Source organism: Lepus europaeus, chromosome 10, assembly GCF_033115175.1.
Source record: "Lepus europaeus isolate LE1 chromosome 10, mLepTim1.pri, whole genome shotgun sequence".
Classification (NCBI taxonomy): domain Eukaryota; kingdom Metazoa; phylum Chordata; class Mammalia; order Lagomorpha; family Leporidae; genus Lepus; species Lepus europaeus.
In genome coordinates this window covers 119,984,530-120,555,579 of record NC_084836.1, presented here as the reverse complement: position 1 = coordinate 120,555,579, position 571,050 = coordinate 119,984,530, and the positions used below count along the sequence as shown (strand labels likewise).

The 571,050-nt window shown below is 48.5% G+C and overlaps 11 protein-coding genes, 1 long non-coding RNA gene and 1 pseudogene across 17 annotated transcripts in view; 4 read left to right on the top strand and 9 right to left on the bottom strand.

Moving 5' to 3' along the window:
- Positions 1-9,099: 9,099 nt before the first annotated feature.
- TFAP2C (transcription factor AP-2 gamma) lies at positions 9,100-15,818 on the bottom strand. The gene is made up of 7 exons (XM_062202403.1): positions 15,771-15,818; positions 13,963-14,448; positions 13,827-13,878; positions 12,476-12,692; positions 11,810-11,928; positions 10,126-10,270; positions 9,100-9,385 (listed from the first exon to the last, which is right to left on the bottom strand). The coding sequence occupies exons 1-7, from the start codon at positions 15,816-15,818 to the stop codon at positions 9,100-9,102; spliced, it is 1,353 nt and encodes a 450-aa protein (XP_062058387.1).
- Positions 15,819-80,540: 64,722 nt separating this feature from the next.
- Positions 80,541-81,163, bottom strand: LOC133767955 (myosin regulatory light polypeptide 9-like). Its single transcript, XM_062202402.1, has one exon. It carries the CDS (start codon positions 81,118-81,120, stop codon positions 80,611-80,613), a length of 510 nt encoding a protein of 169 aa, XP_062058386.1. The 5' UTR covers positions 81,121-81,163; the 3' UTR covers positions 80,541-80,610.
- A 15,617-nt stretch (positions 81,164-96,780) lies between these two features.
- Positions 96,781-99,922, bottom strand: LOC133769152 (protein FAM209-like). The gene is made up of 2 exons (XM_062204399.1): positions 97,987-99,922; positions 96,781-97,111 (listed from the first exon to the last, which is right to left on the bottom strand). The coding sequence occupies exons 1-2, from the start codon at positions 98,233-98,235 to the stop codon at positions 96,854-96,856; spliced, it is 507 nt and encodes a 168-aa protein (XP_062060383.1). The 5' UTR covers positions 98,236-99,922; the 3' UTR covers positions 96,781-96,853.
- Positions 99,923-101,578: 1,656 nt separating this feature from the next.
- RTF2 (replication termination factor 2) lies at positions 101,579-134,237 on the bottom strand. Of its 3 annotated transcripts, none has more exons than XM_062204396.1 (9): positions 134,087-134,236; positions 131,158-131,252; positions 130,101-130,194; positions 127,777-127,916; positions 124,536-124,614; positions 106,571-106,684; positions 103,332-103,386; positions 103,144-103,239; positions 101,579-101,841 (listed from the first exon to the last, which is right to left on the bottom strand). In XM_062204396.1, exons 1-9 carry the CDS (start codon positions 134,153-134,155, stop codon positions 101,666-101,668), a joined length of 918 nt encoding a protein of 305 aa, XP_062060380.1. In that variant the 5' UTR covers positions 134,156-134,236; the 3' UTR covers positions 101,579-101,665. The 3 variants fall into 3 exon arrangements, with proteins under 3 accessions (XP_062060380.1, XP_062060381.1, XP_062060382.1); XM_062204397.1 differs by having other exon boundaries at positions 106,580-106,684; XM_062204398.1 differs by lacking the exon at positions 106,571-106,684 and having other exon boundaries at positions 134,087-134,237.
- Positions 112,304-119,045, top strand: LOC133767455 (beta-1,3-galactosyl-O-glycosyl-glycoprotein beta-1,6-N-acetylglucosaminyltransferase 7-like). Its single transcript, XM_062201859.1, has 3 exons — positions 112,304-113,273; positions 115,536-115,631; positions 118,819-119,045. The coding sequence occupies exons 1-3, from the start codon at positions 112,304-112,306 to the stop codon at positions 119,043-119,045; spliced, it is 1,293 nt and encodes a 430-aa protein (XP_062057843.1).
- An 8,908-nt stretch (positions 134,238-143,145) lies between the features above and the next one.
- On the bottom strand, positions 143,146-181,936 carry CASS4 (Cas scaffold protein family member 4). The gene is made up of 6 exons (XM_062202401.1): positions 181,893-181,936; positions 159,702-160,130; positions 153,070-153,171; positions 150,177-150,257; positions 148,208-149,470; positions 143,146-143,556 (listed from the first exon to the last, which is right to left on the bottom strand). Exons 1-6 carry the CDS (start codon positions 181,926-181,928, stop codon positions 143,146-143,148), a joined length of 2,322 nt encoding a protein of 773 aa, XP_062058385.1. The 5' UTR covers positions 181,929-181,936.
- A 6,278-nt stretch (positions 181,937-188,214) lies between these two features.
- CSTF1 (cleavage stimulation factor subunit 1) lies at positions 188,215-202,103 on the bottom strand. 2 transcript variants are annotated; one of them, XM_062204392.1, is made up of 6 exons: positions 201,949-202,103; positions 199,672-199,869; positions 197,176-197,453; positions 196,841-197,038; positions 195,672-196,062; positions 188,215-190,304 (listed from the first exon to the last, which is right to left on the bottom strand). In XM_062204392.1, the coding sequence occupies exons 2-6, from the start codon at positions 199,838-199,840 to the stop codon at positions 190,045-190,047; spliced, it is 1,296 nt and encodes a 431-aa protein (XP_062060376.1). In that variant the 5' UTR covers positions 199,841-199,869; positions 201,949-202,103; the 3' UTR covers positions 188,215-190,044. The 2 variants fall into 2 exon arrangements, with proteins under 2 accessions (XP_062060376.1, XP_062060375.1); XM_062204391.1 differs by lacking the exon at positions 201,949-202,103 and adding an exon at positions 201,776-201,884.
- Positions 202,104-202,217: 114 nt separating this feature from the next.
- Positions 202,218-222,482, top strand: AURKA (aurora kinase A). Of its 2 annotated transcripts, none has more exons than XM_062204395.1 (9): positions 202,218-202,310; positions 204,854-204,900; positions 205,825-206,098; positions 209,292-209,346; positions 210,250-210,438; positions 211,435-211,573; positions 218,433-218,581; positions 221,297-221,471; positions 221,608-222,482. In XM_062204395.1, the coding sequence occupies exons 2-9, from the start codon at positions 204,859-204,861 to the stop codon at positions 221,788-221,790; spliced, it is 1,206 nt and encodes a 401-aa protein (XP_062060379.1). In that variant the 5' UTR covers positions 202,218-202,310; positions 204,854-204,858; the 3' UTR covers positions 221,791-222,482. The 2 variants fall into 2 exon arrangements, with proteins under 2 accessions (XP_062060379.1, XP_062060378.1); XM_062204394.1 differs by having other exon boundaries at positions 202,219-202,310; positions 210,247-210,438.
- A 373-nt stretch (positions 222,483-222,855) lies between these two features.
- On the bottom strand, positions 222,856-231,305 carry FAM210B (family with sequence similarity 210 member B). The gene is made up of 3 exons (XM_062204390.1): positions 231,085-231,305; positions 225,054-225,229; positions 222,856-224,881 (listed from the first exon to the last, which is right to left on the bottom strand). Exons 1-3 carry the CDS (start codon positions 231,268-231,270, stop codon positions 224,665-224,667), a joined length of 579 nt encoding a protein of 192 aa, XP_062060374.1. The 5' UTR covers positions 231,271-231,305; the 3' UTR covers positions 222,856-224,664.
- A 352-nt stretch (positions 231,306-231,657) lies between these two features.
- On the top strand, positions 231,658-451,616 carry LOC133767953 (uncharacterized). 2 transcript variants are annotated; one of them, XR_009866923.1, is made up of 5 exons: positions 231,658-231,771; positions 239,721-239,839; positions 241,094-241,225; positions 300,427-300,503; positions 451,489-451,616. It is a non-coding gene; the product is annotated as an uncharacterized LOC133767953 (long non-coding RNA). The 2 variants fall into 2 exon arrangements; XR_009866924.1 differs by lacking the exons at positions 300,427-300,503; positions 451,489-451,616 and adding an exon at positions 241,969-242,072.
- LOC133767951 (SPRY domain-containing protein 4-like) lies at positions 309,299-310,882 on the bottom strand (annotated as a pseudogene).
- MC3R (melanocortin 3 receptor) lies at positions 339,589-340,665 on the bottom strand. Its single transcript, XM_062202399.1, has one exon. It carries the CDS (start codon positions 340,558-340,560, stop codon positions 339,589-339,591), a length of 972 nt encoding a protein of 323 aa, XP_062058383.1. The 5' UTR covers positions 340,561-340,665.
- Positions 451,617-565,553: 113,937 nt separating the features above from the next.
- Positions 565,554-571,050, top strand: part of CBLN4 (cerebellin 4 precursor) — a 6,517-nt gene continuing 1,020 nt past the window's right edge. The window contains exons 1-3 of the mRNA XM_062202400.1: positions 565,554-565,844; positions 568,741-568,857; positions 570,997-571,050. The exon at positions 570,997-571,050 is cut by the window's right edge and continues 1,020 nt beyond it. Coding sequence (XP_062058384.1) covers positions 565,554-565,844; positions 568,741-568,857; positions 570,997-571,050 — 462 coding nt within the window. The remainder of the gene's footprint in view (positions 565,845-568,740; positions 568,858-570,996) is intronic.

Here is a 571,050-nt window from a genome sequence, read left to right as displayed (position 1 = left end):
GGCCCAGTGGGAGGGGCAGCAGGCTGCACCCAGAGTCCTTTCCCTCCAGGGACCACAGGTGGGAGCGCAGACTCAGATGATCAAGAACATGATGGACGAGCCCAGGGCCACAAGCACAGTGAGGACTAAGTCACCCCAGAGCACGGCCAGCACCCTGGGAGCCCTCACCAGTGGACAGAACGGCTCTGCCTCTGAAACTCACTTTTCTGTTTTCGTTCCTTGTTTTCTTCCCTAGCAGCCGGCCTGCCTCTCCCCTCCCTGGCCCCTCTTATTGCGTGATTTTCTCTGTAACTTGGCGAGGTAGCAACTATCTGTGGAACTGGAAAAAATAAACAGAGGGGCGAGCATTCGGCACGGCGGTTAAGGTGCCACGTGGGCGGTCACGTCCCGGAGCAGAGCAGAGTTTGAGTCCCGACTTGGCTCTGGACTCCAGCTTCCTGCTAACGTGTACGAGACATCAGATGATGGCTCAGGCCCTTGGGTCCCTGCCACCCACAGCGGGTGGACCCAGATTGAGTTCTGGGCTCCTGACTTCGGCCTGACCCAAGCCTGGCTTTTGCAGACATTTGGGGAGTGAACCAGTGAACCACAGATCTTTTGGTCTCTGTGTGTCTGCTTTTCCAATACACAAATCATTTTTTTAAATAAATACTGATCAGGGGTGGCACAGCTGGGCGAGGCCCGGGACTTGCTGCACATTGTCACAGCTGTGCGTCCTAGCACAACTCAGCGACACAGCTGGGACTCACAACCAGGCCAGGGGGCTCGGACTCGACTCAGCCAGGCTGAGACTCACAGGACAGACAGAACCTCCGAGAGGAGCAGGTGAATTTCAGACCCCGAGAAAGGTGGGGCCGGAACCCAGCCACGCCCCTTCTTCCTCCCGAGACCCCGGTGCAGGAGGAAAGACTGCCAGGCACAGGCCAGGCCTCCGCTGCCCGGCTCGGAGGCCCCGTCCCCGAAGCCAGGGAAGCATATGCCCACCAGAGACGCGCGCCAATGTTCTCAGCGGCTTTCTTGGCAAAGACAACAACTGGAAGGAGCCCAGACGTCCATCAGCCGGGGGTTAGTCAACAGATTGGGGCAGGGCCCTCCTGCGTGGCGACAGAAAGGAACAAGCTGCCCACACAAGTGGGGGAGAGGAGCCAGGACCCCCACCCCGCCTGTGCACTGTAGGCTTCTATTTAAGTGAATTCTAGAAAATGCGAACAAGGGGCCAGCACTGTGGGCAGGGTAGGCTGCTGCTTGCGATGCGGGCATCTCGTACCAGTGCCAGTCCGGGCCCCGGCTGCTCCTCTTCTGATCCAGCTCCCTGCTCGTGCACCTGCGGAGGCAGCAGGTGTCGGCCCCGGTGCTGAGGTCCCGCCACCAAGATGGGAGACCGGATGTTGTTCCAGGCTCCCGGCAGCGGCCTGGCCTGGCCCTGACCGTTGAAGCCACTTGGGGAGCGAACCAACAAATGGCCGATCTCTGTCTCTGTCACTCTACAAATAAATAAACAAACCTTTGAGAAACAAAAGAAAATGTGAATGCAGCCGCACGGGCAGACAGCAGGTGGGAGCGACTGGGGGTACAGTCGTGGGTGACAAAGGAAGGACCACGAAACACAGCGTCTACTTTGGGGGCGACAGACTTGTCACAAAGCATTAAATCTCGCCCTCAAATATGTAGTTTAGAACATGCAAATTATACCTTGAGGAGCTAAGTTTTTTCAAAAAGAGGGAAAAATACATTATAAGAATGTTTTCTTCAGAAAATGCTACCTACAGGTATGGGGTGAACTGTGGAGGAACTGGCCGCTTCCCGTGTTCCTGGTGAAGACGGGTGAACGGCCGATCCCACAAACCACACGCACCGAGAGCCACCTCGCGGACTGCACTCGCCTCGGTAGGACTTCTGGCACGCTCGGCCCGACACGGGTGAGGCGTCTGTAAGTTTGCAAACAGCAAACATCCGCGCTCACGCAGCAAAACATTCACAGGCCCAGAGAGGAAGCTGCACTAGCCTGAGCCGTGATCACAGCCGGGCACAGCTCTCCCTGCAGCCTGGGGATCCCCAGCCCGGGGCGGCGGAGGGGGCCACGCCAGGCCCCGGCGACAGGAAGGTGGTGGGAGCAGGTTCAAACCAAGACGGCCCCTCCGGGGAACCCACCCGCTCCCTCACCAGGCTACGCTGGAAGCAAACTGGGAGGCAGATGGAGGAGGCAGGGGCCGAGAGCAGCCCGGCGGGGTGGGAGGACTCACTCAGCACTCGGCAGGGTTCAGTCAACAGGAGCTCTGCACTCTGCACAGCCACGGTGCGCACGCCACACACACGGACACATCACGCGCACCGCGTGTCAGAAAAGTTCACGGATACAGAATTAAAAGGCAGGTTGGGGTGGATGTTTGCCACGGTGGTGAGCGGGCTGCCTGGGATGCCTGTATCCTGCATCCAAGTGCAGGCTCCCCTCGGATGCCAGCTTCCTGCTGATGCACACCCGGGAGGCAGCAGGTGCCGGCTTCCTGCCAGCCACGTGGACAACCTGGATGGAGCTCCTGGCTCCTGGCTTCAGCCTGGCCCAGCCCTGGCTGCTGTGGGTATTTGGTAAATGAAAGGAGCAGGTGGGAGTGCTCTCTCAAATACATAAATTTTTAAAAGAAACGCTTATTTTGCCGAAAAAGATTTCAAGTCCATGCCCAATTTTTTCGTAACATGAATTTCTCATCAACTGTTTGAAGAGCCCCTCCTCTATTAAGTTAAAAAGCATAGTGCAGGGCCGGGGTCTGTGACGCGGGCATCCTGTATGGGCACGGGTTCGAGTGCCAGCTGCTCCACGTCCGATCCAGCTCTCTGCTGTGGCCTGGGAAAGCAGCAGGAAGATGGCCCAGGTCCTTGGGCCCCTGCACCCTCGTGGGAGACCTGAGAAGCTCCTGGCTCCTGGCTTTGGGCTGTAATAGCCCTGGCTGTTGCCGCCATTTGGAGTGAACCCACAGATGGAAGATCTCTCTGCCTTTCAAATAAAATAAATCTTCAAAAACAAAAAAATAGTGCAAGATACCTATAGTAGGCTGTTGTCTATGTTTGTAAAAAGCCCACAGAAGCAAACAAAAGCCACAACGTGTCCGACGGGAGACTCAGAATCCTGGAAGCTGGGGCCAGGGCAGAGCGAAGACTTCCGCCGGCTCCTCACGGACCCGGGCAGCTTGGCTCCAGCAGCCATGCTGGAGAAGGAAACCGAACCACAGCGCAGGGCGCACTCTGCCGATGACGTCAGCGCGCCGGGGCCCTCCTCACTTCCCGGGGCCCCACAGCGGGAACCCGGCTGGGCTCAGGGCGGGCGCCTGCAGCGCGGCTCCTGTGAGCCCCTGTGGCGCTGCGGCCCTGGCTCACACACCAGCTCAGCACACCCCAGGGAAGAACTCGTGCCCTGGAGCGAGCAGCCAGCCCTCTCCCACGCAGGCCTCTACAGGGAGGAAGCAGAGAAAGACGGCTCAGGACTCAGAAACCCAGTCCGTTTGCCATTCGGCGGCTGAGGGGTCATTTCAAAATGGAAGATCCAGAAACTTCCACGGCCCGAACAACATCAGCCCCCCACCTCACTCATTGCAGGCCACAGGGTCCTCACTGCTCTTCAGGGATAACCAAGCACAACTCACCCCAGGGCCTTTGCACCTGTCCACCGTGGCGTCTCCTCCTGCAGGTCACTGCGTGCCTAGCTCTCGTCCGCAGGACTTCGCCCGATTTTTAGCTGCACGACTCCATCTGGAAGATCTGTTCCTTCTGTTTTCTCCAACTGTAGGTCAAGAGGGCCGGGCTGCAGCTGCCAGGGTTCATGGGCTGAAAGCAGAGACCTTCAGCCTGCTCAGGATGGCTGCCTCAGAGGCAGCAGGATGACCGTCTTCAAGTACCTGCGGGGTCACCTGGACAGGAGCCAAGTGGCTCTGTGACACCAGAGGCTGGGAGGCGAAGGTCAGGTTTGAACTTGGGTTTTGCTGCCCTTGATTTCCTGCCAGCAGCAGGTGGTCTCTGTGAGGTCGGCACCCAGTGTGAGGACACAAGCGGGATGGAGCTGAGGGCTGACTGGATGGAGATGCTGGCCAGAGACCCCCCGAGAAGCCAGGGCTGGAGATGCTGGCCAGAGACACACACACACACACACACACCGCCGCCCCGAGAAGCCGGGTGTGCAGATGCTGGCTAGGATCCCCCAAGAAGCCGCAGATGGAGATGCTGGCCAGAGACGCCCAACCCCAGAAGCCAGCCTGCCCTGGAGAAACCAGGCCGTGGGCTGCTGTGGCTGGCGGCACCCCCAGTGTTGTTAAGGAGGCAGCAGAGGGGGAATCCTGTGTCACATGACAGGTGGACCTGCCCTGGAAGGCTGGATCACACAGGCAGCGCTCTCGTCCCTTGCGCGGAAAGATCCTCCATTTAAGAAAGGAGCCCAGGGCCAGCACTATGTGCAGTGGGGTTAAGCCACAGCCTGCAGTGCCGCCATCCCATATGGACACCGGTTCAAGTCCTGGCTGCTCCACTGCTGAACCAGCAACCTGCTAATGCCTGGAAAAGCAGTAGACGATGGCCCTGCATCCACATGGGAGGCCCGGAAGAAGCTCCTGGCTCCCTGTTTTGGCCTGGCCCAGCCCAGGGTCACTTCAGCCATTTGGGGAGTGAACCAGCAGATGGGAGACCTCTCTGTCTTTCCTTCCCACTCTCTGTAGCTCTGCCTTTCAAATAAATAGATAAGTCTTTTAAAAAGAAAACTGAAAAAGACAGGAGCCCATGGAGAGAGCGGAGGGAGAAGAAAGGAGGAAGTACTCGCCCACGGCACCAGTGTCCTGGGGTGGCTATGGCAGAGAGCCACACCGGAGAGGCTCGGAAGATGTCCACCGTCACCCAGTCCCGGAGGCCACAAACCAGAATCAAGGCGTCAGCAGGGCCCCCTCTGAACCCCACGAGGAGAATCCCGGCCCCGTCCGCTCCAGGGGCGGCCACCCCAGGGCTTGTGCTACGTCCCTGCAGCCTCCGTTTCCAGCACCACGCGGGCTTCTCTCCTCCGTGTCCGTGTCTCTCGCATCTTCTAGTAAGGACGCCAGCCCTGCCGGATCGAGGCGTCCCCTCCCCAAGGATGCTACTTCCGAACCCCAGCAACCCCGTTCCCCAGCAAGGCCCCATGCCGAGGGGTCAGGACTTGAACCTATCTTCCCCAGGGTACAACTCATCCCATAATATCCTCAGAGACCCCAAGGCCCTTAAGCCTCAGCAGGGGCCAGAGGCCAGGGCATCCCCGTCAGCCCACCTGACTCTCATTTCTCACTCACTGAGTAAGCATCGCTCCTTGGCGATCGCTTAGAAGCCAAGAGCAACACCACTTGTGCCTTTAAGAAAGAACAACAAGGAAAAAAAACCACTGAGATTTGACTGTAAACATGCTTGACAAAGCTACCCCTTGGCCAGGCCCTTGGAACCGCGCCTCCCCACCCCCCCACCAAGATGCTATCCAAAAGCAGCAGGGAAACCAGTGTTTACGGCCCTGCCAAAAATAACTGAGCGTCCCAAGAAGCCATGGGCTCTCATGTACCGGCAATTTCTAAAAACCCTAAGGTCAGGTTTGTTTCTGCAGAAGATCGTGTTCCAGGTTCCTGGCAGACAAAGACTTGGAAGGTGTGATATGCCTGGCATGAGTAGCGACCTCCAGCCAGATGCCAGCCCAGGCTTGGCAAAACAGGGAAGGGGTCGCGTCTGCACGGCTGAGTGTCCCCAAGCCCCCTGCAGTGGTGACCTAAAGACTTCAGAGCGCAAACGAGCACCGTCAACCGGAACGGAAAGCCGAGGTGTCACCGCGATCCCAGAACAGCCTCTACCCCGGGGCGTGCATGGCCCCAGACTGCAGCTCGGGAATGCACGAAGCAAACCTTCGCTGGTCTCCAAAGAAGGGCAGAGCCCTAGGCCCGTGGCCTGCTGCTCAGGGCCAATGGGAAGCCCCTTCGGGACCCTCGAAGGCCCTCACCGTGGTGGCCGATGGCAGCTCCCTGCAAGTCCAGGTGACCTTGCGAAGGGAGGCTGATTGAACCGCCTTCCGACTCCACTCTGCCCACTGTGCCAGAGCCCTCTGCACAGCCTCTCCTGCCACGCGGGAGGAGGAGCAGCTTCTCTCCGCTTCTCACCCAGCTGTGACCCGCCATTATTTTGCTTCGTTTTTTGACATTCAAATACAGGAACGTTAAGTCCCGGACACTAAACCCCAGAAAGGAGGAGGGCCGTGTTGTGGAGTCTGCTCAAATGAGAAACAGACGGAGCGCCCCTCGTCCACAGGCCAGAGCTTAAATTGAGCACACGTGGAAGATAAGCTGACCACGTGCCGGTGGAAAACGCCCTCTCTCTGACCTCCCGGCAACCCGCAGGTGTGCCATCCGCGTGGCAGGAGGGCACCGCCAAGGCCCCAGGTGTCCAGACAGACAGTCCTGCCAAGGCTCCCTGCAGACAACACGTGCCTTCCTTTGGTTCTAGCGGCACCGAGAACCTGTCTCCGGGAACTCTCCTGCTCGGCCTGAGAAGCCAGCCCAGTCGGCCCAACAGCCTCAGCAGGGGCGCAGACCACAGGGAAGAGGGGGCACCTCCGCCACCAGCCCGCACCAGGCCCGCGAGGCAGGGCCAGGTCTGCCTACCAGACGCCCGAGGGCCAGTGGGAGCGGCTCAGGTCTCGGGGGCCCCCTTGAGGGCAGTGGGCTGTTTCGACGGCATCGGCTGAGAGGTGTCGGGAAGAAGGCCGTGCCATTGCAGGGCACCGAGCCTGGGTCGTGCAGTGGCTGTCCCCTGCCCTTCCAGGGGACAAGACAGCCGAGTCGGGAGCCGGGCATCACGACGCCCTGCCATCCTGGTTGACTCTGGGGTGTTTCCAGGACACGGTCTGCATTGCCATTCGGCACAGCTCCTAAAAGCCAGCCCGGAGTCCAAACGCAAGCCCGCTGATAACACAGTCCTTTCTCCTGCGGCCCTCGGCCCCCACAGCTTCCTCCTAACACCCAGCGTCTCAAATCTCAATTGAGAAATCACTGTCAACCCAAGGCCTCTTTCCACAGCATGAAAGCACAGCGACTGTGATCCTGACAGATCAGCCAGCTTAATGGGAACCTTCAGTGGCCAAGGACCGGCTGCCAAGAGCAAAGTATTAGGTTGGCAGGGCTTAAATTACTTAATAGCATCCAATGCCAACACGGAGCCAGGAACTGCTGCGCCTTCAGCGGAGAATTATGAATTAAGGCCTATGAGGCCGGGGCTGCAGCAATGGCCTTACCCAATGTGGAAAATCCTTCGGCTGCTACTTCCCTTTGAAGCCGGGACACGCATGCCAAACTATAAACATATCACTTCCTGGAGGATCCGCCAGAGCACTCCAACTTGAAATCAAGCACCGGCCGCGCGCATCCCAAGATCCTTGCAAACACTCTGCCAAGTACACGGCCCCCGCCAGCTCCTCCACTCCCCGAGCAGCACGGCACACAAAGCCCAGAGCCCGGGCTCGCCCCACGGGCAGGCAGGACCCGCAAGCCTTGGGAAGATGAGCATCAGCTACCATTTCTAAAGAGGGAGCATTCCGGTTACTTGCAAACCCTGACATCCTAACCCCCACTGCTAACCTTGGATCCAGCACCAAGCCCAGTGCCGGACTAAGGCAGCGGTGAGTCTGTTCTCATTAGGAGTCCCCGTTGCTTACTTACGCATTTCCCAGCACCCCTGGGGCAAAGGACAGTGCTACGGGCAGGTGAGCACCACGGATGCTGGCACAAAGAACAAAGCCAGCTGCACATTCGCGCTAGGGAGAGAAAAACGAGACTTCAGATCACGCACGACCATCCCACCCACCACGTTCACGAAGCCCCGGGCAAGCCACTCATTCTGGAGATTTTGAAAAGAACCAAATTATAGGCAGACTTTCACGGACTCTATTGAGAATACTTTTATTACACAGGTGTCATACACGCAAGTTACTGCGGGAACATTCACAGGCACGGAGCCCCATCCCGAACCTCCGCTGCACCCACACACACTTCACCGCACGCGCGTCCGGGCTTCAGCCCAGCCACAACGACACAAAGTTATTGCTTTCTGCACAGAGAGCTTCAGTTAAATAGAATCTTCCAAGCCAAGAACAGACCAGCAGCGGCTTCATTCGGAATACCCTGTATACACGTGAATAACATCTACAGCTGTGTCACAGATGACCCCCACCACCGTTAAAAGTTAATATTAAAATCAAATCCCATTTGCAGAAAGTCCCAAGAAGTGCACCAGTATTTACAGACCCCATTAAATTACGCATAAATAAAATCTGTACACGCAACACACTGCTTCTCAACACATAGAGCCTCCGCGGGCACCTGGGGCCCGTGCCCGCCCTTTTCAAGTTTACTCAAAAGTTCAAGGTCTGAAATAAATACGCACATAAAGCTTCTGTACCTTAAGGAACATGTCATTGCCAAGAGTCTCCCGATGATTAAAGAGTTAACTTTTCCAAGTTTGTTTTTAAAAAAAAAAAAAAAAAAAAAGATGAGAAGAGAAAGATCCGATCGTCAGCAGGCTTTGTTTCTACAAGTTTCCAGAAACCAGAAGGCCCCTCCGAATGCGGGGTTTGAAGTGGTGTCACACACCACCTGGTAACTAGTTAGGAGCTGACCTCTGAGCGTTTTTGTGTAGGGAAGTACTTAGTGGACTTAAAAACCAGCCACTACCTTAACACTGAAACAAACACAAAAAAAACAAAAAAGTTGAGCGTGGATCTGAATTACCCATCTGACATTTCAACAGCTAAGTGCACGGTGTGTCGCTAGCCCAGGGAATGTATGTGGACGGTTCTAAAACTTGTAGCACCACTTTAAGAGAAAGGAAAAACGGGGTTAAAAAAAGAAAGAAACAAAGGCGGGATGAGTAAAGAACCAGCATCGTCTTCTGATCACGCGTCCAAAGTCAGGAGACCCTTTGGCCACAGGAGAGCAGCTCGCGACCCGGAGGGCCGCCCGGAGGCCTTTCTCACAGCAAGGCAGAGGCGGGCTGGGCTCTGCCCCCAGGCCCCGGGGCACCCGCGCTGGCAGGGAGGAGCCGTGTCCAGAGCCAGCCCATCTATTTCCTGTGCTTCTCCATTTTCTCCAGGGTTTTGTTCGAATCGGCTGGACTCTGGTCTGCGGGGTTCAGGTAGGATTTGTCTATGGCAGTCAGGGCTTCCTTGATGTAGTTCTGCAAGGCAGACACGGCGGCGCAGATGGCCTGGCTCCCGAAGCCGTGCGTGATGAGGCTGAAGTGGGACAAGCAGTTCTGGATGTTGGACTCCAGGACCGGGGTGGGCCTGTTGTTCCCGTTGGGCGTGCGGTCTTGATTGAGAAGGTCAGTGAATTCTTTACACACCTGCCTGGAAGACAGTCGGTGGGCCCCCGTGAGCTCCAGCCAGCTCTGCCCAGAACAAAGCACCCTGGGAGCGACACGGGGGAGGCCAGCAGATAACTGGATCAAGGAGGGAGAATTTAAACCAATGCCAAGGCCCAGCTGCTGCACCATCCTTAGCACCAGCAGGTGCCAGGCGGAGCTACACCCTGCAAGCACTCTCCTATTCAATCCTCATCGCCCTTCACAAAGGTAACAGGATCATAGCCCGTCTACATCACCAGGAGCGTGAGGAGGGCGGGGCCGGGATTCCCGCCCAGGAGCCTCTGGCGAAGCTGACTTGGTACAACCTGGTTTCCAGCAGCAAATTCTGCCAGGACCCAGAGGCCCTCGCGTCCGTCCCCTCGGCAGCTCCTGCTCTCCCGCGGGCTCCCTTGCTTCCCATCTGCTGTCCACCCTCACTGTGGGTTTCCGTGAGAAATCCTGCAGGTGCCGTAAGCAGTTGTAGACAGCCAATTTGCCCTCAAGTCTACAAACCCACCCTGCTCTGCACATTAGAAAGACAAAGTCTCATCAGGAGGCGGAGGCACAGGCGCCCCCTTTACTGGAAGGGACAAAACAAATCCTCACCCCTTTTTCTAAGCTATGCAAACACCGTAGTGTAGGAGCTGTCACTGAGTAGCTCCCCGAACCCAGTGTTCTCTTGTTGTCATTTATTTCCGGGGCGTTTGTTCTTGGAGCCCGCGACATCCCAGTCTGGACACTTACTGTGCCGCCAGCAGCATGTTCTTCCTAGCGGCCATCTCGTTCCGTCCACCCAGATGAGGTCTGGTTAAATACTCGGCCACCGGTTTACTGGGAAATTCAGCCTCGCAGACGTAGGCAAAGTCCCGAGCTAAATGAACGGCCTCGCCTAGAACAACCAGCAAGGAGCAGGGTCAGGGGGCCGCGGTCACCGCTACCAGCAAACTGCCCCTGTCCTGTCCCACTAGCACAAATCAGACTGTCTCCCGGCCACCCTCTGTGTTCTCTAAGGAAGCCATACGCAGGCAGACCGTTCGCACGCTGTGAGGGCAAAGATCCTGAACCGCTCTTATGTAAAAAAAGACAGATCTCCCACAACAGCCAGGGCGCCAGCAACTCCATCTGGGTCTCCCACATGGATGGCAGGGGCCCAGGCACTTGGGCCATCATCTGCCGCCTCCCAGGGTGTTAGCAGGGAGCTGGACGGGGAAGCAGAGTGCAGCTGGGGCTCGAACCCTGGAACCCCTTTCTGGGATGCGGTGTCCCAAGCAAATGCCCGCCTCGTCCCCTAGATCCTTAACTACACTTGAGAAGCAATCAGCAGCCCCCGCCCAGGGAGGAGACCCTTGCTGTTAGAGCAGCAGTCACACCAGTGCTCACACCGGAGCAGTGCCCTCAGCGGGCAGGAGGGGAAGTTTAAGAGCATCTGACCAGTGAACCGGTCAGTTCTAAGACTACGCCCACGCTTCCCTTTTAAACCAGGGCGCCCCATGATGGTGGGGGCAGGAGAAGGGACCAAGAGCCCCACCCCACCCCACAGAGTGGCCTTCTTGGTTGGCTCCAAGGTACAAGACCGGAGAGCTTTGGAAAAACCCAGGTGGTGGAGGGGCCCCCAGGGACAATCCCAACCCGAGGGTCGGAGCCACTGTGCCGGCCCTCACTGTCTCCTTCAAGCTCCCCTGCCTGGCTGGGACGATGCCCAGCAAAGCCACACTGGGGCTCCCTGCACACGCAGGACAGCTGTCCCCAAACACGCAGAGGCTGCGTCACCACGCAGCTCTACCCAACTCCGCGTTCCTGTGTGCAGGGACACGAGGCTCGTCTTGTTTTGTTTTAAAGAATAATTTACTTTTCTCTCACCCTCCCTTGAAGGGGGTGCTGCATTTTGGTACTTTCCAGGTGGGGAGAAAGCTCCCCCACCCCGGAAATATGACACGGCCTCATCTGTGACCCTGGGACTTGGCGGGGGGGGGGGGGGGGGGATGCCGTGGGCAGGGGCATCCATTCCTGTCCTTTTGTAGGCAGGAGGAAGGGAGAGGACTTGTACATCGGGCCAGCCCCACTGCATTGGGGCGATTCTGTTCAAGCCACAGTCTCAGTCACAGGACAAAGTCACTTCAGCGCACCACTAGGTCGCCAGCTTAGTGGTTGCCCCAACAAACCATTGGCTCATTTAAACAGGAAATGTGTGGACATTTCTTCAGTTAGGAAAACCCATTTCTTTCTAACACTGACTTTTCTGGGGAACCCACAACACTTGAGCAGGCAGATACTTACATGCTGGCTCACTAATGAAACTATTTCCATTCACTACAAACGAACTCAGGACGATGTAACCCGCATTCCCGCCCCCCACTCCTCTCTGAGGCGGCTGTAACAGCTGCCTTTTCCTTGGAGAATACGAAAGCCACCGCCAACTGCCACCAACCTTCCACCAAGGATGTCAGCAGAGTCACGTGGGCAGCTTTCCGCCTGCCGGCCGGGAGGTTCAGCCCAATCTTGTCCAGCTTCTCCCGCAAGGACCGGCCTCCATTTTTAGACTTGGCTCTGGGGGAAGAGAAACCAAATGTGGGGACGCTCACAGAATCGCACTTTCAAAGCTCGGCTCCTAACAGGCTCCTGTCCAAGCCGTTGCAACCGGCACACTGTCTAGCTACGTGATCAAACGCGACACCGGGGTCTCTGTGCAATTAATTCCCATCAAAAATCAAAGCCCATTCCAAGCAGCAACTCCTTAAACAAAAAACAAACACAAAACATGGCAGATTGCACCAGGCAGACACCATGTCACGCCCCAAAAACACTCCCTGGGGGCACCAACTGCGGTGCTCCCCCCACTCCCCTGAACACCCACCACGGACTCAAACTTCGCCCAATGAGAATTCGCTCGGAATCACACTTCGCCCAATGAGAATTCGCTCGTGCTGTTTTAGCACTTCTTCCACATTTGGCACTTGCTAAAAGAAATGTACGAAAAGCTCTGAGCCCATTAGAATTCAGTGTCAGGTGGAAAAGTTACATAAACGTTAAAAATACCACCCATTCTTTCCCTACTCACCTGTGCCCACCCGACCGACCCCCGGCCCCCCAGTACCTTCTGAGAACGCCCCCCAGCAGCGAGGCGTTGAGGCATTCCGGCGGCGACAGTCGCCTCTGCACTTCAGCCACGGTCACTTTGTACTTGGACGTGGAGCTGAGCAGGGACAATCTTCCTGGGACTGAGCAGAAGACCTCGCTGGGATTCATCACGGCTCCCACCAGCTCCTTCTGACAGGGCAGGCTCAGGGGGTTCTTGGTCATTGAAATGGGACCTGGGAGGGCAGAGGGCAGAGCTGGCAGTCACAAGAACCGCCTGGACCAGGCACCTTTTCAAAGCCCCGAACCAAAGACCGGAGGACGTGGGAGCTGGACTAGCAGTGCAAGCAGCTTTTATTTTTTCTAAAGCCGTACCCTCCCTCCAAAGATAAACCGAATCTGAAATTCACAAGTTAGCACCTAGGGAAGTTAATTAGCCAAGATCCCAAGCAGGAGGTTTTTCAGCTCCTGGCCGCTGTTGAAATCTTGTTTAATTAGAACACTCGTTTTGAGAAGAATGCCTCCACGCGAAATAAAAGGCTTTTTTCACTCAACACCCAACCAAAAAAAAAAAAAAACAAAACACAAAACACACACAAAAAAAATCGCAGGACGGGCTCAGGCTCAGACACTTTGCCAAGACCCCCTCAGTGGCACCGAACACAGCAAATTTTAAACACAAACTCGCCCATTTGCTGGGAAACTTAGTTCATTGCCCAAGATTTTTCTCCCAACCGAGCCTGCATTTCTCCCCTCCACCTAAGCAGGGGCTTCACTTCCCGCATTTCCTGGTGAAACCTGCTTCTCGGAACTTCAGGGCGGGAGCAACTGGCCGGGGAATCCTACCTTCCCCTCCTGCCCCTCCTTTATCCTGTCGAATCCCATCACCCCAGCTCCAAGCCTTTCAGGGCCGCTCACCGCTGGGCCACAGCCGGTCCACACGTTTGTAGGCAGCCAGAATTAAGGCCCCGTCTCACGCGTGTGTTTGAAATCAGACAGAAAACCACATGGACTCCTTCAACGACTGTCACAGGACCAATCACTCCACTAAGGCGTGTGCCCCTGGTGTTCCCAAATTAACTCTCAGCGCTAACTCTCCCTGGAAAGCTTCCCCTAACGTTGCAAAACTCAGCGAGGGGCAATTCCCAAGAAGGCCAGGCCAGAACCCCAAGTCCTAACCGGGGCCATTAGGGTGGGAACGTCCGCCGGGCTTTCCCTCCTGAAACCCCACTCGCAGTCTCTCTCCAACCAATAAAGGTTGTTTTACAAACGAAAGAACACACACCTGCCTGCCCGAGCGAGCGCCAGGAGGCCCCCCCGGCCTGGGCCGGCAGACCCCGCCCTCCCCGCACGGGCCCCGCGCGCTCTACCTTTGCGGATCACGGTCTGGTCGTGCAGCAGCAGGTGCGGGTCGTCCACGTTCTGCGGGAGAAACGACAGAGCGCCCTGTGAGCCCGGGGGAGCTCGGGGCCGGGTGGGGGGAGGCCGGGGGGCCGCGCCGCTCACCTGCACCTCCTCCATCGGGTGCGCCATGTCGTGGAGGCCCAGGTTCTCGGCCAGGCCCGCGGCGTCCAGGGCGTGAGCGTGCGGCAGCAGCAGGTCCGAGCGGCGGAAGGCGTCCCTGCGGGCGCTCACGGCGCCCGCGTCCAGCCCCGAGAGGTGCGGGAGCAGGCCGGCCGGGCGCCCGTGGTGCGAGGCCAGGCCCGCGCCCTCCTGGCTCTGGCGGCCGGGCCAGGCCTGCTGTTGGCTGCCGGCGGGCGCGGGCTGGTGCAGGGGGTTGATGGCGGCAGCGTAGGCTTCCCCCAGATGCGAGTAAGGGTCGGCCGACTGCGAGTAGGCCAGCTGCTGGTACGGAGGCGGGAAGTAGGGCGGCGGCTGGTACTCGGCGACTCCGCTGTGGGAGAGCGGCGGCGCGGGGCTGTAGAGATGCTGCCCCGCCGAGGAGAGGTGGGGGATACGCGGGGTCCCATTGCTGCTCGCGTCGTGGCGGTCCTGCGGGAGAAAAGCAAAGACCTCGTTGGTGCGAAGCCCCCCGGCTGCAGCGAACCGGCGCTCGCGGCCGAGCCCAGCGGGGCGCCCCTGGGGGGGGGGGGACCCGCCCTGGGCCGAAGGGCACCCAAGGGCACGGCGCCCCAGGGTTTTCGTCGTGCGCCAGGGACGGGGAGGCCGGTGCAAGACCTGGGGCAACGAGTCCTGAGAGCCCGGCGGCGGAGGTCTGAGCGCGGTGGCGCCCGAGGCGTTCCGAGGCGCCAAGTCCGAGCCCCAGGTCTTGGGCCAGGAAGGGCCAGGCCCTGGGCCGTGGCGGGCGCCGGGAGTAGGAGGTGGCCCGCGGCGCCCGCGGCTCAGAGCACGCTCGCTCTCCAGCCCGCACATGTCGGAGTGAAAGAAGCAGGGAAGCCGCGGGTGCGGATAAAGCGCGCGGCGCAGGGTGGGCGCGCGCCCCCGCCCCGGGACCCTCCCTTCCACGCCCTCGGGAGCAGACCTCCCGGAGGGTGCGGCTCGCCGGCCCGCAGCGCCTGCCTCCCGGCGCCGCCCGAGGGGCTTCGGCTGGGAGCGCGCCGCGGGCGGACCCCGAAGGCCGCGCAGCCTTGCCTGTGCACGTCCCGGCGGCCCGCGGCCGTCCGACCTAACTCCTGGAGCGCGCGTCTCCATGGGCCCGGGGGTCGCGGGCGGCCCCGAGAAGCATGGTCCCGTCGCCCCCTAGCGGAAGTGTCCCCGCCTGCAGCCAGGGGCAGCCCCTCGAGGTACCCGAGGCGCCGCGTGCCCCTCTCCCCCTGCGCCCGGGCGCTCGCCGCCCGCCGCCCGCGTCTTCCTCTTCCCGCTCGCCGCCTCCCGCCCTGCGAGTCGGCGGCGCTCCGGCCCAACCTGTCCGACAGGCTGGAGCACTCGGAGCGCCCGCGGCCCCCTCCCAGCCCCCACCGCTCGTGGAAGCCAAACTTGGCTGTCTCCTCGCGGAGGTAGCGGGGCCGGTGACAAGCCCGCCTCGGAGGAGCCTCCGGGAAGGCGTCGCGGGCGGGCGGCCCCGTCTGAACCCCTGCGTGAAAGCCGCGTCCGGGGGTTGCGCACCGCGCGCTCTCCCCAGAAAACGGCAGGCAGGGCTGTGGGCTCCGGAGAACCCCGACTGGCTCGCCTTGTGGCTGGTATCCGCCGCTCTCTTCCCAGGGCCCGCGTTTTTAGGAAAAGGCTGGACACACGCGGAGGGCGCCCCGGAGGCGAGGGCTGGCGTGCGCCGGTTCCCGACTCGGTCCGGGCGCCCCGGGGCCCCCGGGCTGTCCTCGGCCGGGGCGGGGCTGCGCCCGCGCGCCACAGCTCACCTCGCAGTCCTCTTCGTACTTGACATTATCGGTTATCTTCCACAACATGGCGTCCGGGGTCCCCCAAAGCAGTCGCCAGTTAAATCCAGGCTCCCCCCACCCCCCGAGCGGTAAATCCAAAATTGGGGTCACGGTGGCCGGGCGTCTGCCGCCGCCCCCGCCGCGCGCGGGCCTTGCCGTCCGGGTCACTGGATGCGCATCGGCAGCGGGGCGAGACCGCGGATGCTGCTGCCCCCGCGGGTGTGGACGTCGCTACCCGTGGACCGGGGAAGCCGCGCCCGCACTGTGTGTCCAGGCGATAGCCGGGGGACCCGAGCGCCTTAATGGGAAGGAAATTATCATAACTCCTCCCCGGGGGCCGGCGCGGAGGCCCCGGCGCCGGGCGGGGCGGCCCCCAGCCTGGCTCCGCCCCGCACCCGGGCCTGGCGGGCGCCGAGCCCCACGCCGCGAGGGGCGCGCGGAGGGGCGAGCGGGCAGCGCCTCGCTGTCAGTCGCGGACCTCCGTGGCCCCGGGCCCCCGCCGTGCCCTCCGCTGCCGCTCCCACGGCTCACACGCCTGGGAGCCGGAGGCCGCCACCGAGACATGGAGGGCCCCCAGTTCTTTGCCTCCGGGGCTGATGGAGTCGGGATCGCCCCCGAACTGCCAGGACCCCCTCACCCCTGAGCCACACCTCCCGCCCCTCTGGGACTGTGGCTCTGGGCTCGGACCGTGCGTCTGGAGCCCCGGTCCACCAAGACGGGCCGCCCTCCTTCCTTCCCCCTCGAACTGCCATCCTGACCTGAGGGGGGGCGGGGGGGCGGGTAAGGACAGCCCCCTGGGGGGAGTGCAGCCCCCCCAAGCGCCGCAGACGCCGCCCGCGGTCAGGGAGCGCAGCGTCTCTCCGCCGTCGCCCAGAGCTGCGCTTCCCCAGATGGCTGTGGCCAGGGGCACCCGCGCCCGCCCTGCCCCGCGAGCCAGGCCCACAGAGGCCTGGAACAGAGAGGTGCGGAGCCGAGGAAAAGCCGAACGCCAAGGGCGGGCTGTGGCCGGCGAAGTGGCGGGCAGGGACCCGGGCGGGGGCACCTGGTGTTCTACAAGTGGAAGCGGAACGCGAAACCCCCGCACGAACGCACCCACCTGCGTTTGCCATGCAGGCTTGGAAGCGACGTGCAGTGTCGATATTAAAAAAATGTAAAGAAACGAAATCCATGGGGCCCGGTTATTATAATCGGCGTTTTCACTAGAAGGGGGGGAGTTCACCCGGCTCCCGGGGCTCCAGGTAAGCCCGCTCGGACGACCTGGCGCGGGGTGGCTGTGCGCTGGCCTGGAGGTTTTAGCATGTGCTTAAGACCAGACGGGCCTAAAACCAAGAACTGAACACCTAGAGCAGGCGACCCCCTCACCTCTAGCGCGTCCGGATCCGAGCTGGTTCCCCGGCCGGGTGTGACAGCAGAACCTGGAGCTTGGAGCCCAGCGCGTCTGCGGGACTGAGCGCCCGGCCCGGCCTGTGGACACACGCGACCCTGACACCTCGCCTCCAAAGCCCCAGGGGCGCCGCGAGTGAAGTCAATCAACTACCGCAGAAGCAGCGCTCCCGGTACCCGCGGGTGGGGGCAGGGGAGCACCTGCTCCCCGCCGGGACCGCAAGCTGAGCCGCAGGCCCAGGCTCTCGGCGGGACGGAGGGCCTCCCTCGGGCGCTCGACACTCTGCACGGCGCCTCTGGGCCTCACAGCCCGCGCTGTCACCCCAGGACTCCGGCTACAGTGCAGCCTGGCCTAGCCGGCTCGTGTGCTTCCCCCAGCGGCGCTCGCCTAACCGCCGGGAGGGACGGGGGTGCCCCCTGCCCTGGAGCGTCTGCGGCGGCGGCAATGGGCATGGAGGACCCGGCGCGCCGCCCCTCGGGGAGCCCCGGCGCCGGAGGCTTCGGGACCGCCTCTCTGGGAGCCCCGCTGGGCAAAGGCCATTCATCCCCGTGCCGGCAGCCGGGACCCTGGCGCCGGAACCTTTCCGGGAGGTACCCGCTGCAGCCAGCACGCAACCTCCGCGCCCTCGATGGGGGAAACGACTCGAGCTCTGTCTCCGCGGCTCGGGAGATCCTGCCCAAACACGCACACGGTCGTCTCCAGGCAGTACCAGCACATGCGCGCCCTCGCCAGGGGATGGACGACACAGTCCTTGCATAGGCTCAAGCAAGGAACCCGGGGCTCTAGCACCCAAGGGCGTGCCCCCAGCCGGGATGAAGGCGCAGGCCCCCCGGGGCCGCAGGGAAGCGTGCCCCCAGCGGGCCCCAAGGGCCTCACAGCCGCCTAAGGTTCCCGAGGCGCCTCGCCCGGAGGAAGCGGGGAGACGAGGGTGGAAGGTGGTCCGGGGCTCCCCTCTGTCGCCCCCTAGAGAGCCTGCACTCACACGCATTCTTGAAGCCCTGGACCCGCGCAGGCCCCTAACCCGCTCCGGAGCCTGAGGATGGCCCCCAAAAAAACCAGACTGTCCGCGACCGGGTACCAGCTCTCACTGTGCACCGCCTCCGCAGATTCGGCTCCCGGCCCCACCCTGGGCCAAAGACGACGCCCGGGCGGGTAGAGCTGCACAGGGCCTGGCCTGAGACTCCCAGCCTCCCCGAGAGCCCGCGCAGGAGCTGCAGGTGGAACCCCACCCCGCCCCCCATTCCCCGGCCCCCGCCGGCGCCCCGCGCACAAGGCGTCTGTCCTGCGGCGTCCCCGCCTGCTAGAGCTCGACCACAGCCAGTGGCAGCCCCGCCCAGCCGGCGGAGCGGAGAAGCCACGGGTCTGAGAGCCCCCAGATCTGGCTACGCCCACGGAGGCGCACGCCCCGGGGCGCACAGACATCAACTCACTACCACCCCAACAGAAAAACAATGCTGATGGTAGGATACTATTTAAATAATAGTGGAAGGTGTCCCCGTGCTAAGCAAAGCCCCGCTCCACACAGACGTGCCCCTCACGGCTCGCTTCCAGCGCACCGCGCCGAAGACGCTTCTCGGCCTCCAGGGCTCGCTTCCCACACGCGGGCCAAAGGCGGCGCGGAGCTGGGGGGCTTGAGGGTCCCGAGCTTCCAGGCCGCGCATCTTTCGCCGGCCCAGAGCCCGCACGCCTTGACGCGGTGCTCGCCAAACCGAGATTCCGCGGCCAGAGCTTCCGGCTCCACGGCCGTGGGTCCCGCGTCTCAGCCCGACAAAGTGAATTCTCAGTCGTGCGCCGACCTCCGAGCCACGACGTTGCCTGTCTTCAGGGCCACCTCCCCAGTGACTCTCGGGGACCCACTAAGAAACACGCCTGGCTCTTGTCTGCCTGGCGGGCTCTCTGTCTCCAGAGGCCACGCAGGCTGGGCCGCAGAAACAGGAGCTGTCGCCTCCCCGCTAACGTCCCCGGGCCGGTCCGAGCGCCACCTAACCCGTCTGAGCACAGGTGAGAGGCCTAAGGCGGGGGCCCCGTGTCCCCGGAGGCCTTCTGGGCAGGGTGTCCCAGGTCGCCACACCTCCAGGCCAGCTAAGCCCGGCGGCTCTAACTCACTTATCTTCGGAGGAGGCCCACTGAGGCCAGGCGCAGGGCGGCGCGGACCTGGCTTGCCGCGCCAGCGACACCGGGCAAAGAAGGCAGGCCCGACAGCAGCAGCCGGGGGCCACCCTGCGCCCTGCTGGGCGCCCGTGCCCCCTGGCGCCCCGGCCTCTCCTCCCTTCGGGGCCAGTGCTAGGGCTCGCCTCGCCGCCCTGCCTGCGGCTGGGATCGCGTCTGCCCTCCGCCCAAACACCTCTCCTCTCACCGTTAGGAACTGGAAATTCATGTTGCCAGCTCGGCACTCTGCGAGCCGAGGCTCTCGGAGAAGGAGCGAGGCGGGAAGAGCTGCCCCAGCGCCGAGTCCTGTGCAGCGAACACCCGCTTGGAGCGTTTGTTTAATTAGCACGGGGGGGAAGGGTCGGAGCGCGCGGTCGCGATTGGAAGACCCACCTGGAAGGGCGGCCTCACTCCTCCCCTCGCCCTCCGCCCCCTGGCGCCCTCCGCTGACCGCTGCAGAGGGCCCTCGCCGGCTCCCGGCCACCCTCACGGGTGTGTCCCTCGGGCCGTGCTGGGCTCCTCCATCGGCAGTGACTTTAAATGTAGTCTACCTCTTACAGGCAGGGGCCTTTTTTGTTTCTGGCGTCTCCAAAAACAGAGCTGCTACCCTGTCCGTGAACCGCCGCCCCCCGCCCCGCCCAGTCCTTTACAGCTTTGATCTGGCTTCAGGCTTCCAGGTACCCCTACGAGGGAACGGGGGAACGGGGGCAGTGACTTCCCTGGCCAGCGAGGGAAGGAGGCTGGGTTTAGAATCATTCTCAAGTGCCCGAGAGATCTCAATGCACCTTGGTTGTCAGACTGTTTGCCTTAGGAAATTGACAAAAGTACATGAATTTGCTTTTTTTTTTTTTTAATTTTCAAAAAACCAAGAATCCACTTCAATACGGGCTTCTTAAGGTCCCTGAAAACACAGAAATAAAGCTGGTTGTTGCCTGCACCCTAAGGTTGCACGTCACCCAACCCATCCGCCAGGAGCCCCCAGCCCAACCCACCCACGGGGGTACCTTCCCCGGCCAGGTAGGAGTAGAAGTTAGGACGGTGGTGCAGAAGCTGAGCTCAGGCCTGGGAGCTGGCTTCCCACAGAACCTGCAGGACAACCAGCTCCTTCCACAGGGAGCCGAGTTGACAACTATCCAGAACTCCACCACGTGTGTCTGTGTCTGCGTTAAAGAAGGGAGGTGGCAAGAGAAAGGGAGAAAGGAGGACTTCCTCCCTGCCTGCGAGTGACCTCCGGAGTCTGTTCCCAGCGCACCAAGAGACGCAATTGCAGAGCCGGCTGCAGGAGGAAATGGAGAGGCGGTTTCTGCCCAGCCACCTCTCTGTGCGAAGGTTGAAACGCTGACTCCGAGCCAGTCAGTCCTGGGTACGTAGGAGGACCAGAGAAAGCAGGGGATTCCTCTGAAAGCAGGAACCAGGGCTGTTTCTTTTTATTTGTTTCCATTTCTGATTTCCTCTTTGGTAAGGATTTTGCTCCTAATAGGTGTTATCCTAGTCTAAGAGCAGCGTGCAGCAGCTGCAGGACCCCACTGTGGGAGCAGTGTGGCCCCACACAGGCCACACCTGTGGGCCAGCAGAGGGGTGGGGTTCAGGGCAGGGGAGGAGTGGAGCCACAGCCAGCTCTGCTTCCGAAAGCTTGACGTTTTTGGTTTTTGTTTGTTTTTCTCACTCTTGGGGAGGGGGTAGCGAGTCATGTCTTGTTATATTTTTTCCCAAAATGAACACATTCATTGTGGTGAACATCCTGATTTTGTTTCAAATTTAATCCATAAAGGAAGATTTTTTTAAAAAGTCTGTTTCTGGTCATCTTTGTTCTTGCTACTGCGATTGCATTTTACATTTCTAACTAAAAAAAAAAAAAGAGTTGGGCAACCACGGGGAGTGCCCGGCACGCTCAGCTTCTTCAGAATCCGGGCACCTTGTCCTGGACATCAGTTTCAAAGCTGGCACTTGGACGAGGTTCCAGCCTCCCCAGGGTCTCTCTCCTCGAGCACAGGGTGGCAGCGAAGCTGGCGAAGGCCCCTTGCAGAGCTCCCGCTGTGTCTTCCTCACGTGGCCCACGAGCGCCGGCTCCCCAGCCGGGTGCCAGGCTCTGAGTGCTGCAAGTCAGAACTCATTTCAACAAGGCTGCAGACCCAAAAACAACAACAACACGGAAAAGGCCAAAATATCACCATGGCAACCCGGGATCCAGCGGGGAGCCCTGGCCAGCAGAAGTCAACACCAAATGAGAACCAGAACGAAACAGAGAGCCAAAATAGGATCCTTGAGATCCGCTCTGTGATATAAAGCAAACTCGGCCTCCAAATCCTTATAACCAAGAGCTGGAAATGCCTACGTCACCACTTCCTTGTCAAAAGAAACTTAGATAGGCTGGAAGACGATTCAGAACTGAGCCTGTCCTAGCGGGCAGGCAGCCTGGCGCCAGCAGGTTGTTCAAGGTCAGCCTGCTTCCATCACATCCACTTTCTTTTCTTATTTATTTATTTATTTTTAAATATTTATTTATTTGAGAGATAGAGTTACACATGGTGAGAGGGAGAGACAGAGAGAGAGGTCTTCCATCCGCTGGTTCACTCCCCAATTGGCCACAATGGCCAGAGCTGCGTCCATTAGAAGCAGGAGCCAGGAGCTTCTTCCAGGTCTCCCATGTGGATGCAGGGGCCCAAGGACTTGGGCCATCTTCTACTGCTTTCCCAGGCCATAGCAGAGAGCCAGACTGGAAGAGGAGCAGCCAGGACTAGAACCGGTGCCCACATGGGATGCCGGCGCTGCAGGCAGAGGATTAGCCTACTGTGCCACGGCGCCGGCCCCGATCTCATCCACTTTCATAATTTGCCCGCTGGGAAGCTGCTGCCCAGGAGGAGCCTGGACTCTCTCTACGACGATGCTTCTGGAAGGAAGGCCCCAGACACTGGAAACTCAGTGCTGAGGCCCCACTGGGAGGCCCCTCTCCAAACCACTCCTCTAAGACCCTGAACTTGTCTAGTTTCAAAGAAACAGTTTTTCATTAGGTGTGCAACGCGTTAGAAAAAATTGTCTCTGTATGCGTTTGGGAGGAAGAGGAGGAGGTGGTGTTTAAAAGTCGGATCCGTCTGCTTTCTCCTGTGTCTGCCCCCTTCCATCTTGCCCCCCCTGATTCAAAGGATTAGATTGTAAACCCAGTGTTAAGTTTTACTCGAGAAGTGATGAGCTGCAGCCAAGACATCTACAACCCCATCCCGCCCAGAGTTGCCAGTCCCCGGTCTCTCCTTCCGACTCCCTGGGACAAGTCAGGAAACAGTCCACACGGCCCTCTGCACCTGTGCCCCCTGTGATCCTGAGAAGGGCACACGCCTTTCAAGGCCAAATAATGGGAGGACAACTACCAGGATCCGGGTAAGGTGAAGGAGCAACACTGGAGGACACACCCCGAACCCTATAACTAAGACCACTTAATGCAATATTTTAAAATGTAATCCAAGAAATTGAAGTGAGGGGGCAGCATGTGGCATAGTGGGTAATGCTGCCACCTGCACCGCTGGCATCTCCTATGGGCACCAGTTCAAGTCTTGGCTGCTCCACTTCTTTTTTTAAACAGCAAGTCCCTCCCTGGTGCACTGCCAGGCCTTCCTCCCACCTCGGGCTTTTGACCAACTCCATTCACTTCTTTTTTTTTATATATTTTTATTTATTTGACAGATAGAGTTAGACAGTGAGAGAGACAGAGAGAAAGGTCTTCCTTCTGTTGGTTCACCCCCCAAAATGGCCGCTACGGCCAGCGCTGCACCGACCCGAAGCCAGGAGCCAGGTGCTTCCTCCTGGTCTCCCATGCAAGTGCAGGAGCGGCTGCTCCACTTCTGATCCAGCTCCCTGCTACTGGCCTAGGACAAAGCAGTGGAAGATGGCCCAAGTGCTTAGAACCCTGTCACCCACATGGAAAACCTGGAAGAAGTTTCTGGCTCCTGGCTTTGGACTGGCCCAGCTCAGGCCGTTACAGCCATCTGGGGAGTGAAAGCAGTGGATGGAAGATCTCTCTCTCTCTCTCTCTCTCTCTGTCTCTCTCTCTCTGTAACTCTGACTTTTAAATAAATTAATAAATTTTTTAAAAAGAAGCAAAAATGAATGCAAAATATACAGGAGGATCAAGATATCCAACTTTTAAATAAAGATAGGCTGTTTTTCATTGTCTTGTATTTTTAAAGAGATTTATTTATGTTTATTTGTAAGGCAAAATGACAGGAAGAGGGTGAAAGACAAAGAGAAAGAAAGGAAGAGACAGAGGAGAGAGAGAGAGAGAGAGATCTTCCATCCACTGGCTAACTTCCCAAACGCCCACAAAACCCAGGATCCAGGGCTGAGTCAGGCCATCCAGGAGGCCAGGAACTCCATCCAGGTCTCCCCTGTAGGGGGCAGGGACCCAAGTCTTTGGGCCGTCAGCAGCTACTCCCAGGTGTGATCACAGGAAGCTGAGTTAGAAGCCAAGAGTAGCCGAGATAGGAGATATGGGCATCCCACGGGCCGGCTAAACCCGATGGACACAACACCCACCCCCGCTGCTGTGTGTTGTCACGGTAACAGAAGTTATTTCTACCCAGCTGCTCCAGGTTCCAAAGCTTCCCTCATCCCCTGCTGGGCAGGTTGCTGACAGTTAACCATGAGCAGGCTGGCAGGAGGGGCTTTCTGTGGGCACGGTGCTCTGACTGCAGATCTTTCATTGACTGTTTCCATTTGGGAGGCTACTTTGCTGAGTGTCTGTGTGGATACACATTTCCCTTTGCCTCTGCCTCCAGTGTGGCTCTGGGATCCACAGCCTGTCCAGGAGAGAGGCAGCAGGCAGACAGCCAAAGGGGAAGCCAGCGCCTCAGCGCTGAGCATGAAAAACCAGGGGGCCCACGTGCCTTAGATATCATATTTCACTGAGGGTTGCCTTTTCCCAGAACACACCTCATTCTTGCTGTCACTCTCTGGTTAAGACCACAGGTTGGTAGACAAGTCTTCTCCCAACCCTGAGTCTACTCAGTGCCTCAATGTGTGCAGCTGCAACAGAGATGGCAAGAGTGTCTGTCTCATAGGACTGGGGACTAAATAAGAAAGTGTAGCTAGTGCTTAAACAGGGCCTAGCACATAGGGGTTTTATTTTTAATTTTGTTTATTTATTTATTTATTTGACAGGCAGAGTGGACAGTGAGAGAGAGAGACAGAGAGAAAGGTCTTCCTTTGCCGTTGGTTCACCCTACAATGGCCGCCGCGGCCAGTGCACTGTGGCCGGTGCATCTCGCTGATCCGAAGCCAGGAGCCAGGTGCTTCTCCTGGTCTCCCATGGGGTGCAGGGCCCAAGCACTTGGGCCATCCTCCACTGCCCTCCCGGGCCATAGCAGAGAGCTGGCCTGGAAGAGGGGCAACCGGGACAGAATCCGGCACCCCAACCGGGACTAGAACCTGGGATACTGGCGCCGCAGGCGGAGGATTAGCCTGTTGAGCCACGGCGCTGGCCAACATAGGGGTCTTACACAGTAACGGTGCCGGCCAACATAGGGGTATCCCTGTGGAACAAATATTACAAATAAAAGAGTTACAAATATGTATTACACTATATTTGTATGGATTACACTATAATAGTTGCGCTATAACAAAAATAAATAAACACAGTCTGCTTACTGTGTAACAAATATCACAACTATAAGTGTTACACAGGAGCAGGTGTTGTGGCATAGCGGGTAAAGCTGCTGCCTGGGATGCCAGCATCCCATATGGGTGCCAGTTCAAGTCCTGGCTGCTCCACTTCTGATTCAGCTCCCTGCTAATGGTCTGGGAAAAGCAGTGGAAGATGGGTCCCTGTACCCAAGTGGGAGACCTAGATGAAGCTCCTGGCTCCTGGCTTTGGCCTGGTTCAGCCCTGGCCATTGCAGCCATCTAGGAGTGAGCCAGCAGATGAAAGAGTTCTCTCTTCCAGTCTCTGTAACTCTGACTTTCAAATAAGTAAATGAATCTTTAAATTAAGTGTTACACTATATCTATCTATAAGTATCACACTATAATAGTTACACTGTTAAAATACAGATGTTACATAGTACTGATTACTGTTATAATCATTGAATTATCTCTTTTTTAAATTATTTCTATTTGAAAGGCAGAGACAAAGAGTGATAGAGAGAGGTCTCCCGTCTGCTGATTCACTTCTACAATTTCCCCAGTAGCCATGGCTGGGTCAGGCCAAAGCCAGGAGCCCAGAACCCAATCCTGCTCTCTCATGTGAGTGACAGGGACCCAAAGTATTGGGCCATTTCTGCTGCCTCCCGGGGTGTCTGTTAGCCTTCCGGAGTTGGAACTGGAAGCAGAGCCGAGACTGGAACCCCGGCGCTCCGCCGTGGGATGCAGGCATCTTCCCCACGCGGTTGAACTCCTGCCTCTTTTCTTCTTGCTTTCCTCCTGTGTGCGTTCCGATCTCCTCCTGTTTTTCTTCCTTTTTTCCTGCTGGTTTTAAATGTCAGGCTTAATGGCCGCCCCGTTGGGAGTCTGGTTTTTTACTTTGGGTTGGCACTCTGTGTGCTTCGTAGCTGGCACGCGTTGCGTGTGACTTGCTACGTTCTGCCTTTTGCCTGTGAAACTTTCTTTTCTGCTCACAGAGGTGGGAGCCAGCACTGTACCCACTTTGCATGTGAGGGCATCCAGGAACACAGCCATTGAGGAACTCCTGCTCCAGGGCCAGACAGGTGGCAGGAAGGGTGAAAAAGACACTAGGCGCTAACATGTCTGTTGGAAGCTAAACACACAAAGGAACAAGCTGAGTCAAGTTGTCTGTTATTAAAATAGCCTGGGGAACAAACAAAACCCAAACACAGGCTGTTTGGGGGCTGGGGACTGCCAGTGTGAGGCCGAGGGGGTTTGTGGGACCTGCAGAAATATAGACCGACTTTTCCCAGAGCTGGTGGTCAGATGTTAGCAGTCTGTAGTCTCTGCAAAGGGCCTGCTTGTTGCTGCCAGGAGCAAGCAGTGTGGAGAGAGCTGCTGAGTCACCATGTTGGTGGACAGAGGACTCCGCCCATCCCTAATTTTTGCCAAGGAGATGGCCCCGCCCCAAAGACAATGGCACATTTGCTTTTAGTCTCTTCACTGCTGTTGCCACTTCTGTTCTATTTTTTTTTTACTTGCCTGCTTTTCTATTGAGTTTTCTTTTTTTAGATTTATTTGAAAGTCGGAATTACAGAGCGGGAGGGAGAGACAGAGAGATCTCCCATCTGCTGATTCACTCCCCAGATGGCTACAACAGCTGGACCAGACCAAAGCCAGGAGCCAGGAGCTCGCTCCAGGTCTCCCACGTGGGTGCAGGGGCCCAGCACGCGGGCCGTCCTCCACTGCCTTCCCCAGACGCGTTAGCAGGGAGCGAGATGGGAAGTGGAGCAGCCAGGGCTTACACCAGCACGCATTGGGAGGCTGGCTTCACGGGCCGAGGTTTTACCTGCTTCCACCACGGCGCTGGCCCCTCTTTTCTGGGAGGAAACACAGCCTGCTCCTGCCTCTGCCTCATCTCCCTGCTCCAGTCTCCCAGACAAGCTTCAGAATCAGCGTGTGACGCTACTCCCCAGACGCAAAGGCCCAGCATCTGCCAATGAATGAGGCTGAGGCCGGGTCTCTCTCCCGCCCGGAAAGGCGGGCACCCGAGGCGGAGCTCTCCACCCAGGTGATCCTGCCCCAGGGGACTTTGGCAAGGCCTGAAGCTATTTTTGGTTGTCAAGATGAGAGAGGGTGGTCCTGCCATCCAGGAGATAGAAAATAATCTCACACTGGACACAAAGGCGTATCTATCAACAAGAGGATGTGTAACGTGGGGTCTACATACGCAGGGGTGTTCTGCACAACCAAGAATACACCACTGCTGCCCGGGGAGCACTCAAGATCTCACAAACCATGTCACGCAAAAGAGGGCAGACACAAAAGTCTATGCTGGTGGGTAAAAGTTCAAGAACAGGCGAATTAACCAACGGTGGTAGGAGTTGGGATAGTGGTAGCTCAGGTGGGTGTGAAGGGAGTGGAAGGGCAGGAGGGGACCTTCTGGGTCATCGAGTGTTCTAGGCATTCATCTGGGCATTGGCGCCAAGAATGCGCTCCCTGCTCAAGTGTTCATTGACCTGCACGCCAAAGACGCAGCTCTTGGCTCTCAATCTTTTTTTTTTTTTTTGACAGGCAGAGTGGGTAGTGAGAGAGAGAGACAGAGAGGAAGGTCTTCCTTTTTGCCGTTGGTTCACCCTCCAATGGCCGCTGCGGCCGGCGCATCGCGCTGATCCGAAGCCAGGAGCCAGGTGCTTATCCTGGTCTCCAATGCGGGTGCAGGGCCCAAGCACTTGGGCCATCCTCCACTGCCTTCCCAGGCCATAGCAGAGAGCTGGCCTGGAAGGGGGGCAACCGGGATAGAATCCGGCGCCCCGACCCGGACTAGAACCCGGTGTGCCAGCGCCGCTTGGGCCCTGCACCCCATGGGCCGGCGCTGTGGCTCACTAGGCTAATCCTCCACCTGCGGCACCGGCACACTGGGTTCTAGTCCTGGTCGGGGTGCTGGATTCTGTCCTGGTTGCCCCTCTTGCAGGCCAGCTCTCTGCTGTGACCCGAGAGTGCAGTGGAGGATGGCCCAAGCGCTTGGGCCCTGCACCCCATGGGAGACCAGGAGAAGCACCTGGCTCCTAGCTTCGGATCAGCATGGTGCACTGGCCACAGCGGCCATTGGGGGGTGAACCAATGGCAAAAAGGAAGACCTTTCTCTCTGTCTCTCTCTCTCACTGTCCACTCTGCCTGTCAAAAAAAAAATTTTTTTTTAAATCATCAAAATGGATAAAAGACTTAAGATCTGAAATTGTAAAAGTACAAGAAGAAAACATACAGGAAAAACCCCACAGACCAGCACTGTGGCGTAGAAGGTTAAGCTTCCACCTGCAGTGCAGGCATCCCATATGGGCACCAGTTCAAGTCCCAGCTGTTCCACTTCCAGTCCAGCTCCCTGCTAATGCACCTGGGAAAGCAGTGGTAGATGGCCCAAGTACTTGGGTCCCTGTACCCAAGTGGGAGACGCAGAAGTTCCTGGCTCCTGGCTTCAGCCTGGCCCAGCCCTGGCTGTTGCTGCCATTTGGAGAGTGAACCAGTGGATGGAAGATCGGAGTGAACCAGAGATGGAAGACTCTCTCTCTCCCTCTCCCTCTCCTCTCTCTGTATTTCTGCCTTTCAAATAAATACAAATAATTAAAAAAGAAAAAAAGTCCTGTGACATTGCTCGGGACAATTATGTTTTTGGATGTGATCCCAAAAGCACAGGCAACAAAAGCAAAATACACATATTGGGCCACATCAAACTAAAAAGCCTCTGCACAGCAAAGAAAAACTTCAACAGAGTGAAGAGACAACCCATGGACTGGGAGGAAATATTTGCAAGCCATACAAATGGGGAGGGATTAGCTCCCAAAATATGTAAGGAACTCCAGCAAATAACCCCATTAAAGCATGGCCACTCTTTCTCTCTCCGTCTGCTCCTCTCTCTCTCTCTCTCTCTCTCTCTTCCCCTCTCTCCCTCTCTCTTTTTCCCTCCTCGCCCCTTCCCTCCAGTCTGTCAGGTTTCCCCCAATAAACCCTTTCCCTTAAAAAAAAATGACCAAAAGATCTGAACAGCTTTTACTCAAAAGAAGACACACACATGGAGAACGTATATGTGACAAAAGGCTCAGGATCACTGGCCCTCATGTTTAAAACTGCTGCCTAGAGTGTCCTAATATGAGCTTGTGACCTGGTGTGAGACATACAGAAGGTACTCAAGAAATATTTGTTTTATGAATAAAACTCACCTTTTCTCCAAAGAGTCTATTGCTTGAGGGCACAAGTTTGTCTGATCCATGTGCTGTTCATTCCCTAGACACAGGACTTGCGGTGGCTGACTGTAAAATCTCTCTGACTCTACAAAGAGCCCCATGAGTCAGGCCTTGGTTTCCTCACCTCTAAGAGGAAGTAAACAAGGCTTGCAGAGACCACGTAAGTTGCCCAGGGCCACTCGCCAAATGCAAACCAGAGCTACCAGCCTCAGGTTCTGGAAAAGCTGAGCTGAGCGGAGACACTGGGCCTGCAGGGAGAGATACTGCTCCGCTCCATGAAGGAGCAGGACCAGGAAGTCTGGGAGGGGTGTGGGGAAGCAGGGACAGAAAAGAAGAGGGTAGGGGAGAGAGGATGAGGGTGCAATGGCTGCAGGGCTGCTGCGGACTGGCAGCCACCCGAGACCCACGGTCCCCAGCCCAGGCACTCCATGGCAGCTGCGTCCCTGGAGGACTTTCCCTTAGCGGTGAGGTCCACGCCACTGTTCAGAAGGTCTTGATGTCGACTCTTCCACACACTATGAGCCCGCATTTGCTCTTTCATTCTGCGTGGTGGAATTCTCCATAGACCACGTGTGTGATATCACAGCAGATAAAAACAGAGGCACGGGGGCCGGCGATGTGGCTTAGTAGTGGGTAAAGCCACCGCCTGCAGTGCCAGCATCCCATATGGGCGCCAGTTCGAGTCCCGGCTGCTCCACTTCTGATCCAGCTCTCTGCTATGGCCTGGGAAAGCAGTAGAAGATGGCCCAAGTGCTTGGACTCCTGCATCTGCGTGGGAGACCTGGAGGAAGCTCCTGGCTCCTGGCTTTGGATCGGCACAGCTCCAGCCATTGCAGCCACTTGGGGAGTGCCCAGCAAATGGAAGACCTCTCTCTGCCTCTCTATCTCTGCCTCTCTTTAACTCTGCCTTTCAAATAAATTAACTAATTAAAAAAAAAGAGGCACAAATGAAAAGCCAGTGTTTTTTCTACTGACATTAAAAAGGCTTACAGAAAATATTCGCATTACATTTTCTTTTTCCTTTTGGAGAATATGGTTACTTTTTATAAAATATATTTTTAGATTGATGTGCAATAGCTTTTTTTTTTTTTTTTTTGACAGGTAGAGTTAGACAGAGAGAGAGAGAGACAAAGGTCTTCCTTCTGTTGGTTCACCCCCCAAATGCCACTACGGTCGCCATGCTGTGCTGATCCGAAGCCAGGAGCCAGGTGCTTCCTCCTGGTCTCCCATGCGGGTGCAGGGCCCAAGCACTTGGGCCATCCTCCACTGCCTTCCCAGGCCACAGCAGAGAGCTGGACTGGAAGAGGAGCAACCGGGACAGAATCCGGCGCCCCAACCGGGACTAGAATCTGGGGTGCTGGCACCGCAGGCAGAGGATTAGCCTAGTGAGCCACGGTGGCAGCCAACAATAGGTTTTTTATTGTCACTCTCAAATAAATCTTTTTAATGTCTCAGTAATGTCTAATACCATAAATATTGATAACCTGCATAATCCAAATGATGGATGCCAATCCAAATGAGGATGTCAATCATTTTTTTTAATGTAAAGTACAGTTAGCTGTCCTTTTTACTCTGTATTCAAAAAGTCTACCCAGACCCAAGTCAGGAGTTTTTCCGGTAAGTTTTCTTCTAGGAGTTTCATAACTTCAGGTCTTACAGCTAAATCTTCTATCCATTTTCAGTGAATTATTGTGTCTGAATGAAGCAAGAGTCTAATTTAATTCCTCTCGGTGTAGATGTCCAGCTACACCAAGGCCAGTAGGCGGTAAACTTTGGAAACGGAGTTTGTCAAATCCATTATTACAGGGCTGGTGCTGTGCACAGAGGCTTTGCAGCACTGGTGTAACATATGGACGCCGGTTCGAGTCCCGGCTGCTCCACTTCTGATCCAGCTCCATGCTAATGTGCCTGGGAAAGCAGTGGAAGATGGCCCAAGCGCCTGGGCCCCTGCACCCACATGGGAGAGCTGGGTCAGAAGTAGAACAGCCAGGACTAGAACCAGTGCCCATATGGGAAGCTGGCACTGCAGGCAGCGGCTTTACCTGCTGCACCACAGAGCCAGCCCCTACTTAAACCTGTTCTAAATCATCAACTGCCTGAAGCCAATTCATTTCTTCATGATTTCCAGGCAGCAGAGGGACTACGTTCTGTAACCAATGCCTAGATGAAGACCTAGAACATTCCATCATCCCAGGCGTGTGAGAAGCTCTGCCCTTTGATATCTTTGGTGTGTAGCCAGTGGGCAACCGCTCTTTTGTCACATAGCTAAACGAATAGATGAAAGAATTAACCAATGAGTAAGTAAGTGAAGCAAGAGTGCTGTTTTTGGGTACACTTTGGGTTATAAGCTTTTCTCCCCTAAAGTCCAGAGGAAGAAGAAACAGGAGGGGCAGGGGAGCAGGCTGGCTGGGTGATTGCACCAGGACACAGGCGTGGACAGCTACAGCTCCCCCCGTGTAGGACACGGTTAAGAATGTTCTGCTTGGAGCACAGTTAAGGTGCTTGGGTCACCTGCATCATATATGCTAAGTCCTGGGTTCCAGCCCTGGCTCCACTTTGGACTCCAGCTTCCTCTTAATGTACATCCTGGGTGGCAGAGGTGATGGCTCAAGTACTTGGGTCCCTGCCACCACATGAGAGGCCTGGATGGAGTTCCTGGCTCCAAACACCCTGGTGCCAAATGCCACCCCTCGAATATCTCTTTGGACAGGACTCACAGAAGGAACGAACAACTGAATGGAACCAGGGAAGTCCAAGAAGACGAAGGTCAGGCTGCAGACTGCACCTCCGAAGAGCTGGTGGTGGCAGAAGAGGGAATTCAGGGGACATGGGGTCCAGCTTCCTTCCCGGGCCAGCTGATGGTGGCGTCCACAGCCAGCGTTCACTCCCAGTGCTGCACAGCTCGGAGCAGGTGTCTGGGCTCCACGGCAGCCCTGTGTCTCTCAGGGGGCTTCTGTGCGCTCCGCCCACCCTGTACCCTGCAAGTTTTCCCCACGGGTAGAGTCAGGTGAGGTCAGGGGCAGAAGGGATGCCCTTCTCCCTCCCAGGTACTGACGGGCAGGTGACGCCTGGAGACTTGGGTGCAAAATCCCACCAGGCAGGCTTTGTCTGTTTTAATTTTTTCCAGGAAAATTTTAAACCAGACGGCAGAGGAGGAGGGAGGCTGAGTGGCTGAAACCGTCACTGGGTGTGGCTGGGTGCTGAGCTCTCTGTGTGATGAGCTCACTTCATCCTCTCAACACCCCAGGGGATTCAGAGAGGGCTGCCTAAGGCCCCAGAGCCAAGTCCAAGCTCACACCTTGGACCAAAGCTTGGTACTAACCACCAGGCATCCCGCCTCCCGCAAGGAAGGGGACAGCCCCTTGGATACGAGGTTGAGGTCCATCATAACCTCAATAAGTGCCTGGGCATCCCCTTGGCAGAGAACAAGCCCAGGGGAGGTGATGTCTGGCCAGTGTCCAGTCCTGCATGGCAGGACCACGCCAGGCTGGACCCCGGCAGTGTCTCACCTAGACTTCCCAGAGGGTCTGTGGATAGCCCCTTCTCCGGGGGCAAACAGTCTCAGGAGGTTGAGGGTTCAGTTAGTGCCAGAGCCGGCAACGCACCGTCTGTGACCCGCAACAAAGCTGCCAGCCACAGCTGCCTTCTCCGTGCAAAGCTGTCCAAGTGCACGGGGCCCCTAGGTCTCCGAGTCCCATCGGACTTCATCCCTCAGTAGAAGTCACCCAAGTTCCCCGTGCCTCAGTTTCCCCACATCTGAAACAGAAGTGGGGGTGGATGGTTGGTGTAGCAGGTAAGCCCCCACTTGGGATGCCCACGTCCCATATCAGAGTGCCTGGGTTCAAATCTTGGCTCCATTCCCAATTCCAGCTTTCTCTAATGCCTGTTGAAGAGCAGCGACGATGGCTCAGGCGCTTGGATCTCTGCCTCCCACATGGCATCGACCTGGCCCAGCTTTGGCTGCTGCAGGTGCTATGGGGAGTGGACCCGTGGTTGGGAGCTCTCTCTCCACCTGTCTGTCTCTGCGTTTCACATAAATAAAAATAATTTTTAAAAGCTAAAACAGGGATTTGGGGGAGGGAGAAATGGCAAGTGCTATCGGTATTGGCTGAGATCAGGGTCTTGACCTTGGTGGTGGGGCCGTCAAGTCCACCCTGGGACTCCCTATCTCTGGCATTCCCTCAATCCCTGGGCTGGGGTTGGAAAGGTAAACAAACGAGGACAGAAGCTGTGTCTTCAGCACAGAGGGACCACGGGGCACACGCCCGGGCCGGGATGACCTGAGTAACCCCGCGTCCACAGAGCAGGTGCCGGCAACCAGGCAGCGGGGAGAGGGCACAAGCAGCCAGCCCAGGCTGAGTGGACAGCTTCGGCGAGGAGGCGATGCTGAAATTCTGAGGGTCTTAGGAGCAGAAGAAGAGGGATCCCTAGAGGAAGCGGGGGCGGGGTGGGAGTGCAAGGCCCCAGATGTCCTGGGTCCGATTCCCAAGCTGGAGCCCTGCAGGAGGGGCCCGGGCTCATTCACTCTGTAGGCATAGGCTGTTATCTGCGTTGTTGCAGCCTGTGTTTGGTAAATACGGGCTTCTTGGGAGGGTCTGGCGGGGTAGAGGGCAGTTCCTTGTTCCTGAAACAGATTTGCCCTGAGCCCAAAGGCAGCCAAGCCCCTGGCCTCACAGCGGGTCACGGGGGGGGGGGGGGGGGGGGGGGGGGGCAGTGATTTGCGGGGGGACAGATAAACAACCATAAAGGGACACGTAGACAGCACAGTCAGGTATCCCCCTTGGGCCCAAAGGGGTTAGAAGGGAGGGACCTGTCCTCTTACAGGCTGGCTCTCCCAGTGCACATGCGAGGGACCCCAGGAGCCCAGGTTTAGAGAATTGTCCCCAGGGCCAGGTAGCTCAAGTGTGAGAATCTCACCCCAGGGGCTAACCATTTGCTTCAAGACCAAACAGTTCCTGGGCTTCACTGAGACGCCTTTTCATAGAGCCTGTGGCCCAAGCCAAAGACCCCCACAGGCTGTTTAGGACCTGGGGGCTCTGGGGCTCTGGGAAGTTCTGTGCTTTGGAGTTTAATGAGGTCAGTCTTCCGCTGAGCCCTAGGCCTGCAGGCTCCTGCCTGTGAGCTTCTGTACAGTCCACGCGGGACGTGAAGATCCCAGCGCTTGTACAAGGCTGCCCTTGGCTCCTCAGATGTTCCCAGCACGCAGAGGACATTTGAATTGTACAAAACAATGCACTTCCCCTCCAAAACTACCAGGACTAAGAACTTTGTATCCTCCGAGCCCCCTTCCACCTAAGCACGTGTTTCTGCCGCAGGGCAGCATGGCGCATCGGGCTAAGGCACTCGGGATGCCCCGTGCATCCCCTAGCAGAGCATCTGGTGTGAGTCCCGGCTGAGCCAGCTTCCTGCCAACACACCCTGGGAGGCAGCAGGTGGGGCCCCTGCGACCCACAAGGGAGACCTGCATGGAGCTTCTGGCTCCAGGCTTCAGCCTGTGATGCCCCAGCTGCTGTGGGCATTCAGGGGAGCGAAGCAGCAGATGGGAGATCTCTCTCTCTCTCTCTCTCTCTCCTCTCTGTCACTCTCCTTTTTAACAAAATAAGTGAATGTTGAAGAAAAACCACGTTTCTGTGTCTTTGCCAGTTTACCAACAGGAAGTTACTGTTCTCAGCCATTCTTCTGCTCTATGGCCGCTCGCACTTTTTTAAGCAGCTGTGCAGTCTGATGGTGGAGGCGGCGCCTTTCTCCAATTTTGTTTTCTCCACTTGGGTTTCTCGCTCAGTGAGCGCCCCGTGCCTGCTCTTCACCCATGTCTCCCCTGGGCTGTCTTGAGTGTCCTCGTAGTTTGCTTTGTAGGCATAGGTCTTTTTTTTTTTAAGATTTATTTATTTATTTGAAAGTCAGAGTTAAAGAGAGACAGAGGCAGAGAGAGAGAGAGAGAGAGAGACAGAGAGAGAGGTCTTCCATCCGCTGGTTCACTCCCCAGATGGCCACAATGGCCAGAGCTGTGCCAATCCAAAGCCAGGAGCCAGGAGCTTCTTCCAGGTCTCCCGTGCAGGTGCAAAGGCTGGAACATTTGGGCCATCTTGTACTGCTTTCCCAGGCCATAGCAGAGAGCTGGATTGGAAGTGGAGCAGTGCCATCTTTCTCTTGTCCTAGAACTCCTTATCCTCCGTGCCTGGTCTACACTGGGCTGTGCTCTGCTGTGTCCGTGAAGCAGCCCAGAGGGAGGAGGCTTCCCAGCCGGCCTCCTGCTGCTGCCTCCATCCCCCACAGAGCTTTAGGACCTATTTGATCTCCTCCAACGCACCCCCCCCCCCACCTTGCTTTCACTTTGAGTAGAATTTCTCTGCTTGTGCAGATGCAGTCGGAGAGATCTGAGATCTTAGATGAACAAGGCTGAGATCAGGTCGGGAAGGGGCAGAGAAGCCAGCTCTGTGATGCAGTGCCTCTGGGGTAAAACAAAAATAAATTCCAGAGGGGTGACCCGGAGGATGGCCACAAGGGCATAGAGTCCTCAAATGACTCACCCGAAGCTCTGGCCCACGGCTTCTTCCGGCTGCTTTGACTCGGGGCAGGGGTGGGGCCGCACCAGGCTCCCAGCCCCAGGCTGAAGCAGCACCCTGGGTCAGTTAAGGAGCTCTATCAGCCTCTTTGCTCCTAGGACCCTTCCTAGGGCGCAGAATCAGGCTTAAAACCCGGCCGGTTCTCGTGCTGCCCACTGCTGCGTACTTCCGTCGTCGGAAAGTGGCTCCCGCAGCTGTCTCTGGGCCGGCTGAGTCCTCAGCGTGGGTGGCTGGCAGCGTACTGAGGAGGCTCCCGTCCTGACCCGAGAGCAAAGCAGTCCCAGGGTCGAGGGCCACAGGCAAAGGAACGCCAGAGGCAGGGTGGCCTACGGAGCCCTGTGATTTCAACAGGTTCACTGGGGAAGGCCTCTCTCCGTGGCCGTGAGCAATCCTGCTGACAATCATCTTATTGATTGATAAGCTCACTCCTCACCTGTCCTTCCGCTAGACTGGAAGCCTGGGAGCAGAGGGACCTCATCCGTCCCCAGGGGCCAAGGTGATGGCGCTGAGAGGTCCAGTGTGGCTGGAAAGACTCAGAGATCCAAACCTCCCGGAGGCTGTGGCTTGGTCCAGAGAGCTTAGGCCGCATGTTCTCCGCCGTGTAGATGGCCAGCCTCTAACACTAATGGTTCAGCATCAGGGAGTCTGGGGCCGGCCTCAGTTCTACAGTTCTGACAGCTGACACGCAGGTGGTCGGACGGCCCCATCCATGTGATGAGAAGTCGTTTATTTGAAGGCCTTACGGGGTTTGCAACTTTTCTAAGCTTTTCTGGTCTTCCTCCGGCCTGATTTAAAAGCACAAAGCTGAGAGGGACTGGTTTTCAGATGGTACGAAGTTAGCAACTTCTGTTGGGAGTGACGATCACGTTGAGGCCAGGGAGCTAAACAAGAAACACTGCACACTGATGTGTTTCTGGGTGAAGAGACAGGAAATCTGGCTGTGTCTTATTTTATTTCTTTTTTCTTTCTTTTTTTTTTTTTTTAAAGATTTACTTGCTTATTTGAAAGTGTGAGAGAGAGAGTGTTCCATTCATTGTTCACTCCCCAGATGGCAGCAACAGTCGGGGCTGGGCAGGGTCAAAGCCAGGAGCCTGGGACCCCATCCAGGTCTCCCTTATGGGTGCAGGGGCCCAGGCCCTTGGTCCAGGGACTCAAACTAGACCTTACATGGGATGCCAGTGTTACAATGGCAGCTTAACCTGCTGGCCCCTGGTGTTTTAAAAACCCCGGTGGGGTGTGGAGGAGGAGGGTGAAATGCAAGGGTGAAAACAGTGATGGTTGGAGCTGTGGTGATCCCAGAGTCAGATTGCTGTACTGATAACAAGAATAATGATAAATAAAGTGACAATAAGATGTGAGCCTGCATTTCAAGGGCGAGACATGGCTGTATAGCCAGAGTTAAGCAGGGTTAAGCACATGATAGCTGCCAGTATTATTCTAACTAACGTCATTGTTATGTAAAAGATGGTGGCAGGTGTGGAATCGACGCACCTTATTCTGGCTTGGACTCAGGGTCTGCCTTTGTGGGTTGTCTTTTTCTTCCTTCCTTTCTTTTCTTCTTAAGGTTGCCAGGATGGGTGAATGCCTTTCCCCTCCTGTGGCCACACCCAATGCAGAGCCATCCAACTTTGCTGCAGAAGCGCATGCTATTAACATTTTCTCTTAACAACACTGTTTACCTACAAAGGCTCTGTAATTACAGATGGAAGGAGGCACTTTTTACAGGGTGGCTACCGTGAAGGGGGAGGGGTGAGTGGGTGGGGACGGGACTCTGACTTTTCTCACTTTGTAAGTTTCTGTTGCCTTTTGGTTTTAATCGCTGCATGTTGGAAAGTTGCCCAGGAAGGCATCAGGATATTTGTGTAAATGTGCAGCCGTGGGATGCATTGCAATGTCTGCCCAGCAGTAATGCCATTCTTGAGGTTTCCACGTGGTTTCTGCCTTCCTCTTCCCCAGAAGAATCCACAATGAAGATTAGCAAATGCCCTGACATCCTTTTACTATATGTCTGTGTCCCTGCATACAGCTGTTTTCTTTTTTCTTTTAAAGATTTAAAGGAGAGAGAGAGAGAGATCTTCCATCCACTGGTTCAGTCCCCAATGGCCCCAAAAATCAGAGCTGGGCCCATTCAAAGTCAGGAGTCAGGTCTCCCACGTGGGTGCAGGAGCCCAAGCCCTTGGTCCATCCTCTGCTGCTTTCCCAGGCACATTAGCAAGAGCTGGGTCAGAAGCAGTGTGGCCGGGACTCAAGCCGGCGCCCAGGTGGGATGCCGGCATCACAAGCTTTATCTGCTGTGCCATAGCTCCGACCCCGTGCATAGCTGTCTTCAAGGTGCCGTTCTCCACTGTGGCACACACGTCCACGCACCGCTATCCTGGGCATTCCCTTGAGCACTCCACTGAGTTACCATCTACACCTAGAACTCATTTTTAATAAGATTTATTATTTTTTTGAAGAGCAGAGTTGCAGAAAGACAGAGAGAAAGGTCTTCCATCCTCCCGTTTACTCCCCAAATGGCCACAACAGCCAGAGCTGAGCAAATCCGAAGCCTGGAGCCAGGAGCTTCTTCCAATCTCCCACGTGGGTGCAGGAGCCCAAGGACTTGTTCCGTTGCTTTCCCAGGCCACAGCAGAGAGCTGGATCAGAACTGGAGCAATCAGGACTCAAACTGGCGCCCATATGGGATGCCGGCATTGCAGGCAGCGGCTTTACCCACTAGCCACAGCGCCGGCCCCTCACTGTCCTTCATTAGCCTTCACTCCCCCAGTTTTATGAAGCTGCAGTCAACAAACACTGCACGTGTTAACTGCGCACCATGTGCTACTTTGCCCTGTGCATGCATTATGGAATGATCAAGCCAGGCTCCACCTGTATTCCGTGTTTCGGTGACGGGGGTGTTTGGGATCCGCCCCCTCAGCAGTTGACCGGCAGTTCTGGTCAGACCCCCAGAAGGGACCCATCTTATTCACCTTGGCCACATCTCTCCACGTCCCCAGCTGTATCTCAGGAGTTAACAGCTGCAGAATATTCCACCTTGTGGAACTGAAGTCACACATACACACGGTATTTTTTTCCCTTGAGGGTAAGAAAACCAAATCCTGAAGCATTCATCAGTCTAGTAGCTGAGAAAACAGTCCGGCTGTGACAGTTTCCTCTTATCAAAGGGCATCAGACCCACGGGCGGCTCCCACTCCCCACGTGTGCCCACTGAGCCAAAGCCCTGGGAGCCTGGGAGCCTGGCCAGCACAGGCAGCGAGGCCGCTTCCGCACAGAGCCGAGTCCAAGGGAGCCCCGTGCGCACGGAGCAGGGCTTCTGTCCCCTTCCTGGGTGGAGTTGACGGTGGAAGGGGGCTTGCTACCAACACGCAGGCGCAGGCAGCTGCCCCGCCCGCCGGCCTGTCACTCACAGGCCCCTGGGAAGCACGGGGTCCTTGCACGTGCACGGCTAAGTGCTGCAAATGCAGCTGCAATGCTCGCCAGTTTGTTGGACTCCCTGACGCTCTTGCAAGGTCTGGACTGGCCGGGTGGAGGCTGTGCCTGCCAGTGGGCAAAAGCCCCAGTGACAGGGGATTGTCAGCATGTCTTAAAGGGCTCCTCAGACATCCCCTGGGCAGTAGGACAAGGGCTTTCCTGCCAATCCACAAACATCCATTGAGCACCTTCTGTGTGCCGCCATGATGATAAGCTCTGAGCGGTGAGACACCGGTTAGAACTCACCTGCTCCCTGCCCCTGTGGGGTCTGTGGTCTGTCGGTGGAGACAGTGGATCGACACCCAGTGCTACCAAGTGAGACGGGAAGACGCTTCAGACAGGTGTTGCCTGTGCCCCGCGGTGTGGCTCTGCTAGCGAAATTTCACCTCCTCCTTAACAGTGTGATTCTGAATGAGACGAGGGGCCGTGCGGGCCTGGTTTCTCTCCTCTCTGAATGAACAACAGCCATGGCTCATCCTATTGCTGGTTCCACAGCTGCACCGTTTTCCAGCAAAGGAAAGTCACTGGGAGATCAGGAAACATGGGGACACCACTGGAACTGCGCCACTGCGGGTCCCGGGCTGGGCACGGCTGCCGGGGAAGCGCTGGTGCTCAGGTCCCTGAGTCTGCTGTGAGCTGCGCACACAGCTTTATCTCTGGCAGGTGGGACTGGGGGACGTGGAAATGAACTTGTGATTTCAGCATCATTTACGACGTTCAGGTATCTTCTTCTTCTTCTTTTTTTTTAATTTTTGACAGGCAGAGTGGATAGTGAGAGAGAGAGACAGAGAGAAAGGTCTTCCTTTGCTGTTGGTTCACCCTCCAATGGCTGCTGCGGCCGGCGCACCGCGCTGATCTGAAGCCAGGAGCCAGGTGCTTCTCCTGGTCTCCCATGCAGGTGCAGGGCCCAAGCACTTGGGCCATCCTCCACTGCACTCCTGGGCCACAGCAGAGAGCTGGACTGGAGGAGGGGCAACCAGGACAGAATCCGGCGCCCCAACCGGGACTAGAACCCGGTGTGCCGGCGCCGCAAGGCGGAGGATTAGCCTGTTGAGCCATGGCACCAGCCTCAGGTATCTTCTTATAGTTCGACCGTTTCTCACAACGCAGTGGTCTGGGACTGGTGTGTGGATGCTCAGAAAGGACTAGAACGAGGCAGCGGATGCCCATCCTCGTGCCTGCGAGGTGCTGACACGATGGACATTTCACAAGCATGGAGGAAGAGGGAAATCTGATCAGTGACATCAAAGAGAAGCATTTGGGGGAAAGTTTTAACTCTTTATTCCCAAAACTAGAATACAGAGATAGCAAAGAGCTAAAAGCAGAAAGTGAACATTCAGTGTAGACTTTTAAAGGTTTAGCGATGGGGGCTGGCGCTGTGGCTAGTGGGTAAATCTACCACCTATGGTGCCAGCATCCTATATGGGCCCCGGTTCCAGACCCGGCTGCTCCACTTCTGATCCAGCTCCCTGCTGTGGCCTAGGAAAGCAGTAGAAGATGGCCCAAGTCCTTGGGCCCCTGCACCCGAGGGGGAGACCAGGAGGAAGCTCCTGGCTCCTGGCTTCGGGATCAGCTCAGCTCTGGCCATTGCAGCCAACTGGGGAGTGAACCAGGGGATGGAAGACCTCTCTCTCTCTCTCTCTGCTTCTGCTTCTCTGTGTAACTCTGACTTTCAAATAAATGAATAAATCTTAAAATAAAAGGTTTAGCAATGGACATGACTTAAACACCAAGCGTGAAAAACAAGGCGACAAAATGTACTCCACAGAAGTTTCGAGTATGAAATATCTCAGACACGCAAAGGGAAGGAAAAATAGAACATCCTCTGTGCCTCCCGCCGGTGCGGGGGACGCGAGGGAACACACGGGACCCGGAGCCCTGCCCTCGGTGTTTCGGTTCTGTATCCCTTGGCCGGATCCGTGAGTTACACTCCAGCACAGAACTCCACTGGAAGACGGAGCACTGCGTCCCGCCCCGCCCCGCCTCGGCTCTGCTGGGGGGGGGGGGGGCCCACAGAACTGCAACCACGGCAGCAGGGCCCAGCCTCCGCTCTGTCGGCCTCGTTCCGGCCAGACCCGGCCAGTCGGGGTCGGGGATCCATCAGCTGACTCCCCATTTGACAGAGGTGTGGTGGCCCCTGAGGCAGAAGCCAGTGCCTTGTGCCTCTCCAGTGGGTGTTTCCCCAGGTGAACAAACTGAAAATGCTAATTTCCCCCTGTGCATAACAATGGGCAGCACCAGCCCGGGATGGAGCTGAAACCAGGGTGGTGCCTGGAAGGGGCCCTCCCCTTTCCTGCTGGGAATTTGCCCTTTTTCCCTGCCAGAGTGGCTCCCCAGCGGGCAGCTTTGGTATCAGCTGGAAAAGCACCAGGGACGCAAGCTGCTCCCAGCCTCGAGGCCACAGTCAGAACCTGGCAGCCGGTCCCAGGGTCCCCGGGAGATTCCGACGCCCACACAAGCTCAGATGGAAGCCGAGCAGGGCTCCTCCTCAGCCAGTGCTCAGATCCTGGTCCTCCCTGAGATGAACCAGCGGCAGCACTCAGTGAGCACTGGAATAATCCCTTATGCAAATATCTTAACTATCAGTTGCTTGGGTCTTTGTGGGGTAGAGATACAGTGTAAGGGGAGGGACAGGAAGGAAACCAGGGGCAGGATGGCCCAGGCTGTGGCAGTGGGACCCTGGTGCTAGCTGAGCACGGCTGGGGGGTAGGAGGGAGCCCCAGGCTGGATAGGGAGGTAGGAAGTGGGAGATGCACACTGGCTGTTTCTCTGGGCTTCAGTGCCCACGCTGATGCATTTGAACCTCTGTGTAATAAAATGGTGGGTTTTTAGATGATTAAAATCAGATATATGCATGGCCCCCAAAATAAACAAGACAGGAACAAAAGCGGGGGGAAGCCCTGGCTTCTCCAACCCTGAAGCCATTCACCTCCCAATTTTTTACATTGCCTTTTTAAATTCTGAACTATCTGTTTTTAAAAAAGATTTCTTTATTTATTTGGAAGTCAGAGTTACACAGAGAGAGAAGGAGAGGCAGAGAGAGAGAGAGGTGTCTTTCATCTGCTGGTTCACTCCCCAGTTGGCCACAAGGGCCAGAGCTGTGTTGATCCAAAGCCAGGAGTCAGGAGCTTCTTCCAGGTCTCCCACATGGGTGCAGGGGCCCAAGCACTTGGGCCATCTTCTACTGCTTTCCCAGGCTACAGCAGAGAGCTGGATCGGAAGTGGAGCAGCCCATATGGGATGCCGGCACTGCAGGCAGTGGCTTTACCCCGCCTCACCACAGCACCAGCCCCAGGTTATTTATCTGAAAGGCAGAGAGAAGGAGAGGCAAAGGGGGAAATCTCGGGCCGGCAGATGGTGCAGTGGGTTTGGCGCTACTTCTGGTGCCCGCATCCTACATTGGTTCAAGTCCCAGCTACTCTGCTGCTGACCCAGCTCCCTGCTTGGGCGCCTGGGACAGCAGCAGACATCGGCCCAAGTAATTGGGCGCCTGTCACCAGTCGGGAGATCAGGGTGGATTCCTGGCTCCTGGCTCACCCTGGTCCAGCTTCTGCCATTGCAACCATTTAGGGAGTGAGTCAGCAGGTGGAAGATCTCTCTGTATGTCTCCCTCTCTCCCTTCCTCCCTCTCGCTTTCTCTCTCTCTCTCCTCTTTCGCTCTGCCTTTTGAATAAATAAATCTTTTAAAAATAAACTTTAATTCAATTAAATGTATCAACTTTTTCTTTTGTAGTTTTTGTTACTTAGTTTTTTTTTTAATTAGTTTATTTGAAAGGAAGAGTTAGAGAGTGAGAGAGAGAGAGAGTGGGAGAGAGAGATCTTCCATCTGTTGTTTCACTCCCCACATGGCCACAATGGCCAGGGCTGGGCCTGGGCAGAGGCTAGGAGCCTAGAACTCCATTCTAGGTCTCCCATGTGGGTGACAGGAGCCCAAGCACCTGGCCCATCTTCCACTGCTTTCCCAGGTGCATTAACAGGGAGCTGGATCAGAAGAGGAGCAGCTGGGACTCCAACCAGCACCCATATGGGACGCCAGCATCACAGGTGGGCACACGACCCACTGCACCACAACACTGTTCCCTCTTACTTGGTCTCGATTCAGGATGTTTGCCCATACTGGTATCATGATGTCAGTGTCCTTTTTTTTCTTTTTTTTTTTTTTTTCTTAAAGGTTTTTCAGTGCTGCCTTTTCGTACGCAGCTCTTTGTCTTGTGAGTGGTGGCAGGGTAGCTGTTTTCCCAGAGCCATCACTTTGCTACCAAGTGGCCAGTCTGCCCCTCGGGAGTGGGATCTCTCTGGGTGCTCCCCCTCCTCTGCTGGTCTCATCCCACACTTTTCACAGTTGCAGCCTTCTAGAAAGTACAGAACTCTTCTAAGGAATGTCATCTTTTAATTTTATTTCATGATGGTCTTGGCTCTCTCTTGTTTTTTTCCATACTAATGGAATCCCTGAGTTCAAAATACAAAATCCAGAGCCTAGAATCCACGGAGAGCGTGTGAAATTGAAGTCACCTTTGCCAAGTTTTTGCAACCAATTTGTTAGTTTTCTTTATTGGCTTCCTTTGAATTTAGGGATTAATTTGAAGAAGACTGGACTTCATGTAAACCTTCCTTTAGGTTTTCTAGTGTAGATTTCTCCTGGCCAAGAGCCAGGAACTCCATCCAGGTCTCCCATGTGGGTGGCAGGAACCCAAGAACTTGGGCCATCATCGGCTGCCTCCCAGGTATAACATTAGCAGGAAGCTGGAATAGGAAGCCGAGCTGGGACTTGAACCCAGGCACCCTGCTAATTCTTCTCAGCAAAACCTGGGGGCAGAGTGGTAGCTCAGGTACTTGGGTCTCTGACATCCTTGGGGGAGACCCAGATGGAATTCCGGGTTTGTGGCTTCAGCCTGGCCCAGTCCTGGCTGTTGTGGGCATTTAAGGAGCAAACCAGCAGATGGAAGTTCTTTTTCTCTCTGTCTCTGTCTCTCTTTCTGCCTTTCACATAATAAACAAATGAGTAATCTTTAAAGAATGATATTTTCTATCATAGGTTTGTGGGAGGGACTCTCAGGTCCAGTTGTCCTTGGAGGAAGGTGTTGATAGGTATAAACTTGAATGGATGTGGAATTTTATCAAATGACTTAGCATCCGCTGATACTATCAAGGAGCTTATAATTATTGAACGCATTCTGGTTTCATTTTCAAAACAATGCAGTGAGTCAGGTATTGGTTTCCTCATCTGTAAATGGGCAGATAAGGCTCGGAGAGGCCATTCCCAGGGGCTGTGTGGCTGCAGGTGTCATTTCTAGGCTGGGAGGCACATCTGTCAGGCTGGCTCCAGAGTCTGGGCTCTCACTGCGGATCCACCATCAAAGTCAAGCGAACCTGGGCGCAGGCGGAACAGAGGAGAGACAGGAAAGACAAATGGGGCCTGGACACCTCCCGCGTGGCTCCCTGCAGACAAAGGCTGTCTCTGACTTTGTATCTGCAGGACCTGACTTGGTGAGTTCCAGCCCTGGGGGCTGAGAGATCCAGCGTTCCCCGGACATTGGTGATCAGACTCAGCCCGTGTCACAGCGGCGCAAGCCCCTGCCACCAGGCTCCCCAGTCCCATGAGGGCTGCGGCATCTCTGTGACTCCAACAGGGTTGCCAGGTAAGATGGGAGTGCCAGTTAAATTTGAAGTTCAGGATCTGGCGCCGTGGTGTAGCAGGTTAAGTCGCCATCTACAGAGCCAGAATCCCGTCTGGGCGATGGTTCGAGTCCCAGCTGCTCCACTTCTGATCCAGCTCCCTGCTAATGGCCTGGGAAAGCAATGGAAGAGGGTCCAAGTCCCTGGGCCCCTGCACCCACAGGGAAGACAGTGAAGAAGCTCCTGGCTCCTGACTTTGGCCTGGCTCAGCCATTGTGACCATTTAGGGAGTGAACCCAGTGGACGGAAGATCTGTCTCTCCCTCTCTCTGTAACTCTACTTTTCAAACAAAGTAAATAAACCTTTAAAAATTTTGCAGTTCCGATACATTTTTAGTACAAATAGGTGATAGAAATATTGCATGGGGCATACTTCTACTAAAAAGCATTGCTTACCTACAATTCAAGTTTAGAGCATCTTGCATTTTTATTTGCTGTATCTAGCAGTGCTGCTTGTAAGGAATTAAATGTTTTCTTTTTTGAGAGTCAAAGAGAAAGGGGGAGAGAGAGACTGAGTGCTCCTATTTGCTGGTTTGCTTCCTAAATGCCTACAGCAGCCAAGGCTGGGCTGGGCTGAAGCCAGGAGCCAGGAACTCAATGCAAGTCTCCCGGGTGGGTGGCAGGGACCCGGTTACTGGAGCCATCACCTGCTTCCTCTCGGGGTGTGCATTAGCGGGAGATGGGCAGGCCTGGAGCCCTGGCCCTCCACTGTGGGATGGGGGCCTCTGAACCAGTGTTTGACCTGCTAGACCAAGTGCCTGCCCCCTGTGAGGAATTCTGACAAAATCGTTGAACCTGAACCCAAGTAACCCTCTGCACCTGATGTCCTTTTACAGGACGTAGAGGGAGCCAGGAAGAAACAAGCTGGGCCCTGCTGGGCACGTGCTACCCACCCAGCTGCTGTCAGGTCTGGGCTGGGGCTGTCCTAGGCTAGAAAGACCGGGACGGCGCAGCCAGCACGTGCAGTGTGTGAATGCCTGTCTGGTGCTGGACGGGCAGTGTCGGACACGTTCCTGCTGTGCCGTCCCCAGCTTCTGGGGAGCAGTAGGACAGCATAAAGGAGGCCTCCAAGCTAGGGCCGGTGCGAGGACCACTGCCAGCCGGCTGCTGCTCAAGCACTAGAAAACTCAGAAAATCGAAGAAATCCAATTAGGAGGCATATGACGGACAGAAGCACCTGTTTTTTTTTTTTTTTTCTCTTAAGATTTATTTATGTATTTGATAGGCAGAGTGACAGACAGAGAGAAAGAGACATCTTCCATCTGGTTCACTCTCCAGATGACCACAACAGCCAGGGCTGGGCTGGGCCAAAGCCAGGAGCCAGGAGCTCCATCCAGGTCTTCCACGTGGGTGGCAGGGACCCAAGCACTTGGGCCATCCTCTTCTGCCTTAGCCGGGAGGACGGACCGGAAGCGGAGCAGCCAGGACTTGAGCCAGCACTCTCATATGGGGTGCCGTGTCGAAGCAGCAGTTTAATCCGCTGCGCCACAACACTGGCCCCTTGTCTTTTTATTTTTATAATTACAAATCAAGTGAGCCAGCAGGGGCATGCGAAGCCAGCAGACTGCCTTAGTCCAAGCCTCGGCCCTGGGAACCCCTTCCCACCTGAGGCTTCGTCTCAGGGCAGCTCAGCCCTCCAGAAGGTTCTTGTGCACCTCTTTCCCTGTGGGTTTCCCCTCCAGACGGACTTCTCTGGGCACAGAGACCTCCCCCTCTTCCTCTGCCCCACTTCAGGAGAGACCTACCAGGTGCCTGGGCCGGGGCTGAAAGGGGAGCCTGCCTGGCCATCTCCAATTTGAGACTTTGACAGGTGACTGCACAAAGCAGGCCCTAGTTAACCTCCGGAGTTAATTCCCAGTGAGTGTGTGTTGGGGAAGGGGAGGGTCTGACCAGGAAACAGAGAGGGGCTCCTTCCTGGGCTGCATTGCCCACTGCAGGCACCCCACGATGAGCATCTCCTTGTGGCCTGCTTGGGGACCAGGCATAGTGAGGTCAGAACGCAGGCCAGCATCTCTTCTCCCCAAGTCTCCAAAAGCATTGTGGCAGATGAACCCAAACACTAATTCAGACAATATCACTGTGCGCTGTGGCACAGTGGGTAAAGCTGCTGCCTGCCTTGCCAGCATCGCATATGGGTGCCAGTTCAAGTCCTGGCAGCTCCACTTCCAATCCAGCTCTCTGCTGTGGCCTGGGAAAGCAGTAGAAGATGGCCCAAGTCCTTGGGCCCCTGCACCCACGTAAGAGACCTGGAGGAAGCTCCTGGCTTCTGGCCCCGGATTGGTGCAGCTCCAGCCATTGTGGCCAACTGGGGAGGGAACCAGCGGATGGAAGACCCCTCTCTCTCTGCCTCTCCTTCTCTCTCTGTGTAACTCTGACTTTCAGATAAATAAATGGATCTTTAAGGAAAAAAAAAAAAAAAGAAAAGAAAAATAGTGAGTGTTGGTGAGGGCGCGGATTACTGGGAACCCTCCTAGGTTGCTGGTGTCAGGAGAAAATGGCGCTGCTGCCGTGGAAAAGTGTGGAAGTTTCTCAGTTAATCCCAGAATTTCCATGCACCCCACAACCCCACTCCCAAGTGCACAACCAAAGTATCTGAAAGCAGCTTTTCAAAGGAAAACTTGGACACAGTACTCACTGTAGCGCTATTCACAACAACCTGAAGGTGGAAACCGCCAGCAAACCGATAACCGAGACGCAGAGTGCGCACCACACGACCTGATTATTCAGCTCGAAAAAGCAGTGAGGAGTGGGTGCACGCCAGCCCACCAGCCACAGGAAAAGCACACACTAGGATTTCGTATGCATGAAGACCCGGCCCAGGCAAACCCGCAGTGCCTGCGTGATGGACACCAGCTTTGCAGCTAGAGAGAGGCGGTGGGAACTAAACACACTCTGTGCCGCTGAATGGTACAGCTTACAGAGGTCAGTGTGGTGGCTCTTGGGGAATCAGACTTCCGTGTTGAAAATGGTATAGGAGCAGGTGTTCAGCCCAAGGTGAAGATTTATCAGGGCGCCAGGGTTCGATTCCCGGCTCTGGCTCCTGACACCAGCTTCCTGCCCACGCAGACCCTGGGACACAGTGGTGATGGCTCAGAGTGGGTTCCTGCCACCCCTCCAGAGGGGCGGGAGGAGAACTGGATTGTGTAACCAGCTCCTGGCTTTGGCCTTAGCCCAGCCCCAGCCATTGTGGATGAGAGCTCTGTCTGTCTCTCAAATGAAAATTTAAAAATTAAAATGGAAAAAAAATGGTGTCAGTGGGGAGCATTGGTAACAGTTCTGAAGGCTGCAGGAGAGACAGGATTCCCGCTCAGGAGCGGGGCGGGGGGACTCCAGTCTCAGCGCCGCCTGTCTGCAGGAGCCTAGGCACAGGTTGTAGTGAAAAGGCCCAGGAACTTCTCTCTCCTACGCTGAGCCCTGAGCTCTGGGGGCCACAGACTCACCCCTGTTCTGGCTTCACCCAGGAAACACTTCACGTTTGAGACCTGTGCGTAGAGAACCGTGGCAGCCCGTTCTCCCTGGTCCTGGTGTTTGTGCCATCATCACCATCACTTTTCTAGCATTTTCCTGTGTTCTGACCATTACATTTCTTTTCTGCTGTGTCTGTCCGATGATGTGGCGTTTTAAAAAGGTCTTCAATCATGTCATTTTTTGAATAATTGATTTTTCCCCATTGACATCTTCTCATTATCTACCAAATTCTTGTTGAGCTGCATTCTTTGAGTAGCCTCAGATTGTTCTGCATTTCAAAATGCTTATTAATTTATTTTCATCCAAGAGCAACTGAGAGAGAGAGAGAGAGAGAACTTCCATCTGCTGGTTCGCTCCACAAATGCCCCCCAACAGCCAGGGCCAGGCCAGACAGAAGCCAGGAGCCTGGAATTCCATCTGGGTCTCCCACACTGGTAACAGGGGCCCAAGCACTTGCACCTCACCTGCTGCCTCCCAGGGTACATTAGCAGGAAGCTGGATCCTATGGGCCTGATTTGTCAGAGAATAAAAGGGGGTGCTGTTTTAGGAGGACCCCAAGGAGAGACCATGGCGGACTACCGGACTCCAGAGGCTCCACAGGCTGTGGTGGGGGTTTGTCCTCCGGGTACCCCTGGGTCTGCAGGGCAGAGACCATGGATGCTGTAACTCTGCCAGGAGGAGCTGGTCTCCAACATCACGGGGCTGAGACCTTGGTCAGGTTTCTCCTTTTCCCTCCTTCAGAAGGGGCTGGGAGGAGCTATCAGGCTTCAAAGAGGAAAAGATAAGGAAATGGAGAGGACGGGTTCTTGGCTCAATAGTTTTGTGTTGTGCGTACGTGTGGAAATATTGTAATATACCCATAAAATGTGCAAATATCATGTGCTAATAAAATTTATTATTTTTTTTAAAAAGATGTATTTATTTGAAAGGCAGTTACAGAGAGGGAAAAAGATCTTCCGTCCACCGGTTCACTCCCGAAATGGCCACAATGGCTAGGAGTGTGTTAAGCCAAAGCCAGGAGCCAGGAACTCCATCTGGGTCTCCCATGTGGGTGCAGGGGCCCAAGCACTCGGCCCATCTTCTGCTGCTTTCCCAGGCCCTTTAGCAGGGAGCTGGATTGGAAGTGAAGCAGCTGGAACTCAAACTGATGCCCTTCTGGGATGCCAGGGTGCCAGGCTGTGGTTTAACCCGTGTGCCACAATATCGGCCCCAATAAAAAAGGAGGGAGCTGGGGTTGTGTCTTCAAGTGTGTGTAGGGGCCTGGGAGCTAAAGTGAAATTTCCCTTCACTTCTGCCCAGCTCTGGTCAAAGCGCCTAGCTTGCCCTCGGAAGCAGGGAGCTGCTAACAGCAGTTTTGCTTACAATGGGGTTGGAGAACCCACTTACTGCGCCCTGCTCCACTTTTGTTTGCTTTAATGCTGCTGGGCGTTTGTGTTCGCCAAAGACATCCAAATGTAGCTTTTTTAATACCAAAGAGGCAGCAGACTTAAGCACTTAGCATGTCTGGGCCCCATCTCTGGGCAGTTCTGCAGGCAGCCTTAGAGCAGCCCCGGTGATGTTAACTCCGCTTTGTTCTCTAACAGGAGGTCTTTGATACCATCTGCTACTCCGCCTGGTTATTTGTAACCCCTGAGAGGCATTCCATTGTATGCAGATACCTCTGTCCCCCTCAATGGACCCTTAGGTTATTCCCGTTTTTCCTGCTTTTATTGAGAGAGATAAACGGAGCATCCTGGTGAACCCACACCTGTCTGCACACCTGCTGGTCTCTCCAGCCTTTCTGAGCAGGAGGCTCCAGGAATTGAAACTGCTGAGTCATGGGGGCCTCTGCAGGTTTAAAAACCTTGTTGGAAACTGTTCTTAGTGCTGGAAGTTTTGCCACCAAAATCTTCATGAATGTAAGGGAGATGAGTTCCTCCTGGAGGCAGGCGGTCCCTGGAGGGAAGACCAAGGCACGGCCCTCGCTGGATCACCGTCCTGTATCGGGGGCGGGGGGCACTGCTCTGCCAGACTGACACGGGCCCTCTGATGACATGCCGGGACTTCTTGGGAAAACCGCCCGTGGACACAGTCACCTTCTTCCCGGGCTGCTTGTCAGGCAGCAGGCTACGTGTCTCCCTGGGAGGCACAAGCTCGTGTCCAGGTCATACCGTGCGCTCTCTGCTGCTGGAGGCGCCACATCAGGTCTCGAGCCAGGCCCCCCGGGGGCTCCCGATCTTACAGGGCAGAGATGTCATCTAACTCACCCCCCCAGGTGAATCTGCCACCTTGCTCCACGCAGAGGGAGCAGCACCTGGCCTGCTGCTGCGCTGTGGAACATTCAAAGTTATTCTTGTACCATTTAGCCTCTCTCTCTCTCCCTCCCTCCCCCACACCCTTCACAGCCCCTGGTACCCCCTTCCCTGAGAGCAACTCTTTAAACCTAAAGTGAGAGCATGCCGTGGTTGTGTTTTCGGGCTCATCCTCCAGAAATGGCAGGGTTTCCTTCTTTTTTCTTAAAGACTTATCTATACATACATTTATCTGTTTATTTAAAAGACAGAGAGAAGGAGAGCTTCACTCCCCTGGTTCACGCCCAGATGGCCACAATGACCAGGGCTGATCTGCAGGGGAGCCAGGAAGTCCATTCAAGTCTCCCATGTGGGTTGCAGGGGCCCAGGTACCTGGGCTGTCCTGTGCCTTCCTACGCACAGTAGCAGGGAGCCGCATAGGGAGCAGAGCAGCCAGGACTCTAATCAGCATCCCAATACGGGAAGCTGGCGATGAAAACAGACCCAACCCACTTTGCCACACTGCCAGCCCCACGGTTTCCTTTTTTATGGCCAAATACTATTCCACTGCGTGAATATTCCTTTTTTTTTTTTTTTTCCCTAAGATTTGTTTACTTAGTTGAGGGCAGAGATACAGACACAGAGAGGGAAACGTAGAGAAAGGTCTTCATTCCGCTGGTTCACTCCCGCAATGGCCACAAGGGCCGGAGCTGCGCCGATCCAAAGCCAGGAGCCAGGAGCTTCTTCTGGGTCTCCCACGTGGGTGCAGAGGCCCAAGCACTTGGGCCATCTTCCACTGCTTTCCCAGGTCATCAGCAGGGAGCTGGATCAGAAGTGGAGCAGCCGGGACTAGAACTGGCGCCCATATGGGATGCTGGGCGCTGCAGGCGGAGGCTTAGCCTACTGTGCCACAGCGCCGGCCCCTGTACCGTATTTTCTTTCCCCACTCCTCTGCTGTGCACACCTAGGTTAATTCCACATCCTGGCTGTCGTACATCGTGCTGCAGAAAGTGTGGGTGTGTAGCTGTCTCTGCCACCACGGATTTGCTGTCCTGCGGACATACGCCCAGTCGTGGGATTGTGGGCTCTGTGCCAACTCTAGTTCTAGCTTCTCAGGGACCCCCCACCCCACCCCACAATGGTTTTACTAATTTTCACTCCCACCAGCAGTGCCTGAGGTGTCTACCATGCAGAAGGAACCCCCAGGATCCCGCCCACTTGGCGGTGCTTCCTTGAGCAAGGCCCACGGCCTGTCTGATCCACAGAGGAAAAAGCAGTGACCACAGCTTCACCTGTGTCCACGCAGTGTATCATCGAAAGAAGGACACCTTTGAGATGTAGAATGCCGCTGTCACTGGTGAGGTGGGGTCCAGGCAGGAGCCAGGTCTACTGCGGGCGAAGGGGGAAGCGTGGCCGTCCCACTCCCATGGCCCAGAGCGTGCACCTGGCCAGGTGGGAGCCCTCCTCCATCCTCAGAGAAGCACGCTGATGCTACAGATGAGCCGCAGGGCCGTGCCAGATGTTCATCGAGCAAGCGAGTGCAGGAGCCAGGATTTTTATCCAACACTTAAAACAAAAAAATAGAACTTCAAGGTTGTTACATGACACTGTGTATTTATTTTCCTTTTTTTTTTTTTTTTTTTTTTAAGACAGAGATCATCTATCTAGTGGTTCACTCCCCAAATGCCTGCGACAGCCAGGGCTGGGCCAGGCCACAGCCAGGAGCCTGGAGCTCATCTAGGTCTCCATGTGGGTGGCGGGAACCCATGTCCTTGAAGCATCACCTGCTGTCTTCCAGGGTCTGCATTAGCAGGGAGCTGGAATTGGGGCTGGAGCCGAGAATTCAACCCAGGCGTCTGCTGTGGGACACCCCATCTCAATCAGTCCATCAAGCGCTTACCGCAATATAACACTTTTTGACTCTAAAATCCGAGAGGGAAGTCACTGAGCTGCATTGAGAGTCGGTTAAAATACTCATCGGGCAGGGTTGCTGCAGTTGCCAAAGACGTCTTCTGCTTGCCTGCTCTGTAGCAGGCCCTCCTGCATGTGGGAACCATCATCGTGATTAGTGAGGGCTAGAGCCGGCGTAATTCCTGTGTTAGGCAACACTGCCATCAGGCAGCAGTCACTCGCCTTCCTGCTCCAAGAAATACCTGCTCGGAGAGATAAGAGCCCACGTGTGCTCTGGCTCCCAGCCCGGCCTTCCTGGGCCACCTTTCCAGAACTCTGAAGTCAGAAGCTGCCTGATCACAGCCAGATACCTGCCTTGCAAGACGCGCTTTAGAATCCCCAGCCAGGGCCCCAGAGTCCTATAAATACCAGTCCCTAATTTCTCCCATTGGACTCTCCTTTGACATGTTATTCTCCATTACTGTAAGTCTAATAAACCTCGTCTTGCCCGACGAACAGGTTTTGCTGGTGGAATTGAGTCAGTAGAGCTAGGTCTCCGAAGGCACTCAGAAGTGCTTTTTGTTGTTATTCTACAAAATGGAAAAGCCCCATGCAGCTGACACCGTAATGGTCCCCCAAAGACGTCGCCCAAGTCCAAATCCCTGCAGCCTGTGGACACGTCGCCTTACGTGGCAAGAGGCATGGGACCACCGGTGTGAAGAAAGCCAGGATCTTGAGCTGGGAATCACTCGTGTTCCCTGTGGCCCAGTGTCATGGGGAGGGGGGGCTTACAGGAGGGAGGCAGGAGGGCGGTGATGGAGGCAGAGGCTGCAGAGGAGGGGGCTCTGGTGACGGGGGCAGGGCATGAGCCAGAAACGCAGGCGTCCTCCGGAATTCTGCTCAGTGCCTGCAGGAGGGCCACAGCCCTGCCAACCATTGCTCACGGCTGCGGTCCTTGGTGAAGGAGATGAAAACCGCCGCACTGAGGAGCAGGAGACTCCACCGGCTCCCTGCAGAGCGCGGCACTGAAGCCGGCAGTCTGCAGGTTCCAGTCCCTGCCCTGGCACTCCCGGGCCCCGTGACAGCGGCTGCGGCACTGAAGTGACCCCGGGCTTTAGTCTGCCCACGTATAAGGGGAGGGCGATGCACAGGACTGCCCAGCAAAGTCACCGCGGCGACACAAGGAGACCTAAGGAGAGCTCAGTGCAGGGCTCAGCATGGCCTCGGCACTGAGGCTGCAAATGGGGGTGGTGGGGGTGCTCCTCACCGGCTTCCCCGGGCCGAGGCCATGATCCAGCCGGAGTCGCTGGGCTCCTGCTAAATGCGGCGATCACACACCTTCTGCTGTTCATTTCTGAACCACAAAGCCAGCTATAAGATTACTTCCCTGCACTGACATGGTATAAATGTGGTTTTTTAAAAGGATTATTTTATTTACTTGAAAGGCAGAGTGATAAACAGAGAGAGGGAGAGGTAAAGATATCTTCCGTCCACTGGTTCGACCCCCTAATGGCTGCAATGGCTGGAGCTGGGCCAGGCTGAAGCCAGGAATGTGAGTACAGGGGTCCAAGCACTCAGGCCATCTTTGGCCGCCTTCCCAGGTGCAATAGCAGGGAGCTGGATTATCAGCAGCCGGGTGGTATAGCAGATAAAGCCGCTGCCTGCAGTGCTGGCATCCATATGGGCACCGGTTCGAGTCCCAGCTGCTCCTCTTCCAATCCAGCTCTCTGCTGTGGCCTGGGAAAGCAGTGGAAGATGGCCCAAGTCCTTGGACCCTTGCACCCACGTAGGAGAGCCAAAGGAAGCTCTTGGCTCTTGCCTTTGGATTAGCTCAGCTCTGGCTGTTGCAGCCAATTGGGGAGTGAACCAGCGGATGGAAGACCTCTCTCTCTCTCTCTCTCTGCCTCTGCTTCTCTCTGTGTGTACTCTTCCAAATAAATAAATAAATCTTTTAAAAAAAAAAAAGTGGAGCAGCCAGGACTCGAGCCAGTGCTCCTATACGGGCTGTCGGGCTTGTAGGCAGCGGCTTAACCGGCGGCACCACCACGGCCGCCCTTGGTGTGAATGTTTTTCAGGAATAGGAATGCCACACGTCAGTTAATTTTCCCCTCTCCCTGCTCTGCACTGCTCTACGGATTGCAGGAAAGACTTGGGCGAAGGAGGTGGCCTCCCCAGGGCAGCCAGAGCAACACGGAAGTTCCTGGGGTGACTCCAGTTCGAGGAGTGGAGACTCAGGAGCTGGGAGGGCCGTGGCTCCGGGCCAGACCTTGCAAGCCTGGAATTCTCTCGAGGGAGGACCAGCATCCTCATTGCGGACTCCTTTGGGAGGGTCTGGAAGCTCCAAAGGGCCGAGTCTCTGATCCAAGAGGCCCCTGGGAGGCAGCGTTGGACATGGGCATCCCTGGGCTCCCAGGCACCTGAGAGGCAGGTGCACTCTGCCCCCCTCCCCCGCCGTGCAGCTGGTGATGCGGGCTGCGGGAGGTTGCCCACAACTTCCAGGAGTCCCCGCCTCCCAGGGACAGGGTCAGCACCTTCCAGAAGTTTGAAGGCAGTGTACAGACCTCATCACGGTGAGCCCTCGGCCTGGCTGACCTGGCTGCCTTTGAAATGCCAGAACCCTCCCCCACCCCCAGCTGGGCTCTCACTCCCTAATTGCACTGGAACCCTAACTCAGACCCCTGCCTCTGGTACTCAGAATTAGGTGGGGAGGAGGAAGTGAGGAAGTAACTGCGCCTTGTTTCAACATCATCCGACATTTTTGAAATCATAGTATTCATTTCTAGCATAATTCTGAAAATGAGATTTTTTTCTGAAAGCAACCAAATAATATAATCCTAATTCAGAGACAAGCAATAGTTGAGGGAGTGGACATCCATACACATGTAGATTTGGTGTGCAGTAAAAGCTAGCTTTTAAAAAATACGTTTACTTTTTTAAAAAAAGATTTCACTTATTTATTTGAAAGGCAGAGAGACAGAGAGAGAGGAGGGGGACATACAGGGAGAATTGTCCATCTGCTGATTCACTCCTCAAATGGCCACAATGACCAGGGCTGGGCCAGGTGGAAGCCAGGAGCCTGGACTCCATCCTGGTGTCCCTCAAGGAAGGCGGGGCCCAAGCTCTCAGGCCATCAAATGCTGCCTTCCTAGGTGCGTTCTCAGACTGGAAGCAGAGCAGCGGGGACTGGAACTGGCGCTCCAGTGTGGGGACCCAGTGTCGGGGACTGGAACTGGTGCTCCAAGATGGGATCCCAGTGTCGCAAACAGCAGCTTAACCGCTCCACCACCACGCCAGCTCCAAAGCCATCACTTCTGTACCTACAACAAGAAGAAATGGTGATCCAGTAAATCACATGAAGTCCCACTGGAAAAATAAAACAAGCAAATAAAGCAGGAAACAGAACAGATGTGCACCTTCCGCACACTTCCCAGACAGGCACCTGAAAATTCCCCTGTTCCTGGGAGCGAACAGCGGGCCGCTTGGTTGGTCCAGGGCAGCCGGAATTCTGCCTGGGCCTCGGCATAGCTTCTCCCTTCTTCCTGCTGGGAACGAGACCCCCGCCCTAACTGCTGGCCTCCAGAAAGCTGGAACCACGTGTGGGTCTGCGGTGTGGTGTGCACCAGCCCCTGGGGAGACGTTCAGCCCCGGATTACTGGCCCAACCCCCACGCAGATGGATGGAGCCTGGGAATCTGGGGGTAATGAAGCTGCCAGTGTGGGGACCACATTAGAGTCTCCCTTTATTCTTTAAAGGTTGATTTATTTGAAAGCGGGAGAGAGAGAGAGAGAGAGAGAGAGAGAGGTTTTCCATTGCTGGTTCACTCCCCCAAAGGGCTACTACAGCAAAGGCTGGGCCAGGCTGAAGCCAGGAGCCAGGAATTCCACTCGGGTCTCCCAGGAACTCCACCCAGGTCTGGCAGTGGCCAGGTACTTGGGTCACCTTCTCTGCCTTCCCAGGCACAGTAGCAGGGATCTGGGTCGGAAGTAGAACAGCCACGGTGAGAACCAGCACCCTGATATGGGATACAGGTGTCCCGAGCGCAGCTTAACCCCTGGTCCCAGTGCCGGCCTCGGAGACTTGATTTTCCAGGACTTGGGATCTGCGGAACTCAGCAGTGCCTGATGCAGGCATCATTGAGCTGAGCCAGCACGAGGTGCTCTGTGCATGTTTTCATACAACTCCTCCCACTGGCAATCCCTGAACACCTACTGCACGTCGGGGTCTCTGCCCTGGACAAGGACCCCTGCAGGCAGAAGGTGTCTGGCCTCCTGGAGAGAGCCGTCAGCACAGGATTCGAGTCAGCCCCCGATGGTGGGGAGCACAGCCCCCTCTGAGTGCCGGTGGGGCACAGAGGGCTAAGGGTGGGGGTGGGTGGGTGCGGGAGTCTGCGCATGGGGAGAGCTGAGGATTGTACAAGGGATTTCTGTCGGGACTTGTATTCCCATGTGTGTTCCTTATCTACCTGTTACCCACAGTCAGCAGCCTGAAACAGTGCGCATGTTATCTCCCACGGCCACTGGAATCGCCAGTCCCGGAGCTGCCTGGCTGGCTGGTTCAGACTCTGGCTACCTAGGAGGCTGGGGAGGGGGGAGGGGTCGCCGTCACCTGGAGTCCTGATCTGCCCTAGGATCTGCAGGGAGATGGCCGGGTCACATGACCTGCCAGGAGATGGCCAGGTCACATGATGGACAAATCCTGCTGGCTGCTGGCAGAAGGGATTCCAGAGAGAGTAAGACAGAAGCTGCCATGCTCCTGCGACCCAGCCTCCAAAATAGTCTTTATTCCTGCATTATCCTGTGTATCACACGGCTCCAGGGTGAGCGCACCAGGGGGCGGAATTACTGGCGCTGCCTGGGAAGCTGGCTGCCGCGGGCTGTCCTCTGGCCCCCATGGCCCCTGGTCCTTCTCATGCAAACTATACTCACCCCGAAATGTTGCATCAAATGTTGCATCTCGTCAGCCTGAAGTCCTGGTGCAGGAGGGACAGAACCACTGAAAAAGGCGTAAACACAAGCACAGAAGTAAGATTTCTCCCCCAGGGCCGGCGCTGTGGCATAGCGGGCTAAGCCTCCGCCTGCACTGCCAGTATCCCATATGGGCACCGGTTCGAGACCTGGCTGCTCCTCTTCTGATCCAGCTCTCTGCTATGGCCTGGGAAAGCAGTGGAGGATGACCCAAATGCTTGGGCCCCTGCACCTGCGTGGGAGACCTGGAAGAAGCTCCTGGCTCCTGGCTTCAGATTGGCCCAGCTCCAGCTGTTGCAGCCATTTGGGGAGTGAACCAGCAGATGGAAGACTCTCTCTCTCTCCCTCTCTCTGTAACTCTACCTCTCAAATAAATGTTTAAAAAAAAAGATTTCTTACCCAATTGGGGGAGTTCCCTAGACCTCCTCTTTAAGGTTGTGCTGTCTCCACAGCTGATGCTGGAGTGTGGAGCCCTCAGGCCCGCCAGGGGCAAGCGGGGACCCCAGTGGGATGGAGCCCATGTCAGCTCTCAAGGTCTCCTGCCCTGGGGGTGTGGTGTCCCCCAGGAGGGGCAGAGCCCTTTGCGAGGGGCTGAGCACACAGAGCAGGAGGAGGAAGGACCAGGGAAGGGGGACACACCAGAGAGCGGAACCAGCAGGCAGGCGGCCACCTTCTGAGCGTGGAAGGTAACATGGCGGCTGCTTCTTTTCCATCCTGGAAGGCTCAGACGGGGGCCTCTCCTGTGGGCCCCCCAGCCGCAAACCACAGACAAGGGAACTGTGGGACTTCGGTCTGCTTGGCCCCATTGCCCTGTTACAGAGCTACCACTGACATGAGTGCTATTTATTTCTTTAAGTTACGCCCTTTGGGAGAATTTCACTCACCCCATCCTTTTTGAAAGTTTTACACATCTTTTGCTAGATTTAGCCCAAGCGCTTTATAGTTTTGGTTGCTATTGTATTCAGTATCTATTTTAATTGGGCTTTCTTGCTATTCATCTCTGGTCATAAGAGCCCTGTGGAATGTTTTCTATTGAGTCCCTGTCCAGAAAGCTTGATTCACTGACTTCTTAATTCTATTTATTTCTCTTACATTCTCTTGGGTTTTCTACCAAAGAGACTTATTGTCTGAGAACAAAAACATGTTTGCTTCTAGTCCTTCTATGTTTCTTTTAATTTTTAAATTAATGTTTTTTCAATCTGTTGGAGAGAGAGACGGAGAGGAAGGGGGTGGGAGGGAGGGCGTGAGCGTGAGAAGTGGCTCCCGTCTGCTAGTTCACTGTCTGAATGCTGCGCTAGGTTTGGGTCAGGAGCTGGTGACTCAGTCCAGTCTCCCACATGGGTGGCAGGAACCCAATTCCTCCAGCCATTGTGGCTGCCCCCTGGGGTCTGCATCGGGGGAGGGAGGGAAGCTGGAGTCAGGAGCCAGAGGCAGGAATGGGACCCAGGCACTCACAGGTGGGACGTGGGCGTGTTAGCTGCTGGGCCAGAAGCCTGCTACCTTCCCTTTCTCACTGTGCCGACTGGGACCTCCACAGGTGCCCATAAAAGCAGTGACGGGGACCCCCTGGGCTGACTTTAAGGGGAACGAGACCATCATTTCATGATCAAGAGTGACAGTGGCTTAAACAAGAGGGCAGCAGAACCACGAGGAATCTGGACCTGGGCCCCACCCAGAACCCATGTCCAGTTCTCTCAAAGCAGCAACAAAGGCCTGAGTGGAAAAGGCGAGGTTCAGGGTGGGGCGGGAAGAGGTGTTTAGAAAAGCAAACGTGCAGACAGAAGACCCGCGTGGACCAGGTGCTGTGTGTGTGCCCAGTTGGAAACCCGTGCACAGTTTTCTCATAATGTGCGTTTTCTGCCAACCTTTTAAAGACCCCCACGTGCTTGGGTTTCCGAGTGTTTTTGCACCAGGGGTGGGCATTTGGGCCAGTGGCTGAGCCTCTGCTTGGGATGCCTGGGTTGGATGGAGATTTCCAGCTCTGCTCCCAGTTCCAGCTTCCTGCCAGCGCACACCCTGGGAGGCAGCAGCCGTCGACGGCTCAAGCAGCTGGGTCCCTGCCACTGTCATAGGAGATGCACCTTGGAGTCCTGGCCCTGGCTCCTGCCTGCTTTACCTTGGCTGTTGTGGGTACGTGGGAAGTGAATCAGTGGATTAAAGATTTCTCTGATGAACTTAAACAAACTGAATACTTTTTTAAAAACAATGAAAAATTTTTTGCACAGAAATGAACTTATCTTTTGATTCCATTTTGTCACAAACTGTTTGAAGCGCCGTATTGGTGACATCATAGAAATAGGATTTCCTTTAAAATACTTGTGAAACTAACAAGAGGTGAGACAGCGGAGACAGGCCGGGCAGATTCGAGAATCGTCGGGACTGCCGTGCTTGGCACATGGCGCTTGCTACACTCTTCTCTTTGCTCTAACAAAACAAAGAGTTACGCCTCTCAGCGTGTCTCAGAGGTTCTATTGTTATCATTACCGACATCATGAAAGGGCTTCGGGTGTGTTTAATCACATTCACAGATTTCCTAGTGTTGAGCACTGTGCAGTTCTGGGGTGAACCTGAACTCAGATGCTTGAACCTGTATATGGCTTCACACGTGTGGAAGCCCTTGAACATACATGTACTTCACACACGTGGACACCCTTACACACATGTACTTCACAGTGTGGAAAGCCTCTGCACATAGATGTACTTCACATGTGGAAAGTCCTTGCACACACATGTACTTCACATGTGTGGAAACCCTTGCACACGCATGTACTCTGCACAAGTGGAAAGTCCTTGCACACGCATGTAGAAAGCCCTTGCACACACATGTGGAAAGCCCTTGCACATGCACGTAGCCTCACACAGAAAACTTGTAGGAGCAGCATCGAGGGTCCTGTACAACCTCCATGCAGACTTCCGGCCCCCTCCTCAGGACCAGTGCCCTCTCCGGAGGGTGCAGCCCTGGCCCCTGCCTCTTCTCTCAAGCTGGAGCGGCTCCCGAGCCTCCCCCGGAGTGCCGTGACGGTGGCGGCTCTGAGGGCTGCGCCGTGCGCTTCTGCTCGTCTCCCATGAGACAGCACATGACCTGGGCTCGTCCCATGACTGGTGATGTCGACACAGATGTCCCGGCTGACGGCATCTGCTAACATTTCCCCACAGTGAACGCACTTCTTCTCCTGCTGCAGTTACCAGTTACTCACTTTTCCATTCCTGTTCCATTGTCCCCTCCTAGTGTACTGTCCGTTGGTGTGTCTGTCTGATCTATGACGATAGTCATAGTTCAGGAGCGATCGCGACCTCTCTCATTCCCTGTACATTTGTTAATGGCATCGTGGAGCAAACGAGGACTCCTGGGCGGTGAGCACTTGGTAGAACAGGTAAATCCGCGCCTGGAGCTCGGCGTCCCGCGTCAGAGGACTTGGTTCGAATCCTGGCAACTCCGCTTCTTGCACTTATTTTTTTGTTTAATATTTAGAGTGACAGGGGGGATGGTCCGTCTGCAAGTGGCCGTTGACCCCGCTGCACTACAACACCGAGCCCTGCGACTCCACCTCTCATCACCTGGGAGGCAGCGGATGGCGGCTGTGCATGGATCCCTGCCACCCACGTGGAGAACCAGGACGGAGTTCCAGCCGGCTGGCCTCACCTCGGCCCGGCCCAACCCCGGCTGTCACAGGCATTCAGGCAGTGGACCAGCAAGCAGAAGAAAAACTGTCTCTACTTTTCAACACTTTTTAAAATTAGTTACAGGGTTTCCTTTCACTGTTGAATTTCCTAGAGCAACATAGGGACTATTTTATCTTTTTTTTTTTTTTTGGCAGAACTTGGCTATGCAATCTCTAGGAAAATTTGTGGAAATTTTATTGGATGTAAGCATACTGTAGTCTTATGAAATGATTTTGATGGATACAGTTTCTCAGAAAATTGTCAAAATTTTCTTTTAAGTTTTAAAATTCATTGGCATAGGGGCCGACACTGTGGCATAGCAGGTAGAGCCACCTGCCTGTAATGCTGCCATCCCATATGGCCCTGGTTAGAGACCCAGCTGCTCCCATCCAGCTCCCTCCTAATGGCCTGGGAAAGCAGCAGAGGACGGCCCAAGTGCTTGGGCCCCTGCACCCACGTGGGAGACCTGGATGAGGCTCCTGGCTTTGGTCTGGCCTAGCCCCAGCAGTTTGGGCCATTTGGGGAGTGAACCAAGGAATGGAAGATATCTCTCTTTCTCTCTCTCTCTCTCTCTCTTTCTCTGTTTCTCCCTCTTTGAACTCTGACTTTCAAATCAATCAATCAATCTTAAAAATTCATTGTGAATACTTCTTCAAAGTTTTCTTTTTAATCTCTACAGCAAATGTAGTGCAGCTATTTTTATCCCTAAAATGTACACATTTTATTTTTCTTTTTTGTAAGTAATAGCATCAGTTTTATTGATTTATTTTTTATTTACAAAGAGCCAATTTTTTTGTTCTGTTGGCAATTTGAGTTGATTTTAATTCTTTTCTTTTTTTAAAATTAATTAATTTATTTAAAAGTCAGAGTTACACAGAGAGAGGAGAAGCAGAGAGAGAGAGAGAGCGAGGTCTTCCATCCGCTGGTTCACTCCCCAGTTGGCCGCAACGGCTGGAGCTGGGCCAATCTGAAGCCAGGAGCTTCTTCCAGGTCTCCCACGTGGGTGCAGGGACCCAAGGACTTGGGCCATCTTCTACTGCTTTCCCAGGCCACAGGAGAGAGCTGGATCGGAAGTGGAGCAACCAGGACTCGAACCGGCACCCATGTGGGATGCCAGTGCTTCCGGCCAGGACATTAACCCGCTGTGCCACAGTGCCAGCCTGGTCCGTAATTTATTTTCTGCCATTATTTTTATCATTCTCTTCCTTTTGGGGGAGTTTGCTGCAATGTCTTTTTTCTTTTTTAAAATAATTTACTTATTTATGTGAAAGGCAGAGTTACAGAAAGAGGAAGAGACAGAGAGAGACCATCCATCCTCTGGTTTACTCCCCAAATGGCGGCAACAGCCGGCCAGGCCGAAGCCGGGAACTCCATCCAGGTCTCCCACATGGGTGCGGGGGCCCAAGCTGTTGGTCCATCCTCCCGGCTGCTTTTCCCAGGCACCTTAGCAGGGAGCTGGAGCGGAAGTGGAGCTCTAGGACTGGAGCTGGAGCCAAGACTCGAACCAGGGTCCACATGGGATGCCGGAGCTGCAGACGGCGGTTTGACTCGCTACGCCACAGCGCCGCCCCGATGCTCCAGTTCTGATTTGCTGACTTGCACACTTGACTCTTCCTGGCCACGGATTCGTATTTAAATCCTGCACTTCCCTTGACACTGCATTCGCTGTGTCCCACAAGCCTAAGGGTTTTCCTGGTCGTTTTGCATATTTCCCCTGTTTATTAATAATGACCTCTTCTTTAACTCTTGCGTGAGAAGCCTTTTCAAGTTTCCGTACATAGAGGCTGTTCTTTTTCTTTGCACAGCTTTCTATACAAACACAATAATCCTGCGTCACCAGGGCAAAGTGGGCGACTTGCCGCTGGCACAATCCTGTTGCCATTTTTCCCATTTACAGCAGAAGATAGTTGTGAGCGCGTGTCTCGGGTGCCTTGGCTGGGGTTTCTCCCTTGCAGGACCACCCTCCCGGAAATGTGCGTGTGCGGGTTGCACAGACAAGGGAGTGGGAGAAAGTCCAAGGCAGACGTGAGTTCCCGTGGGAGATAGAGGACGACCCTTGGTTCATAGAGCCCAGGGACAGCAGGATCAGAGGGGAAGGGCCCGAGGTCACCACCTGGAGCCCCCACCCACCCCACCCCTGCTCCACGGGTTCTTCTTTCCAGGGCCAGCGGCTTCTGTGAAATTCAGGATTCCAGATCCTGGGCTGACTTAGAAACACGTCCCAGGAAACACGCGACGGCAGAGTCAGACAGTGCCTTCCCACGCGCGGCTGTCGCAATCCTGGCGGAAGCCCCAAAGCCAGGCTCTGTGGGTGCACATCTGGCTGGCCAGGGTCGTCCGCGGCTGGGTCCCTTGTTGGGGGTTCTGGCCCCCAGCTCCACCCCCCCAGACTCACGCAGAATTTTTGTTCTGTGCTGGGTGTTGCCGTGGCCTCCGGGGACCGTGGGGGGATTTCCAGCCAGGGATGCCCCGACTCCTGCAGCCATGAGTGCGCGCCGAGGGGTCGTTCCAGCCCGGTCCTCCCTGACCCTGGAGCCGCCGCACTGGACGCCGGGCCTGCCTGCCTCTGGCTCAGAGGCGGAGTGGGCCAGGGGAGGAGGAGCAGACCCTAGTTTGAGCCTGGCGCTGAGGCAGGTGCTTTGGCCACCGGCATAAAGCCTGCGGACGGTGAAGGGGGCACTGGAGAGCCTTTAGCTTCTCTGTAAGACAGCAACGTGCGGGACGAGAATTCTATCAGCGTGCCTGACTCTGCTCCCCACTCCAGCTTCCTGCTAACCTGGGAGGTGGTGGTGAAAGTGTGGGGGCCCTGCCACCCACGGGGGAGACCCAGGTTCTGGTTCCGGACCTCGGCCTGGTCTAGCCCCAGCTGTTAGGCATTTAGGGAGTATTCAGGGAAGATCTGTTTCTGTGCCTCTCAAATAAACAATAAAATGAGATTAAAAATATCGGATGATGGTAACTGGCTTGCTCTGGGAGGAAATCTAAATAAATCCTGAGCCGGCCTCCCAGGGGAAGGGTGCCTCCTGGCCCCCCGCGGTGTGCACGCTGCCTGCGGAGCACTGGGCCGGGGAGGCCAGCGTGTGGGGTCTGGCGGCCGCGGGAGGCCGGACTCGCCCTCGCCAGCCTCGCACACACATCCCCTCCCCGAGCGTCAGTTTTGCGTCCATGAGATGGAAATCAGCGTGTTTGCCGGGCTTCTGGGAAGCAGCGATGAGTCCATGAGGTCATAAAGCGCATTCTTCCATGTCCTCCCGTGCAGCCCGGCTCCTCGGCCAGAACTGGACGAAGGGCCGCAACCTTAGGCCCACTGCTCACCGCTGCCGCCGCTGCCGCCGGAGGTTGCTGTGTGACCCGCGGCCAGGCCGCTCCCCTGTCGCTTCTGCTTCCTCCTCAGGAAGGGGAAGGAGCGTTGGACAAAATCTTCACGAATGCCTGGGACTGCGCACCTGGAACACTCCTGGGACATACCTGGAACACACCTGGGACATACCTGGAACACACCTGGCACATACCTGGAACACACCTGGGACATACCTGGGACACACCTGGCACATACCTGGGACACACCTGGGACATACCTGGGACACACCTGGGACATACCTGGGACGCACCTGGGATATACCTGGAACACACCTGGGACATACCTGGCACATACCTGGAACACACCTGGAACACACCTGGCACATACCTGGAACACACCTGGAACACACCTGGCACATACCTGGAACACACCTGGCACATACCTGGGATGCACCTGGGACATACCTGGAACACACCTGGGACATACCTGGGACACACCTGGGACATACCTGGGACACACCTGGGACATACCTGGGACACACCTGGCACATACCTGGAACACACCTGGAACACACCTGGCACATACCTGGAACACACCTGGAACACACCTGGCACATACCTGGAACACACCTGGCACATACCTGGGATGCACCTGGGACATACCTGGGACATACCTGGGACACACCTGGGACATACCTGGGACACACCTGGGACATACCTGGGACACACCTGGCACATACCTGGAACACACCTGGAACACACCTGGCACATACCTGGAACACACCTGGCACATACCTGGGACATACCTGGCACATACCTGGGACGCACCTGGGAGCACGCACCTGGCTTCTCTGGGCGCCTCCCCATCAGCAGGAGGAGGGAACTTGGCTTCCAAAGGGCTGTGACCTCTGTCCTTGCTCCACCTGCTGCCCCCCACCCCACCCGGGTTCTGCACCCTCCACAGTGCATTCTGGGCCTGGGGCTGCGGCCTTTGGCTCCCTCCTGGACCCAGGCGTCCCCAGACCCACGCTCTACAATCGGGGCCTTGAAACGTCTGAGTGTCTCCTTCTACTCTCCCTGAGCCCAGTTCTTCCTCCGTAAAACAAGGAGGTTGCACTTGGTGAACCCCAAATCCCTTCAAGGCCCAACTTCCATCTGAGCATCTTAGTTCCTTTTTCTAAAGATTTGTTTATTTATTTGAAAGGCAGAGCCAGTGAACAAGAGAGAGAGAGAGAGAGAGAGAGAGAGAGAGAGAGTCTTCCGTCCTCTGGTTCACTCCCTAAATGACTGCGACAGCTGTGGCTGGGCCAGGCTGAAGCCAGGAATCCAACACTCCATCTGGACCTCCCACATGGATGCAGGGGCCCAAGCACTTGGGCCGTCTTCCACTGCTTTCCCAGGCGTATTAGCGGGGAGCCGGATCGGAAGCGGAGCGGCTGGGATTCACACCTGTGCCCTGATATGGGATGGCAGCTCCCTGGTGGTGGCTTAGCCCACGGCACTGCAACACCAGCTTTGGTATCTTGGTTTCTCAGGGTGAGATAACGATGGAGAAAGATCCTTACTTCAGCCTCAGAAAAATCCATCCCAGGAACCCCACCCAGGAGTGAGCACCAAACAATGACAGCCTCACGTAGTTCCTCATGGGGGCCTCGCCCTGAGCGACCACAGAGGAGGACCCTCCACCCTCTTTGACCATATGGCAGGGGTTGGAGGGACCAGGACTGGCATCTGGGTTTAAACGCTGGCTCCAGGACGGTGGCCCGAGCCTGGGTCGCTGGGGTAGGCAAGGCGCAGTTTGTGGGTGTGACCACAAGATGGCGAGCCAGCTCCAGACTCTGCGCCCCGGCGCTGCCCTGGAAGGGCAGGGCGGGTGGGGGGTGTCCTTTGGTGTCACTAATGCCTGTTGGCACCCCCACCCCGTTCCTGTTCCTGACTTTCCCTTGTCAGCCCTAGATGTCACTTTGCCTTGCAAGCGATTTTTCCCCAAAAGGGCCCCGGGGAAGGGAGGGGAGGGGAGGAATCAGAGCAGGTGGCCTGTGTGAGTCCCCCAGGGCAGCTCCCTGTAAATTCTGAGAATAAAATTGACAAGGCCAGGTGTGACCTGGCCCCGCCCTGCCCGGTCCATCCTGCAGGCAACCTGCTTCCCCGGGGACCAGGCACTGAACAATGGCTTGGCTGGCGCAACTGATAAACTCAGAGATTGCACTGTGAGCCCTGCAGGGACCTCCCATCCCGTGGTTCTAAGGCTCTGTGACTTGGAGAACGGGAGACACAGGAGACGGGTCCAGTCTTGTGTGCGTGATGAAATGAAGCGCTGGAGGCCAACGACATGAAACCTGGAGCTCTGGTTAGAGTGCAGTTTTGTTCACTCACTCCTTCACTCACTTATCAAAGAGTAACCCAATCCCTGCTGTGCGCCAAACACCTGGGACCCATTAAGAGTGATGCAGCGCTGGCCAGAGCAGGTGAGACAGGTGAGGGCTTGGCATGGCGGCTAAGCTGCTGCTTCGGAGCCCACACTCCAGCCCAGAGCACCTGGGTTCGAGTCATGGCGCCACTTTCCATTCCAGCTCCCTGGGAGGCAGCAGGTGACGGCCAAGTTCTTGGGTCACTGCCTCTCCTAGGGAAACCCAGACTGAGTTCCTGGCTCCCAGTTTTGGCCTGGCCGGGCCCTGGCTGGTGCAAGCATTTGGGAAACAAGTCACCAGATGGGAGATGGCTTTATCTGTCTATCTGCCTCCCTCTCTTTCTCTCTGACTTTCAAACAAAGCAGAGTTTCTAGGCCACTATGAAAAAACGAAACAGGCAGGGGCTGGCATTGTGGTGTAGAAGGATAGGATGAGCCGCCCACGGTGCCAGCCTCCCATGTGGGCGCCAGTTCGAGTCCCGGCTGCCCCACTTCTGACCCAGCCCCTTGCTATGGCCTGGGAAAGCAGTAGAAGATGGCCCAAGTGCTTGGGCCCCTGCACCTGCATGGGAGACCTGGAAGAAGCTCCTGGCTCTGGGTTCAGCCTGGCCCAGCTCCGGCCGTTGTGGCCACTTGGGGAGTGAACCAGCAGGTGAAAAGCCATCTCCATCCTGCAGCTCTGCCCTTTAAATAAATAAAATAAATGTAAACACACACACACACCCAGGTAACAGCCACCCTTCAGCCCCATCAATGTTCTGAAGCCACCTCAAATGTCAGTGAAGGTGACAGTCACACAGATGAGGCCGAATGGGCAGGGTGTGCTGCAAACGCCAGCAGAGGGGCTGTGTTTACTGCACACAGGTGACAGCCCAGTCTAATCTGGAGCTGGAGCAACTCACTCGCCGTCACTGGGGAGGGGGAGAATCAGTTTCTATAAAACCCAGTGAAATATCGTTTTATGTTAACAAAGCGCACATCCCATTCATCACATTGCTGCTTCCACCTCATCGGATGGTCTGTCCCAACCAGCCGACCCTGCCAGGCCCCGTCTGGGGGGATCTGTGTTTTCCTGGTGCTGTGTCCACGTAGTTCTGTCCTCACCCCTCTCTGCTGCTCGGTGACAGAGAAGCAGGTACAAATGGCGGCTCGCTCTGCACACCAGACTCCCAACCCCTTCTCAGGGGAGGGAGGCGCCTGTGACTCAGGGTTTTGGTCTGCTTTGGTTTTGTTTTGTTTTGAGGGGATGAGTCAGAGAAGGCTTCCTGGAAGAAGTGGCAACAGCAGCCAAGGACAGAAGGAAAAGTAGGAGTTGGCAAGAAGTGGGGAGAAGGGTAGGAGGGGGAAGGGCACCCCCAGGAGGGAGCAGCAGGTGCAGAGGTGGGGAAGTCCCGTTCTGGGGAGTCAGCACCGTTGGTGCCTGGGACCCAGAGAACGTCGGGGGTGGCCCTGGAGGTGGGAGAGGCAGGGAGGGGCCAGGCTGGCCCAGAGAGAGAGAGAGAGCGCATGTCATGGTTTTAAGCAAGGGACTGACCTGATTCCATTTTGAGTCTAGAAAGGTGCCCAGAGCAGCAGTGGGAGCAGTGAGAGCTGGTGATAGGGGACTGTTAGTGTCCGGGTGGGAGGTGCCGTGTCCTGACCTGGGGGAGCAAGTGTGAGAGTGGAGAAAGTGGGTCTGAAGGGCAGCCCGAGGCAGAGCTGACCGTGGGCTGGGGGGGGGGGCGATAGGAAGAAATCACCGAGGGCAGTGCCATCTGGGCACCCAGGAAGCCCGCGGCCCACATGGAGGGCCGTGGCAAGTCTTGTGTCAGACGCAGCCTCCTGGGGAGTCAGGCAGGCCGGGGCGGAGAGGCATGGTGGGACTGGCACATTGGCATCTCCACCCCGACCTCACGGATGGCCGGAGCCTCCCTCGAGGGTCCAGCCAGAGGGCGCCCTGGCCACGCTGGGCACAAAGCCCACCTCTGAGGGTAGGAAGAGAGGCTGGTGACTCGGACTGAAGCGTGGCCAGGGAGGGGGCAGGAAAGGGGGGTGGTGTCATAGGAGGGACCCAAGGCGCACACGGGGTGGGAAGGGCCTGCTGTGCTGGGCGCCTCGCTGCTGCCCGCGGATGGACAGGGGTGAGGAATGGAGAGAAACGGAGGAGGTGAGCCCAGGTGGGCGGCGGAGCTGGCGGGTGGCAGCGTAGGAACGGGGGGCGGCGGTGGAAGGCGGGGGGGGGGGGTGTCAGGGCCAGGAGGGCTCACGTTTTAAGCTGGGAATGGCTCTGTCTGCAGACGGACGGATTGCAAAGGGGAGGGAAAAAGAACTGGAGCCCTGAGGCTTTGGGAGGGTCCAGGGTGGCGACCCAGAGGAGGAGGGGTCTCGGAAGAGGGGCAGGCTGGGGTGACTGCCCGCGGCGTGGCTTGTCTCAGGGTCTGAAGCAACTGGCCCCCGAGAGGGGAGTGGACTTGGCCCTAGAACGGGGACCCGACCCACCTGCGTGGAGACTGGCAGCCCTCGGTCTACTTCCCTCCAAGGCCGCGCTCGGGGAAGCCCCACCCAGCCACCCAGCAGCGGAGTTACCAAGGGGACTCTTTAGCAATCGTCCAGGCCCTGTGGCCGCAGGAGGAGCCGAGCTCGCGGCAAAGGGCTCTAATCCGCCCTCATCCCGCCTCTGCCCCCCCCCCCCCCCCCAGCACACTGCCTGTCTTCTTAGTTACTCCGCAGACTCGGGGCACTGACGGAGGAAGCGAGGAGCAGGAAGGAAAGTGGAGCAGAAGGAAGAAGCTTCCTTAAACGCCAGGAGGTCAAGGGGAGAGGCGTCTGCGTGGCCTCGCCCTGCCGGCCCAGCACCGCCAGCCGCGTGGGACCACAGCCCCTTCGGAGCCCCACTTGGAGCTGCCTCTGGAGCCAGAGCTGGCTCGGAGCCTGCGACGGCGGCTGCAGCTTCCCTCCACCGAGCTTGGCGAGCCCGGTGCCTCCACCAGCCCTGGACTCGGCCTCGTCCTGCAGGCGCGGAGATCTGGGCGCTTGGAAGGCAAACAAACGGCCGGCTGCGCTGTGCAGCTGCTGAGCGGGGAACCCAGAACCTGAGTCTCTGACAGCCGAGGAGCGAGCGGGGCACAAGGCGGCCTGGGGGGGGGGGGTCTCCCGGCAGCCGGACTCCCCGCTGCCAGCCCCAGCCTTGCCCGTGGTGCAAGCCCTCTGTGTCTCGTTCCCTCATCTGTGAAATGGGGACGTTAACAAGCCTCACTCGCTGGGTTGCTGTGGGGTTTAAATGGGTTTACACTCAGAAGTGGCGTGGCGGGTAAGGCTGCTGCCTGCAACACCGGCACCCCATATGGGGCCAGTTTGAGGCTTGGCTCTTCCACTCCCGGTCCAGCTCCCTACTGATGTGCCTGGGAAAGCAGTAGAAGACGGCCCAATCGCTTGGCCCCTGCACCCACATGGGAGACTCGGAAGAAGCTCCCGGCTCCTGGCTCCGGATTGGCTCAGCTCCAGCCATTGCGGCCATCTGGGGAGTGAACCAGCAGATGGGAGAACTCTCTGTGTCTCTCTCTCCCTCTGTAACCCTTCCTCTCACATAAATAAAAAAAAATCTTAAAAAAAAAAAAAAAGACCAAGCGCAGGAGTCATTTTCTTCAGTTGAAAGAAGGGATTTGTCTACCTTTCTGGGAGGAGAAGTACAGAGCCCGACAAAAGAAGTAGGCAGGTGTTGGCAGCATCCCGGATGCACCCAGAATCCTCTGGGTGGTAGACGGGTTAGGGTCCTCTGTCTCTCGCATGTGGCCTCCAAGGAGCCAATCGGAGTCCTTCCCTGGGATTTTTCACTTTGGAATCCTTTCGGCTCCTTTCTCCTTCCCCTCGCCAGGCACAGAGATGGAGGAGCCTGGGGAGTCGGAGCCCCAGGCGCTGAGTGGGCATTGCTCGTGGCAGGGCTTTGACTGAGCAGGCTTTGTCACCCGGAAGACAGCCTGGGGTCCCAGTAGTTTGCTCCGAGTCCTCACGCTCTCACCACCACGGGCCAGGTTAGGGGCACTTGGCAGTGGGCGGAGGGTGAAAGGGGCCCTCCCCCCTCCATCTTCCTCTCTCAGCCAAGCCAGCTGCCCGTCCACAGCAGTGCGCAGTGCGGTTCTGCAGAAGCCCAGTTTGTGGGGGTCTCTTGTGGTGGGTGGCAGTGGACTGGGCTCAGACAAGATCCAGGCATGCCTGCAAAGCCTGCCCAGCAAGGGCCCCCAACACTGCTCCCCCAATCCCTGGTAGGAGTCAGCAGAGCTGTCAATCACAGCATCTCATCCTCTTGGGCAGGACAAAGGCACGTGACCCAGATTTGGCCAATCGGAGTGCCTCCTTGCACGAGCCACCCTGGCTCAGGTGTGGGACCTGTGGCCCAGGATGAAGCAATCGGAGCCCTTGAAATCGGAAGGAGAGATTAGACTTCCAGGTAGAAACAGAAAAGATGGGGTGAGGTGATGTCAGTACACTCACTGCATTCATTACCCCAGTCCTGGCTGGATACAAGAAACACCTCACACGTTTGTTAAGAACGCACGCACCCTCAGCTGGGAGTTTGGTGCACCTGTTGGGAGCCTACATCCCATACCGGAGGGCTTGGGTCCACGTTCCGGCTTAGATTCTGATTCTGAGTCCCTGCTAATGTGCTCCCTGGGAGGCAGCAGGTGCTGGCTCAAGGACTGGTAACTCAGCCACCCACCGGGGAGACCCAGGTTGAATAGAAGGCTCTGGCTTCAGCCTGGCCCAGCTCTCGCTCTCATAGGCATTTGGGGAGCAAATCAGCGGATGGAAGATCTCTTTCTGTCTCTCTCCTTCTCAAATACTTTAAAAAATGTTTAAAATGTTGGTGTCCCACCGATTGCATTTTTGTGGCTATTTAATGAATTATTTAGTCTTAGCTGCTGAAAAATCCCCCAAATAAGAGCGCTCCAACAAGACAGGAGTGCACTTCTCTCTTGTACAAGATCTGAAAGGGCAGTCCCTGCTCCCATGGTGCCCTCCAGGGGCTCAAGGGCTCAGGACCCTATCTTTAGCTCTACCACCTTAAAACGGGGCTTCTGTCTTGTGGTCCATGGTGGCTGCTCCAAGGCTGGCCATCACATCAACATTCCAGCCACTGGGAAGGGGAGAGAGGAAAGTGGAGCCTGTGTCCCTTCTCATCACAGGATGACCCAGGAGTCGCACATAGCATCCCCCCTTCTCGTGCGTCCTTTTGTCCAGAACCTGGGTTCATGGTCACAGGTAGCTTAAGGGGAGGCTGAGTGTTATAGATTGAGCAGCTTTGTCTCCCTAAACTCCTGCAGTTATTAACCCCCCGAAGTCTTATGTCTATGGCTGATGGATTAAGGTTAATGATGGAGGGATTAGGTGGAGGCTTGAGTTAATTACGGTGTCTGGGATGGGATGGGGTTAGGTTGCCAGGATGGCGCCCTGATCATGTGAGCATGACTGCAGGGAGAGACCACAGAGGGAGCCAACAAAAAGCGTGCTCCCTGTTGGCCACGGCCCCTCCCTCCTCTGCCACCCAACACCCTCATCAGACCCCAGACCCATGGGCTACCCTGGGCTCTGGCTCCATGTCTCTGAGTCTCTACCCCGCTCTTCACATTTGCTTCCCTCTCAAGTTAAGGGCAAGACGGCCATCGCGGGTTTGTGCCCAGAAAGGAGAACAGATGGGCCATCTCTTTTCTGCTCCTAGGCGGCCACTCCCTCCTGCCTGCACTGCCCTTAGCTGTGTTCCATGCTCACGCCTCAGTTCCTCGCTGAAAGGGAAACGGCCCCAGGATGACTTCACCTTGGGTTGGTCGAGAGTCACCCCCTTGCAGCGCCTGTCTACACTGGAGGCCAAAACAAAACCGGCATCTCGGGCACAAGCAAGGGAAGAAAGGGGTGGGGAGCAGGTGGCCTGCAGTGCCGGGTGCCCTGTGGTGAGGGCCAGAGCCTGGCCTCCAAGGCTCTGTGGTTTCTCCCCGTGAATGGGGGCTGCTGACTGGTTGTTGTGTTTGCTGCTTTCCCATTTCTCGTTTCTTCTTCAGCGACCGTGGATCACTTAATAATAACAAAAAATACTTCAAGTATTAGGTTAAAGGATCCTGGCTAAAACCCAAAACTCCAAAATTTAAAAAGGGGGGGGGGCAGTGCTCTACATTTGCCAAACTAGTAGAGTGATCACCCGCTCTCACTTCCTGGTTCACTACAGCACCCACCGGTTGGCTGGGTGGCGACACCTGTGTTTGGCTGTTGGGTGCAATGAGTGCCAGCCACGACCAGGCCCAGGCGTGAAGCTTCCACCATCGGTGAGTGAAACGCCCTCCCGCTCTGGAGGAGAAAGGCTCGTGTCCATCAAGGGGAAATGTGGCTGAGAAAAACTGGCAGACGTCCACAGCTAGGAGGAGCAAAGACTAATTCCTCCTCTATGAAACCAGAAGAGCTTAAGAGGCTACACTTGGCTGGCGCCATGGCTTAACAGGCTAATCCTCCGCCTTGCGGTTCCGGCACACCGGGTTCTAGTCCCGGTTGGGGTGCCGGATTCTATCCCGGTTGCCCCTCTTCCAGGCCAGCTCTCTGCTGTGGCCCAGGAAGGCAGTGGAGGATGGCCCACGTGCTTGGGCCCTGCACCCCATGGGAGACCAGGAGAAGCACCTGGCTCCTGGCTTCGGATCAGCACAATGCGCCGGCCGCAGCGGCCATTGGAGGGTGAACCAACGGCAAAAAGGAAGACCTTTCTCTCTGTCTCTCTCTCACTATCCACTCTGCCTGTCAAAAAAAAAAAAAAAAAAAAAAAAGAATGTAAGAGGCTACACTTTCCAAACCAGGACTTACCTGGGGGCCCCTGGGGATCTGTGGTGACAAAGGGCCCCATGTCCTCCGCAAATCCAGGTAGGGCTTCGACCCAAGAACAGTCAACCCAGAGGAGAGCCCAGGAACCAGAAGAACAGGTTCTCTGCTCTGCTGAGTCCTCTTCCCGGACTGGCCAGGAAGACCCCAGCCCTGCTGAATCTGGTAGCCGCGGGCTACGAGTCCTTCGCTCCCAATGAGAGCCGCTGTCAGCTGTAATTAAGAGGGAAGAACTCCACGAGCTTGTTGCAAACAGTTGAAAAGTAGCTTCACGTGAAAGGGACCAGGGGCGCAGGACCAGAGAGACTGTCCGATGTGTCAGATCAGCGCCAAGCGGATTCCACAGTGGCGGCCTGATTTGCGGCTCTCGGGCCAAGAGAAGAGACTTGGGATGCGATGGCCGCTCAGCCCATCAGAGCTTAGACCCGGGCTGGGCAGGGAGCGCCGTCACACGGGGCCTGAGCACCCCTCTCCCACTGCTTCCCAAATGCACAAGGGGTCTTCATTTGGCCAACACACTTCGGAGAATCGGGAAAAGCAATGCTCTCGGTGGAGCACTTTGCAAACTGCAGCCACCAGACCCGGGGGTCCAGCAGAGGATGAAGCAGCGACTTGAAAGGCGCCCCTCGTCGGTGACGGGTTGGCAGACCGTCTCCGTTGAGAGCCAAATTGTGCATTTTTAGCCTTTGTCGTCCATATGGTTTCAAAAAGCAGCCTCAGGCAAGACGTAAACAACATGGCTGCTGTCGCTGTACGGGGCGAGCAGTTGTGACGGAGAACAGATGGCCCCCGCAGCCGCCAATATTTACGATTTCTGTCCAATACCAGAACAAGTGAGAGGGCCTCCGAGCGCACTGGGTGGTGGGAAGCCAACTGAGGCTCCTTGAGGATCCCCCCCCTCCCCCGCCACCGCCGTCCATGTGAGAGAATAGACTCTCCTCCAGGCCGGAAACCACGCGAGCTGCTTTGCCCTCGCCACCTGGGCTGGGGAGGCGCGCAGGTGACCCTTCTGGGGAACATTCTAGAACCGGGGCAGGAGACCGTGGATCCTGAGCCCATGACTTACTCTTTCTGGGAGAGAAGGAGGATGCTGGCTCCCGACCCCCAGCTGCAAGTCTGGCCGGGGCCTGGCTCCAAGAGTCATCTCATCCAAGTGCCCCCTGCTTCTGTGTTCATTTAGACCTTATTTTAAATTTCCGGTCACATACAGAAACAGGTGTAAGTTACGTGAATGCACAAATATAACTGAGTAATGATGATGTGGGGTTTCTGGTCAGATTTTCCCTTCTCTCTCTCTTTTTTAAAGATTTATTTATTAATTCATTTGAAAGAGTTACACAGAGAGAGAAGGAGAGGCAGAGAGGAAGAGAGAGATAGAGATAGAGAGAGAGAGAGAGAGAGAGGTCTTCCATCTGCTGGTTCCCTCCCCAGTTGGCTGCAATGGCTGGAGCTGCGCCGATCTGAAGCCAGGAGCTTCTCCTGGGTCTCTCACATGGGTGCAGAGGCCCAAGGACTTGGGCCATCTTCTACTGCTTTCCCAGGCCATAGCAGAGAGCTGGACCATAAGTGGAGCCGTGGGAACTTGAGCCAGTGCCCATATGGGATGTGGGCACTGCAGGCAGGGGCTTTACCTGCTAAGCCACAGTGCTGGCCCCTCCCTTCTCTTTTGCTACTACCTTTTCCTCTTCCCCCATGTCACCTGCCCCACTACCATCTCAATAACCTACAATTACCTACTCTCTCTGCGAACATAATATCATGAGTAACTATGTAGCCTTCTTTCTGTATCTTGTTTTATCTTAACACCACCATGAGCCTGTCACTCAGGGTCAACTGGCTCATTTCTCCCATGGCTGAAGACTATTCTAGAATGCACCATCCAGAGGCACTGTGGTGTAGCCCGTAAAGCCGCCATCTGCAACCTGACATCCCATATGGGCCCCAGTCTGAGACCTGGCTGCTCCACTTGCGATCCAGATCCCTGCTGATGCACCTGGGAAAGCAGCAGAGGATGGACTAAGTGCTTGCATCCCCGCCACTCACATGGGAGACCCAGAGGAGGCTTCTGGCTCCTGGCTTCTGCCTGGCCTAGCCCCATTTAGGGAGTGAATCACTGAATGGAAGATTTCTTTCTCTATCTCTCCTTCTCTTTGTAACTCTGCCTTTCAAATAGATTAAATAAACAAATCATTTAAAAATCTTTTATAAAATGTGCCAATCACTTCCCTGAGAAAGCCTGGTTAGGTGGATAGATTCAGGATAAATATACAAGCAAACAAACAAAAACCCAGCAATGAAAACCTAGGAATAGAGTAGGAAGGCTATTTCAGGAGCAGGTGTTTTGTCTGACGGCTACATCCCACATCGGAGTGCCTGGGTTAGCGTGCTGGCTCCACTTCTGGCTCCAGCTTCCTACGAAAGGGCACCCTGGGAGGCAGCAGGTGATGGCTCAAGGACTTAGTCCCACCACTCAACAAGTTTGCACTGGAACAGCCGCTCTGCCGTGTGGTCCTGACAGTCTCAGTGCCCTAGAGTGAGGGGCTCTGCACCTGTGTCCTCACTCGGCCCTTCCTGGAAGGAACGTGGAATCTCCAGGTCTGCTCCTGTGGCTTCCTTTTGCCTGGCATCAGTGCTGCAGGGGAGATGGAGATGGGGAGAAAGGGGGTGGTGCTCCTGCTCCCCCGTATGGCTACCCTGAATCTCCAAGGAACCAGCTGAAGTTTTCCGACCAGCCAGCTGCCTCCAGGGACCAGGGGCACCTGCAGGAGCCAGGAGCCAAAACTCCTGGGCTCTAAGGCCAGCCCCTCTGTGCCCCTGCCACCCCATGGGCCTTAAAATCAGTCTGGGAGTGGGCACTTAGCCCAGCAGCTAAGATGCCTGCATCCTGCATTAGGTAACTGGGTTTGATTCCCAGCTCCGACTCCTGACTCCAGCTTCCTGCGACCATCAACATCGCAGACCTGGGAGGCGGCAGAGACAGCTCAACCAGAGGGGTCCCTGCCACTCCCATTGGAGACCTGGGCTGCCTTCCCAGTGCCCAGCTCTGCCCCGGCCCGGTCCTGGCCATTATAGGAGTGTGGACACTGCACCAGTGGATGGGAGTGCCATCTCTGTGTCTACCTCTCTCTGTCTCTCAAATACATAAAAATTTTGAAAATTAAAAAAAAAAAAAGTGGCCTTTGGCAAATGATGCTGCCTCTTTGCTTTGGGTGGCTGCAGGAGGGGTGTGGTCAGGCCAGCAGGGACGAGGTTGGGGACAGGGACGAGCTTGGGGACAGAGCCTCGAGGCCCCCGGCAGCACCTCCACTTCACAGCTGGGGACACGAAGTCCCTGCTGGCCTCTCACCTGTCCACTCTCTCCCAGGAGCAGGAAGCCCTGCCTCAGGGCCACCTGCCTAACTCCTCAGCCTGGGCTCCTTCCCAGCAGCCGGGAGGGTCGGGTTCCTTACTCAGCTCCGGAGAAAGGCGACTTTCCCCAGGTGTGCCGCCTGCTCACTCATCAGAGCACGCACAGAGAGACTCCGTACCGTCTTGAAGGAATTCCCTTTAAGGGACCGAGCTCTGCAGAACAAAACAAGCTCGCAAGCTGTCGCTGTGGCTCAATAGGCTAATCCTCCGCCTTGTGGCACCGGCACCCCAGGTTCTAGTCCGGGTCAGGGCACCGGATTTTGTCCCGGTTGCCCCTCTTCCAGTCCAGCTCTCTGCTGTGGCCCAGGAGTACAGTGGAGGATGGCCCAAATGCTTGGGCCCTGCACCCCATGGGAGACCAGGAGAAGCATCTGGCTCCTGGCTTCCGATCAGCACAGTGCGCCGGACACAGTGGCCATTGGAGGATGAACCAACGGAAAAGGAAGACCTTTCTCTCTGTCACTCTCTCTCACTGTCCACTCTGCCTGTCAAAAAAAAAAAAAAAAAAAAAAAAAGCTCGCAGAAGCCTTGTCCTATCCCCTCCACCGCAGGCCACCCAGCACTGGGAGCTGCCTTTGTCCTTGGGGGGCCAGGGTCAGAGGGTGTGGGGCTTCCGCCACCTGCTGCTGGTGGGGGCGGAGCCTGGGAGCTTGAGGAGACTTTGCCAGCAGGGGTCATCCCTGGCCACCCCTGCCTCAGACCCATCGAAGACAAAAGGAACTCCCTTTGTGAGTTATGGGTCCAGTGGTCGCCCCTATAATGGGCTGGGTTGTGTTCCCCCTAATATTGAAGTCCTAACCCCCGGTACCCCAAAATGGGAGGGTATTTAGAGATAGGGCCCTTTAAGAAGTAATGAAGTGAAAATGAGGTCCCGAGAGTTGACCCTCGTCTAGTGGGATTGATGCTCTTGCAACGTGAGCTGGCGTTTTGGCTCCGTGGGTTGAGCCACAGGTTGGGATACAAATTTCCTTTATGGGAGTGTCGGGGACAGCAGGTGGCAGACCACACCTTTGGGCCTCTGCCACCCATGTGGGAGGCCCTGATGGAGCTCCTGGTTCCTGGCTTCAGCCTGACCCAGCCCTGACTGTTTGTTGCAGGCATTTGGGGAGTGAAGCGGTGGATGGGAGATTCTCTCTCTCTCTCTCTCTCTCCCCCCTCTCCTCTCTGCTTTCAAATAAAGAAACTTTGACACAAGAGTGACCCCCAGACACGGGAAAGGCCATGTGGAGACACAGGGGAAGCCGGCCATCACACAGCCAAGGAACGAGGCCTCAGAAAAAACCAGCTCTGCCGACGCCTTCGTCCTTCGTCTTTTTTTTTTTTTTTGACAGGCAGAGTGGACAGTGAGAGAGAGAGACAGAGAGGAAGGTCTTCCTTTTTGCCGCTGGTTCACCCTCCAATGGCCACTGCGGCCGGCGCATCTCGCTGATCCGAAGCCAGGAGCCAGGTGCTTTTCCTGGTCTCCCATGCGGGTGCAGGGCCCAAGGACCTGAGCCATCCTCCACTGCCTTCCCGGGCCACAGCAGAGAGCTGGCCTGGAAGAGGGGCAACCGGGATAGAATCCGGCGCCCCAACCGGGATTAGAACCTGGTGTGCCGGCGCCGCAAGGTGGAGGATTAGCCTGTTAAGCCCAGCGCTGGCCTCGTCCTTCGTCTTGGCCTGCATCCTCCGGTCTTCTCTGTGGCTCTCATGGCAGCCCTGGCAGGCGGACGCAGCCGCGACAACTTTCGCACACACCTAACCCCTGGAACATGTGGGCGTAGCCTGATCTGCAGAGGTACTTAAAGATCCCCTGATGTGGGATCCAATGCAAGTGTTCTTTTAAGAGAGAGAATGCAAGACACAGGGAGGAGGGGAGGCCATGGGGAGTCGGCAGCAGGGACTGGGCCGATGGCCACGACCCAGAAGGCCTGCGGCCCCCAGAAGCCGGAAGGGGCAGGAAGGGTCCTCCCTTGATCCTGCAGAGAATGCCCCGTCTCGCAGACCCTGATCCTGAGCTCCAGGCTCTCACAGCCTTTACTCAGCAACACCTTAGTGTAGTTTGAAGCCGCGGTCTGTGGTCATCTGCCAACAGCAACCCTAGGGAATGAACGCGTCGTGTTTGTTCAGTACCCGCGCTCAGACCCCCTAGCCGTGTTTTAATTCTTTTTTTTTTTTTTTTTTTTTTACAGGCAGAGTGGACAGTGAGAGAGAGACAGAGAGAAAGGTCTTCCTTTTGCCGTTGGTTCACCCTCCAATGGCCGCCGCGGTAGGCGCGCTGCAGCCGGTGCACCGCGCTGATCCGATGGCAGGAGCCAGGTGCTTCTCCTGGTCTCCCATGGGGTGCAGGGCCCAAGGACTCGGACCATCCTCCACTGCACTCCCTGGCCACAGCAGAGAGCTGGCCTGGAAGAGGGGCAACCGGGACAGGATCGGTGCCCCAACCGGGACTAGAACCCGGTGTGCCGGCACCGCAAGGCGGAGGATTAGCCTAGTGAGCCGCGGCGCCGGCCCGTGTTTTAATTCTTGACACCTGGGTTCAGTGAGGTCCAGAAAACCACTCAGGAACACAGCAGGTAGGCTCCTGGCTGGGGGGGGGGGGGGGGGGGGGCTGCTCCTGCTCCCAGGATGGGGGAGATGGAGCGACACTGGGGGGGTGGGCGGGGAGGAATCCAGGTACCCAAATCAGCTGCGCTCACCCTTTATCTCTCCACCAGGCTGGACCGAGGATCACAGCTGTGGCCGAGGCCCTCCTCCCTGCCTCCAGCTGCCCTCCCTTGAGCCTGTCTTGGAGGTGGGCTCTGGAGACCCCGCCCACATCCGCCCGCACCAGTCTTGCTGTGGATTCATGCAGCCTACTCCCTGGCCATTTCTGAGTGCCTTTTTATTGTTGAGTTATAAGTTTTGTTTTCTTTTGAATGATTTTTTAAAAATTTTATTTATTTATTTGACAGGTAGAGTTACAGGCAGTGAGAGAGACAGAGAGAAAGGTGTTCATTCCCTAAATGGCCGCAACAGCTGGAGCTGCACAGATCCGAAGCCAGGAGCCTGGAGCTTCTTTCTGGTCTCCCACACGGGTGCAGGGGCCTAAGCACTTGGGTCATCTTCCACTGCTTTCCCAGGCCACAGCCGAGAGCTGGACTGGAAGAGGAGCAGCCGGGACTAGAACCGGTGCCCATATGGGATGCTGGCACTGCAGGCAGAGGATTAACCTACTGTGCCACGGCGCCAGACCCTTAAATATTTTTATTTTATTTTATAATAAATAATGATGGTTCAGAAATAATTCAATGGATAACTTTCTCTGAAGAAATATATCAACTCTGTATAGACTACAGTTAAGGGGGGGGGTTGGCAAGTTAAATTAATCCTATTTTCTAATCTGAAAATGACAAAAAGCCCCATTTCCAGTCTGATTATAAAGATACATGTGCCCAAAATGGCTGAGAATAAATACAAGAAAGGCAAAAGCTGTAAAGCACAGGCTCTAAGAGAAAAATCTCAGAAATACCCGACGTGGCAACAAGGAACATTTGGCTGGAATATGAGGTCCTCTCAGTCATCCTTGTCTTTCGCTCCATGTGTGAGGATGCGTGTGACTCCGTGTAATTGAAGTTCCCCTTTTTGTCAATGGAGCTTCTCTGAGCAGCTCGTCCGCCTGCTCGTCCGTAAGCCGGTCTCCCGTGGTTGTCAGCGGCTCTCCCGGGCAGTCCTCCTGAACGGTGCCTGTGGCTTCTTCAAAGCAAGCAAAAGCATTTCTGATGACATCTTCTGGATCTGTGCCATTCAGCTTCTCACCAAACATGGTGAGAAACGTGGTGAAACTGATGGGGCCTGGGGCCTCATTCATCATGGCGTCCAGATACTCATCAGCTGGGTTTTTCCCCAATGAAGCAAACATATCATGCAAATCCTCCTTGTCAATGAAACCGTCTCGGTTCTGATCAATCACGTTGAGGGCCTCTTTGAACTCCTGAACCTGTGACTGGTCAAGCATGGCAAACGCATTGGACGTGGCGCGCTGAGGGCGCTTCTTGGTGGTCTTGGCCTTTGCCCTTTTGCTCAACATGGTGGTGGTGAAGTCCCTACACAGGCGCGAGAACCGGAGAGCCTCGGGGAAGGGCTCGCTGCAGCCACTACCACCTGGCCACACGGAGACAAATACATTGTCATTGCCAGAACCTTTGCTCTTCTGGAATTGTGTACCCCAAAATCATAGGTTGAAGCCTCAAACTCGATGTGACAGTGTTTGGAGGTGGAGCCCTTGGGAGGTGATGGCTTTAGATTATTAGGTCATGGGGATATGCCCCTTTAGGAAGAGGAAAAGATTGTGTGTGTGTGTGTCTCCCCCTGCCCCCCACCCAGGGGAAAGCCATGAGCACACACCCAGCAGGAAGGCAGCCTTCTGCAGCCCACAAGATGGCCCTGACCGGAACCCCAGCGGCTGGCACGCCGAGCTCCGAGAGGCACACGGCTGTACGTCACAGCACTTGGTCACAGCTGACCTAACAGACCAAGGACACCTGTGTCACAGGCACAGCTTGCAAGTATTTTCCTGTTTTCTCACGTCGTCTTTTTCTTTTCTTTTGGTTTCCTTTGAAGCACAAATGTGTTTAACTTTGATGAAATCCAACTTATCTTTTTCTTTGGCAACCCTTGCTTTGGGTTGCATTGCTTTGTAATAAGAAAAAAGGGGGACATTTTACAAAAAAAAAACCCCACAGGCGCAGACCTTGTACGGTTCACTCAGGCGGCGATGGCCCTGCCCTCAGGGAGCTGACCCCACGTGGCCTCCACTCTCCATGGAGGAAAACACTTCTGTCCTCACCCTTGGCATTTTTCCAGGCTACTAGGCAAAGTCTTTCACATTTTGCTTAGCCAGATGGCCCAATAAACAGCTTTGAGCTTCAGTGGGATGAGTCATCACTTATATGCACTTAGAAATTCTAAAATTAGTCCTGCACAAGCCATGGCTGCCTGTTGTTTTCAGTTTCTCTGGCTGGCTGTGCCAGCCGTGTTTGCTGACTGTAGCGTAAACCCGAACACCAGCAGATGCCAGGCGTCTGTCAGAAGGGGAGCCCGGCACAGTCTGGGGACACCTGCACCGTACGTGTCTACTGCCTTCTGTCACCCGACCTGGACACGCATCGGTAACACACTGATAAAGTTGAGGAGCACCCAGGCCATAGCACTGACAGCCAAAATGCATCGAGGAGGGAGAATTGAAACTTTGTGGGGGACACTTTTCCTCCACCCTCTTATGTTCAATTCCTGGAGCCTGTGTGAATTAAACCAACAAAGACAGATTAGCAAGAGAAAATGCACATAATTTTTAAAATACTTACATCCATGGGATTTTGCAGGGAAAAAAAGGTGAAACTCAAAGAAGCAGTTAGACTTTGGGGTTCATATGGCATACTGTAAAAATATTTATTCTATTTACTTGAAAGGTAGAGTTACAGAAATAGAGGGAAAGACAGAGAGAGAGGTCTTCCATCTGCTGGTTCACTCCTCAAATGGCCTTAATGGGGCTGGGCCAGATAGAAACCAGGAGCCAGGAGCTTCTTCTGAGTCTCTCATGTGGGTGCAGGGACCCAAGGACTTGGGCCATCTTCCACTGCTTTCCCAGGCTATAGCAGAGAGCTGGATCGGAAGTGGAGCAGCTGGGACTTGAACCGGTGCACATACGGGATGCCAGCACCACAGGTGGTGGCATTCCCCATTGCGCCACAGCCACAGTGTCAGCCCCCCTTACACATCATTTTAACACAGGAAGTAGGGCTGGGGCTCCAAGGCCTGGTAAGCTGTGGCAAAGTTACCAGGGAACACGGTCTCTGCCCTTGGTAACTGCGTCCATGGATGCAGCCAGCTACGACAGAAACTATCTGAAAAGGAAATGCATCTATTTTGCACATGCAGGGACTGTTCCCCAAGAATGCAGCCCAAGGACTGCTCACGCAGCACTCCCCCTGCATCAGGCGCTACACTAGATGTCATCCACATCACACAGAGGGGTGTGCCAGGGGGTTGCAGTCTGCGGCGGGCGGTGCAGCACTCCCACATCTGCAGCCTTCTTAATCCTGTTTCCCACGAACTGTTTTCAGGACTCCTCATTTGTTTAGGTATTTCCTATTGTTGTCTGTCTCTGCAGCTCCCCGGGGACACCATGGCCCAGTTCGTTCTTTGTAGTCCCAGGGACCGCAGGAGGCAGCCAATCAGCACGGAGTTGGGGGAGTCTGGGAGGCAGGGGGCTGCAGCCAGGCTGGGCGCGGGCGCTGTGCCCGCTGCACAGATGCCGTGGGTCTCCTCCAGCTGCAAGATCCATCAGGGCCGGGAGCATCGGGGAATCCCTGCCGTTTCCAAAGCGTCAATTTGTTAAGGTTAGAAACAGGGCTTGCACCAAACGAAAATACAAACAGGTCAAAGGTTTAAATCAAGGAATTCATGAATGAGGGGCTCTGTGAGACGGCCAAGTTCATTCCAGAAACAACGGGGGAAGGGGAGGGGCATTTTTGTTTTTAAGCAGGAGGTTTAGGGCTAGAAGCCTGGCTCAGAGGAGTCCTTAGGGCGATGCTACAGTGAGCTCTGGAGTTGTCCTGTCTCCTGCACCAAGCCACACATTAGCAAGCATGGTCACAGTGGCCGGTGGCAGCGGTGAGCATGGAGCAGCCAGCACATGGCGCTCCCCACAGCTAAACACGGCGGGAGAGCCCGGGGAAGAAGCGCCACCGGGTGACATCCACGGAGCCGCGTTGCGTCATCTTCTGACCTGCAGTTTTGGTGATCTCAGCTTGGCACGTGGAAACTCACATCCCTTTAAAATCCAAGTTGTGGGGCCGGCGCTGTGGCGTAGCAGGTAAAGCTACCACATGCAGTGCCGGTATCCCATATGGGCGCCATTTCGAATCCTTGCTGCTCCACTTTTGATCCAGCTCTCTGCCATGGCCTGGGAAAGCAGTGGAAGATGGCCCAAGTCCTTGGGCCCCTGCACCCGCATGGGAGACCCAGAAGAAGCTCCTGGCTTCGGATCGGCCCAGCTCCAGCCGTTGTGGCTACTTGGGGAGTGAACCAGAGGATGGAAGACCTCTCTCTCTCTCTCTTCGTCTCTCTCTCTCTCTCTCTCTCTGTCTCTCTCTGCCTCTTTAACTCTGCCTTTCAAATAATAAATAAATAAATCTTTTAAAAAAATCCAAGTTGTTAGTACATCCTCATGTCTCAGGGACAAGGAAGGTGATTCTTCCCAGACCAGCAGAGCCCATGATTGTGGGGCTCCTGGGCTGTGTCCCGGACCAGGTGCACCTCACTTGGTGCTGCATCAAGCCATGCCGGAAGTTCTCCTCCTAGAGGTGACCAGGGCTTGAGAGATCAGGAGCGTGAGGGGCAGCTGGGGCTGCTCAGGACGCCACACAGCCGGCTGGGGAGACTACTCGAGACCAGAGGCTCTGACCCGTCCCCAGCCAAGTGCGAGCACTACTGTGTCACCGCAGCCAAGCCCCTCATGGGTGCCAGAAGTTAGGGAGCATCCAGGCCATAACAGTCCCTGGACAGAAACTGACCAGCCTGGCCCCTGAGACTAGAGGAACATCTTTAATCCTCTGCCTGCAGCGCCGGCATCCCATATGGGCACCGGATCTAGTCCCAGTTGCTCCTCTTCCAGTCCAGCTCTCTGCTGTGGCCTGGGAGAGCAGTGGAGGATGGCCCAGGTGCTTGGGCCCCTGCACCCACATGGGAGACCAGGAGGAAGTACCTGGCTTCTGGCTTCGGATTGGCGCAGCGCCGGCCGTAGCGGCCATTTAGGGAGTGAACCAGCGGAAGGAAGACCTTTCTCTCTGTCTCTCTCTCTCACTGTCTGCAACTCTACCTGTCAAATAAATTTAAAAATATATTTTATTTATTTATTTGAAAGGCAGAGTTAGAGAGAGGTCTTCCATCCACTGGTTTACTCCCCAAGTGACCACAATGGTCAGGGCTGGGCCAGGCTGAAGCCAGGAGCCAGGAGCTTCCTCCAGGTCTCTTGTGTAGGTGCAGGGGCCCAAGCACTTGGGCCACCTTCTGTTGCTTTCCTAGGCACATTAGCAGGAAGCTGGATGGGAAGTGGAGCAGCCACAGGAACCAGCGCCCATGTGGGATGCTGGTGTTGCAGGCTGCGGCTGACCCAGTCACCATGCCAGCCCCAGCCTGTGGGTTTTAAGGGGAAAGTTCTTTGGCTTTGTTTTGTCCTGTGCTGTTCCTCAGAGGTTCTTTGGTTCGTACTGTCGAGCACTGCACAATGGCTCTGGGTCAGTGACTCCTGCATATGTTGCAGGGCTCCCACGCAGCCATCACCACCGAGCGAAGTTGTGTTAGTTTGTGCGCACTCTGCGGACGCAGCCCCTAGTCCAGGTGACGTGAGGTGTGACTGTGTTCACTTACTCACATGACTGATGGCTCTCGATTTTCCCAGACAGAAACCCGCACATGAGCACGGAATTCACAGCAGGATCAGCAACACAGGTCCAGACTTACTTAGGGGCCGGCGCCATGGCTCACTTGGTTAAGCCTCTGCCTGCGGCGCCGGTTCTAGTCCCGGTTGCCCCTCTTCCAGTCCAGCTCTCTGCTGTGGGCCGGGAGGGCAGTGGAGGATGGCCCAAGTGCTTGGGTTCCTGTACCCACATGGGAGACCAGGACGAACTTTTCTACTTTCCTCTCTGAAATCTCTTCTGTGCCTACCTGTGCTGTCCTAGGTATAGGCAGACCCACGTGCTTGTGGCTCTTCCCTCCTGCTTTGGATACACCAGGGCAGCACCCCCAGCCCCCTGGCGCCTTTCACTTCGTAATGCATCTTGGAAGTTTAAGACACAAAGCGCTCTGCAGTGTTCCTTCTTCTTTCCATCGTCGTTGTCGTCTTTGCCTCTTATTTGTTTGAAAGGCAGAATGATGCAGGTGGGAGGGAGGGAGAGAGAGAATCTTCCACTAGTCAGTCCCCAAATGCCCACAACAGCCAGGGCTAGGCCAGGCTGAAGTGGAGACAGGCCCTCAGTCTGGGTCTCTTTCCCCCACGGATGGGCAGGGACCCAAGTGCTCAGGCCGCCATCTGTTTCCTCCCAGGTGCATTGGCAGGAAACTGGATTGGAAGTGGAGCAGCTGGAGCCTGAACCAGACACTCCCAGATCCCGGTATCCCAAGCAGCAGCTTAACCCGCTGTGCCACAGCGCCTGCCTCCATCTTTGTTCTCCAGCAGCCCCAGAACATTCTGTTGTGTGGCTGCTGGGTGTGTAATGTATTTAGCTTCTCACCAACCAAGGGACATACAGGTTGCAAAGGTCTTTTGCTTTTCTAAACAGCGCTGCCATGAGCATGAGGTATTGCACAGGCAAGTGAAAACCTGGACAAAAATGGAAACCACTCAGACTGACTGTAAAAGAGAAAGCAGGGCCAGAACAGTTATCTGAAGAGAAACAGATCGTAATCAAAGGGAGCCCATCAATCGGTTGTCCAGGCCCAGATGGCCTTGGGGGGACCATGGCTGACATGCTGAGCCAGGGTGGGGGGCGGAGACAGTGGAAGAATCCGGGTCCAGCCACTGAATTAGCCCCCTGGAAACACCCCGGCCCCGGGTTCTTGCCACATGGCACGAATTCTAGTGGATTTTCTGATGTTTGCACCAAGCCTCACAGCTGATGCAGATGTCCGAGTGATACGTGCTTGGGTGCGTGTTAGGAGCCGACTTCCCGAGGTGCAGGTGACGTCCCAGCTAAGGCCTGCAGGTAGTGCAGAGGTGACGAGCAGGGAGCCTCCACTGCCTCCCCCCGTCCCCTCCCCCACCTATTCCTCTGATTCATCTCTTGCTTGTGCAATAGTGGGATCCACATTTATACAGAGCCCGACAGTTGCAGATTGATTTGTGACATTGATTCTGAGTGCGGCCCTGATGTAAAGTTTCCTTTTTGGAGCAAATTTACCTACACTTTGTAAAGGTGGAAGTTGATTAGGAAAGTAACTGCAGAGGTGGCATTGGGTGACGACCCCCCCTCTTTGCATCTGAGAGGAAGGCAGGGGGTCCCCAAAGCTTTGGGCACTGGGCTACGGGCAGGGAGGACACAGCTGCTGGGCTCAGCGAAGGGTAAAGTCAGGCACTGCCAGAGCTGCAGGTCTGCGTGGGAGGTATCAAGGCGGCTCTCGCGAGGGCTGAGGGCACGGGCTGGCACTGGCCACAGTGTGTGGCATCTCAGCTTTGGAAAGGCGGGCCAGCTGAGAGCAAGGCTTCGCTGCTCTGCGCTTCGTCTCGAGACATTGACTGATCCATCAATTCGCAGTCTTGGATTCTGGGAACAGGAATTTTCCAGATTTCTCACTGGAGAAGGCAAAACTCCTGGGGCTGAGGAGGCAAGGACAGCAGCAGGGCTCAGAGCTCCCTTGGGGGCTTTGGGGACAGTGAGCTTCTCTGGGCACAGCTGTCATCGTCAGGGGCTGTTGGGGACAGTGAGCTGCACTGAGCACAGCTGTCATCGTCGGGGGCTGTTGGGGACAGTGAGCTTCTCTGGGCACAGTTGTCATCGTCGGGGGCTTTGGGGACAGTGAGCTTCTCTGGGCACAGTTGTCATCGTCGGGGGCTTTGGGGACAGTGAGCTGCACAGGGCACGGCTGTCACTGCTGGGTACAGGGGTCCTGTCCTGTCCCTCTTACCCAGTGTTCAGCACAGGCAAAGACCACGTGGGGACCTTCCTTCTTCATTGTGGCAAAAACCACGTAGCCATGGTTCACCAGAGTTCAGCAGCCTTATCCGTGTTCACACTGCTGTGGTTTCCAGAACTTTCTCAGCTTGCAAATAAGCCCCATCCTATTAAACAGCCCTCCTGTCCCCCACCCCCACCCCGCTAACCACAGCCCACTTCCTGGCTCTGGGATCTGAGTGTCCTAGGGGCTTAGGCCTCGAGTGGAATCATGCAGTATTTGCAGGACGCGCTCACACGAGGCCCCCAGGTTCGCTGTGTGATGGCTCCCTCACAGCACACGCTGCCCATTCACTCACTCATTCATTCATTCACCCATCGACGGTGGACACTCGAGCTGCTCCAGCCCTTGGCCACTGTGGATCGTGCTGTAAGGACCCGGGGGTGGGGCCTTGCGCTCGGTTCTGAGGGATACGCCCCCAGAATAGCCTTGGCTACAGCATGTGACAGCTCCACTTTCATCTGTTGAGGCTCCACACCTTCTGCCCTGGGGCCACACCGTTTGGCTTCCCCCCACGCCGTGCACAGGGATCCAATGCTCACACCGTCTCCTGCGCTCCTCACCCTCCGCGGCGTTGACGGCGCTGCTCTGATGGCTGGGGGAGGGGTCCCGGGGAGTGGGTGCTTCGTGGTGGTGGTGGGGGCAGCGTCCCAGGCTGGTCCAGGTCAGCTTCTGCCCACCTGGGCTCCCAGCTCTCACCGCTCATGCACGGTGCTCGCTGAGCAGCTCCTGAGTGAGAAGCGGATAAACTGACCGTGATGACGCCACGGGAGAGGGCGCTTCTGGAGCGATCGAGGAGGCTCCTGACTGCCCCGGCTCCCAGACCACGGCTCCGGAAGACGGCTGGCCTCTAAGTCCACACGCAGAGGGGCGGGGGCAGCCTCCCCAGGGACAGGGGATCCAGTGTCTCCTCGCAGTCACCTGCGAGGACTTGGAGCCCCGAAGCCGTCTCGGGCAGTAAGGCAGGGCTGCTCCCTGGGTGCCCCAGTGCCCCTGGGGCTGGGTAGCCTCTTTCACAGGGACCCCTGCCCCCTAGAGGATCAGTGAAGGGGTGCAGCTGTGGGCCCGAGCAGGGAGCAGTAGGGGAGCCGGAGGAGGTGAGGGGCTGGGGACGACAGAGGCTGTCCCTCGGGCCACCGCCTGAGCTCACTCCCCTTGTGCTGTCCAGGAGCTCGGGGTCTCCCATTTGCCCCAAGCGTGGCCACCTCCCAAATCTCTCTCCAACTCATCCACCTCGCCACACCTGCCTCCTCACTGCCCGGGCCAATCAGCTGGGCTTGCCCGGGGTGCCTGTGACAGGCTGGAGACCAGGGGAGCGAAGGGCCTGGACCCCACCTCCTGCCCACGCTTGGCCACTGCCCTGACATCGGATCCCCTTTGTAGGGGTCTCCAGACGGGAAGGGCATCTCGTGCTCTCTCCGAGTAACACACTTAGGTGTGTTTATTTCAGCCGTCACTCACCTGCGAGAGCCTCCAAACTGTGTTAAAGGGAAATTTTTAAGAGAAGATAGAATCAGAATTGCCATGCTCAGATAAGGCGGCCATGTGTCACGGCTTTATCTAGCTGTCTTTATGGAGGCTGCCCGTGGGACATTCTCACTGGGTCAGAGGAGTCCAAGGAGAGCACACCTGTCCCCCAGGTGCGGACGGTGTCAGCTCACAAGCAGACCAGGTTGGGCGATGCAGTCCACCTGCTGCCGTTTGCTTGCAATCTTAGGACACGAATCCCCTGCGCGTTATCAATGTCTACAATTGACAGAGTGGCTAAGTAGGTCAGAGTCGACGGGAGGCCCCGGACACCCGGGTGGTGGGTGGGGGGCGCCCTGCCCGGTGCCTGGTTTCCCACGGGTGACACCTGGAGACTTTCGGGCCCATTTTAGAGCCACTCAGTTTATCCCCACGACACTGGGCATGCCCCTGGGGGGTCCTGGTGCTCCGTCTAGTCCCCCACCTGTGACAGTCCCCTGGGACAGACCACGTTCCTCTCCTCGTCCGTCTCCAGGTGGAGTCAGGCCCACGTGAAGCAGTCAGGAGAATGAGTGAGCCGAGGGTGGGCAGGGGTGAGAGGAGCCCACTTCCTGGGACCCTGGGGTCTGAGATTCTTCCCCAGGGCTCTGCTTGCTAACAGAGGGAAAGTCCCAGGTCCCTCCCTCCTGAGCTGACAGGGTCTCAGGCTCCTTTCTTCCTCACTCGCCAGCTGCTCCTGCCCCAGGGCCTTTGCACTTCCTGTCTCTCCACCCCCCACATCTTCTCCCAGTCAGTGTGACTCACCCTTCCGTGATCACACTGGAAGATTGTTAACAACCACCCCACTCAGCACACACGCGCCCACCACACGCACCGCACAGGTATGTGCACCACGCTTACACCACACGCGTGTGTACCACACGCACCGCACAGGCACGTGCACCACGCTCACACCACACGCGTGTACCACACGCACCGCACAGGCACGTGCACCACACTCACACCACACACGAGTGTACCATACACATTGCACAGGTACGTGCACCACGCTCACACCACACGTGTGTACCACACGCACCGCACAGGCACGTGCACCACCCTCACACCACACGCGTGTGTGCCACGCGCACCGCACAGGCACGTGCACCACGCTCACACCACACGCGTGTGTGTACCACACGCATTGCACACGTGTACACCACCCTCACCACACATGTGCACCCACATAGCACAGTCACCATGCATGTGCGCCCGCACCCGCGCACCCCGCGCCCAGGGCGCCCGCGTGCGCCCACACCCGCGCACCCCGCACCGAACCCACGGCGCCCGCGCGCGCCCACACCCGCGCACCCCGCGCCCACGGCGCCCGCGCGCGCCCACACCCGCACACCCCGCACCCACGGCGCCCGTGCACACCCCGCACACCCCGCGCCCACGGCGCCCGCGCGCGCCCGCACCCGGTCTCCCTCCGCCGCCGCGCTGTCCCCGCGCGAGCCCGCCCGACAGCGCCTTCGCCGCGGGGTTCTCTCCGCGCACCTGCGGCGCGAATGTCCGAGCGCGGTCGCTGCCGGGGACCCCGAGGCCGCCATCGCGACGAGCGCGAGACGCCGCCGGCTGCTGGCGCCAGGAACGTCGCGGCCGCCCACTCGGCGCTGCCCGGCGGGCGCGGCCTGCCCCCTAGCGGCGGCTGCCGTCACGGCGGGCCCGCGCCTCCCCACGCGCACCTGCGCGGGGCCGCAAGCCGGCGCAGCCTCCCCGGGGAAGTTGGGCAAAACCCGCGAAGACAAAGAAGCGACGTCCACGGGGTCCGCGTGGCACCGCGCCCTTCACCAGTGCAGGGGAACAACGCAGGGTCCAGGGGCCGGGCTGCAGGCGCGGCTGGGAGGCGGCCGGAGAGCAGGGGGCAGGGGCGGGCGAGGCCCCCTTCCCCGGCTGCACCTGCTCCGAAGTCTTTGACCCTTGGACACTGAGATGCGGCGTCCTCACTTGTTCAGAAGCCAGCACAGGACGCGGGGAAGGCAAGGCGGGACACAGACGCCAACAAGAAGCCCGGCAACGCCGGCTCCCGGGAGAGTACCCCTGAAGGGGTGGGCGAGGGAGGAAACCACCTGTGCAGCCCTGGAAGGCTGCATGGAGGCTGCATCCCGGGACGCACTCTGCCTTTCAAGTGAATAATAAATAAATTCTTTAAAAAAAGAATTTCTGTGCCCAAAGCGTACACTTATCACTGTCTCCCCCCGCCCCAGCCCTGCCCCGGGCATTTATCCCGCAGAAGCCCCCGTCCACACACACCCGGTGCGTGATTCTCTATAGCAAAGCCTGCACACGGCCGAGGTAACCAGGTGAAGTCTAAACAGGACTGCGTCGTGCTCGGCGCACTGGGTGCAGGCAGCTCCTGGGACGGGTTGTGTCTTCGCCTGGCTTCCACTTGATAGAGCAGAGAGCCGCGGGCTGGGTAACGGGCACGGTAGAGCCGTTCCTTTGGCTCCGGAGGCTGGGACCTCCGAGTGCAAGGTGCTGGCACGGGGTGAGGGCCCCGGCGCTGCGGCAGTGCATGGTGGAGGCTGCGAGGGCCAGAGCAGGAGACAGGGAGGAAAGGGGCCAGGCTCCTTCCCTTTAAAACCAACTCTTCCGAGAGAGAGAGAGAGAGAGAGAGAGACAGAGACAGAGAGAGAGAGAATCTTCTACCCGTTGGTTCACTCCGCAAATGGCCACACAACATCCAGGCTGGGCCAGGCTGGAGCCAGGAACCAGGAGCTTCAGCTGTGTCTCCCACGTGGGTGCGGGGGCCCGAGCCCGTGGATCGTCTTCCGCTGCTTTCCCAGGAGCTGGGTCGGAAGTGGAGCAGGCGGGACACGCACTGGTGCCTGTAACTCGCTGCGCCACAACGCCGGCCCCTGCCGAATCACTCAGAGAGCCCACCTGGCCTCAGTTTCCGCGTGAGGTTTTTGTGGGGTGGGGGAAGCCAAACCACGGGGGATCATGCTAAGGGAGAAAAGCCCATCCCAGAAGGGCCCCTGCTGCGTGGTGGCACCGCTGTGACGTGCTCAAGACAGCCCAGCGGTGGAGATGGAGAACGGAGTGGTGGAGGCCAGGGCTGGGGAGGTGGGGGCGGCAGCTGCGTGGTGGCAGAGGGGATCCCTGGGGTGAAGGGACCGTCCGAAAGGTGGGGGTGGTCGCACACATGTACGTGGGCTAGAAGGGCATGGGCCTCTACGCACGCGCCGCTCCCCCCTCCACTCCCAGTCTTGACACTGTACCTCGGTTCTGCAAGACGCAGCCAGGCAGCAAGCTGGGCGCAGGTGCCGGGACCTCTTCCCGTGTGTCCACAGTCCTTCCGGAAGACCCAGTGCAGGTACTGTGGTCCGAGAAATGCAGTGGGCACAGGGGCGCTCTTGCCTGAGCTGCTGGTTTTCAACCTCTGGCCTCAAGGACCTGGGCATTCTGCTCCTTGGTCGTTTGCTGATATGTCTTTGGTCTCATTTCCAGTGGCCAGGTCAGAGGGCAAGGTGCACCAGTGATCCGAGTTACCAGAAACAGCAGACGGAAACGGTGTGTGTGTGTGTGTGTGCAGGCTGAATTTGCTTTCTATGGCTGTGTTTAAAAATTCCCATACACTCAGTGGCTTAAAGCAACAGACATATTTAAAAAAAAAAAGATTTATTTATTTTGAAAGTCAGAGTTACACAGAGAAGGAGATGCAGAGAGAAAGAGAGAGAGAGAGAGAGAGAGAGAGAGAGAGAGAGAGAGGTCTTCCATCCACTGGTTCACTGCCCAGATGGAAGCTGTGATGATCAGCTGTGCTGATCCAAAGCCAGGAGCCAGGAGCTTCTTCTGGGTCTCCCACAAGGGTGCAGGGGCCCAAGGGCTTGGGCCATCTTCTACTGCTTTCCCAGGCCACAGCAGAGAGCTGGATGGGAAGTGGAGCAGCCAGGACTCTAACCAGCGCTCATATTGGATGCCGGCCGTGCAGGTGGTGGCTTTACCTGCTGCGCCACAGCGCCGGCCCCAACACACATTTCTAATCCAGTTTCCACAGGTCAGAGGTGCGTGCCAGGCCAGCGATGTCTCTGCTCAGAGTTTCGCAGGCAGAAGTCAGGTGCTGGCCGTGGCTGCTCTCATCTGGGGTCCTGTGCCGAGCCACTGGCTGTAGGCAGAATTCGTCTCCTTCCGGTTGGGTCACAGAGACCCCTGTCTGCTTTCGGTTTGCTGCCTGGAGAACCCTTGGAGGCTGCCCCTCGTATTTGCCATGGGACCCAGGACCTCACAGTGGGGCAGCTACATCTGTCCAGGCCACAGGGGAGTCTTGGCTGCTACAGAGACCCATAGTAAGCAGGTACCACGGAACGACTACGGCGTCCTATTCCCAGTTCCCACCACCCTCCAGGGAACATTATTGCAGGGTGTGTGCCACTGGGGGTCCCTGGAGCCCCTGGGGTGAGAGAAGGCTCCGAGGTGATGTGCCATGTGGCCATGTCATTGTGCTCTCTGCACACCCACGATCCCCCGTCGCCACTCCCGGAGCAGCTTCGGTGGGTGGCTGGTCTGCCTTCTGTTTCGTTCCAGGCAGTCACACCCCTGAGTGACCACACAGCAGGCCACGTCACCGCTGAGGGGACATCACTAAGTGATCGCTGCGTGTTTAGGACCCTGTGTGTGGCTGCCCCTGCAAGTTTGCCGCTCCCTGCAGGCTTTGAAATGGCAAGCTGCCCCGAGTCCTTCAGCCCACAGCAGGAATCCTGCCGCCAGCCCTGGCGAGCCTGCTCTGCCGAACACCTAACTACTATCATCGGCACAAACGGTCTGGTCAGCTTCTCTTTTTCAGTCCACAGAGTGGGGTAACCTGGGATTTGGGTTTGTGCTACACCAGCAGAATTGAGAGCAGCTCCTACACTGACATCTATGGGATTCTAGAATGAAAGCATTGCATGAGGTGGACTGGGTTGAAGAAACGCTGTTTTCCAGGCCAAACTGAAGGCTGGAAACTGCTGGATTGGGCTCCGCCAGAGACTCGGGGCCGCTTCTATGGAAATGGCCAAATCTCAGCGCCTGGCTGATTCTCCTCTGCCAGCTGGCAACGAGGAGTTTTCATGTTCTGTTCTTTTGTACACGCTCCATCTCCAGTTCTCAATGATCTGGGCAGAACCAGATATAAAAATGCGATTTTAAAATGTTAATTTTGGGGGCTGGCACCGCAGCATAGTAGGCCACTGGGGGTCCCTGGTGCCTCCACCTGTGGCACCAGCATCCCATATGGGCACTGGTTCCTCTTCCGATCCAGCTCTCTGCTATGGCCTGGGAAGGCAGTAGAAGATGGCCCAAGTCCTTGGGCCCCTGCACCCATGTGGGAGACCCAGAAGAAACTCCTGCATGGGAGACCAGGAAGAAGCACCTGGCTCCTGGCTTCGGATCAGCACAACTCTGGCCATTGCAGCCATCTGGGGAGTGAACCAGCAGATAGAAGACCTCTCTTTGTCTCTACCTCTCTCTGTAACTCTTTCAAATAAATAAAATAAATCTTTAAAAGTAAATAAAGTTCTGAATTACCCTAGTCTCTGTTCCTAATGAACACTTTTTCCTGGCTGTTAGCATGTAAAATAGATCAGCATAAATTAGAGGTTGGCAAACATCCTGTGATGGGCCCTGTCAGTAAATATGTTCATCTCTGAGCTGTACTGGTTTCTCTTGTAGTCTTTCAGCTCTGCCGTTGTTGCACAAAAGGAAACAGAAAAAAGTTGAAATAAAATAAAAACATCGAAATTTGAATTTCATGTCACAAAATGCCATCTTATTCTTTGCAACAATTCACAAATACATAAACCATGATTATCTCCCAGACCATAGGCCTGTGAGCTGTGGTTTCCCAGTCCTAGCTCTAAGGATCTGCTGGTCAAATGAACACCATTTAACAGCTGTCCCATACTGAGATCACAGGTTAAAACCAGAAATTATTTTTTAATTTACATTTTTTAAAAAAGATTTATTTTGAAATTCAGAGTTAAATAGAAAGAGAGAGAGACATGGAAAGATCTTCCAACCGCTGGTTCATATTCAGCCTGGCCACAACAGCCAGTGAGTGCTAGGCCAGGCTGAAGCCAGGAGCCAGGAGTTTCATCCAGGTCTCCTACGTGGGTGGCAGGGGCCCAAATACCCAGGCAACTTCTATTTCTTTTCCTAGGCATTGGCAGGGAGCCGGATCAGTAGTGGAGCAGCCAGGATAGGAACTGGTGCCCATATGGGGTGCTGGTGTCACAGACAGTGGGTTTACCCCTGATGACACAATGCCGGCCCCCAGAAATTATTTTTTACTTACCTGGATTTCATCAGAGTGTGTGGTGTAAAGAATTCACACACTCCTGTTTTCTCCGACACACTCGGGATTAAGATGAAAAGCAACGTGTCGAAGAAACTTTTCTTTTTCTCTTTAAATCTTTGTTTATGAGAGAGAGAAAGAGAGGAAGGGAGGGAGGGAGGGAGGGAGGACGGACTTCCACTCACTGGTTTACTCCCCTAATGCCCACATGGTAGGATTGGGTTCAGGCTTCCAGCTTCACCCTGTGGGCTGGGCTCTCCGAGATGGGATGTGAACTTTCCGAGTGGTATCTCAGCCACTCAGCCAAATACCTACCCCTGAAGGCCATTTTCAAAGACTGTGTAACCTTGCCAAGAGGAAGAGCTGGGCTGCTCCCTTGTGGGGTCTGAGCCAGCCAGGACAGGGCCCGAGGGCTGGGAGCAGAGGGCAGGAATGAGCTTCCTGTGGTGGGAAGAGAAGTGGTGGATTCCGTGCCTCTATGCCAGGCACAAAGTTGTCCAGAAGCAAAAATAAGGGCGTTTCTGTGGTGCCCAAGGCTACCCCATCTCCTACACACACACAGCATCTGTAGAAACATCTGGTTGGCCCAGCTTAGGGAGGATGGGCTGGGGTCAGCTTGGGAGTGGAACAGCCTTCAGTAAGTGCCCAGCTAACTTGCCACAGCATTCATTTCCCAAAGGGTTATAAATGAAGAGCGTATCCTCTAGTGACCGCCCTCTGGTTACCTCATCTGAATCCCAAACTCCAGAGACAGTATGAATCGCATCCCTATTCCAACTACATAGGTAACTGCTGGCTTGACAGGAGAAAATGTCAGCACAAGGAGTATATGAGCTGGCCTAAACAGAACTTCACTGGTGGTGAGAGAATCGAACAATTCGAGAACATGGCCCACCTACCTGAAGCATTTCACCATTTTAAACCTAAAGTTAGAGCTGTCCTGGGTGGCACAATGAGTCATCAAGGTCAAAATCAGTTCCATATTTTGCACACATAGATTGTGCCGCAAAGTCTCTATGACATCGATGCCTCCTCTCCAACCTCCTCAGCCTCACTGTACCGAGGACAAGAACGTCACACGCATTCCCGCAGAGCTTTGGGCACACTCCTCCCTCACAGCGCCAAGGGCGTGAGAAAGGCAAACAGCCGCTATGGCCACTTCCCTCACATTCGCTTCTCCCTTCTAGTTAAAAAAAAGGCAAAAGAAAGGTCTCCACTGCAGGAATTTCTCTTCATAATAGTTTTATTAGTTTGCATACTGTTTGTCAACACTCCAGTTCTTCTCTCCTACTTTGACACACGAATCTGTTCACTCATCCTCTTCTCCCCATATTTCATAAATCGTGATGTTGTTCTGTGGGTCAGCGGGTGCCTCTAAGCTTTGGAGCTTGAGGTTATTGCTAGTTGCCATGGCGACTTTAAGATTCCGCACTTTGGACACAAATTTCACAAGGTCCATCTCGAGCTGAGTCAAGGTATTGAATGCATAGTCTTTGTTGGGGGAAGTATTTTGATTTCTCCTCATTGGAGAGCGAAATGTACAGCCTCGAAGGCTAGGATTCTGCTCCTGTTGAGAAAGAGATTCGGGTGAATGACACCGGGGACTCGGCTGGTTTTCACGCAGTCCCGAGAGCATGGGGCTCTTCTAAGGGAAGATGGTTCCAGCATTGCTCTAGTCCAGGCGTTGGCAAACTCTGGCCAGATCTAGCCTGCCAGCTGTCTTGGTTAATAAAGTTTTATTAGAACCCAGCCACATTTGTTTATTTGCGTATTATCTATGGCTGCTTTCACCCTACAATGCTGGAGTTGGGTAGCTCTCTGAGACCACATACACGCCCCTCTCCCTGAATTGAACACTCTACCATCTGGCCCTTTATAGGAAGTTTGCCGATTCCTGTTCTGGTCAGTCTGGATACAGGATTGAGGTGGTGCTGGGTTGTATAAACCAGAACAAGACTTGCTGAGTCACCCTAGGGACCAGCAGCTGCCGCTCTTCAGCACAGGTCTCCTGGCTCCTGTGCTGGGATGTTGATACCATTTGCCATGCGTTCAGAAATCTGTACTTGGTCAAGTGTCAGGGCGAGTTTAAAAGCCAGAGGTCGGTGGATGTTGCCCTGAGAATAATTCAGCTATGTGCTGAAACACACCTGAAGTTCTTGAATCTATCCTCACTTTAAAAAATTCATTGAGCTGGAAATACTGAGGCAATTAACATAAATCACCCTCGTCTGTTTGTCCCACCCCCAGTGGACTTGGGGGCCACCATCTTCAGGCAGGAAGGACACGCCAGAGCATGCATTTGCTAACTTCCACCGAGACCGTGAGGTCGGCACTTTCCACTCAAACCCAGTCCTGCCCGCACGGACCAGGACACCTGCTACTCCGAGTCTGCGGCTTCGGGGATTGAACCGGTGTGCTGTGCGAGCTCGGCGCCGCGCTTACCTTGTTCTTCTCACTGTCTCCTCGAAACTTGAGTATAACGTACAGCACAACAACAAACAAGAGCCAGAGCCACTTGCTCCCAAGCCAGCCTTGGGCGTGCTCTGGTAGATTCTGCCTAATCCGGAAGTGCCCTCCGCAAGGCACCTTTCCCTGGGGGTCTTTGGCCTTCTCTCTCAGAGAAGAGAACATAAAGGCACAGCCGCAGGAGAGGCACAAAGGTAAGAACAGGATCCATTTCAGCGTCCGCATGGTGGGCAGAGATGGGGGAGGAAGTTGCTCATGGTGGGGTGGTTTGCCCTCTCAACTGGGAGACCGGGGTGCCTGGTGCTGGGCTGTTTGGTGATGTCACAGAGGCCCTGAGCCAGGGCCGCCCTGGCCATTGTGAGGCTTCACGCTGGCAATAATGAGCCCCAGTGCATCCTGGGAGCAGCACTTAAAGGGAAATGGAGAAATTCCCAGCAGGTGTGGGAGAGGGCATCAGGTCCTTGCTAGAACATTCTTCCTGGCTCTGGTGCTCTGTTGGGAGAGGCATCCTCTGCCTCTGTTCCTGTTTGGTCCACTGTGGGAGCAGAGGCACGGTGTGTCCCCGTGGAGCCGAGACTCAGGTGGGAAGGACAGTGAACCACAGGCTGCAAGCGAGGGGCTGGTGCTGTTTCACTTGGCTGCTATTGCTTCTAAAAATAACCATTTGCTAGCAGTGAAACATTGTGGGGAGCCTCACTTAAAAACTCCAGATTTCTGACTTCCTTTGAAAACACGCACGCTCTGGGAGTGTTGGGCCCACAGCCTCACAGGGCCTCTCTGTTGGAGCAGAACAGGAAATGGCCCTTCTGGTGGCCACCTTTCCACAGTTCCCACCACTCCCATCAGCCTCACTCCTCACTGACCCCTCTGGCGTGTCCATCCCCGGGCCACACAGGATGAGCAAAGCTTTAAGAGGACAACAAAGGACTGTTCTAGATTCGGTTTTCAAGACTCTGGCAAGAGATGTGGGTGGAGCTCGTATGTTGAGCCGGTGAAATGGGGCAGCGTTGACACCCGGGCACTCACACCCCACGAATCCTCCAACCTGGAGGCTGCTGCTTCTGAGTGTTCACGTGACAGGCAGCTGGCCCTGCTGTGCTCGGCCGTGTGCCAGAGAGGCCCTGTGACCCCGGCTTGGAGGTTCATCCCTGTCGCATGTCTGGATCAGGGGCACATGGCTCTTGAGGGAGAGCAGCTCCTGCTGCTCGGAGAGATGACCACTGCATATTCAGAAGTCTTCCCCGCCCCCCACATTTGCATACAGCCTGTATTTCTTTAAAAAAAAAAAAAAAAGTGGAGGCCAATGTTGTGCACAGTGAGTTAAACCCCCACCTGTGGCACCGGCTGGTTCAAGTCCCGGCTGCTCCACTTCTGCTCCAGCTCCCTGATGTTGTATCTGGGAAAGCAGTGGAAAACGGCTTATGTCCCTGGACCTCTGTACCCATGTGGGAGACCCAGAGGCGGCGTCAGGCTCCGCTTTGGCCTAGCCCAGCCCCGGATGTTGTGGCCATCTGGGGAGTGAACCAGCAGATGGACGCTGTCTGTCTCTCCCTCTCTTCACTCAAATAAACAAACAAACAGGCAGTGCCCACCTGAACCCTTCGGAAGCTTCTGGCAGCCTCCACAGACGTGTTCAGCTGACAAGCGTTTCTCAAGAGACAGCATGGTGAGGCTCGGGCAGACAGAAATGTGTGCACCTGCTGGGAAGTGCTGTAGCCCTACCTTGGACACCTGGCTCCACAGTGGGGCGCTGGCCTCCGTCCCACCTCACTGGGTTGCCAGGAGTTCCCGAGCTCGCCTGGCCCTGTAGGTGAGCCCTGAAGACAAAGCTAACTTCAAGCCATCACTCCCTTCCCTGGCCCCTTGCCTGTGGGGGACCAAAGCACGATGCGGGGCTGGGCACTGCAAGAGACAGCAGGGTTGCCTCTCCTGAGCCCTGCCCAGCGCGCGATGCTCCTCCTCTGCCAGGGGCTGGGGAGGGGGCTGGAGGCTGTGTGCTGTAAGATGCTCAGGTGCTGACGCACAGGACCCTGTCGCTGGGCCACTGGAAGAACGGCACAGCCACCATACTCAGTGCAAACAGAAAACCGATGCAGGGCAAATGCAGGAAACTGAAACTGGCAGAAAACAGTCATCAAGATAAAAACACCTCACGGTGGCAAAAGCTGTAATTAGTAAGATCTGAGAGGACTGAACTAAGTTTTAATAGAATAGAGTGGATTAGGAGAAGAAATAACTTTAACCAATAAAAACAAAAGAGTATAAGAACCTTAAAAAGTGGTTAAAATGGGCTGTGTAGAAAACTGCTGAGGGAAATAAAAGGGCTGATCAAATCTGTTCTGGAAAAGTCCACAATAAAAATGCACAGGTTAATATAATTCTACCAAAATGTGCAAATGTCCCTGGGCCAAATCTTCCCAACACTTCGAAGTAAGAACCACGTGCACATCAGAGCAGGGTTTTAGAAGTGGGCGAGGGGAGATCCCAGCCTCCTGCACCCTGTCACTGGCTCACCCCTGGCCTCTGGTCCCCCCACCCCACTGCCCTTTCCTAATACAAAGAGCTTGCAGGAGCTGGCAGTTCGACTCAGCAGGTTAAGCGACTCCCTGTGACGCTAGCATCCCTAGAGGTGCCGGTTTGAGTCCCGGCTGCTCCACTTCCAATCCAGCTCCCTGCTAATATGCCTGAGAAAGTGGCAGAAGGTGGCCCAAGTACCTGGGCCCCTGCCACCCATGAGGGAGACCCAGATGGGGTACCAGGCTCCTGACTTCTGCCTGGCGGCTCCTGACTCCAACCATGGCTGTCGCGGCCATTTGGGGAGTGCAGCAATGCGTGGAAGAGCTCTGTCTTTCCCCTCTCTAATTCTGCCTCTGAGGGGCCTGCAGACAAACTGCTGCGACCTGGAGGTTCCTGGTTCTTCCTTAGTCCGACGGGAAGTTTCAGTAAACACTGACACAACACACGTGACGGGTAAAACACACCAATTCCAGGTGCAATCCCCCTCTGACCTGCTGAGAGAAGGCAGAGCCCCTGTGTCTGTGGACCACTCCCGTCCCCAGCAATGCTCTGGCTCAAGGCTCCTGCTAGAACATCAGTGGTGGGGAAGGGGAAAAAACCCAAGCAGATGGGAGAAAAGGGAGTTTTATTTTTGTGCCAAATCATTAGATGCTCAACTATAAGCTGATCTTTGCTGTCTTCAAAAGGGAAAACTAGGAAGACCCCTTAAGTGCCAGACCACAGGCCCAAAGCCCCGCCTGGGCTACAGTGAGGAACAGGCTGAGCAGGCAGAGGGGTGCAAACTCGCCCTCTCTGGATGCAGAAAAACCACGAGAAGTGGAGTCAGGATAAAGCGCCCACCCCGGGACACCTGCAGCCCGTCATCACTGCAAGCACAGAAGCAGAGCAGCCCCGACTCCCCCGCCGCGGAGAGGGCCGGGTCGGCTGCGGGCAGTGTGGACAGGGCACCGGGTCAGCTGCGGGCAGTGTGGACAGGGCACCGAGTCACTGCAAGCCAGCCAAGCCTCCCCGGAACCGGTGGGCGCCTCGCAGCGAGAGTGACCACATGGGCTCGGAGTGGGGAGAGGACTTTATAACACCGCACCCGCGAGCCACGCAGAGACCCCAGGGACACCGGGAGCAGCCGTGGGCATGCGCTTCAGAAGCAGTAGGACGTGTGGGTGACCCAGTGCGCAGACTCCTCCTTGGAGCGCTTGGCGGAGCTGTGGGTTGTGAAAATCGACTTGTAGGTTTCAGATTCGTCGCTGTCGGCGATGGACCTCTTTGGAGCTCCACACGGAGGCTTCCCAGCTTTTCCGGACGAGCTCCCATTCACTGCCAGAAAAATGCAAAGCCAGAACCTTCAGGTTGAACTAGAGATCGCTCCACGGATCCCACCCTCCAGAGGAAAGGCATCAGCCTCTCTGAGCAAGGCGAGGGCGTCACGAGTTCATGGAAAATACAGCTTAGGGGAAAGCCATGCACGGGTTCCCGCGTTCTCTAAGTCACCTGTCAACTCCAGTCTCCGAAGCCCCTCCTCCACACCCCTCACTGCCAGCTCCTGGAGAGACTCCCCGCCCCGTTCCTCTGTCCCCACTCCCAGCCGGCCCCGGCTCCTGGAGAGACTCCCCACCCCACTCCTCTGTCCCCACACCCTGCCAGCCCCGGCTCCTGGAGAGACTTCTCCCCGCCTCGTTCCTCTGTCCCCACTCCCTGCCAGCCATGGCTCCTGGAGAGACTCCCCGCCCCGTTCCTGTGTCCCCACACCCTGCAGGCCCCAGCTCCTGGAGAGACTCCCCACCGCGTTCCTGTGTCCCCACACCCTGCCGGCCCCGGCTCCTGGAGAGACTCCCTGCCCCGTTCCTGTGTCCCCACTCCCTGCAGGCCCCGGCTCCTGGAGAGACTTCTCCCCGCCCTGTTCCTGTGTCCCCACACCCTGCTGGCCCCGGCTCCTGGAGAGACTCCCCGCCCTGTTCCTGTGTCCCCACTCCCTGCTGGCCCCGGCTCCTGGAGAGACTCCCCGCCCTGTTCCTGTGTCCCCACACCCTGCCAGCCCCGGCTCCTGGAGAGACTTCTCCCCGCCCTGTTCCTGTGTCCCCACTCCCTGCCGGCTGCAGCTCGCCACGCGCAGGGCACAGGCCAGCTCTGTGGGTGGCTTAACTGCGGCCACGACATGCAGGGCTGGGACGGGCCCTCACTCACTTCTGCGGATACTGCTCAGCATGCAAGACGCCACGTTCTTTTACCTAACCAATCTGTGCTTTTCGCTTTGTGAAGGAAAATGTTCTGAGTTAAAGACAGTTTCGGGAGAAACTGACTCTCGGCAAGGGGCAAGCGGAGAAGGGTGTAAAGAGCCGTGGAGGCCACGGAACCCCAGCGCTTTCTGGCGTGGCAGCAGCATCTACTCCACGGCAAACTGAACAACTGCACGTGCACCCAGACCCGTGCAGTCCTGCCAGGGCTCCCGACGAGGGGTGCGTGGACATCCCCTCACCCTCTGGAGAGCACAGCGGACTGTCTGCAGATGGGACAGAGGCCAAGGCCGACTCCTCTCCTTCACTCACTCACCCACCACCACCCACACAAAACCGCTGCACTTCCAGCTTCCCCAGTGCTCGGTGTCTCCGTGGGACCCACCTGCACTTCTGGGAGCCGAGTTGGTTTTCTTCTCTCTAGAATCAAGGCTGGAATCTTCAGGTTTCCCTGTCTTAACTTTTGATGTCTTTGTGGATTCTATAAAGAAAATAATAACAAAAGCAGGAATTACTTAGGAAACAGCCTTGGAGTCCCACGTGGCTGAAATGAAGGCCTGGTTAGCATCTCACCTTCACTGACTCCTGGTTTTGAGACACACTCCGCTGCCTTGGGCTTCTTTGTTTTCTGTAAAAAGAAAGGACAGTGGAGGATGCACTGTTTTAGCCCCACTACGGCCGCCCAGGCCCAAGAGCCCTGACAGCCAAAGCAGGTACTCAGAGAAGACTCTGGTACCATGGTTCATTCCACACCTCAACCTTTGCCTGTGTTCTCCACTTTGCCTCACACGTGGCCTGGCTATGTTGGCCATTTGGGGAGTGAAGCAGAGGGTGGTAGATCTTTCTCTCTGTTGCTTTGCCTTTTGAATAAAATAAATCTTCTTTAAAAAGTGTATCTTTTGTCTAATTTTTTTATTTCAAAATCAAAAGTCCTAAACAAAGACTTCAATGATAATGTTAATGGTGACTGCTGTATACGTGGAGCAGTTAAAGGAACAGTAACATAAAGCATAGCTGAGTATGTGAAGTCTAGCCAGCACAAACATGGGCTAACTCTTACCTATTCCGGTAACCCTTCTTCAAAGATGTTGGACTGCTTTGGTATTTGTTTATTTAACGGTAAGGCCTTGGGGTGGGCACCTGGCACAACAGTTAGGTCACTGTTTGGGATGTCACATCCCACGTTTGAATGTCTGGGTGTGCGTCCCAGCTCCACCCCATATTCCTAACGCACACCCTGGGAGACAGCAGGTGATGGCTCCAGTACTTAGGTCCCTGCCACCCATGGGAGAGACCTGGATTGTTTCTGACTCCTGGCTTTGGTCTGGCCCAGCCCTGACTGCTGCAGGCATTTGGGGAGTGAACCAGCAGAGAGAAGAGCTCTGTTGGTTTGTACCTCTTTCTTCTTTCTCAAAAGAAAGAAAGGAAGGAGAAAGAAAGAAAAGAGAGAGAGAGAATAAAAACAAAACTACCAGCCTTGAGGTTTATACCATAGAACATTTTTTTTAAGACTTATTTATTTACTCGAAAGGCAGAGTTACAGAGAGGCAGAGTTACAGAGAGAAAGGTTTTCCATCCACTGGTTCACTCCCCCCAAGTGGCTGCAACAACAGAAGTTGTGCTGATCTGAAGACAGGAGCCAGGAGCTTCTTCAGGGTCTCCCATGCAGGTGCAGGGGCCCAAGGACTCGGGCCATCTTCTACTGCTCTCCCAGGCCATAGCAGAGAGCTGGATCAGAAGTGGAGCAGCTGGGACTCAAACCAGCACCCATATGGGATGCCAGCACTGCAGGCAGCAGCTTTACCCACTATGCCACAGCGCTGCCCCTTCCCCCACCCATAGAACACATTCAACATTTTAGCTAATTCTTCTAAACTCTGGATTACTCTCGTTAGATTTTTAAGGACTAGAATTTTGTTATTCATACAGTTATTTTGGTCACCAAGAATTAAAAAAATTTCAACTTTTCGAAATATCTGAGAGGAAGTATGAGCTCCCATTTGCTGGTTCTCTCTCTGAAGTGCTGGCAACGGCTGGGACTAGGCCAGGGAGAAGTCGGGAGCTTAGAATGCAATCCAGGTCACTGATGTGGGTGGCAGGAACCCAATTACTTGAGCCATTACCTGTTCCCTTCCAGGGCACAATAGCAGGAAGGTGGCAGAGCCAGAGGCCAGAGCCAAGGATGGAAATGATTCTCTGCGATGGAATGGGGGTGTCTTAACGTCCATGCTAAGTGCCTACACCTAGCAAGAATGTTTCTTAAAAAGAATTATGCCAATATCACACAGCTGTGTTATAACAAATTTAATGGCAAGAAAGACAAATTGGACTACAATCTACTTTAAAAATGTTATTTTCCTAGGTATCCACAAGGTGGCGGCAGAGATACACAACCAAATAATTTCAGAAAGTCCCTTCTGATAAACACTGAGAAACAAACAACCTTTCTTGAACAAAACAAAAACATGTTCAGTTCACACCTGAACTGAAGGATTCGAATCTGTGAAGGCTGATACTAAGCCCTTAAAGAGAGAGAAAGAGAGAGGGAGGGAGGGAGCCAGGGAGGGAGGGAGACAGGGAGGGAGGGAGAGAGGGAGGGAGGGAGGGAGGGAGGGAGAGAGGGAGAGAGGGAGGGAGGGAGGGAGGGAGCCAGGGAGGGAGGGAGGGAGAGAGGGAGGGAGGGAGCCAGGGAGGGAGGGAGACAGGGAGGGAGGGAGAGAGGGAGAGAGGGAGACAGGGAGGGAGGGAGGGAGGGAGGGAGGGAGGGAGCCAGGGAGGGAGGGAGGGAGAGAGGGAGGGAGGGAGCCAGGGAGGGAGGGAGACAGGGAGGGAGGGAGAGAGGGAGGGAGAGAGGGAGGGAGGGAGAGAGGGAGGGAGGGAGACAGGGAGGGAGGGAGACAGGGAGGGAGGGAGGGACAACTGCTATTTCTAAGCCCTCCTTTCACTGCTGAGTTTATCTGAAAGCTGGAGCGACGTGGAGGCAGGCAGGAAATGCTACGTCCTGTCTGCGGCGCAGGAAAGAACTCTGGTCCCTGGAGCTGCTCCGGAGGTGCTCAGAGAAGCTCGGGACTCTGCAGAGGGCCTGTCGGCTCCAGCGGGCTCTGAACAGGAAGGCTGTGACAGAGAACGCACTGAAGTGGAACAGTCAGCAACTGGGTGGAAATCTCTAGCAGCTTTCTTTAAACAACTTTTCTCTTTTGTGTTTTATTTTTAAAAGACTGACTTATTTTATTTGAAAGGAGAGACAGAGAGAGAGAGAGAGAGGTCTTCCATCCCTTGGTTCACTCCCCAAATGGCCTGCTGAAGCCAGGAACTAGGAACTCTCTCAGGTAGCCCACATGGGCAGCAGGGGTCCAATGACTTGAGCCATCATCTGCTGTCCTCCTAGGCTTTACTGGTAGGAAGCTGTGTTAAAGGTAGAGTAGCCAGGACTTGAATTGGCACTCCCATCGAGGTTGCTGGCACAGCAACTGGCAGCTTAATCCACTGGTCTACAATGCTGGCCCCCAGATGATTTCTTAACCAAACACTGTTTTGAGCCTGTTCACTAAGCTTTATCATTTAAGCAACACTTCCAGTGCTTTTAGGACGTGGACCATAACCCTCCTGACAACCCCATGTCCTCTGCATGTTGTCACCACCCCACCTCCCTGACAACGAAGTTGTGTTCCATCACGGAGTGTCTCTGGAAGCCAGGCCCTCCTAGGTTATACAAATCTTGGTGATCGCCGCAAAGCCTCACACAGCTGCCGGCAGCCGCGTTCTGGGGAGGATGCGCAGACCCAAGTCTTGGAAGCAAAGCCTCCAGTTACCTTTCCCACCTTCGCTCTCAGCCTTCTCTCCTCCATCCTTCTTCTCAGCACTTCCACATCCTCCTTGGTGCCATTGAGCACAATGATGTCATCTTCCTGGAAGGCGGTGCCACACTGGAGAGGGCAAAAAGAAGACAGATTCTGTCCCTGCGCAGTCCCCACAACTCACCTCAAGCTCTGGTCCCGTTATTTTGTGTGCACCTTGGCTGGTCAGCTCTCAGCTCAGAACCCAGGCTTGGGAAGGCTCTGTGCGTGGACCAGTGTCAGCACACAAGGACCAAGAGTGTTGTCTTGAAGGTGCCTGCCTGCAAGACTGACCCTTGGCTGGTGTCTGCAAACTTGGATTTGGGGATGGTTCCTGCCATTTCTTTTCTTTTCTTTTTTTTTTTGACAGGCAGAGTGGACAGTGAGAGAGAGAGAGAGAGACAGAGAGAAAGGTCTTCCTTTACCGTTGGTTCACCCTCCAATGGCCGCTGCGGCTGGCACGCTGCGGCCTGCGCACCGCACTGACCTGAAGCCAGGAGCCAGGTGCTTCTTCCTGGTCTCCCACGTGGGTGCAAGGGCCCAAGCACTTGGGCCATCTTCCACTGCTTTCCCAGGAAACAGCAGAGAGCTGGATTGGAAGAGGGGCAGCTGGGACTAGAACCAGCGCCCATATGGCATGCCGGCACTGCAGGCGGAGGATTAACCTACTGTGCCACAGCGCTGGCCCCACCTGCCATTTCTTAACCGTGAAGTGTGGCTCACGGTGCAAACACCGCCTGTATAAACAAGTGATTTATGCTGAACAGCTGCTTTCCCTCTAGCAGAGGTTACATCACCAGCCCTCAGCAAAAACTCTGGGCACTGACCCAGTGTCCCTGGACAGCAGCATGGCACGCACGCGGCCATGTTTGGTTGCTGGGGGAAGTGTTTGCTGTGTGGCCCCTCAAGGGTGGGAGCAAGGAAACCTCACCTGGATGTTTTCGGACTCTACAACCTGTGTCATCCCCTTACACACAGGCATCCTGCCTACATCACTGTAGTCAGCCTTAGCTGGGAGTTCAACCACATGTTAAATCCTCGAGTCTTTCTAGAAAATCCTCAAGCGTGAAGGTAGATTCTAGACCACCCCAACAGTTTCATGGAGGCAGAAGTGTGTGCTGGGCACACACAGAGGCATGTCCACTTGCGAGCCTCCCAGAAAGGCCCCGTGATCATGCAGGGACACTGCCACCCCCTCTCACCCCAGAACCGTCCACTGCTCAGCAGGAGGAATGGATATTTGGGCTGAGAATCCTGGGGGAGGGGGTGTCTCTTGGAGAGGGAAGGAGACAGAGTCAACAGGAAGTAAGAATCAGGAGGCAGGGAAGGCACAGCGGGCCTGGAGCTGTGGCTCCAGAATAAACGACTCCCTGGACACAGAACCACGAGGTGGCGAGGCGTCTGGCACTCGTTCCGCTCGCCCTGCTGCCCCTCTGTCTTCCAGTGCCGGGGCAGCAGGCTCTTTCCTCTGGATGTGACTTTCAGAGGCCATGGCCCTTGTTCTGCACACAGCTGTGTTGTGCACAGCATTGCTGTATCCGAGAGGCTGGATCAGCCAGTATGCACGGCCCTGCCGGCCCAGGGCAGCCACAGGACGGCTTGCAGAGCAAGCGTTCAGAGCAGCAGTCTGCACAGGCTGCAGCATGGTCTACCCATGGGCAAGAGGATCCTCCTGACTCCTGCCGGATAGACCACAACCTCAACAAATCCCAACATCTCCATTCAGACATGAGCTCACCACCGAAAGACGGCACGAGTGCAGTAATCCCTGAAGATCAGGGAGACAGATTCTCTCTGCTCAGCTAAGAGATCTTTCCATAGCAACAGCAGGATCTGTCCTGCAGAAAGGCAGCTTGTACCGATAACAAGGCTGCAAGCAGGTGAAAAAGCCTGTACTCACCTGACTACACATCGAGCCCAGCAGGTGTCTAGAAACACACAAGATGGTAAGTCTCCATAGTGACGACTGCCGTCTCTTGGCTTCACTATCTTAAACTTTTTATTTATATGAAAAGCAACGAGACAGAGGGAGAGACAGACAAAGACATCTTCCATCTGCTGGTTCATTCCTCAAACGCCTGCCACAGCCAGGGCCAGGAGAGGCTGAAGCCAAGAGCTGGGGACTCAATCCGGGTCTCCGACAGGGGTACAGGAATCTGACTACTTGACCACCACCCACTGCCTCCCAGGGTATACATTAGCAGGAAGCTGGAATCAGGAGCGGAACTGGGATTTCAACCCAGCCACTCTGATCCTGGATGCGTCCCAAGTGATGTCCTAATGGCTGTGCCCCCAACCTTTCCCTTCACTACTGTTAACAGATCTGTCGATAGAAGCCCTGAGAGAGTACCAGCAAGCAAGAACCCAAAAGGGAAGGACGTTGACAAAAGTACCCAAAGGTGGAGAAGAAGAAGCCGACTGCAGGGGCCACGCAGGACCTTGCCCTGGCCCCGCGCTCAACAGACTGGCCAATGGTGGCACAGAGAGGACAGAGCAGGGCTCAGCTCCCCTGAGATCAAGCCCTCTGGAGGGTCATGCTGAAGCTCCAGGGATTTCTGAGTGCTGCTTCAAAGGAATAAGATTTTAAAATGAATTTATCCCTTTAACTAAAGAGTCAGATATCCAGATTCTGCCTCCTGTTTTTAAAGCATTTCAAGAATCTGTCCCACGAATGCCAGGATTTCATTAGGCAGTTTGAGAATATCCTAACGGTGTGTGGGCCAAGTGTTTTCTGTTGTCTCATTGTGTTTTCCCTGCAGGCTGGAGGGCGCTGAAGACACACAGACACGTAAAAGCAGCCACTGTTTTCCAGTGTGCAGGTCAGAATTGGCAAGGATAAAACTCCCTAGGGATGCAAAGGCAACAAAACATGCCAAGCAACTCTGCTCATGTTGTGAGGAGCCAGAGCCACTGCTGGAGACGCAAGGTGGGAGCACTGGTCGGGCTGGGTCCACCCTGCCGGGACCCCATCCCCAAGCTGGAGCACGAGGGGCACCCTCTGGTGAACGATGCCTTATCACCCAGGGACCATGAGCAGCACAGGGTGAGCAGGATTATTTTTGAGGTAAGATACGCTTTTCTGAAATAGAAATACTAGAATATCAGTAATATCTGAAATACACATGTTGCAGGCATCTTTCTCTTTTAAAAACAGTAACCACTCTCTGCTATCGCAAAGAAAACACAAGTGGAATATTTTCGCAGTGTGGGATCAACCAGATCTTAAATTCCAAATGCCACCATTTGTTAACTCCTCACATGGCAGTGATACCAAAGTCAGCCTCAAGGTCGCACCCAGGCCCCAACTCTCATCCTGTGCCGGCAGTGAACATGTTAAACGTGCTGTGTCTGTCCTGAGCCGGGCGTCTACAGTGAAGTCTCCTCTTCCCAGCAAAGCGGCTGAAACGACTGACCCACAACTGAGGGAGATGCAGGCTGGAGAAAAGAAGTCTGTTTTACTGGACAGTTGGACAGCCTCTGAATTCAAAATCAACATTGTAAGCTAATATTGTGAGCTCCACTAGGCCAAGAAAACACTGTGCTAACGTGAGTGGTTTGGATATCGTTCTGAGCCAGAGACAACAGAAATAACACAAAATTTTCCTGCTGTGGTGACAGGGTCCTTCTGGACCGTCACATAGTAAGCGGAGAGAACACCTGATACAGTGCGGGGTCACACTGGTCCTTGGGCCAGGCCAAGAGTGAGACTCAGCCCACAGGCTCCTGGCATCCCTGCAGAGCAGGTCCTACCCTGCATCCCACCCACCGTCAAGAACTGGACTCAGGAAGGGTCTGGTACAGGCCCAAGGTACCCAGCTCACGTGTGCTGGAGCCGTGAGTGCAACACGGGCACTGAGGCAAAGCCCATTTTGGCGTGGCAGCTGAGAGCTAGGTTCCCATAAGGTAAATGCAATACTGAGCACCATACTCCCTGTGTTTTGGTCTCTCCTCAAGGTAAAGCTCTGAAAACCTTTCTTTCAGTACTAAATAGTTTACGCTGGTTAAACTGCCAGCAGTGCTCCGAAATAGTAATACTCTAGCATACTCTCAGGTCACCTTTAAAGATGCCTTTTCATAGAAACCAAACCAAAACGGGAACACACAGTACACAGAAGTCGATAGAAAGAAATCAGTATATATGGGATGCTGCCATCTCCCCCCATAAAGTCTTTAAAACAAACTAAACCCCACAATAAGAAGCTCAAAAACGATGTTCCAGTGGTAACACACGATACCAACCACACTGCCGGCTCTGGGCTTGGCTGACTGGGCTTTGGTGGGGATGGGAGAGGCTGCGGAAGGGTGAAGAAAAAAACACTGCTGCTGGCTTTAAGGAGAGTGACGTGCTCCAGAGCAACTCCTTGGAAGAATTTAACGTTGGACAAAACCATGTAAACAATTCCAGCCAAGAACTGGAACCGGAACTCACTCCTGATGTAGAGCCTAGACTACGTAAAGAAAATACAGTTAACAGCATCATAGCTACAACTTTGATAATTATTTCTACTGAAAAATATTCTACAATGTCTCTTGATGTCATAAGCCTCCGGTCAACTGAATGTCTAATCTTATAATGCCTGGAAGCTATTCCATTCTACTGTATACTCACATTCTACATCCAAAATGAATATTTGATGCTTTTTTTTTTTATCTACCTGGATAATGCCAATAACCCATAAAAATATACTCCACATCACTGGCCATCAGGGAAATGCAAAATGCACAGTGATTCTCTCGACACTTAGTAGAATGGTTAAAATGAAAACATGTGAGTAGACCAAGCACTGCCAAGGATACAGAGTAAGTGGAACTCACACACACTGCTGGAACCACCACCTTGGAAAACCATTTGTGGCTTTTTTAAGGAGTGAAACATACACCAATGTGTGAGCCAGCCATTTCACTCTTCAATATTTACCCCAAAGAAACAAAAGCCCACGCTCATGCAAAGACTTGTACATGAGTCTTCATGGTACCTTTGAAAGAGCCAAAAGCTGCTAACAACTTCTGTGTCCACCACAGCAGAACAATAAGCGAGCACAGCCATGGGATGGACTACTCCTCAGCAATAAAACAGAGCGAACAGGCCAGCGCCTGGGCCAGCAGTTGAGCTGCTGTGTGGGACGCTGCATCCCATATTGCAGAGCGGCAGTTCAGGCCCCAGTTCCAGTTCCTGACTCCAGCTTCCGACTAATGCAGACTCTAGAAGCAGCACCTGGCTCAGCACCTGGGTTCCTGCCACCCACCTAGGAGACCCGGATGGAGCTCTGGCTCCCAGCTTCAGCCAGGCCCAGGCCCAGGCCCAGGCCCAGGGCCAACGGGCATCTGGGGAATAAAACCAGCAGTTTGGAGTCCTCTATCTTCTCTGCCTCTCTCTCACTGCCTCTCAAGTAAGTTAATGTTTTGTAATTCCATCTACATAAAATCACAGAAAATGCAGTCTCATCTGAAGTGAAAACAAGCGTATCAGAATCACACATAGCTGGGGACGGAGAGGATGGGAAACCTGAAGGTGAGGGAAGTGCTTATTTCTTGGCTGTGGGTGTGTACATGAAACTGATCAAATCAGACATTTTAAATGCATGTCTAGTATGCCTCAGTAAAGGTGGGGGAGGGGAGCTACAATTACCTGAATTCTACCCATTGTTCTTTCAGGAGGTTTAAAGGAAATTTTCAAACAATGGTAACAACGCACTTGAAGCTCTAAACATGAGTCAGCTTCGAGCCACAAAGTCTGGACTGGTCATGTGCACTGTCATCTGTGTCTTCATTTTTATTTATTTAAGGAATCCAATTCCTGAGGACCCGGAGGAGGAACCCACCTACCCAGCAGTAGTAGAATGTGGTTTTTACCCAGATGAACTGTGTTCAGCTTTATTTGAAGGCAAAGGGGCAGCCCCTCAAATTGCCAAATTCTGTAAAAATCCTCATCGATCTGAAATACTTGCTCGTTTACGCAGCCCAGGAAACTGCTCCAGGATCTCCCATGGGCTGCGTTTCATAACCAGGCCCCTGTCTGCCGAAGAGGGCGCGTTCCCTCTGGCGTACATCATCACTGTCCCTAAGGAGCTGGCCACCTTTGTGCAGCTGCTCAGGGCGACGTACGCCCCCCAGAACATTTACTGCGTTCACCTTGATGAAGAGGCCCCAGAGCAGCACAGGACCGCTGTGCGAACGCTTGCCGACTGCTTTGAGAACATGTTGATTTCATCTGCGAGAGAGGAGGCAGCTGACGCTGGCTTCACAAGACTACAGGCAGATATTAACTGTATGAAAGATCTAGTCCATCCCAGATTTCAGTGGAACTATGTCATTAATCTCTGCGGACAGGATTTTCCAATTAAAACCAACAAAGAAATCATACACTACCTCAAAAGCAAATGGAATGATAAAAATATCACTCCTGGGTCAACCCAGCCACCAAACATTAAATCTAAGACAAGTCCAAGTCACCCCAAATCTAGCCCTGAAGAATACATCCATGTGTCTCCAAATAATAGGTTCAGAGCCAAGCCACCCCATAACCTAACAGTTTATTCTGGAAGCGCTTACTTTGCACTTACGAGAAAGTTTGTAGAGTTCATACTGACTGACATCCGTGCAAAAGACTTGCTTCAGTGGTCCAAACACATCGACAGTCCAGAGCAACACTACTGGGTGACCCTGAACCGGCTAACAGGTAAGGACGGTCCCCCAGCACAGGTGCCTGTTCAGGTCAGAAGCATCAGCACAGGTTTCACCCTTAACTGAAGATTCTATTCAGCTATTTCTCTATGGCACTTTAAAGATTCTATATTTTGTAGGCCGGTGCCGTGGCTCAACAGGCTAATCCTCCACCTGCGGCGCCAGCACACCGGGTTTTAGTCCCGGTCGGGGCACTGGATTCTGTCCCGGTTGCCCCTCTTCCAGGCCAGCTCTCTGCTATGGCCAGGGAGTGCAGTGGAGGATGGCCCAAGTCCTTGGGCCCTGCACCCCATGGGAGACCAGGAGAAGCACCTGGCTCCTGCCTTCGGATCAGTGTGGTGCGCTGGCCGCAGCGCGCTGGCCGCGGCGGCCATTGGAGGGTGAACCAACGGAAAAGGAAGACCTTTCTCTCTGTCTCTCTCTCTCATTGTCCACTCTGCCTGTCAAAAATAAAAAAAGAAATTAAAAGATTCTATATTTTGCAAGACCTTCCACTTGGGGAGTAGGGGAGGTTCTCTGGTTTTAGGGGTCTGATGTTCACTGGAAGAGTCATGTTCCCAAACCAACATGGCTGCTTTTATTCCCTCTCTAGAAACAAGTGCTGGCATTTTGCTTCTCCTCAGAGAGAGCCTTTCAAAAATTCTGAGCATAAATCTTTGGAAAAGTCTTTATTTCTTCATTCACTTGTTGTTTTTGTTTGTTTGTTTTTTAATTTTTTTTTTTTTTTTTTTGACAGGCAGAGTGGACAGTGAGAGAGAGAGACAGAGAAAGGTCTTCCTTTGCCGGCGCACCGCGCTGATCCGAAGCCAGGAGCCAGGTGCTTCTCCTGGTCTCCCATGGGGTGCAGGGCCCAAGCACTTGGGCCATCCTCCACTGCACTCCCGGGTCATAGCAGAGAGCTGGCCTGGAAGAGGGGCAACCGGGACAGAATCCGGTGCCCTGATCGGGACTAGAACCCGGTGCGCCGGCACCGCAAGGTGGAGGATTAGCTTATTGAGCCACGGCGCCGGCCCTATTTCTTCATTCACTTGTAAAATGATAATGGATATGCCTATTAGCTCCAGACACTGTGATAAGGACTCTTTAAAACTAGCTATGTTTTGCGGCAAACCGGATACAGGCTAAGTATCCCTATTCTGAAAGTCCAAAATCCAAAATGTTCCAAAATTGGAAACTTTCTGGGTACCCACATGACACGGGTGGAAAATTCTATACCTGACCTCATGTGATGGGTCATGGTCAAAATGCAGGCACACCAAAAATATTACATAAAATTACGTTCAGGTTACATGAATAGGGTAAACCAAAAAGATAAATTAATTTCATGTTTAAACTTGGGTTCTATTTTCAAGGTGGCTCACTATATAAATATTCTAAAACCTGAAACACTTTTGGTTAGAAACATTTCAGGTAAGAGAGGCCCACTGTGTACTACTGACAGTTTCTCTGAATGGCAGAGGGAAATCTGATGCTCCACTTTCAGTGGACTTCCGTACTTTCTCTTGGTAAATAAGTGACTGGCACTAAAGCAATTGTGACTGCGAACTATACTAAAAACAACAAAACTCCCAGAAATTGGTTAGGGCCTTTTTATAATTTCTTACAACCATTGCAACTCCTAGATAATCACAAATAGTACTCTGCAAACATCAAGTGAGTTACAAAGGTTGGAAAAGGGATAAGAAATGAAATGTAGGCCAGTGCTGCGGCACACTTGGTTAATCCTCCGCCTGCAGTGCCAGCATCCCATATGGGCGCCGGGTTCTAGTCCCGGTTGCTCCTCTTCCAGTCCAGCTCTCTGCTGTGGCCACTGGGAGGGCAGTGGAGGATGGCCCAAGTGCTTGGGCTCCTGCACCCCATGGGAGACCAGGAGGAAGCACCTGGCTCCCGGCTTCAGATCGGCACAGCGCCGATTTGGGGAGTGAACCAACAAAAGGAAGACCTTTCTCTTTGTCTCTCTATATCTCTACCTGTCTATATCTCTACCTGTCTATATCTCTATATCTCTACCTGTCAAATAAAAAAGAAAAAAGAAATGTAAATACAAAGTGAAGCCGTTTCTATGGCCAGCGTAGTCCACGCCACCCGCCCCTGAAAGTGCTAACCTACTCTCAGAATTAGCAAATGACAAATTTTATCAAGATTGGCGTTTCCTGCTTTCTCACTGACTACCTCATCCAGGTGAAGTGGAAATGACAGCACAGAACCTGTACAGGCAGAGCTGGAACAGAACACTGATTTCTGGTTTCTCCCCTAGATGCTCCAGGTGCCACTGCGAGTGCTGGCTGGGAAGGACACATCCGAGCTATTAAATGGAGAAATGAGGAAGGAAGCGTTCATGACGGATGCAAAGGTAAAACCCACACTAAAGACCCCTTCAAGTTTTATAAACTATTCAGCTGTTGCCTCAACTACAGTAAAGACTCAGGCTGTTTTTATTCCAAATCTGGAATTAGTGATAAGCCAATCAGCATAAAGTTTTCCATATAGAATAACACACAGGTTATAGATATACAGGCTAATAAATCTTAAATAAAAACACACAGGCTGCCTGCCTCTTCTGCCTGTTCCTGGAGTTCAAACTCAAACACTAATGAGAAGTGAGCTCAGCCTCCTTCTCCCCTCTGCTGCAACACAAACTGCGTGACAGAGGTGCACACTTCGAAGCAGTTAGTGAACTGCTGCCGGCTGCTCACTTTTACAAATAGTCGTACTGGAACACAGCCACACTCATTCCCTGGGTGTACTGTTCATGACCGTGAAGGGCAGGACTGAGGAGCTAGGCCGGGGATCCTTAGACCAGGTCTACAAAACCAGAAATGTTTATGCTGTGGCCCTGAACAGAGAACCCGCTACACCTGCTGACCCAGAGCAAAGGGCTTCACATTCTGAAATAGGGAAAAGACGGCGTGATGGGCCTAACTGTCGCAGGCCTGTGTTTTCCACCTCCTAAAAGTCTTATGTGTTTGGAATCAGTGTTCTCGGAGTCATGAATGACGTTCAGTTCATGGAGACTCTGTCACAGGACCTCTCTGGCAAAGGCAGACCTCGTGGTCAAGCCGATCAAAGCTAAGATGGGCGTCTGACTTGTGGATTACTATGCATCCGTGCTCTGTGGTCTTCACCCGGGGAAGGTGGGGCGCTCCCCCTGTTCCTGCTGGAGGAAGGTCCTTTAGCTCAGCCCTGAGGAGCTGTTCCCTGAGGAACGATGAACTCTCCTTTATGCCTCCATTAGTGTCCCTGAGGTTTGGTTACCAGGGTGACACAGCAAAGCAGGATTGGGAAGGGGGATGGTGCCCCTCCCGCGTGAAAGGTTTGCTAGGAACTGGCAGATGGCAAAGGGGTTCTCAGCCTGTGGATTTTGGGGGATACCTACAGGGTGAGCACCTGGAACGTGGCTCCTGTAGGGTTACTCATACCAACCCTGGAGGGTGGAAGGGGAGGGCTTAACTCGCTCCCCTGACCCCATCGCCGTTGGAAGGTGGTGGCTTGACAGGACCAGTTTTGGGGAGTGTGTACAGCAGAGATGCGCAAATGCTCCAGGACAGTGCATGAAGGGAAGGAGGCCGAGGCGTGTGCCTGCCCTGTGGAGGGCTACGATCCTGGCAGACCCAGGTCTCAGCACGACTTGGGGAAACTTTCTAGAGGTGGCTATTGCCAAGCGTCCCTCCTGAAGGCTGCCTGGGCCCTGCCAATGTCTGCAAGCAGCTTCCTAACACTGAGAAGCAACCATGGCGCAGACGCATGCGACCTAGTGCGACAGCGCATTTGGGGAAGGCCCGGGGTTTGAATACGTAGACGACACATGCATGACCAACTAGGTTCACCCCGCGTTTCAGCTGTGTAGCAGACCAACCGTGAGCAAACAGGTTAGGGACAAACAGAAGATGCAAACCCAAGCCCCAGAATAGTTCAAGTTGAGTAACTCCTGCTACCTGTGCACCGCCACCCTCCTGACACGGACCAGGTCCGAAGGGCTGGAAGAACCCCCCAGGGGAGGATCTGGAAAAGGCAGACATGGTTGAGGGAGGCAGCTGTTTCCACAGCACAAAGGCTGACCGTGCCCGCGCTCTGGGAAGCAGGTGCTCACCGCCCTCCCATCCTGTGGCTATCGGGAGCAGTCCTCTCAGGGGTGGGGGTGGTCTAAGAGGTCGTGGAAGACTGTGGCTACCAGTAATAAAGGAATGTTTCACAGTGGCAACCGGGATGCTCCAACAATGTTGAAAAAATCCTGGCTACTGTAAATTCTACCAAAGCCACACTGCCCACGAGGAAGCACCTCAGAACTCTTACCACCGCTGGCAGCAGCGTGGGAACTGTTCAGGGAAGCAGTGATGCAGCCATCTGGGCAGCACTCAGGCAGCGCTGACTCAGGCCAAGCACTGGCTAGGATGGTGAGAACCTTCCGGAGAAGGCCTGGCTCTGGGCCTGCACTCGGCCTGCACAGCAATTCCCAGGTAGAAACTATTGCCATGAGCCCGTGCAGAGGAAACCTAGGCTTGGAGAAGTGAGGTCACTCCCAGCAGGGAAGGAAGAGACAGAGCTGGTCTCAGACCAGACGCAGCTGCCCGCTGCCGCTACCTGGGCGAGCTCAGCCCGACTGCACACAGAACGCCGCCGTCCCGGGACAGTCATCAACAAAGGGTTCGTTTATTCTTAATCACCCAGATGGCATTAGTGTAACTCTGAAAATGTCTCGTTTGTTTGTGTTCCCTTCCAGTTCAAACCCCTATGTATCTAAATTACAGCTAGATGGTTATAATTTAGGCGTAGCTGATCCTTTTTCTGCTGACTTCATAAGTGCTTTGTAACGCCCGTCTTCTAATTTCTAACTTTCATCTGGTTTAATATAGTCTACCGAGATTCTACCACACGGTAGCAATGTTTACCAGTTAAAGAACTGCAAGCATGTCAAGCTGCTCACCAGGCCGAGTGCCTTCTGACCTTCTCAGTCTTACAAACAACTCTGAACTAGCTTGGTCATCAACTTCCCTCCTTCATTTAGAATAACATTTCCTTAAGACAGGTTTTTAGAAGCAGGATTCTGGGCTGGTCTGGGGAACAGGGCAGGAGCTAGCGGAGAGAGAATGAGGTCTCAGGAATGGAAGGGACAGGCCTCACCCTCACAAAGCTGACACCTCCTTTCTCTAAATCTGGTGACAGCAGACTCCAAGTCGCAGTGCTGTTGTGAGGACTGAGAGAGTAGAAAGAGCCAAACCTGGCATCAGGCACATAAAAAGTACCACTGAGTTCATCTCAAAGGAGCAGTCAGTTCTGGATTCTAACTGTAGTTCCTGTTTTAATTACTTATATTTATATTAACTGTTCACTCTGAAAAACCAGTGAGAGAGAAGCCACGACTCGTGAAAACCTACCCATAACCAAGGAAAGACTTACCACTAACAAACAGAGTGAAAATGTCTCTTTCCTTCATAAAGTAAAAATCAAAGCCCCCATCCCAGCAGTTGTGGGAATGCTGTTTAACTCGAATTCTGGGGAAGCCGAGAGGCAGGTGGTAAGGCCTCTGGTCTCCTTTCCAGGTCACTATGCGCAGGACACCTGTGTGTACGGACCAGGAGACCTGCCGTGGATCATTCAGTCGCCGTCTCTATTTGCTCACAAATTCGAGGCCTCGGCAGACCCGCTCGTGGTCACGTGCCTGGAGAGGCGGCACAGACTCAAGGTTCTACGGCAGGCAGAAGTCCCCGTGGAGCCGCACTGGCACTTCCAAGAGGAGAGTCCTTTCAACATGAGGCTGGACTGCTAGAGACAGCTGGCTTTCTCACTGCCTCCACTCTGTTCCCTGCGTGGAAATCAGAGGGCACTGGACCAGAGAGGAGAGAATGGGAAATGACCCCTTCCTGCAAGCATCCCGAACGAGGTCAGAAATATGCTACCAATGAGACTTCCAGTGGCTACAGGCCACTTTTACAGCTTTGGGGAAGAAATCACCACAGGACACAACTCAAGTGACCACCGGGGCAGGAACAGAAGCACCTGGAAGGCCAACTGCTTCCGTGAGCAGAGCCTGAGAACCAGACTTCTCCACATGCGTAGAGCCAGATTCAAGCTGCCGTCAACAACACACCATGGTCTGGAGGCCTGGATGCTACTGTGTATGAGCTAATCAAGAATAAACTCCCACTGATGAAAATGTGCTGATCAAAAATGGCCCAGGTCAGCCAAGAACAGTGTAACTTCAGGATGACAATCCCACAGTATGTTTCTTCTAAAAGTTTTGTCTATAATTTTATTATTTATTTGAGGGAGACAGAGAGTGGGTGCGTGAGCAAGAAAGTACTCGCATCTGCTGCTTCTCTCTCCAAATGCCCACAATGGCTGGGGCTGAGGGAGGCTGAAGCTAGGAGCCGGGAACTCAACCCAGGTCTTGAGAGTCTATTTCTCTGAGTAAAATGAAATTAATCTGGAGAGGGAAACACAAGGTCTTCAGAAAGCTGCCCTAAACTTCTGTAATCTTTTTTTTTTTTTTAAGATTTATTTATTTATTTACTTGAAAGGCTGAGGCAGAGAGAAGTCTTCCATCTGTTGGTTCACTCCCCAAATGGCTACAATGGCTGCAGCTGGGCCGATCTAAAGCCAGGAGCCAGGAGCTTCTTCCTGGTCTCCCACACGGGTTCAGGGGCCCAAGCACTTGGGCCATCTTCTATTGCTTTCCCGGGCCATAGCAGAGAGCTGGATTGGAAGTGGAGCAGCCGAGACTCGAACCTGTGCCCATATGGGATGCCAGCACTGCAGGCAGCGGCTTTACTTGCTACACCACAGTGCTGGCCCCTTAATTTCATTTCAATGTCAATGCATAGTTACTCAGTCTTCGAAGAGGGCTTTGCAAGGGTCTCTGCCCAGCAGGACTGCAGAGAGGAAGCAGAGACCCAGGGAGACAGCGAGGGCGGCAGACCTGGGATCTGGACCAGGCAGGCTAGCGAGTCCAGGCCACCACTGCATCATCTTTCCTCATGCCAAGAAGCGTGGATTCCAACACACCTGCCCCCAGCAGGCTCAAACCCCACAATGAAAGAAGCTTCCTGCACAAGCCACTTCAGTCAAGCATGGCAAAATAAAGACAATAAAAGTGGCATAAAGGCACAGTGGAGCAGGCAGTGTGAGACGCCCGCTTCAGTGGAGTGTCCAGGGAGGGATGAGCAGGGAGGCTGACAGGCCAGGAGCTCTTCTCACGTGTCCTGCGATTCCCTGAGGCCTGACAGTCACCAGATCATAAAGATGGCAGACATGAAGGAGGCCAAAGCCAGAAAAGGCTTTGGTGCAGCTGACCACTTTGGGGGTGCACCCCTCCCCCTCAGCTTAACTCTTCCCCCTCCCTTTCCACCACCTCCATGAAAAGAGCATAAAGAAGCCACAAGTCTGCATTTTTTTGTCTTACTGCTGACTTTGAAACACTGACCGCTCCATTCACCTATCTACTAAGCCTAACTAAACAAGAAAAGCCAGGAAACTCGCAGGCCAAACACTACTTACTGATCACACCCCTAGTGTCTCCATCAGCAATTCTCTACCTTCACTGAGTACACAAACCATCTGGGCTCTCGGGGTAAAATGCAGATTCTGTTTCAGTAGGTCTGGGAGGCCTAAGAGTATGTCTTACATACAGACAGACAATTCCAAGGTGATGCCAAGACTGCAGGTCTGTGGCTCATGCGTTGAGTAACAAGCACATCATTTACTTGGCAACCTGTAATTACCCCCAATGTGTTTTGTATCTTAAGAAGCAAAGAACACAGTGGGGAATACAATTAATTTTTTGGCTAATGATTTGTTTATAGTAAAACAAAAAAACCTAGCAACTACATCTCTGCACTCTGTTTACTGAAATCAAGTAGGCACACCTTCTGTTAGAACACGGAACCAGATCTATTTCAAACCCTCAAGTTTCTTCCAGTGAGCTGAAAAGTCAGATTATTGGTGAAACTGTGGGCTGTGCAAAGAAAACACTCACCCAAAACGCCACAGCAGTTCCTGGCACTGTTCCTAGGCGCGGACTTCTCTAAATTTCAGATGCGACAGTAATGCAGCACGTCGTGAAGTCTCACATGACGACAGATTACAAATGCAACAGAGGCTGCGACGATCAGAACGGGGCTGCAAACTTCCTGTGTCTGCACTGCGTCCCAGCAGGTCACTCACATCTGCAGAGGTGCTGCTGCCAGCAAACTTGCTGCTCCGCCACTGATAAAAGTAGGGCACACACAACCAGGCCATGCCCTGACCACACGCCTATGCTACCAGCTGTGTGTTTAGTACACTCTGATCACTGGTTCAGCGGGCACTTCTACTTAGAAAATACAAAAGCTTACCCTAAGACAGCACGCTCTGCTACACTGGTAGCAGCCTCACGCATCTCGTCTTCCCCTGTGTTTTGACTGCATCAAGAGGCCACGTCGAGTGACTGGTCCACACCTTCTGGGTGTGTGTATGTACACTATGACGCTCACCCACAATGATGAAACCTCTGAACGATGCAATTCTTAGAACATAACCCTGTCATTAAGCAAGGCATGGATGTATTTAAAAAAATTAAAATACATGTTTTAGGTCTTGGCCCTATGGCTTATTCTTCTTCCATTCCCATTTGCATGCTGCACAGCGGTTCCCGGAACTGCACCTGTCTGGCAGAAATGGCTGGTGTGTGCCCCTTCTTGCTGGGCACACAGTTAAGACTACATTCCCCAAGCTTGCTCCCGCACAGTCACATGTGACCACATGACTGAGTTCTGGCCAACAGAATGTGAACAGAAAAGTGTGTGTCACTTCCAGGCTTAGCCCATAAAAGACTTGGAAGGCAGATGCTCCAACCTCTTCCTCATCAAGTCAACAAAGGGAAGAGGACTCCAGAGGGCAGAGCCCCAAAGCAGTGAGAGCTGACTCTTCAAGTTACTCTGGAAGAAAGCTGCCCAACCAGGAACTTTTGCTGCATTTGTCCCTGGAATTCTTTTTTTTTTTTTTTTTTTTTTAAAGATTTACTTATTTATTTGAAAGGCAGAGTTACACAGAGGCAGAGAGAAAGACAGGTCTTCCATCCACTGGTTCACTTCCCAAATGGCCACAATGGCCAGATCTGGGCCAATCCAAAGCCAGGAGCCAGGAGCTTCTTCCAGGTCTCCCACATGGGTTCAGGGGCCCAAGGACCTGGGCCATCTTCTACTGCTTTCCCAGGCCATAGCAGAGAGCTGGATGGGAAGTGGAGCAGCTGGGACTCAAATAGGCACTCATATAGGATGCCAGAACTGCAGGCAGTAGTTTTACCTGCTACGTCACAGTGCCGGCCCCTACCCCTGGAATTTGAGCACTGTTTGTTTAGCAGTTAGCCCAAATCAACAGACTTAGTGCTACTAATTTTAGAAACTTTAAATTAGGAATTGGGGTTTGACTCTTGGTAACAGCATGAATTCATCATTTCATTCATTCATTTTAAGCTGTTATATTTACAATGCTGGATCTTAAAGGAACCATCTGAGACTTTTCTGTAATTGCTTCATTTCATATGTTAGACTCTGAGGGCGAGAGAGGGGCAGTGACACTGTCAAGGCCAGAGCTGGTGTGCGAGCCAAACAGACATACACAGGCTCTCCACATGGGCTGTGCTGCGGCCCAAATGTGCTCCCTCAAAGGCCACGTTAGGTAGTCAAACCCCATCGCAGTGGTGCTTGGAGGTGGGGCTTTTCGAGGCTTTGTTTCCAGAGGGATGATTCTAAAACTAGCACATATCCAGTCTGGATGAAGGCTGCCCTCTGGCCTTCCACTACTCTCAGAATAACATCCAGAAGTACCGACGTGGCCACCTCCTGTGGGGTGGCCTTGCTAGCTCTCCTCCTCCTCTCCTGCTCTCTCCCCAGCTACTTTCTGTTCCTGGAACTGGCTAAGTCCTCTGTCACTTCTGAGCTCCTACACATGCAGTTCCTGCTGCCCATGCTTTACTGGCCGGCCCCTCAGTCCCCTCAGGACTTACTTAAACCTCCAGAGATGCCTTTGCTGACCACCACTACGGGGGCCGCCCTCCCTCCACTGCACCACTCCGTGTGTTTCCTTCCAGTCATCTGCCCTGTTCACGTAGCTGAGTGTGCATCTCTGCAACGGGCAGAGACCTCCATGGATCTTCTCCAAAGGACAGCCCACCCAGCAGTACCTAGGACAGGGCCTGGCCCGGAGCAGGTGCTCAATGAAGTCTGCTGCCTGGAAGAATAATTCACAAAAAACAACAGGGGTCTGGCCGGCGCCGTGGCTCAACAGACTAATCCTCCGCCTTGCGGCGCCGGCACACCGGGTTCTAGGCCCGGTCGGGGTGCCGGATTCTATGCCGGTTGCCCCTCTTCCAGGCCAGCTCTCTGCTATGACTCGGGAGTGCAGTGGAGGATGGCCCAAGTGCTTGGGCCCTGCACCCCATGGGAGACCAGGAGAAGCACCTGGCTCCTGGCTTCGGATCAGCGCGGTGCGCCGGCCGCAGCGTGCCGGCCGCGGCGGCCATTGGAGGGTGAACCAACGGCAAAAGGAAGACCTTTCTCTCTGGCTGTCTCTCTCACTGTCCACTCTGCCTGTCAAAAAAAAAAAAAAAAAAAAAAAAAGGGGGGTCTAATGAAACCCTGATCCCATCAGAACTACTGGCATCTGTGACATTACATTAAAGGCCAGGCCGGCAACACAGCAAAGACACAAATGCTCTGGGCTCCAGCAGCAACACTGTTAGAGCAAAGCCATCAGCACCCCTCCACGTGAGCCGAGGATACAAACTCTCCGACCGAGTTAACCTGCTCACTCACATAGCACTCACTGAGGGCATGCTCCAGAGACAGAGATGAACAAGCCTTGGACCTTGGCCCTGAAAACTCAGTCCGGTGGGTCTCCTGACACATAAATCCATCATCGACATAATACAATATTGACAAATTACACGATGGTGGGGTGACATAACAAGGTGCCCAGGGAATGAGGAAGAACTCGCCAAGGAAGCCGGAACTCAGGCACTAAGGCTCACGGCAGGACATGGGGCAAGAGGCGCGTTCACCAACAGCCCGGATGTGGTGGTCTGACCTGGCCAGGTGCTGCTGGGCACTGAGTCTGAACCTCTAGCAATGAAGAACCATGGAAGAGTTTTAAGCAGAGAGGTAACTTACTGAATCTGTTTCAGAAAGAACTTAAGGCTATTTAATGACAGAGGGAGGGACCCTAAGCCATCTGATTTCCTCAGCTACTAAGAACAAACAAATTGGATATGTCAAGAACTCACCGTGTGGCAAACTTCTGCTTTTATCTCTTTCAAAGCTCGTTCAGAAAACACACAACCACAGCACCGGAGGAAGCAAAACCTGGAGGAAGAGTGCAACATGGAGAAGACAAATAAGAACTTAAAAAACTTGCCCACATTGTCAATTAACATTTGTTGGGTTTACACAAAGGCCAAGAACCACAAAGACAAGAAAAAGGTTACATTTTATTACATTTAAAAAAAAGTGTGGGGGTCAGCGTTGTGGTGCAGCCAGTTAAAGCCTCTGCCTGTGACCCAAGCGACCCATATGCGCATCAGTTCCAGACCTGGCCGCCTCACTTCTGAGCCAGCTCCCTGCTAATGCGCTTGGGAATGCAGCAGAACATGGCACCAGTGCTTGGGCCCCTGCACTCAAGTGGGAGACCCGGAAGAAGCTCTGGGCTCCTAACTGGCCTGGCCCAGCCCTGGCCATTGTGGCCATTTTGGTGGTGAACCAGTAGATGAAAGATCTCTGTGTGTCTCCTCCTCTCTCTGTAACTCTTTCAAAAAAATTTATAAACTACTTATCAAATAAATATAAAACCACAAATATAAAAAGTCAAGAGGCAGAACAGACACTTGGGGAATATTTTAAATAATGAGATTAAATGGTTAATTTAACGAATATTCAAAGCCCTCCACCCCACCCACCCCCCTTTTTAAAAGGTTTTATCTACTTCTTTGAAAGGACAGATAGAATCTTCCATCTGCTGGTTCACTCCCCAAATGGCTGCAATAGCTGAAGCTAGGCCAGGCCAAAGCCAGGAGCCAGGAGCTTCTTCCTGGTCTCTCACTTGGGTGCAGGGACCCAAGCACTTGGGCCATCTTCTACTGCTTTCCCAGGTGCATTAGAAGGGAGCTGGATCCAAAGTAGAGCTGCTGGGACTCAAACCAGCGGCCATATACAGAGGCTATTTGGAAAGAATACATATGTGTTCATGTTTGTCTACAAAGGCATGGGGAAGTCTGGATATAGGTGGGACAAAGAGAAGTGGAATTAGTCACAAAACAGCTAATAATGCTACCTTTGGAGCTAGGTTTTGGGGAGAGGGGAATAAAGCATTACTACGTTTTACTTTATGGATTCCTTTGAAAGTGACACAGTGGAATGCTCTCTAATTTCCCAGGGATTAGAGCAGATACAGAGTGCCTCAATAAAAATCCAATCAAGAATATTATAGTAAATTTATTAGATGTTGTTTACAACAAGAAAAAAAATCCTATCTTATAAATGTTTAGTAATTATTAGGAAATTACTTTTCTGTAGCCAAAGTCTCAATGTTTTTATTATACTAGCAATTTATTAGTATTTTTCTGTATACTTAAATCTTTACTACAAAAACTTTACTAAATATGTAAACTAATCCAAAAATCCATTTCCTGGTGCAGAGGCACTATTAATCACAGGAGGACAAAGCCAAAATAGGCAGAGCTCAATTAGGCGGGAAGAGAAAAACGAGAAGAGACAAACCAGCAGATGAAAGGAAAAACCCAGGGGAACTTACAGTCAGGACAACAGGCTCAAGGTAACTCCTGTTCACGACCCCACGGCTGAGCCTGGTCCTACTGAGTTCCCCTTTCGGGGTGAGCCACGGTTTTCTTGAGAAGAAGTGGGAAACCAGACACAAAAGGTCACATATTGTGTGATTTTGTGCTCAGGAAATATTGGAAGAGGCAGAGCCATTGAGACAGACAGCAGATTGGCAGTTGCCAGGTTTTTTATTTACATGTTTACTTTTAGTGATAAAAATGTTTTGGAAGAAGACAGAGGTGATACTGCATGACAGGGTCAATGTGCTGAACGCAAGGGACGTCCATTTAAAACGGTCAAATTTGGGCTGCGTGACTTTCACTTCAACACATAGATGTAAATAAATAAAATATAAAAAGCAGGACAAGATTACGTACGAGTCTAGTTCCTCAGTGAATTCCCTGCTTGACCCAAATGGTGAAGCTTAAGAGAAAGTCCTAAATGATTTAAATTCGGATATTTGAAGAATATAAACTCTGAAAGCAACAGGTCTTTGGGGCTCATGTCTTATTTCTCCCCCAGTACACAACGCAGCTGGCAATTAGCTTCTCTGGTGCGGTGCAGTCTGCCACACATCACACACAGCCTGGCATGAGAGAAGGTGCCCACATACATGTTAAATGAATGCACTCAAATGTGCCAGAGCGTGCGTGATCAGGCAAGCTCATAGCCCAACGACAGTCTTCACTTACTTGAGCTGCTCTCCCCCTGCCCCTTTCCTGAATGAAACAAGTAAAAAATGCTGCCCTTCAGTATGCTGTGTGTTAAATAGAGGATTCCGGAAGACTGCCTGCTACCAAAGACACTTCTGAATGGTGGGAGACAACTTGTGAAAAGGCACCAAATCTCATCAACATGTGTATTTTTAAAAGAAAACACACCATCACTCGTATTTGCTAAATAAATTTTATCTACTGTAAGGTTTCCCATGCGTTAGTCGGGATTTCTCAGCTACAAGTTCATGGCAAGTCATCCTATCTGCTCGGTCTTCAGCCGCCTGACAACCACGTTCTGTAACACCGTATGGCACTGTGGAAGTTTTCCCCACTCTAAGGAATGGCACATGCTCGATGGGCAGCAACTGCCCCCTGCTTCTGTCCCCTAGGAAGAGATGAACAAATAACTAAACTCAGATCTCAAACAGGTCATTTGAGAACTTTCTAGAAACCTGAGCTTTTCCTACTCTCAAGAACAGTGGATCAGGCCAGCGCTGTGGTGCAGTGGGTTAACGCCCTGGCCTGAAGCACCAGCATCCCATATGGGCGCCGGTTCTAGTACCGGCCTCTCCACTTCCAATCCAGCTCTCTGCTATGGCCTAGGAAAGCAGTAGAGGATGGACCAAGTGCTTGGGGCCCTGCACCCACGTGGGAGACCCGGAGGAAGCTCCTGGCTCCTGGCTTCAGATTGGTGTAGCTCCAGCCATTGCAGCCAATTGGGAAGTGAACCATCAGATGGAAGACCTCTTTCTCTCTTTCTGTCTCTCCTCTCTCTATGTAACTCTGACTTGCAAATAAATAAATCTTTAAAAAAAAAAAAAAGTACAGTGTATCTGAAAGTCCCAGGACAACAGCTGACAGGAAGAACCCCCGGATGCCAGGGAAATCTGTGGGACTACTAAGCTCCCGCAGAAGTCTCCGCGGGCCTGTGTCACTCACCAGCCCCCACGTCACCCACACCGTGTCCACGACTGACCTGTGCCGCCCATTCATCTCCAGGCCCACCACGGGGCAGATGAAACGTGCTCGCTGGAGGTCGTCGTGCTTGTCACCTTTTGTGCTTTCTTTATCCCCCTCCCAGGCTGGATTATCAGAAAGCTTCAGTTCTGTCACATTCTGTAAAAACCATTAATGTTTTTAAGAATTCATCTGGCAAAGAGATCATCTTTCCCCCTAATGATTGATTAAATCAACGGAGGAGTGGCTCTTCTAGTACCTTCCCAACCCAGCCTCTTTGGGATACTTTCCTTTGGCCATCAGGAGACATGGACATAAAAGTAAATCACTAATTGTATAGAAAACAAAATTTTTATAACAATCTTTATTTATTTATTTGAGATAGAGTGTTCCCATCCTCTGGTTCACTCCCCAAACACCCACAATGGCCAAGGCGGGGCTGGGCTGAAGTTGGGAGCCAGAAAGTCAATCCAAGGGGCTGGCGCTGTGGCGCAGCGGGTAAAGCCGCCACCTGCAGTGCCGGCATCCCATATGGGCGCCAGTTTGAGTCCCAGCTGCTCCACTTCCGATCCAGCTCTCTGCAAAAGCAGAAGATGGCTCAAGTCCTTGGGCCCCTGCACCCGCATGAAGACCCGGAAGAAGCTCCTGGCTCCTGGCTTCAGATCGGCTCAGTTCTGGCCATTGTGGCCAACTGGGGACTGAATCAGTGGATTGAAGACCTCTCTCTCTCTCCCTCCCTCACCTCTCTCTGTGTAACTCTGACCTTCAAATAAATAAATAAATCTTAAAAAAAAAAAAAGAAAAAGAAATCAGCTTCGCAAGTGTTTGCTTTAGTGGCTCTGCTCTAGCATTCAAGGCATTTCTTCATATTTAACCAGGTCATTTTGAGTTCACCCTTTGAGAGCTGAGTGCCTTACAAGGAAAGCCACCCTTCACGTATGCCACCTGCTTCCTGGCGCCAGCTAACACGCCTCTCATCACGCTCTCTGCCAGCAGTGTTGGTGGTCTGCCATTCACATATGCCACCTGCTTCCTGGCGACAGCTAACACGTCTCTCATCACGCCCTCTGCCAGTGGTGTTGGTGGACTGCTCACTGTCAGTAATGATGACTTCATGTATCTGCACTGTTTGATTTGAATCCTTTTTCTTTTTTATTTCAACTTTTTGGAGTTTTCTTAAACATTAAAGGTTCAATCATATATTGTATGTGTGTTTAAGAACAGAATTGTAGGATCTAATTTCAATAATAACAATTTTGAGGTTATTTCAAGCAACCATTGGTTTTTCAGGATGAATTTCTTCCAAGGAAAGAGAAAACTATAAAATCAGTATGACAATTTCTATAGCACTACCACTGGCAACATTTCAGAGTTATTAATTTGCCTGAAATGAACATATCCTATAATCAGTTGAATAAATCAAACAAAAACATCTAATATATTAAAGAGGGAAAAAGAAAAAGGAAAAACCTGAATTCTCAGATCAGAAGCCAAGGGAACTGGTCCTGGTTTAAGCATCTTAACAACCTGCCATGAGACCCCATGGGAATTACGGACAGGGAGATGAGGGGTTTGACTAGGCTGACTGATGCTTGTCAGAGTCACTAACTTTCCAAATTTTCCTCACTCATTAAATTTGAAAAATTTTGTTTCCTAAACCAACTTTATTAAGAAAACCCATTTTTATACTTTTAAAAAGAATTTTCAGAGCAGATGTTTAGTCTAGCATTTAAGACTCCCACCTCCCACACTGGAGGGCCTGCATTCAACTTGTGGCTCCAGCTCCTAACTCTAGCTTCCTGCCAATGCAAACCTGGAAGGCAGGTAATTAGGTTCTCGCTACCCACACGAGAGACCTGGATTGAGTCCTGGCTCCCAGCTTTGGCCCTGGTCCAACCCCAGCTGTTGTGGGCATTTTGGAAGTAGAACAGCAAATGAGTGCTTGCTCTCTCTGCCTGTCTTAAAAATTTGAAAAATAAAAAAGCAAACAAACAGGAAGACAACTTCAGCTGCTATCTAGCTACACAAAATTCTCTCATTTTATGAAAGTGTCTTCCAATCCCAAATCGTAGCCAGTCTAATCACAAGAAGAACGCCTCGTAACCCTCACACAGCACATCCCAGATTTTCAAAGCATATGCACACACAAGATAGCACAACAGGTTTACAGTGCAGCAAGCACGGGTGTGGGAACTCCTGGCCTCCTCCCAAGGTCACAGCTGGATGAGGTGGCTGCATGGGACCAGACGCCCAAATCTCCGCGTTTGGTCTGTGACATGCGTGAATTCTGTACAATTACCCTCAGCTGCTGACACCCAGACACTCTGGAATCACCTGTCTCACCTTAATGCTCTTGATGTGAGACGCTGCCTTCCCAAGAGCCTTTTCAGCAGACTTGTCCAGCAGAAATTCAATGACAGCGTCTTTGTTATAAAGTCTGCAACAATAAGGATTCGTTCAAATAGGGCAGCAACAATCAACTTTGAACCAACAAACACAACAGGCAGAATCAATTGAACATAATCTGAAAGTCCTGCACATTTGATAAACCTTCTTTCACTAACAAGACACAGACACTGTGTAAACCAAGGCCGGCACATTGGAGCACCAGGGCTGAATGCAATGCAAAGAGGGATTCTGAAAATCCCAAATTCAATTTAAAAGTATGATTTCATCTTTCTTCAAAAATAAAAATCAGAAGACTTGGAATCACGAGGCCCAGGCTGTTTAACAGAAAGAACTGGCTGGAACTGAGTAGCAGCTGGTTCTCCACACCTCTCCCTGCTATACCTCATGTGGGTCCTGCGTGCATTTATGTTTATAATTTAACTCCTATTGGCCTCTGAGTTTTCATATCACAATTTTTTTTTTTTTTTTGACAGGCAGAGTGGACAGTCAGAGAGAGACAGAGAGAAAGGTCTTCCTTTTTGCCGTTGGTTCACCCTCCAATGGCCGCCGCGGTAGGCGCACTGCGGCCGGCGCACCGCGCTGTTCCGATGGCAGGAGCCAGGTGCTTATCCTGGTCTCCCATGGGGTGCAGGGCCCAAGCACTTGGGCCATCCTCCACTGTACTCCCTGGCCACAGCAGAGAGCTGGCCTGGAAGAGGGGCAACCAGGATAGAATCCGGTGCCCCGACCGGGACTAGAACCCGGTGTGCCAGCGCCGCAAGGCAGAGGATTAGCCTGTTAAGCCACGGCGCCGGCCTCATATCACAAATTTTTAAATAAACCAAATGGATTAGGAGAGTGCAGGATTATGTTCAGAACCAGGGAATGACAATCTGTGCTTCACAAAATTTGCTTGGAATAATTCCTACTGGTGAAACAAGAAATGCACTCAGACATTCAATTAATTAAAATCATTAAATAAACTCATCTTGATTAAGTAAAGGGACCATACCTGCCCAGTTCACAGGCAACTATCGGTCGTCTTAATATTTCTTGACTTAGAGTACAATAGTTCCACTGGGCCACTAATTCAGCATCTTTGTCAACCTAGAAAAGATGACAAGAAATCCTTTTAATTAGTTTTACCTCTGAAAGATACATGGTCCAGCATTACACATAAAAATTTATCAATAGTACCATACTGTGATGATTTTTGTTTTTTAAATAAAAAAAAAAATGGCATATGAAGATGGGATTTTAAAAGTCACAATAATTAACACTACGTCAAATAATGCCTGTCTAAATGTGTCAAATACAAAGAACTGTCACTGAACTGTTTATGCAGGCTACATACAAATATTAACGTTTGCACGTTTGCATCTTTTTTTTTTTTTTTTTCTGACAGGCAGAGTGGATAGTGAGAGAGACAGAGAGAGAGAAAGGTCTTCCTTTTTGCCGTTGGTTCACCCTCCAATGGCCGCTGCGGCCGGCGCATCTTGCTGATCCGAAGCCAGGAGTCAGGTGCTTCTCCTGGTCTCCCATGCGGGTGCAGGGCCCAAGCACGTGGGCCATCCTCCATTGCCTTCCCAGGCCATAGCAGAGAGCTGGACTGGAAGAGGGGCAACCAGGATAGAATCTGGCACCCCAACTGGGACTAGAACCCGGTGTGCCGGCACCGCAAGGCAGAGGATTAGCCTGTTAAGCCATGGCGCCAGCCAAAGTTTGCATCTTAATACTAAACTGTGCTGGCCACACAGAAAAAAAAGCGACCAAGCACGTGAATTTCTAACCGCGGGACAGGCTCCAAAGTTATAGCATAATTTAAAGGCCAAGAATTCAGAAGACAGGTGATTTTTTTTCAAAGTTCAGCACAAATACTATATAAATCTTTATAAAATGACCAATTTAACAGGAATAAATGCTTTTAGTTTATTCACTAAGGGACTTATCAAATCGTGTCTCCTGTTCTGCTCTGAATGTCCCCATCAAAACACACTGAAGACCAAGAGCTGCTCAAGTCCTTTCACAGAACACGGTTCTCTCAGGAGTGGCTCTGTCATCGAAGCCCGTCTGTCTCCTGCGGGAACTCCCTCTGGCTGGTGACCCACTGCGCCACCCTGGTCCCCTGCACAGAGTCCCCGCCAGATGTGGTGGCTCAGCCTCAGCCTTCAGCCTTCAGAGCTGTAAGAGAGCGCTTCTTTCCTTTATAAATGACCTGGCTTTCAAGTATTCTATTATAGCAACAGGACACAGCCTAAGGCACCCACACGGTGAAAATCCAGATGGAAGACCCTCCACAGCTCTCAGCCCACTCAACATTTTTACCCTTATAATATTTCATGTCCCATTTTTAATGCCAAATATGACTACTATAACAGGATGGCACGACTGGCATATAAACAAGGAGAAAAAAGGGGGGGGGGAATCCCCTGGAATTGAATTTTTTTTAAAGATTTATTTATTTATTAATTTGAAAGAGTTACAGAGAAGCAGAGGCAGAGACAGAGAGAGAGCGAGCGAGAGAGAGAGAGAGGTCTTCCATCCGCTGGTTCACTCCCCAGATGGCTGGAACGTCCAGAGTTGTGCCAATCCGAAGCAAGGAGCTTCTTCCGGGTCTCCCACACGGGTGCAGGGGCCCAAGGACTTGGGCCATCTTCTACTGCTTTCCCAGGCCATAGCAGAGAGCTGGATGGGAAGTGGAGCAGCCCGGATCCAAACCAGCACCCATATGGAATGCCGGCACTGCAGGCGGTGGCTTTACCTGCTATGCCACAGCGCCGGCCCCTGGAACTGAATTTTTACAGCAACAACTGCTTAAGTGCACTGTGCTGAGTACTTCCCGCGACTTAACCCTGGGTCAGTATTTCTCCCTTTGTGGATGGGGATACTGAGGCACCAAGGTCAGGTTACCTGCCAAGGCCAGGCAGCAAAATAGGAGCTGGAATAAGAACCCGGAGAGGTGGGCCCTCCCCACCATGCTCTTAACCATTTCTCTCTGTTATCTAAAAAATGAAATACGACAACCACCATTCTATTCCTCCCTCAGATCCAAGAGGTGCAAGTCTGGCAACTAATACAGGTTTTCCCAAGATGCGCTGCAGAAGGCCAGAGACCTGCCACCAGGGGGAAAGATCCACATTTTTAAAAAAGGATACAGACTAAGAAGCCACACTCAGCAAGCCTGGGAGCCAGTTTCCGGACCCCCTACCTCCTGCAACCACGGCCCTTCCCTGACCCAAAAAAAAAACACTTGGGGGAAAAGTCACAAATGACTCCTCATCCGGGGGCTTCAAAATTGATTCTCCACCCAAAAACAACCCTGAAAAATGCCCCCTCCTCCACCCCACGTCTTTCCGGAGCAAGGTTTTGGGGTACAGCAACCCTCTGCCGTTCCGACACTCGCCTCCTTCCAAGCACCCGGGCAAAGAACGGATGACGCAACGATCTTCGTGCAGATCGCTGCAGGGCGACGAACCGCTAGGAGGGGATGAGAGGCTCGGCCCGCGGAGCTGGGGCAGAATGAAGGGCTGGGGGTGGGGCGGGAGAAGCGGTCGGGAAAACAGGGCCTGCTCTCAGCAGTCGATGGAAGCGATACCATTCGCTCCATTCCCAGTGATAATTAGGGATCAGACATCCAGGTGTTCAAGTTACTGTGCCAGGAGCCCTGCCATCCGGGGCTCCCGTCTTGTAGGGGACTGTGCGGCCGTCCTGAAAGCTACATGAGACCCCCCATTGTTAAGCGAGCTGTCCAGGGAACAGCCCTAGAAAGCACTCAACAAATGTCGTTATTAATATAATTGCGGATTCCGAGTCCCCTAAGTGGGATCAAAGAGCGCAGCCAGGTCCGGAAACACGGCGGGCTCCCGGTCCCGCTCCGCTCGCTCCCTACGGCCGTCTGCACTCCCGCCCTCCCACATCCCCGCGCGGCGCGCGCAACTGACCTTCTCAACCTTCTTCGGCCCCTTCACTAGCTCATGCCTCTTGGGAATTGTTCCTCCGTCGCAACCCATGGCGAACCAGGCGTCACCGACACCAGCAAAACCCCAAAGCAGCCACTTCCGGGGTCTCCGGCGACAGCCGCAGCACTTCCGGCGCGCCCGGTGACGCGGCACGCCGGTCGCGACGCAGTGAGGCGGTGGGCGGGGCCGTCGCGAAGCCGCGGTTACTATGGCGAGCGTCGCCGGCAGCCGGGCGTGTCCCCGCGCGTGGGCTGTCGGGAGGCGGAGGCTGGGCAGGTGCCTCGCCTCCTCATTGCCGCGGGTCCCTGGCGTCTGGCGCTGGGTGGGATCTCTCCCAGGCTCGGGGGGACGGCCCGCGCGTGGGCTGTCGGGAGGCGGAGGCTGGGCAGGTGCCTCGCCTCCTCTTTGCCGCGGGTCCCTGGCGTCTGGCGCTGGGTGGGATCTCTCCCAGGCTCGGGGGGCGGCCCACGGGTCTCTACCCGCCCCAGCCTGCGTCGCCCTGTAGCTGCGAGGGGGATCTGTCGTTTCCGTGAGCCCTCGGGCCTTGAGAGCCCCCTGTGACCCGAGCGCGGGGTGCCGGGGTCGTGGGGCCCCTGCCTCCCGGAGGCCCGCGGCTGCGTGTTTGAGTGACTTGGCTTTCAGTTCCCTTTGTTGTCCCAAGCGAGCGTTGTTGCGGTGCCCAGCCGAGTTTTTCCTGAAGCTCGCGTTTAAAAAAAACGTTGTTAAGAAGCAGAGTAGTTACAGAAGATAGTTTTTAAAATTACTTTTTATTTATTTTCATTTTACTTGAAAGGCAGAGCAACAGAGAGAGAGAGAATCTCATCCTCTGGTTCACTCTCCAAATGGCAGCAACGGCCAGGGCTGGGCCAGGCTGAAGCAGGAGCCTGGAGCTCCATCTGCGTCTCTCGTGTGGGCTCCAGGGACCCAAGCCCGTGAGCCATCGCAGTAGCTGGGACTCAAGCCAGTCAGACTCCAAAGTGAGATGCAGGCCTCCAGAGTGGCCACGTAACTGCTGTGCCACACACGCCCCTTAGTTGTTGGTCTTTTGTTTGTTTTTAAGATTTATTTACATATTTGGAAGGCAGAGTTACAGAGAGGGAGAGACAGATCTTTCATCTGCTGGGTCACTTCCCAAATGCCTGCAAAAGTCAGAGCAGGGCCAAGCTGGAGCCAGGAGCCTGGGACTCCATCCAGGTCCCCCACCTGGGTGCCAGGACTCGAGCCCTCGGCCGTCTTCCCCGGCTGTCCCAGGTTCAAACGCTGAATTGGAAGTGCTGATATGGGAGGCTGGTGTCGCAGGCGGCAGCTTAACCAGCTGCGCCACAGCTCTGGTCCCGGTTCTAAATGGTGCAGTGCTGTCTGCACACCCTTCCCAAGGCTCGGGCCGTGTCACCCCCCGGGCCACAGCACGAATGATTCCTTGCAAAACCTTTGGTTGCTGTTAAGCTCTCGATCACCTCCATTGTTCCTCCAATCCTTGTAAGTATCGGGGGACCCCGCCTGCTGCCAGCAGAGTGTTCTGATTGGGTGTTGACCTAAGTGAAATATGTTGATTTAACTGAAACAGCCCTCTCCTTGTAACAGGTGCCCAGAAAATACGTGGATATGAAAACTTCAGGGTCTGTGAACACAGAGTGTGTCTGTTACTGTCGCCAGCAGGAGTTAAATATGGGAGTCAATAGCAATTAAAACGAAATAAACCCTTTAATCAGTTGTCTTCTCACTGGTTTAATGAATTTTTTAAAATGTTTATTTATTTTCATCTACTTAAAAGACAGAGATGGAGCTTCTACCCAGTGGTTCACACTCCAGTTGCCCACAACAGCCAGGGTTGGGCAAGGCCAAAACCAGGAGCCAGGAACTCCACTGGGTCTCCCACGCGGGGGCCAAGGGACCCAGGATGCATCAGCAGGAAACGAGAAGCAGAGGAGCCAAGCCAGGACTCCAACTGGCGCTCCAGTGGGGGACGCAGGGGTTCCGAGTGGCAGCTTAACCTGCTGCACCACGGCGGCGCTGGCCCTTTAGGGAGACGTTTTAATGCCAGTCCCAAGAATTCTATTTTCTTAAGGACAGGGACTTTGTATTTTCCCCTGTTGTGTCCTCAGTGCCTAGAAGAGTCTGGCATACTCAGCGAACCATCAGAAAGCACGAGACGCACTGAGACGGGTGACAAGCCCAGGTTTTGCTGCCCCTAAAACTGGGAACCTGCATAGCTCTGGGAGGCTGGCAACTCCATCCAAACCCTTGCACCAGGGCCTTGACCGAAACCTCGCGTGGCTCCCAGCAGCACAAAGCTGGGTCCCTAGGACGGCCGCAGACTCCCAGGGAAAGGTCTGCCAGGATGTTCCGCAGTGAGGTGCCAGCTGTGCCCGAGTTACAGCTGGGGCAGCTGGATTTCTCTCTTCCTCCTTGGTTTCCTCTTTGAGAAGTTTGGTTTCTAGGCCGTATTGTGCTTCTGACAGCTAGAACTTCCCTGTGGTTTTTCATCTTCACCAACAGCAACTGTTGTGTGTTGAGAGCTGGCTGCCGGCCCTCCCTGACTCAGCCGCCCCGGGAAGCAGGTGTCATTATTGCCTGCTTCCAGGACCCTCACTGAAGGAACCCATAGAGGACAGTCCCTTTCAGCAATCCCTAGGGACAACTTTATCCCCACTGAGCTGTGGGTTTGAGACAAAGGGGGAAAATGAAACCATGAAATAGGAAAACCATCATCCTCTAGGAAAACCGCTATTTCTTGGGGCCTGTGTAGGTTTGCAGCAGGTTAAGTCACCACCTGTGACAATAGCATCCAATATAAACGCTGGTTCAAGTCCAGGCAGCTCCACTTCCGACCCAGCTCCCTAGTAATGCATTAGGAAAGCCGTGGAAGATGGCCCAAGTCCTTGGGCCCCTGCCACCCACACGGGAGACCTGGGTGGAGTTCCAGGTTCCTGGCTTCATCTTGGCCCAGCCCTGGCCATTTGGGGAGTGAACTCATGACTGAAAGACCTCTCCCTCTTTCTGTAACCATGCCTTTCAAGTAAATAAATAAATCTTAAAAAAATATTTCTCAACCTTTCTGAAGTCGCTGGATCTAAGAATTCAATGCAAACTTTAGACAGATGCCCTAGAAAAATATCTATCAGCACATAGGGAATGTTGCATAAGTAATACGTGTTTGTATTCCATTCACAGCCCCTGAGGCCGAGACAAAGAATCAGTTATTTAAACGCTATTACCATAGTTCCCACGTAACTTTTCTGTTGTCCAGGGCTTGATTTCCTGATAGTTCTGTGCAAACATCCTTAGAATTCTGTCTGAAAAAAGCTGAAAACTGACTAAAAATTCATCTGAAGAGGTGGCATAATTAGAGAATTTTTAAATTTTTTTATTAAATTTTTTTAAAGATTTATTTGGCTGGCACCGCAGCTCAATAGGCTAATCCTCTGCCTGCGGCACCGGCACCCCGGGTTCTAGTCCCGGTTGGGGCGCTGGATTCTGTCTGGGTTGCCCCTCTTCCAGTCCAGCTCTCTGCTGTGGCCAGGGAGTGCAGTGGAGGATGGCCCAAGTGCTTGGGCCCTGCACCCCATGGGAGACCAGGAGAAGCACCTGGCTCCTGCCTTAGGATCAGCGCGGTGCGCCGGCTGCAGCGCACTGGCCATGGCGGCCATTGGAGGGTGAACCAACAGCAAAAGGAAGACCTTTCTGTCTCTCTTTCACTGTCCACTCTGCCTGTCAAAAAAAAAAAAAAGATTTATTTTATTTATTTGAAAGACAGAGTTACAGAGAGAGGTAGAGACAGAGGGGTCTTCCATCCACTGGTTCACTCTCCAGATGGCCACAATGGCTGGAGCTAAGCTGATCCGAAGCCAGGAGCCAGAAGCTTCTTCCGGGTCTTCCACGCGGGTGCAGGAGCCCAAGGACTTGGGCCATCTTCCACTGCTTTCCCAGGCCATAGCAGAGAGCTGGATCAGAAGAGGAGCAGCCGGGACTAGAACTGGCACCCATATGGGATGCTGGTGCTTCAGGCCAGGGCGTTAACCCACCTAGCCACAGCGCCGGCCCCTAGAGAATTTTATAAGCATCATTTAAGATCCATTTGGGAGGGAGTTCAAAAAAAAAAAAAAGTCTAAAATTGGAAAATGGAGGTGACGACAGAGACAATGCAAGACAAAAAATTACTTTCAACTTGCAGTTTTAGGGAAATATTCAAAACGTCCTAGAAACGCACGCGGCCTTACATGAACTGGCCCTCATCACCCCACGCAGCTCACGTGGGCTCCAGCCCCACCACCACCACCAGTGGCCCCCATGCTTGCCCAGCCCCTCATCCAGGCAGTCATCACTCTGCTGCGGGGCCCCTGCTGTGAACAGTCTCCTGTCAGCTCCATCGAAGAGGGCACCCCTCCATCACACTACCCCATCCCGACCTTTTTTTTTTTTTTTTTTTTTTTGACGGGCAGAGTGGACAGTGAGAGAGAGAGACAGAGAGAAAGGTCTTCCTTTTTTGCCGTTGGTTCACCCTCCAATGGCCACTGTGGCCGGCGCATCGCGCTGATCCGAAGCCAGGAGCCAGGTGCTTTTCCTGGTCTCCCATGGGGTGCAGGGCCCAAGCACTTGGGCCATCCTCCACTGCCTTCCCGGGCCACAGCAGAGAGCTGGCCTGGAAGAGGGGCAACCGGGACAGAATCCGGTGCCCCGACCGGGACTAGAACCCGGTGTGCCGGCGCCGCTAGGTGGAGGATTAGCCTAGTGAGCCGCGGCGCCGGCACCTTTAACTCTTGATAGCTTATTCTCCGTGGAGTTTTGTATCGACTTTTATTTCTAAAAAAAATACCACGTGGGGCGGGCGTGGTGAGACAGCAGGTCTGCCTGGGCTGCCTATCGGAGCATCTAGGAATGAGTGCCGCTTCTGCCTCTGTTCCTGATCCAGCTTCCTGCGAACTCACCTGGGAGGTAGCTGGTGATGGCTCCAGTACTGAGTGCTGCTACCCACTTGGGAGAGGCTCAGATGGAGTTCAGGGCTCTTGGCTTCAACCTGCCCAGCCCTGGAGTCATTTGGGGAATGAACCAGTGGATAAAATCTCTCTCTCTACCTTTCAAATAAATACAGTCAAGAATTACTGCATCAAAATGTTGTTTGTCTTGATTACTAAGGGTGCGGGGTCCCTTACATTTTGGATCCAGGAGATAGAGCTCTGCCCTCGTTGGCCCTGGTGCCCATCCCCCCACCGCGATGACAGCGCCCAGCTGCAGAGCCTCTGTTTGGGTCCCGGCAGCAGTATCTCTAGTGACCAGCAGAGACCCGGCCAGGGGAGAGGAGGTGCTCGGTAAACACCTGTGCACTGACGGCGTGAAGGAATAGCTTCCGTGCACCTCAGCACGCGAGCACACACACACAGGCAACGGTAGGAGACCTGGATGCACACGTGGCAAAGACGGAATTTTCAGAAAGATGCTTTGTAAGAGAAATGTTGACAGCAAACCAACCAAAGCAGAGGCATGGGCCCTGGCGCTCGTCACACTGGGAGATCTCCGAAGTGAGTCCTCACCCCTTCCACCCTCTTCACCAAGTTTAACTTAATTGAGGTCAAATTGTTACCACCACCCTCATCACCGCAACACCCACCATTTCCCCTTCCTTCCTTGGGAGGAAACGGTACAGGATTCTGGGCATTCAACAAAAATACTTAGCAAAGAAAATGTTTGACAAAAAAAATTTTTAAGTGTTTAATTCTATTAAATTTTTAAAAATTAAACTCTATTAATTTTTTCAGAAGTTATCCTCCTATTAAATTAATCAGTGGAAAATCACTCCCATAACCCCTCTTTTTCAAAAAAAAAAAAAAAAGGAAGGAAACACATTTAGCTAAGAGCAGCATTTTTCTTTCTTTTGTACCCACTAATTTTGTACTATGTTGACAAAGATCCTTTGAGCTATTTTCAGAATTAAAAAAAAGGAAAAAGATTTGTGTCTGTTACCTCCAGAGAGGTCACTTAGGAGGGGATGGTTATGTGGACTAAGTGGGCTCCAGTAGTCAGGCAGCAATCACTCAGCAGACGCGGACCGCCACCATCGTTGCCAAAGCATAGCGGAAGTGTGGCCGTCCTTTAACAAATGCTGCTTTTCTGCTGGTGGAAAGATAAGTTGCAATAGGCATTTACTGGATGCTTCCTAGCGATAATGCCTCCTTCTTCCAGCAGCATTGCCGGCTTTTCCAGGGGGACCCTGTTGGAGACAGTTCTCCATGGGGGTCTTGCATTTCCGCACACACGGGAGCAGAACACCAACGGCATTTCACTCTGGTCCGTCTTTTCAAGGGTGTGTGTAGCCAGCAGCCTTGAAGATGGAGACAATGCCTCCCCTAGGCAGATGGATCAATGTGTGTGTGTGTGTTTGTGTGTGTGTGAGAGAGAGAGAGGAGACTCTGTCATTCTTTCAAATAAATAAATAAATCTTAAGGGGGTGGGGAAAAAAGGCCTGCTTGGCAAGGCTGGCCGTTGGTGTGCAGGAACTTGGACTTGGGGAGGGTTCCCGCCACCCCCAGAACTGCTAAGGGTTCCTTGTGTGGAAACTGGATGAACAGTGTGGTTTATGCTGACACCCGCTTTCCTCCTGGCACTCGGGATATCGGGTGTGCGCCCTGCAGAGGCAGACTGGACGCGAGCTGCACTCAGGCCACCGCAGATGACTGCAACGGAGGTTATCAGATGAGCTCCGGAGACCTGGACCGTGATGATGTAACCATAGCAACACGAGCCAAACACGCCACTGCAGCGAGAGGAAGAGGAGGTGGTTGACTTGAGAGGCGCTTCGTGCCACTTCCATATCTGTGCCTGGCCATGGGCATCCTGTCCACACCGCACCTTCCTGTTTGCACCACCATAGGTGATGGGTTTGGTTTTCAGCACTGATCTGTTGCACCTTCCCGTAGGCTTCAGGGAGAAGCATTTGAATCATGAAAGTTAACCCTGGAAGCTTGACTTTGGTACCAGAACTCCAGCAACATGAACCAAAGTCCCCTCCAATGAGGTTCAACTTCACGGGTTTATTTAAATAATATTATGAAGTGGTGACAGATTTGGGGCTGTTGAAGTATAAACTTTTTCTAATTGAGCAGTAGAATTTATCAACACAGAATCTGTAATGGACAAAATTGCAGGGAACCCAACAGAACATATGTTGCAAATGTGATCTGTATCTTTTTTAAAAAAAAATTTATATATTTATTTGAAAGAGTTACACAGAGAGAGAGAGTCTTCCATCTGCTGGTTCACTCCCCAAATGGCTGCAATGGCCAGGAGCTAGGAGCTTCTTTCCGCTCTCCCATGCGGGTACAGGGGACCAAGCACTCGGGCCATCTTCCACTACTTTCCCAGGCCATAGTGAAGGACCCTTACGGGGGGAGGGACAAGAAACGGCCTGGGCAAATATCAGGGGCTTCTTAAGAGGTTAGATGTTCCCCAGAGTCCAGCGGGCAGGACGTTCTCTGGGAAGGAAAAGTCAATCCCCTTCAGAGAACCTCTAGGCGCCCAGAGCAGAACTGCCCCTCCCCTCCGGGAGACCTCTGGGCGCACCCAGAGCAGAGCTGCCCCTCCCCTTCGGAGAGTCTCTAGGCGCACACTTATGATGTCACTGCGACCGGCCAATCCTGTAACACCTCAGCACTCTCCCTCAGCATTCTCCGGTATGCTAATTGTCCCTCCGAACCAGCCAATCCCGTGCCACCTCTGCATTTTACACCAGCACTCTCCACCAGCATTCTTCGCCAGCATTCTCCCATATGCTAATGGTCCCTCTGAACTGACCAATCCTATGCATGCGCATTAGGAATATGCTAATTCGTTGCCTATATAACCTGTGTGAAACTGCCTCTCAGGGCTCCTCATTACCTGAGGTGGGGGCCCGTTTGCGCAAACGTTCAATAAAAACCTCGTGCTTTTTGCATCAACTGGTCTGGAGTCTGGATCTTTGGGCGTCCTCCCGAGCAAGTGGGCATCTCTGCAACTGAGAGATCCAACATTAGCAGGGAGCTGGATCGGAAGTGGAGCAGCTGGGACTCGAATTGGCACCCATATGGGGTACCAGCACTGCAGGTGGTGGCTTTACCTGCTACGCCACAGCACCAGCCCCAATCTGTATCTTCAACTAGGTTAAAAACTTATGGCCAAAATAATTATTTTTTAATGCAAGACATAGATACATAATTTGTACCAATTTCACATAATTCAGTGTACAATGAAAAACTTATTACAATTTTTAAAAGACGTACTTATTGATTTGAAAGGCAGAGTTACAGAGACAGAGAGATCTTACATCTGCTGTTCCACTCTCTAGGTGGCTGCAACGGCCAGGGCTGGGCCAGGCCAAAGCCAGGAGCCAGGAGCCTCATCAGGGTCTCCCACGTGAGTGCAGGGGCCCAAGCACTTGGGCCATCTTCTGCTGCTTTCCCAGGTGCATTAGCAGAGAGCTGGGTCAGGAGTGGAGCAGCTGGGATAAAAATCAGCGCCCACAGGGAATGCCAGCACCACAGACAAGAGGCTCTACCGTTTTGTTAATGGATGCAGCATAAATTGAGAACAGACTCCTTACTCACCTCCTACGTTTTCTCCCTTGCACACGATATTTTACATCTGTGTTTCTCCCTCATTTGTCTCCCTCATTAGACTGTAAGTCCCATGAGGGCAGGGCCTCTGGTTCACAGCTGTGTCTCCAGTGCCTAGAACTTGGTGTATTGTAGGAGCTCAATAAATACATGTTGAAGGAATGAATTTAAAATGCACACACACACACACGCACACACACGCACTTAACCAGTATACAAAACAATTTCCATGACCTCAGTTGGAACATTGACCCCGTGTACACCCAACACGATACAGTCGGTTCACAAGGTCCTTACATAAACCTGACTCTTTCCTGATCCGCCGTGGGGTGAGTCTGTGTCCTGGGGTTGCTTAGCCTCTCGGGATCGTCTCTCTATGCCCTGGCTGGACTGTCCACAGGACGGAGTGGCCCAGGGTGGGTGTGACGCTCCGGGGAAGGAGGCAGCGGGGAGGTCTCACTCCAGCGTCCCTCTGAACTGCCGCGTGTGCTGCTCCAGCCTCTCGGCCTCGGCCCGCAGGCGGCCCAGGGCTGCGGGGCTCGGGTACTTGAGCACGGCGTGCTTGGTGGCCAGGGCCAGGTCCTTGAGCAGGCCGCAGAGGCGGCTGCTGCCACGGAGCACCTCGTTGCGTACGTCCTTCTCCTGGGTCTCCCTGCACAGCGCGTCCACCAGCTTCTGCCCTGCCATGACGATGAGCTTGCTCTGCGTGATGAAGGTCTCGGGCGGGGGGCTGTGGCTAAGGCTGCTGTGAAACACACCCAGGGCCTTGAAGAGCGCCCCGAAATACAGCCGGCAGTGTTCAGAGAGGTGGAGCTTCTTGCAGGGGTCCCGCTCGCTCGGAGGCTGGGGAGAAAGAGAGCCAGGACCCTAGAGAGGTGGGAAGAGAGAAGATGGAGACTGGTCAGCGGGTTGTGCTGGCCTTGGTTTGCCAGGCCTTCGAAGGAAAAGCACCGTGTGGTTAGGGGAGCCTCAGGCTAAGATCTTTCTCTTACAGACGAATGTTTGCTTCCAAAGCCCGTTATACACACTGCGTATAACCATGGGTTACAATATGCACATGGAAGGTGGGGCTTCCAAAAGCTGTGGAACAATGGAATGAGAAGATCTGTTTGTCTTCTTGTGCCAAATTCTGAAGCCCACGTAGATTCTTTATAATACATGTTTCCCATGAATTGAAAACCTGTTATTATATTATTCAAAAGGCAGAGAGAGAGAGGGAGAGAGGAAAAGAGAGAGAAAGAGAGAGGGGTCTTCCATCTGCTGACTCACTCCCCAAATGCCTGCAACAGCAGGCGCTGGGCTGGGCCCAAGACTGGGAACTGGTTAGAGATGCACATCCCCAGGGATGTGCCGTGGCTCACTTGGTTAATCCTCCGCCTGCAGCGACGGCAGTTCATATGGGCACCGGTTCTAGTCCTGGCTGCTCCTCTTCCAGTCCAGCCCAATCCAGCTCTCTGCTATGGCCTGGGAAAGCAGTAGAAGATGGCCCAGGTCTTTGGGCCCCTGCGCCCGCATGGGAGACCAGGAAGAAGCTCCTGGTTCCTGGCTTCAGAATGGCGTAGCTACAGCCATTGCGGCCACTGGGGAGTGAACCAACAGACGGAAGACGTTTCTCCCTCTCGCTGTCTGTAACTCTACCTCTCAAATAAATAAATAAATAAATAAAATCTTGTAAAAAAGGCCGGCGCCGTGGCTTAACAGGCTAATCCTCCGCCTTGCAGTGCTGGCACACCGGGTTCTAGTCCCAGTTGGGACGCCGGATTCTGTCCCGGTTGCCCCTCTTCCAGGCCAGCTCTCTGCTATGGCCCGGGAAGGCAGTGGAGGATGGCCCAAGTGCTTGGGCCCTGCACCCGCATGGGAGACCAGGAGAAGCACCTGGCTCCTGGCTTTGGATCAGCGCGATGAGCTGGCCACAGCGGCCATTGGAGGGTGAACCAACGGCAAAAAGGAAGACTTTCTCTCTGTCTCTCTCTCACTATCCACTCTGCCTGTCAAAAAAAAAAAAGAAGAAGAAGAAAGAAAGAAAAAGAAAAAATAAATCTTCTAAAAAAGAAAAGAAAAGAAAAGAGATGCACATCCCTGGACTCTGCCCCAGACCTAGGAACTCAGAGACGCTGGGGCGGGGCCTAGCACCTGAGCTCTAAGGTGATGGTTTGAGAAACCCCTGTTCTAAGGCATGCTTCATCCAGGACAAACAGCACCCTCTTCAGCAATATGGCAGACCCAGTGTTAAGTGGGGGTTTGTGGAACTTGTGGATCAAGAGGCCCGGGCTTGGACCTCATCTGCCTCCAGGAAGGCCCATGACCCACGGGGCCTGGGACATCTCTGGTCTCCCCCCACCCCCACCCCTCCATGTGGCCCTCGGCTTCCAGGCTTCAATTATTTGCACACAGTCTTCACAGCTTTCCCAGGCTACACCCTGAGCACCTCCCTCTGAACATGAACAGGCTTCACTCTTTGTCTTTAAATGGATCCATTTTTTGAAACTTGAAACAATTAAAACTGGTAATGGAAAACCACTGTTGTTTGCCACAGAAGATAACCAGTAAAACACAATGATAGCATCTTTGATTTTTTTTTTAAAAAGGAAGAACACCAAGTATCAGAGAGGTGCTGAAGACACACAAGACCCAAACCAAAATGTTTTTTGGTTGCAATCAGAAACATTAAGAGAATGTCACAGGGAGTGAGTCATTGGCGTGTAATGCCACGTTGGCACCACCCACGGTGAACTTGCACCCTGAATCATTTCACTGACCACGAGGGGTTCACGACCCGTACCCTGCAGCTTGCTTGACCAGCTGCTCTCTGAGGTTTCTCCAATAATGAAAAAAGGGGAAACTATCACAAAAACCGAGTGCCCCTCCACAGCGTGGGTCATGGCGACAATGCTGCACCACACGGGCGTGCTGCCCACCTGCAGGGGTGAAGAGCACTGGTCAAGGATTGGCGTGTGAGCTTCAGGGCTTACCGTTCCTCCTGAGTCTTTGTTTTCATTTAACCTTTGTTCCGACGTGGGTTTTTCTTTCTCTTCTAGGTTAGACAACTTCTGAAAAATAAAATCCCTTCGCATGACAAACTTGAATGATCTTACACTACTGTTGAAAACTTTAAGACCCGCGCACTCTTCCTTACATTTTTTGTTCACAGCTCTGCTTACTGATGCCATGTTCTAACCAAAGGAGATTTTTGTAGGCCAAGGGCTGAATTTTGCAAACTAACAGGCCCTAATGGAATGATTCATACATTTCTTTTAAAACAAGCTACATGCAAAGGAGCTTCAAAAATGTCCTGGAAATTAAATTAAAGTGTTTATTTTGGTGCAAAAAAGTTTTGAATCCCAGCGTAGGCTCTGCAGCACAGCGAGCTGAGCCTGCTGCCTCCCATGGCAGAGTCCACTTCCCATCCCGACACCTCCACTTCTGACCCAGCTTCCTGCTGGTGCATCCCGGAAGGCAGCAGGTGGCGACTCAAATGCTTTGGCCCCTGACCCGTGGGAGACCCGGATGGACTTCCTGGCTCCTGGCTTCCACCTGGACCTGCCCTGGCTATTGTGAGCATTTTTTTGGAGTGAATCAGCAGATGGAAGATCTCTCTCTCTCTCTACCTTTCAAGAGATGAAACATAATCAAACATAAATTTTTTTAATTTTAGGCATAATTTTTTGAAATAGGCATTTTCTATGAATCTTTGAAGATTCCTTATATATGCAAATTAAGAACATCTAAACTTCTAGAACATGTGAACACTCTTACACCACCCAGCATTTCAGCAGAGCAACAGGTGCCAAGTGACCTTGACAACACCCCCAGGGACCAGCTGGGAGTGCTGTGGCTGCAAACTGCAGCTTCTCTTTCCACAGCATCTGCACGCGTCCAGCAAAGGACAATGACATCTCATCCCCCCTGGGCCAGATCCACTACGGCGGTCACATCCGATTACAATGGAGCTGAACGTTTCCTGTGGCCTTCTGACCTTGTAGCTGTCATAGTGCAATGCATTCCTCCTGTGTTTGGGGTGAGGCCGGTGCAAGCGAACCTGCTGCACCGCTCACTGTGTCAAAGTACAGTGCACGCACAGTGTAGAGCGCCTGACGCTTGGCAGTGACATAAACAACGGTGTCACCGGTTAGTGTGTTTACCGCGCGACACCTTTCCATCTTTAGTGTACTCCTTGTTTGAAAATCACTCTGCTATGACACGGTGTCTGTGCTATGCCAGGTGCAGTCTAGCACGTCTCGTGTGTACTGTGTCGCCTGATTGTGCCAAGTGGCCACAGAGACCTGTGGACTGACCCACACTGTGTGGGCCCTGCAAAGTCTGCCCACCAGTGAGATCACCTACGGGTGCATTTCTCAGAAGCATCCCCCGTCACATGACCATGCCTGTGCCTCTCAGGGTGACAGAGTCTGGAGGCCGATCGCACCATGATTAATGGAAGCAGATTTATACTTCCTCTTCTGTTTCTAAGAGACAAAACACTGACAGTGACTGAATTCACAATTTTCAAAAATACAAGGAAACTTGGTGGTGAGATTAAAAACTGCAAAACCAACAGATGTTTATAACTGTTTCCCAATACTAGTATCAGAAGTTAACTTAAATCCCCCAAAATTCCCATTAGAAAATCTAACAAGCTGACCCATCTGCCTTAATATTAAGCTAGTTATCTTACTTTCTAATAGTATTTCATCTAGATGCTTACTTTTATGAATTTTTAAAAATTATTTATTTAGGCCAGCGCTGTGGCTTAACAGGCTAATCCTCCACCTTGTGGCGCCGGCACACCGGGTTCTAGTCCCGGTTGGGGCGCTGGATTCTGTCCTGGTTGCCCCTCTTCCAGGCCAGCTCTCTGCTATGGCCCGGGAAGGCAGTGGAGGATGGCCCAAGTGCTTGGGCCCTGCACCCCATGGGAGACCAGGAGAAGCACCTGGCTCCTGGCTTCGGATCAGCGCGATGCGCCAGCTGCAGTGGCCATTGGAGGGTGAACCAACGGCAAAAAGGAAGACCTTTCTCTCTGTCTCTCTCTCTCTCTCTCTCACTATCCACTCTGCCTGTCAAAAAAAAAAAAAAGAATAAAAAAATTATTTATTTATTTGAGAGGCAGAATTACAGAGAGAGAGGTCTTCCATCCACTGGTTCACTCCCAAATGACTGCAATGGTCAGAGCTAGGCCCATCCAAAGCCGGGAGCCAGGAGCTTCTTCTGGGTCTCCCACGCGGGTGCAGGGGCCCAAGGACTTGGGCCATCTTCTACTGCTTCCCCAGGCCATAGCAGAGAGCTGGATAGCTGGGCCATGAACTGGCGCCCATATGGGATGCCAGTGCTGCAGGTGGAGGCTTAACCTACTGCGCCACAGAGCTGGCCCCTCTTTTGTGTATTTTATTTTCTGGAACACAGACCAATGTCTCCCCAGAGCCCATGCACTATTGAAAGACCCTCCATGTGTCACTGAGTGACAACCACGCCAGGTAACAGCTGAAGCCCCTGGTTGTACCACTGGGAACTGGGAACTCACCTGCCCACAGTCCTGTCTCCCGTCCTTTTCCAATAGGTCAGGGCAGTGTTCATTTTCCCTTGGCTCATTAAAAGGAAGGCTCCTCTGGTATGAGTCAATTTCTCTCTGCGGAAGCTGGATGCATTTTTCACAGTTAAATTCTGCATTTGTGGTCAGTTGCGTGGTCTCCACCTTTTTACAGTTCTGCTTAAAAAGGAGCCTCCCATTGGCAATGACCATGGAGGCAAACCTCTTGATGTCTTCCGGAACCATCCGCGCCACCATGACAAATCTCTCCAAGTCATCCAGGCTATTCTGGACTTTGTCTGTTACCAGAACGTCCAGGGACCAATCGCAGCTGTCCAAGCTTCCCTTGGCTTCTAGCAGGATCTGATAGGAGCTGGAGACCGTCTGCAGCTGCTCCCGAATTCTGGCATGAAGGTTACTGTCCGTGAGGCTGCAGGCCATCCCGCAGACTTCTCGGGCAAACTCGAGAAATTCTCTCAAAGACGCTTCTGTGTGCTCGGCGGCCCTGCGGATGGCCCCGATGTTGGCCTCCAGGTAGTCCCTGAACCTCCACTTCCTGCTCACAAAGAGCATCAGGCCGGCCGTGGAGCTGACCACCTTGTGCTGCAGCGCCATGACGGTCTCTCTGGCCAAGTCCAGGTCCAAGGGCAGCTCCCTCGCTGGCTCTTCCGAAGAAGAGCCGGCGGAGGAGTCCGTGGACATGGAGGAGCAGGAGGAGACGACACTAGCTCTGCTGTCGGCGCTGGCGATGGAGCGCCTGTCGGTCTCAGGAGGCGGGCTCGGGGCCCACCTGGAGATCCAGGTGGCCTTCTGGCCCAGGGGGGCCTCCGGAGCCTCTTTGGCTCCCCCCAGCTCTTTCTCGGCCTGCTGTGCTCCCGGCATCGCTTTGGGGATGTCGTAAATGTTGGGCTTGGTGTTCTGCTGCGCCACTCGCGGGCTCAGGAAGCTGGGAGGCACCTGGTAGCCAGCACCTTTCCCACAGGGGCTCGAGTCTGGAGGAGGAACTTCAGGGAGACTGAGCTTTTTCTCCATGCCATACGGCTGTGGAGGGAGGGACCTGGCTCTGCAGCCTGCAGGCCCGGGGGTGACACGAGGGCCTGGCTCTTCCACCAGGCTCCTTAGCGGTGGGTTTCTGTCGCCGGCCTTTCCTGGGGACACCACGTTGTCGTAAACCCATTCCGACTTCCGAGGGCTTGGTAACGAGTGGGAGCCGCCGCTTTGTAAGGCAATCGTTGGTGTCAGGGGAGCGCTCGGCTCCTGTGGAAGAACCACACAAAACCACGTGGTCAGTAGCAAGAGAAAGGGTTTGAGGGACTCCCGAGTTGTCTGGGTGGCTCCCTGCTGCTGCTGTCATTCAAGGCCCTCCACGACCTGGCTCCAGCTCCTCTGAGCCTGTCTGCTCTCTTGAACCACACTGTCCCGGTAGGTCCAGCCCCTCCCCCTGAGTTCAAAGTGCAAGGGGAGGGGGAGTCTCGCTCCCGCTGCTCCGATGCCCTTTCCGTCTGACAAACTCCTGCGCGTCCCTTGGGGTCCTGTGGAAATGCCACCTCCTTTGTAGGAGTCCCCTGATGATCTTGGGCACCGTGCATCTATGGGGCACATGCGTTGGAATCCAATGATAAGCACGATTTCACAGACAAATGGATTCATTCTCGCATATACAAATAAAAGTGCGCTTTATCACAGTCAGGCATAGCGGGAGACAATTACCCAAGGCTTGCTGTGCAGTCGCTCTGTGCGAGGTGCCTGGCAGGGGGCACCTCCGGTAATACTCCCCACAAGTCTGCAGTAAGACACCAAGGCTCAGAGGAGCAAATGATGCCAAAGCGCACAGCTAGTGTGGCCACGGAACACCCGTGCAGTGAGGGAGGGGTTTGGGCTGAGATGCACTTGTGTTGGGGTTTGTGACCAGGGGTTTTCAGGTTTTCAAAGCACTGCATGGCAGCCCCCTTTTCCTACTCACATGGGCTTGGCTGGCCGGGTGACACCACCCTGCCTTTTGGGGGCTGGGCAGGATGTCGTATAACTGCTGCTTCTCTGGCTCCTGGGGAAAGACCACAAAGGACAACGTGGGTTTCTCCTTCCAGTGGCTGCACGCCACGAACGCTCCCCGTCTCGGTGTCTTTTCCAAAGGACAACACAAATCCTGGGAGCCTTGGGCTCTCCTGGAGGAAGTCCACGTGCTGCAGTGGGCGTCCCCTCCGCTACAGACTTCACACGTTATCATACTTTAAAAGGTGCCTTCTCCAAGACCGTGCTTGGCTAGTGGTTAAGATGCTCGCACCCCATCCTGCACTGCCTGGGTTCAACATCCAGCCCCTGCTCTGGATCCCAGCTCTCTGCTAAGACAAACACAGAAGGCAGCAGGAACGGCTCAAATAGCTGGGTCCCTGCCGCCCATGTAGGAGACCTAGACTGAGTTCCTGGCTCCTGCCTCCAGGCCCAGCCCTGATCATGGTGGGCATTTCAGGGGGTGAACCCACGGATGGGTGCTCTCTGTCTGTCTCTCTGCCTCTCAAATGGGACAGAGTAACAGAAAACATTAAACGTGCCATCTCCACGGAGCCATGTGGAGAGTTGACCATGGTTACCTGAGTTACACTAATCAGTCATCTCCCTCAGGTAGCTGTAAGATTGCATTAAGGGAGCCGGCACTGTGGTATAGTGGGTAAAGCTGCCACCTGCAGTGCCGGCAACCCATATGGATGCCCGTTCAGGTACTGGCTGCTCTACTTCCAATCCAGCTCTCTACTGAGGCCTGGGAAAGCAGTGGACGATGGCCTAAGTCCTTGGGCCCCTGCACTTGCTTGGGAGTCCTGGAAGAAGCTCCTGGCTCCTGGCTTCGGCACAGCTTGAGCCATTGCACCCATCTGGAGTGAACCAGTGAATGGAAGACCTCTCTCTCTCTCTCTGCCTCTCTGTAGCTCTACCTTTCAAATAAATAAATAAATAAATAAATCTTTTTTTAAAAAAAGATTGCATTAAGTCAGAAAACAAAATGGGATTAGGACCTAGTGTGTCTTTTTCATTTCTTGTTTTTCTCAGTAGAAATTTTTCTGTGTTTATCACTCATGTATTCATTCTGCAAATGTTTATTGTGTGCCTACTAACAGCAAGCCACTAAGCCAAATGACACTTGTATGCACTGGTGAGAGCACTAAAGAAACTTGACTCATTGGCAAATGTCTGCCATGCTGAGGACCTACTCAGTGCCAGGCACTGTTGTCCTTAAAAATTGAATTCCAGGGCCAGTGCTGTGGCATAGTGGGCTCAGCCACATACAGGCGCTGGTTTGAGTCCCAGCTGTTCCACTTCTGATCCAGCTCTCTGCTGTGGCCTGGGAAAGCAGTAGAAGATGGCCCAAGTGCTTGGGCCCCTGCACCCGTGTGGGAGACCAGGAAGAAGCTCCTGGCTCCTGGCTTCGGTCTGGCCCAGTTCTGGCCCTTGGGGCCATTGGTGACTGAACCAGCAGATGGAAACTCTTTCTCTCTCTCTCTCTCTCTCTCTCTCTGTAACTCTGTATTTCAAGTAAAATAAATCTAAAAATAAATAAAGGTTGCCTGGTCTTGGGTGTTTTTAAAAAAATTGAATTATCCCTGTCTTGCTTGAGCTCTTCAGTGACCTCAGGTATAAGTGAGGGTACTTCAAAAAGTCTGTGGAAAATGGAATTAAAAGATACACTTATTTTGGTGTAAAACTATTCTGAAATCTATGCATAGTGTTTGCAATGGCTAGGGCTGGGCCGGGTGGAAGCCAGGAGCTAAGACCTCAATCTGGGTTTTCCACGTGGATGGCAGGGACCCAGCTACTTGGAGCATCACCTGGTGTCTCCCAGGGTGAGCATCAAAGGAAGCTGGAACTGGGGGCGGAGCCAGGCCTCCAACCCAGGGTCTCTCATATGGGATGTGAGCGTCCCAAGCAGCGTCTTAGCTGCTCCACCAAATGCCTACCCCTTACTTAAGATACGTGTGTGTGTGTGTGTGTGTACTCGTGACAAATGAGAAGTAAAGCTTTTGGAAAACCCAGGATTCAAACAGCCCTTGAACTTTTTTTTTTTTTTTTTTTTGACAGGCAGAGTGGATAGTGAGAGAGAGAGACAGAGAGAAAGGTCTTCCTTTTGCCATTGGTTCACCCTCCAATGGCCGCTGCGGCCGGCGCATCGCGCTGATCCGAAGCCAGGAGCCAGGTGCTTTTCCTGGTCTCCTATGCGGGTGCAGGGCCCAAGCACTTGGGCCATCCTCCACTGCCTTCCCGGGCCACAGCAGAGAGCTGGCCTGGAAGAGGGGCAACCGGGATAGAATCCAGCGCCCCGACCGGGACTAGAACCCGGTGTGCTGGTGCCACAAGGCGGAGGATTAGCCTGTTAAGCCACGGCGCCGGCCAGCCCTTGAACTTTTAGAAGCCCCTGTGTCTTCTGTAGTGGAGCCCTTCAAAGACTCCCTTGTTGGGGCTGGTGCTGTGGCATAGCGGATAAAGCCGCTGCCTGCAGTGCTGGCATCCCATACGGACACCAGTTTGAGTCCCGGCTGCTCCACTTCCTATCCAGCTCTCTGCTATGGCCTGGGAAAGCAGTAGAAGATGGCCCAAGTCCTTGGGTCCCTGTACCCTCATGGGAGACCCAGAAGAAGCTCCAGGTTCCTGGCTTCTGATCGGTGCAGCTCTGGCCTGCCAGTGGATAGAAGACCTCTCTCTCTCTCTGCCTCTGCCTCTCTGTAACTCTGCCTTTCAAATAAATAAATAAATATTAAAAAAAAAAAAAAAAGCTCCCTTGTGAGGCTGAAGGCAGTGCCCTGTGGCACCGAGGCCCCTGCCTGGGGGCAGAGGTCCCAGTGGAGCGGCCGCTGAAGGAGGCTCACCTTCCGGGCAGGGAAGACGCGGCTCCGGGCAGGCACATCATACACCTGGGATGGCAGCACTGGCAGCGAGGCCCACGCCGGGCTGGGAAGCGTGAAGAGGGCCTTGAGGAGGCGAGGGAGAGAACAGAGGGTCAGGGACGTCTCGCTGATTCTCACCGCTGCCCACGCGGTTTCCATCACACAGCAGACACAGCTCATCAGAGGACATGGGCGAGCCACCCCTCACTCGGCTAACACTCTGGGACTAGCCGGATGCTGGGGGAGGGGCCCACCGTGGAGGCCCGGCCTCAGCTACCTGTGTCACTTGCACCTGGATGCGACTTAGAATGCAGGTTCTCAGGCCCTGTGTGCGTTGGGCTGAATCTGAGCGCTGACCTGCAGCGTCTACACAGCTTGCCTGGCGACTGCGAGGCTCTCCCGGGGCCAGGAGGCTGTGCCTCCAAGAGTCATGAGGGACACGGACAGAGGGGCTTTCAGAGAGCAAGGAGGAAGGACTAACAAGGTCTGGGGGACACAGAGGCCGTGTGGCAGGGGGCAGGAGGTGAGCAGAGGAACCCTGGATGGCAGCTGTTGCAGGCACGAGTGGATGTCGGAAGAGACCTTGATGGAGGGGCCTGAACCAGGGGAGGTGGGGGAGGCGGGGCCGGGGAGGTCAGTACAGAGCTGGGGTTCATCCCACAAAGGGCAGGAGGTACAGACAGGCTTACAGATTATTGGACGTGCTCGGTCAGCTACTACTTCTGTCTTGCCACGGAGCCCATGCCCATATATGGAAACTCTGAGTTCCAGCACCCTCTCTGGCCCGCTGCTGTCCACCCCGCGCTGGGCACCACGTGTGCACTTCCCCCTGAGCAGGGGCTTTCTGCACTGGAACTCGCGGGTGGTTAGGACTGAAATGTGTGGAGATGAGGGAGGCAATTCAGCTGTGGGGGTGGGGGGAACGGGACGAGGGCCAGGCCACCCTCCCTGTCCATCACAGTGTCCCCAGGACTGGCATGTGGTGCGTGCTGGCATTTATCTGCTGATGTTGGTGGGTGCACGTTACAGACTGGGATGGTAAAGACTGAGCTGAGGGGGAAGGCCCACCCAGCTCCTCCTTAGGCTGGCATCACAGGTGCAAGACGACACAGCTGCGGAGTGGGGGGGGCGACATTTCTCCCAAGGACGTGCCGCAGCTGTCAGCCCCCCTTCTCTGAGCGACAGCTGCTTTCTTGTCACAGAGGAGCACGCCTCTCCACACGCCAGGGCTCTCAGCTCTGCGGTGCGGCGCACTTTCAGGAAGAACACGGGGACCTCCTGCTCTTGTCTGGGGGGGTCTGTCGTGACGCAAGGAAGCAGAGCTCCCACTCCGGCCCCGACACTCCACATGCGTGTCCACTCTGTGGCTCCCACGGAGCGACTGCACCGTGGGTCCACACTGACCCCTCGCCCGAGGCTCTCTTTTGCACAGAGCCTATCAGGATCAGCTTGGATTGCGCTCCCCTAGTGCCTACCTTTCTCCGTATCTCGTAATTACACTTCCTTCCCTCTGTTGGGGAGTGACCCTTGGTTCTGCCGCTCTTCCATCTTGCTCACTACAGGACTTTGTCCATGGTGATCTTAGACCGATTCAGGGCAAACCCAATGATGGTTCCCCATTGCAGCTGGAATTAAACCCAAGCTCCTCACCAGGCATAACAGGCCACGCCCCGTCCAAGCCCAGGGACCACGCAGAAGAGTCCTTGGCCATCAGCCTCACCTGCACATCTGCTCCCTCCTCCACTTAGCTGAACACACCAGCTCGCTCCTCTCTCATAGGCCTTCCTGCTCCCCGGCCGTTCCTTCCCTAGGCCCATCTTACATGTGGGGACTTTGTGGGCCACACATCCTATCAGAGCGCCTATGGAGAGCCAATGGACTTTCTTGCTTGTGGCGTTTCAGGTGGAAAGAAGCCAGCTAGAAAACGCTGAGCGTTTCTTGGAAAATGTTGGTTCGGAAGACAATTGGTTATGGAACACGTCTGAGAAATGTGGCTGTGAAAGGTGTGGGGCGACAGATGGAAACTGCAGTGCAGCAAGTTGTGGTCCCCAAGAGCAACTGAATCAGGAAATCCAGCCCTTCCCATCTGAAACACCAACCAGTCCCTCCTCTGAATTTCAGCCGGAATCAAATATGTGCTGTATGTGGTGTTTTGCTTTTTTTTTTGTAAAGTCGGGCCAACATATTACATAAAGGAAGTTGGAATAGAAAGTAAAACGAATCGTGGGCTGGTAGTCACGCTGGGGGAGGTGACAGGGAGAAGGGGCGGGGGCCTCTGGGCGCTGCTTCGGTTTTGGTTTTGGATTCAGATTCTAGTTCGAGTCTCAGGATCTGCAGGTGACACGCCAACAGGAGGTTCACCAGGGCAGGCACCTGGCCCAGCAGTTACACTGCTGACTGGGACACCTGCACACCCCCGCTCAGCTCCTGACTCCAGCTACTGGTAATGCGCACCCTGGGAGGCCGCAGGTGGCGGCTCCAGTCCTTGGATCCCTGCCACCCTGTGGGAGACCTGGACTGAGTTCCCAGCTCGCGGCTTCAGCCTGGCCCAGCCCTGGCTGCTGGAGACATTTGGTGAAGGGACCGGTGGATAAGCTCTCTCTCTCTCTGCCTCTCAAATAAATAACAAAAGTGCATGTTACTCGCCAATGATGCCTCAAAATGAAGCTCCTATAATACTTGTTTGGAGGGTACTTCAACAAATTTATGCAAAAGTGAACTTTAAAGGTAAGTTTTGGGCCGGCGCCGGGCGGCTCACTTGACTAATCATCCACCTGCAGCACCGGCACCCCGGATTCCAGTCCCAGTAGGGGCGCTGGATTCTGTCCCAGTTGCTCCTCTTCCAGTCCAGCTCTCTGCTGTGGCCCGGGAGTGCAGTGGAGGATGGCCCAGGTGCTTGGGCCCTGCACCCGCATGGGAGACCAGGAGGAAGCACCTGGCTCCTGGCTACAGATCAGCGCAGCGCGCCGGCTGTAGCGGCCATTTGGGGGGTGAACCAACAGAAGGAAGACCTTTCTCTCTCACTGTCTAACTCTGCCTGCCAAAAAAAAAAAAAAAAAGAAGAAGAAGAAGGTAAGTTTTAAGACAAAAGTTCACTGGACGGAATGGTTTCAGCAACAAGGGCAGGTGAAAGACCCAGGGCACGCGGGGCTGCTGTGGACGGACGAGCACAGACACGGCGGGGCAGCTGTGGACAGACGAGCAGACACGGCGAGGCAGACTCCATGTGCAGCTGCCGCAGGACCCTGCGCGGGCACAGTCACGCCCTGGGAGACAACGCCCCCCAGCAGCACAGTGAGCAGGGGCTCTACCCCAAGGCCCACAGAGCTCTCTTCCAGCAAGAGAACACCTGCTTTGACGTGCACATGCCTCTCTTAGGACAACTTACGAAAAAGGACATTTCTACCTTCTCAGAAACACGAGTTTAATTTGGGGTCACCTCGAGTCCAGAGGGAGTCAACAGGTATAAAAGGGAGTCTGTGGGGCTGGTGCTATGGCACAGTGGATTAACGCTCTGCCTGAGGTGCCGGCATCCCATATGGGCGCTGGTTCTAGTCCTGGCTGCTCCACTTCCAATCCAGCTCTCTGCTATGGCCTGGGAAAGCAGTGGAAGATGGCCCAAGTCTTTGGGCCCCTGTACCCACGTGGGAGACCGGGAAGAAGGTCCTGGCTCCTGGCTTTGGATCGGGGCAGCTCTAGCCATTGCAACCAATTGGGGAGTGAACCATCAGATGGAAAACCTCTCTCTCTCTCTCTGCCTCTCTTCTCTCTGTGTAACTCTGACTTGCAAATAAATACATCTTTAGGAAAAAAAAAAAAAAAAAGGAGTCTGTGACATGACTTGCCCAGGCTGTGTACTGGGCCTGCAGATTCTCTACGGGAGAGAGGCTCCCAGATCGTGGCTGGGACACTCCTGGTTCCACCAAGGACCACGCTCTCGGGCTCAGGGTGAAACGCTAGCTAGCATGCGCGAGTGAGGAGCCCATACCTGCCTCGCCTGTGGACCAGAAAAACCGAACTATCCTTCCAGTTCTCCTAGCTCCCTCATTCTTGGGGCAGAGGAAGAAGTGAAATTATTTAGAAACACCAGAGGTAACCTTGGGAAACAACCAGTTCCAACCTTCTCCTGATACAAAAGAGGACAGAGAAATGCACAGGTTGTTGGGATGTTCCCACCTCACACACGGTGACACAGTGGCTGCCCCAGAAGCCAAAGCTGCACCTGTTGCTTTAAGATGTGTCAAGCACAGGAAAGGGAAAAAGAGGGAGCAAAATTGGAGCTTCCTTGCAGGCAGAGAGTGGGCTGAAGGGAAGAAAAAAAGGTGGGGAAGTCCCCCAGGTGTTTTACAGCAGCCACCCCAGAACCCCGGAGCAAAGGGATCCCAAGTTCCCCTTTGGTGGCTGTGGTTTCTGTCGGCTGCCGTGGCCTGTACAAGCCAGACTGAGACGGTGGGTGTTCCCACATCAGGGCCGCTCTCACAGCTAATGTCCTGCATAGTTTTTGGAGTTGTGTCAACGGTAGCCTCCTGTGTCCTTCCACACCACGCGGTTCCAGCAGTCGATGCGGGGGGACCTGTGTGCCTGAGGGCCTGTGTTGGATTTGGTCACTTGGTTCATTCAACAACGCTTTGTGAGCAGCTCCTAGGAGCCTGGCATCATGTGGGTGCCAGGGACACCCAGCCTACGGTGGGCACTGCACCTGTTTTCTTTCTGGATGTGTGTGTGTGTGTCGGGGGCAAGGGGGCAGCCATTGCTTTTGTTTTTCTTTAATGGCTTTGGAAAGAGTCCAAATGAGCTTCAGCTAATGAAAACCCCAAGACCCTGCTCTGGGTTAGCTGCTCAGACAGCGCTGAAATGCCACCAGTCCCAACGAAAAGTGAGGGCGTGTCCGTGCCGCAGACTGCTTCCAACGGCCCGAGCAGCTTCCTGCTGGAGCCGGCAGCCAGTGCCTGTGTGTGCAGCTGCTCCGCGCTACAGCGGCTGGGCCGTGTGTGGCGGCCCCAGGGACTTAGACAACCTAAAGTAGTCAGGATCTTTTCAAGGGATCAAAGCCTTTCCATTTGGAAGCAGCGTGGGGGCTGCTGAGGAGGGGGCCTGGGTAGACAGCAGGCGGTTTCTGGGGTCTCCACAGCACATACGTCAGGGGCAGCGGCCTCTCCCTGGACACAGACCTCACTGAGCCCCTGCCAGCGCTGTGGCCGGGAAGCATGTGCCATTGAGTGGGGGGCAAAGTGTCTGCTGGGAGGAAGCTCTCTCTATGACCAACGATGGTGCAAATCTGTCTAGACATGGCGTGAAGCCAGGGCTGGGGGAAAGCAGGACACTAGTTTTCTCCTGACTTTTAATTCCCTTCCTTATTAAAAAAAAAAAAAATGAAATCTTAATTCTGCTTTTACTGGGTGTTTCTTTTCCTGTTTCCTAAAAAAGCTGATATTTCTAGAAATTATAGCTGTCATCTGTGTTCAATGTTAACATGCAATCAAATCCATAGTTGATTTGCTCATCAAAGACTGCTGCAGCCAGGCCTGGTCCCGGGAGCCGGGGACACAGCAGTGACGGAAACCAAGGCCCCAGCTTGTCGCCCTCGTTCACGTTCTCCCTACCCAGTTCCCCGTCCCAAGGGCCACCGTGTGGTCTGTGATCCGTGTGTGAGCACGACACGCAGAAACCCGCAGAAAATTCCTTGCTGAGGTTTCCTTTTTTTTTTAAAGGCAGAGTGGACAGTGAGAGAGAGACAGAGAGAAAGGTCTTCCTTTTGCTGTTGGTTCACCCTCCAATGGCTGCTGCGGCCGGCGCACCGCGCTGATCCGGAGCCAGGAGCCAGGTGCTTCTCCTGGTCTCCCATGGGGTGCAGGGCCCAAGCACTTGGGCCATCCTCCACTGCCTTCCCGGGCCATAGCAGAGAGCTGGCCTGGAAGAGGGGCAACCGGGACAGAATCCGGTGCCCCGACCGGGACTAGAACCCGGTGCGCCAGCGCCGCAGGCGGAGGATTAGCCTAGTGAGCCGCGGTGCCGGCCTGCTGAGGTTTCCTTTAGGCGGATCTTACTGCTGCTTACAGAAAGTTCATAGAAATCCCACATCTTTCGTTCACGACCGCTGTGTTCACAGCTGTGGTGCTGTGTCACCATGTGGGTCACCCCGAACACGGAGCGTCACCCGTGACGCTGTCATGGCGCAGGCCCCCCACCCACATCCCTGCTTGCCTATGTGTGTATTTCCGTGGCATTTCAGGACTAAAACGTCCGGGTTGAAGGGGTGTTTACCCTGTACACGCGATGAGTAACGTCTACCTTTGATCCCGCGGGAACCCGCCCCCATTTAACGCTAGCCACCCTGGGTTCTCTCACGGCGTGAAAACACCACCGTGGCTATCCATGGGTGCCCACGCACAGCCCCACTAAGCACTCGGGTTTGCACACAGTACGTCAGGTCTCACAGAACGGGAAATCACAAGTGTCAGCGACAAGGGGAGAGGGGGCACAGGCTCCCCAGTCCCGCTCGCCGGCGGTCTGGCTTCCCATCGGGCACCGTGGAGCTGCTGGACGCCCAGGACTCGGGCAGTGAGCCCCTGTTTCCACAGCCCTGGCCCATCTCCACGTGGAAATACACTTACCTGTCTCGGGAAGCTTAGAGTCTTTTCACAGATGATTCTGGCGCTTGTAGGCGGGTCAGGGAATTCATAGACTTGGTCAGTGAGTGGCAGTGGCCCCTCCACCCAGCCCTTCATCTGCTCGTACACGGGTCCTTCGGGCAGAGGGTGGAGCAGGCTGGGCACCTGGTAGGTCTCGGAGCTCTCGAGGGCTTCGTCCGTGCCTCTGGGGAGTGGGGGGCAGAGCCTGTCCGCTGGGGCCTCGGGGAGGATTTGCAGGCGGTTGGCGGGGGCCAGGCCCTGCCTCCCATGGAGCAGGCACCGCCACCAGCCCTCGCTTTCCGGCATGTCTTGCTCCAGGATGGTCAGGATGTCCCCTCTGGAGAAAGCCAGCTCGTCCGAGCAGTCAGGGTGGTTGTCGTAAAGGGCCCTGGCCAACAGCCTCTGGCGGTGCTGGGGACAGAAGAGAGAATTTGCTGTCATTATGATCGCCCGTGACCATGGTGCCGGTGCCACCCACGTGGAAGCCTCAGCGTAACTTCTAAGTGCTACTCCCTTTCATTCTCTGCCCCAGAGACTCTGGGCCCTGCTCTTTGCCTGATCTGTTCCTTCCCATTCCCAGGGACTCTGGTGAAATGTCGCATCCTCAGACAAGCCTGACCTGCACCCCACCCTGATGTATTTCGTGACCCTGTTTTAATTTGTGGAAACTAGGAGCCTTGCAGCTGTAGAGCTGAGTGCAAGGTAGCACACACTGTTGGATTGAAACCCTGGGTGTAGCACAAGGTAGGGTTGAAATTCCTAGCCTGTGTGTTCACGAGCAAATTAGCTACCCTCTCTGGGCCTTGGCTTCCTCATTTGTAAGACAGGAGTAGTATAATACCTACCTCATGGGGTTACCGTGCAAATTATATAAACACAACATTTAACATCTCTCTCTCCCCTCTCTTCTATGCGTGCTTGACATCTGGCAAGTGCTTGCTGATGCTACCGCAATCATTTCTTTTTTTTTTTTTTTTATCTGAACAGTGCTTTATTGATACAAAGGTTAGTTTAAATGGATACAAAATTGCCGTGTAAAGTATGTGTTTTCAAAATACATTTCTGTAAGTAGAAATTATCTTAGTAGAAGCAATCATCTAGTAGCAAAAGTGTGTTTAGATCTGGGTAGCACAAGGGACACGGACACTGGTCAGAGCAGCCCTCCCACCTGCCGCAATCATTTCATTTATTTCTTTGGGAGGAAAAGAGAGACCCCAGATATGCTGTGCCACTCCCCAGATGCCCGCAGCAACCTCAGGCCGGGGGCTGAAGCTGGGAACGCACCCAAGTATCCCACGTGGGTGGCAGGGACGCAGCTTTCTGAGCCATCCCCACTTCCTCCCAGAATCTGTTAACAGGGAGATGAAGCCGGGAGTTGGAGCTGGGAGCAAACGCAGGCACGCCAACGTGGATCACAGCCATCTTGCCAGTGTCTCAGCTGTCGGCAGACTGCCCGCCCCCGTGATAAGTGTGACGCTGCAATTTGTAAGTGGTTCTTTTTCTCCTGGATCGGGAGTCCCATGGCTGCTGAGCCCACATCCTTCTTCTCTGCCGCTCTGTCCCCAACACCTGGCCGAGGCCCGGGTGTGTAGGAGATGTTGGTTAATGAGTACATCTGGAAATGCCCAGGGGGCTAGTGACTTGTCTGTAGTCACACACTCAGGATCTCATCTCAGTTTCCCTAATCCTCCAACCCACACGCTTCTCAGGAAGTGGAAACGGCGGTTGGCGGGTAAGCCCCCTCCTTGTTTGCGCTTTCCGCTGTAATTAGGCCAGTTTCTATAGCTTTTAAAGTAATCACCTTTCTCCCTTCAGTCCATGTTCATTACAGAAAACCCAGGAAGTACAGAGACACAAGGTGGAGAAGATGATGGTTACCCATAGCCCCCCACTCAGGGAACCTGCTCATCCCACTTCTTTAAACCAGTGATACTTTTTACGCCCACTAGTCCTCAGGCACAGTTTACCAATAAAACAAAAACAACCACAACCCTCCCATTCCATTTGTTGCAAATTGTTGTGTTTCTTGCATCCCGATCTTTGTTACAAAAATGGAGCTGGATGGCCAATCTTGGCAAATCCCATCTGAAAGATCTGGGAGGGCTGGGTGGACTTGGAGCCAGGCTGCTGCTCTGTGTGCATCTGAGAGGCAGGGGCAGCACCAGCTCCGTCACACAGGCAGAGACACTGGAAGTCCCCCGTTAAAGCCACTGCAGCGGAGACCTAGGACAGCATCACCATCTTTGTAGATAAAGCCTTTTTTTTTCTTGCTACAGAAACAATAAATACTCCTTAAAGGAAGAGAACAAGGCCTTCTGCCACGTGCTCCATCAAGTGCATGTGGGCAGTTGGTCACACACCTCTACAGATTTATTTTCTCTAGGTAAATTAGGTCTGGCTGCAAACTGGCCTCTATTCTGCACCTCATTTCCTACCATTCTGGTGCCCCGTGTGAGGAGGCTCCGATCTGCACCTCTTCTCCTAACAGCGCCCAGTCTCACGCACAGATTATTCCACAAAGGAAAGGAAGAACGCAGTTTTCACCTGACATCCTAACAGGCCACTGGGACCTGGTGTCCAGTCAGGGAGTCCTTGAAAAACACCCGAGAGCGGCTCTGGCCTGAACTTCAAGGTTACTCCAAGCCTTTCTTCCAGTCCCGTGTGTCAGGCCGACCCCCACAAAAGCAAGCTGAGTTGGACCAGACCAACATTCCCAGAGCTGAGAAGCAAGAAGAGAGGAGTCTCCGGCTTACAGCTCCGTGAGTGTGAGGAGTCAAGGGATCCCTGTGGAATTTGGGGTGTAAAATACTTGCTTCTTTCCCCAAAACTTTATCTTTAGAAAGGACAAACAGGCTGCCCTCCTTCCTTTAGAATCTCCAAATTTACCATCAGAATCGCAAGAATAGCAAGGGAGTTCCTCCAGAACCCACAGCTTATTGTGAAAACAAGTTATCTACCCCACCCTTAGCAGGCCAGACAGGATGGAGAATTGTGAATGGGTTTTTTGATGGTTTTTGTCCACGCCTGGTAACCGAATGCCAATCTGATAAGATTTTTTTTTTCCTTTGAAATGAAACTTAAAGCTGACTGCCACCAGTCCCCTTGGGTTTTTCCTCTCTTGGAAGCCCTCCGCCACACCGCTTCGGCTGGAGGTCCTTGATTCCAATAAATACTTTTAAATCTAAAAAAAAAAAAAAAAAAAAGGACCAAACCCATTACCAACATGGGGGCAGGGGTGTCCCACAGGACCTGCGTGGATTCCTGCTCACAGTGTTCGCCCTGCACGGCACCAGGAGTCGGCTTCAAGACCTTCAGCACCTGTTCCCTCAGCTCTGCCTCCCGTTCAAGAAAAGAGAGATGACATCTCACTACCGGAGACCTCCTTGACCTGACAGACTACCGGTCACCTGGGGAGACCTCCTTGACCTGACAGACTACCGTCACCTGGGGAGACCTCCTTGACCTGACAGACTACCGTCACCTGGGGAGACCTCCTTGACCTGACAGACTACCGTCACCTGGGGAGACCTCCTTGACCTGACAGACTACCGTCACCTGGGGAGACCTCAGCTCAGCAGTTGCTTCAACAAGGACACCAAGAAGAATTCCCTAAGATTCTTTTCATAGCCATCATGACTCAATTAGCAAAAAACTCACTGCTGTTACTATGTTGTCTTATGTTGCTTTTCCCCATCCCTATTCAAGAACACCACCTGATTGAAACAATTATTTTTCTATCAAAAAAAAAAAAAAAGGAAGAGAACAAAATAACAATAATAGGAAAAAATAAAAATGTCTGCAGCCACGTGCCAGCACCACAGGTCGGCACGGTTAATGCTTTGTTAGTGTGTCTTTCCTTGGATGTGTTTGTTCATCTACACACCCACATCTGTATTCTACTTTGAAGTTTTTTTTGTTTTTTTTTTTTTGCTGTTAAAGAGGCAACTTATTTCTACTGAGCAGGAAAAGATAATCTAAAAAGTTGAAGTTCATTACCGTGTAGGACTTTAACCCAGCTGGGATCTAGCCCTGCAATCCTGTCCTAATGTTCCTCTAATTAAACTAAATACCCAGCTCCCTGGTCATCTCTGGCCTTGTTTTAACAGCTTACTGGTTCCCTCATTCATTCATCAGCTGATTAAAATCTTTGACACGGAGGCCAGCTCTGTAGCATGGTGGTAAAACCGCCGCCTATGATGCCAGCATCCCATGTGGGTGCTGGTTCAAGTCCCAGCAGCTCTACTTCCCATCCACCACCCTGTTAATGTGCCTGGGAAAGCAGCGGAGGGTGGTTCAAGTCCTTGGACCCCTGCACCCATGTAGGAGACCTTCATGGAGTTCCACATTCCTGGCTTTGGCCTGGCAAAGCCCCAGCCATTGCAGCCATTTGGGGAGGGAACCAGTGGGTGGAAGATCTCTGTCTCTCCCTCTCTCTGCCTTCAAATAAAGAAATCCTTTGACATGAGGTCATTTTACATTTGCACATTTTACATTTTTGTAAATTGTGCTTGAACCAACTACCCAGAGCTGGAGAGGGAAAATGGAAACACAGTCTCCAACAATCATCCTGATTCCCACAGGTAAAGCAGTCCTAAGAGAGCAAGCCCGTTGCCATTGATCCTGAAATGAGCCCAGCGTTAGACGGAGCAGGTGTTCCAGGCTGGCAGCCGCTGAGCTGGTGCAGTTGTGGGCTGTGAGAGGCAGGGATGTTCCCCAGGGAACAGTGGGCGTCCATGAGCATCCCATGGGGACCCCACCGCTGCCCATGACCGACAGCCACAGCCTTACTCTGGACACGACTCTCAGCTCCTCAGTTACAGCCTGGGGTCTGCAGGAGGACAGAGTATGTCTCAGGAGGTCAACTCCAGCACAGGGACACCCCCCACGGGCCGGGCCGCCTGTAACCTGAGCCCTGCTGCATGGCGTTTCATTATAATCGACAGGAAATGTCTCTGGACACCACGCACAACCAATGTTGTCCCAGAATTTTAATAGTAAAGACCATCACAGTGTATGTAACAGAAGGAGGAAGTGGCACAAGGGGCAGGTCTTGGGGAGTTCCTAACCTTGAAAGGAGGGACTTTGAACAGTGAGTGGGGGCCTACTTTGTGTTGAGCACACTGAAGTTGTTTATCGCTAATTCTCAGAAGCCTCAGAGGGGGGCTCTCTGACCCTCAGTCCACAGGGGAGGAAACAGAGGGTCAGAGACAGTAAATGGCTTGGCTACAGGCCCGCAGTGCGGCACGGTTTGCTAAGTGCTGCTTGCAGTGCTAGCTGGCATCTATGCTGGAGGAGCCGACCCTGCTCCCTGCTAGTGCACCTGGGAAGGCAGCGCAAGATGGCCCAAGGATCTGGGCCCCTGCCACCCACTGGGAGACCAGGATGGAGTTGCTGGCTCCTGGCTTTGGTCTGGCCCAACTCTGGTCATTGCAGAAATTTGGAGGAGTGAACTAGTGGATGGAAGATCTTTCTCTCTGTGACTGTGCCTTTCAAATAAATAACAAATATTTTTTAAAAGATTTATTTATTTATTTAAAAGGCAGAGTCACACACACACACAGAGATATCTTTCTTCTGCCATGACACTCTTCTGTCAGGTCTTTGTATGACTGGTCCCTCATCTCTCAGGTCTCACCTTAAGAATCCCCTCTGGCAGGGGCTGGCACTGTGGCACAGCAGTTAACGCCCTGGCCTGAAGCACTGGCATGCCATGTGGGCACTGGTTCGAGACCTGGCTGCTCCACTTCCAATCCAGCTCTTTGCTGCGGCCTGGGAAAGCAGTGGAAGATGGCCCAAGTCCTTGGGCCCCTGCACCTGTGTGGGAGACCCGGAAGAAGTTCCTGGCTTCGGATCAGCACAGCTCCAGCCATTGTGGCCGACTGGGGAGTGAACCATCAGATGGAAAACCTCTCTCTCTCTCTCCCTGCCTCTCCTCTCTGTGTAACTCTGACTTTCAAATAAATAAAATAAATCTTAAAAAAAAAAAAAATCCCCTCTGGCAGAGGTCACCCCTGAGCCACACAGCAGAGCGAGCTCCTCTTCTGTGTCCACACTGGACTTGGAGACAATGACCCCCTGGGCATGTGGCTGGGAGAAGCCAGCTGGGCTGGGCCGACTGTGTGGGGGAGAGCGGGATCTCGCAGCGGCAGCAGTAAGCGTCCACCGTGCACTGGTGTGCTCCTGGCCCGGGCTTCGCGCTTTCCGGATAACAGACGGGAGCAGCTGCACAGGGACACAAGGCAGCTGTCACAGAGCCCCTCACCAGGTGCTGCCTTCATCTGGAAACACGTGTGTGGGTATTTAAGCAGCAGAGGTGGGTGTGGGGTTGTATTTTATTCCCCATGGGCACACCGGCAGGCAGATTCCAGGGGAAAAAACGTTCTCAAGCAATTTCCAGAAAGGACATTTCCTCCACGTGCCCCACGACAGCTGGGAGAGCAGCAAGGAAAATGACTCAGCGCTGGGAAGGAGGAAGGGGGAGAGGTTTAGGGAAACAAAGGCCAAGGAACAGCAATGCCCAGCTCTCGTGGCAATGGGAACCTGGCGGGAGCCCTCCCACGGCGCCAGGCGCAATGCACCAAGCTACACCCATCATCTGAGCTGGAGGGATCTTAGCTACAGTGAAGCCAGGCGACCACTCCCTCACTCGGTCCCCGACATTGTGTCTGCTCTCTGCCAAGTGCCCTGCAGGTGACGTGGCGGCGAGCACAAGTCTCATGCCGGGTACCTTCCAGTGTGGGAGACAAAGCCTCACAGCGGTGAACACAGGGCCTCTTTTTTTTTGTCTCAAGGGTGTGGGGAGAAAACACAGGATGTTAGGAGAAATTATGAGCGCAACTGGGAAGTCGTGGTGGGGCAGGGCTTCGGGAAAGCTTGTCTGGGAAGGTGGCTGTGGAAGCTTCCATCTGGGGCTGAGCAGGAGTGAGTCAGAGCTGGAGCCGGGAGGCGCAAGCAGGCTGAGGACATGGGTGAGGTCCAGGGGCAAGGTAGGGAGGCTGAGTGTGCAGGAGGTGGAGGAACCGGAAACCGATCCGGCTGCCTGGAGAGGAAGACAAAGGCTGCGGGTCTTGCCTGCTGTGTGAGTCTGGTTGCTGGGTGGAAAGCAGAGTGCAAGGAGTGCGCGCGTGCAGCCACAGGGGCTCACCCAAGCCGGTGGCCTGTACAGTGGGATGTTGAGTGGTGGGAGAGGGGGCCCGGGAGGCCTGCACGCGGCACTGAGGTGGCCCTCGGGAAAGCAGCTGGGGCATCACTGCCAGCCAGCAAGGAGGCACAGGCTGGCTAGCGGCCCAGGGAAGTGAGAAGCATCCTTCCTGACTCCCGCGGCGGCATGACGAGCTGTCACCAGCTGTCACGGGGCTAAGCCCGACCAGCCAAGATGAGCCCCGTGCTTCTCCACCCTCGTCTCCATTCTGAGGATGGGAGTCCCTGGGGTCCTGCGTGACTGTACCACACTCTCGCCAGGAGCCCCCTCCCCTCGCTGCTTTCTCTTGTGGTTTAGTTCTCACCGCTGGTGAAAGAGCAAAGCTGCAGAGACGCCGGGGGTCAGAGCTGGACAGCATCTGCACCACTGGCCTCATCTCAGAGCTTTGTGGCTCGCGAGAGTCAGAGAGGTTGTGAGACCTGCCCCAGGAGGCACAGCAGCTGGCAGGGGGCCTGACTGTGAATCCTGCTGCTGTCGAACCTCCATGCAGCCTCCCCAAGCCCATCTGTTTCCCACCCTACTCTGCCAACTCTGACATCTAAGTGCACATACTTCCTGCAGGAGCCGGCTTAAGGTCATCCGCGGGAGGGAGCAGCAAACTCGAATGATTCTCAGGGGCTGGGCAGGCGAGGTCGGCCAGCTGTAAGGCATTTGGGTATGGTGGAGACTGTGGCGAGCTCAGGCAGATTGAACGACATCTCAGCTCAGACCAGGGGAGGCCCTTTGCTGCCGAGAGCAGCCCCAGCTGGGGCCTCAGAGGCCTCACCCTGGCTTCCTTGGCAGACCCAGAGGGGCTGAGCATCCTCTGATGGGCAGTCTTGGATCCAAAGCCCGCAAAGTGGTCCAAGACTGTTTTGGAGCTGCCCATGGGCTGAGGTTCTGTCCCCTAAGCTGCTTGCTTCTCTCTTTCCTGAAAACAGGGCCCAGAGCACCATCATGGCCTGAGCCCACTTCCTCCTTATCGTTCACACTCGCTCCCCAAACTCTTGAAACTAAAACCTAAAAGTTAGCAGTTGAGGGGTAGGAGAGCAGAGAGCGTGAGGAATCCGTCGATTCCTTCCAAGTCACCCAGAACTGGTTTCCCTGGGAGGTTACAGAGTGAGGTCACCTGTCCTCAGCAGGAGGTAGGAAATAAGTAAGTGCCCCCAACCAGTGCCAGACAGGGTAATGGTGAGCCCCGGGTGACAAGAGGCCCAGGCTCTGGCTCTGTGCAACCATGGGACCCTGAGGTCAAGCAGCTGGGCGTGAGCCCTCCCTCTGGGACATGTCCACGGTTGGCGTTTCATCTTCTTAAAGAACCCGTGACTTACTTTCAAGAATTCTTAGTGAGTTCTAAGGGAGGGTGGCAGAACTGTTCACACTTCCCTTCTGAGAGCCATGACAGAAGAGTTACACATAAGGCACATGATATTTTTGAAAGCATACACTGTAAATATTGCAAATTCTTGGATGTATGGGAAATGTGACTCCTTGAAGTTCACAGGGGCCTTTGCTATGAGATCAGTGACATGTTCTGTTGTTCATATTCTTGAAAAAGATTTACTTATTTGTTTGAAAGTCAGAGTACCTGAGAGACAGACAGAACTTCCACCTGCTGATTCATTCCCCCAGTGGCTGTAACAGCCAGAGCTAGGCCAGGGTGAAGTCAGCAGCCAAGAAGTCCATCTGGGTCCCCCAGGTGGGTGACAGGGACTGAAGTCCTTGGGCCATCACCTGCTGCCGTCCTAGGAGCACCAGCAGGGAGCTTGACCAGAAGCGAGGAGTGAGCCCAAACTCCTGCCCTGTGGGGTGCAGACTGCTCAGCCCCCTGCACCACACCGCCTGCCCCTGCCGCCCACACGCCAGTGGCTGAGGCCGGCCCAGAATGCAGGCAGCAGTGCCGGGAGAGAGCGCTTCGATGTCTCTAAAGACAAAAGGCTCCCCTTGGGTGACTTGGGAGGATTTCCTAGTATGTAAATACAGAGATGGGCCAGGAAAGACCAGAGCCGAGAGAATGGCATGAGCTGCTGGCTTGTAAATGTTCATAGGAAAGCACTTTATGTGGAAACAGAGAAAAGTTTCCAAGCACATAAGAAAAATCCCCTTGCCACCTCCATTTCTCCCACCCACATTCTGCAAAAAGGGAAGACAGAGGAGGAAGGAGCGGGACCAGGCTGAGGAAGAAGAAAAGTATCTATATGACACTTCTCTGGGAGGCGACAGCACTCCGGGAGGCAAATCCCAGGCAGGGGAGTCAGGGAATCACAGCAAACACCAGCGGAAAAGGTCTCCACGTTGCTAACCCCACATAACCACCCAGACTTCCTACACATGTATGGATGTATTGATGCGCATGGCCTGTCCCCATGTGCTGAGGGTACTGATCCAAAGAGGGAAAGCCTCTCAGTCTTACAGGTGCGCCCCAGCCCCAGTGAGACATCTGAAAAAGCCAGGGCACAGAGAGGTTGTGTAAGTAGCCTAAGGTAGCTCAGTGAGCAGGGGCGGTTTTGACTATGGAGTCGGCCCTTTTAGCCTTCAAACTGTGCTCAGCACAGACTCCGCCACGAGAGGGCTCAGCTTGGCCGACACGGGATGAGTGAGGACAACCTGTGTCCGGAGACAGGAGTGGGGAGCTGGGAATGCGATGCCTTGTGTAATGGAATATGATTCAGCATGAGACAGAACGAGGTAGCATGTACACAAGAGCACTTCCAAGGGTTCATGGGAAAAGTGGAATTAAAACTTTATGTCAAGTGCAAAACTTTTAAATCATGCAGTTTTTTTTTTTTTTAATAACACACATTTTCCATGAACTTTTAGAAGAAGCCCTGTGCACAGTGGAATGGAGCCATCTCCAAAGTCCAGCACCAATTTTTTTTTTTTTACAAATAGAGCAAGGTGAGACCTGTGCACATGGCCTGTCCCCATTTGTGCCAGGGAGAATGTGTCAGACCCTGGGCCTGCCCCTGGGCAGGGGCGCAAGGCCTGGGGAGCTAGAGATTTGGCGTGAGAAGAAAACATTTGCTGTCCATCCATTCGTACATCTTGAATTTTTGAGATCCTATGTAGACGTTTTGCTTTTCCAATATCAAGATCTACTTTTAAAGGATTCTGTTCTGTTGGAAGAAAATGACTCCTGCCTTGTGAATGTCCACAGCTGCCTCCCACTGTCACTCGTTCTAATCCTCGGTTTGCCAGACAACGGCCTACACCGGGAACCTGGTTCACGTCACTCACAGCACAGAGGGTGCTGGACCAAGCAGCGGCTCTGGGTTTGTGAGCGTGCCCTGTGCCCAGCGCCCTGAGGGTGAGTGACAGCACCAAATGGCCATTTGTTAAATCAAACACGATCCAGCCGCAGGTGCGTTAAGCATCCCAGAAATTAGGACTGGAAGGAATGTAAAGGTTTGGCCCAGCCCACGCAAGTCAGGGTGGCGTGAGAGAACGTCCACGTGACTGGGGTGGCCCATCGCCCTTGCACCACCCCGGCCTGGCAGTGCCATCGCTTGGTCAGCTGCAGTGACGCAGGTCCTGTGCACAGGGGTCTGGGGCAGGCTGGAGGCCCTTCCACCATGGGACGTGTTCCCCACTGCCGAGGTCAGGGAGGGAGCAGCAGCGCATGGCCCAGCTCGGGGAAGCTTTAGAGCAGCCGCTGCCCCCCCCCCCCCCCCATCCTGCGGCTGCACTGCCCCCTCTGCAGCTGACAGACCAGGAGCAGGCACCTCTGCCCTGCTCCCCCCTCCTGTCCCCCCCCCCCCCCCCGCCTCTCTCCAGCTGACCCCTGCCCTCCGCGGGTCCCTCCTTCCCTCTTTTTTAACCCTCTCCCTGTTCCAGAGCTGTCCAAGACAGACGCTGTGGGCTTTTATTTTCCCTCACGTGTTTTGGTGCCTTTGCATATCACCATTGATCTTTTAAAGTAAAATTCCGTAAGTCATGGGGAACTGAGAGTCACTTAAAATAGCAAAAGGGTGCATTTCGTAGCCAGAGCTCGACCCGAGGACTTGCGGTGATGCCATCCATTTGTTTGATTTGTCATGCCTAATGTAGTGAGGGAATTCATTGATGGTGTTTTAAAACTCAAGACAGCTTTGCTCAATACTCAGCATCTCATTATCAAAAATATTTTGAATTTTCTTTTAATGAGGTGATGCCTAAGAAATTTGTTGCTTGTAACTTCAAAGAGTTGTTTCTCTTGGATATTTTTTTTAATCTTAGCGAGGCAGCTGAATTAGACGTGCCGACAGAAAACGGCTGTCTTTTTCGTGGTGCATACCGATCTGCCAGGTAGGCTAGGAAAATAGCTGAGTGCCTGTTTCAGCAGAAAACGAGTTGAGAATTCTTGATTGGAAGACTCCAGAATGAGCCGAAACGGATTAGCAGCCATTTAACTGAGAGCGTGACACTGAAACTCCCTTTTCCAAGAGAAAAAAATAAAGAAGATTTAAAAGGGGCGGGTGCTTGGTGCGATGGCTAAGTCGCTGCCTGGGACATCCGCAGGCGCTGTCGGGGTGTCTGCCGTGAGACCTGGCCCCTGGCTTCCTGCTAACGTGCGCCCTGGGGGGCAGCAGTGTGCCTCAAGTACCTGGGGTCCCTCCAGCCCCACAGGGGACCTGCATGGGGTTCCGGGCTCCTGGTTTCAGCCTGGCCTACCCCTGGCTGTTGCAGGCATTTGGGGAGTGAATCAACTGATGGAACATCTCCCTCTCTCTCTCTTTCTGCCTTTCAAATAAAAGAAAAACAGGATAAAGAAAAAAACCACCTCTCATCTCAACTACTTTTAATGCTTAAGGTGAAATAAAGCAACTGAGTAGCATATAACTTTTTAACCCAAATATAAATTTTCCCTTTTTTGGTTCAAAATGTGGCACCAGACACAGCTTTCTGTCCTTCTCAAAGGTGCGACCCTCACTGGAAAACCTCACGACCCTTAACGTATAGAGGAGAATCAGCCCAAGGCATGAGTTCAGGAAACGGATCGGGAGACAGATACTCACGTTCACCCTCGTCTTGATCCTGCAAGGAAGTAACTTGGAAAGGCGCTCATTCCCCATCCCAGCGAAGCAGCAGGAATCCCGCGCAGCAGGAGGGAGAGCAGCCGGCTCCGTGCAGCCTGGCCTCTAACCCGCGTGTGCCTGCCCTGCGCTCTGCCTGCAGCTGTCCGTCCGTGTCAGCTGACCCGGGCTGAAACCACCAGTCCCCAGAGGCTCCCTCCCCCATCCACCTGCGCGCACACAGCCCTCCTGGCTGGTTTATTGTCGGCACTGGGGACAAAGAAGTGAAGACACCTGGCGCACTTGGAATGAACACGGAGAGGGGACAGAAACGGCTCAAAAGGATGATGCCTCGTTTCCGCAGCTCCACTGCTCCTGGCCCTGGAGGACGGCGTACTCTGTGCACAAGGCCAGGCCCTGGAGGACGGCGTACTCTGTGCACAAGGCCAGGCTGGCGCTGGCTTCCCTGGGATGCTGAACTCTGACCCACCCACTTGGTGTCCTTCCCGAGGGTTCAGCCGAAAAAGCCACAGGCTGCAGGGACTTCCGTAACCACAGGAGGCACTGCCACCAAAGGGACTTTGAGAAAGAGGTTGTGGCCTGGAAAGAAAATTCCAAAGCCACCAGTGGAAGTGAAACCTTTAATTCCCTGATATCTGAAGATTGTGGCTTTCAAGTAGGTTTGGATCGTGCCCAGATCATCCTGCTTGGGTGTGCTTCCTGTGTTCACAGGGCCCTGGCTTAATGCAGTGTTAGTGTCTCACTCACTGGGCCTCTGGACCTCCTGAATGTCTGTGTGGGGTCGGGGGAGGGGGAGCCATGGAGCTCCCTTGGTCTAAGCTCAGGACAGAAGGGATGCAACCACCCAGGTCTTCCTCTGGGTAATTCATGCTCTACGGTGTGGCCCGGGATGGGTCCAGGCCACAGTAAACTGGATTGTGTAGAGATCCTACCGTACTTAGTCCAGCCTTCACCTTCCACCACGGCCTCCGCGTCCACTCCCCACTAGCCGAGCACCCCTACCCGCCCCGCACTAGCTGAGCCCTGAGGTATTTGGTTGGGGAAATGGAGTGCTGGGTAGAGGTGGGGGTTGAGGAGTGCACCCTGGTAATGAGAAAGTCACCGAGGGAGGAGGGTGGGCTAAACGCCCCGGCTCCAGGTTCCTCATGTGCAGGTGTAGTAGCTTCCAGGGGCCATCTCCAGGTTCCCACTCAGCTGCAAGCCGACTTCTTTTATCACGCTTTCCTCTTAGTTCATGCAAACCATCACGGGGATTGCAAGAAAACCCACACGGAAGTGCTTTTCCTTTCTAATTGCTTTTCTCTGCTTTTTGCTTTCCTGGAAGGGCGTGCAGGGAGAAGGAGTTACTTGATCGGTTATCAAATTGTGCCCACTCCAGTTAGGACAGCGCTTGGTCTCAGACTGCGTGTCTCCCGTGTGCTGTGGCTGGCAGCTGCGTTCTTCCTGCCACAACCAGGGGTTGCCTTATGTTTGTTTGTTTGTTTTTAATTTTTTGACAGGCAGAGTTAGACAGTGAGAGAAAGAGAGACAGAGAGAAAGGTCTTCCTTTTTCTGTTGGTTCACCCCCCAGGTGGCTGCTACGACTGGCGCATTGCACCGATCCAAAGCAGGGGCCCAAGGACTTGGACCATCTTCTACTGCTTTCCCGGGCCACAGCAGAGAGCTGGACTGGAAGAGGAGCAACCGGGACTAGAACCCGGGGTGCCGGCACCACAGGTGGAGGATTAGCCTAGTGAGCTGCGGCGCCGGCTGCCTGTAGGTTTTTTAAAGTAAAATGCTAGGTTGAGCCAGTTTTCAAAACTCAACTCTTGCTAGCAAGATTCCCTGTGAAATCACAGATTTGATGGGCCGGCGCTGTGGTGTAGTGGGTAAAGCCACCGCCTGTAGTGCCAGTATCCCATATGGGCACTGGTTCAAGTCCTGGCTACTCCACTCCTGATCCAGCTCTCTGCTATGGCCTGGAAAAGCAGTAGAAGATGGCCCAAGTTCTTGGGCCCCTGCACTCACGAGGGAGACCCGGAAGCAGCTCCTGGCTCCTGGCTTCGAATCTGCGCAGCTCCAGCCATTTTGTCAATTGGGGAGTGAACCAGCAGATGGAAGACCACTCTCTCTCTCTCTCTCTCTCTCTCCCCCCTTTCTCTGTGTAACTCTGACTTTAAAGTAAAATAAATAAATCTTTTAAAAAGAAATCACAGATTTGATCAGCTGGCACTAGTTTTTTTCTAATGCAAATTAAGATACATAGCTCCCTGCCTTGTCCTGTTTCCATCTGATGGTCAGGGAGAATTCGAAGCTGGTTCTGGCTCTTCTATTTATTTTTTTTAAAGATTTATTATTTGAAAGCAGAGCAGCAGAGGGGTGGGGGGAGGGAGACACCTCCCATCTGCTGTTTCACACCCCACATGCCCACAACAGGCAGGGCTGGGCCAGGCCAAAGCCAGGAGCCAGGAATTCCATCCTGGTCCCCCGCAGGGATGTCAGGGACTCAAGTAGCTGGGTCATCTTGCACAGCCTTAAGCTGGACCGGAGGCGGAGAGGCTGGGGCCTGGGTGTGGGATGCTGGCGTTGGAAGCAGCAGCATAACCCACTGGGCCCGACAGCAGCCCTGCCTCAGCGCTCGAGAAATTAGTTAAGGTTCGTGCTGGTTCCCGGAGTTCCCCACTCTCCGGGGTCGTCTTGAGAGGCGTTTCGGGTGGCAAGGAGCCATCCTGGAGTCTCTGCTTTCCTTCTTCCATTCTGTTGCTGTGAAATGATTCCTGTTCGCGAGCCTTAGGATTTGGTAACGGGCTCCAAGTCAACTCGTCCTGTTTAATTAGGACCCAAAGCCAGGTGGGAGAGAGTGCCTAATGCTACTGGCCTGTTTATTTGGTGCAAAAGGGAGTGCGTAGAAATGCTCACCCTAGTAACTGACTCCCCTACCTTCTTCCCCTTTCAACCTCGGGGTGAGCGTAAATCCTGAGCCCAAAGCCGACATCCCACAAAGCGCTTTTTACTTTTGCTCACCCACTGGGAGCCATATCTCCGGGAGAGAGGACTGCTTTCAAACCTCACTTTCCTCTCCCCCAAAGACAGACTGCCTGGGCCGTGGCCAAAAGCCAAAGCTGCTCTTGCTTGATTCTCGGGCAGGACAGGACTTGGCAGGACAAGAGCCACGCTCACATCCACGAATGGCAAACTGGCGTTTACCGTTCGTTCCTCTGGGGAGGAAATGCCTGTGGGTCACTCGCCAGGGCCTCGCACGCTGCAGCCGGAGGGCTCTAAGCCTGGGGTAGCGCCGGGCCAGCGGCAGGGACACTGGCCCAGGCACAGACAGACCCACAGTATTCCTTAGCTTCTCACAGGCAAAGGTACGTGGCTCCTCTCCCTGGGACCCATGCCTTATGAATAACATTTGGAAATGGTTCCTACAAAACATAGTTCCCTTTTCTGCGACTCACGTTGGAGTCTCCTAATCGCACCCTCACTGGCATCTCTGTAAGCGGCCTCCCACCTTCCTCCTTTTTGAGTGATTTCCCCTCTGATTTGTCATTTCCTCCCTTAGTCATCACAGCTCCAGGATGCCCCGTTGTCTCTCGGCCGCTTCCCTATTCCACTGTCATGTAGCCCTCTCGTCTCGAGTCTTCTCCTAACACAGATGTTTCAAGCTTTTCTCTCTTTCTTTTTTTTTTGGGGGGGAGGGGGGGAGCTGGTACTCCTCCTCTTTTTTAAAGATTTATTTGAAAGAGTTATCCAGAAAGGGAGGGGAAGACGGGGGAGGGAGAGAGAAAGAGAGAGCGAGAGAGAGTGAGCTTCCTTCTGTTGGTTCACTCCCTCTATAGCTGGCCAAAATGGATGGGGCTGGGCCAGGGCAAAGCCAGGAGCCTCATCCGGGTTTCCCACATGGGTGCCGGAGCCCAACACTCGGACTATCTTCTCCCACTTTGCCAGGTGTGTAAGCAGGGAGCTGGATCAGAAGTCGAGTGGCCCGGACTTGAACCTGTGCCCATGTGGGACGCTGGCTTTGCAGGCAGGGGCTTAATCCACCATGGCACAATGCTGGCTCCCTTTCTCTTTTTTCATTTAAATGTGTTCTACAGGGAATAAAATGTTCAGTGGATAAAAGTAATTAGGCAGGGGGAAAAACAGTGGTTGTGTAATAGATTTTTGAATTAACTGTCACACAGTGTACTAGGTACTGGGAAAAGGGACCAGACATCCTTGTCCTGTGTGGCAATTAGAATGGCGCCTGGCACTGCATGTCTGGAACGAATGGACTGTACATCGTCTCCCCATCACACAGGGCATGTGGAGTTCACGTCTTTGTTTACGCCTTTCTGATCACGCTCCTGACAGCAGCAAACACCGGAAGTTGTTCTTTTCCAAAAGACAGAGAAGTGAGCCTTCTGCAGGTCTGTGGAAAGGAGCTGGCAGCATCCACGGCGGAAGAGGAAGCCACCGACTCTCAACTCCTAGTCCTCTCCTGGCTTCTGCCCTTTACTGCCTGCAGGTCACCTGCTGCACCTCGAGGGATCTTGCGAAAGCACCATCAGACCAAGTCCTTTCCTGCTTTACATGGACCAGAGGCTTCCTTTGCCAAGGCAGAATGTACTTCCAGGCTCTCACCCGGCCTGCAAGACCTTCTCTCTGCCCTCTCCCCTTTCATTCCTCTGTTCCAACCACACTGGCCTTTTCACAGAATCTCTGCTGTGCTGAACTCATTCTCACCACAGGGCCTTTGCATCTGCTGTGCCTCCTGCCCAGAACCCCCTTCCTATCATTAGGTCTACAGAGGGGCCCTTTACATCTGACACCTGCATCAGACTACCCCGATTTCTTTTCTTTTTTTTTTTCTTTTTGACAGGCAGAATGGACAGTGAGAGAGACAGAGAGAAAGGTCTTCCTTTTGCCGTTGGTTCACCCTCCAATGGCTGCCACGGCTGGCGCGCTGTAGCTGGTGCACCGCACTGATCCGATGGCAGGAGCCAGGTGCTTCTCCTGGTCTCCCATGGGGTGCAGGGCCCAAGCACTTGGGCCATCCTCAACTGCCTTCCCGGGCCATAGCAGAGAGCTGGCCTGGAAGAGGAGCAACCGAGACAGAATCCGGTGCCCTGACCAGGACTAGAACCCAGTGTGCTGGCGCCGCAGGCAGAGGATTAGCCTATTGAGCCACGGCGCCGGCCTCCCAATTTATTTTCTTTAAGGCAGTTGCCACTGGCTGAAATCTCTGTGTCTGCTCATTTTCTGCCATTCTGACCCCAATGTCAGCTTGAGCTCTTGAGCCCTTGAGTCCCTAGAACCCCAGGAAGACATGCTGGGTGCAACTGCGTCTGGGCTGCTTAGCCTTGGGAGACCGAGAAGGGAGGAAGTTGCTGGACAAGGTCAGAGAGGCCATGGATGCTTGTGACCTTGACTTCAATCCTAAGGACTCAAACTTAAAGCAACGTCTGATGATGGAGGAGGAGAGGCCAATGGGAAGAGCCTGGGGCTGAGTGGCAGGTCAGGCTGGGGCCAAGCAGGGGTTGAGGGCTGAGTCTCAGGGCCACCTCTGTTCTCAGACCGACAACCAGGAAGGGCCCCCTTCCTCTCACAGGACAGGGTGGCAAGGGCCCCACTGCACTCCCCCGTCCCCCTCCTCCCGCACACAGGATGTTGAGAATGTGGATGCTTTTTCTCTCACATTCTCCGTCCCTACAGTTATTGAGCACCTCCGAGTGTGGTCTCAGAGAGGCAGCCCCCTGCCCTGCCTGGCAGGAGCTTCCCTTCCAGAGAGGAAACAGATGGCGAACCTAGAACAAGCAGAGACAGGAGCATTTCCCGTTCTGAGGAGTGAGGCTGGGACGATGGTGACAATGGTGGGGGTGCAGGTGGGGGAGTAATTTAGATGGGGTTGTCCAGAGGCTTCGGGGTGGGAGGGCCCAGGGGCTCCAGCTGAGAGAGGCTGAGCACAGCAGGGAAGAAGGGGTAGCTGAGGTGGGGGGACCAGCAGGGCCCCACAGACCCTCATGTGGGATGTCTGCTGCCCCTCTTTGAGCTTCTAAAGGTTCAAAGAGGGCCAGAAACCCCTCCCACTCACAAATGCAGCCTCTCCAAGCCTTCTTGCCCAGAAGGAGTGAGATGAGCCAAGTTCTAGCAGCCGCAGACACGTGGACGCCACGCTTGTTGCAGGACACTGAGAACATAGAGGATGTTTCTCCCACATTCTAAGTCTCTACCTTGACCTTCCCTGGGTGAGCTAGAACCATTCCCTTCAGGGTTCAGATGGAAGAGAGCCAAAGGATGTCTTTGCTCTTTACTTGAGGCTGAATATAAAATGTTAAGAACATTCTGCTATTCTAAAAACACAAACCTTGCTTCCTTCACTCTGCAGAAACATGATAAAGACCCTTGTTTGAAAACTCCCCTCGTGGGGTGGACATTTGGCCCAGCAGTTAAGACAGCGCCTGGGGAGCCCACCTCCCATATCAGAATGCCTGGTTTGAATCCTGGCTGCTCCACTTCTGATCTAGCTCCCTGCTCGGTGCACACCAGAAGCAGCAGGTGATGGTTTACGTACTAAGGTCCCTGCCACCCGTGTGGGAGATCTGGATGGAGTTTTGGGCTCCTGGCTTTGTCCTGGCCCAGCACTGACTGCTGCAGGTGCTGGGGAGTGAACCTATGAATGGAAGATTTATCTGTCTTTCAAGTAAAATGAAGATACATATTTCTTTAAAAAAACAGACTTGCGTCAGAAAATCAATGCATGTGTTTTCTTTATAAAGGAGAGAAAGTGTGGCTTGTAGAGCGAAGGCTGTGGAAAGCAGGCTTCAAACAGAATGAAGTTCCAGAAATTCTCAGAAAATGATAGAGAAAAAAAAATAAGCTACTGCCTACTGACTGCAGCCACGCTCCTTCCAGTTCTGAACATTCACCCAGTGAGGAAATAAAACGATGAGCGGAACCGGCTATGCACAAAGATGCGCATTTCAGCACCGTCTCTAGTGATGTGGGTTCAACACTCACTCAGTCTGCCATGAACAGGAGGGCTGCACCAGCGAGGACTTACATATTCACACAACAAACTCACTTATGCTCCTTGTCTCTTAGACGAATTTCCCAGCGTTTCCTGGACTGGAACGTGGGGTCAGCCAGCTGATGGATGGACACTGCCTTTCCCACCTTTTCCCTGCAGGAGGACCCCTGGCTTTGGAATGGCGCTGTTGGAGGCCAGTGTTTCCTGCAGCTAATATCACACTGAAACCTCTTTTTCCTTGTTTTGTGACACGTTCAGGGAAAATCGGAGTAAAACAGTCCGGTTGTTATATGCTGCCTGCTACACACAGAGTCGAAAGCTCCGCTGACCAGGAACTGAGGGCCCCGGGGCCTCCAGGAAAAGCATTGACAGCTCCAATGCAACGAGGCAAACTTCAGGGTCTGGCAGGCGACCTGCGGTAGCCCTGAGTCAAAGTGAGGGCTGCTTTAAAGGCAGCTGCACAGAGGCCGAGGTTGGGGACTGCATACACAGGACCACCCCTTGAATCGTTGTGTTACCACCGGAAAGCAACAATGTAGGCGTGAAAATTAGTAGGCGGAGCAGTTGTATTTGTATTGTCAGTTGTAAAAGGCAAGAAGCTCAACAGTTGTTTGCTTGCTGCTCATATTTGTACAAAACCTTAAAACATGACATTTCTGATGCGTGTGCATCCACAGGGGCACCCAAGAAACTGCTCCCTGAGGGCGCCTCCGGACACCCAGGTTCTTGCTCAGGTGAGGGTCACCTGTGTGAGCTGAGACGACCTGGGTCTCAAACTAGGGTCCATGGACCAAATCTGGATGGCTGACTCATGAGCCGAGATGGATTTTATAGTTTTAAGGAGTTTTTAAAACAAAGAAGGCAAAGCAACAGATGTTGTATGTGGCCTGCAAAGCATAAGATACCCTCTGGCTCTTTATGGCAGTTTGTAGATTCCTTGGTTTGAAGGTCAGAAGGCACGGAGTTGGCCAAGCGCTGGGCTCTGGTTCAGGCCACCTGGGATTGATCCTGGCATTGCCACTTCTGAGCTGTGTGGCCTTGAGTCGGTCTATAGGCCAAGTTTCTTCTCTTCAGAGGGAGGGAGTAAGAGTAATAAAGCTTCATAAAGAGGTGTTGTGAGATGCAATGTGCGAAGGCAAGTTGAGCGCTCAGCACAGGCCTGGCGCACAAGCAGTCTGTGTTAGCTACTGTCACCTGTATAACACCAGGAGCCGGACCTCACAGGGTGTTGGGAGTATCAGCAATATGTTACGCGCATAGATTCATGTTATTTACAAAGTGTAGAGTGCTATAGAGATAATTTAGGCAGCGTAAGTGGAACAAGTAAAAAGAAGCCTAAATCGTAAGAAATCTAAGCTAGTCAGCAAAAAATGCCAGTGTTACAGAAGAAAAAAAGGCAGTGGATTATTCTAGATTGAGGACAAGTGAGACCTGGCAAACAGCAGAGTGTGATCCTAGAACTGATCCTGGACCGAAACACACACACACACACACAGAAAAACAGCCAAAAAATTGGAAATTGTGACTGTAGAATGGACAACAGAAGGGTGCCATCAAAGCAGCGTGACATGTTGGGGGTAAGATCATACAGTGGGGTCCGGGGGGGACAGCAGTGCTCTTAGGGGACACACAAGGAAGCACCTGGAGGTGTCATTATGTCTGCCATTGATGTCCAGGTGGCTGCACACGACAGCGGAGTGTGTGTTAGATACAGACACATGTACCCCAAGATGACAAACACCAGGAATTGGGGCACTTGAGGCACAGGATATGCAGGGGGTCACTGAATTATCTCCCCACCCCACCCCCACCCATTTTTCCAACAATTTGAAAAATTTTCCAAATAAATATATGGGAAGAAAATCCCAGAACTGCTAAGATATTTACTAAGAGGCACACAGCTGTAGACTCCACTACTATTTAATAATAATTAACGCATAATTCCTATACACAGTCTCCCCCTTGCATAACTGTTTCATGTCTTTCTTCCCCCAAACTACTTAAAATTTTAAAAGGATGTAGCAAGACAATAATCTCCTCAATCTTGAGTTTCTCTTTCTCTCTGTGCAAGTAAGTGTTCTTTCCCCCTCGAGTTCCACAGTCATTTTCGCTGCCTAAATAGAGAACCGTCTTGGATTGGTGATGCAGACTTGGAAGGACAAGCAGAACACAGGCGATAATGGGGCGGCAGCAGGGGGTGCCCACCAGCTGGGCCGGAGGTCTGTGCTCTGCTCTGGGGAAGTTAGGACAGGAACCAGTCCGGCCCTTGTGAGCGGCACGGAGCGTCTCCAGGGTCCGGAGAGAGAGGCGGTCAGGGTGGGCGGAGGCACAGACTCACTGCTCGCTTAAGCAGTTTGTCAGGGTGCAGAATGGACACTACGCTGCGGGCTGTGTGGTCACCTCCCGAGCTGATTTCTACAGGAGTCACTTCCAGTCATCTCAGAAGCAAAGGGCAATGAACTTACGGCACAGGCACTGCCTCCTCTTTTTTTTTTTTTTTTTTTTTTTTTTGGACAGGCAGAGTTAGATAGTGAGAGAGAGAGAGACAGAGAGAAAGGTCTTCCTTCCGTTGGTTGACCCCCCAAATGGCTGCTACGGCCGGCGTGCTGCGCCAATCTGAAGCCAGGAGCCAGGTGCTTCCTCCTGGTCTCCCATGCAAGTGCAGGGCCCAAGGATCTGGGCCATCTTCCACTGCTTTCCCAGGCCACAGCAGAGAGCTGGGCTGGAAAAGGAGCAACCGGGACAGAATCCGGCGCCCCGACCGGGACTAGAACCCCGGGTGCCAGCGCTGCAGGCGGAGGATTAGCCTAGTGAGCCGCGGCGCTGGCCACTGCCTCCTCTTAAGTGACCATTAGACTTTCCCACCTCAAACTTCCATGTGTCCAGTGCTCACCCTGTGCCTTCACTAAAGCTCAACACTAAGCCGGTGTCACCCTTAGCCATCGTGCCTTGCTCAGCCCTCCCCCGGCCAGCAGCCCCCATGGCGCGCTCACCTTGGGTGCTCCATCCATGATGCTGGTTCCTCGCATGTCGGCGAAGTGACACAGCTCCTCCGAGCTCCCCGGCTGCTATCTCCAGCTTCACACGCCGGTCGTGCAATGTCACTGCACGCCTCTGGCTGCTTCTCAGAAAGTGAATTCCATGGAGCTTTCCGACAGCGCACGGGAAATCGTCAGAGTCTCCCTGCAGGCCGACTTTCTGGAAAGCATGATAAGAGCAGAATGAAAGGGGTGAGGAAGGGGGTGGGCAGAAACACAGGCACCCTCCCTCCCGAGTGCCTGACGTCTCGCTTTGTCTTGAAGTAGAGGTTGTCACTCATTTGCTCTTTGAAACCACAAAAGAAGAAAAAAAACTCCACTCTTCTGCTTTGGAGGGAGAGGTTCCTGCTTTGAGAAGCTTAGTGATACACAGAGCATTCACGTCCCTTGCACTCTGTTGAGCTGCCCCCACGGAGCCACTCCTGATTCCTGGATGAGATGCCACTGGGCCACACTGGGAGGGTGCTCAGAACTTCTTCCTCCCTACGTCTTGCCAGCATAAAAGGGGCGAGAGGATGCCTCAAAGGGCATAGACCCCACGTTCCAGTTTTCTCAGTTGCACACCTCCCTGCACTGGGCACCTTGCCCGCCTCCAGCACTTAATGATTAGCGTTTTCTGAGTGCTGACTGCACGGAGGGCTACTCCGGCGCCCGCTTGTGGCTTGTGGCTCTCAAGTCTAGCAAACCCATTGTCTGCCCCTGAAATGGCCAAACTGACCAGTCATCATGGCTTGCTGGGTCTTTGCTCCCAGACCCAGCGTCTAGAGAGGACCTATGGTGTAGCACATTCTTCTTCCTTAAAAAAGAAAAAAAAAGTCTGCATTTTTATTTCATTTAAACACATTGGTATTTATTCTGACTCAAGCCCCATCCACAACCAATGCCATCTCTCATCATTCTGCTCTTTTTAAAAAAGTTCACTAATTTTTACTTGGAAGTCAGAGAAACAGAAAGACAGAGATCTTCCATTTGCTAGTTCACTTGCCAAACACTGGCAACAGTGAGGGCTGGGCCAGGTCAAGCCAGGAGTCCACAATTCAATTTGGGTCTCCCATGGGTGGCAGGGACCCAAGTATGTGAACCATCACCTGCTGCCTCCCAAAGTGTGCACAAGCAGGAAGCTGGATTGGAAGCGGAGGAGTTGAAACTCAAACCCACACACTTGGCTGCGGGATGTGGGTGTCTTAACCACCATGACAAACATTCTCCGCTTGCCATTAATGGCATTTACTGTCTCATCTTCTGGGTGTACAATGTGTAGGCAACACAAGGGTGAGCCTCAGGGTGCATCTGCCGATCAGAACAGTGGGCTGACTTGCTGCAGATGGCAGCTGACCGCAGGGAGAGAGCAGCCACTCCATGGGTGAACACACACTGACTCCCTGCTCTGTCCTAACCCAGCTCTAGCTGTTGCAGCCGTCTGGGGGCCGAGTCAGCCAACAGAAGATTCTCTGTCTCTCTCTGTGGCACTCTGCCTTTCAGAACTTAAAAATAAGGTGGAGGGGGCTGCTATCTAGAGTACACGCAGCCAACAGCATTTTGAGACCACCAGCCCACCATTTCCATATTAAATTTGAGTCTGGACATGTTTTTCTGCACTCCTGCTCCCTGCCAGCTCTTGCCACTTCTTCTATGTGAGCGGGCATGGGGTAGTTGCAACCACACTTTGAAAGCCAAAACTGTGGTTCATTTGGCAAGGGTGGCACCTAAAAGAAACCCAGATTCTATGATTCCAGTTTGATAAACCTATAGGAAAAATTTTTAAAAATAGGGCAGAGTTCAACCCAAATATTCCTTTCCTATACTTCATTAGTTTTTCAAACAAGAATAACATCTCCAAGACTTGGGAGCCACAACAAAACTTAGAAATCCAGCTACATACTTAGAAATTGGAGAATTTTAAACTGTGAAAATGCAAAAACAAAAACTCATTCCTTATTGGGAACCCAAAGGAAGATAGCAGGGCCCCACAGTGGCTGTCTTACTTACGCTTTTTGTTTTTTATTTTTAAAGATTTATTTATTTGAAAGTCAGAGTTACACAGAGACAGAGAGGAGAGGCAGAGAGAGGTTTTCCATCTGCTGGCTTACTCCCCAGTGGGCTGCGCTGATCCAAAGCCAGGAGCCAGAAGCTACTTCTGGGTCTCCCACACAGGTGCAGGGGCCCAAGGACTTGGGCCATCTTCTACTGCTTTCTCAGGCCACAGCAGAGAGCCGGATTGGAAGTGGAGCAGCTGGGACTTGAACTGGTGCCCACATGGGATGCCAGCACTGCAGGCGCCAGCCCCCTTACTTATGTTTTTTAAATACCAGATCAAAGCTCCATGGAACACACATTTCACACATTAACTGTTTCTTGTTTTAAAGGACCTGGAAACTATTGGGAAAACAAAAACAAAACATAAAACAAACAGCTCTTAACGTGAAGCTGAGTAGGGACTGTCTCTGTATGGGTCAGTATTTCCCCAGGACTCTGTGGTCTTCGAATGAACTTCACCGGCACTCAGCCACTTACCCAACAGGATGTACCCGGTGCCATTGGCTGCTGCTGACTGCGTAACAATACCAGTGGTCACAGGAGTCTCGTTTTGCTCCCTCAGCACCCTTTCCCTCCCCTGTGGGAAAAATCCCCTTGGCAGCCGTGGAGGTGTTTAATCCAGGTGGAGCATACGTTCTAGGCTGGCCTCCCTGCCCATGTCTTCCCCAAAGTGATGGTTCCCACATCCTGCAGAAGCCAGGAATCCCAACCAGGGTCAGCTGTCTATAGGACACTGGGTGCAAGGTTCTCCTACCTTCTGTGATGTAGAGGTGGAGACAGTGAGCCAGGGACAGGCCAGTTTTGCTGGGTGGGTGGTGGCTCTGTCTGCCAGAGAATGACGCCCCCCCCCCCCACCACCCCCAAGGACAGGAGACAGGGCAGAAATCTGAGACCTTGAGCACTAAGATTTAGCACTGGGGCCCGTGGCGTAGTGAGTTAACCCGCCACCTGCAGTGCCGGCATCCCTTATGGGCACCGGTTCGAGTCCTGGTTGCTCCATTTCCAATCCAGCTCTCTGCTATGGCATGGGAAAGCAGTAGAAGATGGCCCAAGTCCTTGGGCCCCTATATCCATGTGGGAGACCTGAAAGAACCTCCCGGCTCCTGGCTTCGGATCAGTTCAGCTCTGGCCATTGCAGCCATCTGGGGAGTGAACCTGTGGATGGAAGACCTCTCTCTCTCTCTCCCTCCATCTATAACTCTACCTCTCAAAAAAAAAAAAAGTCTTTTTAAAAAATGATGTATATGGAAATTTGAACACTGAGCATACATGTGACTGTATTAAGTGATTAATGTTGGTGCTTACAGCTATCATGGTGTGATGACTGTGATTTTAAAAGTCCTTATCTTTCACAGCTATATACTGAAATATTTGTAGATAAAATATATCTGTGCTTTGCTTTGAAATAACTAAAGAAAGGGGATGGAGGAGGTACAGGTAAAACAGGATTGGTCAGGAGCTGACCTGCAGACACTTTTCAAGAATTTAAAGCAGCTTTATGGAGACAAGCAGGTGCCGTGTGAGTGCACAATTCAGTGGTTATAGAACACACAGGGTTATGCAGCCATCACCCCGCCAAAGAAACCCTGTAGCAATCACTCCTCATCCCCTCTCCCTTGGCCTTCGGCAGCTTCTGTTTCTAATGTATTACTGACTTTTGGATGCAGTTGAGATTGTCTGTGATAAAAAGTAGAGGGAGAATGGACACACTTACTCAAGGCCCCAAGGTGAAGTGACCAGAGCTAGAATTTCACCCGGTCATTGGAAAAGAAAGACTCCGTGCCAAGTCAAGTTCACAATACAGACCAGAATGATGCAATTTGCACATCATTGTTTTTCTAGGGAAATCAGCCCAGATCAGAAAACCCAAACACAAGAGGATTTGGCCCTGAAGTTAGACAGGTGAACTCCTACACACATCTAACTGCACACTGAGAACACAGGGCTCCACTTCTCAGTCTGGTGTGTGGTCCCCGAAGTCTTCAGAAGTGAAAGAAACGGCTTCAGACACTTTGTGGCAACTGTTTGTGTCTGAAGGCAAATGAAGCTCTTATGGGCACAGTGTTGACAATGAGGGAAGCTGGGAGCTTTCGTAATATCCGGCTGTCTGAAGGTTGAACAGCTAGTTTAAGAGAACCGAGGGAGGCTCTCGTGGGCAGCCCTAGCTCTCTTGACCCAGGTGCTCCCAAGAACAGTACTTTGCACTACATTTTCTGAGCCTGACCACTTCTCTTTTATGAGCTCCTAAGAAATGTGCAGGAAGGCAAATTGCACAGGTATGTTTTTGCATGCTTTTATACATGTGAATTTTAAGTCACCAAAATTGTTGACAGATGGTGTTCGAACCCCAGGCACTTGGGCTGGTGTTGGGGCGGCTGAGACGCTGTGTAGGATGCTCGCACCCCACACTGGAGGGCCAGGTTCAGGTCCTGGCTCTGCTCCCCATCCAGCTTCCTGCTAAGGCACTCGGAAGTAGTGATGATGGCCCAAGTACTTGGGTTCTTGTCACCCATGTGGGAGATTTGGTTGGAATTCCTGGCTCCTGGCCAGCCCTAGCTGCTGTGGGTAGTGAACAAGCAGATGGAAGATCTCTGTATCTCTGACTCTCTCTTTCAAATAAAATGAAAAACAAAAAACAAAACAAAACAAAAAAACTAAAACCAAACACCAAGCACTCAATACTTGAATTACACTTAGAATGTTCAAGAACACTAATGGGTTGGCAGAACACTGCACTCTGCATTGCTTTAAATCATCTGAGATTACCTGGCAGATTCCAATCTCATGGAGATAATATCATATATATATATATATATATATATATATTTTTTTTTTTTTTGACAGGCAGAGTGGATAGTGAGAGAGAGAGAGAGAGAGAGAGAGAGAGACAGAGAGAAAGGTCTTCCTTTTTTGCTGCTGGTTCACCCTTCAATGGCCGCTGCGGCCGACGCACCGCACTGATCTGAAGTCAGGAGCCAGGTGCTTCTCCTGGTCTCCCATGCCAGTGCAGGGCCCAAGGACTTGGGCCATCCTCCACTGCCTTCCCAGGCCATAGCAGAGAGCTGGACTGGAAGAGGGGCAACCGGGATAGAATCCGGCGCCCGACTGGGACTAGAACCCGGTGTGCTGGCGCCACAAGGCGGAGGATTAGCCAGTTGAGCCACGGCGCCGGCTGAAGCTCACCATTTTTGAGGGAGGCACCTTTTGGGTGCTTTCTGGGCACTGGCTTAAGTTCCCATGCATGGAGATTCAGAGCTTTAACTCTGCTTACAGCCAGGTTTCTGGAAGTGAAAAGTGCTACAGGGACAACTGCCAGCTCCAGCACAAACTGGTCCCACAGGCAGATCCTCTGCCTACGGCTTCCTGTTATTTTCAACTCTTAGTAATTCCCTGTTACCCCAGCTATTTAAAAACAGGGGCTGGCATTATGGCAAAGCAGCGAAGGCCGCTGCCTGCGATGCCAGCATCCCATGTGGGTGCCGACTCATGTCCTGGTTGCTCCTCTTGCAATCCAGCTCCCTAACGGCCTGGGAAAGCAGTGGAGCACAGCCCAAGTGCTTGGGCCCCAGCAGCCATGTGGGGGACTTGGAAGCCGCTCCTGCCTTCAGCTTGGCTATTGTGGCCATCTGGGGAGTGAACCAGTGGCTCTCTGCCTCTCCCTCCTACTCATTCAAATAAATCAGTCGTTATACAAGATTAAAAATAAGTTCCACCCAGGTGTATATGAAAAGGGCGCCAAGTATCAGAAGTCTCCTAAGTGGGCGCTTCTTCCTCCCCAACATCTGTGGACATCAAACATGAATCAAAAAGGGGAGCTTCGCTGCTTGAGGTGTGTGTTGTGGGCTATTTTCACCAAACCCTTTACTCAAGAGACAGGAGCTGCCCCAATGGGAAACGCCTCACTTCGCCACTCACCAGGTCAGCAGCCGAGTGGACACTGGGCTCTGCTACGCCGCCCTTCCTAAAGAAACCCAAAGCCGAAGGCATAAGGTAGTTTTTGAAGGAACCAAAGAAAGTGAATGACACGCAAGGTTTTTAAGCTCCCAGACGAGAAGAGCAAATGTACAGAGTGAAAGGTGACTCAGCTACAAAAACCTGACTTCTGAAGCAAAGCACTAAAGAAACAGTGTGGAAAGTACCCAAGTCTTTGTGGCTGTCTTGAGACCTCATGTTTAACTATGGCAATGTTCAGTCAAGCTCTCCCCAGGGCCCTGCAAGAAAGTAGCTTTGAATTATCATTATATACAGAGTTTATTTTAGAGATCACACACCTTTGAAAAATAACACAGAAGGTGCATGTTCTTATCCTGACCTGATATTATGCACCAGGAGTGCCAGGGTAGTTAATGAGGTGCACATACTACTGAGTCCATGTAACATTCCCATTTACAACCAGCTAAAAACATTAACAGTGGCTTTCAAAAGGGAAAAAAGAAAAAAAAAAATTTGGAAACACACAAAAGTATCTTGATCTTGTGACTATCAGTCCTGAAACTATAGGTCCATGACTGAACCTATTCTTAAAAGAAGTAGGCATTATTATAATTCACAAACAACTGAGAAGAGCCAATGGAATTTACATCGGAAGTGCAGTGTGGTCATTTTGGTTCGTGAGCCAAAGCAGAATACAGAAATGTTAAGGCTCTGCTTTAGTTTCATGGGTTGAAAGTAAGAGTCAGAAAAAGAAGTAGGAAGTTTGGGTTGGGAAGTTTTTGGGAGAAATGGTTAGCCTTGTTCCTATTCAGCAGGTTTCTTTTAATCTTAGAAAAATAGCACCTATAGACGGCCAAGTTCCAGTATCAAAGAGTCAGGATACAAAGGAAAACTAGGTTTACACTCACCATGGACCAAAACAGAGCTCCTTGGAAATCTGAACTAAAACTCTTGCGACTTAATATGCTCAGAACAGAGACCTGTAGGATAATACCTGAAGCAGAATTTTCATGCAGTAACTTCAAGAAGGTTCTTGTAACATAAAGAATCGCTTTTACTTTAATCTATTTACTGTTTTTATCAAATGATCCCAGATTATATTTCTAGGAACTCTTAACCTAGATCATGAAGTATTTGGTTTTTGGGATAAAAATAAAACAAGATTTTTAAGATGGGGTGTTCAGGGTCCTTTGACCAAGCTTAAGAGCTGATACAGAGAAATATCACCACCTTCTAAAGTCTTAACACAATTTCTATCAGATGGTTAAGACACATCCTCTGAGATGAATTTACCAGGAGTACATCCAATGAGAAGTTAGTTCATTCTGAAGAGAATGGAAAAGACTGAAAATTATATAAAAAAGTCAACAGCTATTAATCATTTGTGAAGCAACAGCTAACTGCAAAATTGGGGCTCACTTAATTCTGATTAGATCAGACATATTTTTGATATTTCCCATCAAACTGGTATGATCTTTACCAGCTAGATACTAAAGAAAAGTGGTGCAGGTCCTGAAATAATGTGGGAGGTATGATGAGAGCCAGCTCCTAGAAGCCCTGGGGAAAGCTGGCCATTAGTTTTACTGAAGTGAAAAATATAAAACACTGACACTGCAGATCTGAGCTTTATTAGCAGAATGACGTCACTTCCGGATAGAATCGAAGGATTCTCAAAAATGGTTTCAGTGTGGCAGTGCTGCAGATCCTCACAGCTAAATGCCTACGCATCTGCCAAACGGATCTGGAAACATACAGAGAGGAGCAGCACAGGCGGGAAGGCTGACCAAAGGAAAATTCTCGATGACAGACTCACTGTGATCTAGAAAGCACTTTAATTCTCTATCCTTCAAATGATCGAGATATTCAAAAGAAACAGCAAGTCCTGTATGTACAAAGCCGATGAAAATCACACTGTAATAATCAGTGAATGCAGAACTGCACGGATCTGTTTCCAGCTTTTTCCACCATGATTATACATCAAGGTAAAAAAAGATTCTCTTGTGCAAATCCAAGGCTGTCGACAGAGGTGGCAGCACACCGCCAGAGATGGTACAACGCCTTACTACTGGAGCTGGAAACAGGACACGGGGAGGGCGGGCGGAGTCCTTGGGGGAGAAGAACCCTACGCCCACAGCGCTCAGTCGGTGGTCGACCTCCTGTACCAAAAGCGTGCTCTGAAGTCGTCGCTGCACGTCATGAAGCCGGGGTTGGTGGGCGAGTGCACGATGCAGCGCACGATGTTGTTGTGCCCCAGGGAGAGCAGGTTTCTCCGCTCGGCTGTCCTCGAGTCCCAGCAGCAGAGACTGATCGTCCTTTCATCGGGCAGCAACACGTAGTCCTCGGTGTGGTTGAACACGGCCTGCGTCCGGTGCACCTGCCGGCCACTCAACCCCGCACCTGCCGCAGAAACAAGAGGTTACAGGCCTGTGGACAGAGGGTCAGCTTTCTAAATTCACCTCTCACACCTGCACAAGGCTTTGTTCTTAAATCCTTGCACTGTAAAACCACTGAAGTGATCACCTCTTGGGCGCCCCCCTGAGGCAACACTGTTAATGGTCTGATGTACTTCTGGGCATAAAGCACAATTTTTTTTCTTAAGATTTATTTGAGGGCGGCGCTGCGGCTCACTAGGCTAATCCTCCGACTGCGGCGCCGGCACACCCGGTTCTAGTCCCGGTTGGGGTGCTGGATTCTGTCTCGGTTGCTCCTCTTCCAGTCCAGCTCTCTGCTATGGCTAGGGAGTGCAGTGGAGGATGGCCCAGGGGCTTGGGCCCTGCACCCACATGGGAGACCAGAAGCACTTTAATCCTGGCTTCAGATCAGCATGGTGCGCCGGCCGCAGCGCACCGGCTACAGCGGCCATTGGGGGGGTGAACCAACGGAAAAGGAAGACCTTTCTCTCTAGCTCTCTCTCTCACTGTCCACTCTGCCTATCAAAAAATAAATAAAATAAAAAAAGACAGAAACTCAATTAAAAAAAAACAACACTTATTTGAAACTCAGAGTTACAGAGAGGTGGAGGCAGAGAGAGAGAGAGAGATGGGTCTACCATCCACTAGTTCACTCCCCAGATGGCTGCAACAGCCACAGCTGTGCTGATCTGAAGCCTGGAGCCTATTTTGGGTCTCCCACGCAAGTAAAGCACAATTTTTAAAATACAAAACTAGGAGGCCAGCACCGTGGCACAGTGGGTTCCCAGCTTCCCATATTGGATTGCCAGTTCAAGTCCCAGCTGCAGAGCTTCCAATCCAGCTTCCTGCTAATGTACCTGGATGGAGTTCTAGGTTCCTGGCTTCTGCTTGGCCCAGACCTGACTATTGCAGCCATAGGGCATGAACCAGTGAATGGAAGACCTATCACTCTGCCTTTCAAATAAGCAAATATTTAAAAAAAAGTATGAAACTGATGGCGCTTTTTCTATTATAGTTTAAAACAGCTTTATGCTAGGCACATTTTAAAAAAAGATTATACATCAGCATTGTGGACCCATGGATGGAAATCTTTCTGATTCTGCTTTTCAAATAAATAAATGAATCTTTAAAAAAATATTTGAGAAGTAGAGTGTTTAGGGGTGGAGGGGGAGAGATAAGAGCTAGATCTTCCATCTAGTGGTTCACTCCCCAAATGGTTGCCAACAGCCAGGGCTGGGCCAGGCCAAAGCCAGGAGACATGAACTCAACCCAGGTCTCCCTCCCACACAGGCGGCAGGGCCCCAAGCGTTCAGGCTAGCTTCTGCTGCCTTCCCAGTATGTCAGCAGGAAGCTGGTCTAGAAGGGAAGCATCCAGGCTGGCGCTCCGACGTGAGGTATCAGCGACCAGATACACTGTTTCACGTCCTTTGTTAGATGTCACCTACCCCGCGCGCAGAAGCATCATTACTTATTTAATAGGTCTTTTACTGCTTGACACACAGTTTGTATCAATTGTAAGCAAGCTTAAAACATCCTTCGTGCAGACAGCCTTACTTCCTTAGGATTAAACTTGACAAACAGAACCAGAGACAAAAGTGTAATAACATCTGCTTTCTACAAGATTTATGCTTTTAATACTACTAATAAAATACATATTTCATGTTTAAAGTACTATGTAAAACGGGGCGGTAACCTTTCAAGTAGCTAGGGCCATCTGGATATTTACAACATCACTGCAGGCCACCCTGCTCTAAATCTCAGGTCCCGCCTGTGGTGCCTTGGCAGGGCCACATCAATGGATTTCCTGGGCCTCACACAATTTGCGGGCCACATATTCCATACCCGATATAAAAAACAAACGCTACGCAGTAACATCATTACCCAGAGGGGAAGCTGTCAATACTCTGGTGGGTATCCTTTCCAGATGGTTCTGTGTGGTACTCGAGAACTGCTTAAGTCAGAGCACGTCACATGCTACCTTCATCCTCGGGTATGCAGTGCAGATCTACAGAGGGTGAAGTGCAAGCTCTGTGCTAAGATGTGAATTCAACACTCGTGATGTGAGCTGGGCCAGGCCAGTTAACACCCCTGCCCTTTACTTTTCTCATCTGTTCAGTGGGGAAAACTATTGTCACCCACCCCATGGAGTTGCTGGGAGGACTGAAATGAAGTAAGGCACAAGCTCTTGGGGCTGGTGCTGTGGCGCAGCAGGTTAACACCCTGGCTCGAAGCGCCGGCATCCCATATGGGCGCCGGTTCGGGACCCGGCTGCTCCACTTCCAATCCAGCTCTCTGCTATGGCCTGGGATAGCAATGGAGGATGGCCCAAGTCCTCGGGCACCTGCACCTGTGTGGGAGATCCGGAAGAAGCTCCAGGCTTTGGATCGGCACAGCTTTGGCCGTTGCAGCCAACTGGGAAGTGAAACAGTGGATGGAAGACCTCTCTCTCTCTCTCTGCCTTTCCTTCTCTCTCTGTGTAACTCTGACTTTCAAATAAATAAATAAATCTTAAAAAAAAAGGGCTCAAGCTCTGTATCAATCTGTGGTCAGGATCATTCATAAAGACCAAGGGCTATCAACAGACATGTAATAGGTGCGTGTGCTCGGGCTTCTTGGTCACTTACACTCTCTTTCAATGACTCCAAATACTGCGGGGTGTGTACATGTTCATTCCTCTCCAATTATTTTCAGTTGAATTTCTGTAAGTGGAAGAGCTGGGCCCACAATCTATATTTTAAGTTTTGATTCTCTGACACAAAATTGCCCTTGAGAAAATATTTTTACAATTGATTCTCCTACTGCCAGTGCCGTGGCTCACTAGGCTAATCCTCCGCCTGCGGCGCCAGCACACCGGGTTCTAGTCCCAGTCGGGGCGCCGGATTCTGTCCCGGTTGCCCCTCTTCCAGGCCAGCTCTCTGCTGTGGCCCGGGAGGGCAGCGGAGGATGGCCCAAGTGCTTGGGCCCTGTACCCCATGGGAGACCAGGAGAAGCACCTGGCTCCTGCCTTCGGATCAGCGGTGCGCCGGCCGCAGCGGCCATTGGAGGGTGAACCAACGGCAAAGGAAGACCTTTCTCTCTCTCTCTCTCTCTCACTGTCCACTCTGCCTGTCAAAAAACAAAACAAAACAACCCCACACAATTGATTCTACTACCAATAAAGGGTTGATTTCGTCAAATCTTTACCATTAACAGATAATTATTATCCCTTACATTCCTGGGATATGATGAACCAAAAAAGGTACTGCCATTTCCATTTAAGTTTACAGTGAAATTAGTCACTTTTTCTTATATTTACTGGCCTTAAAAAAGTAAAATGGCTCCATCTTCAAGTTTTGTCCTTTTTTGGGTCAAATTTGGGTTCACCTTTTTCTTATTTATAAGCTCTCTTTATATGTTAAATATTAACCAAGTCAATGTCCGACATATGTATCCATGCTAAAAATTTTTCCCCAATCTAGAACTTTCAGTGTTTTAATTTTTTAGCATTCAAATTTCTAATATTTTCTTGACAGCTTTTTATTTCAAGAATTTTTAAGTCTAACTATTAAAACTTGATAATGTACTGACAAGTTCTTGATCTCTGAATTCGAAGGGAAATTTGCACACTGCAATTTGCAATTACAATTCTCCACTAAAACAAGCCAATCAACCACACAGCATCATAAAACATAGTGAATATTCATAGAGGAAACACAGTAAGCTCTGGACAGTCTGGCGTGTATGCGTTCAGACGCACCACACTCTGTCAACAGCAGGAGTTACTTCTGAAGCTAGGGAGCCTTTCACAGGTACACCGGAAACCAGGAAGACGGCAGCGAAGCTAACTTGGGTGACAAGTGAGGAGGGCTATGCTGCACCCAGGGGTTCAAGCGTCACCAGTGCTTCTACAAGTGTGCTCTTCTCTAAGATGCTAGCCTAGTGACGCAGCACAGACCTTGACAGCAGTGTTGTTCCCCTGTGAACTGAGTTAACAGGGCGACTTCAGCTTACGACACTAACATATCCTCCCAACAGAGGAAGTTTCCTGGAGTTTTTCTAACAGGATGTGCTGCTGCAAGGAAAAGAGCGGCAACATTTAACAACGCTGTTAAATGACCAGACCTGAACCCTAACTGTGTCGATGACAACACCGACACATTCATTATAAAAAGAGGTCCAACCGTAACCAGAGGCTGACGTGAATTACTAAGAACCCGATGAACTTAATCTTGTTGCTTTATCTAATACTTCCTATCAGACTCATTTGGGGCTAACTCTACTTTAAGAGTCGGCAAGGAGCCGGCACTGTGGTGCAGTGGGTTAACACCCTGGCCTGAAGCGCCGGCATCCCATATGGGCGCCAGTTCTAGTCCCGGCTGCTCCTCTTCCAATCCAGCTTTCAGCTATGGCCTGGGAAAGTAGTGGAAGATGGCCCAAGTCCTTGGGCCCCTGCACCCACGTGGGAGACTTGGAAGAAGCTCCTGGCTCCCGACTTTGGATCGGCGCAGCTCTGCTGTTGTGGCCAATTGGGGAGTGAACCATCGGATGGAAGAACTCTCTCTCTCTCCTGTTTCTTTCTTTTTTATTTATTTATTTATTTTTATTTGACAGGTAGAGTTACAGACAGTGAGAGAGAGACAGAGAGAAAGGTCTTCCTTCTGTTGGTTCACTCCCCAAATGGTCTCCATGGCCAGGGCTGCGCCAATTTGAAGCCAGGTGCTTCTCCTGGTCTCCCATGGGGTGCAGGGCCCAAGCACTTGGCCGATCCTCCACTGCCCTCCCGGGCCACAGCAGAGAGCTGGCCTGGAAGAGGAGCAACTGGGACTAGAACCCGGCACCCATATGGGATGCTGGTGCCACAGATGGAGGGTTAACCAAGTGAGCCACGGCGCCAGTCCCATCAAATAAATAAATAAATCTTAAAAAAAAAAAAAAAAAAAAAAAAAAAGAGTTGGCCAAGATCTTCCCTCTCAGTCCTTCTTACACAATTACTGAGATCTGCCAACGGATGCTTTTTCCTGGATTGCTCTCAAGTGTCTGTGGGAAAAATGCAGGCTACAGTCTACACACAGACCACACAGTTGCCAAATACTGCGTGTGTGGAACCTAGACCTCCTCTAAGCTGTGCTGCACTGAGAAGAGCAAAGTCAGGAATCCGCAGTTCTTATTCCCGGCACTGCCTCTTACTTAACTGCAGGCTTGGCTGTGCACTGCAGCTTCTAGGTCCTGGTCTCCTCGTGTCTAAAGTAGGGTCACACCTGCCTCGCTCAATGAACAGTCGTACTGTGTTGCTCTACTGTGAGGATCTCATAGAAACTCCCGGAAACTGTAAACCACCACTGAAAATGTTCAATGATATCAACGTCTCACTTACCCGTGTATCTGACCAGCGTGCGTCCTGTTGATATTTCCCAAAGTTTAGCAACAGAGTCTTTTCCACTTGAGAGGATGTATTTAGAATTTTTGGAAAAAATGGCAGAACAAACTTCAGCCCCATCATGTGCTTTCTCAAAAGTCGTGATGCATCGATTAGAGACTCCATCCCACAGTTTGATGCAGCCGTCCTTGCTGCCAGTCACATACATATTGGCACTAGGATTGTAATTAACAGAGCATATGGCGTCGGTGTGCTGGTCTTGAGGATTGCAGGACACAAAGCACTGGAAGGTGTTGATATCATACAGGCGGAGGGTGGGGTGCTGAGTGCCGACGAGGATGAAGTCTCCGGAAGGGTGGAAAGAGATGGAGCGCAACATCTCAGCTTCCTGTTAGGACAGAGACATCAACGTGAGTGGCTCATGCCTCAGCAACCACATCCGAAGGAGATGTGGAAAACTGTGGCTGACGCAAAGAATCCATAAAGCAACTGTCAGATACTACATAGGCATCGGAAGGAACAAACGCACTTTCTGGAGTATATGAAAGCACCGTTTGAACAGAAGATTTCCAAAACTAACTACTGCTCAGAGGAGTCCAACAGCTACAGAAGCGGGCTTTATTCTTTGTAACTGAACACCCAGTGAACTCAGAGGATATTTATTGTGACACATTCACGCATGGTTACTGAATGAGATAAACCTAATTTGTATGTAAGCACAGCATCTTCAGTTTGCTCTAGAACTGTAAACATTGACTGAAAAATTAAGTTTAATTACTGAAAGATGGAAGCCACTAGTAAAGTAGCAGTTTTAGTATTTCTGCAATGCACAAAGTAGGGTACCCAAAGTCACACTTCCAGCAAACACTTGATAGCTTCAATGGAATGCTTTTCTGATCCCTGTCAGTCATACTTCTCTGAGGGCGGCTGTTTTGTTTTTACCGAGTGCCAGGGACTCCAGCCTTTGACGCATGACTGTGACCTGCAGCGGTGCTGGCCGGCCAGAGGAAGCAAGCACACAGCAGCAGGTGAACCGCGTGCCAACTGGCAGGTGTTCTGGTTGCTGCAGTCTTGCTTTGTGGATAACCACCAAGAACACGTTTAAAGACCACAGCGCACGGTACTTGAGAAGAAACGTAAAAAGCTCCTTGCTAATCATTCCCAACCTGAATATATTTGAAGGCCCTTTTTGCAGATGGTTTGGAATAATCGAACAATTTCAGAGTATAATCCCTCGAGCCAGAGGCCAGGATCTGTTCTGTTGGGTGGAAAGCGAGACACGTGACTTCATCCACATGGTCGTAGAGAGTTCGAATCACTGGGTGGTTTTCCATATTCTGTTGTGCAGTCTCATTCATCATGACCTAGGCCGATGAGAAGAGACGTTGAAGGTACAGAACCCGCAGGAATCCCATCAGGCACAACAAAGGTGCCTAAACCGCACGCTTGCTCCCCAAGAAGGGACAGACAGGCCAGCAGTCAGTGGCTCCTCGCGCCTTACCTCTATCGGCATGGCACTTTTGGCCAGCATCCTTTCTGTGTCAAGTATCTTTATGGAGGCGTCGGCAGAGCCTGTGGCGATCAACTGCCCATCTCTACTATAGGTAGCCACGCGGCACGGTCCCTTATGAGATGTGACATAGCACGTTTCATACTCGGAAGCCTCTGGGGACATGGTCTGGACATCTGCATCAAACTCCAGGTCGATCCCTGTGCCAGGGGCAACTGTGTCTGATCGGCCGATCGCATACTGAACGGCGGTATCATCATTTTCCATTCCTGAGAGAAATCAAAATGAGGGCATGAAAAAAATGTGTGGCTTTTTGTCAAAAGCCAAGACAAAGTTCTAGATCCAAACTGAAAAGACATTTGCCAATGTCACCTTACTGTTCCTTGGCGTTGCATGAATACGTAATGCTGTACAGTATTATGCACACATCCATCCTACCCGGAGCTCACAACACGGAGAGACAACATGCGTTTGGGGAGAGTTAGGCTTCAACAGACAAAGTCATTTCCTAGGTTTGCACCTCCAAAATTTGTTACTTTCACTACAATTACAAAAAGTCAAAAACAAACGAATAGTTCTGGGGTTCAAGTATCCATTTCCTCTCCACTCCAAAGTTCAGTATTTTGAGGCTGACGTCTGTTAGCAGCAGCTCTGAAGCCTGGTAAGTCAGCTAGAGGGTCAACACTACCATCAGGGAAATGCTGAAGGAGTGTGGTATTCGAATAAAGTGCACTTTATCAAGGACATTATTTGATATTTATTTTTAAGATTAAGCATCCTCACCGACAGTCCAGAAACAGAGTCCTTGCTGACTGGACACACACATCTAAAGCAGTTAAAAGGGATTCTTCAGTTTTCAATGACAAGATAGGAAAAAAGAACACGCTCACAGGTTCTAGCTGAATTCTTCTGTTCTTCCCAGAAAAATGTGATTTTGTTACTAAGCCATTCCCCAAACAATAAGGAAAGATAGTTTTTCAAAAAGCCAGCAAAACTCAAAAATGGGAATCTAGGTATCAAGCAAAATTTATCACCCAACACACTGTTGTTGCAACACAGCGTAGCCGAGCCTAATCACCGTAGTGCATTAGAGAACTTTAAGAACTCAGGATCTTCCCGGTGCACTACAGCGCTGTGACAAGTTCAAACACCAGATAACAGGCCAGTGCTGTGGTGCAGCGGGTTAAAGCCCCAGCCTGAAGCGCCGGCATCCCATAAGGGTGCCAGTTCTAGTCCCAACTGCTCCTCTTCTAATCCAGCTCTCTGCTATGGCCTGGGAAAGCAGTAGAAGATGACCCAAGTCCTTGGGCACCTGGACTCCCATGGGAGACCCAGACGAAGCTCCAGGCTCCTGGCTTCAGATCAGCCCAGCTCTGGCCACTGTGGCCATTTAGGAAGTAAATCAGTGGATGGAAGACCTCTCTAACTCCGTATTTCAAATAAATAAAAATAAACCTTTTAAAAAAAAAAGACAATTAAGGAACATCCAGTTTGTTCTGCCTGGGAATATGTTAGGCCTTCTACCATCTCCACAGAGCAAAGACGACCATGAGCTGCTGGAATCAGTACTAAAATTGACAAGGACATGTTTTAAATTTAAAAATACCTTCACATCTCACATAAACAATGCAACTATTGGTACAGGAGAAATTAGGACCATAGATGAACAAGATAAAAGATGACTTTGAAGTTTACCATCCAGAGATAATTACCAATATTGTGGTATGAATTCTAGACCTTTCCCCATCCACGGTTAATTTTTTCTGAACAAAAATAGACCCACATTGTGTAACATGCTGTGATTAATTTGTTCACTTAATCATACATAATAAAAATCTGTTCAGGCTAATAAACATTCATCTACAGCATTATTATGTTACACTAGTCAGTTTTATGGGTATTTAAAAATATATAGCTAATTCGGCAGTGTTGGGCCAGCTGGTTTATCTATTTTATTTCCTGAGGACAAAGTGTCACAACTGGCATTGCTAAGTCATAGAGTATAAACATGCATGGTAATCCCACGTTTTACTGAGTGCTGGGATGTAACTGAACAAAACAAAGTTCTGATCTTGAGAAAACCTGCAGTGTTTTTGGGGTCTGGGAACAGGGAATGGGGAGGTGAGAGGGCCGTGGGAAACAACCCACAAAACAAGGGAAATTTCAGACGATGATTCTGCTAGGAAGGAAATGTGACTGTGTGGTAATCAGGGAAGGATGGGGCAGACAGTGAGATTATTTTACAAGGGATGAAGAGGACGCTGAGACGACAGCTGAGCTCAGTCTTGAAGGAAGTCAACAGTCTAACAACAGAAGCTCCTGATAAAGCACATGAAGACCAGGCTAGAACCCCCGAACACCTGCGTAATCTGGAACTCGATTCCTCCAGTATTCAGCACCTGACACACAGAGGAACAAGCCTCACGACTTCGGCCATGTGAAAACACCTAACCCTGCTCACGGGCTGGCTCTGGATTCCCGAGCTACCTAGTTTGATGAGATGCAGGAGCTGCTCGGAGGGTGCACAGACCGACTGCGGCTTGATCTCGTTGATGAGGCCGTTGGCGATGCTGATGTAGCCGTCATAGAGCAGCTGGCTGATGATGAGCTTGTACAGCTGCTGGCGGTCCTTCAGGCCCACTTTGGTTCTGTACATCCTGGAGGTGAGGACAGCGTCCCTGCCAGCTACAAGAAAACAGGTGGATGGTGATGCACTGCTAAGTCAGCGCCACACAGGGTCGGTCAGGCTTTAAATCCCTGCTCTGCGGGCTGCAGTCTCGGGTCAGGGCCATCACCCCCCTGAGCTCAGCTTCCGCAGGTGGTAACTAAGTCAGACACGACGGAATAAGACGCATGGCAAGCACTGGGTACAGCCCCGGCACCCATCGCTCACGCCGGCCACCACAGTGGGACCCCTCATCAGTTCTCCCCTGCACTTTCTATCCGTTACTGGTATCCCAGAGTCTTCCGTTTCTCCTGTTCAGCACTGACCCGTGCTTGCAATGGGCAAGACAACTGCTCGTCTGTCCAATGTCTAGGTTAGTTTCCATCAGCTGAGCCGAGTTTGCCCGTATCTGTTACATTCACTCTTTTTTTTTTAAATTTAAATTTAAATTTTTTTTTTTTTTGACAAGCAGAGTGGACAGTGAGAGAGAGAAACAGAGAGAAAGGTCTTCCTTTTTGCCGTTGGTTCACCCTCCAATGGCCGCCGCGCTGATCCGATGGCAGGAGCCAGGTGCTTCTCCTGGTCTCCCATGGGGTGCAGGGCCCAAGCATTTGGGCCATCCTCCACTGCACTCCCTGGTCACAGCAGAGAGCTGGCCTGGAAGAGGGGCAACCGGGACAGAATCCGGTGCCCCGACCGGGACTAGAACCCGGTGTGCCGGCGCCACAAAGTGGAGGATTAGCCTAGTGAGCCGCGGCGCCGGCACATTCAGTCTTAACAGCTGCTTTAGGGCACCTGTGCTGTGACTGACTGTGATTTAAAGGTGAGCTACTTAATAAGCCTTTCCGAAAAGAGACACAGCAAAGACAACTATAAAAATAGAAAAGAAATAAAAATGCAGACTGATTCACACGTACCCAAGTTTCCTTCAGTTTTAGTCAAATGTAGAACTAGATGATGGCCCCTGGTTTACACAAACAAGAACGCTAACTGGTGCACTTCCTCAGATAATCTAACTATGACAAACCAATGTCTAGAGGCAGGATTGGACCTAATGGTTAAGAGGCCCTAGGGCATCCTGTATCCGAGCGCCTGGGTCGAGTCCCGGGGCTGTTGCCTCCAGCTTCCTGCGGATCTGTGCCACCCACACACAGAATTCCCAGAGGCTGGCCCTGGCCTGGCTTAGCCAAGCTACTGTGGGCAGTGGATCAGCAGACGGGAAGTAAATTAAATGAGAATATCTGTATGTATACGCATGTTGGGCAGATACGGGCAGGCTGCAGGTGTCTGTAACGGTAATAAAAATAAAAGTGACCTCGGAGCCTGAGTTCTAACCACTGGTGGGCCTTCCAGCAACAGCTACTTACGGAAGAGCGTCTTAACTGTCGGACACCGGGGCGAGCGCTCTGCAAAGGCCACGCCCGTGCAGACCGCGCCGGGGCCCAGCGGAGCCGACGCAGCGACTCACAAGGGTTGGGACACCCGCTCCAGGTCAAGGGTGGCCGAGCAACGCCCCCCGGGACGCGACCACCACCCTGTCCCGTCTCCACGCCTGCAGGCGCGCCTCGTGCGGGGCAGGACGGGATTAAAGGAACAAAAAGGCGAAAGGGTCGTCAGGCCGCCGCACCGGCCCAGTTTGCAGGTGGGGACACTGAGGCACGAGGACAGAAGAACCCGACCCGCCACGGTGTCGGAGGGGCCGCCCGGACGCACAGGCGACCTCGAGCTGCGGTCGGGGTGGGAGCGAGGCCCTGGGGCAAGGGGAGAGGGTGTGCAGGCCCACCCCGCGACTCGGGGCACCGGCTCGGGGCGCCCGCCACCTCGCTCCCTCTCGACCTTCCCGCCTCGCCCCAGCCCTTCGGGCGGTCCACTAAAGGGCCCAGACGACCACCCCAGCACTCCTGCCGCAGCCCCGGACCCCCATACCCGCAGATCCGGCTCTCGCTCTCCCGCTCTCTCCGAGAAAAATGGAGGCGCGAATCCTGCCCAATCGATCGCTCCGGGCGCACGTTTGCTGCGCACGCGCGAAGGGCGCCACGCCGAGCGCTGCGTTATCGATGGGTCGCACTCTCCCTTGTGCTTCTCGCCATCTTACTTACTGGCACGTTCGAGAGCTTCCTTCGCCAATTCCGACTTTGTCTCCTATGGGACAGTCCTGACTCCAAGGGGCTGTAGTCTCCTGGGCTGATCCCGCAGGGCGGCGCGGGGGTTAGAACGGGCACTGGCCTCACGGGCCGTTGGCTCCCCCACTTCCGGGGTGCCACGGGGCAAGTGCGCCTGCGCGCCGTCCGCGCCGCCGTGCTTTCCGTGAGCCAATCACAAAGTGACTCGCTGTGGCTCGGGCCAATCAGCTTTCGGGTTGGAGGGTTTAACTCCTATTTAAAATGAAAAGTCTTTGAATCCTAACGGCTGAGCGCTGGGAAGGACTCCGCGCCTCTGCGTCGGAGGCAGGGGTCAGCCGGTGGGTAGACCTAGGGGGGCAGCTGTGCGAGTGGGACCCGGGACCCGGGGCGGCGGCCGGGGCGGGCGGGGTCGGGCAGGGACCCGGGACGCGGGGCGCCGGCCGGGGAGACGCACCTGAGGGGGTGTCCGGAGTGAGTACTGGGGGCTTGGGGTCCACGCCGCAGTGGGGGCGGCGGGGGCAGTGACAGGGCCGCAGCGGAGGAGCCTGTGCGGGCCGGAGCCGGGACTGCCTGGGGCCTTGCTACCCGCACGGCCGCGCCCCGCGGGCCGGAGCCCGGGGTCCGGGTGCGTGACGGCCGACCGGCGGTGTCCGACGCGGCGTGCGGTTAGCGCATCCCGGGCCCGTTTCTAACGGCCGTCCGGGGAGGCCCGCGGAGCTGCCGCCCTTGGCCCGCGGCTCCTCCTCGCACTCCCCGGTTTGCTGAGTTGAAAGCGCAGGGCTGCCCGGCCCGTGTCCTCGTCCCCGCGCACCGTCGCAGGTCGGGGGGTGGGGGGAGCAGGAGCCCCCTGTGGGCCTAGGGGGTCGCGGGGTCGGGCCCTTGAGGGGCTCCCGGATCTGGAGACGCTGCCTTGCTGGAGCCTCTCCGCAGGGTTCTGGGTTCGAGTCCCGCTGGCTCTTCGTCTGCCTGAGCGAGAGCCTGGGATCAGCGGGCGCAAAGGCCTGTAGGTGTTTCCGGAAGAATTGAGGTCCTTGAGCCTGCGTGGCCCGCGTAGGGCGGCTGTGGCTTGGACTTGTTCTGGAAGGCGCAGCAAAGCATCCCGACAGGCCTGCAGCCCTGTGTGCCTGACGCACGCTTGCGTTTCCTTGTGGTTCTCTTGCTGACCCCTGTTTTATGTGAGGGCCGGATCCCGTCTGCTTTGTGGAGCTGATGTTGCGGGGGTGGGGGTGCTGTCAGATGGCATTCTAGAATTCTGAGAGCCCCTGATAAGAGGGGTTTCCTGACTCCCAGTGTGGGCTCCCCAAATGTTATAAACGGGTTTTGTTGTTGGTTTCCTTGGTCAGGGGGTTGAGTTATTCTCCGAACACGGGCACGTGTGCAAACGTGCTAGACATTGTTCTAGGTTCCAGGACAGCAAGAGGACAAGATGGAGCCAAGGCCTTGTTCTCTCGGAACTGCTCCCATGGGGGTGTTGGCAGTAGCCACCTGGCTGGCCCGGGGAGAGGGCCAGTAAGCAGATTACATACTTGTCAGTGCAGTGGAGAGGTGGTCCCCGAAGGGAACATTCCGGCAAAGACCTGAGTGAGGTGTGGGATGAGCTGCACTTGGGAGCAGAGCCGAACGGGCAGAGGGAACAGGAAGTCAAAGGCCCTGCTGAGGGAGGAAGGGGCCGAGTGCGGACAGAGAGGGGAAGGTAGAGCCAACAAAATCTATGAACGGATGGAACACGTTTGAGAAGGGGAACCATGTCATGATGACGCAGAGGTTTTTGGCCTGAGCAACAACAGGATGGGTTCACTGTCAGCTTGGGGAACGTGTGAGAACGGATTTAGGGTGGCGAGTGAGGGGTTTGGGACTTCAGTTTGGGACATGTTAAAATTGTTGCATAGAAAGTAGGAAATGGAGAGCCTGCAGTGGAGGGGAGAGGTCTGGGCGGGAGATGGACATTTGGGTATTCCGTGTCGGGATGGTACTGAAAGCCCAAAGATTGGATGAACTCGCCTGGCGAGTGAGTATGTGTAGACACAGCCTGAACTTGAGCTCAGGGTGCATTTGCGAGCAGGGAAGGGAGAGCCCATGGAGGGAGGAGGCTCTGTTAGGGACGTTAGGGCTGGGGTACCTGGCACACGTTCTGTGGGGTCCTAAGCAGGTAGTTGATATCCGGATCCGGTAGTCAGAGGAGAGGTTAAGGCAGAAAATGCATTTTGGGTTAAACTAATGGAGATTTTAGAGGTTTTAGAACTAATGGGTGAGAGTCCCTAGCTAGGAAGGGTGTGGATGAGAAGTGGAGGGTCCAAGGACTCATTCCTGGGTCAAGCCGGACTCTCAGATTGGAAACAGTGAGGCCAGTCTGGCAGCGAGGGCTGAGATGGCACACCCGGGGGGGTGGGCGATGAGTGAGGAAAGGGCGTCGTTGAGTGCTGCCGAGGACTCGGTGGGGCTGAGCGTTGGCTTTGGCATCCGTAGGGGTCAGCCTGGAGTCTGATGGTGGTGTGGATGGAGAAGCCCGGGGGAGTGGCTAGGACAGTGTGGTGGTCTTCTGGGGCTTTCTGGTAAAGGACTTCAAGGTGACCCGTCCGAGACGAGATGCTGGAGCAGCCGGCAAGATGAGTGTCCAGGGTGGAGTGTGAGTGCCACAGGCCTTGGGCTGCAGTGGACAAGGGGAGAGGTTGGCCCTTCGGGAAAAGCCACAAGCCTGTGCATCACATCGTGGGGAAGGACACTCCTGCCTCATCAGTTGTGTTTGGATAAAGAAAAGTGTAAAATGCTGTGCGCTGTGGAAGCCTTTTCATCAGGAGCTGTAACCCTGCCTAGAATAACAGTGCTTTGAAAATACACGGCTTTGTTTAACAGTGTTTTTTTTTTTTTCCCTTCTTTCTAGGCATCATGGAAAGATCCAAAGAAAACTGCATTTCAGGGCCTATTAAGGTAAACAGAAAAATCTAATTGCAATCAGCTCATAGACTCATGGGGCTCAGTCTCCTCGGGTTCTTCCCACCTTTGCTGTGGATTGTAACTTTACTGGACTTAACTGAATGCCTGTGGTGGTGTGGCCACCAAGCCTATTGCAGGAGTAGCTGGTGTTGTATTTGGAAGCACTCACACCAGTGAGCTGGCGATGGGTTTGGGGCTTTTCCTTCTTTCCTTCCTGCCCATTATGATGGGCTCTTGGGGCTGGAGAAAATCTCACCCACCCCATCATTTTAATTAGGTCAGCTCAGGGTTTTAGAGCTGGGTAAACCACTGGACCCTGCAGTACACTATTACAGGCATGTCAGTAATCCACTTTAATAAAACTTCCTGAAGAGTGCATTTGTTTCCTCTTTGTCAGTGTTCTTTTTGCTTGAGTCTGTTTTGTAAGTACTTGAAAAATGAGATATTGGCCAATAATAGTAATAAGCTTATTGTGGAAAATCTAGCACATACCAAAACTTGGATTATCTTCTAAAACTTAAAGATAACCACTGTTGAACATTTTGACAGATTTCAGTCTTTTTTCTGAACACATGTATTGAAGAAACTTCAGTGGAATTGGGATTTTAGTATAAAGTTTCCGTATTGTGGCCCTTTGCTGAATAACCATGAAGGTTATTCCCAAGACACTGAGCTTTCTTAGTGCTCAGTGTTCATGGTACGTGACTTGTGCGGTGAGGCATGGGGGTGGGCAGGAGGTGTCACTCAGACACCTTGGAGCCGTGTGCTAACTGCCCTCTGGTGTTTCTCAAGGTAGGCTGTCCCTTCTGTCTGTTGTCAGTGGCGTCAACTTGTTCTACTAGAACACACACGTGCGGTCTCAAAGCACTTGCCTTTCGTTCATGACGACCATGAAGTTTATTTTGTCTCCCTTCCTAGGCTGCAGCTCTACTTGGTGATGGCCCCAAACGTGTTCCAGTGACTCAGCATTTTCCTTCTCAGAATCCGGTGTCTGCGTGTAGTGGCCAGGCCGAGCGGGTCTTGTGTCCTTCAAATTCCTCCCAGCGTGTCCCGTCACAGGCACAGAAGCTCCTCCCTGCTCAGAAGCCTGTGCAGAAGCTGAAGCAGGCACAGGCGGCCAGTGTGCCTCGACCTGTCTCCAAGCCACCAAATAACACCCCGAAGAGCGAACAGCCCCCACCGTCAGCACCCGGTAAACTCCCTTGTGGAGACTGACTGTTCTTTCCAGTTGCTGCTCAGAGAGCACATGACTGGACATGTACAGCCTTTACACCATTGTCCACTGAGGGTGGGAAGAACCTGAGAAGTGACAGTGTCCACTGGGCTGGCCAGTGCTGAGACACTGCCCGGTTCCCATCTGCGCAGAGGAACTGGGCAGCCAGGGACACAACGCCAATCCCTTGTCCTTTTGATTGCTTATGTGGGGTTTGTGGTGTAAGGAGCTTGTGGCCAGGTGCGGAACTCAGGAGTTGCAGAGTTCTAGTGCATGGGGAGGGCATCCGGAGAAGTGGAGGCACTGAGGCAGCTCCAGGAGAGGGCACCCGGGCACCGCCGGCCTTGGGAAGGACTGGGGCTTCATCTTGGTGCGTTGGGAAAGTGCTAAAGGTCTTTTGAGCAGGGAAGGGGTGATTTCACCTTTTAGAAAGCTCGTTCTGTGTGTGGTGAACGACTCGGAGAGAAGAGGGCTGGATCCAGGGCTGCTTGGTAGGAAGGAGGCCGAGGTCGGAGATGCCAGTGACCTGGCCCGGGGGGAGCGGAGTGGATGTTCATAGTGGCTGCTTAGCGGGCTTGGAGGAGACTGCTTCCTTCGTCCATCAGTCTCATCCAGTCCTCATCACCACCCCGAAGGTAGCCAGAGTTGGTAACGCAGTTGCACAGAGGAAGCTAAGACTCAGAGCAGTTAACTTGTCCAAGAACAGCCAGGGCGGAGAGGCGCAGACTTGATAGAGCCAGGTGATAAATGGGACCTGAGAGATGAGGAAAGTGGATCTGGGGGTCGTGGTGTAGGGAAGAAAGAGAACTTGCCCTTCACCCTTTAAAGGGTTGAAAATTGAGTCTATAAATGAACTGACAGTACACAGATTAACAGAAAATAATCATTTATTTATTTTTATTTTTTTGACAGGCAGAGTGGACATTGAGAGAGAGAGAGAGAGACAGAGAGAAAGGTCTTCCTTTTGTTGTTGGTTCACCCTCCAATGGCCGCCACGGCCAGTACACTGCGGCTGGCGCACCGCGCTGATCCGAAGGCAGGAGCCAGGTGCTTCTCCTGGTCTCCCATGGGGTGCAGGGCCCAAGGACTTGGCCATCCTCCACTGCACTCCTGGGCCACAACAGAGAGCTGGCCTGGAAGAGGGGCAACCGGGACAGAATCCGGTGCCCCGACCGGGACTAGAACCCGGGGTGCCGGCGCCGCAAGGCGGAGGATTAGCCTGTTAAGCCGTGGCGCCGGTAGAAAATAATCATTTTAATTATGTGCTGTGCACAGGAGTTACAAAAATATGAGGCCCAAAGAAGGACCGGATGGTACCAGGTTAAGTCAGCAGCTGCAACGCCGGCATCCCATGTGAGTGCTGCCACACTGCCGATCGAGCTCCCTGCTCATGCAACTGGAGAGCAGTGGGAGATGGTCCAAGTGCTGGGCCCCTTCCACCCATGTGAGAGACCCAGATGGAGCTCCTGGCTTTCACCTGGCCCAACCCCGGCCATTGTGGTCATTTAGGGAGTAAACCAGCAGATAGAAAATCTCTGTCTCACCCCCTCCCTCAGTATAAAGCTTCCTTTCAAATAAATAACATATAAGAAAAAGGGGCAAGGGACAGATGGCCGAGGTTGTTCCATTGTGAGCTGCAGAAAGGAGCAGGGGCTGGGTGTGGCGAGCTGGGGCCGGCAGGGAGGAAAGTGCAGGTGAGCAAAGGCCGGCTGGGGCCTGTGCTGTGGTGAAGCTGCTGCCTGCAGCGCCGCATTCCACGTGGGTGCTGATTGAGTCCCGGCGGCTCCACTTCTGATCCAGCTCTCTGCTAATGCACCTCGGAAAGCAGAGGAAGATAGTCCCAAGTGCTTGGGCCCCTGCACCCCTTGGGAGGCCAGGAAGAAGATGCCTGGCTTTGGCTCTGCCCAGTTCTGGCCGTTGCAGCCATTTGGGGAGTGAACCAGCAGATGGAAGATATCTCTTTTTCTCTCTCTAACTCTGCCTTTCAAGTAATTTTTTTTTCTTAAAAAAACGGCTGTCCTGCTGTGCGGGTAGAAAGTTCTCCCGCAGCAGCCCAAGATTGCTTTTAGAAATGGGCATTTCTGCCGGCGCCGTGGCTCACTAGGCTAATCCTCCACCTGTGGCACCGGCACCCCGGGTTCTAGTCCTGGTCGGGGTGCTGGATTCTGTCCCGGTTGCCCCTCTTCCAAGCCAGCTCTCTGCTGTGGCCAGGGAGTGCAGTGGAGGATGGCCCAAGTCCTTGGGCCCTGCACCCCATGGGAGACCAGGAGAAGCACCTGGCTCCTGCCTTCGGATCAGCGGTGCGCTGGCCACAGCGGCCATTGGAGGGTGAACCCACGGCAAAGGAAGACCTTTCTTTCCGTCTCTCTCTCTCTCTCACTGTCCACTCTGCCTGTCAAAAAAAAAAAAAAACAAAACAAAAAACCGGGCATTTCTTTGACAATAGGACAGCTCTTCTGGCTGCTCTTAGCTGTGTTGTTTCTTGAAATAACCAGCTTAAATCTCGCCAAAGAAGTCTACATTGGGTGGCACCTTCTCGTTTCTTGCAGTTACATTTGGGGCTGTGTGTCCTGTGCCGTAATAGTGGTTGTAACTGAGTCAGTGAACCATGCATGGAAACAACAGAAACCGGCTTGGACCTGCGGTCTAATACGTGAGCCGAGCGTGTTGACTGTGGTCAGGGCCCCACGTGTCTGGGATGGGCAAGTGGAAATGTCCCGTGGGCTGTCCTGTGGCTGAGGAGGCAGTTGCTCTAGTCCTCTGTCGCACGACGGGTTTATTGGGCATTTGCTGAATGGGTGCCTTGGTGCTTCTGCTCTGTTACGTGCTCTGGGGCACTTGCTGTAGTCTGTACGTGGCTGGCTCACTCCGTGAGGGAAGATAACAGGTGGTATAGCTTGTCGGGCTGGAAGTGGCTTCAGAGAGGGTCTGTGGAGTCTTGGGAGTGTTGCCCCTTTCCTCTGGAACCCTGTGGACTTCATATGGGAGTCAGGTAAGGGTATAGCAGTCTTCTTGCTGTGAGAAAACTAAAAAAGCCCAGATTATTCCTTCTTGGCGTACTGATTATATTTTAGTTAACATTTTCACAGCCATTCTTTGATTCATTTGTATCCATGACTTTCTGATTATATATAGTTATTCTAAAAACAGGTTTCAAACTTATTCCATATAGGAAATAATCCTGAAAAGGAACTGACATCAAACCAGAAAAATGAAGAATCTAAAAAGTAAGCTTTTTTTGTTTACAAAGCTCTGTGTTCATTTACTAGAGTGCATCATTTCATTTTAAATTTAGTTAATTTTCTAGATTCCCAATCTTTAAAAAAATGAATTTTAATTGATGTTTAGGGACTGAGATGTTTCTCTTAAGTTGCTTTTCAAATTTAGAAAAAATCTTGGATGAATCTGTTAGAGTAACAGTGCTGTCTGCGTCTAGAAGGAAGTGGCTAGTACGCATGGTTTATGTGTGCCTCCATGCTTTAATTTCATTCCTATGCAGTGTGCAGGCCTTAAAACATGTCCTGCAGCAGTCTGTACAGATATTCTGACAGCGTAAGTAATGATTGTACTTGCTCTATCAGAGGTTGGCTCGAGCGTCTTTCCCAGGTGTTTCCAATAGACAGCCTGCATTCTCTGAATCGTCTGGACTCTAGAATGAGGAGAGAAGCCAGACTTTCTTGCATTTAGCTCCCTGAGAAGCTTTGGAACCTCAGTTCTGTGGCTGTCATGCCCCATCTGTCCTTTGGAGTCCAGCCTGCTTTTGTTCATGGCAGTAGGCCCATGTCCACCCCGAATGGTTCTGCACACACAGTGTCAGCCTCTCAGAGGGTGGCGGCTGGAGCTCCACAGAGGGTCGGGAAGCATTCTTCCCTCGCCAGTCACCCTTTTATGTGGTCTTTGTGTTGTTAGGGCTGTGCTGCTGTGCAAGGACAGCCTGGAGCGTTTCCCAACGTAAACCCACTGATTCAGTAATGGCGGCTGAGATGTCACGTTTAATGTTTGCGACTCAGTAATGGTTATTGGCTTGGTTTTTGTGAGGGTGCATGTTGGGTGCAGGTCTGAGTATAAAATTGTAGAGTGTCTAAAGGTTGGTTTTCTCATTTTAAAATATTGAATTTCCTTTCTAGAAGGCAGTGGACTTTGGAAGATTTTGACATTGGTCGTCCACTGGGTAAAGGAAAGTTTGGTAATGTTTACTTGGCAAGAGAGAAACAAAGCAAGTTTATCTTGGCCCTCAAAGTGTTGTTTAAAGCTCAGCTGGAGAAAGCAGGCGTGGAGCATCAGCTCCGAAGGGAAGTGGAAATCCAGTCCCACCTGCGGTGAGTGCGTGAGCTCGGGCTGCTGGGCTGTCAGCTGAGGGCCAAGCATGCAGGCCACAAAGACTGAGTCCAGGTGTCATTTTTCAAAGATGCGGTAGATGTACACACAGCAGTGCTGAACATCTCCTGAGGACTTAGTGCTCTCAGTGAGGTCATTTATGTGTGCAAACGTTTGGGACAGATAATTAAGGAGGATGACACTTTTTTATTCTAGGTTAAGCACAGGTTGCAAACTGGCAGCCTGCAAATTGACGTGGGCCAGTGGGTTGGGCTTGTGTGTGTATTGTTTTTGCTTTTATTGCATTTTAAGTATGAATCAGATGCTAACATTTAAAATCCGGCCACATCAGGCCTATATCTTCTGCCGCCAGCGCTGGCTAGGGGCAAGCATGTCTGCTCTTTGGGATGGGCTGTGCTCCCCCGGGTCCACTCTGAGCCTAGGAGTAAAGATGCCTACAAGAAAGAAGGAATGATTTTTTTTTTTTAAAGATATATTTATTTATTTGAAAGAGTTACACGGAAAAGGAGAGGCAGAGAGAGAGAGGTCTTGTATCCGATGGTTCACTCCCCAGTTGGCCGCAACGGCTGGAGCTGTGCCGATCCGAAGCCAGGAGCCAGGAGCTTCTTCTGGGTCTCCCACGTGGGTGCAGGGGCCCAAGGGCTTGGGACATCTTTTACTGCTTTCCCAGGCCATAGCAGAGAGCTGGATCGGAAGTGGAGCAGCCGAGACTAGAACCGGTGCCCATATGGGATGCTGGCGCTTTAGGCCAGGGCGTTTAATCCACTACGCCACAGCGCCGGCCCTGAAGGGATGGTCTTAATTAAACCTGAGGTCCATCAGTGTCACAAAGTGCGTGTCAAGCAGTATGCAGATGCTTCTTGGACAGGGTTTGCAGTTGTAGTTTCCGGGCCCACGTGAAATGCTCATTTTGATACGGATTGCGGAGTTTGTGTCTGCTCTGAGGCCACATGTTAGCGTCTTCATCCGTGTTGCAGGCATCCTAATATTCTCAGACTCTATGGCTACTTCCATGATGCCACCCGAGTGTACCTGATCCTGGAGTATGCACCGCTGGGAACCGTCTACAGAGAGCTTCAGAAACTTTCCAAGTTCGACGAGCAGAGAACTGCTACCGTGAGTTTTCATTTGTTGTCCAGACACTCCATTCCCTGTCTGCTCTCCACAGTAATGGACCTTTTGTTACAGTAGAGTAGGCTTTATCTTCATGGAGAGATAGCTTAATAGAACCAGATATTTCAAATGGAATAGTCAAAATAGTTTGTACCTTATGGACAGATAAAATCAAGAACCAGGTAAAATGTATGGCTTGTTTCTTTCCAGTTTTTCTGTGGAAATGTGTAAAGAGAATGGTGCTGTTTTTGTTTTTAAGAATAGTTTCTGATTTACAGAAATTGGGAAGACAGTGCAGAGTCCATAGATCTTGCATTGATTTCCTCTATTATCAATGTCTTGCATTAGTGTATTTGTCACAGCTAATGAACCAACAGGCACGTGACTGCTAACTGAAGCCATGCTTTATCTAGGTTCCTTTAGTTTCTTCATGGTTAGATTAAGGTTTTGGATTTTTTTTTTTTTTTTTTAAGATTTATTTATTTGAAAGAGTTCCACAGAGAGAAGAGAGAGAGAGAGCAATTTTTGTTGTGCTGGATCACTCCCCAAATGGCCTCAACGGCCGGGGCAGAGCCAGACTGAAGCCAGGAGTTGGGAGCTTCTTCTTGATCTCCCACATAGGTGCAGGGGCCCAAGCGCTTGAGCCATCCTCCACTGCTTCCCCAGGTTCATTAGCAGGGAACTGGATTGGAAATGGAGCAGCTGGGTCTCAGACTGGCGCCTGTATGGGCTATCAGCTTCACGGGTGGCGGCTTTACCTGCTACGCCACAGTGCAGGCCCCAGGGTTTTGGATTTTGAGAGGAGGCTTGCAGAAGGTGCATGTGTTTTCTTAACTGACTTGTCACAGGGTGCTGCCTTGGTCCCTTGACTTGGGCAGTGTTTGCCAGGCCTCTCCACTGTGAAGGGACGATTTTCCTCTTTCCACACTGTCTTCTTTCAGCAGAAGGTGCTGGGCATAGCCAGAGAGTAGGCAGAGGAGCTGTGTAAACTATTGGCAGTTCTGTACCAGAAGTTTGTTAATCCCATTCTTTCAGTCATTTATTTTAATAAAACATGGACTCAAGGATCATATTTGGAGTCATCCAATAGTTTCTTATTTTGTTGCTTATGTTCCAGCTTTGGCCACTGGGATTTTTTTTTTTTTTTTTTTTACAGAGTGGATAGTGAGAGAGACAGAGAGAAAGGTCTTCCTTTTTGCCGTTGGTTCACTCTCCAATGGCCGCTGCGGCCGGCGCATTGTGCTGATCCGAAGCCAGGAGCCAGGTGCTTCTCCTGGTCTCCCATGCGGGTGCAGGGCCCAAGGACTTGGGCCGTCCTCCACTGCCTTCCCGGGCCATAGCAGAGAGCTGGCCTGGAAGGGGAGCAACCGGGATAGAATCCGGCGCCCCAGCCGGGACTAGAACCCGGTGTGCCTGCGCCGCAAGGTGGAGGATTAGCCTGTTAAGCCACGGCGCCGGCCACCACTGGGATTTTTTATGATTCTTGTGTAAATCATCATAGTAGAGGTTTTTGGGGGGTTGGAGTACATTTTCTTTCAAGCCTTATTTATTTTCTGCCCCAGTACTAGAGTCATTCTTTCCTCCAAGGACCCTTGGTGCCTTTTATTGGTGATGGTATTAAAACCAAGGTCAGGGCCTCGGTGTCTTCGTTACTAGGGGAACGTCTTCAGTCTGTGTCCTCTCTGCTTACGGTGCAGAGGAATGCATGTGTGTGTATGGTAACCTGTGTTACAAGTGTTCATCTCCATTAAGCCCAGCATGGGTTCATCCTGATGGTGTCAGCTCAGCTCCACAGCCAGAGGTCCCTCTAGCCTTTGCCCTGGCTTCTCTGTGAGCTGACATCCCAGCAGTGAGGAAGCGGGTTTCAAATGCAGTCCTTTACTTACCCAGTTCCAGTGTACATGGAAAAGGTACGAGAACTGTTGACGTTTACCCCGTGTACATGGAAAAGGTACCAGAATTGTTGACATTGACCCCGTGTACATGGATAAAGGTACCAGGATTGTTGACATTTACCCAGTGTACATGGATAATGGTACCAGGGTTGTTGATGTTTACCCTGTGGGCATAGATGATGGTATCAGGACTGTTGAAATTCACCCTGTGTACATGGATAAAGGTACCAGGATTGTTGACATTTACCCCGTGTGCATGGATGATGGTTCCAGGATTGTTGACGTTCACCCATGGGAAACCTGATCAACTGGAGGAAGGTGCTTTCCTGCAGGTCCTTCCTTTTTTTTTTTTTTTTTTTTTTAAGATTTATTTATTTGAAAGTCAGAATTAAACAGAGAAGGAGAGGCAGAGAGAGAGAGAGGTCTTTGATCCACTGGTTCACTCCCCAAATGGCCGCAATGGCCAGAGCTGCGCTGATCCGAAGCCAGGAGCCAGGAGCTTCTTCTGGATCTCCCACATGATTGCAGGGGCCCAAGCACTTGGGCCATCTTCTACTGCTTTCCCAGGCCACAGCGAGAGCTGGATCGGAAGTGGAGCAGCCAGGACTCAAACTGGCGCCCATATGGGATGCTGGCACTGCAGGTGGCAGCTTTACCTTCTGTGCCACAGTGCTGGCCCCACAATTCCTTCTGTCTTGGTTTTGTGCAGACTCCACTCATTTCCAGAGTGACTTCTGTCAACGCTTTCCCCTGTGCCCTTGAATGAGGTGGTTTCATACATTTGTAATGTGGTTCTTCTTTTGTCACGGTCTGCATTTTATCCTGGGATCCCCTGACCTAAATGTTTTCCTTTTAAATTCATCTATATCAAGGTTCACTTTTTGTGTGGCAAAACTCTGAGTTTTGACAAAGGCATAATGCTGTACATCCACCATTACAACAGTATCACTGCTGTTAAAAAATACCCTGTGTGTCGCCTACTCTGCCCACTTGCCCACAATCTCTGGTAACCGGGGATCTGTTGAGTGTCTAATTTTGCCTTTGTTGCGTATCGGATAATTGGAATCAGAACAGTGTGTAGCTTTTTAGAGTGGCTTCTTCACTTAGCAATGTCCATTTCAGTCATCTGTGTCTTGCAGGCTCAGCTCTGTCATCATTGATTAATGCTGCTCCTCACCCTTGCCAGCATTCGATGTCAGAGTTTTGGGTTTTGGTCATTGTAGCAGTGCTATCTCATTTGTTTAATTTGCAGTTTCCTTGTGATGATGTTGACATCTCTTGGTGTGCTTATTTGCCACCTGTGCATCATCTTTGCGACACCTAGCGGGATCTTTTGACTTTTTTTTTTTTTTTTTGGAGTATTTACTTTCATCTAAAAAGGCAGAAAGAGATCTTCCATCTTCTGGTTCACTCTACAAACGCCCGCAACATCCAGGGTTGGGCCAAGCCAGAGCCAGGAGTCCAGAGCCCCATCTTGGTCTTGCAGGTGGGTGGCAAGCACTTGAGCCATTGTTTGCTACCTCCCTGGATGCATTAGCAGGAAGTGGGATTGGAAGCAGAGTAGCAGGACTGAAGCAGCCACTCTGATATGGGATAGGATGCAGGTGTCCCCAGCAGTGTTTTACCCCACAATGCTGCACGCCTGCCCTTGTCATATTTTAATTGGGCTTTTTGTTTTCTTATTGTTGAGTTTTAAGAGTTCTTTGTATATTTTTGGATAGATGTCTTTTTATCACCTACTGTGTTTTATGAGTATTTTGTACAAGTCCAACATACCGTTTTTTTTTTCTTTTTTGGGTTGTGCGTTTGATTGTCTTCCTTTGTTATGAATAGAATTACTGGTTTTAGGAAGCTGGAGGGTCTTAGCTTTTGGGCTGTTTCTTGTGGGATCTGCAGGCGATGGCTCCACTGAACAGCGGTTACTTAGAGTTGTTGGTTTCTTAGATCTCTGGGTAGTGCATGGGCTAGTTTTCTTTCCTCTTGGCAGTGATGTAAGTGACATTGACCTCAGGTGATTTTTACGCTACTGATGGAATCACACCACTGAAAGTGAACAGCCTCTGGTCTTCTGTTTGCAGTGAAAACTTGACCTATTCTTTTTATAAACTTAATCATAAATGTTTGCTGGTACACATAGAAATAGATCTACCTTGCTTTTTCTTTTTTAATTTTTTTTTTTTTAAATTTTTGACAGGCAGAGTGGACAGTGAGAGAGAGACAGAGAAAGGTCTTCCTTTGCCGTTGGTTCACCCTCCAATGGCCGCCGTGGCCGGCGCGCTGCGGCTGGCACACCGCACTGATCCGAAGGCAGGAGCCAGGTCCTTCTCCTGGTCTCCCATGGGGTGCAGGGCCCAAGGACTTGGGCCATCCTCCACTGCACTCCCGGGCCATAGCAGAGAGCTGGCCTGGAAGAGGGGCAACTGGGACAGATTCCGGCGCCCCGACCGGGACTAGAACCCGGTGTGCCGGCGCTGCAAGGTGGAGGATTAGCCTGTTGAGCCACGGCGCTTGCCCAACCTTGCTTTTAAGTACTAACTAAACCAGTCTCTTATTTAGTCAGCAACTAATATTTCTTAGGAATTCATCTGTTGGGCCAACTTTCTCTTAAAGATCAGTAAGGAAATCTACACTCACTAGTAGAAGTGACTCTAAGGTACTAATATGACCTACCTCTGGTTCTTTTATTCTTTCTTATTGTGGGTTGTAGCTTTGTTTTTATTGTTAATCTTTTTCTTCATTTTCTACTGTTGATCTACTTAAAAAGGCACAGTTTATATCCAGACTGTAAGATTATTTACACAGTACTCTCATTTTCTACCACACATATAAGATTTCAATCAAGACAGAATTCATTTTGGTTCGAGCAGATTGCTATTTGGAAGAAAATGAATAATTGGTTCTCTTTAGCTTCCTTAGAATGATTAGTTACATCTCTGTTTTCAGATCAATTAAAATCTAGTTGTAGAGAAGAGATAGGGATGTTCAAACGTCCGTCATCTGACGACATCTGAGTGGGGGTGTGAGTGGGTACTGGGGGGCCCTGAGCTCTGATTCCACTGATGCTTCCTGTCCAGGATGATGTGAGCAGGGAGCATCCTTGCCCACTGGGGTTTTAATCAGAACATCACAACTCCACCTAGGCACAGTGGAGCAGTTCACTGTGGTCTAAATTGTCATCTCTGACTTTGGGCTGAAAGAATGAAGTGTCCTCTCATAGTGACATTTAGTTTCTACTCATTTGTTCAGTGAACCTTTTGGGTATAAAGTAAGGTTCAGTCCTGTCTAGCAATCACTTGGAAACAAACTCCTCTCAAAAGTTTAATCTAGAGCTGCATCTACTAATAAGCTAATACAGAGTTCTTATTTATGGCTGGCGCCGCGGCTCAACAGGCTAATCCTCCGCCTGCGGCGCCGGCACACCAGGTTCTAGTCCCGGTCGGGGCGCCGGATTCTGTCCCGGTTGCCCCTCTTCCAGGCCAGCTCTCTGCTGTGGCCCGGGAGTGCAGTGGAGGATGGCCAAGTCCTTGGGCCCTGCACCCCATGGGAGCAGGAGAAGCACCTGGCTCCTGGCTTCGGATCATCGCGGTGTACCGGCTGCAGCGGCCATTGGAGGGTGAACCAACGGCAAAAAGGAAGACCTTTCTCTCTGTCTGTCTCTCTCACTGTCTAACTCTGCCTGTCAAAAAAAAAAAAAAGAGTTCTTATTTATATGTTAAAACCAACAGTGGTCTTGCTTGCTAAATCTGTAAATTGAGATGAGGAGTGGAAAATCCTTTCCCTAGGAAACAAAGTAACAAATGGACTGATTTGCTTGTGTCTTGTGTGCTGTTGCCCTTAGGTATTCTGTTGCAGCAACACCAAACAAACTGCAGGTGGGAGGTGTATGCACAACAGAGGTTTCCTTCTTCCGTTCTGCAGGGGCCTTCTTGTTCACCTTAAGGCAGAGGAGGGAGGGCAGGAGGGCAGGAGAGCAGCAGATAGAACCCTGCAGCCTCCAGCCCTTTTACAGTCTGTACTGGTTCACTGACGAGTGTGGAGTTGCCATGACTTAACATCTCCCATGAGGCCGCCCCCCCAACTCTGCTGGATTATTAAGTTTCTTTTTAATTTTTAATTTTTTTTTGGACAGGTAGAGTTAGAGAGAGACAGAGAGAAAGGTCTTCCTTCTGTTGGTTCACCCCCCCAAATGGCCGCTATGGCTGGTGCGCTGAGCCAATCCGAAGCCAGGAGCCAGTTGCTTCCTCTTGGTCTCCCATGTTGGTGCAGGGCCCAAGGACTTGGGCCATCCTCCACTGCCTTCCCGGGCCACAGCAGAGAGCTGGACTGGAAGAGGAGCAACTGGGACAGAACCAGCGCCCCAACCGGGACTAGAACCTGGAGTGCCGGCGCCGCAGGTGGAGGATTAGCCTAGTGAGCCATGGCGCTGGCCGTGATTATGAAGTTTCTAACATTTTTGGGGGATGGGTTTAAGTTCTAGTATTATTCAGTGTATCTGTTTATTGTGTGGAGTAGTTTTCCCCTGATAGTCTTGAAGTAAAATTTTGGCTTCAAATAAATCCTTTTGTTTTCAAATGGTCTTGACTTTAAAAAAATGGGAGCTGACTAGACTTGGAAGCCTTCAACTCTTCAGGTGTTGTTTGTACATTAGAATCCCCGATTTGTACCCGTTCAGTCCTTGCTGCTGGGCCATAAATGGCCATGGGAGGTGATAGGAAAGCTCGTTGTCCCTGCACGGCACACCAGCTGCTTAGCGAGGAGGTAACTGGGCGCTGAGTAACCCACATTCGATGCTAGGTGCTGTCGATCGGGCCTCTCGACTCGTAGGCTCGTGCGTGGTTCTGCAGTGTTTGCTTAAAGAATCCTGCAGGAATACTGGTTTCTGTGGGTCTTCCTTTCAGAAGAGATGTCGAACGTTAACTTGTGTTACATAGAACCTGAAACAGGCTTTCAATGCTTTTTTCAAATAGTACATCACCGAGTTGGCAAACGCCCTGTTGTACTGTCATTCAAAGAGAGTTATTCATAGAGATATTAAACCCGAGAACCTGCTTCTTGGATCAGCTGGGGAGCTGAAGATTGCAGACTTTGGGTGGTCGGTGCACGCTCCATCCTCCAGGTAGGTGACTGCAGAGATGGCGGTTGTTTGCTTAAGCAAAAACTCTGGGGCCTGACCATGAGCAAAATGTAAATTAAGTGTCGATTTTGCAAGGGTGGGGCAGAGTAATTTCGACCTGATGATAAACTAGTGGCTTCAAGAAAATTTTGTTCTTTAGCTGTTTGGGGCTACTCATGGTGTTCTGGGCCTAGGATTAAAGATGCTTAATGTCCTTAGAGACTAATGAAGGAGGTGAATAAGCCAAAGATGACAAGTGTGTGACAGAGGGGGAGGATCCCTTAAGCTAACAGGGATGGGGTGGGAGTGGGAGTGGAAGTGGAGGAGGTGGCACTGTTTCCTGAAGCTGTTTTAGAAAGCAACAAATCTGTCTTGGTCCAAAAACATTTCCTCAGGGGAACTTTGAAAATGGTTGGTTTTGAGGGCGCATCAAGGCAGCTGTTACTTAGATTCCCTTTGGTCTGTTTGTCAACAGGAGTGGGGAGTCCTTTCTGTCCCTAAAGCTGAAGCATGGGGCTGGAGCTGTGGCATAACAGGTTAAGCCCCTGCAGTGCCGGCATTCCAAATGGGCTTGAGTCCTGGCTGGTCCACTTCCCATCCAGCTCTCTGCTATGGCCTGGGAAAGCATCAGAAGCTGGCCCAAGTGCTTGGGCCCTTGCACGCATGTGGGAGACCTGGAAGAAGCTCCTGGGTTTGGATCGCTGCAGCTCTGACTGTTGTGGCCATCTGGGGAGTGAACCAGTGGATGGAAGATCTCTCTCTCTCTACCTCTGCTTTTCTGTAACTCTGCCTTTCAAATAATTAAAATCTTTAATAAATAAAAAAAAGGACTCGATTAACAATTTAAGTCTTGGGTGAACTTTCCAGATGAAAGTTAAACTATTCTCTACTGTTCTGAATTATCTTCCGTCTCCTGGTTCACTCCCTAAATAAGTGACTTAACCTGCCCCACCACAAAGCCAGTCCCTGAGTGGGGAATTTTTAAGTATGTATCTACTGGTTGGGTTTTGTTAACTTTGGGAAAGCACTTCAATGATTGTAGTTAAATGACTTTTAAAAACAGAGCCAGTTTAAAAAAAAAAAATAGTGCAGCCTGAGGGGCTGCGGGGATACCCTCCTGTGAGAGACCGCTCCTGCTGCTTCCGGCAGTACGTGCCCCCTCCTGTTGGAGTCTCGTCTTTTTAGACTGATAGTCCTAAGTGGGGGCTCTTGTCATCAGTGAGACAAACAACAAAGAACTGCAGGTTTCACTAGGTCGAAGCGTTGAGCCTTTACCTTACCCTGTCCAGTGGTGTCATCAGGAACGAAAAGATAGCACCTTGTTGTGAAGAAGTCCTTTATATAAATGTTGCTGGCCACTTCCCCCTGCATCCCAGATGGTAATGACCACCAGTTTCTTTGTTACTGTGGACAGGTGCTCTGTAGCCCCTGACTTAGTCCATCTCATCTCAGTGCTGAGGAGGGCTCTGGCGTCTGCAGAGGTGGCTGCTAAGTCCCAGGTCACAGTTCACTTGAGTGAACAGTCCTGTGCTCACTGCACCAGGCATGGCTGAACACAGACCCAGCACCGTCACAGCGTGACCTGCAGAACACTCCTGGCTGGGTGCCTGCCACCCCCCAGCTTATTTCCAGCCTCGTTAGAAAACTTAAGAATAGAAATGCAGAGTTAGTAGTCACTGGTAGACCTGTCTTTCCACCACCTGCATTCCAAGTTGTCATTTTGTCATACTGACTGCAGCTGGTTTTTGGTGAATTTTAATTTATTTTTAAAAATTTATTTCAAAGGCAGAGTGACATGGAGAAGCAGAGAGTGAGATATCTTTGATCTGCTGGTTCATTCCCCACGTGGCTGCAACAGCAGCGGCTGGGCCAGGCTGGAGCCAGGGGCCAAGAACTTGGTCTGAGTCTCCCACAGAGCAGGGCTCAAACACCTGAACCATCTTCCTCTGCTTTCCCAGGTGCATTAGTAGGGAGCTGGATGAGAACTGGTGCTCACGGGATGCCAGTGTTGCAGGACGCAGTGTAACCCGCTGTGCCACAATGCTGGCTGGCCCCTTTGGTGAATTTTTGAAAATAAGTTGCAGATATCGTGATGTTGAATCATTGAGCACTGGAGTATACATCTCCTACAAATCAGGACATACTCCTCTATAATCACAACCAGTCTTCAGGAAATTCACATTGTTAAGATCTAATATTCTTTATGTTAAAATATCTCCAGGAGTCCAAGAAAAATTTTTTAAAAGATTTATTTGAAAGTCAGAATTACACACAGAGAGAGGTCTTCCATCTGGAGCTGTGTGGATCTGAAGCCAGGAGCCAGGAGCTTTCTCCAGGTCTCCCACGTGGGTGCAGGGGCCCAAGGACTTGGGCCATCTTCTACTGATTTCCCAGGCCATAGCAGAGAGCTGGATCGGACGTGGAGCAGCCGGGACTCGAACTGGCATCCATATGGGATGCTGGCACTGCAAGCGGCCCCCCCAAGAAATTTTGTAGGTGATTTTGTTGAAAAATTTTTCTTTCATCTGAGTCAGATTCTTCAAGGAGGTTCTGGAGTTGGACAGTGTTAGGGTAAAGCCTGGTTGCAAGCTGGAGCTGGGATTTGTAGTTGGGTCTACCGGCTACAGGGTCTGGCCTAGGAGACTGCCCAAGCAGTGTCAGCATGACTGCTGATGAGTTTTAGTGGTGGCTGTGATAATGAAATCTGTTTGTGCTTAGGAGGACCACGCTATGTGGCACGCTGGACTACCTGCCTCCCGAGATGATTGAGGGCCGCATGCATGACGAGAAGGTGGACCTCTGGAGCCTGGGAGTTCTTTGCTACGAGTTCTTAGTTGGGAAGCCTCCTTTTGAGGCAAACACATACCAGGAGACCTACAGAAGAATATCACGGGTAAGACATAACTGAAGAGGACCTGGCACGTCTCATAGGATTCTTTGCTTATGAGCCCAGATGCTAGGCTAAGGTCTGAGCATGTGTAGTTTGTGGTCTAACCTGTGTTTTGTGACATTTGTCACTTGTACTCCAGGTTGAATTCACATTCCCTGACTTTGTAACAGAGGGAGCCAAGGACTTCATTTCAAGGCTACTGAAGCACAACCCCAGTCACAGGCCCACTCTGGCTGAAGTACTTGAGCACCCATGGGTCAAAGCGAAGTCATCGAAACCCTCCAGCTGCCCAAACAAAGAGCCCGCCAGCAAACAGTCTTAATCATGCAGGGGCGGAATCCTCGAGCCAGGGCTGCTGCGTAACCCATCTGCCAGGAACACGCTATGGAGTTTGTCCTGCGGAGCACTACGGGGAACGCCTGCCTTGCTGGGCGAGCGAGCGGTGCCTCCACCTCTGCCGCCTCCTCCAGCTCTGCTTCAGTAGACTCGGCACTCTGGAGTCAAAGCAGCCACGAGAGTCGTGCGACCTCTACCGATTTCACCGCCTGGAGGCAAGGTTTATCTGTGCTGGACAAGGGGTCCCTGTGGGAGACAAATCTGGTGTCTGCTTGTGGGCAGGTGACCACTTGCCCTGACTTGATTGGCTACATAGCTGTACAGGAGTCTTGCTAGTACCTGAGTGTCTGTGTAACTTATTGGGTGGCCAAGGCCGCTAGAGCTGTTGGAATGAATATGTGATTTCTTTTAAGTGTTAAAATAAAGATTTTCAGATCGACGTGGAGTTTTTCTCCTGTGGCATCTCCTCGGTGCTCTCCATGTCTGTCAGTGCGGTTTCTGGTCCTCGGTCACCTTGGGAGTGGGAATGTGTGCTCTACCTCGATCTCAGGACTTGCTTGGGACACAGAAGAGAATAAGTGTCTTGGAGCTGTTTTAAATGTTAAGGGCTCACTTTTCTGCATCAGAGTTATGGCATATGTGTAAACTCTAAATACATAAATAAAATGTCTACCTATAGTGCACGAGTAATTCTTTTCTACCATCCATTCACTGCTTGCCTGCAACGTGGCTGGCGCCATAAGAGGAGCAAGTCCTGTCCCTCTTGTCTGCTGGAGATGCCCAGATAAAGTTCATAGCAGTGAACACCATCTGTCCATCAGTGCCAGGTATGATGGACTTGAAGAAAAGGTGCAAGTGTGGAACTTAGAATTAGTTCAGAAATGTGCTTTTGTGGCCAGCTGCCCATGCAGGAGACCAGTTGTCAGTTACGGTGGTACAGAAGAGAGGGTGACACAGAAACCTAACATGACTTGAGTGGCTTCCTAAGCTTGACAGATGTTTGCACCCAATTTAAGCTGCCTGTTTTGTCATTAAAGAAAGAGGCAAATAATGGCTTACATTTTTTAAAATAGCTGTTTTATTTCCTAGTTCCATAAAAACAATGAATACAAGCTGTCTGTACATCTTGCTGGTGAACTCTCACAGTAGTTACCTGGTCCTCCCCGGGTATTTTCAGTTACTGGTGTGGCCACAGGAGTGGAGGGGGGCTGGGGCCTGGGAGACGGTGATATGGCTGTTTGCTATTAGTCTTATTGCTTGTCCTTTGAGTCCACTCCCATTACTCTGAGTTTGCGATTTAAGCCCTTAATCTGTAGACCTCTTGTAGGCTTTTTTTTTTGCATAGGCATTCCCAGGGATCCACAAGGGAAACTGGCAGACAGTGGTTAGGAGCCTGAAGCTAACAAATCACTGCTTAAACACAGGATGGGAGGCAAAGCTCTACCCAGTGCAAAAGTCATCACCTGGTATGGGCACTGGCACTCTTAGCTGCAAGGTCCCTGGAATTAGATCCCAGAAAGGCATTCCAGGTTTAAGTCATTACACCTTCTGGCAATGGGCTAACTGGCTTAGAAGAAAAAAAGTATGATCCCATGTTAAAGATTTTGCAAATGAACTTGTCCCACAAAAAATTAAGGTCAGTGACACGGAGAGCTGGACTAAGTAAGGAACTGTCAGCAGTCAGATCTTGGTAAGACCAGGGCAGGTAAGTTTTCCGATTGCCGCAGTGTAACCTGTAAAGGAACTAGGAGCCAGGAAGGCCAGTGTAGCTCAGTCCTGCTTCTGGGAGTCTGGAGCAAATGCCTGGCAGGGCTGGGAGCAGAGACTTAAATGATGTGGGCAGGATGGACGACTCAGTGGGTCTCTATGCTTGAATTTCTATTCTTAACACACACCGCCTCCCTAATGGGGTAAAACTGGCTTGGTAGCCTATAATTACACCTGCCTGTTCCCCCTTCCTCTCCAGCTTGAGTTATTTCATGGTTGCCTCCCAGTGTTAACAATGGGTGAATTTTCCTTATTAGGAGGTAGTACAAAATCTTGATTTTTAACTTAAAGTGATACAGTGTAAACATTGATAGTTCTGGAATGTCAAGTTTGAGATAAACTGGATTGTCTAAGAAAAGCTAAGATCACCTTAGCTTTCTGTATGTGGATACCCAGATTGCTCTGTGAAGGCAGGCATAGGAGCCACATGCTGCTATTACTCTTGGCAGGGTTCCCATGTTTTCCCTAAACAGGCAAATAATGCTGATCGCTGGTAACGAGGTTGCTGGAAAACCATCAGATAGGGTCTTACGTCCAGATTGGAAGGTGTTTCTAGAAACACTTGTTTTTCTTTACTCGAAACAAGTGTAATGGACGTGACAGTGTTGGTGCCAATTTAGATCCTGATTACATACTGTTAAGTTTCACTTCATTCACTGTAGCACGGCAGGCAGCTGTTTTGCAGAATCCTGCATATTAAACTGCAGGCAGCTGACAAATATCAGATGAAGGGGACCCTTTACGTTCATCAACTCATTTGCTTAAGAATTTGAGCAAGGATCAGCCCCTTGGGGCTTTTGCAGGGGCCCCTGACCAATGATGTCCCAAAAGGAACATCTCTTAGGCTTTGTGTTGAGATGGCTCATCTGCAATGTCTTGCTGACATTTAAAATTATATACACAAGCCGTAGGATAGGCAGCATTAACAAAACTTACGAAGCAAAAAATATAATTCAAAACCTGACTTTTGCTGGCAAAGGTAAAATTCACGGGAACACAATTAGATCTCTGCCCCCGCTCCCACCCTATAATGCTAACACCTATCAAAACTCATTTAAAAGAAAGGTTTCAGTGCTCACTACTGAAAAGCTTATTAAGGTTTTGCAGCTGGAGGTTTAAAAAATCCTACTTTTCGAAAATATCTGACAATGAAGGGCACAGAGACTAAGGTGATGCTGATTCTCACAGGTGCGAACAGCTTGTGGATTGCGTAGGCCACCACGAACGTGCTTGTGCCTGCTGCCATTCTGGACTGGACCAGTGACTCTTTAAATCCGAGTCTAAGCAGGATTGCAGACATGTCCACACCGCTAGAGGGAAACAGAAACGTTATTAGAAGAGTAAATGAGATCAATTTGCCTGTAAGATTGACAGCATCTTCTAAAATGACAAAAACTGGATGAATAAAAAAAACCTTAGAAGTTCATATTCACAGTTACATGGCAGTAAAACAGAAACGTTAATTGCTGTCAACAATCTCACCTTGAAACCACCGTGTAGAATAAGCCCAGGGAGATGAGCGAGATCCCAATGTGCAGTGACACGCCAACGGCTCCATACTCCTGGAAGATCTTTCGCAGCTGCTGTGCCTTGCTTTGCTTGCTACCTCCTGTGCTGCTGACAGCGCTGCCTGTGGCCTCGGTCCCTCTGCTGGGGTCCTGTGCACAGACCAAACACGGGGATGAGCTAAGGCCAGGAGCCGGACGCTGGTGGTCACACCAGCTGTTTGTTCTCCTGTAGGGTCAGACGCGACTCAGGCTCACTTGGTCACCAAGTACAGGGGTACTCAGGTCCCAATCCTCAGAACCCAAGACTGCCACTTCCCATGGCAAAGGGACCGTGTGGTGCAGGATCTGGAGACTGGATTATGTGGGTGGAACCAATGTCACGGCAAGGCCCTTAAAGGTGAGAAGAGGGACAGGTGTGGGCAGAAGCAGAGCTGGTGAGTGAAGATGCTGTGCTTATGGGGGCGAGGACCTCGAGCCAAGGAATACGGGTGGCTTTAGAAGTGGGACAAGACAAGCAATGGGTTCTCCAGGAGCTGGCTCTGCTGACAACTGACTTCAGCCCAGCGAGAGCCCCTGTAGGCTTCTGACCTCCACAGCTGCAAGACACCAAATGTTGTCTGTGTGTGTGTGTGTTTAAAAAAATTTATTTGAAAGAGTTACACAGAGAGAGGAGAAGCAGAGAAAGTCTTCCATCCGATGGTTCACTCCCCAAATGGCCACAACGGCTGCAGCTGTGTCAGAGCTTCTTCTGGGTCTCCCATGTGGGTGCAGGGGCCCAGGGACTTGGGCCATCTTCTACTGCTTTCCCAGGCCATAGCAGAGAGCTGGATCAGAATAGAGCAGCTGGGACTCGAACCAGTGCCCATATGGGATGCCGGTGCCTTAGGCCAGGGTTTTAACCCACTGTGCCACAGCGCCAGACCTGAATGTGTGTTTTAATCTACATGTCTGCGGTCAGCTGTCACATGAACTAAAACACGAGGGCTCATGTACCCGAGGACAGCAGTGACACTTCATCAAGCATTTCCTCTGAGCCAGCAGTTCTCCGATGCTTTGTCTATTTCTCCTTCTGAGATAGATGTCATCATTTTCTCCATTAGAGAAGCAACACTGGCTTGGAGGGGTCACGTGACTGGCCCAAAGCCATCAAGATGAGCCCAGGCCATCTGCGTCCACAGCCTGTGTACCTGACAGCCAGGCCATGTGCAGTGGATGCAAAGTGAAGCAGTGTGGAGGCTATGATCTACTTCTGTAGTTTAATTCACACGTGCGATCTAGGGCAGAGGGAGGAGCAATTCCCAAACACGCTGGCCAGGATCTGCACATCACAGTTCACTGAGCATTTACTGACCGACAGCAGGAAGCGCTGGGAATGTATGTCAGAATACAAAGGGGACAATAGGGCCACCTCACCGAGAGGCCACTTTTATCAGAAGACGTCTTTGGGGACAGTGCCAGGCTTCTCGGAGGGCGGCGGTTGCTGGCTTTGCAGCCGGGCCACTTCTCCCCTGAATTTTCATAGCTGGGCTGCACTTCCTTTGAAGCACTCGAAGAGGGAGCCTGGGATCCTCAGGACAGAAGGTCAGAACTCCCCAGGTAGAAAGGGAAACAGGAGAGGGCCCAGGGCAGCAGCCTCCAGACCCGCACCTACACAGCCTGGCACACGGGGCCCTGACAGCTCTGACTGCAGCCTGGGGTGAGGCCCAGACCTGCGTTTTCTACACGCTCTAGGTGGCTCAGATAAGACTGCTCCATGTGGATGATTCTGGGAGGGGAGGGGAGGAGAGGAGAGGGGTCACTGAAACTATCAGGTTCTGTGGTCCCACAGGTAAAACTCGGAGGGGGTCATGTTTTTTAAAAGGCTGGGGGCTGGCTCCTTGGTGCAGTAGGTTAATCCTCTGCCTGAGGTACTGGCATTCCATATGGACGTCGGTTCTAACCCTGGGCTGCCCCTCTTCCAATCTAGCTCTCTGCTGTGGCCTGGGAAAGCAGTAGAAGATGGCTGAAGTGTTTGGGCCCCTGCACCAGCATGGAAGACCGGGAAGAGGCACCTGGCTCCTGGCTTCAGACAGGTGCAGCTCTGCCCGTTGCGGCCATCTGGGGAGTGAACCAACAGAAGGAAGACTTTCTGTCTATGTATCTGTAACTCTACCTATCAAATAAATAAAATATTTTAAAAAATAAATAAAAGGCTTGCGGAAAACCCCAATATCCTTATAGGTATCATTTCACAGAAACCCTGGTGAGCCTGACACGAGAAATTCTGTGGCTCCCATTCTGACAGCTGGAAGACTGAGGGTGGGGAATGATGGCTGACTGGCTGCTAGGCTGGTTACTGGGCTGGTCCTCCCCAGCCCCCATGGCCTCTGTGATAATCGGCAGGCTACCCTCATGTCCTCCCAACGACAGCACTCCAGAACTCGCAGGCTCTGCAGGGGGAGGAACACGCTCCCCAGCCTCCTCTCCGTGGGCTGGCACACACTCGCAACCCCCTCTTCCTGGAAGCCTTTAGCCTAGCAGTGCCGCCCCAGCCAGAAGGGCTGAGAAGCTCAACTCTTTGCGATAAACACGTCCCACCCACTTTCAGCTGCAGATGGATGGCAGCCAGGCGTCCCACGCTGATAAGACACAGCCTATCTACAGCCCCTGCCAGGGCCAAACACGCTCTGGGGCCTGCGATGGGGAAAAGCCTCTTTCCTTTCCCACCCCTTGGCACTGGGCTCAGCCAGACTCGACGACGGCCGCTCTGTCCATCACCGGGCGCAGTCAAGCTGCTTGCTGAGGGCCCTTTGTTCATGCTGTTTTGGCAAAGGCCTTTCCACCAAAGAAGAAAAACAAAAAGGCAGCCAGACTTTCAGCTGCCAAACCAGAAGCATCTATTGCAAGGCTGGTCGGGACAACTTCCTGCTGGCAGGCACCGCGGTTAGTTTCCAACATTCCAGGGATACCTAGCGACCTGGACCCCATTCCTCCATCCTGGCGAAACAAGATCTTCCAGCACAGTGAGACGTGCACTTCTCTTCCTAACCCTTGCGGAGACTACGGAAACCCCGTGGAATAAGGGAATTTACGACACTGTGACTTACACTGCACTCATCTCTACATGTACCTGCCACATGTGGCACTGTTCTCCCTGAAAGTGCCTGTGCGTGGAGAAAGGCCTTTCACACTCCCGTGCGATGCTGACCTCCCCAGTCAGGTGCATTCCAAGACCCTGTCCACAGGCCACCACCATATTTGCAGCGACACCTGTTCTCAGAGAAGCGATAACACACGCCATACTGCTTCATACCACGCTCTGAGTACTCTGAATATACCGAGGCACAGAATCCTCACGACCACACCGTGAGCAGGCCTTCTGGGCACCCCCACTTAACAGAGCGATTCCGGAAGCCCAGAGAGGTTGAGTCTCTCCCCAAGGATCGCACAGGGCTTAACTGTCAGAGCCGGGACCCAACCCTGCTGGGTTCTGGCCCAAGGCCTTTGCTCCTAACAAGCATGCTACATGCCTTGCATAAGCATATTCATATCCATGAGTGTCCACTCCACCAGGCACTTCTAAGTGAGAGGCACAGCAGTATATTTTTTTGTTAAAGATTGATTGAGGGCTGGTGCTGTGATGCTGTGGGTTAAAGCCCCAGCCTGAAGCACCAGCATATGGGCGCCGGTTCGAGTCGAGTCCCGGCTGCTCCACTTCCGATCCAGTCCCAGCTGTGGCCTGGGAAAGCAGAAGATGGCCCAGGTCCCTGGGCCCCTGCACCCACATGGTAGACTGGGAAGAAGCTCCTGGCTTTGGATCAGCTCAGCTCTGGCTGTTGCGGTCCTTTGGAGAGTGAATCAACGGATGCACGACCTCTCTCTCTGGCTCTACCTCTTTCTGTAACTCTTTCAAATAAATAAAATAAATCTTAAAAAAAAAAAGACTGATTTATTTGAAAGAGTTAGCAGAGAGATCTATCCACTGGTTCACTCCCCAGATGGCTGCAACAGCCAGAGTTGGGCCAAGTCGAAGCCAGGAGCTTCATCCTGGTCTTCCACATGGGTGGCAGGAGCCCAGATACTTGGGCCATGTCCTGTTGCTTTTCCCAGCCATTAGCAGGGAGCCGGTTGGGAAGTGGAGCAGCCAGGTCCTGAGCTGGCACCCATGAGGGGCCGGTGTTGCAGGCGGCAGCCTCATCTGCTGCACAGCACCGGCCCCAGCAATGAACCTTTAAAACCCCAGCCTCCAGAAGCCTCTGTCCAGCCGGAAGTTAAACAGAAAAGTAAAACGCCAGGTGCTGTGGAGGAACACCAAACAGGGGAGGGGTCAGTCAGGACAGGGGTGGGGGTACGGGGCTGCTGCAGATGGCTGAGAAAAGGTCTCCCTGGAGCGGCAGTGGTTGAGGGGTGGGTGTTGGCGCAGTGGCTGTCACTTGGGGCACCCGCATGCCACAGCGGGGTGCATGGCTGAGTGCTGGCTCTACTCCCAGTTCTAGCTTCCTGCTGATGCACACCCTGGGTTCAGGTACCTGGGTCCGTGCCACCAGTGTGGGAGACCCGGATGGAGCTCCGGGCTCCTGGCTTCGGCCTGGCCCAGCCCCAGCTGCAGAAGGTAGGCATTGGGAAAGCGAACCAATGCGTGGGCGCTCTCTGCCTTTCAAATAAATAAAAACGCAAACCAACCAGACAGAACCACAAACGGCAGTCCTGGGCCGGAGTGGATGGAGATGAGAGGTCACTGGGCCTCAGGGAGAGCAGAACACCTGCCCGAGTCCCTCCACTGCAGGGGGAGGCTGGGTGACTCACTGGTTTACGTGACACTGAGTCACGCTAAGTGAAAAACGCACGCTTCTTCTGTGGCTTTGAGGGTGTCTCCTGGGCACTTAATCAGATGCCACCAAGCTGGGAACAATACTCCTGCCTCCCAGTGCAGGCAGGGGAGGTGCTGGGCTCCCATCCCCGCCTGCACCCTGGCTCCTCCTGCCCAGGCCCTGCAGGGGAAGTGCTCTCCCAGGGAGAGGCGCATCTTCAGTCCTGCCCTCCTGCCAGGTTCTGATCCCACTGGGACAGGAGAGGCAAGGTCAGCTCACAGGCTCGGGGCCCTGTGACTGATGATCCCAACGGCCCCCAGCAGTTAGGCTGTACAGGCGCCCCGTACGAACAGTGCCACTCCACGGAGCCTGAATCATGAACATCCCATTTTACAGATGAGCAGTCACAGCAAGTACAGGAATCCGATCAAGGCCCCAGGACGTGTGAGACCGCACTCACCACGCTGTACACACACACACACACCCCACTGCCAGGACCTGGGCTGGGGACACAGCTGACGTGGCTACAGCACAGAGAAGCAAGTCAAGAGATCCTCCCAGGTGATGACTACGGAAAACACAGCCACGGGGCTGAGGGGAGCCCAGAGGCATGCAAGGGCTCAGGGTGGTCCCGGGAGGCTTCCTGGAGGAAGGGGCAGTGGGGCTGAGCCAGGAGTCAAGCAAGGGATCGCCAGCGGTGCTCAGAACTCACACACAACACCTGCGGGCTCCTCCGAGGGCAGGGGGCAATGGCGAGGCACGCTACCTACAGACAAGCTGCGGAATGTTCAGGAAGGCCCGCCTCAGCCATGGAGTTGCCTCCCAGACTTGGAGGGCGAAGGCGCTCACGGAACAGCTCAGAGGCCTGGGGCGCTTGGGGTGGACCCAGGGGCCCCACGCGACGTCGCTCTGCACGTGCAGACCCCACGACTGCCCGCTTTCCTTAAAGACCCGGGCCTCACCAACCACACAGCGCCGGGGCTTCCTCGTCCCGGTCCCGCGCCCCCCACCCGCCGGGCCGCGCGCCGCAAGTTCGCCCCCAGCCCGGGCCCCCTACCGCCCGGCCCCCGCGGCCCAGGCCGGCTCCGGGAGCCCCGTGACCTTGGGTTCCCCGGCGGGGCTGCCGGTGGGGGCTTCGCTTCCTCGGCTTGCAGGGGCTCGCGGCCCGGCAGGTGCAAAGGTGCGCCGGGCCAGGGTCGGGGCGGGGCGGCTCACCTGGCGCCCGCGGCAGTCCCCGCGGGCCGAGCGCAGCAGCCGGGCGTCCGGCCCGGGCCGGAGCGAGGCCAGAGCCAGAGGCGGCGGGGCGCGCGGGGCGGCGGCGCCGAGCAGCCAGGTGACGCGAGGCCGGACCCGGGCGCCCACCCTGGCCGCCGGGCCCAGCAGCGCCAGCAGCCCTGCCATGGCGCGCGGCGAGGCGCTTCGGCCAGAGCCGCAGACCCGAGAGGGAGCGCGAGGCCGGGGCGGGGGCCGCGCGCGTCCTCCGGAGTCCGGCCAGGCCACGCCCCCAGGGCGGGAGCTGTGCGCGGATGGGCGGGGCCGGAAGCGTATGCCCCTTTGACCCCGCCCACTAGCCCCGCCCCCAGAGAGCAGGCGCCCCTCTCGGCGGAACCAGACCGGAGGAGCGCGCGTTCTCCGGGCCCCGCCCCTCGGGAGCCGGAGTTCCGCGCGGAGTGGGCGGGGCCGGGCACGCGCGCGCACTGCCGGCCCCGCCCCCTGCCCCGCCCCCGCGGAGGGTGCAGTCGGTCTCCTCAGGGCGCGGCCTCGGCCCAAGTTGTCCGGGGTCCGTCCGAGGGCTCCGCGGTGGGCAGAGCGGCCTGTGGTGAGATCTGGGAGACGTACCGGCGTGTTTACTCCGCACAGGACAACACTGTCTGGTGGCCGGCCCGCGACCCTCGCCCGCCGGTGTGTGAGGCGGTGACGAGCGGGCTGTGGTTCTCTTAGGTCCACGCCGGCGCTGCGCGCGGGCCGCGGCCTCGGAGCTGCCTCAGGGGGACGCGCGGCGCCCACCCCGGGCCGCGTGGGCAGTGCCGTCCGCCCGCCCGCGGGTGGCCGCGTGGGCCAGTGCCGTCCGGCCGCGTGTGGCCGCGTGGGCCGGTGCCGTCCGCCCGCGAGTGGCCGCGTGGGCCGGTGCCGTCCGCCCGCGGATGACCGTGTCAGGCAGTGCCGTCCGCCCGCGGGTGGCCGCGCGTGAGTGGCCGCGTGGGCCAGTGCCGTCCGCCCGCGGGTGGCCGTGTCCGCGGCGAGGTCCCGGGGCAGCCGGAGGGGCCCCGCTGCTCGGCGAGTCGCCCGCGGCAGGTCTGTCGCCGTGGGGCCGGGAGGCTGACCAGCCCGCCGCCGCGGGGTTCAGGCTCCCGAGCTGGCGTCGCCGGCGGTGGAGTTGCTGACCCCTCGCTCAGAGCGGAAGAAAACCGCCTTTTTGTGTCTCCCTTGATACTTGACAGCAGATAGCTTGCGGCGATTATAGACTTTAGGTTTTGTTCTTTTTTCTTAAATGTGATGAGAAAACTTTCTTCCTTTTCGTGGGATGCAAGCCCCAGCCTGCCTGCAGTGTTTTCGGCAGTTTCGCTCCGTCTTCCTGTGATGTCAGTTCTCTTGGCTCACAGGCGTGGTGTATTTATATTTACTTTTCCCATTTTTCTGAGTAGGGAAAGTATTCTCATGTTTCAGATGATTTGTCAGCCTTAAAGACAACCAGAAGCGTATTCGAGAACAGCGGGGGATAGCAACAGGAATACATGTCTCAAAGGTCGAGGCAAGGAGAAGTTTTCTTTCTTTTTTTAAAAGATATTTTAATTTGAAAGGCAGATTTACAGAGAGAGAGAGAGAGAGAGAGAGAGAGAGAGGTCTTCCATCCGATGGCTCACTCCCCATTTGGCCTCAACGGCTGGAGCTGCAGCAATCCGAAGCCAGGAGCCAGGAGCTTCTTCCTGGTCTCCTAGTGGGTGCAGGAGCCCAAGCACTTGGGCCATCTTCTACTGCTTTCCCAGACCATAGCAGGGAGCTGGATTGGAAGTAGAGCAGCTGGGGCTTGAACCGGCGACCATATGGGATGCTGACACGGCAGGCCGGGGTTTTAACCTGCTGCGCCACAGGGGCAGCCCCATCTTTATTTTTTTAAAGTATTCATTTATTTATTTGGAAGTCAGAGTTACAGAGAGATGTTCCATTTGCTGGTTCATTCCCCAGATGGCCACATCGACTGGGACTGGACCAGGCCGAGGCTGGGTGAAAGGAAAGGCTGCCACCAAACACACCAAACACCAGAGTAAGGGAAAGGTTTATTGTTGGGTAGGGGAAACCTGAGAGGCTGCCTCTCTGTGCCCAAGAGAAACAGCGGCCTGTACCAGGAGAACAGGTCTTATATATCTTTGTAGAGGTAAGGAAGTGGGGACAGCTTAGGGTTGGGGCAGAGCTGAGGCTTGTGGTTGGACCATTTGGCCACCTGACTTCTAGTAAGCCAGGCTGGGTTTAAGATTGAAGCTTATTATATAAGATGGTGACAGTGCTAGAACCTAAGATGGTGTCCTGGGCTTAGATGGCGCCATAGATAAGACAGTGACATTTTACCAACACTGGGTGTTTCCTCCTGTGTCATGCTGGTGCAGGGGCCCAAACACTTGGACATCCTCTACTGCTTTTCCCAGGCCATTAGCAGGAAGCTGGATTAAAAGTGGAGCAGTCGGGATTTGAACCAGTGCCCATATGGGATGTCGGCAGGTGATGACTTTACCTACTGTACCACAGCGCCAGGCCCGTAAAGGAAGTTTTCAAAGGCAAAAGTGAGAAGGATTACATTAGATATTTTGAAACAAGAATCTTTGACCACTTTGATTGATAACCAGGGTGACATTAGGTAGAGGGTAAACAATTGCAAGGGAGATGTCCTTGTAGAGGTATTTTCTATAGAGGGTTGTGGTGGCCTCTGGGCAAACTTGTGGTTCTGGCAGAGTTTATTGTGACAAATTACTATCAGGCAATTTGCCTGAGAATCCTTTCCAAACCCCCCAGCTTTGTTTTGTTGGGGTTGACACAATGACTCCGTGATTCTGACAACTTTCATATTTCTGTCCCAATAATTAAGTATTTTGGCACTGAAGTAATAAGATACAGTTCGGCAAAACAAACTTCAAATTTGATTATGAGGGTGAAGTGTGAGTGAGGACGTGGAATAATAGGAGCTCTCATGTCCTTTGGTGACAGACAATATGGGAGGATTTACTTTTCTGTGGAAATAAACGTGATGTGACCAAGGAACTCAGTGCATGATGCAAGTGCAGGGCCCCATCTTCAAAAATTATTCAAAATATCAAGGGGGCCGGTGTTGTAGCACAATGGGTTAAACCACCATCTGTGATCCATATGGGCTGCTCCACTCCTGATCTAACTCCCTCCTAATGTGTCTGGGAAAGCAGTGGAGAATGGCCAAAGTCCTTTGGCTCCTGTCCCCACGTGGGAGACCCAGATGAAGTTACAGGCTCCTGGCTTTGGCCTGCCCCAGCCCCAGCCCCAGCCTCAGCCATTGTGGACAATGGGGAGTGAACCAGCAAATGGAAGATCTCTCTCTCGCCCCCCCCCCCCCCCAGCTCTGCATTTCAAATAAATGAATAAATAAATACATATTTTTTAAAATGTCATGCGACAACACAGAGCATTAAGCCAAGCACTGGGCTGTTTAAGCGTTTAAGCATCTGTTTTGTATAATTCTCATAGCAGCTCAGAGGTGGGCCAGGATTATCACTATGTACAGATAAGGAAACAGATCTGAGGGGATCTGAGTAAGACCATAGCCACTGAGCTGGTGGTAGCAAAGCCTGCCTGATGCACCACCCGTGCTCTTAGCCAGCCCGCCATACTGGTGCTAACAATGGTGCTGGGCCCTATCTCTGGACCCACACTGGCTACTAACTGCATGTGGAATCTCCCACTCACTGAACAACAGCCCTTACAGGAAGTCCTCCACGGGCCTTTACTTTCCCTGCAGGTGAATAAACCAAAGCAGAGAGAGTTAAAAGAACTTTCCCAAGGTTACAGGGTAAGGATGACCACGATGTGGAAGTCCAGGACTCTCCATTGATTCGTGCCCTGTGCTTGATTTATCTAAATGCTACAGAAGGCCCATCTCACAGAGCAGCCAAGCCCCTAGCCCTGGGCCCAGCTCACAGCCATTGCTCACCCTGGTCTGAACCCTCCTGCAGCACAGTCCCTGTATTTGTCAGAGGCAGTCACAGCTGCTGTGCTGGGTGTTCTGAGGCTTACATGGCTCAGGGGCTGCCTGCAGACATGGCTGGTACACGCAGCACAAGGTGAATGCTGGCTGAGCCTGAACCCAGAAGGTTTGGAGGGACATTTGCTGGGAGGGGGTCATGTGGGGACACTGAGGTTGTAACCCTGTGAGAAGTAAACATCTGGTTTACTTTCCAAGTAAGGTGTTTAGCTGTGAGTAGACAACTAGCTAGCATAATGGCTTGCAGACAAGTAGCTATCTAGCATTAACAGCTAGGTTACATGCTCCGGGAAGTTCTTAGGCAAACAGGATAATAGTGGCCAAAACAACTGAAGCAAATGCGGGGAAGATTGTAACCCTATAGCACTCAGCCAATGAGGAACTGGGGGAGGGGCCTAAGTGCTAGGAAATCGTTAGCTTGCTCTATACTACCAGATGTGCTGGCTCACCAGGTGCCCAGTCCTGCAAGATGGTTAATAAAGTCTCACTTTTACTGCACTATCCTTAGTCTGAGTCCATCCTTTACTTGGACTAGTGAGGTTGTTTTTCACAACTCTCACTGTTTAGATTCGGTTAACCCTGCTATGATTTGAATATCCATCCTGAATTAAGCAGTTTAGTCCCCAGCATCTAAGGTTGATGGTACTAAGAGGGTGGGAACTTAATCCAATGATGGTGCTTAGAGATGGCAGTGATGAAATTGGATTAGGTTGTTAGGGTAGAAACCTCAGGATTGGATCCTGGTGGCTTCATAGGAGACCACAGACACACTCTGGCTCCCTGTCTCTTGCTGTGTGATACTCTGCATTGTCATGTTTGGTGCCACCGAGAGCACCAAACCAGTGGGGCTATTTTATTTCATAAAAAATAGGATCATGCTATATACTGTTTGTTCCATTCAACTTCACCTGGTAGAGGCCTTTTCCATCAATTATTCCAACTTCAATTCATTCTTTGATGTGAAAGTACAATCACTTGCTCAGCTACTCTCCTATTGAAAGGCACTGGTTATGTTTCCTGGCTAACATGATGCTAATTAGGATTACTTTTTGTGTGTTCCTGTGAACTGATGCTTCTTTTTCTGTGGAGTGCATTTCCAGGGTGGGATTGAGAGCCATTTCTGTTCGTACTGAGAGGTACTGCTAAGTGCTTGTCAAAAATAAGTTGTTGAACATGTCACCACTTATCTATGAAAATGCCCCCCCCCTTTTTTTTAAAGATTTATTTTATTTATTTGAAAGGTAGAGAAGCAGACGTAGGGAGACGTCTTCCATCTGCTGATTCTCTCCCCAAATGACCATATTGATTAGAGCTGTGCCAATCTGAAGCCGAGGAGCTAAGAGCTTCCTCCGGGTCTCCCACGTGGGTACAGGGGCCAAAGCACTTGGGCCATCTTCTACTGCTTTCCTAGGCCACAGCAGAGAGCTGGATAGGAAGTGAGTAGGAAGCAGCTGGGACTTGAACTGGCACCCATATGGGATGCTGGCACCGCAGGTGGCAGCTTTGCCTGCTATGCCACAGTGCTGGCCCCAAGAATGCCCTTTTCTCTGCCTGTGACTAATAGGTGTTGGCATCATTTTTAACTTGTTATAGAAGGATGAGGATAAAGGTCTATTGTATTATTTTAATTTGCATTTCCCCAAAGTATTGGTTTCCTATTGCTGCTGAGAAAAATTACTACAAATTTAGGTGCCTGTTAACAAATGTATTGTTTTATGGTTCTGAAGTCCAATCGGATCTCACTGGGCTAATATCTCAGTATTGGCCTGACTGTGACCCTTCTGAAGGCTCCAGGGGGATGCAGTTCCTGGTCCTTCCCGGCTTGCAAAAGCAGCCGAAGTCCTCGGCTCCTGGCTCATCCATCCTCAAAGCCAGTGGTGTTGGCCAAATCTCAGGCTCTCCCATCCCATTCCCTCTCCACTTTTATGTTCCGTAGTGATCCCATTGGGTGTGCCCAGATCGTTCAGGGCAGTTTCCCTATTTTGAGGTTGGCTGAATTTTCTGTTCTTAAAGCTGAGATTGTAAATGTTGTTTTAAGCTGCTAAATTTTGGAGGAAAATTATTGTGCTGTGATCAATGACTGGCACTCAGGTTGTTAATTGGATGTGTTCTGGGCCACTCATCCTGTTTTAATTTTTCCGGCCACATGCTATTTGTGTGGTGGCTCTGAGGCTCAGTGTCCGCACTTAGTAAATGTGGGAGGCGGGCACTGGTCTCAGAGCAGGCGGGAGGCCTGAGAGGGCTGCTGTCACGTCCTCAGTGCACGCCAGGAGCAGAGTGCACATGTGTTCTGTTATCTCTCACTGCTGATAAACTCCTCAATCTTGAGTGTGGGAGGGTAACTGCCCTTCACTCAGCTCATGCAACCCATGGGTGAGGGATTTGGACAGGCGCGAGGAACAACTTGTTTCTGCTCCATGGTATCCGAGGCCTCACTGGAGTGTTAATGGTTAATTACTACATAGTAAGTTTCCCTGAACTTTGTTTCCTAATAGCACACACATTTGTTGATCTCACAGTTTCTGCAGGTTGAAGTCGGGGTGTGGCTTGGCAGGATTCTTGGTGAGTCAAGTGCAGTAATTGTTCAGTGTCCCCAGCCACACTCCAGCTGTCATCAGAGGCTCAGCCGGGGCAAGTCCACTCCAGGGCCCTGCAGGTTGTTGGCAGAATGAATTGTCATGAGGCTGTCACACAGAAGTCCCCATTTTATTATTTTAAAATATTTTTGTTAGAGAGAGAGCTCTTCCATTTGGTGGTTCACTCCCAGATGAATGCAATAGCTGGGGCCAGGCCAGGCCAAAGCCAGGAGCCCCGAACTTAATCTGGGTCTCCTGCTTGGATGACAGGGACCCAAGTGCTTGATTCTTCACCTGCTGCCTCCCAGGGTGTGCATTAGCAGGAAGCTGGAATCAGAAGCCAAATCAGGACTCAAACCCAGGCATCCCACACAGCATCTTAGCCACCTGCCCCAGAAGCTTCCAGCATTTCACTGGCAAGACCTACATCAGTCAGCCTGTCAGTGTTGCCTGCTGGGGAGCCTGGGATTTCGGGCTCTGCAGACTTGGCTGAGATCCAAGCAGGCACATTATCTTCCTGAATACAACTGGAGCTCATACAGTGGAATGGCTGCTGAGGAGAGGCTAATGACAGGTCCGTGGTGATGACTGTGAACAAGATGGGGTGAGTGTGTGCACAGATGGGAGGCACGTTTGTGAGCAGGTGCCTGTGTCGTGCAGGGGAGGGGTGACAAGTGACACAGAAGGGGCCAAGTTGCTGGAGGAGGAAGAAGGCGTTTCTCCTTCATGGGGAGGAACTGCTTGTCCCCAGTTCCCACAGGGACAAGTTATTACTAATCTGCTCGGGGGTGGAGGCCTTGTGGTTACTGTGGCCTGTGTTTATGCGAATGAGGGAAGATGGGACTGCATTAAAACAACAGTGTTTGGGACAAATTGCTGTTTCCTCCCTACACCTGTTCTCTCTGAGATGAACATTTTAAAAATTTAAAAAAATTTTTTAATTATTTTATTTTTTTATTTGACAGGTAGAGTTATAGACAGTGAGAGAGACAGAGAGAAAGGTCTTCCTTCCGTTGGTTCACTCTCCAAATGGCCGCTACAGCCGGCGTTGTGCTGATCCGAAGCCAGGAGCCTGGTGTTTCTTCCTGGTCTTGCAGGAGCCCAAGCACTTGGGCCATCCTCCACTGCCCTCCCGGGGCACAGCAGAGAGCTGGCCTGGAAGAGGAGCAACCAGGACTAGAACCCAGTGCCCATATGGGATGCCGGCTCCGCAGGCGGAGGATTAACCAAGTGAGCCATGGCGCAAGCCCCCGACAAGAGCATTTTTTCCAGTTCTTCTCTTGGTCGGGTTCTGCAGTGACTGTGCCCAGTGTTTTCTGCACTTCTGGAGTCCTGTCTGCTGCCCTGGTGCCTTCCCTTTGGCTCATGTCCCTGACCCCCACCTGTCCATCACCATCTTTCCTTGCAGCCTCTCCCCACCCCCTCTGCTTCTGGCCTCTTTCCCAAGGTAAACCAAACACCTGCACCCACACATCACTTCTTGCCTCCTCTACCTCTTTGTTTCCAGTCCACATTCACTAATCTGAACACCTACTATGTGCCTATACTGTGCTGGCAGCAGGAAAGGTGTGGAAGTAAGGACTTGTGTCACTGTTTGGTACTTACCATCGTGGCTTCCGTGCAGGACATGCTTGTCTTAGAACCTGGCTCTGTCTTGAATATGGTCTCAGTGACTCAGACTGAGTGTCCACTTTGTCACCTGGAGGGGTGGGACTAATAATACCTATCTCAAAGGGCTGCTGGGACGGTAAGACGGGACAACATGGTTAAGTGCTTAGAGAAGTCTGGGCCTGGCATGGGGCAGGGACCCAAGCCAGGAAATGTGGTAGGCACTTGTTTCTTTTTTGTCTGCCCAGCACCCTGTGTGGTTGATGGATGCTCCTCCCTCCCCACTGCAGTTTGGATGAGCTCTCAAATCCTGCCCGCATCTGGTCAGGGCATGAGCACATGGCCTAGATCTTGCAAAAGTGCCCCACATCCCATATCCCTGGTGTGGCTAAAATGGGGTCATGTTGTATTTATTATTCTAACATGTCTTCTTCACATTATAGGTCACTACCATTTTCTCCTGTGGAAACCGTAGTTGTGGACATTATTTTACAGCTGCACAGCATTTCGTAGTGTGGATGCACCATGATGAACCCAATCTCCTGGTTGTGGATGTTCAGAGGTGTGCTTTCTTCTTCTTTCCTTCCTTTCTTTCCTTTTCCTTTCCCTTTCTTTCTAACTTGAACTTAATCATTGAATCCACATCTTTTTTTTTTTTAAGATTTATTTTATTTACTTGAAAGTCAGAGTTACACAGAGGCAGAGGCAGAGAGAGAGAGAGAGAGAGAGAGAGAGAGAGGTCTTCCATCCGATGGTTCACTCTCCAATTGGCTGCAACAACTGGAGCTGCGCCAATCCGAAGCCAGGAGCCAGGAGCTTCTTTTGGGTCTCCCACGCAGGTGCAGGAGCCCAAGCACTTGGGCCGTCTTCTACTGCTTTCCCAGTCCATAGAAGAGAGCTGGATTGGAAGTGGAGCAGCAGGGTCTCAAACCGGTGCCCATATGGGATGCTGGCTTCAGACCAGGGTGTCAACCCACTGTGCCACAGCACCAGCCCCTGAATCCACATATTGTAACAGTCAGTCCTGTTAGTAATCTTTGCCCAGAAAGATTCTCACCCATTCATTGAATTGTTCATTCCATGCCTCCTCACCAGGTACTGGTGATGCATGTGTGGTTTGCTTCTGTTATGCAGGGCCTGCTTCTTCTCCTCCCTCTGAGTGCAGGTCAGTAAAACATGGTGGTTCCAAGGCAGACTCTGGAGCACACAGGTCAGAGATGAGTCTGCAGCCCCTAAGTCCCGGATATGGGGCTCCTTGAGGCTCAGCTGTTCTCTGTCCTACAGGAATGAGGACACATGCCTCCATGGCTTCTGGAAAGGATTCAAGGCCACCCTGTGTGTGCAGGACAGGCAGGATCTCAGCGCCTTGAAAGGCTCTGCTCTCACCCACTTCCTTCCTCTTCAACACAGAAGGGCTGGGGGCCAGGGAGGGATGGAGGCAGGGGAGAAAACCTTGACTCCCTGCTGACCACAGCTCATCAGGACACAGAAAACAAACTGCAGGCCTCTTGTCAGGGTGGGTGGTGTGTTTTCATTCATTTGTTCAGCAGCCATTCACTGGGATCCACAATGCACTTGAAGCTGTGCTAGGTACACTGGGGACAGAGAAGAAACACCAGCCAGGGCCCTAGTCCCCAAGAAAAAGACCCTTGGAGCCTCTTATCCCACCCCTCGGTGTGGAGAACGTCACCAGTGGAGGTAGCTGCCACCACCCTCACCAGTGACCTCTCTCCTGGCCTGCTTGAGGGCACTCTGTTTCTGTTTGAATGTGGCTGACTTTGGATCATCTTCTCTGGTTTTCTCCATCACCTTGCAGAAGAATCAAGGCCAAGAGTATGAGCTGGGGAGGCAGACAGACCCAGCTTTGATTCTGATGTGGCTGCTGGCTGACCTTGACAAGTTACCTCCTCCTCGCCATTACACAGTGTTCATCTGTGCAGAGTGAACGGTAAGTGGGCACCCCTCTCAGTGCCATTGTGAAGGTCACATTGGACAGCCTAGGGCCAGGCACATGGTAGGAGCCCAGACAGTGTGAGCTACAAAGAGTTCTGATTCCTGCCACCCAGGTTCCTGTTTGGTTGGGTTTTCTCTTCTTGTTTCCACTAATAAGATGGAAGATTGGTCCACTGATTTGGTGTTAAGAATCTTTTATGGCTTGAGGTTAAGAGCTAGAGCTTTGGTTAAGTACTTGGGTCTCCACCAACCCAGGGACCTGGATTGAGTTCCAGGCTTCTGGATTCAGCTTGGCCCAGTTCTGATTGTTGTGGGAATTTGGGGATTGAACCAACAAATTGGGAGATCTGTCTCTTTGTCTGTCTCTGTCTCCCTCTATCTCTCTGCCTTTCAGATTAAAAGAAAGAGCAAGAGCTTTGGGGTCAGACCACGTGGGACTGCATCCCTACTTTAACTCATACTCACGGAGTGGTCAGCCAAGTCACAGCAGTCTCTCCAAGCCTCAGTTTTCTCATCTGTAAACTGGGAACAATAATAGTATTGACTTCCTAGGGGTTGCTGCAAGGATGAAGAGAGAGAGAAAGCATGTAGATGTTTTGGTAAAAATAGACTTCTGTCCCTCAAGGAAACCTACCTGAGTGAGATGTCTCTGTCAGGAAGAGGGCTGCCCTGAGAGCACCTCTTACCCGAGAGAGTTTTTACTTGCTCAGCCTTTGTTCATGTGCTTTTCTCCGGTAGGTTCTGGTCCTCCTCCCTGTCTGTAGCTCAGGTGGACATTGACACATAGACTTCAGCTGTCCAGTCCTTCTCCAAGTCCCTTATTTGGTGAGACTCTTGTAATTAAAGTGATTTCTTCCTGCTGATCTGTTTAGTGTCAGTTTATTCTGTAGCCTAAATTAGAACCTTCAGAGGGTAGAGAGAAAGCTTATTTACTCAGGAAATGTGTTTTGAGCACCTGCTCAGAGCCAGGCATTACACTGGGGGTACAGCCACGAACAGCCCATGGATCATGTGCTCTGCCGAGGAAGATTGTTGGGAAGTGCAATTAAAATCCAAATCTGTTGCCGACCCAGAGAACCTCTCCATAAAAGTAAAGGAGAAAGAGAACATTTTTCTCACTGGATAAACGGTAAGACACAGTGTGATGCCTGTCAACAGTAATCCACTAAGAGGTCACACTGTAGTTCATTTTCTGTTACTACTTTATAAAAAAGAGGTTTATTTCATTCACGGTTTTGGAGGCTGGAGGTGCCAACAGCCTGATACAGGCCCTGGCCAGGAGCCCCGCTGCTGGCATCACATCAAGCAGGAGCAGGAGTATGTGAGTGTCTGTGGCTGTGCGCTGCTCTGCCCAGCTTACCACGCCCCCCAGGGGCCTGAATCCTGGAAGCTCACCCTAAGCACGGTAGTCAGGTTCAGGGTCCACTCTCGTAAAGCCAGGAACAGATGACTTTGGGTTGGGGGAGAGGGGACATATTCACGCAGCAGAAGGCTGCAGAAAGAAACCCCATCCTTTCAAATAGCTCATCTGTGTCCTCAACACCAAGGATAAGGGACTCTGAGTAAGAGGACTTGACAGCATAATCTGTCACACACAACTTATCTTAAATTCAGGGGTCATTCGGGTGACCACTGGTGGTTGCCAATTGTCTGTATTCTAAGGAATAATGAACATCTCCTGTCACTGACAAGCTGGTAGTTACATAACTCGTAGTGAGTCATCTAAGTTTAACTCTCGCCTGTATTGGAGACAGAGGACTGTCTTCCTTGAAGTTTTGTATTTCCATGAACAGGCTGTCACATCCTTGACAGAGATATTCCCGGGTTGTAAAAACTGTTAAAGAGATCTGCATCCATCCCAAAAGGCAGAGGAAGAACTGGCGAGTTTCCTGAAGGAAACACTGTGAAGAAAAGGGAAGGGGTGGTTACCCTCACTGCACCAGGGAAAGTGAACTTTCCTCTTTTGCAATTTGTATTCACCCTATAGACACGAGTATTAAACACATAATGATCTACTCCAATGCCAGGTGGCAGTAAATGCCATGGAGAAGCAGAGAGAGGTCCCAGAAAGTGACAGGGATGTGGCGAGGTTCTTGGAGCAAGGGAGCCAACAGCACCTGTCTCCTTCCTGACATGTTTCTACAGGCGAACAATCCTGTCTTTTGTCTCACCTGATTTGCTCCCAAGTAGAATTATAGTACGTTCTTCATTTGCTTTTTCACCCACTACCCTATCAAGGACATCTGTTGTGTTGGTAAACAGAGTGGCCCAGGCTTCCTCTACATGTTTGTGTTGTATTCATTGCTGTGGCTGTGCCACAACTGGTTTGCTCTCTCCCTTATCTGAAGGACACTTAGGTGCCCTTGGTGGAGCTGGAGAGATTGAATGTGGGAGTGAGGCTCATCTGGGCTGCACTGCTTGTAACCTATACCTCAATTTCCTCAGATGCAAGAGGGAATAGTAACACTGAGTAGGTACACAACGGAGTTATTGTAAAGATTGAATGTGTTAACCTGGAGTGTTTTCTGTGCAGCAGTTACAAGGCTGCTTGGGACGTGGGTGCCAGGGACCCAAGTATGTGAGCAGTCACTCTGCCTCCCAAGAGGCTGGAATTGGAAGTGGAGCGGAGACTCAAACTCAGGCACTCTGACATGGGATGCAGGGGTCTCAAGTGGCATCCTAACCATGGCACCAAGCGTCTACCCATCTGATGACCACTTTGGACAGGTCCCTTTGCTTGCCAGGGGGAGACAGACTGGAGGAGATAACACAGGAAGGAGGCTACTTGGGAGGATTCTGTGGTGCTGTGGTTGAGAGAGGTGTGACCTGGGCTCTGGGCCCTGTGAGAAGACTTGAGAGTGGGAGGAAGGTCTGAGGATTAGTGCTGGCCTGGAGGTGGGTGAGGGGTAGGAAGGCTTCGGGAAGATTTTGAAACCTCACATAGAGCAGCTGGCTGGATTGTTGGGCATGTTCTGGATAGGGAAGACTGGAGAAGAATAAACCAGGATTCTCTGGACATTCCAGGGTGGGTGTGAGGCATTGGTGGGGGTGTCACAAGACAGATACACAGGTAGGAACTCAGAGCTCCACATCCCAGTTAGCCCCTTAACTCTGGGGGCCGACTCAGTTCTCAAACAGGGATGCTTTGAAGTGGTGTTAATTTCTGGATGCAGGGGAGTAGTGTGTGTGTGTGTGTGTGAGTGTGTGTAGTCTCCTGCTTATCTCCTAGCACTCTGGAAGCATTGCTCCCAAACCTTCCTCCATCAGCCTCAATGAAGTTGGAAAAGGCAACACTTCAGAGCATGATGGTGCCATCGCTGTGGTCTTACCCCAGATCAGTGTGGGAGACAGCAGCTGAGAGCATTGGTACAGCCCGGCACGTTCTGGACCGGCTTCTGGGGGTGGCAGGCAGATGATGTAAGCTCATTACGGGAGGGTGGTTGTAGGAGTGAGTTTCATGGGTTCTTTTTCTCAGCTTAGTATAGAAATAAAAAGCCGGGAAATGATTTGCAAAGAAGCAGATAGATGGCCTATCTCCCACTTAGGGGCTCAGCCCCCTCTTCTGCTAGCTCTGGGTGGAAGATTGGAACTTGAAGGCCTGATATAAAACTGCAAGGTCACAGGTGCAGCACAAGAAAGCTATTAGTGGGAGCGATGCCAGCTGTTCTGGAGACAAGCTTTCTAGCCACAGCTGACAGCCTGATTGTGCAGGACATTCTACTGTGTCTGAGGGGCCCACAGACCCCAGCCCCACTGGACAGCCTCAATTAGCCTCACCCAAGTTCTCTACCTTCTCTCTGTAAAGTGGGGACAGATGCCAGGGCTACCACGCCTATCTCTGTGTGAGCGAGGAACTCGGCACAGGAAGGTGTCATTGGGGAATTTTGGGGGGGAAACAGCCATCTGATGAGTTTAGTTTCTCCTTTTTCATGGCTCACTATTACAAGGGGGGAGGCTGGCAGAGAGTCGGCCTGCTAATGGCGGTCGAGGAAGGCAGTTTCATCACCACTGGATGCAGGCTGCTGGCCTGCTAACTGCGTGACAGCTGACTTTGGACAAGTGCCTTTCTTTTTTTAGATTTATTTATTCACTTGAAAGACAGAGTTAGAGGCAGAGAGAGAGAGAGAGAGAGAGAGATAGAAAGGTGATCCATCTGCTGGTTCACCCCCCAAATAGAAGCAAACAGCCAGAGCTGGGCAGATCTGAAGCCAGGAGCCTGGGTTTTCTTCCAGGTCTCCCACATGGGTGCAGGAGCCCAAGCTCTTGGGTCGTCTTCCACGACTTTCCCCAGGCACATTAGCAGGGTGCTGCATCATAAATGGAGCAGCTGGGACTCTACCGGTGCCCATATAGGGTGCTGACACTGTAGGCAGCGACTTTACCTGCTACGTCACAGTGCTGGCCCTGGACAAATGACCTAATCCACCTGAGTTTATTTTCTTATCAGTGAAGTGGGGGAGAAACATGTATTGACTTTACTGAGATTTCTTAGAGTCTAGGGGATGCTAGTGTGTAACCCTGGTACTTGCAACCCTGTTAGTGCTATGACAAGGAGGACCACTATTTATTATTGTTGCCATCATATTAGTGTTATTCAGCGACACTCAGACCCTGGAGTCATAGCTGCCATTTGTTACACATTCCGGTGCCAGGCTCTGAGCACATCACATGGGGAGATGGGCACGTGGGCACAGAGTCATTCCCATTTTGCAGATGGTGGGGCCTGAGGCTCAGAGAGCTAAGGGAAGACACCGGTGTGGGAGGCTGCCTGAGCAGACTTCCTTGCCTAGCATGGCAGCGGCCCAGGCCTGTGTGCTCTGCCTAGGGGCGACCTGGGCTGCAGGCCGGCCTGGGAGTCGCACCAGGCAGCTCCGTGCAGGTGCGCAAGGGCTGACCTGGAATGAGGCATCCATGCCCGGCAGGGGGCGCTGCAGGCCCTCTCAAGACTCCGACCCTGTCAGAGCCACGCAAGGAGCCATTCCCAGGGGACTCAGGAGTTCGCAAATGCCAGTTAGACCCAGTGTGCCTGAGTGAGGGATCGCCTCCGTGGGAGGCCCACCGTCAATTCATCAGCCTCGGCGGCTGCAGAGCCACACAGGGGTCACATGGAACCCTATGGGGGGCGTTTTCTTTGTTCCTGAAAGGCTTTTGTTGCAGAAAGATGGGGCTGCACCCGTGCACTCAGGGCCTTCAAAGGGAGGCGAGCAAACTGAGCAGGTGCAGCCTTATCGATGAGGAAACGGAAGTTTAGAGAGGCAATAATGTGTAGCTGTGGGTCCAACACAGAACCCAAGGCCACCGGCTCCAAAGCTGCCCTTTCCAGGGTCCCTGCGTGGTTGAGTGACCCTCCCCACTGCTCCTCTAGATTCTCCTGGCAGGTGTTTACTGAGGAAGGAAAAGAGAGTAGAAAGGAGGCATTTTCTGAGAAGTACAAGTGGATTTCGGGGCCCTGCACAACATGGCCAGGCATGGGTTTTTGGAATACTTAGGGTGACAGGTCATCCTGGGGTCAGTAACGGCAGACCTTCCTGTCCCGAAGGGCCAGGCAGCTGTGAAAATGAGCGGAGAACTAGGGCAAGCCTCATGCAGCAGGGCTGCACCCTTCAAGGTGGCACTTACTTCTGGGCTCTGACACTCAGACACCTGTGGCTGGGAGTGCTTATTTTTGCAGGTAATCTGTGAGAACCTCTGCACAAGTGACCATCAATTCTTCCCTGTCCATCCAGCTCTGTTCGTTGAATCTGGAAATGCTGTGAGCACTCTGTGCGCAAGCCCAGGCCATCCTGCAGGACAGCAAGACCAAGGGAGCAGAGCAGCCAGCCCAGCCCAGCCCAGCAAAACTGCGTAGCTGAGCCTAGCCCAGATAACTGATCTGCGGCATCATGAGAGAGTAAAGAACTTTTGGTTACACAGAAAGTGCTAACTGATCCAAGTTGTGTATCTAGACTTTTCTTTTTAAAAAGATTTATTTAGTTATTTGAAAGAGTTACACAGAGAAAGAAGGAGAGGTAGAGAGAGAGAGAAAGTTTTCCATCCGCTGGTTCACTCCCCAAATAGCCACAATGGCCTGAGCTGGGCCGATCTGAAACTAGGGGCCAGGAGCTTCTTCCAGTTCTCCCACACGGGTGCAGGGGCCCAAGCACTTGGGCCATCTCCTACTGCTTTCCCAGGCCACAGCAGAGAGCTGGATCGGAAATGGAGCAGCCAGGACTCGAACTGGTACCCATATGGGATGCCGGCACTGCAGGTGGAGGCTTTACCCTCTACACCACAGTGCCGGCCCCATCTAGACTTAAAGAATGCAAAAAAACTCCCAATATTTGAATGTTACCAATGAATTAAAAAACTAAAATTTGGGGCTGGCATTGTGGCATAGTGGATGCCAGTTCCATTGGCTGCTCTACTTTACATCCAGTTTCCTGCTAATGGCCTGGGAAAGCAGCAGAAGCCCAAGCCCTTGGGCCCCTGCATCCATGTGGGAGACCCAGATGAAGCTCCTGGCTCCTGGCTTCAGTCTGGCCCAGCCCTGGCCTTTGTAGTCATTTTAGGGGGTGAACCTGTGGATGGAAGATCTGTTTGTCTCTCGCTGTCTCTGTAACTCTGCCTTTCAAATAAAATAAATACATCTTAGCAAATATAAAAAAATAAAATTTAAGCTACCAGTCAAACCAGGCATTCCAGGGTTCTATATGGGGCCTTGGGCAGTCACCAGTTTGCAAACAATGCTTTAAATCCTATAGAATAGAAACAAATGTCGGTTTGCTGCTTGCAGCAATCTTGGCAGGTGAATTTACAAATACTAATGGAAGAGTCGTGCAGAGATTGATTTATCTTGACTTGTCTGTGTCAAAGGGCATCCCTCTAGGAGGCTTTGTACCTGGGAACTTCCTCCTCCAAGCACATCTCCGGTCCTGTCTAAACATAGAATCTTTATGCTGGTCGGTATCACTGCTCGCTTGGCTAATCCTCCGCCTGCAGCGCCGGCACTCCGGGTTTTAGTCCCGGTTGGGGCGCCGGATTCTGTCCCAGTTGCTCCTCTTCCAGTCCAGCTCTCTGCTGTGGTCCTGGAGTGCAGTGGAGAATGGCCCAAGTGCTTGGGCCCTGCACCTGCATGGGAGACCAGGAGGAAGCACCTGACTCCTGGCTTCGGATCAGCTGTGGCAGCCATTTGGGGAGGTGAACCAATGGAAGGAAGACCTTTCTCTCTGTCTCTCTCTCTCACTTTCTAACTCTGCCTGTCAAAAAAAAAAAAAAAAAAAAAAAAAGGAAAAAAAAGAATCTTTATGCTCCAATGACAACAAGGGCCCCAGATTGTTATCCTCTGAGTAGAGCTTCTGCTCCTGCCATGGTTGGGCTTTAATAGCTACAGCCTGTGAATAATTAGTGGGTATTGATGAGAGCTAGGAAATGATTATTTTAAATCAGCATCCCTGAGATGCGCTAAACTTCTTTCACATGTTTTTCAAGGTTTCCAAGTTGTTCATACCACATTGTCGGTGAGGCCTTAAAAAGCCCTTAAATGCAGTCTTGGCCTTCAATACCTGACATCATGACCCAGACATACGTAATTCCTGGAGATTTGCAAAGTGAGGAAGGAATAAAAACAAAACAAAACAAAACAAAAACAATGCCCAAGGAAGGTAGGAGGGACCACGGGTCCTTCGGGCTGGATTTTTCTCCCAGTTATTCACCGGTGAGTCTTTTGTGAGAGGCAGAGAAAAGACAGTGATTGCACACAGTGTGCACAATGGAGCCCAGCTTGCCGTCCTTTGCCTTCAGGCTTGGAGATGGCCTGGCTCGTCTGTGGTCGTCAATGCTCTCAATGCCATGCCTATTTTGCAAGCTGGCTCGTTTGTGCCTGCAAATGCTTTCAATGTCATTCCTTCTCATACGCTGTGGTCACTTGAGCTAATGGATCCAGGGAGAGGAGATGCCAGTCTTGAGAGTGTCTTTTCTGCTGGGGTAGACTGGAGACTTCCTGCATCAGGATGGCCTGGGCAGGGGCAGGGCTTCTTTAAAGAGCCACTACTGATTTGGGGCCTCTGGGGAGGGGGCCATGGGATCTGCGGTCTTAAGAAGCTCCTGCGGTGCCTGTCTACAGTGCACTGGGGTAGAGGAGAGAGAGGTGGTGTGCTGCAGGGGTGAGCTCTGCCAAGGCTTCTCTGAAATGTTTAGGCTGTGACAGCCTAGGGAGATGCTGACCTATGGTCTTCAAGGCACAGAGAGTTGGCTTTGATTTTTCCTATTAGGACTAGGACAGAGTTTTACAAAGAATTAAGACCATGTGGTAGCACAGGCTAAAAGAGAGACTCATCTCTTTATCTGACTCAGGATATTGCCATTTGGAGCGTGCGCTATGAAATAGGGCCCTTCCACAGAGTGGCTGGCTCCATGGTAAGCTGTGCTTATCTACTGGACTGTAACGGGTCGCACTACCCTGAACGGCTTAAGCCTTAATTATTGCTTATGGTCTGCGAGTTGGGAATTCAGAGCAGCTTCGTTGGGTGACTCTGGCCCAAGATTGTTCATGGGTTGTGGTCTGCATGTGGGGCAGGGCTACAGTTGCCTGTAGCTTCACAGCACTGTCAAGTGACTCCTTCACACGGAAAGCCAGCTGGTGGCAGACCTCAGTTCTCCATGGAGTAGCTTCTGTGTCCTCATGACTTGGTGCTGCTTTCCGCACACCAAGTTGTCCCAAAAGAACAAGGCAGAAGCTGTGGTGCTTCACACACCCTTCTGCAATATCTTCTTGGTCAGCCATATTCAGTGTGGGAGGGGACCCCACACAGGTGTGGCGAGCAGGAGGTGAGGAGTCTGCGGAGGCTGACACCACATGATCGGGATTCATCTTGTCATGGAAATAATAACCAATATTGGTGGGGGTTTTACTATGTGCTGCATGCTGTGTCACGCTTTTTTCCATCCATAATCTCATATAGATGCCAGGTACTGGAACCATCACCTCCAGGCTCCCAGAGTGCACGTTTGTAGGACTTGGAAGCAAAACCAGAACCGGAATTTGGGAGCAGAGCAGGCACTTGCCCCCAGGCACTCTGATGCAGGATGTAGCATCCCAAGGGGGTGTGTTCAGCGCTGTGCACCTTGGCCTTCAACATTTGGCACTGATTCATAGGTCAATCATGAAAGCCTTAGCTTATGAGTTCAGAAGGAACTGTACATGTAAGAACTGGTTAGAAACATAAAAGCAAAAGGATTTTGACCAAAGTTGTGAAATGGATGGGAGGGAGAGATGTGGAGAGAAGGAAACAGGAGCTTCTTACTAAGACAGGGGTCAGGAGATGCCATAGGAAGTCGATGGATTAAGAAACAGAGTTTGGATTATGTTGTCTGAAGTTCTTAGCCACAGAAGGACTGAAAATAAAGCTAGAAAAAGCAGAAACTGAGATGGAGAGGGAGGCAATATATGCTCTCTGAATCCAGAATTAGGGATATACACACAGTACTTCGAGCCATGGAAACCACTGGTGTCTGCTTGCTAGGAACCAGTGTGATGGGCCTGATGGCGAAAGTAGGGGAGACGCTTGAGCATACGTCTGAGTCCCCTGGGGCTGGTTAAGCCCCCCGAGTACAAGGCCCCCTCCCTAGAGTTTCTGTTTCAGTAATCTCAGGGTGATGCTTGAGAATTTGTGTTTCTCACAGATTTCCAGGTGTTGCTGGTGCTGCTGGTCCACCCTGAAGCCCCCAGGCTGAACAGTGAGTTACGACCAACAGGTAGAGCTACTGTCCAGAGCCTCAGGAGCAGCTGGTGGCTGAGTCCCTCCTCTTCTTGTCCTTCACTTCTCTAAAGACTGGTCATCCTGGCTCACTAAATCACAGAGCAGATTAGAAACACTCTGGTCCAATCCTAGCTGTTCATAATGGGGAGAGTGAAGTCCAGAAGTGATGCTGGGTGCACCCAGTGAACTGTGGCAGACAGGGATCTCCTGCTGCCACCCAGAGCTCCATGCATTGACCCTGCCTAGCCCAGTGCTGCCACATTGTGGCCTTTTTTGTGAGCTGTTTCCAGCCTGGGTTCCAGCATAATCAGGAAATCAATCCTTGGGACCCAAGCCCCTCTGACTGAATCCCACAGAGAAGCACAGGAAGGGAGCAGTGTGCATAGCTTTGGCATAGAGAGAAGTCAGGTCCATCCACACCACCTCTCCCGCCCCCACAGTCAGCACTGAATTGAAGTCCACCCACACCAGCCCCTGCCGTGGTGGAGCTCTCAATCTGATGAGTAAAATGATGAGACCGGCACGATGGAGATTTGATTTTTAAAAGAAAAAGAGATGCTGACAATAGAACAATGTCTTTTCACATCTTTTCTTTTTTACATTTAATGACTAAACAGAAGCATGAGTACTTTTGAATCAAGCGGCTAATTTGCACCATTGATTTTATTTCAGAACAGCAGTTTTTTGGAGGTCTCCATGGTACCCAGGAAAATAGTATAGATGAACCCAGACACCATCAAATACCTACCATCTGTGAAAAATGTCACCCTTTGTCTAGAATACCTGCTGGAAACTGGCCTTCGTGTCATTCACTTATGCATTTGTTCATTCATTCAGCAAGTGTGTACTGGGTGTCTGCTGTGTGCCAGGGACTGTTCTAGGTGATGGGGATGCTGCAGTGAATGGGAAAGGAAAAACTGCCCTGCTGAAGCCAACATCTGAGTGGGAGAGAGACCCTAAATAAGCAAATACTAAAATGTGTGGGATGGAGGTGGGCATTTGGCCTAGTGGTTAAGATGTTGCTTAGGATGCCTGGGTTTGAATCCTGGCTCTAGTTCCTAACTGTAGCTTCCTGCTAGTGTAGACCCTGGGAGCCAGTGGCAATGGCTCAAGTACTTGGGTCCCTGCCTATGGGAGCCCTGGGTTGAGTTCACAGCTCTTGGCTTCAGCACCAGCCCAGCTCCAGTTGTTGCAGATATTCGGGGTAGTGAACCAGTGGATGGGAGCTCTCCCTCTCTATCTAGCTCTCTTTTTGCCTCTCAAATAAGTAAGTATATAAATAATAATCAAAATATATACATGGAAGATGATGATATCAGCTATGGAGAAAAAATAAAGCAGGCAAGAGGGACAGCAAGAGACCAGGAAGAAAATGTGATTTAACACCGGGTAGTTGGTTAACACTGTGGGATACTGGGAGGTGGTGCTGTCTGACCAGAGACCGGGGGGTGTGGGGTCCAGCCACGTGGAACCTGTGGGGAAAGATTCTGGGTAGAGGGAAGAACAGTGTGAGGGCTGAGATCAAAATAAGCCTGAAAATCGTCGTTAAGGGGAAAAATGTGGATGAGAAGAAAATGTCGGTGTTCAGAAGCATCCATGCTTCCTCCAGCTCTGGCTTCCCGGCATTGTGTCTCCTTTTCCATGCTATTGTCTGAATTATTCCAATTAAAAAAGAAGCTTGTATTGCTTCCATAACCATAGTATGTATAAGAGAGAAAACATAAGCTCTAGTTGTGTTTTGAACCAGAGCCTGATCTCATTAGATGGAAGGAGTTTCTATTCTCAATTGGATACCCAAACATGAGTGGGGTGTAGAACTGGAGCAAGGTGTAACAGGGGAGGGTACTGCTTTATGTAACAGAAGGAGGAAAATGTGGGGTTGGATGGGATCCACCTGTGAAGGAGGGGACACAAAAACATGGGAAGAGGGCTAAGGTTTTGCAGGAGTGAAGTCAGTTCTTTTTTTTTTTTTTTTAAAGATTTATTTATTTATTTATTTGAAAGGCAGAGTTACAGGGAGGCGGAGGGAGGGAGGGAGGGAGAGACAGAGACAGAGACAGAGACAGAGAGAGAGAGGTCTTCCATTTGATGGTTCACTCCCTAGATGGGCACAGTGGCTGGAGCTGTGCTGATCTGAAGCCAGGAGCTTCCTCCAGGTCTCCCACATGGGTGTAGGGGTCCAAAGATTTGGGCCATTTTATACTGCTTTCCTAGGCCTTAGCAGAGGGCTGGATGGGAAGTGGAGCAGCTGGGACTCGAACCGGCACCTCTATGGGATGCTGGCACTGCAGGTGGTGGCTTTTACCTGCTACGCCTCAGTGCTGACCCTGTGAAGGCAGTTCTGAAAACTCTCCCACTGTGGGGAGGGTGGATGGAAGATTTACAGGATCATGACTTTTGGGTAAGGGTGTTATGGTGCAGTGAGTTGAGCCACCACACATAAGGCCTGCATCCCATGTCAGAGGACTGATTACTCTGCTTCCACTGTTATCTTCCTGCTCATGCACTCTGGGAGGCAGCAGTTGATGGCTCAAGTGCTTGAGACCCTGTCAACTGCATGGGAGACCCAGCTAGAGTTCCAGGCTTCTGGCTTCAGCCTGGCCCATCCCTGGCTGTTGTTGACATTTGGAGAGTGAACTGTGTCTCTGTCTACCACTCTACCTGTTAAGTAGATGAAAGGAGGAATGACTTTCAAACCTAAATTGTCAACTGTTGTTCCCGCAGTTTGTTTCAACTTAAGCATGGTGACCGGCGCCGTGGCTTAACAGGCTAATCCTCTGCCTTGCGGCGCCGGCACACCGGGTTCTAGTCCCGGTTGGGGCGCCGGATTCTATCCCGGTTGCCCCTCTTCCAGGCCAGCTCTCTGCTATGGCCCGGGAGTGCAGTGGAGGATGGCCCAAGTGCTTGGGCCCTGCGCCCCATGGGAGACCAGGAGAAGCACCTGGCTCTTGGCTTCGGATCAGCGCGATGCACCGGCCGCAGCGGCCATTGGAGGGTGAACCAACGGCAAAGGAAGACCTTTCTCTCTGTCTCTCTCTGTCTCTCTCTGTCTCACTATCCACTCTGCCTGTCAAAAAAAACAAACAAAAAACAAACAAAACAAACAAAAAAAACAAACAAACCTTAGGCATGGTTCAAACTGCTTTTCAGATTTTTTTCAAGATATAATTCACATATTTTTTTAAAAAAAGATATAATTCACATGAGCCTTTTAATATATACAATCAATTCAGTGGTTTTAGTATATTAGTGTTACAATTCTCATGCTATTTAATTTCAGAGCTTTAAATTGCTTAAAATTTATTTATTTGAAAGGCAGAGAGAAAGAGAGATATCTTCCATCTGCTGGTTCACTCCCCAGATACCTGCAACATCTGGGGCTGGGCCAGGAGCCCAGAAGTTAATCTGAATGTCCCATTTGGTAGCAGGGACCCCACTACTTGAGCCAAATTTCAGGACATTTTTATCACCCTAAAAAGTAGCTCATGACCATTAGTAGCCATTCTCAGATGGACAAAGTATCTACTCATTTAATACTTCATCAGGCCACTCTAAGGTAGAGACTCTATCCATTTCTCCCTGAGGAGAAATTAGAAACTTGGGGCTTGAAATCAGGCCATCTGTTCTCAAAGTCCATGATTTTAACCACCAGATTATTATTATTTTTTTTTTTGACAGGCAGAGTGGACAGTGAGAGAGAGACAGGGAGAAAGGTCTTCCTTTTGCCGTTGGTTTTTTCCATAATAAGAATTAATTTGTTGATAACAAGTGAAGGCAGTTTTACATTTCATGGGACGAGGAGATTCCATATGGTTGAAAGTGAGACTAACCAGCAAGGAAGGAAGCCAACAGGTTTATAAAATGTAACCCTCAGGCTTTCCCACCTCTCCTCTCTTCAGTAGAGATGTTTTGGCTTCCATTCCAGTTTTCACCTGTTCCTCCTCTATTCTCCCCCTTCTCTGTAAATCAACTACCTAGTGTCTAAGACAATATGTCAGGAGTTCTGATCTTTCCCCTTCATCATTCCTAACATCTAGCCTAATGCAAATCTTGTTGACTTTACCTCCAAGCATCTTCGGTCTGCTCAGCTCTGCCCATAAGCCCTGCTACTGAGTACTGTAATCCACGTTGTCATCATCTCTCAGCTGGGTTTCGGCAATGGCTTCTTACCTGGTTGCTCTGTTCCTGTTCTTGCTCCTGTCCACTCTAGTTGCCAGTCTGTTCTTTGCTCGTGGCCAGAGCAAACCCTGTTTTAAAAGGCAAAGGGCATTCATGTAAGATACAGAATAAGAGAAATGTTAGTATCAGAGTTTTTAGATGGAACGCATCTGGCCTGCTTGGCTAGGAAAGCTATTTGGTAAGGGGCACTAGGAAGCCCACAGGGTCTTTGGGGGTAGTGTTGGATCTGAGGAAGTGGGTTTAGGGCTTGGCTTCCAGGACTTCTGAAGGACTTGCTGGAGAGAGAAACTTGCTGCTGCTGCTGCTGTCACTGCCACCCACCCCCAGGTCACCAGGAACTTCACATCTTTGCAGTAGCCCCACTGCTCTGGAAAGCCAGACGCTACCACCAGGGAGCTGCAGTAGCAAAGTGGTTTCCTCAAGACATTGATTTCTGACTCTGGAACCCCAACTATTAGTCTGCCCTGGCTGCCGTGGAAGCAGTGTAGGCAGAGCTTGGTGGGAAACCACCAAAATGTGATATGAAAGGAAAAGCTAAAAATTTACCTTGACACTACTGTAAATATGTATGCCTACCATATCCCAAGCCCAACAAGCGCTGTACCAGAAATAAACCAAATATCAATTTTAGCACCAAAAATAAATGAAACCTGGAGGGTTTCCCACATGTTTCTGACTCTCTAACAAAGCAGGTTTGTTACTGATTTTTTGTAATGCTGATATCTGGACATGTGTCACAACTTTTATGATTCTGATCACATAAGAAGATTGTCTCTTTTGTACTATGAAGAGAGCATCTTGATTATCTTGTAGGCTTTTTTTGGCTAAATGTATCTTGTGTTTTGATAAGTTGGTCCTTCTAAATCTTGGACTCCCTTGAAACTTATTAGCAAGTAAAGTTCTTTTCTTTCCTGGTCTTTTTTTTTTTTGTTTTTGCTTTAAGTCTTTCATTCACAGTTAGGAAAGTATTTTGAAGCTGTTGATGGTCACAGTGGGCAGATACTCATCTATCCTTATGCCTGACAGTCTTCTTCCTTACTGGCTCTTAGACATTCCTCCTCCATCTCCCTTGGAAGGTTCTCTGTTAGACAGACACTCTTTAGGGGAAGGTGTTGCTGTGATCCTGGCAGGAAATTAAAGAATGAATGCAAAAGAAGAGGAATCAGTCAAACCTTGACTTTTACTGTTTCTTGGATTATAACAAAAAGTTAATTCTTGCTTGGTTAAAATAGTATGAGCTGAAATCTTGTGTTCTGTGTCCTGCTAACATGGCAGAAAGTTCTTGGTAGCCTAGTTGAATAGGATCCTCCTGTTGGAAAGCAATCAATATTTACCTGAGTATTTCCCAGTCTTCCCTAGCCTGAAGATACAACCGGGATCACAGTAATAGTGATACCAGATGAGATGCTCCTAGATGCAGGATATCAACCAACTTCCGTAGCAGGTTGTGAACATTTCCCAGACAAGATTCCCCCCATTCCTGTTTTGTGTTTCTTCTGTGATTGTTTCAAATTTGAGTGCCATCATTTCTGTACTGAACAGAAAATCTCCAAAGTCTCCCAATGATCTCCCTATATCCATCCATGTTACCCCTCATGCAGAGTTCTTTTTTCTAAACTCTGGCTTGTCATTTATTTCACAGTTTTAGGCTCCCCAGTGGCTCCCTGTTGCTCATAAACTCACAATATTTTAGTCTAGTACAAGGCACTCTGTGGTTCTCCCTAACCTCATTGCTAACCATTCTCCTTGGAATTCTATACTGCAGACTTCAGAACTAATTACAGTTCATCAGTTGTGGCATTCTGTGTACTGCCACTACTTTTTTTTTTTTTTTTAAAGAAAGCTCCCTTCAGAGAAACGTACCTCCTTTTTTGATGGTCTCTTCTTTCCACTGGGATCTCATTCACAGAGATCTTTCATGTAGACCATTTTTTGCCACAGTGTCTTGGCTTTCCATGCCTGAAATGCTCTCATGGGCTTTTTAGCCAGATGCAAATGCCTTAAGGGCCGATTCTGAGGCCAGAGTGCTATTTAGGGCATTTGTCATTCTATGAGTCTGCTGTATGGCCTGCTTTCCATGTTGGATTGTTCTCTTCTTTTTACTTCTATCTATTTTTATTACTACACACTTGGTCTTATTTATGTGACCCCGTTGACACTTATTCCTGTCTTTATGATCCATTATGCACTTAAAATGATCACTTTAAGTAGTATGATCTGCCACTACATTTTTGTACTTGCATTTTATACTGCATGAAAAATTTTTTCACCTCTTATCTACTTGGAAAATTATTTCTTTACTTTCAAGACTCTCATGTCTTCTGGACACACTTGAAAGCAGAAGCTGTGAGACTCCATTCACAGCTCAGTGAGTTTCAGCACTGTTGCAGTGGACAGTTACCTACTCTTGAAGGCTTGTGCTAGACATCACTGCACTAGGATGGATATATATATATATACACACACACACACACATATATATGCAGGTGAACAGTAGCAGATGTTGGCAGAATGTGGAGAAAACTCAAACCCTTATGCATTGCTGATGGGTGCATTTACTTTGCAAAACCCTTTATCAGTTCCTTGAAAAACTAACAGAGCTATAATATGATTCCTATATTCTACACCTAGATATATGCTAAAGAGAATTGAAAAATATACATAAAATTGTACACAAATATTACTAGTAGCCTTCTTTTTAAATTTTTTTTGACAGGCAGAGTGGACAGTGAGAGAGAGACAGAGAGAAAGGTCTTCCTTGTGCCGTTGGTTCACCCTCCAATGGCTGCCGCAGCCGGCACACTGAGACCGGCCCACTGCGCTGATCCAAAGCCAGGAGCCAGGTGCTTATCCTGGTCTCCCATGGGGTGCAGGACCCAAGGACTTGGGCCATCCTTTGCACTCCTGGGCCACAGCAGAGAGCTGGCCTGGAAGAGGGGCAACCAGGACAGAATCCGGTGCCCCGACCGGGACTAGAACCTGGTGTGCCGGCGCCACAAGGTGGAGGATTAGCCTATTGAGCCGTGGTGCTGGCAGTAGCCTTCTTTATAAAAGTAAAAAAAATGAAACAACCCAAATGTCCATTAATTGAAGAGTGAATAAAAATATACTATATTCATACAGTTATTTGGTAAAGAAAGGAATGAAGCACTGATATATATTACAATATGGATAGACCTTGAAAATATTAACATGAGTGAAAATAGGTGATCATAAAAGGCCAAATATTATATAATACAATTTCTATGAAATCTTCAGAATAGATCACTCCATAAAGACAGAAAATAGATTAGTGGTTGCCAGGAGTTTAGGGAGGGGAAAAATGAGGGGTAACTGCTGATGGACATGAATTTTCTTTTTTTTTAAAGGATTTTATTTTATTTATTTGCAAGGTAGAGTTATGAAGAGAGCAAGAATGAGAGAAAGAGAGAGGTTTTCCATCCACTGGTTCAATTCCCAAAAGTCCCTTAGGCTGGTGCTGGTCCAAGCCAAAGCCAAGAGCCTGAAACTCCATCTGGGTCTCCCACATAGGTGGAAGGGGACCAAGCACTTGGGCCATCATCTACTACCTTTCCAGGTGCATTAGCAGGGATCTGGGTTGGACATGGAGCAGCTGGGACTCACCCCAGCACTCACATAAGGATGCCAGTGTCACAGGTGGTGCCTTATCTCCTAGCACCATAATGCTGGCCCTGAGGTCTCTTTTTCAGGTGATGAGACTGTTCTAGATTTAGATAGTGCATTTAGTTGCATAATTTGGTGAAAGTTCTACAAGCCAATAAATCACACATTTAAAAAGGTAGTTTTTTTATTTCTTTTTTTTTTATTAAACTTTTATTTAATGAATATAAATTTCCAAAGTATAGCTTATGGGTTACAATGGCTTCCCCCCTCCCATAACTTCCCTCCCGCCCGCAACCCTCCCCTTTCCCGCTCCCTTTCCCCTTCCATTCATGTAAAGATTCATTTTCAATTCTCTTTGTATACAGAAGATCAGTTTAGTATATATTAGGTAAAGATTTCAACATTTTGCCCATATAACAACATAAAGTGAAAAAACTACCATTGGATTACTAATTATAGCATTAAATAGCAATGTATAGCACATTAAAGACAGAGATCCTACATAATTTTTTTTCAAATTAATTAATTTTCTATGCCATTTCCATTTTAACACCAGGTTGTTTTTTTTTTTTTCATTTCCAATTCTCTTTATATACAGAAGATCACTTCAGTATATAATTAGTAAAGACCTCATCAGTTTGTGCCCACACAGAAACGCAAAGTATAAAAATACTGTTTCAGTACTAGTTATAGCATCACTTCGCTTTAGACGACACATTAGGGACAGATCCCACATGGGGTGTAAGTACACAGTGACTCCTGTTGCTGATTTAACAATTTGACACTCCTGTTCATGGCGTCAGTAATCTCCCTAGGCTCTAGTCATGAGTTGCCAGGGCTATGGAAGCCTTTAGAGTTCGCTGACTTTGATCTTATTCTGATAGGGTCATAGTCAAAGTGGAAGTTCTCTCCTCCCTTTGGAGAAGGGTACCTCCTTCTTTGATGGCCCCGTTCTTTCCACTGGGATCTCACTCACAGAGATCATTCATTTAGGTCTTTTTTTTTTTTTCCATGATATCTTGGCTTTCCATGCCTACAATACTCTCATGGGCTCTTCCGCCAGATCCGAATGCCTTGAGGGCTGATTCTGAGGCCAGAGTGTTGTTTAGGACATCTGCCATTCTATGAGTCTGCTGTGTATCCCACTTCCCATGTTGGATCTTTCTCTCCCTTTTTGATTCTATCAGTTAGTATTAGCAGATACTTGTCTTGTTTGTGTGATCTCTTTGACTCTTAGACCTATCAGAGCTATCAATTGTGAGCTGAAATTGATCACTTGGACTAGTGCGATGGCATTGGTACATGCCATCTTGATGGGATTGTGTTGGAATTCCCTGGCACATTTCTAACTCCACCATTTGCGGCCAATCCGATTGAGCATGTTCCAAATTGTTCATCTCCTCCCTCTCTTTTTCCACTCTTAGATTTAACAGGGATCACTTTTCAGTTAAAATTTAAACACCTAAGAATAATTGTGTGTTAATTACTGAGTTCAACCAATAGTAGTAGAACAACAACAACAACAACAAATACTAAAAAGGATAAAGTATTACATTGTACATCTAAAGTCAGGACAGGAGCTGATCAGTTCATTGTTGCTTATAGTGTCCATTTCACTTAACCGGTTTCCCCTTTGGTGCTCAGTTGTCACCGATCAGGGAAAACAAATGATATTTTTCTCTTTGGGACTGGCTTAATTCACTCAGCATGATGTTTTCCAGATTGCTCCATCTTGTTGCAAATGACTGGGTTTCGTTGTTTCTTACTGCTGTATAGTAAAGGTAGTTTTATAGCATGTGAAGCATACTTAATGTTAGAAAGTACCTTTTCTTGCTTTGTTTTACTTTGACCTTTGTTTGTGAATATCCTTTATTTTCCTGGATTGCCAAGATTCCTGTTTTGAGTTTGCTGGGGGAGCTGGTGCTGTAATGGGAATACCTGGGATAGCGTCACGTACCCCGGAGATGTGTTGCACCTACACAGATGAGAGCTACCCAGCATCCTCTTAACTAAGGAAGGATCCATCCCACTTGGTTCCCATCTCCTTACATGGTCCCTGTGCTCGGCAATGGCATTTTCTTCAGTAGACTCAGGGAGCGAGAAATGAAGCTCGCCCAGTCTACCTTAACCCTGAGTGGTTAGTAGAAGGTAAAAGATGCCAAATTCAAGCCATGACATTGGCAGGTTGAAGCCTCAGTTAACTTGAGGGTAAAACATGAGTCTGCATGACTATGCAAGGATTTGGGACCATGAAATTCTAGCTTTTCTATGTGATGTCACTGGTTTCTGAGCCTTTGTTTCTTCCTTGGAAACAATGCTACTTATCTGGGGGATTTGGGTGGTTCAGAGTCACAGAGGAGCCTAGAAAAAAATGGTGCTCACTTAATAGTGCTCAGGCTTCATACAAAAGACAGAGTCACAGTGACCTTGTGGATCTGATCTGTACAACTTTGTACTGGAATTCATTTGGAATGTGGTAGAAAGCACAGCAAGAAATTGGCATAAGTGAAATCCATTCTTTTCATTGTCTAAAGAACTTTTTAATGAAAGAATTCTTTAGCCTGTGGGCCTGAGGCCTGGGGAACCTAGTACAGGACAAATAGGCCTTTTGCAGAAAACATCAAAACCCTCTTAACATTTAAATGTTATGAAGCAGTGCATTTTGTTTCCCAGGCAATCAACAAGTTAGACTCCACTTCCAAGATAAAAAAAAATATTAAGTTCTTCAGGGAAGGCTTGAACTTAATGCAGGCATGCCTGAATGTCTATGAAGGACCACATTTCTCCACTACAAATCCTAGCCAGGTGCTGTGCAACACAGGTTCTGAGAGTCTGGGTTATGTAGACAGAGTTCCAACCCCATCATGGGGTGTGAACCTCGGGCTGGACCTGCTGTGAGGCCAGACAGCCCCTCCACATATGGCTCAGGTGTGCCAACAAAAAACCTCGACTCCACTTAGTGTCTCATTTAAGACCCCTTTCCACAACCATGGTAGAGCATCGATCTCTTTCCTTGGCATTGTATCTGCATTTCTGGGTGGGATTACACCATGCTTAGAACTTGAACCTTGCAGCTCCGTGGCTCCAGATACCATTATTCACTTGGGAGTCCTCTGAGACTCCCCGTTGTGCCCTCTTCTGGTCTCCAGGTCCTGGTGTACACAGCTCGTTGCTGTGTTGTCCCTTGTGTCTGGCTTCCAGGCCCCTTTAGGTCTCCTTTTCTAACCCCAGTGCCACCCTTGAAGGCTTCAGGCTCATTGTGCTGTTTGTATTTCACTCTGGGCATTAAATTGGCCACACTGTCAGATACCTAGGTGCTGGAATGGCCAAGACAACAGTCCTTCCCTGAGACTGCCAAGATATGGGGGACAGCCTACTGCCCTAGATGTTTGTGTAAGGCATTTATTTGCCTAGAGTGTAAAAAGAGGCCCACATTCTATCCACCTAAATATATAGAAGGTGTATATCAAGCTAACCAAGTGCTAAACTCAGCACATGCTCCAGTCTTCTGTGTTGACAAATACACTCCAGCATAACCTAGAAGATCAGGTTTGGATTTAGAGGTCCTGGACTCCTCAGAGTTTCACTCCAGACCATGGCAGCTTGGGGAGAACTGGCCCCTGCCCTTGGAGCACTCTCTTGATCATACTTCTTCTGTGTCTGTGTTGCATTTTGAGCAAGCTTGTACATGCATGGGTGCATACCTTGTGGGCAGGCACACAGAAGATTCATCTAAACCCTGCACAAAAAGCTATGCAACATACCCAGAAAAGAGACATAGATAGTATTTGGAAGCAGGTGGGGTTGTTTAGCAGGAAATTCCAGATCCTGATCACTGGGAGGAGGCGGGGGCCCCTGGGCTCTAGGAGGACCTTCTGGTTGCATGGTCTCCTCGACTGGGAAGGGATATATGGGGAAGGTGAAAGGCGTAAGATCCAGGAATTCTAGAGGACTGGACTTGGAGCAGGGGCTCTTCTTACCCCACTGGAGGCAACTTAACCACCAGGCTTAATTCTTGGTACTCATAATGGAGGGGCAGGGGTGGGTGCTGCTGACATCAAGTGGGCAGAGGCCAGGCATGCTGCTAAACATGAAACAGTGCACAAGACAGCCCTCAGCAATAGAGAATTACTGGGACCAAAGTGTCAACAGTGGGGCAGTGCTATGGTGCAGCAGGTTAACGTCCTGGCCTGAAGTGCCGGCATCTCATATGGGTGCCAGTTCGAGACCCGGCTGCTCCACTTCTGATCCAGCTCTCTGCTATGGCCTGGGAAAGCAGTGGAAGATGGCCCAAGTCTTTGGGCCCCTGCACTCACTTGGGAGACCAGAAAGAAGCTCCTGGCTCCTGGCTTCAGATCGGCACAGCTCCAGCCATTGCAGCCAACTGGGGAGTGAACCATCGGTTGGAAGACCTCTCTCTCTCTGCCTCTCTTCTCTCTGTGTAACTCTGACTTTCAGATAAAATAAATAAATCTTAAAACAAAACAAAACAAAAAAAACCAAAAAGTGTCAATAATGCAGTAGTTCCAAGCTCCAGAAACCCCTTCTTAGGCAATTACAGAGATGAGTTTCTTGTAAATAACATTACTCAAACAGCCCCGTTCTTTGTCACTTTAAGCCCACTGCCATGCACATGTCTAAGCAGTGTCTCCCCAGCACTTCTGAGTTGGAGATGAAGTCACTCCTCATTGATGTGTAAGGATCTCCAGTGAGTTGAGGACAGTCTCTCAAATTCCTTCCTTCTTGCTTGCCTGCCTGACTCTCTTCATCTTGCTGCAGAACTGTGGGGACAGCATAAGGAGGGGTCACATCCATTCCTTAGCCTCTCCTCAGGAAACCCCCTCCAAAGGGTTTAACTCAGGAGAATTGATGAAGGGACTGTGCATTGTGCAATGGCGGGGTTGAGGAAAGCAATGGGAGCTGTCCCCTCAGGGACTCTTATAGGGAAGTTTTCCCACCCAGGGGCAGGGGAGGGGATGGAACAGTTCTCCCCATGGATGGGGGTTGTTTGGCAGGAGATGTGTGTGTGTGTGTGTGTGTGTTGGGTCAGGGGGAATGCAATCACTGTCAGGCCAGTGCTTAGGGAGGTGGGGTAGAGGAAAGAACTGGGAGTTCTTCAGGCTCTTACACTGAAGCCATAGCCCCAGTACCCTGACATGTGACGGCATGCAGCGATTGGGCCTTTAAATGGGTGATCACATTAGAGTGAGGAGGTCAGGGTGGGCCCTCCTCCAGTTTGGTGTCCTGAGAAGGAGAGGGGACCCCAGGACTGCACCTGTGAAGAGGAAGAGAGAGGCCTCAGGGGAAAGCAGCTTGCCTGCACCTTGAACTTCCAGCCTCGGGAACAATGAATGAGGAGACATTTTTGTCGTGAAGGCCATCTAGTCTCTGGTGCTGGGGGATGGCAGCCTGAGCTTCCTACGACAGGGATTTGTGTGGCAGAATCTCCTTGGCCATTCCTTCCTTCTGCCCTTGAATCTCCTGCTAGCACTGACCATGGACCACACCCGACTGGAAGCTGGGGTGCAGGGGAGATTGGGTAAGACTGTCCTAGAGTCAGCACCACAGCCTTGAGCAGGGTGGAGAAGGCAAGAGGGGGGATGGCATCAGGGGGATAAACAGGGAGCACTTAGCTCAAGATGCAGGCATGGTCACTTGGAAGTCCACGCATCAACCTTGCACCAAAGGAAAAGCTGAATTCCCCAGAGCCAAGGGCACCCATGTTTTAGGGCAGCTGCAGGGCTCAGTGCTGGCTGGGATGGGTTTCTGGAACCTTCCATTTCTCTGCAAAAAGACTCACCTTGTTTCTTCCTTTTATTGAATTACTCTTTAATGTTCTCTCAGGAGAAAATGTCCCATACATTAGAAACATTTAAAAAAAAATCACTCTCGAGAGCTCTCTAACCCCTGCGTGCCTCCTTGTCTATAAATAATAGGTCATGTCCAAGCAAAATGCTCCATGAAGCCCAGCCTGAACTTCCTTTTCACAGTCAGGAATAGAAAATTCTCTTGCAATTGGAGTCACCTCTGATAGTCTGCCCAGGAGGAGAGGCAGCAGCTCCACAGAGGAGGCCTGACATTTAAGATCTCAGCATCCTCACTCCTCCATGCTTGAAAGGGGCAAGCAAGGGCGGGGGCGAGAGGCTGCTTCCCTGAACTCTGAGCTGTTTGTTGGGAAGGTGGCATCAGTTCTGCTCAACGGTTGTAAAGCGAAAATTTGGAGAAGACACTTTCTTGGTGGATGAGGCTCTAAGCAGAAAGAGGCTTCAGGGTGCCACCCAGTAACTTCTCTGGGGTGTGCATGCTTGCTGCTGCACTTGCTCCTGGCACAGGCACAGAATAATGGGACTGTGGTGCTGGGCTCCTCTTTGGCATGGTGGTGGTCCTGATGCAAGAAGTCCTGTCTCTGCTGCTCTTCCTTGGTTTGTGGTGTGATTTCCCCTGCTTCAGAAGCTTTCGCTTGGAGCGTTAACTGTCCTAATTGAGGCTGAAATTATTTTTGCATCTCAAAGTCAGAGGAGAGGCCTCATTTTAGATCAAGTCCATATATTCCCACACTTGGAAAGTTACACCTGGGCTCCTTCTGAATGCCAGGGCCTCCTCTGACCTCCACAGGGTCTCACGCCAGGATTGCCTCGTGGTGACCTGCAGAGGCCACCTGACTCCTCCTCATTAGTTTTCCTGAGACAGTTTATTAATATAGTTTTTGAGAGGTAGAGAGATTGAAAGTGAAGGGGAGAGAGAAAAGGAGAGATGTAAGAGCCCTCTCTTACATCCCTGCCAACACTTATTTTCTATTTTTTTTTTTTATTATAACCATCCCAGGGAATATAAAGGGGGCTTTCACTGTGGTTTTATAATTTGCCTTTCTCTAGTGACTAATGAGACCATGAGTGTTTTCAGGTGTTTACTGGCTGTTGTGTATCCTCTTAAAAGAGATGACTATTCAAGACTTTTGCCTTTGTTTAAATTGGGTTGTTTGTCTTTTGTTGTTGAGTTGTGACAATTCTTTGTGTATTCTGGATACCAGACTCTATAGATATACGACTGGCAGGTACTCTCTCCCATTCTACACCACTTTCTTGAAAGTACCCTTTGATGTACAAAAGTTTTTAATTTTGATTGAGCTGAAATTACCTATTTTTTCTTTTGTTCTTTGTGCTTTTATTGTCATTTTAAAATGTTCAGTTGCCAAATCAAAGGACATGAAGGTTTGCCCACTGTTTTCTTCTAAACGTTTTATAGTCTTACATTTAGAGGTTTTATCAATTTTGAGCTCAGTTTTGTGAATGACAGGAAGTAGAAGTTCAGTTTCATTATTTTGCACGTGGGTCTCCAGTTGTCCTGATTTCATTTATTTTTAATGCAGATTCATGTTCCGCCGTATGGACATGCCACAGTTTATGCATTTGTCACCTGCCAGTAGAAAGTCTGCTCTTCTTTCTTCTGACGCTCCCTTACTTTACCCCTGGAGGATGTTTTTGAAGGAACTGAAAGCAGGAGGAGGAGGGTGGAGGAAGAAGAGTGGAAACAGGGTAGGCGTGTTTCAGGGCCACAGTCCAGGGTCACGGTTTGGGGTGATGGTTCAGAGGCAGCCATTTTGTCCCAGGTACTCAGAGGTAGAGATGCTTTACCACCCACGGTAGAATTTAGGTTGAGGTTTCCATTTTTTTAAAAAAAGTTTGTTTATTTGTTTTTACCTATATGAAAGAGACAGGGAGAGAGAGAGAGAGAGCAAGCATTCCCACTTGCTGATTCACTCCCCAGATGCCTGCAACAATCAGGACTAGGCCAGGTTAAAGGCAGGAGCTAGGAATTCAGTTTTGGTCTGCCTTGTGGGTCGAAGGGACTCAGCATTCAGGCTGTTTCCTGGCATGCTGCTAGCAGGAAGCTGGACGTGGTAGTGAAGCCAGGACTCAAACCTCCATGCTCTGAGATGGGATGTGGGTGTCCCAAGAGGCGTCTTACCTGCTATGCCAATGTCCTTCCCCCGAGAAAGCCAATGTGGAGGAGAACCAGTAGATGGATGATGTTATTCTTGGCTGGTGTTCTTTTGACACCAGAATCAAAATGTGGCTGATGGATGATTTACCTTTTTTTTTTTTTTTTTTAAATTTTTGACAGGCAGAGTGGACAGTGAGAGAGAGAGACAGAGAGAAAGGTCTTCCTTTGCCATTGGTTCACCCTCCAATGGCCGCCATGGCCAGTGCGCCTGGTCGGCGCACTGCGCTGATCCGAAGCCAGGAGCCAGGTGCTTCTCCTGGTCTCCCGTGCAGGTGCAGGGCCCAAGCACTTGGGCCATCCTCCACTGCCTTCCCGGGCCACAGCAGAGAGCTGGCCTGGAAGAGGGGCAACCGGGACAGAATCCGGTGCCCTGACCAGGACTAGAACCCGGTGTGCCGGTGCCGAAAGGCGGAGGATTAGCCTAGTGAGCCGCGGCGCCGGCTGATGGATGATTTGTCTTTGAACTCTCCCCCACCCCAAGCCAGGATGAGTTGAATTTTAAATTCCTTGGCACTCAATGATACAATCTTGGTTGAAACATCCAGGTTCAAATTTACTTTTCTCTCCCACATACTTTATTTATAGAACCTCTTGTTCTATCTTAAATGTGCTTGATACCATGTGTCCAATTCTGAAAACATGGGGTGTGGTGCTCTGAATGAAGGGAAAAGAGCCAGGTTAGGCCTCTGCTTGATTTTCCTTAATGAGCAATTACTTTGGTGACATGGGAGACTGCAATGGAAAAGCCCTTCACTGGGACTAATTGAGAAGAGAATGGGTTCTGACCTTGACATTTTTTCATTTCCCTGGGGATCTTCTTAATATTTGTCTCTTGTCTAGGTTTTTCATATTAGTTCCCTTTGTAATTGAAACCAACGTCAGTTCTGATAAACCATTAATGGGGAGAGTATCTGTCCATTAATAATGGGGGTGGAGGGATTGCTACTGAGAAAGACTCACTCATTGCCAGATGAACATTCTGGAAGGCTTAACTGTGTGCCTGCTTTTGCTTTTTGATCTGAGTGAAATACAAATGTGTGGGTTAAATTGTTTGCTTTTATTTGTGAGAATAGTTTGTGGAATGAACTTGGACTATTCAAGAGAACCTAGGAATAATTTCATTGAAATAGGTTTCTTTTCTTAAAAATATGAATAATTCCAGTTCTGGGAAACATGTGGCAGCGTTACGAACATACTCAGCATAAGCTGCTGGAACTCTCTTAGAGGGAAGCTTGGAAAAATCTATTCAATGTAACAAGCACATGTCCTTGGACCTTTCAAACCCACAGCCAGCAGCTTTTGCAACACATATGCTCTGAAATGAGAGCAGACAGCAGCACTGAAGTTATTCGCTTTAGTGGCAAAAGATTAAAGACCCCTAAGTACTGGTAAGAGTACAAGGGCGAGAGCATTGGAAGGGCATTCAGCAGTGTAAGGCATCTCTGGACTGTGCGAAGGAATGGCCTCCAAGATACGTGCAGAGTGGGGAAACCAAGAGGCAGGACAGCGTGCTGGTTACCAGTGTGCTACCTGCTGTGGGAAAAGAATGGTCGGTGAGGAGGGGCTGTATCCGGTCAGGGACTGGAGATGCTCAAAGGTGGGGCTGGGAGGGAGACTGCCGAGTATTCTGCTGTACTCTGTTGTTTTAGTATTTTTACCATGTGTATTTATCATCTACTCAAAATTGCCACAAATATCTAGGTAATAATTTAGTTATTTTTAACTTTGTTTCTAGGCAAGAGTTTAAAACCTGGGCTACTTGAGCGGGTCTGTAGATGAGCTTTAAGGGGGTGGGCATTGTGTCTGAGAACCTCCAGAAATTGTCTGCTCTGCTGTGTGTTGGGTGTGTTTCCAAGGGTGGGATCCGTGACTTCCACCAGACTCTCAGTGACCCCAGGTCCCCCAGAAACCTCAGAACTGCTGCTTTGGAGGACGAGTTTCATCTACGCTGAGCAGAATGCATTTGTACTTGAGACAGAGCCCTTGACCAATCTATCTCCCTGAGCCTAACTTCACCAGGTTAGCCTAGAAGTTAGTGCTGTGCAGGGAGGTGTCCACCACATGTGTGGATGGAGGATTTATTAGCGCAGGCACGGTGTCCAGGTGGTCCTGGGGAGACTGAGACTGAATTTCCAAACAAGAAAGGGAAGGCAGTGTGGAGGAGTAGCATGTACCAGGTTTGCCACGGATGTATCCAGATAAAGTCCTGAAAATTTTAATTACAAAGTAGAGAGAGAATGGGCCGATGGGCTCACTGGCCCACCGTTCTTCTACTTGAAAAGACAGGAGCCTTGGAGCCTTCCTCAGTTCTTTTCTTTCATAGCCCACATCATCAAATCCTGTGGATGAAGACTGACCCCTTATCACTTCCTGACTATTCCTTGAACACATTAGGAACTTCTCCACCTCAGGATTTTTGCACTGTTTTCTGCGGCCCGGAACACTGTCCCCAGATATTCCTGTAGCCTACAACATCATCCCCAGCTGCTTGCAAAGTTGTCCTTCTAGGGAGTCTTTCCTGCTGCCAGCCTGGACTCCCCTCGTATTGCTCTGTTTGTTGTTTCCTTACAGTTCATTACCTTCTAACATGCTCTATGATTTGTTTATTTATGATTTTTATAGTCTGTCTTTCCCAAGTAGAATATAAGGCCAATGAAGGCAAGGGTTTTAAATCTGTATTCCCAGTGCCTAAAACAGTACTTATCTCACAGGAGGCACTCATAAAGTGTTTACATGCTATGATAAGTGATCTGTATCCATGAATTCATTTAATCTTCACAACAGGCCTTTGAAGTACATGCAGCTATTGGTTCCCATTTTATAGATTAATAAACAAAGTCCCAGAAAGGGTAAGGTCACTTAGTTCATTAGAGGTGAAGTTACAGTGTGAGGTGGCCATGCTGACGACTCCTGTTTCAGGTGGCAGTGCAGAGATTGCAGGTGGCTTGCCTGAAGGTGAGGGGAAAGCCAGCAAAATTGTGCAGCTAGGGGCTCTTCACTAGAACTTCCTCCAGCTGTGTCACCAGGGTTGCCCTGGCCTGATGAAAACTGCTGGCTATGCCTAGTCTAGTGTCAGTGACCACAGCCCGGAAAGTCCTCCAATACAGAGACTATTGATAGCAATCTTGTATCATGCACTTTGGTCTTCAGCGTTGATCTTTTTTTTTTTTTTTAATTTTTATTTATTTATTTTTTTTGACAGGCAGAGTGGACAGTGAGAGAGAGAGAGAGAGACAGAGATAAAGGTCTTCCTTTGCCGTTGGTTCACCCTCCAATGGCTGCCGTGGCCAGCGCGCTGCGGCCGGCGCACCGCACTGATCCGAAGGCAGGAGCCAGGTGCTTCTCCTGGTCTCCCATGGGGTGTAGGACCCAAGCACTTGCGCCATCCTGCACTGCACTCCCGGGCCACAGCAAAGAGCTGGCCTGGAAGAGGGGCAACCAGGACAGAATCCAGCGCCCCGACTAGGACTAAAATCTTGTGTACCGGCGCCGCTAGGCGGAGGATTAGCCTGTTGAGCCACGGTGCCGGCCTGATCTTTTTTTTTTTTTTTTTAAGATTTATTTGAAAGGCAGAAATATAGAGAGGGAGATACATACACACACGTGTGCACACACACACACACAGAGAGAGAGAGAGAGAGAGAGATCCTCTATCCACTGATTCACTCCCCAAATGGCCTCAATCGCCAGGAACTCCATCCAGGTCTCTCACCTGGGTGCAGGGGCCCAAGTACTTGGGCCATCTCCCACTGCTTTCCCAGACGAATTGGCAAGTCTGAAGGGAAGTGGCACAGCCAGGACTTGAACCCCCACCCATGTGGGATGTGGGCATGGGGGGGGGCTTACCCTAATGCACTGCAGCACCAGCCCTTGTGTTGAACTTTTGATCAATATTTTAGTTTTCCAAAACTCACCTTTGGCTTCCAAGAGGAGAAGAGCTAGTGGGACTCTGTCATGGGGTGCTCTATGCTGAACACTGCTCTGCCTGACCCATCCTTCAGGCCACAGACACACTGGAGACTTCTCTCCTGCTTTTGACACATACATTGGAGCAGATATCAAACCAAATATTGAAACACTTCCAGTAAATTTGGAACAGCAGGTTCTTTGCAGAAAAACCATTTCTGATTTGTAAGAGCTATTTCTTCCTGATGGGCAGTGGATATGACACCCAAGGCACAGGTCTTCTCATCAGAAGTAAAGATTTTCCCTTTCAACATGTGGTAAAAACATCCACGTTTGAAATGACCCCTTTGGCAAATTTCTCAGTACAAAAAAACCACCTAAATAAGTAGATAAATAAATGAATGCAAATTCCTTAGGCCATGATAATATTGGTTTTCAGAAGGCATTTATCCTTACAGTTATTTGAAAGCATTAATGTGCATATCCAGTATTTGTGTGGTAAATTGCTTGTATATATGGACTAACGAGCAAACATCTATTATGCACTTATATGTGCCAGAGCCTGCACTTTATATATATATTTTCACCTAATCAACAAAATAGTCCATGACAAAGGCACTATTGTTAATACTAGTTTATGGTCAAGCTGTACTAGGTTTTCTTTTCTTTATTTTTTTTTTAAGATATATTTATTTATTTGAAAGAGAGAGGAGAGGGAGGGAGGGAAGAAGGGAGGGAGGGAGGGAGGGGGAGAGAGAGAGAGAGAGAGAGACATCTTCCATTTGCTGGTTCACTACCAAAATGATTGGAACAGCCAGGGTTAGGCCAGACCAAAACCAGGAGCCAGGAGCTTCTTCCATGTCTCCCACATGGGTGCAGGGACTCAAGCACTTGAGCCATCTTCCGATGCTTTCCCAGGCATATTAGCAGGGGGCTAGGTCAGAAGTGGAGAAGCCTGGACTAGAACTGGTGCCCATATGGTATGCTGGCATCTCAGGCTTGTTATGACACGATGATGGCCCCTAGATTTTCTTTTAAAATCCTGCTATACCCCGGGCCCTGGCATACTGACCTGTGTGGGCTGCGTCAGTTGGTATCCCTTTGTCCTCTGGTTTCCAGTTGTGCTTGTCTGACGAGAGCCATCCAGAGATTGGAGCTCAAGCCATACTATCACGGGATGGCCAAAACTCAGTTCCTCATCTAAGGCACTGGCTTTGTAAGTGGCCTTGCCTCCAGCCTTGGGTGTAGATTCCAGACCCAAGCTTTTTTTGCCCCTTCATGTCTGGGCTGGGATAGTTTTCAGCCGTTGACAGCTCAGGGTATTCCCCCATTTCTTATTGGTTTCCCTTAATCACGGCCAGGGCTTTGTAAGTCCTTTATGAGACCTGCTTTCCTCACGTCCTTGAGCATGCCCTTTGCTTCACGCATGGATGCTGAGTGACACACAGGGAGCTGAAGAACTGCAAGATTAGGAAAATTTGAGGCCAAGTAGGCACAAGAACATAAGCACTTTGCTTTGAGAGCAAAATAGAGGTTTTGCCAAAATCTAAAACTAACACAAAACCAGAAACTGTTTTTTTTTTTTCTAACAGAATTTTGAAAATAACTTAAAAAAAAATCCTTGATTTAAGGAGAGGGAATGTTTAATAATAAAGAGAAACATATTCTTTATCTCAGAAGAGTTGTACAAGGGTGGGCATTGTGGCAAGTGGATTAATCCACTGCTTGGAATGTCTGCGTCCTGTATCTGAGTACTTGGTTTGTATCCCTACCACTTCACTTCCCACCCAGCTGCCAGCGAATGTGCCTCCTGGAAGGCAGCAGATGATGGTCCAGGCACTTGGATCCTTGCCACCAGCATGAGAGACTCAGAAGAAGTTTTTGGCCCCTGGTTTAAGGCCTGGCCTAACCCTGGTTGTTGAGGGCATTTGGGGGAGTGAATCGAAGATCTCTATCCCTCTTCCTCTCTCTGTCGATTTGCCTTTCAAATAAATAACCAAGTCAGCCAGTCGGTAAGTAGGCATGTAAGTAAATACATATTCAGAAAGAGTTGTACAAAACATGAGAGAGGGAAAAAGTGGGAAAATAAGGATATTTTATGTCACAAGCCCTGTTCTTGTAAAAGAAAAATATAAAATCAGAGCAAATTTTCCTCAAAGAGACACAAGTACCAGGTTAGTGGTTATTTCTGTGAGAAAATGGTATGGGATGGTATATGTATATATATATATATATATATAATAGTTATAGTATCATTTTTGTTAGTAAAAAAGTAAAATTATATGGCAAAATGGTAAATTTTATAAATTTAAGTGATTGATCTGCTGATAGCTTTTATGTTACTTTCTGCATGTAAAACATACTTCATGACTACGAAATGTTTCAAAAGAAATTTTCCTAAAGCCCAAGATGCTCAGTAGGACAATTTCCACCACACCAGTGGTTCTCAATTTTTTTTGTGTCTCATGGTTGTGAATGATGTCAGCCATGCTCGTGGCCTCCCAAAAGCCACACGTAGGGTGTTTCAAGTTTTAATCAGGATAAGCAAGACCAGCTGAGGTAACAGGAAAATTCAAAATTCTGGTTGTTTGACACAATAAAAGCTGATTTCTCTATAACTCCACGTGTCCAGCATGCTCAAGGTGTGGAGAGGGGGACTGCTTGTTGTAGTCATTGATGACACAGGATGAGAGAGGCTTTTCCATGTTGTCGCTGCAGTATCTGAAGGGTCACACAGCAACTCTTACATATGTTGGCTTTACATATGATGGTGTAACACACATCACTTCTGCTCACAGCTCATTGGCTGGAACTAGTCACATGGTTCCCATTTCCTGCCAGGTAGACTAGGAGTTATGGAGAACATATGGATATTTAGAAAGCAATAAAGTTCTCTGTGATGTTTCAAAATAAGAGTCTGGATTTGGGATTTGTTTTAGTGACTCTTATTGTAATGTACCACTCCCTTCTCATTTGAAGAAACATTTTGGAATACAAATGAGGAAGGAAAAGGTTCTGATAAGAAAAATCTTGAAACTGATGTAATTTGAGACTCTAAATGAACCACAGCTTTGAAGCTATTGCTTATGATCCACTTCACAACTGAGCAAGATAAACCAGTATGTCCTGCCATGAGCATAGAGAACTGTAGAGCTGTTATACTATGTTACACACTTGAATCTTTCCACTTAAAAGATAAAACATTGAAATATTGGTCATGAGATATGACTCACTCACTCCTTCCTTCCTTCCTTCCTTTCTATCTTCCCTCCTTCCTACCTTCCATTTTTTAAAAGATGTATTTATTTATTTGAAAGGCAGAGTTACAGAGAGGCAGAGGCAGAAAGAGAAAGAAGTCTTCCATTCCCTGGTCACTCCCCAAATGACCACAATGGCCAGAGCTGAGCTGATCCAGAGCCAGGAGCCAGGAGCTTCTTCCAGGTCTCCCAGGCAGGTGCAGGGATCCAAGGACTTGGGCCGTGTTCAACTGCTTTCCCAGGCCACAGCAGAGAGCTGGATTGGAAGTGGAGCAGCTGGGACTTGAACTAGATGCCATATGGGATGCCAGCACTGCAGGCGCTGGCTTTACCCACTACACCACAGTGCTGGCCCTCTTTCCTTTACTCTTTCCCTTCATCCATTCATCCATCCATGAAATATCCATTGTATTAGTCAAAAGACCTTTGAAACTTTAAAAGACAGATTTTTTTCCTGCCTTCTAGATCTTATAGCCTACTGAGGCAAAGAAAGATAATCATAAAAATCTCATAAGTGTCTATGTCATATCAGTTTGGCAATTATTGAGGAAAAGTATTGGTATGGGGGGGGCTAAGAAAAAGTACAACATTGGACTTTTCCCCAATAGCTTCTTCTCCTATGTGTCTTCTTTGCATTTTAATGCTCATCATATGATTTTTAAAAATTTTTTACTTTTTGCCAGGCAGAGTTAGAGATGATAGCATTTGATATGTGTACTTTGTGAAACTATCAATTATACGATGGATGTTTACTTCTAAACTATACCTCAAATATTGATCAAATAAACAGAATATAATTTCTTTGCAAATGCCAGCCTGACAAATATCTTTGACTTTTCTTTTTTTCCTTTTCTTTCTTTTTATTTATTTATTTATTTTTTTTTGCAGTCAGTTTTCTCCTGGACCATCCACAGTTCATCAGGACCCCGGCCTCCAACTGCTGGGACTTAGTAATTGTTGGAAGGCCAGTGTTAGGCTCAGTCTGTCCCCAAGTCATCAGGCGAAAGACAAACATTAAACCAGGCCACGTACTGTCGGTTGCCTGTCGAAGCCTACCTCACTGCCTCTTCACAACAACCTCACAAAGTGGATGCTCTTACTACTCCCTCTTTCCAAGTGAAAAAACAGGGCGGACAGGCTAAGCATTCTTTCAGGGGTCACAGAGATGGTAGGGAGTGGATGGAAGATCTCTCTCTCTCTCTAACTCTTTCAAATAAATAAATCAATCTTTTTTGTTCAAAAAAAAAAAAAAGAAACATAATGCTAACAGCTTTCCGGTTAGACTTACTAGGGAGAGGTGATGCCAGGGGCCTCTGACAAGCAGGTTTCTAGAATACTTTGCTTTAAATGTCATGTGTAAGTTGCTGGGAGGTGACCTGACCTGGGAGACAAATTCTTGTAAGTATATATATAGTGAGCAGTCTGCCGAACATTTCCTGGGGCCTTCTCCGAAGGCATTTCAGAAAGTCTGTGGGGAATGTGTACTGTGGAAAAAATATGCAGATTTCAGGTTTTTTTTTAAAAATATTTATTTATTTATTTGAAAATCAGAGTTACACAGAGAGAGGAGAGGCAGAGAGAGAGAGAGAGAGAGAGAGAGAGAGAGAGAGAGAGAGGGAGAGAGAGAGGGAGAGAAAGGTCTTTCACTGCCGGTTCACTCCCCAGATGGTCGCAATGGCTGGAGCTATGCCAATCTGAAGCCAGGAGCCAGGAGCTTCTTCCTGGTCTCCCACGTGGGTGCAGGGGCCCAAGGACTCGAGCCATCTTCCACTGCTTTCCCAGGCCACAGCAGAGAACTGGACAGGAAGTGGAGCAGCCGGGTCTCAAACCGGTGCCCATATGGGATGCCAGCTCTTCAGGCCAGGGTATTAACCCACTGCGCCACAGTGCCAGCAGCACCAGGTGTTTTTTTTTTTTTTTTGCATCAGAATAAACTTGTCATTCCATTTTCCACACACTGTTGGAAGTTCCCTCCTCTGTGCTGAGTGCAGTAGGCATGTGAGGTTGAGTGAAGTCTGTCAGTGAAGTGCACAAAGGGCACCTAGGGGCCAAGGCACAAGTCAAGCACAAATAGGCTGCTGGTAGTGTTTGAGAGTAGAAACCCTCCAATGTGGTATAATAATCCTGTAAAAGAGACTGATGGCTGCAATGGCCAGGGCTGGGCCAGACCAAAGTCAGGAGCTGGGAGCTTCTTCCAGGCCTCCCACCAAGGACGTGGGCCATCCTCTGCTGCTTTCCCAGGCCAGTAGTAGGGAGCTGGTCTGGAACGGAGCAGCCGGGACTCGAACTGGCACCCATATGGGATGCCAGCACTGCAGGCGGCGGCTTTACCTGCTATGCCATAGCTTTCACCCCAGTATTATGTTTCTTTTGGAATGCAGGAGGCTCTTATGCTCAGCAGATGCAGCTGGAACTCTTCATAGGGGGACACTGTATATCTGAGTCCAGAGTACTTCTGAAGAGGTGAGCAGGTACAAACCCCCAAAACACTGGGTTCCGTGACTCTTGGGACATCTAGAGTTCAGGAAGAAAATTGCTGTTCTTTCACAAGCTCAGAGGTTCAAATCCACTCTACAAGATGCAGCAAAAAATGTCTCAGGCTACAGATCATCGAAACAAATTGATTAAAGTAATCTACATGACAGTTTATAAAGGACAACCTCATGGAAGAAATAAAAGGAACCCTGGGTGCATAATTTCCTGTGTATAAACAGCTGTGTGATCAGCAGGGTTCTGGCTTAACTCCTGCATTCCACTTAGTGACTGCTGGGTAAGTTCAGGTTGGTGCTGGCCTCCCCATCATCACCAAGTTATGGAAGTTAGGGAGTGGGAGGCACAAGAAATGAACTGTGGACATTCCCAGCGAAAATTAGGGAAGCACTGGCTGAAAAAAATAATAGCCAAAGAAACTTTTCAGACTGACATTTTGAAAAGGAATGATTTTCTGCTGTTTAATGAAGCATCTGTTAATTTTTTCAAAAGAGGAGGAACCATTATTATGATCAGGGCTCGGGCTTTGGGCACAGACTAGGGAACTGAAAAAAGGTTGGGGGAAGTAGAATGAAAAAAGATGAGCTTATATTGGTGTGTGTATGCAGTTTGTTCAGAATGTAGATTTTTGAAGATGAACCCTCACACCTCACTTCAGGGAGAGCTCCTCTACTTGATGCTGAGTGAGAAGGGACTGGAGATGATTTTGAGAGGCAGTTAGAGTTTGGGGCCCAGTGCTGGGAGGAAGGTTCTGTCATGCTAGTAGTTTCTTTCACACGGGGGAGGGAAAGCACAGGCAGTCAGCCATCAGAGAAGCTGGGAGACAAATGTCTCTCTCGACCTCTCTGTGCCATGGGTGACAAAGAATTGCTCAGAGCAAGAGAGTGAATGGGGGGGGGGGCACCATCAAGAGTGGCCACTCCCAGGTTCCTTGATTAGAACAGGCACCACAGGGGTGGGTGTTGTGCAGCCAGTTAAGCCGTGGCTTAGAATGACTCCATTCCATTTAGGAGTGCCTGTTGGAGTCCCAGTTACTCTGCTTTCTATTCAGCTTCCTGCTAACACACCCGGGAAGGCAGAGGTTGATGGCCTAAGTACTTGGGCCCCTCACACCCGTGTGGGAAACCTGAATGGAGTTCTAGGCTCCTGACTTTGGTCCAGCCTAGTCCTGGCAGTTGGGGTCATTTGGGGAGTGAAGCAACATATGGAAGACCTCTTTTTTCTCTGTTTCTCATTCTCTCTCTGTCACTTTGCCTTTCAAATAAATAATACTAAGAACCAGTGAACTCTCATTAGAACAGACAAGACAGCAGAGGATTCAGGGACCCAAGTGGATCATTAGCATACTCCCATCCCATACCTTGGATGGTTTTCTATCAGTGTTTTTTGCTGCTATTGTCAAATGCACAGGTTCTCTCATAAGACATTGGAGACATAATGGCAAAAATAGGAAAAAAATCCAACTTCCAGCACTTTAGCATGTGAACACTCACATTTTGGCATATTTTCTTCCAAACCCAGTTTGTTCTTATACAGTTGGAATCATTACATATGTATTATTTAGTGTCCTTACTTTTTACTTACCTTAGGGCATGAACATTTCCAATTATCTTGCATATTTTAGAGCCATTATTTTTAGGGAGGGGTCACGTTCCACCCAGTGGATGTGAGACAGTTGACTTCCTTTCTTTTCCTTGTTCTGAATAGATTAATCTCCCTGTGTTCACCCCTCCCTCCAAATATAACAAGTCTCTCCAACATCGTCTTTGTGCATTTTCTCTTAATTTTTTTTTTTTTTGCTGAGACTTTATTGCATGCATCAAATGGCAGCATTGAAAGCCAGAGAAAAATGAGCAGAGTTAGCTATGTACAAAGAAGAATTTACTGGGACAGAGGTGGCCAGGCACTAAGGAACTGTTGATCCATTTTCCTTCCAAAGAAGCATGTCCTGCTAAAGTCTTACTGCACGAGATGTCAACCCGCATCGTGTTTAAGGGCAGGAGGATAAAATCAAAGGCAGAAAGTTTCAAAGTTTATCGTGCTGTATCACGACAGGCTTCTTGGAGCCTTCAGTATGACAGCATGCCTTAAGAATCATCTGTAGCAGGTGCTGTCCAGCAGGTCCCTGCGATAGTGGAAATGTTTGTTGCACTGTCCAAATCAGTAGCCAGGAGCCACAAACTCCATCTGTGTCTCCCACATGAGTGGCAGGGGTCCAGGTACTTGAGCCATCACCTGTTGCCTCCCAGGATGTGCCTCAGGAGTAAGCTAGACTGGCAGCAGAGGAGCTGGGACTTGAGTGACACTCTGATATAGGATGTGAGGATCCCAAGTGGTGGCTTAACCCATTGCTACAACACCTACTCACAAAATAGGAGATTTTTGAATTATGCCTCTTCTGTATATGAGGACATGATTGCTCAGTGTTTCAAAGAACAGTGGATAAGAGGAAGTTTAGTGTAAGTTCTTGAGCATCTGGGAAATTTCCAGAATATATATTAGGAATATATGTAGCTGCAAATATCAGAAAGGCAGACTGCGAGGGATTGAACAAGTGGTTTTATTTGTCATATGAAGGCCAGAGACTGAAGTCCAGTGCAGGTAGCCAGAGATCATTTCCGTTTCTGTGTTGCTATTTCTAGAATCTTTGTTTCCTTATAATGTTTGCCATCTCATGACTGCAGTATGGCCTTTGAACCTCCAGGCATAACTTCTGTGTCCCAGGCAGAAAGAAGAGAGAAGAGTGAAAGGATGGGCCATGGGCTCTTTGGACTGAGCCTATCTCTTTATTAGGAAAGCAAAAGGTTTTCTTAGAAATTTCTCCAGATGTTTGCTTACATCTCATTGGCCAGAATTGGGTCTCAGGGTCGATTCTAGGCAGTTGTGGCTTGAGGGTATAAAATTACTGTGGCAAGGTTAGACTAATCGTGATTCACCTCCTGGAGCTGAGATTAAGATATCTCTGCTACTACCTGATGCATCTGCTAGTAGGGAAGCAGGTAGAGGAGTAGATCCTGGGGCAGTTCTCAAATGCTTTCTGTGAGACTTCTAGAAAGGTCTGTGAATGGAACAGTGGGCTGCCTCTAGCAGTGGCCAACCAAATGACACACCTCTGCACTGATTCTCTTCCTTTCACAGTTTATTCCTCTGTCTCTCCTTTCTACTCCCCGGGGAATCTCATTCATAACAAAATCACTTTTGTATCAGATTCCATTTCAGGCTCTGATTCCAGGGAACTTCAGGTTGTGGCATTGACAAGTAGATGACTGGAAGGCAGATATGGATGCCTGGTGACAGACGTCAGGAAGAGACAGGACACAGATCTCAGCTCTAGTACTGGAGTGCCTGCTCCTAGTACCTCTCTTCCCACTAGTTGCTCTCTTTACTCTCTGTTTTGGAGATCACCAACTGAAATATAGGCAAGGCATGTAAATAGGTTATATAGGCATTAAAGAGTGTTGGGGTCTGTGGTGGCCTGGAGTACACCTTCCCTCTCTACGGGGGAAGCCAGTGGAAATTTGTATCTTTTTCATTTCGTTATGAAAAGAATTCAAATTGGGATGCTACAATTAGTCTTTTGTGATCTGATTGCTACATAAATATCCTTCTGTTCTGCCCATCAGTCCATTTTATTTTTTTCTTTTCTTTTTTTTTTTTAAAGATTTATTTATTTATTTGAAAATCAGAGTTACACAGAGAGTGGAGAGGCAGAGAGAAGTCTTCCATCTGATGGTTCACTCCCCAATTGGCTGCAATGGCTGGAGCTGTGCCAATCCAAAGCCAGGAGCCAGGAGCTTCTTCTGGGTCTCCCATGTGGGTGCATGGGCCCAAGGACTTGGGCCATCTTCTACTGCTTTCCTAGGCCATAGCAGAGAGCTGGGATTGGAAGAGGAGCAGCCAGGTCTCAAACCGGAACCCATATGGGATGCTGGCGCTTCAGGCCAGGGTGTTAACCCACTGCGCCACAGCACCAGCCCCGGTCCATTTTATTTTTGATGTATTTCAGAGTAGGTTGCAGGTGTCAGCACGCTTTACCCTCTGCAGTTCAGCAGGCCTCCCATTTACTAGTGTTCAATATTTACTTCTGCTTAGCCCATTGGCCCCATTTTTTGAAGGTTAAATATACAGAGAGTGAAATGTGTACATTCTAAGTGTACCATTTAATGATCTCTGATACATGCACATGTCTGCATAACCCAAATAGCTATGTACATTCAAATAGTGTTACTAGCTTGGGAAACTCCTGGGTGCTTTTTTCTGGTATTTCCTACCCTGCCACCAGGGGCAATAACTGTTCTCATTTCGCTCCTTACAGTTTATTCTGTTCCTGGTATTAGGGATAAAGAATTGGAAATCTGTATTTTTGTATGAATTATCTAATTTCAAAAGTGGTTAAATAACACAAATGACATAGAAAGCATTGTGGACTAAATATATCATACTTACTAGGGCCGGTGCTGTGGCGCAGTGGGTTAACGCCCTGGCCTGAAGGGCCGGCATCCCATATAGGTGCCGGTTTGAGACCTAGTTGCTCCACTTCCAATCCAGCTCTCTGCTATGGCCTGGGAGAGCAGTAGAGGATGGCCTAAGTCCTTGGGCACCCACACCCACGTGGGAGACCTGGAAGAAGCTCCTGGCTCCTGGCTTTGGATCAGTACAGCTCTGGCTGTTGTGGCCAACTGGGGAGTGAACCAGCAGATAGAAGACCTCTCTCTCTGTCTCTGCCTCTCCTTTCTGTGTGTAACTCTGACTTTCAAATAAATAAATAAATAAATATAATCTTTAAAAAAATATATCATATACACAGCAGACTCATAGAATGGCAGATGTCCTAAACAGCACTCTGGCCTCAGAATCAGCCCTTAAGGCATTCAGATCAGGCTGAAAAGCCATGGGAGTATTTCAGGCATGGAAAGCCAAGACACTCTGGCAAAAAAAAAATGACCTAAATGAAAGATCTCTGTTAGTGAGATCCCAGTAGAAAGAACGGGGCCATCAAAGAAGGAGGTACCTTTCTCTGAAGGGAGGAGAGAACTTCCACTTTGACTATGACCTTGTCTAAATATGATCAGAGTTGGCAAACTCAAAAGGCTTCCATAGCCTTGGCAACTCATGACAAGAGCCTAGGGTGATTACTGACGCCATAAACAAGAATGTCAATTTGTTAAGTCAACAACAGGAGTCACTGTGCACTTACTCCTCATGTAGGATCTCTGTCCTTAATGTGCTGTACATTGTGATTTAATGCTATAATTAGTACTCGAACAGTATTTTTCACTTTGTGTGTCTGTGTGGGTGCAAACTGTTGAAATCTTTCTTAATATATACTAGATTGATCTTCTGTATATAAAGAGAATTGAAAATGAATCTTGATGTGAATGGAATGGGAGAGGGGAGGGTTGCGGTGGGAGGGAAGTTATGGGGGGAAAAAGTCATTGTAATCCAAAGCAGTACTTTGGAAATTTATATTCATTAAATAAAAGTAAAAAAAATTATCATAATTACTAGGCTAATGAAATCAGCAGGCTGCTGATTTGTGAATTCAGTACACTCCATGCTCCTGCCTCTCTCTTATCCTAACTTTCACCACATCCACTGCCATTCTGATGTAATTTTGGCTTGGAGATGACTCCTCCAGCTGCTCTAGTGTCTGTTTACATTGTTGCGTTCCCCCACTCTGCTCCTGCAGCTGACTGATGTGTCCGTCCCTATTTCCTGGCTCACTTCCTTGAAGTGGTCTACTTCACTTTTTATGCCAGACTGTGGCGTTGGTTGCTGCCCTCTTTATGGGTTGGCTGGTCTTGCAGTTAGTGTTGGCCAATGGTCTAATCCTCTGTGACCATGGAGGTCTTTTGGTATAAACATGGCTGCCTCAGACTGCCCTGACTGAGACCTTCTGTTCAGGGCATGGCCGCTTAGGTGTGATTGTGGGTGGTTGACTGATACAAAGTGGGCATGAAACTGATGTCTAGTTTTGGCCTCTCTGAATCTATTGCCTGTAAAATGATGACGGTAATGAGGAGTCAGAACATTGTTGCAAAGGTTTTGTATATGTTTATGTGAACATTTGTATATGTGTTTTGGGTGCTATGATAAGTCAATATGGACTGGGTGACTTAAACCACAGGCAATTGTTTCTTGCAGTTCTGGGAACTGAAAGTCTGAACTCATGGTGCCGGCATGGTCAGGTTCTACCAAGGACTCTCTTTTGGCTGCAGATGGCTGACATGCTGTGTCCACTTTCTCTCTAGCTTCTTTGTATAAGGACACTAACCTTATACATGAAGGCTCCACCCTCATGACCCAATCACCTCCGAGTGCCATCACATGGGTGATTTCATTTCAACATAGGAATTCTGAGGAGACACGAACATTCTATCAGTCACAGTTTGTTGTATGTATTGCTCTTCTTTCCTTTATAAATTCATAAATATGCAAGGGGATATTTTTGGTTTGCCCTTCCATACTCCATGTCCACTCTCTGGGATGCACACCTGCATCAAAGGGCTTTCTTCCTTCTGGTGTTGGGTTGAGGTTGGCTCATAGCAATCCACAGCTGGAGACTGGAGAGGGGAGCATGAGCCACGGGGCCAGGGTGTCCCCAGGCCCACTCCTGCAGGGTTGGCCAGGGATGGCCGCCTTCCTGGACTACAGAATGAAATGTGGAGCCGGTGCTGTGGCACAGTGAGTTAAAGCCCTGGCCTGAAGCACCGGCATCCCATAGGGGCGCTGGTTCTAGTCTCGGCTGCCTCTCTTCCGATCCTGCTCTCTGCTATGGCCTGAGATGGCAATGGAAGATGGCCCAAGTCCTTGGGCCCCTGTACCCACGTGGGAGACCTGGAAGAAGCTCCTGGCTCCTGGCTTTGGATCGGTGCAGATCTGGCTGTTGTGGCCATCTCGGGAGTGAACCATCGGATGGAAGACCTCTCTCTCTGTCTCTACCTCTCTCTGTAACTCTTTCAAATAAAAAAAAAAATGAAATGTAGCCTCTGCATCCAAAGTGCTCCTCCCAGGGTTCTATGACTGCTCTCGCTCCAGGCTCCTTCAGGCCTGCAGAGGGTGCCTGCTACCTTGTCTAGAGCCAGGGCATAACTTTTGTGAGGACCCTAACTTTTGCATCTGGGTCTTTAATTATCAATGTCTCTTCCAGTCTTCAATTTGAGCATCCCTGGACCCTGGATATGATACCCTTATCTTTCCTTTTGATGAAAACAGCTTCCCTTCTCTCACCAAAGCCTTGTACATTTATAAATGAGATCATTTTCTTATGTGACATTTCACATTTTAATTATTTTTCCAGGGAGCTGCATTTCATAGACAATGAGTACTGGCTAAGCAAACAACAGGTTTCAGAGGAAGTATCTCATCGGCAGCCACTTAATTAGAAAAATACCTCATTTTCTTCCTAGCCAGCCAGTGTGGAGAAGAAATTCCTCCCCCTCTATCTCAGTGTGTGTGAAAGAATTAGCAGAGTTCTTTGGGGGAAGACAACGATGACACTTCCTAGGCTGCGGCATGGTCATCTCGATTACCCAATGACAGCAGTGATCGGTTATTGAAGTCCTGCATGCCAGACACCATGCTAAGCCACTCACAAATATTTATCTCAATTGATTTATGTAAGAACTTTGTGAAGCTGGTGACAGTGTCTCCATTTTACAGATGAGGAAATTGAACCTTTGGGAGGTTAAGGGATTTTCTGACGGTTGCACAGCTGTGAAGGTAAGGACGAGGAAGATTTGCAGCCAGGTCTCTGGGATGTAGAGCTGAGCTCTTGACTGGTGCATGTTGCTTCCTAGGACAGAGAGGAGCAAGCAGTGGGTCATCCATGTGCTAGCCTGGAAGGCTCCAGGTGACCACAGATTGAGCAGGCAGAGGACCTGCCAGGGGAGGTGGCTGTGCCATGTCACCTAGGGCACACCCCTCCCTTTGGGACTGTTTCCCCATCTGCAAAAAAGAAAAAAAAAAAGATGGAAATGCTAAATGAAAATGTCCTTCAGCATCTACTATTTTGGATTTTACTCTTTAATTCAAGTCCTCCTTGTAGGTGTCTTTATCTACTTCTGGGTTCACAAGCCCAAGAAGGATCCTTCTATCTGTCCTGCTTTGTCTTCAACTGTTTTCCCTGTAATTCCACGCTTCAGCTTGTAAGTGGTAAATCAATCAAGAGCATCTAGAAAATAGCCCCTTAGTTTTACTCTTACAGTCAGAACATGATGCATGCTTATTTTTAGGAAATTTGAGATATAGACAAAAGCATAAAGAAGAGGCTGGCTCTGTGGCATAGTGGGTAAGGCTGCCGCCTGTGCTGCTGGCATCCCATATGGGTGGTGATTTGAGTCCCAGAGGCTACACTTCTGATCTAGCTTCCTGCTAATGTGCCTGGAAAAGCAATGGAAAATGTCCCATGGATCTAAAATGGAGCAGCTGGGACAAAAATTGGCACCCATATGGGATGCTGGTATCACAGGTGCCAGCTCTACCCACTACACCGCAATACTGGTCCCTAGATTTAATTTTATTTATTAAAATTATTTTATTATTTTTTTATTTATTTGAAGGGTAGAGTTACAGACAGTGAGAGAGAGACAGAGAAAGATCTTCCTTCCGTTGGTTTACTCCCCAAATGGCTGCTACAGCCGGCGCTGCGCCGATCTGAAGCCAGGAGCCAGGTGCTTTTTCCTGGTCTCCCATGTGGGTGCAGTGGCCCAAGCAATCAGGCCATCCTCCACTGCCCTCCTGGGCCACATCAGAGAGCTGTGCTGGAAGAGGAGCAACCAGGGCTAGAACCTGGTGCCCATGTGGGATGCCGGCACTGCAGGTAGAGGATTAACCAAGTGAGCCATGGCTCCGGCCCCTAGATTTAATTTTAAATTTAATGATTATTAATACAATTGAGCCACATAACACAAATTCATTCTAAAATATGAGAAATAATTACTGGGCATCAAAAGTAGCATTTCAGTGGACTGCCTCTCTTGACAAAGATGAGTCAGGCTTTAAAAACATGGCTTTTCAAAAGGAAGAAATTGCTTATTGCTCGGATGACACAGGGTTCAGCATTAATTCTGTTTCTTTTTTTACTTATTTATTTGACAGGTAGAGTTGTTATAGACAGAGAGAGACAGAGAGAAAGGTCTTCCTTCCATTAGTTCACCCCCTAAATGGCAGCTACGGCTGGCACTGTGCTGATCTGAAGCCAGAAGCCAGGAGCCAAGTGCTTCCTCCTGGTCTCCCATGGGGTGCAGAGCCCAAGCACTTGGGCCATCCTCCACTGCACTCCCTGGCCACAGCAGAGAGCTGGACTGGAAGAAGAGCAACCAGGATTAGAACCCGGTGCCCATATGGGATGCCAGTACCGCAGGTGGAGGATTAACCAAGTGAGCCATGGGGCTGGGCCCTAATTCTGTTCTTAATTTTCATTTTTTATAAATTTAAATGCTCAGAAACCTTGTTCACACATGAATAACTTGAGGGAAATGAAAGAGTTTTGTTACAGTAATGCCATTCAATTAAGGTCCTTCTGAGTTATGTCAAAAAATCAGGTGGTAATTTGTCATAAAAGTCTACTTTTAATGATGTATGAGCTGACAAGTCAATTAAGCATGGCTGTGATATGTCAGAAGCAAAGGATTGGAAGTTATTGAGATGTGGGAGGATTTACCCTGCACATTTCAGGGTCCTTCATTTCCTCCACGCTTGCTCCAGTACTTAGAATGCTCCTCTCTGGTGACATCCCTGGTGGTGTTGTGCTTGGGAGCAATGCGTTATAGAGCTATTCATTCAGGATGGGAAGAAGTGGGGGAAGAGGGTGATTATGTGAGGAAGGAGGGAAGAAAAGAGCATATGGGAGGCTCAGGGCATCCCTGGGCAGAGCATTTTTTTGGATATGAGATTTGAGAACCTGTGCATTGATTTTTTTCCCAAAAGCATTCCGAAAGGCTGACCCCGAATGTTCATGGTGCATCCACTCCAGGTAGAAGATTGCTGTAGGAGACGATGATGTGAGGTCAGAGCTGAGCAGGTGGGGGTGGGAGTTGGGTAGCTGGACTTCGCTGAGACCCAGGTGAAAGGGGTGCAATTTGGATAGTGAGGAGAGGGAGAAAAATAGGAGCTTTGCAGTTAAACCTCAGCTAAAATTCCAGCCCCTCCAAGTGGGGATAGCGTTCCGGAAAGTTTTTTGCCCTAGTCAGTCTCTCTTTCTCACTTGCCAAGTGGGGACAAAATGAAGTTCACAGCTGTAGCCTCCTAGCAAAGCCTGACAGAGATAATGCAAGACAAATGGATTCAGACCAGCACAGTCCTTAGACCCTGGCAAGAGTGGTGGAGTGCCCAGCAGAGTCTACCATCCCTGGCAGTTGGATCTACCCTGGTCCTCTTTTGACTGCCTTGGGACAAGGGGTCCCTGCACAAGAGCCGTGCCTAGCCTGGCCCAGGCCCTGTCTCCTGCCCAGTCTTTGAGTACCAAAACCTGGAAGGAATTCTGAGTTTGTAGGTCTTCAAACCTTCTTCCAAGGCCTCAAACCTCTTCTCTGGTCCATTTCCCTCAGATGCATCATTGCTGGGTGCCTCCAACAGCACAACAGGTGGCTGAGGCCCTTCAGGGTTGCAGAATTGAGTCTGGAGAGGAAAGAACGGGGGCAAGCTCAGGAGTTTGTCAGTGGGGCTGTGGGCAGAAGGTTCTAGTCTTGCATGCTGCATGCACTTCCATGGTAACTGTGTAGTGAGGGAGTTGGGGAACAGATGAGCCTTGGTGAGGGATGAAAAACTTCCCTTCTCAAACAGAAGAAGAGGAAAATGGTCTCTGGGTTTGATGAGTGAAAGGAGGCTGAGGGAGCAGAAAACATTGGCAACCTCATCTATCATGCCATCGCAGCCCTGCCCCAGAGCGGATCATGGATTTTGCTGAAGACAAACCTTATTCTGAATTTGTCTTATCCTTCGTCCTTTCTACCTGGTGTTGTTAGGTGGGTGTATTTGTCCAGTTGGGAGGATGAGACTCATTCTAGTTAACAGTTTGTTGCTGTAAACAATAACTTCTACGTTTACGGACCTCAGTTTGTACCTTGTCTCAGGTCCTGCCAATGCTGGGGTCAGACGATTTCTTGTGTAGTATGTATTTTCTCCAAAAAACGTAACAAGAAGAGGAGGTGGGCAGCTTATATTAAAATATAAATCATCCCCAAGTGGAGGCCAATCAGTCACCACTGTACGGGGAGCAGGCAGGCTCCGGCTGCTTGCCAATCCTGGAGACCTCTAGTCATGACCGACACCTGGATCCTACCCCGAGACTTGGGCTTGTCCCTCTAGGATGAGAGCAGGGCATCTGGAGATTTACAGGCTGCCCAGTGACTACAATTTACAGTCAGGGCTGAGAACCAGGGGTCTAGATAGCCTCAGGGCTGAGAACCAGGGGTCTAGATAGCCTCGATGGGCTTTAGATGAGATGAGGCAAGGCTTACCTTTCTCAGGTGGGCTGTGTTAGAACGTGGCCATTCTGAGCAGTGTGCAGCTGTTTTTGGAACGGCCTCCTCCTGGCTATGTGTTGTTTGACCTCTGTGGACTTCAGTCTGTCCATCCATTTGGTGGGGGATAGTAATAGTTGTTTACCTTTTAGAGTTGTCCTGGGGATTAATGAGAGAATTTTTAAACCATTTAGAACAGTTGCTGGTACCAAGCAAGGGCTGCTCAGTGTTTTATCTGTAACAGGCAATTTGTTCCAAGTGCACTCAGCGTGAATCATTCCTTTGTGGCTCATGGGTCTGACAGATCTCCAGGCCTGGGTTCATGGACAAGTCTCCTTTAGCAAACTTCCCCATCAGAGGTACACCAGGTAGCTTGATTTGTTTCTGAATGTTTACCTACAATAAAACAAACACATGGCATAGTTCAATCTGTACCAGCTCGATGATGAAGGATATAAAAGGAACATTTAAGGCGCAGAACTAAGTATAATGAGCCAGATAGGCAGCATTGTTGGGTTTAGCATTGGCTTTTATAGAGTTTTAATTTTTCTGTCTATTCTGTGTGACGATGGGATTGAAACATACAAAATAATATGGAGAACGTCTGCATCAACACAAAGAATGCTTTGTCTCTTGAAGTCAGGGGCAGCTTCAAGGGCACAGGGCCTGTGCAGTTGCCCAGGCATCTGAGCTTAAAGGGGGACTGCGTTGTGTTCCATATTCTGCCTTTGCTGTCTTGAAACTTAGCAGTTCTGTGTTTGCACTTGTGTTTCTTAAGTTAGTCTGATGGAACAATGAATGTATATGTGTGAGCGGGGAGGCCCCCACAATATGCATCTGTGTGGCAGTTCCTGACTTGCACAAAGCAGTCACAGTTCCTCCGAGCATGTCTCCCCGGCGCAGCCTCCTTGCTAGGGAGTTCAGTGAGACTCAGAGAGTGCAAGACTGGCACCTGGTATCTACCACCAAGTAGATGAGAAACAAATGACTAACATCTTGACCTTCCCTACCTCAGCCAATCACATATGCTGAAAATCATGCCATGGAAGGACAGGAAAGGCTGGGCAGCCCTTTCTGCCTCATCAGTGAGCTGAAGGTGGACAGGGTTGGTGGAACGTGTACCTATTAAGAAGGAAAACAAAAAGTCGAGTTTGTTTTGTGAGAATGAAATACATATGTACATAGGAGCTACACAATACAAATTGTGTAATCTTGGTTCTGCATGAGTTAAATGCTCTTACATGTGCAGGTGAACTGGCATTGCATGATATAAAAATAAAACAGTATGGGGCTGACACTGTGGCATGGCAGGTTAAACCACCACCTTCAGCACCAGCATCCCATATGGGTGTTGGTTCCAGTCCCAGCCACTCTACTTCTGATCTAGCTCCCTGCTAATGTACCTGGGATGTCAGCAGAAGATGGCCCAAGTGCTTGGGACCATGTATCCATGTGGGAGACCCAGATGAAACTCCTGGCTATGGCCTGGCGCAGTTATGGCCATTGCTGCCATCTAGGAATGAACCAGAGGATGGAAGGTCTCTCTCTCTCTCTGGCTCTGTGTCTCACTCTCTCTGTAACTCTGCCTTTCAAATAAATAAATAAATAAATAAATAAATCTTTAAAAAAAAGAGTAAAATTCATGCCAGTAATTTAACATTGTAATTTATCTTTACCCAGAACATTAAATAGTGAATGCAAGACACCAGGGCAAATTGAGAGAGCACATAGAAAGGAAAACACTTTCTGATTTAGTGCTTTGAACAGCGTGTCCCTTCTACTCTTTGAACAAAGCAGCTCACATTTTTATTTTGCACAGCCAGCCTTCTCTGAATTGTGATGCTAGAGCCTGTCAGTGATTGGCAGAAGTGTGTCTTTCTGTACTGGCTTCACAACTGTTAAGCTCCTCTTGAGCAGGCATACAAAACAGATTGCTTGGTGAGGGGTTTTGGAGGCATCTTATGGTGAACATTGTTTGCCTTCTGAGCACCCATTTCTTCATTTTCCAACTTTGTTCTGGCAATCTGTCTCTCTACTCGCTATGTCTTCGCTGGTAGGATCACAACCACAGTTCAAAGGTAGAGCACATGACCTAGAGATCAGGCTATCAAAATTTCTTGGCCATAGTGATTGGCTCAGAAATGGGCATGTGATCCAATCAGAGCCAATGACATGCAAGAGGTCTCAGGCTGGGAATCCTGGGAGACTCTCACTCATAATTGAACCTGGAAGTGAGTTGGCTACAGGCTACTGCCATCTTGCCACAGTGGATAACCTGAGAAAAAGGCCAATTTGTGGAGATGGAGGGAAGCCAATTTCTGTGACAATGTCTGCCTTATTAGAAAACTTCACCTAAAGCTAGATGTGGCCTTTTCAGGTACACAAGCAATGAAATCTCCAGGCATTAGCTGCTTTTCTTCTATTACATGATAAGTGTATGCTACGTTATGCAGTTAATTGAATTTCTAGAACTTGTAGGAATAAGACAATAACAGATTAAAATTTAAACTTTTTCCCATTCAGGCAGGGGCAATTTCTGTGTTTTCTTTTTCTGGGGAGAGTTTTGGTGGGTAGGAAGCGGGTACTCCCCAAAGGACCATTCTCTCCCTAGATGTTTTTTTTTCAAAGCCTAAAATACCAGGGTCACAAGCTGGGACTCATAGGCCCCATTGTGACCTACAGGGTATTTTATTTTTATTTTTTTTTTGTTTTTTTTTGTTTTTTTTTATCTTTATGGGGGGGAAGCCATTGTAATCCATAAGCTGTACTTTGGAAATTTATATTCACTAAATAAAAGATTTTTAAAAAGGAAAAAAAATAAATATCACATGTAACTATTGATGTGTTTCTCAGGCCCACAGGCAGATTTAGGAGTGCAGTGCCTCGGGTCTTTGGGCTGTAAACAAGTACATCAATGTATACAGATACTGTCCTCATCTTCCCTGTGTGGATACCATCTTCCCATCTTCCCCACTGACCTTGACTCCTCCCAAGCCCTAGCCTCATTCCTCATCCTTCCATTTTCTTCTTCATTTTCTATTTCCCACTGAAATTGAAGCCATGGGATAATGCTCCTTGTCTCACTCTCCCAGGCATTTAATCCTGCCTGTATCTGCCCGAGACCAGCTCCTCCTCTCCTGCCATTAAGCAGAGGTGGCACTCCTGTTCTTTTTTTTTTTTTTTTTGAAATATTGTCTTTTTATTTGTTGAAAATTTTTTTTTAACTTTTATTTAATGAATATAAATTTCCAGTGTACAGCTTATGGATTACAATGACTTCCCCCTCCCATAACTTCCCTCCCACCCACAACCCTCCCCTCTCCCGCTCCCTCTCCCCTTCCATTCACATCAAGATTCATTTTCAATTCTCTTTATATACAGAAGATCAATTTAGTATAAAGATTTCAACAGTTTGCACCCACATAGAAACACAAAGTGAAACATACTGTTTGAGTACTAGTTATAGCATTAAATCAAAATGTACAGCACATTAAGGACAGAGATCCCACATGAGGAGCAAGTGCACAGTGGCTCTTGTTGTTGACCCAACAAATTGACACTCTAGTTTATGGCGCCAGTAACCACCCTAGGCTCTTGTCATGAGTTGCCAAGGCTATGGAAGCCTTCCAAGTTTGCCGACTCTGATCATATTTAGACAAGGTCATAAAAGACAGAGTGAGGATAGTAACCAATGATCCTAAGAGTGGCATTTACCAGGTTTGAACAGTTATACAGCATTAAGTGGGGAAGAGGACCATCAGTACACACAGGTTGGGAGTAGAGCCATTGGTGGTAGAGTAGAGGTTATGATTACAAAGGAATGAGGCCCAAGTATGCTAGACAGGGCCTAGAACAAAGGACAGAGTCATTATTAGAGGAGCTAAGAAAGGTGCTGTCTAAGCTACAATTAAGTTTTCTGATTGAGAGGCAAATAGAACCTGACAGAAGGGGCTTGATAATAATCTGGTGGGCTTTGGGCCTTGTAAGTTAAGAGGCCCAGACCTATCTATCTCTTCACATGGGGTATATCCTAAGGGAGGTGTGAACCTCCTAGGGAAAGGCACTCTGTTGACTTACATTACTTGGCTGGCCTGGGAGGAGAGCTGGCCAGGTAAAGGCAGGGGGCATCTCTAACAAGAAATTTACAGTTCTGCCTGCAATGTTGCTGACCCTACTTGACCATCCCCTCAGCTGCAGTGGTCACTTTGGAAGTTGGGCTGAGTGAAGGGCTTTTCAGCTTGGAGCCAATAAGATCTGTGGCTCTGACCTGGGCATCCTTCGACTCCAGGGCAGGTCCATTTCCAGTGATCCAACTCTTGGCAGAGCTGCCAGGGCTCTTCACAAGCTGACTTCTGCTGAAGCCCAGGCTTACCACATTGAAAGCCACTGCAGTGGACTGGCCTGTTGGGTCTCCTTGAGGGCAGATCACTGTACAGATCAGCCATTAATAGGCCTGCCACCCATTGCTTCTGATGCCTAGCTTTCTTTTCCTCCTGGTTTGTGTTAAAGCAGACCAGAGGATGCAAGTCAAGGGAGTGCCTGTATCCCATCTCTAATCTTCGGTGGCCTGAACTACAAGTCTATAGTCACAGGCATGTTCTGTAGAAGTTTTTCTAAGGTAGACAATGCCCATGAGGAAAATTATATTCTCACTTTAAAACTTTCTTTCCCTTTGGTCTGAAAGGGAGGTTTTTTCTACTTACTGTATACTTCGCTGATGGCGAAGTGAATCTAGCTATGAGATTATTATTTAAGTTCTTATTTTGGCTATGCTATTACAGAAAAATGTTAGCCATCTCTTTTATAAGGTCTAAAGATTAAATTGTGCGTCCTACAGATTCCTTCATAATAGAATTAGTTTCCTACCTTGAAGAGAATAGAAAAATGAAAGAATAAGTTGGGCTTAGAATAGAGAAATGAGGGAGCAAGTCCTAGATCGCTTGCTGACAATAGCAATGTTACATGAATACTTAGCAAACCATTTCAACCATTAGATAACAACTTAAGAAAACATTTACCAGAAGGTCCAATGCCTTCTATAAATTTTAAGAATCATGTATTTGAAAACACCTCTTAAATATCTAACATGGTGTAGTTTGTTTAGCCAGTAAACTTAAGCACAACCATATAAAATGTTTTTAGTTTCTTTCTACCAACAAGTTTAAAACATATGATACACAGATTCAGGTCACACGAATTAAAATGTATCTTTGATTGATTTTAGCAGCTTAAATTTATGGACAATCTTATCTATAAGCCATTTAAAATAAAACTCTTAATAAAATTTCCTATGTGGACATACAATATGTACACACATATAACATAGCATAATAGACCAATATAGCAATTCTAATAATAGCTTTTAAAATCTTTAACTCTTTTTGTAGATTGCCAATTGATTTGAATTGCTTTTTGTTTTTAGATTACTTTAACACATTGCTTTAACAGAGCATCAGTGTTTAATTCTATGACAAAGAGAAATTTTGCTTCCTGTGATCTTTTGCTGTGAGGTTTCCTTCCTTTACCTTCTTTCATATTGGTGACCATGTTTCTGTGTTTCTGTGTGTAACACATCTTTAAGCATCTTTTGCAGGGCAGGATGAGTGGCAACAAATTCTTTCAGTTTCTGTTTGCTATGAAAAGTCTTAATTTCACCTGCATTCACAAATGAGAGCTTTGCAGGATATAATATTCTGGGCTGGCAGTTTTTCTCTCTTAGTACCTGGGCTATATCTCGCCATTCCCTTCTAGCTTGTAGGGTTTCTGATGAGAAGTCTGCTGTGAGTCTAATTGGAGATCCTCTGAGAGTGATCTGACGTTTCTCTCTTGCACCTTTTAGAATCTTTTCTTTATGTTTCACTGTGGTGAGTTTGATTACGATGTGTCGTGGTGAGGATCTCTTTTGGTCATGTTTATTAGGGGTTCTATAAGCTTCCTGTACTAAGATGCCTCTGTCCTTCTCCAAACCTGGGAAATTTTCTGCTAGTATCTCACTGAAAATGCCTTCTAATCCTTTCTTCCTCTCCATGCCTTCAGGAACTCCTAGAACCCGAATATTCGGTTTTTTAATAGTATCCTGTAGATTCCCGACAATATTTTTTAGATTTCTAATTTCTTCTTCTTTTCTTTGGTTTGCCTGTTTCCTTTCCTGTTCTCTGTCTTCTAAGTCTGATATTCTCTCTTCTGCTTTGCCCATTCTGTTTTTAAGGCTCTCTAATGTGTTTGTCATTTGATCTATTGAGTTCTTCATTTCATTGTGGTTTTTTGTCACTATCACAGTTTCATGTTCTACTAGTTGTTTCATTTCATTTTGATTCCTCCTTAATATTTCATTTTCATGAGAGAGATTTTCTATCTTTTCCATTAAGGATTTCTGTAGTTCAAGAATTTGTTTTTGAGAACTTCTTAATGTTCTTATCAATTTTTTGAAATCCGTATCTTGCATTTCTTCGATCTCATCATCTTCATAATCTTGAATTGGGGTGTCTTTTTCATTTGGGGGCATCATAGTGTCTTCCTTGTTCTTGTTACCTTGGTTTTTGCGTTTGTTGTGTGGCATGTTGGAGATATTTGGTTTCTTCACTGTGGTGTTTTTTCTTGTTACACTATGGCTCTATATTAAGTGGACCGTCTGCTTTCGGTGGAGCCTTAGAGGCTTGAGATAAGTGTGGACTGAGAGCTGGGTTTGGTTCCTCAGGGTTAAGGGTGTGTCAAAGATGACACTCCCAGGTTAGGCGTGGTAAATCTCTTTCTTTTTTTTTGCTTCAAAAGGGAAGTAATTCCGCACAGCTGAATGTAATTGGAGGTAGTTAGCAGGTAAATGATATACCCACAGGAGCCAGAGATCGGAAGCTCTTTCCCAAGGACCACACAGGGAATCTCTGCTGCCCTCGTTGTGGGCTCCAATTCTCCTGCAGTCTCCCACTGGATTGCCAAGTTAGATCCTAATCTCCTGTTATTTCACCCCTCCCCCCAGAGTCAGGTTTTTCTGCTAGGCTCAGGGCCGGTGCAGACCTGAGGTCGCCCTGCTTATGACGTATGTCAAAATGGCGCCTGCTCTTTGTCTTGCTCGCCTTTGAGGGGTGAGCGGAGAGAAACTCGTGTCCGTATCGGTCACTTTTTTTTTTTTTCCCTCTCTCTCTTCTAGTTAGCCTGGTGAACTTTTCCCCACGGAGTTTCAAGCCTCGTTCCCTCTAGTCTCCTCTTTCTGCTTGCCCGCTGGTGTCTCAGGCTATTGAGATTCGGCTCACCTCGCGTTCCAGCGCTGGTGCGTTTAGTCTGCCGCTGGTGTCCCGAACTTGGGCTTCCACGCTCTCCACGCAGGTCCACTGTGAATCACTAGTTCCGGAAGAATTTCCGCTGCTGTTTCTTCCCCTACTCTTCCTTGACCCTGCAGTATCTCCACTTTTATTAACCTGTGTGTCTTGCTGAACTATCAATGTGCTCCTTCCTATTCCGCCATCTTGCCGCTTACCTACAGGGTATTTTTTAATTGACTTGTGAAATATTTTACTGGGGCCATGGCTCACTTGGTGAATCCTCCTCCTGCGGTGCTGGCATCCCATATGGGCACCGGGTTCTAGTCCTCGCTGCTCCTCTTCCAGTCCAGCTCTCTGCTGTGGCCCAGGAGGGCAGTGGAGGATGGCCCAGGTGCTTGGCCCCCTGCACCCACATGGGAGACCTGGCTCCTGGCTTTGGATCGGCACAGTGCTGGCCGTGGCAGCCATTTGGGGAGTGAACCAACGGAAGGAAGACCTTTTCTCTCTCTCTCGCTAACTCTGTCAAAGAAATTTTTTTTTAAAAATTGGACAACTTTACCTAAACATCTAAATTTCTTTGATCTTCAGGAAAACCAGATTATCTGGCAGCTCCAGTTAGCTCTTGTCTGGTGCTGGGAAGTGGCGCCACACCCTGTGTGGTCTCCAGTTTGTCCTCCATTCTTTTTTACTTATTCCCTAAGATTCCACTCATTTTCAAACTCACGTGGGCCCTAAAGGGGTTTGACATTGTGCCTAAGCCCCTGCAGAAGAATGGGCTTGAGAGGAGAGAGGGAAGGCTGAGAGGGAAAATGTGAAACCAGGTGAACAGATTTCTGCCAATTTGAGAAGCTGGGGTGGAAAAAGAAATCCTTGGGCCTCAGAGTCCTGGGATTCTGAGCCTGCTCCCTGGAGATGAACCCCGATGTGGCAGGACCTTACAGAGGATCTTTTTTTTTTCCCCAAAGAAATATCTTATTTAATGAGTACAAATTTCATAAGTACAACTTTAGGAATATAATGATTCTTCCCACCATACCTGCCCTCTCACCCCCACCCCCACCCCTACTCCCACTCCACCTCCTCTTCCCTCCCATTCTCATTCCCATTCTCCATTAAGATTCATTTTCAATTAACTTATACACAGAAGATCAACTCTATACTAAGTAAAGATTTCAACAATTTGCACACACACAATATATATATAAAACTGTTTGAGAACAAGTTTTACAGTTAATTCTCATTATACAACTCACTGAGGACAGAAGTCCTGCATGGGGAGTAAGTACACAATGACTCCTGTTGTTAATTTAACAACACTCTTATGTATGGTATCAGTGATCACCCAAGGCTCTTGACATGAGCTGCCAAGGCTATGGAAGCCTTTTGAATCCACAAACTTCAACATTATTTAGACAAGGCCATAACCAAAGTGGAAGTTCTCTCCTCCATTCAGAGAAAGGTACCACCTTCTTTGATGGCCCCTTCTTTCCACTGGGATCTCTTTCACAGAGATCCTTCATGTAGGTCATTTCTTGCCACAGTGTCTTGGCTTTCCATGCCTGAAATGCTCTCATGGGCTTTTTAGCCAGATGTATGATCACTTTAACACCTAATATGGTCACTTTAACACTTAAGATGACATTTTTACTACCTAGCTTAATGGGATTTGGGGTCCCATGGTGAGTTTTTAAACTGTACCCTTAGAACTAAGTCCGTAGGATTGTATGCAGAACTATACAGCTTTACAGCTATAACTTACAGAGGATCTTAGAGAAGGTGGCTGTGTTTACTCCAGGGGCTCCATCTTAGATAGGAGCCAGAAATTCTCGTCCTCACATGGACATGGACCTTGTAGAGTACAGAGCCTGAAGACAGCAGGGCCAGGAACGGCCTTCTCAGCTGCAGCTGCTAGCACAGCCAGCCCCTCTGCAGCAGCCCCATTGGTGCAGGTAATTCCCACACGTGTGCCCTGTGGGGGGCTGGTGATTTTAGTAAAATGTCAAGAACCATCAGGGCTGAATTTCTCACCAGCTCAGCAGAATAAGGACTTGGATTGTGGAAAATAAAGAATGCCACTATTGTTTTTTTGCATATGTGCATCTTTGGAGAATGAGAGTCACTTTTTTTTTTGTTTAGATTTATTTTATTTATTTGAGAGGTAGAGTTACAGACAGTGAGAGGGAGAGGCAGAGAGAAGGTCTTCCTTCCGTTGGTTCACTCCCCAGATGGCTGCAATGACTGGAGCTGTGCTAATCCAAAGCCAAGAGCCAGGTGCTTCTTCCCAGTCTCCTATGCAGGTGCAGGGGCCCAAGGACTTGGGGGCCATCTTCTACTGCTTTCCTAGGCCACAGCAGAGAGCTGGATTGGAAGAGGAGCAGCTGGGATTAGAACCGGTGTCCATATGGGGTGCCGGTGCCGCAGGTGAGGGTTAACCTACTGTGCCACAGCACCGGCCTGAGAGTCGCTCTTGAGGTGATACAACCCTTTCTGTTTCAGGCGTTAGTGTCAGAAAGCCCTGGGTTGAAGTCTTCTGCTGCTGTATGGGAACAAGCTGTGCTACAAGGGCTACTTTTGAATTCTTTTGTATTCAGTCTCCTCACATGAACTGGAGTTTGTAGCCCTGAGTTGGCATGTGCTAATTCTGAGGACTAAATATCAATGAAAATGAAAGCACTTATCTCAGGGTCTAGCACATAGACGCGCAGTAAACAGGACTACTTCCTCCTAGTCTTTATTCCTATACATTCTTTTTAAACAAATATCTCATAGTTACACTTTTAGAGTTTGTGTTTTTCCATTTAGTATACAAAATTTTCAAGGTTGCTGCCTAGTCTGAATTAACACAATTAACGTTTGCACAATGCTTCTCGGGCTCAATGAGCTGCACACTATAAATTAATTAGTTAATTAAACAGCCAGCTCTCACCTACTGGTTCTCTCCCCAAATGACTACAACAGTTGGGGCTGGGCCAGGCTGAAGACAGGAAGCTGAAACTCAATCCCAGTGTCCTGCTTGGGTGGCAGGAACCCAACCTGAGCCATCAACTGCTGCCTCCCTGGGTGTACTTTAGCAGGAAGTTGGAACTGGGAGTGGAGCTGGACTTGAACCCAGGCACTCTGATATGGGATGCGGGTTTCCTAAGTGACATTTAACCATTGCATTGAACACCCACTCCAGAATTTTTTTTTTTTTTACTTTAAAAACATATTCAAAATTTTAAAGTCAATTTTAAGACAGGTTATATACTGATGTGGTAATTACCATGGAGGTAGTACAAAGATAACTTGGCATGGACAACTTAACAGGTAATAACAGATGGCCAAGAGAGACTTGGCTTTAGGGTCGATTTGGGTTGTCTGCAGCTTGTGTTTGTTCAAGCTGACTGTGGGTTTTTGGGAGTTAGTGGGAATTTCCAATAACTGAATCTGGTTCTGGGTGTGAGGAGGGAGTGGGAGCTGCAGGTGGTGTTCTGACAGAATGAGACTGTGCTGGAGATCCTCAGAAGAAGGATGGATGGGTCTATGTGTTTCTCAGCTAGGTCTTCTAGACAGCCCTCCACGGGGCTCTTCTGTTATTCCTGCAAAACTGGGCTTGACGAACTCTTGAATGCCGGGGAAAAGCTGTTCTTCCAAGTGGCAGCACCCAGAAGCTGCTTATATGATTGGTTGTGGGAACAGCAGGTGGTCGTGGAGGCATCTGTGAACCTGTGAGTTCTGGATGTGGGCGATGTCAGCAAACACTAAACCCACTCACCTGTTGGGCTCCTTGCTGTGTGGCACCCTCCCCCATCATAATTGTTTTGGGTGAATCACGTCCACTTGCGTAAGTTTTAGCCAAGTTGCCTTAGGTAATTTTTACATAATATTTATGGAACCTTCCTGTAATTGTGACTCACGGTCATGCTTCTACTCAGAATTTTGTTAAAGCTGAGCATTGCAGGGAGAAAAATGCCTGAGTGGTGCTAAAGGTTTTCAGAGAACTCAATTAAGGAAGGGAGGATGGTCAAGGCCCTCATTTGCCGCAAGTGCCCTTAGCCACTAAAGCTCCAGCGGTACCGCTGCTAATTACAGCTCTTTTATAGTCCCCTTCATTTTTTTCTGGAATCAACAAAACAATAACACACATTTGTCAGAATACTCAAATGTTATATAAATGTGTAAAGCCAAACACGTAGTGCATGTTTTCTTACCTCTTCTCTCCGGGATATTTCCAATCTGTAGAAGTAACCACAGACAACTCTTCAGTAAATATCCTTGTAGAACTTTCCGTGTGAGCACATACTTAAAAAATTTCTTTAGCAATTATCTTTTTCCTCAAGTGATACAGGTGTGGGAGAAATATAGAGGAACATTTTAAAAAACATCTTTCCACATTTGGACAGGATATGTGCGCTTAGAAAGTAGTGTCATACGATGACCCTATGAGTGGTAGTACTTTGATATATTTTACAGATGAAGATGCTTAGAGAGTGAACACCTCGCCCCAGGTCACACAGCCACAGGTAACTCAGGCTTGTCTGACTTCCAAACCTCTGTCTGATAACGATGCCATACTGTCGGCTTTTTCATGTTAACAAAGAGGATCTACCCAGTTTTTTTTTCAATTATTTATGTTTTGAGAGTGAGAGAGGGAGAGGGAGAGTGAGCTCCTATCTGCTGGTTCATTTGTTAAATAGCCAGGACTGGGTTTGGCCAAGCTGGGAGTTGGCGACTCCATCCAGGTCTCCCGCATGGGAGGTGGGGACCTCACTACTTGAGTCATCACCTGCAGCCTCCTGGATCTGCAGTAGCAGGAAGCTGGTGTCAGGAGCAGAGCTGGGAATTGAACCAGGCACTCTGATATGAGATGCAAATGTTTTAACCAGCATCTTAACCACTAGGTCGAGTTCCCCCCTGCCCCAGTTTTAATGGTTCCAGAGAATTGTCTGGTATAAATACACCACTTTAAACTTTTTTCACTTGGCTAGGCGTTTGTCCTAGTGGTCGGGATGCATGCATCCCATATTGCAGTGCCTGGGTTTGAGTCCTGGCTCTGCTCCCGATTCTACCTTCCTGCTAATGCACACTCTGGGAGGCAGCAGGTGATGGATCAAGTACTTGGGCCGCTACCCTCAATCTGAGTGACTTGTATTGAGTTCCCAGCCCAGGCCTGACTGTTGCAGGCATTTTGAGAGTGAACAAGCAGATAAGAAATTCTTTTCTCTCTCTCTGACTCTCTGCCTTTCAAAAAATTAAAATAAAATAAAAAAAAACCCACTTGTTGATTGCTTTTCAGATGAACTGAACAGGGACTGTTTCTGGGTTTGCAGGAAGAGCCCTGGTGATCCTGTGTGCAGTGTCCTCAGGCTCAAGGTAAGAGGCCGTCTCAGCTGCTGCCAGTCAACTGCTGTTCCCCTGCACATTGCAGAGCCCTGTGCAGCTGCAAGGGAAACAGTGGCAAACTGCACTGCGACGCTCACACTGGAGAAATGGGGTCTCGAGGTCCTGATCCCATGTGTTGTTTTCTCCCCACTTACCTTATCTTCCTCCCTCTGTCCTCTGTTTTTCTTTTTTTTTTTTAATTAAACTTTTATTTAATGAATATAAATTTCCAAAGTACAGCTTACGGGTTACAATGGCTTCCCCCTTCCAAAACTTCCCTCCCACCCACAACCCTCCCCTTTCCCGCTCCCTCTCCCCTTCCAATCACATCATGATTCATTTTCAATTCTCTTTATATACAGAAGATCAGTTTAGTATATATTAGGTAACGATTTCAACAGTTTGCCCCCATATAGTAACACAAAGTGAAAAAAAATACTGTTGGAGTACTAGTTATAGCATTAAATAAGAGTGTACAGTACATTAAAGACAGAGATCTTACATAATATATATATTTTTTAAAAAATTAATTAATTTTCTATGCCATTTCCAATTTAACACCAGGTTTTTCCTTTTTTCATTTCCAATTATCTTTATATACAGAAGATCGATTCAGTATATAATTAGTAAAGATCTCATCAGTTTGTACCCACGCAGAAACACAAAGTGTAAAAATACTGTTTCAGTACTAGTTATAGCATCACTGCACATTAGACAACACATTAGGGACAGATCCCACATGGGATGTAAGTACACAGTGACTCCTGTTGCTGACTTAACAATTTGACACTCCTGTTCATGGCGTCAGTAATCTCCCTAGGCTCTAGTCATGAGTTGCCAGGGCTATGGAAGCCTTTAGAATTCGCTGACTTTGATCTTATTCCAATAGGGTCATAGTGAAAGTGGAAGTTCTCTCCTCCCTTCAGAGAAAGGTACCTCCTTCTTTGATGGCCCCGTTCTTTCCACTGGGATCTCACTCACAGAGATCTTTCATTTAGGTCTTCTTCTTTTTTTCTTTTCCATGGTATCTTGGCTTTCCATGCCTACAATACTCTCATGGGCTCTTCAGCCAGATCCAAATGCCTTAAGGGCTGATTCTGAGGCCAGAGTGTTGTTTAGGACGTCTGTCATTCTATGAGTCTGCTGTGTATCCCACTTCCCATGTTGGATCCTTCTCTCCCTTTTTGATTCTATCAGTTAGTCTTAGCAGACACTTGTCTTGTTTGTGTGATCCCTTTGACTCTTAGACCTATCAGAGCCATCGAATGTGAACTGAAATTGATCACTTGGACTAGTGCGATGGCATTGGTACATGCCACCTTGATAGGATTGTATTGGAATCCCCTGGCACATTTTTAACTCCACCATTTGCAGCAAGTCTGATTGTGCATGTCCCAAATTGTACATCTCCTCCCTCTCTTTTTCCACTCTTAAATTTAACAGGGATCACCTTTCAGTTAAAATTTAAACACCTAAGAGTAATTGTGTGTGTTTTTTTTATTTTTTTTAACTTTTATTTAATGAATATAAATTTCCAGTGTACAGCTTATGGATTACAATGGCTTCCCCCTCCCATAACTTCCCTCCCACCCACAACCCTCCCCTCTCCCGATCCCTTTCCCCTTCCATTCACATCAAGATTCATTTTCAATTCTCTTTATATACAGAAGATCAATTTAGTATAAAGATTTCAACAGTTTGCACCCACATAGAAACACAAAGTGAAACATACTGTTTGAGTACTAGTTATAGCATTAAATCAAAATGTACAGCACGTTAAGGACAGAGATCCCACATGAGGAGCAAGTGCACAGTGGCTCTTGTTGTTGACCCAACAAATTGACACTCTAGTTTATGGCGCCAGTAACCACCCTAGGCTGTTGTCATGAGTTGCCAAGGCTATGGAAGCCTTCCAAGTTTGCCGACTCTGATCATATTTAGACAAGGTATAACAACTTAAGAAAACATTTACCAGAAGGTCCAATGCCTTCTATAAATTTTAAGAATCATGTATTTGAAAACACCTCTTAAATATCTAACATGGTGTAGTTTGTTTAACCAGTAAACTTAAGCACAACCATATAAAATGTTTTTAGTTTCTTTCTACCAACAAGTTTAAAACATATGATACACAGATTCAGGTCACACAAATTAAAATGTATCTTTGATTGATTTTAGCAGCTTAAATTTATGGACAATCTTATCTATAAGCCATTTAAAATAAAACTCTTAATAAAATTTCCTATGTGGACATAGGACATACAATATGTACACACATATAACATAGCATAATAGACCAATATAGCAATTTTAATAATAGCTTTTAAAATCTTTAACTCTTTTTGTAGATTGCCAATTGATTTGAATTGCTTTTTGTTTTTAGATTACTTTAACACATTGCTTTAACAGAGCATCAGAGTTTAATTCTATGACAAAGAGAAATTTTGCTTCCTGTGATCTTTTGCTGTGAGGTTTCCTTCCTTTACCTTCTTTCCTATTGGTGACCATGTTTCTGTGTTTCTGTGTGTAACACATCTTTAAGCATCTTTTGCAGGGCAGGATGAGTAGCAACAAATTCTTTCAGTTTCTGTTTGCTATGAAAAGTCTTAATTTCACCTTCATTCACAAATGAGAACTTTGCAGGATATAATATTCTGGGCTGGCAGTTTTTCTCTCTTAGTACCTGGGCTATATCTCGCCATTCCCTTCTAGCTTGTAGGGTTTCTGATGAGAGTCTGCTGTGAGTCTAATTGGAGATCCTCTGAGAGTAATCTGGCGTTTCTCTCTTGCACCTTTTAGAATCTTTTCTTTATGTTTCACTGTGGTGAGTTTGATTACAATGTGTCGTGGTGAGGTTCTCTTTTGGTCATGTTTATTAGGGGTTCTATAAGCTTCTTGTACTAAGATGCCTCTGTCCTTCTCCAAACCTGGGAAATTTTCTGCTAGTATCTCACTGAAAATGCCTTCTAATCCTTTCTTCCTCTCCATGCCTTCAGGAACTCCTAGAACCCGAATATTCGGTTTTTTAATAGTATCCTGTAGATTCCCGACAATATTTTTTAGATTTCTAATTTCCTCTTCTTTTCTTTGGTTTGCCTGTTTCCTTTCCTGTTCTCTGTCTTCTAAGTCTGATATTCTCTCTTCTGCTTCGCCCATTCTGTTTTTAAGGCTCTCTAATGTGTTTGTCATTTGATCTATTGAGTTCTTCATTTCATTGTGGTTTTTTGTCACTATCACAGTTTCATGTTCTACTAGTTGTTTCATTTCATTTTGATTCCTCCTTAATATTTCATTTTCACGAGAGAGATTTTCTATCCTGTCCATTAAGGATTTCTGTAGTTCAAGAATTTGTTTTTGAGAACTTCTTAATGTTCTTATCAGTTTTTTGAGATCTGCTTCTTGCATTTCTTCTATCTCATCATCTTCATAATCTTGAATTGGGGTATCTTTTTCATTTGGGGGCGTCATAGTGTCTTCCTTGTTCTTGTTACCTCTGTTTTTGCGTTTGTTGTTTGGCATGTTGGAGATATTTGGTTTCTTCACTGTGGTGTTTTTTCTTGTTACACTATGGCTCTATATTAAGTGTACTGTCTGCTTTCGGTGGAGCCTTAGAGGCTTGAGATAAGTGTGGACTGAGAGCTGTGTTTGGTTCCTCATGGTTGAGGGTGTGTCAAAGATGACACTCCCAGGTTAGGCGTGGTAAATCTTTCTTTTTTTTTTTTTGATTCAAAAGGGAAGTAATTCCGCACAGCTGAACGTAATTGGAGGTAGTTAGCAGGTGAATGATATACCCACAGGAGCCAGAGATCGGAAGCTCTTTCCCAAGATCCACACAGGGAATCTCTGCTGCCCTCAGTGTGGGCTCCAATTCTCCTGCAGTCTCCCACTGGATTGCTAAGTTAGATCCTAATCTCCTGTTATTTCACCCCTCCCCCCAGAGTCAGGTTTTTCTGCTAGGCTCAGGGCTGGTGCAGACCTGAGGTCACCCTGCTTATGACGTATGTCCAAAATGGTGCCTGTTTTTTGTCTTGCTCGCCTTTGAGGGGTGAGCGGAGAGAGAGAAACTCGTGTCCGTATCGGTCACTTTTTTTTTTTTTCCTCTCTCTCTTCTAGTTAGCCTGGTGAACTTTTCCCCACGGAGTTTCAAGCCTCGTTCCCTCTAGTCTCCTCTTTCCGCTTGCCCGCTGGTGTCTCGGGCTATTGAGGTTCGGCTCACCTCGCATTCCAGCGCTGGTGTGTTGAGTCTGCCGCTGGTGTCCCGAACTTGGGCTCCCACGCTCTCCACACAGGTCCACTGTGAATCACTAGTTCCGGAAGAGTTTCTGCTGCTGTTTCTTCCCCTACTCTTCCTTGACCCTGCAGTATCTCCACTTTTATTAACCTGTGTGTCTTGCTGAACTATCAATGTGCTCCCTTCCTATTCTGCCATCTTGCCGCTCTATGATCTGTCCTCTGTTTTTCTACATCAACTCCATCCTCCCGCTTCTGCTCACTATGCAGGAAGTTATTTTTAGTAAAAGGCCTATGGTTCAGAAGCCGTCACCTGCAGTGCCACCATCCCATATGAGCCCCAGTTGGAGTCCCAGCTGCTCCACTTCTGATCCAGCTCCCTGCTAATCACATGGAAAAGAAGTGGAAGATGGTCCAAGTGGTTGGGCCCCTGCTAACCCTGTGGGAGATCAGGATAAAGTTCTTGGCTCTTGGCTTCAGCCTAACCCAGCTCCAGCTATTGGAGTCATTTGGGCAGTGAACCAGCAGATGGAAGATATCTCTTTCCCCTTGTCTTTCCCCCTCTATCTCCACCCCTCTCTCTGTATTTCAGCCTTTCAAATAAATAATAAAATAACAAAATAAGTAAGAAGTCTATGGCATCCTGAGGGCTGGGGTCACCAATGGTCATGTTTAACATGTAGTGACTGGAGAATTTCATCTCTCTGCCTTCTGCTTTGGTTTAGTGTGTGGTACAATTTCATGTGTTGACTTGGCTGGATTCTGGTGACCACATATTTGATCAAACATCATTCTGGTTATTTCTTTGAGGGGGTTTTAGGATGATATTTGAATTGGTAAATTCTGAGTAAACCAGGTGACCTCTTCCCTGCCCGATAGTGTGGGTGGATCTCATCCTGTCAGTTGAGGGTGAGGAGAGAAGGCTGCCTTTGAACTTGATCTGGAGCTCTGCCGGCCCACTCCACAGAGCTTGGACTTGCTGGGCCTCTCCAATCATGTGAGCCAATTCTTTTTTTTTTTAAAGATTTATTTTATTTATTTGAAAGACAGAGTTACAGAGAGAGGTAGAGACAGAGAGAGAGAGGTCTTCCATCCGCTGGTTCACTCCCCAGATGGCCACAACAGCCGGAGCTGTGCCAATCTGAAGCCAGGAGCCAGGAGCTTCTTTCAGCTCTCCTACATGGGTGCAGGGGTCCAAGAACTTAGGTCATCTGCTGCTTTCTCAGGCCATGGCAGAAAGCTGGATTGGAAGAGGAGCAGCTGGGACTAGAACTGGCACCCATATGGGACTAGAACCGGCGCTCATAAAGGCCAGGGCTTTAACCCGCTGCACCACAGCACCAGCCCCATGAGCCAATTCTTTAAAATAAATTTCTCACTTGGCTAATCCTCCGCCTGTGGTGCCAGTATCCCAGGTTCTAGTCCCGGTTGGGGCGCCGGGTTCTGTCCTGGTTGCTCCTCTTCCAGTCCAGCTCTCTGCTGTGGCCCAGGAGGGCAGCAACGATGGCCCAAGTGCTTGGGCCCTGCACCTGCATGGGAGACCAGGAAGAAGCACCTGCCTTATGGCTTCAGATTGGTGCAGCACGCTGACTGTAGCGGCCATTTGGGGGATGAACCAATGGAAGGAAGACCTTTCTCTCTCTGTCTCTCTCTCTCTAACTCTGTCAAAAAAATAAAATAAATTTCTCTTTCTCTGTATACATAACTTCCATTGGTTCTGCTTATCTTGAGAATCCTGGCTAATACATATGGTGACTGAGAACTTTATTCTCCATGCTGGGACACTTAGGTTATCACCTATTAAATACTTTTAATTTAATCTTTATAGAATTCATATTTTAGTCTTGCCAACTGATCCAATAAAGCCCCTTGCTGCATTATTTCCCCACATAATATACAGAAGTTTGTTTTTATATCTCCTTAAGTCTCCTGGAACATTTCTGTAGCCGTTCTTTGCCTTAAAGCTTTGGATCTTTTTGAGTTGTATAGATGGCTCCTTGCCCTCCTCACCTGTACCTTGTCCCTTTCCTTTTAAAGGTTACTTATTTGGGTTTTTCTGAGATTTCCTTGTAATTAGATACAGGTTTGTGTCTCTGCAGCCAGGATTCTGCATAGCAGTATCTCCTTCTCAGGTTATACTACCTAGAGACATTTGATGTCTGTCTGTCCCTCATTAGAGATGTCAGCCTTTATCTCCTAGTTGAAGTGTTGTCTGATTCCACTGCTGCATGGCACAGATCTTCCCCTTGTATTTAAGAGGCAGCCCGCTGGACCACACAGGTGTCCTGTGTCTCATCACAGTCCCCGAGGGCCAGCGTTCTTGGATGGGTTTTGTCTGAACTAGTCTCTAATCTGATGGTTGCAACACAATGATTTTGCAAATCTGCTACTTCCCCCACATTTACTGGGGGTAGTTAACATCCTACCATAGATAATGAGCCAGTCTTTTCTTTTATCTTATTTTTGTGTTTGCTTATTTTTCTGTTTCTCAGCAAAATGGTCCCATGGATCCCTGTCTTCCCCACGGCTTATACTTCACTGTTGTCCTTAATCATTTGGGGCTCAAGCCATCCTGGATTTAGCTTAGTGGGAACGACTCCTTTGACATGTTCCCATGAAGCACTTTCTGTTTTCTGGCATAACAAGATGTTCCAGATTTACTTTGTACTCTCCCTGCTCCAGCCCTGAAGTCAGCCACTTCTCCAAAGAGCTCTTGTTCCTCTCGAAGAGAACACACACACACACACACACACATTTTAGTGATACCTCCATTCCAGTGCATCCCCAAAGTTTATCCTTGCCTTTCCTCACTTGGTACTTACGTCTCAAACTGGGACACTTTTCAGAGTGACAGAAGGCACTGCCAGTCATTCCACAGGTACAGGTGGCAGAGAGGATCCCAGAACTGGGTGCGAAGCATTTACCAGTTCACCGCTACCCCCAGCCTAGCCACTCTCAGGGATAGAAACTGATTTGCTTCCCTCTTAACTCTTGTTATATTTTTGCTTACTTATTTGGTTGTATAGGATCCATGGAGTTGAAACATTTTCCTGTCTTCTTGCTACTCTGTACCCTGCACCTGCCACAGTAATTGATGTGAGTAGGAGCTAAAAAAATCATTTAACAAAAAGTCTAGGAGTTACATATCATCAATGCCAAAGTCATGATCACCAGTTCTGCTGATGTCAGCCAAGACTTCCTACTGATGGGACTTTCAGTGAAAAAGTTCTTAATTAAGAAAGATAGGGGTGGGTATTTGTCACAGTGGTTAAGATGCTGCCTGGAACACACACATCCCATATTGGGGTGCCTGAGTTCAATCCACTTGGAATTCCAGCATAATGCATGTGCACCCGAGGAGGTGGCAGGTGATGTTGCAAGTAACTTCATCCCTGCTGTTCACATGGGAGACCTGGATTGAGTTTGGAGAGTGAACCAACAGATGGAAGCCCACCCTCTCCCCTCCGCAAATAAAAATAAACAAATTTAAAAAAGAAAGAATGGGGCTGTTTGTGGTCCAAAATCACCTCTAAGCTCCCAGGGAAATGTGAGTTCTACTGGGTAGCTGAGACCTTTGTAAATGTTGTTTGGTTTTCAAGGCAGATTTGATTTTTTACTCACTCTCTCAAGAGGAATTTGATGTGTTAAGCAGTAGGATTTCCATTTTCCATTAAGGCACAAATGCCAATAATTATAAATAGAAACATTTTAAAAATATGGCCTTTTCCTGTACCCATTGAACACTGTTTTCTGTTTAGCACATAAAAGCACTTTGCTGCTTCCATTTCAGACATTAAGGGACACTGAGGGGGTGCTAAGTGAGTCATCATCTCCCTTCTCCCAGGGTCTAGAGCCGTGACTTTATGATAGAAAACATGTCGGTGGTTACGCAGGGACAAGAGGAGGTGCTTCATTTCCTCACCCTCCTGAGGGTCCTGCTCGCCATTCCTAAACAAAAGCTTTGCAGGCTAACAAGAGAAAAGCTGGATAAATTTACCTTTTCAAAGCTTGCATGACATGGAAGGCTTCGGAGATTAAGACCCCAGAGACCCGGAGAAAACTGTATTTTTATGCTCGGGTTTGATGAAACATGGTCAGCCCTGCAGGGTTGTGACTGGATGGAAAGGTGCAAGTGAACGGTAATACCTTGGGTGGGGGGCTACAAGGCCTGGGAATTCAGCTCTTTTGCAGCCTCTCTGCATAGCATTTCTTCTCCCAGGTATTGAGTAGGACCTCTCTGGAATAAGGGTCTTCAAGGGTGAGGACAGAAGGAAGAGAGGGACCTTTCTAGGTTTGGTGGCTGACTTTGGGGAGAGGAGTTCTAGTTGCTATGACACATCTTGAGGAAGAGGAATTCTTTTCTTTTTTTAAAAATGACCTAAGATTGGCTTTGTTAAAATTTGAAAAGGCCTGCAAGAGATTTCTAATCATATTAAAATGATAATTCACATTCACAAGTCTCTTTTTTTATCAGCATAAACAAATTGTTTTTTCTAGCACTCAAACACCAAATTCAATTTTATTCTTTTTTTTTTTGTGCTCAAATGAAGTTAATTACACAAACTATAATTTTTGCTAATTCCAGTTTTCTCTTTCTCCCCAGTGGGTATCCAGTTTCATCACCATCATAGAAAGTAGAATAAGAAAGAATCACAGGGCCAGACTGAGCCCAAACAATACATATTTCATAGACATATTCGCCTACCCCACCAGGTTTCCCAGAACCCCAGACACTGCTTTGGGTTAGCTTGTTCTCCTTCCTCTGGAGGTTCCAAGTAGGGTAGCAATGAAGACAGAACTTCTCAAGAAGAACGTTTCTAACACTAACCCTAGATATCCCCTTTGGTCCTAGTTGATTATGACGGACTGGCTGGTGGTCAGAGGTGTAGGTGAAGAAAGATGACCTCCAGGTGAGGACAGCTGTACTGTGTGGGACTGAGGGTCTGTGGTGTTGAGGTGCTGGGGAAGGAAGGCTCTGTTCCCACCCTGACACACTAAATCAATAAAGCATTTACCAAGGGAGCCAGAGCACTCTGTGTGCTGTAGAGAGAGGGGCAACTCATTGAACACAGAGGTAGAGATTTGGTAGAGCCCCAAGAACAAACAAGCCACATGTGAGCAAAAGGAAGGAGAGGTATCCCCATGATTAACAAATCCAAACAAAGCTCCAAGATCAGACTCAGGACAGAATACAGTCTGAGAATGGCCTGGGCACAGGTGACGCGGAGAGACTGAAGAAAGAAAGGGAAAACACACTCAAGGCAGTCTAGGAAATTGGCAGCTGTTGGGGGCGGGGGGGCGGTGCTGGTGGTATGCCTAGCTTTCACAGGGCAGGCGAGGGAGAAGGATGAGTGAAACTGCACAGGGGACTCCACGCAGGGGTGTGGGAACCAGACCCCTGCGTGGGGCAGAGTAAAAAAGCCTTCAGACATTTAATAGAACACTGGCCAAGAACATGATTAGCGACTCCAGTGAGGAACATTCTAGAGGCCTTTGGGCACCTCAAGCCCTGAGTGAGTCAGCAGCTCTCCATCCCAAAGAGCAAAGGCAGGCACCACGGGACCCCGGAAGTCTGTCTGCAGCGTGTAGATCAGAGACCTGGTTCACATCTACCAGGCTCAGCTTCTGCGCCTGGTACTCCAGCAGCAGCCCCACTTTCTCTGGCTGCCCGACACCTCAATCGGAGCTTTCTCATTGGCTAGCATGGTATGCCACTTGCGCTGGGCATAGGAGAACACCCAGGATCGATCATCGGCACCAATGCAGCTATGCCAGGACATGTCCACATCGGCCACTCCTATCCGGAACTTCTGGGAGCGCTTCACCGTCACCTCCCAGTAGTGTCTCCCGCTGGTGACCGCTGTGTCTGCCAGCACCACTGCCACTCTCGGAAGCGCTCCGTACTCAGGGCCACCTTGCTGGGTTCCAATCCCACCAAGCCATACTTGACACCTGTGTCACCTTTGAAGAGCGCCAGGCTGCTGTGGGCAGTTTTTCCTTCTAGTTTGAAACTGATGCCTCTCCGGGCTTCCGCAGCAACACCTCCCAATCGTTTGACTCCCCAGCGGCACCAGCGCAAGGAATGTGCAAAGTGCAGTGCCATCTTGCGCCACGGACGAACGCGGTGCGCCCCCGGCCTGACCCCCAGCCATCTGCAGGCCGGCTGCCCCAGCGCCTCAATTTTATTCTAATATTAACCTTTACAAATGTACCATGGAGCATTGTTATAGTCAGAGGATTGTTATATTCATTATGACAAGTGGAAAAAATTCAAGTGTATAACAAGTTGGTAATATTTTCTTTTTTAAAAAGATTTGTTTATTTGTGTATTTTATTTTATTTTTTTTATGACAGAGTTAGAGAGAGAGACATAGAGGACAGAGAGAAAGGTCTTCCTTCTGTTGGTTCACTCCCTAAATGGCTGCTATGGCCGGCGCTGTGCCTATCTGAAGCCAGGGGCCAGGTGCTTCTTCCTGGTCTCCCATGTGGGTGCAAGGGCCCAAACACTTGGGCCATCCTCTGCTGCCTTCCTGGGCCACAGCAGAGAGCTGGATTGGAAGAGGAACAACTGGGACTAGAACCCGGTGCCCATATGGGATGTCGGCACCACAGGTGGAGGATTAACCAAGTGAGCCGTGGCGCTGGCCCCTATTTACTTGAAAGTCAGAGTTATACAGTTAGAGAAGGAGAGGCAGAGAGAGAGAGAGAGAGAGAGAGAGAGAGATCGGTCTTCCATCTGCTGGTTCACTCTTCAATTGGCCACAATGGCTGGAGCTGAGCCCATCTGAAGCCCGGAGCCAGGAGCTTCCTCTGGTTCTCCCATGAGGATGCAGGGGCCCACGGACTTCTACTGCTTTCCCAGGCCATAGCAGAGAGCTGGATCGGAAGTGGAGTAGCCAGGACTCCAACCAGTACTCATACGGGATGCTGGCACTGCAGGCGGTGCCTTTACCCACTATGCCACAACACTGGCCCTGGTAATATTTTCATAATTTTTATCTGGTCAGACTTAATTAAAAGTTAAGAACACACTAGGTATTGTTGAAAATATTTTGTTTTGCCTGCCTCAGTGTAATCCTCTAACATTTTGAAATTTATCTGCTTGATTAGTTAAGGCCAATAATTCATACATAACCCAGTGGCGCTGTCCCTATGCCCTTCTATTATTTAAAATAAAGAGCTAAAGAGTCAGTTGCACAGATCTGTGGATGAGTTACAATGCTAGCCATTATATGCTGTATTTACTTTTGAAAGAAGCAAACTTCTCATGCCATAAGACAAAGATATATGTGATAAATTTATAGTACACAAGTTTGTGATGGGGATGGGCATTTGACTGAGGCTAAGATGAGTGTTATACAGCCTGTGTCCCATGTCCGACTGTCTGGGTTTAATTCTGGCTCTGCCCCCTGGTTCCAGCTTCCTGCCAGTGCATGGGAGGCAGCAGGTTTGTAGCTCAAGTAGTTGGGTCCCTGCCACCCCTGAGGGACACCTGGGTTGAGTTCTTGGCTCAGTACTGGCTGTGGTGGACATTTGGGTAGGTAGTGAAGCAGGAGATGGGAGACTTCTCTGATAAATTAAAACAATTAATTTTAATTTTAATTAGTTTTTCTTTAACAGATTTAATGTGATTTATAGATACATTTTTTTGGTGCTGAATTTAAAAAAATATTTTGGTTATATAAGTTTCATATATTTCATATATGCATATTTAGGAACAAAGTGGGGCTTTCCTTCCCTCCTGCCCACATTCCACCCCCATCCCTTCGATTCCCATTCTTTTTTTTTTTTAGCTTTTATTTAGTAAATATAAATTTCCAAAGTACAGTTTATGGATTACAATGGCTTTCCCCCCATAACTTCCCTCCCACTCGCACCCCTCCCATCTCCCACTCCCTCTCCCATTCCATTCACATCAAGATCCATTTTCAATTATCTTTATATACAGAAGACTGATTTAGTATATATTAAGTAAAGATTTCATCAGTTTTCACCCACACAGAAACACAAAGTATAAAATACTGTTTCAGTACTAGTTACAGCATTACTTCACATTGGACAACATATTAAGGACAGATCCCACATGAGGAGTAAGTACACAGTGACTCCTGTTGTTGACTTAACAATTTGACATTCTTGTTTATGGTGTCAGTAATATCCCTAGGCTCTAGTCATGAGTTGCCAAGGCTATGGAAGCCTTTTGAGTTCACTGACTTTGATCTTCATTTCTCTATGGTCTGAGAAGCTGCATCGTATGATTCTAATTCTTTTGAATTTGCTGAGACTCGCTTTATGGCCTAGTATGTGGTCAATCCTAGAGTAGGTTCCATGTACTGCTGAGAAGAATGTAAATTCTTTATGTGTAGGATGAAAAGTTCTGTAGATATCTGTTAGATCCATTTGGGCTATAGTGTCGTTTAAATCTACTGTATCCTTGTTGATCTGTCTGGTTGATCTGTCTATTTCTGAGAGTGGAGTATTGAAGTCCCCCAGTACTACTGTATTGGAGTCTAAATCTCCCTTTAAGTCCCTTAACAAATCTTTTAAATAAATCGGTGCCCTGTAATTAGGTGCATATATATTGATAATCATTATATCTTCCTGTTGAATTGATCCCTTCATCATTATATACTGTCCCTCTTTGTCTTTCTTAACAGTTTTTGTGTTAAAGTTTATTTTGTCTGATATTAAGATGGCTACGCCCACTCTTTTTTCATTACTGTTGGCATGGTGTATCTTTTTCCAGCTTTTCACTTTCAGTCTGTGTGCATCTTTGTTGGAAAGATGTGTTTCTTGTAAGCAGCAAATAGATGGGTTTTGTTCCTTAACCCAATCAGCCAATCTGTGTCTTTTAACTGGACAGTTCAGGCCATTAACGTTCATTGTGACTATTGATAAGTAGTAACTTTGCCCTGCCATTTCCCAAAGATATTTTCTAATATATGCTTTGAGCTTCCTGTGATCTTTTGCTGTGAGGTTTCCTTCCTTTACCTTCTTTCATATTGATGACCGTGCTTCTGTGTTTCTGTGTGTAACACATCTTTAAAGCATCTTTTGCAGGGCTGGACGAGTGGCAACAAATTCTTTCAATTTCTGTTTGCTATGAAAAGTCTTTATTTCACCTTCATTCACAAATGAGAGCTTTGCAGGATATAATATTCTGGGCTGGCAGTTTTTCTCTCTTAGTACCTGGGCTATGTCTCACCATTCCCTTCTAGCCTGTAGGGTTTCTGATGAGAAGTCTGCTGTGAGTCTAATTGGAGATTAGTAAACGTCAGTAATCTGATGTTTCTCTCTTGCACATTTTAGAATCTTTTCTTGTCTGGCGCCATGGCTCAACAGGCTAATCCTCCGACTAGCGGTGCTGGCATATTGGGTTCCAGTCCTGGTCGGGGCACCGGATTCTGTCCCGGTTGCCCCTCTTCCAGGCCAGCTCTCTGCTATGGCCTGGGAGTGCAGTGGAGGATGGCCCAAATGCTTGGGCCCTGCACCCCATGGGAGACCAGGAGAAGCACCTGGCTCCTGCCTTCGGATCAGCGTGGTGTGCTGGCTGTGGAGGCCATTGGAGGGTGAACCAATGGCAAAGGAAGACCTTTCTCCCTGTCTCTCTCTCACTGTCCACTCTGCCTGTCAAAAAAAAAAAAAAGAATTTTTTCTTTATGTTTCACTGTGGTGAGTTTGATTACAACGTGTCATGGTGAGGATCTCTTTTGGTCATGTTTACTAGGGGTTCTATGAGCTTCCTGTACTAGGATGTTTCTGTCCTTCTCCAAACCCGGGAAGTTCTCTGCAAGTATCTCACTAAAAGGCCTTCTAATCCTTTCTCTCTCTCCATGCCTTCAGGAACTCATAGATCCCGAATGTTGGGTTTTTTAATAGTAACCTGTAGATTCCTAACAATATTTTTTAGATTTCTAATTTCCTCTTCTTTTCTTTGGTTTGACTGTATACTTTCCTGTGCTCTGTCTTCTAAGTCCAATATTCTCTCTTCTGTTTCACTGACTCTGTTTTTAAGGCTCTCTAATGTGTTTGTCATTTGATCTACTGAGTTCTTCATTTCATTTTGATTTCTCTTCACTATCACACTTTCCTGTTCTACTAGTTTCTGTGTTTCGTTTTGATTCCTCCTTAAGATTTCATTTTCTTGAAGGAGATTTTCTATCCTGTCCAGTAAGGATTTCTGAAGATCAAGCATTTGTTTTTGAAAACTTCTAAATGTTCTTATCATAAATTTTTTGAAATCCGTATCTTGCATTTCTTCTATCTCATCATCTTCATAATCTTGGCTTGGGGTGTCTTGTTCATTTGGGGGTGTCATAATGTCTTCCTTGTTCTTGTTTCCTCGGTTTCCGCGTTTGTTGCTTGGCATTGTGAAGATATTGTTTGCATTCTTCTTCCCTCACTGTGGTGTTTTTTCTTGTTATACTATGACTGTATTAAGTGGACTGTCTGCTTTTGATTAGAGGCTTGAGATGGGTGTGGCCTGAGAGCTCTGTTTGGTTCCTCAGGGTTAAGTGTGTGCCAAAGGTGACACTCCCAGGTTAGGCGTGGTAAATCTCTTTCTCTTTCTTTCTTTTTCTTTTCTTTTCTTTTTTTTTTTTTTGATTCAGAAGGGCAGTAATTCCGCACAGCTGAGTGGAATTGAAGGTAGTTAGCAGGCGAATGATATACCCACAGGAGCCAGAGATCGGAAGCTCTTTCCCAAGGACCTCAAAGGGAATCTGTGCTGCCCTCAGTGTGGGCTCAAATTCCCCTGCAGTCGCCTACTTGGTTGCCAAGGTTACTGAATTGTAGTCTCTGGAGAGTACTCACGTGAATTCTGTGAGTTCTCTCACCCACCGTCTCTTTCTTCAGTCTTAGTTCATTAGCACCACACATTCACTAGGTCCTAATCTCCTGTTATTTCATGCCCACCCCCACCCCCCACCCCCAGTCAGGTTTTTCTGCTTGGCTGAGGATGGGTGCAGCCCTGAGGTCACACCGCTTATGACGTATTCCAAAATGGCACCTGCTCTTTGTCTTGCTCGCCTTTGAGAGGTGAGTGGAGAGAGAGAAACTCGTGTCTGTACCGGTCCCTTTTTTTTCCCTCTCTCTTCTAGTTAGCCTGGTGAACTTTTCCCCATGGGGTTTCAAACCTCGTTCTCTCTAGTCTCCTCTTTCCGCTTGCCCGCCGGTGTCTCGGGCTATTGAGGTTCGGCTCACCTTGCATTCCAGCGCTGGTGCGTTGATTCTGCTGCTGGTGTCCCGAGCCGTGGGTTCCCACGCCCTCTATGCAGGTCCATCGTGAATCACTAGTTCCGGAAGAATTTCCTCTGCTGTTTCTTCCCCTACTCTTCCTTGAACCTGCAGTATCTCCACTTTTATTAAATTGTTTCTTCCTGGACTATCAGTGTGCTCCCTTCCTATTCCGCCATCTTGCAACTCTCTTCGATTCCCATTCTTAATTTTTACAATGATCTATTATCAGTTTACTTAGTGGTCATATAGTTAACCCTACTGTAAGTAAAGGCATTCAGAAAATAGTATGAAGAGAAAGAAAACAAAACAAAGCTAAACAAATGATTGTTCCTCAATGGAAGAGACAAGGGCTATAAACAACCATCCATTCTCCAAATTTTTGCTCCAATACATTACATTCAGGTATTCTATTAGTTGCATTGGATTAGGGAGAACATATGATATTTGTGTTTTTGGGATTGGCTTATTTCACTAAGTATAATGGTTTCCAGATGATAGGATTTTTCTTTGCAGCTGCGTAGTACCCATGACGTATATAGACCATAATTTCTTTATCCAGTCAGTAGTTGAAGGATATCTGGGTTAATTCCTTATCTTGCTATTGTGAATTGTGCTGCAGTGGGAGTACAGATAACTCTTTGATATATTGATTTCTTTTGGTTTGGGTAAATTCCCAGGAGGGGATGGCTGGATCATTTGGTAGGTCTATATTCAGATTTCTGAGGTATCTCCATACTGTCTTCCACAGTGGTTATACCAGTTTACACTCCCACCAGCAGTGGATCAGAGTACCTTTTTCTCTACATCCTCACCAGCAATTGTTGCTTGTTAATTTCTGCATGTGAGCCATTCTAACTGGAGTGAGGTGAAACCTCATTGTGATTTTGATCAGGGGATGGCTAGTGATCCTGAGCATTTTTGCAAGTGTTGGTCATTTGAATTTCCTCTCTTGAAAAATTGCTGTTTAAGTCCTTTGCCCATTTCTTTACTGGATTGTTTGTTTTGTTGTTGAATTTCTTGAGCTCTTTATATCTTCTGGATGTTAACCTTTTATCAGTTGCATAGTTTGCAAATATTTTCTCCCATTCTGTTGGCTGCCTCTTCATTTTGCTGAATGTTTCTTTTGCAGTGCAGAAGCTTCTCAGTTTGATGTAATCCCATTTGTCAATTTTGGCTTCGAGTGCCTGTGCTTCTGAGGTCTTTTCCAAGAAGTCTTACATTTTTTTTTGTTGAAGATTTATTTACTTATTTGGGAGAGTTATGCAGAGAGAGAAGGAGAGGCAGAGAGAAAGAGAGAGAGGGAAAGAGGTCTTCTATCTGCTGGTTCACTCCCCAGTTGGCTGCAACGGTTGGAGCTGAGCTGATCCGAAGCCAGGAGCCAGGAGCTTCTTGTGGGTCTCCCATGTGGGTGTAGGGGCCCAAGGGCTTGGGCCATCTTCCACTGTTTTTCCAGGCCATAGCAGAGAGCTGGATCAGAAGTGGAGCAGCTGGGACTCGAACTGGTGCCCATGTGGAATGCCGGCACTGCAGGTGGCGGCTTTACCTGCTATGCCACAGTGCCGGCCTCCCAAGAAGTCTTTGCCTATGCCAATGTCTTGTAGAGTTTCCCCCATATTCTCTAATAATTTGATGATATTGGGTCATAGATTTAGGCCCTTTATCCTTTCTGAATGGATTTTTATGTAGGATGTAAGGTAGGGGTCTAATTTCATACTTCTGCATGTGGAGATCTAATTTTTCCAGCACCATTTGTTAAAAAAGAGACTGTCTCTTCTCCATGGATTGATTTTAGCTCCTTTATCGAATAATTTGGCTGTAGATGCATGGATTGATTTCTGGAGTTTCCATTCTGTTCCTTTGGTCTGTAAGTCTGTTTTTGCTCCAGTAACAGGCTGTTTTGATTGTAACTGTCCGGTAGTATGTCTTAAAATCAGGTATTGTGATGCCTCCAGCTTTGTTTTTATTATATAAAATTGCTTTAGCTATTCCAAGTCTCTTGTTTTCATATGAATTTCAGCAGTTTTCTCTAGATCTGTGAAGAATGTCATTGGTATTTTGATTGGGATTGCATTGAATCTTTAAATTGCTTTTTTTTGATCATGTTAATTCTTCCAATCCATGAACAGGGAAGATTTTGAAGAAGAGGGATTCTGATCTCTGTGACTTGTTTAGGGGGAGAAGGAGGGGCAGAGACAGAAGGCTGGGCAGTGAGAAGGACCTTGCCTCTGATGCCCCCCAACTTCTTCTGTTCAAGGTACTCAGTCCACCTTGGGGATTCATGCTGTGAGCCCCAAGAACTGTTACAGCCCCTGATCAGAGTGGAGGCTTTCATTACCTTAAGACTCGTTATCCAGCTGGCATTGTCTTGTGCTTTCCCCTGCAGTGGAGTTTGCAATGTGCCACAGCTCCTCTTCAGTCACCCTTGTCTCGCATCTCTGCTTCAGACTCCACCTTTTGCTCTTCTCCGTCCCTTTGGGCTTAGTGCCTTGAGTTACTCCCATATCTCTTGTGGTTCCCCTGAACTTGTAGTTTGCGAACTTCTGTGAATCAGTCCTGTTTGAATTGTCTTCATCTAAAATGCCTGTCTGTTTTCTGCTAGGGCCCTGACTGCTGCACCGTGAGATGTGTATTATTCCTGTAGTGGAGTTGCCCACATTCAGCAGATTCACCAGGGTCCTCTTCTGTCTGAAATCTATGGTGGTATCCAATGCCGGGTGAATTGCAGTAAGGTTTCTCCGTGTTGATTGCATCCATGAAGATTTCCCCTGGATGAGCTCTGCTGTACAATGAAGTGTATCTTTTTGGAAAGTTTCTCACCCAGATGGCATTCACAAGGCTTCTTCCCTGTATGAATTTTATGACCCCCAGTGAGATGTGATTTCTGGCTGTAGACTTTCCTTATTTGACTACATTCACAGGGCTTGTTGCTCTGGTAAAAGTTCTTTTCTTGAGTGGGAATGTGCCATCTTTTCTCTGGGATGGCGGTTTTCTCTGTTATGGATGAAGTCTGATTTTGATGGAGGGCTTTCCCTCAGCGATTGCCTTCCTAAGGGCCTGACTGTGATATTGGAGGAGCTGCAGCAGGATCGTTTTCCACCTCCGTGGCCAATGGCTTCATCTTTGCACAATTTTCCTTATGACTTACCAAGTCTAAGTTATGTTTCAAATTCAGTCTAAATGAATCACATTGATGGGATTTTAGTTCTTGAGGAGATAAGTTTGGAAATTAAGCCAAAATGTTTTCTGGCACTGTTATACTCACTGTGAGTCCCCTTAGCCTGGACTTCCCTGTAGGTGGATGCTGCTTGTATGGAAGGCCTGCCTGTTTCCTGTTGCCAGTCTGTTAGGCTGTCATCTTTGTGTGTAGCTTTTTCTAAAGTAGAATAGAATAAGCTGTTCCTTATGAATCTTTCCACTTCCATGAGGAATAGACACATATTGAAAAATGCTTTGCTGTGGTTGGCTTAGTTTATATTCACTTGTTAGCCTTACAGTGATCTGAGAAACAGATCACCTACCTCCACCCCTCATTCGGAGAAAGAACGTGTGGGATATGGTCTTTTTGGATTTCTCCCTTTCTTTTTCTTTTTTCTTAAAGATTTATTTATTTATTTGAAAGGAAGATTTACAGACAGAGAGGGAGAGGCAGAGACAGAGAGAAAGAAAGATCTTTCATCTGCTGGTTCACTCCCCAAATGGCTGCCAACAGCCAGAGCTGGGCTGGTCCAGAGCTAGGAGCTTCTTTTGGGACTCCCATGTGGGTGCAGGGGCCCAATGACTTAGGCCATTTTCTACTGCTTTCCCAGGCCATAGCAGAGAGCTGGATCAGAAGTAGAGCAGTTGGGACTCAAACTGGTGCCCATATGGGATGCCAGCACTGCAGGCAGTGGCTTTACCCACTACGCCACAGCACCAGCCCCTGATTTCTCCCTTTCTTTAACTTTTTAAAAAAAGTTTTTCTACCTCCCTGATTTTTTTAGTCTTTTTACAAAAACTACACCAACACAAATACTGTAGACTTCTATAATTCAAAGAGCAAATAGCTCAATATGGACAACATCCATGTACTATAGCTAATTTTAGACACAAATCAATGGCTTCAAATATGCTCTTTTAAAATAAGAATATGTTGCTTTTCCCAATCTTAATCTGGTTATGTTTTCTTTGAAAATAAATTAAAATATATGTAATGTGCATATGTATATACAACATTAGAAGAGTGTATTTTGTATGTACACTTAGTTATTATACACACACATGCATGCACACAAGTATCTACAGAAATTGCTGAAGAGGATGCAAATGTTCTCTCCCAGATTTAAAAGGCCATTCCCTACTTCAAAATTACATTCAACACCATTATAATCTCCCTTCAGCTATAGGTAACTTGCTATGCTTACGCTGGATGCTGTTAGAATCATGAACCAAGAATTAAACAGTAATTCCTAACTCAAAGTAAATGAAATAGTCTAATTTAACATGCCACTGAAAATTACAATTAGTGCCAATGTAAAAATGAGCAAATTTGAGGATATTTCTCAAAGAAATTCTTGCTTCTTTCCTTACTCAGTGTTTAGGTAAAAATATATTTTATAAGTGGGAAAAAAACTCCATCTAGACAAAATTTTTTTTAGCAGGCAGAGTTAGACAGAGAGAGAGAGAGAGAGAGAGAGAGAGAGAGAGAGAGAGAAAGGTCGTCTTTCTGTTGGTTCACCCTCCAAATGGCCGCTATGGCCGGCGCTGCACCTATCTGAAGCCAGGAGCCAGGTGCTTCCTCCTGGTCTCCCAGGTGGGTGCAGGGCCCAAGCACTTGGGCCATCCTCTGCTGCCTTCCCGGGCCTCAGCAGAGAGCTGGACTGGAAGAGGAGCAGCCAGGACAGAATCCGGTGCTCCTACCGGGACTAGAAACCAGGGTGCCGGCGCCTTAGGCGGAGGATTAGCTTAGTGAGCTGCGGCGCCGACTCTAGACAAATTATTATACTCTATCCAGTTAACACTGAACTGATGGATCTGAAAGGTCACAAGGTCATGAATTGCTGTCTTACTCCACCAACTCTTGTTCAGCATTCAGTGAATTTTGCTTTTAAACAACCTCCAAGATCTTTTGCAGCCTTATTTTCTAAAATTTCTTTTGTAAAACCTCCCTATGTTCAAATTAATGGTGGGAAGATAGCAAAAAAAATTGAGATAGTATATTAAAAATTGAGATGAGCCACTCAATAAAATATAAAAGGTAGACAAAAGTGACCCCTTTGACAAATTCTGCTTTAAAAAATATGCTAAAGCACTGAAGGAATAATTTACAACGGCAATAATTTTTATTTATTTATTTGAAAGGGATGGAGTGAGAGATGGAACAAGGGGAAAGACATATTCCTATCCATTTGATTCACTCCCCAAATGCCCATAACAGCTGGAGCTGGGCCAGGCTGAAGCCAGGAGCGTGGGTCTGGATCTTCCAAGAGGGTGGCAGGGACTCAAGTACTTGAGCCATCACCTGCTCCCTTTCAGGGTGCACATTAGTGGGAAGATGGAATTGGAAGTGGAGCTGGGAGTCAAACCCAGGCACTCTGATAAGGGATGTGGACACCCCAAGCAGCAGCCTTTGTGCCAAACACCTGCCCTGATTTTCCTCCCTGTTTCTGCTTCAGTTCACATCAGTTTTCTGACTTGATACCTCACGGAGACAAGGCTCCATCAGCTGCAGCATCTAGCCTCTGTCTCTGGGCTTTCCCCACCCCCATCAGGTGGAATCCATAGCTGCATTTGTGAGTATATTGGGTACCTGGTTCTTCATCCTTTCAAAGTCTCCTTGGGAAAGAGAAGAATCCAGTGAAGGTGGAGCTGGCTTGTCCAACGTTTGGGTTAAACTCTCTGCATTGCCTTGTTGTGGAGACCTCATGGAAGCCTTCCTTTCTTTGAACATCAAAGACAAAGGCAAGATCAGACGCCCAAACCTTGGGATACTTCTTGGAACTCTAGGCTCTGTCTTGAAGTCTTGCTGCAGGTATTGGGGCCAAGGGAGTCTCCTCTCCAGAAAAGTTCCTGCTAAGAGTCCTGGTTTTTGGGTTGTTCTCCCAGCACTCCCTTCAAGCCGAGTTCAGTATCGGAGCTTGCCTTCAGCATTCTAAAGCCCCTCTGCCTGTGCCATGCAGTGTTTTCTGCCACGAGGCCAGATAGCAGTGACCCTGGGTTCATTGTCTATGTATTCTCATTCACTAAAGTGGTTCCTAAAAACATGTATTTATTTATTGCTCATGCATCTGAAAACTGGATTCTGTCTAACTCTTCTCAACCTGTCTCCATTTATCTTCTCATTCCTGGACCCAGGCTGAAGGAGCAGCCCCTATTTATGAAATACTGTTATGTCAGAGTTAATAGTCCGAGAAAGTGGGGTTTAACTGTGAAAAAAAAACTTAAAGCTTCTCTTTGGATTTGAAAAATGTTGTGTCTGCTCACATCCCTTGGCTAAAGCGTGACACATGCCAGAACTAGAGTCCAAGAGCTGGAGAATCTGTTCTCTTCCTATGGGGTACATGAGCAAGTCATACACCAGTAGGTAGGGCTATATAAGCTTATTACAGAGAGGGAGACATAAATCTAATATTAATACATATCAGTTTAAAATTTTTTTTTAAGATCTCCATCTTGGGAACTTTCATCCTCCCAATCTGGTTTTTAGCCCTGCGTAGCTGTCATCCTGAGATCTCCCTCTTAGGAGGCAGAGACCCAATCCCTTGAGCTGTCACCTGCTTCCCAGGGAATCAGCAAAGGAGCGGGGACTTGAGCCCAGGCACTCCATTATGGCATGTGTGCATCCTGACCAGCATCTTAGCAGCTAGGCCCAGCTGCCTGCCCTGTCTTTACTGACGTTACAGTTTCAAGCAACCCCAGCCTCTGAGTGTGGTGTGTTGGAACCACCTCTGTCCCGTTGGCTGCCTCTGGCAGGCCCTCAGGTTTCAGTTCTCACCACCTACTGAGCTACCAGTTACTGGTTAACTGCCGTTTGGCTCCCTAATTGAGTTGAAATCTCTAGTCTGCTGTGCTCTCTTCCTCCCTTTTCTTCCCTTGTGGTTTCTACATCCTGCCCACCTTTCCTTTTTTTTCTTTCTTTCTTTCTTTTCTTTTTTTTTGAGAGGCAGAAAGAAAGAGCTCCTAACTGCTTATTCACTTCCCCTCAAACACCTGCAATGGCTGCAGCTGGACTGGCCAAACCAGGAGCTGGGGACTCAATCTGGGTCCCCCACATGTTTGGCAGGAACCCTATCACCTGCCACCTGCCGCCTCTCAGAGTTCACATTTATGGAAAGCTGGAATCAGGTGCTGGGAATGCAACCCGAGCGGTCTGAAATTTTTGACTAATTTTCATATTCATGAAAATATACAGGATATCGGGTTTCCTTTATATGTATTTAATGTAAGTACTATCGACCTTTTTGTGCAATTCAGTTTTTTTTTTTGTCACTTACCTTGGAGTTCTGTTCATGTCAGTTTGTAGTTCTCGTTAATGACCAAGCCATGTTTCATGGTACTGGAGTGTTAGTATTCATAGATGCAATGCTCTGGTGGCTCACGTTGGTGGTGTTCCTGACTTTTCACTGCCGTGAGCACTGCTGGAATGAATTTCACCCATGTGCCTCCTTGCACACGTGGGTTGCTGGTCACATTTCAGCTTCAGCAGGAGCTGAGCTCTTCTCCCTGCAGTCCACGCTGCCCTGGACAGAGGGCCCTGTGCCCCGCCTCCCATCCGCTCTGCATCCTGAGACATCCCCCAGCTGTTCAGATAGGCCCAGTGTCGGGAGTGGAGGATGGTGTTTTGTTGTGCTTCATTCAACAGTTCTTTTCTTAAGAGTTGATACAAACTTTTCTTCAAGGGAGGGAGAGGCAGAGTAGCACTGGCTGAGAGAGGCTGCTCCCATTCTTATGCCAGCTTCCCATCCCCTCACTGGTTTAAAAAGCTCTTTTGCCCTGCTAGAGCCTTGTGTGTGGAACGGAAATACTTGAGCGTGAACTTGGAAAGCCCTTGGGACTGTGGCTGACTCTGGGAGGGGCTACGCAGTTGTGAGATTGTTTTTCTAGCAGGATAAGGAGGCCCTCACCTTTGGGGTACCTGGGATGTCTCAGCTTCAAAGCCCAAGAAATGCCTAAGCCTTTTCACTTTCCAGAACCCGTGAAGGTCAGCCACCCTCCCACCCAAGGTCACATGTCGCTGTGTCTGTCTCCCCTCCGTCCTGACATCCCTCAGCTCAACCGGGTTTGTTTGTGGTACAGTCCCGGGAGAGGAATCCTGGCTGCCAGGGTTTGTTTGTGGTACAGTCCCGGGAGAGGAGGCCTTGCTGCCAGGGACTTAGGACTTGGCTGAGGGTTTTCAGAACAAAGCTCGTGTGGGGATCTGCTCAGTGGAAGCCCAGGGGTCCCCAGGAGTGCCTCCTGTCCAGGACTGCAGAGGGCCTGTCAATGGGGTGACTCGGATCAATGGGTTTTTCTTCAGGACAGGTGCCTTTGAGTACTGGGTGAGATGAGCAGGGGGAGAAGAAGCCACAGTGTCTCTGGGGTAGCTTCTTTGCTCTTATAACACTGTCTGATCTTGGGGTTTGTTCTTGTCCAGTGTGTGGCTCTGTTCCCTGCACAGCCCGTTCAGGACACAGGAGATGAAGGCACTAGAGCACAGAGCGGCTTTCGGAATCCATCAAAACACCAAAGCCAGACCTTGGCTGCTGGAATGGCTAATGACTCATGTGACGATTTCACTGGGGTGGACAGTCTGACCTTTCTTTTAGAATGTGTAATTACTATGATATTTTTTTTCTCCCTGGCACATCTTGTTCCGTTTAATTTAATCAGTTGGTTTGATGGGTGTACTGAACATCTACTCATTATCCAGTCACAGAAATGTAAAGCCAGATGAGTTTTGTTCTTTTTCTCTTCGGAAGTCTCGATTTACCCACTGAAAAGACGTACCCAGGCAATCAGAATCGCTCCTGGGTACGAGGCCGACATTTTAGACTTTGAGGATTAGGATTTTCTTTCCTGAAAACATGATTGTTTTCTCTTTGTAAGCAGTCTCAGCTTTCTAACCCCTTGGCCATCTGTATTTCAGGATAAAGCCGCGGTGATCCCTCCCTAGCTGGGTCTCACCGGCCACGCCCCGTACCCCTATGGGAACGGCTGTGGCTTCGGGCTCTGACCTGTATGTCCTGGCTGTGTGGCTTTCTAGCTGTGTGGCTAAGTTGCTTGCCTCTCTGAACCTCAGTGTCCGCACTGAGGAAATGCTGATGGTTTCTGTATTTCTGTTGTCTTGAAGATGAGGCAGAATGAAAGGGGGACATGACATGGTGGCTTCAGGTCTGTGCAGGTGGCAGCACAGTGAGTGCCAGGGAAGCAGGGACTGTTGTGGGTGGGGCTGAGCCGCTGCTCCATGGAGAACACCTGAGGGGCAGATGCCCTTCCCTTAGCTTCTTGCTGGGCCTCCCTGCAGGCCCCCACCTCCTTCCTGCCAGTCTATCTCCCACTTTTCTAGAATGGGAATGGGGATGTTTTCTCTCTATGCTGTCACCTCTGTGAGTCTCCTGGGGCTTCCCTGACAAAGCACCGTGGACCCGCTGGCTGCAGTCAGCAGCAGTTTCTTCTCTCAGAGTTCAGAGGCTGGGCATCTGTGGTGAGGAGGTTGGCAAGGCTGAGCTTGCCTCTCCCAGCTGCGGGTGCTGGTGGCCGTCCTTGGCGTACCTCGGCTTATGGCTGTATCACTCCAGTCTGTGTCTTCACATGACCTCCTCCCCGTGGGTCTCTGGGTCCACAGTTCCCTGTCTTTTCTCTTATAAAGACTCCAGCACCATCCCTACCCCCACTTCACCTGAAGGTCCTTGTCATGATCTCTGCAAATGCCTTTCTTACACATTTGGAGGTTCCAGGTGGATGGGGACTTTGGAGGTGACACTGTTTATCCCAGCACCCACCCAGGTACAGTTGACAGTGAGAGCTGAGGTGCAGAGGTCTCTAGTATGGGGCCAGGGCTCCAGAACTGGGGTTTATGTGCATCTGACCATTTTAATATAAAAGTGAAAATCCCCTCTCCCCCATCTCATATTTCAGTCACATTGAAACTACCAGAAGACATAGCAAATTTGTCCTGTGAGCTTCATGGTGTGAAGAGCACAGGGTCAGTGGGTTAGTGCCTAGTGGTGCTCACAAAAGGACAAGGACCCTGTGGGGAGCCCGCTTTGGACCATCCCCAGATGGGAAGATTTTGGTCCTGGGGTGATTGCCAGACCACAGCTGCAGTTAAGAGCAAACAGACCAGCTGGTTTCTCAGTTGTTCTGCAGGAGGTTTGGAGACACAGGGTGGTGTGCGGGCGTAGGAGGAGGGGGAGTTGGGAGTTTGGGCACTTGGTGAAGCATGGACTATTCTGGATCTCTCTTCTCCTGCTCTGGCTGGCTCTCACTAAGGGCTCTCAGGAGTTGTATTCATTCTCTGTGTTTAGAGGAGTGTTTCCCACACTCCTTGGATAGCACAGTCTTGGATTGTGGATCTTACAGTTCTGCCACTCCATTCTGTGACTTCAGAAGTGAGGCCCAGACCCAGAGGCTGGGTTTGTGCTTTATTTATGGAAACCCCACTCTGTGGATTACAGCTGCCTCCCATGGGCATCTCCTATGTGCCAAGCCCTGGCAGGCACTTACCTCAAAAGGTCATGGAGAAATGGGATTAAAGGATGAGTTTGTTTTGAAATCCATGTATATGAGGGGTTTTAAAAAAGTTCATAGAAAATGAAAATCATAAAAAAACCTCTTTATTGGATATAAAATTATTTTTCACCAAAACAAACTTATCTTTTAATTCCATTTCCACGAATGTTTTGAAGTTCTCTTGTATTTAACCCTCACAGCAATCTGAGGGCACAGACATTACAGTTGCACACAGTGAAAGAAAAGGAAACTGAGGCTCACAGTGGTGAGTCGCTTGCCCATATCAGCCAGGGAGTGGGCAGGGGACTCAGGTTGAAATGCCCCATACTCCTGGGCTGGGTTTCCATAAATCAGTGGCTGATTTTCAGAACTTGTGGTCATCAACAGTGTGGCCACCCACTGCTGCCTGTCGTTGGCATGGATCCATAACCACTCTGTGCCTCAGTTTCCTTACCTGTAAAAGAGGTACAGTAATGACTTTCTACCTTCTGGGATGTGTAGAGGATTTAACTAAGCATGAAATTAGACAAATTAGTGTAGGTAAAGCCTTGGAATGTGTGTGGTGCACAGCATGCCCTCTGGAAATGTTAGTTCTCTCTGTTGTTAATGTTGTTGCTGTTCCTTGTGGCCTCTGACCTCAACACAGAGTGAGATATCAGAGTCACGCCTCCCCAGTTTCTGTGAGAGCTTTAACGTCCATGATTTCCAGAGAATTGATCTTCCTGTCTGTAGAATGGGAACAGTAAACCCACTTTGCAATGTGGCCACTGGGGTTAGAAGTGGCACCCAGTCTGAGCCTGGCACCACGGCACAAGTATCATGCTTTAGAAATTGTAAGCATTTGTGCTGGCAGGTGCTCTCTGAGCAGACAGGATGTACGGCAGAGGTTTTTGTTTGTGTTTTCTCCCTCAGCAAGAGAGGCTTCCAGACAGGTGCTCTGTTCTTTGAAGCTCCTCTTAGGTAAAGCAGTGCAAGGTGAGGAGCTGTGCCTTGCTCAGCGGAAAAAGAGAAAATGGCATCTTTGCTGGATTTGTCCCTCGCTTGGCAGGGCTGAGCTTGGGGGATGGAGGACCTAGGGAAGCCCTGGAATCTTCTGGAAGGGAAGAGGCTGATAACACCGCGGTTTCTCCCTAGGAATTTAAATTAGGGAGACTTACCCTGCTTTGGGGTTGGAATGAGAAAGAGTCATGGGAAATGAAACAGCTGTGGGGGTAGCATTGCCAGGGCCAGCAAATAAAAACATGCCTCATGCACATCATCTTTCTCATTTCCTTTGTTGGGTTTCTGCGTAAAATAAATGACAAATAATCTTTTAATGTAAGTGTTCCCCGTGCAACATTTGGAAAATATTCTGAAATAGATCGGTTATCTGCAATTCCAGTTTAATTGGGCACACTCTGTTTTATCTGGCAACCTACAGAAGGGATGAACGAAATGACCCCCAGGAGTTGGGTCTGACACAGGCCTGGGATATATCCAGGTGGCCAAAAAGGAGGAGGAGTGAGGAAGGTCAGGGCCTGGGGAGCTGGCTGTGTGCATGGGTGGAGGAGCCTGAGTGACAGTGCCTGTGACACTGTGGCAGTGGGATTCCACACTGGCTGTCCCTTAGCTCAACGAGCTTGCATCCGATTTGTTCTTGAGTTAGACTGTAAGCAGAACTGAGCTTTTCCTCTCTGGGATGCTGATGCAAATCTAAGGAGTTGGAGTATCTGGAAGGTGGTCTGGTCTTCCTGCTCGCATGGGCAGGTGGGGCCCTGATTGTGGCATTCTGGGATAGCATCTCATTTGTCCATTTCTTCTCTAGGTTTACCTTTTTGAACAACTTTACTGAGGTATCACTTATGACCATAAAATCACCCATTTTAAAGAGTGCAATCAGTATTTTTTTTTTTTTTTTGACAGGCAGAGTTAGACAGTGAGAGAGAGAGAGAGAGAGACAGCCCAAATGGCTGCTACGGCTGGCGCGCTGCGCCGATCTGAAGCCAGGAGCCAGGTGCCTCCTCCTGGTCTCCCATGCGGGTGCATGGCCCAAGAACCTGGGCCATCCTCCACTGCCTTCGCTGGGCCACAGCAGAGAGCTGGACTGGAAGAGGAGCAACCATGACCAGAACCTGGTGCCCATATGGGATGCTGGCACCGTAGGCGGAGGATTAACCAAGTGAGCCATGGTGCCGGCCAATCAGTAGTTTTTGACAGCTTCACTGGGTTGTGTTACCAGCCCCATAGTCCAATTTTAGGCCAAGCCCATCACCTTCATAAGATTCCTTGTGCCCATTTACAGTCATTCTCTGTCCATACCCCTCGTCCCAACCCCAGCTGACCACCCACACCCCTAGCTCCAACCACAGGGGACCACCCACCTACTTTCTGTTCCCACATGTTTGTCTTTTCAGGGTGTTTCATGGAATCATATGACACCTTGCTCTTTGTGTCTGGTTTCTTGCCCTTAGTGTCAATGCTTCTGGGTTTGTCCACGCTGTCAGCGGCACTCAGCCCTGTTCACAGCTGAACATTATTTCTTTGTGCCAACGTTCTGTGTTTCGTTTATCACCTCACCTGCTGATGGACCCCTGGGTTTCCCACAGTTTTGCAGTTATGAATAATTCTGCTAGGGCATTTGCATGCATGACTTATTTTTAATAAGTAACTACATGAGTTGGAGGTGAGAAGATTTTTGAGATGGAAGTCATGATTGGGGAAATGCTTTACTCGCTTTTACTTTATAGCTGTTTTACAAGTTAAGATATGGTTTGCTTATATTTTAGTCTGATTTGTAGCAACATCCACTTGATTAGCTCTGAGGAGTACCATGACTCAGAAAAATCAAAGTGTCTTAACTTGCAGTATTATGAAACCAAGGATAAGACTGGCAATGAGGAAGAAACCACTGAGCAAACTACCTAATGCCAGCCCTGGGGTGTGGGAAACAACTGGAAGCCAAACGTGTAGGAATAGCCCACTCAGAGCTAAGCATCTTCTCTGTCATATACATTTGTGGTTTTGTACACAATCTTTTAAAGACATTTCTGTGTTTTTGAATGGATGCACTGGACAGTTACCTAGAAATTACCAAATATGATTTAGGGGAAGAAAAAGAACCCCTGCAGCTGACAAGAACGAGTGGATTGTGCAGCTCTATCTGCCCAGAGCCGTTCTGAATGTGACTGGGAAAGAGAGTGGAGGAAGTGTGGCTGAGGTTTGTTGCCTTCCTTCTTGGGCGGAGGGTGGAGGGTGGGAAGGAAACCATCAGGTAAGAGTAGCAAGTTTCTACTGAGGTTCCTGAGCACGTGGACAGAAGCCCCACACTGTTGGGTATGCCGTGTACAAAGAATGGGCTTAAGAGAGAAGCTATTCAGAGGCAATTCAGGGCAAGCATTTGCCCTAGCAGTTGAGACGCTGGTTAGGATGCCAGCAGCCCCTGTTGGTGTACCTGGTTTGATTTCCAGCTCTGGCTCCAGATTCTAGCTTCCTGCTAATGTGGACCCTGGCTCAAGTGGTTGGGTCCCTGCCACCCATGTGGGAGATGAGACTCTGCTGAACTCCTGGTTTCTGCCTGTGCCAGCCCTGGCCATTGTGGGTTGAAGTTGAAAGATTCTTGATTCTGCCTGTGTCTGAGACGAATCAAAGCCATCAGCATTTAGTTTAAAAAAGAAGAGAGTGCCTTGATGCCTCTTGCTCCTAGAGGTGTGGAGCCTGCCTGGCTCAGGTGTGGCTTACTGGCTGTTGGCATCCAGGAAAGGGTTCCTCCACCATGGCCCTGAGTATTTTTTTTTCAAGATTTATTTATTTATTTGAAGGTCAGAGTTATGGGGGAGGGGAGAAATATCTTCTATCCGCTGGCTCACTCCCCAAGTGGAAGGAGTGGCAGGGGCCAAGGTGGCAGGGGCCCAAGCACTTGGGGCCATCTTCTGCTGCTTTTCCCAGGCCATTAGCGAGAGCTGGACCAGAAATGGAGCTTCTGGGACTTGAGCCAGTGCCATATGGAATGCTAATATCACAGGTGGCAGCTTTACCTGCTATGCACAATGCCAATGCCTGCCTGGGCTGCCTTGTCACTGCCACATTGTGAGCACCTGGTCCACGTAGGCACCTGGTCCACGTAGGCACCTGGTCCGTGTAGATACCTGGTCCATGTATACACCTGGTCCGTGTAGACACCTAGTCTGTATAGACACCTGGTCCATGTATACACCTGGTCCATGTAGGCACCTGGTCCATGCAGGCACCTGGTCCGGGTAGGCACCTGGTCCGTGTAGACACCTGGTCCGTGTAGACACCTGGTTCGTATAGACACCTGGTCCATGTATATACCTGGTCCGTGTAGACACCTGGTCCGTGTAGACACCTGTCCATATAGACACCTGGTCCGTGTAGACACCTGGTCCGTGTAGGCACCTGGTCCGTGCAGGCACCTGGTCCGTGTAGGCGCCTGGTCCGTGTAGACGCCTGGTCCGTGTAGGTGCCTGGTCCACGTAGATACCTGGTCCATGTATACACCTGGTCCGTGTAGGCACCTGGTCCGTGTAGGCACCTGGTCCATGTAGACACCTGGTCCCGTGTAGATACCTGGTCCCGTGTAGACACCTGGTCTGTGTAGACACCTGGTCCGTGTAGACACCTGGTCCGTGTATACACCTGGTCCATGTAGACACCTGGTCCGTGTAGGCACCTGATCCGTGTAGATACCTGGTCCATGTAGACAACTGATCGTGGTCACAGAGCAAAGGGAGCTCAGGCCTGGAGAAGAAGAAAATGTCAGTTCTGAAGGAAAGTTGAGGTTTTATGTGCTGCCCATGCATTGCCGAGAACAAGCGCTTGTGAACATCTCTGTTGCTAACCTGGCCCTCAGCTGCACACAAGGAATAAGTTACAGAAGGTGATGTCCTGTTCTGTCAAGGAAACCATTTTCCCAGGAGAGCTCTGTGCTTCATCCTGAAGTTGGTTGTTATGCCCATTTTACAGGAGGGAAACTCGAGGCTCAGAAGGGTGAGCATCACCTAGCCCTGGCGGCTTTTCCAAATGTCCAAAATGTCATACTGGAGCTTTAAAGCAAAACAGATCCCTGCACTTCCCACAGATTAAGTCAGATTCTCTCTTAGGGCAGGACCCAGACTTGGCATCTTGGTCATTTTGCAAGGGCCCCCTAATTTGCAAACAGCTTCAAGTGACTCTAGCCTGCCCTGAACCAGTGGTGATGGTTCCAGTGGCCTCCCTCACCCTTGGCAACCTGTCTTCCCACTGCCCCATGCCTTACTTGCTTAGTAGCTTATTTTTGTTCCTCCTGGAGTTTTCCGGTGGGCCTCACTGCTGATGGGGTCATCTCAGCGTGGGTGGCTCAGAGGGTGGATTGTCTGCTGATGATTCATGCCTACGTCTGGAATGCCTGTGGCTCACCTGCCTGCTGCATTTCATCCCAAACAAGGGGGTGCCCTGTGGAGAGTCTGAAAACCCAGGGGGAAAAGGGGAGGAAAGATAATTCCTTGAGAAAAATTCAAGATGACGTCATTTAATTATGATCTCCTTTTGCTTTCTTTGGCCTTACCTTCAGCATTGCTATGATTGCTTTGTGAGGAAGCCATTGTAGCTGTGACCTGCAGTGGAGGGAGAAGCTAGCTTAGCCTGTGTCCTGATGTCTTTTATGGGAAACCTCACAGTGCTGGCCTCAGAGCAGCAGCACCAGCATCAACATCAACTCAGTACCTGTTAGAAATGCAGAGTGTCAGGCCCCACCCCAGGCCTTCAAACCAAACTCTGCATTTCAGCAAGATATTCAGGGGATTTGGTGCACAGCTTTGCCTGGGATGTAATAAGGTGACTCATTAATGTTTTAATATTGTTAGCAATAAGAATAGTCAGGAGGTGGACATGTGGCCTAGCAGTTAAGATGCTTGCATCCCATATTAGAGTGCCTAAGTTCAAGTTCAAGTTCTCCTGACTCCAGCTTCCTGATAATGTACAACTTGGGAGACAACAGGTGATTGCTCAAGTACTTGAGTCCCTTCCACCCACGTGGTAGACTTGGATCGGGTTCCTGGCTTCTAGCTTTGGCCTGGCCCAGCTGGCTGCTGCAGGCATTTGCAAATTGAACAAGTGGATGGGAGCTCTGTCTGTCTCTTTGCCTTTCAAATATATAAAATAAAATTTAAAAGAATAATGTTAATGGGTGCCATGAGCAGCCTTATTGTGGACTTTTGCTGAAACATCTCAACCATGCGAGACCCCTCCATGCTGGGGAAAGGCAAGGACAAGCAGAGCCCTGGGTCACGTTCAGGCCTTGCCTCTTCTGAGATTCATGGTAGCCTCTGTATTCCGTTGTTGGTCTGAATGGATCAACTATGTCTGTTCAGTCACTGCTCAGTTCTCAGACATTTTTTGAGTGCTGCCTTGGACCAGCTGCCTGCTGGGCCCTGGGCTGAGCTAGGAGGGGGAGCAGATGGAGCTGACCTCCTCAGGACGCTCCCAGTTTGGAGGGGTCCTGGAAGGAGAGACACTGAGGAGAGACCTAAGTAAATAAATATTGAACCACTCCCTCTGGGACTCTATGCCTGGGGGCAAACCTTGAACTTTTACTTGGTACTTTGTTGCTCTCCAAAAAAGTAACTCCATGGCTCCAAGCACTAAGTGACTGACATGAGTTCCTGTAGATCTTGTAGGGATCTTTGCAGGCACACACAGAGTCAACTCCTTCGGTCTCTCGACCTTCTCCCTGTAGCCCTGGAATACCCCACCTCACCCCAATCCCTCCTGCTAAGTCTCCTCAGGCCCTGGGGGCGCAGCCTCCTGCTGAGTTCCCAGAACTTCCACCTAACACAAATGCGTTGTCCCACAGGATTTGGCTGCCAAAAATAACCAGGCTGTTCTGCTATCTGTGTTTTGAAGTTATAGTAGTAGGCAAGGAGCCGTATAATGTAGTTCTGCCCAAAGATCATGGGACCACAAGGGAGGAGGGGAGTGGCTTCACATACTGGAAACGCTAGTTTTGTTATCCAATTTTTCACCTTCTCTTGCAAACTTTAACAAAAAATGTCTCTTTGGAGCTCTGCCTGTCCTATTCTTATTAAAACAGGATGGTCGGTCGGCAGTTACCTTGAGTTGTCTTTTCTCATGATGTGGTTGTGTTTAACTTATTTTTCAGCTCATTGTTTTTGCAAATGTGTAAACTCAATATGCAAACCATATCAAAGTGCTGCTAGTACCTTTGAGCTTGGAGTTCTTCACTCTTCTCCCATGGCCCCTCTTTTGTACATACGCACCCTACCCCAACCCTGGTCTCTGAAGAATCAATACATTGGCCTCTGTGTCCGAATATTGCTCACTACAAATAACCAATGTTTAGTTGCAGAAAGCCCAGGTATGATTGGATCTTATATTCAAATGCCGGTGTCAGGAGCCACCTCTTTCTTTTACCTGCTTTCTTTAAAATCTTAAAAAAATTTATTTGAGAGGGCCAATGGTAAGACCAACACCTAGGAAGACCAGGGATTTGCTCCTGTTCCATGATGTGGTGCTGAGCCCAGTCCTGGCTCACCAGACTTTCAGCTCCATTTCCTCCATCTGGTACCCTCACATCTTCCAGACTGGGGCAGGCAGCTTTTCCCTCCCTGATAAAGAGATTCATTCAGAGCCATTCCATTGGCACTTCCCTCTCTGGACCATCTGTGACATGGTTCCTCTGGTCCCTCTGATGCCGAGTGGGACGTGCCAGCACAGAGTCACTGGGATAAGCACGAAGGATTCCCCCACAATCAGAAGCAAAGTGAGGAGGACTTGTGTGGGATTGTTCGTGTGCCGTCTCCAGGAGCAGGCCTGTGCTCTGTGTAGTGTTCAGGACAGCATGCTGCGTGCTGGGTATTGTGTGGGAGGTGTGTTTGTTCACAGTGAGCAGGTGATGTCATCAGCCAGAGTGTCTACCTGCACTCAGCTGGCAGCGCAGGGGGCAGATACGATTTTCGTGTGACCCAGTGAAACAACATGACAAAGAGGAGACTTTGAACGTCTCTATAGTTGGGACACTTCAAGAAAAGGCGCACAGATAAAGCTTGGTGAATTCTTACAGATGGGTCAAGAAATGGAAGGCTACCAACCCTCTCCCCCCTGAAGCCCCCATGATGCCAAATAAAGAAGATTTTAGTTACCAAATAAAATCCCAGTTGTGTGGCTGCCGAATTTCTTCTTGGTTTATCAGGATGTACTGTGTATAATTTCTCTGTGGTGATTAGTTCTCCAAGTGAGTGTGTGTTGGCCAAGGCTAATATTCCTAGATGAGAAGTTCTGACCACCATGGCGTCACGTCCACAGATTTGGTTACAGTCAGTGTTAGATACGTGGGCTGTGTACCTGTTCTGTATCAGCTCCTATGTGAGTTCTTCACTTTTAATTTGCTTTTAAAAGTTCAACTTACTTATTTGAAATGGGGAGAGAGTGTGTGCTAGCTCTTCCAGTAACTGGTTTATTCCTCAAATACCCACGACAGCTGGCATGGAGCCAGGCCAAAGTCAGGAGCCTGGAACTCAATCTTGGTCTCCCATGTGGGTTGCAGGAACCAGGGATGTCAGCCATTACCTGCTGCACTCCAGGTGTGCGATAGCAGGAAGCTGAATCGGAAGCAGGATGGAGACTCAAACACAGGCACTCCAGTGTGGGATGCAGGCAGCCCAAGCAGGGTCTTCACCCCTGCACCAGATGCCCACTCTGCTTTATAAAGCAGCCTTGGAGCGTGCTGACAAGTCGTTGTTATCGCGCCATTTTACAGATGCAGAAGGGGAGCCGCAGTGACCGCCACACAGCAAACAGAAGATGCGAGACTTGGACATGGCTGTGTCTGGCCTCTGGCTGTAGAACAGACTCGGAAGGGGCCTGGGGTAGCGGTTTTCTGGTGTCTCTGTGCTGTTCATTGCACACTCCCACATCAGAGGGCCACGCTCACATTTATTGAGTTTACCGGTTCCCTCTTCTGTCTTGCTGATTTCAGTTTAGTTCAAAGCCTGGTAGAAAAGTGAGAAGTTAACAGAAAAAAATTGAAGTGCAGTGCATTCCCTGACAGGGAAGTCTGTGAGGGCTGGGAGCTTTGCAGAGCCCTTCAGCTCATCCTTGAGGGTGTGGGGAGTTGGTCGAGTTAAGCGACACAGACACCAGCACATGCAAGGTATTTGCCTTGAATTAACAGACTTTGACCTGGGGCAATGGTCCAAGTGCTGGCTGTTTTCTAGGTACACTATTGGTTGTGTTCACCAGCAATGCAGTAGAGCTCTGAACTTAATCCTCTAGTCCGAGGGGAACTTTGCATCCTAAGCTCAGCCTTCCCACCCTGCCATGCCCCCTCTTCCACTCCCAGCTCCAGGTAACCACCTTTCTACTCTGTTCCTGTGAGACTGGCTGTTTCAGATCCTGCTTGTGAGTGGCACCCCTGAGGCAAAGTGGGTTCAGGGCAGCAGGGCAACACCCTATATGGTTAGTGGTCATTTTCCCATTGTCCCAGCTTTGCCTCACCTGCTGAGTAGTTTGGGTCAAGACGATTAACCTCTGTGGTACAGAGATTCCTTTTCCTATTGGACAAGGGATAATAATGCTTCCCTCGTGGGGTTTTGATGAGGATTAAATAAGTCAACATCTAAGTGCTCCCTGCAGTTATCTGCCACATAATAAACACCACATAATGCCTTTCTTTATTGTTTTCGTTACTTAGGCTCCCACGATAGGGTTCTTGGATCCGAGAGGCTGTTTCTCAATGGGAAGCTTTCTCTTTTGTTCTGCCATTTGATATCTAGTTCTTCCCAGTTTCTGGGTTTATGTTGGTTCTTGGCTAATCCCACATTAATTTAAGGTGTTGACATCCTGATGAGAAAGGTTGAGAGGAAAGACTGCTGCTGTCCACTGGGTGCCCACATGAAGACGTGCAGGAGTGGCCATGGAGGAGACAGAGAGGTCTTGTGTCCAGGCTTGCTTACCCGAGTGTGGGTGCTAGGAAAAGGCATCTGTGGACTGTGACTTACCCTTTTGAAGCACTCTTCGGGGCCACTGGTACCAGTCTTTGGAAAAGCAGAGCAAGCAAAATAATTGTGCCCCTTGATTATTTTCATGCCAGCTCCCTGGAAACTCTGGCAGGGACTTGCATCAGTGTCTTCCCCCAACTGCAGCACACCCCTCCATGTCACCAGCGGCACTAGCAAGAGTGGGAGTGTGGGTTGGCCTGCCTGAGTTTGAACCTCTACTTTTCCACTTGGCTGATGGAGTTTCTGCAGACAGCTCCTCAGGCCCCCTGAGTTTCAAATGCCTCATCTGGAAAGCAATCTTGGTGTCTACTTTGAAGGGTAGACCTTGTTGGGTACCTTGTGGAGTTCCAAGCAACGAATGCCTGTGAGTATTTTAGCATGGTCTGGGGCCAGCACTCTGTGCAGATAGATAGTACTTGAGCTACACACTGGGCTTGTTTGGAGCCCCGCTAATCCCCCACTCTTTAAAAGGTGGTCTACAGCTGCAGCCATTTCATCAGGGGGCTCTTCTGAGTCCAGCTTGCTGACTTAGATTCTGCACTCTAACAGAGCCCCAGGTGATCCTTGTGGCAACCCCTCTTAGCTCATAGTGAGCTAAAATGTACAGGGCAGGAGGCTGGTCCGCGTTGATCATGGAAAGCTGTGGGCAGCAGCAAGTTTGGTGCAGAAGGAAAGAAATCGGTATCAGGATGCAGGCTGTCCTGTGCGTCTCAGCTGGACATTCTTGGACAGTGACATCACCCCCAGGATGGAATTTCTCCCGTGAAAATGACTCACCTATTTTAGAGGTGTGTTGACAGGACAAAATGTGAAAACTGATATGGAAGTCAAGAATAAGTTATTTTTATCTTGTTTATGTAGCAAAAAGACATCATAATTCCTATAGCTGTTAACATAATTTTCAACTAATTCAGCTCCCTGTTTTCCACATTTACTTGCTGAGTGGAGATGGATGAGTCATATTATTTGCTGTCCTGGTTAAAACAGTGGGAATGGGGCCTGTGCCATGGCTCAATAGGCTAATCCTCCACCTGCGGCGCCAGCACACCGGGTTCTAGTCCTGGTCGGGGCGCCGGATTCTGTCCCGGTTGCCCCTCTTCCAGGCCAGCTCTCTGCTGTGGCCCGGGAGTGCAGAGGAGGATGGCCCAAGTCCTTGGGCCCTGTACCCCATGGGAGACCAGGAGAAGCACCTGGCTCCTGGCTTTGGATCAGCACAGTGCGCCGGCCGCGGCGGCCATTGGAGGGTGAACCAATGGCAAAGGAAGACCTTTCTCTCTGTCTCTCTCTCTCTCACTGTCCACTCTGCCTGTCAAAACAAAAACCAAAAAACAAAAACAAACAAACAAAACAAAACAAAACAAAACAAAAAACAGTGGGAATGACTGGTCCAGGAGCCACAAGCCTGGTAGTTTTGGACACTAAATGGGAGAGTGTTGCAGTTTGGCTAAAAGGCATTGCCCTGGAAAAGACTGTCACCGTGACCAATGGGACTTCCACTCCACTTGCAAAACAGCACCTGAAGTGCAGGGCAACATACACCGGCCATGTGCAGAAGCCACTAGTGGGACTCCAGGTGCCACATTTCAGTGTCACACACATTCAGCAATCACAGAAGCATTTTATTATTTCCAAATTTCACAGTCAAAGCAAAAAACAAATCATTTTGCTTATATTAGCAGAAAATCTCGAAGTACAAAAAAGCCACAATATTTTGCAGAAAAGCATTGCACACCAAAGATACTGCATAACACTGAAGTCCAGGATTCGGTGAGGGGGATGTAGGGAACCGAGAAGTTACAAACTGTAGTTATCCAGGCAAGGCTAGAGCTGGCAGACGTGAGTCCCACTCAGGCAATCTCCCTCGGTGCTCTCAGGAGTGGATTGCATCACGTGACCAGACATAAGCATTGATAAGGGGGCTCCCGGCTTTTACACCTAGTCACACAAAAGGAGCGGTGAGCCACAAACTGTTCTCACTCATGGATGATGTACAGAGGTCATGTGACAGGGACATGATCGTTACAAGCAAATAAACAGTTCCCAGGAATGGCACCCAATTTTGCAATTCCTCAAACTATTTGAAAGACCGTAAAGCAATTTCTTGTGTTCCTGCCACCCAGAGTTCCCTCTCATTTTAAAAGCAGAAAAGGAATATTAGAAGTAATACTTTCACAATAAAATAAAAAGAGTAAGTTACACCGTGGGGTAGCAAGGTTTTAAAATCCAAGAACACAGACATAGTCTGATTATCCAAAGCACTTTGTCTTTTGTTGGAATTTTGAAGGCTGCCTTAGATTTAAAGCACAGCAGCATAGGATTGGCTCATCCGCAGGCTGGAGGGGAGGCTGGTGAGGGGCGTCGGGGTACGAAGTGAGAACAACACAGTGTGGCCGCCTTTGCCAAGGGTTACATGTGTTGGGAGAATGCTTTCCTGTTCACAGATGGGCAAGTAGAGCCACAGTTGCCGGTGGACTCAGTGCAAAGCTGTGTACGGTGCTGACCCCTGGAGGTTGTGAGAGTTTTGAGCCACCCTTGTGGCTCAAGAGGATGCTCCAGTCTGGTCTGACTTGAAGCGTGAAGACAGGAGTGTGGGAGCAGGAGGCAGGCGGCAGACAGGAGGCAGGCAGCCATCACAGACTCTGGCCAGTGGGAATGCATGCAGACAGCCCCCAGGGCAGGTTTCGCTGACTCGCGGGCAGTGACCGTTTGGGGAAGGAGAGTGTGACTTACCCACATTGGAGTCCTATTGGAGAGCCTATCGTGTCCTATTTTCCCCATCAGCTTAAACACTAAAGACAAGGGTGATCATGGCTGTGAACCTGTTGTTTGCATCTTCCAAGGCTTCTCTCCCCTTTTCCTTCCCGACATCTGGGCTGGCTGGAGGGTCAGAGGAGACCAAGCTGGTGACCTCTTCCACTGGCCCTGGCGCCCTAGCCCAGGTTCATCCTGTTGCAGCCACAGAGGATCTCCTTGAAGGTGTTGCGCAGCTCCAGGCTGCGGAAGGCGTAAATGAGGGGGTCGATGACAGAGTTGCACATGATGAGAACCAGGTAGGTGTTGAAGTGCGCCGTGTAGCAGATGCAGTAAGGGTTGGCGGGGCAGGTGATGATGAGCACCAGGTGGAGGAAGAAGGGGGCCCAGCAGAAGATGAAGACCCCCAGCAGGATGGTGATGGTGACGGCCCCCTTCATGCATGAGTGCTGCTGCGGGGCCACCCCATCGGCGGGTGGCAGAGCCGCGATGCGCTTGACATGCAGCCGGGCGAAGAGGAACATGTGCACGTAGAGAGTGCCCATGAGCAGCATCATGGCAAAGAACATGGTGATGAGGCACACGATGACCATCTTGCTCTCGGAGTAGACGATGAAGACCACGCCGCAGATGCCACAGCAGACCCAGATGCCCACGATCAAGGTCAGGGCCTTCCGCACGGTCATGATGCTGTGGTAGCGGAGCGCGTAGAAGATGGTGACGTACCTGTCGACGGCGATGGCCAAGAGGTTGCAGATGGAGGCCACCAGGGAGATGCAGATCATGGAGTCGAAGATGTTGTCCATATGTTGGAGGAACTGGTCCTCGAAGGTCAGGTAGTTGCTGTTGACCACGCCGATCATGATGGTCTCCAGGGCATTGGACACGCTCACCAGCATGTCGGCTGCCGCCAGACTGCAGAGGAAGAAGTACATGGGCGAGTGCAGGTTGCCGTTGCGGGCCACGGCCAGGATCACCAGGATGTTTTCCAGCAGGCTGAGGACGCCAAGAGCCAGGAAGACCTCCGGCTTGATGAAGACCTGCTCGCAGAACCTGCCGCTGCTCTGGTTGCTGAAGGAAGGGGCTGCCAGGTGCTCTGAGCCATTAGTCAGCGTCAGGTGGGCAGAACGTAGGCTGCACGACACATTCATTGCTCAAGGACTGGCTGCTCCGAGCTGGGGCTGCTGCAGGGTCTGCAGGAACCTGCTGGGGCTGCTGGCAGGAAAGGGGAAATCTCCTTCCGGATACTTCTTTTGGATGCTTGTCCAGAGCAGAGTTAGAGGTTGTTCTCCTCCAGAATAAAAAGGAAAGAAAGGTGGGAGGCAGAAAGTTAGCCACTTGGAGACACGCGGGAAACTCCTCTGTCCTGGGGGAGCTGCTTAATAGACTCTCATCAGCCGCTCTCTGTTCCTCTGACCCCCTAGTGCTCTCTTTGCTCACATCCCCGCCTGTCACTGGTTGCTACAGCTACCGTTCTTTCCAAAGCAAGGCAGAGATGTGGTACCTGTCACTGGCAGTGAGGGGAGAGCACTCAGGCTTTATACATTGGCGGAGGGCAAACAACTCCTACTTAATCTTTAGTGCAGCAAAGTGACCACTGAGCGTCAGGCACCTCTCTGAGTGACAGCAGGTTCCTGGCTGCTGGGCTTCTGCAGAGACTGGGAAGCAGACTGGCGCCCTCTGTAGGCCAGACCTGTTCCCGGCTCACTGGCGCCGCTGAGCAGTTTGTTAGCCATGGAAACAGCCGGCCACAGGCATCTGTTCCTCCACTCGTTTGTTTGCTGCTGTTTTTTTTTTTTTTTTTTTTTTTTTTTTTTTTTTTAAGCAAACACATATTGAGCACCTACTATGTGTCAGGTCTCTGCTGGGTGCAGGAAATACAGGACAGAGCAAGACAGCTGCTCTTTCTTTTCCTAGTCTTTCCCAAATCCAGTCTGGGGTGGAAGAAGAGAAGTCAGCAGCTGCAAGCATGCCTCAGGGATACTACAGCGAAGGGGATATTGCAATAGAGAGAATCACATGAAGGTTTCGGTTTCCCAGTCGATATAAAAGCTTTTTTTTGACACCTTAGTGGAGTCTATTAAGCTTGGAATAGCATTCTGTCTAAAAATGTACACATCTTAATTTAAAAATACTTAATTGCCAAAAAATGATGACAATCATTTGAGCCTCCTGTGAGTCATAATCTTTTTGCTGTGGAGGGTCTTGCCTTGGTGGTGGTGGCTCCTGATGGGTCCTGGGGTGGTTGCTGAAGGCTGAGGGAATTTCCTAAAATAAGACAATGAACTTGGCCTCACCAATGACTCACTCACTCTTCTTCCCTCCCTTCCTTCTCTTCAAAATTTACTACATTTTATTTGAAAGTCAGAGTTACAGAGAAGGAGAGAGGGAGACAGAGAAAGAAGCATTTCTTCCATCCTGGGTGGGGCCAGGCTATAGCCAGGAGCTTCCTCCAGTCTCCCATGTGGTTGACTGGGGCTCTGACACTTATGCTATCCTCTACTGCCTTTCCCAGGTCATTAGCAAGGAGCTGAACCAGACGTAGAGGCGCTGGGACTTGAACTGGTGTCCATATGGGATGCTGGCATCACAGGTGCTGGCTTTAGCCACTTCACCATGACGCAGGTGCCACCTCCTTTCATGTTTTGTACGTTGCATGTTTGTAGCATGCAATGCTGTTAAGTACATTTTCACTCATAGCAAAGCTTCCTTTAAAACTGAAGTCCATGCTCGCCAGCCCTGCTCCTGCCTCATCAGCTCAGTTCACGTCACAGAGTATCATAGCTTGATGAGTGCCTGAATCAGGGCTGTCCAGGGTATGGGGAGGCAGAGGACGGCCTTACTCCTGCAGGGTCAAGGGGAGTTCCAGGAGAAAGGAGCATCTGGCTTAATGTCTAGGAAGAAGAGGTGATATCTGTTGGGGTTTGGCGTGTGGGCTGAGGCTGAAGGGGGTTTAAGAAGGCTACAGGCAGGGGGAGGGGGTAATATGCCTGCAACCTGGAAGCAAAGAGCATCCTGGCCCATAGGTGCGGGGAACTCTCCTGGCACCGGCCCCTCCATGCCTCACCTACCCCCCTAGCTGAATGAGAATCACTGGGGTGGGGAGGGGTAGGACCTGGACAAGTGTTTTTAATTTTTGACAGAAGAGCTAGGTGCTTTGCTAGTTTTGAGATTGACTAAAGAGGAAACTTGGAGATTCTGATGCACAGGAAATGGTTATCTCTGGCCACAGCATGGAACTGGGAGACACGATCTGAAAAATGAGGTTTCACAAAAAGGTGAGCAGTCCTGGGTTCTGGGGACAGCATCAGTGGTTGTAGGGGTGTGGGCTGTGCCCTGGAAGCAGTGAGGGTGATGGGAGATGCTTAGGTAGGGCAGGGATGAGATGGGGTCTGCATTTTAGAAAGATTCTGTTTGCAGAATGGGGGATGTATTAGAAGGGGACAAGCCAGGGATTCCAGGGTGGCGGTTGAGGCAAAGATGGGTGAGACAGGGAGGGTGGCCTGGAGCAGGAAGGTGTCCGTGGAAGAGTGGACAGAGGTACTCAGGGGGTAGCATCATGGAGATCAGAGACTGTTTGGATCAGGGAATATGGGATAGGGAGCTACCAGGAAGCACCCTCATTTCCCTCCTAAGTAACAGAGAATGTGGGTAACATTTTAAGTTGGAAAATGTGAAAGGCAGAATTTAACAGGTGTGAGAATGAGGTGCTTAGGAAAATGATTTAGCATATGAACCGTAATATGATTTTGCATATGTGTTGAATGAACTTGGAAAACACTGATTCAGCCCCCTTGCCCCTACACATACAAGCACAGACTCCAAATGGCAAGTGATCGGTCCACCCACAAGCTAGTGTGTGAATGAGTGAGGGTGTTTGTGAAATAGAAGACATATGTGCACGGAAATAGAAGAAAATGCGGAATACTTACAAAAACCTCGAGGTGGAGAGATCTTGAGCAGGATGGACAACCTAGAATTTAGAGTAGAGGTAGGCACCCTAGCAAAATCAAAAGACAAACAGCAAGAAAGCATCTGCTGCAGGAGAAATTTCCTGTCTCCTGTATGCAAAGGCCACTTTCAATCTATTAGGAAAAAGATGAATAACCTCATAGAAGGTTTGGCAAAAAATATGAATATTAAGTAATTCACTGAATGAGGAAAATGCAAATGGCTGATAAACACATGAAAAGATGTTAAACCTTGTGGGGATCCAGGGAAATGCAAATCAAAATGAGATTTCTTTTTTTTTTTTAAAGATTTATTTATTTATTTGAAAGAGTTATACAGGGAGAGGAGAGGAGGTGAGGCAGAAAGAGAGAGAGAAGGGTCTTCCATCCACTGGTGCACCCCTAATTGACTGCAATGGCTGGAGCTGTGCCAATTCGAAGCCAGGAGCCAGGAGCTTCCTCTGGGTCTCCCATGCGGATGCAGGGGCCCCAGGACTTGGACCATCTTCTACTGCTTTCCCAGGCCACAGAAGAGAGCTGGATCAGAAGTGGAGCAGCTGAGTTTCAAACTGGCGCCCATATGGGATGCTGGTGCTTCAGGCCAGGGCATTAATCCGCTGTGCCACAGCACTGCCCCCAAAACGAGATTTCAATACCATTTTTCCAGTTAGATACCATATTTGGGAGAGAATGCTGGGAGACAGACTTGCACACGTGCCAAGTGTTTGTGAATGGTTTCACCATTTGGCTGCTTCTACTAACATTAAAAACTGCCCCTGGGTACAACTGTCAGGCTGTGACCTGAGTACCACTTCACCTGTTTTCCGCAGAGCAACTCGATTTCTGAGGCTTGAGAACCACCAGCGTTCCAGGCTTGAGGAAAGCACAGTCTTGGTCGTTTTGGGCACTTTCCCTCACCCCAGGGTCCCATCCCCAGATGCATTTATGTGGTCTTGACTTGTGGGTTCAAGGGCACTGGTTTTGCTTGCAAAGCTAGTTGGTGAGGCAGGGACAGCTCATCGTCCCTGAGGTCTTTCCCTGTTCTGGGCTTGGCCTGGGCTAAGCGTGCCTTCCATCTTCTGGCTGTGTGCCTCTTTTGGAGAGAGCAGATGGGACTTGGCGCTCCAGACCCCTATCCACAGAGGGATCCTCCGTGCTGACAAGTGCTGATTCAGCTTTCTCTGCACGTGACTTCCTGCATTCCTGGGGGAGCCACACGGCTGCACCCTTGCGTTTTAGTCAAATGATCCATAAATGATTTGGCTTTATTCTCAATAATTGCAAGACACAGCTGTCTCTGTCGGGGTTTACCATATGTTGTTGGCATGTGTGGGGTGCCTGATTTTAATCTGCTATGATAAATTATAGCAAGAAGGGATAATCCACGCGGGGGTCCCCTGCCTGAGAAGCTTCTGCTTTTATGCCTGGTACACTCCTCTTATCCTTCAGGATTCAGCTTAAATGTCAACTGCTTTTCACAGCTTTCTTCAAATTTCATACCAGTTTCCCACCCCCAGCGTTTCCCTGCCTCCAAGCAGACGAGGCTCAGTGTTCCTTCCTCACTCAGAAACATAAGGATAGAAGAAAACAAATATGATTTGGACTTCTCCCACACTATTTTTTTTTTATTTTAAAAGATGCTACCAAGAAATTGAGAAGTCAACCAACAGAATGGGAGAAAATAATTACAAGTCAAAAATCTGGGAAGGGACTTGTATCTAGAATATATTAAGGATCTTTACAACTCCAAAAAGATAAATTACCCAATTAAACATAGGCAGCAAGTGACTTCAATAGATATATCACCAAAGAAGAGATCCATTGTCCAACGATCACATGAAAAAGTACACAAAATCATTAGCCGTTAGGAAAATAGTAAAACATACTAGAAACCATTGAATTGTATACTTTTACAATATGGTAAATAAGTGTTATCTCAGTAAATCTGTTTACAAAGTGAGGTGCAGAATGCTGTGTAATTAGAAGTCACCATCCACACTGAAGAAAGGGGCAGTGCTGGCCGGTGATCGTCTTGGAATACCTGATTGTTTTATTACCAAGCTGAGCTTTCTTGTGTAGCAGATGTCCCCTCGCTGGACACTTCCCAGTTCCAGCTCTGAGTCAACTCACTTGTGTATTCCAATATAATGTCTCCATCCACGTTCTGCTGCAGGGTCTGCCCTGATCTCTCTCTCTCTGTGTGTGTGTGTGTGTGTGTGTGTGTGTGTGTGAGAGAGAGAGAGAGAGAGAGAGAGAGAGAGAGATATTGAGATTGAGATTTCTCATCTGGCAATTCAGCCGGAGATTGAGAGGGAGTTACAACTCTTTCCTAATGAGAACAGGAGCCTCCTATCTGTTTTTTATGTGGGCAATAGCAGATTCTGAATAGTAAATACTTTAATATGTTTTAATTTTGTTCCATGCATTCTTTTTTTTAAAGATTTATTTATTTATTTGAAAGTCAGAGTTACAGAGAGAGGAGAGGCAGAGAGGGAGAGAGGACTTCCATCCGCAATTGGCCACAATGGCCAGAGATGAGCCAATTTGAAGCCAGGAGCCAGGGGCTTCTTCCAGGTCTCCTATGTGGGTGCAGGGGCCCAAAGACTTGGGCTGTCTTCTACTGCTTTCCCAGGCCATAGCGGAAACCTGGATCAGAAGAGGAGCAGCTGGGACTTGAACTGGCGCCCATATTGGATGCCAGCACTGCAGGCGGTGGCTTTATCTGCTATGCCACAGCACTGGCCCTTCCATGTATTCTTAAAACAGCTCCTCAACTCTTCCCACTCAACAGCAGAAGCTCTGGAGAGAACCATCAGTAGCCATCTCTTCCATTCTTTTACATCTTATTCCTGAACTCATTCACTCTCAGCCTCTGCCTTAGCAACCTCATGGAAACAGGTTAGGAAAAAGGGCGCCTATGACTGTTTGCCATGGGATCTGGTACACATTCACTCTTCTTAACAGGGTTTGGCATTGTTGACTACTCCTTCCTTCTAAATCCATCACTTCTCTTGACTTTTGTTGCGACACATTCTGGTTTCTCTCCTGGCCCCATGGCTGCTGCTGCTTCCTCTTCTGTAAGCCCATGCTCCCTACTGCACCATTCAGTGTGGAGGCTCCTCATAGCTGACTCTGTAGCCTTCTCTTCTCAAGTCTTTTCTCCCTGTGCAGCCTCAGCCTGCCCACCACACCAGTGTTAAGCCATTTGCCATCGACTCCCCGATTTATGCCTCTAGGACAGCCTTTGCTGAGCTCTAGATCATTCCTTGACATCTTGACTTGGGTAGCTCAGACTTGCATGCCCAGTATTGAATTTATATTCATCTCCCTTAGATGGGCTTCTTCTCCAGTGTTTACTTCTCTGTGACTAGCACCATTATCCATCCAAGGGTGCAAAGCAGAGACTCTGGGGTATTGGACACCTCCTTGTCCCTCACTTTCAGTATCTAGGCCATCACCAAATCTGATTGATTTTACCTTCAAGGTAGCTTTAGGATCCTTCTCTACTATCTCAATTTAAGCTACCATTCTGTCTTGGCTAGAACATCACAGCAGTCCTTGCCTCTACTAGTTTCTCTGCCCCTTTTCTTGTTTTTGATTGTTTTCTTGATATGGTAGTCACAGTGCTCTCTTCCAAACCCAAATCTGATCAGGTTATGGAGTGGCTTAAAGCTTTTCAATGTTCTCCTGCTTTTCCTAGGAGAAGCATTGCTGTCATTGTCAAAGTGAGAAACCTTCATTGTCTGACCTCTGTTGACCTGATCCATTCAATTCCCCACCTCAGTCCCCCACTTCTCTGCAGTCTCTCTCTCCCCAGATCTACTAGCCTTCCATCAGTCATTGGAGTGCACCATGTTTCTTCTGCCATAGAACCTGAGCACAAACCGTATCCTAGACCAAGAAGGTTCCCGCACCTGCTGCTTGCAATGCTTCACTTGTGCGATCCTAGCTCATTCCTCAGACTACAGATCAAGAGCTCTGTGCTTAGACCATCAAACCCCCATGTCCACTGTCCCTGAACAATACTGGTCAGGTTTATTTCTTACCTTTATGTGCTTCAGTGCAGCCACGTTTCTCTCTGGGAGACGTAACTTAGTCGACTTTAGCTTCATCAGTATGTTTGGCTGATGTCATGTTCACATGTCATCCAGAAGCTCCACAGGATCAAAAAACAACCTCCTTTTGTGCACCTGTGAATCCTCAGCATCTTGCACATATTGAGCACAAATAGTTGTTGGAATACCAATCATAACAACAGCAACAGTTGAGGACAGCACAGCAGAGTCTTGAGGAAATAAGGTGGAGATGAGTGACAGCGTGTGGGAATGGCAGAGTCCCTGGCAGGTGGGGTGGCAGCGTTAGTTAGCAGGGGTAGGAGTACTGGCTTGTCTGAGACGTCAAAGGCAGTGTGTTTTCTGGAAACATTAGCAGAGGTTTCTCACTGAGTTTATTTAAAAAAACCGACACACAAAAATAACGACTGAGTATACCAAAAATAATTTGCTCTGTCCGGTGTCATCAAAAACCTATAATATGTGGCAGTCTTTGTGCACAGGAAGAATGGGAATAAGTAAAGGTCCTCATCTGGAACCCGTGGTGCAGCTAGTCCATGTGCCAGGACGTGACTTGTGATCAGTAAATCTGGTGATGGGGATGGGGTGGGGGGCGTGGGAAACTGAAGCTTTTTGGAGTTTCTTTCCCAGCGGCTGATTTATTCTATAAGAGGCGAATTGGTAGCAGAAAGAACTGATTTGGCCCTCCCCTTCTCTCCCCTATCACTGATTCACTTTTCTAGAAGGAGTTGGAAAGTTGGGAAATGCCCCAAAGAGGAAACCCAGGAGAGAGGAGAAGAGTCTGATCCGAAATGCATCTTGGGAACAGGTTGGGAGGAGTGCATCCAATGAAATGGGAACTCTGTTGTATTCCATTAATCCACTTGGTATCTATTGAGTTTGTCCCAAGGACTGTTCTAGGACCTGGGACAGATCAAGGATGGAGGGAGACTCACCCCGGCCCTCTCCCAGCTTTCATTCCAGAGAAGAAATAAGTGGCCTTGAAGCAAAAAGAGAACTTGCCACATTTCGGAAGAAATGCACTGGCCTGATGGCTTTGCCTGCCCTTCTTTTGATCTTGACACTTCTGTTCTCTGTTTTTCTTGCCTCTCCTTATTCTTTGTGGTTAGTGGGGGCCTGGTAATGACTCTGGCTTGTGCCTCAGGCCTGACTACTTTCAGGACTTTTTTATCTACTATGGTGGCCATCAGCCTCATTGTCTATTTACATTTAAATGAACAGTAAATAAAATTTCAAATTCAGATACTCAGCCACAGTAGGCACATATGGAGTGCTCACGAGGCATGTGTGTCTGGTGGTGTTGTGTTCTGGACAGTGCAGATGTAGGAGTGTCCACCCACATAGAAAGTTCTCTTGGACAACACTGGTCTAAAGCATTCCACCCCTCCAACCACATTGACGGGTCAAGTGTTCTTTCCAGAGCCAAAATTCGGCTGATGAAAGCCCTGTCCAGGCAGTCATGGTGAGTTAACTACAAAGTTGGTTACACTCGACAGGTGAAGGCACCGAGGCACAGAGAGAACGTATGATTTGCCAAAACTGATGTGCAGAGAAGATGATCAGCTCAAGGCTGGCTGCTCAAAGAGCTTTTAACTCCAGTGATAAAATGCTTCTCTCGGCATTGAAAGTACCCACTCAGAACACTGGTGTAGGATTTTGTTTTTGTGGGCCTTCTGGGGATGGGTAGCTGCCTGAACATGAAGACTGTGCAGGGAAGATGGAGCATAGGGAAGGGAGACAATCATGGTTCCCTGTGAGCCTTTGGTGCAGGCAGGTCTGCAGCTTAAACCCCTTGACTTTCCAGTCACAAGGATCAATGAATCCCATCAGCCCAATTTTTAAAATCAGTTGTCTTTTGCAACCAACTAACACATTAACATCCTGATGGTAACAAAGACCTACTTAATGTGAGACTGGAGTCCCTCATAATCATCTTGAGCTGTCATCCGTGCAGCAAAGAGAAGAGAGCCCTTCTTGTGCCTGTGTAATCAAGGCCGTTTCTTTTCTCCCTAGTCTCAGTTTGCTTGGATTCACAATTCAGAGAGGAGGAGTGGAGAGACACTAAGAGACCGTGAGAAAAACAGGACCGATTTCTATAATTCAGGTCTATCATGAATGTTGCATTGAGAGAACAGGTGAAGCCCTGTCCAAGCCTCCCTCCCCTGTGGCTGATGAGGCAGAGACCAGTGCGGGACCCTCTGTCCCTGAGTGCCAGGTCCTCACGGGGCTGGCAGCCTCTAATCATATTTCCATTTGTTGAGCTTTCATTGTCAGTTGCTCTAAAGAGTTCTCATTTGTTTTGGATGAGTACTATTTTTATGGTTGAAATTCTCCCCAGGAGGCTGACTTGATAGGCCTCATTTCTCATTTAGGCACCCTGCCCGGAGAGGAAATTAAAATATTTGTTATATTTTTGCTCAACTTACAGGCTATTATTCCTGTGTTACAAATACTTGTCAGATCCATGGCTAGGCCATTGTCAGTGTAAGGAGGGCATAGCAGGAGAGTATGGCCACATGCGTGGACCCAAATTTGGCTGACAGGTTGAAGTTTGTGGCCACAGAGCAAAGGCAGAAGCAGCTCTGGCCCCACTGCATGATATTTTGGTCAATGACAGACTGGGTGTAAATGGTGGTCTCATAAGATTATATTGCTGGGGCTGGCACTGTGGTGTAGAGGGTTAAGTCTTTGCTTACGATGCCGGCATCCCATGTGGGTGCTGGTTCAAGTCCTGGCTGCAAAAGCAGCCATCTCCAAGGTCAGCCAAGGTCTCCAGGGCCCTGTGCAGTTGGAATTAAGGATACAAAGAGGTCTTGGAGGGAGGGTGGAGTGGGAAGCATCATTATGTTCTTAAAACTGTGTATGTGGAATACCTGAAGTTTGTTCCCTTTATATAAATTTTAAAAAAGTAAAAACCAAAAAAAAAACAAAAACAAAACAAAACAAAAAACCCAAAGATGTCAGGCCAATACATAGTATCTGTGCATGGATGAACTGGAGGTAAAATTAGTGATGGACATTAACCAAGGGTATGCTAAGTGATGGGCTCCATGCTAACCTTTTCACAGCTGGGAGTTAAAATGAGAGGATACAGCCATACTACAAGGTTGGTTATACAACCACTGGCACTCTGAAGATGAAAGATAAGGCACAGAGAGAACGTATAATTTTCCAAAAGTGATGTGGAGAGAAGATGATTAACTCAAGGCTGGCTGCTCAAAGTGCTTTTAACTCCAGTGATATAATACTTCTCTCGGCATTGAAAGTACCCACTAGAACACAGATGTAGGATTTTGTTTTTGTGGACCTTCTGTCCCTGGAATAAATGTTCAGGTTAAATGCAAGACTTGGGCCTGTTCAGGGCAGGGCTAGGGATGGTGGTAGTGATGAAGACATGCAAGATAGGATCAGTGGTGTTTTACAATAAAAACACTCTATGATGGAGAAAATTAACAGTTCTGCAAACATGCTTACTTGGCTTAAATCCTTATGCAGTATTACCAGCAGTATTCATTACCTCTTTATTTAGTAGGAGAAATCTCAATAATAGTTTGAATCAGGCACAAGGTTGTTCAGAAACTACATTTCCCAGCCCCCTTTGCAACAAGTTGACCATGTAACTGATTTCTTATTCATGGATATAACAGAAGTGAGCATACCTTTTCTGTGTTGTGCTGTTAAAAGGAATGAACATTTTGATTTTTGCTTTTAATAAATTTCCTACTTTTGGGGGGGTAACGTTGGGGTTGAGGAACAGGAACGCTGTTGACCCAGGAATGGAAGCCAGATGTTGTAGATGGCTAAACTATCTTCTTAGCCTTGAACTTCTGAGGATGACCACAGGAAACAGAGAAACTTCCACTTTGTTGAAGTTACTGAAAATTGGGGTCATTTTGTTGTAGAACTTTAGCCCATGCACTATCTGACACATAGTATAGTGCTGCAATTTTGTTTTCCCCACTGGAAATAAGGTACAGAACAAGTCATACTTTCAGGCACCTGCTGAATTGTAGCGTGACTTCCGCATGCTAAATGTTGGTGATATAATGATGAACAAGACACAGTTCCTGTCTTAATGGAGCTCATTGTCTGGTGGGAAAGACTGAGCTGATGGAGAAACAAGATGACACAAAGACATCAGGGAAGCACTAGGAGGGGTTGCAAATCTTAGCCAGGCAAGGCTTCTTAGGAGAGAAGACATACATGTCTTCCACCTGAAGACATGCAAGGCTGTATCTGTCTTCTTTGACTAAGGTGGGTACATTCAGGCATAGCTGACATAAAGTGGCCACAAGGGAATATTGCAGAGGAAGGATTACATGGTGAAGTAGGAAGCACTCATGAAGAAATGACTTCTGCAGTTTGAAAGTCTTTTCTTGCAGATGGCCAGTTGGCTTTCCTACTGCCAAAAGCCGTACAGCTTCTTCCATCACAAATTGTGCAACAGTCTTCCTCCCAAGGAACTTATAGGATTATGGGGTGGAGCAGAGCTTATGGCAATCCAAAATGGTTTAAGCAAGAAAGAAAAAGGGATTTACTTTTTTGTTTCACATAATGGAAATCTCAGGGGGTATATGGGTTCAGGCATAGCTGGATTTAAGGCTTGATTGATATGATCAGGATCCAGAGGGTCTTAGCTCAGGCTACCATAACAAAACATCACAGCCTGAGTGGTGTTTACAAGACATTTATTTTCTCATGGTTCTGAAGTCTGGGAGGTCCAAGATCAAGGTCTGGCAGGGTTCAGTTTCCTGGGAGGTCCAAGATCAAGGTCTGGCAGGGTTCAGTTTCCTGGGAGGTCCAAGATCAAGGTCTGGCAGGGTTCAGTTTCCTGGGAGGTCTCCCTTCCGGGCCTGCAGATGACCACCTTCTTGCTGTGTCCTCACCTGGTGGGAAGAAAGAAGGGAAACAAGCACTCCGGTGTCTCTTCTCAGACGATACCAGTCTTGTCATGGACGTCCCACTCTCGTGACTTCACCTAAGCCTCGTTATCTGCTAAAGACCCATCTCCAAATACTGCCATGCCGGGAGTTAAGGCTTCAGTGTGTTTGGGGTGCTCAGTTCAGCCCATAGCACAGGGCCTCTCCATAGCCTGGCCCTGACTTCCTCTGTATTGTCTTCATTCCTAGGCTCCACATGGGGTCAAGGTGCTTGTAGCTACTCCAGACTTGAACTCTCTGAATTCAAGTCCAGCAGAAGGGCACGAGGGCCTCCCTCTCAGTAGATGCTGGACTTCTCAGATCACATCTTCCTGAATCTGATGGGATCAGGAGTTAGATCCACCTGACTCTCAGGATTTAGAATGCAGGAGAGGGTGTCCGAGGAGAACGGCACTATTCCTGAAGGTGCTGGATGGCAGCCCAACCTGTGTTCAATATAATAATTAATGCTCTTGGCCGGCGCCGCGCCTCAATAGGCTAATCCTCCACCTGCGGCGCTGGCACACCGGGTTCTAGTCCTGGTCGGGGCGCCGGATTCTGTCCCGGTTGCCCCTCTTCCAGGCCAGCTCTCTGCTGTGGCCCGGGAAGGCAGTGCTTGGGCCCTGCACCCCATGGGAGACCGGGAGAAACACCTGGCTCCTGGTTGCAGATTAGCACGTTGCGCCGGCCGCAGCGCGCCAGCCGCAGCGGCCATTGGAGGGTGAACCAATGGCAAAGGAAGACCTTTCTCTCTGTCTCTCTCTCTCTCACTGTCCACTCTGCCTGTCAAAAAAAAAAAAAATTAATGCTCTCCACACTTTTCTCCTTGTATTGACAAGGACTTCCAGAAAGCTACAGTGAAGGTATTGACAGAATGGCTCATTGATGAGATAATTGTTTGGATTTTAAAGAGTTTTCTGGGAGGATGAGGGCAGATTGGAGGTCATTGCCTTTTCTGGATTTGGAAGCCAGCTTTGCCACAGTGCAGTTGTGTGACTTCGGGCTGGTCACTCACTACAGCTCTCCCAGCCTCCATTTGCTCATCTGCAAATGGGTGTAATAGTAGTGCATGTTTCATTGGGTTTTTATGAGGAATAACTGATGTCATGCTTGTGATGTGGTGAGCACAGCTAACTATTAGTCCTTGCTAATATAATGAGACAGGGGAAGCAATTTAAAGAGGAGGTCAAAGAGTATGTTACATCTCTAATTCTTAGAAAAATATCGGACACTGAACAAGTGTCTGTTGAGTGGGTGAATAAGTGAATGCGCCCAGGGAGCACAGGCTTACAGTGAGTGTGTGTTCCAGTCTTAGATTGTTGGATTGATTCAGGAGAATTTGGAAGACAGCTCTGGGTTTTGTAAGGGAAGCCTTTGTGAACGGGATGGTTGTGTACTACACATGGTGATACACCTTTCGATGTGGGTGCTGGCTCACTCTTGACTTTTCACCAGTAGTTTGCAGCTGCTTTCTTCCCTTTCTGTATTAGGGTACACAGGACCCAGAAAGGAGTTACGTTTACCTTACTACAAAATACTCATTATGCCTGCTTAGTTTGTGATCTAATTGCCTTCCTAAAGTGATAAATAACCAGAATTAGAAATGTCTAGGTAGCCATTTTCCTAGCAAACCACATAAAATAATTTGTGTTTCAATGTACTTTGGTAATAGGGATATCCTGCTCTACTAACACATTTCTGTGTTTTGAGAACTTTCTAAACAAGAACCGTTGGTGTTTCAAATCTGTCAGACACTGGTGGAGAGCCAAGGGCAGGTTATGGGGCCAATCCTCTGTCCTCTGCCCACAGTGCACAGCTACTGTCACATGTGTGTCAGTCATGGACACATTTCTGAGAGAGTCTTGGCTCGGTGTGGAGTGGGCAACTTTCAGGTTCACTTCCAGGGCTTGGTGATCGGTCACAGTCCTGGCTGTCCTGTACGCAGGCTCTGGGAGGAACAGCGTAGCAGGCTTCATCAGGGCTTGGAAAGGCCCAAATATGTTTTTATGAGATTTTTGGGGACACTGGAAATGAGAAATTAGAGCATGCTCTGTACTGGGCTGGTAGGCAGTAGGCATTCAGCAAATCCTGGCTTCCATTTTCTTTACTCTGTTAGGGATGTGTTCTGTTGCATGTAACAGGAAATGACTGTTCTGTAACAAATGAAAGTTTAGTTTTCCACATGTGTTGTCCAGATGCAGGTGGTGGCTGTGTTGGTTCAGAGGGTCTGCAGTTTTGGGGTTACCATCTATACCATGCTGTTGGCATTTCTCCTGTGCATGTCACTGAGTGGTCACATGATAGTAGCAGCTCCATGTCACACCAGTCACAAGAAGAATATGGAAGGCCAAATGGCTACACCAGTGGAATTTGTCCCCCTTTTATGGAGACAAAAAAAAATTTCTTCATTATTGTCCCTCTATCCCCCAAATAGAATTATGATGAGTCTCGTTGGCTACAATGGGGTCACACGATCATCTTAGCTGCAAGGGAGGCTGGAAATCAGGTCAAGGATCCTATGCTTGGTTGTGCTGACATGCTGTTCCTTCCCCTGCCGAGAAAGATATCACAGACTGAGTTCTCCACAGCAGATGCTGAGCTGGAGAGGGGTATGTGGGGAGTTTGTTAGGGATCAAGGGAGAAAACAGAATTGGGCAGAGGAAGAAACTGAACTGGGGCAGGCCTGACAAGGTGTCCACTGGCGTGGGCAGCTCTTAAACATATACAGTCCATCAGAGTTGTCCTCATGGGGCTGAAATGGCTGAACCTTTATACCCATCACACAGTCACTGGATGTGTACTGGGGCATGGGGAGACAGAGATCTTGGGCAAGATGGTGTCTTATAGCTGAGGCAAACACTGAAAGAGCTAGAACTGGAGGCTTCCTGCTTACCACTGGGACAGGAAGTCCTTCCTTGAAGAGGGCCTTGGGTGGGGGCGGGTCCTTGCTCATCACCAAAGAAGAGGTGAATTCATGCCAGCACAAGGATGAGACTGGCCATATTGACGGGAGTGTGTGCTTCCTACTGTGAACCTGGGGAGCTGAGTTTTCTGTGAGTCGCAGATGTGTGGGAGAGCTGGTGATTTTTGGTCCTGGCGTCTCTCATGGACTGTCACATAAAGGCCACCTACATGCAGGTACTGACTGTGGCACTTCCCGTGACTAAGGCCCAGGTTGAGTCTGTGCTTGGCTGGAAGATCCTGTGATTATGGTGAGTGGTTGGAACAAGCGGAGGCAGGGTTACTCACTGTCCAAGGATGAATTGACAGCAGGAGCAGCTACTGGGAAGGAACAAAATTCAGCTCACCTATGAACATTGTAGGGGAGATTGGGACACATATTATGATGATCTAAATCTAAATGTTTTCAATATCCAATCATGACATACTCATAGTGGCCAGCCACTGTGCTGTATAATAATTTTAAGAAATAATTTATATGTGTTCTGTTTTGGTATATTCTTAGATTTATAGCAAAATAGCAAAGACAGTACAGAGTGTTCCCATGGATCCTTCATCCTATTTCACCCCTTGCTAGCATCTTAGATCACCAAGGTACCTTTGTCAAAACCAAGAAACCAAATTTCTATTAGCTAAGCTCCAGACTTCATTTTTTATCTCAACAGTTTCCCATTAATGTCCTTTCTTCCCAGGATCCCATCTAAGATGTCACTTGTACCAAGCTGCTATATCTCTTCAATTGATCTTCCCTTGTTTTTCACAGCTTTGGTAGTTTTAAGGTGCATTGCTCAGATGTTTTGCATCTCAACTTGGATGTGTTTTTCTCATGATTAGCTTGGGTTTATGGATTTATGTGAAGAGTCGTACAGAGGTGGGTGCCTTCCCATCACATCATATTGGGGAGCACAGGAGACATGCTGTTGGGATGATAGCCTTGATCACTCACTTAGGATGATGTTATACAGTTGAGCTTAGCTTACCCAAGATTGGCCCTGAGAGCCTTAATTTATATATATATATATATATATATATATATATATATATATATATATATATCTTCTGATTCTTAAATCCCTACTGTTACTCAAGGAAGGGACATGGGGAAGTGACATGTAAATAGAGCTAGAACACAGCTATAATACTGATGAAAGGACAGTTCCTATATGGGGGTCCAGCAGGCTCTTGCTGTTGCTTCTCACATTCTCCTTCCCACCCCTTTCCTACCAGAATCAATAGTACCAAGTGCCCAAATGTCTACTCTGCTGTGATAAGATCAGCAACATCATTGAATATTCTTTTTTTCTAAAGATTTATTTATCTATTTGAAAGGCAGAGTTATAGAGAGGCAGAGAGAGAGAAAGAGAGATCTTCCATCTGCTGGAACACTCCCCAAATGGCTGCAACAGCCAGGACTGGGCCAGGGTGAAGCCAGAAACCAGGACCTTCTTCTGGTCTCCCACATGGGTACAGGGGCCCATGTACTTGGGCCTTCTTCCGCTGCTTTCCCAGGTGCATCAGCAGGGAGTTGGACTGGAAGTGGAGCAGCAGGGACTTGAACCAGTGCCCATAAGAGATGTACACACTGCAGGTGGTAGCTTTACCTGCTATGCCATAGCACCAGCCCCTTGAATATTCTTTTTCATATAGATTTATTTTTATTTATTTCAAAGGCAGAGTTAGAGAGAGAGAGAGAGAGAGAGAGAGAGAGAGAGAGAGAGAGAGAGAGATCTTCAATCTCCTGGTTCACTCCCCAAAGGGTTGCAATGGCCAGGGCTGAGCCAGTCTGGAGCCAGGAGCTAGGAGCTTCATCTGGGTCTCCCATGTGGTTGCAGGGGCCCAAGTACTTTGGCTGTTCTCCACTACTTTCTAAAGCACATTAGCAGGGGGATAGATTGGAAGTGGAGCAGCCGAGACTCAAACTGACACCTATGTGGATTGTTGGCGTCACAGATGGCAGCCTAACCCACTACACCACAATGCTGGCTCCAACTTATTAAATATTCTAATGTGCCAGGCACTTTGCTTGCACTTCCTGTAATCTCCAAACCCACCAGCCAGCTACATGTTATGATACCATTTGTAGCTGGGGAAACAGAGAGGTGAAGTAAACACCCTAAAGTCCTGCAGAAAAACAAAGACTTGAACCCATGTCTGTTTGATGCCAAAACCTGCACTGTTTCTACCTCTGTTGCTCATGGGGAGACTCACCTGATGGTAAGTGTGTGGAAGAAATAGTGAATACAACACTAGCACATCAACCCCTATATCACCTTCTGGCCATCGGCTCCTGTAACCAGCTATGAGAGGCACAAAGAACTCTAGAGGATATGAAGACTACAGTCACTCAGAAAAACATTCCTTTTCATAATAAAAAGGGCAGAGATGAGAATTAGATGAACTTTGCCATAGCATTATGATATGGCAAGGCATATACAGCCATCACCATTACTATCTCTGTAAGAAATATGTGGGGGTAGGTCAGAGCCTAACCGAAGGTGATGTGCCTGGTACCTAGTGGGAGGTACTCAGTAAGCATGTATTGTTTGACTGGAGAACCATGAGATACATAGCCTTTGTTTAAAGAAAAAGATAAATATTTTGTTTAAAATCTGACAAAAGGAAACTTCACTCAGGACATTGCTAATGTTTTTCAGTTGGGTGCTTGTTGTCTTTCTCAGTACTCTGGCTTCTCAACCCTCTATCACCCGAGGCTGCCTGTCCACGGCTCCTCCTGGCTGCTTCTGGACCCAATCCTGATTTGTCCCTAAATGTGAGCTTACCCCTTCTTCTTTAGTCCCCTAGATACCACTAACAGAAGCTCCTGTGTGTAATAGTCTTTATTAAAGGTGGCCATTGTCCTAGCAGTTGGCATGCTGATGAGGGTGCCTGTGTCCCACACTGGAGTGCCTGGGCTTGATGCTCGGCTCAGGCTCCTGACTCCAGCTTCCTGCTAATGCAGATCCCATGAGGCAGTGGTGATGGATCAAATGATAGGTTCCTGCCACTTGTGTAGCAGACCTGAATCAAGTTCCTGGCTCCTGGTTTTGGCTGCCTGGCCATTGCAGGCATCTGGAGCGTGAACTAGTGGATTGGAACTCTCCACCTCTCTCCCCATCTCTCAAATCAATAAAACATTTTTTAAAAAAGTATGAGGGAAGTAGAGGAGGATTACATAGCTCTAAACAGGCATGTGGTTCCTTGGCACATTCCCTGTTAGGAGTTCTCATTATGGTGGATTTCTTGGGTTGTGGCTTGCCATCTTGTGGACTAGGTCTTTCCTTGAGCTCCAGGTTCCAATATTTTGTCTCCAAGAGCGTGGCTGGGATAGGGAGGGTGTTAAGAAAGAAACATTTCTATAGTTTTGATGAGTTTCATTTAATTTTACTTGTTCTTAACCTCTACTTTGTACACTATGTGCAGGATATAGACAGATGTTTTGTGGGCAAGCAGCCCATTCTAGTAGATCAATCCTGTCTTTCACAATCATGAAGATCATTAGCACTGTTTTTTTCTTACATGATTTACTATTATTATTACATTTTAATTTATTAATATATAGAGAACAGATTTCATGAATTTCATGGGTATGATTCCAAGTATACAATGATACTTTCCTCCCTTCCTCCCTCCCTCTCTCCTCCTCCATTTCTTTAATTTTTTTGAGATAACATACTTTGAATTTGTTTGATAATCACAGGCTCAAAAATGCTTCTCTAAACAAAGAGCTCTAAAAGTAAAAGTAGATCAACTGTTATTCCCTAGAGCGTTGACAAGGGTTACAGACAGCAACTAAATCACAAGATGTCAGTTTAGCCTGATATACATTAAGTTTTTCCCCCTACTCTATATTAGCTACAACCAAGCAGAGAAAACTTGACATTTGTCGTTTTGAGTCTGCTTTATTTCACTAATCATAGTGGTCTCCGGTTGCATCTATTTTATTCCAACAGGATTTCATTCTTCCTTATGGTGGGGTGGTATTCCATTGTGTTTATGTCCCATTTTCTTATCCAGTCGTCAGTTTATGGACATTTGGGTTGATTCCATATCGTTGCTACTGTGAACTGAGATAGCACCAGCTAGCTAGGCTCCTTGTGGCTTCCCTCAGGGCCAGGTGCAAGTCTCTAGTGCTTGGATTTCTGAAGAATGACCTCTGGGGGTCTGAGCTTCTCCCCAGACCTGGGCCAGAATCCCCTTGGGAATTGCAGTTGCTTTCTGGCTGTCAGCATCAGACTGAAAGTCAGAACTGCAGGTGTCACTGAATAGTGGGGCGCCCCACGTGCAAGCCCAAGGGAAGATGGGAAAGGCTTCGGGGGTCCAAGAATCTGGTTCTGAAGCTCAGGGGGCTCAGTCCTCGGGAATGTATTGCCAGGCTGGCAAGTGCTTCTCTCCCATTTTAGACAAATCCCTGCTGAAAGTGGTGCACAGCCTTGAGTGGATTCCGCTTGGGTGCGGTGTGGTTCTCCTTCATCAGCTTATGCCCCTCCCATGGGGTTGAGGACAAAACAGATTTGCCCATTCAGTTGTCTCCTTTTCTCTGGAGCTGGGGTTCTCCACACACTGCCTACTGCAGATTGGGTTCTCCAGGATGGAGACTGGCAGGATGAAGTTTGCTGGGAGTGCACATGGGATCAACATCTACTTGGGGAATTGTGGAGGGTAGCATGGAAGGGGGCAGTTCCATGGGAATCCCTAGCCAGTCCTGCAGCAGCTCTGGAGCCAGGACGGGCCTCAGAGTTTTGATCACCTGGGAGCAGAGCCCAGCACAGAGCAGCCTTAGATGTGGGAGTCCATGCCCACTTCCTAGGCTCAGTCAAGACTTCTCTCTGAAGCTGAAGACAAGAGAGGGGGACTCTGCTGACTGCTGTTGGCCATCAGCACTCCCAGCAGCTGCAGAGAAGTGGCCCTGGTCCAAGCATGTGAGACTCACACCTTGTTGTATTTCCTTTCTCCAAGTCCACGTTGAGTCCTCTTGGAGTGGTCAGGTCCTAACATTGGAAATGAAGAGAAGGTCAGGGGAGTTACCAGTACCCTCCTGACCCTGGGGAGCTACCTATGCAAGGAGCAGCCATGGGAATGGAAGCCAGCTGGAGACAGAGGAACCCCATGTCTTTCTTGCACCTCATAAGCACTCATGCTCTTAGCGTGCTGACAGTCACACAGCATAGAGTCTCCCCCACTGTTGTGTTGGTTTCTCTGCAGAGCATGACGGAGCATGTGTAACTGAGTTTGTGGATGTGAAATGCATGTGTTATGTGACTGTGACACAACAATGCTTTCTTTATCATCATCCTGCCCAGGACTTTCTTCATTGTAGAAAAATGATCCTTGCAGACTCTGCCCTGAAGAAGCAGGGAATTAGTTATGCAGTTGGGAGGAGGTGCAATACAATGAATGTGATAGGACATGGCACACGCTATAAAAGCCTCACAGTCCGGGCCAGGTTGGAGGGATTAATTTTGATGGATTGACACCCTCTGTGTATATTGAGCCTGGTTTATTTACTGTGTGGTAAGATTGTGCAAATGGCACACACAGCCTGGAAGTTTCCTTTTCCTAAGATGTATAAATCATGACCTTTATTGTCCTCTGGAAACCCACAGAGTTGGCCATGAAGTTCAGAATTTAAAGGAACATTGGCTGACAAAAATAGATAGGAACAGTGTATGAAGTGGATGTGATAGAAGAGAATTAAGCACTCCAAGGACAGCGGGGGTGACTGTTTGCTGCTGGTGCCTTACTCCTTGAAACCGAGGGAGAAAATAGCTCTGTGTGATCCACAGTAATACAAATGTGTGTATAAAAGATTTATTTATTTTATTTGAAAGTCAGAATTACAGAGAGAGAGAGGAAGAGACAAAGAGAGATCTTCCATCTGCTGGTTCACTCCCCAAATGGTCACAATAGCCAGGGCTGGGCCAGGCCAAAGCCAGGAGCCAGGAGCCAGGAGCCAGGAGCCAGGAGCCAGGAGCCAGGAGCCAGGAGCCAGGAACTTCTTCCAGGTCTCTCATGTGGGTACAAAGGCCCAAGCACTTCCACTGCTTTTCCAGGCACACTACTGGGGAGCTGGATGGGAAGTGGGGCAGCCAGGACTTGAACTGGTGCCCACATGGGATGCCAGCACTGTGGATGGTGGCTTAACTCACTGCACCATAGTGCCAGCCCCCAGATGTTTGTGTTTTTAAGTTTTATTCCTTTGATTTATGTATTTAAAGGGCAGGGAGGCAGAGATAGAGATCTTCCATCCACTGGTTCAATCTGCAAATATTTGGCAATAGCTAAAGCTGGGCCAGGCTGAAGCTAGAAGCCAGAAACTCAATCCAGGTCTCCTATGTGAGTGGCAGGGACGCAAGTACTTGATCCATCACCTGCTTCCCATGGTGTGCATCAGCAGAAACCTGGAATTCTAAGTAGCTGGGACTCAAACCCACGTACTCCAATATGGTCTGTAGGTTGTCCCAAGTGGCATCTTAATGCTTACCCCCTGAGGGTTTTATTTGCTAGGGATGGCTTTATTTATTTATTTATTTTAAGCAAAGGCCTTTATGGAAAACCTTTCTTTCAAAGAAAAAGGAAAAGTGAGCCCTAGGTCGGCAATTCAGTCTTGATTGTGCCTGAAAAGTGCCCATGCTTTCCAGAGAATTAAGGTTTGCTCCGTGTTAAGTCTTCCACATGGGAGCTGCCATGAAGTCTTGACTTGATGGTTAGGTGGGTGTATCCACCATGAACACATGTAATGACTGAGAGCAAGGTGTGAATCAAATGCAGTCCTCACTGGCTGTCCTATCTTTCAGAGGGTGCTGGTCACCCGCATGTGTGGAACATTTGTTGCAAATTCTAAGCTCCTGTAGTGCTTGAGAGTCGCCCACACTGTGAGCTGTTCCCCTCCTGAGACCAGGGGTGAGCTTTGTTAGGTAAGGTGCTAGGATCTGAGTGAGACCAGGGGTGAGCTTTGTTAGGTAAGGTGCTAGGAGCTGAGTGAGACCAGGGGTGAGCTTTGTTAGGTAAGGTGCTAGGAGCTGAGTGAGACCAGGGGTGAGCTTTGTTAGGTAAGGTGCTAGGAGCTGAGTGAGACCAGGGGTGAGCTTTGTTAGGTAAGGTGCTAGGAGCTGAGTGAGACCAGGGGTGAGCTTTGTTAGGTAAGGTGCTAGGAGCTGAGTGAGACCAGGGGTGAGCTTTGTTAGGTAAGGTGCTAGGAGCTGAGTGAGACCAGGGGTGAGCTTTGTTAGGTAAGGTGCTAGGAGCTGAGTGAGACCAGGGGTGAGCTTTGTTAGGTAAGGTGCTAGGAGCTGAGTGAGACCAGGGGTGAGCTTTGTTAGGTAAGGTGCTAGGAGCTGAGTGAGACCAGGGGTGAGCTTTGTTAGGTAAGGTGCTAGGAGCTGAGTTGCATGAGTAGGTTAGAATGTTTCTTATAGGGTTTGAATGTAGTTAGAATGTTTGTTTTTTGTAGTTTTTTGACCTACTGGGAGTCAGACTTGACAGCATCATTCCAAGATTTATTTATTTATTTGAAAGACAAAGTTAGAAAGAGAGAGAGAGAGAAAAAGATCTTCCTTCCCCTGTTCACTCCCCAAATGGCCACAATAGCCCAGGCTGGGCCAGACTAAAGCCAGGAGCCAGGAGCCAAGAGCTTCATCTGGGTCTCCTACATGGATGCAGGGGCCCAGGTACTTGGGCCATCTTTAGCTGCCTTCAGGCCATTAACAGAGAGCTGGATCAGAAGTGGAGCCGCTGGGACTGGAACCGGTGCCCATATGGGATGCCAGCACTGCAGATAGTGGCTTAACCCGCTGGGCCACAGCACCGGGTCCTGGTATCATTCCATTTTAACAAAGGAAGTAAACATCCTGTGCATCCTGAAACTAAGAAGACTTAATTAGGAGCACAGTATCCCTGGTTCCAAAAAAATGAGCTTATGGAAGGGAGTTACCTGTGCACAGGAACAAAAAAGAGAGATCACAGCTGCGTGTGATGACGTCACGTGCTGTCCATTCAGTCACGTTCCTAAGGGAGGATGCACATTTGCAGGAGGGTTCAGAGGTCAGAACTCGGGGTCCTTTCAAAGCATATGTTTTGCCTCTATATAAAAAGTGCAGACTCTACTTTGTATATACTACAATATTGTCGAACTCCTGTTGCCTCTACTCACTTATTTGGTTGTATTCATTCATTAATTCATTCAGTTGTGCATGTACTTATTCTTTGATTGGGCATGCACACATTCATTTGGTCATTTGCAAATTCTTTTGCTAAAACTAAATTTTGTCCTCTCCCTAATGTCAAACCCCGAAATTCTACTGTGACTCTCTCTCTCGATATTTATTTATTTATTTGAAAGTCAGAGTTACAGAGAGAGAGGGAGAGACAAAGATCTTCTATCTGTTGGTTCACTCCTTAAGTGACCACAACAGCCAGGGCTGAGCCAGGCAAAAGCCAGGAGCCAGGAGCTTCATTGGGTCTCCCACATGAGTGGCAGAGGCCTAAGCACTTGAACCTGCTTTTTTCAGGCGCATTAGCAAGGAGCTACAAATTCGCTTTCCAAATGGCTGCAATCCTAGGGTTGGGCCAGGCCGAAGCCCGTAGCTTCATTCAGGTCTCTCACATGAGTCAGGGGCACAGAGATTTGGGCCATCTTGCTCTGCTTTCTTAGGCACATTAGCAGGAAGCCAGATCAGAAGTAGAGCAGCTGGGACTTGAATCAGTGCCCATATTGGATGCCTGCATTACAGGTGATTACTTAACCTGCTATGCCACAATGCTGGCCCTGAACCTTTATAATTTTGTGGTATGTTCCTTCTATATCTAATTTGTGGAGGGTTTTTTCTTTTTATCATGAAGTGATGTAGAATCTTATCAAATGCTTTCTCTGCATGCATTGTGCTGACCATATGGTTTTTGTTCTTCATTCTGTTGATATGATTTATGACACTCACTGATGTGTGAATGTTGAACCATCCTTGAATCTCTGGGGTAAATCCCACTTGATCATGATATATTATATTTTTGAGACACTTTTGAAGTAGGTTTGCTAGAATTTTTTTTTTTTTTGACAGGCAGAGTGGACAGTGAGAGAGAGACAGAGAGAAAGGTCTTCCTTTTGCCGTTGGTTCACCCTCCAATGGCCGCCGCGGTAGCGCGCTGTGTCCGGCGCACCGCGCTGATCCGATGGCAGGAGCCAGGTGCTTATCCTGGTCTCCCATGGGGCCACAGCAGAGAGCTGGCCTGGAAGAGGGGCAACCAGGTAGAATTTTGTTGAGAATCTTTGCATCTGTTCATCAAGGATATATGTCTGGAGATTTGTTTTCATGTTGTGTCTTTGGCCTCATAAAAAAGAGTTGTCAGAGTTCTATACTGTTAAATATTTTGGAATAGTTTGAAAAGTATTGGAGTTAGTTCCTTTTTAAATGTTTTGTAAAATTCAGTAGTAAAGACATCATCTCCTGGACTTTTCCTTGATGGGAAACTATTTTCCAATGGGCTTTAATAATTTTAAACATTTTGCATATTTGCCTCTTACATACAGATTATGTTTATACACATGTATACTCTTTTTGTAAAAACCAGGAGTGGATATTTTATGTAATATTGGATTCAAAAAAGATCATAAAATGACAGAAGGAGCATATTATAGTATAAGGGGTATAATCTAATGAAGACAACATTTATAAATATATATATATATACACCAAATAATATGGCATCCTATATGCATAGATGTTATGTATTTCCATATTTAAATGAAAAATTTTTTTTTTTGTTTTTCTGTGCTAGTTTATTTCACATAGCATAATCTCTGAATCCATTCATTTTGTGGAAAACTTTTAATTACTGCTTCAGTCTTGCTACTTTTTACAAGACTGTTTAGATTGTCTGTATCTTCTTGTTTTACTCTTGGAAGGCTGTATGTATCCAGGAATTTATCCATTTCTTTGATGTTTTCCAATTTGTTAGCATATAGTTGATCATAGTTTATTATGATCCTTTGTTATTTCAGTGGTGTTGATTGTAATGTCTCCTTTTTCATCTCTAATTTTATTTGAGTTTTTTCTTTTTTCTTTGTTAGTCTGGCTAAAGGTTTGTCTGTTTGGTTTATTGTCTCCAAAAATAGCTGTTTTATTGATTTTTTAAAAAAAGTTTCTTTTTCATATATTTCTGATCTGATCCTAATTCTTACCTCTGCTAATTTTGAGTTTGGTTTGTTATTGTTTTTCTAAGTCCTTGAGATGCATCATTAGATCAGTCAATTGAGACCTTTCTCTCTTTTTAATGCAAGCACTTAATGCTATAAACTTCCCTTTTAATACTCTCTTTGTTGTATCCCACACCTCTTGATTTGTTATTTGTCATTTTCACTTATTTAAATAAAGTTTTTTATTTCCTTTTTAATTTCTTAAATGGCTCATTGGTCATTTGTATGTAAATGTTCTATTGTTCTTGATTTCTAGTTTTCTTCCTTTGTGATCTGAGAAGATACATGATATGATTTCAGTCTTTTTAAATTTACTGAGAATTGATATGTGGCTTAATATACAGTCTGTTCTAGAAAACGTTCCTGAGTTGATGTGAAGAATGTGTCTTCTGTAGCTGTTGGGTGAAATGTTCTATAATAATCTGTTAGTTCCAATTGTTCAACAGTATTGTTCAACTCCAATAATCTGTGTTGATTTGCTGTCTGAATGTCATTGATGTCAGTGGAGTGTTGAAGTCCCCTACTGTTATATTGGAGTCTATTTCTCCCTTTAGATCTATATAATATTTGCTGTGTATATCTAGGTGGTCTTATGTTGGGTGCCCATTTATTTATGATTGTTATATTTTATTGCTGAATAGATCCTTTTATCAACTTGTAATGTTCTTCATCTCTTTTTACAGTTTTTGATTTAAAGTCTCTTTTATGTGATGTTAGTATAGTTATTCCTCATTTTTAGTTTCCACTTACCTAGAAATGGAAATATCTTTTTTTAGCCTTTACTTTCAGCCCATGTGTATCTTTGTGAAGTGAGTTTCTTGTTGGCAGCATATAGTTGGGTGTTGATTTTTTATCCATTCAGCCAATCTAAATCTTTTGGCTGGGGAATTTAATCCATTTACATTCAAGGTTAGTATTGATAGAGAAGAACTAACACCTGTCATTATTCTTGACTGGTTACTGATTTTACCTGTTTGTGAATTTAGCAGTGTCATGTGTTTTCATGATATATACTTTTCTTAAATTTTTTTTTAGATTTATTTTATTTATTTGAAAGAGTTACAGAGAGAGGTAGAGACAGAGAGAGAGGTCTTCCATCCGATGGTTCACCCCCCAGATAGCCGCAACGGTGGGAGCTGCGCCGATCCGAAGCCAGGAGCCAGGAGCTTCTTCCAGGTCTCTCACATGGATGTAGGGACCCAAGGAGACTGGACCATCTTTTACTGCTATCCCAGGCCATAACAGAGAGCTGGATTGGAAAAGGAGTAGCTAGGACTAGAACCGGCACCCAAATGCGATGCTGGCACTTCAGGCCAGGGCGTTAACCTGCTGCACCACAGCACCAGCTCCCCTAACCTTTTTTTTTTTAAACACTTTTTTATTCATTATTTATTTGGAGGCAGAGTTACAGAAAGGCAGAGGCAGAGGCAGAGGCAGAGAGAAAGAGAGAGAGAGAGATCTTCTATTCACTGGTTCACTCTCCAAATGGCTACAATGGTCGGAGCTGAGCCAAATTGAAGCCAGGAGCAAGGAGCTTCTTCTGGGTCTTCCATGTGGATTCAGGGGCCCAGGGACTTCGGCCATCCTCCACTACTTTCCCAGGCATAGTAACAGGGAACTGAATCAAGAGTGGAGCAGCTAGGACTTGAACTGGTGCCCATATGGGATGCCAGAGGCACAGGCCAGGGATTTAACTCATTGTGCCACAACACTGGCCCCCTATTTTTTAATACACATTTTTTTGAAGATTTACTTATTTTACACAGAGAGAGGAGAGAGAGAGAGAAAGGGGGGGGGTTCACTCCCCAGATGGCCGCAACGGCCGGAGCTGCGCCAATCCAAAGCCAGGAGCCAGGAGCTTCTTCCGGGTCCCCCATGTGGGTGCAGGGGCCCAAGGACTTGGGCCATCCACCACTGCTTTCCCAGGCCATAGCAGAGAGCTGGATCAGAAGTGGAGCAGCCGGGACTCGAACCAGCACCCATATAGGATGCTGATGCTCCAGGCTGCTGCTCCACTGCGCCAGCCCCTGGCCCCATATTTTTTATTTCATCGGTTGATGTTTAACATCTCCAAAATTTCTGCTTGGTTCTTAATGATTTCTGTGTCCTTAGTGAATTTTTCATTTGTCACTCATTGATTTCCTCATTTCTTTAATCTGTCTGTCTTTATTCTCCTGTATCACATTTAGTTCCCTACAATCATTATTTTGATTCTGTTTCTGACCTTTCATAGATTTCCTTCACATCAGGGTCTGTTTCTGGAGGACCATCAGGTTCTTTCGGAGGTGCCATGCTGCCTTCTCCATGTTTGCTGTGTCCTTACTTTGATGTCTGCGCATCTGGAATAATAGTCACTTCTTTGTGGAGCAGGCTTGCTGGAAAAGAGTTTGTTGTTTAGATGGGAATGTAGGGTATCATTTGGCTTGTTGTTTTGGCTTTGGTTCTAGGCAAGCCAGAAGTGTAAACTCTGAGTAATTTCAGTTGCTTTAATCAGTGTCAGCTATGTCTACAAGGTACACAATTATCTAGTCTGTAGGAGTTTATTTTTAGGTGAATGTGGGCTTCTCAGGGGGTGTATATTCAGGCCCCAGAGAATTGGGTGTCAGTTATGCTAGGGATTATGATAGCCTGAGCCTGCTTTTGGTGCTTAGGGACACAGAGGGACTTATCCTTTCACCCTGCTGGCAAGCATGAGTGATGACCGGGATTATGGTGCCAATAGCTGTGGCTCTAGGACTATGTGATGTAGATAGGATCTTCTCCGGGTCCTGCTGGGAGAGTGCAACTGGTGCTGGGGTTATAGTCCCGAAAGCCCTAGTCCCAGGACTGGGGGATGTGAGCTGAACCCTGCTGCAGTCCTGTAGGGTGATGATAGGTATGCAAGAGATTTTGCTCTAGCAGGTATGGGTCTGGAGAGGTGGAACACAGGCAGGCTCTTCCCTAGGTAGATTCCAGTGGTTTCAGGAAATTAGTCCTGGTGTTGCAGGATACAGTGGGTCATTACCCAGGTCTCAGGTTGGGGATGGTGGTAGCCACCCCCTGAAATACAGGGATGTAGGTAGTGCACTCCAGATACTGAGAGAATGCAAGTTACACCAAAGATTGAAATACCAACATTAACAGTCCTGGCTCTGCAAGGCACAGATAGAGCTACCTACCTCACATGACATGCAAGGTCATGCTGGGGCTCCTGTCTGGGGCTCCCCGCACTGAGCTAGCAGTCACAGGGGGAACTTCCTCAAGTCGCGTCTAGGCTTTTTATTGGCTGCTGCTGGTTCTAGCCCCAAGAAACGGAGGGAACCCCTGGATCACAGAGTGAGTGGGAGAAGCTTCAGGTATTAGACCCAGAATTCTCACAGCTGCAGGGTTCAGAGAGTCTGCTTTCCTCCACGTAAACTGCCCCAGCTCTGGCTCTGGTCACTTCTGGCAACAGTGTGACTACTTGCTGGGTCAGCAGATTTCAGCCATGGCTCTACCACAACCAATTGAAAGGCTGGCACCTTGAGAGTGGGTGGGTGAAGGGAGGAGGCGGGCAGTGTGGCTTCTTCAGAGCAAAGTAATCATTCAGACCCCAGCCAGCTCCACAGACTGGACTTGACATCAGTGAGGGACTCTGGAATTCTCCCTCAGCTAAAGCTGCCAGTGGCAAGGTGCTACAGCCAGAGTACCATGACAGTTTCCTCCTACCTGGCCTTGGGAGGGTGGCATATCCCAGCTGGGCGCCAGCTGTGTAGGTGCAGGAGAGGTTGGGGAAGTGGCCAGCCACGTTGGCAAGTCCGACCTCTTATCTCACTGTCCCAGAGTCTCTGTTCCATTCTCTCCTGTCACTCCTCCACTAAAAATTTTTCTCAGTTACCGGGAGTATGGTCCGTCCTTTGTTTTTCTGGTATCTGTCTACAGCGGAGGTTAATATAGCGTCTCATTGTTCAGCCGTCTTGGATCTCTGAGCCTATGGGCTTTTGTTGGGTAGTGTAATTCATTGCTTTTGTGTTTACACCACTGTTAGAAGGCTGCTCTGTTACTTGGAGTCAAAAGCGTCATTGTTGGTCCTTGCCCCTGAGGAGCTTATAGACCAATAAGGAAAACATGCTCTCAGACACTGACACTGTTTTAACAGAGGGAGGTACAAAGTGGTGACAAAGGCCTTGCATCCTGAAGTCCAGAGATTCTTCTTATGCAGCAGCTTCTTTCGAAGTGTGACATTGAAGTAGTGTGCCATGCTTGTGTTGTCACTTCCTCCCTATGGTGGAGATGTTGTATTTCAAGAAAGACCACATCCGACTTTGGGGACAGAAGAACAGGGGCTGCTACTGTGCGTAAGGATGGGGACTGTGAGCGTTCCCACCCTGGTCCCTCCCCATTCCTCCTGTGCCACATTGGCCAGTTACTCAGCCCGCATCTGGTCATCTGTATACGAGGACAGTGCCAGGTCCAGCTGAGGTCCCTGGGGGCATAGCCATCTCTCAGTGGAGGGTGGTCACTGCTGTTTATCAGGCCCCATCCATTTCTGTGACTGCCCCTCACTTGTGGGGAGGTCTTTGGTGAGAAGCTTTCACCCCAGATAAACCCACAAGTGAGACTAAGGAGGAACAATCTTCATTTTGGTGAGACTTCCCGTCTAAAAATAAGGTGTTTTTACTTTTTTCTTTATATGCTTCAGTGAAATTGAAATAGTTGTCTTCATATTTCTTACATTTACCTCTACATGTTTGTCTTTGTTGGTGAGGCCACTATTGTAAATTCTCTCCTTAATTTTCTGTTAACTAGCTTAAAATTTTAAGTAACTAGATTAATTTCATTTCAGGGTTTCCAAGGGCTCTCACTATGCAGCCAAATTATTAAACATCAGAACCCTGAAATAACTGAGGCCAGATGGCAAGCTGATGTGAGCAGTGCTACTTCCCTCCCCCCGATTGCAGTGATTCCTTTCACAGAGAAGTCTGAGTGCCTCCCTGCCCCTCGCAGCAGTGAGCTATACTCAGAGCTGCAGGCAGGGAGTGGAGCCAAGTCCACCTTAGAGCCCCAGAGTTCATCTGTAGAACAGGGCCGATAACCCTCCCCTCCTCAGAGTCTGTGAGATAATAACGTGAAGTACCAAACAAGATGACTGTTGTGTTGTTGATACTAAAATGATGGCTGAGAGTGCAGATCCTGGGTTCAGGTCAAACAGGTCCCAATCCTACAACCAGCCATTTCCTAGCTGTGTGATGGTGGGCAAGTGACTTTGTTTTGTCTGTGAAACAAGCAGAACATTAGCACAGACTTTTGAGGGCATGTGAGGGAGTGAGACGTGACAATTCTTACACAGAGCCTGTGAGGTCTAGCATGCGCTAAATGCAAGGTATGTAAGCTGCCATTACTGCAGTCACAAGAACATGGTAAGAATGAATGATTGAATGAGTGGAAATATTGAACTGAAGTAGTACAATGATCTCTGAAGAAACTTCCAGTCTAGAGTTACCAGCTTTGAATCTCTACTTGAGAATTCTAAGAGCGTCATTCCTAGTGTGTTTTAACTGGAGTCCAGTTTGCTCCAGGAGACATGTGACAAATGTTTAGAGACATCTTCGATTGTTGCAACCACTGTAGAAACCTGCCCCCCAAATCCTGGACTCACTTCTCTGACATCAAGCCAATCTCTGATTTCAAGGTGGTAGAAGAAAGCAGCTTCTTATTTTTGCAAAGCAGAGTAAGGAGTGTAGGCAGCTATTGGGGGATTCTGGGTAAGGAATTTGTACTGAAGTTGGGATTGAGAGGTGCATGCTCAGCACATGTGCAAGTCTCTGCTTGCTCTGCAGGACTTGAGGCTCCTCCTCCTCCTCTCCTGCCTTGATTGGTCAGTGACAGGCTGGCCATTGTGTTCTCTTAGGAGTTTGGAAGATGGCAAAGTGGGCCCTGGCCTGTCTGAGAGCTACATGGAGCTGGTGTTTTGTTTGCTCAGAGCTCTGGGTTCCTATAGAGAAAGTCACTTGAGAGGTGATCTAACGTCAAAATGTCACCTAGAGAGGAGATAAATGGCCTCATGAGTCTTATGATCTGGGATCCTGTGGGGCAGGCTGGACCCAGTGTGCCACTCTACTCTTAGGAGGTTGATTTACGATCAAAACAAGAGAAGAGAAACTTTAAGCTAAGGGAGGGAGAGTGAGACCAAGGTCTAAAAGTATCTACATGAGACACTGTATAGGGGCTTGGTTTCACAGCTGGGGCTGGGGTTCTGCTCGCTCTGTTGGGCGGGGGCCAGGGTGTTGCTGAGCTCCTGCCAGTGCCTGGAGAGCATTAGCTGTAGAGACGTAGTCAGCCTCAAATGTCAGTGGTGCAGGGGTTGAGAAACCCTGTTCTAGGCCTGGGGTTATCTTTGGACCTTTAGTGTTTGTTACATAGTTGCATCATCTGGTGCTGGGTGAGGTAATCTGATCCAGAAACTCCTGGTGATTAATAGATTTTTCTCCAACTGTAAAACACAGGGAGCTGGTGCCTACTTGTCCCCAAAGGTGCCATGTTTCTTGTCTTGCAAATTTCCCACGTGCCTTGGTAGTGACTTACTGGCTCGGCTTCTCTTCTGATCAGCTATTCCTCATGTATAGGATTTGCTGCAATTAAAACTCAAGGAGATTGAGATTTGAGAAGAAGCTCATGGGATGAATGGTTCACCCTTTTCATCAACCTCCCCACCCCCTGCGGTTTTCTTCTGTTTTTGCCAGAAGCTTTGTGATTCTCTCCTATTCATTGGTTCCCTCATCCCTTTATTTCCCAGTCTCTGCTGATTGCTCAGTTGTTGAAGAGCAGCGGCAGATGCTCCTTGAAGCACTGAGAGCTCTTGTCTGTGTGGAGCAGCAGCAGGATGTGACAGCCAGTGAGTGACACCATCACTGACAAGTCCTTACACCTGGGGCTGGAGAGGAACTGGAATGGAGGAGTTGCTTTAACATTTTAAATGATGCTCAGAATGGAGGAATAAAGAAATGAACATGTTGTAATTCATCAGATACTCCCTTAACATTGTCTAAGATCAAACCAGCTCACTGTGTAGAGGCTGCCTGCCTGTCTTCCCCAGAGTGTCTCTTCCCATATTCTGTAGTGATGATGAAATTACACGCAGTCACCCAGAGCTAATGCTCTGTCCCCCAGCTCCCCTTGCACCTAGAAATGTCCATTTGGCTAAATTCTGCCAATAGGACAGGAATGGACGTTCCATGTGACACCTCCAGCAATGCTCCGTAAGGGAGAGCTGGTGGATGGCCTTACCTCTGTATTTTCTTCTTTCTTCCATCCTGAAGATAACTGTTATGGCTGGAGCTCCAGCCAATATCTTGGATCATGAGAACTAGAGCTTTAGCTAAGGGATTCCTGAGGTCTTATTGGCACATTACCATCCCTGAACTGGCTGCCTTTGAACTTTTACATGGGAACAAGAACAATTTTGTGTGGTTTTTAAAACCATCATCACCATCAACAAAATACTATTCTAACTGATGTCTAGATCATGAGAAAGCAGCCACAGCTGCCATCTTGATTTCTGTCCTTGAGAGTGTGAGCCTCACAAAAACCCTTTGAACTTTAGGAAGTGGACTTCTGAGAGGCTTGGGGATGTTACCCAGAAAAGTGCCCAGAGAATGTGGAGAGTTTTACCTTTACACAAAGTAGGCACTCAAAAAGTGTGAATAATGTAGGATGATGAAGGTAACTACTTATTGAGAGTCTGCTGTGAGCCAGGAACTCTGCAAGGCCCAGGCCAGGGTGGCTATGAACAGAGATGGAAATTCTGGGTCAGCAACTTTAAGAACATACAGAAATTGAGAGAGAAGAGCTCATAAACAAAGAATCACAATTGGTGACGATATGTATGGTGGGATATTTTGAAATATTAATCAATTCTCCTATTTCCTAACTCTCCCACTGCTCCAACTAACGTGGTGTCACTGCTGCAGGAATCCTTTTATATCCATTCTCCTCTTCTTATAGAGCAGTGAACTTTGTAGTGGGACCCACAACTTCCCAGCTAATAATATCTTCTAGCCAACCTGGTGAGGGCAGAAGTCATATGACTGTTCTAACCAATGGCATGGGACTTTCGTCCCCCTGCACCAACCACATTGATCCCAGGGAGAGAGAGGTGAGAAACATCTCTGATGCCAGAGATGCTGCTGCTCTCCACCCCTTGGCAAAGCCCAAGGATGTGGCCCTATAATGCATGGGAATAAAATACGTCCGTCTGGTTTGTCTGGATGTGAGTGTCTTGGAGATGCTTACAGAGACTCCTGGGGCCTCTTCAGGGCTCAGGCACAACAGGATGATCTTGTATGGCCTAGTGGTGTCCAGCAGCTAAGTCTCCACAGCTCAGAGAGGATCTGGAACATCAGAGAATTTCCTGATAGCCGAAGCTTGTGTTGGCGTGGGGAAGGAGGCCACATGGGCTCACAACGGCAGGATGATGATTCCAGGTTCAAACTTTCCCAGCCTGGATGTTTGAGGCCAAGGAAACCTCCAGAAAATAGAGGCCTCCTCAAGCAAGGAGGTGGATGGTCAGCTGAGAGAGATTGAGTTTCTAGTGAGGTCTAGAAATAGAACATTGAGTTAAACAAGTTCTGTGTCTTTCACAGCCTGTATGTGCAGGCTGACATTCCTCGCTGCTCCAAGCACAGGGGTGTTCAATACAAAGGGGCATCAGCGAGGGAGTAGCAGTTACTTCTGTCAGATGAAGGCTGTTTCACTGGAAAACATGTTGGCCCAGCCCTTCCCCCTAGAACTGTGTTGCAGTCCTGGGTGAGACTTGGGAGCCAGATTCCCTTGGTTCAACTCTTATCTCTGCCACTTATTAGCTTGTTGGCACTGGGCAGTGTTGAGTTTTTTTTCCTAAAGATTTATATATTTATTTAAGTCAGAATTATGGGAGCTGGGGAAGAGATCCATCGATCTTCCATCTGCTGGTTGACTCCCCAAATGGTCGCAGAGGATGGAGCTGGGCCAGGCCAAGGCCAGGAGCCAGGAGCTTCATCTAGGTCTCCCATTTGGGTGGCACGAGCCCAAGCACTTGGGTCATCTTCTGCTGCTTTCCTGGGCACATTTGCAGAGAGCTGGATGGGAAGTGGAGCAACTAGGACTCGAACTGGTGCCTGTATGGGATTCCGACACAGCAAGTTGCAGTTTAACCTTCCGTGGCACAGCGCTGGCTCCTGATATTACTTTAACAACGATGAACAGGTTCTCCTCCCACAGCCCTACCTGCCTTCATGCTGTGAAAGAGCTTGCATGACTCCTCTGGCTGGCAAAGAGAAAGGTGCTGTGGATACTTTTGGGGAGGATCCTTGTACTTCAACCTCACCTCAGGGCAAGGAAGCCACTCAGAGATGAAGTCTTCAGGACCTTGAAGGACTTGGAGCCTGGCTCTGAGAGTCCAAGAGCCATAGCTGTGGGTGGTTAGGTGGCAGGTGGTGGGTGTGTGGGACCTTGGGTGCAATGAGATTGTTAGTGTAAAGCAGAGTGAGAGTCCTGAGGATCCTATGCCGATCCAGGGGTTCTCAGCCTCAGCACAGTGGGCTTTGTGTTTGGAGAATCTCTCCCTCTCTCTCAGGTGGGGGTGGGGGCTGTCCTTTGCATGGTAGGATGTTAGCAGCAGCCCTGCACTTCCACCTACTGTTGCAGTTTCATCATCCTCACCCCTGGTAACAACCAATAGCATCCCAGCCATGCCTGATGTCCATGGGGGTAGAGCTGAGAACAGCTGGTGTAACCCAAGAAGATGAGTTAGACTGAGAGCACTTGAGGTGACTGAGGCCGATAGGACAAGCTGAGGATGGGGGCTGGTGAAGTGACTGCAAAGTGGAGGACCATAGAGCCTGTAGACCAGAGGGTTGGGCGAAAACATTCACTTCAAGGTCAGTGCAGGCTGCTCCAAGGAGGAGTGGCTAGAGGTTGATGGGTCTGAAGACCCCACTCCATGAGGGAAGGACTCAGCACCAGGACTCTGCCTCCCCCAGTGGGCACCAAGCCACAGCTATAAAACCCTGGGCAGCTTGGGAAGAGCTTGAGTGAAGGAGAAGTGAAGGGCAGGATAAAATCATGTCCCTCACAGCTACAGGCTTCCATACAGCTGAGGGAGGATAGACGAGTCATTGGCTGAAATTATTATTTGAAATTTGGACAGACTGGTCATTTTATTATCTATGAGGGACAGAAAGAACTTTGGGCCTGCATTAAGCTGCAATTTAGGGGCAGGGAGAGCTAATCCAACAGAATGAATTGAAAGCCCAGTGAAAGAGAATACATTTGCATCACTGCCTGTGCCCTGTTAAGTTCAGCTCATTCAATCAAACTAGGCCAGGAAAATTGTGTGTGCGTTTATGTGCATATGTGTGTGCATGTGTGAGTGTGTGTGTGTGGGAGAAGACATAGAGAATGAACCTAAAGCCCTGTCTTGGTCATGTTCTGGGATATCTACACTTCTGCTTCTCATTACCTGTGAGCTGTTCTGTCACTCTGTAAGTTATGGATAACTGGGAGAAATGTCAATGAATTTTGATTTAACTTAGCTGATTGGAATACAACTAATTATCGCTCCAGAGATATAGAATCTTTTTATATCTATTTGTGATGAGTGTGTGTTTTGTATAAAATTTTCTTTTGAAACAGTGGTCACGTCTTAGTGGTTCCCTCATTAATTGAATGAGTTCAGCAAAGTCTCTGACACACATTCATTTTATATTTGCATGAGAGTCATGATCTTACTTTTCTAGACAGAGGATCCTTTAATAGCTCGTGACATTTTGGGTTGATCCAGGCTCTAGTTTGACACTTCTGTTTCCACACTCATTGTCTTAGGTCACAACCCAAGACTACAGTGCCTTATACCTAGCTCACTGAGCAGAGCATACACTTAGTGAGTGTTGTCATCCTTGGGAAGAGGGGGACAGAGAGTCGTTTGCACAATCACACCTGATTTACATACCAGTGACTTGCACAGGAAGAGTGAATGCCAAATGACACCATGATGTGTTTTTGTCCCCACCAACATTTCCCTGAAATAAACATTTGTGCACATGTGCTTGGCTGCTTATTCTTTTAACTGGGTCTCTGCTCTCTAACTTTTCCCAGGAGTGGGTTTTAACACAGGGATGTAGATGCTAGAAAATTGAGCCAGAACCTCTTGGGTACTTGGCCTTTTGAATAAGCTGCAGGAAACAGGAAAAATCCTCCAAGTTCCTTGGTAATTCACACTAAGAGCCTGTAGGGAGAGCTGCCTCAATTTAATGGAATGGTCTCTAATTTGTACATTACTTTGAAAAGGAGAGACATTCACAGACTGGCAGATTTCCTGTATTTTCAATTATCTTGTAATACAATTATCTTGTATCTTCCGTTTTCTTTAAAAGCCCAAACATCCTAACAAAAGATAGGATTAAATGAACAAATTCCACTGTTCCGGGAGTTCTGGCCAGCCTCAGAAAGGCAGTCTACCTATGAGTTGTCTAGTGAGTTGCTGCTAGAGTGGGCATTTTCTCGTCTTGTCTCTGGGTTAATTTTGAATCTCTGTGTCTTGCCTGAGGGAGTATATATTGTTAACAGAAGCTTAATGTTTTTTCATTTTATAAATTGGATTATCTTCAGTGTCGAAGAACTAAATATAGAAGAGCATAGAGACTATAAATGATACTGTTTCATAAGTAAGATTGTGGTTTAAAATTTTATTTATTTGAGAGGCGGGGGGGGGGGAGGGAGAGAGAGAGAAGAGAGAGAAATTCCCATCTGCTGGTTCACTCCTCAAATATCTGCAATAGCCCCCCACTGAGGCCAGGCCCAGGAGACAGGAGCTCAGCCCAAGTCTCCCTCGTGGGAGGCAGGAACCCAGTCATCTGAACCATGACCTCTGAGACTCTGCTTTGGAAGGAAGTTAGACTCAGGAGCAGTGCCATGTATTGAACACAGGTACTCTGTTAGGGGACACAGGCATCTTAACTGGTGTCTTAACCACTAGGCCAAGCACCCACCCAACTTGTGATTTATTTATTTTTTCTACAATGTACTTGTAGCTAGAATTTATGTTTCTCCCTTGCATTTTTCCCCTGCTATTCCTTGCTGAGTTGGGTGGCTGTTGGCAGGGTCAGGGCAGCAGGCCACAGTTGTCCACAGGACCCTTCCTTTGCTTTCTTTGTGTCTGCATTTGTGGTCACTGATGACACAGAGAGGGGCTCCTGCAGACCAGAGAGCAATTGCCCTGTCCTGGGAGTCCCAGAACAGCCCTAACCCGGCCTCCACCTGGCAGCACCACACAGGTATGCCAGGGCCAGCTAGGGTGCTGCTTCCTGAACAGTAACACGCACACAAAGCACCTGGGGCTCTGGTAGAAATGCTGAGTGTAATCTGGTGCCCAAGTGTATACATGCTGCTGGTCTGGAACATGCCAGGGGTAATGGTCCCCAGGAGAGGGCCAGGTGGTCCACGCATGGCTGGTTCATGGACCCTTGTAGTAAAGCCCAGGGAGATAGATGTCCACGCTGCATCTGGGTGATCCTGGCATAAGGTTCTCTCAGGCTTGTGAATTTCCTGGGCCTCACAGAAAGACCAGAGCAGCAGATCCACAAGAGGACAGGGGGCTGGTGATGGACATTTTGGGATAATCTCTGGGCACACATTAACAAAGTCATGTGAGAGCCTTAGCAACACTCTGCAGAGTGGGAGAAGACCCCAGCCTGACCATGGCTGAATTTCTTAACAACCCTGCAGGATCAGGGCTTGGAGGTAAAAATAAGTTGACTTACAGAAAAAAATGTACTCTTTCTTACATACATTAAGTTGTGAGCCTAAATTTCTAATAACTGTGCTTATAATGTACACTTAAACTTGCAGTGTGTTGGATGTACATTTTTGTCCTCTTTTCCTTCCACTTAGCATATCATGAATGTTTTCCCAATTCATAAAATATTATCTGGAAATACCACTTTAATAAAACTGTTTATTTATTTATTTTAAAGTCAGAGTTATGGGATAAAGTCAGAGTGGATAGAGACATATATAGAGAGAGATTTAGAGAGAGGTATTCCATCCACTTGTTCATTCCCCAAATAACTTCAATGGCCGGGGCTGGGCCAGGCCAAAGCCTGGAGCCAGGAACTTTATCTAGGTCTTCCACGTGGGTAGCAGGGGCCCAAGCACTTGGCCTGTCTTCCACTACTTTTCCCAGGCAATCATTAGGGAGCTGGTTGGGAAGTGAAGAAGCCAGTGTTCATGTGGGATGTCAGCTGTCAGTGGCAGCTTTACCCACTGTGTCACAATGCCAGCTCAGATATATCACTTTTTAATGATCCAGTCTGTGGCAGTCGGTACCTCTTCCATTATGTCCAGCACTGCATCTTCAGTGCTTAGCACAGTGCCTGGTATGTGGTGGAAGCTCAAGAATTAGTTTTTGGGGCTGGCGCTGTGGTGTAGTGGGTACTGCCGCCTATAGTGCCAGCATCCCATGTGGATGCCAGTTCGAGTCCCAGTTGCACTGCTTCCAATCCAGCTCTCTGCTATGGCCTGGGAAAGCAGTAGAAGATGGCTCAAGTCCTTGGGCCCCTGCACCCATGTGGGAGACCTGGAAGAAGCTCCTGGCTTCGGATTGGCCCAACTCCACCTGGGGAGTGAACTAGTAGATGGAAGTCCTCTCTCTCTCTGCCTCTACCTCTCTATAACTGTGTTTCAAATAAATCTTTAAAAAACAAACAAAAAAAATTGGTTTAATCAAGCATGGAAATACCTGATGAGTGGTTTCTTTGATTTTGGCCATTTCAGTTATTTCTGGTTTTATGACTAACACTGTGGTTGACATCCTCAGTGGAAGTGTTTGTTCACATTCTTGATTATTTCCTTAGGGTATTTGTAGCAGTGGGTTTGCTGAGTCAATGATTGTTAAAGTATTCTGGAGATAGACTGAAAAAGTGCCCTTTAGAAACATACCATTTATGCCTCAGTAGAAGTACCTACCTTATCCTGCTCTTGCAAACACTGAGATCAATTTTAAAGAACAATCTCACTATAACTAAATTATGTCTTATTTTAAAAAATGTATTATCAGAAAATAATCTGGGAGAGTCGCTCTTTACACAGCCTTAAACCTCAAGAAACAAGCATAGCCCTCTGACCACACCCATCACAGCCCCTAAGGCTCCAACAAAACAGACAGCTCACTTAGAGGCATAGTATAACGAGAGGAAAAAAAAACAAAAACAAAAACACCACAAATTATCTCTAACATGCCAAGCAAGAAACATAGAAGCGGAGCTACCAAGAACAAGGAAGGCACTATGACGCCCCCAAGTGAACAAGACATGACAATGCAAGATTATGAAGATGAAGAGATAGAGCAAATGCAAGAAGCAGATTTCAAAAAATTCACAAGAACATTAAGAAGTTCTCAAAAACAAATTCTTGAACTACAGAAATCCTTAATGGACAAGATAGAAAATCTCTCCCGTGAAAATGAAATATTAAGGAGGAATCAAAATGAAATGAAACAACTAGTGGAACAGGAAATTGCGATAGTGAAAAAAAACCTCAATGAAATGAAGAACTCAATAGATCAAATGGCAAACACATTAGAGAGCCTTAAAAACAGAATGGATGAAGCAGAGGAGAGAATATCGGAATTAGAAGACAGAGAACAGGAAAGGAAACAGTCAAATCAAAGAAAAGAAGAAGAAATCAGAAATCTAAAAAATACTGTCAGGAATCTACAGGATACTATTAAAAAACCCAACATTCGGGTTCTAGGAGTTCCTGAAGGCATGGAAAGGGAGAAAGGATTAGAAGGCCTTTTTAGTGAGATACTAGCAGAAAATTTCCCAAGTTTGGAGAAGGACAGAGACATCCTAGTACAGGAAGCTCAGAGAACCCCTAATAAACATGATCAAAAGAGATCCTCACCACGACACGTCGTAATCAAACTCACCACAGTGAAACACAAAGAAAAGATCCTAAAATGTGCAAGAGAGAAACGACAGATTACTCTCAGAGGATCTCCAATTAGACTTACAGCTGATTTCTCATCAGAAACGCTACAAGCCAGGAGAGAATGGCGAGATATAGCCCAGGTACTAAGAGAGAAAAACTGCCAGCCCAGAATATTATATCCTGCAAAGCTCTCATTTGTGAATGAAGGTGAAATTAAGACCTTTCACAGCAAACAGAAATTGAAAGAATTTGTCGCCACTCGTCCAGCCCTGCAAAAGATGCTTAAAGACGTGTTACATACAGAAACACAGAAACACGGTCACCAATATGAAAGAAGGTAAAGGAAGGAAACCTCAGAGCAAAAGATCACAGGAATCTCAAACCAGATATTAGAAAATATCTTTGGCAAATGGCAGGGCAAAGTTACTCCTTCTCAATAGTCACATTGAATGTTAATGGCTTGAATTGTCCAGTTAAAAGACACCGATTGGCTGATTGGATTAAGGAACAAAACCCATCCTTTTGCTGCTTACAAGAAACCCATCTATCCAACAATGATCCATACAAGCTGAGAGTGAAAGGCTGGAAAAAGATATACCACGCCAACAGAAATGAAAAGAGAGCGGGCGTAGCCATCTTAATATCGGACAACATAAACTTTACTACAAAAACTGTTAGGAGAGACAAAGAGGGGCACTATATAATGATTAAGGGATCCATTCAACGAGAAGATATAACGATTATCAACGTATATGCACCTAATTACAGGGCACCAGCTTATTTAAAAGACTTGTTAAGGGACTTAAAGGGAGACTTAGACCCCAATACAATAGTACTGGGGGACTTCAATACTCCACTCTCAGAGATAGACAGATCAACAGGACAGAAGATCAACAAGGAGACAGTAGATTTAAATGACACTATAGCCCAAATGGATCTAACAGACATCTACAGAACATTTCATCCTACATCTAAGGACTTTACATTCTTCTCAGCAGTACATGGAACCCTCTCTAGGATTGACCACATACTAGGCCATAAAGCAAGTCTCAGCAAATTCAAAAGAATTAGAATCATACCATGCAGCTTCTCAGACCACAAAGGAATGAAATTGGAAATTGGCAACTCAGGAATCCCTAGAGCACGTGTAAACACATGGAGATTGAACAATATGCTCCTGAATGAACAACGGGTCATAGAAGAAATTAAAAGAGAAATCAAAAATTTTCTGGAAGTAAATGAGGATAACAGCACAACATACCAAAACCTATGGGATACAACAAAAGCAGTGTTAAGAGGAAAGTTTATATCAATAGGTGCCTACATCAAGAAATTGGAAAGGCACCAAATAGATGAGCTTTCAAGTCATCTCAAGGATCTAGAAAATCTGCAGCAAACCAAACCCAAACCCAGTAGGAGAAGAGAAATAATTAAAATCAGAGAAGAAATCAACAGGATTGAATCCAAAAAAACATTACAAAAAATCAGCCAAACGAGGAGCTGGTTTTTTGAAAAAATTAACAAAGTTGACACCCCATTGGCCCAACTAACTAAAAAAAAAAAAAAAAAAAAGAAGAGAAAAGACCCAAATCAATAGGATCAGAGATGAAATGGGAAACGTAACAACAGACGCCACAGAAATAAAAAGAATCATCAGAAATTACTACAAGGACTTGTATGCCAGCAAACAGGGAAATCTATCAGAAATGGACAGATTCTTGGACACATACAACCTCCCTAAATTGAGCCAGGAAGACATAGAAAACCTAAACAGACCAATAACTGACACAGAAATTGAAACAGTAATAAAGGCCCTCCCAACAAAGAAAAGCCCAGGACCAGATGGATTCACTGCTGAGTTCTACCAGACATTTAGAGAAGAACTAACTCCAATTCTTCTCAAACTATTCAGAGCAATCGAAAAAGAGGGAATCCTCCCAAATTCCTTCTATGAAGCCACCATCACCTTAATTCCTAAGCCAGAAAGAGACGCAACATTGAAAGAGAATTACAGACCAATATCCCTGATGAACATAGATGCAAAAATACTCAATAAAATTCTGGCCAATAGAATGCAACAACACATCAGAAAGATCATCCACCCAGACCAAGTGGGATTCATCCCCGGTATGCAGGGATGGTTCAACATTCGCAAAACAATCAACGTAATACACTACATTAACAGACTGCAGAAGAAAAACCATATGATTCTCTCAATAGACGCAGAGAAAGCATTTGATAAAATACAACACCCTTTCATGATGAAAACTCTAAGCAAACTGGGTATGGAAGGAACATTCCTTAATACAATCAAAGCAATATATGAAAAACCCACGGCCAACATCCTATTGAATGGGGAAAAGTTGGAAGCATTTCCACTGAAATCTGGTACCAGACAGGGATGCCCTCTCTCACCACTGCTATTCAATATAGTTCTGGAAGTTTTGGCCAGAGCTATTAGGCAAGAAAAAGAAATTAAAGGGATACAAATCGGGAAGGAAGAACTCAAACTATCCCTCTTTGCAGATGATATGATTCTTTATTTAGGGGACCCAAAGAACTCTACTAAGAGACTGCTGGAACTCATCGAAGAGTTTGGCAAAGTAGCAGGATATAAAATCAATCCACAAAAATCAACAGCCTTTGTATACACAGGCAATGCCACGGCTGAGGAAGAACTTCTAAAATCAATCCCATTCACAATAGCTACAAAAACAATCAAATACCTTGGAATAAACTTAACCAAAGACGTTAAAGATCTCTACGATGAAAACTACAAAACCTTAAAGAAAGAAATAGAAGAGGATACCAAAAAATGGAGAAATCTTCCATGCTCATGGATTGGAAGAATCAATATCATCAAAATGTCTATCCTCCCAAAAGCAATTTATACATTCAATGCAATACCCATCAAGATCCCGAAGACCTTCTTCTCAGATATAGAAAAAATGATGCTGAAATTCATATGGAGACACAGAAGACCTCGAATAGCCAAAGCAATCCTGTACAACAAAAACAAAGCCGGAGGAATCACAATACCTGATTTTAGGACATACTACAGGGCAGTTGTTATCAAAACAGCATGGTACTGGTACAGAAACAGATGGATAGACCAATGGAACAGAATAGAAACACCAGAAATCAATCCAAACACCTACAGCCAACTTATATTTGACCAAAGATCCAAATCTAATCCCTGGAATAAGGACAGTCTATTCAATAAATGGTGCTGGGAAAATTGGATTTCCACATGCAGAAGCTTGAAGCAAGACCCATACCTATCACCTTACACAAAAATTCACTCAACATGGATTAAAGACTTAAATCTACGACCCGAAACCATCAAATTATTAGAGAGCATTGGAGAAACCCTGCAAGATATAGGCACAGGCAAAGACTTCCTGGAAAATACTCCAACAGCAAAGGCAGTCAAAACCAAAATTAACATTTGGGATTGCATCAAATTGAGAAGTTTCTGTACTTCAAAAGAAACAGTCAGGAAAGTGAAGAGGCAACCAACAGAATGGGAAAAAATATTCGCAAACTATACTACAGATAAAGGATTGATAACCAGAATCTACAAAGAAATCAAGAAAATCCACAACAACAAAAAAAACAACCCACTTAAGAAATGGGCCAAGGACCTCAATAGACATTTTTCGAAAGAGGAAACCCAAATGGCCAACAGACACATGAAAAAATGTTCAAGATCACTAGCAATCAGAGAAATGCAAATCAAAACCACAATGAGGTTCCATCTCACCCCGGTGAGAATAGCTCACATTCAGAAATCTACCAACAACAGATGCTGGAGAGGATGTGGGGAAAAAGGGACACTAACCCACTGTTGGTGGGAATGCAAACTGGTTAAGCCACTATGGAAGTCTGTCTGGAGATTCCTCAGAAACCTGAACATAACCCTACCATACAACCCAGCCATCCCACTCCTTGGAATTTACCCAAAGGAATTTAATTTGACAAATAAAAAAGCCATCTGCACATTAATGTTTATTGCAGCTCAATTCACAATAGCTAAGACCTGGAACCAACCCAAATGCCCATCAACAGTAGACTGGATAAAGAAATTATGGGACATGTACTCCATAGAATACTATACAGCAGTAAGAAACAACGAAACCCAGTCATTTGCAACAAGATGGAGCAATCTGGAAAACATCATGCTGAGTGAATTAAGCCAGTCCCAAAGAGAAAAATATCATTTGTTTTCCCTGATCGATGACAACTGAGCGCCAAAGAGGAAACCTGTTAAGTGAAATGGACACTATAAGCAACAATGAACTGATCAGCTCCTGTCCTGACTTTAGATGTACAATGTAATACTTTATCCTTTTTAGTATTTGTTGTTGTTGTTGTTGTTCTAGTACTATTGGTTGAACTCAGTAATTAACACACAATTATTCTCAGGTGTTTAAATTTTAACTGAAAAGTGATCCCTGTTAAATCTAAGAGTGGAAAAAGAGAAGGAGGAGATGAACAATTTGGAACATGCTCAATCGGACTGGCCGCAAATGGTGGAGTTAGAAATGTGCAGGGGATTCCAACACAATTCCATCAAGATGGCATGTACCAATGCCATCGCACTAGTCCAAGTGATCAATTTCAGCTCACAATTGATAGCTCTGATAGGTCTAAGAGTCAAAGAGATCACACAAACAAGACAAGTATCTGCTAATACTAACTGATAGAATCAAAAAGGGAGAGAAAGATCCAACATGGGAAGTGGGATACACAGCAGACTCATAGGATGGCAGATGTCCTAAACAACACTCCGGCCTCAGAATCAGCCCTCAAGGCATTCAGATCTGGCTGAAGAGCCCATGAGAGTATAGCAGGCATGGAAAGCCAAGATATCATGGGAAAAAAAAAAAAAGACCTAAATGAATGATCTCTGTGAGTGAGATCCCAGTGGAAAGAACGGGGCCATCAAAGAAGGAGATACCCTTCTCCGAGGGGAGGAGAGAACCTCCACTTTGACTATGACCCTATCTGAATAAGACCAAAGTCAGCGAACTCTAAAGGCTTCCATAGCCCTGGCAACTCATGACTAGAGCCTAGGGAGATTACTGACGCCATGAACAGGAGTGTCAAATTGTTAAGTCAGCAACAGGAGTCACTGTGTACTTACACCCCATGCGGGATCTGTCCCTAATGTGTCGTCTAAAGCCAAGTGATGCTATGACTGGTACTGAAACAGTATTTTTATACTTTGCGTTTCTGTGTGGGCGCAGACTGATGAGGTCTTTGCTAATTATATACTGAAGTGATCTTCTGTATATAAAGAGAATTGGAAATGAAAAAAAAAAAAAACAACCTGGTGTTAAAATGGAAATGGCATAGAAAATTAATTATTTTGAAAAAAAAAATTATGTAGGATCTCTGTCTTTAATGTGCTGTACATTGCTATTTAAGGCTATAATTAGTAATCCAATGGTAGTTTTTTCACTCGATGTTGCTATATGGGCAAAATGTTGAAACCTTTACCTAATATATACTAAATTGATCTTCTGTATACAAAGAGAATTGAAAATGAATCTTTACATGAATGGAAGGGGAAAGGGAGCGGGAGGGGGGAGGGTTGCGGGCGGGAGGGAAGTTATGGGAGGGGGGAAGCCATTGTAACCCACAAGCTATACTTTGGAAATTTATATTCATTAAATAAAAGTTTAATTAAAAAAAATGTATTATCATTTTATTTGAAAGACAGAAACAGACAGAAATCTCCTATTCACTAGTTCACTTCTCAAATGTGCACACCAGCCAGGGCTGGGCCAGGCTAAAGCCAAGAGCCTGAAACTCAATCCAGGTCTTCCATCTGGGTACTTGAGCCATCACCTGCTGCCTCCTAGGGTGCTAATACATTAGCAGGAAGCTGAGTTAGAAGCAGAGTAGCTGGGACTCAACCAGGCATTCTAGTATGGGGGTGCAGGCATCCCTGTCCTTTTATTTTTGTAAAGATTTACTTATTTATTTGAAAGGAAGAGTTATGGAGGGCAGAGGCCGAAGCAGAGAGAGAGAAGTCTTCCATACACTGGTTTACTCCCCAAATGGCCAACAATGGCCAGAGTTACACCAATCCGAAACCAGGAGCCAAGAGCTTCCTCCAGGTCTCCCACATGGGTTAAGGGGTCCAAGCACTTGGGCCATCTTATACTGCATTCACAGGCCATAGCAGAGAGCTGGATGCAAAGAGGAGCTGCCAGGTCTTAAACCAGCGCCCATATGGGATGCCAGCAATGAAGGTGGTGGCTTTACCCACTACACCACAGTGCGGCCCCTGTTCCCTTATTTTTGTTTTAATGAATGTTTCTTTGATAGCTAGTGACCCTGGGCAGTTTTCCTTGTGCCGTTGGTCTTTGTGATTCTTCTTAGGTGAGGAGGGCTGTTTGGGGTGCTCATCTGTTTTCCTGTTGGCTAGACCAGCACATTTTAATTGGAGAAGTGCCTTTGGCTCATGTTTTAGTTTCTCATGACACCTTGGCACATTGTTCTGCTACAAAACACAGACTCTGGACAGAAACTTAATTTATTATGAAGTTGGTTCTTCTCAAAACTGACTCAGGGGGTCAATCACTGATATACTTGAATTACAGCTTTTAAGTTTCTATTGGGCCATTGCAGGAATCAGACTAAATTAAATATAAGGATGCAGACGTGTGATTTTCCCTGTGTGGTGTCGTCATCCAGTAGATGTTGAAGTCAGTCAATAACAAAAACCTCCGCCTTTAAGGCTGAGTTGAATTAGCTGATCCTTGTGCCTCCAGTGCACAGTACTCTTAATTTTCACTTGGTTATTAACTCAGCCTTTCAGCTGGGCTCCCTTTGTTATTTCACTCCCCAGTTCTCTCCTTTACTGCAGACCAGTGATTGCTCTAAAATGCAGATCTGTGCCAGTGCTCTGTTTAAATCCATTCTGTAGCTCATCATTGCTCTGTGATAAAATCCAAGGCCTTTGGACCTACATGAAAGATCTCTGTGAATGAGATTCCGGTGGAAAGAAGGGGCCATCAAAGAAGGAGGTACCTTTCTCTGAAGGAGGAAAGAACTTACACTTTGACTATGGCCTTGTCTAAATAAGGTCGGAGTTTGTGGACTCAAGAGGCTTCTATAGCCTTGGCAGCTCATGACAAGAGCCTCGAGTGATTACTGACATCATAAATAAGAGTGTCAGTTGTTCAATCAACAACAGGAGTCACTGTGTACTTGCTCCCCATGTAGGACCTCTGTCCTTAATGTGTTATACTATTAGAATTAATGGTAAGATAGTCTTCAAACAGTATTTTATACTTTGTGTGTCTGTGTGGGTGCAAACTGTTGAAATCTTTACTTAGTATAGAGTTGATCTTCTGTATATAAAGAAAATTAAAAATGAATCTTAATGAAGAATGGGAGAGAGGGAGTAGGAGGTGGGACGATTTGGGGGTGGGAGGGCGGGTATGGGGGAAGAACCGCTATAATCCAAAAGTTGTACTTTTGAAACTTATATTTATTAAATAAAATATTTCTATAAAAAATCCAATGCCTCAACATGATTTACAAAGTCTTTCCTGATCTGGCTCAGGGACTGGTAAATGCTTTTCTGTAGGAGGTTGGATGGTAAATATTCTGGCTCTGTGGGTTACAGTCCCAGGGACTACGCAGTTCTGCCACAGCACCTGAATGGCTGTATGCAGAGCTAGCAGCTGGCTTCCGCTCTCCACATCAGAGCTTCATTCCTAGACTCAGCCATTTTCATCCCCGCCCCAGCTCGAGCTCCAGCCACAGTGAGTTTCTTCTCATCCTCTGAAGGTGCCACCTGCTGCCTTGATCTGAGCTCCGAGAAGCAGGTCCTCACATCTGGAATGTTCCAACTTCTTTTCCTCCAGGGATCTCTCCATACTTCCAGTTGCAGCTGCTTCTACCCAGCCTTCCCTAATCCTCCCCTTCCTGCACCCAAACTTTCTAGACTGTTTTCTTTTTTTTCATTTATTAAACTTTTATTTAATGAATATAAATTTCCAAAGTACAGCTTATGGATTACAATGGCTTCCCCCTTCCCATAACTTCCCTCCCACCTGCAACCCTCCCCTTTCCCGCTCCCTCTCCCCTTCCATTCACATCAAGATTCATTTTCAATTCTCTTTATATACAGAAGATCAGTTTAGTATATATTAAGTAAAGATTTCTAGACTGCTTCCTAATCTCAGCTGGATAAAATCATCAAACTATCTGCCACAGTAAGTGACCGTGTGTGTTTGTGAATTGCCTGGGAGGACAGACCATTCAGTGTCTTCCCTTCCAGATCCTTTGCCTGAAACACAGCAGGTGCTCAGCCAAAGCAGGTGGAGGTACTCAGCAAAGGTATGGAAGAACATGTATCATGAAGTTGGGTCCTTTCTAGAGAACAGCATTAAACAATCTGTATTTTTGTATTCCTGGTTAATGCCATACATTTTGGAGATGCGAATTTGGCATTCAGGCTGATTCTGCAGGCACATAAACCCTCTGGGTACCATTCCTAATAATTCTGAAGTTTAATTTTTCCGAGTGCCTCTGTCTCCCTAGGGGGAACCCTCAAAGCAGGCTGTTGTTAAGAAGCAGCTCCAACCATGTGTCTTATTAGGCAATTCACTTAACCAATGAGTTATTCAAGTACAGAAAAGTATTTGCAGCATCATAATGGTACCTGGTGTTTAAAGTTAAAAGGCCAAAAGTTAGCAGGGTAGGCAACCATGTGTCGTGAAATAAATGAATTAAATTCTGTATGGCCAACGCTGGTTATAAACGGTGCTGGGGCAGCTTCATTAGCCCCTCAAATAAGCAACTCCCTTACCTCTAATGCCCACTCTCGCCCTTGTTCATGTGAGATCTGTACTGGATTGTGTGTGAGTTTCCTAGGGTGGCACTAATAAACTCCCGCCAACTGGGCAGCTTAAAGCAGCAGGAATTTATTCTTTCCCTGTTGTGGAGGTCGGAAGTCTGGAGCAAGTGTGGCAGGGCCATGCTCCCTTTGAAGCTAAGTGGAGACTCCTTTCCTGTCCCTTTCAGCTACTGGTGCTCCAGCTGTTCTTGGTCGGCGTCACTCCAATCTCCTCTGTCTTCACAAGGCCATGTCTCCACTCTGCATTTGTCCCTTACAAGGACAACTGTCAGTGGAGTTAGGGCCAAGCCAGGATCATACTCCAGGATGAACTCTTCTCAGCCTCTGTAACTTAATTACATCTTTAAAGATACTTTTCCCACATAAAGTCATGTTCATAGATTTTAGGGGTTAGGATATGGACATATCTTTTGGAGGGGGGTACCACTACAGGTGGAATTTAATTCTCCTGCTCCTTCACTTCCTCCCTTCTGAAGGTTGGTTGCCACTGAGAGCCCTCTCACAATACCAGTTCCCACGTTACGTGCTTTTCATATGAGTTAGTATTATTCATCCCACTAGTTTAGCCTGCATGTGCTTTGTATCTCCCTTATTCTCTCCTTAGTTGTATGAGCTCCCATAGTGGCTCACTAGCAGTAGCTATAGCACCTCCCATCGACATTTCTCCCTCTCTCCACCTCCCTGCCATTGTCAGTGAGCTCATGAAATTTAAGTCAAAGGAGGCAGAACTGTAGTCAGAGCAGTCCTCCGTTGTACTTGCATTTAGCTGCCACATGGTGCCTCTGTTGAAGACAGGCCTGGTGCAGTTTGGTAGACATACTGTGGAATGTGCCCTGGTGCTCTTCACCTTGTTTCATCACCGTGTTCTATGCTTAGGCTCCCAGTCTTTGCATTTGCACTTAGTTTCCCAGAGCCCAGTCACTGGCCAGGGTGTCTGGGCTGCATTCCTGTCCAGCATGAGCTACAAAGCTGTAAAGAAACCTCTTCCTCCCACACAAACACTTAAACTTTTGAATAGACAACAGATTACCATTCATTCATTCAAGGTCTAGCGCTGTTCTAGTCTCCTGGCATGTAGCAGTGACAAAGCAATGACGCCCACTCTTGTAGTACTAGCATTTTAGAGGTAGACAACAAGCATAACAAGTAGATAAAAAGTATAGATAAGTGTTACAGAGGACAGTTACCTCAGGATTCTGAGCAGACAAGTAACGTAGTCTGATTTAAGCTTCAAAAAAGAGTGTTAAGTGTTAAGAATTTATTGAGGGGCCGGTGCTGTTGTGTAGTGGGTAAAGCCGCCACCTGCAGTGCTGGTATCCCATATGGGCACCGGTTCTAGTCCTGGTTGCTCTACTTCCAATCCATCTCTCTGCTGTGGCCTGGGAAAGCAGTAGAAGATGGCTCAAGTCCTTGGGCCCCTGCACTCATGCGGGAAACCCTGAAAAAGCTCCTGACTCCTGGCTTTGGATTGGCACAGCTCTGGCCATTGTGGCCAATTGGGGAGTAAACCAGCAGATAGAAGACCTCTCTCTCTCTCTCTCTCTCTCTCTCTCTCTCTCTCTCTGCCTCTCCTTCTCTCTCTGTGTAACTCTGACTTCCAAATAAGTAAATAAATCTTAAAAAAAAAAAGTGGATTGAAGAATGAGCCAGGAAACAGCAGAGAGAACAGCAAGGAAACCCTTCTAATCATATAGGTGACGATGATAGTGGCTTGGAGCTGGATGGTAACAGTGGAGAGAATGTCCTGTTGTTCTGCTGTAAGTCAGAAGTTCAGCACAGCAAAGCTCAGAAAGATCTTCTGCTTAGCCTTGTTTCTTCCAAGGGCCATTTGGCTATTTACAACGTCACTTGCAGGCCATACAGAGTTATTAGTCTTGCTGTCTTGATGGAGGGGCTTAAAGCAGGGTCAGTTGGTCCTGCTCCTGGGGTGTTCCCCTCTGGGAGGTCTGGAACTTCTCACACCAATCGCTGTCTTTCATCCCCAGTGAATAGCTTTGGGTTCTAGCATCTTAGGAAGTGATGGCCTTGAGAGAGTCTCAAAGGTCCTGTGCTTTTCTGTTTTCCGAATCCTGGCTTCCACATCCTTGTTTACCCGTGAGTAAAGCAGAGGAGGAGACTCCACACTTGCCAAAGCTGCTGTGTTTAATTTTGAGGTATGATTTATGATTCTCATTTAATGGAGGCTGATAGATCTGTGTTGCGCGCTCAAGGTGTAAAAACATCAGACATCTTTCATCTTTTCAATTAGTTGCAGTGGAATATTATTATCTTAATTTTGTCAGGTATGAGAAGTGAGAGTAAATAACTTAACCAAAATCACAGGACATGTTGAGATTGACCTCATACCTCTGACTACAAAGCCAGTGTTTTTAACTATCAAATAATATCCCTAGAACAATTGCTCCATCAACTTCTCCAAGAAGCAGCCATATGAATGTTGGAGTGACTGCGGTTAGACTCACAGCATTGGAGGTTAAATTACTTCTCCCTGTCTCAATAGAAGAAGTGTTATGCAAGCACATTTCTGGCAGATGAGGTCAAGGGAAGAAAGGAGTCATGTTACATCCGAACAATGGAGTGTTATCTTCCAGAAGGTACACTGAGCTCAGATCACGCATCTGTCAGAAACTGATTGGGGGAACTTGGAAAGGTTTCTGGAACCCAACAATAGAAATGCCTTTTCTGAGACTATTGAATGAGAAAGAGCGAAATGGGATTCCATGGCAATGAGCAACTTCTCCTCATCTCCACCATCATTTCAGTTCTCTATCATTGTGCAGCATTGTCTACCTGGATGTTTGGAAGTTAAATATCTGTGACATTTCCCAAAAGACTTCCTCGTTACCCTAGATTTTGAGGGTATGGTGCCTGCTCATTTTGTATCCTGGGTGTTATTTGGAAGCTTTTCCCTTGATGATCAGGGTGGAAAATTTGATCATAAATGTAGCAGAATAGGCTAGCTGTGAGGAAGTAGGGCATCCAAGTTGGCTGTTTGTAGTACCCGTGGCTCCCTCGACTAGACTGTTTCTGCTCATGCTAAACTCACTGATGGGTAGATGTCAGCATTCCTATCTGGCTAGACTCTTATCCATTGTGGTGGGAAAACTTTTTTCTGCCAAGGGCCACTTAGATATTTACAGTGTCACTCATGGCCATACAAAATTATCATCCTAAAAATTAGCCTGCTATAGTGTGAGTGAATTTCAAGTCCTGCCTGCATTTGCTTTGGCAAGGCCAGCCAAATGATTCTGTAGGCTCATATGGCACATGGGGCAGACGTTTCTCTCCTCTGGGACAAATAGCTGTAAGATGTTTCTGCTCTGGGTCTGTCTGGAGGTACGAATGACATTTATTTGAATGTCCAATGAAAACAGCTACGTCCTGGAGTATGTACTAAGATGACCAAATGACAGGAATTAGGGGGATTCTCCACTGGGGGAGAACAGGTTTGGTCTCTCAGTGACTGCCTGGAGCCTAATTTCTGGCTGGCTGGGGTCCTTGGTTTTATGCTCAGGGAAGTAGCTGCCTTCTGCTTGTTTGTAGAGTGTAAGATCTTTAGCATTGCTCTCAGAGCCTTGCATTCTTCCGCTTGAGATGTGTAAGTCAGCTTGATTCTGGATTTCTTTTTTCTAGAAGGAGAAAGTTAAATAAATAAATAAAAAGGATGCAAGGTGTTTATGGTGACAGTTAGGTCGTCTGTCTCTGAGACGCACACATCTCCCTTGCGGGGGACAGATCAAGATCCGGTCTCTTCCCTTTCTTACAGGTAGTGGCCCCATGAGCCATCAGAGGCCCAAGTGTGAAGAGAGGGGCAGCAAGGAGATGTCAGGTCTCAGCTTGGCTGCTTTTGAGCATGGAGAGCTCTGAGGCAGCTCTGAAGCAAGGAAGGTGGTTGGGGGTTTGGCCCGCTCTCTCCTTGGCCTTGGCTCAGGGAGAGAACCAGGAATTCTGGGGACTGAGCCCAGAGGGGTGCCCTTGACATCCTGGAGACTCCCGATTGCCCCCTGATTACAGGGTTTTCTTCTCAGCCTCTGTCTTATGCTGCACTCTCCGTTTGCCCTGTAGTTTCTGGTGCTTCATATTCAGGCATTAAAAGGCTCAATGTCCTTCAGTTACTGGGCAGAGGGGCCAGCGAGTGGGTTAGGTGTAAGGGCTCAACACTGTTATGCAGTCTTTGGAGGCTAGCCAAGGCTACCAATAAAATAAAGTCCTCAGATGCAAGCTTTGCCCAAGATTTCTCTGTGGGTTTGTGTGCAGACCCACTGCTCACTTTGTGGCATCCAGGCCCAGATGGAGGCCCAGCAACTCAATGTGTAAGTATTTGAAATTTGTAAGGCAGGCTAATTACTGCTAAAGAAAGTAGGGTCTGTCTGGCTATCTTGACATATATACCTTTGTATCAACAAATATCAACAAATACAAAACTAATATTCAATCATATAAACAAAACTTTAGCTTATGTATGACCAAGTTGACCAGTTGTTGAAATTTTATTATTGTACATATCTGAATGTTCTCTTGATGGGCTGCCAATGCTTCAAGGATTAAGTAATTGAGTGACAATGATTGCCATCCACAAATTATATTTGTGCCACAAGATTTATTTTTGCCTTCTTTTCAGCCAAACTGTTAATTATGCTGTCAAAATCATGATGTTCACATACCTGGTGTTTTGTTGACAGTCATATTAGTGCCATTCAAAATGAGATCCTGGGCCCCCAGTGGATGGGACTTATGAGGCTTCATTAAAATGTTCATGGAAAACTGGGAATTAAGAGTATGAAATGAGTTAATTTTGGTACAGGAATTTTATTGCAAATTTATCTGTAGTACACGGAAAATGTGTATTATAAAAATTATGCATGGATGTTAAGATTTTTTTGTACCAAAATAACCTCATTTTTATTTCCATTTTTATGAACTTTCAAAATTTCTTTTCTTTTTTTTTAAAAAAGATTTATATATATATATATATATATATATATATATATATATATATATATATACATATATTTGAAAGAGTTACACCGAGAGAGGAGAAGCAGAGAGAGACAGAGAGGTCTTCCATCCATTGGTTCACTCCCCAATTGGCCACAATGGCTGGAGCTGTGCCAATCCGAAGCCAGGAGCCAAGAGCTTCTTCTAGGTCTCCCACGTGGATGCAGGGGCCCAAAGACTTGGGCCATCCTCCACTGCTTTCCCAGACCACAGCAGAGAGCTGGATCAGAAGTGGAGCAGCTGAGTTTCAAACTGGCGCCCATATGGGATGCTGGTGCTTCAGGCCAGGGCATTAACCTTCTGTACCATACAGTGCCAGCCCCAAAATTTATTTTATTTTCAAAAATTTTTAATTATGCAATATTTGCATATTTTTATGGGGTTCAGTGCAATATTTCAACACATATACATGGTATAGATCAATGAAACCAGGCATAAATCAATGAAACCAGGCAGCCAGCAGTTCTGTTTCCGTATCTTTCACCAGGTTTTGAGGCTTTCAGCTCCTCTCCTCCAGGTCTTTATACAGAATATAGTACATCATTGTGAACTGTAGTTGCCCCACTGTGCTGTGGACGCTAGGATCTGTTCATTCTGAGTGTGCTTTGTGACCCGTTAATATTTCCTTTCCCCCTCATCCTTCCCAACCTCTAGAAATCACTATTCTACATTCATAACATTTTTTTAAAAATTTTCTTATATTATAAAGGGCAGACATTTGGGGAAATGGTTAAGACACTGCTTGGATGCACACATTCCTTATTGCAGTGCTTGAGTTTGAGTCCTGGCTCTATTTCTGATCCAACTTTTTGTTCATGTGCACCCTGGGAGACAGCACACGATGGCTGAAATACTTGGGTCACTGCCACCTCCTTGGGAGATCTGAATTGGGTTCTAGGCTCCTGGTATTGTCTTGACATATCCTTGGCTGTTGTAGGCATTTGGGAAATGAATTAGCAGATGGAAGACCTGTGTCTGTCTTACTGTCTGGCTTTGCCTATCAAATAAGATTAACATAAATAAGCTTCAAAAGATGGAGGATCCCCATTTGACTTACTGTATCTGCCTTTCAAATAAATAAATACTTCCACATATAAGACAGAGCATAGTGATATTTTTCATTTTGTCTTTCTGTGTCTGACTTACTTCACTTAACATAATGATCTCTAATTCCATTCATTTACTGAAAATATCAGCATGTCTTTCTTTTTTGTGGCTGAATAATATTCAATTTTGTGTGTCTGTCACATTTGCTTTATCAATTCATTCATTGTTAATGGACCTCTAGGTTCATTTCCTATCTTGGCTATTGTGAATAGTGCTGCAATGAACATGGGAGTGCAAGTATTTCTTTCATAGCCTGATTTCACTTTTGCATATGTATACACACACACACACACACACATGCAGAAGTGGGATAGCTGGGTCATAGGGCAGATTTATTTTTGGTGTACTGAGAATCTTTCATACTCTTCACAATAACGGCTGCACTAATTTATATTCCCAACAGTAAATCTAAAATGTCTCCATTTCTCCACATCCTTTCCAGGATTTTGTATTTTGTCTTTTTGATAATAGCCAGTCAAACTGGAGTGAGATGATACCTCATGGTGGTTATTTTTTAAGATTTTATTTATTTATTTGAGAGGTAGAGTTACAGACAGTGAGAGGGAGAGACAGAGAGAAAGGTCTTCCGTCTGTTTGTTCACTCCCCAATTGGCCACAATGGCCAGAGCTGTGCCAATCTGAAGCCAGGAGCCAGATGTTTCTTCCCGGTCTCCCATGTGGGTGCAGGGGCCCAAGGGCTTGGGCCATCTTCTACTGCTTTCCCAGGCCAAGCAGAGAGCTGGATTGGAAGAGAAGCAGCCAGGACTAGAACCAGCGCCCATATGGAATGCTGGGACCACAGGCGGAGGATTAACCTACTGCACCACGGCGCCGGCCCCCTCATTGTGGTTTTGATTTATATTTCCCTGATGGCTAGTGATACTGAGCATTATTTTTCATATATTTCTTGGCCATTTGTATTCCCTCTGAGAAATGTCTGGATCCTTTGTCCCTTTCTTAACTGGATTGTATGTTTTGGTTTCATTGTGTTTTCTTGTTTGTATGTGGATTTATTTGTCAGGTACATAGTTTGAAAGTTTCTTCTCCCATTTTGTCAACTGTCTTTTCACTCTATTTATGGCTTCGTTTGCTGTGCATAAGTTTCTTAGTTTTGTGTAATCCTATTTTGTCTGATTTTGCTTTTGTTGCCTGTGTTTTTGGAATTTTATCTCCACCCTCCCCCAAAAAATTACTGCCTAGTCCAATGTCATGAAGTGTTTTCTTCTAATGTTTTCATAATTTTAATCTTTTTTAAAAGATTTTATTTATTTATTTGAGATGTAGAGTTACAGACAGTGAGAGGAAGAGACAGAGAGAAAGGTCTTCCTTCCGTTGGTTCATTCTCCAAATGACCACAACGGCTGGAGCTGTGCCAATCCGAAGCCAGGAGCCAGGAGCTTCTTCCCGGTCTCCCATGCAGGTGCAGGGGCCCAAGGACTTGGGTCATCTTCTACTGCTTTCCCAGGCCATAACAGAGAGATGGATTGGAAGAGGAGCAGCTGGGACTAGAATCGGTGCCCATATGGGATGCTGGCGCTGCAGGCAGAAGATTAACCTACTGTGCCACGGCACCAACCATCCCCCCCCCCTTTTTTTACACGTGATCTTAACCAAAAGGCTGAGAAGTGATTTTATTTATTTAGTTTTAATCTTTTTATTCTTTTTTATTTGAGAGGTAGAATTACAGACATTGAGAGGGAGAGACAGAGAGAAAGGTTTTCTTTTTTTTTTTTTTAACTTTTATTTAATGAATATAAATTTCCAATGTACAGCTTATGGATTACAATGGCTTCCCCATCCCATAACTTCCCTCCCACCCGCAACCCTCCCCTCTCCCGCTCCCTCTCCCCTTCCATTTGCATCAAGATTCATTTTCAATTCTCCTTATATACAGAAGATCAATTTAGTATATATTAAGTAAAGATTTCAACAGTTTGCACCCACATAGAAACACAAAGTGAAACATACTGTTGGAGTACTAGTTATAGCATTAAATCACAATGTACAGCACATTAAGGACAGAGATCCCACATGAGGAGCAAGTGCACAGTGACTCCTGTTGTTGACCCAACAAATTGACACTCTAGTTTATGGCGCCAGTAACCACCCTAGGCTGTCGTCATGAGTTGCCAAGGCTATGGAAGCCTTCCAAGTTCGCCGACTCTGATCATACTTAGACAAGGTCAAGAAAGACAGGGTGAGGATAGTAACCAATGACCCTAAGAGTGGCATTAACCAGGTCTGAACAATTATACAGCATTAAGTGGGGAAGAGGACCATCAGTACACACAGGTTGGGAGTAGAGCCATTGGTGGTAGAGTAGAGGTTATGATTACAAAGGAATGAGGCCCAAGTGCGCTAGACAGGGTCTAGAACAATGGACAGAGTCATTATTAGCGGAGATAAGAAAGGTGCTGTCTAAGCTACAATTAAGTTTTCTGATTGAGAGGCAAATAGAACCTGACAGAAGGGGCTTGATAATAATCTGTTGGGCTTTAGGCCTTGAAAGTTAAGAGGCCCAGACCTATCTATCTCTTCACAAGGGGTACATCCTAAGGGAGGTGTGAACCTCCTAGGGGAAGGCACTCTGCTGACTTTCATTACTTGGCTGGGCTGGGAGGAGAGCTGGCCAGGTAAAGGCAGGTGGTATCTCTAACAAGAAATTTACAGTTCTGCCTGCAATGTTGCTGACCCTACTTGGCTGTCCCCTCAACTGCAGTGGTCACTTTGGAAGTTGGGCTGAGTGAAGGGCTTTTCAGCTTGGAGCCAATAAGATCTGTGGCTCTGACCTGGGCATCTTCAACTCCAGGGCAGGTCCATTTCCAGTGATCCAACTCTTGGCAGAGCTGCCAGGGCTCTTCACAAGTTGACTTCTGCTGAAACCCAGGCTTACCACATTGAAAGCCACTGCAGTGGACTGGCCTGTTGGGTCTCCTTGAGGGCAGATCACTGTACAGATCAACCATTAATAGGCCTGCCACCCATTGCTTCTGATGCCTAGCTTTCTTTTCCTCCTGGTTTTTGTTAAAGCAGACCAGAGGATGCAAGTCAAGGGAGTGCCCGTATCCCATCTCTAATCTTCGGTGGCCTGAACTACAAGTCTATAGTCACAGGCATGTTCTGTAGTAGTTTTTCTAAGGTAGACAATGCCCATGAGGAAAATTATATTCTCACTTTAAAACTTTCTTTCCCTTTGGTCTGAAAGGGAGGTTTTTTCTACTTACTGCCATCAGCGAAGTAAATCTAGCTATGAGATTATAATTTAAGCTCTTATTTTGGCTATGCTATTACAGAAAAATGTTAGCCATCTCTTGTATAAGGTCTAAAGATTAAATTGTGCGTCCTACAGATTCCTTCATAATAGAATTAGTTTCTTACCTTGAAGAGAATAGAGAAATGAAAGAACAAGTTGGGCTTAGAATAGAGAAATGAGGGAGCAAGTCCTAGATCGCTTGCTGACAATAGCAATATCACATGAATACTTAGCAAACAGTTTCAACCATTAGATAACAACTTAAGAAAACATTTACCAGAAGGTCCAATGCCTTCTATAAATTTTAAGAATCATGTATTTGGAAACACCTCTTAAATATCTAACATGGTGTAGTTTGTTTAACCAGTAAACTTAAGCACAACCATGTAAAATGTTTTTAGTTTCTTTCTACCAACAAGTATAAAACATATGATACAGAGATTCGGGTCACACGAATTAAAATGTATCTTTGAATAATTTTAGCAGCTTAAATTTATGGACAATCTTATCTATAAGCCAATTAAAATAAAATTCTTATTAAAATTTTCCCATGTGGACATACAATATGTACAAACATATAACATAATAGACCAATATAGCAATTTCAATAATAGCTTTTAAAATCTTTAACTCTTTTTGTAGATTGCCAATTGACTTGAATTGCTTTTTGCTTTTAGTAACCTCAGTTAACCATACTTGAGAGAAAGGTTTTCTATCCGCTGGTTTACTCCCCATATGGCTGCAATGGCTGGAGCTGGGCCGATTTGGAGCCAGGAGCCAGGAGCCAGGAGCCAGGAGCCTCCTCCAGGTCTTCCATATTGGAGCAGGGGCCCAAGCACCTGGTCCATCCTCTACTGCTTTCCCAGGTCATAGCAGAGAGCTGGATTGGAAGAAGAGCAGCCAGGACATGAACTGGCACCACAGGTGGAGGATTAACCTCCTGTGCCACAGTGCCAGTCCCCATAGTTTTAGTCTTCTATTTAAGTCTTTGGTCAATTTTGAGTTGATTTTTGTATAGGTTCAGAGGTGAGTGTGTGGGGAACTTATTTCAGTCTTCTGCATATGAATATTAAGTTTCCCAAAAATACATTTTAAAAATTTTATATATTTGAAAGGAAGAATTATGGGGTGGGGGGAGAGAGAGAGAGAGGGATGGATATTTGATTCATTGATTCATCCCCCAAATGGCCACAATGGTTATCGTTGGGCCAGGCTGAAACCAGGAGCCAGGAGCTTCTTCCAGGTCTCCCACATGGGTGCAGGGGCCCAAGCACTTGGGCCATTTTTCACTGATTTCCCAGGTGCATTAGCAGGGAACTGGATTAGAAGTGGAGTAGCTAGCTGGTGCCGTGACTCACTTGGCTAATCCTCTGCCTGTGGCGCTGGTATCCCAGGTTCTAGTCCCTGTTGGGGCACCAGTTCTGTCCCAGTTGCTCCTCTTCCAGGCCAGCTCTCTGCTGTGGCCCGGGAAGGCAGTGAAGGATGGCCCAGGTACTTGGGTCCTGCACCCGCATGGGAGACCAGGAGGAGGCACCTGGCTCCTGGCTTCGGATTGGTGCAGTGTGCCGGCCGTAGTGGCCATTTGGGGGGTGAACCAATGGAGGGAGGACCTTTCTCTCTGTCTCTCTCTCTCTCACTGTCTAACTCTGCCTGTCAAAAAAAAAAAAAGTGGAATAACTGGGACTCAAACTGGCACCTATATGGGATGCTGCCTCTAGGAATACTTATTATGGAGACTATCCTTTCTCCAGATTTTTTAGCATCTTTATCAAATGTCAGTTGGTTGCAGATAAATGGATTGATTTCTGGGATCTCTGTTTTATTCTGTTTATTATGAGTCTGTTTCCATGCCAGTACCATGCTGTTTTGGTTACAACAGCTTTGTGGTATGTTTTGAAATCTGGTATTTTGATGCTTCCAACTTTGTTGTTTTTCTTGGAGATTATTTTGGTTACTTGGACTCATTTTTGCTTCCATATGAATTTTAGGATTGTTTTGTCTAGTTCTGTGCTGAATATAATTTTTTGATAGGGATTACTTGAATCTGTAAATTATTTTGAATAAAATTGACATTTTAACAATATTAATTCTTCTAATCTATGATCATTGGAGGTATTTTTTTTTGGCGTGGCTTCTAAAATTTCTTTTAATATTTTGCAGTTTTCATTGTAAAGGGCTTTCATATCCTAGGTTAAATTTTTTTTTTAGCTATTGTGAATGGAATTGTTCTGATAATTTCTTTCTCACTGAGTTTATATTGCTGTATAAAAATGCTCATGATTTTTGTGTTGACTTTGTTATCCTTTGACTTTAGTGAGTTAATTCATCAGTTCTCATAGTCTCTTGTAGGTTCCTCTCTAAGTAAAATCAAGTCATCTACAAATAGGAATAATTTAATGTTCTCTTTTCTGTTTGTAGGTCTCTTACTCCTTTTTATTGTCTAATGGCTCTGGCTAAAACTTTCAGTACTGTGCTGAGTAAGAGCAGAGAGAGTGGATGTCCTCATCTGTTTACAAGTCTTAGAGGAAATGTTTTAGCTTTTCTCTATTCAATATGATGTTGGCTGTGGGTTTTTCATACATAGCCATTATTTTTTTAAAGGAAATCTTAGGTATCTATATTAATAACAGGTTTAGTATGCTTTCTCCAAAATGCTTGATATCAGAAGTATTGTAGATTTCAGAGTTTCAAATATTTGTGAAAACTTTAACTGGCATTTTAATGTCATACCTGAATTCAAAAAGTTTGGATTTTGGAGCATTTCAGATTTTGTTGTTTTTTTTTTTTTAACTTTTATTTAATGAATATAATTTCCAAAGTACAGCTTATGGATTACAATGGCTGCCCCCTCCCCATAACTTCCCTCCTACCCCCCCGCATACATAGCCATTATTACATTGAGATATGTTCCTCATTTGTTCAAGATTTTTACTATGAATGGATATTGAATATTGGCAATTTTTTTTTTGACAGGCAGAGTGGACAGTAGAGAGAGACAGAGAGAAAGGGCTTCCTTTTTGCCGTTGGTTCACCCTCCAATGGCCGCCGCGGTAGGCGCACTGCGGCCGGCGCACCGCGCTGATCCGATGGCAGGAGCCAGGTGCTTCTCCTGGTCTCCCATGGAGTGCAGGGCCCAAGCACTTGGGCCATCCTCCACTGCACTCCCTGGCCACAGCAGAGAGCTGGCCTGGAAGAGGGGCAACCGGGACAGAATCCGGCGCCCCGACCGGGACTAGAACCCGGTGTGCCGGCGCCGCAAGGTGGAGGATTAGCCTGTTGAGCCGCGGCGCCGGCTGAATATTGGCAATTTTTTATTTCTATCAGGTGATCATATGATTTTTATCCTCCATTCTGTTGGTGTGGTATGTTATGCATAGCTGAGCCATCTCTGCATTCATAGGCTCAATCCCATTTAATCATGATGAATGATTTTTTTGATATGTTGATGAATGATTTTTTTGATATGTTGATGAATGATTTTTTTTTTGATATGTTGCTGTTAAGTGGGTCGGTAATACTTTGTTGAGATTCTTTTTTATTTGTGTTCATCTGGGATATTGATCTATAGCTTGTTGCTGTTCTTACTTAGTTTTGGAATCAAGTTAATCCTGCCTCCTAGAATCAGTTTGGAAGGATTTTCTTCTTCTTAATTTGTAAGGATAATTTGAGAAGAACTGGTATTTATTTTTCCTTAAAAGTTTGATAGAACTCAGCAGTGAAGCCATCTGGTCTTTGACTTTTCTTTATTGGAGTTTTTTTTTTTTTAATGTATGGATTAAATCTCATTACTCACTGTTGGTCTATTCACATTTTTATGTCTTCATGGTTCAATTTTGGAAAGTTATATGTGTCTAGAAATGTATCCTTTTCTTCTAGGTTTTTCATTTTGTTGGTATATGGTTGTTCATAATATTTTTAAATGATCTTTAGTGTTTCTGTGGTTGTGTCTACACATATCCTATTGGTTCTGTTTTTCTGGAGAACCCTAATTCAATGAGTTTACATGGAGCCATAAATCATAAGACAGAGAGATGCATACAAGTATATGCTTGACACAATAGGACTCATTATTTTATGATCTTTCCTCATTAAAAGCTATTGAGAAAGATTGGGTAAATTAGATTCTTTCTCTCTTGTCCTCTTTAAAAACATGTGTTTATTGAATGATTTATTTGAAAGAACAACAAAATTGCCACCAACATCGATTCAATTCAAGCCACATTTATAATTGTTATTTATGTGCCAGAGCCTACACTAAATGCTAAAACAAGCAAATGTCTGCATTCTTTGAGAGTTGAGACAGTTACATAGCAATAAAAATTTCATCTGATCCAGGATTGCTGGGTGGTTCTGCTGTATAGAAGGCAGTGTTGAGAGTTGTATTTTTCATTTGAACAGAGCTTGACTTTCAAGATTTGCGAGGAACTTAACTTCCAGAGACAAAGGTAACTAGTGCCTTTTTGTGCTCTGGGTAGGGAGCCACAAGACACCTGATGTAAGAAACAAACAAAAAAGTCACATTGGTTTAATATATTCAAGTGTTATCCCAATCACCACATGTTTACAACTATTCTTATTATTCAAGAATCTCCTTAAGAAATAATATTGCAGGCCCCTGATTCTAACAAATCCCAGAGATGACAGCACATGATGCACAGGTACTAACTTCCTATCATTTTTACTTCCTGTTGAAAACTGACAGAAATATGTGGACTCAAGACCTGTTACCCGGAGGATGTGGATTCAAATTGCAAAGTGGTTGTGTGACTTTGGGAGGTTGCTTAATCTCTCTGAGCCTTGGTTTCCTCATTTGTAAAATGGAGACATGCTTGGCTAATAACAGGTATTCTGTTGAAACTAAATGAGTGGTTGGCCAGTGCCGCGGCTCACTTGGCTAATCCTCCGCCTGTGGTGCCAGTATCCCAGGTTCTAGTCCTGGTTGGGGCGCCGGATTCTGTCTCGATTGCTCCTCTTCTAGTCCAGCTCTCTGCTGTGGCCCGGGAAGGCAGTGGAGGATGGCCCAAGTGCTTGGGCCCTGCACCAGCAAGGGAGACCAGGAAAAAGCACCTGGCTCCTGGCTTCGGATCAGCGCAGCACAGCTGCCGTAGCAGCCATTTGGGGGGTGAACCAATGGAAAGAAGACCTTTCTCTCTGTCTCTCTCTCTCACTGTCTAACTCTGCCTGTCAAAAAAAAAAAAACAAATCAAAACAAAAAAACAAAAAAACCCACAAAAACTAAATGAGTGGCTTTATGAAGGCACTTCAAAAAATTCTTGTGATAATAGAATTAAAATATAATGCAGTTTCCACCAGCTTTTTGAAGGACTCTTGTGTGTTAGTCAGATTTTTATCACTTTAACCAAAATACTGGAGAGAAGATTCTTAGGATGGAAGATTTTGGCTTTCAGTTTGGAGATGCGTGTCCAAGAGCAGGTGGATCCATTCGTCTGATTTTTAAAAAAGATTTATTTATTTGAAAGACAGAGTTACAGGGAGAGGTAGAAGGAGGGAGGGAGGGAGGGAGGGAGGCAGAGAGAGAGAGAGAGAGAGAGAGAATAAATCTTCCTTCTGCTTGTTCATTTGCCGAATGGCCACAACAGCCAGAGCTGAGCTGATTTGAAGCCAGGAGGCAGGAGGCAGGAGCCAGGAGCTTCTTCTGGGTCTCCCACATGAGTGTAGGGGACCAAGCACTTGGGCCATCTTCCACTGCTTTCCCAGGCACATTAGCAGGGAGCTGGATCAGAAGTGGAGCAGCCGGGACTCAAACTGGTGCCGTATGGGATGCTGGCTCTTCGGGCTGGGACTTTAACCCGCTGCACCACAATACTGGCCGCAGTGGGGGCGAGCAGTGGCAGAGCAGGTGCAGAGGAATGGTCACATGGGGATCTGGGAAGCAGAGAGAGATAGGATGCCTGGTCTCCTCCACCCTCACTGTGGTTTCTTCTTATAAAGCCACCATGGTTGGATCATGGGGCTTTACCCTAGCATCCTAATTCAATCCAGTCACTTCCCAGAGGCCACACGTGCAGACACCATAATTAGATCAAACCTCCCCCCTAATCCAATAACCATTATCTTTAATCCTTAATGTAAGATTTTGAGGTTCAAATGTCTGCATGAGTTTGGGGAGCAAATTCTGCTCAATCTGTAACTTACACAATATTTAATTTTTGTAATTTAATATTTTTTAATTTTGTAATTTAATATTTAATTTAATATAATTTTAATGTGAATTTCAAATTCTCAGCATTAAGTACTGTTACCATTGGCCTCTCCAACATGGGGCCAATGGTAACAGCTCCAGCTCTACCTGTGCCCTGGTATGGGGCCTCCATTTCCAGTGAGCCTCCCTTTAGCTCCTTCATGAAGATAGCAATCCTGGAGAGCGTGCTATGTGCATGATCTCTCCGATTCTTCGCAACAACCCTCAGGCTGCTGAGGGGTGACTGAGGCACAGGAAGGCAAGCAGGCTGTCTGATGTCACATGGTTCGGCTGCATCAGAGGCAGGATTTGCACCCAGGCAGAAGCTGTCCCTTAGCTCTGCTGTCCATGACTTTCACTGGGTATCAGTGTGGCTCCACTGCAAAACTCTGTGGAGCAAATGAAACAACCCAAGGGACTCAGTCCTTGAACTGACTCCTTGTCCAGTGCTCAGTCCATCATCGGCACTGGAATATGGCAGCCAAAAGGGCCGTTTGGTGGCCTGACTCATCAGCCAGCATCTGCCCTCTGCTAATCATCGTGTCTCCTGTGGCTTTTGAGCTGTGTGTCCCAGCCCAGAAAGCTCAACTCTAGCTTTTGGGATGATCCTTTGAGAGCTATCAATTTGTTTTACTGAGAGGAACTCCAAATATTTGACTAAGCTTTCTTTTGAGCTTCGGGGTTCTTCTTCCATGTAGAAATATTCATCCTAGAGATCTCTCTGTATGAAGGAAAACCAGGTTTGCTTGGAAAGTAATTTAATGTCGACTCTGACTACACATTCTCCATGGTAAGGTTTCCGCTGGTCTCCAAAAGCTGCTTTCCCTGGGGGGTGCGTGTTCTCACTTGGTGGCGTCATAAGGAGATGGCGTTTGGTGCCACCTTCTGGGTCAGCTGCTTCTTTGCAGCTCTGGGAATTGTGAAGGATCCCAGGGGAGGACATCCTTTCCATTATTTATGTGGCTGGGGTGCTGGTGAATTTAGGCAATTAGTGGAGACAGTCGGCTGCACACCCAGCCAGGTCCTGGCTAAAGGTGTTTAATTATTCAGGTATGCTTCTTAATTAAGAAGAGATTTTGCCAGAAGGAGAAAGCCGAAGGAAAGCCAAACGCCTTCCTGCCCTTCAGGGATGGCCAAGAGACTTTTTAGAATAAATAGGTTTGCCTCTAAAGGCATCATGCAAAAAAAAAAAAAAAAAAAAAAAAGTTTGCTAATCCTCTATCGGTAAGGCAGAGGAAATGAATCTGTTGTGACAGAGAAGGATGCGGGAGGTAACTTTCATTTTTCACATTCTGGTGCCTTCATGGTCATGCTCCTTATTAAAATGTGAAAGCCGAGACCTGGTGGCTGGGGAGTTAATTACTGATCTGAGACAGTTTCAGAAAACACTGTTAGGAACTTGCCTCACTGCAGATAATGGCAGTAATTGATAGCTAGGAGAAGGTGGCTTTGTCTGATGGAAACTCCAGCTGTAAACAGTAACATCTATCTATTGCCAGACATGAAAGGATTCAGAAGACTGAGCGTAGATTGTCCTGTCACAGGCAGATGTGCCTCACGGACCAGAACTCCTCGATGGGGAAGTGTTCCAACAGTACTTTTGAAGCCATGTGCTGTTTCTTTCTTTCTTTTTTTTTTAAGATTTATTTTATTTATTTACAGAGAGAGAGAGAGAGGTCTTCCATCTGTTTGTTCACTCCCCAGATGGCCGCGATGGCCGCAATGGCCGAAGCTGCGCCAATCCGAAGCCAGGAGCCAGGAGCTTTTTCCAGGTCTCCCACGTGGGTGCAGGGACCCAAGGACTTGGACCATCTTCTACTGCTTTCCCAGGCCATAGCAGAGAGCTGGATCAGAAGAGGAGCAGCCAGGACTAGAACCGGCACCCATATGGGATGCCGGCACTTCAGGCCAGGGCTTTAACCTGCTGCGCCACAGCAGCGGCCCCTCACATGCTATTTCTTAACTTACCATTCCAGCCATGGGGAAAGTCTGAAGAGTGGGCTTCCCCACTCCCAGGTGCCAGGAAGTTAGGTGTCCCAGCATCCTATCATCAGGGCGTGTGTCACTCTGGTCATTTCCTTTGCTGGTGACAAGGTGGCATCTGAAATGTTCACTGCTGTTGCCAACAGCTGGATACTGGGCTCAGCACCGGGAAGGTGTTCGTTCAGAATCATTGACTGTGCCACCTGCCTGTAACCTGCCTTGGAAGTGGAAACAGGAAACGGACTCTTGCTGGTGCCTGCACCTGCCATGGAGAGTCAGCTGGGAGAAGAGAATTACATCATCTGGAGTTCTTGGGTGGGAAACAGTGACATCTGATCTCGGGGACTTAGCATGGAAGGAATGTACTGGATGGTTATGGGGTATTCCTAGAGTAGAAGCACTTCTGGGAACCTTTCTTCCTGACAGGGTGGTCTGAGGAAGCTCAGGGCGTGCACGCATAGCTGCCAGCACTTCAGGAACTACCTCATCAAGCTCTCTGGACTCTGCTTTTTTGTCCTTGGATCACTTGACTCAAGAACTGCAAGAAGCAAGGTCTGATTGGCTTTGGTTGGTGTCAGTCACTCACCTCTTGGCAGAGGAGGGCAGGGGAGCTGATGGGCAGCGTCAGCCAGGCAGCCTGCGTTAGTGGCTGGGGGAGTCTCACAGAGGATGAGGGGCTGCTCTTTGCGCAAGCAGAGCCTCTCTGAGGGGGAGGTCTGTGCTGTGCACTGCAGATCAGACACTGTCCCCAACCTTTCTTTTTGGCCTTGGCAGATGCCCTGCTAGGCTGCCCTCCCCAGTTCTAGTCCTTAGTTACTTCCAAGTGTCTCATGACCTGGCCATCCATGCCTGGCACTCAGGGTGAGAAGGGACTTCTGAGTGCTTGGCGTCACTAGCCTGGCTAAGCCCCGCCTGTCCATCTTGGTTAGGTCTCCATCTTCCCAACTGGGAAGCAGCCACTGGTTTTCAAAATCTGGCTTCAGCAGTGCATGTATAGTAACAATAACTTTTATTGTTTAACCCAGGAGCCAGGTACTGTGCTTCATGGTCTTCGTGTGTTAATCCAATACAGACTTGTTTTACCTATGGTGCAGGTCATGACACTGACATTTAGATGCTAATTAACCAGGTGCCGACATCTGCTGGGGAACTGGAGTTCAATTCCACGTCCTGCAGGCTCAGAGCCCTCAGTCTCACCACACGGTGCTCTCTCCATCTCAGGGCAGCGAGGCCTTGGGGTCTGCTCAGCATCTTCCGCTGTTGCTTAGACGCGGGGTTGTAGGATTTGTGAGTGCAGTTGGCCTAGTGCCATGCAGTTTGCAGGAGACCTGAGATTTCAGTTGTCAAATTTAATTCTGTTAACATATTTGGCAACAGTGTTCTTTCCCTGTCTGAAAGACAAGGGGACTCAGAAGTCTGAATGCGGCCTCACAATTCATCGGGTTCTAACACTTGATGTCCTAAGCAAGGTAGCTCAACGAGAGCTCCGAGTGGAGATGTTTTCTCAAATGCCAAGTGTTTATTGGTCATTTGGATGACTTAGAGCATTTTTATGACTTTCAAAAAATTTTTCAAATTTTATTTTTTATAAATTCATTTTTATGTCTTAACTCTGTGTGGAAGGCCCTCATTCTGGTGTCATATCTATCTATAAGAACCTCCTGTAACAAAACATCCTATTTTGTGTGAAAAGATCAAACTAACAAATTCTAAGTTTTATTTTGTTACTTAGTAATCTAAGAAAGTTATGCCATTTGCAACTTGCCTTGTGCCAGTTTTGGGGTGAAATTTTGAAGGGTTACCAGCTTGCAAAGTGCAAATTGTAAACCACTGTCAGATCCTCATCTGCTAAAGGCGTAGTAAACGTGTGTCAGTAAGATGTCAACCCAAGAATGTGGTGCTGAGTAACAGAAATCACAACAAATCAGAAATCAGTGGTCAGAAGAGTGTAGGAAATGGTTGTCGCCTTACTACTTCTGAGTACCACATCTGTCTTTCCCTTTTTGGCTGTTCTGGTGAGAGCATGCTGTGAAGTTGTGTTCACACCATGCTTCTGCCAGAGTGACTAAGATGAGTTTTCTTTTATCTGTTGGTGTTATAGAATTACCCTAAAATATTGTTCCTGCCAGGAATGTAGTATAAATGCTGAATTTTTTCCTATGCATTACCATTTTTTAAAGTACAGAGAGAGTATTATGGTTATCTCTGATGACATAAGATGAGTTTAAGTTGTATTTTGCTGCTCCCCCCCTCCACCTTTAAGGATTTTGTTTATTTATTTGAGAGAGTTACAGCCAGAGTGAGGGAGAGACAGAGAGAAAGACCTTTCATCCACTGGTTCATTCCCCAAATGGCTGCAGCAGCCTAAGCTGGGCCAATCCAAAGCCAGGAGCCAGGAGCCAGGAGCAGGAGCTTCTTCTGGGTCTCCCACACAGGTGCAGGGGCCCAAGCACTTGGGGCATCTTCCACTATTTTCCCAGGGCATAAGCAGAGAGCTGGATTGGAAGAAGAACAACTGGACATGAACTGTCCCCATATGGGGTGCCAGTGCCACAGGCAGAGGCTTAGCCTACTAAGCTACAGTGCTGGCCCCAGTCCCCTTCTTGTGTATCAATAAGGACTCATGGATTTTTATAACTTATATTTATCATATTTATATATTTTTTTTAGTTTTATACATTTTCTAAGCTATTATTACTTTTGGTGTCCACTTCTTTCTAATGTTAGCCACTGAGCACCCTTTCAAGGTGGCTCATGTATTCTCTGGACATGAATCTGTAACTCTTCCACTGTTTTGTTGATTTTAGGGAACAGCATGACTTAGCTTGAATTTATCTTCCTGTGCACAGTGAAAATGGTTGTCTAAGATTAATTCTGAAAGTAAGAATTGTTGAGTTATATGATTTTATTTTTAAAAGATTTAAAAAATGTATTTGAAAAGCAGAATGACAGAGGGGGAGAGAAATACATAGAGACTGTCCATCTCTTGGTTCACTTCCCAAATAGCCACAACAGCTGGGACTGGGCTGGCCTAAGCCAGAAGCCAGGAGCTGCATCCTGGACACTCACATGGGTGGGGGGAGCTCGAGCACTTGGGCCATCTTCCACTGCCTTCCTGGACACGTTAGCAGGAAGCTGGGTTGGAAGCAGAGCAGCTGGGATTTAAACTGACACTCTGATATGGAACGCTGATGTCTAAAGTGGCAGCTTAACCCACTGTGCTATCATGTCTACCCTGGATTCCATACACTTAATGTTTTGGAAGAAAATGTCAAATTGCCTTTCAAATTATAGAAGCAATTGACCCTCCTCCTTGTACTGTGGCAATACCAGGTCTTCCTTTGCTTTTGCTAGCTCTTGAGATTATTCAGCTTTGGTAATGTCTCCAGGAAGGTAAGTGGAAATAGTACTTGGTTGCTCTTTTGATTTCCTCTTCTCTGTTACTATTGATGTTGAGCACTTTTTAAAGGATTTATTTATTTATTCGAAAGGCAGAGTTACAGAGAGAGGGGGTGAGAGAAAGGTCTTCCACTGGCTGGTTTACTCCCCAAATGGCCATAATGGTCAGGGCTGGACCGGAGCCAGGAGCCAGGAGCTTCTTCCAGGTCTCCCATGTGGGTGCAGGGGCCCATGTACTTGGGTCATCTTCTGCTGTTTTCGCAGGTGCATCAGCAGGGAGCTGAACTGAAGTGGAACAGATGGTACTCCAACCAGCACCCACGTGGGATGCCGGCACTGCAGGCTGTAGCTTTAACCTACTGTGCCACAGCACCGGCCCCAGACACATTGTTGTCTATCTTTATTTGTCATTTGCAAATTGTATTCTTTGTGTCCAAGTTTCTTTTATCCATTTTCAAATGGACATCTCTTGTGAGTTTTTGAAAAACCTACCCACAAAATCAATTCAAACCATTCAAATGCAGAATTTTGATGAGTAGCAGCTACCAAGGACAGCATGTTCTCTGTGGCTTCCACTGGGTGTCACTGTGGGCCTGCGTGGAGGATAGTCACTGGGTGAAGGGGAAGGAAGCTCCGGTTGAGTTGTAGCTACTGCCTGGCCTTACTCCTGAGCGATCTTAAAGCACTCAGGAGATGACATCAGTCACTGGCAAGCCAATCTCTTGTGCATGAATATCTTTGTTGGCTGAAACTTAGATAAAAGTCCAATCAAGCTGTGGGTACTGTGGCACAGACCTTACGGCTGCTGCTTTGGGAGTGCTGGGATGGACTCTCACACTTCTCATCCAGCTTTCTGCTAATTTTCCTAGGAGGCAGCAAAAGATGGCCCAAGTGCTTGGACCCCTGCCACCCACATGGGAGACCCGAATGGAGTTCCTGGCTCCTGGCTGCAGCCTGGCCCAACCCTGGCTGTTGCGGGCATTTGGGGGAATGAACCAGCAGATGGAAGATCTCTCTCTCTTTCTCTCTGACACTCTGCCTTTCTAATAAATAAATGAAGAAACAATAAATAAATAAAACTAAAGAAAAGGCAGTTCAAGTGGCAGTGTGGCCCTCTCTAGGCTCCTGAAAAATGCACTTTTCATTTTAAATGAGACCGCTGCCTAGAGGAATGAAAACCAGCCGTGGTCAAAGGCCTCTGAGTGCTGTGCACGGAGCTTGAGCCTCTTGCCTGGTGGATGATGCCATGCTTTCTGTGGGGCCTGCAGTGTGTGTTTGCTGTTTGGAAAGAGCAGGGGCACGGCTTGCGATGTGATGTTTCTCTTTCTACTGACAAGCTGTCCATTACAGCCTGCCCGGGCCTGGATTTTGTTCCTTTGATGCTAACTGGTGAGGAAACCACTAAGTCAATTATATGTATTAAAACCTGACTGTTCACAGGCATTTATATCTGTTTCTGCAAACTATGTTGACTATAATGTGTGGCCTATTTCACACCCTCTCAGCAAACTCCAGTGTCAAGAAAAGAACCAGACCAGACCCTCAGAATCTTCCTCTATTCCTTTTTGTAGCGACCCATCCCCTAGTCCCACCTAAAGTAACCACCGTCCTGACCTCACTCCATAGACTGGGTTAGCCCGTCTCTAGCATTACATCAGTTATCCCGTCTCGGGGTGCTATATTGATGGGCTCAAACGGTGTGTACCTTCTGAGTCTGGTCTCCTTCTTTCAATATTAAGTTTGTGAGATTCACCCACGTGGCTGAGTACTGTGATTTCTTTCCAGTGTGCTGTGGTATTCCATTGTGTGGATGTGCAGTGGTCTCTTCTGTTGCCGAGAAGTGCTTGGGAAGGTCTCAGTTTTGGGCTGTGGCCAGTAGTACTGCTGTAGACACCCTAGTTCAGAACACCTGTTCTGGGGAAGGGGGGTGCTATTCCTGGGTCCTGGGGAAGCATGTGCTCAGCTGTGGCAGGGGCAGCCGGGTGCTCTGCTCCAGTGACACTGTGTCCGTTGACACACACACCATCACATTGAGAGTCCCAGGTGCTCCCCAACCTTGGAAGCCCTTGGCATTTACCATCTCCATCCTCTAACCAGAGTGTATCATCAGAACCACAGCCCCAGCTCGATCCTCTCGAAACCACAGCGCCCTATCCGCCCATGTGATTCTTGGAGTCCCACTGAGCCCAGAGGGCACACGTTGTAGTGGCTGACTCCAGACCATTCTGTGGAGAGTACAGTGTGAGGCCTCTTTGCTTATTTATGAATTTATGCACAATCGGTGGTTATGTGGCTCATGGGTCTGAGGCTGCAAATTCTAAGAGCATAGTGCTGAGGGCCTGTTTTTTAAGATCAATTTATTAGCACGAGGATGTTGTGGTTTCATTTCCCTGCTGACCCGAGAAATCAGAGACCCAGCATTTGAAAAAGAAAGCAGAGGTGAGATGGGGAAAAAATTACTATGACTTTAAACAATCATTAGGTCAAGTAGTGCTATTCAGGAAAACATGTAAGTGAAATTTTATTCTGTTGGGATACATTTTTTAAAAAAAAGATTTATTTATCATTTGAAAGGTAGACATACACACACAGAGAGAGAGAGAGAGAGAGAGAGAGAGCGAGAGAGCGAGCACTTCTGCTTATTCACTTTTTAAATGTGTGCAACATGAACAATGGTATAATGCAATCACCAATTGGTTCTCTGTTTTAGGGAGATTAGCTCCCTAAATTTAGGGAGGAGGGCAGTGTAGAGGGAGTGGGCAAGGCATAAAGGGTGGGTAACCCTGTCTCAAGCAGCTCCAGGCTGGAAAGGGGGAGGGAGAGGAAGGGCTCAGCGTCTCTGGGATTCTCTTGGCTCTGGCTGCCTGGACCAGGCTGGTGAAGTGCATGCCAGCTAACAGGGAGATTCCTAATCCTGGCAGAACAAGCTGCTGCTAAGCCTAAAATGGTCCCTGGTGCTAGTGCAACCAGACCTGCTCCTGCCGCCAGGTGGCAGCAGAGCCCGACGGTTTTGAACCTGAGCGTTGGCCACGGACTCCCTGCTGTGCAGGATCTCTTTATTTACTGTGTGGTAAACTCAGGCTTACATTTTGTGTACTCTGAAGTTCTGTGATTGGTCCTCACGGGTTGCTACTGCCTGATGGCCCATGGTTCCATGAAGTGTCCTAAGTACCGTCTTTTAAGGAAGGAAGAAAAACTGTTGTGAAGTGTTTCTGTCATAGTGCGTGGAGGGGCCCGCACGCTCGTTTTGGTGTCATCGTGAGCACTGGCGCGGGTCTCCCTGAGGTCCTCACTGGAGGGTGAAGGCTGTGAGGACGCTCAGCTTTTTCTCTGTCTCAGCACAAAGCTCCCTACACCACTGTCGAATGGCTGATGACAGAAAGGGTAAGGACAAAGGGGCTCTGAGGGGCACTGCCCACTCAGGAGAATTCCTACTCAGGCCATCTAGAAAGATGCACGGGGCACATGGTTGTCGGGTGGCACTCACCATGGGGGATGGACAGGGCTGGAGAAAGGGGGGGCGGAGCCAGCTGGGGGTAGGGGGTGACACTGAGGTTGGTGCATCGGGATGTGATGAGCAGACCAGTTTGACTGTAATCATGGAAGCTGCGAAGGTCAGTGGGGTTTGACCTTGAGTGCGCAGGTAATGGTCGTGGGTCCTGTCCCGAGGGCTGCGGGGACCACTGCTGTCTTGCGCATAGATAGGAGGCAGGAGCAAAGCAATTCTTGGGCAAGAGAAGCGTCTTCCTGAGGTACATGACAGCAGCGTGAGAGGAGGGGCAGCGCCCAGGGCTTGGGAGCTTGGATGCTTATCCTGGCCTCAGATGTTCACTGTAAGTGTGGTGTGGCTCAGTTTCCTCATCCATGGAATGGGGGCGCTTTGAGTGCTCGCCTCGCCGTGGCTGTGCAGAACAAGCCAATAGATTAGGTGGCAGTAAACGTTATGCAATGCTTGGAGCAGTACCTGACTCATGCTATCTTCCTGATAACTGTTAACTGCCATTTAGGTATCAAATGGACAAAAGGAAGATTATCCCCTTCCCCACCCCCATTATAGTTCTCCTTGTCTCGGGCTGGCGTTGGTTTTCTCCTTTCGCTGTTTGTCAGGAGCACTTTCTTGTCCTCATACTCAGAATACAGACTGCATTTTCTAATCTCAGCCAGATAAGCCAGAGAAGGGAAATTGCTGATGGATTTCAGGTCTCTTATAGGCATCCTTGTCACTTCCACCTGCACCAGTGAGGGACCGACCACCTTCTAACCCCACCACAGCTTCGGCCTGAAGCTTGGTTCCTTCTCTCTCCAGCATTTGTTTTCTCTGCCACTGTCTGTGTTTCCTCAGGCTTCCGACACAGAATACCACAGGCTGGAGCTTAAACGACAGAAATGTCACTTATCACAGGCTGGAGACTGCGAGTTCAGGATGAAGGGCTCAGTGGGGTTGATGTCTGATGAGCCCACCCTGCTTCTGGTGGATGCCTTCCCGTAGTGTGACCCTGTGTGTACCTCTTCTCACGGTGTGACCCCGTGTGCACTCCTCACAGTGTGACCCCGTGTGCACTCCTTCTCACGGTGTGACCCCGTGTGCACTCCTCACAGTGTGACCCCGTGTGCACTCCTCACAGTGTGACCCCGTGTGCACTCCTTCTCACGGTGTGACCCTGTGTGCACTCCTCCTCATGGTGTGACCCCGTGTGCACTCCTTCTCACGGTGTGACCCTGTGTGCACTCCTCACAGTGTGACCCCATGTGCACTCCTTCTCACGGTGTGACCCTGTGTGCACTCCTCCTCATGGTGTGACCCCGTGTGCACTCCTTCTCACAGTGTGACCCCGTGTGCACTCCTCCTCATGGTGTGACCCCGTGTGCACTCCTCCTCAGGGTGTGACCCCGTGTGCACTCCTCCTCACGGTATGACCCTGTGTGCACTCCTTCTCCCAGTGTGACCCCGTGTGCACTCCTCCTCACGGTGTGACCCCGTGTGCACTCCTCACGGTGTGACCTCGTGTGCACTCCTTCTCATGGTGTGACCTCGTGTGCACTCCTTCTCACGGTGTGACCCTGTGTGCACTCCTCCTCACGGTGTGACCCTGTGTGCACTCCTCACAGTGTGACCCCGTGTGTACTCCTTCGGGGCCCTGTGTGCACTCCTCACAGTGTGACCCCATGTGCACCCCTTCTCACGGTATGACTCCGTGTGCACTCCTTCTCACGGTGTGACCCTGTGTGCACTCCTCATGGTGTGACCCCATGTGCACTCCTTCTCATGGTGTGACCCCGTGTGCACTCCTTCTCACGGTGTGACCCTGTGTGTACTCCTTCTCATGGTGTGACCCAGTGTGCACTCCTTCTCATGGTGTGACCCTGTGTGTACTCCTTCTCATGGTGTGACCCTGTGTGCACTCCTCCTCAGGGTGTGACCCCGTGTGCACTCCTTCTCCCAGTGTGACCCTGTGTGCAGTCCTCACGGTGTGACCCCGTGTGCACTCTTCCTTACAGTGTGACCCCGTGTGCACTCCTCCTCACGGTGTGACCCTGTGTGTACTCCTCACGGTGTGACCCTGTGTGCACTCCTTCTCACGGTGTGACCCTGTGTGCACTCCTTCTCACGGGGTGACCCTGTGTGCACTCCTCCTCACAGTGTGACCCCGTGTGCACTCCTCCTCACGGTGTGACCCTGTGTGCACTCCTCACGGTGTGACCCTGTGTGCACTCCTTCTCACGGGGTGACCCTGTGTGCACTCCTTCTCCCGGTGTGACCCCGTGTGCACTCCTCCTCACGGTGTGACCCCATGTGCACTCCTTCTCATGGTGTGACCCCATGTGCACTCCTCCTCAGGGTGTGACCCTGTGTGCACTCCTTCTCCCAGTGTGACCCCGTGTGCACTCCTTCTCATGGTGTGATCCCATGTGCACTCCTTCTCATGGTGTGACCCCGTGTGCACTCCTCCTCATGGTGTGATCCTGTGTGCACCCCTTCTCATGGTGTGACCCCGTGTGCACTCCTCCTCACGGTGTGACCCCATGTGCACTCCTCCTCAGGGTGTGACCCTGTGTGCACTCCTTCTCCCAGTGTGACCCCGTGTGCACTCCTCCTCACGGTGTGACCCTGTGTGCACTCCTTCTCCCAGTGTGACCCCATGTGCACTCCTCCCAGTGTGACCCCGTGTGCACTCCTCACGGTGTGACCTCATGTGCACTTCTCCTCACAGTGTGACCTCCTGTGCATGCCTTCTGGTGTGACCCCGTGTGCACTCCTCACGGTGTGACCTCATGTGCACTTCTCCTCACAGTGTGACCTCCTGTGCATGCCTTCTCATGGTGTGACCCCGTGTGCACTCCTCACGGTGTGACCTCATGTGCACTCCTCCTCACAGTGTGACCTCCTGTGCATGCCTTCTCATGGTGTACACACCTCCTCCGTGTTGCTCCATCTCCTGTTAAGCACACCATGCCTATCAGAATGCTACCCCACCTTGCTGACTTCTTTAACCTTAATTTCTTCTTCAAAGGCCCTAATTCCACACAGATTCCCAGTGGGGTTAGGGCTTCAAAAGATAAATTTTGGAGTGGGTGGGGACAATTCAGTCCACAACAAGCATTCATTTGATGGGCCTCCTATCCTGGGGGCTTTGCAATCATTTGTGTGCGCACCGAGAGTAACTGAGGTAGTTGCAAGAGATTAGATAATTATTGGACAGGTGTAGCTCGCGCCCTCCCATCCTGTTTGGCAGAGTCTGTTTCCCTGCCCCCCAACTTTGCTTGGGAAGGCCGGCAGATGTGCTTCTGTGGCTGGGGTCTCCATCTTCAGTGCACCTTTCTCAAGGAGCAGAGCATGCCAGGCCAGCTATAGGTGCATGGAGGATGAGATGCCTGTGGCTCAGGCTTGACCCAGGCTGCGCCTGCCACCAAGCCCAGCACGGGTAAGAGACAAAGGCTTCTCCTTGGGTGTCCCTGAGTTTGGGAGTGGTTTATTTTAGGATACCGGCTGCCTAACATAATCCGAAGTGCTTACTGAATTCTTACCTTGTTCCAGAACCAGACCTTAACCGATCCTGTGCAGCGTCTCATTTGATCTCCATAAGATCCCTGTGATATAGTCACACTAAGAAGACGAAACGGAGACTCTGAGAGGTGAAGTGGCATGCTTAGGGCAATTCAGCACCAGGATCTGAACCCGGGCCAGTCTAGTACCCATGCTATGTACCCCTCTACGTGAGCCTTAGGAGAACAGAGCAGTCACTTGTTTTTCCCCAGGCTGAGACTGGACTTTCCAGGCTCTGCCTTACCCTTTAGTGAATTTCTCTACAACATAGAGAGCTACTATTTGTAGCATCTTTCCTGACTGCTCTGGGTTGGGGGCATGTGAATCTGGTGGCTCTCTTTAAATTATCCGGATCAAGCTCCACAGGATGGTGTTCATTCTGGGAGGCCACAGCCTGCCAGCCTTGTCTGTGGTGCCAGCTTGTTTGCTCTCAAGGGTGAGCCTTGGTCCTCAGCAGTTCCCTCACGCTTGTCTCCTGTTCCTTGCCGACCCAACAGACCACACAGCACTTCTGCGTCTCTGGTCCACGCCACTGCTTCTCTCTTGCCCCTTTCCTACCTGTTTGGTGAGTCTTGGTTTGGGGGCATATGGTCGAACCGATTCATAGAGGATTTTGAGAATCACAAGTGTGGTGATTAAAGGACAGTGCAATTAACTTCTGCCGACTAATTGAAAATCTTCATTTAGAAGGAGCAGTCGAGTTCCTCCTTGCTTCAATGGTGTTCCTCACATAAAACAGCTCTCGTGAAAAGATGCTAGGACGTGTGTGCATAAACAGACCTCAGGCTGCAGCAGAACTTTGGGAAAAGAAGGAAGTTGACTCTCTCTCTCTCTCTCTCTGTCTCTTCCCTCTCCTATCCCTGGAGTTACACCACTTCCTGCTGGCCGAGCATCTAATGCTGCCTTTTCCACGGCTGCACTGGGAAATGATGAGCTGCACTCCTCTCTGCCTAGGCCCCGTGGGTAGGACTTTCCATCCGCAGGCTCCAGGGCTGCTCACGTGACTCAGGCCTGTCCAATCAAATGACCATTCTTTCTGATCACAGGAAGTGGCTGGTTCCAAGTTAGCAGGATTCTTCAAAGGCACCCATGAAATGCAGTCTGCAATCTGCTGGAATTCAGAGCAGAGAACTCTGTTTCAACTGGGAATGCTGAGCTGCTAGGACGACTGCCTGGACCTAGTGCCCCTCGGAAGGGAAGACACACACCTGGGAACAAAGCCAGCACCCGTGAAAACAGGGTCAGGGGTCGATGACTCTGGGTCCGCTTGGGGGCCCGGATCCTTCTCTGCCTGAACGAGCCTCTGTGCATGGACTTTGCAGTCATGTGTGCCGTGTGCTTAATGCACTCCTGCTTCCCCTCTTAACCCAGACTGGGTTTCAATTCACGTAGGTGAAGGCAATCACAGACCAAAGGGTCGACTTTGAGTAACGACAAGGGGCAGACTCTGTCGGCCATCACCAGAGGGGGCATGGTGAGGCCCAGCCCTTGAGCTGAGGACAGGCGGGTCTAGGAATGTGCAGGGCACAGACGGGTGCTGCGGGGCTTCCGGGCAGGCCTCAGGAATGCCTACAGCGTTTCAGCCTTCATGAAGCATCACTGAGGGCAGCAGCAAGGACACACTGTCCTGGACCTTCCTTCCTGCGGGCAGACTCTGGACCATAACCTGCGACAGGAAGTCAGTCCCATTCCCTCCAGGGGTTGTGACGTGGTGCTTTCTGGGCCTCAGAATTCACCTCCCCGTACCCCTCCTGTGTGAAGTGGGCATGACGGCATTTCCACTCTGAGTGCTTAGCTCCGTGTTTGGTACTGGTTAGGTGCTGACAACGTTGGCTGCCCCTCCTAGTACGAACTGCTGTGTTTAATGGAGAATCAGGATAGCGAGCAGTGATGTAATTACAGCATGAGGAGTTTTTAGTAAAGAGAGAGTCAGTTTCATCAATATGCTTCTGTTAACCACTTGCTCACTTAGACTCCTAACAGGGGAGCTCAGTTCACATTCCGGGATGATCATGACATCAGCAAGTGCTCACTGAATCCCAGCCCTGGCCCAGAGCTTCAGCTCTGTGGGAGCTGTGGCTGAGAATGGTGCTAGTTTCCACCAGGGGGTGCCAGCTGCAAAGAGACCATTTCAGCTGGTGGCCACAGGCATTCTTGAGGCTGGGAGCACGTGGGTGATGCAAACACTGAGGGTTGAGAGCAGCCGGCCAGCCGTCCGCAGCCCATTTCCTGCAGACTAACTTGGGACTTCAGCTGCCGATCCAGATTTTGGTTTAGTCTTTGCAAGAACCCCACATGAGAGAAACGGTTATTTTCTCCATTTCACAGTAAGAGCAGAGGTCATGTAACGTCCAGCAGGTGACAGGTGAGACTGACGAAAGGTGAGGTGTCTCGGTAGCCTGACCACTGGGCTATGTGGTCGTCGGTGTCTCAGTAGCCTGACCACTGGGCCACGTGGTAGTCGGTGTCTCGGTAGCCTGACCACTGGGCTATGTGGTCGTCGGTGTCTCGGTAGCCTGACCACTGGATCACATGGTCATCGGTGTCTCGGTAGCCTGACCACTGGGCTATGTGGTCGTCGGTGTCTCGGTAGCCTGACCACTGGGCTATGTGGTCGTCGGTGTCTCGGTAGCCTGACCACTGGATCACATGGTCATCAGTGTCTCGGTAGCCTGACCACTGGGCCACGTGGTAGTCGGTGTCTCAGTAGCCTGACCACTGGGCTATGTGGTCGTCGGTGTCTCAGTAGCCTGACCACTGGATCACATGGTCATCAGTGTCTCGGTAGCCTGACCACTGGGCTATGTGGTCGTCGGTGTCGGAAGCCTGACCACTGGACTATGTGGTTGTTGTGTTTCCCTGTTTTAGTCTCTTCCCGAGACAGCTGATTTCTTCTGGCAGGATGCGTGCACGCTGTCCTCGCGAGGCAGTAGAATGTTCTCGGCTGTTTCCTGGTTCCCATCTCATAGTGGCTGACAGTTGGATGAGCAAAGGCGCCTTCAACTCAGGAGGTAAGTTAGTGAAATTCTTAGGTTCACAGGATTCAGGGCCAGACTGCCTGGTTCAAATCCCAGCCTCCCTGCTCATACCCAGTATGGCTCTGCCCTACGTTCTCCATCTCCCTAAGCCTCAATGTACTGATCTGTAAAGTGGAACTCCTAAAGACAACTACAAGGATCCTTCAAAAAGTTCATAGACAAATAGAATGAAAAGATAAGTTAACTTTGCTGTAAAACATTTTTGAAATCCATGCTGAGGTTTTTCATAATCTGCATTTTCAGTGAACTTTTTGGAGACTCCTTTGAAATCTATAGAGGGTGTGAAGGGCACTGAATGAAGTAGTGGATCGTGTTTGGCATACAACAAATGCTCAGCTGTGGTGGTTAGCTCTTTTTGTTTCCTTTAAATATTTATTTATTTGAAAGGCAGAGTTGGCATGAGAGAGAGGGAGATAGATCGATTGATCTCCCTTCTGCTGGGTCATTCTCCAAATGACCATAACAGGGGCTGGGCCAGGGGGAAGCCAGGAGCCAGAGACTCCTTCTGGATCTCCTACATGGGTATTAGGGGCCCATGTGCTTGGGCCATCTTCCTCTGCCTTCCCAGGTGCATTAGCAGGGAGCTGGATCTAAAGTGGAGCAGCTGAGTCTTGAACCAGAGGTCCACTCTGGGGTGCCGGTGTTGCGAGCTGCAGCGTAACTCACTGGCCCATATGCTTACCTGCAGTAGAGGTCAGTTTTGATCTTGGTCACAGCTCCCTTCCTCCACCTCCCTGTGAGTAGGTCAGAGGGACCCAGGTACCCCCCACACTGTGGAGTCTCCATCATCACTTCCTGTCACTTCCTTTCACTATTATCCTTTTGCTGTTCTCTTTGACAAGCAGGGAAATAACAATTTAATTTTAAAATTAGCATTTACCTTTGTCTCTCTACCTAGGCCCTGCATCGTTGTCGAGGCTGCTTGGTGTTTATCTGAGAGAGCTCTTTGGTTAATAACACGCTATTGGATTGCTGTTGAGCGCCAGTCGTGAGGCAGCCAGGAAAACAGCGCTAAGGAAAGCAAACACAGCCACAACCTTTTCTTCTCTCTGCCTCTCGTGCTGCCTGAAAGGAGCACACGGCTTTCCTTTTCCACAGCTCACTTGTAAGTGGGAGGAGCAGGCAATGAATATCACAGGGCTAACGGGTTTCCAGGGAGCCCGGGAGGGCGAGGAGGGGGCTGTGAGCAGTCAGACAGCATCTTAGTGACCTCAGATCTGTCTTGCTAACATCCTTAGTTGCTGCCTCACTGTGTCCTCTTCATCCCCAGAACAGTCACTGGCAAAGGAGACTTACTGTTTTAAAAATATTTACTTGAAAGGCAGAGTGGCAGAGAGGGAGAGAGAGACAGAGAGACAGAGAGAAAGAGAGATCTTCTGCCTGCTAGTTCACTCTTCCCAGGGGACAACATGGTCCTCATGTCCAAGAGCACTGGTCTGGATTGATCTAGAGCAAGTTTCTACTAAAGCTCGTTTCTTGGATCTTGTTTTTTTCAGTAGGAGTTGGGAAAATTCTTGGGAGCAGAAGTTGAGATCTTTGAGAACTTTGGCACCAGGCAGCTGTGATCAATGGCGGTACAGGCTGCAAGAGTGAGGGAAGTCTCTATATCGATTGAGCACGGCCCCGAGGGCAACAAGTGCTCCATGTTTGGGAGCATTTGTGATGAGCAACGGAATAGGCCACGGAAAGGTTGAGTCATTTAGCTCTAAGGCTGTCAAGTGCTTCCTGGTGAGGGTCCTTGATCTCTGGTTACAGAACATGTCACCAAGCGGCAGCCGTCAGCCCAGCCACCTGGCACAGCTGCTTACGGCTTCGGCGGGGCTGCAGCCGGAGCACAGATGGGGATAGCATTCAGCGAGATCCCAGATCCGCTGCCTTTCCCAGACAGTTTACATCTAAATCACCCCATAATTAATCTCACAGTACGTGTGCTTCCTGCTCTTTGCCCAGTAACTCCTGCTCGGCCAAAATGTCACCTCCTCAGGGAGGCCTTTCCTGATAGCCCATTCCTACCAGGAAGCTAAGACCCCATGTGTGATAGACATACCTAGAACTCTGCACCACACCCCCCCCAGGATCCTTCCAGCTGTTCTGGTGCCCTCTGCCCTGTGGGCTCTCCAGGGTGCTCCCTACCTCCCCCTGGACTACTGCACTGGAGGCGTGTGGACTGCTGGAGTCATTCTGTCTGTGACCACAGAGCCAGACGCCTGCATTTTTGTCTCCCAGGCTGGTCTTTTGTCAAGGGCTGGCCGGCGTGGGTGTGTGAGGGCCTGGCTCACTGGCCGGGCCGGGACATCTGAGGCATGCTTTGATTCTCAAGTCCATCCTGGCTCAGGTGAAGCTGCTGTCTGCGTGATGTTGTGGGAGTTCAGCCCCTGGCTTGCCCTCCTCCCCTTCTTCTGCCTTCTCCTGCATTCTCCATATATCACTTCCACATGGACACGCCGACTTCAATGCGGGCATTGCTCTTCTAATACTGTGCACCCTTCCTGCGTGGTCCTTGTCACAAGTTTAAGTTAGATGATTATTTATGGCTGGTCTTTGCCTTGAAGGCAGATTGCTATCTTGCTGGCTGCTGAATCCCTGGCCTGGGACAGGATTGCCACCTATTATTGTCTTTGCATTAACAGTGGCTTATGTCCCGGTCCTTGTTCTCCTATTAATAGACGGGAAGCCTGGGGGCAGGACTGATGTCTGATAAATTTTATATTCTCTACTTTATTTCCCATGAGGCTTCACTGATAAGAGATCAGTTAGCGTTGCCACGTGATTAAATGACATTGACTGCTAATATTTACTGAGCACTTGGTGTCTGGTACAGGTATCTGTACCCATTCCTTCTACTCATTTTAAGTGCTATTGGCTGGGCCCTCTAACTTATGACCTGCTCTTGGGGTAGGTCAGAAAAACCTTGCTAGGTTGTATCTCCTGCTGTAGGGGATGGCCAGAAAGCCTTTCCTGTACAAGCCATCCTCAAACTCATTCAGCTTCAAATACTAAATAAGCAAAGGTGCCATGTTTTGGGGTGGCGTGTCTGGAGCTCCGTCACTTGCACTGTGCTTCGTGCCTCATCTGCAGCCTCTCATCAGGCCCTTGGGGCAATCCTGTGGAACGGGGCCGTTTGCCTTCCTGCTGGACAGAGCTGGGGTGCAGGGAGCTCCGGGCGGGCCTGAAGACACCCAGTTAACACATGGCAGAGCGGGACCCTCAGCTTGCCTCTGTCTGATGTCAAATGCTAGTCTTGCTAACATCCTTAGTTGCTGCCTCACTGTGTCCTCTTCATCCCCAGAACAGTCACTGGCAAAGGAGACTTACTGTTTTAAAAATATTTACTTGAAAGGCAGAGTGGCAGAGAGGGAGAGAGAGACAGAGAGACAGAGAGAAAGAGAGATCTTCGCCTGCTAGTTCACTCTTCAAATAGCCACAACAGCCCAGGGCTGGGCCAAGCTGAAGCCAGGAGTCAGGAATTCCATCCAAGTCCCCGGCATGGGTAGCAGAACCCAAGCACTTGGGCCATCTTCTGCTGCCTTCCCAGGGGCACCAGCAGTTAAGCTGGATCAGAGGCAGGGCAGTCGGGCTTGAGCCAGTACTCTGATTGGGGGGGGAGGGGGGCGCGGAGATGCCGGCATGGCACGTGGCGGCTAAACTTGCACCACGACGTGGGCTCCAGGAGATTTGTTCATTTTGACAGCACTTATCGTCCTCAGAACAGTGCCCTGAAGGTATTGATTGATTTGTGGCATTCACTCAGTAGGTAAGAGCGTGAAACTAATGAGAGTGAGATTGCAGCAATGATTGATATGGTTCATCCGCAGGCACAGGAAGCACCCAGGAGAGGCTGGTAACCCAATCAGTAGGGACCATCCCTATCACTGGACAAATGACCAGTACTGCTAGTTTATTTATTTTGAGCTGGTTAGCTAGAGAGGCAGAAAGATACGTGCACACACACACAGAGGGAGAGAACTCCAATTTGCTGCCTCACTCCCCCCCACCCCCATGGATGGCTACAGTGGCCCCTGGCCAAGCTGCGTGCTAAAACCAGGAGCTGGGAGTGCAGTCCAAGTCTCCCACATAGGTGGCAGGCACCCAGTCACCTGAGCCGTCACTGCTGCCTCACCCACCCCCTATAGATGTCCACAGTGACCCCTGGCCAAGCTGGGTGCTGAACCAGGAATTGGGAGTGCAGTCCAAATCTCCTACATAGGTGGCAGGCACCCAGTCACCCGAGCCATCACTGCTGCCTCCCATGCCTGCATTTGCAGGAAGCTGGAGTCAGGTGCCAGGTATGGGCACTGAACCTAGTCACTCCAATATGAAGCTTGGGCATTTTAAATAGTAGGCCAAATGCCACCCCATACTGCTAATTTATTAAGTGCATATTATTCACAATTCTGTTGGCTGCAAGAGATAAAAGCTAATTTAACTTGGCCCTAGCAATAGAGGGAATTTGTTGGGTCAAATAAATGAGAAGACCAGGCATAGCTATACAGCTGTATCCAGGAGCTCAAGCTGACATAAGGTCTCTGTTTCTTGCCATCTTTCAGCTCAGCATTTCTCTGTATGTCTTCACTCAGTTGTCTTTATCCTTCTGATTCCACAGGGCAACTGAAGTGACTGGCAGCTCTTATGTGTCTTTATTTTAAAAACTACTTTTATTTATTTGAAAGGCAGGGAGAAAGAGAGAGAGAGAGAGAGAGAGAGAGAGAGAGAGAGAGAGAAAGAGTGAGGAAGCACTTTCATCAACTGATTTACTCCTCAGATTCCTGCAATAGCTAGGGCTGGGCTAGGCCAAAGCCAGGAGCTGGGAGTGCATTCTGGGTCTCCCATGTGGACATTAAGGAGCCAACCACTTGAGCCATCTTCTGCCTCCCAGGAAGCTGGATGGCTGGTACTGGTACTCTAGTATGGACGACGGGTGTCCAAAATGGCAACTTAGTCCACTGCATCACAACACCCACCCAGGGCTCACTTTGTGGGAAGACGTACTTTAAAGTCATTAGCGTACCTGCTTGTGGGTTGCTATTAAGAGAAAGTTGCATGTTGATGAAACCAAGCAGGGGTAGGCTGGTGGGGGCCTGAATTTAGAGCAAACAGAAAGAATGAAAGCAAACACAAAGACGTTAGAAATGTGGTTGGGAAATTAAAAAAAAAATGAGCTGCAGCATGGGAAGTAGGTGATTAATAAAGGATATTGTTGAGATGCATTCAAGGTGCAAGCTGGGTGGATGGAGGCATTCTGAGACGTCTTCTAGTGAGTTCACCTGTCTCTAAGAGGGCAGTGCCTCGCTGAGCTCTGAGTACCAGCCTCCAGGACCCACATGTGCCTGAACCTCTGTGAATTCTTGGGGTTGCTGGGAGCCATGGAACGTTCTAGGTGTGTGGCAGAGCCAGGTTACTATCAGGAAGTATTTCTATTTGAGCACTTTTGGCAAATTACCTGCAGACATCCACGAAGAAAGGCATGTGAATTTCCAAGACACTTAGGTGTTAAAATTTCTTTCCACATTTTAAATAAACATGCATTTCCATACCTGGTGTTACATTGACAGTTTTATACTCTTTTTCTTAAAAAGTGTTCTCCACAATTGCACAAGTTCCCACAACATTTAGATCTGCCCTGATTCCTCTTACAATAATGAGATTTAGGAAGAGGTGCACTATGGCACAGGGTTGAAAACGTGGATTAAAACATGGATGCAAGTGCTTCACAGAGCTCCTCCCTTGCTCTTCTCTCTCTCACTTTCATGCCCTGCCCCCTTTCCACTCTACCCTCCCTTTCGTTCACAGGTATGCTATTCTAAACAATGAATTAAGAGCTGGAAATATCAGATACCTGCTGTCATGGATCTTATATTGTAGTTGGGGCAACAAACAAGGAAGCAAAGCATAGATCATGCATTTTGCATGGCAGGGAGTGCCAGAAAGAACACTGGGGCCAGGGCACACAGACAGCAGAGTAGGGTGGAGATGTGCCGGTCACATGGTCGGTGCAGCCTCATTAAAATGGCCCCTTTTCTGCAGAGCCCTGGGTGGGGAGCCTGACCTGGAGACTGGAGGAGTGTCCCAGGCACCAGACAGGGCGAGGGTGACATCCTGTGTGTGTGAGCCATGAGTGGCACTTGGCTGCTGGGAGGAAGTGAGGGGTCTGCCATGAAGCTGGCACTTGAGGTCATGGCCATTCAATGATGGACTTTGCCATTGTCAGAAGTTTGGATTTGATTCTGAACCTTAGGGGACCCCATTGCAGGATCTCAATTGTAGGGCTGCTATTGGTACAAGGGGTTCAATAAGCCCACTTAAATGAAGGTGGTGGCTGCTGGGGGTCCCAAGGGCTGCCTAGAACTAAGTGTACTGCCTTCTCGGTTCCCTGTCTTGGAGGTATTGATGGGAGTAAGAGATCAAAGGAATTCCTGTAGATACAGTGGGTCATGTTGATCAAAGTATGCAAGGCAATAACTCAGGAAGGGAAAGTATGGGGTCGACCATGATGCTTTGCAGCAAATTTTCACCTGTTTGGGCAACAGATTGAGGTCAGGACCCAGCTGGGCTCAGAGCCTCTGCTTATCAGAGTTCCAGGAGCAGTGTGGAGGGAAGACAAGCCAATTCCAGGAGAGGGCCTGGACGACAAATCAAAACAAGTGCACTGGAAACGCACCGCCCTTGAGAAGTCAGAAGTCTTGTAGCTCTGTCTGCAGTTAGTCATGTAAAATCGCTGTCTGGATTTGTTTTCAAACGTAAAAGTGAAAACAAAATTGGTTTAAAATATATTTAGAAAGGAGACCCCAAGTAACACTCTGATGACAATGAAGGCAATTTCCCCACTTGAGAACAGTGCTTCTGGCATTGTAAAAAAATTAGTAACCGTGGGTTATAAGCATCAGAAACTGGTTTTGTTACCTTGTGAAAAGATATTTGGAAAGGCTATCCTGCAACTCAGGGGACAGGAAAGGCTGGAAGCCAGTTGCAGCAGGTACAGGAACTCAGCCACTGCAGAAGGTCTTGCTACCAGGGTTTGTGAAGTCCTGACTGAGAAGATCCTGCTCCTGGAGTCTGCCCAGGCTCCAAGAAGCTTGGGGAATGGCCTGCTCCTGGCCAGGTGAGGGCAGGGCTTATTAGTGACATGGTCCCACCAGACTGACCCAGCACAGGCGGGCGATGCCTCCACAGTAAGGCGGGGTACTGTCTCCAAAGACAGCAGAACGAATGCTGGGCAGCCCCCAGCACGGCCTTTGTAAGCACTGATGAGCCGCTCCAGCGCAGCAGCGCCCTCCCATCGTCGTTCTGCCTCCCACACGTATGTGTGCAGAGGGGCGTGCAGGCCGGCAGTGTGCATTTCCAGTGGAGACCTGGGAGCTCTCAGCACTGGGGAACGTTCACACAGGTGGAGGAGAAAAGTGTGTGCTCTTGCAGGGTCATGGCCTGGGTGCATCAGGCCCTGGTGAACTGAGTGCACACTGTGGTTGGGCTGAGAGGCAGAATTCAATGTGCAGTGTTCACAGGGCAGCCGCTTTGGGATCTGGGAAGAAGTGGAAATCCATTTCACTGCCCACAGACTATATGCATAGCAGAGCAGGTTTTTGGTACATCTCCAAAGATATTCTTTATTCATCTTTGCTCATTGAGCCTGGGAAAGTTGGATCCAGTATTTTACTGATGGAAATCTGAGCCCCAGATTGACAGTGTCCTCAGTCACAGACATGAACAATCAATTATAGCAGTGGATTTGGAGCTAACTCCTGGCACACCTCACATGAGCTGGGTGGCCTGGGTAAGGCATTTTGCCTTCTGAAGCCTCAGTTGCCTGATCTGCACAATGGGTATGACAATATTACCTTTCTCACCATGGATCTACTTTGAAGGCTGATGGCACAGAGCCTGGCAGAGGTGGTGTCTAAGTGTCAGTTGTGACTGTTAGCAATGATGGTGCTGTACTTAAACAGGTTTGGTTTTCCAAACCATCCCTGTCCCATAGCAGCTGTGTAAAACTTGTACCCTAGCAGAGTCCTCCTGCTGGTGGCATGGTTATTGAAATGTGATAATGCAGGTGACATCCTAGCTCATTGCCATCCTCCTTGGATGGTGGCGCTGTCTTGAAGTTTGCAATACCCCCACTCTTGTCAGCTGACTAGAGATGTGTAGCGTTATGAAGCCCGGACAATTACTGTGGGCTGTTTTGCCTCACGGAGGTGCTTGGCAAGAGCACCTACTGCTTTTTCATCGCCTCCATAAAGATTCAGATTCTTTTTCTGAAGCAGTAAATGAGAAGGAAGAAATTGGGAGCAACCCTTGAGAGCAGGGGCTGGCAACCCTGTGCTACAAAGGCTCAGAGGGCACACATTCTAGGTGTCATGAGCCCGGTGGTATGTCCCAACTGCTCGGTATCAACATCCCAGCGTGAAAACAGCCATAGATATGAGAAGTTCCCACAGCTTCCCTTTCCATGGTTTCAATTACCTGTGCCAACTGCCACTGAAATTATTACAGGGGAAATTTCAGAAATAAGCAATTCGTAAGTTTTAAGTGTGCACTGTTCTGATGTGTGCCACTGCTCTATCCTGCCAGGAACATCCCCTGTCCAGTGTCTCCAGGCTGTCTATGCTACCCACCCCTAGTCACCATGCAGCTGTCTTGTTATCAGATTGACTGTTGTGGCAGTAGAGTGCTTGTGTTCACGTGATCCTTATTTTACTTAATACTGTCCCCAAAGTGCGAGAGTAGTGACCTTGGCAATTTTATTACAATATGTTGTTATACTATTATTTTTTTTGATTTATTTATTTATTTGACAGGTAGAGTTACAGACAGTAAGAGAGAGACAGAGAGAAAGGTCTTCCTTCCATTGGTTCACCCCCCAAATGGCTGCTACGGCTGGCGCGTTGCACCGATCCAAAGCCAGGAACCAGGAGTTTCTTCCTGATCTTCCATGTGGGTGCAGGGGCCCAAGGACTTGGGCCATCCTCCACTGCTTTCCCAGGCCACAGCAGAGAGCTGGACTGGAAGAAGAGCAACCGGGACCAGAACTCGGAGCCCATATAGGATGCTAGCGCCGCAGGTGGAGGATTAACCTAGTGTGCCATGGTGCCGGCCCTGTTGTTATACTATTTTATTATTGATTATTGTGGTTAGTTTCCAAGCATGTCTAATTTATAAATTAAACTTTATTGTAGATATGTATGTGTAGGAAAATATAGCATATATAGGATTCAACATTACCTGTGGATTTAGGCACCCACCGAGAGTCTTGGAACGACTCCTCTGTGGACAAGGGCAGGGGTTGTGACTATCAACAAATGAATGTGGCTGTGTTCCAATAAAACTTTATATACAAAGGCAGGCATTGGTCCAGGTTTGGCCTTGGGGCTTAGTTTTCTAAGCCCTACTTTGGTGATTAAAGGAAACACATTGGCACCTCCGTGGGCAAGGCAGAGGTGGGGTTTCACATTTTTAAAGATCACCTTCCTTGATATATTATTCATGGAGAAGCCTCCCAGGGCTTCAAAGGATCAAACATTTCATTGAAAAAATCTGGTCCTTCCAACCACATGTGAAGCATGAGCTTTTGGCTTTTCTAATTTTAGATCTATTCTTTGTGTCAGTTGGCTCAATCAATCCACCATCGGTTTCCGGACAATCCTAGGTCCAGAAAACAAGTTCATGGCACATTTCGCGGGTCTCCCCCAACCCCTTCCATCTCTCTAATCCTTGGAATTTTCTCTGTCTTTGGATGTCACCTGTTAGGTGATTCCTGTGGGGGAGGTGCTGGGCTGGTAATGTCCAAATTTGGGTGTCTTCTTTCCTGCCCTGGCAGCTGCAGCAGGGACAAGTCCTGCCAGACTCCCAGTGGCCGGAGAGTGCTTTCCAAGTCCCCCTGGGCTGGTTGTCCAATAATAGCTCACTCCACTCACAGGCTCTATTGTGTTTGCTTAACATTTGGGCTTCTGCCAGGTAATTTACCTATAAGCTATGCAGAGAAGAAAAAAAGAAACCATCCATCTAAAGTATTCAGATTTTGGCCTTAATTAAAATGCAGAATAAATATGTAAAGGCTAAAGAGCATGAATTATAGATACGGAGGTTTCTATATTAAAATCGGTTTTCATCTATGGAGGCGCTTGTGTGTTTATGGCAGGGAGAAGTGTGTGTACAAGTCCGCGGAAAGCAATATAATTATGGCTGTGTGTGCTTAGCAAGATGGGAAATGGATCTGTTGTGAGAGAATGAATCCTCATCTACCTTTCTCATTTCGCTGGCTCCGTGGATTTTTTTTTTTCCCACCTCGATTCTATGATTCTATAAAGGGCTAATCCTGACCCCTTGTTATTTAAATTACTTTACCACGGCTAGAAAAGCTTCCTTCAGCCTCTTAAAATACCCTTGCTCACCTGGTTCGAGGAGCAAAGCCTCTTCTGTTCATTGCTTCTGCATGGAACACGGCCCTGTTGGCTGTGGGGATTGGGCCGAGGCTGAATGACAGGTCCAGGGTCTTAACTGAGGTCATCCTCAGCCCATGGAATGCTGGAGGCTCTGGGCCTTCCCAGGCAGGGCAGGAAGGGAGAAGAACCAGCTGTTGGGGTTTATGGGGGTCTGATGATGAGGGCTGAGATGGGTCAAGGGAAAGAATGCTGAGCCCTGAGATCGCCTCTGTGCCAAGTTCATAGCTGGGGTTTAAAAAATCTTTCCACTTTACCAACTGGTATTAATTAGAGGTTACATTAACACATTGTTTCAAAGCATAGTGTTGGGAAGAATCATGCTGTGAATTCACTCACATGACTCAGGAACTTTGAACAAACTAATGAATTAAACGTGAGACTAGCAATTGTGCTAGAAGCAACATGGGTGAGGGAGAGTGGCTGTTTGTAACAGAGAGAAAGCCAGCTTTTCTAGGAAGCATTGGAGGTCCAGAGAGATTTTGGTTTAGAGAAAAGTGATGCTTAAATAAATAAATAAACCTCACCCCTCCAATGCACAAAGGGTGCATTTTCAGCCCATGACATGGGGTCTGGATTCCTACTGGGTGACCTCTGGGGGCTGCAGTAAGAGCTGGGACTGGCTGGGGAGACCTGGGGTTGGAGGCGGATCGCTTGGTGAGCAGCAGCTCTGCATGCTCTTGGTGCCTCAACAGATTCATGATGTGGTAGCGGCCGGGGCTACTGACCCTTTGCTCTGGGTCACTTCCAGCAACGTTGCCATATTAGCCTCAAAGCGCCTGTTTTTTAAATTTTTTTTTAAATTTTTATTTATTTATTTTTGACAGGCAGAGTCAGACAGTGAGAGAGAGAGAGAGAGAGAGAGAGAGAGAGAAAGAGAGAGAAAGGTCTTCCTTTTTCCGTTGGTTCACCCCCCGAAGTGGCTGCCATGGCCAGTGCGTTGTGGCCAGCGCGCTGTGCTGATCCGGAGCCAGAAGCCAGGTGCTTCTCTTGGTCTCCCATGGGGTGCAGGTTTCAAGGACCTGGGCCATCCCTCCACTGTGCTCCCGGGCCACAGCAGAGAGCTAGACTGGAAGAGGAGCAACCAGGACAGAATCCGGCGCCCCAATCGGGAGTAGAACCCGGGGTGCCGGCGCCGCAGGTGGAGGATTAGCCTAGTGAGCTGCTTTGCTGGCCAGAGAGCCTGTTTTAGATACGGATTTGAGAATGGGTGAGGAGGGAAGACAGCATCCTCTAGACTGGGAAAAAGCCCTGAGTGTATGAGAAACAATGACATGATCGCCCTTGTCTTGACTGTTGAGGAACAATTTACTATTTTATTCCTTTTAGTATTTTTGTTGTTGTTGTTCTTTTTGTTCTACTTAATACCACCGGTTGAACTCTGTAATTAATACACAATTATTTTTAGGCATTTAAAATTAACAGAAAAGTGATCTCTGTTAAATATAAGAGTGGGAATAAGAGAGGGAGGATATATATACAGGTTGGCACATGCTCACTCGGACTTACCTCCAATGGTAGAGCTAGAAATGTGCCAGGGGATTCCAATTCATTCTTATCAAGGAGGCAGGTACCAATGTCAGCTCACTTGTTAAAGTGATAAGTTTAAGTACATAATTGATCAAAAAGATAGGGTGTCGAAGAGATTTCACAAATAAGACCAGTGTCTGCAAATAATGAAGGATAGAATTAAAAGGGAGAGAATGATCCTACGGGGGAAGCGGGACACACAGCAGACTCACAGAATGGCAAACGCCCAAAACAGCACTCCTGCCTCAGAATCAACCCTTGGGACATTCGGATCTGGCTAAAAGACCCATGAGAGTCTCACAGGCATGGAAAGCCAAGACACTGTGGCAAAGCAACCTAAATGAAAGATCTCGGTGAACAAGACCCCGGCAGAAAGAACGGGCCATCAAAGAAGGAGGCACCTTTCTCTGAAGGGAGGAAGGAACCTCCACTGTGATACGGCCTTGACTAAAGTTCAGAGTGGGTGAACTCAAGGGGCTTCCATAGCCTCAACAGCTCATGGCAAGAGCCTCGGGTGATTACTGACGTCATAAATAAGAGTGTCAATTGTTAAATCAACAACGGGAGTCACTGTGCACATGCTCCCCACGTAGGATCTCTGTCCTTAATGTGTTTTACTATGAGAGTTAAAGATAACACTACTGGTCAAACAGTAATCTATATCTTGTGCGGTTGTGTGGGTGCAGTCTTTTGAAATCTTTGCTTAGTATATCCTAAGTTGATCTTCTGTATATAAAGATAATTGAAAATGAAACCTGATGAAGAGTGGGATGGGAGAGGGAGTGGGAGATGGGAGGGCTGCGGGAGGGAGGTTCGGGGGGAAGCCACAACAATGCAAAAGTTGCACTTTGTAAATTCATATTTATTAAATAATAAAAAAAAAGAAAAAGACAAAAGCCCTGAGTGTGTGATAGGGCTTTCCCTACATTGTGATTTTTGTTGCAATTTCTTTCTAAGTTAGTGTTGAGGCCTCTCTGTTGAGAATGGCCAAAAGCTCAGAAAGCTGCTTTCCAGGGGAGCCCTGGCCAGGGAACGTGAGATGTGGGCGTATGGGTGTCAGGGGGTCAGGTGGGACACAAAGAGGAGGTGAAGCCAAAATGCAGGAAATAGGACAGATGAATTGGAGATCCCAGAGAGGTTAGGAGTGGGACAGGAGACCCCACCCACAGGTGTGTGTTGAGGGTGGGGAGGATCAGAGAGACCTGAGGGCTGGAGACTTTTGAATCCAGGGCTTTAACCAAATAGGTTTCCTATGGAGGTGTGTGTGTGTGTGTGTGTGTGTGGTGTATGCTATGGGGACAAGGAGAGAGCAAGCTGCTAGTTCACATCCCAGATATCCATAATCCAGCCTGGACTGAAGTTGAGAGCTGGGAATTCAATGCAGGTTTCCCATGTGGTTGGTGACAGAAACCCAAGTACTTGAGCTGGAGCAGAGCTGGGACTTGAACCCAGGGACTTGGAAATCTTAGCTGCTGCAGCAAACGCCCACTCTGGAGGGAGCTGTGTTTGAGGGTTAGAGCATGCTCTAGGTCATGCTGTATGCGAGGGGCTCACTGTGGCCGTCTGCGCTGCGTGTGGGGTGCATCACTGGTGGTGCATCCTGCTGTCCTGCAGGGAGGTTGTCCCCAGGAGGCAGTTGTATCAGGCCAGGCTATGGATCAACTGTATCAGGGCACTGGGAGTAGACAAGGAACTAGAAATGTTGAGGATATTTGAATCCTGCCTCTAATATGAGACAGTTCAACTATATTCAATATGGACACCAAAGCCATGTAAAGTTATAAGTATTCACAATGGACTATTTAAACAATATTTATTTCAGAGGTAAAGAGACAGTGCTCTCATCCCCTGGCTCACTCCCCAAATGCCTGCCAAGGCCTTGATTGGACCAGGGTGAAGCTGGGAGCCAGGGACTCCATCCAGGCCTCCCATGTAGGTGGCAGGGACCAATGTATTTGAGCCATCACTTGCTCCCAGGATGGACACCAGCAAGAAGCAAGAATTGAGAATAGAATCAGGAACTGGAATGGGAATGGGGGGATGTCACAACCATAGTCACATGTTGTCATGCTAGGCCAAACACCTGACCCCATACACAAGATTTCATGGTTGTCACATTGACAGAGACTCCCCACACCTTGGATGGCCAGTAGCATCCCTGAAGCTATGAAGGTGTGTAGAGCTGGCATAGCCACCAGCTGGAATCAGCCAACTATATTCCCTGGCTGACTACAGCTGGGTGCCTGTTGTTGTGGATGGAGGCATCTGGGAACACAGCTGTGTGCATCACAGTCAGGACACCTCGTCTGAAGCTGTAGCTGTCGGGCTGAGTGCAGCAGCGGCTGTGTGGTCCCAGGAGCCAGGGGCAGTCACCCTGGTGCTTCACAGGAAGCATGTGCTGGCCCTTGTGCCACACAATTGGAAAAAGAAAATAAAATCCAAATTGTTTCTGAAAGAAGATATCTGGTCATATGTTTTCACTGTAGAGTAGCTACAATGGAAGGTTTAGGAGTGAAATGGAAATTTGAGATTCAGTGACTGTTTAGAGCCCTTGTCTCTTCTGTTGAGGAACAGTGTTTTTTTCTTCATAGTATCTGTTAAATTCTTTACTTAGTGTAGGGTTAACATTATGGTCATTAAGTAAACTGAAAATAGATCTTTGTAAAAATTAAGAGTGGGAATAGGAAAGGGAAGAGGGGAAGGGTGGGAACAAGGGCTGGAGGGAGGGCAGAGTGGGAAGAATCACTGTGTTCCTAAATCTGTATACATGAAACACACAGAACTTGTGTAACCTAAGTAAAGTTAAAAGAAATAAAAAAAGAAGGGAGATATCTGGAATCCTTAGCACTGGTAATCACAGATCTAGAGGGCCCCCTGGGCTCTCAGTGCTCCCGTGGACCACTGTGACTTCTAGTGTGGCCAGATCAGTCCTGCCCATGGGACCACATCAAACATGGTGACTGGGTGCTATTTCAGCAGGCAAACTGACAAATGTGCTCCTTCTCTCCCGCGTCCTCTGTTCCCCCGCCCCCCGCCCCCCGCCCCTCACCTCTCTCCCTCTCTTGCTATTTGAAGCCATATAGCAGAAATCATGGTGTGACAGACAAATTCTTTCCTCGTTATGCAAGGATAAAGGTCAGGTGGCTGACATCTTGTTTGCAATTGCAATACCCAGCTAACTGAAACGTGTCCACGACTCCCCAGTTACCAGGCTGACAAATATTTTGACAGATCTCGCAAACAGAACTGTTTCTATTGGCCTGCTCCGTTTGTCACGTAGCCCCAGCCTCCCCTTGCCTCTCCCGCTCTGTGGCGGCTCTGCCTGGCCCACACTTTTAACGGTTGCGGCTGCGAGGACCGAGACGTCTGAAAGCCTGCTGTCAGCTGCCCCTGTCACTCTTTCCCTTTCTTCCCAGGGAAAGCAGGGAGCGTCAGGAATCTCGCAGGGTAATTGCTGTATGTACAAACGTGCAAGATGCCAGCCCATATGGGACACCCCGTAATTTTGCAGCAGCCGAAACAAACAACCATTTCTTGATTATGCCTCGCCTGAACTGTGCTTACCGCATCTTAAACTTGAAAGCATTGAAAATTCCAGCCAGCAAACCGATCTCAACTGTCGGAGCAGCCCTGCGTGCTCCTTCACTGCAGGCTTGATGATTACAGAGCTTTGTGCTTCTTGTTTGTGGCTTAGAATTATGTGATCGTCTAAAACTCTTCCCCTTGGTTGAAGATTTTTTTTTTTTAAATCTGTAAAATGCAATCCCTGAAAATAATAACCTGTAGAAGCATGTGTGAAATATATTGCATCTTTAGCATCCAGAAGAAACTACAGTTTTGATAACTTTAATTGGGTCCCTGAAGCAAAATTATTCCTGGAATAACCAAGGCACATTTCTTAAAATATGGCAGAATTTGGCCTTAGGAAATTTCTTTTAATTCTAATACATCAAAATTACTGGCTGTTTACATAAGAACTGTTCTACAGAGGATTATCTATTTAAAATGTAGTTGTATACTGAGAAGGCATTGCAAATGGAGAACAGATTTAAAATTCAGACACAACATTTAGAGGTCATTCCAGTTCTATGGACATTTACTTATTTAGTATTTGTGTTTGTTTTTCCACCTTCTTACTCCTCTCATTCTTGGGTGATCTTGGGACTTTGAGAGTTTGGAAGGGCTTCACAGACGGGAGGTTTGTGGTGAAGTTTGCTTCTTCAGCTGTGGCCAGTGGGAACAGAGAACGTGTGGCAGAGGTGGATTTGCCACCGCAAAGTCATATGATCCTGAACTTGGAGCATTCACTTGGTGCAGGGATGGGGTGACTGGAGTGAGGGGAAGGGGTGAGGGGGGGAGGCAGATCTGTTCCCTTGGTAGATAAAGAGAGAACTGTGGTCCCATCCCGCTCAAGTCCTGTGAAGTATCCCAGAGAAGTCTCCAGCAGGGAAACTCGGACTGGAAAGTCTCTCATTGAGTCTCTCCCATTTCTCTCTGCACTTGATTAGCTTAGCTGATGGGTGGCTTTGGGCGGGCCTGTGGGGGAGCAGGTGACAGCCGACTGGAAGATTTGAAGGCTCCAGGAACAGGCCTGTGCTCACCTCATCGTGTCTCTGTCTGGTTGGCAATGACTGAAAGCCCACACTGTTGCTGTGTGAACTTACGGAGGTTGTTAGGGTTGAACAGCAACTGGTTCCCTGAACTCACGGAAGCATTCAAACCCCAAAGCCTTCTGTCAATGGTTGATGGATTGAAGGTGGAGACATGATCTAATTATGGTGTCTGGCGGGGGAGGGGGGTGCTGGTGTGAGGTCCTTAGGTCCCTGGGGACTGCCCTGTTATTAGAGGACTGGCTGTGTATGCCGAGTTCGACTGAACTTCTCCCTCTGCCCCCTGGCTTGCTGCAGGATTGTTCCTGCACAGGTTCTTGCTCCTGGCAGCTGCTGGGCTGTTGGGGCCATCCAGTCTTGAACTGTGAACCTCCAAAGCCTTAGCCAAAATAGGAGATCCTCTCGGGTATTACAAATCAGGTTGTGAAAAGCTGACTGAAACAAAGGGATGCATGCCATTTGTAGATTCCCAGCTTTGCATCATCCAGTACTCTGATGGTACTTGGTTTAATTTGAGGAGATTCTCCTTTTGGTGTTGGGTGCAGAGAACAATCCTAGGCACCTGCCTCTGATATGGGCACTGAGGGCATAGGCCCTCTTCTGCTGCCCCAAGATAGCCACACCGTGCCTGAAGCTGGGCTCCTGCAGTGGTTCTCAAGTAGGGGGCAGCTGTATCCCCTGGGGACCTTTGGTTATGTCTGCAGACACGTTTTGGTTGTCATGCTTGATGTGTGTGTGGCACCCAGCGGGTGGAGGCCAGGGATGCTATAATCCACAGGACACCCCCACAGTAGAGAATTATCAGCCCCAGATGTCAGTAGTTCTTGGATATCTGGATTTCTGAGTCTATCAGGCAAGGAGAGGGCCACCTTCGAAGCCCTTCCTTCCAGCTTCAGCAATAGCAGTGGCCATGGGGTGGTGTCAAAGCCTTTGGTTGCGGGGTAGGATTAAAATTATCAGGATAGGCCGGCGCCGTGGCTTAACAGGCTAATCCTCCGCCTTGCGGCGCCGGCACACCGAGTTCTAGTCTCTCTGTCTCTCTCTCTCACTATCCACTCTGCCTGTCAAAACATAAAAAATAAAAAAAAATTATCAGGATAAAGAACCTTTCTTGACTGCTGACCACGCAGTGGTTAGGCGATGGGCTCTGCACCAGGATTGGGTGGGAGTTTCAGCTGCAGCAGCTATTACAGTGGACAGACCTCTTACATCTCTGTGCCTGTCTCTGTTCCTGATCTCTAAAAGAGAAAATAATAGCATGAAGATTAAACAGATCTTAGAAAAACACATGTAACATAACATGCACTACACTAGTGTCAGATGAAGTGCGAGCTTCACGCTCTGCTTACCACTTCACTTGGAGTATCACATCGAATCCTTGCCAACACTTTAGAACTGTGGTGGGGAGGGAGTATCTTTTAGTCCCATTCTGCAGATGGAAACACCGACGCCTGGAGAGGTTAGGTATCTTGCCTGATATCACACAGTAACCCGCAGAGCTGAGAACCAGCCTGAATCTGAAATCAGAGACAGAGCAACATTCTTTAATCTGTGGATGCCCGGAGGCTGACTCACATGTCAGTGAGGCCCTCGCGGAGTCTGGGAGTGGCAAGCCACCTGCAAAATCACTGGAAGCACAGGCACCTGTGTGCAGAGCGGGGTTGGATAAATGGCTGGAGCTGAATTCGGGATTTCCTTTTCAGCTGGGCCCAGCACCTGCCGACAGAGATCAGCTCAGAGGGAGCTGGTCTCCAGCTATCGTCTCATGATAGTGACCTCTTGAAGCTGAGCAGATATCCCATTAGTGCCTTGTCCACCCGCTGGCCTTGGTCTGGAATAGAATATTGGTGCTTAGTGTTGTGTTCCCACCAGGGAAGAGCTGGACAGGTTCTGTGCTCCAGGTTCTCTTTCCCCTGAACTCTATCCAAAACAGTCCTAGATCTGTTTTGAGCAATCCATATGTCATTTCCAACCTATTAACAGCTCTCAGCTTTGTTTATGTGCATGGAGGAGAAGTGCAATGCTCTGTCATTAACACACGTTCACAAGTGGTGATGGCAGCCCAGGGAGGGTTCGAGCTCCCTCCAGTTTAGATTCAAATGTTATATGTGTGTGATGGAGAGCAGGTGCCTTCTCCACTTTGTGCTTGCTTTCTTCTCTGGACATACACACACACACACACACACTGATGTTCTCCCCTCATGCTGGGCTGGATAACTAACAGATTTTTTTTCCTGGAAATTTTACTTCCAGCCAGACACACCTGTATTTCAAAATTGTACAAAGTCCTGTATATTTGATATTGTGTGGGCTCTCAGTGGCTTTCAAAGATGGATTACATTCACTGGCTAGGTTGTCGATAGAACATAAAATATGAATGAAATTGTAATCTCATGGTGGGTCCTGGGGGTGAGACTATTATAGGCAGCACCACTCTCCCTGGGTGGGTGAGGAATAGCCCCTGCCCCAGTGTTTTGCTGCTTTTGTTTCAGATAAGTCATGGAAAAAGCAAGAGAATTGTGATTTTGGTGGAAAGTAAAAACTCGAGAATTCCAGGAGACCCAAGATTTGGTGGAAAAGTAGCAATGAAAAGAGGTGGATGGGATGGAACAAAAATACCTCCTGGCAAGGCTGTGTGTTTGGGATTAGTGCACCAAATGTAAGCCAGGATTTCCAAGAATCTCAGCTTCTCATTTGCCACAGGGAGCTGAGGCCACAGGAAAGTGGGGGCCATGGTGCATCTGGTAGTTCTAAGACTGAAACCTGGGAGGCATTCTCAAAGTTTCCATAAACAGCCCTTCACCTTGACTTGTGGGTTTTACCTTCCAAACAGACCTTGAACCTCTTGGTTTGTATCCTGCAGGCCAGGCTGGCCTCTCCTTCTACTCTGCAGTGGCTTTCCAATGGGCAGCTGTGTCCATCTGGTCCATCCTGGTGCACTCTGGTCTGCTGCCTTAGTGGTCTTTTCCCAAGGTGAATCTGACTAGCTCCCTGTCACTTTTAGGGTAAAGCCCAACATTCCTTCTGCTCCAGCTATCTCCTGTGGGGCCGAATGTTCGCTCCATCTAGGATCCCGGTCCCCGTACACTCCCTGTGGCTACCACCTAAGAGGACATTTAGAAAGCAGCACAATCAGGCATTCATGCAACACATATCTGCTGAGTACCTACTATGTGCTAAGCACTGTTCTAGAACAAAATTCTTTGTCTCCTGGACCTTATGGTTTCTTGGAAAGAGGGGCAAATAGACATGGAAGGTAATTCAGACAGTGGTACTTGCAGCAAGGGGTGCAGAGTGAGTGGCAGGAAGTAAGGAGGGGTAGGGGTGAGGCAGGGCGACTTTAGGGGTCCCAGATGTCCTCTCCGAGCAAGCAACTTTTCAGCAAGCTCTGAATGAGTTGAAGCAGCCCTGGAGCCCTGAGCCTCTAGGGGAACCCTCTGGCTGGGTCTGCTTTGTGCTGTCATGCTCACAGGACCGTGTGCCCCACCAGGTCACTGATCATAGTTGGGATTCTTACACGTATTTGTGCAATTTGTAATCAACATTTTTTTTTCCCGAGTAGATGTATTGTTTCCCAAAGGCACGGCTGTCATCTTCTCGGCACATCATTGTGTCCTCAGCTCTCTAATTGGCGTGTAGAACAGGTCTAATAAAAGCTGTGGAATGAGTGAAGTGCCCTAGAAGCAAGCCCCAAATCCTGGCGACTATGCCACCTGTCCTGCTCACTGGGAGGCAAGTTCCCTGAGGTTGTCAGACCCCCCCGGAGCAGACAGCTTTCCCCCCATTCTGTAGCTGATGTCATTCCATCCCTCATCGGGGGATGGAGGAGGGGGCTTTGAAAAGAAGGAGGAACAACAGACCAGCCCATGGGTGGGCTTTATTACTCGTCCAGGAGGCAGATATTGGAAAGTCAGCAACGTGATTTCTTGTTACGGAATCGGTTGAGGTTGAAATATACTCATCACCTTCAGACAGGAAGGGAGTACTCCACACTGAATCACCACCCACCCTCCAATCTGTCTCTGTCAGAAAACCGAGCAGCCAGACGCGAGTATGACAGACGGAGTACTTTTCAGAGGCTTCGGGGGAAATCCATATTCTGCTCTTTAATACAGGCGATGATAAATATTACATAGGTTGCATTAGTGAGATCAGACAGGGGGGCCTGAACCTCGAGACTCTGCGAAGCTTTTACTTGAAGTAAACTGAGAAAACAGGCGATCGTTAACTGCTGGAGGGATTTTGTTATGTGAGAGCGTCCAGGATGAGGAGCGGGAGAAGAGGCACAGCTCACTCGCTCATCACATGCTCCAAGACAACACCTATATTTTGAGAAGCGTTGGTAACATTTCAGAGCAATTACCATAAGTAGAACATCTACTGGGTCTGATACATTTACCTGTGACATTACACTGAGTGAAGCTGCTGGAAGTGGGAGGATTATGCCTCATTCCAGATGCATTTTGGCACTCAAGATAAAAAGCAGCCGGGCTGCTGGTTTAAAAAAGAGAATGAGAGCAGTGGAGGGCGTACAGAAGCCCAGAGCTTCCTTGACACCTTTCTAGGACTTCGCTGGGCTCCCTGTGCTCCTGCCTGCCGAGCTCAGGGCCTTGAATCCTTGCTTTCAGTGGGCCGTCCCAACCTGGACACGGACTAGTTAGAAACCAGTGAGAACCATTTAGAGGCCAGAAGAGAGGCCCGAGAAGAAACCAGGATCTCATTTAGAGAGGATGTAAGAATACAGCTTTTACCAGAGTGGTAAATTCATAGTGGAGAGAGGGCTGGACAAGCAGAGAGGAGGGAATCCATTTTCCAGGTGAGGCTGCCATGGCAGGTACTTGCCCTTGGCCGGCTGCTACTTCTGTTCTTTTCCTCACTTTTCTTTCCTTCCTCTCTTCAACCTGTTTAAACCTTCTGTGTCCTTCACAGATTCAGCTCAGCTCTTCCCACTCTGAAGGAACAAGGTTGGCACGCTGTGGCCTTGGGCCTAACCCTCATTAGTTGCTGTTTTTGTGAATAAAGTTTCCTTGTCACGCAGCCGTGTCTGTCTGTTCAGCTTTTGTCTACGGCTGCTTTTGTGCTACAACAGCAGGGCTGGGCAGATTCGTGCCCCAACTGCAGAGTGGCCACAGATGCCCCGTGATGATAAACACGTGAACTCCCCGGTCTTTGACAGGAAATGGGAGCTGAGCTTGGTATAGAGTGATTAGCAGTCTGTGTTAGAGGTGTGGTGTGCTACTAGTGGCCTGTGGACTCACAAAGGCTTCGGTTCAAATCCTAGCTATGCCATCAACAAAGTGGGCTAATTGCTGAATCCTCCTGAGCCTCCTCTCCCTCACCTGCTAAATGAGGATAACAATCCCTACCTCGCTGGGCTGTGATCGTCGAGGACGATTGCGTATGTATAGTCCCTTAGCAGAAAACTTGACATGTGGTGAGCAAGAACAAATGCTACTTGTTATTTTATGTTAGTTTGTAATACTATCCCCAGTCTGCTGGTGGAGGTTTTCTGCGGATTCTGGAGGAGCTGTTGCATTGGTTTCTCGTCTAACTGACAATTCTGTCCCGTGGAGTTGACGATTTAGGAAACTGCGTCAAACGCAACTCTGAATGGATTGCTTCAGTGAATGCTAAAAGGATTACCAGGCTGTTCACCTTTTTTTTTTTTTTTTCCTTTTCTCTTCATTTTTCCTGAAACACAAGACAAAAAAAAAAGTCTCTCAGCTCTGAGGGTGGGTTGTGTCAAACTCCTATGGTGTGTTAGCAGAGAAATCTGAAAAGCTTCCAAGGAGAGGAGGGGGATGGTGGTGGAGAGGGAGGGGTGGAGGGCGTGGTCCTGCTAGGAGCTCTATAAGACTTGGTCTAAATGGCTTCACTTCTGTTGCTTAATCCTCATCAAACAGGGTCTCATGAACTTATATAGCAGCAGAAAGAAACACAAAATCTCAGGCAGGATGCTGCGTTTAGGGCAGTGACCGCTCCCAGAGTCCACTCCGCACAGTGACTGACCCCTAACACTTCTGCTCTGTTACCCTGACCTACTACCTCTCTCAGTTCCAGCTCCCTGACATAAAGGACAAGTCACAGTAGCAGCTACTGTGTAGGTTGGGATGAGGCTAAAATGAGATGATAAGTGCAGAGCTTTGTGACGCAGAAGTTTTTGCTGAGGAAGCCTAAGAACAGGAGAGGTCGTGCCTGCAGGCAACGAGGAAAGTATCTTCCTGTGTGAAATCATTTTCTTCAATCAAACTTGCAAGTGTTTTTGGCAAATCATGACTCCCACAAAGTCAAGCCTGCAAAAATCAGTCTTCTCCACCCCTGCTTCTCAAGACCACCATACTCCCTCCTTCCTTCTCTCTCTCTCTTTAAAAAAATATTTATTTATTTTAGGAAGGCAGAGATAACCGAGAGAAGGAGAGAGAGACAGAGAGATCTTCTATCCGCTGGCTCACTCCCCAAATGGTCACAACAGCTGGGGCTGGGCCAGGCCAAAGCTAGGAGCCTTTTCTGGGTTTCCCACCTGGATACAGGAGCTCAAGTGCTTGGGCCATCCTCTGCTGCCCTCCCAGGTGCATCAGCAGGGAGTGGATCTGAAGTGAAGCAGCCGGGACTCATACGGCGCAGACGAGGGATGCCGACACTGCAGGTGAAGGCTTTACCTGCTATACCACAGTGCCGGCCCAGTCCTTTTCTTCTTATTGCTCTTCATCCTTAGCAGTGCGCACGCCTACAGGAACGGGAGGCGGTGGCCAGAGAGTGTGAGGAGTGCGGCATTTTTGTGACGCTCAGAGCTACACAGGCCGGCAGTGCTGGTTCTCACAATTGGAGGAATCTGAAGGGAATGGCACTCTACTTATGAAAGTTGTTCATTCTTGATCATTTTCTAAAGCACTCATATAGTACAAGCTACTGGGGGAATGGCGAGTGTCAAGGTCACTTTGGTTTTCAGGAATCATGTATTGATGAAATCAATGATGGTTTTTATTGCTGATATTTGGTTAAAATTTTGCCACCGCATTCTTAACATCTGGCTCCTTCTTCAGTCATCCGAGTGATTGTATCCACCAAGCTCACCGTTATGTTTGGAAAGGCACTTGTCTGTGATTCACACCTTTCCTTGTCTTTTGAAAGAAAAAATACGGGGTCATTTGGTAGACGATCCCTGTGCCACAGGTGAAGGCTGGGCTGGGGGTATCTCTTAGTGTGTTACTTCCCCTCACAGACTTCGAGTACTGTGGAGACTGACTTGCTCCAGGACTGCCTAGTCACGTGCCCTGAAGCATGTTAAAGGGAGACATTATTCTTACCAGGTGCTCCAGGAAAGATAGATCCGAGGTGAAGCAAATTTCAGGAGTGTTACTTACTCTGCCCTTTCTCTGAGGTTCTCGATAAACAGTTTCCTGAAGGCCTTGAGAGACCTGCTTCCACGACTCAACATATGTTGCAGTCATGATCGTGGACTCAATTTTATGATTCCCTTTCTGTCTGAGACAGTAATATTAAGGGTTATTCAATGTTTTTGCACAGGGCCAGATAGTACATCACGCAGGCTTTCTTGACCAAGCAATGCCTGCTGCAGCAATGGAACCCTGCCTTTAAACTAGGAAAGTAGCCGTAGTTACTGTGTGAATCAATAGATGTGAACATTTTCAGAGAAGTTCATTTACAAAACCAACTGATAGACTGGCTTTGGCTCATGGGCCACCATTCACCAACACCGAATTTAGGGGGAAGAGAATACAGGCTCAGAAGTCTACACTTTCTGGATTTGACTCTGCTGGGTCACCTTGGGTAATTTGGGTAACTTCTCCAGGCACTGGCTTCCTCATCTGAAAAGTGGGAGTGAAAAGAGTAAAATACAACTCGTAGTTGTTGTGTGTAGTAAGTGGTCAATGCAGGTAAGGCACTTGTTAGCATTCCTAACATGCAAGGAGAGCATATGCTGTTGTATAACGACCATGTTGTGTATTTAGTTCTCAAGACAAATCTGTGAGGACATGGAGGACACACTTACCTCCTTCCCAGAGCCAGGAAGAGTTGGAGCTAATTTCTTTAAATATTTATTTGTTTAAAAGGCAGAGTTACAGAGAGGCAGAGAGAGAGAGAGAGAGAGAGAGAGAGAGAGAGAGAAAGAGAGAAAGAGATGGAGAGAAAGAGATGGAGAGAAAGTCTTCCATCTGCTGGTTCACTCCCCAAATGGCTGTAACCAGGAGCCAGGCGCTTCTTCCAGGTCTCCCATGTGGGTGCAGGATCCCAAGGATTTGGGCCGTCTTCTACTGCTTTCCCAGGCCATAGCAGAGAGCTGGATCGGAAGTGGAGCAGCTGGAACTTGAACTGGTGCCCATGAGGGATGCTGGCACTGCAGGCAGCGGTTTTCTCATTACACCACAGCACTGGCCCCACTAATTGTTTTTATTAGAAGATCTCTGTGTCCTTGCTAAGCAGAGCGCAGTGTTCATTCACAAGGGATGGTGAAAACGGAAGGAAGAGCATCTATGAATTGTTTACTTACAAGGTTTCCTCATTTGTGTTTCCAACACTTACTGAACACTCGCTTCAGGATGTGGGACTGGCTTCAGACCAAGGGTCAGAACAGGGGTGGAGCTACAGAAGAGCAAACTTCTTTCATTTTGGGTGTTATGCTTGGCAGGCAAGCATTTCTGTAATGTGCAAATATGCTGGACTTTGTCCTGTCCTGGGACCTTGGCATCCTTTGGTTTCTGTCTCCAAAGGACAGGACATTTTATTTATGTCAGAAAAGTCCTGCACCAGTGCTGCTGGCTTTGTGGGGCAGAGGCATTAAACCGCCGCCTGCGATGCTGACATCCCACATGAGGGTAGTTCAGGTCCTAGTTGCTCCCCTTTCAATCCAACTCTCTGCTACTGTGCCTGGGAAGGAAGTGGAAGATGGCCCAAGTACTCAGGCCCTGCCACCCACATGGAAGACCTGATGGAGTTTCAGTCTCTGGGTTTCAGCTTGGCCCAGTGTCAGCTGTTGATGCCGTTTGGGGAGTGAACCAGCAGATGGGAGTTCTCTCACTCTGTGTCTCCCCCTCTCTCTGTAACTCTGCCATTCAAATCAATAAATAAATCTCTTAAAAGAAGAAATACCCTTCACCTAGTCAAGAAATGTCCTTCCCTCTAGCTACATTTAGGGAAGGGGTTATTGTCTAATTAATCAGTCATCTGTAAAACACAGTAGAGAAAGAAGGCTAAGAGGTTTGGAGTCTGACACACTCTGGTTCAAACCCCACCTCTATTACTTCCTCATGATGTAAATTACTTAAGCCACTTTACCTTGCTCTTCTCATCTGTGAAATGGGAACTACAATGCCTGGTAATGGTGGGGATTAGGTACAATGGATAATAACTTACAGTGCTTTCCCAGAGATTGCCACACAATAAACATTCAAAAAACAGTAGCTTATAAAGTGGTCTTGGAGAAAAAAGGCAAAAGTTATCAAAAGCCTAAAATAGTACATTGGAGGCCTTGGAAATAATGGCTTCCCAAAGCTAGGCATGACCTGGACGGTTGTATGGTTCAGTTCCTGTTATCAGCAGAGAGATGTCTAAGAACTCCAGGACAAGTGATAAGATCAAGCCCAACATTTCAAGGAGACTCTTTCATCAGTTTCACATCACCCTTTGCCAGTGTTTTAAAAATTTGACATTTGCTTCAAACCCTTACATCTGAGATCCCCACTGGTCATCATCGGGCAACTTCAGCACTTTGGACAGGTCACACTATAGTGGAGATTCCGTGAATGTTTGGTACATACAGAAAAGGTGCTTTGGCCAAAGTGAAATCTTGTGCATTTTAAGTTTATTTACTCCCTTCTGTTTCTTGCCCAACTTGTTAATAACTTCACTATCAAAAATTTTTAGGCAGTAATTTAGAAATCCTTTAGGCATCTCTTCTCTGCGCATCTATTGCTAATTACTTGCTCTTTCCTTTGAATTGATTTTAAGCCCTGTTCTTGACAGTTGTTGGGCTTCGTGATTCCACTCTGCTGGAGAGCTCCTGGGATGAGTGGAAGTAATAAGTCTGAAGCTACTGCAGATAATCTGCAAGACAGAAAACCCAATTATAGGTAATTACGAGTCACCCCAAGACTCTTTAGAAAGTAGCTTGGCTTGCCCTATGGCCATAAACAACTGAATCTGAATAAAAATTAATTTGAAATAACTTGACTACTGATTTGTATAATTATGTACACATTTCCCAGGACTCTCTTACTGCCACACACCCAGCTTCAGGATCCTTAGCTACAAGGGTTGCAGAGGTCAGAGTATATTTTTGAAGTAATGGGCACCTTGGTCCAAACTGTACTGGGATTACCTCCATGCTGTTCTGGCATTGCGAGTCATCAGAGCTTCATTGTAGTAAATGGAATGACACTTGAGCAGTAACTCACTACTCACCCTCATCTCTGTTTTTTGCCATCCACAGCTTTTCTTTATGATGAAAATACCTCTCCCACACATTGAAAAACTTCCAAAAATTGCAAAAAAAAAAGAAAAAAAAACCCTTTTATTTCATTACTTAGAGATGAACATGAGTAACTTTCCAGGGCATATCTCTTGGTCGGTTGGTCTCTGTGTATTTTATTCTGTCTCCCACTCTACTTAGAAACACAAAACGACTTTATGTGTTCTGCAGGGTAATGAGGTATTTATCGTGTAACAATCTCCCCATCATCAACAAATATAGAACTTTATCATCATTTAAAATGGCTGCAGAATAGTATCCCATAAAATCCCATAAAAGTATCCCCTTCTATCGTTACTTCAGAATCATCTCATCCCCACTTCTCTAAGTCCAGCTGCTGCTGTGATGCTCACTTACATGGAGGCTTTCACCAGCTTTGGGCAGAGACAATTTAAAGGGAAAGTAATCATCATCTTAGCAAATTGTGCTGGAACAATTGGATATCCATGTGCAAAAAGTGGGCCTCAGTCCTCACCTGTGTCAGACACAAGGCTGAAGGGAAATGGACTATCGACCTCGACATATGACCCGAAATACCCAACTTCTTGAAAAAATAGGAGAACATCTTTTTGACCTTGGGTTGGGAAAAGATGTAATAGATAGGACAAAGGATTATGACTCATAAAATAAATAATTGATAAGTTAGACATGGTCAAAATTAAACAGTTTTCCTCTTCAAAAGACACCATTGAAAGTTGAAAAGTTAAGCCACAAGGAGAAAATATTTCTAAAACACGTATCTGATAAAGATCTTGTTTCCTGAGTGTATAAAGAACATAACTCAATAAAAGGAGACATTTCACTAAAAATATTGGCAAAGTGTTTGAATAGTCATTTCACCAAAAAATATACATGCATGGCAAGTAAGTACGTAAGATATGTTAAACTTTATTTGTCATTAGGTAAAGGCAAATTAAAACCACAGGAAGATTCCACTCCACATACGCTAGAATGGCTAAAATTGAAAAGACTAACAGTGCCAAATATTAACAAGGATGGGAATGTAAGGTGCTATTTTTCAACATTTCTCACAAGTCTAACAGCACTCATTATGTGATAAAGAAATCCCACTCCTTGACATTTTTTGTAAGAAATAAAAAATATATGTTCACACAAAGATTTGTATTCAAATACTCACAGAAGTTTTATTCATAATAGCACCAAGCTGGAAATAATCCAGATGTCATGGATAAGCAACTTATCCTGTTTCCGTAGCAGGAGATACTAACAGCAATAAAAAATGGCTGACCAAACAATGCCTACTACAAACATGGATGAACCTCGAAGTCATTTTAGAGGCAGAATAAACCAGCCACAGAGACTTCATGCTGTATTATTCCATCTAGGAAAAAGTCTCTAAAAGGTAAAACCACACTGACAGAAAGTGGATCAGTGGCTGGCAGGATGAGGCATGGGGGAGGAGACTGAGTGTCAAAGGCCCTGAGGGGCTTTCCTAGGGTGACAACAGCTTTCTGTACCATGGTTTTGTTAGTGATTGTTTGACTGTACAAATCTGTCAAAACTCATTACAGTGTACACTTAAGTGCATTGAGTGTGACTTAAACTCCAGTAAAGGAGATAACAGTAATTATTTTTAGTATTTTGTTTTGGAAATCAAAGGATGTGCAGTGGCTCCTTGCTCTTGTGACATGACTCGCTGAAGTCTGCAGATTCAGGATTCCAGAGTCCTCTAGCAGGCCTTTCTTAAGCTGCAACACTTCAGTAACTGCTTCCAGAATTCACAGTCCACACTGTGGTCACATTGGTGGTTCTCTTTCTGCAGGCTCATCAAGGGGCTCTTGTCTTGCCAGAAGCCTCGAGAATCTGCTGTCTGCATGACTAGACGGGAGTGCTAAGCTCCACAGTGAGGAGGTCTACACTGCAGTCTCTGATCTGGGGTCCTGTCTAACCTGATTCAGGAAGGATTCCAGGGAATCCTCCCTCCACTCACTTCAGTACAGCCAATACCCTAAATACTGTTCAAATGGCCCTTTCTTTTGGCCCTCTTTTCTCATCACTCCTCCTTCTCCCCACCATACCTCCTTTGAGGATTTCGCTCCATTTTCTTATCATCGTCAGTCACAGCCTCTATGTAAAATATTCAGAGACTCGTACCTAAGTAACGCATTTTGAGATCGTTAGCTCTCTTGAACTGGGACCTTATTTCCCCCTTTCAATTCCCCCTTCAATTTACCTTTTGCATAGCTTGATACACATCAGTGGCACTAAATAAATAAGCCATAATTAATACATATTTGGCTCTTGTACTGTTTATTTTCCTCTTCTGAGACTCAGAATAAGCACTTCATCACTTGAATACTTAAATACTAGATGAAATACTAAAGGGACCCTTTTGTGTCCATTTTCCCCTGGTCTTATTGAATGTGAATTTTCTAAACTAGAGGAATGGCATTGTCCCAGACTCCTTCAATTTGGAACCTTAATAAATTGATGATTAAAATGAATATACTTGTAGATGTGGTGGTTCTTTGAACAAATCACAAATGCATGCTTAAAGAAAAAAGAGGAATATTAATTTGCCTGTACAAAAGTATTCCCAACCATCAGTGGCATGTTGTGCGTGCATACCAAGAGTCTGAGAGAGCCAGACCAGGGAGAACCCTCGTCAACATGCTGTCTGAAGTCGCTGACATGTATCACTGGACAAGGGTAAAGTGTGAGGAGATACATTTATCATGCAAACATCTCTGGAAAAATGTCTGGGGAAGCCTTAGAAAACAGCCCTTGTGTTATCTTCTTTTTTATTTTTTTAAAATTTTATATTAAAATTTTATTTACTCGAACAAAAGGTGAGGCAGGGTTGGGAGAAGAAGAGCGATTCTCCATCTGTTGGTTCACTCTCCAAAACCCCACAGAGGCTAGGACTGGGCCAGGCTGAAGCCAGGGTCCTGGAACTCCTTCCTGGTCTCCCACATGAATGACAAGAACCCAGGTCTTGAGCCATCATCTGCTGTGTCCCCAGACGTGCATCAGAAGGAAGCTGGATTGGAAGCAGAGCGGGACTTGAACCCAGATACTCTGCTACGGGAGGTGGATGTCCCAAGTGACGTTTTATCCACTGCTCCTCATATTATCTTCTTGAAAATGAAAGAGAATTGTGCAGTTGTTACGGCTTGTCAGAACAGAGATACTTATTCAGTGCTTACTGTGTGTCATTTAATTGTGTATCATGCTATTTAATCTTAAAGTGCGCCAAGTTACACCACACTTAGTGCAGGGTTGAACCCAAGGCTGTCTGACTCCAAGTCTGGGTGGGTTCTTCCCCACAGGTGTCCTGCTCTTCCATGAACTGATCCTCTGGAGGTTTGAGGTCCTTGTCAGACAGTAGTGTTGTTGCTTCACTGCCATGGCTGTTAACAAAGTTTACTTCCCCCAACCTACTACTAGAGTGGCAGTCAGAAAATTAACTTGTCTCCCCCAAAGGAGCTTTGTTCATGGGACAGTTTTCAAATGGGGCATGGAAAGGCACTTGGAAAATTGCAAACAGAAATAACACTTCAAAATGAAAAATGGATGTACATTTATCAACTGCGGGTAACCAAAGGGTGGGCACTGTCTGTTTGGGACTACCACTGAAATCAGCTACAGTTATCCTGATGAAGAAAATGATTGCATTCCTTGGTTCTGATCTTCTACCAAAGCAGATACAGTTTCCCAATTGTTGCATTATTGTGGCCTCAGATGGGCTCCCTCTTGGTTTTATTTTATTTGTTCACTTTTGGTCATTGTTTTAATAATAATGGTAAAATACACCGGGGCACCCTAGCTTGGATTTGCAGTATGCATGACAAGCTTTTAAAATGATTTCCTTCGATTAATTTAGACATTGAGAGGGGGATCAGCCAAAGGCAGTTTGTATTTCCCCCCAGATTAAATCTTGTGACAGTAGAGATGGGGCATGCTGCAATGTTGGGCTTTGTGGTGGTAGGGTTATGAAGCAGAGGGGTAACCCTGGTTGACAAAAGAAAAGTAAGTTTGAGAGGTTCATGGTGACTGTTGTTTTCCTACTTGATTTATCGGGCATCACATGAACAAAGTTTGTTCTTCTTTCCTTTCTCCACATCTCACATGTCTAGGACTGAAGTGTCCTAACAAAGGCACACAGATAGGATCGATGGACTCCATTAAGTTAGCAGTGAGCGCAGAAGATTGGATTGGGTGTGCCGAGATCACAGTGCATGAAGAGACAGCAGCACTTTCATGGAAAAATGGAGTTAAAATGTAAGTTTGTGTGGATGCAAAAAATTTTGAAATCCTTGCGTAGCTTTCTCAGAGTCTGCGTCTTCCATGCATGTTTGAAGTCTCCGTGTGTGTCTCTGCTTAATCTCAGAAATGGAGAAAAGGATATTTTGTACAAATTTCCGTTAGATAAAGTGAAAATTGGTATTAACAATGAAAAACCAAGGTACACTCTTGCTATCAGTTCAGTCAAATACAAAACAACCTAACGATATAGTTTTAAACGGCAACCTCATAGGAGCTGGACTCTTTTTTTTAATTTTTATTTTTTTTGACAGAGTGGACAGTGAGAGAGAGAGACAGAGAGGAAGGTCTTCTTTTACTATTGGTTCACCCTCCAATGGCCGCTGCGGCTGGTGCACCCCGCTGATCCGAAGGCAGGAATCAGGTGCTTCTCCTGGTCTCCCATGTGGGTGCAGGGCCGAAGGACTTGGACCATCTTCCACTGCTCTCCTGGGCCACAGCAGAGAGCTGGCCTGGAAGAGGGGCAACCGGGACAGAATCCAGCGCCCTGACCGGGACTAGAATCCGGGGTGCCGGCACCACAGGCAGAGGATTAGCCTATTGAGCCATGGCACCGGCCCACGATATAGTTTTTTTTTTTTTTTTGACAGGCAGAGTGGACAGTGAGAGAGAGAGACAGAGAGAAAGGTCTTCCTTTGCCATTGGTTCACCCTCCAATGGCTGCCGCAGCTGGCGCACTGCAGCCGGCGCACCACGCTGATCCGAAGGCAGGAGCCAGGTGCTTCTCCTGGTCTCCCATGGGGTGCAGGGCCCAAATACTTGGGCCATCCTCCACTGCCCTCCCGGGCCACAGCAGAGAGCTGGCCTGGAAGAGGGGCAACCGGGACAGAATCCAGTGCCCCGACCGGGACTAGAACCCGGTGTGCCGGTGCCGCAAGGCGGAGGATTAGCCTAGTGAGCCACGGTGCTGGCCATGATTTAGTTTTAAATAACAACCTCATAGGAGCTAGGAAGGATTCAACTTTGCTCTTTTCTCTGCACTGTTGAATGCAGCAAGGACTTACTGAGAGTCCACTACATGGTCCATACAGTTTTTTCCTTCCTTCGTGGCTGCGTGGAGGCCGATCTGAGGTTTCCGTCTCGTTATAGTAACTTCCTCTTCCGGTTTCCAATGATGGATTCTCAGATGCTGTGTTCACACCACTCTGCCAAGTGTAAACGGACGACATTACTGCAAGGTGCTGGGATCGAGAGGCAGTGACAAGATTTTCCGTCGTCGTACAGAAACACATCTTGAAAAACCCATGTGCATTTGTATATAAATGAGATGAATGATTAATTTGTAGTTTTTTAGTCTTTCCCTGGCCCTTGTGTTCTAAAGGGAAATAATTTTAGCTTGGGACGTGAGCCCCCAGCTTTTCTTCATTAAGCAAAACTGATTAACGTGCAAAGGAAGACAAGAGAAGTCAAAGAGGCCCTGGAAAACGAATGAAATAAGCAAAAAAGCAGCAAATGGAAAAAAAAAAAAAGAACAACCAAAAAAAGGGCAAAGAGGGGGAGAAAGAACGGGGAGGAACACACAGGCTGAGTTTCTGGAAAGATTCCCATGAGTAGCAAAAGCTGGGGAAGAGTGACTTCCCATGTGGTGGACCATGCGTGGCAGACCTGGACACAGAGTATTTTTAAAAATGTTTGATTCAAATGAATAATACCGAAAGTCTTATCAAGACTGTGAGAATGGATGACTGTTTGATTCTTGCTAACTGTGTTAGACTATTATTATTATTGATACAGAGGGACGTAGAGTGTCATCCAGGACCACAGGGCCTCTGGTTACATGCAGATACTCATTCACTCACTCACTCATTCATTTGTCATTTTGGTTTCTGTAACTGTTTCCATTCTCTTACCTGTGAAACATTACAATGTCTTAGATTCTCAGATATGTAATTTTGTCATAAGATCAGCAGCCAGGCCTCCCAAGGTCCATCCCCTGCCCCTTCCAGTTCCACAGCTCATTTATCTTATGAATGAGGGGCTGGGGGAGGTTCTTTCTGTCTCAACTCCCAATTACCAGGAAGTGTGTGAAGAGCAGCTGGAGCAGGGTGCCCCTCAGAGGGGCAGGGTTGGCTGTGCAGCTCTCCCTGGATAGCTCCCCTGGGGCACCCTTCCCCCAACCCCATTTCTGCCATTTGGAGCTCATGTGATAATGGCAAAAACCATTAACGTCCCTAGGCCTGGGTTAGAATAGGCGACCTCCAAGGTCCTCCTCAATTTAAATATCCCATGACTCTATAAGGTATAAGAATTTTTGTGTTTAAGATAAAGTGCTTTCCTAAGATTAATTGCAGGGACAGGGAAATAGTGGGTTCTTTATGTATTAGCTTTATCTGACACTCAGTTTTTGACATGTGGATCTGATACATTTGCTACTATTATTGAGCCTGCTTATGTATTTATAGCTCCTGCAAGGGATTTTGGTTTTCCCTGACATTTCATTCATATAGTCAGTGTAGCAGATTCTGTTCAGGGAAACTTATTATTATTTAAAGGTTTATTTATGTGTCAGAGACAGAGAGAGAGATAGAGAGAGAGAGAAGTATCTTTTGCTGGTTCACTCCCCAGATGGCTGCAACAGCCAGAGTTGGGCCAGGCTAAAGCCAGGAGCCAGGAGCTTCCCCTAGGTCTCTCATGTGGATAACAGGGCACCAAGCACTTGGGCCATCTTCCACTGCTTTCCCAGGCCATCAGGAGGGAGCTGGTTTGGCAGAGGGGCACGAACCAGTGCCCATATCAGATGTCGGTGTCACAGGTGGTGGCTTTACCCACCATGCCACAATGCTGGTCCCAAGGTCAGGGAAGTTTGGAATTCCTTTCCTCATCCTTGTGAAGGGTTGGGGCATTTCTCTGTGGTGCAAATGTCCCAACATTCTGCTGACTTGATGCAACGTGTGGCAATCATCATAATAATCATGAAAGAAAGAACATCACTGTGGAGGTTTGAAATGCAGAGCAGAACATGGTAACTTGTGCAGATGCTCTTAATTGCCCTTGTGGTCTCGATTCTTATCCCGTGACAGACCCAAGACAAGGGTTGGTGAAATTGTTCTACCCAGGGGAGAGGAGCATTGATTATCCATAATGCTTGGACTTTCTGCTTTATGGTGACACTAAAAGCAAATTGACTTACTTTCAAATGCCTTGTGGACAAAGCACCCACTTACTGCCTACACCTGGGGGAGGCCAGGCCCTCTGCTCTGCCTTAGGCCTCCATGGTTCTAATCCCATATCAATGCAATAACTTTACAGTCTTCTGTTTCATTGCTTGGTTCCCATTTCTCTCCCATACCACAAGTCAGGTCAGATCTAGCTCAGAATCGTATCTATTGATGCTGGCACATTGCCTGGCCCACTGGAAGTGCTCGGTGTTTATTGAGTAAATGAAAAACCAAGCAGTTAGGTTATAGTCTTGGCTTTGAGGAATTGCACTATACTGTATAATTGGCCATGCTGATTTGGAATCAGAGAGTTTCTGAATATTTATGCTCCTCTCAGGAAGATGGGAGGTATCAAGGCAAATTCCTACTTTCTCCTTAAGAGGAAATTAGATATTAGGAGGGAAATTTGCTCCCCATGGATCAATACATATGGCAAAATTTCAGCACCTTAACCTTAAAACCCAAGCAATTAACTTTGTTTGAAAAGGTCAGTGGTAGTTGTGCTCTTCTCCTCTGACAAGTTGAGCTGTCCAACAGAACTCAGTTTAAATTAGAAATATCTTTGGCAAAGTTAATCAGAGCCTTATTTATGCTGTCACACTGCAGGGGAGGTGCACCTGTCAGGATTCCAAGTTGCTCTGGGCAGCACCAGGGTTTTCTTCTGCCATTCTCAATACAGCATGGGTGACCTTGCTTCCCACTGTCAAAGAACCTAAGAGTAAAAGTAGCTGCTGGTTTTTGGAGTGTCTGCTCTGGGCCACCGTAAGTCCCTTTGAGTGTCTGCTCTTGGCATCATAAGTCCCTTTGAGTATATTACCTTCAAGCTTTCTGTCACCTCTAAGGTTAGTATCATTAATTTATGTCAGATAGAAGAAACCAGGGCTCATGGAGGTTAAGCCACTTGTCTGAAGCCCCACAATGAGAAATGGGAAGCTCTTACAGATAGGGGACTGTCTGCTCCCTCCTCCCACGTTTTCTCAACTCTGGGCTGTGGGGAATGGAGCTTGGGTTCCAGTGGACAAACTGGCCCATTTTATTGTGTCTTGACCACATCAACTCCTGATTGCCCCATCATGCACCTTGGTTTGCTTCTTGGGTGGGAAGTCGTGTTTTAAATCTCAGAGACTGCCAGGGAGTGCGGGGGCTGAAAGAGAAGAGGCAGTTGTGGCTTCCAAACAAACAAACAAATAAAAAAAAACCCACATGTAGTGGCTAGCACTATTCTTGGCTGCCTCCTAACACCTCAGTGTTTGCTCTTGAATTTCCTGCACATTCATGGCCTTAGGATAAAGCAGTCCCAGTAGAGCCACCTTGGGCCAAGGAGACATTTGGAAGGAGCCTGGCATTGTGGATCGGGCAGGAATGCAGCAGTCCTTCCCAGGTGTCTCAGCCAGCTCAGGCTGCTGTGACAAACATCCACTGACTGAGTGGCTCCCAGACATCAGGAGTGCTTTGCTCAGTTCTGGAAGCAGAGGAGCTCAAGGTCAAGACCTCTGCAGATTCTGCGTCTGGTGAGGGCTGCTCTGCTGCTCACGGCGTCCTCGTGTGACGGAAGGGGCAAGGCCACTCTCTGGGCCCTCTTTTGTGAAGGCTCCACCCTCCTGACTTCAGTGCCTCCCAAAGGGCCCCCTCCCCACCTTGATACCATCAGCTTGGGGTTAGGATTTCGGGACATGAACTTGGGCAAACACAAGCACTCAGACCATACAAGAGGTATTGCCGTAAGGAGATTCTGTATTAACATTTAAACTGCCTCTGTGCAGGCAGGAGAGCCAGCAGGTCTTTCTGTTGGAGAAGAATTCAGACTTTGGAACCAGTGCGCTCCAAATTCAAATCTCAGCTTTTCCACCAACACGCTGGGACACCTTGGGCAGACTGCTTAACCCCTCTGGGTCTCAGTTTCTTCTTCCACAGAAAGGGGATCTTCATCTCCTCGCCAACTTGTCCACAAGAGATGTTGTGAAGAAGGCCCTGAGATACTGACTTAGCTTGTATTGTTTGCAGGATATGCACACAGCAGACCTTAGAATTCTGGGGAGAGAGACCAAAAAGGACCATTGTAATAAAGTGCATTAAATGCACAGCTTATGCAAACAGAACGGAGTCCTTAACCCAGTTTTGGGGAGTGGGTGTGATGGGTGGGAGAGACCTGATGGTTGATGAGGGACAAAGCAGACAGGACAGGGCAACAAGTGTCAATGGCAAGATTCAGAGTGAGGCTTTCCAGAAACTGCTCATGAGCACCCCTACTTGTGTATCTTTTAAGGGTGTCAAAGTCAATGTGCCCAATACTCTATCTTGGTTCTCAGCAAAGGGCAACTCCATTTCTCACTTGGAAGCTTGGGGTCATCCTTGGCTGTTCCCTTTTCTTGTACTGCATTCCCAACCCCTCCACGAATTCTGTCAAGTTCTTTTCCAAATGCGAAATGACCACCTCTCGTCATCTCTACAACCCTGAACCAAGACACCACCCTTTTCTGTCGGTACCATTTTACGATGGCGCCTAACTGATCTTCCAGCCTCTGCCCCAGCCCACTGCTGTCTGTCTGCTGCACACCAGCCTGGGTGATGTCTCTAAACACAATTAGGAGCTGCCACTTCCTCTACTCAAGCCTATCAAGGGGCTGACTATTGCCTCCAGGGTTGATGCCAATGTTTTCACCTCTGGCCCCCTGGCTGCCCACTGATCACCTCTTCCACCATCTTCCCCTTTCATTCATCTCCAGCATAACTAGCTGCCTTGTTGCTCCTAAAAAATGTTAACTAGGGTTGGGGCCGGTGCCATGGCGCAGTAGGTTAATCCTCTGCCTGCGGCGCCGGCATCCCATATGGGCACTGGTTCTAGTCCCGGCTGCTCCTCTTCCAATCTAGCTCTCTGCTGTGGCCTGGGAAAGCAGTAGAAGATGGCCAAAGTCTTTGGGCCCCTGCACCCACATGGGAGACCAGGAAGAAGCACCTGGCTCCTGGCTTTAGATTGGCATAGCTCCAGCTGTTGCAGCCAATTGGGGAGTGAACCAATGGAAGGAAGACCTTTCTCTCTGTCTCCCTCTCATTGTCTATAACTCTACCTCACAAATAAGTAAATAAAATCTTTATAACCAGGGTTGTTCTGCTGCCCTTTGTCATCACCGATACTGATGTCTGGCATGTTTTCTTTTTCCTGCATAGACAAATGGGTCAGCTCCCTCATTTTTTTAAGGCCTTTCCTCAAAGTGCACTGTGTGTCAAGTCCCCCCAACACACTGTATAGGATCATCCTCTACTCTTTTGCTTATGCATCTATGGTCACCTGCCATAGTATGCCTTTGCCTGTTGGCTGTCTGTCTCCTTCAACCATAGAATGAAACTCCACAAGAGTAAGAAATTTGCCTGTTTTGTTTACCATTGTATCCTTAGGACACAGAGTAGTTCCTGGCACATGGATGGGACTTAATGAACTTGTGCGAGATGAGTTTGTGACTGAATTGTGTCATTCGTGTCACTCCAATGGATCACAAGTTGGCTCCATTCTCTCCAGGTCTGTTGGATGGTTACCCTTACTGGCTGGTACCATGGGCTCCAGTGGGACATCCAGCCTTGAACCACAACTGCAGGAAGTGTGGAGACCAAAGCTCATCCAAGCCCATCCAGGGTCCCATGGGAGGGCCCTGACCTCTGGGGAGGATACAGAGTGGAGAGGGTGTTGGCATATTGGCTGCTGGTTATCTGAGGGTGCTTTGAAAGTGGCTTTGAAAGTGGCTTCCATTTGCAGCTCTGTCACTTTTGCCAGGATGAGAGCCAAACATGCTTCAGTTTCCTTTATCCAGAATCCTTGGTAGGGGAGGGGTAAAGCCCCTCTAACATTGTTTGAGCCATGAAGACACCTCACCCCCCGGTGACTGAAAGAGTGGAATCTTCCCCCTGGGATATTCTTGTCATACAGAACAAGTCAGGGAGTGTTGTGAGTTCCTCCCAGGTGGGGCTTGTCTATTGGCATTTCTCAGAAGGCGGGGAGCAGATGGAGAGGGATGGGGCTGGTAACTTGCAAGAGATTAATTGCAATAGTAATCTCTTTTAATGTACATCAGCCCACAGCCCGTGATTTATGACTGCTATTGCTCAGGCCCAGGCGTCGGCAGTGCAGAGGAGTGGGCTGTATCCCAAATGGGTAACCCTGGGTTACACGGCAAGATGAGTGCAGACGTGCTACTGGGTGATTTTTAGCACCAAATAAGGTTGAATAACACGGAAAGAAAGTTATTCTCCTTTCCATTCACTTTTAATGTTTCTGATTATAGGAGAAAAAGTCTCGTTTAGTGCTTGAACGCTTGCCAACCTCCCTCTTTTTTATCAGCGGCATTGAGCTTCAGGCTCAGACCATTCCATAGGCAATAGCAGAATCCAGCAACAAAGCTTCTTTCCATTGTGTTTAATTGTTTCTTTCTATTGATGGCAAGTAATGCTGATTTGCTCTTGGTGGTCATGATGTAAAACTCCAATCAAAATGCATTAATTTAAATAAGATATTGGGCTGAGTTAAATAAAGGAAATTAAGCAAATTAGAGGAGAGCAGGATGTGAGTGATAAAGATACCAATAAGGTGGAGCTCATGGGACCAGTGCTGTGGAAGTCTTGCTCCGGCTGGGCCACCCACCTACAGCCAGAGTGGAGACTTCTTGGCCATGCTGCACTCATTTTTTTTTTTTTATAAAGATTTTATTTAATTGAGAGGCAGAGTTAGAGACAGAAAATAGGAGACAGAGAGAGAGGTCTTCTGTCCTCCGATCCACTCCCTAGATAGACACAATGACTGGAGCTAGGCTGATCCAAAGCCAGGAAGCCAGGAACTTCCTCTGAGACTCCCATGAAGGTGCAAGGGCCGAAGCACTTGGGCCATCTTTCACTGCTTTCCCGGGCGACAGCAGAGAGCTGGATCAGAAGAGGAGCAGCCGAGACTTGAACTGGTGCCCCATGGGCTGCCAGTGCTGCATGCAGGCCACAGTGGCAGCCCACATGCCGCACTTTTGCTTGGTCCTATTTCCAGCTCACTGTCACCTTCTAGTGACTTTGGATCAGGTCAACCAGCCACTTTTCTGCCAACGATGCAGACCCCACAGCCTGCCCCATGTTCTCAGGAAACCATGGTGATCCAATTACTCAAGGCTAAGTGGTCTTGCTGTCAGTGCTCAGGGACTCATTAAACAGAGTCGGAACAGCTATAAATGTGGCATACACTGCTGCCCTTCTGAGAACTGCAACCTGAAGTCAAAGCATGTTCTGGTAATGTCACCAGGCGCAGGTTCCCATCTTCTTCCTTCCTTCCCTTGTGCTTCTGCGCATCCGAAAGCCTGTCTCGGCCATGTGTGTTACCTCCAGAGAAGCCTCCACGTGACGGGACTCCATGACCAGTGCCCTTCTGAACACCACTGAACATGCTGGACAATGGCCAGCAAATGCAGGAGGCCCTTAATCCTCAAGGCCCGAAGGTGCAGGAGACTCAGACCTGAAGTGGGAAGAAGGGACCTACAGTCTACATGGAGCTGCAGCGCTGGGCAGACTGTGCAATCAAACTGTACCCCAGTGGGGACAGCTGAGGGGATGGATACCTGACCTCTCCCCTCCCTCCCTCTGACTTTCTCCTGCTGCTGCCCATTGACCAGGCCCAACAAGAGCCAGAGGAAAAGGGGCCTTGTTGACATATCTCCAAGATTCACCTCCAGGGCAGAAAACAGGGTAGAGACTGGAGGAGACTGGAGAGAATCCAGCTGGAACCTCTGAGCTTTGGTGACTTGGATTCGTCCTCTATTGCGATCGTGGCAAAATCACACAAATTTACGACACTTAGGAGCTTAAGGTGATGTCATTTATTATAGCGTCTCCAAAGCACATTGCCAGGAGTACCATTAGGGAAATCAGGAAATTAGTGTTGATGCAATAAGATTATCTAACTTACAGATCACATTCGAATTTTATCTGTTCTCTCACTCAAGATTTTGTTTATTTGTCCCCCCCTCCGCTCCCATCAGGATTTAATCCAGAACCCTGCCTGATACTTTGTTGTTGTATCTCTCTGGTCTACTCCAACCTGGATCACTCTCAGCCTTTGCCGTGTGTGACCTTTGTAGCTTTTGAGTGTGAAGGGTTCTGGGTAGTCACCTCAGAGCCTGTGGTGCAGTTTGGGTTTGTTCGATGTTCATTTCCTGATTGGGTTAGGGAGGAGGCCACAGAAGTGCCGCTGTGCACCATCTCGTCGGGAGTTACATGAGACCCATATATCTCATTGCTGGTGATGTTTGCTTTGATCACTTGGTGACAGTGGTGTCTGCCAGGTGTCTCCAATACACAGTTACAATTTTACCCATTGTAATTAATAAGTATCTTGTGGGGATATATTTTGAGATTTTTTTTCAGATACCCTGTTTCTCATCATGCTTTCACTCACTAATTTTAGCATCTGCTGCCGCTGATTCTTTGATGAAATGATCATTACATTGGTGTTTGCCAAATTGTGATTTTCTATTTCTGTCATTCTTCTGTAATTATTAATCGCAATTCTACTTTGAGAAGAAACTGCCTCTTTTCATTTATTTGTTCATCAATTTACTTTTACATCAGAATGGGTTCCTGGTATTTATTCTCCATTCCTGGTATTTATAGTCCATTGTTATCACTATTACTAGAGTAGTTTGGTATTTGGCCATGGGCAACTCCTTCAAATGACTGCTTTGTCTTTTTGACAATGCTCTCATCACTACCTTCACTACTGTAGTCCAAGACACAGTCCTCTGCAGGACACTGCAGTAGCTTCCTCACTGTGTCCCCGTCCCCCTACCCCCACCTCTGGCGTTCACTCCCATTCTAATCTTGATAGTGTCGCTGGAATGATCTTGGTTAGAAATAAGTTTTTAAAATTCTAGATTTATAGTTTTAGGTTTATAGGAAAATTGCAAAATAGTACAGAGTTCCCATATACTACATTCCAAGCTTCCTCTATTATTAACATATTTTTAATAAATTTTATTTTTTATTAATGAGAGAGAGAGAGAGAAAGCTAACTCAAGTCAATCCAGGTCTGACACATAAGTGGGGTGTCAGGGACTTAGTAAGTGGAACCATACGTGGTGCCTCTCGGGTCCACATTAGCAGGAAGCTGTAACTGGTTGCAGAGCTAGGAATAGAATCCAGGTACTTTGACATAGGCAGACACCTTAACCTGGGTCTTAGCCACTAGGCTTGCTCCTATTATTACTTTTTTTAAAAAAGTATTTATTTTATTTATTTGAAAGAGTTACAGAGAGAAGTAGAGACAGAGAGAGAGGTCTTCCATCTGCTGGTTCACTCCCCAGTTGGCCGCAACAGCCAGGGCTGCACTGATCCGAAGCCAGGAACCAGGAGCTTCTTCCAGGTCTCCCACGTGGGTGCAGGGGCCCAAGGACTTGGGCCATCTTCTACTTCTTTCCCAGGCCATAGCAGAGAGCTGAATCAGAAAAGGAGCAGCCAAGACTAGAATCGGCACCCATATGGGATGCTGGCGCTTCAGACCAGGGTTTTAACCCTCTGTGCCACAACACCGGCCCCTGCCTCTATTATTAACATCTTAGACAGGAAGGGCACATTTTTCACGACTAGTGAACCCATGTTAACACATCGTTAATAACTAAAGTCCACCCTTCCTTCAGTTGTCCTTAATTTTTGCCTGAGGTCCTTTTTCTGTTCCTAGACCCCCTCTAGGACCCCACATGGCATTTCACAGTCATCTTCCTTTTGGATCCTCTTGGCTGGGAAAGTTACTCTGACTCTCCCTTGTTTTGATGACCTTGGCAGTACCAAGAAGTTCTGGTCAAGGACTTTGTAGGGTACCCTTCTATTGGATTCTTGTGATGATTTTTCGTGAGTGGACAAGGATTATGAGTTTTTAAGTGGAAGACCACAGAGGTGAAGTGTCATTCTCACCACACGGTATCAGGGCACACACAGTTGACGTGATGTGTGAATGTTGATGTTGACCTTGAGCACGGTTGAGTTAGTGTGTCAGGTTTCTCTTCTATAAAGTTACTCTTTTCCCATTCCCATACCCTACTCTTTGGATGGAAAAGGCAGAGGAGAAGCGAACTCACTCTGTGTTCTGGAGCTAGGGTACCCTTCCTGTGAACATCAGAACTCCAGGTTCCCTGGCCTTTGAACTCCAGGCCCTGTACAAATGGCCCCCAGTTCTGAGGCCTTCGAACTTGGACTGAACCCTGCTCCCAGCTGGTCTGGTCCTCCAGCCTGCAGATAGCCCATTATGGGACTGCTCAGCCTCTGTTAGCACATGAGCCAATCACTGTAACAAACCCCTTCCAATGTATATTTATGTCCTGCCTCTCTGGAGAGCTCTGATACACTCCTCCACCACCGAAAAGACCCCGTGTTGTTCTTAGACATTCCCAGGTGCTCCTAGAAACTTGGGTAATATTGACTCTTAGTTGAAAGAAGCTTGTCTCATAATCTCATATTCTGAACCTTGGACTTAACCAAGCTGTGCCAAATCACTAGTGTTTGATGGTAGGGGTCGGGAGTGTGAGTCGCTTTGGTAGCAGGAGTCCAGAGAAAAATATCAGCTGAAGACAGAGCAGGACAAGTACACTTGCATCAACATTAGACCCTCTCAAATTTGACCAGAGCTTCCTGATATGAGTTTCACTCGCTAAACTAAGAACTAGTTCGTTGTTAAGTGGGTCCTCTTGAATGCATCCAGCAGAACACTATGAGTGCAGAGGAAGAAGAGACTGCTTTGTGCTAACATCTGTGCAGTGGCGAGTGGTTCATCAGCCAGCCACATGCTGGCTTCCTCCGCGTTCCCGGAGATCATTCATGAAGTTCTCTGAATAGCATCTTCAAGGCCCCACGCCGCCACGTCTCAGGGTCAGGCACTCTCCGATTCACCCTTCCCTCAGCCAGCCAGGAAATGGGCCTGACCTTACCACACTTGCTATTGTTAGTGCACATCTGGACCTTTGTCTGGGAGTGGAGCGCATCACCCAGCCCTGACTCCTTTCAGATAGCAAAGTGAGAGAGGTCTCACCGTGAGGTCTCCGTTGAGTGAGTCACATGAAAGCACAAATGAGGGCTTGAGCTTGGCTGACCTCCCCTGGCTAAATCAAATGGCCCAAGGGTGCCATGTTGACCTAGCATGTTGGGTGACGGGAAGGTCTTTCAATTATTCTGAGCGTGATTGTTAAGAGGATGAGAAATCATCTGTGTTCACAGTTGACTCTAATTTCTCTAAAGGAGATGATTTGCCAAAGAGCCTTTGACCATTTAAAACTGTTACCTGAACAAGACACTTGGGTAATTGGGCATTTGATGTTGGTTTGGTGTCACCTTTATGCATATTGATGATCACATGACTACAAAGGCCTTGTTTCATATTAATTGGAGTCCTTGCCTGGGAGGGGCCGGTCTGACTGGCTAGAAGCAGAGTTCTCTTCTGGAGGGCCAATGTGGATGCAGAAAGATATTGTTGGCTTTTTTTCCCCTCTTACTTCTGTAATTAAGACATTTCTGATTATAAGGAAGAAAAATAAACTGTTTTTACTGGTCGCAAAGGTGGGGAATTTGGTGGATTCTTTTCCTCAGCTTAGCACAGAAATAAAAAGCTGGGAAACAGTTTGAAAAGAAGTAGAAACTTTATTTTTGTTTTGCAAAGCAAAAGCAAAAATGTCTCGTCTGAGAGGAGCTGAGATGGAGTGCCCGAGCAGGACACTTGTTTTCAGAAAGTGCACAGGGTTTTTAAGGTCTTGCTAATTTTTTATGGGGTCCTCAAATGGGGGTGACCTTTAGATGGGGGTTTCACATAATGCATACTCATTGGCTTGGGGCTCATGGTGATAGTGGGGGTATTTTAGTGACAGCCCAAACAGGAGTTGCTAGGAGCTAGCTTCCTCTTTGGTGGACCTGGCCTACCTGCTGCTAGTTCTGGGTACAAGATTAGTGACTAGCTTGAAGGTGTCGTCAACAGAGTAGGATGCTACAGTGGGAGAGGTGGGAGCAGGGCTCAGAGAAAACCTCCCTGTCACAGCTTACAGCCCGCATGCCCAAGACATTCTGCTAAAGCCTGAGGGGCCCACAGACACTTAGCCCAACTGGACGGCCTCATTGGTGATGTATTTAACCGTAAAGTAGAAAGGGGGTAGTTTTATTTGTTTTTAGAATGAGGCAGGCAGTATTAAAGCTTTAAGGAAGTTGATGTCAGAGTGTGGTCAGACCTCCCAAGAACCAGAGCTAGGGGAGAGCATACCCCCCAGATCCCTAGACCCTCACCTCTCTGATTTCTCTGAGTGTCTATCTCATTCTTTTGTTCCTCCTGGCCAGCTTCTGTGGTTGATCTGTGAACATGTCACAGGATGGCTGCTTTTGAAGTTGGAAAATTTATGCCTCTTCATGTCAAGCCATCCCCAGCAACATGACTGGTTATACCTGAATGCCAATCGCAGACTCCCAAGCAAGAGAATCTAATGTGCAAGTGTGTGTGACCTTGTAGAGGAAGTTGCCCTGGGGTGGGTGCGTCTCAGAGAAAACGGACATCTCCTGGGAAGACCCTTTGCAATGTACTTTGCATCCTGCATTATACCCACTTCACAGATGAGGGAACTGAGACTTAACTTTCCTCGCTCAAGGTCATCTCGCTCAAGGTCATGTAGCCATATCAACCTCTTCTTCCTGGCTGAAGACTGTTGCATGGAAGTCATTTTATTTTGGATGAAAATTGGTGCTATTCATGTTGCAACTATTTTGAGAAATGGGAGCTATCTTTTGATGAAGGGGATGCATTGTTTAGCAAAAAAAATTTTTTGACTTGGTAATTTTGTCAAAAGGAAACACTCTTACTCAAAATAAAATGAGAGTAAATGAGAGTAAAATTTTAGTAGCAAAGAGAATGATTCCTAAAATAATTCAGGACAGTTATGCAATCACAAAGTTCTCCAGTATTTCCGCATTCAAAAAAAATGAGCAAGAAGGGAATAGAAATTCTTTACGGAAGTGAAAGCCACTTGTGGGCCAGCAGTTTGAGGCACCCTCAGACTTTTTCTAAGGAAAAAGCTACTTAAACTTGAGCCAAACACAGAATTTGACTATTAATGAAAAAGTGAAAGATCAGTTTCTGGTTTGATTTTTTTCCAATAATTGTGGAATTTTCTCAATTTTTGAGTGTTTTTCCCTGAAGTACAGAGTTAGGATGTAAAAAATAAGATCAGGTAAAATAAGAAAGAAAATTGAAAGTTTATTGTGCATACAAAGACGATAGCTCCTTAGCTGGGAGACTCCGAGCCAAGAGTAGTAAGGTCAGCTCACACCAGTTACAGTGCCGCTTGTAAAGCTTAGGAGAGAACGTGTTCATGATTGGCCGCTGAACGTTAAACCATCTTGTTAAGGCAAGCCGAGCTGTTTAAGCTGATGTGACTAATTCACTGAACCATGATGACAAGGATGTAAAGCTGAAGTCTTGTTTGTGATTAGAGATAACCAATGCCAGTGCAAATATTGATTTCAAAGTTTAAATAATTTGGTTCTTTCTCCCTTTCTCTTCCATGGCTCACTATATCCAGAATGTACAAGCTCTAAGAAATATGAAAAAATAATTTGATATTGGTTAGGATTTGCATTTTTTAGGATTTTATTTTTAAAAAAAATTTATTAAAATAAGGACACAAAGGATGTCAACACCGCAGCAACTATAGTTCGCTTTTGTCTCACTCTAATCCTTTGCTCTTGAACACATTTTTATTACCTTAGTTATCATTCTGTGCTCCTTTCCTATAAATTACAACTATCCCCAGGATTTTTTTTTCTAATGAATACATACTAACAGCACATTTTGCTTGCAGCCTGTCTCAATTTGCCATCCAAGGCAAACCGGGCTTAAAATAACCTTTTTTTCTTGCATGACTATTATGCTTTGAAATAAATTAAAAATACACAACATATAGAAGAAAGAGCAATCTGCTAACTTAATAAGGACACCAGAAAATTTTCATATGAACACTATAGATTTTACTTCTGAGCATCTTGTACATGAATCAAAGATCCCGAGACGTGGTTAAAATTGTTAGAACTCTGTATGTATTTATTAAGAGAGATACAAAAGCTGATTTTTATCGACATCTAAGAAATCCAATGAGACTATAAATAATGTTTCCACTTGGACAATTTGTGGACATACACACACACACACACATGCACAAAGAATTAAAAGAAAATGAGCTCAGTAACTGATATATATGCAGGTAGAATATTTCAGTTTATCTTGCTTAAAAATAGTGATGTTCAAAGAATGAGGTACCTGGCCGGTGCCATGGCTCACTTGGCTAATCCTCCGCATGCAGTGCCGGCACCCTGGGTTCTAGTCCCAATTGGGGCGCCAGATTCTGTTCCGGTTGCTCCTCTTCCAGTCCAGTCCAGCCTCTGCTGGGCCTCTGCTGTGGCCCAGGAAGGCAGTGGAGGAGGCTCAAGTGTTTGGGCCCTGCACCCGCATGGGAGTCCAGGAGGAAGCACTTGGCTCCTGGCTTTGGATCAGTGCAGCATGCCGGCCGTGGCGGCCATTTGGGGGGTGAACCAATGGAAAAAGGAAGACCTTTCTCTCTGTCTCTCTTTCTCACTGTCTAACTCCGCCTGTCAAAAAAAAAAAAAAAAAAAAAAAAGAATGAGGTACCTTTCTCTGAAGGGAGGAGAGAACGTCCACTTTGATATGGCCTTGTCTAAATAAGGTCGGGGTTTGTGAACTCAGGAGGCTTCCATAGCCTTGGCAGCTCATGACAAGAGCCTCGGGTGATTACTGACGTCATAAATAAGAGTGTCAATTGTTAAATCAACAACAGAAGTCAATGTGTACTTGGTCCACATGTAGGATCTCTGTCCTTAATGTGTTGTACTATGAGAATTAATGGTAAAACTAGTCTTTGAACAGTACTTCATACTTTGTGTATCTGTGTGGATGCAAACTGTTGAAATCTTTACTTAGTATAGAGTTGATTTTCTGTATATAAAGAAAATTAAAAATGAATCTTAATGAAGAATGGGAGACAGGGAGTAGGAGGTGATGATTTGGGGGTGGGTGGGAGGGTATGGGGGGGAAGAACCACTATAATCCAAAAGTTGTACCTATGAAATTTATATTTATTAAATAAAAACTTTATATAAAAAAAGAATAGGGGTGCTTGTCTAACAACCCCCTTTTTCTTATGAGAAGCAGAAATTCTTACATGTTGGTGCCAGGATTTCAGGTCCTGCTTTGATGTTTCCCCTATGTGTACACCCTCTCCCACAAAGTAACTACCTTATTCTTGATGTTTGAAATTAGCCATGTGAATAATTATTTAAGTCAAATTCCTTTTGGTTGATCTAGGTAAGACCTTTGGAATTACTCTTCCTCTTTCTTTGATGGTCTTAGATTTGCATGAAAAACATTTTCTGAGTTATTGGGGAAGACATGAGTAGAAGAGTGTAAGCCTCATTGTATCATGAGAGATGGGGCAGTTACTCTGTCTTCACAAACAGCCACAAATCTCAGTGCATAACTCAACAGAAGTGGTTCTTTCCTCTCACTCAGGTTTCACATTTCATTGTAGGTTGCTAGACAACTCCCCACGGTCACGCAGGGTCCCAGGGTGATTCCTTTGCCATGATTTTGTAGTTGTAGTGGCACCACTGAGGGTACCTAGCACCCTTTGTTATCCAGGGAAGGAAGAAAAAAAATACCAGATTATTGATCCCAGGCTTTTCACTGCCTCAGCCAGAAATGATATCCATTATTTCTCTTCCATTTTGCCAGCCATCCCTGGTTATGTGGCTAACTGAAGGTGGGCTGGGGTATGCAGGGGAGGAAATGGTAGAATTAGAATTATACATCATGGCACACAGCAAGTGATGTATGATCCATTGTATTATTCTTAGGCCTTTGGGCTACCACTTCCAAGGAATCAAGGCTGAGATGTTCTACATCCGGGCCTTATTCAACACTGAAAGATTACGTTAGAAAAGGCTCTAGGCCTTGGTGGCCTCTGCAGTGAAGGCATGCTCCACTGGTCGACTTACAGACAGAAGAGTGACTGCCTGAAGAATGGCAGAAGTCAGGGCTGGGCTGGCTCCTAGGCTCAGACCGCTGTAATGGAACGCGGTCCGGCTTTTCTGTGTGTGGAGGGGCTGTACTCTGGGAGTGCACATGGCAGCCAGATAGCACCAGTGACTCCAGCTTCCTGCCTGGGCACATCCAAGTCCAGTGGGAAAAACCAAATATTTGTCTAAGTAACTTTTTGGAAAAACTCTTGGGATTTATTTTCACCGGACTGACTCAAGTCACGGGCTCATTCTTGAATCATTGGCTGAGGGGAAGGCTCTGTGCTGATTGGCTAAAGCCTACGTCCCATGCTCTACCAGTGGGTCCAGTGAGTGGAGAGTCAGGGTCTGTGGTCCACTGCTGCTAGCGAAAGGAAAGATGCAAAAATGGAGGGACACTAGCACCCTCACTTTCCCCCATGTTCCAGAACTTCTTACCTGAAGAAGTTTCCAGAAGACTCCTACACACTCTGACCCCTGGCCTGTGCTTCCTGGCTCCTTCACTCAGTTCAAGCAACAGGCATCTGTCAACAGATTGGTGTCTTTTATGAGCCAGGCATGTCTGCAATTTCTAAGAAGGAACAGTGAGTTGGCCTCAGGCTCTGCCCTCACACAGTTTGTAATCTGGCCACGAGTAAATCAGAGATGAGTTGATGGTGCATCAGAGGCCAGAGTGAGGATGGTTGCCATGGGAACTCTCCAACACACACACACATCCCCACATCTGTCTGAGTGGTTCTTCAAGGGCAGACTTTGAGAGGAAGTGCTCCCTTCTATTGCTTCCTGACTTCCCCGGGAAGACATAGCGGTGGCCTGTGTACTGCTGGGTTGGAAAAATGTCTAAGACTGTGCAGCCATGTCCTCCCTTACTCTAGTTCCTCCTGAGAAATTGACTCTGCTTACCTGTGGTATGTGACTGTCAACAGACGGATAACCCACCAGATTGATGATTGTGGCATTTAACTGAACCTAGGTTGAGTCTAGGTAAATGCATTGTGTCTTTCAGTGAATATAGCATGTTCCATTTGTTAAATATATATCATGTAAATAATGTTGAATTCCACTTTCCATGAACTTTTTGGAGTACCCTTGTATTTCTCCACTCAGCAGGCAGCTCAAATTATTCATTTTCAAAACTGTCACCTTTCCATTTAGTTGGGAGACCATCCAAAGGTGTCAACCAAGGCATAATAATGTCCCATGGAGGGGGCCGGCGCTGTGCTGCAGTGGGTTAACGCCCTGGCTTGGAGTGCCGGCATCCCATATGGGTACAGGTTCTAGTCCTGGCTGCTCCACTTCCAATCCAGCTCTCTGCTATGGCCTGGGAAAGCAGTGGAAGATGGCCCAAGTCCTTGGGCCCCTGCACCCTCATGGGAGACCCAGAAGAAGCTCCTGGCTTCTGGCTTTGGATCAGCCCATCTCCAGCCATTGCAGCATTTGGGGAGTGAACCAGTAGGTGGAAGACCTCTCTCTTTCTCTCTGCCTCTCCTCTCTCTGTGTAACTCTGACTTTCAAATAAATAAATCTTTTTTAAAAAATGTCCCATGGGACAAAACTCTAAGCTAATTACTCATCTCTCCTGCTGTCCTAGCCAAGCCTCCTTGCTTCTCGAACAGGACAGGCATATTCCCGCCCCAGGACCTTGGTGCTTATTGTGGGTCCTGCCAGGCTTGTATCTCCATCCATCTGTACATCATCTGACCTCAATTCTTCAGATCCTTGTGGAAATGTCCTTCATCAGATACACCTTCTCTGCCCACCCTGTAAGGTTGACAACTTCAGTAGACTAGCACTTCTGTCCTTCTTACCTTCCTGTATTTTTCCCATAGTGTTCATCACCATGTGGCAGAGGACAAATCAGTGTCGTCATTTGTTTTTTGTTAGTCTCTCCTCCTCGAACAGAAGGCCCAGGAAGGCAGAGGCTGTGTTAGTCACTGCAGAGTCTCTACCACCCATGCTCTCATTTATTGAGTACTTAGTTGTATTTTCTTAACTTTGCAAATCCCAGCTAATCAAATAAGTACCACCTAACGATATGGTTGTCTTTGTTCTACGGGCCCTTGTTGGGACAAATGTCCGATGTTCTGATTTCCTGCCTTCACGGCAAGTGGCTTTTGTGGGGGGTGACGGGCAGTGCTTGAGCAAGGGTGTCGGAGGGGAGGTGTGGTTATGTAACCTGACTGGGACTGGTGTCATGGACCCTCAAATCATATCTACTGGGGAATCCATTGGCCTTTGCTGCAGCGGTCTCTAGCCGATGGACCCATGGTCAGCTTCCTTGCCTCAGGGAGGGTTTGGTGGTTTTCTCTTGCTGACACAGTCCTGCACTGGTTGTCTTTGACACTGACCTAGACAGTGTTTTCCATCCATTGCACTAACCAGACCGTCTACCCTGTGATCTGTGTGTTGAGGTAGCTTGGTTGCCACTCATGGTGGTTCCTAAGAGGACCACTGTCTCTCACCTCCATGTTGCTCAGCCATGCTATATAACAACTGAGGGAGACTGGGAGTGTGGACACAGCCTCTTCTCTTTACCCTTCCATTTGCACTTGCTGCACAATGAAAGACTTGGGCAAGCTTCCACTGCAGTCTTCTCTAAGAATTAAGATTGAGGCTCAGGATGGGCGTTTGGTCCAGCAGTTAAGACACTCTTTGGGATACTTGCATCCCCTATCAGAGTGTGTAGGTGTGAGTCCTGGCTCCACATCCACTCTGGCTTCCTGATAATGCACACTCTGGGAGGCAGCACGTGATGGCTCAAGTTACTTGGGTCCTTCATGCCCACCCACAGAGGAGACCCACATTGAGTTCTGAGACCCTGGCCTCCACCTGGCCCAGCTCTGACTGATACACACATTTGAGGAGTGAATCGGTGGGTGAAAGATCAATTCTCTCTCTCTCTTTCTCCCCCTCCATCTCTCTCTCCCTCTCCCTCTCTCTCCTTCTCTCTCTTTTCCTCTCTCTCCTACTTAACCTTTCCCTCTCTATCTCCCTCTCCTTCTCCCTCTTCCCTGCCTTTCAAATAAAAATAAATTTAAAAATTTTACAAAATTGAGGATGTGGGCACAAACAGTTTTCAACATTCCCATCGACCCTTTCCTCTCTCATTGCTAGGATTTCAGTCCCAAAGGAGGAGTGGTCAGAGTATGTGAAGTTCCTTCCTCTTTTTTGTCAGTTCATCCAGTAATGTGTAGAGTTTATTCTTCCGGTGAAGTGGGCTTTGTGTGAATGATTCCATTGATTTGTTACGTCTGAATCTCTCGTCCTAGTTCTAATAAAAAAATACACCCCTTGCTGTGACCACTTAATCACGTTAGCTTCGAGCAGAGGAAGCTGTTGAGAGAAGAGTGAGATGGTAAATGCCATCTCTTGTTTAGAATTCAAAACAATTTCTCTGCACCTAGAAATGCGGCTCCTTGCCTGAGACGGGTGAATGGGAGCTCATATTAGTGGTCCCCAGAGAATCCCAAAGCCTCTTCCTGGACAGGTAGTGGGTAGGGCCCAGAGGCTAGGAGAAGGGGAGTGTTTTAATTTTACAAAAGTATTTTGCTTCCTGTAAAGTGTCAGGCTCTGGCCTTAACAACTTAGTTGTACCCATTCATGGCTTGGATGTCAACCGATGATCAAAGAAGAGAAAGAACCTGCCTCCTGGAGCTTACCTGCTAGTGGCAGGAGACAAGTTATCAACAAAGCAGCAAATTAAAGATGCAATATCAGTGATGCCATAAAGTAAATGGGTGGAAGTGAGTGGCAGAGAGAGGTGGGATGATCTGTGGTCAGGGAAAGGTGCTCTCAGCAGAGTCATTGAGCAGGGTTTTAAATGAGGCGAGGAAGTGGGCTAAGCTTGAGTCTTGGCCGGGGGGGGGGGGGGCGATTATCAGTTTAGAATCAAGGCGCAAGCTGCTGCTGTCTCCACGGTCTTGATCCTGATTAATTCCTTCTATTCAATGGCAGGGAAAGTTTGTGTAAGTGTTCCCAATGAGTAATGCGTATTGTTGGAGTTTGCTGCCCAACATAAGTGTTCAATACCCACTTGTAACTAGTGGCTATTGTATTAACTTTTTTTAAAAAAAGATTTTATTTATTTATTTTAAAGGTAGAGTTAAACAGAGAGAGAGAGAGACAGAGAGAAAAGCCTTCATTCCACTGGTTCACTCCCCAAATGGCCGCAATGGCCTGAGTTGAGCCAATCAGAAGCCAGGAGCCAGAAGCTTCTTCTGGGATTCCTATGTGTGTGCTGGGGCTCAAGGACTTGGGCCATCTTCTACTGATTTCCCAGGCTATAGCAGAGAGCTGAATTGGAACATGAGCAGCTGGGACTTGAACCAGAGACCATGTGGGATGCCAGCATCGCAGGCTGAGGCTTAGCCCACTACGCCACAGGGCTGACCCCAGTGGCTACATATTAGACAGCAAAGATACAGCATCTTTCAGACGCGATCTGGTGCATTCAGGGTGGCATGGCCATAGACATACACTGTGGGACACTGTTGTTCTAGAAGACTTTTAATGTTAGAAGTATTATGGCCGCTAGCAATAACATACTGTCAACGATGATGATAATAATGGTAATGATACTGATATGATTTCCACTTTACTGGGCTTATACTAGAAACAGGTAACTTTACATATATCATCGCATGCCAACCTCATCTAAACTCCATGCAAGCAGATGGATTTACTGTCATTTTACAAATGAGAATCTTCAGAGGGTTGAATAATTACCCAAGGTGTACTGCATATAAATAGTGGGAGTGGCTTTGGGCTATACTTTTAACAAAAACAAATGCCTATGATTTTCTTTTTATTTTTTAAACTTTTATTTAATATAAATTTCCAAAGTACAACTTTTGGATTATAGCGGCTTTTCCCCCCATAACCTCCCTCCCACCCACAACCATCCCATCTCCCACTCCTTCTCCCATCCCATTCTTCATCAAGATTCATTTTCAATTATATGATTTTCTTTTAAGATTTATTTATTTGAAAGGCATAGTTACAGAGAGAAAGGGGAGAGACAGAGAGAGATTGATCTTATAGAGGGGAGAGAGAGAGCGAGAGAGCGAGCGAGCTTATATCTGCTGATTCATTCCTCAAATGGCCACAATGACTAGAGCTAGGCCAGGCTGAAGCCAGAAGCCAGGAGCTTCTTCCGGGTCTCCCACATGGGTGCAGGGGTCCAAGCACCTGGGCATCCTCTGCTGCTTTCCCAGATACATTAGCAGGGATCTGGATTGGAAGTGGAGCAGCCAGGACTTGAATGGGTGCCCATATGGGATGCCAGATGCCAGCACTGGAGGTTGTGTGTGTGTGTTTTTTTTTTTTTTTGCCACTGTGGTTTACTGCTACTGGATGTGTGGTAAACTTCACAGGGATGACAAACATTCCCAGACAAGGAAGCTAATTCGGCTTTTACTGAACAGGTGATTGTTTTGTCCATGAGGAGTAATTGGAATACTCATTTGACCTATTTCAACCACTTCTAACTTTTCCGTAGCCAGCAACCTACTTCTCAGAATTCCAGCTGATGTCCCATGTGAGTATACTTTGCTGCCACCTGTTGGGAACTTGTCACAGCTCTACAAATGCACAGTGTCTGTGGTGTTGATAGGAGTCCCCTGGAGTTGTGTGAAGAACAAGCTGAGCAATCTGAAGTGGTGACCCAGGTCTGGCTGATCTTTTGTTAAATGCACAGGGACTTTAAATCTTCTAAAAAGTAAGTGGCTGAGGCTCGTCTAAGAAAAAGGAAAATATTTTACGGGTGCTTGTCAGTGCTTCCTGCAGAAACCACCCACACACCCCGATATTTCTGGATTGGGATTTATTCCCACTCCGCAGGCTTGGGATGGCATGACTCAGCTGTCAGAGGACCAAGACTTAACTTAAAGCATAATTTGTCACTGCGCCCACAGTTGAGCAACATGAGGGAAGAACAGATCCGGAGTAAGGAAGGTGGAGGCAGGGAAGAGGAGGGAGAGAGCCTGAGCCAGAACAAGACGTCTAGTAGCAGTAATAGCACCCACAATTTGCCCACTCTCTGCTGTTTATCAGCCGCTGGAGAAGTGGCTTTACCTGTGACAGCGTCTAATCTTTACGATAGTCTCATGAGGTGGGTTTCGTTACTTCAGTTTACAGATCGAATGTATTAAGTGCAATAGTCAGTTATTAAATCTGCACATTCCTGATTCTAAGGCCATCGTATTTCTTTGAGTCAATTCAGAGAGACAGAGGATGTTAGAACATAAGTGACCAAAGCAGAGAGTGCAGTTGATTGGGGGGGGGGTAATAAGCAGCCTTTATTAGAAACAAGAATAGCATGGATAAAAGTTGAGATAGGAACATTCTCTTTAAATTTAGATGATACCTGCTTGGAACACCCACCCCTAAAAGGAGCAGATAAAATGGTAGACTTTTTTTTTTTTTGAAGATTTATTTATTTAGTTGAAAGTCAGAGTTACAGAAAGAGAGAAAGGTCTTCCATCTGCTGGTTCACTCTCCAGTTGGCCACAATGGCCTGAGCTGCACTGATCCAAAACCAGGAGCCTAGAGCTTTTGCTGGGTCTTCCACATGGCTGCAGGGACCCAAGCACTTAGGCCATCTTCCACTGCTTTCCTGGGCCATAGTAGAAAGCTGGATCAGAAGTGGAGCAGCCAGGACTTGAACTGGCGCCCATATAGGACGCCGACACTGCAAGTGGTGGCTTTACCTGCTACACCACAGCACCGGCCCCAACTGTGGACTTTTAATACACTGCAGATCAGATTTTGAAGGACAGTGACCCCTGGAAGATGGGAAGCAAAAAAGATGAGCCCTACATTTACCTGTTTACTACCTGTTTTCAGACCATTCTCCAAAGAGGGGGAATCCAGATGGAACTCAGGGGAAGGCCGATGGGCACGTGCATATGAGAAAGTTACTGAAGGCTGGGGAAAGAAACCCCCCAAATTAGAGACCACTATACCTGGAACTTATGTAAGGCCAAATATAGTGCTTTTGTTTCTCACAGGTGAGACTGGAAAGCCTCACACTTCCGTGGACATGGGGTAAAGTACACAGAAGGGTCTTACTCCAGTAGTGGGAGATAATCATCCCAAGGATGACCACTGCTCTGATGTCTCCTAACAAGTCCCACCTGCCAGATTTCAACTCCATCTTACCAAGGAGGCAGGCACCAATGCCAGCGCACTTGGTAAAGTGAAAAGTATAAATACACAACCGATCAAAAAGATAGGGTATGTGTCGAAGAGATTTCACAAATAAGACCAGTGTAAGCAAATAATGAAGGATAGAATCAAACGGGAGAGAATGATCCTGCGGGGGAAGCAGGACACACAGCAGACTCATAGAATGGCAAACGCCCAAAACAGCACTCCTGCCTCAGAATCAACCCTTGGGACATTTGGATCTGGCTAAAAGGCCCATGAGAGTCTCACAGGCATGGAAAGCCATGACACGGTGGCAAAAAACAATCTAAACGAAAGATCCTGGTGAACAAGACCCCAGCAGAAGGAACAGGCCATCAAGGAGAGAGGCACCTTTCTCTGAAGGGAGGAAGGAACCTCCACTCTGACACGGCCTTGACTAAACAAGTTCAGAGTCGGTGAACTCAAGGGGCTTCCATAGCCTAGACAGCTCATAGCAAGAGTCTCGGGTGATTACTGACATCATAAAAAAGAGTGCCAATTGTTAAATCAACAATGGGAGTCACTGGGTACATGCTCCCCATATAGGATCTCTGTCCTAAATGTGTTTTATTATGAAACTTAAAAACACTACTAGTGGAACAATACCCTATACCTTGTGTGGTTGTGTGAGTGCAGCCTGTTGAAATCCTTGCTTAGTATATACTAATTTGATCTTCTGTATATGAAGGTAATTGAAAATGAAACTCGATGAAGGGCGGGATGGGAGAGGGAGTGGGAGAGGGGAGGGCCACGGGAGGGAGGGAGGTTGGAGGGGGAAGCCACAACAATACAAAAGTTGCACTTTGTAAATTCACATTTATTAAATAAAAAATAATAACTATATAACAAACAAAAAAACAAGAAAAAAACTTAATACTTTACCCTTTTAGTATTTTTTATGTTCTACTTAAAACTATTGGTTGAACTCTGTAATTAATACACAATTATTCTTAGGTGTTTAATTAATGCTATAACTAGTACTCAAATAGTATTTTATACTTTGTGTTTCTGTGTGGGTGCAAACTGTTTAAATCTTTACTTAAAATATGCTAAATTGATCTTCTGTATATAAAGATGATTGAAAATTAATCTTGATGTGAATGGAAGAGGAGAAGGGGTAGGAGAGGTGAGTGTTGTGGGTGAGAGGGAAGTTATGGGGGGGGAAGCTATTGTAATCCATAAGCTGTACTTTGGAAATTTATGTTCATTAAATAAAATTTAAAAAAAAGAAATAAGTCAGTCCCAAAAGACAAATATATGTTTTCTCTGATATGTGGTAACAAATATACAGACCACCACCACAACAACAAAAACAAACAAAAAAACAAGTCCCACCTGCCAGACCTGAAAGGATCAAACTGTTTCCATGCTTGAGAATATCTCAAGGAATGAAGAAAAAATCCAGCATTCCCCAATGTAAAATTCATAATATTTGCATGCAATACAAAATTACCAGGTATGCGAAGAAGCAGGCAACTATGACCCAGAATGAAATCTAATCAACCAAAAGTGACTCGGAACTGACAAATGTTAGGATGAAAAGAAACATATATATTAAAATAGTTTTTATAGCTGTGATGTGCTGTCCAAGAAAAGATCCAAATATAACTTCTAGAGGTATAATTCTACCATGCGAGATGAAAGTAGTGAACTCGAAGATGTAGAAATTACACAAAAGTAAACACAAAAAGAAACGAGAATTTAAAAAAATTAACAGTATAAGGGGACTGTGGAACAACTTCACACAGCCTAATATGTATGTAATTGGAGAAGGAGGCAGATGTAGACAGAGAAAGTTGAATAATGATGACTGAAAACTGGTAAAAACTATAGACACACAAATCCAAGAATTTCAACAAACCCAAAACACAAGATACATGAAGAAAGCTATACCAAAATACATCACAATCAAATTGCCAAGAACTATTGGAAAAAAAAAAAAAACTTAAAGCAACCAGAGAAAAAAGAGCATGATGTATAGAGGAATAAATATAGGGATGACAATCAATTTCCTGCAGAATGATACAATAAGAATAAAGTGCAGAAATATTACTAAAGTCCTGAAGGTAGAATCTGTCAATCTCAAATTCTATACCTAGAGAAAAATCCTTAAAAAAAATAAACAAAACAAAGACTTTTTCAGACACACAAAAGATGAGAGAATTTGTTTTTAGAAGACTATAAGAAATAAAAAAGGAAATTCATTAGTCGGGGGAAAACAATAACAGAAGAAAATATGGATGTACACAAAAGAATGAAGAGCACCAGAAATGGTAGCTGCGTGCAGGAATACTTAAGATTGTCTTCTTGTTATTGAAATGTATTTTAAAACTATAATTGGTTGTTGAAATCAAAATAGTAATCATGTAGTGTTGGTTTTATAAAACATGCATGGCTAAATGTGGAGTGGCCATATTACAAAGACTGGGGGTTTCCTATTGTAAACTTCTCATCCTGCACATCACATGGTGTAGTGTCGCTTGGAGGTGGTCTGTGAGAAGAATGCATGCTACAGATCCTAAAGCAACCACCAGGACAATAGAACAAAGAATTATAGTCAATAAAACAACAAAGGAGACGGAAATAAAGCAAGTGAAATATTTGATGAATCCAAAAGAAGACAAAAAAGAGGTCAAGAAAACAAAGAAGAGGTGGAAAAAGTAGAAAATATACAGCAAGATGATAGATTTAGTTCTTTTTAAAAGTTTATCTAATTTTCTTCTCTTTCTATTTTTACTCTGTACTGCCTTTATCCATGTAGTATTATTTTCTATTTTTTGATAGATTTATTTATTTATTTGAAAGAGAGAGAAGGGGAGGGAGAGAAAGAAAGAGCGAGAGAGAAGAAAAGGGGAGGGAAGGGGAGAGGAAGGAAGGGGAGGGGAGGGAAGGGAAATGAGAGAGAGAGAAGGGAAGGGAAGGGAATGAAGGGGAGGGGGGGAGGGAGAGAGGGGGAGAGAGACAGAGAGAGAATCCACTGGTTCTCTCTCCAAATGGCCACAATGGCCAGGGTTAGGCCAGACTGAAGCCAGGAGCCAGAAACTTCTTTTGGGTCTCCAACATGGGTGCAGGGGCCACAGGACTTGGGCCATCCTTTGCTGCTTTTCCAGGTGCATTATCAGGAAATTGGATTGGAAATGGAGCAGCCAAGACATGAACCCATATGGAATGCTGTCACTGCAGATGGCTGCTTAACCCATTGAGCCACAGCCCCGGCCCCGATAAATTTAATTCTTTTTTTTTTATTTTTTAAATTTTTTTTATTAAACTTTTATTTAATGAATATAAATTTCCAAAGTATAGCTTATGGGTTACAATGGCTTCCCCCCTCCCATAACTTCCCTCCCGCCCGCAACCCTCCCCTTTCCTGCTCCCTTTCCCCTTCCATTCATGTAAAGATTCATTTTCAATTCTCTTTATATACAGAAGATCAGTTTAGTATATATTAGGTAAAGATTTCAACATTTTGCCCATATAGCAACATAAAGTGAAAAAAACTACCATTGGGTTACTAATTATAGCATTAAATAGCAATGTACAGCACATTAAAGACAGAGATCCTACATAATTTTTTTCAAATTAATTAATTTTCTATGCCATTTCCTTTTTAACACCAGGTTGTTTTTTTTCATTTCCAATTCTCTTTATATACAGAAGATCAATTCAGTATATAATTAGTAAAGACCTCATCAGTTTGTGCCCACACAGAAACACAAAGTATAAAAATACTGTTTCAGTACTAGTTATAGCATCACTTCGCTTTAGACGACACATTAGGGACAGATCCCACATGGGATGTAAGTACACAGTGACTTCTGTTGCTGATTTAACAATTTGACACTCCTGTTCATGGCGTCAGTAATCTCCCTAGGCTCCAGTCATGAGTTGCCAGGGCTATGGAAGCCTTTAGAGTTCGCTGACTTTGATCTTATTCTGATAGGGTCATAGTCAAAGTGGAAGTTCTCTCCTCCCTTCGGAGAAGGGTACCTCCTTCTTTGATGGCCCCGTTCTTTCCACTGGGATCTCACTCACAGAGCCGATAAATTTAATTCTAACAATATCAAATATCACATTAAATGCAAATGGTCTAAATATTCACAATTAAAAGGCAGAGATGGTCAGATTGGATAAAAATCTTTCAGTGTTCTGTATTCTCTTTTTAGCTTTCAGTAGAAAGGTAAATCTTAGGCCAAAGAATACTATTAGGAAGAAAAGAAGAAAGAAAGATAATTTTCTAATGGCTAAAGAATCAATTATTTAAGAGGACATAACAATCGTAGACATCTGTTCTATTAATAACAGAAACTGACAAAATTGCAAAACAGAAAGAATGAATACATCCACAAGTATAATCAAATATTATTTAGTAATTATTAGGATATTTTGACAGAAAATCAGTAACAGTATAAAGATTTGAGCACCACTGTGAACCCACTTGACCTAAATGAATTTTGTAAATGTTTTCCATTGAACATTTCCTAGCACTAATATAGTTGCTCCAGTTTTCTTTTGGCTGGTATTAGCATAGTACAGTTTATACTCATCATTTATGGTAATTATGTTTTGTGACAAGATGCTTAGCTTCATTAGTCAATAGAAAAATGCAAATTAAAACTCTTGAGATACCACTGCACATTTATTAGGATGGGTAAAAATTACTGAGGAGAAAGTGTAGGATTGGTGTGAATGTAGAGAAACTGAGACTCTCACACACGGCTGGAGGGAGTGTAAGATGGCATAATCATTGGAAAAACAGTTCAGGAGTTTTGTAAAACCCAACGTACACATGCCATTTTTAGCCACTTGGCCAAAAGAAGTGAAGCCCTGTGTCATACAAAGACTTGGACATGATCGCTTAGAGCAGCTCCATGTACAACAGCTCATTTTCTGTAGTGAACTACCAAACTGCTGAAGATAACTCAAATGTCTATGAACATGTGAATAGTTAGAGAGTCTGTTTTAATCTATATAATGAAATAATACTCATCAATGACAGAGAATGGCCCATTCATTTATGCTACAGCATGAATGAATCAAAACAGACTGAGTGAAAGAAACCAGACCAAAATAAAGGAGTCTATCCTGGATGATACTGTTTACATAAATTTCTATAAAATGCAAGCTAACCTATCATGACAAAACAGATTTTTGGTTTCATAGGGTTTGGGGAAGGAAAAGACTTGTGATAGGGACTACAAAGGAAATCTTGATTCTACTGTGATGATGGTTTTATGAGTATACATATGTCAAAAATTAACATATTTTATTTAAATATTTGCAAATAATTGTATGCCCATTATAACTCCTGCAGCTGTTGGCAAAAAAGGATTTGAGGTGGTCATCAAGTTTTTAGAGGGCAAGATTGCCACAGGAGAGTGTTACCAAAACAAAAAGTAGCAATGATCATCATCTCTGGTTACATGGGTCTAGTGCTGGAATATACCAGACACTCTCTTTGCTTTACATTTCATTTATGTAGTCCTTATAACCACCTAGATGCAGGTACTGTGTGGTCCCTAGTTTACCTGTAAGGAAATTGAGTCATCACAAGGTTAAGTAACTTGTCTAGTATTTTGCGGCAAACCTGGAATTTCACCCCTTGCAGTCTTGCAACCATTTCTGTAATCTTGCCTGCTGTTGGTGAGTGATGCTTATGAGAACTTGGAGCCTGAAGGCACGTTCTACACTTGGGTGAGGCTAGGGCAGGAAAGACCTCATCTCACGCAAATATGATTCGAAGCTTCAGCTTTGGGGAAAGGATTGTGCTGTCGAGAAAAGCCCCATTCTTAAGGGAGAAGTGGGAATTAATTAGGTTTCACTTCTTATTGAAAATCTTCCCTTAGTCCAGCCAAACGTCCCTCTCTTCAGGTTGTTCTCAGCTCTCTCAAAGCTCCTGGGCTGATCGGCACCGTCACATCTGTCTTGTGGGGTTGGACTTACTGCTCTTGCTCTCCAGGAGTCTCAGGCCTCTTAGAAAGAGAAGCAGTGAAGCCAGCATCCTACAGCCCTGACTGTACATGTCAATCACTGTTCCAACTATTTCATATGCATTGGCTCTTATAATAGCTGCTTAATTCCATGATAATGGCAGTATTGTCATTATCCTCCTTTTACAACTGTGAGGAGACACTCACTGTCCCAGAGTTGTAAAGGGGACAGATGAGACCTGGACTGGCTCAGAGTTGGATTCCTGATGATCGCTTTGAGTTGTGTCTTCCTCATGTCCATGTCTGCAGAGCTTAGCACAGAGTAGGCACTCGGTGAATGCCTCCTGAACTGAACAGAGCAATGGGTCAGTGTTAGTGTGAGCCTACCAGCTTTTATCGGTGTCTAGACACACAGTGCCACTCAGCTGAACAGAATGCCGGTGTGTGGGAAGTGGAAGATAAGAGAAGCAAGGAAATTAAATATTGATGAACTCTCACAATAGAAGGCTTGGAGTTCAGAGAGAACGTGGGATCTTCAGGCAGAGGTTTTTATTTTTGTTGTACGGTCCGCTTGGCTCTCTTCCCCTGAATAGGTCTCCATAGCTGAAAATAATTCATGCTTTATTTAAAACCCACTCTGTGTGTGCTAGCCCTGGCAGTCATTCTCTCATCATATTTCTGGTTTCTTTTTAATCATTTTCTGGGTAGATAAGTGAAATTTCTCATTTGAGCCAAAGGTTGGACCCCCACCAATGCTAAGATTTCCAGGATGCACTCGTGGCCTGCAGCTTGTAGGTAGCAGCACTTACTTCTTTATTTCTTTGTAATTGAGACCTATCAATTAGGTGGTATTAAAGAGCCCGATGCACATTGTGAAAATTCACTGCGAGAAATGAGCTTTTCCTGGGAAAAGAGTCTCCAGTGTTAATATTGCTGCTGCTTATGTAATCATCCACCCTCAGCTTCAGGACGCCGTTCGCTGCGCTACTCCGAGGCAGCTTACAAAAGGGTTTTGATCTCCGGCTTACAGCTCCTGAAGCCTAAGGAGCATGAAACCAACTTAGAGATGGTGTGGATGTGAAACACAGTCCCTCTCTCTACTCCCAAGTTCAAGCTCTGCCTTGGGGTAGGACTGTTTATTCTTATGATGCGGGACCCCACTTAAGGGGTCCTTGGTGTGTTGCCATATCCTGTGCCCTTCTACTAGCCACCAAACAGCAGCACCAGCTACCCCAGCCTGCCCGGAGGCTCCAGGAAATGCAGCCTCACTGTCAGCGGTCTCAGTAAGGAAAGGAAGGCAGAAACCAACAGGCGGACGAGGCAGCCAACCCAAAGCCAAACCAACAGGAAAATCAGCAGAAATACTTGATGGGCTGGATGGGACCTAGGCGGGCTTTATCATTTCTCTCCTACCACGTGGTCTGGTAGCCTCAGACATCATGATTTTAGAAGGCAGCGGTGTTGAAATGATCAATTATGCAGGTGTTCTAATGCAATTAAGCCTCATTTATTTTTGTACTTTACATTCATTCACTAGAGTTGAGCTTCTCTAAGCCCCAAAGGCACGGGATCACCTTAAATATTTATAATTTCTATACACGTCTCCTTTGAGAATATCCTGAAACCCTGGATATATAGAAAGGTTTAAAACCTGCTTGTTTACTCCAGCTGGGGAATTTTCTCCCTGATTAAATGATTCATTTTATTCAAGTCTTATGACCGAACTTAACTAAAATTTTTGTGTTCTAGTTATTAAAGCAGAAAATCCAAGTGTGCAAACAGCTAACACCCAGCCAGGCAGTTACCGTGGTATTAGAATATTGTGTAGCCATCGGTAACTGCTCAAAGGAGAAGCTAGGGAAGAGGAAGCCGAAGGACTCAGATTACCTTCCCTTGGCGGCAGGAGCTAACGTTTCCTGCCTATGCAGGGGGAGCCGTGTGTGGGGGTCTCCGAGGTGCTTCCTTCTCCCGGAAACTCTGGCTTTGTCTCCTGACTTAACAACTAAGAGAAGCCACAAAATGATGTTCTGTGGCAAGCCAGGAGGAGGCAGACTCTGAGGCCACCTCTGGGACCCTGAAAGGTTAGCAGCAGCGATTAGCACTGCTTCTCGGGCAGCGTGGTTTGAGGTGACATGAGGAGCACTTGAAAAACTGTTGCTTTATTTCAAAACAGATTTTAGGGGGAGGGCATTGCTGCAGTGGTTAAGACACCACTTGGGATCCCCGCATCTTGTGTCAGAGTGCGTGGTTTCAAGCCCTGGCTCTCCTCTTTTTTTTTTTTTTAAACTTTTATTTAATGAATATAAATTTCCAAAGTACAGCTTATGGATTACAATGGCTTTCCCCCACCCCCAAACTTCCCTCCCACCCGCAACCCTCCCCTTTCCTGCTCCCTCTCCTCTTCCATTCACATCAATATTCATTTTCAATTCTCTTTATATACAGAAGATCAGTTTAATATATATTAAGTAAAGATTTCAACAGTTTGCCCCCACATAGTAACACAAAGTGAAAAATACTGTTTGAGTACTAGTTATAGCATTAAATCACAATGTACAGCACATTAAGGACAGAGATCCTACATGATATTTTTAAAAAATTGATTAATTTTCTATGCAATTTCCAATTTAAAACCAAGTTTTTTTTTTCATTTTCAATTATCTTTATATATGGAAGATCGATTCAGTATATGCTAAGTAAAGACTTCATCAGTTTGCACCCACACAGAAACACAAAGTGTAAAAATACTGTTTCAGTACTAGTTATAGCATTACTTCACATTGGACAACACATTAAGGACAGATCCCACATGAGACAAAAGTACACAGTGACTCCTGTTGTTGATTTAACAATTTGACACTCTTGTTTATGGCGTCAGTAATCTCCCTAGGCTCTAGTCATGAGTTTCCAAGGCTATAGAAGCCTTTAGGGTTCGTCGACTTCTATCTCATTCCAACAGGGTCATAGTGAAAGTGGAAGTTCTCTCCTCCCTTCAGAGAAAGGTACCTCCTTCTTTGATGGCCCTGTTCTTTCCACTGGGATCTCACTCGCAGAGATCTTTCATTTAGGTCTTTTTTTTTTTTTTTTTTTTTTTTTTCCCCCAGAGTGTCTTGCTTTCCATGCCTAAAATACTCTCATGGGCTCTTGAGCCAGATCCGAATGCCTTAAGGGCTGATTCTGCTGGCTCTCCTCTTGATTCCAGTTCCCTGATAACACAGATCCCAGGAGGCAGGAGGTAATGGCTTTAGGCATACACACACATACACACAGAGAGAGAGAGAGAGAGAAAGAGAGAGAGCTCATTCATGGGTTCATTTTCAAATGCCTGCAACAGCCAAGACTGTGCCGGCTGAACCAGGGGCCTGCAACTTAATCTGCATCTTCAGTATGCATAACAGGGACCCAAGTACTTGAGACATCACTTGTTGCCTCTCAGGGGACCGGACAACAGGAAGCTGAAACTCGGAGCTAGAACTTGAACCCAGGCACTCCAAAATGAAATGCTGGCATCCCAATCTGCATCTTAACTACCAGCCCAAAAATCAACCCAGATTGTATATACATATAAAGGGACCTTACAGCTTTTGTTGGATGTGAGGCACATTCAAGAATGAGAACCACTGATGATTAACCTAATGAATCAAATTCCAGATGGGAGATTGTTAGTGGAGTTGTGATTTAAATAATGCAGGCAACTTTCAAACTCTGTGTCTTCTATATCTAGCTGGAGAGCAGAGTAGTCAATGTTAGACAAGCAGAGAGTGCCCTGGGGGTGAAGTCACTCTAGTCCTTCCACGGAATCTAGTGCAGATGGAGCCTCTGTGTTTGGGGGGGGCGGGGTCTAGGAGAGCAGCCCCCCCCCCCCCCCCCCCCGTCTTTGTGCTCTCTCCTAGAGTGTTTGCACCTGGGCGTTTGGGGACTCTCAGGTACAATCGACAATTAATGGACATTTTCTCAAGTAGTATCAACTCCCTGGGGACTTGGTAACATGTTGAAATCTTAAGAAATTAGTTAAAAATGAATCCCTGTCGCGTTCTGTGGTGTGACAAATGTAGAACAAAAATGGGATTTATGTTCAGGTGAACCAGGTCCGAATTCCAACTCTTTTTTTTTTTTTTTACTAGGAGTGAGGCATGGACATGTTTCCTTGGTACAAACTATAAAGCACAATCAAATTTTGGGGGTTGTGAGGAGTAAGTGGGAGCGGGATTCAGTCTGTCATGGTCTTTGCCCCTCCTTCTTCTGCACTCCCCAGTCTCCCCTGAAACATGGCTGTGGAGAACTTCCTGGGACAATGACAGACTGGCTGAGCCCAGCTCCATCCCAGCAGGGTTTCCGTCTCAGAGGAACACAGGTGCGTTCCTCTCGTAGATTATGACCACTCCACCACTGCTCCTGGGCAGCAGCCACTGCAGTGTTTGCTACAGAAATCTGCAGGACCTCACCGAGTAGAGCGAGGGATGCCCACATTTTGTATTTAGAAATATGAGGTTCTTGTGTCACTTTCAGAAAACCACATCCCAGCTGGTTAATACGAGGCTGGAATCAGCATTCACTCCGAGCTTACAGTCACTTACATGACCGATAGAAATGCTCACTACTTTCTTGGCTGGAGGGATTTGCCTGCTTCACGCTAGACCAGGGGTCCTCAGCCTCAGCACTGTGGACGGGGTGGGGCTGGGTAAGTCTTTGCTGGGGTGGGGGTGCCACGCTGTGCATTGTAGGGTGTTCACCAGCATCCATGGCCTCTGTCCATTGCATGCCAGTAGCACCCTTTATAGTTCTGACAACCAAAATGTCTCCAGCCATTGCCCATGTACCCTGGAAGGTGTCCTAACTCCCAGTTGAGAGTCAGTGACTTAGAGGCCTGGCTGCAGACTTGTGTGGGGGGGAGCGGATTCCTTAGTGTTCACCCCACCCCACACCCAGGAGCAACTCTTTGTCCAATCACTGTGATAATAAAGAGTATGTTCTATTTAGAAATGATATGAGCTTTTGATAGAGGAAAAAAGGGAGTGTGTAGCTTCATGATCTACCTTTGTCTCTCACTGCCTTTTTATGGGATTGTGTTTTAATTATTTAAAGCGCAGTATAGTTTAAAGAGAGAGGGCAGCTCTCCATATGGAATACCCCATGCAAAAAGCATAGCATAGAGTTATACATTCCGATTGCCTACAGAGACAGAGAGGGAACTAGACTAACACACATACACATCATGTGTATAAAATGAACCGCATAACACTCAATTCCTTCTAATACATGTACTTTATTTTAAAAGATTCATTTTGTTTATTTGAACGAGTGAAAGAGAGAAGGGGAGAGAGAGGGGGGGGGGGAGAGAGAGAGAGGAAGAAAGAGAGAGAGAGAGAGAGATCGTCCATCTGCTGGTTCACTCCCAAATGGCCATACTGACTTGGCTGTTCCAGCTAAATCCAGGAGCCAGGAGCTTCCTCTGAGTCTCCCACATGAGTGCAGGGGGCTCAACTGCTTGGGCCATTCTCCTCTGCTTTCCCAAGCACATTAGCAGGGAGCTGGATTGGAAGTGGAGGAACCAGGACTCAAACCAGCGCCATATGGGATGCTAGCGCTCCTAGGCTGTGGCTTTAACCTGCTGCGCCACCGGGCCGGTCCCTTTTTATTTATTATTTCTCAGTTAATTGCTTCCTCGTTTGTCTTGTCAGTGGCAGTGGGCTACTCGGTTCTTCGTTTCCTGAAGGCACGGCCCTCCTTTACCTGCACATCAGAATTTATAGCAGAGAATGTCAACTCACGTCCGGACGTCTCCTCACATGTTGGCGGTAATGGAATGCGATCTCCTGATCCCCACGTAAGCACTGAGAATACGGATTCTCGCAGCTGCCTTGAACCTTTAAGAATAATGCCAAATTACACCTAGTCTGTAAATAGGAGGTGAGGGTGCTCTTCCCCTCCCTGTGGTTGCTTTCCGCAGACTTTAATATACGAGTGAGTGATTTATAACACTAGTGACAAAGCTGCAACACAGCTTGAAATTCTTTATAACGGCTGTAATACCACATCTATCATAATGAAAAATGTCTATGAAATCATTTTCTGCCAAAGAACATCTTCCCAGATTCTATTAAGAACTTGCTATCTACATGAACCCCACATATTGCTGAAATATGTAGCTTTCAGAGGGCCCTTGGGGGCGGGGCCAAGTGCTGCCTTTGGAGTGACTCAAACCCCTGTCAGTCACTGTCACTTAAGATCTCCCCTTGCCCTGAACATGGAAGAGAAGAGAGGAGCAGGGGTGAGGGGAGGGTCTCATCTCTGCAGCCTCCCCAGTTGCAGCCAGAGGCATCCTCTCCTCTGCTGTCCAGGTGGCCTCCAGCCTTTTTTTCAGCTCACCCATGCTTTGCCCAGGGGGCTTTGGCAGGCCAGGGTGCTGCCAGGTGCCCTGTTGACCTGAATGCCCTATAGCAAAGCCCTTAAACTTGGCCCATTTCTGTTCTCTGCTGAGCCAGGGCCTCTGGCCAGGCCTACCAGGATACAGCCATGTGGACTTCTTGCATGGCTCCACCTGCAGCTGTTTGAGTCCATCCTGGGCCAGTCCTGTGCTCCATGATGTCAGGGTCCATGGCCCTTGGAGTCTTCTTGTTCTCCATTGACGATGAGGGGGGACATCGGACATGCACTCTCTTAGCTCTTCTGAAAGGCGCGTGGCTATAGATGAGGAGTTCCCTGCTGTGGACCAGAGCTCAGAGCCTGTCCCTCCTGTGCATGTTAAACTTTGCAGGCTGTGAACCTCTCCATTCCTCTCCCTACCCTTCCCCCAGCCTCTGGGAACCACCATTCTGTTCTCTGCTTCTATAAGAGCAACCTTTTGCTTTTCCACAGAAGCGAGATCCAGCATTTCTCTTTCTGTGGTGACCGACATTCCAGCCAACTCAAGCAGGCGTGCGTGTTATACACATCTACCCCAACATCACACTGGACCCCATCTGTGCATTCACTTGTGACTCTTATTCAGGACAGTCATGTGCAAATGGGTAGAAAAAATGCGACAAAACATAAAGCTCAGCTTGAGGGGCCCTCCTCTTGAGGATTTCCTCTGACTTAGGGCATGGGCACCATTTTTCTCCTCTGTACTCCAGGGCCTATCTCTGGGGCTGGCAGGATGTAACACCCCCACAGGAGGAACTTGACCATCCTCCTGCTGACCCCCAGTAGCCCTGGCTATTTTCCAAGCAAGTGGCTGAGGTCCCACCTTCTGCCTACAGTTGCCTTGTGGGACACTTTCTTGCTCTGCTGCTCCCTGGGAGCCACTCCCTTGTCTTCTTGCTGAGGGTTGAAGCTGGCCTGGGAGTAGGGACTCCTCCGCATCACACCAGGAATGGGACAGTCCGTCGCGGCAGCTCCGTGGCGGGCATTTGGCCTTGATGATTGGTCTTCCTTGAGCAGCCATGGTTGGGAGATGGGAAGAACATGCTCATGTGCACTCTTCCTGAGGTCTGAGTGACTAGAGAGGCTCTGGGGAGCATCAGGACATTGAGGGGGAGGGACTGGCCTGATTCAGGGGCTGTACCCTGGTCTCTTCGGCAGCGTGGGGGGCCTGGCCTGCCTCATGGACTGGATGTCAGGAATTGCTCTTTGCAGCTTAACTGAAAGCCCAGGCCTGCCAGGCATTCTCACATCAGGGATCCTGGGAGATCCTAGAGGTTCCACCTTCATTATTTCACGTGTTTCTGCTGAGATTTCTCCCAGCGTAGCACGGGGGATGTGGGGCTGTGCTGCTGGTTGGATGTCAGGCAGCCTTCCTTATGGCCAAGCTGAAAACCCAGGCCTGCTAGGTATCCTCAGATTTCCTGGTCCTGGGGAGATAGCAGAGGTTCCAAATACATGATTTCACTTGTTTTAGGTTTTTCTGTCACATGCTTAGCCTTTGTTAGCCCATAATGTCTACTAATGTGGGCCTTTGCCTGCGATCATAGGTCAATAGCCTTTCTAATAGCTGGTCGAGAGCTAGGCTTGTGTAAGATGGAACTGGTGATATCCAGACAGGATGTAGTCCCTGGCTGCACCCCACAAAGAGCAGGGGCCTTGTCACTGTAGCATACAGGACCACCCCCAGACTCCACATATCTGCTTTATAGCCACTGAATTCCTCATCCAGAGATTCTTCTGGGGGTACAATACCTGTGGGTCCCATGAAATGTGTGCAGCTGCTGTTCCTCGGTCACCTCCAGCTCAGGTCAAAGTCCGTTAATTTAATGTTCAGGCCAGCATCTGGGAGTAAATTTTCCAGTTTCAAGTCTCTGTGCACAATGCACTTCTTATGGCGGAAATGCACAGCTGATGATGTCTGACTAAACCTCAGACGGCCTCTCCCTGCTGCAGGGGGCCGTGCTCTGCCATGTGTTGTTTGAGGTCTCCCCTGTCCCCAAGTCCATGAAAACATACGCTCGGTCTGCTGCTTTATCTGCAACAACCTTAAGACGTTAGGGTACTGCAAGCCCGTCTTTACGTGCACTTCTACCCACACTCGTCGGAAGCTGGAAGGGTCCTCACATGGTCTCTGCTGATGACTTTCCCAGCCGTAGGGATCCTGCTCTCCAGATAGTAGGCCAGCCTCACCTGGTCGAGGCTGACCAGGCCGATGGTCCTGAGGACCTGGAATCCATGGAGGATCTTCTCCTCACGGCAGGACATGAGGCCTTCCACTGTGCTGATACCCATCTCACTACTCTCTCCACAACACTGGTGACATCAATCAACTACGCTGACTAATTATGAAGCTAATGAAAGTGAACAATGATAACTATGCTACGATTACCAACAGATAATACTAATTGTACTAATTACACTCTGCTAATCATTAAGACTAATATCAAAGTTCAAAAAGGGAGAGCACAAAACATGAGGAAAACTGCAAAGAAAAGAAACACAATACTATGTTAACTATACTAATAATACTAATCAGTAAGTCTGACAATTCTAGATAAATAAAATGATTAAAAATGAGAAAAAACAAAAATGAAAAAATGGGGACACACAACAAGAATTAGAGAATGAAAACATTGAAAAATAAGAAGAATATAAGAAGTGACACAGAAAGAATCAAAAAAGAAATGAGGAACTAGATAAGGAAAATGAATACAAAAGAGGGAAAGAAAATGAATGGGGGAGTGCAAAATAGACAAAATAGAAGAAAGAACACAATAAACTATGCACAAAAGAGACAAAGCAACAACAACAACAACAAAACAAGGGAATGACAGCTGGCTTGGTCCAAGTCCTACAGGTTACCACCAAAGAGCTTCCTAGGCAAATGGACAAAAATCTAGGCCCAGCTGGGGACTTATTCAGGCATTCAGAATTACATAAGGTTGGCTTCTTATGATGTCAGAGCAGGAGGTGGACTCGTCACCGATGGAGATAGCCCACTTCTCAAGAAGCTTTCGAGCACCTCAGATGCTGTTTGCATAGGTTGGTGATAGAGACTGATGTTTCTTTCTGTGTTTTTAAGATTGATTGATTTATTTGAAGGGGAAAATGACAGAGAGACCAAATTGTTGCAATGGCTTGAGTTGGCCCAAGCCAAAGCTAGGAGCACAGATCTCCATCCAGGTGTCCCACGTGGGTGGCAGGGGCCCAGATATTTGGGACGTGGGGCTTCTGGGAATCAAACCAGTACTCCAGTGTGGGATGATGTCATTGCAAGGGGAAGCATAGCTTCCTGTGACATGATGCCAGCCCCTGATATTTATTTTTTGAGAAATTAAAATGTGTAGGATGTTTCACTGGCCATTTCACTTCTAGTTCCAAAATCTGTAATAACTTTTGGCTTTTGAAGACCTCCTAAAGTCTACACTCGGAGTACCCATTCCCTTTCCTTTAACCCCTGAATGATAGATCTCAAAATGATGGTACAACTTCATTGGCATCATGACACTACAACAGAATGTTCTGTTGTGCGAGACACATCAGGGGCATTGTTAACCTCTGTAGAACTAAGAGTAAGGTATCTTTGATCTAAGTTCATCATCAAGTTTCTCATCAGAAACTGGGTTAATAGGGTCCAGGTGTGGAAGGCAAAAGAGGCATCTGCCAAGAAATCTACCCCACAAAACTGTCCTTCAAGTCATCGGGAGAATGTGAGATATTCCTGGATATCTCAGTCCTTTTGTGCTACTAAAGCAAAATGTCTTGAGCTGGGTCATTGAAAAAGAACAGAAATTTATTTCTCACTGTCCCGGAGGCTGAGAAATCTAAGACCAAAGCACCCGCAGATCCAGCATCTGCTTCTAAGATGCTGCCTTCCTCAAAAAAATGATAAAAAAATGGAAAGCCTAGTGGCCAAGTATGGTCAGTTCCAGCTACATATAATTGTTGGAAAGTTGCCATGTACCCTTTATATGCAAGTATTACAGCTTAATTTAAAATCCAAAAGTCAGCTTAAGGAAAAAACAGTGCCTTCCTGGGATGTCCTGACTCTGTGGAAGAAGTGCACTGAACGCTTTAAGAACTTTCAGAGAGCCCTCATCCTGTCCATGGGCCTCATCACCTCCTAAATGCCCCACCTCTTACAAAAAAAAAACTTCTGAGAAATTTTGAGGTTGACACGAAGTTTGGAGGGTCTTGGACGTTTAAACCACTGCACCAGATATAAGCCGAGGGAGTTTGTCATCGCCAGACCTTCCTAAGAGGGAGGAATCCTTCAGGCCAAACCAAGGAACACTAGATGGGAATTCCGAGCTGAGGGAAGAAATAGGACCTCTGATGCTGTGGCGTAGAAGGTTAAGCCTCTGCCTGCAGTACCAGCATCCTATATGGGCACCGGTTCAAGTCCCGGCTGCTCCATTTCCCATCCACCTGCCTGCTAATGTGCCTGGGAAAAAGCTGCGGAAGATGGCCCAATGGCATCTTTGGGATGCCATCTCCCATCATTGTGGGAGACCTGGCAGAAGCTCCTGGCTCCTGGCTTTGGCCTAGCCCAGTCCCAGCCTCTGCTGCTATCTGGGGAGTAAACTAGAGGCCTGAAGATTCTCCCTCTCCCCCTCCCCCTCCCCCTCCCCCTCTCCCTCTCTGCCTTTCAAATAAATAAATAAATCCTTAAAAAAAATAAGATCTCTGGTAAAGGTCCACACTGTGGAACACTGTGGAAGCTAGCACTAACTTTTTGTTTCCTACATGATTGAAGAGACTGACATACCAAAAATATTGTTCTATGTTCTATGTTTTTTGACACACGATGCATCCAGATGTGGCTTTGTGCCATAAATGAAAGAGGGTGGGTTTGGAGCTGCAGAGAGGCAGAGTATTTCCATGTTGCTGAAGTTAAGCTGGTACGGACCCCAAAGCTGTGGCTGAAACCCAGCAAAACGACAGAAGTCGGCCCTTTAAATAAATGTGTTTATTTAAATAAAATGGATTACGCACTCCAGTCCAAAGCAAGCTATTATCCAAAGGTCAAAAAATCACAAATGCTGGCAAGGATGTGGAGAAAAGAAAACCCTAACATACTGTTGGTAGCGGTGCAAATCAGTATAATTAATATTCCTCAAAAACCTAAAAATAGGTCTACCGTGTGACCCAGTTGTTCCACTTCTGGGAATATATCCAAGGGAAATGAGATCAGCATGTGAAAGGAATACCTGCTGTTGCATGGTTATTGCAGCCCAATTCACAACAGCAGAGACGTGGAATCAACCTAGATGTGTATCAGCTGATGACTGGATAAAGAACATGTGGTATATATACACACAATGGAATATTAGTCAGAAAAAAGAATGAGATCTTGACATTTGCAGCAAAATGGATGGAACCTGAGATCATTGCACTGTTAAGTAAGCCAGACACAGAAAAATAAATTCCACGTTTTCTCTCATATGTGAAAGTTAATGTACATGGAGCATTAAAAAGTTTAGATGCACTATTTGGTATACAGATGTTTATAAATGTTGTCTTCACTGACTTATACCATCTGTATCATAATAGACCTTTCTTTCCTCACTTTATGATCCTGGTCATGAATCCTACATTATGTGATGTCACTATTCCTCTTTCAAGAAACATTATTTGTGCATGTATGCATACAATATTTACATATGTTGAAAATGGAAAATGCTACATGTCATTAAATATAAAAAAGAATGATTTTGATTAAATGCGTCAGTGATAACGAACTAAGAAACAAAGAAAGAAAAAACCAAGAAGCAGGACTTCAGATAAAAGACACAAAAAAAGGATAACAGGAAAGGTAGTCTAAAGATCCTCCATGCCAGTAAAAAGCTAAAGGAAGCGGGAGTAGTCAGAAAAAAATAGGCTTACATCAAGAGTTTATAAGACACAAAGAAAGACAGAACATATTAAAACTTAAATATAGCAAAAGGTAAAACTTTTTTCAACCTAATAGCAGCATCAAAATCTGTGAAGCAAAATAAGATACAGCTAAAGAGAGAATTGAACAGTTCTACCCGAGCAGTCGAGACCCCCATACTCCACTCTCCATAATGGAGAGAAGAACACAGCTAAAGAGAGAATTGAACAGTTCTACATGAGTAGTCAAGACCCCCATACTCCACTCTCCATAATGTAGAGAGAATTGAACAGTTCTACCCGAGCAGTCGAGACCCCCATACTCCACTCTCCATAATGGAGAGAAGAACACAACTAAAGAGAGAATTGAACAGTTCTACATGAGTAGTCAAGACCCCCATACTCCACTCTCCATAATGTAGAATTGGACAGTTCTACATGAGCAGTTGAGACCTCCATACTCCACTCTCCATAATGTAGAGAAGACAAGGGAGGAATCAGAATGGAGCACTCAGAGGGCACAAGGCTCCAACTCAATCTACCCCCTTGGTGCAGGACATCATGCCCACAAGTCACAGAATGTAGAATCCTCTTCAATGTGTGTGAAACTCTCTCCAGGATAGAAACCATACAAAGTATCCTCTTCTGAATACAACGGGAAGAAGTGAAAAATCAGTCACAGGGAAGAACTAGAAAATTCACAAACTGGTGGAAACATCACAGTGTACTATGAATGGACACTAGGTCATAGGAGAAATAAAAAACTTAATTAGAAAATACCCAGACGGTGTGGGCAGTTGGCCTAGCAGTTAAGATGCCGTGTGGGTTGCCCATATTCTTTATCAGAGTGCCTGTGTTTGGCTCCAGCTCCCAATCCCGGCTTCTCAGCAGTGTGGACTCAGGTGATGACTCCAATGGTTGCGCCTCTGCCATGTACATATAGATGGGGAACCTCTTGGATTTCTGGCTCCTGGATCAGGCCCCAGTCACATCCTGGCCCAACCTTGGCTGTGCAGACGTATGGGGAGTGAAAGAGAAGATGGCAGCTCTGTTTTTGTTGTTCTGTCTCTCGCCTCTCAACTAAATAATTCAGCATTTTTTTTTTACTTTTTTAAAAAAAGATTTATTTTATTTATTTGGAAGAGTCACAGAGAGAGGTAGAGGCAGAGAGGGAGAGAGGGAGAAAGGGAGGGAGGGAGGGAGAGAGAGAAGCTGGGACTCAAACTGGTGCCCATATGGGATGTCAGCACTGCAGGCAGCAGCTTTACCTGTATGCCACAGCGCCAGCCCCAATAATTCAGTATTAAAATAAATAAAATACTTAGAGGTTACAGGAAAAATAAGCAACACACCTTAGTAAAGTTACGGGATGCATGAAAGCAGTGCTAAGAAGGAAATTTATACCGTAGAAGCTTCTGTGAAAAAAGAAAGCCATCAAATCAGCAGCCTAATTTTGCATCTTAAGAATTAGAAAAATAAGAACATAATAAAGCTAAATCAAACAGCAGGAAGAAAATAATGATTAGAATGCAGATTTATAAAACAGAAAACAAACAAACCCAAATATTGGTTCTTCAAAAAGATTAACATAATTGACCATCTACTGCCCAGATTGATTAAGAAAAAAAGAGAAGAATCAAAATCAGAATGAAAGTTATAATATTACTACTGACATTACACAGATCAAAAGGAGGCAGACAGAGTACTAGGATCTATTGTATTCCAACAAATCGGGTAAGCTAGATGATACGGACAAAAGTGCAGAGATGCCAAACCAACTAAGACTGAATCACAGACTAAATATATAATCCAAATAGACTGAAAACTAGTAAGATGATTAAGTCATTTATCAAAAACCTCCTGACAATTCTACCCAAAACTTAAAGAAGGACTTACACCAGTCCTTTTCAGAGTCTTCCAAAAAACGGAAAGAGGAGAGAGTAATTATTTTTTTCTATTTGACTGGTATTGCCTTGATATTAGAACCAGGCAAGACACTACAAGAAAAGAGACTGACAGATTATATCTCTTACCAAGACTCCTTCACAAAATACTCAACAGATCAAATGCAGCAGCATATTAATATGATCATATGGGATGACAAAGTGAGATTTATTCCTGGAATGCAAGGGTGCCTTAACATTTGAAAAATCATTCAGTGTAATGCATTAACATTATGGATGTGGAAAATGCATTAGACACAATTCAACAATCTTTATGATTGAAAAAAATAACCCACTAGGAATCGAAGGAAACTACCTTTACATAACAAAGGTCATATCTGTGAAAACCACACAGATAGCATCACTCTCCATGGTATAAGACTGAAAGATTTTCACTAGGAATGTGACAAGGATGGCCATTTTTGCCACTGTGAGCTGACTATCTTGGAAGTTCTTGTCAGGCACTTTAGGGAAGAAAAAACAAATAGATGGGATTGTGAGGGCCAGGAGAGGCTCGTCAAGGCGTGTGGGCGAGGAGGCTCAGCACATCTAGTTCTGGCCTCCTGCAGGAGTGCTCCCCCTGGATGTAGTGACTGGTGCCTAAGGAGATCACAACCACATGCTTATGCAAGAGCCTAGGCCTGGGCACCGAGGCAGAGTAATGGACAAGACAGTGTCCTGGTGACAGCCCTGTGGAGAGAGACGGGTAAAGGACGAAAATAAACAGGCCAGTGTGCAGAGAATGACCAGATGGCTCTTTGGGATGATCAGGGAAGGCATACTGGGGAGGTGACCTCAGACTGGGGAACATTTGGTCCAAGAAGGATCTGAAAAAGCATCTTCTAGGCCAAGGAAAACAGAAACTGCAAAGGTCCTGGGGCATAAATCGTCATAGGGATGGATGTCCAAGAAGGCCAAAATGTGGTGGTCACTGTGTTAGAACAGGAGGAATGGAACCCAGACTGGGGTAAGGAGAGCTGGGAGGTAGGTGTCTGCATTTCTGCTTTGTATGTGGGTAATCTGAGGCTGAGGGAAAATGATTCATTTGGCTGAGATCATTTAGCTTGGGTTTTGATAGAATACAGTCACCATGCTGCATAACAGATCTCAAAATTTATTCCTCCTGTTCATCGAAAACACTGTGCCCTTCACCAAAGCTCCTCATTGAGCTCACCCCAAGACATTAGTGAGCATCATTCTCTTCTCTTCTTTCAGCAGTTCAGCTTTTTAGGATTCTACATATAAGTGCTGTTTTTCTGAAGTGAACAACCTGTTAGCTTTATTTTATCACCCAATATTGCATACATATATTAGAACCACATTGTACTCCATGAATGTATAGAATTACGATTTGTCAATTAAAAGAAATATTAGGAGAGGTGTTTGGTGCAGTGGTTAAACCACCAGTTAGGACGCCAGCATCAACAGAGTGCCTGGGCTTAAGTCCAACCTACTTTACTCCCAATCCCACTTTCTCTGTCTCTGTCTCTCTCTCCCAAGCATGATGAAAATAAAATAAAAAAATTTAAAAATATTCTATTTATTTGAAAAGCAGAGTGACAGAGAGAGAGAGAGACAGAGAGAATGAGATCTTCATGCGCTGGTTCACTCCCAAGTTGGCCACAAGGTTAGGACTGCCCCCAAAGGTATCCATTATCAGGAAGCTGCAATGGAGAGTGGAGCCAGCACTGAACTCAAGCTGCCAAATGCCCCACCCCTTGTTTTATTTTTTAAATTCTGCATTGTTGTAGAGACACTTGTCAGGAATAAATTTCATTTACAAGATAAAAAACCTTTAGAGATGTTTACTCTTGGGCATGGATGCTTGTCTCTATCAGCATGTTACTCATTTCTCAAACAAAACCCAGCCCTTGGAGTAGATCTATAGTGTGAAGATCATGGATAGAGCTTGAGCAGTCCCTGGACATTTTATTTTGGTGGTAGGGTATTGGATTAATCTTTCCTACCCCAGGAAAAGCTGGACTGTATTTGCTTTTAGTTCTGACTTGAAGTTAAGTGAATCTTCAACGTACAGTTCCTTTATTTTATGAAAGAAAACGTTAAGATCCGCATCTTCATATTCCTACTTCAAAGAAAACCAGACAAGATCAACTGTGAGCAGAAAGTGTGGTTTCATAATTACTTTGGGTTGTTGAGTAGCAAATGTGCTATCCCAAGAGGAACAAAATCAAGTAAACCTGTTTCATAGTGTGCACAGCATTCACTGTTGTGAAAAAGCCACAGGAGCCTAGCCTAGGCGACGAATGTTAGTCCTGAGCGAAAAGGTGTGGCACATTTGGTTAAGCCTCTGGTGAGGATGCCCACGTCCTATATCAGAGTGTTGGTTTGAGCCCCAGCTACTCTGTTTCCAATCTGACTTCCTACTAATGCATCCTAGGAGGCAACAGATGCTTCAAATGTTTGGGCTCCTGTCACCCTCCTGGGAGATCTAGATAGAGTTCCTGGCTTCAGCCCGGACCAACCCTGGCTGTTGTGGGCATCTGGGGAGTGAGCCAGTGGATGAGATCTCTCTCATATTTCTCTCTCTCTGCCGAAAGGCAGAAAAAGTAGATGAAAATTAATAAACTAAAAAACAGATATTGGCAGGAATCTACAGAGAGGGAAACCAGGAGGGTAAAGGAGATGGTGGAGAAATGTACTCTTATTTAAAAGAAAAAAAACAGCTAATCTCATCAGTGTATTACTGAGCCTGGCGGTTGGAAGGATTTAGATTCTATTATGCTTTCCATTCTTGTCACATTTACCTAGGAGCTATCAGCTTCCAGCTGTTCCCAGTTTTTAAAGGAATATAATAGTTCCACCTGCCCATTATCCTTGTATTCTATTTGTAGTTTGCTCTGCTCCTAGGAAAGGAGAAGAACTTCACCTTGATTTGTGCCCTTGCTCAACAAAATCTTTTGCTCTAGCCAGAGCCAGCCACATTTCCTCAGGAGCCGAGAGAACTTGAAGCTGCTTATTGATCCGAAATTCCCTTGCACTCAGAGGTGCCTCTCACAGGGTCCTCATCCTGTGGAAAGGACAACAAAGTCTGTCTTCTTCGCCTCCTTCCCCATCCCCCTCAAAGAATGCCATAAGGGAACCGGTAGTATGGAGATGCAGTCTCCAAAACTCACTTGGCAAAGGGGCTCCGGGGTTGGCTATAATTTGAAACTTGTCGTTCTCTTCTGGTTTGTGATGTAGTCAGTGTTTTTCAGTTCTGTCACAGCTTTATTGAGATATAATTCACATTCCATACACCTCATCTGTTTAAAGTGTAAACTTCAGTAGATTCAGTACATTTGCAGAGCTGTGCAGCTATCACCACAATGAATTTCTGAACATTTTATCACCCCATAAAGAAACCCTACATCCATTAGAGCACTCCCTACTCACCCCTCTCTCCTATCTCAAGGCAGCCAAGAATCTATTTCTTTTTGTCTCTACAGATTTGCCCATTCTGGATATTTTGTTTAAATGGGTGCATCCAATACGTCGACCTTTTGTGTTTGTATTCTTTGACTTGGCATGTTTTCAAGGTTCATCTGTGCTGTAACAGTGTGTCAGTGCTGCTTTCCATTTTATTATTGAAAAATGTATTTCTCAACCAGGTATTCAGGAAAAATAACTCGGTAAAAACCTTCATTATTCCTGTATTAGACAAATATAGCATACATTGGAGACTATTAAATTGTATAAATAGGAAGAGTTGATATTTGAAAGGGTGACAGAGTGAGCAAGAGCTATAGTGAGAGAAAAGAGAGATCTTTCATTTTCTGGGTGGTTCACTCCCCCAGATGCCACAGTGGCTGAGGCTGAGCCAATTTGAAGTCAGGAGCCAGGAACTCTATTTGGGTCTCCCTCATGTGTGGCAGGGGCCCAAGTACTTGGGCCAGACTACCTTCCACTGCTTTCCTAGTAGCAAGCTAGATTGAAGGAGCAGAACAGGTGGGACTTGGAACTTGAATCACATCACTATGCGGTAGATTAACCTGCTGCACCACATTGCTTGTCTCCAAAGAGTTGATGCTAATGAGATGACCAAATATGTTCTTGCCAAATTTATTCATTTTTATGAATAGGCTCCAGCCAGAAATGGACCTTACACATTATTTTTACACCAAAAAAAAGTACCAATTCATCCTAGGAAAAATTATAGCACTGTCATTGTAAGTGGCCACTCTTGAAACAGTGATTTCTACAAAGTTCGTCTTCCATGAACTTGAAAAATTGGAATTCCAAGAGGGAAAATAACATGAATATTACTAGCAAATCAAAATGTAAATGTACAATTTAATAATACTGATTTTACAACATTTAGTAATTTTCAATATGATTCATGGGGAAAAATTTTAGATCAGAAGTTTTAAGTGATATTTATCCAGATTATTTACCCCTGAAAATAGTATCTCTGATATATATGGAATATTGCATAAACATGTCAACTTAGTATACCAGGAGTGGCTTCAGAAAATTAATGGAAAGATGGAATTGAAAGATAATACACATTTCCCAAGAGTTCTTTAAGTCCCTTCATATTTAATCTCAAATAAAGCATTTCCTTTGTAATTCTAAAAACACAGTTCTGGGCCTGTGTCCAATTTACTGTGCAATGATTTTTCCATCTCTCTTTCCTTACATCTAATTTTCTCATCTGTAATGTGAGATATTTACATTGCTTATCTCACATACCTCAATTTTGACAAAGCATTTATAAGTGATTTGAAAAATATGAAGTGCTACTTTGTGCAAAATATTATTGAAAGGATGCTGGGAGGAGAATTGATGTCTGTTCTTCGGTGTCTATTGGTATAGTTTGTAATATGTGACCAAAGGGTTGCCCTGTCCTGGTTCTGAATACTGTCTACCATTGGACTCTCCTTGAATTTTTACAGTACTTTGAATTGAAGACACCAGTAAGTCCCAAACAAATTATCCCTGGCCACAGTTACTATAGCTTTTTTTTTAAAATCTAGATTTCTCCATTTCTATTCATTAAATAAAGCTTTTGGGGCAAATAGAATCCTGGCATATTTTCCTTTTTGAAAATGCTTCCCTGTTCCTAACAAATACAAGTTTTTTTGTTTCTTGGTCTGGATAATTTGAGGGATGTGCCTCCCTCTCTATCCATTCCCCATTCTATGCTGATTCTGTACATTTATAGGGATGCCATTGAGTGTCATTAATTAGAGATGCTTATAGAACTGCACATCAAGAGGGAAAATGAGTTTTTATATATGCTATGGACCCAGTTAAGGATGCAACAGTTTTCATGTCATTTATTCTTGATAATAACTCTGGGAGAAGCTCTTACCTTCTTCATTCAGCAATGGATAAAGCTTGGGTTCAGTGAGATTAAATAATGCATCATTTGTCAGATAGCTAATCATTAATTTAGGTTAGTATGGCTCCACACTCAGTGGTCTTTCTTGTCAACAGCCTGGGAAAGACTAATGTTTTGGGACAAGGATCCTAAAATTCTTCATTCCACTTTGTTTCTGTGGTGACAACCCTCCTGGCATTGTGTGGGGGGTAGCCACCCATAGTGGAGAGTTGTCCTTTAACCCCAAAGAGTTCCTATTTCTTTGCTGTGAAAGCATGTATCACAGAAGACCAGAGATGCAATCAGCCAGCTGCTAATTTTTAATGGCCCCAAAGCCACATAATAAAACTTTCTCACCTTAGACTTGTGATTTGCAAATTAAAAATTCATTTTACATATGTCACCTTGTTAAATCTGTGAGGGGGGGATGGGGGCATTGTTCCCCATTTTCTTGAAGAGGAAGCTGAGCTCAGGGTAAGCACCTTACTCACTTGTATTCATTCCTCCGTGAAAGCACACTGCTCTAGTATGAAGATTGTTAGTGTTCTCAAGTCCCCAGATCCCTAAAATATGCCTTTAAGTTCACTCAGGAATATTCGCATTTCGTCAGGTTTCAATTTATTGACATTTGTTGCATTGTATGTTTTGCTTTATTGCATGAGCTTCCAGTGAGAATGGGTACCGTGGGCATGGTATTCTACACCTCTAATAGCCAGACTGGAAGGGTAGATAAGTAAGTTATCTGAATGATCTTGTTTCAGATGACAATTTATTTCCAAATGCCAGTTCTAGAAAATTCTTCCGCATTTTTACACTGGTTGGGTAATACTGTCCTGCTTTAGAACAAAGAAATTGGCTGGCGCCGCAGCTCACTAGGCTAATCCTCCACCTGCGATGCCAGCACCCCGGGTTCTAGTCCCAGTTGGGGCGCCAGTTCTGTCCCAGTTGCTCCTCTTCCAGTCCAGCTCTCTGCTTTGGCCTGGGAGGGCAGTGGAGGATGGCCCAAGTGCTTTGGCCTTGCACCCACATGGGAGACCAGGAGGAAGTGCCTGGCTCCTGGCTTTGGATTGGTGCAATGCGCCGGCCGTAGCGGCCGTTTGGTGGGTGAACCAACAGAAGGAACACCTTTCTGTCTGTCTGTCTCTCACTGTCTAACTCTGTTAAAAAAAAAAAAGAAATCACACAATTCTAGGCATTTATTCATATACACACTGTATATACAAATTTAGATTATATAAAGTGTTCTCTACAACTTGTGCATTTTACATTGTGTCGTGAACATTTCCATGTGTCCTTAAGTATTGTATGAAAATGTAGCTTTTATTGGCTACATTCATAACATTCCCTTAAAGGGATATGCCCTCATTTATGACTGTCAATTTTGACCGTTTCTAATGTTTTATTAAATTCCTTAATATTTTGGTGCATTTCTGATATTTCTTTAGGACAAATTCCAGGAAATTTAGAAAAAGAGATAAATAGATTTGGAAGGAAACACATATAAAAATGTTAGCATTGGGTAGTAGGATTGCAAATTTACCGAATTGTGAAGCCCTTACCATAGTCAGGACACAAAATACTGCTAGTGCCTCCAAATGTTCCCTTTCGCCCCTTTGAGAATACTCTCACCTAACTCCTGCTATAGACAATTACTGATTGCTTCTTGTCACCACATTTTTGCCATTTCTAAATTGTTTTTAACCGATGAAAGCATACATTTTTTCCAACTGTCCAGATTTTGTTTTTTATAATTAAGTAATATCACAATATACATACTCTGTATGTATATCTACCAGTTTATTTTTTAATTTTAATTTTTTAAAAAGTTTTTATCAGCTTCAATACAGTTCATAGATACAGTTCTAAGAATATGACGCTATTCTCTTTCTCCATTTCTCCCCCTCCCTTGTTCTCCATTTCCCCCTTCTCCCCTTCATTTTTGAGGTAATGTATCTTTAATTTACATTGCAGTCAAGGGCTTAATGCTCCAGTAGATAAATAGCCCAACAAGTAAAAAGCAAAACGACTGTAAGTTAATGGAAATGTAGGCAAGGGCTATAAATAATAATCAAATGGAAAAATGACCATTTCACTCAAATTCAGTAAATTTCAAAGTAATCACAGATCAGTAAAACTATAGCGGTATAACATTCTTTTTTAAAAGATTTATTTATTTTATTCGAGAGGCAGAGTTACAGAAAGAGAGGCAGAGACAGAGAGGTCTTCCATCTGCTAGGTCACTCACTCTCCAGTGGCTGAAAAGGCCAGAGCTGGGCTGATCTGAAGCCAGGAACCAGGAGCTTATTCTAGGTCTCCAACATGGGGTCAAGGGCCCAAGCACTTGGACCATCTCCCACTACTTTCCCAGGCCATCAGCAGGGAGCTGGATCGGAAGTGAAGAAGCCAGAACTTGAACCTGTTCCCATGTGGGATGCTGGTGCTGCAGGTGGAAACTTAACCTGTTACACCACGGCGCTGGCCCTGGTATAATGTTCTTAACCATTAGTTTGACAAAGATAAAGCAAAGTTTGGTGAAGCTTTGCAGCAATACTGATATACCAGGCATTTATTTCTTGTTTTTGTTTTTGATTTAAAAAAAAAAAAAAACTTTAGCTCCCACATACTAGGGAGAACATGCAGTGTCTGTTTCTGTGTCCAGCTTATTTCACTCAACATGGTATCTTCCAGTTACATTCATTTTGCTGCAAATGGTAGAATCCCATTCTTTTTAATAGCTGAATACTATTCCATTGTGTATATATACCACATTTTCTTTATCCATTCATCTGGTTGATTCCATATTTTGGCTATCGTGACCAGTGCTGCTATAGACATGGTGGTGCAGGTATCTCTTTGATACAACGTGTTCCTGTCTTTTGAGTATATAGTCAGAAGTGGATTGCTGGATCATATGGCACATTTATTTCTAGTTTTTAAAGAAACGTCGATACTGGTTTTCCCAGTGGCTGGACTGATTTGCATCCTCACCAGCAGTGTGGAAGTGTTGGTCTTTCTCTGCATGCTCTCCAGCGTCCGCCGTTCTGACAGGATGAGGTGATACCACGTTGTAGTTTTGATGTGCATTTCTCTACAGCTAGTGATGCTGAGCATTTTTTATGTATTGGTTGGCCATTTGTATGTCTTCCTTTTCTTCACTTAGCTTTCTAATTTTATTTTTTAAAAGATTTATTTTTATTTATTTGAAAGAGAGAGAGAGAGAGAGAGAGAGAGAGAGAGAGAGAGAAAGGGGGGGGGGGAAGGTCTTCCCTCTGGTGGTTCACTCCCCAAATGACTGCATGACTGCAACAGCCAGAGCTGAGCTGATTGGAAGCCAGGAGCCGGGAGTTTCTTCTGGGTCTCCCACGTGGGTGCAGGGGCCTAAGGACTTGGGCCATCTTCTACTGCTTTCCAGGCTGTAGCAGAGAGCTGGGTCAGAAGTGGGGCAACCAGGACTCCAATCAGCGCCCATATGGGATGCTGGCGCAGAAGGCCAGGGCTTTAACTTGCTGCACCAAAGCACTAGCCCCTCTAATTTTATTAAGATATTTGGGTCAAGAAATAATAATAGCTGCTGTTATTCCACTTCTAAATTAAAAATATACAATTTATGCTGTTTTATAATCATATACATATTTCCTTAAAATTAACAAATGTTGAATATACATACACTGAATTTCCAACTGTTAGTTTTAAAAATGAGAATCATGTGCCACAAATATGTCAATATACTTAGTACAATAGCAGTACTCAGTACCTTTAAAAGATTGTCATTAAGATTCTGAGAATCTTTTTTACTTACAATTCTTCCAATACTTATTTTAACAAGAGTAACAAAAACACACATAAGGAGGAAAAAAGTCAGCCATATGATACAAAAGTGCCAGCTTACTTATTTCATCTCCTAAAATCTTTTCTACAGAAATGTGTTCCTTTCGTGAAATTCCTTTATAGCATTTTCTAAGATCTTATAATTCCTTGAACTCTCTGACAACACAATTTTATGTTGGTTTGTCCATGTTTGTGTCCACACTTCAACCTTCTTTGTCATACTTATGTTTTACTAGGTCATCTTCAGGCATCTAAAGACTGTACACCAATGACTTTATAGTTAAGTACTGTACTCACGTTGTGTAGAGACCAGCACAGGCGGCAGCAGCATTTATTTAATTGGTAGCCACTGAATATTAAGTATACCCATATGTGCAACATATATTCATTAAAAAGCCCTAGGGGGTTTCCTAAAATTTAAATATCCCTCTCTTTTCCCATCCGCTGAGACAAAATATTTTTAAAAACTGGGGCCTGCCTTCAAATAAACCTTTCTGAACCCTCTACTGAGTAATTTTAGGATCTAAGTAGTAAAGTTAAGTTTTGAACCATTCTATCCAAAGAGTTTCCAAGGTATATTTTTGCAGTGTTGAATACCTTACTAATACGGAATTCTATGTAAACTGAAAATAAAGTCTACGTACCAACTTTATACTAAAGAGCTAAACTACTAAGATATTTGGCAGCTATTTTCAGTACTAATCAGTCTCTGAGTTTCAAATTTCAATACTTAAAAACAGTAACCAACATTAAGCTATGCTAACTGCTTAGAATATACACCCCAGCCTTTACTACTGTATTAATTTATTTTTTTATTTTTAAAACTGTATTTTATTTTTTCACCAATTCTCATGTTAATGTGATAGTAATAAAAATAGAGCAGATTCCAAGTAGTTCCTAGACACAATTCCAAAGAATATAATGTTAGGAAGAAGAAAATTCTAATCTTGTATGTTTAGATAAATGGGCGTGGGGGTGGTAAGACTACAGTTCTTTCCTTTTCCTCCTCCTTAGAGAATTCAAAGATAATGAGACAGAGAGAATTGCCACAATTATTTATCTCACCGATGTAAAAAAATGTATTTCTTCTTTTGGGGCCTGTCTATTGAGGATCTTTGCTCATTTGTTAACTGGATTGGTTGTTGTTTTGTTGTTAAGTTTTTTCGAGTTGCTGATATGTGCTAGATATTAATCCTTTGTCAATACACCAGTTTCTTTATCCAGTCATCCATTGCAGGATGCATTGTGATTCTGGCTGTGGTCTTGTCGTATATAGCTTTATTGTGTTGATTTGTGATTGTTTAAGTTCTTTATCATGAATTGTTATATTTTATCAAATTCTTTCTCTGCGTATGTTGGAAAGAGCATATGATTTTTATACTTCATTATGCTTATTGATTTGCATATGCTGAACCATCCCTGCATCCCTGGAATAAATCTCACTCTTTCAATGTGGGTGATCTTTTTGATGCATTTTGCTAGTATTTTCTGAAGGATTTTTTTGTGTGTATGTTCATCAGGGATCATGGTCTACAGTTTTCTTTTTGTTATACCTTTTCTGGTTTTAGAATTGAGGTAATCCTGGCCTCACGGAATGCGTCTGGAAGGATTCCCTCCTTTTAAATTGTTTGGAAAGTTTGAGAAAAATTGTTCATCATTGAAATTTTAGAATAAATCAGTAGCAAAGCCATCTGGTCTTGGGATTTTCTTTGTTGGGAGGCTCTTCGTTACTGATTTAGTCTCATCACTGGTTATTGGCCTGTTAAAGTTTTCTAAGCTCTATATTTACAGAACTCGATCCATTTCTTCTAGATTTTCCAATATGTTGACATTAAGTTGCTCATCATAGCTCTTAATAATTCTTTGTATTTCTGTAGTACCAGTTGTAATACCTCCTTTTTCATCTCTGATTTACTGATTTCAGTCTTCTCTCTTGTTTTTGATTAATCTGGCTAACAAATTATCAATTTTGTTTATGTTTTCAAAAAACCAGCTCTTTATCAATTTCATTAATCTTTCATATTTTAAAAAATTTCTGTTTTGTTTAAATCTAGTAGGTATTTTTGTAGATTTTGGGGGGATTTCTTCTATGTCCATAAACAGATTTTACTTATTTCTTTATAATCTATACACATTTTTCCTTTTGTTGCTTTGTTAGGATGGCAAGAATCTCCAGCACGCCATGGGTGGGGCTGTGAGAGCTACATCCTCTCCTTGTTCCTGATATGCAGGTGAGTGTTCATCTTTGGACATCTCAGTGTGATGTTGGTTAGAGGTTTGCCCTAGGAGCCTCTCATTAGGTGGAGGAAGTTTCCCTCGTCAATGGACTGAATGTTTGTGTGCATCTCAAATTCATGTGTTGAAACCCTCGTACAAATATGATGGTATTTGGAGGGGGTCCCTTTTGGAGGTGATTAGAACATGATAGGGGAGTCCTCATGAAGATGGTCACTGCCTTTATTAGGAAAGGCCAAAGAGCCAGCCAGCTCTCTGCAGGCTGAGAACACAGAGCAATAAGGCTGTTCATAAACCAGGAAGAGGGTCTTCCCCAAGAATCTAGTCCTGCCAGAACTCCGATCCTGGACTTCCAGCATCAAGAACTGAGGACCGCAAGTGTGCTCAAGTCTGCATCGTGTACACTCTTAATATCACCCAGTGTGTGTTTTGTTTCTGCTGTTACAATCCCTACAAACTCTGTTTACATCTTTGAGAGATCTTCCATTTCTTTATCACTATGCTCATGCTTTCCTTTACTTTCATGAACATACAAAACATGATTTTAGTAGCTTCCTTGGCTTTATTTTCTGCTAGTTCCATGGTATCTGTCATGTCTGTTGCTCTTTTTGTTGGTGGATGTTTTTAATGTTTTGGGGCTCTATTTTCCTGCCTTCTTTCATATCTTGTAATTATTTATTGGATACTGGGCATTGTGAATTTTGTGTTGTTGATTGCTGGGGTTGATTTTATTGTATTCCTTTAAACAGTGTTAAGTTGCCTTTCTGGGATGCTGGTGAGTTACTATGAATCAGTTGAATCCTTTTGACGCTGGCTTTCAGGCTTTGTTAAGTCAAGACCAGAGCATCCATGAGGCTAAGGATGTTTTAGTTTCACAAGTAATGTGATATCCTTCTGAGGATTCCACCCAACACTTCCTGCACTATGAAGTTTTTGTCTCTCTGGTTGCTGGGAACAGAAACTCATCTCATCTCTTGGTAACCTCTGGAAACCTTTGTTCCACCTTTGTTTTTCCAGTGGGTCCTCCTTGGACCTTGTGCACGTCTGTATTCAAAGACTGGAACTGACTCTGCAGATCTCTGGCGCTTTGCCTTTATGGGCTCCCTTCATTCCAATCAACTGACACCCGCATCCTAGCCACTTGAGCACCACGAACTTTGATTTCTCCTTCCTCATTTCTGTGGGATTACCAGGCTGTGTTTGGATTCGCTTTCCCCTGTGCTGCAGCGTGGAAACTGCTCCGTGAAGTAAGCCGGTGCACTTGCACTCCCCTGCTCCTCCTTAGCCCTGTGCTGCTGTTATTAATGATCTGTAAACTGTTCTCCCCTATACTTTGCCTGGGTTTCTAGATTTTTAAATTTGGAGGATAAACCTCTGAACTGCGACTTAGCTGGACATGGAGTCCTTATTACTATTGTTTTCTTAATTCAAGAGAAGAAATGCTTTCTCTTCTGGAAAGCAGGCTCGTGAGTCATCAATTCCTTTTGCTGCTCGCACATAGGAGCAGATGCCACCCTGAGAACTCAGGACTGGGTGCTAAAATGTCTCCAAGATTTCAGATGCATGTCCAAATCCTGCTGTGTTTGGAGGTGGGTCTTGTTTGGATGTGAGGGGGTTTTGCTTTCTGGGCTGTTTTATTGTTCATTTTGCCAAAGCCTCTCTACTCCCTACTGTTCTCCTTTGTATTTATTTATTACCTCTCTGTGCCCTGTAGACATTTGCCTGCCCTTACATCCTGGCCCAAGACGTGGCCCACAATGCCTTCATGACCTCTGCAGCTGGAATTTCCCCCGTGCCTTTCCTCAAACTTGTTTTCTCTTCTAGTTATATTTCTAGAAGAGTTTTCATACACGACACTGTCATATTGTCTATAGGAGCCAAGTATCAAGTACCCAATGTACAAGTGAATGATGTGGAGGTGAGGTAAATGCAATGATCAAGATGGGCTCAGGACACTTTGGGATGCCTGTGTCTGTTTCCTCTAGAGGAAACCAAGGAGGGCTTTCTAGAACTTCCTAGAACTCGAGCTTCCTGGACGATGGATAGGAGTTGGGTAGACCATGACTTTTATGACTCCTCAGTGTTGAATTGTACCTGATTCTGGTATAATTTTTGCTATTTGGACTTCCTGGCTCAGTAACATCCCTCAAAGTTCTTGGGACTATTTTTCAGAGTGTTTTTCGCCCCCAGTGCTGAAGTTGAAAAGTATATTAGCAGAAGGAATCCAAGATTTATTTTGGTGAATTTGAGAATTCAGTCTGGTGATGTCAGAAAAGTTATGAAGAACAGAGATGCACCTGTAGGAGCTAGCTAGGATGAAATATTATTCCAAACACTTTAATAAATGAAAAATCCTTCTGTCATCCAACATTCAACTCTTGCCAAATCTTTGCACATACCCAAGCTCATTGTCTATTAATATTACTGCTTAATTATAAACTTATTGCTAGGAGTTTTGGTCATGAAATAAATGTATCTCAAGTCAAATTGCGCATTTATTACAGAATCTAATTCAGAAGGATGAAGGAGACCTTTCTCAACTGTCAGAAAGCAGTGATGAAATGAAGGAATTCTTTAGTGACATTCTAGTAAATATTGTATTTTAAAATAATGCAGGTCAATCTTTAAGAAAATCTATAAGATCTTTAAACATTCAAATTTCTGAAATTATTTCAATATGTTTGATTCATATTAAAAATGCAAATAGCATTGAAGATTTTAGTGTAGATGAGAAGTTCCAGATCTCATTTTTATTAAATATGTAGAGAATGAAATGCTTTCAATTAGCACTTGGGTTTTCCTCATAAAGTATTATTTAGAACAAATGGAGTTCAGAGACCTTTTAAAAGAAGAAAGACCAAATCTTTTTCAATGATTCAGAGGCATAAAAGTGGTTAGCTCCAAGAACCTGTATCTCTCTATGACGCAATTGAATTGACTGAGAATTTGATGAGGTTGGAATGACTCCAGGTGACCTCTGTCAGAAGGAAACCGAAAGATTAAAGGGGTCTGCAATCAGAGAAATTTAATAACGTTTGACTAAAAATATTCACGTGGCAAAGTAAGAAGTACAAAGGTCTTCTGATGTCTCCAGATGATTAAAGAATGTGTTTTACATCAAGCGCAGGAATAGACAACAAAAGCAACAGCAGTAACCGTGTTGCTGAGATTTCACTGGCGCCAAGAATGGTGCTAAACATTTTTGTAATTTTACATTTTTTACAATTTATATAAGGTGAACAAATTGCATGTATACAGATTTAAGAGCATAATGATACATCCCACACCATCCTCCCTCCTGCCCACCCTCCCTTCTCCTTCCTGTCTTATTTTTTCTTTTAATTTTTACAAAGACATACTTTCAGTTTATTTTATAACCACAAGCTTAGCCGTCTACCAAATAAAGAATTCAACAAGTAGCTGGTAGTGCTAAACACTTTGTATGCAGCATCCTTTTCCATTCCTTGGCTCTCTGGTTTGGTGTCATGATGGCTCTCTTCCTTCACCCACCCCAGCTCACAAGCAGTGGTATTGAGACTAAACCTCATTTCATCCCCAGGTTCTGCTGGGACCACCAGGCTCTTCTCTACTCACAGCTCACCTTTTCCTGTGCTATGCACCGTCTAGGTGCTTTATGTAAAATCATGCATTCAATATCCTCATTATCACTACTGTGGGGAAGCGACTCCTATTTTTCCTTTATTTATTTATTTATTTATGGTAAGAAAACAAACAGCACAGAGGTTAAGTAACTTTAATTAAGTCACATGGCTAACAAATGGCAGAATCAGGTTCAGAGACCAGGCAATCTGGTTCCAAAGTCAACCCATCTGCTTTTTTCCTACCTTATGCAGCCGTGAATTGAGAGGAGCTGCACATGGCCAAGGTTCTGTGGCGTGCACAGGATGGTGCAGCCGTGGGAAGCACTGTGAGGGTGTCATTCAGTTGCTAGTAAGATGGACTAGGAACAACAGCTTGAACAGCCGGACGGTTGTTGTTGGGAGGTGGTTCTCCACGGGTCCTTCTCATTTCTGCACGCTTTGTGAGCAGAAGCACTGACAGCTGTTGCTCTGCAGTGTCTTGTCCAGTGTACTTGGGCTCTTTAAGGCAAATGGCTTGGGATAGAGACAGTGTCTCCCTCTGGGGCAGAGGGAAGGTTTGCAGATTTGTTTGCTGTGTAGTTTAATGAAGACAGAATTTCCTTACAAGGTAAAGATGGACAGGTTTGCTCACAGCCCATCATAAACAATCAGGGTTTCCCATTTTGGTTTCTCAGTTGTGACACAAACTTACTGAATGTGCAGAATCCGCTGAGAGGCAAGGGAACAGCCGTGGGGCCTGTACTGCTTGCTGTGCTGTGAGTAATGTATTCCTTCGTCTCAGACTTAGGACTCTCGTGTCTTCTGTGAGGATGCTTACAACTGTGGCAGGCTAACTCGTTATCTTCTGAGTTGGATTGGCACATTGGACCCTTTGCAGTGCTTGACCTTTTTGTTCCTCTCGTACAAAGGTACTTCAGAAACTTCATGGAGGGCCAGCACCACGGCTCAATAGGCTAATCCTCTGCCTGCGGCGCCGGCACCCTGGGGTCTAGTCCCAGTCGGGGCGCCGGATTCTGTCCCGGTTGCTCCTCTTCCAGGCCAGCTCTCTGCTGTGGCCCGGGAGGGCAGTGGAGGATGGCCCAAGTCCTTGGGCCCTGCTCCTGCATGGGAGACCAGGAGAAGCACCTGGCTCCTGGCTTCAGATCAGCGTGGTGCGCCGGCATCAGCGGCCATTGGGGAGTGAACCAACGGAAAAGGAAGACCTATCTCTCTGTCTCTCTCTCTCTCACTGTCCACTCTGCCTGTCAAAAAAAAAAAAAACAAAAAACAAAAAAACCTTCATGGAAAAATAGAATTAAAAGATAATTAAAAGATAAGTTTATTTGATTGCAAAAGATTTAAGTCCATGCATAGATTTTCCACAATATGCATTTTCATGAACCTTTCCAAGACTCCTTGTATGCATGGGTTTCAAAGTTTTATTTGTACCAGAGTGAATTTATCTTTTAATTACACTTTCTGTGAACTTTTTGCAGTATCCTCATATGAGAGGGCTTGAGGTAGGCAGACTGGGGATGGGATAGCAGCTTCAAAATTCAGCAGGCACCCTGGCTCCTCCCACTGATGACTCCACCTGTAGTAATTTCTGAGGCCAAAGGTTGCCTGCTGGCAATCCAGCCGCCATGTCCCTGTTCCAGACGGGAAGCAGGAAGAAGGTGGCAAGAAGGCTTTCCAAGATGTTTTACAAAATGGCTTCTGCTGGTATCTCAGTAGACACCCACACATACAGAGGGAACTGGGAAATGTCTTTGCCCTGAGCACAATCTCATCAGAAGATAATCAGTGTTCTGTTATGAAGAAGAAAAGGAAAATGGATTTGGGGCACTCAGCAAGCCAGGCCAACTGTGGCAATGCAGATATCGTACTGCGTATAAACCAAACAGGAATGTTTTATGTGAGACTTACAGCACAAATAAATATTTGACTCTAATATGAAGACCCTCTCTCCTTGCTTGGAAAAATGCGAAGTGGAGTGTCTGAAAGCAAATGTTGTTATTGCAGCCACATCCCAACTGCTAATGGAGACCCTTGTGTGTGCATGGAGCGTTTGGTAGTTGAAACTGTGGGCTAACAATGAGTTGGAAGGTAATAGTAGCCCCTGGAAGTACCTTTGCACCAGTGATGACCCTTGTGAGCCATTAATCTGCAAGAGATGCCCTATCTCTAGGTCACTGCTTTACAAACCAAATATCAATACAGTCTGCCAGAGGCATGCTAATTATTTCTCTGGATGAAGCCATTGCAGTTGGTCTGTGCAAAAAATTTTTTGATGGGAAAATGCATTGGTTCAGTGAGTCTGCAAGAAGAAAACATCTTTAAACTGTAGGAGTTGTTTATCTCCCTCCCCCCGAAAAGGTCTCAGAATGCTTGATCAACCCCAACACCCCCTGATGCAACTGCATGACTCTCTTCTGAGAGATCTAGTTGGAGAGTTTTGCCATTATTTTCTCTTCTATGTGTGAGCAGCCCAGACAACTTTGTCATGAGATTACAAAATGGTACTCGTGGCAATATGAAAAGTAATTACCAGGGGAAGGCATTTGGCATAATAGTTAAAACAGTTAGGTTTCTTGCATCCTGTATCAGAGTGCTTGGGTTTGGGTCCTGAGTCTGCTTCTAATTCTAGCCACCTGCTAATGCACACCTTTGGAGGCAGTAGGTTTAGGTTCAAGTCACTGGGTCCCTGAGACCTATAGGGGAGACCCAGATGAAGTTCTGATCTCCTGGCTTTGGCCTGGCCCAGCCCTAGCTGTTGTGGACATTGGGGCAGTGAACCAGCAAATAGAAAAACCTCTTCTCTCCCCCGCCCCCGCACCCCCCTCTCTCCCACCTTCCCCTACCTTTCAAATAAAATCAAAATAAATATTACCCCACTTTCCTCCCTTTACTCCTTTTGCTTCTTCCCTCTTTCTCTCCCTTCCTTTATTTTATTTGAAAATGACAGAGAGACAGACAGATGGAGATCTCTCATCCACTAGTTCACTCCCCAGATGCAGTAGCTGAGCTGGGCCAGGCTGAAGTCAGGATCAGGAATTAAATCCAGGTCTCCCATGTGGGTGGCAGGGATTTAATTATTTGCATTATCACCTGCTCCTTCCCAGGGTGCAGGGAGCTGGATTAGCAGGTTAGCAGGTTAGCAGGGAGCTGGATTAGGAAGCATGCCAACTGCTGTGCCAAATGTCCACTCCTCTCCTTTCTTTTTGACAGCAATAACAAACAAACAACAACAAAAACATCCATAAACGCTATCATTTCCATTTTAATTTTTTTTTTTACCTGACTTTCCAAGTCTGGTCCACGTGGAACTGTTTTCATATTCCGCTCAACACATGTTTACCCAGGGATTATTCTGCACCCGGTGCTGGCTGTGTCATGGAGAATGGGACTGACATCGTCCCTGTCACCATGAAACAGACATGACATTTCGCATTCCATTTCTCCCACCTAGCATGACACCGAAAAGCATTTCCTTGTCGCTATGCTGTCTCTGCAATGATCATTTTCAACATCCTCATAATATTCTATCATACCTCCAGTATTATACTCCTGTTGGGCAATTAGGTTGTCTCCAGTTATTTGCTGTTATAGATAATAAGCATCTTTAATCTTTCCCTAAAAATAAAAGTAAGTAAACACAGTTGATCCTGCAAGGAATATCTTAGTGCCTGTAGTTTTATTTTTTTGTTAATTTTCTTTCCTTAGGAAAAATTCCCTAGAATACAATTACTGAGTGTGAGGAAAAGTACATTTTTTCCTGACTTGTATGAGTGTTGATAACCAGAGTGACCAAGTGCAGATCCCCAGCGGGCACATCTTCACAACAAACTGGAAAGGCAGAAAAAGAAACTGAGTCACAGAGAGGGTGTGGATCTGGCGCACAGAGGAGAACTCTGAATCGGGGTTCACAAGGGCTGAAGTCCACGTTAACACAGTCTCTTCATGTGACCATCAGGTCACGGATTGCAGGAGTTAGTCCACGGCTGAATACCATAAACCTTCAATAAATGGTAATCTGTTGTCAGCATCACCATCATCTCCACTGTGATCACCAACGAGCTGCAGAGTTTAGGATTAGGCTCTTGTACCCGATTCTCTTTCCTGTTCACTGAACGTTGTGAACCAAGTACTTTGCAGAACATGCTTGCTGTTGTTCTCAAGGACTAACACATCTGCCAAGACTCTCCCACTCCCCTTCCACCTCTCCCTCCTCTTTCCCTCTCCCTCTTCCTTATTAAGAGCTTTCCATGGCCAATCACTATTCCAAGCACTTCCACATACACTAAAATCTTTTATCCTGGACGCTGCTGTAACCCTCATTTTATGGGTGAGAGATCAGATCTAGGCAGAGGCAATTTTACCCTGAGGCTAATGAAACTGGAGCAGTATGGCCCCCCTCTTGCTCAGATGCCTCTGATTAGGAAGTTACTTAGGGTTTATAGAGTGCTTTAGGGAGAAAAACAGTAAGGGTATGGTCAAGTACTTTTCCAGGTAAACATTTTTGTTATTACTAAAGATATCTTAGAGGAAAGAGCTGTGAATTAAGTCTCCAACAAATTGCTGTGATTTTTTTCTTATTCAAAGTAAACATTTGCTTTGTCTCCAGTTTAGTATTTGAAATTGTGTCCTTTTTTTTTTTTTTTTTAAATAAAAAAGGGTGCTCCAATTGTTTAAGTTTCATGCTCCTACAAAAGTTGTATCCTGTCTTGGGTCCTGGCTATGCCATGTTGGCATTATGTTGGTAAAACATTTCTGGCTGGCGCCGTGGCTCACGTGGCTAATCCTCCACCAGCACCCTGGGTTCTAGTCCTGATTGGGGCACTGGTTCTGTCCCGGTTGCTCCTCTTCCAGTCCAGCTCTCTGCTGTGGCCCCGGAAGGCAGTGGAGGATGGCCCAAGTGCTTGGGCCCTGCACCCGCATGGGAGACCAGGAGGAAGCACCTGGCTCCTGGCTTCAGATCAGCCCAGTGCGCCAGCCGTAGCGGCCATTTTGGGGGTGAACCAACAGAAAAGGAAGACCTTTCTCTCTGTCTCTCTCTCTCTCACTGTCTAACTCTGCCTGTAAAAAACCAAACAAACAAAAGAAATTTCTTATAGAAAGTGCTTTTGTGGTACAGGACTGTTCCGTGATTTGCAAAGTGTCTAACACCTCTGGACCCCCTGCCCAAGTCATTATGAAACACCTCTCCTGGTTAGTCCCTTTGGAAGGGTGAGAAGGAAGGAGGAGTGTGACCTTGAGTCTAGACTGACCACCTAGTAGCTAGATAACTTTGAGCCATTAATTTTCATGTGGATGCTGGAGAAAACGACCACACACTGGAGGACCTGAAAACAGAAATGTCTGCTCTCAGGTCTGAAGTGTGCAAGTCTGAAGTCAGTCACGGTGCCAACAGGACCATGTCCCTTCTGCAGGTGCGGCAGAGAGCTCTTCCTTGTGTCTCTCGGCTTCTAGTGGTTGCTGGAAATCATTGGTGTCCTTGGCTTGTCGCTGCACCACTGCAATCTGTACCTTGTCTTCACAGGGCCTGTCCAACTCTATGTCTGTATCTGTTTTCTCGTAAGGAAACTAGTCGTTGAATTAAGGTCTGCCCTAACCCAACAGGACTACATCTTCATGAATGTTACCATCAAAGATTCTATGTGCAAATAAGGTCCTAGCTGAGGTTCCACGCAGACACAAAGTTTGGGGAGGCACTAATAAAGCTAGTTCAAATAAGTAAATAAACTTTGCAACTTCAGTGGATAATTAGTTACAATGCATGTAAACACACAGTGTCAGGTGTACATAAGATGTCTTTGAGTCATCAACTGTTGTTTAGGGAGTTTTAAGAGGTTCTTCAGAAGATGTGACTTCAGGTAATTTTTGTGGGAATTTCAGATGATTTTGATGGTTTGGCCCTTGTTTCACGAGTTAGGCTGCTTTGCTACCTAACCACTTTTCTCTCTGGAATAACCCACTCTCTGATAACCCACTTTTCTCTCTCTGGAATCAGTTATCCTACAGAATAAAAAAAAAAAAAAGGAAGCTGTTGCCCATAGATTGACTAAATAAAGAAGAATATGGAATAACTCTTTTGTCAAGAATGGATGCAAGAAAAGGTGAGGGCAGTCAGTAACTTTAAAACCATATTAATGTGGAGCTTGGGGGTTCAGCACATGAGGTCTTGCATTTGAATTCTGCTTTCAAGACTCCTAGTTCTGTGACTGAACACATCACCTAAACCCTTGTGAGTCTCATTTGCCTCACGTGTAAAATGGGGATGAAAACCAGAACTACCTCCAAGGTTGCTGGCTGTGAACATGGAGCAAGATGGCCCATGGAAAGCATCCAGCAGAGACGGGCGTTCCAGAAGTGGGCATTTTCATAATTTACTCACACTGTTGAAGACAGCCTCAAACTAGGCCAATGCTGGCAGAACCATCAGGGAGATTTTACAGGAGATCTGGGCATATACAACTTCCATTCATTTATTCATTAATATGTCTGGTCATGTATCTGCATGCGGGGTCATGCACAAACCCAAGGCACTGCTTTGGGGAGGTTTGTGAGCAGTTTCCCTTGCTGGGGCATTTCAGTCAATGAATATTGGTTGTGTTGTTGGAGGCTGGGTTTGGTCACCACAGGCAGCCCTGGGTGATTAACTTCAGGGACCCCCTGGGGTCAGGTGGGCGCTTTGCATTTCTTTTGCACTGAATGTTTCAAATATCTCGGAGTTGGCACTTATGTTTTCTTTCCATCAAATTAATTAAGCATTCCTCCCTCCCACCAAATAAGTGTGAGTCTCACACAAGTACAGCGTAAGTGGTTTCAACACCAGCTCTGCAGTGGTAAAAACTGACCGTCTGCAGGGCTAAGAGGACCAAGCTCATATTTCTCAGACCTTTTTTAGAGGAAATGTTCTTGGAAACTCAGCACCGTGAGTGACCTCAGCCACAAGGTGCTGGCGTTAGACAGAGTCGTCCCAGCTCATCACATTCCTCCGAGATCTCCCAAGAGTTCATTTTGTTCTGTTGGTTGTGAAAAGCTCTGAGCAGAATATGCTGAAAATGTCTACCAAAATAAAACAGTATAATGATTTAAAAAATCATTCTCAGGAACAGTTTTGGCAACAGCCTGACCAAGGGTTGCTCTGCCAGTGTTGTTATAATGATCAGATGGAATGAAAAGAACTTAAAATAGCTGGGGACACATGGAGAGCTTAAAAAAAAAAAAACTATTGCTGGGTGAGTGAATGAAAAGATGAAATAATAAATAATAATGATGGATGAATGAATGAATGAACAAAAACAGTCCTGTGCTGCCTTTCACCAAATTGCAACAAGGAGACTGGAACTGAATTATATCCAGCATTGCTCCACTTCCAATCCAGCTCTCTGCTATGGCGTGGGAAAGCAGTAGAAGATGGCCCAAATCCTTGGGCCTCTGTACCCATGTGGGAGACCTAGAAGAAGTTCCTAGCTCTGGTCCTTGTGGCCATCTGGGGAATGAACCAGTGGATGGAAGACCTCTGCCTCTCCTTCTCTCTGTGTAATTCTGACTTTCAGAATAAATAATTTTTTTTAATGAAAAGGTGATAGTAGCAACTGTGTTTATTGGAGGTATAGAATGCTAAATATAAGACTCAGGAATCCACAGCCCCTGAAGTGGAGAGCTAAGGATATCTAATGACAAGAGGTTAAATTGGGACAGACTCTAACAATTCATTCTTCTAATGATGGCTTTCCCAGTATGAATCGCTACTGTTTCAAAAGAACAAGGACCTCTTTTTTCCTGCTCTTCCTACAGCTTGGTCTATATCAGGATATTTCAGCTGGTTAGCTGGTGCTAATGAGTCCAAGGTCATGAGCAGGATCCCTATGTAGGGCAATTAGTTACCCTTAAAGCAAACCCTGACTGCACTTTCTGCCTTCACAATTCCTGACACAGGGGACATTGAGGGATCTGCAGACGAAATAGCAAATGGGTTGGCTCTTGGGAATATTAGATGTGTGTGATGTGGGCGCCCTGACCCTTCCTCTTCTGGCTTTTGGCTGGCATCATCAATTGATCTTGGCGATCTTGACTATAACTTCGGAATCCTTCTCAACACAGTGTTCTAGTCGGGGTGAGTGAATTATGACCCATGGAAGTAAATATGGCCCACTCCACCTTTTATAAATGAAGCCTTGTTGGAACACAGCCCCAGTTCTCTAGTTTACAGATTTTCTACTGCAGCTTTTGCAGTGCAGTGGCAGAGATGGGCAGTTGTGCCCGAGACCGTGACTCATGAAGCCTAAAATATTTACAGTCTGGCTGTTTCCAGAACAAGTGTGTTGATCCCTGTTCTAGGTAGTCGCCGAATCAAGAGTCAGCATGGACAGGTTGAGTATCTCTTGCCCAGAATGCTTGGGGCAGATAGATAAATCCAGAATTGGGATTTTTTTTTTTTTACTTTGGAATATTTGTGTGTGTGTGTGTATCTCAATATTTTGGGGTTGGGACTGAAACCTAAATACAAAATTCACTTATGGTCACATGTGCCTCATATATGTAGCCTGAGGGTAAATTTTTTTTTTTTTTTTTGGACAGGCAGAGTGGATAGTGAGAGAGAGAGACAGAGAGAAAGGTCTTCCTTTTTGCCGTTGGTTCACCCTCCAATGGCCGCTGCGGCCGGCTCATCACGCTGATCCGAAGCCAGGAGCCAGGTGCTTCTCCTGGTCTCCCATGCGGGTGCAGGGCCCAAGGACTTGGGCCATCCTCCACTGCCTTCCTGGGCCACAGCAGAGAGCTGGCCTGGAAAAGGGGCAACCGGGATAGAATCCGGTGCCCTAACCGGGACTAGAACCCGGTGTGCCGGCGCCGCAAGGCGGAGGATTAGCCTGTTAAGCCATGGCGCCGGCCACCTGAGGGTAATTTTATACAGTGTTTCTAGCACACCTGTGTTTTGTCTGTGACATGTTACATGAAGTCAGGTGTGGAATTTTCTTGTGGCATCATGTATTAAAGAGAAAGAGAATTTCTGATTCTGGAATTTTGGATTAGTACTGCTCAACTTGCATCTATTTTTTGTTCCTGGGTGTGGGGAACACACTATGATATGAGTATATACACACTATACACACTATGATATGAGTGTTCCTTTTAGAGAATGATTGTATCCCAAATATGGGAGTTCTTTTACTGCCCTTTCTATTCCTTTGGAAGTAATTAATCATTTGCTTTGTTTATTTTATCAGCAAGAATGGCATGGGATGCTGGGGAACTTCAGTATTTAAAGATTCATGGCTTCTAAAAGAAGTCTTACTGTGAGTTCGACAAATGGTTAACCTGTTTACTTGTATTTAATTAAGGGAAAGGAATTAGTAAAAATATTAAAAACTGTGGAAACGTATCTTATTGACAAAAATCAGTTTCTCCATTTTATGTGTGACTCCTATTTGTTTGGATTTCATTGCTCCCTTTCAATCTTCCTTTCCAGTCCTTCTCCTTGAAACCCCAAGTTCTGTAAGATGCCCCACGGGCTCTTTCTTCCCTGTGCCTTCACACGCACAGGTGCTGGCTGGTTTCTCTTGCTAGAGCAGGAAGCCGCACCTGAGTAAATTATGTGCACGTTTCTTTGACTCACTTTTCTGGAGGCTGGGAAGCCCATGAGCAGAGCGACAGCGTCTGAGTCAGCTCATGGTGGGAAGGCAGAGAGGCCATCAGGTGGGTGCAGACGAGAAAGTAGGAAGGGAGGACTCGGTTTTCTAAGCCCTGCTCTGGATGAGTAGTTATTCTGTCACTGCTGCCATCAGCCCACTCATGAGAGCCCCACCTTTGTGACTTGATCATTTAACACTAGGCCCCACCTCCTAACACCACCGCATTGGAACGAAAGCGTCCAGCAGGTGAATTCTGAGGGACAAGCACTCAAGCCATAGTCCATCCAACAGCTGCACTGTTCAATCTGACATTTTAGGTCTGCAAATTTTAGTCACGGGAGGGTCACTGTAAGGTCCCACCCTCCATCCTCTGCCCCTTGAAGGGCAGTTACTAGGGCAGAGAGGAAACATCTTTCAAAAGATTCAAAATCTTGTTTTTTATATAGAAAAAAAGTGCATCTTGCAGTGGGCTTTGGATTATGGAGTCTGTGGTTTTGGTTTTCAAGTGGGTTAGGAAATAAATTGGATTTGGAGTAGAAAAACGGCTTGCAAACAGATGATTCAGGAAAACTGGCCAAGTTTCTGTATTTATCTATCTGGATAGCCATTTGCTTCTGGCTTTGATGGAAGCTTTAATTGCTCCGAAGTCCCTTGTAGGAGGTATTATTTTTGTGGGCTGTGAAGAAAGCCTGCCTCTTCTTATTCTAACAGTATTCCCCATTTCCTCTAAGAAACCAGTCCTTCCTCTACCAGAAGAAACTCTGTTCCTCACTCCAAGGATGGTCAATCAGGGACTCAGACTCCCCTGGCCATGGTGGCTGGTCCAGGAGACGTGATCCGCATTGGTCCCTTTGGAGAGAATCTTAGGGCTTGTGTGGAAGGTGCTAACAGGAACATCTGCTTCCTACCATCTTGAACCTGGGATGATGTTATCAGTCTTGTGCCATGGGAAACTTATGAGATCCAAGGATGGAACCACTGCAGCAGCAGGTGGAGCTGCAAAGGTGGAGGAAACCAAGTTCTGTTCACATCACTTGAGTCCTTGATGTAGCCATGCCTGCAGCCTACACTGGATCCTCACTTATGGAAACCAGAAAGTTGTGTTATTCTTAGGTCACTTTGAAATGGGGTTTGTGCTCCCCGCCATCACAAGTAATCCTGCATTTTCTAAGCAAGAAAGACCAACTTTGTGAAAGTCACAGAAGGAGATTAGGATCTTGGAAACTATTTCCAGTATCGTTCATCATAGATTGGCACTCTCTACTGAGTTTCCATGGTATTTTTATTAAGTTCATCAGTCCTTTGGTGTCCCTTGTGAAGAGATCAAACTGAAAAAGATGTGAAAATCCAATACGTTAATCAACTCTATATAGTTTTTTAACTTGCTGGCAATTTTCTGTGGATCATTAAATTCCCCGAATATGAAACTTCCTCATTGATATGTGGATCATGCAAAATAGCCCTGAATACAATTGCCATTTCCATGGTATCCAGATCCCTGAGGCCCAGAGCAGCATTTGTGCTGGTCATGATAATTTTTCTGTCTCTACCTTTTGCTTAACTCTTTAGCACTGAGTGGTCTACTGCATTTAACTAAGTGATTTCTATAAAACTGTGTGTGCGTGTGCATGAAAGCACGGAATTTTTCCCCTTACCAGACTGTTTAATTACATCAGGTGGCAATCAGAAAAGTGTTATGCCACAGTCGACAGTGCCAGGAATCCACATTGATCTTCCCATTGGATGCAAGGGAGGGGGTACTTCATTGCTTTTTGGGGTCTTGGAGAAATCCAAAAGATAGATGACAACGATGCTTTGGTCCTAAATTGGGCAGTTTTATTGTCTTCCAGCATTCCCAGAGATATAAGGAAGGTGAGCAGAGCCACATGTTAATTCTGCCCCCAAAGCGGTGCCATTTGGTACCAGGAATTACAATGGTCATAAGACCTCCCTTCCCCTAGCACAAGCCTGCATTCCTATACCATTTTAAGGCTCCTCTATGCACATCACAGTAACATCTGTCTTACTGGATTGGAAGTAGCCATCAGGAAATTTGGAGTAAACCCTCACACCAGTATAGCTCTACATCCTTAATTTTGCACTCATTCTTTGGGGGTGTTTTTCGTATCTTGTGAGAAGCCCCCACAAGCACTATGGTGGTTTCCTGATGTTTTCATCAGACTAACGTTTGTTTTCTCTTGTGCTGGCAATGGCATCTTTGGAGACTATCTACACTCTAGCCACCCGGCCACTGATAGCTGTGTCCCTCCACACCTTAAATGTGGTCACATGACAAAGTTCTGGCCATGCAGATTGCTTCAAGGATAGCCATGTGTCCCCACTCAGTCCATAGGGATAAATCCCAGTACGTCTCTAAAATCCCTGGGGAGGAAATCTCTATCTGGTGGAGACTGAAGCCTAGTGAGTGCAGGCAATCTTGTCACCACCAGAAACACCTTGAGAATGAAGGCAGTGCAGGACAGGAAGCAGAACTGAGAGATGGAAAGACTGGGTCCTGCTGACATTGTTTGAACCCCTGGTCTGGCTGTTCCTGAAGCCAAACCTATCACTCTAAACTTCTCAGGTAGGTGAGTCAATAAATAACTTTTTGTAAAGTTAGTCTGAATTGGATTTCTGTCACTTGTGGCAAAAAGAATCCTGAGTTATACAGCAATCACAGAACCAAGCGTTATTTGCTAAGGTCTCTCACCTGTGTCCAGCCTCAATAAGTCAGCAAATGAAATACTCAGGATTACATAGGAAGGAACTAGAAGAAATGCGAAAAGCAATTTGATACAAAAGGAGTGGAATAACTCCACGAGGGTGGCTCCATTTGGTAGATAAGGAAATTCTATCAGGAAGCAGTCACATCACTTACAGCTTGAACAATTAGATTCTAAAGAACAAGTGGGGAGCTCAGCATATGCACAGATTCTTCCCAAGGATGCCTAAATGCTCAGGTTTCTATTGAAAATCTGTATAAGGAGATGCTTTAGTGATGGGCTTGCCAGTTATCTCAGAGTAATTGAAGTGGTTTTGTCTATTGGAGGTGCAAGTATATTCCAAATGATCCTCCAGTAGCCTCCTGTGAGGGAATGGGAGCTCCCCCATGGAAACCACGCCTCACTCAACTGGCCTACTGCCTGCATACACGAGACCATCATTTAAGAGTAACAGCTTGGGAGTCATTAGACCTCAGTTTATCTCACGTGGCGCCGTACCTCTTTGGGTAAGTTAGTAAACCTCTGCCTTAGTTTTCTCTTCTGTGAAACACAGGTGCTATCGCCACCTACCTGGTGGGTCAAGGTAGTGACTAAGTGACACGATTTACTCTTGCAGTCACAAGAGTGATCCATCCACAGACCTCAGGCTGTGGCTGGGACAGAGGGCTCAGTCAATGGGCAAAACAACTCAGCTGGTAGCCTTGGGATCCCATTCACACCTTTGACTTCTCCTCTCATTTTTTCCCATTTTTTCAATCAGTTTTAGATAATACTTATGAACATTCGCATAATTGAGTTTGTACTCTTTGGCCGCTACTGCACACGCGTCGACATCCATTCTTATTACAGTTTGAAGGGCCTCTCTTGTCAGACACCATGTGACGGATAAGGAAACAGAGACTCAGGGAAAATGAGGTTGGCTCAAGGACACCCAGCCCAGAAGTGGCAGAGGTGGGGTCCAGTCCCAAGTCTATCAGGCTCCAGGGGCTGAGAGCTTTTCAGGATATCAGTGTTACACTCAAGATATGACCCACAGCCTGGTAGCTCAGCATGGCCTGGGGTTCGTTAGAAACGTGCAAGCCCAGTGTCTGACACAGGTGTACTGAATTCAATGCATTTGTGACAATAACTGACCTCTTGACCTCCAGGAGACCACTACGTTTGTGAAGCATTTTGTCACCTGACCTTCCAACTCTGTGTCAAAGTGCCATTCAAATCTAGACCATTTCAGTATTGCATTTCACCATAGTATGGGAGTTATTCTCAAATGGCAATGGAACTATGCTTTAAAAACATGTTTAAGGGTATGAGTTTGATGGTTCACCCTCTGTGGCCAACTTTTCTCGATCCTCTGAAGGGTTCTATTCTGATTTTTTTTTCTTTGCCAATGAGTTGATTTTTTCTGGGTAGGCTTGTCAGTTACTGTCTTGTTGATGAGGATGCATCTTGAAATATGAGAATTTTGACTTTTGCAGTCAATCTAGTTCCAATATATTGATGTGGTTTATGAGTTGAAATTCTTGACAGGCTCATAATGACTTTAATAATGTGAAATTTGAGGTGATCAATGGAATCCAAATCCCCCACAAAAATGAGAACTTGTTTGGAAAACACACCAACTGCAAATGCTCACAAAAGAGACCAACCAATCAACCTTGTTTCATGGAAAATGTCTTCTTTTTCCTATTCCTCTTTTTTTTTTTAAACTGTTGTAAATTTTAAAGAGTATTTATGGATTAAAGTCTCCTCACACCGTCTGTCCCTTGAGCTTTCTAGAAGAGAAAAAGGAAAAAGATAAAAAGTCACTACAAAGTATTGCATCTTTTTTTTTTTTTTTTTGACAGGCAGAGTGGACAGTGAGAGAGAGAGACAGAGAGAAAGGTCTTCCTTTTTCCATTGGTTCACTCCCCAAATGGCTGCTACGGCCGACACACTGCGCCGATCTGAAGCCAGGAGCCAGATGCCTCCTCCTGGTCTCCCATGCGGGTGCAGGGCCCAAGGACTTGGGCCATCCTCCACTGCCCTCCCGGGCCACAGCAGAGAGCTGGACTGGAAGAGGAACAACCGGGACAGAATCCGGCACCCCAACCGGGTCTAGAACCTGTGCCGGCACCACAGGTGGAGGATTAGCCAAGTGAGCCGTAGCGCCGGCCAAAGTATTGCATCTTGACAATAAGCTTGCATGTATTTGGAGCAAGGCAGAGTGGCTGGGAGAGGATTCTGCAACAAGCTACCTGGTCTTGAGCTTCACACCCCTTCGCACCAGCTGGGCAACATGGGACAGGTGATTTAGCCTTTCCTTAGCCCTGTTTCCCAAAAAATAAAATGAGTATAACATACTTTTCAAGGTTGTTGGAGGAGATTAACAGACTTTATTTGATGCCCAAGTACTGAATAGATACAGAACCTCACTATTAAGACAACTTCAGGAGCCGGCGCCGTGGCTCAACAGGCTAATTCTCCACTTTGTGGCGCCGGCACACCAGGTTCTAGTCCCGGTCAGGGCGCCAGATTCTGTCCCAGTTGCCCCTCTTCCAGTCCAGCTCTCTGCTGTGGCCTGGGAGGGCAGTGGAGGATGGCTCAAGTGCTTGGGCCCTGCACCCTATGGAATACCAGGAAAAACACCTGGCTCCTGCCATCGGATCAGCGCGGTGCGCCGGCTGCAGCGCACCGGCCGCGGCGGCCATTGGAGGGTGAACTAATGGCAAAAGGAAGACCTTTCTCTCTGTCTCTCACTGTCCACTCTGCCTGTCAAAAAAAAAAAAAAAAAAAGACAACTTCAGGATGCACCTAACATCGACTCATTGCATCTGCTTCCTGAGTTTCTCCGCTCACCTGCACCTAGATGTCTGAATCCCTGAAGGATGACCATAGCAAGTCCAAGACACAGAACACTAGGAGCAGCTCCCAAAGGCACCAGGAATAGTCAATGTCAGGATGATTAAGAGGGCACCAGTTAGGTCAGGCAGCCAGGGTTTAAATCCTACCTCTACCACTTTCTTATCAACACATTGTCCAGCTCCCCTGGGTTCAGTCTCTTCATCTACTTGTGGTAACAATAGCCATTCTTTAAGAGCGTTGCTGTAAAGATTATTAAAGAACACATGTAACACGGCCTTGCAGGTTATGAATACTTGTTCAGTGCCCAGTATCATCCTTGTTGCTGCCTTTGTTATTAATGACATCACTTTGTGGAAGTTTGGTCGCAGACTCATGCCCCCACCCTCCATCAATTCTCATTGAATTCATAGTTAAAACAAATGCCAACAATTTTTACTGGCAAGGACCTAGAGAGGAGAAATGAGTAAAAGGCTTGGGGAACATATCACATTTAAATAGTTTTGTGAATTAATTTTTAGTTAACTTTGGGGTGGAAAATGGTGCTTGTAGCAATAAAAGGAGAAACAGAAAATAATAAATGCCCACCAATCAAAGGAAATGCAATAAAATGTTCTACAAGAGTGGTGATGCTGCTCAGCTACCTTTAAATTGGCATCTTCTATTATCTGCTTAAACCATATCAGCTGGTAAATGGAAAAATGCCACTTACAAAACAAATGGAGAAAAACCCAATAGCTGCAAGATTAAGTCATCTGGAGCCAGTCTACAAATGTCTTGAATTCTAAAACTGTAGGAAAGAGTTGAACTCAAGTTGTAGGACACAACGTACCATCCTGACAGGGAAGGTGATGCTGTCCGAAAACAGAAAACAGGGCAGAGGAAGAGGAAGGTGGTGGCCACGAGAGAGGCAGAGTTCTGTTTTGGATAGAGTGGTCAGTAAAGTCTTCTCAGAGGAAGTGATATTAAGATGGGTGCGAGGGAAAGAACCACTGTATTCCTAAAGTTGTATCTATGTAAAAATGCATTCATTAAACAAAAAAATAAAAATGGGATGATGGGAGAATGAGTAGTGCAGATAAATGGGGAAGTGCACATAGGCACAGGAATAGTAGGTGCTAAGGCTCTAAGGTAGGATGATAGAGGGTCTGATGGATGTTTGGGGCCAGAGTGGGCAGTGGAGTCGGTGTGGGATGGTGGAGAGAGCATGAACTGGGCAGCCCGACAAACCTGCTTGAACACTGGGTAGTCTAGGCCAGTTACTAAATTCATCAAAGCCTCTGTTTCTTCATCAGCAAAATGGGTTCAAGAAAATCAGCAGGATTCTCATGAAGAATGAATTTCTGGGAAATGCCTGATAAAGTATTATGGGGTTGCAGGTACTCCAAAATCGTAGCTGAGAAACAAAGCACAGAATTCCCAAGATTTGGCATTCATGAAACCAGGTAGCTGACCCCTCATCCCTTTGTGTGCATTTCGTATGTGTGTGCTACTTGCAAGGCATGTGCGTTCATGGTTGTCTTTTCCTCCAGGGAGCTCTCCTGGTGGAGGTGACAAATGGGTAAGGAGCTGTCTAGGAAAACAGAGTCTGAGCTCCACCAGGAGATTGCGAGTCCCCCCTCTGTCTCACGGGATCCCTTTACTTTCTGGACAACTTTTGCAGAAGCTTCTATCATCACAGGAAGCTGAATTTATGCCCTAACGGAATTTGTACTGGTGGCTCACTGATTTGAGAAATAACCTTTTATTTTTCTGTCAGAAAGATGGGGATGGGAGGAGCAGCTCCCCTTCCCCAGATTTGTCAAAAGAATTAGGAAGAAAAGTCAGCAGAGGCATTGTAATATGACCTGGTGAATAAACAGATGGGTGTTTGAGTGACACCAGAGCAGGGAACGTTCTGCAGAGCCATGTTTAGTATTCATGAATTCCTCCAGTGGTCGGCTGATGCTCTTAAAGAAAAAACAGCGCATTTTACTGAGGTTGGGAAATACACTCCAGCCTTCAAAATACTGTTGCCTGAGAACATGCAAAGGATGGGAAGTGTGCTTTGAAAATAAACATCTCAGAAAGCTTACGCATAGAAAGTAACCATGTTGTCTCAAATGTTCCTAAATGTATTGCCATTGTGGCAATGGAGTTATGAAGTTATGTGACTCATTTTTAACAACTTTCCAAAATTACCTGATAAAAAGTACTGGGCCTGTCAGGATAATCTTTGGGGAAGAGAAAACCTACTCTTCCCCTCTCTCAGGGTGTGAGGTTCCTGTTTAGAGAATGGGCAAATTCTTGGCTTGGGGTGAATTAAACTGTAAGATGTAAGTGTGTCTTCTGAGAGTACAGTCTCCATGTTCCCTAAGTTATCAAGGATAATTAACAAATATAAAGAACCACTAATTTAGAAGCTCACTATTGTCAGTGGTTGCAATTTTTCTTTGAATGTGAATTTAATATTTGGAAAGATCCAGAGCCATTTAGGATCTTGTCCAATAGTCTGAATGCCTGGCAAGTATCTCATACTGCAGGCTTACAGGTGGAATTCTCATCTTCTCCATCCGTATTACTCATCTCCATGAAGTAGGTCCTGGTTCACCTGGTGGCTAAAACTCAAAACTGGGAGCAGATGGATATTTTTAAAAATCGGTTTATTTAAGAGGCAGAGAGATTTAGGACAGTGAAAAAGAGAGAGAGGAAAAGAGATAGAGATGCAGAAAGAGAGAGAAGGAAGGAGAGCGAGTGAGCTCCCATGTTCTCTGGCTCACTCCTCAAATGCCTACAATGACTGGAGCTCAAGGCTTGGCTGGAGCCAGAGCCAGAAGTTCAATCCAGTTCTTGCATATGGTGGCAAGGCCCTAATTAGAGGAGCCAATATCCCCTGTCTCCCAGAGTCTGCATTAGTGGGAAGTTGCAGTCAGGAGCCAGAGAGGGAAACAAACCCAGACACTCCATTGTGGCACGTGGGCATCCTAACCAGCATTTTCACCACTGGCTCAAATGCCCACTTCCCTGGTCCAAATCCCCTTGCTGGATATGGTGTTTTTTTAAAAGATTTACATAATCATTTATCTCTTTATTTTAAAGGAAGAGTTACAGAGAGGCAGAGGCAGAGAGAAAGAGAAGTCTTCCATCTACTGGTTCACTCCCCAGTTGGCCATAACAGTCAGAGATGTGCCGATCTGAAGCCAGGAGCCAGGAGTTTCTTCTGGATCTCCCACATGGGTGCAGGGGCCCAAGGACTTGGGCCATCTTCTACTGCTTTCCCAGGCCATAGTAAAGAGCTGGATCAGAAGTCTTGAACTGGTGCCCATATGGGATGTGCAGGCAGTGGCTTTAACTGCTACACCACAGCACCGGCCCCTGGATATGGATTTTGGGAGCACTGAATCTTGTGTAATTTGAGGATCCTCCTTTTAAAATGCACACATAGATATCTTTTGTGAATATTCGCAGTTTGGGCCCATGAACTTATTACTGAGGCCCTCACAAAGCCTGAGGTGGAATCTTCTCCCTAAAGCTCCATTGCTTCATGCAAGTCCACCCACCCTGTGAGTTATCCTGGGTTCCCCTTTTCACCTCTCCACCTTCAACATTCAATTCTGCTTTTTCTGTTTCAAAAATCTCTCTCAAATGTACACACTTCTGTCTATAACTACAACCAGGGCTCATTTAATCCAAGCCATGACAATTTCTTACCTGGATATCTAAAAATAGGCTCCTTACTGGTTTCCTCACTACACTTTTGCCCTGCATTCATTTTTCTACAGAGCTACCTGAGTGCCTGTTTGAAAAGGTAAGTCCAGATTTGTCCCTCACCGGCAGAAAAACCCTCTCATTTCCCTATGCACTTCAGAGGCTGCCATTCACCACTGTCTCAAAGGCGCATCCCTACAGTTTTCCTGTTGCTGTGTCATGCTCACTTCCTTTGCAGCATTTGTCACTATGCATAAGCATATACTTACCTCTTTTGCTTGGTTGATCATTTGATTATTGTTTGTCTCCTTAGTATGTATGTTCTAAGTATCATGTTTTATTTGAATACATCTCAGTTAAGCACAGCTCTTCATACATAATAAGTGTTCAATCAAATATTAGTTGAATCAAGAAGGGGTTTAGCAAGCTGAGTATTCCCAGATTGGTCAAGACCAGAGAAGCCTATTAAATAATGAGAGGCTTTCCTGGGAAAACAGCTGAACTGAACTGAAGGCCGTCTCCTGAGTGAACTTTCAAAAAGGATTTAACTAATGGTCCCACCGTTTGGAGTTAGAGTGCAGCCTTCACGTGGGACTGCATGGGAGAAAAAAGTAATCCAACACACATGCTGGTCAGTATAAAGGCTTTGGTGCCTGTTAAAAATTCGGTTCCGTGGCTCTGCAGTCACACCAGCCATTGTTTGAAGGGCTGTGAAAAGGATGCGAAGCAGCAAACCTGAGACAGGGCATCTGTGGGGGAATAGGAGGGGGTTTGTGAGGAAGGAGCCACTGCTACAGCAAGAAAAACCTGTGGTAGTGTTGAGTGCTCACTGTGTGGTATGCTGTGCGCAGTGCTTTATCTAATCTTTTCAACAATACTGGCAAGTGAGCAGTACTCTTTTCTCCATTTTATAGATGAGGATGCAAAGGCTTAGATAGCTTCAAGATCTTTTTCAAGGACACACATAAGATACAAAGCCAGAATTTGACCTGCAGCTTTCTTCATTTTTACTTCCTAAAAGGAAACATATATCAGTACCACTAAAAACATGAACAAATAAGGAGCATGAGTTAGCTTGGCTCCATGCAATTTCTGAAAAGTTCAGACAAGTCTGTCTCCCTCGGGTAGGACAGGGACATGTCGCTGATGAGCCTAAAGTCTGCAATTTTCCAGTTATCTTCCTGGCAACTTATTAATTACGTAAAAATATCATGCTTCCTGAATATAGTGCTGCTCTCTCACTCTTAATGCCGTTAACAAGAAAAATCGGCGCTATTTTAAGAATTTTCTTCTAATATTGTCAAGAATTGCTGTCTTCCGCTTCAACGTAATATCCTCATTATAAACATTCTTTGATTTTTCTCTCTTCTTCAAACTTTCTTTCTTTTGGTCCTGGAATGACACATCATTGATGTCGATGGTAATAATGACATAAGTAGATTGTGCCATGCTTCCAGAAAAGTACAAAAGAAAGCTAAAACCAAATCAGCTGTATCTAGGTAGGCATCAGCCTCTTAACCTGTGTTAGACAGCAAGGGACGTCTTACAGACAAGGCTCTGCCAGAGTCCACATCTCTGTTCATGCCATTGATCCAAAGAGTCCTTGTTCCTTGAAGCAGCTTAAGAGTGGAAACATTGTGATCTGAGTACAGCTTGATTTCTTATTCAGCTATCTGAATTGGGGGAAAAAAAAACACCCAAGTTGGGACAAGGAAAAACAGAAAACAAACAAACGACCACTTTTTATTCTGTAATTTTCATTGATTTCCAACGTTAGGAGGCTCCATCATCGCAGAGACCTTAGCTCAGTAGGAATGTGAGACCAACTGGCAACTCAAGAGGTTCTCTCAGCAGTCTTGGTTTCTGTGTTCCTTTTCCTGAGGGCCACAGGCTAAAGGCTGTCTGAGCGTGCCACAGAGGTTTGAACCACATCTACGGCAGAATTTCTGTAGAGAGGCTGGCCATCCAGCTACCTTTGTTTCATGCCTTCTTGGTTACTTTAAGAACTTCATTAGGTTTCATTTGATTTCTAATTATGCCAACAGAAAATTTACATTCTTGTAAAAGATTCACACAGTACTAAATTACTCAGAGAATACTCTCCCATTTCTCATGTGGAAGACACAGTAATGGCCCACTCACCCCCAAGAATGTCCGTGTCCAAATTCCTGGAAACGAATCCAGTACCTTACGTGCAACTTTGCAGGTGTCGTTAAGGGTCTCGAGATGGGAAGATTTTCTTGGATTGTCCAGGTGGGCCCAGCGTTATCTCAAGGGTCCTAACACGAGGTTGACAGGAGGGTTGGAGTCAGAGGAGGAGATAAAACAATGAAAAAAGAGACTGAGTTGTTTGTGAGGAGGGGACATAGCCAAGGAGTGCAGGCAGCCCCTGGAAGCTGGAAAAGGCTTAGAAACTGATTCTCACCCAGAACTTCCAGTAGGAACACAGCCCTTTGCAGTCTCCAGACTTCTGATCTTTAGACCTGCCAGAAAATAACTTTGTGCTGCTTTCCTCTACTGAGTTTGTGGTAATTTATTACAAAAATAGAAAATCGAGAACAATCTACTCTTATGAGTTTGCTGTAATCTTCCATTTGTTTATCCTCTTATGCATATCTGTGTATGTCCTTCCATGTATTTCTCCTCTCTAATTTTAAAATGCACATATTTGCTTACAATGATGTAGTTCATTTTTACAATATGTAACTGGAATAATATTAGGCATAGTGTTAGTTTTTGGTTTCTTAACAACATGAGGGTACTTCAAAAAATTTCTGGAAAGTGGAATTAAAATATAAGAGTATTTTTGTGCAAAAAATTTCTAAATCCATGCTTATGAATTTTCTTCAAAAAGTTCATGGAAATGCATACAATTACAAAAAAAAAAACCTGTGGATGTCAAAATGTTTTGGTGTATGTTAACCATTTCCTATAAATGGGCTTTTAAATTGTTTTCATTTGTTTTTTTGCTATTATGAAGAACACTAAAGAGAAAATCCTTAAAAACCCCCCTTTGTGTACTTGAGTGTTTGCTTTTATCTGGCAGCTTGGAAGGTTTTCTCTTCACCTTTGGTTTACAGGTAAGTGACTACAGTGCGTGCAAGTGTGCTTTTCTGTGTGTTCACTATGGTTGAGGTTCACTGAACTTTTTGATCTTGGGTCGATAGCTTTCAGCAGTGTTAGGGCAGATCTTTTCACTTTTGGTTCATTCTTTTCTTCTGGATCTTTCTTTACCTGCTTTTTGATTGATCCTGCATTTCTTTTATGCTTTGCTTTTTCTTTCCATTTTCATTCCTTTCTGTGCTTTAGTTTGGACATTTTATGGTGCACTGTGTTTGGACTTAATAACACCATCTTTAAAAGAAACTGAATGGTATCTATAGTGAGTGATATACATGTGTCTAAAATCAGAGCAGTGATCTTAGTAGTGTCACACTGCATCTAAGACTAGGATTTCCATGCCCTGTACAAAGGAGTTTGCATCAAAAACATGCTGTCATCCCACTTACACATAGTTTCACTTTCTGCACTTTCAGTTACCTACCATCAGTTGTGGTCTAAAAATATTAAATGGAAATTATAAAATTAAACAATTAGTAAATTTTAAATTGCATGACGTTCTGAGCAGTATCATGAAATCTCACACGGCTTCACCAGGGATGTGAATCATCATTTGTCCATAATATCCCTGCTGTATATCCTACCTGCCCACCAGTCACTTAGCAATAATCTCAGGCATCAAATTGGTTGTCACTGTATCACGTTGCTTGTGTGCAGGTAGGTCTTAGTTTACTTAATAATGGCCCCAGAGTACAAGAGTTGCAATGCTGGTGATTCAGATATGCCAAAGAGAAGTCAGATGGTTTCTCTGAATGAAAATGTGAAGTTCTTGACATAAAGAGAAAAAAAAAAAAAACCTGCAGCTGAGTCTAAGACCTATGGGAAGAATGAATCTTCTCTCCATGAAATTGTGAAGAATAGCACAAAAAAGAAATGTTTCTAATTTCTCAAACTGTAAAAATTAATGGATATCATATATGGTAAGAGCTTTGTTAATACGGAAAAAGCATTAAATTTTAGAGGTTAGGGGATGGGCTTTAACCTAGCAGTTAAGATGCTGGTTAAAATGCCTACCTCCCTCTCCCTCTCCCTCTCCCTCTCCCTCTCCCTCTCCCTCTCCCTCTCCCTCTCCCTCCCCCTCCCCCCCTCCCCCTCCTCCCTCCCCCTTCCCCCTCCCCCTCTCCCTCTCCCTCTCCCTGTATCTTTACCTATCTCTATCTCTACCTATCTCTGTCTCAAATAAAATTTAAGGGTTCAATACTATCCATGGTTTCTGGCTCCACTGTGGGGTATTGGAACATATTCTCTGAGGATAAGGAGGTACTATTGTAATTTAATTATAAACTTCAGTCAATATGTTAATCAAGTTTACAAAATACTATCTTCTTTGTTTTTTTTAAAACTTTTATTTAGTAAATATAATTTTCCAAAGTACAGTTTATGGATTACAATGGTTTTTCCCCCCCATAACTTCCCTCCCACCTGCATCCCTCCCATCTCCCGCTCCCTCTCCAATCCCATTCACATCAAGATTCATTTTCAATTATCTTTATATACAGAAGATCAATTTAGTAGATATTAAGTAAAGATTTCATCAATTTGCACCCACACAGAATATAAAGTGTAAAATACTGTTTGAGTACTAGTTATAGCATTAATTCACATTGGACAACACATTAAGGACAGAGATCCCACATGAGGAGAAAGTACACAGTGACTCCTGTTGTTGACTTAACAATTTGACACTCCTGTTTATGGCGTCAGTAATCTCCCTAAGCTCTAGTCATGAGTTGCCAAGGCTATGGAAGCCTCTTGAGTTCGCTGACTTCGATCTTATTTAGACAAGGTCATAGTGAAAGTGGAAGTTCTCTCCTCCCTTCAGAGAAAGGTACCTCCTCCTTTTATGGCCTGTTCTTTCTACTGGGATCTCACTCGCAGAGATCTTTCATTTAGGTGGTTTGTGTGTGTGTGTGTGTGTGTGTGTTTTCCAGAGTGTCTTGGCTTTCCATGCCTAAAATACTTTCATGGGCTCTTCAGCCAGATCCGAATGCCTTAAGGGCTGATTCTGAGGCCAGAGTGCTGTTTAGGACATCTGCCATTCTATGAGTCTGCTGTGTATCCTGCTTCCCATGATGGATCGGTCTCTACTTTTTTATTCTATCAGTATTCGCAGACACTATTCTTGTTTGTTTGCTCCCTTTGACTCTTAGACCTATCAGTGTGATCAATTGTGAACTGAAATTGATCACTTGGACTAGTGAGATGGCATTGGTACGTGCAATCTTGATAACCAATGAGTTGCTTTTAGATTTTTTTTTTTGACAGGCAGAGTGGACAGTGAGAGAGAGAAAGAGAGAGAGAGAAAGGTCTTCCTTAGCCATTGGTTGACCCTCCAATGGCCACCGCGGCCAGCGCGCTGAGGCCGGCGCACTGCGCTGATCCGATGGCAGGAGCCAGGTGCTTATCCTGGTCTCCCATGGGGTGCAGGGCCCAAGTACTTGGGCTATCCTCCACTGCACTCCCTGGCCACAGCATAGAGCTGGCCTGGAAGAGGGGCAACTGGGACAGAATCTGGCGCCCCAACCGGGACTAGAACCCAGTGTGCTGGCGCTGCAAGGCGGAGGATTAGCCTATTGAGCCGTGGCACTGGCCCTGCTTTTAGATTTTTTTTTTAAGATTTTCCATTTGATTCTTTTGATAGCTTGTGAATCTCCATTAAAGTTCTCCATCCTTTAATCCACATTTCTTACCTTTCCCTCTATTTTTTTCAAACATATATATCATGGTTATTTTAAAGTTATTTTTGCTAATTCCAACATCTGGATCATCTATGATCTGCTTATATTTCTTATTTTTCTCTTGATAATTCATCCCATTTTCTTACCTACTCCCCTTATAATTTTTTTTTTAAGATTTATTTTATTTATTTGAAAGACAGAGTTTCAGAGAGAAGTATATATATAGAGAGAGGTCTTTCATCCACTGGTTCACTCCCCAGAGGGCTATAATGGCTGGAGTCGAGCTGATCCGAAGCCAGGAGCTTCTTCTGGTCTCCCAGTTGGGTGCAGGGAACCAAAGACTTGGGCCATCCTCAGCTGTTTTCCCAGGCATATTAACAGGGGGCTGGAATGGAAGTGGAGCAGCTGGGACTTGAAATGGCTCCCATATGGGACACTGGCCCTACAGGCTGGGACTTTAACCCACTGAGCCACAGTGCTGGCCCTTGTAATTTTTTTATTGTATGCTAGACAAAGCACAAAAGAACAGTTGATGCTCCAAATGGTTTCTTCTACTAGATAAGGTTTGTTTTCTCTGTTCATGAGGTAGGGGAGATGATTATCTCAATCTATCAGAGAATACATAGGGTTGAAACTGGTTCATAATCTTAGTAAGTTTCATTCTATTTCTTGTTTACCCTAGTTCCTTAGGCTTGATTTTTATTGCAATTTTGACAGGTCTTTGTCTCCTTGACCCTGAAAGAGTTGGATGGACTTTCTAAAAAGCTGAAATTTTAATTAATCAGCTTCTATTGCTTTCCAGAAATATAAATATAATTTATCCTGCTTTTTACTACATAGTGGGGCCATTGGCCTGTCATGGCCTATTACATCCTACTTGTAAGTGATACATTTCTATAAATTAATATTTTTCAAACATAAAAATTTAAAATTAAAAATAGTTATGTCTATAGCACTTCTTAGTTCATTATCCACCCTCAAGGACTGTAACTTTACACGCATGTATTCATGGTGTATAAGATATCTACTGCATATTTTTACAGGCACTGGATAGCATCCATCTTTAAAATGTTTCAGGGGTCGACACTATGGTGCAGTGGGTTAAAGACCTAGACTGCAGTACCAGCATCGCATATGGGTGTCGGTTAGAGTCCCAGCTGCTCCACTTTCAATCCAGCTCTCTACTGTGGCCTGGGAAAGCAGTGGAAGATGGTCCAAGTCCTTGGGCCCCTGTACCCACATGGGAGACTTGAAAGAAGCTCCTGGCTCCTGACTTTGGATTGGCCCAGCTCCGGCCATTGTGGCCATTTGGAGAGTGAACCAGAGGGTAGAAGACTCTCTCTCTTTCTGTCTCTACCTCTTTCTGTAACTCTGTCTAGCAGTTTAGTTTGGTTAGGATGCACACATGCCACAGTGGAATGCCTGGGTTTGACTCTCAGCTCTAGCTCCTGGTTTCTGCTTCCTGTAATGCAGATCCTGGGAGATGGTGGTGATGATTCAGGTGTTTGAGTTCCTGTCACCCATGTGGAAGAAACTGAGTTCCTGGTTCCTAACTTTGGCCTCTTGGCCATCATAGGAATTTTGAGGAGTGAATCAGTGGATGGGAATAAATACTTTTCCTTCCTTCCTCCCCCCCTCCCTCGCTCCCTCCTTCCTTCCTTCCTTCCCCCCACCCCGCCTTGGCTTTCAAATAAAGTAAAAACATAAATAATCTGCCATCCCATTATTGATTTATTTGGCATTTCCTTGATACTCACTAAAATAGAGCAGATTTTTATATGTGATGGTCGCTGAACATTTATTAATCATATTCTTTGAATGAACTAGTCACATCATTTGCCAATTTTATTGCATCATTTATCATTTCTTATAATTTATAGATGCCTATTTTATGTTGCAGAAAGTAAACTTATATAAGTATTTTCTTTCAATCTACCATTTGTATTTTTTTCTTTATTTTTGGTATCCTTTTCCATTCATATAGGATGCTGGCAGTGTAGGGGTGGCTTTATGTGCTATGCCACAACACTGGCCCCTATGAATACCTTTTATGTACTGGAATGTTAAAATCAAAGTTTCTCATAAGTGTTCTCGGTCCTTTATTCCAGCAATCCTGTGAAGTAGGTTCATGTATTATTCTGACTAGAAAATAAGGAAAATAGAAGGTCAAATTGTCTACCAGATCCCAGTGTCCATGGGTAGTAAGTGGGTTCAAGTCCATCCCTGAATGATTTCAGTGTATGTGCTCTTAACCATCATACAGTCTCCATCCTTCCTCACTTCCCCTGTATAGGGGATTGCTTTTTTTAAAAAAATTTTTCTTCTAATTATATGGTGGATTCTTTCTAGGATATACCCAAGAAATATTTGGAAGTATTGATAATCTATCATGATAGACACACAAACTGGATATCACAGATTCCACATACTTTGCATTTGATTATAAAATGAAGCAATTCTTTGTATGTTTTGGATAAAAACTATTTTATAAGGTATTGTGCAAATACTTTCTCCTAGTCTGAATCTTATCTTTTCATTCTTTTAATGATGTCTTTTGTGGTTTGAAAAGTTAACTTTAATAAATCCAACCTATCATTTTTTTAAGGGATTAAGGTTTTGCTTTTGTGCTACCTGGTTTATCTCCTATGTTTTCTTCTAAGGGTTTTGTAAGTTTTGTATTCTATGTTTAGATCTATGATCCATTTTGAGTTAACCTGGGCAAGATGCTTCAAGTCTGTGAGGTATTTTATTTTATATTTTCTGCATAAGTACATTCAGTTGTGTCATTTGTTAAAAAGTCTATCTTTTGTATCATGAATGTCTTTTATCCTTTGTCAAAGATTGTCTGATTGTATTTATGTGTGCCTTTTTCTGGGTGTTCTGTTCTGTTTCATTGATCTATCACCGGTAGCACACTGCCTTCATCACCATAGTGTTATAGTGAGTCTCAACAAGCAGCGTAATTCTCCAAACTTTGTTCTTCATCTATTATATTGTGTTCTCTAGGTTTTTGTCTTCCCATAAAAGCTTTATAATTGATTTGTCACTCACTGTAGAATAACTCTAGGATGTTGATTGGAATGACTTTGGACCTATAGATCAAGTTGTGGGAATTGATAGCAATACTGAATGTTCCAATGCTGTGGACTAAATGTTTCCATCCAAAATTCCTGTGTTGAAATTCTAAACCCCCAGTGTGATGGTTTTAGGAGGTTGGTCTTTGGAAGGAATTTGGACATGCAGGTGAAGCCCTAATGAACAGGATTGGTTCCCTTAGAAGAAGAGACCTAAGGGACCTTGCTTCCCCTCTCTTTGCTCTGTGCTGTATGACAAAATAGCAAGAAGACCATCACCTGCAAAGTAGTTAGTGGGCCCTCAGCAGACCCCAGGTGTGCTAACACCTTTGTCTTTGGGCTTCCCTGCCTTCAGAACTGTTTTGAATAAATGTTCTTTGTTTAAGCCAGTTAGTCTATGACAATTGTTATAGTAACCCAAACTGACTAGGAAATAATCCGTGGACAATGGAACATTTCTGTACTTATTTGTGTTTTCCTTATTTTGTTAAATTTATTCCTATGGACTTCATTTCTTTTGGGTGTTATAAATTACACTTGATCTTAGACAAAAGGTCAAGAAGTGATTGGGTGTTATGAATTTTATCTTTAATTTCAAATTCAAATTGCTCATTGTAAGTGTATAAGAAAGAAAATTGAGATTTGTATAGTAACTATAGAATCCTGGAACTTTTGTATGCTTACTTATTTTTTTAAATTTTTTTTATTTTTGACAAGAAGAGTGGATAGTGAGAGAGAGAGAGAGAGAGAAAGGTCTTCCTTTGCCATTGGTTCACCCTCCAATGGCCACCGCGGTAGGCGCGCTGCGGCCAGTGCACTGCACTGATCCGAAGGCAGGAGCCAGGTGCTTCTCCTGGTCTCCCATGGGGTGCAGGGCCCAAGGACCTGGGCCATCCTCCACTGCACTCCTGGGCCATAGCAGAGAGCTGGCCTGGAAGAGGGGCAACCGGGACAGAATCCGGCGCCCCGACTGGGACTAGAACCCGGTGTGCTGGTGCCGCAAGGCGGAGGATTAGCCTGTTGAGCCACGGCGCTGGCCTGTATACTTACTTATTAATTACAGGGTTTTGTTTTTGGTCAAGTCCTTAAGGGTTTTAGATAAATATTCATCTTGTTAAATTATTTGTAAATACTTTTATTTCATATACACACATATATAAAGCTTTTGTGTACCTGTTATTTCCTTTTCTTGAATTATTGCATTAGCTAGGATTTTCAGTGTGATGTTGAGAGAGAGTGAGCAGAGAAGACAATTTCTCTGCGTTCTCACTATTAGGAGTGAAAGTATCCACTTTCTCACCATTAAGTATGATGTTAGTTGTAGATTTTTTTGTAGATGTTCTTTATCATGTTGAGAAATTCTGCGTCTATCTCTAGTTTGCTGAGAATTTTTGTTGTGAGTGAGTGTTGGGTTTTTCATGTTCTTCTACATCAATTGATATGATTATATGAGGTTGCTGTTTTAGTTTGTTGATGTAGATCACATCCACTGATTTTTTTTTCTTTTATTTTTTAAAATGTGCCTACTCTTTTTTTTTAAATGAAAGATTTATTTATTTATTTATTTGAAAGGCAGAGTGAAAGGGCACTCACAAATGTGCACGAGCTCTTCCACCTGCTGCTTCACTCCCCAGATGGCCTCAACGACCAGAGCTGGGCCAGGCTGAAGCCAGGGGCAAGGAGCTCCATCTGGGTCTCCCATATGAGCTGCACAGGCAAGCACTCTGCCTTTCCAGGCCCACTAGCAGGGATCTGGATTCCTGGCAGAGCAGCCAGGATTGAATGAGAGTTCTGAAATAGGACATTGGTGTCTCAAGTGGCAGCTTAACAAGCTGGGCCACAATGTCAGACCCAGACTGATTTTTTTTTTTTAAGATTTATCTATTTGTTTGAAAGGCAGAGTTACACAGAGAGAGAAGGAGAGGCAGAGAGAGAGAGAGAGAGAGAGAGAGAGAGAGAGAGAGAGAGAGAGAGAGAGGTTCACTCCTCAACTGGCTGCAATGGCCGGAGCTGCGCGGATCCGAAACCAGGAGCCAGGAGCTTCATCTGGGTCTCCCACGTGGTGCAGGGCCCCAAGGACTTGGGCCATCTTCCACTGCTTTCCCAGGCTACAGCAGAGAGCTGGATTGGAAGTGGAGCAGCCTGGTCTAGAACCAGTGCCCATATGGGATGCCAGCGCCTGAGGCCAGGGTGTTAACCCACTGTGCCACAGTGCTGGCCCCCTGATTTTCAAATGTTAAACAAACCTTGTGTATTTGGAGTAAAGTTTACTGAGTTGGGGGATTCCATTTACACATGGTTAAAAATTTGGTTTTATGATACTTGTAGAGTATTTTTGCATCCATGTTGTTGTTTTCCTTTTCAGTAATTTCTTTATTATTTAATGCTATACTCCTAGAAAGAATTAGGAAGTATTCTCTCCGCTTTCATTTTCTTCAATATATTGTAGAAATTTGGTTTCATTTCTTCCTTACATATTTGATAGAATCCACCAGTGAATCCATCTGGGCCTAGTACTTTCTTTTCCAGAAGGCGATTAAGTTTAGATTCTGCTAATAGGCATAGACCTATTCAATTTATTTCTCCTTGTGTGAGTTTTGACAGTTTATATCCTTCCACGAATTGGCTCATCTCATCTAAGCTTTCGCATCTGTAGGCAATTAGTTGTTCACACTAGGAAGTCATATTTTTAGAACATTTAATTTAGGGCTGATGTTTAACCATGTCTTCTGATATATGTGCATATCCTTTGTTTTTTACATTTTACTGTATTGTGTATTCAATTAATCATCACGAAAATAATAAGATTTGGGGTCAACATTGTGCAGCCAGTTAAGCAACTCTGTGTGAACACCATATTCTATATATATGAGCTCTGCTTCAAGTCCCAGCTGCTCCACTTCTGATCCAGCTCCCTGCTAATGTGCCTGGAAAGATAGTGGAAGGTGGCCCAAGTCACTCATGGTGGAGACACATACGGAGGTTAGGCATTTGGCGTCTTCCTGACCCAGTCCCAGCCATTGCAGCCATTTGGGGAGAGAACCAGTAACTGGAAGATGGAAGATTTTTTTCTCTCTCTCTCTCCCTCTCTCTCTTTCTCTTTCTTCCCCCCTTTCTCTTTCTCTTTCTCTTTCTCTTTCTCTTTCTCTTTCTCTTTCTCTTTCTCTCTCTCTCTCTTTCTCTCTTTCTCTCTCTCTCTCTCTCTCCCTCTTTTTGTAACTCTGCCTTTCAAATAAATAAATAAATAAATAAATAAATAAATCTCTTAAAAAGGAGGAAGAACAGAACTTAAAAAAGGGTTGGTACAATGGTGGGGGACAAAGAAACTATTTAGCAACAACATTCAAAGTCCAAAGTAGCGAATTTTATAGAGGAAATTCCTATTAGGATAAAAGTCTACCTTTGGAAATGTGTCAGTTTTTACTCATAATATTATCTGTTGTTATTTATTAAGATGGAGAGATTTCCCTTGATACAGAATGCTTTTTTAAAGCAAAAGGCATAGAAAAAGGGTCCTGTTAATAACCTAGTTGTTTTATAAGCCGTGACTTTAGCTTAGATTAGCTGCTTCTCTGAACTCATGCAGAATGCCAATGAAAAAATGCAAATAAGCCCAGTGTGAAAGCCATGTATTTACTTTCAGATTCATCTAGCTTTTGTTTTTGACATGTCTGTGGATGCTCCATGAACTCTGTCTTTCCCATCCAGTATAACTATTTGCAAGGTTTCCATTTTGTCATATAAAATAACCTATAAAATTATCTGCTCATCAAGAAAAACTTAGCCCATAGAAAATTTGCCTTTGGGGAACATATTGTAAAAGTCTGTACTCCTCACCCCTGAGTAGACTGCCAACCCCCTTCATGCATGCCTATCCCCACTTGGGAATCTGTAAAGGAAGCTTAAAAAATATGCATGAATAAGTTTAAAAATAACACCAACCAAAAAAATTTTTAGGATTTGTTAGGTGTATATCAGGTGTTGTGATATGTACTTTATGTGTTGTCTCACTTATTACAACATTGATGTATGTTTCATGTTACTATATATGTTATAAATTGTGAAAATGAGGACCAGATGAGTTACATTATTTGTAGTCACACAGCTAGGAAAGTGGTCAAATAAGCTGAATATTAGTTTTACCAAGTGGTAGATTACAAGAAATCCAAACATGTTTCTTTCTGTGATTCTTGTGCCTCATGGGGAATATTCATGTTTTCCCACTGTGAATTAAGGCTTTACTTTACTTTGACTAAGAGAATGTGATGATTATGATTGTATGCCAGTACAAACCTAAACTGAAAGAGACACCCTAGGCTTCCGTTTCAATCTCTTGGACCCTTGCTTCTGCCACAAGAAGCCAGGACTAGCCCACTAGGAGGTGAGTGTGTGTGTATGAAGGAGAGTGCCGCTGACCCAGAGAAAGTCATCCTGATCTGCACGCGTGAGGTCTCAGAAGATCCCTGAAGTTCGACTGCAGTCCAGACTTCCCATCTAACCCTTAGGGATACAGAAATAATAATAAATGCTTATTTGAAGCCGCTGAGATTTGGAGTGGCTTCTTACACAGCAGTAGCTAACTGATACAAGGCTTCTTCAGGTAATGTGCTTAGTGAAGGGTGAAGAAGGGGGACACAGATGTGAGTCAACAGGTTTTTCACAATAATTCCCTAACTTTCCACAGATAGTATCGTAGTGATCATCTGTCTGGCTGTACTGTTTTCCTTAACCAACCACACATCTTGTGTTAAACGATCTTTAGAATTCAAATTGTGCATATGCTGTTAGAGCCATTCACAAGTGAAATAAAGCCCTTAAGTTACTAAACTTAATTTTGAGAGTTGTTTTAATACTTAATCAGACGCTCAGGTCTCATATACCTTTTTCAGCTTCGCGTTATGTTTAAGCTGCTTTAAAACTAAAAGGACTTTTTACGTTAACAGTAAATGTACTGTGCTAATCTTTGAACTGCACTCCCAAACCATGGAAGTTTTTAAATTCTTTACTATTTCTTTCAAATTGCTTACAGCCTTTCTTTGGAAAATCCTACAGATACACAGAGAATAACGAGTTGCAGAGAACAGAAATTCAGTTAGGTTAGTTTATGGAAAGCAAGTATCTTAAAAAATATAGAGGATACCTATAGAAACCAGCTGTAGAGAATAACTAGAGAAGCGTTAGGTTGTCTGTCTGTTTCTCTAAGTCTGTTTTTCTCATTTGAGGTACGTGGGCTCCTGTATTTACCATGTATTTGTTTAACTCGCTTTGTGCAAACTTCTTTCAGGATTTTTAAAAGGGACCTCATAGTGGATGCTGTGGTGTGTCACCAGATCACCCTTTCGGGACTGGGGCATTTTTCTTCAGCTCCTTGGAGAGTCGGTGGAGCTCAGTGAATTGCTCTATGGGGATTTCCTTTGGCCAAAGAGATCCTCCTTGTCCTATTGTTCAGAAGGCTTGACTCACGGTTATCAAAGCAGGAAACTGGACATCATAACTTTAGAGCATCTAGCACCAAGTAGGGCTGATAACAGAAATAAGCTCTGCAGATATCCATATTGCAGTGTAATTGGTCCTGTTGCTGGATGTATGACCTGGTAGCCCATACGATGTTGGAAGAGTCTGATGGGGAAAGATACTGATGAGAGTTTATGGCAAACTCCAGTTGGAAAATAACAATGCAGAGCCCTAGATTTCATGAGTGCAGGCTTGGTATCTGTAGTAAATAATTATACACATATGAAAAACAGCTCCTGGTTGTCTGCTGGCACTGGTAAAGATGCTATTCCTTACCATGGAATGTCAATGACCTGTGACCTATTATGTCCAGCAGCAATGCATTGTAAGATATATGAAACAAATCTGGGACAGGATGGAGGAGGGACAAAGAGCACAAAGTTCCATGAGCAAGTGGTCCAGTCTCCCATGCCAGTCACCAGGGTTGTACCACTGCTTATTTATCGACTCACATGAGACTACATTAGGGCTGATAAAAGGTGAAAGGTAGCAAATATGTATCAAAGTGCATTGGCTCAGCATGTGGGAACAATGGCAGAGCTACTGAAGTGCACCGTTATCCCGTGTGGAAACAGAGATGCTCTAGAGAGAATATGGACTTATGGGCAGTGGAGGTTGGCTTGGACAGTTGGTTGGGATCTTGGAAGAAGGAAAATTGAAAGAATGGAGGCAAGATGACTTGGGGAAATAGCATATGGAGAAATCCATGGGAATAGGAGGAAAGCAAGAAAATCCTTGTACTGCGTGCCAGTTCCCACCAGAGAGTCACTTCCAGGAAAGAAGTGCTGAATAGTCAAGGGAACAATAATTGTATACTTGCTGTTGGCCAATGTCTGTCGTTGGCCACCCAGCATTGGCACAGGAAGTGCAGCAGGGATAGAAGGTGTGCATGGCTGAACGCCAAGGGCTGATCTGGTTACTACTACTGGATAGCTAATCTGCCAGGAACAGAACATGTGCTGAGCCTCGAGGAAATCCTTCAGGATGCCCACCAGCGGCACGGTAGCAAGTTGATTATGTTGGTCCTCTTTCTGCTTGAAAGGCGTAACATTTCTCCTTGACCTCTGTTGATACCTAGTCAAGGTTGGGTTTCCTATGTTCCTTTTTTTTTTTTTTTTTTTGACAGGCAGGCAGAGTGGGCAGTGAGACAGAGAGACAGGGAGAAAGGTCTTCCTTTGCCGTTGGTTCATCCTCCAATGGCCGCCGTGGCCGGCGCACTGCGGCCGGCGCACCATGGCCAGCGCACCGCACTGATCCAAAGCCAGGAGCCAGGTGCTTCTCCTGGTCTCCCATGGGGTGCAGGGCCCAAGCACTTGGGCCATCCTCCACTGCCTTCCTGGCCACAGCAGAGAGCTGGCCTGGAAGAGGGGCAACTGGGACAGAATCTGGCGCCCCGACCGGGACTAGAACCTGGTATGCCGGCGCCGCAAGGCAGAGGATTAGCCTGTTGAGCCACGGCGCCAGCCTAAGGGTTTCCTATGTTCCAAGGCTCCTTGGTATTTGACCCTTCAGCATAGAATCTGGCATAACATTTTGTAGGATCCTTTACAGCAGAGGAGGTGTGTCTGTGAGTAAATTGATCTTATTACTTCCTGCAGCACCCTGAAGATGCAAGTCTGATAGAGTAATGCAATGACTTTTGAAGGTATGATTGGGGCATCAGCTTGGAGATATCTATCCTGAGAGGGTGGCATGCCATCATCCAGGTTTTAGCATACCACCTGTGTCAACTCTGTTATCTGATACTGGTTCCCAGTAGTAGAACACGTGGGTTTTGTTATGCAATGGTATAGGGATGAGTGTCTTACTTGGTCTCATTCCCAGCGATCCATGCAGAAAATTTCTAGTTCTATCCCTGCCACCTCCTAAGAGCTAAACATCTCCTAAATTTTGCTTTCTAACTCCTTACTTGCCTTGCCCTACTCCCAGACCTGGTTCATATAACCAAATCACTTATATTTTTTACTATTAAATAATCCTGCTTTCCAATTATAGACTCCGAAGGCAGTAAGTTGGAGGGAGCGTAGTGTGGCAGTTAGCAGGAGTTAGGCAAACCTAGTTCCAGCCTCAGTTTTCTCAGACATAGATTGTGTGACTCTGACTTCTTAGCTTTTTGTATTATGCTTAATTTTCTCTAAAATTTCAGTAACTACCATCCTAATCTCCTAGGTTTTCTAGGGCAGAATTAAATGAGGTAATACATGTAATGGCTATATTAATAGATATAGACATAATAACTACTTATAATGGATATTATCATTATTGTAATTAGAAGTACAACACTTACTACTTGTAAGAGCCAATCAGAGGATTTAATGCAGTTATATGTAAGTGGAACTTGGTTATATATGCTTGATAAGTGGTAGTTACTAGATTAAACACAAATGTTACTAAAAAGGGTGGACCATTAAGCTTATGGACAATATTGTCTATTTTATCAGATTGTGGAGTATAGCACCAACCCCAGTCTGAAGTCTCTCTGCTTCCTATCCTCTGTTATCATCATTGCAATAGCCAGTGTTCTTTGAGCACGTCACTTTCCTCAGTATTTCACGCCTGTAACCTCTTCTCATCCTCACGCCAACCCTGGATGTAGGTGTAATTAGCCTCCACATTTTACAGATGAGGAGGCTAAGGTATAAAGAGGTTAAGATCAAGTTCACTAAAGAAGCAGTCTTCCTGCAGTGCCACCATGCTATGCTATCTTTGTCATCAGCATTACTCATTCATTCCTATGGATCATTTATTATGTGTTGACCCTAGACAAGGGCCTTGGCATGGCTGGGCAATATGGGAAGGAAGGCATCCTAAACTACTAGATCTTAAAGGTGACTATGATTTATTTAGATTTTTAGTCTTAACATTAGACGATTAACCTAGCATCTTATAGAAGACTCTTGCCAAGTTTAAATTGGTTATAAGCTTTTCAATCTCAATGAAAATTCTCCATGATTCCACTTTTTATATAATTCATTTTGACAACTTGGCCAAATGAACACTTCTGTACTTTCTGTGTGGTTTACTTTGTTCTGAAAGAGTAGGGTATGATGAGAAAGCCACAAAAGTTATTACCAAAAGTAATAAGAAGTAAAAGATAATTATAAATTTCTACTAAATCTCTCTGATCCACATTTTATTAGTTGTTAGATTGCATAAAGCAGAGGTACAATGATTACCAGGAGTGGCTCTCATATTTTGAGGCCTCATATTTTAGCTTAGAGTATGAAAAACTCTTCATTCCATGGGAAAATATAGGTGATCACCTCAATGAGACATTCCAGTAGTCAGATATGGAGTGTATAGATACTGTGTGTTTTGATGAAGGGGCAGAACAGTGTTCTGATAAAACATAGTGGCACATTTGATCTTCCAACTGTAAATTACTGCCATTTTCTTAAATGGTGTAGGGAAATTTTAAGTGGTCTCAAGGAATATCTAGAACTTTCCACGTAGCTATATATATGTGTCATTTTTGCTTACAGGAAAAACTACAAGATGCTTAAGCTTGATGTGATCTGTAGATCACTTTGGTGATAAGGATGTGATATTAGTGATTTTCTAAAGTCACTCCATCTCCATATCTCACTCAATCATTGATTTGTTCTCTCATTCACAAAGATTATCATCCACCATCCACCAGGCACTTGCACTGCGGACTAGGGATCAACACAGATGTGGCCTCTGACTTTATGGGAATTGTTGACTACTGGGGGAAACTGAAGGTAAATAATCACACAGTTACTGTGTGGAATTTATGTGTTAAGTCCTATGATTGGCCGGTGCCGTGGCTTAACAGGCTAATCCTCCGCCTTGCGGCGCCGGCACACTGGGTTCTAGTCCCGGTTGGGGTGCCGGATTCTGTCCCGGTTGCCCCTCTTCCAGGCCAGCTCTCTGCTATGGCCCGGGAATGCAGTGGAGGATGGCCCAAGTGCTTGGGCTCTGCACCTGCATGGGAAACCAGGAGAAGCACCTGGCTCCTGGCTTCAGATCAGCACGATGCGCCGGCCGCAGCGGCCATTGGAGGGTGAACCAACGGCAAAAAGGAAGACCTTTCTCTCTCTGTCTCTTTCTCACTATCCACTCCTCCTGTCAAAAAAAGAAAGAAAAAAAAAAGTCCCATGATTAAGAAGCACAGGACTAACATATATATCTACTCCAAACTGAAGGGTGGAGGACTTAATTATAGAGCTGCATGGTTCAATTGGTAGTCACCAGCCAGGTATGGTTATCTAAATTTATTAAAGTGAAATAAAAGTTAAAATTCTGTTCCTCAGTCTCAGTAGTCACATTTCAAGTACTTGATCGCTACCTGTGACACCTTGCTGCTGTATTGGACAGGACATATCTAGAATGTTCCCAGCATCACAAGTTCTATCGGACAGCAGTGCTCGAAGAATGATGGTGGTTGAACTATGTGAGGCAGTAGATGTTTATTCTAGGATGAGGGACCATTTCATGTGAAGTGACAAGGAGCACGGTCCACCTAAGAACCTCAGAAAAGGTTTTGGTGTGACTAAAGGGTCATATGGTTCATCTCCTTCAGAACCTGTAATTCTTTGTAGAGGCTGGGTCATGGCTTTCTTTTAAAAGCAGTAGGGACTGTGGCATGGTTCCATGCAAGGGAAGGGTGTGATAGCATTTGGCTTTCAAAGCGATCTCTTTGCTTATAAGACCAATGGATTGCAGAAGGCAAGAGTATAAGCACATTATGCTACTTAGTCATTGCCAAATAAAGGACAGATGTTGACTAAAAGGCTTGAAAGACTGGATGCTCTGACATGAATTTTGTGGGTCCCAGACTCATCACATCATTGTTTTCATCAACATTATCATTGTCATTCATTCAATGTTCGTTATGTGTCAACCATAATGAAAATACCTCCAGAGCATTAAGATCATATATAATAAAGTACCTAGTAGAGATGAGATGTTACTTCTTTATAAGAACCAATTATTAAACAATGGAATAGATTCTTTTTTCTAGTGCAGAGGTCTCAGTTCTCCTTGAGCACCCTTTGTTTATATCTGGAAAAATATTAGATTGGGTTCTTTGATTACACAATGAGCTCTTGTTCTGAAATGAGACAGATGGACCTCAATTGCATAGGAAAACAGATGGAAAGATAGGGAGGAAGATATTGCTAATTTGTGAAAGATTTTGTATATCATTTTTCCTATACAATCCTTACAATAACTCAATGACAGATTAGAATTACATTTTCGGTGAGTCAAACTGATCTTCTCTTTGCCACAGGGAAGAGATACTGATGTGAATAAGACAAAGCCAGAGTGCTCTGGAGCTAGCCAGGAAGAACCTGAGTCTACCGGGCTTAGTGCCACAAGGAAGCGCAGGCAGACTGCTCTGGGTCTTTGGAGGAGAAATGAAGTCTGGCTGAAGGAATCAAGGATTGGAGTGAACAAAGTCCCATTCAATACATTGTAGCTCCTTTAAGGCAATAAACTATGACCCAAAGCATGTTCTGGGGGCTAAGTCAATGTTTCAGGTTCTGCAGCCGGAACCTGGAGAGTTGCAGTCTAGGAGGGAGCTGGATGGCGCTGAGGCCGGGTGGGATGGATGTTGGAGGGCTTTGGACTTGATCTTGCTGGTCCAGAGCAAGTAGTGAAACACTTTTACCAGGGGAATGATATGGTTGACTTTGAATTTTAAGAATCATTCTAGCACCAGTGAGGAGAATGGAAGAGGGGCGAGTCATTGTGTTCAGGTAAACTGTTAGGAAAGACTTCAACACCTTGGTGGGAGATGGTGGTGGCTTAGAGTGGGGTGATGGTGGTGGAGACGGGAAACAAGTGGAGGCTGCCAGATTTCTAAAAAACTCAGGGGCTTGTTAGGGAAGAGCCCGCTCCCACATGCAGATAAAGCAGCATTCCTGCTGACTTTTCACCATAGAATCAGGTACTGTTCTGCGGAAATACACGGATGCTTTATTTATTCCCAAGAAAGTTACAGTTTCAGAACTTTCTGACCAAAAGGAAGTGAAGGAAAGGGAACTTCAAGCACTTGAGAGGAAGGGATGTTCAAGGCGGTAAGGCAAGCATTGAACAATCCAGGAAAAGGAAGCAAGAGGAGAAACTAAAAAGGCAAGAGATCTTTATGATGCTTTTCTCTCCCGTGTTTCATCTATCAAACAGGACTCCCTTACTCCAGGACCAAAGCAAAATGACTTCTGTAGATCTCCTTATGAAGATATTTCTAACCATCTCCCTTTGGAAAAAAACTAATGCAAGCCTGCAGTCAAAAGGATGAGCCTGTGCCATTCTTCCAGGCTGTGAGCGTGCACGCATGTGTGAAGATGCACACCCACACTTACACGTTCACACGCAGGCTCACCCCCATGCAGATCCAACAGTTGGTATAGAACTGGAGAATAACTCCTGCACCATTCTTTTTTTTTTATTTGACATGACAGTGTTTCCATAGCAATGTGAACTTGAATTTTCGAGAGGCTATTTGATGGGGCGTTGGCAAGACAGGTGCAATCATTAATCGTACACGAGTCTAGCTTTTTTTTTGGCAATGGCTTGTTATAAAGGAAACCTGAGGGATTGTGGGTTGCTGGGTGTGGAGTGAAACCCTTGGGCCTCTTATCCATCTGTAATGGAAACACATTCTGTCTTCTCTTTTATACTTGTGTCTTAGCGTCCTCTCTGTGGCTGCCCATCCTAGGGCAAGAGCAACTGGAGGAACACGCAGCAAGGAACTGCTTTTTTGGTCAAAGATTTGGGAAATGAAAGTGCTTTCTGGGCACATTGTTATTTATATTTCATCACTGTAATTATTTTTGTTAAGGATTCTCATCTTATTTGTTTGAGAGTTCTTATTTAGTTACTTGATAAAGGTTGCTTTACACCTTTGCAGTCTGTTCTTGTCACTGCATAGAGAGATTGCTTCCTTCATTAATATTTTCTTGTAGGCTTAATCAAAATGTGCTCTTGGTTTGAGCTGAGCATCTTCAAATATAAGTAGCCAAATGTCCAATTCATGCTAACTTTATCAAAACTCAGAAAATTCATGTGCCCCTGTATTCTTTTACTATTATCTATTCAAAACAACAGGCAACCCTGTTACTCCAGCTTTGGTTGCCAGGGGCAGAAATCCACTCTGAGCTACTTTAAAAAGAAAAATGGATACGTGAACTCTGCTTCTGCAAAGCCCAGATACAGAGGACGCTTCATGTAGGAGTGGGCAAAGACATTGCCAGAAAATTTTCATCTCCATCTCTGTGTTTCTTCCTTGCCCTTCTTTGTCTCATCATCGTTCTCCAATGTTGCCAGAGGGAAAATCACCAACTCTGGCCTCGTTTCCTCCTTTTCAAGTTCCTGACTCTGAATGCAAAGGCGGAGTCTGTTGTCTTCTACCTCCCAAAATCAAATGCCAGTGAGACAACTCTGATTGGCGTTTCCCTCCTGCCTGGATCATCCACTGTGGCTGAGAGGATGGGGAACAATGATGGATAGGCCAGGGTCACGGGCCCATTCTTGGAAGCAGGAGAAGGGCCAATCACAAGACTGAAGTGGGGTAGCAGGCACTTCTCAGTGGGAAGACCTGTGTTTGCAAAACCAGAATTCCACAAAGCCAAGCAACCTCAGTTTTATCCTTGGAACCTTCCCCATCTTTAGGATCAAAAGCTATCCACAGCAGGCTAAGCATTAAAATCACTGTGGGAACTTCATAGTACAGATTCCCAGGACTCTCTCCTTAGCAATTCTGTGGGTCTGAGTTTTTAAGGCTCCCTTGGTTATCCCAATAAAGAGCTTGGTTTGGGAACCACCTGTGAGTAAACACTTGAGGGATAATAATGTGCAGAATCTTGAAAGAAAGAATAAATTGAGCTAAATATACTTTTATGGTGCAATGTTTAATTGAACTTGAATTCTTCAGAAACCACTTTCGGTTTTTGGTAGATCTCATCTGATTCTTCCTATGTGGACTAGGAGGCAGGAAGGGCTCAGACTTGAGGATGAAAGTGCAAGGCACAGGAACATAGTGAAGACGTGTGTCGCCTTTCAACTACCGGCTTCAGAACACCCCTCTATGTTTTGGAAAGTAAGCACCTTGGTGAGATGAAGAATGAGCTCCCACTTTATGAAATGAAAACCCCAGGAACACAGTCTTCCAGTCTTCCTTGCAGCCACAGCTTAGATGTAGGTCCTAAGGCTTTGACTTGTGAGGTTGTGACATGAACCAGCAAGGCCAGTGGTGGAGGTGAGAGGAAGGCCTCATAAACGGGAGTAGAAAAATCAGGTGACCCATTGGGTGCCTTCCTGAGAAGAGGGCCCCATCTGAGGCTGGAGATTTGGCGTGATCCCCAAGGTTTTGATAGGCCGAGTGGGGGGTCTGAGCAGAAGGGAGTGGGGTATGCGCAGTTGTAGTAGTTTGCCACTAGACTGTGTTATTTCCCACTTCAGACCATCCCCGTCCTCAGAAATCTATTAAAGCTGTGAGATGGCTGCATTTCTATAAAATGTGGAACTCGAATGAGAAACACAAAAGTCACTATAGAGAAATCTACTATAGAAATTCTGAAAAACAATCTTTGAACAAAATCAGGTCTTAAAAAGGTTTCAAACTGGCAGTCCTCTGTTTAGCCCACAGCCCTATTAAGGGTAGCTGCGATTACGGATTGAACAGGAATTTGTTCCCCAAACTCATGCAGATTTTTAAACCCTGAAATCTTTTTTTAAACTTTTATTTAATAAATATAAATTTCAAAAATACAGCTTTTGGATTATAGTGGCTTTTCCCCCCATAATCTCCCTCCCACCCGCAACTATCCCATTTCCCACCCCCTCTCCCATCCCATTCTTCATCAAGATCCATTTTCTTTCTTTCTTTTTTTTTTTTTGACAGGCAGAATTAGACAGTGAAAGAGAGAGAGAGAGACAGGTCTTCCTTTTTCCATTGGTTCACCCCCCAAATGGCTGCTACAGCCGGCGCGCTGCGCCAATCTGAAGCCAGGAGCCAGGTGCTTCCTCCTGGTCTTCCATGTGGGTGCAGGGCCCAAGCACTTGGGCCATCCTCCACTGCATTCCCGGGCCATAGCAGAGAGCTGGACTGGAAGAGGAGCAACCGGGACTAGAACCCAGTGTGCCGGCGCCGCAGGTGGAGGATTAGCCTAGGGAACAGCAGCGCCGGCTCTAGATTCATTTTCAATTATCTTTATATATAGAAGTTCAACTTAGTATATATTAAGTAAAAATTTCAACAGTTTGCACCCACACAGATACACAAAGTATAAAGTACTGTTTGAGTACTAGTTTTACTGTTAATTTGCATAGTACAACACATTAAGGACAGAGATCCTACATGGGGAGTATCTGCACAGTGGCTGTTGTTGTTGATTTAACAATTGACACTCTTGTTTATGGCATCAGTAATCACTAGAGGCTCTTGTCATGAGCTGCCAAGGCTATGGGAGCCTCTTGAGTTCACAAACTCTGACCTTATTTAGACAAGGCCATAATCAAAGTGGAAGTTCTCTCCTCCCTTCAGAGAAAGGTACCTCTTTCTTTGCTGGCCCTAAACCCTGAAATCTTAGGCTAACAGTTGATGAACTAAGGATGGAGACTTGATCTAATTGTGGCTTCTGAGAAGTGGGCCTGGTGGGAGGTCTTTAGGCGATTGGGGGCTTAACCTCAGAAGGTAGTTCTCATGAAGGGCTTGGTTGCTTAAGCTGAGTTCAGCAAAGCTTCCCTCTGCTTCCAGGCTCACCATGTGATCATTCCTCTGCACCACCCTGCTGCTGCTGCAGCTGCCAGCATCCACCAGACATCAGACTAACGGGGCTGCCTGATCTTGAACTGTGAACCTCCAAACTGCGAGACAGAGTCCATCTTTTCCTTCTCAAGAAGCCCTTTCAAGTATTATAGATAAGGCAACAAAGAGCTGACTGATACTCACATAAATCCTTGAAGAAGTTGCTAACATCTCAAAGAGAAGGCTTCACACATATACACACACAAACAAATTAATTTGGTCTTCTACCACAAAGTGAGCTATCTGGTATTACTAAGTTGAGCTTGTTGAAGGTTTGCCAGCAGCCGCCTCACCCATTGATGATCCCTGATTGGCCCTGGCACCCATCTGGACTCTTATTTGCAGTCGGCAAAAGTTGACTCTGACAAATTTTAGTAGGAAAGGAGTTTATTAAAGTATACCATATGGTTCACAGTACATCCTAGAGGTTGGGAGAACTGTGCTGGAAATGCTGTAGTGAGAAATGACACCAGACCTCATGCTATTGCTCTGGGACTGCCAAGACAGGATGGTTAGGCTCCTGAACCAGACCCCACAGACAGCTGCACCTGCATCACCAGTTCTGGGTGTTTAATGCTGGCTACTGCTGTGTAGCTACTGTGTCCACTGTGTGGACCTACACCATAGGAGGGGTTCTGTGACATCGCTGTTCTGCGTCAGACTTCTTCAACCTGTAAGGTGAACAGGTCTGGTTGCAAGAGCTCGAGTCACTTTCCTGCTCCCTTGCTTCAAGGGAAGCTACAACTGCGTAACTGGTACTTTCAGCTTTGTTGGTAGAGGCAAAGCTCTGACGTGTCATTGGGAAGAGCACTCAGACACAGGAAGGGATTTGTGATATTGGACAGCCAATAGAACAGCCAGTGTCTGCCATAGTCCCCGAAGGCATCTGAGTTTGCTGTCCTCACCTCCTACACACCAAATCCCAATTAAATTAGTTGAATGGAGTATAAGACTAATAATGACATTAGTAATTAGAATAACACTAGTAACATTAGGAATAAATAATAGGAAGAGTGCTTGAAAAGAATAAGAAAAAAGGAGAAAAGGAGAGTAAGAATGAACTACAGCCACCAAGAGGAGCAACTCCAAGTGATCCATGCCTTGACAAGCTTTTGCTTAAAAGCAGAACCCCTCTATTTCCTTTTTGTTTTTCTTCTCTCGTTTGCATTATAGACTACAAAGCTCACGCAGAGCCCTGTGAAACTCACTTCCTTCATCCTGTTTGGTCAGGAAATATTGGCTCCAGCTTAGAAGTGGTTCAGCTCAGTCAGTCGCCGAAACACCAGCTGTCTAAGCGATGAGTTGGTCCATCCAAGAGGTAGCTATTTAGCCAACAGACAGATGGCCAAGAAAGCCAAGTTAGTCGGATGATGTTTGTCATTCAGGAGGCTTGCTGCCAGCTGAAATTGCTAGGAGCCAACAGATTCGGAAGCCATAGACCACCATCTTGGATGTGCTTTTGGGATCTCACAGATACCCAATTAGCAACGAAGGACAAAACAGGACAGATTTTGCTTTGCTGAGCCCACGTCATGTAATGAGGAAGAGCTATGCTCACAGTGCCAATGGTAGATAAGGAGGTGGCTGAGCTGTAGCTTGGCCAAAAGTGAGATAATCACAACCCAGCATGAGGAACATGAGAGCAAGGACCAGCAGTGAAAACGGGTGTCCAGGGAAAGCAAGGGCTACTTACAACACTTTCTCCAGAAGCATATTAGATTTCCAAGCAAGAAAGTGTGACTTACTGCACATCATAAATAATAAATGAGAATTAGAGAGACCATACATTAATCTTTGAAACTATCTAGTATTAAATTGGAAATACACTCGGAAAATGTAGCCAAAGATAGAATCTATGCCATATATTCCGTGCATTATTTCTTCTTTAAAAGAATTTTAGCTCCTAACATTTAGTTATTTATTTTATTTTTTAAAGATTTATTTATTTATTTGAAAGGCAACATTACAGAGAGGCAAAGGCAGAGAGAGAGAGAGAGAGAGAGAGAGAGAGAGAGAGAGAGAGAGATCTTCCATCTGCTGGTTCACTTCCCAGATGGCCGCAGTGGCCGGAGCTGTGCTGATCTGAAGCAAGGAGTCAGAAGCTTCTTCTGGGTCTCCCATGCAGGTGCAGGGGCCCAGAACTTGGGCCATTTTCTACTACTTTCCCAGACCATAGCAGAGAGCTAGATTGGGAATGAGGCAGCTGGGTTGTAAACTGGTGCCCATATGGGGTGCCAGCACTGCAGGTGGTGGCTTTACCCACTATGCCACAGTACCAGCCCCTTTGCACATTGTTTCAACAAATCTTTAATATGTCTGTACTGTGTGCCAGAAACTATTCTGCAGAACCGATTATGATGAACAAAAATCAGTTGATTTCTCCCCTCATGGAGCTTACAATGTAGTTGAGAAGAAACTCTTAGTCAGATAACAAGACCGATGCATGTTCCACTGCAATTCTGGTGAGCAGTGTGAATTCAGGTGCATATAGCTCTGAAGTCATAGGAGGATTTAACCACTTACCTACCTATCTACCTAACTATACATATGTATATTTTCAATATATACATATATATGTGTGTTCTATATGCATATAGTCTCCCACCTCAGTTTATTATGATCAATGTTTTTTTATTAAAAATTCTGTGGTACTGTAGTGTAGTAGGTGAAGCTGCCACCTGAAGTGCCAGAATCCCATAAAGGCACTGGTTTGAGTCCCAGCTGCTCCACTTCCAATCCAGCTCTCTGTTAATGGCCTAGGAAAGCAGTGGAAGATGGCCCAAGTACTTGGGTTCCTGAACCCACGTGGGAGACTTGGAAGAAGCTTCTGGCTCCTGGCTTCCTTCTAGCTCAGCCCCAGCCATTGTGGCCATTTGGGGAGTAAACCAGCAGATGGAAGACCTCTTTCTCTGTCTGTCTGTCTTTCCCTCTCTCTTTGTAACTCTGCCTTTCAAGTGAATAAAATAAATCTTTTTAAAGAAATTCTGTGCTTTGAAGCATACTCCTTCCTCTACCAAAACTTTAATTCTCACTTGCCTATTACTAATATTAAAAATTCCAGAAATGTTCTCATGTTCTCCAAGTTTGTATTACCAACTGACAACAAGTGGTTCTGAACATATTAGAAGCCCTTGTGTATTTGTTTCAACTTTTCTAGTGTAGTTTGAAGGAAGAGCTTTGAACATGATGACAGGTGACTTGCAATCAAACCCAACACTGTCACTTGCTAGGTACCATGAGCAGCAGACTCTCAACACTCCATGTCCTCCTCTGTACAATAGGCTAAGAAGACCTTCCTCCCATATGGTGGTGGCAATTAAATGGGAAAAGTTATCAGCAATCAAGGCTTCTCCCAGCCAAACAAAACCACAGAGTTTCATTCTATTCCCAGGTTAGACTTTAAAGTTGGGACACAAGGCAAAAATGGCTTGGAGTCACACTCATCCTTGAAGAAGCTGTCGAAACTGTCAGCACGGTGGTTCACATACTGGATCCTGGGGAGCCCAGCACCGCCAGTTACTCTTCCAGAGTCAGAACTGATTGCTGTTGCTTCTGCTGAATGCCAGGTTAACGACTGGATTTCTTTCCGTGACCGTGTTGCGGGAAGTACTTCTCTTTAATACTCAATGTTGCATGATGCTCATCTCAGAGACCGCAGCAGACTCAGGCTTCCGTCTTAACGCTCACTGTAGACTGAAGCTCATTGACTGCAAGGGCGAGGAGTATAAACTGCTAAAATCAGGAAAGCTACGTCTCTAGGACCCTCCAGCTGCCAAATAAATTGCTGAGTCATCATTCCCTTCTCTGGCTCTAGGAACCCTCGGCTGTGTAACCACTGCCAGGTTTCTCTCCCACCCCACCGGACTGCTCTCAGGATGACCGTTTCTGCCCTGCTGTTCTGAACTTCCTATATAATTTCTGCTTTGGAAAACCCATCTATGCCTGCTCAGTGCTTCCTTCAGAGGAGACCCAGTGATTAAGAGAATGGAGAAGAAAGAAAGAGGAAGAAAAGTAAGCCCTTTGTCCATCCCTAGCAAGGACTTCACAAAACTGGTTCCTTACCTCCATTCACAGGCTGTAGCTATGCAGAATCACAGGAGTTCATCCACCAGTGATGTCTTGTCCTGGAAACTCAGCGTTGATTATCATCTGAGTGTGTAAACTCCACTCCCCTCATCCCTGGGCATGCTTCACTTTCCTCCATTGTAATGTCTAGGAGGTTAAGATGTGGCCATTTCTTATCAACAGTTGATGGGCCTTGCTCTAGGGTATTATGGTCTGATGCTCACCTTTAGTCATTGGTAGATTGCATAAATTAATGATGATTGCTACCCCTAATTAACACCTCTGGCATCCAGGCGCTGTTGAATATTCTGCTTACATTTCCCCATTCAGGTCTCACACAACTATGGGCTGAGTGTTGTTTTTATGGTTTCAGTTTGCTTGGCTAAGGAAATTTTTAACTTGCCCCATGGCCATAGCGTTAGTAGGAGGTAGAGCTGATACTAGATACACTGCCTTTTTTTTTTTTTTAAGGATTTATTTTAAAGGCAGAGTAATGGAGAAAAAGGGAAAGTTTAGAGAGTGGAAGAGATCTTCCATCTACTGGTTCACTCTCCTAAGGGCCATAGTTGCCAGGGCTGGGCCAGGCCGAAGCCAGGAGCCTGGGAACTCCATCTGGGTCTCCCATGTAGGTGACAGGGACTCAAGTTCTTGGGTCACAACCAGTGTTTTCTCATGTGTATTGGTAGGGATCTGGATCAGAAGTGGAACAGCTGGGATTCAAACTGGTGCTCCACTATGGGAAGCTGGCATTACAAGTGGTGGCTTAACTCACCAGACCACAACACTGGCCCCAGATACACTGTTTTTAACCCAGGGTTATTCAGCCTGACTGCAGATGGACTCTTGGTCGATGCAGTCCATCAGTGACATCTACAGAGTCAGAGCTTCAGTGTTACCTGGATACTGGCACATAAAGCAGATTCCCAGTTCCCCAGCAGGACAGAGCCACATTTCACAGTAGAGCTGGAGTCTGCATTGGTATGAAGCCTCCTGCTAGCTCTACCAGTAAGAGCCATGGGTTTGAATCCCGCTTTCTTTATCTATTCAGCAGGAAGTCAGAGTGCCAAGGAACATATCACACACTTGGCACTGAGCGGGAGCTTTTCTGGGTGCTGGAACATTAAATAAAAGGCTGGGTGCACCTGACATGTAACCAGAAACGTTGATACTTCTCATGGACTTCACCAGTTGCAATGCAGTTGTGTTCTTAAGTGTGTGCCTTGGGACTTCAGATGTCTGTGCATCTTCTGAATGTTGAGTGAACTGATGTTGATGAATTGGATCAGTACAACAAAAGAAGGGAAATGGATGTTCAGCTTACACGTGTGTGAGAAAGAATGCTAGTTTTTTCTCTTTCTCTCCAAGCTTTAATTAAGTTCAAGTGATGGAGAAAAAGTGTTCACACTTTTTCTATTGGAAAGAAACATTTTCCCATTTTATAAGTGTATTTTAAATATGAATCACAATGTCATATACGATTTCACTGACCAAATGATAAACATCCTAAAATTAGCAGTGTCTCCTTTCCATCTATTCTGCTAAGTTGACAATCTGTTAGGTTTTCCTGTTTTCCCTCTTCACTGGGACAGTGAATTGCACAAACAAAATGATGTGTCTCTTGTTCTTTCTCCCCTCATCAAGTGTTGCTTATGCTGCCTTCCTAGGGCTTGTCTTCTCCCCACCTCTTCCCCTGATTTTTTTTCTTTTTTTTTAATTGTTTATTTATTTGAAAGTCATAGTTACACACAGAGAGAAGGAGAGGCAGAGAGAGAGAGAGAGGTCTTCCATCTGCTGGTTCACTCCCCAATTGGCTGCAATGGCTGGAGCTGTGCCTATCCGAAGCCAGGAGCCAGGAGCTTCTTCCAGGTCTCCCACACGGGTGCAGGGGCCCAAGGACTTGGGCCAGATCCTCTACTGCCTTCCCAGGCCATAGCAGAGAGCTGGATTGGAAGAGGAGCAGCCAGGATTCGGACCAGTGCCCACATGGGATGCGGGCACTGCAGGTGGTGGCTCTACCTCCTACACCACAGGGCTGGCCCCCTGATTTTCTATTCACCTCACTGTTGGGGGATCAGTTTTGGACATACTATATTTCTTCTTCCCTGGGTGAGGTGGTTGAGTTAGGGTTGGGAACCCTGAGCCAGGTAGAGAAATGAATCTGTTCTGTGGGATTTTGAGGCATCCTTTGGATGGATGGATCTTCAGTAAGTGGAGTTTGGGACTTTCAGTTTTGATTTTCTATCACATGAGCCTCAAAGAAAGGTAGATTGCAGTGAGCAAAAGAGTAGCACAGCTGTTTCAAAGAGACAGGGGAGAGAGAGAGGCCATATTTGGGGTTATTCTCAAGATTTCACTGCAGTTCCAAGGCTCAGCTCTGCTGTTGGACTCTGGAGCACATAATCCTTCCAATAAATCCCTTTTGTGCTTTATCAGTCTTTCATTCTTAGGAAGTAAGTATTTGAAGCCCCCTCAAATTTCTGAAAGCATATTACTTTTCCTATCATACATACATCACTATATATACGTTATATATATATATATATATATATATATATATATATAATTTCCCCTATGAGAAATAAGAGCAATGATAAGTTACTTAATTTGGTATACTTATTTTTATTAACTTATTTATGTGTACCTACTCTTTGCTAAATTTTGCTCCTAAAAAGTCAATAGACAATGGAAAATATAAAAATCATCACATTTTAAAAATTGTGATAAATATAAGGACTGTGGCAAACACAAGGTATTATGGGAAGACCCATGAGGGGAGTCAAAATCTGCCCAAAACCCTGAAGGGAAAGTCTTGCTGCCTGCTTATGTCTCAGACGGGCATCTAGTGGGCCCAGAAGATGCGGAGGAACTGTTTCAGTTTTTCATTTCTAAAACCAATTAAAATGTTAAAAAATGATCCATCAAGTTTTCCCCACAATACCATCTTCATATAAAACATGTCTGTCATTTGGCCGTCTCCACGAGGAGGCCATGCAGGTTCACTCAGCTCTGGAGCTTTCCAGAACTCACAAAGAGTTCTTCAGCCATTTACACTTCCTTGAAGAACACTTTCCTGGGTTGGTAACTCTCACTATAGTGACTAAAGGACAGACAGCGCCGTGCACCCCTGTCCGGGCCTGACGTGAGCCTCAATGCCCACTCTCTCCTTTTCCACCTTCTGCACCCCGACCTGTGGCTGCCTCTGCTTCGTGATACCCACTGTCATGTTTCACTCAACCCTGCTGAGGCCCTCAGAGCTGAGACACTTTCTTCAGACATAAAATGTTACTCACGACCCTTGCTGTCTTGGGCTTCCTTGAAGCTTGCTTTGGGATGGTTGGCTGAGCAGTCACTGAATTCACTGACCACAGGAATAGCTTCTCTACGCAGGATCAGTTCAGATTCCAATTTTCTATAAAGTTTAACCCAACTGCAAAAAAATGATGTCATATCTAATAGTAAAAAAAGTATCTTGTGGATCAAATACATCATAGGAATCTCAGAAAAGGAAACCTGTAGGTCACGTCTAGGTACATATTTTCAATTGGAAAAAGAAAAAAAAAAAAAGCAGATCTGTGTTAGGGCTGAAGAGAAACTTGCACTTGATCCTGGTTGTTTTTCTGGGGGAGTAGGTACGGCCCCTTCTCCAAAATGCCAGGAAAACCTTTCCCAGAGGCAGGAATTTGGGTGTGTTAATGTCTTTTGTCAGGAAATACATGGCCTTTCATGGTAGAAATTTCTGGAACATTCCTCTAAGGAGGATTATGGAAGGCAAGGAACAGTGGTTTAGTAAAATTAGCTCAAGCAACATGGGCTTTATTGAAAGAGCAGAAGAGAATCTCCAGAAACCTCACATGGGAAGAAGGGTTGATGGACCACCTGAGAGCAGGAACTGGGAAATGGAGATTAGCCCTTCCCCCTCCCTTTCTCTGAAGTGCTGAGTCCTCAGAATCGGCTTCTGCCTCCACTGTGGTTGGTCCTCCATTCTTCCATCATACTCCTCCTAAATGGCCGTGCCAGCTGGGAAACTGCAGACCTCGCTTCTGTAGCACTAGTGCTCCCTGGAAGCCACCCTGGTGTCTGATTCTGATCCGAGAGAGAGAGAAAGAGAGAGAGAGAATCGGGCAGCCCCAACTCATCTGGCCAAGCTGGGCCATGCAAGTCTTGGACTTCTGGTATCACATGGATTGACAGTTCTAGAACCTGGAGCTGTCCCTGTTCAATCAACTGTGGTGGGAAAAAGAGGGCTGTGGGATTGACAGTACGAAATAGCTTCTCTTAGCGGGAGTCCATGGAAAATGTCATGTTCCACATCTTCAGATTCCTCAAACTAGCAGAAAATCTTTTAGTAAGGAACCAAGACTTTCATCCCAATTTACCCAAGAGGATTTGAATTTAAATTCTACTGAGAGACCCATTTAAACCAGTTTATGTTATAAGGTGAATGACTGATAAATAGCATCCAGTCATTCCTCCATCAATTACTGAATTCTTAGTATGGTCACGCCACTAGATTTTGGGGGCTACAAATGAATACTTTTGGTGAGGGGAAGAGGAGAAAGGGAAGAAATGTCTTTAATCTGAGTTACTGCTGGAAGCAAGTGCCTGGAGAAGAAAAAGATTCAGAGAGAATCTGTCAGGGTGGTGGGGAAGACAGCCAACAGAGCTCTTTTCTCAAACTCCTTCTGGCTTGAAATCGAACATCCCAAGTTCATGCTACCAAATAGCTGTTCTGGACAAGGAAGCCAGAGAGCTCTTAATCCTACAGGAGAAAAGGAGCAGCCAAGTTGGAGTGAACACCTGCTCTCAGAAGACAGCGGGGAATGAGAGAGCACTGCAGGTGTTACCAGCACGCGGTGGTCAGGGCTGGGGGGTGGGGGTGGGGATCAGAGAGGGCAGAGAGGGTTCTGGGGCAAAGCTGTGTGGCTCAGGGGGAGTAGCTGGCACCAGCTCACTCGCTTTGGTTATAGCTTAGGTGGATGAGTGACAAAGAGCCTGAGGCCAGTCCCTGCCAGCTCAAGCTGGGGGTGGCTCCCCTACAGCAGAACCTGCAGGCCGCTATGGTGTCAAGAATCCACTTTTTATTTGCACGATTATACGATGGGGGGGGGGAATGATCCAACAGCAGGGGCACCTCTACTGCGGACAACTGGACTCCCAGGGCCCCAGGGCGGGGTTTAAGGCTCAGCACTGGGCCCTCTTGAAAGGACCCACGGAGCGACCAGAGCGTAGCTGCGCCTCTGGCTTCAGTCCTGGAAAGGCTAATGAGAAAGGCCTCTTGGAGGGGGGTCGTCATTCATGCAAGGCCATCGCTCAACAAACATCTCTCCGGTCAAGATTCCGTCCCCATGGCTCCAGGAGCTGCGAGCGGCTGGTGGGACGCTCTTTCGCTTTAGGACATGGCGCCTGCCCTCTGACAACTGCCAGTCAAGAAGGAACTTGGGACCGGAGGAGCCCACGTCGCAGAACTGGAAAGCAGACAGGGGTCGTTAGTTCGCAAGCGGCGCCCCCTCGCTCAGGGCTAGTGACTTGGCCAAGTTCGCGCCTCTGGTCACAGAGAGAAGCCCCCGCCCCTCCCCGGGCTGCCCCGGGCTGTGGAAGAGGAAGGCACCTCGCCAATCAGAGGCCGAGATGGCAGGGGGGCTGGCACGGTCCGGGGTGGGGGTGCATCCACAGGGGAGAGGGGGCCGGGTTTTCAGGGGGCGCGATTGGTGTTGTTACAGGGGTCCGGTTTCAGAGAATCCGTCCTGGCAGAGTTAACTCTCTCCCACTCTTGCCCTGGCCTTGCTTGGGGCGGATTCGCCCGGGAGTGCGAGGGCGCGCCCCTGCGGCTTCGGAGGCGCATCCTCCCGGAGCGGAAGGCAGGACTCCGGCAGCTCCTCCCGGCCGCCCCCGCGGACTCTGGCGCGCTCCAGGCCGGCGGGCTCTGGGGGACTTGCAACACTCCAGGCGCGGTCGGAACGCCCGCAGGTCCCCAGGTTGCCAGCAGCGCACCGCGCGCATCCGCTGCGGCGGATCCATCTCCGCAACTCCGGCTGGCGGCGCCGCGCTCCGCTCCGAGGGCGCTCGGCTGCGAGTCCCGCGCTGGGGAGGGGCGAGGGAAGGCGCTGCCCGCTTCGCCGGCCTGGACCGAGGAGGGGGCGAGCAGGCGCCGAGCTGGAGCAAGCGCAGGGCTGTGGGCGCCGCTCTCTGGCCACACGCTCTCCGTGCCGCGCGCTCTCTGGCGGCTGGGTGGCCGCGAACCTCACCGCCCAGCAGTGCTGCGCGCCCCACTCGCTCCGGGGTGCCTTAAACGCCAGGCAGGAGCGTCTCAGCTGGGGTCACCAGACGCCTTCTCCCTTTTTTTTCCCGGAGTCCCGCGGGCTGAGCAGTAGGCCAAGCCCAGCTGGACGCTGCTCTCCAATAAACAGCGCGCGTGTGCGGGCTCGGCGCTCTGCCGGCAGCGCCGGGAAAGTTGTGCGAAGGGGCCTGGGGCGTGCGGCCAGGCAGGGGTGGGGTGGGGGTGGGGGCGGCGGCCGAGCCGCCCTGCGCACTGCGCCCGGCGCCCTGGAACCGATCCCTCGAATTTGTACTTTGGCTGCTGGCGACCTGGATGGCCGCTGCCTACCTGCCCGCGTGCGTGTGACACCAGGCTTTGGGGGAAATTTCTGACCACGCGAAAGCGGAAATCGCTGGCGTCCTGGCCATGAACACAGCCTCGCGTTCTTCTCCGTCCCGGGAACACCTTCGGCCTCTGTGATTCAGCCCCGCCGCAAGCCGGACGCGACCAGGAGCGACACCCGCACCGCTCGGCACCCGCCACCCTCGCGGTTTCTCCGGGAGTCCGCTCTGTGTCTCCCGCTCCGTGGCTCGCCTGGGGTGGGGGGTGCCTGGCTCTGGGGGTGAGGATGCTGTGTTTTCTCCCCTGAGGTGTGAAGGTGAGCGCTTGGTGACTTTCAGGTGTCTAGGATCCAGGGCGGGGGCAGGGGCTCCAGGCAGCGCTGCTTCTTGGGCGGAGGAGGGTAGGGTAGGGGGTTCTGCATGAGCTCCTTAAAGGACAAAGGTACCAGAGCCGGCGAGAGAGCTCGAGCGGAGACTTTGACTTCAGACCGCGGCATCGGTGGGAGTGCGCGCGCCGCCGCCGCCGTTCCTGCAGCGCCGTCCATCTAGCCGCCGGCGTCTTCCCGATCTGGGATCTCCGGGAAGGAGGCGGCGCGGGCTCGCAGAGGCGCCAGCCGGCTGCGGCTGCCCGGCGGCCACCATGGGCTCCGCGCGCCGGGCGCTGTCCGTGGTGCCGGCCGTGCTGCTGGTGCTCGCGCTGCCTGGGCTGCCGGTCCGGGCGCAGAACGACACGGAGCCCATCGTGCTGGAGGGCAAGTGTCTGGTGGTGTGCGACTCGAACCCGGCCACGGACGCCAAGGGCTCTTCCTCGTCCCCTCTGGGGATATCGGTCCGCGCGGCCAACTCCAAGGTCGCCTTTTCGGCGGTGCGGAGCACCAACCACGAGCCGTCCGAGATGAGCAACAAGACGCGCATCATTTACTTCGATCAGGTCAGACCCGGAGGGACGCGGGACTCCGAGGGGGTGGGCGGCGTCCGGGCACCTCGGGTCGGGGCTGCCTGATGGGCTAAGCCGCTCTAGTCGCCGCCCCGGGGACTCATTTGGTCACCGGCTTCCCCAACAGGTCTGCGTCTGGAACTTTGTCCCCTAAACCGGGGCCCCTCTAAAGGAGGATGCTGGCTGGGGCGGTGGGCGAGAGGCTCGGCGAGCGGAGGCGGGCAGCGGGAGCTCAGGACAAGTGTAGCAGCAACAGGTCAGCAGGTGCTTCAGGGACCTGGGACCCTGGTCCCTGCACTTGGCAGTCTCCTGGCAGGAGCGCTGCCTCCCGCGGAACCGAGGCGGTTCCTTGTGGTCCCCGCGGTCGCGGGATGAACGTTTGCGCCGTGGTCCCGAGTGGAGGAGCGCCTCCGCCGGGACAGCTCCGGCTCCACTCTGTAGAGATCCGGCAGGTGGCCCAGAGGGCGACGGCCCGGGACCGGCCTCCTGGGGCTGCCGCCAGGTAGAGAGAGGGGAACCCTTCTCTGGGACTTGGAGAAAAGTTGCCGGGGAGGAGGCGAAAATGAATTGGGCAACCGCACTGCGCTCCCGTGGGGAAGCGCCGGGGAGCTGGTTCTTCCGTGCTGGGCGCCTGTCTTCAGAGAATTGCAAACTGCTGGGGAGAAACAAGACTTTGAGGCTGAGGGTAGGGGAACGGGGGAGGAACTGCCGAAAGCGACTTGGTGGTGCTCGGTGGTCTGATGTATGGGGAACCCCAGGACACCAGCGTAGCTTCAGCGAGGAGTCTGAAGGGAGGAAACGGACTCTGGAGTTTTAATTTCAAACCCAGCAGCGCCCAGCGCCTTTGAAATTCCAAAGTCACAGCTCACCACCACCGTCTGCAGAACCACAGTGTGCGGGAGCACGGGGTGGGTGGCGGTGCAGCGTGTGCCGGGAAGGCGGGAGGGGACAGTTGTGTTGCGGACTTAATTTTTCCTAAGCAATGCCCTCTCCAGTTGGCCACAGCGACTCTCTCTCTCTCTCTCTCTCTCTCTCTCTCTCTCTCTCTCTCGGCTTACTCTTGAATAGCCGCAATTTTAAAAGAATTAAGTAATCCCATTTGGGTTTTGGTGCAGTGTTTCCCATGTTGATGGAAATGAAGTCGAGCACCATCCCTGGGTTGTGTTTCAAGGCATTCATTAAAGGCTGAAGTAGCGTAGCCCTCACAGGATCCTCAGCACCAGGCGATTCTTACGGTGACCTTTCTGTCAATTAGGAAAGGAGAGGTGTTGCTTCTTTTGCTCAGGGAGCCGTGCCGCTCAGAGACAACAAGACACATTTAGTTATCAATGCTGATGTGCCTGGATGCTCCCATTACAGTGGAGCGTCACAGCTTTATGTGTAGCCAACACTAATCCTCCATTTCCATCATGGCTAATGAATTATGGGTACATGTCTGTGAATCAGAAAGTCCCCGCTGAGTGCTTCGGATTATTTTAAATGTGCTTTGGGAAAAAGAATCCTTGGGGAAGCCTCTGTTGGGGATTATGGGCAGCTGGTGACTTGTTGAAAGGCCGCCCGCCATCAGGTCAGGGGAGAGGGCTCTGCTGTGTGCAGGGAAGAAGGTGGACTCAGAATAAAACCTCACACACACATGCGTTTTAAAGCAGGTGTGAGCCTGGCACACCTACCTGGCTGTCTCCACGTTCTGACGCACTCGGAGGTGGCAGTATGATTTTATGAAACTACCCAGGAGCTTTGGAAACGTATTGCTAGTGAAAAAGAAGACAGTGTTTCAGAGACATGGTAACAGATAGCCAAGGACACATGGGGAATACATCATTATAGGGTCATTGGGTTTTTCTGGATGCCATTTACAGGCATATTTCTTGGAGAGTAAGGAAAGAAATGCTAGTTATTTTATTCTCCTCCCACACACTCTATTCTTCTTATAAGAAAGAACTTATGTGACTTTGCAAATTTAGCCCAAGAGGTCACTTATTGAAATTCATAGTTAATTTCATCACCAGGAGAACCGTGCTGAACATCTTGGAATACAAAATGTGTTGTTGTTATTTATTTATTTGAAGCGGTGCCTGATTTCAGTTTTCCTTTTGACCCTTGAATAAAGAACAGATGATTGATAGGAGGATGATGGATAGTGCTAGAGTGGACCACAAAAGGCCACCCATTTCAAGGCCCCGTCTTCATTTATGCTCTACTCCATGGCAGCCAGGAGGGCTGATTCTTTGCAAAAAATATGTGATCAAGGTGCGGATGGCACAGGAATGAAAAAAAGTGGCCATGGATCTTGGAAGAGGGTTGGCAGGGGCTCAGGGCAGGACCAGGCAGCTGTACCACTTTGTACCCCAACTGTCCCATGTCATGGCTTATGTCCCAAGGTAGAGGGGGTAACCTATGCTCTGAGTGATATGTCCAGGGATGGCTGCAGAGAGCCTGCAGGTGCTGATTGGCTGGCTGGAGCCGTCGCCTCAGGACATGGGAAGCCTTGCACACGGTGGGAATGTAAATACTTAGCGGATGCCTTTTTATCTGACTCTCAAGGGAAAGCTAATATTTATAAGCCTTTAACACGTCACCTAGGTGTGCCCAGAGCCACTGAGTCCTGCTGGGAGTTGAAGTATGAATACAAAGCAGTTACTTTATCTTCCCTATAATTTTTAAAAGACAAAGAATCTTCTAGTATAAAAGTTCACTTTCCAAGTCATTTAAGGGGAAAGAAATAGAACTAAATGTTTTATTCTCTATGGTTTCTTAGTTATTAAGTTAGAAAGAAAGTGCAAAGAGGGATAGAAAGAAGGAAGGGAGGGAGAGAGGGAAGAAAGATACACTTTGCTTACAGAAGAGAACATTGTAATAATTTATGGCAATTTATTATTTTTATTTGTAGATCCTAGTTAATGTGGGTAATTTTTTCACACTGGAGTCTGTCTTTGTAGCACCAAGGAAAGGAATCTACAGTTTCAGCTTTCACGTGATTAAAGTCTACCAGAGTCAGACCATTCAGGTATGTATCCTACCCCTTGAACAAGCGTGTTTATCTTTGGTGGTCGCATATTTAAGAATGTATCCAAAGATGTGTTTTCATTGTGAAAGTAAACAGCCATCTTTGTGGTTTATTTTGAAAACATTTAACTTCCAATTCTCTTCTTTATATCATCATTAAGGCATGTAACAAAAAAGCATGTAGAAAAATAAACTACTGAAGTTATTACCTTAATAACTACCTACATTTAGAAACTGTAACTTGGTAGATATTTAGGCACAAAAACCTCATTTAATCCATGTGCAAAAATCATTTGAATTTGTAAGATTTAATCCATGTGCAAAAATCATTTGAATTTGTAAGATTAAAAACCCACAAGACCAGCAGAGCTTTCCTAGTGCATACTAACTAAGTAAAACAAATTTGTTATTTAAAAAAATCATGAGACACAGTTGAGCAGTAAGAATAAGTCTATGATAGATATTTAGCTTAGTTGCTAGGATGCCTGCATCCCGTGTTGGAGTTCCTGGGTTCAAGTCCATGGTCCAGCTACTGACTTCAGCTGTTTCCTAATATGCACCCTGGGGTGCAGTGGGTCATTGCCACTCACATGGGAGACCTGGGTTGAGTTCTCTACTCCTGGCTTTGTGCTCAGCCTAGACCTGACCATGCAGGAACTTGGAGAGTAAACCACCAGATAAGAGTTCTATATCTCTGTTTCTCAGATAAACAAAAAAATAAAAATAAAAAAAAATAGATATATGAAGGAACAACTATTTGATAGCTTTGCATATATATATTTTTAAAAAGTTATACTTTGTTTGTGGAGCAGAGAAAATAGAGACCTCTGTTTGCTGTTCGCTCCCCACTTTCCCAGGAGCTGAGAAGTCAGTTGAGGTCTCCCATGTGGTGGCAGGGCCACTACTCGAGCATCTCCTGCTGTGTCCTAGGGTACACAGTAACAGGAAGCTAGAATTGGGAGCGGACCCAGGGCTTGAACCCAGGCACTATGATAAGGGCAGTGAGCATCCTGAGTGGAGTCTACACTGCTCCCCAGATGCCCTCCCCTCAAAATACTTTTTTGTAAACAGGATGTGCTGTGGTTATGCTTTAGTTTTTCTTGGTACCCTGATGCTAGAGACGTCTTACCAACTACAATCTCAGCTTAAAATATATTTGATGTTGCGCTCCCTAAGATAGTGAGTTTGCTCTTACCCTACAGGGAGCAGTGGAGCTAGTCCCTGTACACTCAGATGTGCTAACCCGTGCCTGGCTGTGGCATTCCAAAGTAGCTTCTTCTCACCTGTTCCATATTTGCATTGTGTCTGATGTCCACCCTACACACTCCTCCACCACCTCCCCATATCCTAGTGAAAGTACAGATTGGCCAATTTCAGATTTAACTTATTCACTACTATTTTAACTTGAGAAGAGTGAATGGTTAGTGACTAGATTTACTTATATGGAAAATTGTCCACGTCCCCCCTATATTTTGAGATGTCTATAGTATTTGACACAGTGTCATCAAAATTATGGTATGGAAAAAAAGTTAAAATTTTGAGTTGATTTTTTTTGCTAATTATCCATCATTAAAATCATCAATTGCCATGGTGATTATACTTTTAAATATACATTTCTTCTCAGGGAAAACAGAAAAGTAAATCAAAGCATGCCCATATTCCATTATCTCAAATGATTTTCAGCACTGTGCTTCTTGTAAGTAGAAGGACGTTGGTAGAACTGATTGTATCCGGGTGTATGAGGCCAGTGGCCACTGGGTTTGTTTTCACTAATGGGCTGGGAGGCCACAAGCCTGCTTCATTACTGAAATATTGCTGTTGAATGAAGATGTGAACAAAGTACTGAGCTTAATCTGTGTGCCGAGAGGAAGCCAGTTTTCACATGGCTATGATGCCGTTCATGGATAATATTCCTTTGATGGAATTTAAGGAAATTCCAATGAGAGAAATTTGAAACAACATTATTTCAATATACATGCAAAGTCTGATCCCTCGCGGTTGATTTATTCGGAAGGAAAGGGATGCCCGTTCTAAATGTGCAGGCATTTCACAAGCGCTGTCATCTTACACACTCATTATTATCCCCAGTGAATGTTTTCGCTTACAAAGGAGCTTCTTGGTGATGTCTTTCTTCTCCTAGGTTAACCTAATGTTAAACGGAAAGCCGGTAATATCTGCCTTTGCTGGGGACAAG

What these genes read in the sequence shown, in the direction of transcription:
- TFAP2C (XM_062202403.1), bottom strand. Translation starts at nt 15,818, where the DNA reads ATGTTGTGGAAGATAACCGATAATGTCAAGTACGAAGAGGACTGCGAG. An exon ending in CCAGACCGTGATCCGCAAAG is followed by an intron (nt 12,693 to 13,826) that starts GTAGAGCGCGCG and finishes CTGCCCTCCCAG; the next exon opens with GTCCCATTTCAATGACCAAG. An exon ending in AACATGCTGCTGGCGGCACA is followed by an intron (nt 9,386 to 10,125) that starts GTAAGTGTCCAG and finishes ACTGTCTTCCAG; the next exon opens with GCAGGTGTGTAAAGAATTCA.
- LOC133767955 (XM_062202402.1), bottom strand. Translation starts at nt 81,120, where the DNA reads ATGTTGAGCAAAAGGGCAAAGGCCAAGACCACCAAGAAGCGCCCTCAG.
- LOC133769152 (XM_062204399.1), bottom strand. Translation starts at nt 98,235, where the DNA reads ATGCGGACGCTGAAATGGATCCTGTTCTTACCTTTGTGCCTCTCCTGC. An exon ending in GAGACAGTGAGAAGAACAAG is followed by an intron (nt 97,112 to 97,986) that starts GTAAGCGCGGCG and finishes CTTTCTCAACAG; the next exon opens with GAGCAGAATCCTAGCCTTCG.
- LOC133767455 (XM_062201859.1), top strand. Translation starts at nt 112,304, where the DNA reads ATGAGTCAGCTTCGAGCCACAAAGTCTGGACTGGTCATGTGCACTGTC. An exon ending in GACCCTGAACCGGCTAACAG is followed by an intron (nt 113,274 to 115,535) that starts GTAAGGACGGTC and finishes TTTCTCCCCTAG; the next exon opens with ATGCTCCAGGTGCCACTGCG. An exon ending in CGTTCATGACGGATGCAAAG is followed by an intron (nt 115,632 to 118,818) that starts GTAAAACCCACA and finishes TCTCCTTTCCAG; the next exon opens with GTCACTATGCGCAGGACACC.
- RTF2 (XM_062204396.1), bottom strand. Translation starts at nt 134,155, where the DNA reads ATGGGTTGCGACGGAGGAACAATTCCCAAGAGGCATGAGCTAGTGAAG. An exon ending in GTTGCCTGTGAACTGGGCAG is followed by an intron (nt 130,195 to 131,157) that starts GTATGGTCCCTT and finishes TTATTGTTGCAG; the next exon opens with ACTTTATAACAAAGACGCTG. An exon ending in TGAGAGCGAAGGTGGGAAAG is followed by an intron (nt 103,387 to 106,570) that starts GTAACTGGAGGC and finishes TTCTTTTTACAG; the next exon opens with AAAACAAAGAAGCCCAAGGC.
- CASS4 (XM_062202401.1), bottom strand. Translation starts at nt 181,928, where the DNA reads ATGCGAGGAACCAGCATCATGGATGGAGCACCCAAG. An exon ending in TCATGGATGGAGCACCCAAG is followed by an intron (nt 160,131 to 181,892) that starts GTGAGCGCGCCA and finishes TTCTGTCCCCAG; the next exon opens with CACCGCCAGAGGCTGTTGGC. An exon ending in CTCTAAGCTTCCCGAGACAG is followed by an intron (nt 153,172 to 159,701) that starts GTAAGTGTATTT and finishes CGCCTCCTCAAG; the next exon opens with GCCCTCTTCACGCTTCCCAG.
- CSTF1 (XM_062204392.1), bottom strand. Translation starts at nt 199,840, where the DNA reads ATGTACAGAACCAAAGTGGGCCTGAAGGACCGCCAGCAGCTGTACAAG. An exon ending in CCTGCATCTCATCAAACTAG is followed by an intron (nt 197,454 to 199,671) that starts GTAGCTCGGGAA and finishes GATTTCTCTCAG; the next exon opens with GAATGGAAAATGATGATACC. An exon ending in GGGCCTTCAAATATATTCAG is followed by an intron (nt 196,063 to 196,840) that starts GTTGGGAATGAT and finishes CTGTCCTAACAG; the next exon opens with GAAGCTGAGATGTTGCGCTC.
- AURKA (XM_062204394.1), top strand. Translation starts at nt 204,859, where the DNA reads ATGGAAAGATCCAAAGAAAACTGCATTTCAGGGCCTATTAAG. An exon ending in GAAATCCAGTCCCACCTGCG is followed by an intron (nt 210,439 to 211,434) that starts GTGAGTGCGTGA and finishes TCCGTGTTGCAG; the next exon opens with GCATCCTAATATTCTCAGAC. An exon ending in CCTACAGAAGAATATCACGG is followed by an intron (nt 221,472 to 221,607) that starts GTAAGACATAAC and finishes CTTGTACTCCAG; the next exon opens with GTTGAATTCACATTCCCTGA.
- FAM210B (XM_062204390.1), bottom strand. Translation starts at nt 231,270, where the DNA reads ATGGCAGGGCTGCTGGCGCTGCTGGGCCCGGCGGCCAGGGTGGGCGCC. An exon ending in GGGACTGCCGCGGGCGCCAG is followed by an intron (nt 225,230 to 231,084) that starts GTGAGCCGCCCC and finishes GTCTGTGCACAG; the next exon opens with GACCCCAGCAGAGGGACCGA. An exon ending in TTCTACACGGTGGTTTCAAG is followed by an intron (nt 224,882 to 225,053) that starts GTGAGATTGTTG and finishes GTTTCCCTCTAG; the next exon opens with CGGTGTGGACATGTCTGCAA.
- MC3R (XM_062202399.1), bottom strand. Translation starts at nt 340,560, where the DNA reads ATGAATGTGTCGTGCAGCCTACGTTCTGCCCACCTGACGCTGACTAAT.